Raw genomic sequence first — 576,716 nt, 5'->3', positions numbered from 1 at the left:
GGAGGGTCTGGAGCCCCAGGCAAGAAGTGCTCCATTAACTAACAAAACCATGGACAAAAGAGACCAGACAGAGAGCCTAGAAATGAATAAAACCTCTACATAAAACTACTTACCGTATGACTAGAAAGAGCATTTATGTCTAACAATCAGGTGTGCGCTAGATAAATGTTCTAAGGCTTTTAAGCTTTCCATCTTTTTGGTTAAACTTTCCATATACCAGAAAAGAAATAAAATGTTTTGGATTTTTAAAGAAAAGTCACTTTGTTTTCCTAGCTCTTAATACAAAGATATTTTATCAATTCAGGAACGAATATTAAGTTAAAAATTAGATTTCCTACAGACAAGTCAAACTTGAATGGCCTGTCTGCTAAGCACATTTTGTTTCTGTCCTCTAACTTTCACCTTCAATCTGAAGCAGCTATGCTTCCACAGTTTTCTGGTTTTTTCCCTTAATTAAAAGAATTGTTGCCAGGAAATAATGAAAACTGCTCTGATCTATTTTCTTGGCCCGATGCTTAATTTTTTTTTTCCTACCTCACACTTCAATACCATATTACCTTATTCCTAAGTTCACTTTCTCCTCCAACACTTTAGATAAGAATTCAACATTGTAATATTTTTTCTCTTAATATTCTAGTATATTCCTTTAAGAACTGTAGGTTGTAAAGAGGTCATCTGTACATTCATACATCTTCTTCACAGATTTATACTTTAAAACTACAAACAAAAATGGGAGCAATGACGACTTTACAACAACTGGTCATGAAGCCTAACAGTTTTTCAGTTACTTTTAAGATGGAAATAAAGATGAAATACACATATTCATTTCTAAGATATCAGCAATGCTTAAATGTTTTCATTGCTTGAAAAGCAGACTTTAATAACTGATATGTATGATATACTCAACTGCAAGGAATATTTGACCTGAAAAATTATCCTAAGTATTATGTTTATTCAATATAAGGACTGTGTCACTGCATATTTTTAAAACATTTCCCCAGAAAAGTAAGTGAAAGTTTAGAATATAATTTCTATTTTTCTGTTTTCTATATAATTTCTATTTTTCTGATGCCTTCATAAAATATTCGCTCCAAGGAAGGAAAAAACTAATAGGCTCCAGAATATCTTTTTTAAATCACACTTGAGCTAACTCTTTACAAAGAAAATATCAACATTAGTAGAGTAATAATAAGCAAAATAATAACAGATCTTAATGAATAACAGGTATTAAAAACATTCATTCAATTCAGTTCAGTTGCTCAGTCATGTCCAACTGTTTGCGACACTATGGACGGCAGCACACCAGGCATCCCTGTTCATCACCTGAGTTTGCTCAGACTCATGTCCATTGAGTTGGTGATACAATCCAACCGTCTCATCCCCTGTTGTCCCCTTCTCCTCCCATCTTCAATCTTTCCTAGCATCAGGGTCTTTTCCAATGAGTCAGTTCTTCGCATCAGGTGGCCAAAGTATTGGAGTTTCAGCTTCAGCACCAGTCCTTCCAATGAATATTCAGGACTGATTTCTTTTGGAAATCTCATCTGGTTGGATCTCCTTGCAGTCCAAGGGACCCTCAAGGGTCTTCTCCAACATCACAGTTCAAAAGCATCAATTCTTTGCCACTGTTTTCTTTGTAGTCCAACTCTCACATGCATACATCACTACTGGAAAAACCATAGTTTTGACTAGATGGACCTTTGTTGGCAAATGTCTCTGCTTTTTAATAGGCTGTCTTGGTTGGTCATAAATTTTCTTCCAAGAAGCAAGCATCTTTTAATTTCATGGCTGTAGTCAGTGATCTTGGAGCCCAAGAAAATAGTCTGTCACTGTTTCCATTGTTTCCCCATCTCTTTGCAATGAAGTGATGGGACCAGATGCCATGATCTTAGTTTTCTGAATGTTGAGTTTTAAGCCAACTTTGTCACTCCACTCTTTCACTTTCATCAAGAGGCAATTTAGTTCTTCTTTGCTTTCTGCCATTAAGGGTGGTGTCATCTGCATATCTGAGGTTATTGATATTTCTCCCAGCAATCTTGTTTCCAGCTTGTGCTTCATCCAGCCCAGGATTTCTCATGATGTACTATGCGTATAAGTTAAATAAGCAGGGTGACAATATACAGCCTTGATGTACTCCTTTTGTCCCCAATTTGGAACCAGTCTTTTGTTCCATGTCCAGTTCTAACTGTTGCTTCCTGACCTGTATACAGGTTTCTCCGGAGGCAGGTCAAGTGGTCTGGTATTCCCATCTCTTGAAGAAGTTTCCAGTTTGTTGTGATCCACACAGTCAAAGGCTTTGGCATAGTCAATAAAGCAGAAGTAGATGTTTTTCTGGAACTCTCTTGCTTTTTCGATGATCCAACAGATGTTGGCAATTTGATCTCTGGTTCCTCTGCCTTTTCTAAATCCAGCTCAAACATCTGGAAGTTCGTGATTCATGTACTGTCAAAGCCTGGCTTGGAGAATTTTGAGCATTACTTTACTAGCATGTGAGGTGAGTAATTCCAGGTATTTCTTGACTTCTACTTTAAAAAAAACTTTCGTTATTTTACCATAAATGTCACAAACCAAAGTCAGTGCAGCATCCAAAAATATACAAATATGATTCCTTATCTGCATTGTGTTTTCAGCAAATTGCCTGTTTTAACCAGCTCCAAATATCCTTAAAGCTTCTTAATTTCCTTCATAGTTTTCCTATCCAAATTTTAACTATTATATCCAATATTTTGCCACCTTACTTAGCTTTTTCCATTAGCTTTACTATCCCAGGTCCTGACTACACCACTTGCTTTCACAATACCCATATACCTAAGAAAAACCATCTACCAAACTGTGGGATAAATAATAGGAATAGTAAGATAAATACTGAGTAGGCCTTTCATTTTGGAGTCATAAGGTAATGAATAAAAAGGATGGATCGCAGTAGGTCCTACCTAAAGATATATAACTATTGGGAAATTTAAACATAGTCTTTAAAAAGGCACAGCTTTTGAATGACAAGTTAACCTCCCCTTCACACACATGCACAAATACAAGACTAACCGGTACAGAAAAAAATATGTTCAACCTCACTCAGAATTTTAAAAATGCAAATTTTAAAAATTAGACATAATTTCTTTAACCTTCAGCCTAGCACAGATAAAAAAGTTTTAAAGTGTAAAAGGTTAGAAAAAGTGAAGGGAAATAGGCACTCTCATACTCTTCTGTTCAGAATGTAAATTTGGCAGCTTCATAGTTTTAGATACTAATATTCCTTTTTCCAGAAGTGTCTCTATTAGGAATCTGTCTTACAGATAAACTTACAAAACTATGTCATGGTATATTTATAGGCACATTCATCTTGTTATCTGTATAATACCTAAAATAAATAAAACCCAGACAAACTACAGATACATATTATATTATATAGTATATATACTCTGTACATAATACATAATATTATAGTGGGAATATAATCTATAGTGTATATACACTAACTGTATGCTATATGAATAGATATACTGTCTACATAAATAGTAGATACATAGATATGACCATATTTACATATGGTTACTATATATAGCTGCAATATATATTAGGGTCATATTTTTAGATAACGGCTAAAAATGCATCTGGAAGGTGACTTTAGGGAAAGACAATAAGCCTAATTTTTTTATATTTATGTTCCATTTAAACATCCAGCATGTGTGTTTAATTTTTATTTAAAAATGAAAACTCAGAAATAATTCTGGAAGTAGTAACGGAACACTAGGAAGATGTAGGACTCAATCATTCACTCTCCATAATTATTAAGGGCTGTGAAATCCATCTCTTTTGGAACAGTCTTCCCCAGTGTTTCCTAGGACATGGAGTTTTTGTCTGGCAATTAACTAATGTCCAATAATGATTTGTAAATTAGTAGATTCATCACATGTGCAGCTTCTGCCACCAAACTAATGGTTTGTTTAGCAAATGGCTGATGTCTCCATTAGAGGCTCTTTTGTTTCTAAATAGCATTTGTTGAGTTTGGCAAGTGCCCCGGCATGGGAGTTTGCTGACTGGCACTGCTTGATCCCTACAACTGCGTATGCATGCTCTGTGGTGGAGAGCAGTATCAGAAGACGGGTGAGAGAAGGCCCCAGATTCTCAAAGTTTAGAGGGGTCCAACTGCGGACCAAACCTATATAACTTTCTTCCCCTTGTTGGTCTGCCATTGCAACCCGTTCAGCCATCCATCAGGTGTTCGGTGAGCCTACACTGTGTGCAGATAATGTTCTGGGTACTAGAAAAGACTAAAATCAATGCAAAGCCTGCCTCCAAGAGCCTGACATCCTACCAAAACAATAGATAAAATAAGAAATTTTAAAATAGTTCATTTAGACCATGTTTGATGGGGATAAATATGTGAAGAAAATAGAACAAGGGAAGGGGTTCAGTTTTATGGTCAAGAAAGTCCTCCCTGAGTAGGTGATCTCCAAGAGAAGATCTGAAGGAGGTGATGGAGAAAGTCTGAAGATAAATGAGAGGAAGGAGGTTTCAGGTGATGCAAACAAGACGATAAGCCCTTCCATGAGAGTGTGTCTGGAAACCTGGGGAACAGCAAGGAAGCAAGTAAGCAGCCAGATGAGGTGAGAAAAGATCCTTGGCTTAATAAACTAAGCCCACACTAGGTAAGGCCTTTTAAGTCATCATAGGGCCTTGGGCTTTTTCGCTAGGTTAGATGAGAAGACATTGAAAGTCTGAGCCATGAAGCAACTTGACATGACCTACATTTTTTAAGAATCACTCCTGCTCAGCGGTTCCCAAATGAGGGCAATTCCCACCCCCACCACCACTTTGGCAACATCTGGGGGCATTACTGATGGCATGACTTGGAGCAGGGAGGTGTGTGCTACTGACAACTAGCAAATAAAGATGTTGCCAAGCATCCTACGACTCCCTGCAACAAAGACTGATATGACCCCAAATGTTAATCAGTGCCCAGGTTGAGAAAAACAGTGCAGGGCTATGAGCAGAACAGAGGGCAGGCAGGGGAGAGACCAAGAGGCAAAAAAAAGATCAGAAGATGTAAACGAGATCACAAAGTACAGCCTGAACAAGCTGATGGAGGCTATGAGAAGCGGTTAGTTCCTAAATGATTTGAGCATAGATTCTATATGACTTGTAAACGGATGTAAGGTACAACAGAAAGGGAGGAGTCAGTGGTGAGGGTGAGGTTTTCAGTCTTATTCTGCCTTTTGAAACTTGTCCTCTCTAATCCTTGTTTTCTTCATTCACCACATGTCATGAACCCCCCATCCTCCCCATCAAGGCTACCATGCCCTGTCCCACCCCATCTATGTCTACACCATGGCTTTTAACTTTTGTCCTCAGTGTCACACTTCATTCACACCCTTCCCATTCCTCAAACACTGTGCTAGACCTCGCTTGCTTAGTGCATACCCAGATGGCAACATCAGTTTTCATTATATCACACTGTTGATCCAAGGACTTAGTTCTCCCTATCAACTTAGTTCCCTACATCAATTCCCCACATCAATGGTGCAATAAAAACTCAGTTAATTTCTAAACTTTCTCTTTCATTCACCTTCCATTCCAAGGACACTGGTTTTACCATGTCCTGCAGGAAACCTCATATCATTCTCTCCTTCTGGAATTTCCCCTTCCTTAAATTACCTCTAAAATCATTTTGAAAGCCCAACTGTTAAAAAATGTCTGGCTCAGTCCATGCCCATCATTCTACAATGGCTTCCATGTTTAAGCCTAGATAATTCTGTTCACATTTCTGCTGGGAAGTAAGCTAGATGACTGTTTAGTGGGCTGCTTTGAAAATTATTGTTACACTGACTTATCTGTGTGTGCTAGGACATTCTGTAAGTTTCATAAAGAAAAAACAATTATATATCCTGTTCCCTTTATACCTTTTCCTGAGATTCTACATATTAATAGAGCTGCTGCCCACACAGGAGAAATTAATTAAATGCTTTGACTTACTAATGAAAGAAATGTTGATATATTTATCATGTAAGAACATTTGATATAATGCAAAAACTGTAAAAGGCACATGGTTGGATAAATGACATAAAATATGCCTACTCAAGGCTCACTTTCTCTTTTAAAACAATCAATTTTCCACCAAAAGAAATAAGAACACGATGTCAAAAGAAGCAGAAATGTAGTTACTGAGTGGAATGCTCAAGACCGCCGATGGAGAATATTGATGGAAGAGGACAGCTCATAATAAATGCATCGGCATTGTATAAATATTTTCACTGTAGGTATTACCTGGCTAAATGGCTAACCAGAAGGACTGCAGGCACAAGGCGATAAAGAAGGTGAAATGCCCATCAGATTGCTCCAGTCTTTTTCTCCAATGCCCTTGATGGTTTCTGTGGGCACAATGGCAGCAGGAGGATAACCTCAGGTCTCACACCGCTGGTCATCTCAATAGGTAACACTTAGCCTCAGACACGGAGATAATCCTGCTGATAACCTGGCTTCCTCTCCTCCGGTTATCTGGTCATTGGCCTGCCTCTGCCACTCACTCCAAAGTCCACTCCTTGCCATTGTCATCACCAACCAGTGCCCCCCAACAGTCCCATGGAAGCCTCTTCGTTGGTCTCTCTGCCTCCCGCTTTGCTCCTTTATAGTCTACTGTGAACACAGCAGCTAAGGAACAAAATGGAAGTTAGATCTCTTCATTCCTGCTCAGAACCTCTCAATGGCTCCGTCTCACTTGCAAGGACACAAGACAAAGTCCTTACAAGCACCTCCTACAGGATCCCGACCCCTGTTATTTCTCTAATCTCATCTCTGACCATGCCCCCTCACTCACTCTGCTCCAACCCCCTCGACCCTCTGGGTGTTCTGCCAGCACATCCAGTATGCCCAGACTCAAGGCATCTATCATTGCTGTTCCTTCTGCTTAAAAGGCTCTTCTCCCAAATTACTCACTTCAACCTGGGTGACTCTGACCTTCTCTGCTCGTTCTATTTAATCAAGTTGTACCTCCCCCAGTATTCCTCATCGCCTGTCCCTATTTTCCCATATAGCACCTACTGACATCTGGATTACAACATAACATTCATTATTTTTATTATTTACTGCCTTCCTCCACTAAAATACAAGCTTCAGAGGGCAGGGATTTTGGGTGTGTTTTCTTCACTCCTGCACCTTCAACATCAGGAACAGAGTCTGATGGGTACTCAAAAAGTAGTTGAATAGATGTTATCTGTGGTGTCAGGACCTATGACTATGGTTGTGTATTTGCACACACATTCATGTGCATATACCCACATACACACACCCATAGTCAAGCACACAAATAGCTTGGGATTACAGAAGCACTGATGGAAGGATAAGAGCCTTCAAAAAACCTCCGTATTTTCCTCCTGCTCTTGGTTTTGCACTGTTTGCTCCTGACTTCAAAGGCTACGGAAATTGTACCTGCACAGAGGACAAAATTACCGAACTCTCCCTCTGTTGACTCATTGAAAGCAAACTCCATTCCTCAAATGCCCAAGTTTTCCACCCACTCACATCTCTAACTTTGCAAAACCTGAAGTTTCAAGCCTTTGCAACCAGAGATCCAAATAGCAGGCCCATCTACTTGATAAAAAGAAATAACTGGCTTTATCTCTGATAGGGTTCGGAATTGACTTTTATGCATTAGTCATTCAACCTTGAATTGAATTTTGACAGGCTCTGCAGTGTATTAAATTGCTCCCGCAAGGATGAGAAGTATACATTCCTTATTAAATGTGTAACAGAACTCAATAATGCCTGTCATTTTCCACTGCAGAGATGAACTTGAATTAAAGGAAGAATTAATTCGACTAACTTAAGCAGAAGTCTAATACCAAGTTTATTTCAGTTAAAGTAGAGGACAAATAAATCAAATTCCTATGCAAAGCTCTGCAGTAATTCAAACAATAATCTGATTGAAAATGATAGCTGGAAGTATGTCAGCATCAAGAATTTTATGAATCCTTTACAGCCCACAGAAATGTTTAGATGAATGGCATATGTTAAAAAAAAGTGAACTATATTTTCAGAAAGGATATATAGTTGCAGAAATGAACTTGCCCTTAAGACAGCTCTGCTGTATACTCCTGGGCAAGGTGGACAGCTGGGGCACGTGTGGAGCAGGCCTGTAACATTTACCAAACACCTGCTGTGAACACCTCATTACTTCCCTTTATCATATGAATTCTGTTACAATTCTCTCTTACTTCTCCTTTCCTGTCTAACTATGCCTTTGCTTTCTGTAAGACTCTGCAGATGTATGACTCACAACCCCGCCACCCAAACAGCCCTCATTTCCCCTTAGGTCATCTCACCATTCATTATGCCTTGCCATCTGTAGATTTCAGTCTAATTTCATCATTTATGCATTTTCCATCTACCATAACACCACACATGCATGCACACCAACAGAGGGTCATGATTCATCTTTCCTTGCTTAATCAACCTTATTTGACCTGATGGATTACTATTACACAGAACTGGTCTTGGGCAATGTTTTGAGACAGCTGTTTTTGGCTTTTCTCAAAACCCTTCTTTCCCTTGAGTTCTTCCCGATCCCCCAAAGTGTCAAAAACCCTCACAGTCCCCCAGCCGTCCAGCACTGCCATGGCTCTTAACCCAGGCCTGCAACCTGAAGGCATCAATCTGAGGCCCCCATCCTTGACTTCATCCTACTCTACGAAAGAGCATATCTGTTCTGTGTCCTAGGCTCTCTCTGCTTGAGCTCTAATCCACTTAAACCTGTCAACATCAAAGCAAAATATCCAAGCAAAGTATCTTTAGGTTTATAGGCAACCAACTAAGCAGTAAATAACCCCTTAGAGAGGGAAAAAAGAAAAGAAAAACAGGTCTGATAATACCAATCAAGACAGCAGAGGTCAATCAGAAGCCATTTGGGAACCAAGGCACTAGTAGCAAAGAAATCACCTGCCAATGCAGGAGAGGTAAGAAACATGGGTTTGATCCCTGGGTGGGGAAGACCCCCTGGAGGAAGGCCTGGCAACCCACTCCAGTATTCTTGCCTGGAGAATCCAATGGACAGAAGAGCCTGGTGGGCTACAGTTCATAGGGTCTAAAAGAGTCAAATACAACTGAAGTGACTTAGCATGCATGAGCCTTCAATCAGTTATTAAACCACATCTCCAGATAACTGCCAATCCATCTCCTTACTGGACCAGCCTTGGCAAACTCACATCAGTGCTCCCTGTCAGCATTATTTGAAGGCATTCCATTATCCAGAGCCCACTCCTAGGTCCTTAGTTCCTTCCAGGTCCCTGTTATCTAACTCAACAAGTCAGACTTTCAGAGGCATGTGTGGAAAATATCTGATGCCTGTCGAACGTCACTGCCACATTCACTCTAACTCTAAACAGGACTGCTACTAAGTCCTGATGAGGAGAAACCATGAGCTTGGGATTCCAACCCAGGCCTAACTGTCCTGCTGAACTTCTGAGAATGACTAACCCTTGGAGTCTCAATTCCTGGACTTTTCTGAGCCCCTAATGCAACTGTTTGCCTGCTCTGCACTACCCTTTGGGTACTAAGTTGTGTTTAGACCTTCTAACACTTAAAGGGTAGTTTATTTTTTAACCCTGATCATTCCAGAACTTGCCCTTCACTTAATAGGTGAAATCTGCTTGTGGTTTTTGATCCCTCCAAATCTGTCAGTCTCACTGTAGTTAAGGAAGCACTACACCCCGCCAGCTCCAGACAGAACAGTCTTTTCTTCTTTACCGGGTTTCACTACCATCTAATCAAAGCTCATGATGAAGATTCTATATAATATCTTCTTCTCCACTCTGTCCATCTCATTTTCCTATGATCTTCCAGGTGCTCTACTATGGATACTATACTGAAAATAGAAATCAGTCCTTTTCTTCTGAAGTGAGTCTGAAGACTGTAATAATGGCCTGGGCACTTGGTCATAATAGTGTTAATCCTTATGGACAATTCATATCCAATTCAGTCAGCCTTGGTCAATGATAGAGTGCTAAGTACTGGTAAACAAGAAGTATGTAAAGATAATATTTGTTCATTTTTTAAAAGTGATCTTAGGGGCTTCCCTGGCAATCCAATGGTTAAGAATTGCATTGCAATGCAAGGGACACCAGTTTTATCCCTGGCCCAAGAAGATGCCACACACCACAGGGTAACTAAGCCCATATGCCACAACTACTGAGCCCAAGCTCTGGAGCCCGTGTGCCACAACTACCGAAGCCCGCCAGCCCTAGAGTCTGTGCTCCGCCACAAGAGAAGCCATCACAATGAGAGGCCCACACACTGCAACTAGAGAGTAGCCCCTACTAGCCGTTAAGTAGAGAAATCCTGTGCGTGGCAACAATGACCCGGAGCAGCCAAAATAAATAAATATGTATTTTTTAAAAGTGATCTTAAGATTTATCCAAAAAGTTGTTCAAAAGTATAAGTCTAGGTGAGCATCATTAAATGCCATGCCCATCCAAAAGCAAAACCAGATGAATCATGTATTACCTTATATTCTATGTATCCTTATTCTCTTCAAGGTACTTTCCAATAACAACCTAGTAAAATTTCCACCCTTACTCACTGATCCAGAATATATCCACAATCTGATCTTGAGAGAAGTGTCCATGGATGAGGACACTTCCTGACATATCCATCTCATAGTGTCCCATAAGGGTGTTTTCTCCTCTGGGTCGGCTACCTCAGAAGCAGTGCAGGTGATCACAAGCTATTTGTCTTTATTTCCAAAGCACTCTGGGAGATCAGAAGAGATGAGAATTGATGAATGCGCTCTATGAAAAGTTCAATAACTGTTTAATCACAGCTTGGAAATAAAGCAATGCTTCTGATCTTTTACAAATTAATTTAACGTTGCATTAAAAATAAAATAGGCTGTAAATTGTGCTGTGCTGGAATAATCAATGGCTCATTATCTTTGCTTCTAGCAAAATGCACTGATTCTTTTAAACTCATTAATGAGCAGTATTGGGCAGTACACAGCTGCAAATGTGCTCAAGTATTATTGATCCTACATCTATAAAACTAATCTCATCTGGGCAGAATTTATGAGCAATAATAATGCAAACTCTTCTCAGTTTATACGAAAGAAAGAAAGAAGAAAATTCAAGTGCATAAGGCAAGATTCTAAGATCACTGGGGGGAAACAATTTCTGAGCCCTTATTCCATTCTGCTGCCAGCACATCACAGCACTTAATCACTGTTAAACCTAAATCTAATAAGATATCACCAGTGGTGACCAACGAAATGTTAACAGAGTTTTTCCATACAACCAAACCATTATAATAATTCCGTAATTTGAATTGATATTACCACTTTCTCTAGATGTTCCTAGGACATTATGTACAAATTAGCAATAAGTTACTTCCATATTATATTTTACGACATAATGCTTACAAATATTTTTCTACTAAAATAGAATCGGAGGTAGATTGCTTTCATTGTCCAACTTTACAAAATATGCGTTGTCCACATGCCCAGCTGCCTGTCAGACATCTCCGTCTTGAAGTTCCTTTAAGCTCCTCAAACCTACTGGGTCCAAACACTGTGAGCCAGCTCCTGGGAAGGGAGGGTAGTGATGGAGTCTTAGCACCTAGCTTATCCTGGATGCTAGGAAGTGGAGAGAAGGCAGAACTGACTCTTGCAGCTTCTTTAGAGAGAGAATGGTGGGAGACTAGAGAATCCCGCACAAAGAGAAAAGGAGGGTGGAAAATGGCAATTTAACCACTCCACCATGTACCAGATCTTTACTTTCTATTTTATTTTCATTGCTGCAAACTAGAAGTAAAACTCAACTATTTTCAGGTGACACCAGGGACTCCTTTACAGTGAAACTGTAAGTAATCACCAAAGTGTGTATCATAAAAGGGGGACATTCTGCTAAAAGTTGCCAGACTGGCTCCCTCCCATGCTTTTGCAAAGCTTCACCAACTTGGCTGAGCCAAGATTGCAAAGATTTCACATCCTCCTTTTACTAACTACCCTCATCTATTGCCAGAAGCAGGAACAAGAAATAACACAAGTGTGTAGAAATTGCCAATGTTTGCTAAGTCTCTCTAAAACTGTATCCTGAAATTTCAAACAACCAATCATGCTGCACCTTCAGGGGGCTAAGACTGCTGCTGCTAACACTGGCAGCCTCCTGACCAGAAGCTCGGGGAGAAAAGTACAACGTGATCTCTCTTCTTGGCATTTCAAAACTCCAATATGCAGAAAACTCCAGTATGCATTTCAAAACTCCAGTATGCAGATAAGCACTGCCGCGTCCAGCAGTGGTTAAGAAGCAATGTGACAGATCTCAGCCCCTTTCCTTATGGGGTGATTAACTCTATAGGCATGTTCTTGCCCACTTCTAATTTTATTATAGAACCACAGACAAAACCTCACTCCCAACACGTCCTCAGAGATTGCCGAGCTTTCCATCAACTGTCTGACAGATTCAGGGCCAGCTGAGGTCAACACTCAATCATACTTGGCAACTGTGAATCTGAAAACGGCCACATTTCTCAGGAATGGATCCAAAGGAAGAAGGCAAATTCAGACGGTGAGTGAGGCCATAAAGCAGGAGCTGAGCTGAGCTGAGCTAAGACAGTAAATCCAAACCAGAGGCTGCTCACCTTCTCTCATAGGTGGAGCCGTCTCTCGGCTAATCCAGAAGGGGGCAGCAGAGCGACAGCCCAAATCTAGTGATTCTGAGGGGCACATCCAGGAGATGAACCGTTTCTCTTTTTCACCTGCTAGCTCCCGAGACAAAGCCATCTTTGCCACTTTCAGTGGTTGAATGTGTCAGGTTCACAGGCAAGGAAATCATTAGCCAGTGGGAGTTTCTGAGGTCATATGTACTTCTAAAGACTGTTGACCTAATCATAAGCTATTTTCTTATATTTTGGCAGAGCCTAGAGTTTAATGCGGGCTTCCCGGGTGGCTCAGACGGTAAAGTGTCTGCCTGTAATGAGGGTTGGGAAGATGCCCTGGAGAATAAAATAGCAACCCACTCAAATACTCTTGCCTGGAAAATTCCATGAACTGAGAAACCTGGTAGGCTACAGTCCATGGGGTCACACAGAGTCGAACACGGCTGAGCGACTTCACTTTCACTTTCAGAGTTTCATGTGGATAACAGGTTCCGGAACAAGGGTTTAAAAGCTAAGTAACAGTTTTGAATTATAACACATCTACAGCCCTTCTCAAACTTCAGTACAAATGAACATTACTTACAAATATTGTGTTTAAGGCTTAAGGGTGCAAGAAAAAGTGTTCAGCATCAACAAGCATTAGGCAAATGCAAATCAAAGCCTCAGTGAGATACTTCATACTCACCAGGATGGCTAAAATCAAAACAATGGACAAGTGTTGACAAGCATGTAGACAAACTGGATTGTAAAATGATGCAGCCACATTGGAAAGTGGTATGGCAGTTTCTCAAAATGTTAAATACAGACGTACCATATGACCAAGCAGTTCCATTCTTAGCTACATGTCTGTATTTGTGGGCCATAACAGAAAGCTTGATGCCACTGGGTGACATCAAGAAGAGAAACTTAACTTACAGTTCTGGAAGTTTAAGACCGAGGTGCCAGCAGGGCTGGACTGTCCTGAGGCCTCTGTCACCAGTCTGCAGGTGACTGCCCTCTCGCGGCCCCTTCACATGGCTGTCCCTCTGTGCACACACACCCCTCCTGTATGTTCTAGCTCCTTTTCTTATAAGGACACTGCTCAGATTGCATTAGGGCCCAACCTAAAGGCCTCATTTAAACTTAATCACCTTTTTAAAGGCCTGATCTACAAATACAGTCACATTCTGAAGTATTGTCCTGAGGGTTAGGACCTCAACATGTGAATATGGTGGACACAAATCAGGATAGAACATATGTCTACACAAAACCTATACATGAAGATTCATAGCAGCATTATCCATAGCAGCCACTAAAGGACACAAATCAAATGTCCCCCAACTGATGAATGGGTAGAGCACAGTGTATCCATGCAATGGATTATTAAAGGGCAATAAAAATAAATAAAGTACTGATTTATGCTACAACATGGGTAAACCTTGAAAGTGAAAGAAGCCAGTCACAATAGGCCACATGTTATTCCATTTATTTGAATTATCCAGAATAGACAAAGCCATAGAAATAGGAAGTCGATCAGTGGTTTCCAGGATCTGGATAGAGGCAGGTATGAAGAATGACTACTAATGGGTTCAGAGTTTCTTTGGGGAGTGATATAAAGGTTCTGAAATTACTTAAATGGTGGTGGTTGCCCACCATTGTGAACATACTGAAAACCACTGAACTGTGTGCTTTAAAAGGGTGAATTTTATGTTATGAGAATTATTGTTTAATAAATATGCCACTTAAATTAAACAATTTTAGAACAATTTGGGCCCCAATTCCAGTTTCTGATTCAGGTCCAGAAATAGGCATTTCAAACAAGTGTTTCCACCCCAAAGATTCTCTTGTTGGACTTTGAGAAATAATAATAAGCTAAAAAGTTGGTCATGTGGCTTCAGGAGGCTACTTTGAATGAGAGACCAGGGAACTTTTTATAAAGCTGAAAACAGAAATCCTTGATTAAGTTCTTTAGTCTTAGAAAGCTAATAGTCACCTTCAGGGTCACCCTGAGAAGGAAAGAACTGAAATATACAAACCTGCACTTGAACAGGTGGGAAGGGATAAGCTACAGCATCTGCCAAAATGAAACAGATGGCCCTTTGGGCCCTGGGTGTCCAGGGAAAACAGAGCTCTAATTCAGAGATTGTACATTCAAGTGTTTGTTCACTGAGAATTTACATAAAACCAAATGCACACAGTCTAAATAGTAGAAATATTTGCACAGGAGAGGAATATGGACTCTTCCCTTCTCAGCTTTGGAAATAAGACAAAAATTATGACATTCAGAGAATAATACAAAAGATACTTTAGAAAGATGGCTCTGGATTTTATCAACTATTATTAGATTCTTTTAGTTATTACTGAGACCATTTGAAGACATACAACGCCAAGGTTTAAGACTGGCAGTCAGGTTAAATTTAAGATACAGGATTCAAAATTCTGTTCCTCCTTCTATAAAGAGAATAAGTATACAGCTCTGAGTAGCTATACAAAAGTAATGATCACATTTCTTCCCAGCACATGTGTCTGATAGAAAGCTAAAGAAAGAATGGCCAAATTATACAACCTTTAAATATTATCATTAAAAAAGTGGGTAAACACCATCAACAAACCAATTCATGGAAGACTTTTTCCAATTCTCAGTCAAAAACACAAACCCTAAAGTTGTGGAAAGTATGATAGCCAGCCTCCAAGATGGCTCCCAGAGAGCCTCCTGATATTCACCCGGTTGTATAGCCCCTTCCTACATCAACCAACAGAAAATAGCAGAAGTGATGGTACATCATGCCTAACATTAGATTGTAAAAGTTATCACAGTTTCCCGCTTGGTCCCTCTCTTTCTTGTATCACACACACAGTCTGGAGGAAGTCAGTTGCCATCTCATCAGAAACCCTAGAGTGAAGCTTTTAAGAAAAGAAAGTGGGGGGACTTCCCTGGTGGTCCAGTGGCTAAGATTCTGTGTTCCAAATGCAGGGGGCTCAGGTTCGATCCTTGGTCAGGGAACTAATTTCCACATGCCATAACTAAAGATCAAAGATCCTGCATGCAGCAACTAAGACCTGGCACAGCTAAAGAAATAAATATTTACAACAACCAAGATATGGCGGCAACCTAAGTGTCCATCAACAGATGAATGAATTACAAAAAAAAAAAAGGAACTGGGGATGGCTAGCAGCCATCGGCAACCTAAGTGTCCATCAACAGATGAATGAATTACAAAAAAAAAAAAGGAACTGGGGATGGCTAGCAGCCATCATGGAGACATCATCCCACCCCAGACAAGCCCTCAGATGACTGCAGCCCCAATCAACAGCTTGACCGCCAGCTTCCTGAGACATCCTGAACCAGAATTACACAGCTAAGTCACTTTCAGATTCCCAACTCTCAGAAGCTCTGTGAGATAAATATTTATTGTCTTCATCTCCTACATTTTGGGGTAATTAAGTCTGGGGATCATTTTTACTAATCAATAGATAACTAGTACAGCAAGTTAATAATGTTTATACTAAATTGTTTTAATCAATTGCACTTAATATTTACTGTCTGCTACAAAGACAGCAAAATCTGTCAAACAAGTAACTAATGGTATGAATGCAAACGTCAGGAATCACCATCCATACAGAGGGGGAATAATGTGGTGGGAAGAGGTTTGAGTCAGGCAGACCTGGAGTCAATTCAGGCTTTACTACTTTCTTGGTGAGCAACCTTGAGCAAATTTCTTAAACTCCTTAACATTCAACTGGGAATAACGCCTTCCTCGTGAGGCTTTTAGAAAGTTTAAATAAATGACCGTATGTGTGAAGCACTCAGTACAAAAAGGTGTTCAACAAATGTTGATTTCCCCTCCATCCTTTTTGATAGCTTACTATAATTTCAGTCACAAGTAATGACATAAAAGTCATATATTCATCTAGCAGAGGGCTTCTAATTAGACATCACAAAACACTCTTTCCTAACATTTTATGGAAAGAAACTTAACTTCAAGCTACTTCAATTGAGAATAACTGTTGAGAATAACTGGATCTTATGACTAATTTGGAGCTTATTTTCATTTATTAATCACACACATGTAGCAGGAATAAAAAACATTAAAGCTAATTCCTTAGAAGGCTAACTTTCTTCCTTAGTCCCATCTTCAGAGAGGGCCATTTTTAAAACTAATTTTTACTGGAGTATAGTTGCTTTCCAATCCTTGTGAGTTTCTACAATACAGAAAAATGAATCAGCCATACATATACATATATCCCCTCCATTTTGGACTTCCTTCCAAATTCAGGTCACCGTGGTGCATTAGGTAGAGTTCACTGTGTTATACATTATGTTCTCATTAGTTATCTATTTTATACATAATATCAGTAGAGTAAATGTATCAATCCCAATCTCCCAACTCCTCCCACCCCACCCCTACTTTTCCCCTTGGTATCTACACATTTGTTTTCTATGTCTGTGTCTCTTATTTTCTGCTTTGCAAATAGGATCATCTATACTATTTTTCTAGATTCCACATACATGCATCAGTATAACTGTTTCTCTCTTTCTGACTTACTTCAGCCTGTATGACACTCTCTAGGTCCGTCCATGTCTCTAAAAATGACCCAATTTCATTCCTTTTTATGGCTGAGGAATATACCATTGTATATATGTACCACATCTTTATCCATTACTCCGTTGATGGACATTCAGGTTGCTTCCATGTCCTGGCTATTATAAACAGTGCTTCTTTGAACACTGGAGTGCATGTATCTTTTGAATTACAGTTTTGTCTGGGTATATGCCCAGTAGTGGGATTGCTGGGTTATGTGGTAGTACTATTTTTTTTTAACTCTTTTAAGGAACATCCATAGTGACTATCAATTGACACTCCCACCAACAGTGCATAACAGTTCCCTTTTCTGAACACCCTCTCCAGCATTTGTTGTTTGTAGACTTTTTGATGATGGCCAATTCTGACTGGTGTGAGATGGTACTTCATTGCAGTTTTGATTTGCATTTCTCTAATAATTAGTGATGTTGACCATCTTTCCATGTGCTTGTTGGCCAAGAGATGGCCAAATGTAACTTGGCAATATATTCCACATGCTGAAGGACAGAGCACCTTTGGGTAGCAGTCAACAAAACTGTACCACAATCCCACAATCAAGAAGGCCTGCTTTTTCTGGACAGAGGAGAAGAGCAGAATGCAGTAAAAATTTTTAAAGTCACAGTCACCTGAACCAGTCAAAAAGCACAAAAAATTTCTTCTTTAAGGAAATGGGAAGTATTTACTTCTCAAAGCATGTTTCTTAGGTTGTACAACTCTGGGGATTCTCTTTAGACAGAGGGAAGAGATACAGGTGTTCAGCCTTCAAGTTTTCTGCCATGAGAGAAGATTACCAGTGGAAATTCTCTAGATATTTGGTTTCCTCTCAGCTACCAGCAGTGACTTTCTGCTCTTCCATATGTATGCATAAGATGCTATCTAATACAAGTATTATGAGAGACAAGTGCCTTTGACCTCGTCCAGTCCGTGACTCACCTGTGATACATCTAACACTGCCTAGATGATAAGCATTCAAGTGGCAAAACAGATCTCAAGCTTATTAATGACTGCTCAGCCAGACATTCACCTCAACTGGATGTGAGAACAGGATGGGGCGGGCCAGGCAGAGCAGACCCATGCGCCATTAAGCAGGTGACTTTAGAATACTGACAGTGATGTTAAGACCGGATATTTATTTAAAATGATACATGCTCATCTTGAAATGAATTTAGAGTTTAGAATCTAATACAAATGATATGTTTAATCTTTTTCCCTTAAATTATATTTAAAATTAAATTTTCCCTTAAACCATACACTCTTGTGATAGCCACCATCACTTACACCTTCCTTCAAAGTTTTTGCTCAAATATGATCTTTTCTGGATAAAGAAGATGTGGAATATATACACCGTGGACTATTACTCAGCCATAAAAAATGAAATAATGCCATTTGCAGCAACATGGATGGACCTAGAGATTATCATACTTTAGTTACATCAGAAAGACAAATATCATGTGATACTTCTTACATGTGAAATCTAAAATGTGATACAAATGAACTTATTTACCAAACAGAAATAGACTCATCGAAAACTTATGATTACCAAAGGCAGGGGAAGGGATAAATTAGGAATTTAGTATTAACATATACACACTACTACATACAAAATAGGTAAATAAGGTACTACTGCATACCACAGGGAACTATATTTAATATCTTATAATAACCTATAATGAAAAAGAAACTAAAAAGGAATATGTATATGTGTGTATGACTGAATCACTGTGCCATACACCTGAAACTAATATAACATGGTAAATCAACTATATTTCAATAATTTTTTTAAAAATATATGATCTCAGAGTAGTTTTCCCAGACCCATTTTAAATTGGAGGCCTCCACCCTCGAGCATCCTCTACTACTCCCCTCCTTTATTTGACTTCAGAATATTTCTAATACACCATCTGGTTTATGATGTGTTTTGTTTAATGCTTAGTTCCAGTAGAATAAAAAATTGTATTGGAAATGAAAAATGAGGATTTATTGTCAATATTGAAAATAGCAACTGATAAATAATAGGTGCTTACTAAGTATTTGTTAAATGACCACTATTTTCCCCCTACTCTTTATGTACTAACACAGTGTCTTAAGGTGCTTCCCTGCTGGCTCAGCAGTAAACAATCTGCCTGCAATGCAGGAGGTTCAACCCATGGGTTGGGAAGATCCCCTGGAGAAGGAAATGGCTACTCACTGTGGTACTCTTGACTGGAAAATCCCAAGGACAGAGGAGCCTGGCAGGCTACAGTCCATGGGGCTGCAAAAGTGTCAGATAAAACTTAGTGACTAAATAACATGAATAACTGTCTTAAAGTTTGTCTCCATCTGCTAAGTAACTCTACTGCCCTCTCAGTACTCAAAATAGACAAATCCTAGGGACAAACACAGGGAAAACTGCAACATATATTAATAATGTTGACCAATTAATCACTGATCCCATGAGAGAGATACGAGAGAAGAGGAATAAAAAATAAATAAAATCACCTGGATTAAAATGTAGTATTTGATATTCATCTGTTCACTGGAGGGACATTTATTAAGAGCCTCTCATACTATCTTTGCTTTCACAAATGACTTTGCCACAGTGAGACTGAACAGTGAAAATATATACACTCAATGTAGTCACTTCAGTATGTTGTTGGAAATTGTGATTTTGTTTTTAATCATAAGCAATAAAATATAACCTTTAACATACAATGAGCTGTCTAAGGGTCTGGAACACTTATACAGCTTATCCTCATAAATCAGCTACTTATCAAAAGGCAAATAACCCTTCTGATTTATAGAAGGAATTTGGGGGACTCTAACTGAAATACAAAAATAGTTTCAGCTCAGTTCAGTCACTCGGTCATGTCCAACTCTTTGGGACCCCATGGACTGCACCACGCCAGGCCTCCCTGTCAACTGCCAACTCCCAGAGTTTACTCAAATTCACGTCCATTGAGTCAGTGATGATATCTAACCATCTGATCCTCTGTCATCCCCTTCTCCGAATCTACTCTTTCCCAGAATCAGGGTTTTTTCAGATGAGTCAGTTCTTTGCATCAGGTGGCCAAAGAATTGGAGTTTCAGCTTCAGCACCAGTCCTTCCATGAATATTCAGGATTGATTTCCTTTAGGATGGACTGGCTAGATCTCTGCAATCCAAGGGACCCTCAAGAGTCTTCTCCAACACCACAATTCAAAAGCATCAATTCTTCGGCACTCAACTTTCTTTATAGTCCAACTCTCACATCCATACATGACTACTGGAAAAACCATAGTTTTGACTAGATGGACCTTTGTTGGCAAACAAAGGCTTTTTAATATGCTGTCTAGGTTGGTCATAACTTTTCTTCCAAGGAGTAAATGTCTTTTAATTGCATGGCTGCCATCACTATCTGCAGTGATTTTGGAGCCCAAAAAAATAGTCTCTCACTGTTCCCACTCTTTCCCCATATATTTGCCATGAAGTGATGAGACCAGATGCCTTGATCTTAGTTTTCTGAATGTTGAGTTTTAAGCCAACTTTTTCACTCTCCTCTTTCACTTTCATCAAGAGGCTCTTCAGTTCTTCTTCTCTCTCTGCCATAAGGGTGGTGTCACCTGCATATCCGAGGTTATTGATATTTCTCCTGGAAATCTTAATTCCAGTTTGTGCTTAATCCAGCCCAGCATTTCTCATGATGTACTCTGTATATAAGTTAAATAAGCAGGGTGACCAGATATAGCCTTGAAGTACTCCTTTCCCTATTTGGAACCAGTCTGTTGTTCCATGTCCACATCTAACTGTTGCTTCCTGACGTGCATACAGATTTCTCAAGAGATCCTTTAGATGGATTCCTGTTCATATGCATTCGCTAAGCATATCGATCTGTATAGTCCAAGGGGTCAATCATCTATTCGAATGTACTTATTTAGGCTATAAGAGTGTCATAGAATGGAATTCCAAATATGGCAGAATCTAACTGTATTAGAAATGCATGGAAAAACCTCACAGTAGGGGATGGGGCAAAAGATGCTGACCTAAGTGAACTTTAGCAATGAACAGACTCTCTAAACTAAAGGCAAAATGGACCATACAGAAGCAGGAGGCTTTGTTTGATGGAGTCCTCTCCAGAATGTGAAAGTGAAAGTCACTCAGTCGTGTCTGACTCTTTGTGGCCCCTTTGACTGTATAGTCCATGGAGCTCTCTAGGCCAGAACACTGGAGTGGGTAGCCTTTCCCTCCTCCAGGGCCTCTTCCCAACCCAGGGATTGAACTCATGTCTCCCGCATTGCAGGTGCATACTTTACCAGCTGAGCCACAAGGGAAGTGTAGTAGCTGACATTTCTGAAACCACTGCCTATGTAATCTGAAAAGGTCCAATGCACAGATAAATGGCAGATGGTGGAAGCCTGGTTCCTGACTGTGGGAGTGGCAGTTATAGAGAAGCAAGGGGACAAAAGAGATATAGAGAAACCCTCCACATCCTGGATCTAGACTTCCTGGGAGGATGGTGTGGGGGGTCAACAACCTGGGGAAATGCACAGATCTTCACACCTGGAGTGCCATGCAGATGGAGTAACCTCACACCCCATCCTTCCACCCACACTAGCTGGAAATGAGGCAGAAGAGAGATAGGCCCCAGGCTGAGAACCTGGAGGCTCTCCCATGTGGACAGATATAATAAGATGAAGACAATAGCAGGAGGGAATAGGGCCCGATCCCTGTCCAGAGAACTGATGAAAGACCATAGAGTCCTCATTCTCAGGGTCGAGGAGACCTGTTCGACTACACAGGTGCAGAAAAGCTCCCAAGGGTCAAAGGACGAGAGGGCGCCACCCTACAGTCAGTCAGTGACATCAACTCCCCTTAGGCTTCCTTGCTAGAACCTGCCTTGGCTAAGTGATGCACACACATGGGAAGGAACCTAAGAGAAACCAAATACAGACTCAGAACCAGACAGAGCAAGATGGTGGGCCAGAGGAAACCTGAAAGAAACACTGCATGGAAGTGATTTAAGCCACCGCAATGGGGACATCTCTTTCTGAGCGCACAGTTTTGTCTATTCACACAGACGGTTTTTCCACTTAATAAACACTTTACTTGTTTCAATCCTTTCTGCTTCTTTGTGGAAATTCATTTCTACAAAGCCACTCAGCCAGGGCCTTGTCACTGACCACTGGTCTACTGGTTAGGATTCGACTCTTTCACTGCCATTGCCTGACTTCATAATACTGGAGTCAGTAGCCTTTCCCTACTCCAGGGCATCTTCCCAACCCAGGGATTGCACCCAGGTCTCCCGCATTGCAGGTGGATTCTTTACCAGCTCAGCCACAAGGGAAATGTAGTAGCTAACACAAGGGAAGCGAGAGCTTACTACTTCTGCATGGCATTCCAGGTATGAAGGTCTGTGCATTTCCCCAGGTAGTCAACTCCCCACACCATCCTCCTAGGAAGCCTAAATCTAGGATGTGGAGGGCTTATCTGTATATCTTATCTCCCCTTCCTTATCCATAACTTCCACTCCCACAGTGAGAACCAGGCTCCCACCATCTGCCATTTGTTTGTGCATTGGATCCTTCCAGATTACATACACAATGGTTTCAGAAGGGTCAGCTATTACACTTCCCTTTTGGCTCAGCTCAGTAAAGAATCCGCCTGCAGTGTGCGAGACCTGGGTTCGATCCCTGGGGTGGGAAGATCCCCTGGAGAAGGGAAAGGCTACCCACTCCAGTATTCTTGCCTGGAGAACTCCTTGGACTATCCAAAGGGTCACAAAGAGTCAGACACAACTGAGTGACTTTCCCTTTCACACTCTGGACAGAACTCCATAAAACAAAGCCTACTGCTTAGGTATGGTCCATTTTGCCTTTAGTCTAGAGAGTCTCTTCATTTCTAAAGTTCATTTAGGTCAGCACCTTTACCTCATCCTCTATGGTGAAGTTTTTCCATGCATTTTTAATACAGTTCGATTCTGTTGTATTTGGCATTCCATTCTGTGCACTCCTATAGCCTAAAAAAGGAAATTTGAATAGATCATGATTGACCCCTTGGACTATATGAATTGATATGTTTAGCAAACACATATTAACAGGAATCCATCTGAAAGATCACTTCAAATTCCCCACCCCAGGATCTCTTTTAACATCTGTGTAGATTTGCCTTTCCAAGAATGTCATCAATGGGGTCATACTGTACTCAGCCTCTTCAGACTGCATTCTTTCACTTAGCCATATGCATCTAACATTTATCCCTGTCTTTCAAGGGCCAACTGCTCACTCCTGTCCACTGTTGAGTATTATTCCTTTGCATGTGTATAGGAGGAAAAACAATTTCCCTCTGCCCTTTTGGTTTGTCGTTGAGCCTTCCTTCACCATAATTAAAGCCAAAATATCAGGAGAGAAACAGAAGTTTAATAACATGTATATCTTGCATATGGGGAAGATGCCAAGGAAACTGAGTCACTTCCTGCAGTGACCAAAGCCATCACCGTAAATACCGTCTTCAGCTAAAAACATAGCAAAGACCTTGTGGGAAGCGGGGAGGTCAGTTATGGGAGGTTATCATGGAAAGCACAGTAAACAAGCATATGATTCTCTGCAGACTTATGCCAGGACCTCTTCACTGAGAAGAGTTCCTTCAGATGTAACTATCCTATTTCAGGTGCAAAGAGGGACATAACCTTACAAACAGAGACTTCCCTACTAAACATAAATGGAACTCACAAAAGGGCAACCTCGGGCTCCCCTGGTGTTCTACTGGTTAAGAAGCTGCCCGCTAATGCATGGGATACAGGTTTGATTCTTTGTCCAGGCGTATCTCACATGCCTCAGAGGAGCTAAACTCAACCACCACATGCACTGAGCCAGCGCTCTACAGCCTGGGAGTCACAACTCCTAAACACGTGCACCACAGCAACTGAAGCCTGGACACCTGGACCCATGCTCTGCAACAAGAGGAGCCCCACTCACCAAAACTAGAGGAAGCCCTCTCAAAGCAATGAAGACCTAGCATGGCCAAAAATCAATTAATAAATCTTAAAATCAAAAAGGGCAACTTCTACTCAGGTTTTCTGTTTTTTATTTTATTGAATTAAACACAGCAAACTAACCCTATGTCAGAGACACATTTTAGGGTGACATGTTCTGCCCCCATTGACTTGGATGTAATCCAATTTACCTACACATTCATCTACTGAAGGATATCACGACTTCTTAAAATGTATAGCCATTTTGAACAGAACTGCTGTACATAGTTGCATCTTCAGAGCAGTTGCCTGAATGCAGGGAGCCATTATATGCTCAGCCACCCACAGAAGCCGAGCTGGGAGACTTGAACCAGAATCTCGATGGAAAAAGAGGACCAGAAAGTTGGCTACTCTTTCATATAAGAGAAGGCGACCTTCCAGTCTTCCTTTCAGTCCTCAAATTGGGGGGTGGGGTCTTGAAAAGGCAGGAAGGGGAGTGTCTTTTCCTAGGTCCCAGAGCCCATCCAGGCCTGTTTCTGCCCCATTCTGTGCTAGGTCAGCCCTTATTGAATCCTTTCTTTGGGAAGTCTCAGTGCACAAACTCCATGTGATACCAGCCCCAGGTGGAAAGGCATGGGGGTCTCGAAGGCCAACAGATCTGGGCAGGAGATGGGAGAATGACCCCCGCTCGGCAGATGGAAAGACTGGGGAAACCCTGAGAGGCACATGCTTGTCCAGGGCCACGTCACTTATGAGAAGGAGGAGCCTGGTCTGAAAGCAGCTCTGTCCTCAGAGCTCAGGCCCTGGCGGCACCCAGGCCTCCCCCAAGGCTGAGGGCTGGGCAGTATGGGTGTCACTGTGCCCGCACGTGGCCTAAGGGTGTGGTTGAACAGTCAGAAACACCGAGGTTCCCTTGGGGAGCTTTGTGTAAGGAACCTCAGCAACAAACCCAAGAAATGATGTCACTTCCTGGCAACAGAACCCAACAGAACCCAGAACCCAGGGATCCAGGCACCACTGCGAGAGGAGACCCCAGCCAGATCACTTGCTGCCAAGATGTTCTGCTGTTTGCCCCTGCCCAGAGGCCGGGGCCTCAGAAGGGCTCACAGGCAGACTGTGTGGGATCGCTGTCGACGCTGGCTCAGGGCCCCCCGAGGAGGCCTCGGCCCTTTGCCCGAAGGAACAGGAAGGTCACACGGGAGCCCCAGGCCGGGCCCAGCCACCTCTCCCATCCCACCCGGGCAACCCTGAGTCCTTTCCGTGTGAATGGGAACAGGGGGTTCTCGGGGTGTGTCTGCCTCAAGCAAGCCCAGACGGATGTGCGGTCAGAAGCCTGTGGACCGGTGGCGTCCCCACCCCAGGGGAGAGCAGGCTGGGCGGGATGGGGAGAGTCCAGGCAGCACTGGCTGCCCAGGTTGACCTCACACCCTAAGAGGTGTCTCCTTCCTCCCAGGTGGGCATCTGAGCAGACACACGTCTCTGCTGGGAGCAGAAATTCAAGTGGGCAGAAGCAGCAGCCATACTGGCCAGGCCCAGCTCGGAAAACACCAAGCAGGCCTGGCTGACAGTTACTGTCATTGCAGAGCTTCCCACCGGATGTGGCCGATGAGGGGGACCTGCCGTCCACCTCCTCGAGGGAGGGGTCGGAGCCCCACCCCCCCGCCCGTGAGGCCCAGTGCAGGGTCCAGGTGAGCGTGCCCATGGAGGGGTCAGCCCAAGGGGGAGTGAAGAGCAAGAGGGGAAGGCCTCCCCAGAAACCACCCAGGACACATCCCAGGGCCCAGTCTCGGGCTGCTACGCGGCTCAGCACACCTGGCTCTGACCCAGAGCCCCAAGGACCCCTCCCTCTGAGGCAGCACGAGGACCTGGAGCCCAGCGCGGCAGAGCACAGAGGTGAGGAGCCCAGGGCTGGGAATCTGAGTGTGTGGGGAGGAGCGCTGAGCTTCACAGGGAGGAGTCCTCCAGAGCTGGGGCTGGGCCTGGAGCAAAGGCTGGCCTCACACCATCTTGCAGACTGCAGTCAGAGAAGGCATCCTATGCTGGGTATTCTACTGGAAGTTCTGGGAAGCTTTAGAGCCCAGTTAGGCCCATGACAAGGGAGACCTGTGGGTAATCTCTTCTTCTCTCCCAACTCTAGTTCTGACCTTCCAATTCAACCAGGCTCCATTTCCAAGACCTGTCCCTACAGAGGTGGTTGCTCCACGTGCAGGACCCAGGGATCCACTGAGGGGACATCGAGACCTGATCCATCCTGTCTCAGAGACACTGGGCCAGCTGGTTACTGGCCACCACACTGGGCAGATCGGACCTCTGTGCCTGCATGACCCCCAGCCCCAGGCACCGATGTCCCACCCCCTCAGCCCGAACATCCACCTCCACCTGCACCTGCATCTGCTCGGGCTTTGGCAGGAGAACCCGAGTCAGGGCATGAGTTACCACCTCTGCAGGGAGAGCCTGCCCTGGCTCCTGCTCAAGACCCAGACGCCCACGATGACTGACCAACCGCTGCAGGGAGAACGGGCCCCTGTTCTGGACAGAGACCCAGAGCCCGTTCTGGAAACACCAGGTACAGGAGAGCCATGGACTCTGCAGCCGCTATCCCTGTCTGTCCCCCATGGATGCCATCAACTCGCTCCCCACCCAGGGGAGACTGAGTTCCCTTCCCTTGGGGGTCTTTTCATTTGGATTTTCTGTAACTTTTTTGTGCTCTTTTATTTGTTCTACGGTGTTCTGTACTTTTTTTTGGTTAACTTTTAACGAATAAAATTATTCATTTATTTAATAATAACAATTTAAAAATAACAATTATTGTTGTTTAATAATTGTTATTGTTGTTAACAATTATTGTTGCTTAATAATAACAATTATTAAAAATTGTTGGAATTTGGGAACACTGAGGACCTACAAAGGGCTGTGTAACCATTGCCACCTTGTAGTTTCAGACCCTTTTAGTATTTCCGCCTCACCTCCCAGCAAACCCTGTATTCACGGCAAGCACTCCCTGTTCTTCCGTCTCCCTGCCCATGAACAAACCTGAAACCTTTTCTTTCTTCATTTCTTCCTATATTCTGGGTGTCCCCATCAATGACTATCAGTGAAACAATGAGGTACTTCTGTTGTGACTCCCCACATTTTGCAAGGCTATGTTTGAGAATTCTTGTTTTTATTTCATTTGAAGTACCTTTGAGTATCTGAAAGGATGGTGTAGGTACTTTCAAGATATCATGGGCCAGATGAAGCCCTTTAGGCAAATGCCATCATATTCCCCAGGCAGACACTGCTGTTGTTAAGAATGACATCTCAGCCAGAAGGCGAATGCTGAGCTCTTCCTGTGGCACAAACTCACAAAGCAAGCCAAGAAAAAGAGCTGGAAAAACAAACAACCCCAACAACTAGGAAGCCATTCCTCATGAGACAAGGCTAGAGAATGCCCTAACATCCTGGCGACCCAAAAACCCTCTAGAAAATTCATGTTCTGGAAAGAAGAGAACACATGGGAAGAACTAAGGAGAGGCAATGCACATGGCCAGTCTAGTTTAGAGATGGCCTGACCACTCAGATGGAGACGCACCACTGGAAACCCTTTGCAGACAGCAGTGATGGTCATCACCATGGTAAGTGTTTCGTCTGGTGACAACCTGCCCTGGGCACCACACGAGGGAGCAGACCTGGTTCTCGTCCTCTGGCCCCACACCACCCCCTCATGAAGGCAGCTCAGGTGCCGTCGTGCCCTGCCTGCCTGACTCATCCATGAGCTCTCACCACCTCCAGGGCAGGCCTCCACTTTCTCCTCTCTGTGCACCGTGAACCTGCACACAGTGGGCCTTCAGAACCTCAGGAGGCTCGAGCCATTCCCACTATAGCCAGGACCCTCCCCAGGCATTAAAACGCCTGTGGAGTCACTTTGGCCCAAGCACGGATTCCAGAACCCTGGAGGCTACGACACCCTCTCCACTGTGAAGAGTCAGGTCCCTTTTGACAGAGCTTCTGAGCTGTCAGATCTGAGCTGTTGTTTCATTGTCAGCTCTGTCTGTCCGGTGGCAGCCAGGTGGGCCACGCTGCAGACAAAGGAGCTCACAAGCTGTGTTTCAAGGGAGGTATGGCAAGGACAGCAAGGGATACAAACTGAGTGAGGGTCCCCACAACACGTGGAAAAGGCCTGTGGTGTGCAAGTGGGGAGTAGGGCCCCCAAGGTCCACAGAAAGAGAGGTACTCGGGAGCAAAGGCCGTTGGCTTCTCCTCTAGCAGCTCCACATGGCAGCCCGTGAACAGTAGTCAGCAAAGGTGGTCACGAGAGGGTGACTCTGTAACTTTCTCAGAAATCGAGAGAAAGGTGTCAGTGTAAGTGGGAATCTGGAGGGTGTGGTGGGGTGGATGAAGCGAGGTGCCCTTCCTCTCTTCAGCGCAAACTGCTTTTGGAAATCTCAAAGCTACCAGATGGCAGTTACCAAGTCAGGCCCCAACAGTATCCAGTATGGGCTGATGCCTTAGCCCCTGACACGGACAACCCACACCAGTGGCTTCCCTGCGTTCAAACGGCAGGATCCGGGGATTCTGTCTGGGTGCACACCTCCTTGCTGTAGCCACATGACCCCCTTCTCTGAGCACCAGTTTCATGCTCTAAAATGAGGACATCGACTGCTCCCTTAGCAGGTTTCTATCTCAATCCTGTGAAGACTAATTCGGGTTATCCTAGAATTAATATCTGACCCGAAGAGATATCACCTGAATCCAGATTAAACTGGAGTCTCCCAGTGGCATCTGGCATTTCTTCCTGAAGCCAGCCAAAACCCACACAGTTACATTTCCATGTCTCCACTTAGCCAGCTGGATAGAAAACCCAATGAGGTTCAAACAAGCTGACAGACAAGCAGCAGAGGACTCACGAGCAGACGGTTTCCCTCAGGTCTCAGGAGGAGCTCTGGGTCCACATCAGGAACGGGCGCTCTCAAACCCTGGGCTCAGCAGCGCCCTCATCCTCAGGCTGGTGGCTCTGCCCTGACGGGAGCTGGAAGGCTAGCAACAGCCCCAGGCCGACCTCACGCCCCTCGCACTGCTGGAGCCTGACGTCAGCCAGCCACACCCCTTCCGGCAGAACCAGAGCCCCTCTTCCCCTTGATTCCAGGGTCAAGCCTGGCCCTGGGTCCTGACTGGTCACTGCCCTAGTCCTGAGCCAATCACGGTGGCCAGGGAGGACGGAACACACCCACTGGCCAGGTCCAGGTCATGTCACCATACTCTAGGGCACATGGGAGCTGCTCGGCGTGTGTCAGGGGTGGAGACAGTACGATGCCCCAAGAGGAGGGCTAGGAGTCCAGTCACTGTGTCTGTGTGCTCAGAGTCCTGGAACGTGCTTCCACGCATCCTCTCGACGCACCACTTTGTCCTCTGCAAACACAATGTTCATGACACCCCTCTGCCCTTCCCAAGCCCTGTTTCACATTCAAGGAAGCAAGGACTCCTGTTTCAAGATAGTTTTGGAGATCCTCTGCTAGCCTATTAGAATAATTGATTCAGTCAAAAACCACCCACGAGCACCATCACATGCTGCTCCGTGTTTGCAGGACTCTTCCTTGTTTTGAGTCGAGGGCATGGCCCAGGGCGAGTGAATTTTGTGCAAGGAAGCACCTGAGATACTGAATCACAGAATCACTTTGCAGTACACCTGAAACTGAAATTCATTAAAAATCAACAATATTTAAATTTAAAAAAGATATTCACTCATCAAAAATGGTTCTAAAATTTGTCAAGTTTTTCTTTGAAGTGTTGGTTCTTGGTATGTGTCTAATCTTTGGTGGTGTTTTGTGAGGTAGGGATCTAACGTCCTTTCCCAATGGATATCAACTAGTCCCAGTGTGCCTCCTTTCTCCCTTTACATATTTAGAAACAATTCTCAAAATCCAAAGTATCAAAGGCTTCAGGTCTTTGGTAATTTGGGAAGCACCCAAGAGGCAGGTGTCCTTTTCCGAGTCTTCTCCTCGCATTTGGCCACTGCCAGTTTCTGGTATACACAAGAGCCCCAGAAAGTTCTTTGTAGTGAACCATGCATGTTTCTGTGAGGACAGAGGATGTGAGCACGGAGGAGGGGCTGAGTCCATAGTGACCACTGACCATGCTGAGCAACTCCACCATTAAGTCTGGCTGAGACTTCCAAAGGCAAGTTCTGTGTTTCTTCCTTTGGTGTTTGGCTGCACACAATAAGGCTGGTGGATTGGGATTTCGGTCTCTGGTCTCTGGGATCAGCAGTGTAGTTGAATCTAACCAGCAGATTAGACTCACAGCCTGATTTTCCATTCTGTTTCCACCATGTGGGCTCTCCTGAGCTGGAGTGGAGATATTTCTGATACATTTCTGCTAAAGGCCTGAAAAACAGTCAATCCTTCTGCTTCCCACCCCCTGCCTTGTCTGTACTTCTGTCATTTTTTCAAAATATAGTTCATTATCAATGTTGTTAGTCCTTGTGTCATTCTGACAGTTAGGCACCTGCGGCTTAATAGACCTAAAGCTCCCGAGAGCTCTTTGCCTGGTGCACACATGGAGAACTCAGGGAGCAGCACCACATCACATTGGAGCCTGGACCAGAGAGAAGGTCCTTGCCAGGAAGAGACCGGCCCTGCGGTGGGGGTTCCGAGTTATCACTTCTGATCTTGCATCCCCCGGTCCCTGGTTGAGGCCCCACTCTGAGATCTGGAAAGGAGGTGGCCTCCCTCCCTGACCCACGACGAGTATCATTTTCGTCCTGGTCCTCATCCAGCCCCATCTGGCTCCCTAGCTCCACACTTGACCCTTGCCCACAGGATGAGGAAAGCACAGTTCCAGAGAAGTTTGACACAAGGAGAGGCTGCTGGAGACCCTCCAATCCCCTGGTCTAAATAAGCATTTCCCGCTTTAGTTTCACAACCCTGGCAAGGAGGTACTGGTCTTGTGTCCATCTTGCAGTTGAAGTGGTTGAGCCTCAGATCATTGTGTGATTTGCCCAGGGTCACTCAGCAGGTTAGCAAGTAAGCGGGGATATCAACCCAGAATTCCCACCTCAGAATCCATGACTCGGTGCAAGTCTTTCAACTCCTGGTTTAAATTTATTTCAAGGTATTTCATTCCTTTTGATGCATTTACAAGTTCAGTCGCTCAGTCGTGTCCAACTCTGTGACCCCATGAATCACAGCACGCCAGGCCTCCCTGTCCATCACCAACTCCCGGAGTCCACCCAAACCCATGTCCATCGAGTCAATGATGCCATCCAACCATCTCATGCTCTGTCGTCCCCCTCTCCTCTTGCCTTCGATCTTTCCCAGCATCAGGGCCTTTTCCAATGAGTCAGCTCTTCGAATCAGGTGGACAGAGTATTGGAGTTTCAGCTTCAACATCGGTCCTTCCAATGAACACCCAGGACTGATCTCCTTTAGGATGGACTGGTTGGGTCTCCTTGCAGTCCAAGGGACTCTCCAGAGTCTTCTCCCCAGGCTCAAAAGCATCAATTCTTCGGCGCTCAACTTTCCTTATAGTCCAACTTTTTCATCCATACATGACCACTGGAAAAACCATCGCCTTGACAAGATGGACCTTTGTTGACAAAGTAATGTCTCTGCTTTTTAATATGCTCTCTAGGTTGGTCAGGAGTAAGCGTCTTTTAATTTCATGGCTCCAATCACCATCTGCAGTGATTCTGGAGCCCAGAAAAATAAAGTCAGCCACTCTTTCCCCTGTTTCCTTCCCCATTATCTGCCATGAAGTGATGGGACCAGATGCCATGATCTTAGTTTTCTGAATGTTGAGCATTGAGCCAGCTTTTCCACTCTCCTCTTTCACTTTCATCAAGAGGCTCTTTAGTTCTTCTTCACTTTCTGCCATAAGGGTGGTGTCATCTGCATACCTGAGGTTATTGATATTTCTCCCAGCAATCTAGATTCCAGCTTGTGCTTCCTCCAGCCCAGTGTTTCTCATGATGTACTCTGCATATAAGTTAAATAAGCAGGATGACAATATATAGCCTTGACGTACTCCTATCCCAATTTGGAACCAGTCTGTTGTTCCATGTCTGGTTCTAACTGTTGCTTCCTGACCTGCATACAGATTTCTCAAAAGGCAGGTCAGGTGGTCTGGTATTCCCATCTCCTGAAGAATTTTCCACAGTTTCTTGTGATCCACACAGTCAAAGGCTTTGGCATAGTCAATAAAGCAGAAATAAATGTTTTTCCGGAACTCTCTTGCTTTTTTGATAATCCAACAGATGTTGGCAATTAGATCTCAGGTTCCTCTGCCTTTTCTAAATCCAGCTTGAACATCTGGAAGTTCATGGTTCATGTACTGTTGAAGCCTTGCTTAGAGAATTTTGAGCATTACTTTGCTAGCATGTGAGATGAGAGCAACTGTGTGGTAGTCTGAACATTCTTTGGCATTGCCTTTCTTTGGGGTTGGAATGAAAACTGACCTTCTCCAGTCCTGTGGCCATTGCTGAGTTTTCCAAATTTGCTGTCATATTGAGTGCAGCACTTTCACAGCATCATCTTTCAGGATTTGAAATAGCTCAACTGGAATTCCACCACCTCACTAGCTTTGTTCATAGTGATGCTTCCTAAGGCACACTTGACTTCACATTCCAGGATATGTGGCTTTAGGTGAGTGATCACGCCATGGTGATTATCTGGGACATGAAGATCTTTTTTGTATAGTTTTCTGTGTATTCTTGCCACCTCTTAATATCTTCTGCTTCTGTTAGGTCCATACCATTTCTGTCCTTTATTGTGCCCATTTTTGCTTGAAATGTTCCCTTGGTATCTCTCATTTTCCTGAAGAGGTCTCTAGTCTTTCCCATTCTACTGTTTTCCTCTATTTGTTTGCATTGATCACTGAGAAAGGCTTTCTTATCTCTCCTTGCTATTCTTTGGAACTCTGCATTCAAATGGGTATATCTCTCCTTTTCTCCTTTGCCTTTCACTTCTCTTCTTTTCCCATCTATTTGTAAGGCCTCCTCAGACAGCCATTTTGCCTTTTGGCGTTTCTTTTTCTTGGGGATGGTCTTGATCTCTGCCTCCTGTACAATGTCACAAACCTCTGTCCATAGTTCTTTAGGCATTCTATCACATCTAATCCCTTGAATCTATTTCTCACTTCCACTGTATAATCATAAGGGATTTAATTTAGGTCATATATGAATGGTCTAGTGGTTTTCCCTACTTGTTTCAATTTAAGTCAGAATTTGGCAATAAGGAATTCATGATCTGAGCCACATTCAGCTCCCGGTATTGTTTTTGCTGACTGTATAGAACTTCTCCAACTTTGGCTGCAAAGAATATAATAAAATAGTTTAAAAACTTGATATCATGAAATGGTTGTTGTTGTTCAATCACCAAGTCATGACTGATTCTTTGTGACCCCATGGACTGCAGCATGCCAGTGTTCCCTGTCCTTCACTATCTCTCGGAGTTTACTCAAACTCAAGCCCATTGAGTCAGTGATGCCATCCAACCACCTCATCCTCTGTCATTCTCCTCTCCTCCTGCCCTTAATCTTTCCCAGCATCAGGGTCTTTTTCAGTAAGTCAGTTCTTCACACCAGGTAGCCAAAGTTCTGGAGCTTCAGCATCAGTCTATCCAATGAATATTCAAGGTTGATATCCTTTAGGATTGACTAGTTTGATCCCCTTTCTGTTCAAGGGACTGTCAACAATCTTCTCCAGCAGTGTAGTTTGAAAGCATCAATCTTTTGGCACTCAGCCTTCTTAATGGTCCACCTCTCACACCTGTACATGACTATTAGAAAAAGCCATAGCTTTGACTATATGGAATGGAAAGGCTGGTTGCTTACCTGAGGAAAAGAGAGATCAGGGTAAATGGAGCTTCATTTAGAACAAGACAGGTTGGGGATGAGATAACAAGGAGAGAAGGGTCACTGAGACGCAACATCAATGGGGCTTAGGCTCTACGAAACACCACACAAGTATTGTCATTCAGAGGTCTCTTGAGATGTCATTTTCTTTGTTAGTGTATAACTGATTTATTATTAACTTACAAGAACTAGCCCAGATTTCAGAGTGTGTCTCACTCACCCAGTGAGCAGTGCTTTAAGCACCAGAGAGTCTGGCTCATGGTTTGAAGATGGAAGACTTTTAAAGAGCTCTCCTGACCAAGGGTATGTGACACACATGCTCTTTGGAATTAAAGATTTCCAAAGCTAAAGGAGTTATTTCATTCATTAACTTAATAAACATTAGTCAAACACCCACTCCACTAATCCTCAAGCATACAATGGTGATAAATCAGACAATGAAGGTTCCTGACTTCAAAGAGCTGACATTTGAGGTGGAGAGGCTAGTCAGGAATAACAACAAAAAAGCAAAACAAAACAACTTTAAAATGAAGATCATCTAATGACTGTGGTAAGTGCTCTGAAAGAATATATAGAGAGTGATGACAAGGAGCAGAGAGGCCACTCTGAGGAGCTGGAGTTGGAGCCGTGACTGGAAGGATAAACCAGCCATACAAAGAACAGCAGAAAAGGAAAATTCCAAGCAGAGGAACAGCCTGGAGTCCTCTGGAGAGCAAGGGAGGCAAGGTTCAAAGGTATACCAGAGCCAGTTCATACAGAAGGATGCAGACCAGTTTTAGAGAGTCTGAATTTTATTTTATGTATGACTGTGGAATAACCTTTTCCCATGACTTCCAATTAAGGCCATGTGTAAAATAGGATAAATGAAAAATTTCCAGCTACAGACACTTAGAAACACTGGATAAAATGGCAATTTTGTTTCCAAAAACTAAGTGCAAAACTGAACTCAGGAAAAATAAAGGGAGAGTCCCAGGTGCCTGCGAGCAAAAGAGTAAATACTGACTTAGAAGTGGCACGTAGGAACATTCTGGATACAGGAAAGGTTTTCAATTTTGATCTGGATGATTGTTAAATGAGTGTAGATTTATATAAAGAGCAACTAAGCTGTGTATTTATGACTTGTGCAGTTAACTACGGATTTTATACATTGATAAGAAATTTAAATAAGTCAAACAGGAAAAACAGGGAAACCAATTAGAATAGCAATCGCTTTTTTTCAACTGCAATCTAGAAGCTAGCATCCAAATGAGTAACATTTCAATGTGCTAAAAGAAAATATCTTGGTCTAGAACTCCATAATCTATTAAATCATCATTCAGAAACATAGACAAAATAAAGACATGTTTAGACATAGAAGGTTATCAACCACTTATCTTCACTGTGACTAGATTTAAATAAAAACGAAAATAGCATCTAGTAGAAAAGAATAAGAAGCAACAATAACCAGTGGAAAATGTATTACAGACACCACTTATCTGCACTCCCATATTTGAGGACCATCAAATCAGATGATGATTGAGGTTTGTTGTGTCGAGCTTTCAAAGACAAATTCCCTGTGTCTTTGTTCTTGCATCTATAATACAGAGATGATAATTGTTATCTTCTGCACGTAATAGTTGTAAAGATTAAGTGTGTGCATGTGCATCCCTGGAACTGTGTCTGGCAGCAGTGAGCTATTATTACATATTACATGTCTGAACCCTTGACAGAAAGCCTTGCTCTCCTGTCCTCTGCCCAAAGAAAGTTTTTTTCATAGCTTCCATGACTCTTTTTCCTTACATATCACAAATAGCTTATTTTCTACTTAAATTCTTCAAGATGTTCATTAAACTATTTTTTAGAAAGAATACTGGGGATCCATTGAAGGGTTCCAAACCAAAGAGTAGAAGGCTCTGGTTTGCATTTAATTTATATATTATTTTATAATTTTGAAAAAACTCTCCTGAACATACTTCTACTTGATTTTTTGCAGGTTCTAGATAGTCTTTGTATTGTTACTCCTGTTTTATAGATGAGAAAGCTAAGCCTCTGAGAGGTCTTGCAGGTGGTGAATGACAATCTGGTTTACATTTTTAAGTGATCTATGAAGCTACTGCATGGAAAATAGGCAAGAGGGCAAGAATGAAAGCGAGGAAGTCACTTACAAAGTATTTCAAAAGGAGAAGTGGGAGCTGATAGTGCTCAGCTGAGCATAAATTAAGGGGAAATGTAGAAAAATAACAGAAGCAAAAGATACGTGTTAGGATGTAAAACTGGTTACTAAAGAACTACTGAAAAAGCTGTGTGCATGTGTATGTGTTCAGCCATGTGCTACTCTTTGCCACCCCGCAGATTGCAGCTTGCCAGGCTCCTCTGTCCTCTGTCCATGAAATTTTCCAGGCAAGAGTACTGGAGTGGGCTGCCATTGTAAAAAGTTAATACCCAGATTTTCAAAAATCAGAAAATACAACTCTGAAAACTGTCTCATGGCAATCTAGTATCTTTTGTTTATGCAATACTTTTAAAAATCCTAGATTTTTATCCTAACTTATCTTCAACTATACAATTGCAGACTGTACAATTCTTACTCCCTTGACTTTGATCATCTGATTGAATCTGGCCTATATGTTTCCCTCTCCTTCCTCTATTCCATGCACCAAGAAGTCTTATGCATACTTCAAAGACTGACTCAGATTTCATCTTCTCCACCCCCAGAGTTTCTACAGGGGGCATTGATAGTTCCTCCACTTATTTTCCAAATGGGCTATGTCCACAGTATTGATTGAAGTCTACCTTATCTTACAGTTACCTGCATTATCACTCTCCCTGGATTACAAAACCCTAAAAATTAAGGGAAATGTGACATTCAGTCTGCATCCTTTATATCTCCAGCTTTAAAACTATTAAAGGAATTGAAGTGAAGAGGGAGTCACCGTGACTGAATGACTTGAACGATGAGTCCTCTGGGAAAAAAGAAAGAACCAACTACCTCAGCGCCCAGTATTAAGTGCCTCTGGCTACATTATCTCCAAAAGTTTGCCTCTTTTGAGTGTCAGACCCGATTTGACCAGAAACATATAGCCACTGCCAAGTACCAAAGAGGAGAGAAAAAAGCTGAAAGCAAAAAATACTCCTGCCTTAGGCACCTTAATATTGTTGCAGTGAAAAGGAAAAAAGAGGAATGAGTGTTTCTCTTTCCCTTTCCTGAGAACAAAGAAGATAAAGAGAACACCGAGCAGGCCTGAACATTCCTAGCTTTTTGGGTGGGTTTTTTTTTTTTTTTTTTTTTTGCTTTAACTGTTCCTTCCTAACTCTGCATGTCTGTGACTAAGTTTGCTTTTCTGCCCCCTAACTCTGCAGGAGCTACAATTCACATTTTCTCCTTTGATTCTATGCTAAATACATCCCCTATCTGGTGTTTACCCTTGCAAGACGCTTCCCCTTACAGTTACACATCAGAAAGAATGCAGCAGAGCCACCAAACTTGCAGACTCAATTACTGAGTTACTGACGCCAGTCTAGTCTTTGAAACAATGCAAGAGGAAGAAATCAAGATCCTATCACCTTTGTTGCTCATCACAAACTCCTGACTAGAAACCCTTGCTTTATATAAGCCCCTAGACTCCTCGTGGAGGAGAGGGGCACAGTTTCTGAGGCATGAGCCTTCTGTGTTCATGCCTGAGAACAAAAGCCACCTTTCTCTATTTCCTCCCAACTCTGTCTCCATATTTTTCATTCAGCTTCGATGGGCAGAGAAGGCCAAAATTTTGGCCGGCAACAATATGAAAATGTTATCCTTAGTTAAAAACAGGAAAATATCCTTATTCATTAGCATTTGGCTATTTTGTATTCTATTCCTACAGTTTTGTGATTGCCAAAGTTTTGCCCCATGAGGTGCTTCGTGGATACCAACATTAGGAATCAGAAAGCATCCATGGAGGAGTGAAGAGGGGCCAGCTTAAGAGACAAAATAATACAGAATGGAAATAGAAATTGACCTCCTTACACAGAGAAGCAGCTGGATGTGCTCTCAGAGTTATGGGGATAATGTAGTTAACTCCAAAGTTCACTTGAGGACAGCGATTATAGCATCTCAGAGAGAATGTGGCAAAGGCGCCTACGGTATTCATGTCCGCTCAGGGTGGCTGTTTGAGATGTCGCCACAAAACTAAACACGGGCCATCTCCTGAAGAACCTCAGGCTTAATTAAAAATACATTCAGTTCAGTTACTCAGTCGTATCCAACTTTGCGACCCCATGGACTGCAGCACGCCAGGCATCTGTGTCCATCACCAACTCCTGGAGCTTACTCAAACTCACATCCATTGAGTTGGTGATGCCTTCCAACCATCTCATTCTCTGTCATCCCCTTCTCCCGCCTTCAATCTTTCCCAGCATCAGGGTCTTTTCCAATGAGTCAGTTCTTTGCATCAGATGGCCAAAGCATTGGAGTTTCAGCTTCAGCATCAATCCTTCCAATGAATATTCAGGACTGATTTCCTTTAGGATGGACTGGTTGGATCTCCTTGCAGTCAAAGCGACTCTCAAGAGGGGGAAAACTAGGTCTTGTTCTGATAGATGGAGCCATGCTCAGTAAATCTTTAACCCAGTTTTCTGTTGATGGGTGGGGCTGTGTTTCCCCCGCCCCTGTTATTTACCTGGGCCAAACTACCGTGGAGGTAATGAAGATAATGGCAACCTCCTTCCAAAGGTCCCAGGCATGCAATGCTACACTCAGTGCCCCCAATCCTGCAGCAGGCCACCTCCTACCCATGCCTCCACCAGAGACTTCTGCACACTCACGGGCAAGTCTGGGTCAGTCTTTTGAGGAGTCACTGCTCCTTTCTCCTGGGTCCTGGTGCACACAAGGTTCTGTTTGTGCCCTCCAAGAGTCTGTTTCCCAGTCCTGTGTAAGTTCTGGCGGTTCTATGGTGGGGTTAATGGTGACCTCCTCCAAGAGGGCTTATGCCATACCCATGTCTGCTGCACCCAGATCCCCCCCTGCCTGAGGCAGTCCACTGCTGGCTCCTACCTCCACAGGAGACACTCAAACACAGTTCTGTCTCAGTCTCTGTGAGGTCTCTGGGTCCTCATGTGCACAAGGTTTTTTGAGCCCTCTGAGCATCTCTGGTGGGTATGGGGTTTGATTCTAAATGTGATTTCACCCTTCATACCATCTTGCTGGGGCTTCTGCTTTGCCCTTGGATGTGGGGTGTCTCCTCAAAGTCGCTCCAGTCTGCACAGCCACCACTCCAGTGCCTACCGTCTTGCTGGTAAAAATATGTCAGCTACTGACATATCAGGGATGAGATAGGTTATAGATAAGATAGGCTCGTCCCAAATGGCATAAGCACAATTTGCCAAGTTCCCCAAATGGCAGTTTTGGGAAGCTACTGTGTACTCAACTAAAGTGGACTACCAGTCTGTACAAACACACCTAGAACCCTTGCCCCTATTCGGCTGCCTGTAGTCTATACAAACACATCTAGAACCCTCACCCCTATTTGGCTGCCTGTATTTCAGGCAGACCTTTAGTCTCTTGACATGGGAAAAATTGTCCAAGGATACACATGTGCTGGCAAAGCAAGAGATTTTATTGGGAAAGGGCACCCAGGCAGAGAGCAGCAGGTAAGGGAACCCAGGAGAACAGCTCTGTCACATGGCTGGCAGTCTCTGGTTTTATAGTGATGAGATTAGTTTCCGGGTGGTCTTTAGCCAATCATTCTGACTCAGAGTCCTTCCTGGTGGTGCACGCCTTGTTCAGCCAAGATGGATGACAGAGAGAAGGATTCTGGGAGGTGGTTGGACAGGTGGTGTCTCCTTTTGACCTCTCCCGAGCTCTTCTGATTGGTGGAGGCTTATTAGTTCCATGTTTCTTACCAGGACCTCCTGTTGTAAAACAACTCATGCAAATGGTTACTATGGTGTCTGGCCTGGGTGGGCGGTTTCAGTCAGTGTGCTTCCCCTGGCATACACAGGGAAGAGAGTCTAAAATAAGCAACTCAAAAGGACAGACTGAGCCAATTTTCTTTTTGAGACTAAAAAACAGCAAATGGCCCTCTGCTAAGCCAGTGTTTGGTGGTGTTCTGTGGCGGACACCGCGTGGCACGCTGGCAGGAGCGTGCCTTGGCAAGCCGCAGCCACCTCTACTCCACACAGAGTTAACCATTCTGATCCTCGCTTTCCTCACCCATAAAACGGGAATACTACTACTTAACTCACAGTGTGGTTGTTAAGGCAATAATGTTCAATGAGGTGATCACATGACCAGCTGCATGGAAATGAGGTACACCAAGTGTCTCCACCCCTTTCAAAGCCCCTCAGTCCCATGCCCCCCACCCCTGCAGTAGCTACACCTTCTCTCTTCATTAAAAGTAAAGGCGAAATAGGATCAGACTACACAGCAGACCATCTGCTCAGCTGCACCAAACAAAGAACTCTGAAGGCTGAAATATGTCTGGGAAAACTTGGGACTTAATTCCATACTCAGTTGGCAAAGTCTAAATGGCTCTAACTCACATGTGCATTCAAATATGCATGCATTTTTAATTTTAATAGTTCAATAGTATTTGTTATCTGGAGGAGGGAGTGACAACTCACTCCAGTATTCTTGCCTGGAGAATCCCAAGGACAGAGGAGCCTAGCAGGCTACAGTCCATGGGGTCATAAAGAGTTGGACATGACTAAGTGACTAAGCACAGGACACTATTTGTTATATGCAATCTCCTGGAACCTTCACAGGGGGATGGGATTGGGTAGCAGGAAGCCCCTTTTTTTTCCCCAGAGAACAATTAAAATCTTCATCTTTCTTTTAATGGCTATCAAGGCATTACACTTGAAGACAGTATTAAGTTGTGCATGGTGGCATAAAAGCTGGCAGATAGACGCTAGGGGAAAAAAATGGTCTGAATAAAAAGACAGAATGGACAGGGGAGGATTTAGAAAAAGTACATCAGAATTACTAACTTCCAAAGGTGAGGAGAAAGAGAAAGAAGAATATATAAAGCTGTAGGATAGAGAAGAGAATAAATGATAAGAAATAAGATACCCCATGGGAATTTCTGGAAATGTTATGTACATCAAGATGTAGATATTCTCCCTCATCTTTCTCATGGAATTTTTATTAAATTCTACACTGCTCATTAATGCACTTAAACAAGTACATTTTAAGGGAATTTGAAAAGAAAAATAAAGAGGCTAAATAATTAATTATAAATATATAAAGGCATACTACACTTGTATTAATAGAAAAGCAGTTTCACACCACCCTCCATGAAATAGATGTTGAACAAATACTTAAACATAGGACTGATGCTGAAGCTGAAGCTCCAGTACTTTGGCCACCTGATGGGAAGGCCAACTCATTGGAAAAGACCTTGATATTGGGAAAGATCAAGTGCAGGAGGAGATGGGGACAACAGAGGATGAGATGGTTGGATGGCATCACTGACTCAATGGACATGAGTTTGAGTAAACTCCAGGAGTTGGTGATGGACAGGGAAGCCTGGCATGCTGTAGTCCATGGGGTTACAAAGAGTCAGATATGACTAAGCGAGTGAACAATGAACAAAAATACAGTCCTTGGGATGCCAACTTATTTTCTCAATTCAGCTGGAATTTGAGTAAAAGGAGAAACCAGATTAAGACAACACACAGAGATGCTTAGAGGTCAGACAAGTGTCGAGAGAGGAGAGAGCTGAGGAAGCTGAGAACCTGCTAACCTGCTTCTTCAGGATGGTACAACAAAGCAACTCTCACAAACACAGAGAGAGAGAAGAACAGCAATATGTGGAAAGAGAATGGAAATTCAGAAAGAGAAAATGACTATCAACATCCCATGTTTAAGCAAGGTCCAGTGAGATCAGGAGACACAACTCTGGTTGGTGGCAAAAAGCCATCTCAATGAAGAAAATAAGACCATGTAATATCACAGAATAACCAAAAGACAAATTTCAAAACGGAAGTTTACGAGAGTCAGAGAAGGGCTCCATCTAAGGCTCACTTCTCCTACCCAGGCTCTCTGTAGGCGAGCCCATCCATTTCAGTGACCTCCTAAATGATGATCTCCCCAGTCTATCACCCATGCACAGACAGTCCCTCTATCTGCTATTTCCACCTGCTTGTCCTGTGGGAATCTCTATTTCACTGCATCCAAAATGGAATTGATCACCTTCCTCCCTGAGTGTTCCCCCTTCTACGTTCTCTATGAACAGTGCTTACACTAAACACCTGAGGATGCCCTGGATTCCTCCCTCTTTCTCACTTGCCATAGAGACCACTAACCAAAAGTGAATGGGACTTGTAACCCCTGGATATCGCTTCATCCTTCATCTCCCTTTCTTCCCCCACTCAATCAGCTTTTCAGGTCTTTGACTATTCCCATCTGTGTTTTTTGTACCAGTTTCCCAACTGCTGTCCTGGTCCAGCCTGGCACCACTCTGCATCACTGCCGGAATAACTCTTCTGAAACACACATCTAACCAGATTTAGATTAGATTCGAATTCCATCCTTAGCATCAGTAATCAGCATGGGTACAAAATAGGATAAAAATCATTTCTGTACTTTAACTCTTTCTGTAAAAAGGAATCATACTCAATTTCTTAACCTACAGCTGAAGAATTTCTGTGATGATTAATTCAACACTGCTTTCTAAAAACTAAGTTTTAATGATTGTAAATGTCAGGGAAACAAGCCCATGATATAAAGCTAAGCTTTAAAGTTTTAACAAGCAGACTCCTAAATTATGTTTTATAGTGTGATACCATCAATGTAAAATGCATAGTAAAAAATCCTAAAAGAAAAGGGTCTAAAAATTTAATTGCAAGTGTCTTCTAATGATGTAATTACAGACAACTATTATTTTTTTTGCAACACTATTCCTACCTCTCCCACAATGAGCATATAGTTTTTCTATAATAGGGGCAAAAGAGTCAACTTTTTAAAACTTGAGCTGTCTGAAAGCAGAACTTGTACACAAGAGAATTCCCAGTATTTAAAACTGCTGTCATAATTCTGAGGAGTGCTGCTGGATGTGACCACTTACTGAGCTGTTACAAGGAATTGGTCCTCTCTCTGCACTTCTCTCGGCTTTAATGTCTAGAGGACATGACCAAGGACAGTTTTGAAAAACCCCACACTACCCAGCAAAAGAGGCTGAGAGAATACAGAAGCTGACAGTTAATTAAAGGAGGCTACCATGTGGCAGGCAGCCCCCAACTGCGGTGGGTAACAATTGTAGCTCTTCTGGGGCCTTGAAATAAAATTCTGAATACTAAAGTAGGCACAAAATAAAGTGTAATTTATATTGGGACTTTAACACAACTGCTAAATGAAAATTCAGCCAATAATATTCTGTACCAATTTTATGCATATGATTCAGAGAAACTTAAAAATAACCCCAGAAGGCATCATTTATAGATTCTTTATCTTAGAGTCTGGATTTTCATTAAAGGATTATTTTTCTACCTGTCTGTATTTTCAGTTTCTTGGCTTATCTCTTTCAAAAAGAAATGTCCTTGTAACTGTTTCCACCAAGCAGGAGAGAAGACCCATGCTAACCATAGGGGCACAAGGAGACTTCTCTAGCTTAGTTCTTCTCATTTCATACAGGACAACCTGCATAACAATTGTATACATAAAACAAACTTGTAAAAGTGGTCATTAGAAAAACTCAGTTGCTTCAAATCAGTCATTCTCAATCAGGAAAAATTCTGCCCCCAAAGAGATGTTTTCATGATCATAACTGAGGTGGTCTCACTGGCTTCTAGTGGGTGGAGGCCAAGGATTCTCCCCCCAAATGCTGAGGACAGCCTCCCACAACAAAGCATGATCCAGCCCCAATGTCAAAACATTAAGATTGAGAAACCCTGAAATATCACAAAGTGTAAAATAGCTTATGGTAGCCAGCTTTCAAGAGAGAGAGACAAATGCATATTTTTCTTTGTTAGACTCAAAGTCACCCACTGTCCCCCCAAGGGCCTGCCCAGAAGAATTCAGGACTCTCTTCAGAAACTTGGAGAATCCATTATTGAGTCTTTTCTGACCTTTCTCCAATACCCAAAGCAGCCAGCCTCTCCTTATCAAAATCAGAAATACCCTTCTAAATTTCATGCATAGCTGTCATCACATTAACAATTGTTTTTCATCATATTATCATTTTATACTTGACAGACTATGTAACAACCTGACAGCAGAGGATAAGAATTAGGTTAAAATTAGGCTCTGGATTTGTACACAGTCCCAGGGTGGAAGAAAAGGGATCAAGGAGAAGATGATCAAGACAAAACCCAACTGTCCTCAAATTCCACCTGAATTTATTGTGGCAAACAGAGTCTATGGACTTGGAGTAAGGAAGGCTTGGTGTGAATCCCAACTCTACCATTTAATTAGCTAAGCAGCACATAGGAAGTCATTCCCTTCTTTAAGTCTCAACTTCCTCTTCACTTGAATGGAAATAATTACATTTACTTCCCAGTAATCTTTTTGATCCCCCCAAAAACAAGTGATCAATAAGCATTAGCTTCCTGCTGTTTCTATATTCGACACTGTAACAGAGATTAGCTCACATTCATTTCCTAAACACTTAACTCTATGGAAAATTATTTAGTATCTCAGAGCCTTGATTTCCTCATCTTTGAGGATATACATAAAGTAAACACCAAATAATACATTAGCGTCTATGTGCCTGGCACCCAGAAAGTGCTCCACGATGGCTGCTATTGTGACTCTGTAGTAAAGTCTCACAACTGTTCATATTCCTAAAGATTCCTTGATCCCCTGTATGCTCTGGTTAACTTATGTGCACTCTTGCACCAATTAATTCACTTCCCTGAGTATCACTCCCTTAAAACATCTGAGTATTCCACTCACTTCCAGGGAGTCACTTGGCTCCTAGGGAAAAGAAAGTCCAGCAGCTCAAGTAGACTCTGACTTTCCCTTGTCCTGGGACTTTTCAGAATGAGAATTTTAAGTATTAAATATCAAGGTTTATATTATGATGCCTAGACCTTGGTGGTAAGTGAAAGCTAGTTGCTCAGTCATGTCTGACTCTTTGTGACCCCATGGACTGTAGCCTGCCAGGCTCCTCATTCCATCAGGTTCTCCAGGCAAGAATACTGGAGTGGGTAGCCATTCCCTTCTCCAGGGGATCTTCCTGACCTAGGGGTCAAACCCAGATCTCCTGCATTACAGACAGATTCTTTACTGTCTGAGCCACCAGCACTGTCTTCCCACCAGGGAAGCCCAGACCTTGGTAGACACCTAACTAAATCACTACCAACCCAGGAACAGGTACCTTGTATCTGGGGCTTTAGACTAGCCAACAGGACTGTCCTTAGACCTTTTGTATCCTTGGTGACTTTACATGAAATCATCTTATGGGTTTACCTCCTTCACTACTTGGGAATTTATTCTTTTTCTCTGTTTTGATCTTTGTAACATATTTGTGAGATGATATAGAACTATAATTTTTACAGGTTTTGACCCAGAGCAATCCAAGTCAGCCTCTCAAAGCCAATGTGTTTGCTATCCTGTGTGGTCAGCTCTGCAAAGAGTTTCATCCTCCTCCAGGTCTGTCCTCCTTCCACCCTTCACTGAAGCACTGAGTTGATTTAGCAAAGACTCACAAATACAGGCAAACTTTTGTCCCAGAAAAAATTCCCATGATCTGTCACATCGTTCTACTGCAGTGGATTCTTGCTGCAGCAGACAAGACAATAGAGTCTAAAAGGAACCCACAGTTATTTTCTTGTCTTCTTTCATGAACTAATTCCCAAATAACCCTGCAACATTCCTGCCTTATCCTCTGCCCCAAGAAACAAATAACATCTCAGCCCTCTTTATGTACAGCTTGATGAACGTTTTACACTCCTGCGTTGTACCTGTTCACCTATCTGCCACATAGACACCAGTCAGATGCTCAGCAGGGCTGGCTCACTTGTTTCTATAAACTGATAGATGGGCCACACTCTATGCTCTAAGGTAAGCAATGTGTCTGATTAAAGAATGCCCCTAAAACATTTGTCTATTTGTATGTACAATGTAATATAATGAAACCCCACAGGCAGAAAATATGAACAGAGATAGTTTATAAATTGGTGTAACGGTACTACTCATGCATCAAATGGATTGCCATCCAATCTGACGACAGACCAAGAAAGGGAATCCTGGCCTTTGAGTAATGGAAGGTGGTGATGCCACCCAGCAAACCGACCACAGTAAGGATCCTGTAGGGCCTATGAGAACTGGCAATGGAGTGCCTTGCCTGTTTTCAGGTAGGCCAATTCAGATTAACCCCTGCTATTACCTGGGGGCAGGATCCTCTGGCTTTATTCCCATGCAACCATGCACCCTGGATCATCCCTCAAAGGAACAGCTTCTTCTCTGAGGAGCCTAGCAGTGACACAGTTCAGACCCACTTCAAGAGTAGCTCTTGGGACAAGTCCAGACCACCAGATGCATGTGCGTTAACTAAGCAAAAAAGGAGACTCCTTTGAAGTTGCCGCAAATGAGCCAAACTTCAGTAAGAGCGAGAAAGGGGAGCAAGAGATGTTTTCTGGCTTCACTATAGTACAGCCCTGCATAGAGTGTTGTAGTGAATGTTGAGAAAGAACGTATCTGACAACAGCAGCTCTCAGGTTGTTCTCAAGAATAAGGATGTTCTGCATAATCAACAATTCCATGAGCCAAGAGACGATGGCCTGTCAAGTCAGTCTTAAGGCACTTCAAGTATCTATTATCTATGATGACTCAAACTTGAAAACACTCAGTTTTCTGTAGGAAGAGAAACTGTGAGAACTGAAAACAATATTAAGAGTTGATCTGGTTCAAACCTCTCATTTTACAGATGAAGTATCAAAGCCTAGCAGATTAATTCATCCAAAGTCACTAGTGGCTTTATCTTAACATTGTATTTATTTATTCACACTCCAACTTATTTCAGAAAATATTTAAGGCAGCTGAGTTAAAAAAAAAAAAAAAAAAAGGAGAAGAATACAGTTCAACAAGAGAAAATAAATATTAAAAAAGCTTAAAGAGGAATGAGGAGGTAAGAGGGACTTTGCCAGGGGCTCAGCGGTAAAGAATTCACCTGTGATGCAGGAGATGTGGGAGACATGGGTTTGATTCCTGGGTCGGGAAGATCCCCTGGAGAAGGAAATGGCAACCCACTCCAGTATTCTTGCCTGGAGGATCCCATGGACAGGATCCTATGGAGTCTAAGCTGCACGTGCCTGAGTACTCACGCACGAGGAGGTAAAAGTGAGGTCAGTACACCAAAAAGCCTTACGTTTTGTTAGAAGAGGGCAACAAAATGGGTTCCAAGCTTTCTAAGAGTCAATAATACAAAGAAAGAGTCTCTATCTGTTTCATAGTTTGGTGTCTATAAATTAAGACCCAGTTGCTTGGAAAATTATTAAGCCTGTACCAAGATCAGAGGACAGTTTCTCCCATACGTTCTCATAGGGAAAACCCTGAGCATCCCAGAAAGGCTACAGGGTCACATGGTTCTGATATATCTCCCCATGTAAAATGAGGCACAACTCCAAAGAGGAGTTCAACAAAAGGCATTCCCTGGAAGACCAAGATGTTTCAGACACATAGTTCAATACAGGGATAGAATCTGGAGAACAAAGAGGAACAGATGGACTATATATCCCTACGACAAGGACCAATAAATAACATTTTTCTCAAACATAATCATGATGAATGTTGAGTGTTGATCTGTCAATTCTGAACCTGCACCCTCTTCACTCCATTCTCTCTCAGCATGGGCCTTCTGCTCATCCATTCCATGTTCAAACAAGATCCAAAAGCATTCCTTGATGGCTCCCACCATATCAGTGAACAAGTTTTAGTCATTTGCCTCCTAAATATCTGAGAATCAACCAATTCCCTCCATCTGGTGAATTTCTACATCCACTGGTGAATTTCTACACCAATGTGTCAATATTTCATCTACTGCTGAATTTTCTGCATCTAATCTTATGCCCTTCTAGTCATGGTCCCTACAGAGACCCTGTGACCTTTCCAATGACAACTCCAATGGCATCACTCTCCTGCTTAAAACCTGTCAGGATTCCCCTGGTGCCCTCAGCATAAAATTCCAATCCCTGCTTAACTCAGCAGACCAGGTCTTGCATTGTCTGGACCCTGACTCTCCCCCAGCCTTTTCCACAGCTGTTCTTCTCCTCACTCTCTTTACTGCAGGTACACAGGTTTTCAGAAGTTTCAGGGCTTTATACTTTCCTCCATCAGAACTTTGAAGTCTCCAATTATTCCCTTTCATAGTACTTTACTTGCACTTGTCACATTATAATTAGTTATTTGGGTAATTAAGTTGTTGAAAATCTCTCTACCCCATTGGCTGTAAGCTCCATAAGGTAAAGAACTGCCCCTCTCTACTCATTGCTATATTTCTTATCTAGCATAGCACCAGGCACAGTGCCTGGGACATCATAAGCATCAAAATACTTGAATAAAAAAATGGGATAACTATATGAATAGAATGAATATTCGAGTCTAGCTATCTGAGATAAGTAGATGATTAGATAGATAATTTTATATGACATGCAGAGTGATGTATTGGCAGACATACTCTATTGGTCTCTTGTGTTTCAGCCTGTCTTCCAAGAAAAAGGCATTGACAGCTTTGTTATGGACAGTCTTTTTAAGGATGTCTACATAGCAAACAACTTTGGAAGACAGAGTTTTTTCTCCCTCTAAGGCAAAGGGCAAATTTGTTTCCCGGCCAGGATAATAAACATAATGACTTCCCCCAGAGCGCAGGTTTGACAATTTGTGAGCAGCTCTTTCATACAATTGAGGGCTTCCGAAGTTCAGAGTGTCTCTAACAAGTCTACTGTGTGCACAGCATCTGCCTTCATTGTCTTTCGCTGTCTCTAAGGAACTTAATGGGCCAAGGAACCCATACAAACATGAAGCTCATGGTGCTTGCTATGCTGAGAGTCATCAAGTTCTTTGTCTCTAACAGAAAAGTCTCGTGTCTTCTGCCAACACCTATGAAACTATGGCAGGCTAACAAAACAGCATAAAATCTCAGATACTTCATAATTTTTGACACCAAATGCTTGAACAACTGGCAGAGCTATGAGGAGAGGTGGAGGCTAAGAGCTTCTTGCAACAATTGGGAAGGCTATGAAATACTATGCTTCCATTGGTTGTGAATTAAAGATCCTCCTCAAAAGGTAATTTTGGCGTGACTCAAAAAAGGAAAATCTTGGCCCCAGATTTATAAATATCATGTAATATGTTGCAAAAGTGTTAAAGTGTAATTCTCAGAACAATTGCAACAATGGTCTTTAAAATAATGACCCCTGTACCCTATACCAAGTCTTTTAAAACAGAACTATTTACTCATACAATAATTTGTTTGACAAAATTTTCACTGATCCACTAATATTTCCACTAACATTTTTTCCAATACCTCCTAAAAACCAACTATGTATCTCCCATGGGACAAAAAATAGAGTATAATTGGCCTTGTATTAGAGTTGGGCCTAAATAAAAAGCATATAGCATCTATCCAACACCAGAATCAAAACCAAACCTCTAAACTCTTAAAAAGAGTTATAGTTATGTCCCCACCTTACTCTCATTCTATCCTCTGTTTGTAATAACACCCCCCTCCCCACAGTTTTTTCAATTCTGTGTATCACCATTGTAAATACATTTTATAGATATATTAATAAAGAGACAGTATATCTAAAAACAAGATAAGCACAATACACTACAAAAAAATAAATCCAATATACTAAAACCTCCCCATGTGGAACATGGCATGTGTGTAAGGCAAATTTAAAAAATTATAAAGTTTAGGTTTTTTTCCCTCCTTTTGATTGGGTTGTTTTTCTGGTATTGAGTTGCATGAGTTTCCTGTGTATTTTGGAAATTAATCTTTTGTCAGTTGTTTCATTTGCTATTATTTTCTCCCATTCTGAGGGTGGTCTTTTCACCTTGTTTATAGTTTCCTTTGCTGTGCAAAAGCTTTTCAGTTTAATTAGGCCCCAATTATTTATTTTTCTTTGCATTACTTTAGGAGGAGAATCCCATGGAGAGAGAAGCCTGGTGTCCATGGGGTCTCTGGGAGTCGGACACGATTGGGCGACTTCACTTTCACTTTTCACTTTCATGGCATTGGAGAAGGAAATGGCAACCTACTCCAGTGTTTTTGCCTGGAGAATCCCAGGGATGGGAGAGCCTGATGGGCTGCCATCTGGGGTCACAAAGTCAGACACGACTGAAGTGACTTAGCAGCAGCAGCAGGAAGTGGGTCATAGAGGATCTTGCTGTGATTTAAGTCACAGAGTGCCCTGCCTATTTTTCCCTCTAAAATTTTTATATTTTCCGATCTTACATTTATGTTTTAAATCCATTTTGAATTTATCTTTGTGTATAGTGTTAGCGAGTGTTTACACATAGCTGTCCAGTTTTCCCAACACCACTTATTAAAGAGACCATCTTTGCTTCATTGTATATTCTTGCCTCCTTTGTCAGAGATAAGCTGCCCAAAGGCGTGTGGGTTTATCTCTGGGATTCGTATCTCGTCCCTTTGGTTTATATTTGTTTTTGTGCCAGTACCATACTGTCCTGATGACTATAGTTTTGTAGTACGGTCTGAAGTCAGGAAGATTGATTCCTCCAGCTCCCTTCTTTCTCAAGCTTGCTTTGGCTATTTGGGGTCTTTTGTGTTCCCATACAAATTGTGAAATTTTTTGTTCTAGTTCTATGAAAAATGGCAATGGTAATTTTATAGGGATTGCACTGAATCTGCAGATTGCATTTTGGTAGTATAGTCAGTTTCACAATACTGATTCTTCCAAAGCAGGAACATGGTGTATCTCTCCATGTGTTAATGATGTCTTCAACTTCTTTCATCAGAGTCTTTTAGTTTTCTGTATATAGCTCTTCTGTCTCCTTAGGTAGGTTTATTACTAGGTATTTTATTCATTTTGTTGCTATGGTAAATGGAATTGATTCCCTAATTTCTCTTTCAAATATCATATTAACACATATATATGAAATCTAGAAAGATGGAACTGGTAAACTTGTTTGTAGGGTAGAAATGGAGACATAGACATGCTGAAGAAGGCAATGGCACCCCATTCCAGTACTCTTGCCTGGAAAATCCCATGGATGGAGGAGCCTGGTGGGCTGCAGTCTGTGGGGTCACTAAGAGCCGGACACAACTGAAGTGACTTAGCAGCAGCAGCATAGACATACAGAATAGACTTACGGACATGGTGCGGTGGGGAGAAGGTGGACAAATGGAGAGAGTAGCATGGAAACATATACACTACCATATGTAAAATAGATAGCGAGTGGGAATTTGCTATATGATTCAAGGAGCTCAAACTGGTGCTGTGTGACAACTTGGATGGAAGGGATAGGATGGGGGGTAGGGGAGGCTGAAGAGCGAGGGGACACGTGTATACCTATGGCTGATTCATGCTGATGTATGGCAGAAACCAACACAATATTATAAAGCAATTATCTTTCAATTAAACACTATAAAGTTTAACAGAAAATGAATTGATAGTCTTCTCTTTAAACATAAAGGTGCAAAATGAAATGACATTTCCAACAAATTCAAAAAAGCTCAAAATTCAACTGCTTTACAGCCACAGTAAGGTTTGCAGTTTCTGTTTCCCTTTATTTCACAAATAAGCTCCAAAGGTGGCAGTGTTCTATACGAAAGGTAGTGCTTGCACAGAAGCCAAAATTAAAAGATCGAATTACTGATGGAAACTCACCTGTGAGCACAACCCAGCAAGAGCCGCTAGCTGGGTTCATTTAGAGTCCCTTAATGGGTTTGAGTCAAAGACCTCCCTGAAGACTGAGCTGATTATATCAGGATTTCTGACTGCAGTGGTCAAAGTAACATCCACAGGATATGACAGGAATTATGATGGATATCGAAAGCAGTGCAAGTTGAAGAGTAAAATCACTTTTCTACCTGAGAGTTCTGTTCCGAACAAAACTCAGTATAGATCAACAGTGAAAAGTTAATCTCTTCCCAGCAGAAGTAATGAAGACGTACAACACACAATTCTGCCAGACAAAAAAATCTTCTCTGCGTGAAGATTTTCTCCACAATCTAATTGAGACCTTGTATATGATACTAAGTAATCTATCAAATTGTTGAATATCCAGATTAACATGGGAAAAAATGATCACTTTTCATGATACACAGAAATTGATTGGAAGAGTTTAACAATAAATGTCTTTCAGATAAGAAAATGTACCTTTGAATGTGACCTAAGGTTTGGTGCTATGATTAAAAATTTAACTTAAATATGGTTGGGGGAATTATTATTTTCTATAAAGAAAAATAATTTTGAACCTATATTTATAGAGCCAAACCTAAATTTTTTTAACAAGTATATATACATTTAAAATGAAAACTAAAGTTAAGTAATTTATGAAGCATAGCTCCCCACTTCTAAAATGTGGGCTGTGCATTGTGACTTCCTTCCAAAGAGGATAGTGTAGAAAGAAGGAAAAATTTGAGTGGGGAACCTGACAAACACTACCTCAGCCACGTGATCAAGATTTACACCACCAGTGATAAGTCATAGTCTCTTAATATGATATGAGAATGGCATGTGGGCCTCCTCCTTCCAAACCCACTACCCCAGTCTAATGAATAAAACATCAGACAAACCCCAACTTAAAGACGTCTACAAGACACTTGGCCCAAACTCCCCAAAACTATCAGATTTCTTGGAAACAAGGAAAATCTGGAGATTGATAAAAGGGTAAACTTTCAGCTACAAGATGAATAAGGTCTGAGGATCTAGTGGCTAGCATGCTGACTATAGCTGATAATGCTGAATTGTATAACTGAAATTTACTAGGAGTGTTATCATACACACACAAAAAATATATAAAAAAATCTTTCTTACCCTATATATGAAAAATGAAAGTAAGAGAAGATATGTAGTCTAATGGATAGAAATTCATACCATTTAGTGTTCACAAAATAATCATTTGAGGTGCTCTGATTTGCATGTGAATAAGGAAATTCTAGAGTCCTGAAGACAAAAAAAATAAAACAAAAACCAGGGCAAGTCTGAGAAACTGTCATAGCCAAAAGAAGCCCAATGAGACGTGATGACTAAATGTAATTCATTATCCTGGATGAGATCCTTGAATAGAAAAGTAACATAAAGTGAAATATTACTATTAGGTGAGCTTTAGTTAACAGTAAGGTATCAATGTCATTTCATTAGTTTTGACAAAAATACCATAAGATGTTAATAACAGGCAAAACTGGAAGAAGGTATATGGGAACTCTGTACTATCTTTGCAATCTTCCTCAAATCTAAATCTATTCTAAAATACCAACTTCTTAAATTATTTTAATGAGTCAACTTTTCTGAAAAAAAAAAAACAAGGCTACAAATATCTGAAGCCAGACTCGATGCAAAGTAAATAGTGATTATCCAACTATATCTATTATAAAGTACTCATATTTCCACAGAGCTAGATAGAATCTAAACACAAAAGATTACAGATTAACAAACCAATAAGTATGAATGCACCTACTTATACAAAACCTTCCATGCCACATCTGACTAGCATCTTCTACATTTTTATTTTTCTAGCAAATAAATGTCTTCAAAATGGAAGCCACTGTTATACTGTTTCTGGTGAATACAAAGCACTGACCTTGGCTGACAGCAAAAATAAAACATGCCAGGCTAATATGGGATGAATTTTGAATAAAAAACTACCCTCCTCTCCAAAAAATCCTATCGGGGTGCCTAAAAATCCTTTTCTTAGGGTATAAAGGCCCTCATAACTACACAGATTTAATTGCAAATCCTCTCTGATTCATAATAATCCAAATTTCTACCCAAGCTTAAATGACTGGCAGGGTTGTTTTGATTCCACAGCTTGGCAATTGCCTTTTATGAAGACATGAACAGAGAGGAGCAAAAGAAAATAGAGGAGGAAAGGACAGTAATATTCATATTGTAACTCAGCAGCTCAGCTATGTTTATATTTATATCTATTTCATATACACTGAAGTGAAGTTATAATTGGTATTTAGATTGCCAATAAATCTCATGAGCCAAACGAAGTCTCATGAGATATATTGGGAACCTAAATACCAATTAAAACATCACTTCAGTATAAAAATACGTACTGATTTTCCAACACTGGATTATTCCAACTGGCTTTTGGAATCCAGGCCACGTGTAAAACATTGCCTACTAATATACATTTACAGCAAGAATTTTACACGTGGCATCCACTTACTTATAATATTTGAGTAAAGCTGCACCTAGCCTCATCTTCACATAAGACCTATTAAAGTACAAATAATCTGTCCTAAGGAAAAAATTAAGATAAACACTAGTTGTAGAGTTGTTCCATAATAGTATTTATAACAGGGAAGAGCTCATTTCTAACAGAAAGACTCCTTAAGTGGCCATGTACATCTGTGTATTGGTATATTATACAGACATTAAAATCACTAAAGAAAATGTTTAATGTCAGGGGAAAATATTTATGACATTGGAGGGCAGAGGGTCAATTGCCTGTCTCTTAGACCATTCTCATCATTCTCTGCTCTGCTCCATCTCTCAGGAAACTGTACTTCCTTGTCACATGGCATCCAGGGGTTCCAGGCAATGAAAGGCACCAGGAGAAACTGAACATGGATATAGCTGACGATGTCACTACTGCCCTCAGGTCACCTGGGATTCCTTTTTCATGGTTTCTGTGTGCACCTTGGCCTACTCCACTAGCCTCTATGTGATGTCATTTCAAGGGAGTCCCTGCAGTTATTTTCCAGAAAACTGTTTAAGCTCCTGGTACCCACTTTGCCTCTATAGAGAGCGAAGAGTTGTAAAGCCTGGGACTTGACTTTAAGGGGCAGGGAGAAAGGGGTCACATTTAACCAGTGACCAAGACAGCTGGGGGTAAGAAAACCCAGCTCCTCTGCTGCAGGAGAACTGAGACACAGCTCACATTCCAGGTGCTTCCGGCAGGATCCAGCTCTAGTGTCACCCCCAGGAATTCTGCTTGGTTTTCACCCCTCTCTCTTTATCCTGCCTCTCCCACTGCACCACCCGCCATGAGCATTCCTGTAATAACCTTTCATACATAAATGCTTGCCCCAGGAGAACTCAAGCTAAGACTGCAAATCTTAGAGTAGTTCTTCCCCTCTGCCTGGCTCCAGGGTGCTCACCAGCAGGGGCTGCTGTCCTCCATGGATCCAGCTCCTGTTGATTGACCGCCCCCCCACTGTGGTTTTCAGCACTCAAGCCCCCAGTGCTAAGGTTAGAGCATTGTTCAAAAGAGCAGGACTGTGAGATCTGGGATACTTGGGTGTCTCAGACAAAACTGAAAATTCCTGAACCTCTATAAATCTCTTGGGCTTCCATCGCTATTTCAGATTAAAAGGGGATGGAGGTTTCAGAAATGAGCTTGCACCCAAGTTACTCCCTCATCTTATGGAGTCTGTGACTGAGAAGCAGTTGGCCTAAAGAATAGAACGGTTTACCAAGACTCGCTGAGGTTGGTGTGCTGTTCTCAAGATGTAATATGTTTTAAAACCAGAGACCGATACAAGTGGCTATTTCTCCCGTTGCCAATTATACACAGACCAAAAAGTCAAAGATGATGATAGAAGTGGCCCTTTTCCACTATTACACTTCAGATTCCATCATTGCAAACTTGCATCCTGGTAGTTCACAGGTCTTAGCTCCCAAGCGGAAAAGATTTCAACTAAAAGGTTCACAAACCATCCCATTAAATTAAAAGTTAAAACTGCCATCTGGCCATTTCAGGCTCCTCATGCCATGGATTTAACGGGGAGAGGAGGAGTTACTGTCCTGGCTGTGATGATTTATTCAATCTGTCAAAAGGAAACTGCATTGCTGCTACACAGTAGGGGCAGAGCATACTGTATGAGAAGCCAGAAGATGCAACAGGACACCACGCATACTTATGTGCAGAGGTAAAAGTCAGTTGCAAGGTCATAATGACCCAATCAAGGCAGGACCACTAAAGACTCCATGATTCAGGAAGAAAGGTTCTGATCAGTCCATCAAGAAAAGAACCCAGATAGGGCATGCTTGTGTATAGCACAACATGGGATGAATAGTGGAAGAAGAAAATGATCAGTGTCAACTGTGGCCTCATGATCAGTTACAGAAATGAGAGCGATAGCAGCTATGCTCATTTGCGTTATACCCATGCATATGTGTATATACATATACACACACACACATACATGGGCCTCCCTGATAAACCAGTTGGTAAATCATCTGCCTGCAATGCAGGAGACCCGGGTTCAATTCCTGGGTCAGGAAGATCCCCTGGAGAAGGAAAGGGTAACCCATTCTAGTATTCTTGCCTGGAGAATCTTATGGACAGAGGAGCCTGGCGGTCCATGGGGTCACGAGAGTCGGACACGACTTAGTGACTAAACCCACACCACCATATACTTATACATATACATATGTATGTTTACCTTTCTCCTTCCTCTATTTTGTTTGAGGAGCACTGACAAGCCATGATTTTGTAACTTAATTCTCAAATAACCCGATCACAAATAGGAGTATCCACAATTCACAGTGGGAGCCCCTCACTGGTTCTGCCATTCAACATCCTGCCTCTTGGTCCAGGTTGCCCTCAAGGCAAGGGAGGAAAGAAGGAATTGTATAAGGACTGAAGGAAACCCCTCTGAGGCAGTCAGGGCTTTATGACTGGAGGCAGCTATCTACAGCTAGGGGAGCGGCAGCAAGCTCAGAGAGCCCAGAAGATGCAGGTGCCTGAGGCCTTGAGAAGACGGGGGCTGGCAGGAGGATGGAGGACACAGCTCCCAAACACTCCAGCTCAGGAGCAGGAGCTGCAGCCATCAAAGGAGGGATGGGAGACCGCCCGTGAGGCAGACTCAGGGGAAACTCGGCAGGTCTGAGGACTCATTCTTTTTTTTTTTAATTAGTTGGAGGCTAATTACTTTACAATATTGTAGTGGTTTTTGTCATACATTGACTTGAATTAGTCATGGATTTACACGTATTCCCCATCCCGATCCCCCCTCCCACCTCCCTCTCTACCCGATCCCTCTGGGTCTTCCCGGTGCACCAGGCCCGAGCACTTGTCTCATGCATCCAACCTGGGCTGGTGATCTGTTTCACCCTAGATAATATACATGTTTCGATGCTGTTCTCTTGAAACATCCCACCCTCACCTTCTCCCACAGAGTCCAAAAGTCTGTTCTGTACATTTGTGTCTCTTTTTCTGTTTTGTGTATAGGGTTATCGTTACCATCTTTCTAAATTCCATATATATGTGTTAGTATGCTGTAATGTTCTTTATCTTTCTGGCTTACTTCACTCTGTATAATGGGCTCCAGTTTCATCCATCTCATTAGAACTGATTCAGATGAATTCTTTTTAATGGCTGAGTAATATTCCATTACTTCCTACTACCACAGCTTCCTTATCCATTCGTCTGCTGATAGGCATCTAGGTTGCTTCCATGTCCTGGCTATTATAAACAGTGCTGCGATGAACATTGGGGTGCACGTGTCTCTTTCAGATCTGGTTTTGAGGACTCATTCTTAAAGTCCCCATTCTCTTTGAGGAGCAGAATATCACCCCAGAGATGGGCCAGAAACATACTCCTTTATTAGTCCCTGTTTTCTACTTGAGATCAGGAATCTTCTCCAGCGATAGTATCATTGTCAGTGGTTTCTGAGGAGGGGGTGTAGCAGGTACTGCCGGATACCCACCCATGTCCACTCCCATCCTCTTTGATGTTCCTGATGGAATTCCCATTTTATGCAAGAGACCTGCCCTCCTCTGGGCATCCATATGCTTTACTGAAGGCTACAACCAACAGAAGCCCCAGGGACCAACCCTGATAGAGTTAGCTGCTTAGTCCTGTCCGACTCTTTGCAAACCCATGGACTATAGTCCCCCATGCTCCTCTGTCCATGGGTTTTCCCAGGCAAGAATACAGGAGTGGGTTGCCATTTCCTCCTCCAGGGATCTTCCCAACCGAGGGATAAAGCCCAGGTCTCCTGCATTGGAGGCAGATTCTTTACTGTCTGAACCACCTGAGCAAACACTGATAGACCTAAACCAATCTCCTGGTGGTCTTGCCAGTGATTGGCTTAGTCATGGGCACATGCTTCATTTGTGTCCTATGAAACATGGGATGTCTTCTCCCAGCTTCCTGGAAGATTCCTTCACACTTAGGGAGCCACACTAAGAAAAGATAATCTCTTGGAGATGTGGTCATATCTGGCTAGGACCCTTGGAACTATAGCAGTCCTCTTGCAATTATAAGGGGAGAAAAGTCCAAGGACAAATCCAAAAAGCCTGAGGATGGCAGAGCAGAAAGACAGAACATGGAGTCCTAATAATATAATGTATCCATTAAATTAGCCAATGCTGGTCCAGCCCTGTCCTTGGTTTGTGAGACACTAAATATCCTTGCTTCAATGAATTACATTTGGAGTTTCCTGTTTGTAACCAAACATGCTCTAGTTAATATAGGAAGTATCTCACACTTTCTCCTGATGGGTGGCATTTTTGCTGGAGTTTTAACACTAGGTATTCTAACAAACGACCCTCAAGTCTTAGTGGTTTAAACACAAAAGTACATTGCTGGTTCAAGATCAGGTATTTGCTGGATGACTTTTTCTGTGTGGTTCAGGGATTCTTGCTCCTTTTGTTTTACTGTCATGATATCCATCAGTGTTTCCCTGAGATTATTTGTTGGATCCTCTGAATTTAACTCACTGACAAGTGAACTGAGAAAATATGGAAGATGCCAGAAGATATCCCGGAGCCAGATCCATCTAGGTTAGATCAGCCACACGTTTTTTAGGCATGTCCAATATATTTGTCAGGTGTGAGTTTTCTACATGTAACAGGAACCCAGGTACACTAACATTAGCAAATTGAGTTCATTTTTCCAAACACTAAAAAAAAATTTTGAAAATGGCAGCTTAGCACTAATACAACTATACCAAGATACCAAAGTCCTAAGATCCTTCAGCCTTCTCACCCTACCATTCTTAGCACAGGTCTTTCTCCTGCATGCTTCCAAAATGGTGTTACACTTCAAGGGATTATAGTGTTACACTAAGGTCCAGACAGGAAGGAGGTGAAAGGAGAAAGAGCTAAAGGCAGGTGCCACTTTTCTGCCTCTTATTACTTGAGGGAAAAATTCTTCCTGGATGCCTCCCAGTGGGCTTCCACTTACTTCTGGGTTTTTTTTTTTTTCTTTGCCACAGCATGTAGGACCTTAGTTTCCTGACCAGGGATGGAACCCCACACCCCCTGCATTGGGAGTGCAGAGTCTTAACCACTGGACCACCAGGGAAGTCCCTTCCACTTTCTTTCCTTGGCCAGAACTGCATTTTCTAGCAAGGGAGTTTGGTGTACCAAGTATTTACCTAGTACACTGCCATACTGAATGAGAGTGGGCTTCTGTAACTAAGGAGGAAGGGAGGGTGAGCATAGGGTGGGCATCTGTGAGCTTGCACCTCACCTTGACATGCCAGTCATCCGCAAACTTTAGCCAAGATCTGATTTTTTTTCTACACCACATTTCAAGGCCTGTTAACTCTAGAAAACAGACACCCTCATTTCTTTAATGTCCATGTGTTGAAGAAACTGGGGATTTCAGATTTGCTACCTCACACAAGATATAACACTGATTTCTTGTTTGAGTCAGACAGGAGTTTGATCTGAGATAGACTAACACAGGGTCAGTCAGTCAGTTCAGTCACTCAGCTGTGTCCGATTCTTTGCGACCCCGTGAATCTCAGCACGCCAGGCCTCCCTGTCTATCACCAACTCCCAGAGTTTGCTCAAACTCATGTCCATCGAGGCGGTGATGCCATCCAACCATCTCATCCTCTGTCGTCCCCTTCTCCTCCTGCCCTCAATCCCTCCCAGCATCAGGGTCTTTCCCCATGAGTCAACTCTTCTCATGAGGTGGCCAAAGTATTAGAGTTTCAGCTTCAGCATCAGTCCTCCCAATGAACACCCAGGACTGATCTCCTTTAGGATGGACTGGTTGGATCTCCTTGCAGTTCAAGGGACTCTCAAGAGTCTTCTCCAACACCACAGTTCAAAAGCATCGATTCTTTGGCACTCAGCTTTCTTCACAGTCCAACTCTCACATCCACACATGACTACTGGAAAAACCATAGCCTTGACTAGACAGACCTTTGTTGGCAAAGTAATGTCTCTGCTTTTTAATATGCTATCTAGATTGGTCATAACTTTCCTTCCAAGGAGTAAGGGTCTTTTAATTTCATGGCTGCAATCACCATCTGTAGTGATTTTGGAGCCCCCAAAAATAAAGTCTGACACTGTTTCCCCATCTATTTCCCATGAAGTGATGGGACCAGATGCCATGATCTTAGTGTTCTGAACGTTGAGCTTTAAGCCAACTTTTTCACTCTCCTCCTTCACTTTCATCTTTTTAGTTCCTCTTCACTTTCTGCCATAAGGGTGGTGTCATCTGCATATCTGAGGTTATTGATATTTCTCCCGGCATCTTGATTCCAGCTTCCCCAAATCGTTTTTTTTCATCCCAGGCACTTCTGCTATCCTCTACCTTTATTCATGGTTTCTGGATATAGGAATGAGATTCCACCGACAGTGTCTATAACTTAGGTTAGCAGGAACAAGAACTGACAGTTCTGATTTCCCTGAGAATTCACAGGAAAGGGAGCAGAGGCCTCTGGGGTTTGAGTTTAAAGGCTCCACTTAAGATGCAACTTTGAAGTGGGGGAGAGGCCAAGAGTACCACTTTGCATTCGCTCATGTGTTTGTTTCACTCATCGAACACATTTTCAGAAATATTTTCTATTATGTATAAGATCTATATTAGATCATCTGAAAGATACAAATACATTACACATACAAACTCATCTTCCAAGATTTCATAAGATAGAGAGCATGTATGTACCAAAATAAACACAATACAAATTAAATTACGATAAGTGTGATTTGTATACCAAGTACAAAGGACTGAAAAAAATTCACTTCCTCTGTGTCTGTTTAGAAAGGTGACTGTAGCATGCATCTGAGTCTTAAGCATGGATGGAATTTTGGTAGACAGCTATAGGGAAAAGGAGGTTCAAATGGAGGAAAAATGTTCTAAGCATGCAGGCAAAGCCTCTCCCCAAGAGTAGAGAAGTCTCTATTTAGAAAATCTAGAAGATATCTAGAAACAAAGTTATCAACATGGGTTGAGACCAATTTATGATTCCATGGAAGCCTACATCTTAGAAGATTTGAATATATTAAAATCAACCTGTCCTGCATTGTAAAACTGGCAAGAAGTGGTTTTTTTTTTTTTAAGTTATACTTCAAAGAGACAGAGAAAGAATTTACAATTCTAAGTTTTCTAAAGTGACCAGGAGTCAGGATGAAGCCTGACTCAAGTTTAGCCAAGCTGAAGGGGACATTAAGGCTCTCTGGGTCACATCTGAAGAAATAAATGGGGGTCCATGGGTCACATGGAACCATACACTGAGCTAAAACATCAATAGTTACCAAATTCTATATCTTTTTAATATTCATATTTAGGGAGTTGAATGTTTTAAATTATATACCAGGTTTTTGTAACAACAGCTTTCTATTTAAACTTGAAATACACCTCTGTCCTCACAATTTATTAAATCAATGCATATTCCTAACTACATGCCAATGAGCCTGCAATACAAAGATAGCACCAAAAGCAGAATCTCTTTTCATTCCACCCGATCCCCCCAAATCCATGAATTGTGTATTCACTTGGCATTGATTCCAGCGTAGCTGTATCTTGCTGTCACTCATCTCTAAGAAATTAATGGCATTAGTAAAACCAGGGCTGCCCTCCTACCAATGTAATCCTCAGTTACTAATGTCACTAATGCGAAGGTGGGAAATGGAAGATTACTTACATAATTGCCACTTACTCTGATGGAAACACAGAGGGAACTGCTTTTTTCAAGTGTCAATGAAAATATCATCTCAAACATATAATTTGAATGATTCATAAAGCAAACTGAAAGTTTGCCCTTGCTCAAAGGCAAAGGAAAAAGTGTTCATAAAGGAAAAGTTAAATAGGTAGAAGTGGGGATAAAAATAGGTTCTCAAACAAAATACTGGGTGGCAGTAGGTGTGTTAAGAGATACTTCTTCCTAAATAACAACTTTTCCTTAGGATCACTTGATTTTCTCAGAGTACATCTAAAATTTTCCATTTATTTTCTGCTTCTTCCAACAGCGTGGATGACAGGAGCAATAAGTTATAGTGTAGACAGCATTTCTAAGATATATCTATGTAAAGGTCACTTGAAGAAAAATCCTGTATTCCCAGGGCAAGAAAATTAACTCCCAACCTCATTGATTATTTAAGCTACAGTTACCTTTCAAGATTAGGTATTGAAAGAACATATTAGGTGTAATTCCACAAAAGTATTTTTAATGACTTTTAAATCATTCTCTGGCTTCCCTGGTGGCTCAGACGGTAAAGAATCTGCCTGCAACGTGGGAGAGCCAGATTCAATCTCTGGGTTGGAAAGATCCTCTGGAAGTGGGCATGGCAATCCACTCCAGTGTTCCTGCCTGGAGAGTTCCCATGGACAGAGGAGCCTGACAGGCTACAGCCCATGGGATTGCAAAGAGTCGGACATGACTGAGTGACTAAGCACAGCCAGCAAATCATTCCTTATTCTTCCTGTGGTGGTTTAGTCGCTAAGTTGTGTCCAACTCTTGTGACCCCAAGAAATGTGTAGCCTGCCAGGCTGCTCTGTCCATAGGATTCTCCAGGCAAGAATACTGGAGTGGGTTGCCATTTCCTTCTCCAGGGGGATCTTCCTGACCCAGGGATCGAACCCAGGTCTCCTGCACTTCAGGCAGGTTCTTTACTGACTGAGCTATTCCTCCTATACCTATTAACAATTTTCTTAGATAATTTTATGAATGAATCTGATGATTCTCAGGGACTATTTAGAAGGAATTTTCAAAGTCATGCATCAGGAAGACAAAAGAAGTACTGCACTGACTTTTGGAGTGATTTTCAAAGTGCATGGAAAAAAGTCAAAAGCTTGAATTTCAGCATTTTATGAGAAAAAAAACCTATGAAGGCAAAATTATCTAGGAATTAGAAATTAAGTTCAAAGTAACTACAGGTTTGGCTTCATTTAGTGTCATATATACGGGGCCAGTTTTGAGATAGAAGACACGTATTTATTAATAAAAATAAGGAATAGTGACACAAAAAGGAACAAGCAGAAGGCTAAAAAAGTGAGAAAGTGAAGAGATAAGTGAGGGCCTAAGTCAGCTTTGCAAAAGGGTTTCTGCTGAACCTAAAGACCTTATTCTCCTGCTTTGGAGTCTGTGTAAGTTTTAGGAAATAAGGCCAAGCAAACACAGGGTGAGGAATCTCATAAAAGATTCTGCTCCATAAAACTGAAATTCTAATGGGTTTTACCCCCGATGTAAGGGTAAAAAAGAGATACCTTAGGCTAAAAATAGTTTCAAACTGGGCACCGAAAACAGGGAGAAAGTTTCCCTGAGAACTTATAACCACAATCCAGATTTCATAGAAGGTAGCAAGCAAACCAAACCATGCAACAAAACTCAACTGAAATTTCACAGTGATTCTGCATTGGCTATTACCTAATGGAATTAGCAGGACCTTCCCTGGTAGCTCAGTGATAAAGAATCTGCCTACAATGCAGAAGATGAAGGTTCAAACCCTGGGTCAGGAAGATTCACTGCATAAGAAAATGGAAACCCCCTCCAGTATTCTTGCCTGGGAAATCCCATGGACAGAGGAACTGGGCAGGCTACATTCCATGGGGTCACAAGAATCAGACACTAGTTAGTGACTAATCCACCATCAGCAATGGAACTAGCAGTTGCAAACACAAACTGTCTTTGGAGACCTTAAAAATATTCCCTTAGATAAAATTAATATTAACAGCTCTAGCCAAAAATCACAAAACATACAGGGAAACTACACTGTAGGCAAAATTTTAAATACAACAAATGCTAGGTTTAGACCTGAAGGAATTTGAAAGTGAAGTGAAAGTGAAAGTCACTCAGTCATATCCGACGCTTTGCAACCCCATGGACTATATTCCAATTCCCCGTGGAATTCTCCAGGCCAGAATACTGGAGTGAGTAGGTTTCCCCTTCTCTAGGTGATATTCCCAGCCCAGGGATCGATCCCAGGTCTCCCACATTGCAGGTGGATTCTTTACCAGCTGAGCCACAAGGGAAGCCCAAGAATACTAGAGAGGGTAGCCTATCCCTTCTCCAGTGGATCTTCCTGACCCAGGAGTTGAACCAGGGTCTCCTGCATTGCAGGTGGATTCTTTACCAATTGAGCTATCAGGGAAGCCCTGAAGGAATTTAAAATTTATTTATTTATTTATTTTTTTTTTTTAATTTTTTTATTTTAAAATTTTCTTTTTAAAATTATCAGAATACTACTACTCTACACAGAATATTTAGTAACTGTTACAATAAAATAAATCTAGAAAACTCAGCAGTGGTCACAGCACTGGAAAGGGTCAGTTTTCGTTCCAATCCCAAAGAAAGGTAATGCTGAAGAATGTTCAAACTACCTCACAATTGCACTCATTTCACATGTTAGTAAAGTAATGATCAAAATTCTCCAAGCTAGACTTCAACAATACATGAACCAAGAACTTCCAGATGTTTAAACTGGATATAGAAAAGGAAGAGGAACCAGAGATCAAATTGCCAACATCTGTTGGATCATAGAAAAAGCATGAGGATTCCAGAAACATTCACTTCTGCTTCACTGACTATGCTAAAGCCTTTGACTGTGTGGATCACAACAAACTGCAGAAAATTCTTCGAGATGGGAATACCAGACCACCTCACCTGCCTCCTGAGAAATCTGTGTGCAGGTCAAGAAGCCACAGTTAGAACCAGACATGGAACAGTAGACTGGTTCAAAATTAGGAAAAGAGTACATCAAGGCTGTTTATTGTCACCCTGCTTATTTAACTTATATGCAGAGAACATCATGCAAAATGCCAGGCTGGATGAAGCACAAACTGGAATTAAGATTGCCAGGAAAAATATCAATAACCTCAGATATGCAGATGACACCACCTTTATGACAGGAAGTGAAGAGGAACTGAAGAGCCTCTTGATGAAAGTGAAAAAGGAGAGTGAGAAAGCTGGCTTGAAACTCAACATTCAAAAAACGAAGACCATGGTATCCGGTCCCATCACTTCATGGCAAATAGATGGGAAAACAATGGAAACAGTGAAAGACTTTATTTTGGTGGGCTCCAAAATCACTGCAGCTGGTGACTGCAGCCATGAAATTAAAAGATGCCTGTTCCTTGAAAGAAAAGTTATTGCCAACCTAGACAACATATTAAAAAGCAGAGACATTACTTTGCCAACAAAGGTCCATCTAGTCAAAGTTATGGTTTTTCCAATAGTCATGTATGGATGTGAGAGTTGGACTATAAAGAAAGCTGAGCACCAAAGAACTGATGCTTTAGAACTGTAGTGTTAGAGAAGACTTTTGAGAGTCCCTTGGACTACAAGGAGATCCAACCAGTCCATCCTAAAGGACATCAGTCCTGAATATTCATTGGAAGGACTGATGCTGAAGCTGAAACTCCAATACTTTGGCCACCTAATGTGAAGAACTGACTCATTAGAAAAGACCCTGATGCTGGGAAAGATTGAAGGCAGGAGGAGAAGAGGACAACAGAGGATGAGATGGTATCACCGACTCAATGGACATGAGTTCGAGCAAGCTCCAGGAGTTGGTGATGGACAGGGAAGCCTGGCATGCTGCAGTCCATGGGGTCGCAAAGAGTTGGACATGACTGAGCAACTTCACTGACTGATTACAATACGTGGGTACTAAGTTGCTTCAGTCATGTCCAACTCTGTGAAGACATAAGAACTGTAGCCCACCTGCTGTCCATGGGATTCTCCAGGCAAGAATACTAGAGTTGGTAGCCATTTCCTCCTCCAGAGGATCTTCCCCACCCAGGGATCCAACCCACGTCTTTTAATGTTTCTTGCATTGGCAGGCAGGTTCTTTACCACTAGCGCCACCTGGGAAGCCTACAGAAATAAATGGGAAGTTGAAAAGGAGCCAGGAAGTTATAATGAATGGGAAAATATATACATGAAAATAACAGAATTTCTAGAGATGAAACTATAATTTTTGACACTTAGTGGATAGTGTCAGCCTTCTAGATACTGCCAGAGAGAAATAATGAACTAAAAGATGATTCCAAACAAATTATTCATAACACAGCATGAAAGACAAAGATGTGAACATTATTCATAAAAAGAGATTAAGGAAATGGAAAAAAGATTGAAAAATATAACATGCAACTAATTGAAGTTCCAGAAAAATAAAATAGGAAGAATTAAAAGAGTTTTTAAAGAGACAATGTATGAGAATTTTCTAGAATTTTTTTAAGCCTCCAAACATTAGATCCAGAAAGTCCAACAAATATGAAACACACTAAAGGAAAAAGTACATAAATATTTTAATATATTAATTTTATTACTTACAAATCTACACAATTTGATACATCATTGTGAAAAATTTTAGGACACCAGTGATCAGGAGATCTTAAATCAGCTAACAAAATAAAATAGATCACCTTGTTTCAAAGCAACAACAAAAAGCTAGAAACCAAATATATTCAACGTGCTAGGGAAAAAAAGGCAAAAAAACTACATATCTGGAATTCTTTAACCAGTGATGAAACCCTTAAATATTGAAAGCAAACTTACATTTCAAGATGAATAAAAACAATTTGCTTCTGCAAACCTGCACTAAATTCTAAAGGATTTCTACTTCGGACACGTGGAAAATTATCCCAAATAAAAATTTGTAAGATTCAAGAAGTAACAAAGAGCAAAGACAGTGCTAAATATGGAGGCAAATCTAGATGAACATTGTATAAAGCACTAATTATTATCACAAAGCCTTTTAGGATTCTTTTAAAATAGAATTTAAATATATAACAAAGTAGCATATAAATGATAGGGGGATAAACTGAGTTACAGTGTTTTATAGATTTTTGTACTGTCCTAGAGCAGAAAAAAGGTGCTAATTAATGGAATTTTATAAATTAGGAATTCATGTTGAAATTTGCATGGAAAGCAGTAAAATAAAAGGAAACAGGTCCTACTAATTCTAAACTAGTAAAGAAAGAAAGCTTATAAAAGACATAATCAATCCCCCCAAAAAAGGAAATAAAGAGAACATATCCCAGGAAACATATTTAGGGGGGATGTATAAATATATAGTTATATATAAAAGGTAAATATGTATATTTATTTTACATATTAAATATAAATATTATATTTACATATTTAATACTTTACATTTTACATATTTTAATATTTGCATATTAAATGTTATATTTAATAAAATATATTAAAATACAGGAAAACAGAATTGTACAACAGTACAGAATGACTTAATCCAAGTATGTCAGTCATTAAATGTCAATAGGCTAAATTCTACAGTTAAGACAAAAGTTATAAAAATGAATATTAAAAATATAGCATGTATATCTGTAGATATATATCTAAAATATGAGCATACAAAAAAATCCAAAGTTAAAAAGTAGCAAAAGATAAGTAGTAACAAAGTTTGTGAGGCAATATCAGGCAAAATGAACACAGAAAAAAAATTTAAATTATGAAAGATAAAGGTAGTGACTAAAGAAGCAAAACTAAAGAATACGTGTGTTGAGTGTGAGTGTGTGCATGCACACACACATGTGCTGCAATCCACTACCAGTCTTGCACTGGACTCACTAATTGTGTCAATTAACATAACCAGGACAATCAGAGCATCTGATTGTGATGGTCAAGATAGGGCTAACAGAACTAAGGATATTTTTCCATCCTCCACAATTCCTTCAAGTAATATGCACAGTGTTGAAATCTGAATTTGAAATTCAAAGAAGGAATTAAACTCTAAAATGGTTCAGAAGCTATGGCCTGAGAAACTAAAGCTGTAAGGTGTTAGAAATCCCCAGGGACTCATCACATTCTCTCCCCCAAATCCTCTAATTATTTCTCATAATTAAATACCAACTCCTTAGCAGGCAGAACTCAATCCACCTTAACTAAATAAAACAGGTCACTTTTACTCTTAAACACCACTTTCTCCACCCCTTGTTTTTCTGACTATTGTTGTTTAGTTGCTAAGTCATGTCCAACTCCTTTGAAACCCCACGGGACTATAGCCCACCAGGCTGCTCTGTCCATGGGATTTTCCAGGCAAGAATACCAGAGTGGGTTGCCATTTCCTTCTCCAGGGGATTGACCTTCCTGACTCAGGGATCGAACGCATGCCTCCTGCTTGGCAGGTGGGTTTTCCCACAACTTAGCCAGCTATTGCTGCCCCTCTAAAATTCTTTTTGCTGCATGTCAGTGTCAAAATCCCACTGATGATTCAAGGTGATCACACAAGTTAAATGTCACTCTATAAAACTTTCCTTCATCCTCCTGGTGAAAAGTAACCTCTAAACTCGCAAGACAGCAAGAACCATCATAGTGATATCCAACACATAGCATTCTGTCCTCTATTATAGCTTAATGAAATTGTATGGTAGACAGCCTGGTCTCCCAGGGAGACAGAGGTCCTGTCATTCTACTTCCAGGCACACCTGCTACAACTCCTGGCCAACGTGGCAAACAGAACTTTAGCAATTACAAAGGCGGGGATTGATGTTCGTGAACAAAGAGTAACAGAGATTCCCACCTTCACCCCTTGGAAAGTGCTTGGGTGGGAAGAGTATATACTCTGCAAGTGAAGTACAGCTTGCAAAACTTTAAGACCCAGTGACCTGGCTATCCCAAGCCTGTCATTTAATTGAAAGCTGATAATGCCAGCCTATCAGTTTATGACTTTAAAGAAAGATGCAGAAATGCTAATGGTCTTCTCAACATCAGAGAGGAGCAGAGCATGATGTCGGTAATGGAAAATTACAACAAACTCTTCACAAAGGCAGTAACCACTGAAATATGGATTGAGGTCACCAAGGGGCAGTGTGACGGTGCTTTTCTCAGCAAAGACAAGTAGCTTCAACACCCGGTTCTATTAACAGTTCTCAGATGTTCAGGCAAATGAGGCTAATACATACATGCAGGGGAGTGGGCTTCCTTTGAAACTCTGAATATACTAATTAGATATGACGCTGAGAAGGATAAAAGCTGAAATGAAACGGTCATCATCTAACATTTCCTTACCTCCTGTAGGAAGAACCAATAGTCTTATTAATTATGAACACTACACACGCTCAACTGTCAAGAATGAAATGGTGCTGCCAGATATTAACCCAGGGATTTCTGTATGTTTTGAATCCCCAATTTCATTTCATTAGAGACTGTTCACAGAGAGTGAGCGTGACATACCATGCTGTTAATTTGAAACCATTAATCTGATCCCATTCTTTCTGCCATGACAAAAAAGTTGCCTAAAAGCTCTAAAGTCTAGCTCTCTCAAGTTCAGCCTGCTTGGTGAATGGGAAGACAAATTGCTACAAAATTTAAGTGAAAATCATGCTTATTCTTTCTTACAACTGTAAGATTGCTTCTGTCTATATACATCTATATACTAAGAGGAAAAATTGAAAAGAGGTATTTCTTTTAACAGCTACGTGACTGTTGGCTTATAACCTTAAGACTGAATATTATCAGAAACTGTATTTGGTAGAGGACCTTAAACTTTTTTTGGTTTGTTTAAACAAGATCTATCACAGGAAGCTGGTTTTTCTCAACAACCTTCAGATAACTAACCTACAGGCTATGATTTAACTAATCTAGCTTTAACTTACTTTGGAGAAGGGAATGGCAACCCACTCCAGTATTCATGCCTGAAGAATCCCATGGACAGAGGAGCCTGGCGGGGTATAGTCCATGGGGTCAACTGAAGAGATTTAGCATGCTCTAACTTACTTAGTCAATATGGAAATTAGAAAGATGCTCTTAGAATTAACAGTTTATGTAAATAGATCAACTTCCAGAATGGCAGTGTGAGCACCATGAACCATCTCACCAGTGATAAAATCCATTCTCAGCTGTTAAAAATTTAATCTCTGGTAATTGTTCTAAGGGCGCATAGTAATTAGAAAAAGCCTACTTAAGAAAATCTACTAAACCTCGGTAAGAACCTGAAGAGACTGAAGCATCTGAGCCGTGACTTGCTCTTCCACCCCCAATTCATTTACTGTCATTGTGGCTTCACAATGGATGTCCTACCTTCCTACCTACATTTATAAGCTCCTTGAGAGCATATTAAAAAAAAAAAAAAAAAAAAACACTGTCTCACATACTCTTTAGATCAGTGTAATAGAAAAGGTTCCAAACAAATATTCTCTGAACAAGATTGCTTCCAGAGGCAACTATTCAAGGGAAAGACAGGAATTTATGGTAGGAGAAATCTTTTATTGTTCTGGCTCTTGTGGTAACACAGAACCATAAAGTATAAAGTTGCTATTCTCCCCAAAGTGGGGAATCTTCTCTAAATATACCCAGGCTGTTTGAAGTAGACTCGCTCCTCTGAGAAAGAGAGGTCAAATGGTGAGAACTCCATGTGGCAGAAACATAAGTTAATGTGGATTCAATTCTCTGATTCGAAGGAAAGCTGAGCCTCTAATAACTAAGTATGAAGCCGTGCACTTGTCTATCTAGCCTTGTTCTTTAGCAGAGACTTGTGTTGTCCATGGAGCTCTGGTTCCTATGAAATCAGTTTATGAGGCACTCAGAGGTATTGGTGAAGCACTGGAGAATTACTGGGCTCTTTGTTCAGTGCCTATTGGGGTAACGCATAGCATCTCTGAGGCCAGGGTTGTAACAGCAGAGTTTTCCAGTGGCTGGTGGAGTCATCTATGAGCACTTTCAAACAGCTGCTGGAGAAAAATCAGAATTACCACATGTGTCTTCCTATGGGCAAAACTAATTTGAAAGTAATTCAAGGGAATTTTGTGAAGTTTATTCACATGTCAAATTAGTCCCTCCATAGGGAAAAAGGATGTTCAAAAACAGATAAGGATTACATGAGCTTATGTTAGGAAGGAAAACGAATCAGTGATTCCAAACAGAGGAGCAGAGTGGCCTAAGGCAACAACGGCTTCTCAGAGAATCCTAGCGTGCCCTGACATGGCTCCACAGCTGCCTAGGAGGTCACAGACCCCTGCAGGGGACCAACATGATCTGCGATGCTTCTCCAGGGCACTACTCACTCCCTTCTGGGTACCCTCTCAGCAAAGGCTGGCTGCAAGAATGAACTGCTACTTCATGCAACAAGAGCTTGAGTGAACAGGAGGCTGACAGACAAACTTGTCTCTGATGAGCGAATTTTAGTGTGAATAGGAGATCTGAGTCCGTTCCTCTAGCAAACACCATGTGTTGGCCAACACACTCTTCACCAAGTTCATTTTTTTTGGCCTGCCTCCCTACAGAGGTTAAAGGAGCTAAACACTGCACCTGCAATGTTCTGGCCAGTGAAGTATAAGACAATACTCTGGTCTGTTGATAGAAAGGATTTTCTCTCTTAATAAAACATTCAGCTATGACTGATGCCACCGCTTTTATACCCCCTGCATTGAAAGGAGGTGTTACCACAGGGGACAAAGCCTAGAGAATTGTCCAGACGATAACTGACATTACTGAGCCACTGAACCAACCCCAGCCAGGACCTACTTTCAGACTTGTCATTATGAAACAAAAATAAAGGTCTTTTTATTAGACCTCTGTTGGTCAGGATTTCTATTTCTTACAGCTGAAGGCATTCACAACTAATTCTATTGCTTTACCAGGATAGAAAGAAGACTGCTTATCATTTTGACAGGAGATTGAGGCTTTATACAGAAGAATGTGGAAAGTCACTGTGGAACTCATGTCATAATTTTTTATTTCCTGCACACACCATGCTATTAGGCATCACATGAGAAGTCACTTGCATTAAGCAACCCACAATCTCACATTACCCTGCATGGTCCTGCCACAGAGCAGGGCAGTGAGCCCTTCTAATGAGCACTCTATATAGACAGATGACAATGGCTAACCCTCGCCGTTTGTCTTGGAGACTCTCGGCTTGTAGTTTAAAGCCTTTTTCCTAAAGTTCTTTCCCAATGTCCTCAACAAACTGGAAAAAGTTAAGAGTCCACACTAGAAACAGTAACAGTCTCATTCCCCAAGAGTAAATTTAAACCCTGATAGCAGTGGATATTTGTCCCCAGATCAGCTCTGCCAATACCATATGGAAATCTGTTAGAAATGTTACGGCTCCTACTGACAATTACATGTTACGAATTTGAGAAGCATTTTCCCTATAGCATAAGGGTATATGGAGTGAAATACTCTCCTCTTACTTTCATGTTTTCATTTTCTTCCCACCTTCTTCTAATGCACTTTCCCCCCTTCTCTTCTGTTAATGTTAAATATCTTCAGATGTTATCAAAATCCATCATTTAGTCTTATTACCAAGAGGAGCGCTGACCTCACACTAAGATTCATGAGACATTTTCCAGGTATAGATCAGAAGCAACTCAAAAGTCTAGCCCTCCAAGTATTTATCTAATGAGTGTCAAACCCAGAGTGAGAAGTCCTAGTACATATCTGTCTGCACCCCCACTGAAGACACTTCGTTTAATCCATCCTAAATCCTGAGTCTTTATTTTCATTTCTCATTCCTTCCTGTCTTAGTCTCTTCAGGTTTCCTTAGCCAAAATATCATACACTGACTGGCTTTAAACAGAAATGTATTTCTCACACTTCTGGAGTCTGGGAAGTCCAAGATCAAGATATTAGCAGATTCAGTGTCTTGTTCACTGTGTCAGAAGGGGTTAGAGTTCTTCCTAGAGTCTTTTATAAAGGGCACTAATCCCATTCATGAGGGCTCCACCTTCATGACCTAATCACCTCCCAAAGACCCCACTTCCCTCCATCACCTTGAGCATTAGTATTTCAATATGTGAGTTGGGGGGCACAAACATTCAGTCCACAACACTTCTTTTTCTCTTCACTTAGAAATCAATCAGCTTTCACTTCACTTTCAAAGTGGCTCTTACCATTTCAATCTCAAATTATTACCTTTGCTTCTGCATATACTTCACACTATTTTCATTTCTTTCCATTAGGACAGTGAAAGCTGAGCTTCAGTGAGCTGTGGTTATATATCCTAGAGATTCAGTCTAATTATCTTGTGCTAAAGACAGGTATTAGTTTCATCCATTTTTAACTGACTGTCACAAGATGTCACAGAATGTCCTCTTCGAAGAAGTGAGCTCAGGGTGAACCCCTCCCCCACCCCGAGTTCCCTTTTACTAGCCTCTAATTTATGTAAATGTTCACAAAAGTTGTGTTTACCTGTTCCCCAGCTGTGCATCCCCCTAAGCAGATTTTTCAGATACTCCACATGTATTTTACTTATCTCTTAAAGACTTCTGAAAGTGTGATTTGGGTTGTACTTTCATTAGAATGTCATCTAACACTATTGCCTTCACCTAGAAACATAAAAGACCGCGGAGAAAAAACCAAAGCCAGAGACACCCGCTCCCCTGCCCCAGTCGGAGGGCACAGCAGAGTCCTCCCTGATACCAGTCAAGTGCCCTCATTTAGGCATCGAAAAAACAATTTTTAAAAGTGCTATAGGACACACATCTCCTCAGGTGGCAGCTGTTTAAAGGCACATCAAAGGGCTTAATGTGAGTGATGCCTAGGATATCTGTACGTCCTCTTCTATGAGCAGACCTACACTCTAGCCTTTATATTCTCCCTTTCTCTTTGGTCCTGATATTTTTCTATTTCTGTTTTATTATGCTCTTTGAAGGCACCCTAAGTCCTTTTGGGAAAAGACACATGATGTCAGTGATTTATTCTTAAAAACAGTTGCATTCCTATATTACTTTCAGCAATAAATGGTAATAATAGCATCAATTATAAAGTAATTTTTTACTTTTCTAAGCATTACCTTAATTTTTTTGAAGAATACTTCCAGTAAATTCAGGAGCAGAAATTTTCTTTTAACGAAAATATAGAACATGACTCCGCCAAGGTTGCACATTCAGTTATTACTAACAAACAGCAAACAAACCAGTAGCAACAACTTAATCACATTTGCCAACCAAGCCTTAAACTCAGGTCTCCAGACTCCAACTATCACACCACTGTCTAAGTAATATACCTCTCTTGTACCGCTAAGACAAAGTAACTAAATTATTGGATTACCAGGAAGGGGAAATAATTAAAGCCCAAGCCCGTAAAACACATCATTAGTCATTAGCACACGACAGAATATTTACTTAGTTGTTCAACTCTGTTGAGGATGTGTGGACAAGAGAGGTGGGACAAATAATGGAAAATAGGAGGTCTCGGATCCACTCCGTGGCAGAACCAAGACTAACTACCTTACCTCATCAGGTTGGTTTTGCTCCCACGTGCAGCAAGAAAAACACGCCGAGGTGCCTAGGTTTGCAGTGGAAGAGGGATTATTCAAAAGGCCGCCAGGCAAGGAAACTGAAAAACAAGCCTCAGATCCGCCTCCCATCAGCAATCTTCTTCAGGTATTCACTGGATGAGGAATAAGCAGAGGAGCCTGGCCAGGCTACAGGCCATGGGGTCTCAGAGTGGGACACGACTGAGCGACTGCACGCAAGGCCTGGGGCAGGGGGCAAACGCGTGTATGAAAAGGGGCATGTTCCTCTTCTGCGCAGGCGTAACTAAGCTGCAGGCCTCCGCACGTGCAAACTGGTGGATGCTTCACAAGACCTGAGGGTGGAGTTCTCTGCCCTCAGGTGTCAAGAAGTTATGGAGGAAGCTCAGGCGTGCCCAGTAATTGGGGGGTCAGGTAGGCGGGCCTCTCAGGTCTGAACCAGCTCAGCTGGAACTGGACACAGCTGATTCCAAGTTGCCAGACAACAACTCGGGCAAACATCTAGTTTAGGCTCCGGGCCACGTAGAGGACGTGCAAGTCTCTTGATTAGTGAAGCCTGGTGAAATGGATTTGACTACTGATTACCCTTGGTTTCAATTACTACTCTTATCGTGCCCCGGGAATCCCCAGTTACTCTCATTTGAATCTATTTGTCTTCCACTCTAACATATGAACTTGGACTGGGTCATTGAGCTCTGTCAACCTTGATGGTATTGCCTATAAGATAATGTTCCTGGACTCGATGATCTCTAAGGTCCCTGTATCCTAATAGTTTCTGCTTCTAAGAAAGGTAGGCAAGGGCTTCCCTAGTAGATCAGATGGTACAGAAAGGTAGACAGGTCCTCCGGAACAGGAACAAAGGAGAAAGCAATGCTCAATGCTCACCTGTTTGAGTCTGACCAACCGTAGCTCAGCGATGCCTTTTTGTGTGCCGCAGAGTCTCCTGTAGGCACAGTTCTTAGTCGTCATGGCAAGATGGGCTTCCCTGATGACTCAGCAGTAAAGAATGCACCTGCAGTGCAGGAGATGTCGTAGACATGGCTTTAATCTCTGGGTCAGGAAGATCCCCTGGAGAGAAGAAATGGCAACCCATTTCAGCATTCTTGCCTAGAAATCCCATAGACAGAAGAGCCTGGTGGACTATAGCCCATGGGGTCATAAAGAGTCAGACATGACTGAGCGACTGATCATGCACATGGATCAGACACAGCAAGATATTCTGATCCATGGACAACACTTTGAGAAACATTTATCTTCTCCTTTAAACACTAATCTTGAATTTGGTGATTTATTAATGCTTCCAGTGGATGTAGTTGGAGCCCTTAGTCATCTTATTTCTAGATGAAAATATTAATAGCTTTGTTAAGGCTTTTTAATATATTTATTTGCCAATGAAGTAAACAAATTTTCTATTTCTAACAATGACCTTAGTAAAATATACATATTAGTAAATCACCTGAAGAGAATAAATTAGCTACTAAAAGAGTAGAAAGAAATTACAATATTATATACTGTAAATTCATTTTCTAAGATCTTCACAAATCAAAAGGCATTTTATTACAATAAAGATCCTTAATTAAAATTCAATATCAATTCATTATAAAAACAATAAAGTTAACTAATTTTGAATAATCATCATCATTGAAATAAAGTGTTTTTTTTTGGGGTTTTTTTTTTTTTTTAGCTCATAGCATGTGGGATCTTAGTTCCCCAACCAGGGATCAAACTTGCACCCCTTATGGTAGGAATGTGGAGTCTTAACCACTAGACCACCAGGGAAGTCTTGAGATAAGGGTTTGATTGGCCTATATATGAAATGACAACATCTCTGGCAAAGTAAAACTTTATGAGTGAAATTAATCATTATAAAGATGTAAACAAAAGGAGAAAATGGGGAACAAAATATTGAACGCTAAAGGTTTGGGGATGGGGAACTTCCATAAACAGAGTAAATCTTGTGTTACTGAAGGGATAGTGCAGACTTCAGTAAAAGATGGAAATAAGAAAAAATTAAAAACCAATTGATACGCATCCAGTATCACTCACTGGACATCAGTAAAGCATAATGTATTGGTAGAGAGACGGCTACAGAGCTCTATAAGGTTCGTGAGTGCTAAGTCTCTTCAGTCGTATCCGACTCTTTGCAATCCTATGGACTGTAGCCCTTCAGGCTCCTCTGTCCATGGGATTCTCCAGGCAAGAATACTGGAGTGGGTTGCCATGCACCTCCTCCAGGGGATCTTCCTGACCCAAGAATCAAACACCATGACTCTTATGTCTCCTGCATTGGCAGGCAGTTTCTTTACCACAAGCGCAGAGCTAGAGGGTATCTTAACCCTTCTTCAACTCAATCTTCTGAGGAACTTTTTATCAACATAAACAATTTTCCACATATACAATGGAAATCAGTGAAAAAACAATACCTCAGTCCTGGACCTCATCACACTAACTCACATGTTTCCCATGAGGCTTCTAATTTAATATTATTGAAGCAACATAATTGCCTTTCAAAGAGTCTTAATTTTTTAAAGAAATATTTCCTATTCTTTCAGTTATGACCAAACTGAAGTCAATGGATTTTTATTTTCAAGAGAAAAAAATATTTCCAAAAAAGGTTTTAGATTTTGTGGCCTAGTAGAACAGTGCTTGGACCATAGCAGATGCTCAATTGCCTTTTGTTGAATAAATAAATGAATACAGTACCCACCCAGGAAACTATATTTCTGGTTCATCATAACTTTTCTTTGTCAAATAATTCAATTTATTAATTAATATTCGCTACTGCATGGGAGGAAAGAGGCTATCATGAGAGAGAAAAATAGGTAAAAGATAAGTAGTTATCTTTAAAAAGAGGAAAAATAAGAAATTAAGACAGATATATAAATAATTAAAAAACAAGATACAGTAGGGTAGGTGCCCAAAAAAACCTACAAACATAATACAGGTTATAAATAAGAAAATATTTTATTCAAGTAGGATAAGCATTTTATGGAGGCTATCTTACTGAATATACATCCTGAGGGACTGGAGGAATTTGAACAGGTGGAGAAAAGATGAGATGAAACAGGACACATATGAGTTATAAAACTCCTAGAGGAGAACATAGGCAAAACACTCTACGACATAAATCACAGCAGGATCCTCTATGACCCACCTCCCAGAATATTGGAAACAAAAGCAAAAATAAACAAATGGGACCTAATTAAACTTAAAAGCTTTTGCACAACAAAGGAAACTATAAGCAAGGTGAAAAGACAGCCCTCAGATTGGGAGAAAATAATAGCAAATGAAGAAACAGACAAAGGATTAATCTCAAAAATATACAAGCAACTCCTGCAGCTCAATTCCAGAAAAATAAATGACCCAATCAAAAACTGGGCTAAACAGACATTTCGCCAAAGAAGACATACAGATGGCTAACAAACACATGAAAAGATGCTCAACATCACTCATTATCAGAGAAATGCAAATCAAAACCACGATGAGGTACCATTACACGCCAGTCAGGATGGCTGCTATCCAAAAGTCTACAAGCAATAAATGCTGGGGAGGGTGTGGAGAAAAGGGAACCCTCTTACACTGTTGGTGGGAAAGCAAACTAGTACAGCCACTATGGAGAACAGTGTGGAGATGTCTTAAAAAACTGGAAATAGAACTGCCATATGACCGAGCAATCCCACTTCTGGGCATACACACCAAGGAAACCAGATCTGAAAGAGACCCCAGTGTTCATCGCAGCACTGTTTATAATAGCCAGGACATGGAAGCAACCTAGATACCCATCAGCAGACGAATGGATAAGAAAGTTGTGGCACATATACACAATGGAATATTACTCAGCCATTAAAAAGAATTCATTTGAATCAGTTCTAATGAGATGGATGAAACTGGAGCCCATTATACAGAGTGAAGTCAACCAGAAAGACAAAGACCAATACAGTATACTAACGAATATATATGGAATTTAGAAAGATGGTAACGATAACCCTATATGCAAAACAGAAAAAGAGGCACAGATGTACAGAACAGACTTTTGGACTCTGTGGGAGAAGGCGAGGGTGGGATGTTTCGAAAGAACAGCATGTATATTATCTATAGTGAAACAGATCACCAGCCCAGGTGGGATGCATGAGACAAGTGCTCGGGGCTTGTGTACTGGGAAGACCCAGAGGGATGGGGTGGGGAGGGAGGTGGGAGGGGGGATCGGGATGGGGAACACATGTAAATCCATGGCTGATTCATGTCAATGTATGGCAAAAACCACTACAGTATTGTAAAGTAATTATCCTCCAACTAATAAAAATAAATGGAAAAAATATATAAAAAAAAAGAAAAGAAAATAGCCATTTCCAGGGAGAAGCCACTACGCTCAAACATAAGCTAATAGTCCAAGAACACACAGCTTTGTAACAACCTAGGACAGCATGACAAATTTATGTGATTAGTAATAATAATTGTAATAAATAAATAATAATAAGTATAGTAAAACAAACAAACAAAAAAGATATATCCAAACAAATACCAGTTAGAGAATAAGTGGAGGAGACAACACAATTTATGTAGCAAAATACTGTACAATAAAATGAAATATTTAGGCATAAACTAAGCAAAATGTATTCAAAACCTATATGAGAAGAATATATAAAGACTCCTAAAGGACACACAAGTAAACTTGAAGAAATAGACATTCATTCCATGTTCTTGGATGTGTCATCATGAATATATCATCTTTATAAATTATATTAAATACATTAAATAAATGTTCATTAAATACATTTATAAATTTAATGTGTTTGTTAGTCACTCAAACACAGTCTTGTCTGACTCTTTGTAACCCTATGGACTGTATCCCACTAGGCTCTGTCCATGGGATTCTCCAGGCAAGAATACTGGAGTAGATTGCCATTCCCTTCTCCACGGGATCCTCCCAATCCAGGGATTGACCCCAGGGTTTCTACATTCCAGGCAGATTTTTTACCATCTGAGCCATCAGGGAAGCCCAAATTTACTGTAATCTCAAAAAAAAAAGAAAAACAGTCCATTTTTCCCAGCCTAGGATAGGAGTGGGTTACAACTTGCAGGTTCAGAGCCTCTGCATAGCTAGGTCTCAGAGGAGAACATCTCAGAGGAGAGGGTCTCTGGGGATGACTGAATGGAATTTCCTAGCTCCAGCCTAGGAAACCCAGCAACAAGAACTCTGTTTGAGAGAGTGGAATCATCCACAGACCAGATCCACCCCAAATAGGAATGGACCTGCTTACCACAAACTTCACTGCAGCAGGCTGAGCCATGTGGAGAGATGAGAGTCAGAATCCAACAGCACAAGAGTGATAGCCAGCAACGGCAGCTTCAGGTGTCTTCCATCCTTGAAAGTGGAACTCTTGTTTCCACTCAAAAAGGCCTTATGGGTTCTCAGTCCAGAAGAAAGGGGGAAAGGGGCAAGAGGGTGGTGATGCCCATCTTGTCATCTGCTAGGAGGGCTTCAGTTCAGTTCAGTTCAGTCATTCAGTCGTGTCCGAGTCTTTGCAACCTCATGGACTGCAGCACGCCAGGCCTCCCTGTCCATCACCAACTCCCAAAGTTTACTCAAACTCATGTCCATCAAGTTGGTGATGCCATCCAACCATCTCATCCTCTGTCGTTCCCTTCTCCTCCTGCCTTCAATCTTTCTCAGCATCAGGGCTTAAGCCAGATTTAATTTGTTTGAATTATGATTATTTGAACCAGTCTGATATATTGGTGGTGGAAGATGGGGAGAAGATAAGATATGATCATTGCCTTAGGAGATAAAAACTCTAAGTGAGGTTGTAATATTGAAGTCTCCTAGGAATGCTTGTGTGATGTGAGGGCAGGAGAACAGGGCAGAGGGGGTACCAACTGAGCTGGGGTACCAATCTCACAGAGACTCTGGAGCTATGCTAACTCTGCAGAGTTCTTCTGATTGAACCAAGGAGGTCATGACTTTGTTTCCTCTAGTTGGCCGGTTTTTTTATTTGGTTGTATACCTCAGAAGAACCCACCTGCCAGTGCAGGAGACAAGAGATGTGGGTTTGATCCATGGGTTGGGCAAATCCCCTGGAGAAGGGCATGACAACCCAGTCCAGTGTTCTTGCCTGGAGAATCCCATGGACAGAGGAGCCTGGTAGGCTACAGCCCCTGGGGTCACAAAGAGTCAGACACAACTGAAGCGACTTAATACACACACCAAAACCACCACTCCCCCTCAGGCAAGGCAGCTCCCTCTGCAGGCAAAGGCTAAGGCTCAGAGAAGGACTCAGGTGGGAACCATCAGCAACCAACACATCAGGTATCTGGGAGAATGAATAACCTTTTTTTCTGAAGGGGAGCTGGGTGATGCTCACAGCATCCTTTCCATTAATACCCACTCTGCCAATGGTCACACCACTTGGATGTTGCTGCTCAAGTTCATCATCAAAATTATGAAATCACCCAGACAAAACTATAGTTCAAAAAGATACATGCACCCCTATATTCATAGCAGCATTGTTTACAATAACCAAGACATGAAAACAACCTAAAGGTCCATCAACAGATGAATGAGGTGCGTGTATACAGTGGAGTATTAGTCAGCCATGAAAAAGAATGAAATAATGCCTTTTGCAACAACATGGATGGACCCAAAAAATTATCATACTAAGTGAAATAAGTCAGAAAGAGAAAGACAAACACCATATGTTATCGCTTATATGTGGAATCTAAAATACAATATAAATCAACATATCTATGAAACAAAAACAAACTCACAGACATAGAGAACAGACTTGTGGTTGGTAATGGGGAGGGAAGGAAGGAGAGGAAGGGATTGGGAGTTTGGGGTTAGCAGAGACAAACTATTATATGTGGGATGGATAGACAGCAAGTTCTTTTTTTTCTTTTTTTGTTAGACAGCAAGTTCTTACTGTATAGCAGGGAACTATGTTCAATATCCTGTGACAAACCATAATGGAAAAGAATATGAAAAGAATATATATTCATATGTATAACTGAGTCACTTGACTGTACAGCAGAAATTAACACAACATTGTAAATAAACTACACTTCAACAATTTTTTAAAAAGATTGTGAAACCAGTGTGTCCACACATCTCCATATCCTCCAAATTTTAACCCAGTGATCTACATATAACAGGTACTCAATAGTTATGTACTGATGTAGAAGCTCAGAGACTGGAGACCAATGGAATAATCATTCACCGTGATGTGGGAGGCAGGTGGGAAAGCTAGTTTGAGAAGAAAAGAAATGAAGGTGGCCCATTTTGGAGAACTTCAATTTAAACAATTGCAGCTAGACAAATATGTTCAAAGGGGGTTAAACATGCAGGATAATAGCTTGGGGAACACATCAATGTTACACAACAAAATTTATGACATCTTTTCCTCAGTTCTTAAGTGAAAAAAACATCTGTGGGTAGAAGGTAGACAAATATTTCCACTCAATAATTTTTATAGAAGATGCAATATAGTTAAAATAAGCATCAAGGGTATCCTTGCAGATAAAAACAATATAAAGGTTGTGAACAGAGGGGTGAAGGGATAATTCTACTCCATCCGTCTTGGGAGTCAGGTTGTATAAGCAAAAGTAGAGTTATAAGTACAAGAATAACCCCAATCTCATTGCTCTAAGCCCTTGACACATAAGACAGGTGTCAACTTTTTTACATAGTAAGTGCTCTCCCTAAACATTTCAAAATACTCAGAAGTGCCCACATGTGGCATTTAAATGGTCCCTGAGCCTCACCAGGATTAGGCTCTTGATGAAAATACTTTCTCAAAGTCTCCAGGGATGTGGAGGGGAGAGGTTGGGATGTGCTGTGAAGGAAGGGTTAATCAAACACCTAAGAGCCACTGCCTATGACTAGTCATCCCCTGGTGTTTTCCATTGATGCTGGCCTTGGACCTCTGTATCCTACAGGCGCAGATGGGACCAGTGACCCCCCCCAGATGTCTGTGGCTTATCATCCCCTTCAGTTAGTAGAAAAATTCTTTCCCTTTTCTGGTTCACTTCTTCACAGATGATCTCAGTGTGGGACAGCCTTGAACCTAAGGCAATAGTTATTTTTCCTTCTCTGAGCTCATGAGCACTTGCACAGTTAGATTTATTTCTCTTGAGCACTCGGAGGACCTGGTGGTTAGGGAGATGAGTCTTATTGCACAGGTGGCCTCTCAGCGTCCCAGCTTGGCTACTCCTTTCCAAACCTGTAATGAGCTGTTGTTCTACTTATCATTACCTTTTCTCAGTTCCCATTTTCCTTTCTTTCTTTTTTCTTTTTTTTGGATGTGGACCATTTTTAAAGTCTGTATTGAATTTGTTACAACACTGTCTCTGGTTTATGTTTTGGTTTCTTGGCCCTAGGGCATAGGTGATCTTAGTCCCCCAACAGGGATCGAACCTGCACTCTTTGCATCGGAAGGTGAAGTCTTAACCACTGAACCACTGGAGAAGTCCCTTAGTTCCCATCTTCTTTCTCTACCTCTTCCCATGGCTTCCTTCCTTTTGGGCTACCCAGAGTGTGAATCTCACAGTCAGGTCTCTAGCTTGGTGCATCATGACTGACTCTGGCTGATTTTGTTGCATCAGGCAAGTTCCACTTAAAAACAAAAAGCATAATCAATTTTCAATAGGAAGAGATAATGGAGTCTGAAAGCCTGGGGATAACAGTTAAACTCATTGAAAATCAATAAAAAGCCCTTGAAAGGCCACCATTCTCTCCCACGACATTTTTCTTAATGCTAGATGTCCCATCGCACCAGTCAGTCAGGTAATGGGATTGATTTTTATATGGTTCTGGCCTAAGAACATGCAGCCATTATAGGGAAAGTGGCAGGACTAAGGAGAGAAGAGAAAAATGGATATTCTTTGCCTTCTCTCTGGCACAGCTCCACAACTCTTTTGAAGGAAGTAACCTCTGCACATATGGGATTAGGAAGCACGTTTTTCAGCCACTGCATTTAAGTGCTGGGAACCCACCCCAGAGCCCCTAGGAAGTGACCGTGTTCCCACCTCTGCCACTAACATGTGCTCTTGGGTGCCCTCACTTAACCTGCGTGGGTATAAAACAACAAGAAAGATACCAGCCCATTCTAAGTCAGCACCCAGCTCCAAGCATATCTACCAGTAATTTCATGGAATAAAGTAGATAATTTTCTCTGTTCCAAAAACTATTTTCTCAATTCCAAATAATTTTCTCTATTCCAGAACTCCTTTGAAATAACCCTTATTTTTAAATTTCCTCTATTCCAAAAAATTAAAAATAAGAGTTATTTCAAAGGAGCTTTAGGAAATCATTAAACATTTTTGAAAAACAATTTCCAGTCCTACCGAGGGATCAGCACGATAAAGCCTTTTCTCTAGTCAAGCAGAAAGCAGAGGGACAGACAAACCACTCACCTTCCATCTGAAACACCGACTCTGGATCAGTTCTGTCAAATGCGGATCCAGGTACTGCTCTTTCACAGCTGGCCACAGATTTTTACAACCAACTTTCTTTGCTGCCTCTACGCCGTTTTCACCTTTGACTTGGGACTCTTCTGGCCTTCAGCTCTATCCCCCAGATCACATCTTTATCATGCCGGCTCTGCCATCTGCCCTGCAGAGCTTGCTCTCATGAATATAAGCAGCCAAAGTCCATCATTTCCTACCCATGGGTTAAGATGAAACATTCATTTGAACGAACACAGAAGAGTCAGAAACATTTTTAGGAAGGCAGGAGTCTGTAGGAGCTGGTGAATGATGACAGCATATCAACTTAGAAATGTCCTTCTAAGAATAAAACCCAGTCAAAAACCCAGAACAAAAAACTCAGCTATTCCTCCAAGAAGTAGCTATGGAGAATATCTGAATATAAGAGATAGTTAAAGAATAAATTTGGGGGCAATTACCCACTCCCACTACTCCACACAGTGCCTGGATATTCAACTTTACTTTCCAGTCAGATGGATGCTTCTTGAACTTGGATTTGAATTTTGCACCCTCTTTTTTTTAGGAGAACCATACAGACGATCCTCACCTTGCAGAAAAATCACTGCTTCTTCCCCTGGCTACCCTTTTCTTCCCTTTCCTCCCTTCTAGGGCCCAGCTCACCCAGCAGATTTTCTGATCTGCCACAATCTGCCCTCCCCTGATGCTGGAACAGAGCTGCAAAGGGTGTTGGTGCACTTAGGAAGAGAAGTGAGGAAAGGGATTTAAGAAGTTTTGACCACTAGGTGCATCAATTGGAAATATCCATTTTCAATCAAATCAAAAACCTTAGAAACAAGAGATTTGTGGTTTTCTTAGTAAGAAATGTAAAGATAAGTGGCCTTGAGGTTGGTCCAAGCACACAGTGATTTCATCAAGGATCCAGGTCTTCTCTTTAGATTCTGCTGGTACTTTGAGATGCTTCTCTCCAAAGAGTTCCTCATCACAGTATCCAACCAGTGTCCTGGGTCAAGTCTGGGTATAGTGACTCTCTGAATGGGGTGGCCTCTTATGTAGGCAGGACACTGCGTGGCAAAGGGTGGTTATGGATCTCTGGTTCTTTTAAGGCCCTTGACACACATGTGTGAAAAGCAGTGAACATCCAATCACTTGTAGTTTTCTGAGAAGGTGAGTTAACACCTACGTAGTGATGAAGAGAGGAATAGAGGACACATAAAGGACTAGATGACATTAGTACACAGATGACTCTAGTACAGGTCATAAGAGAAGAGGTGCCAACAGGACTTCAGAGGGGAGTGAGAGCAGACCTGTTTGGGGAAAGCAGGAGGGCTTCTGCAGGAGGTGGCCTCTGGGCTGGATTTCAAGGTATGAAGAGGATGGAAACATGAGCTGAAGCAGGAGGGGTGTTATGCAGACCCTTGGCTATTAGATGGTAAAAGCTATATTTATAAAGGCACAAAACAAGGCATTAAAAGTTGCTGATGATAAGAGACATAATCAAAGTTCTGCCAAAAAGCAATTAATTTGGAATGGACACAGACAGTGGGTGGAGGACACCAAGTTCAAGAGCCCCACTCAGGAGACTCAACAATCCAGAGAGAGAGAAGAGCTGATCTTCTAACAGTGAGACCAGACAATGAGACAGACTCTTCAGGCCCTGACGGGATGGGCAGGAAAGACAAAGCAGGCATCAGTGACTGTGGCCTTGGGGACGCGGCCAAGCCAGCAGGACCATCAGCAGGACGGCAAGGTCAGGAGGGTCATCCTTGTGTGGAGGTGGAGCGAAGCATGCAGAGAATTTTCATCTTCAAAGTGCTGACTTCTAAAGGCATTTCCTGGCACATAGGTAAATAAATCAGTAAGGTGTTTGGAAACAGGAGTCTGCAATTTGAGAGACAAGTAATCAGAAGCTAGAGGTTCATCTGTATGCACAGTACAGTTGAAGCCTAGGGAATGGATGAAGTAACCAGGGAGAGAATGCAGAAGAAAGAAGGAAAGAGAAAAGATGGGGAATGGAAGGGGATGGGAGTGGGGGAACCAGGCACAGAGGCCTAGAGAAAGCCCATATTTAGAAGGAAGGCTATATTCTCTCCACACAGGTCACACTGTAGGGAGGTTACTTGAGGGCAGACAGCGTCCTGTTCACTACCACAATCTCCCGCGTCCCCCACAGCGCACACACTTATATATCACTAAATGACTACATAAAGCTAAAGGGGGCAAAGATTAAAGTGGGAAGGAGAGACCCAAAAGAAAATGAGCAACGCCTAGCAACACACCTTTTCTGTAAGAAAAGAAGGAATTTGAAGGATAAAGTTTTCCCTGGCATCATTTCCTACATCAAAATGAAAAAAAAAAAAGGATGAGAACTGAGAGAAAGCTTCTGGATCTGGGAATTCATTCTGATGAGCAGAACGGAAGAACAAGCTCAGCAGAACCGTCAGGGTAGAGCCCATGTTGCAGTCAGTTAACTAGGAACCAGCAGTTCAAAAGGGAAGAAAAACAATGTATATAAGTGGTACACTCTTGCCTTTAAAGAATTTCAGCTTTAGAAAGGAGAAAAGATAGAGTTGGCTGAGTCAGAGTCAAGGGAAAATTTTGCTTAGTGTAGAATTTCCTGAGAAGTGTTCATAGTTGTTAATAAAGGTTACAGAAGAAAACAAAGGGGAGGTGGTGGAGATTACAGTAAAATAAATTGGGGATATAATGAGTGAGCCAAAGTAAACAGATTTCTTTTCAGCATTGCATATAACAAACTACAGGAAATTCTAAATATTCAAGAACAAAATAACAGTAGAAAGACTCTCAAAACTATTTGACAAAGTGGTTCTTTTGTCCACAGTGGACCTCCCAAATCTAGTTATTAGGTAGCTAGACTTTAGCAAACATGTTTTAAATGAGAGGATTTTATAAGCCTCTCCCCTTTCAAGAAGAAATAGACAGTGAAAAGGGAGAGGTTAGGAAGCACTAGGCAAAGGGGAACCTGATAGGAAAGTTCAAGAAAGTATAAGTGGGACAGAGTATACAGGTGGAGGGGGGAAGGATGCTCTTTCTTCCACTGAGAAACAGGAAGAGAGAGGGAGAGAAGATGTCAGCAAAATTTACAGGGAGAAAAAGCTGATGCAGTTCATAGCAGAAGGCTTTATTCTTTAGGAAAAAAAAAAAAAAACTGTGGAAAGGGTAAAAGGCAGGGTTGGCTAAGAGAAAAAACATGAAGCCACTGACCTGGGAGGGGAACTAGGGACAAGGGAACTGTGAAGAAGGGAGTGAAACAATATTAGTTTCAAAAATGTGTTTTTATTAACTGTCATAATTAAACATAAGCTTCAGCCTGAAGTTTCACTTTAAAGGAATTTACCCCCAGAGATATATGTGTATGAGTCTGCGGTTATATGTACAAGGATGTTCATTACATCATTATTTATGGTAGCAAAAAAAATTTTAATACCTATATGTAAATTAAGAGGAGCTAATAAATTAGGTCACATCCTCACATCAAAATACTAAATAGCACACAATAAGAATGTACAGATTTGAAAAAAAATTTAAATAACAGAACTATGGTATGATCCAGGAATTTTACTTCTACACATATATTCTAAGAAAATAAAATTATTAATTCAAAAAGATGCATACATTGCAATATTCATAGAACCAATATTTATAATAGCCAAGACATCAACACAACCTAAGTGTCCATCATCAGTTTAACGGATAAAGAAGACATGGTACATGTACACAATGGAATATTACTCGGCCATGAAAAATGATAAAACAATGTCATTTGCAGCAAAATGAATAGACCTGGAGGGTATTAATGCTTAGTGAAGTAGCTCAGACAGCAAAAGACAAATACTGTACACTTTCATTTATATGTTGAATCTAAATAAAACAAGTAACTGAATATAACAAAACAAAGACAGGCTCCTTGTTACAGAGAACAAAGTAGGGTTTACCAGGGGGAGAGGAGGGAAAGAAGGGACAACATAGGGGAAGGGGATGAAGAGGTACAATTATTAGGTATCAAATAAGATACAAGGATGTAACGAGGGAATATAGCAATATTTTATAACTTTAATAGAGTGTGTGCTGCATATGCTTGGTCGCTCAGTTGTGTCCAACTCTTTGCAACCCCGTAAACTGTAGCCCACCAGACTCCTTTATTCATGGGATTCTCTAGGCAAGAATACTGGAGTGAGTAGCCGTTCCTTTCTCCAGGGGATCTTCCCAACCCAGGGATCAAACCCTGCTCTCCTGCATTACAGGCGGATTCTTTACCATCTGAGCCACCAGGGAAGCCCTTAAATGGAGTATAATCTACAAAAATATCGAATCACTATGTTGTATACGTGAAACTAATATAATATTGTAAATCAGCTAAATTTGTTTAAAAATTACTGATTTAGATGTCTAATATATTTTACTAGGTGCCTAAATCAATTTATAGAATAACATGTACGGTATGAACCCACGTGAAAAAAGTGTGTGTGTGTGTGTGTGTGTGTGTGTGTGTGTGTGTGTGTGTGTGAGTTGTTCTTGTTTAGTCGGGCAGTCATGTCCAGCTGTTTGTGACCCCATGGACTGTAGCCCACCAGGCGCCTTGGTCCATGGAATTTCCCAGGCAAGAATACTGGAGTGGGTTGCCATTTCCTTCTCCAGTGTGCATGTGTGTGTAAGTACAAAAAGATATCTGGTAGTTCCACATTAGATACTTGTAGCCTGTAGGTTTGGAAGAGCCCAGGCTGGTAAGGAAGGGGCAGTTTTCACTTTTTACTTAACATCTCTCTGTGTGGATTTTTTACGGTGAACACATACTATAATACATATATAACTTTTATAACTTGTTTCTTCCTGGGCTGAAACTCCTGAAACCCTCCTTCTCCCCTGCAATATCTCACTGCCCCCTTACCTCCTCATCCTCCAGGGCCCAAGAACTCTCTCTGGGATCAGAGATTTCTGCCTAGATCTGCTGACAGTTCACTTTGTGGCTCTGGAAAAGTCACTAACCCTTCCTGGGTCTCCCATCTTCATTAGATTATCACAAGAACTTTAGCCACCTTCAAGTTTGATTCTAATTCTATAGCAGACTAGAAAGGGCCATGCTGGGATGAAAACAGTAACTACGAAGAGAAAACAAGTTTTGGTTTCCAATAAATAAAGTAAAATTGATTTAAGTATTTAAACTTAACATGGAACATGGAAATTATGTTTATGAAAGACGTGCTCAATACTTTCAGTCGTGTCCGACTCTTTGCCACCCTTTGGACTGTAGCCTGCCAGGTTCCTCTGTCCATGGGATTTGCTGGGCAAGAATACTGGAGCGGCTTGCCATTTCCTCCTCCAGGGGATCTGCTCAACCCAGGGATAAAACCTGCATCTCTTATGTCTCCTGCATTGACAGGTGGGTTCTTTACCACTAGCGTCACCTGGGAAGCCCCTTTGAAACATAAGCATATTTATAAAAGAAGCCTGATCATATATGACTAAAGAATAGTAAAAATACAGACTCAGAAATTATTTCTATAGAAACACAGTATTTCCTGAATTTTCCTTTTAACATTGCTTATTCTCTGAACTCATATTTTATCTCATTTTTAATTTATTTAGTTTCAAGGAGAAATTCATTGTCTCTTATTCACTTTTCATGAAATCCAGTCCAACTTTGCTCCTACAATTAGAGTGCAGTTGTTTCTTATAGCCACTAGGGGTCAGACCGCTACATTAGTACAAACAATCCCAACTTGAAAAGTAGCAGTAATTGGTTGAGGGCTGTGCCAACTTCTTTTTGTGCATTAGAACGGAAGACTGGTTATTTAAATTAAACGTTACATTAAAAAGATAATGAGGAAGAATGCATTTGACAAAAGAGGCTCAGAAAGTTGAAACTATCATATATAATAAATAGTATATAATAAAAAAGTTTCATCCTGAATAAAAATTTCAATTATTCACTTGCTCTTTCTGGATGGCAAGATCTTATCCCAATCTAAGTGGGTTCAGATTGGAGAATTAATCATTGAACTGGGCAAATGCTAAGAGAGCAGAAACAACTAAAATGATAAAACATGTCAGCAAAAAAGAAGAAATCCTCATTTTTTAAAGGATGGACCACATGACTAGCAGAGGATTGAGATGGATGGCAGAAACATTTTTCCAATGGCTTTCAGCCATGGTAATAATAAATCTGAATCATCTCACAGCAATGAAAGTGTTCAGGGATATGAGCAGAGGGCAACCCAAGACGGCCTCTGAGTCTGTCCCAGGTCTGCTGCAAACTGACCCTCTGATCTTGAATGAGCAACTTGTCTTCTTTTGATCATGAAGAAGTAAGATTATATGATTTACAAAGAAACTTCAAGCCTAAAATTAAACAGATTTATTTGGAATAGTATTTATTTATATATAAGATAAGAAAGTAAGGGGAAATGTGCCAAAGTTTTAAAAAGAAAGGTTTTGGCTGTCAATATACATCATTATAAATTTTCATCATTTAAAAAAAGTGTAAAAAACTAAGATCATAGATCATGTCCATCGTCAGAGTTAAAGTAATGAATAATAACTCAAACCTGAATTTATTTACGTCTTTATTGACCGAGTATTCTGAAGTAAATATGCTAAGCACATATGTGAAAAGATATGCAGATCATCCTCTGGAAAAATAAACGAGAAATTCAAAAGTGATTATCTGTTGGGGTGGGGCAGAATTGGATGGATATGGATTTGGGTAGGATGGGTGTAAGGATATAAGGTATAATTCTTCATACGTTGTTTTGATACTTTTATTCATGTGAATCTATGCCCTATTTTTAAAATTTTTAATTAACTAAAGAACTTTATAGATGGTGACAGAAATGTGTGTCAATACAAAAGCAAACACAATTGAAAACCCGCCAAGATAGAATGGGGATTAGAAATAGACATAGGAATATCTTTTCTACTAGAAGTTGCTCATACAAGAACGATATTGTATTTTAAAGTGGCTGCATCAAATTACCTCAACCAGATGGATGATGTCAAGATGACCATATCCAAAGGTTCTATCTGGCAGCTTTATCACCTGGGCCTCAGACTCTCACTGGGATGCTTGTCCCTGACCCTGTACCTCCAGAGAGGCACTGAATCAAAACAGCACTATTTTATCCCCCTTTCTCTTCACACACATGCACATGCACCCACAAACACGTTTCTTAGCAAAATCTTCACGAATGTTCACCTATGCAAATAAGCAATGGAGAGAGTTACAAGCAACCCAGCTGTACAAAGAGCTTAACCTTGAATCCCAGACTTCCTAACATTCAGGTTTAATGTAATTCCTATCGAAAGTCCAGCAAGATAATATCTAACTATAGACAAGATTATCTTAACATTTAAATGGAATGACAAAGAATAGCTAAAACAATAATAGCTTAAATATAAAGCTTAATGTTTAATAGCTTAAATATAAAGAAGAAAGTGGGAGAAATTAGTATACTTGATTTCCACTTATTATATAACTACAGTAATCAAGACTTTATGGTATTGATGGAGAAATATACACACAGCTCAGTGGGACAGAATAGAAAACTCAGAAATAGACTCACATAGATAAGTCCAATTTATTTTTGACAAAAGTGCAAAGCTAATTCAGTGGAGGAAAGATAATCTTTTCAAAAACCAGAGTAATTGGATGCCCATAGGCCAAAAAGATGAACTTTGACCTAAACTTCACACATTAAACAAAAATTAGCTCAAAATGTACTAAAGACTTAGATGAAATGTAAAACTAGATATTTTTAGAAAAGATAAAAAAATAGGAGAAACTCTTCCAAATCTAGGACAGGCAAAAAGTTCTTAAAGTTGACACCAAAAGGACAATTCATAAGGGAAAAAAATGATATATTAGAATCCACCAGAATTAAAATGTTTGCTCTGTAAAAGATCTTATTAAGAGGACAAAGAGAAAAACTACAGATTGGCAGGAAATATTTTCAAACCATATATCTGACAAAGAACAGGTATTTAGAATAAATGAAAAAAAAAAAAAACAAGTATCCTGACTTTCCTTGTAGTTCAGTGGTTAAGATTCCATGCTTCCAATGCAAGGGGTGAGGGTTAGATCCCTGATCAGGGAACTAAGATCCTGCTTGCCTCGTGGAAAGTCGAAAAAAAAAAAAAGTACATAAAAGTATTTTTTTAAATTCTCAAAACTCAGCAATAAAAAAAATTCAGTTATAAGATGGGCAAAGACATGAACAGACATATTATTGAAGAGGATACACAGATGGCAAATAAGCACATGAAAAGAAGCATAACATCATTAACCATTGGGGAAATGCAAATTAAAACCTCACTAAAATATCATTACATATCAGAAATGCTAAAATAAAAAATTATGACTACACCAAATTCTATCAAGGAAGGAGAGAAACTGGGGCTCATACATTGCTTTTCTCTGAAATCAGAAAAAAGAGAACATGTTTTCACACAAAAACCTTTACAAGAATGTTTTTATCTACTTTGTTTGTAATAGCCTAAAACTAAGCATAGCCCAGATGTCCTTGAACGGGTGAATGGTTACACAAACTCTGGCATATCCATATTATGTCATACTACTCAGTAATAAAAAGGAATGTTGCAGCAATAAATGCAACAACTTGGGTGCATCTCCAGAGAATTATGCTGAGTCAACAAAGCCAATCCCAAAAGGTTATATACTGTATGATGCCATTCCTCTAATGTCCTTGAAATGAAAAACTATAGAAGGGAGAACAGATTAGTGAGTGCTAGGGACTAAGAATAGGGTTGGGGAAGCTGGGGTGTGGGAGAAGAAAGGAAGGAAGGAAGGAAGGAGGGCTATAAAAGGGCAGCCCAAGGATCCTCTGCTGATGAGAACTTCTGTATCCTAACTGCATCCATGTCAATACCCAGTTGCAATATTGTACTACAGTTCTGCAACTTTTGTGATAGAAGTTACCCATATCTCTTATGTTTCCTGCATTGGCAGTTGGGTTCTTTACCACTAGCGCCACCTGGGAAGCCCTGGTATTGTTACCTTTGGGGGACAATGAGTAATGGGTACATAGTATTGATCTGCATTATTTTTTGCAACTGCATATGAATCTATAATTATGTCAGAATGATTGATTTAATGAATATATGTATATATATACAGATAAGCTATGGCCTCAAGTTTAGTTATAGAAACAAGGTCAGTAGCAGCCATGTATACTTCTTCATTAGTTATATATGTATCAATATAAATAAATATGTGTGGGCACAGGTATTGGGCTTCCCTCATGGCTCAGAAGGTAAAGAATCTGCCTGCAGTGCAGGAGACCCTGGTTCGATTCCCAGGTCAGGAAGATTCCCTGGAGAAGGGATAGGCTACCCACGCCAGTATTCTTGGGCTTTCCTTGTGGCTCAGATGATAAAGAATCTGCCTGCAATGCGGGAGGCCTGGGTTCAATCCCTGGGTTGGGAAGATCCCGTGGAGAAGGGAAGCTACCCACTCCAGTATTCTTGCCTGGAGAATTCCATGGATAGAGGGGCCTGGTGGGCTACAGTCCATGGGGTCACAAAGAGTCCAACACAACTGAGCAACTTTCACTCACTTCATGGGCACAAGTAGTAAGCTGTTGCCGGTAAGTTCTAAATCTGCTCTTGTCTCTGCATTGTTTTTCCAGGATGGGGACTCTACAAATCACATTTCCATTTTCTTAGCTTCTCCCCTCTTCAGCCACCAACAGAGGGTGACATATGGAGCCTAAGCCCGGAAGAGAATGAAGAGACTTCCTCCTCGTTGGCTTCCCCTGGGCTTACCCTATGTTTCATGTTCCCCTGCACTTCACACGATGACCTGTCTACTTCCTCTAAAGAGTAGCAAGGCCTTCCAGTAGCAGCAGTAGAATCTAATTTGCATTTTCTCAACACTTGCAAAACCAGTCACATAGAACAGATGTCAGCAAACTTTGGCAGCTGAGGACCAGAGAGTAAATATTTGAGACTCTGCTGGCCAAACCATCTCTGTAGCACCTACTCAACTCTGCCATCACTGTGTGACAGCGGCCAGAGACAATAAATGAATGAGCATGGCAAGTGTAACTTGATTTATAGACATCGAAGTCTGAATGTTATATAATTTTCATGTCTCACAAAACATTATTATTGTTATGGGTTAAATTGTATGCCCCTCAAAGAAATGTTGAAATCCTAATCCCCTTCTCCTGTGAACGTGATCTTATTTGGAAACAAGGTCTCAGCAGATAGGATCAAGATCGGATGAGTTCATTAGGGTGAGTCCTAACCCAGTATGACTGATATTCTAAGAGGAGGAAAACATCATATAAAGATACAAACGCACTGAGAGGAGAGTGCTGTGTGGAGCTGGAGGCAAAGTCTGGAGTTTAGCCACTGCAGGGCCACCAGCAGATGCTAGAAGGAGGTGAGAAAGCGGCCTACCCAGAGTCTCAGAGGGAGGACAGTCCTGTTGACAACTTGATTTTGCATTTCTAGCCTCCAAACTGTGAGAGAGTAAATTTCTGTTATTTTAAGCCACCCGGTTCCAGAAACTTTGTTACAGTAGCCTTAGGAAATTAATACAATTATTCTTATGATTTTTCTTCTATTGTTTACAAATGTAACAGCATTCTTTTTAAAATAAGATTTTTTTTTTAATGCAGACTATTTTTAAAGTCTTTATTGAATTTGTTACAATATTGTTTCTGGGTTTTGTTTATGTCTTAGTTTTTTGGCCATAAGGCATGTGAGATCTTAGCTCCCTGACCAGGGATTGAATCCACACCATTGCAAGGTGAAGTCTTAACCACTGAACTGTCAGGGAAGTTCTCAAAATGTAAAAACATTCTTAATCCATAGTCCACACCAAAACAAAACAAACAAACAAAAAGCTGGCTTTGACCTATGAGCCATGGTTTGCAGACCCCTGCCATAGAGCCTCTTGACCCAAAGACACCAACCTCAGCCAAACTGTGTTCCCTAAGGTCCCAGTTTTAGCTCCAACTACTAAATTTTAGTAAGTCCAACCTTTTTTCCTTTTCCTCCCATCTTGGGGGAAGATAGTCACTTTCTGTAATTGCTGCTTTTATTTTACCTTACTGTTCTCTTTTTCTCCTACAGTTAGCTATTTACTAGCTTTACATCTACTTTACAATTGTTTGTATTAAGTTCTCTTTAACTGTGTGATTTCTGTCTCCCAGTTGGACCCTGACTGGTATAATTTTCTTTTTAAAAAAAAATCTTAAAGATTTTGCATGAAGTACACTGACCTTCAAGGATTTATGCATACCTTGGTAATTATTTACTTTTAGGTAATTAAGACGACTCTTTGCAGAGTTGGAATTTCTGACATAAAAATCTCATACTTTATTTGTCACAAACTTTAATTAATAACCATTCTCCCTTAATAGACTTGTTCCTCTGAGGATCCCCAAGTGCTTTAGAAGAACTGAGGAATTAATATCATGTTACACTGAAGTAGGAATGCAGCTGCCAACGTCTTACAATGTTTAATGTGCACCTGCCCTTCAACCCAGCAATTCCATGCCAGGTATTTACCCAGAGAAAATAAAAACGTATGTTCACAAGAAAGACTTACACAAAATGTTCACAGAAACCTTATTCATAACAGTCAAAATCTGGCAACAACCCTAATATCCACTAACAGGAAAATGGATAAACAAAAGTTTATCCATATAATGAAGTACCACTCATTAATGTAAAGAAATGAAGTGCTGTTACACAGAACAACATGGTTAAATCTCAAATACATTATGTTGTTTTTGTTTGGTCAATCCTTCCCACCATGTGTAGATCAAGATTTTTCTTTTTTTAAGTTCACTAACCAGTGAAAGCAGAATGGATTGGAGGAGCAGGAGTGAAAATGCACGGATAAAGGAGAATAAAATGAGTCCCCTGGGCTCGGCATCTAAGTGTTAAAAGAGCAAGAATAGCTCTCCGTGAACAGCAGCTGTTGCAGAAGGACTTGGCAAAGGAAGAGGATGAGTGAAGACAAAGGGAAGAGTCTTTTATGATGCTGGAATGCACACAATATTTTAATATAATTTCAGGGTCTTTGCAGAACACCCCAGGTGGAAAACCAAAGCTTTAAGACATGGCACCATTGCCATTAACAGCAGGGAGAGCTTTGGGATTTATTTAACAATTAACCATGGCCTCTTGACTCTTGTTCTCACTGCCTTCCTCGCCTTTCGTCCCACCCCTCAGAAGGCACAGGAACCTCAGGAGCATGGGGAAGTTAGCCTTAAAATACGCAAACCCATTTGCATTCTCTGTGCACCTATGTACTCATAAAAAAAAAGGGCGAGTATCCAGAGGAGTGTGCTGGGAGCAGAGAGAAACAAACATAGAGATGCTGCCTTACCATGAATCATTCAGAATGAACTCTTACACACTGGAAAGTGATAAATACCTGCCCAGATCTCTCTGGTTGACTTTTCCTATCTGGCCCTTTACTGTGGCCCCTTTGTCATACTAAAAATAGTTTAGTAAACATGCCAGCAATAACTGAATCTGCTTTCCCCAATCTCCAAGGCACAGGAGTCTGATATGAAACTGAAAATATTTATTCTGAATTGAGAGATGAGGTTTTGAGTACAGATTATTCACTAGTCTTTTAAACCAAAGACAAAACTGTAATTTTTCTGACCCTGACAACAATTGTACCAATGTATTTAGAGCATTCTATAAATATTAGAGAATATGGCATGTCCTTTGCCTTAAGGAATAAGGGAAATACCAATACAATCCAGTGACTTGAAGAACTGGGTCTGTATAACTTTCTACTACACAAATTAAAGGAAAGCGTCCTGGACTTCCCTGGTGGCCCAGTGGATGAGAATCTGCCTTCCAATGCCAGGAACACAGGTTCAATCCCTGGTCCAGGAAGATCTCACACACCTCAGAACAACTAAAGCCCCTGAGCCACAACTATTGAGCCCACGAGCCAAGCAACTGAAGCTTGAGTGCCTAGAGCCTGTGCAACAAGAGCCTCTGCAGGAGAAACCACTGCAATACGAAGCCCATGCACCACGATTAGAGAGTAGACCCTGCTCACTGCAACTAGAGAAATCCCACGCACAGCAATGAAAACCCAGCCCAAAAATAAATAATAAAAAATTAATAAGAAAATAAACGTGCAGTTTGAAAAAGAATAAAACAGTCCTACAGTAAATCTTAAGGTCTTTTCTTCACTGAAATTTCCATGGAGCCCCTCTGGTTGCCCCAAGCCAGAGGTCTTCCCTCCTGTAAATTCATTTAAATTCGCCTGGCATTCACACATACTCCTAACAGTGTCTTGTACCTTGTTATGCGATTTCCCTGCTGTTACAAGACCTCAGAGGCAGTCCTGTATCTTACTGTCATCTGTGTTCTCCATAAAACTGGTGCAGCACCTGATACATCATAAAAGTTCCTAAAAGTTGGGGCTAGTAAAGGAAATATGGTTTTTAAAAAAACACATCCAGAAAAACAAGACCTGAGAACAGTTTCCTTGATTTTTAGATCATCCTCTTACATTTCTATCCTGAGGCTGAATCCTAAATGAAGTTGAACTGTTCGTGTTTTTCAGGAATCTGCTTTCCAAATTCTGGCTCTGGGTTGTCTGGATGATAGAAGATGGAGACCCAGCCTTGAGGTGGGTACAGCCCCAGGGAAGTGACTTGAACACGTTGTCCCACTACGCTCTGGCTTGGGGGTCAGCCCAAATGTGTTTTGAAGGGATGTAAGAAAGTGGCCTGGCCCTCCTTTAGAAGCTGACACAGAAGAGACCAAAGATCTTCCTGGCTCACTGCAATTTCACTACCCTGAGCTCACTTTCCCGTCAGATCACCGCAACCCCAAGAGCCACCTCCCCCTCACAGGAGCAGGCTCAGCTCAGGCAGCCGTGTTCATGGTGACATAAGGACCATAATTGGAAAAATGAGACCCCCACACACGAGCTCAGCCCTACACTGACTGTGCTGGGAGGGACCCTCTAGGAGTCCCAGTTTTAAAAGAAAGGACAATAGTACAAGACCCAGAAACCGCAGTTTTGAGGAACCTCTAAGGAACTGAAAGTGTTCAGCCGAGAAGACAGAGGGCGTGGTAGCCGTCTTCTAGAATGTGAAGGAAGAAGGTATACGAACATGTCAACCATTCCACAGATAAGCAGATGGCAGAATTCGAAGCAGTGAGTGGAGCTCAGAGAAGGCAGATGTCTTAGTCTGGTTTCCTTAGAAAACAAACTTTAAGGCAAAGCTTAGGTCTGACTGTTTTATTTGGGGGTGCCATCTCAGAGGAAAAAAAGCAAAGGAAAAGAGACGTGAAGGACTGTGAGTTTGGGATTAGCAGACGCAAACTATTATATAAAGGCTAGATAAACAACAAGGTCCTTCTGTATAGCACGGGGACCTCTAAGGTTTATCCTGTGATGAACCACAATAGAAACAAATATGAAAAAGAATATGTATATATGTATAACTGAGTCACTTTGATATACAGCAGAAATTAGCACATTATACATCAACTAAACTTCAATATTTTTTTTAAATGAGAGATGTGACGCAGGGAAGGAGGGAGAACAAATGCAAGAGAGTGTGCTCCAAAGCTGCCCACGACTTTCAAAACACATAGCTGGTCCCACAGGATGGTTCTACAGAGGTGGTTCCAATGCCAGAGGCTGCTGCTGCTGCTGAGTCGCTTCAGTCGTGTCCGACTCTGTGCGACCCCATAGACAGCAGCCCACCAGGCTCCCCCGTCCCTGGGATTCTCCAGGCAAGAACACTGGAGTGGGTTGCCATTTCCTCCTCCAATGCGTGAAAGTGAAAAGTGAAAGTGAAGTCACTCAGTCGTATCCAACTCTTTGCGACCCCATGGACTGCAGCCTACCAGGCTCCTCCGTCCATGGGATTTTCCAGGCAAGAGGACTGGAGTGGGGTGCCATTGCCTTCTCCAGTGCCAGAGGACGAGGTAGCAATTTAACCTCTGGGTACTTCCTATCTCTTATCTCTCCCCATATGGCATAAATACCCTTACACTTCTGAGTGGCTTTCCTCTGCCCCTTCAGGGACACCAAGAGCCAGAACCCCTGTGGGTCCAGTGGGATCAGACCTGGGAATGGGAGCTGCTCCAGCTCCCACCATAGTGGGGTGACAAAGGCTGTGTCGGAGCCCAGCTTTCACCCCAAGGAAGGCCAGAGACAACTCTAGAGTGAGAAGACAGCAGTGTCGAAGACTTTACAACTGCAGGAGCAACAGGAAAGGGGGCTGGAAGCCAAGGGCCGGGGCCAGACAAGGCTGAGCAGATATGGACTGGTCCACAGAGGCACCAGGACCGCACGTCTTAGTAAGCCATTATTTTCTAATACTCAAAAGCATTCAATAATGGAGAAGTCCAGTACTTCTCAAACATCAAGTCAACACAAGCTCCTGAAGGTCTTGTCAAATTACAATTCTAAACCAGCAAGCCTGGGGTGAGGCCTGAGATTCAGTATTTCTAACTAACTTGAAGCATTGCCTTGCTGCTGCTCCCAAAAGACCACTTTGGATATTCAGTGGGTGGTCTGCCCCATAAAGTAGTGAGTTTTATGTTCCTGGATGTTTTAGCACAACAGCATCCAGTGACTTCTGTCACAAAACATCAAGGATTTCACAGAAAATTCTGAGTGGGGTTAAAGACCATTGTAGAACCTTCCAAATCAAAGGTTTTGATTTATTTCCAAAACCTGATAAATACTAAGCCAATGATGAATGATGAAAATAGTTAACAAAGAAGACATGCCTAGCTTTCATCATCTTCGTTGCTCATTCTTCAATGACTCCTTATCAGACCAGAGCATTATTAGGCCAGACTGTAACTGAAATTTGCAGTTTTGTCTAATGACGATTGATTGAGGACAGATGTATTATAATTTGGTCAGTAATTGAAGGGATGGATGCTTTTCTCATTATCCCCTTTCCAGAATACCTCCACATCCACAAGAAACCCAAGGAGTAAATACAAAGATGTTAACAGGTATAGACAAGATGTCTAAGATCGTCAGAGATTTTCTCCTTTGGAGATTTATGGAATCTGAGTTAAATTCAAATAAAAAATGCTATCATTTTACTTCATTCCCTGACAGATAAAACCTGAAACAAAATATCCTCAATCCAGAACCTTAGGGAATGGGAGTTTCTGGATAGCTGAGTTTTCTAGAGAGATGAAAGTCAACACATTAGAACTGCACATATTTTTCTTCTTTCTCCATTATTCATAACCACTTAGACCTGCTCTACAAAACTGAGTTACAGATAGTTGTTTCTTTTTACTTTTCAATTAATTTCTCAAAGTCTTATATCATCTAACATTATCTAATATCAGCGTTTTTAAGCATCCTCCCCACATACACACTGGCCCCAAGTGCTGGGCGGCCATGCTCCATAGACAGTGACTCTCAGCTTTCATTTCTCCAGTCCAGACTGGCTTATAGCTGCCACTGCTTCTCTCTGCCACTTGATGGCACTGTTGAGAACTGATTCTGTACACCAGCACACCCCACTGCTGCAAGGAACCTTTGTGTGTGGGGTGGGGTGTGTGTGGTGTGTGTGTGTGTGTGTGTGTGTGTGTGTACAGTCACTCCAGTTGTGTCCGACTCTTTTTTGACTCCATGAACTGTAGTTTGCCAGGATCCTCTGTCCATAGGATTTCCCAGGTAAGAATACTGGAGTGGGTTGCCATTTCCTACTCCAAGGGATTCTTCCTGACCCAAGGATGGAACCTGCATCTCTTGTGTCTCTTGCATCAGCAGGCAGATTCTTTACCACTGCACAACGTGGGAAGCTAGACACCTGTAAAGATGTCTGTGGCTCCCTGAGAAAGGGCAATCCCATCTCCCAGTGCTGAGCTCAGCCATGCAGTTGCAGCTCTTTGTTCCCAGCTTAGTTTGAAATGTCTTTTTAGTCATCATGGCTTCACATTATCATGAATACTTCAGGGCATAATACATAATGACTGAAACCTACTACCTCATCTTGACTGGATGTGAATCTATTGTAATTTTCTGTGTGTGCTCAGTCATGTTGGACTCTTTGCTACCCCATGGACTGTAGCCTGCCAGGATACCCTGACCATGGAATTTTCCAGACAAGAATTCTGGAGTGGGTTGCCATGCCCTCCTCCAGGGGATCTTCCCCACCCAGGGATCAAACCCATGTCTCTTAGTCTCCTGCATTGGCAGGTGGTTTCTTTACCACTAGCGCCACCTGGGAAGCCCCTTATATCAAAGCATATATCTTGAAATATAGACAGGAGTCCAGTCTTAAATATGTAGTCCTAGAGCCTGTTTATCTCTTGCTTCAGGAAATGTAAACAGAGGCTTATGATGAACGGCTGGCCTAGAGCTCATCTTCATCTCACCCCAGGAAGCATGAACAGGAGGCCAGTTGTCAATGCCTAACCTGGGGCCCATCTGTCTCTACCTCAGGTGGCTGAAACAATAGACATTTACTTTCACCCAGTTCTCAAAACTAGAAGTCCGAGATTGGTTAAGGTGACAGCAGAGTGGGCTCCTTCTCAGGGCTGTGAAGGAAGGATTTATTCCAGGCCTCTCTCCTCGGCTGGTAGAGGTCAGCTTCTCCCTGGGTCTTCTCACGGTCTTCCCTCTATGTATGTCTCTGTGTCCAGTTTTTCTCTCATGAGGACGGCGGTCATTTTGAATTAGGACCCACCCTAATGGGCTCACTGTAGTTTCATTACCTCTGTAAAGATCCTATCTCCAAATAAGGGCACATTCTGAGTTCAACATATGAATGAGGGGGGAACAGGGGGAGGTACAGTTCAGCCCATGTGTGTGTGCTAAGTCAGCTTCAGTCATGTCCGACTCTGTGAGAGCCTAAGGACTGTAGCCCACCAGGATCCTCTGTCCATGGGATTCTCCAGGCAAGGATACTGGAGTGGGCTGCCATGTGCTCCTCCAGGGGATCTTCCCAACCCTGGAATAGAACCCAGGTCTCCTGCATTGCAGGCAGATTCTTTACCATCTGAGCTACCAGGGAAGCCAATTCAGCCCACAGTAAAATCCATATTTCAAACACTTCTGTTCATAGTGTTAAAGTTTTGGGTCAACTTTGTGTCATTTGTCATCAGCTCTGCCACTGAGCTTGCACTGTTACCTAATATTAACTTCATGATATGATTCATAGGAGAAGTCTTTTTAAATTTTTTATGTTTACTTTCATAGTTTTTGAAGGTTACTTTCCAATTACATGTATTATAAAATCTTGGTTGTATTCCCCATGATGTACAATACATCCTTGAGTCTATCTTACACCCAGTTGTCTATACCCCTCACTCCCCCATGTGGTAACCACTAGCTTCCCCAGTGGTAACCACTAACTTGTTCTCTGCAAGCAGAAGTCTTTTACGATCCTTGCTCGCTTAACCAAGCTCACAAAAATTGCAAAAGAACACCAAGATGCTGGAAGAAAACTAGTCAGTGGTACCAGCGCTGTGCAAGCCCCACCATTCCTTCAGGGTGCCCTGACCATCTACATCCAGACCAGTTGAGGGCAGTATTAATTTCTCTTCTGCCTAGGGTGAAGTGTTAGTTGCCCAGTCGTGTCTGACTCTTTGTGATCCCATGGACTGCAGCCCACCAGGTTCCTCTGTCCATGGAATTCTCCAGGCAAGAATACTGAAGTGGGTTGTCATGCCCTTCTCCAGGAGATCTTCCCGACCCAGGGATCAAACCCACATCTCCTGCATTGGCAGGCAGGTTATTTTACCACTAACACCACCTGGGAATCCTGAGTAAAGCTCCTGTTTATTCTTTTTCAGAAATTAAATAAATATGAGTTCTAACATCTTTTCTAGTATGCCAATGGATTGTGATCTTGCATTTTGGGAGACTTCTGATCTAGACCATGGGAGGAACTATCCAGACATTTTCAAATTCCAACTGGGGAAGTTATTTGTAAGAAGGGCCTTTGGCTATGAAGTAGGCTGTGAAATCATGTTGTAGTCAAATCAAATCAAAAGGGCTCACAGAGCTTATGATTCTCACATTCTCTTTTCATCATCTCCAATACACAGGTACTTAATTGTTGCCCGGGGTTTAAGGCAGTGGACTGAGAATACAACAGGCTCCAGCAGCACTTCATTAGCTGTGGATAATGCCATCCCATCCACATATAGTTGGGAGCATTTGTTGAAAATGTCATTCAGAGGATATCAACGCTGCCTGAGCCATCATTTGATTGAATTTGTAGAATAATGCAATAGGAACTGCGTTCTTCACAAAAGTCACAAGGCAATAATGACGATGGGGTTGGGAATGAAAGATGCCAAATATTCTGTCCAGTTCAATCAGACAAACAGACAGATTAATGCATTCAGTGCTCCAGACATAAGACTTCAGCAGAGGGAATGGCAATGTTACTTTTTTCCTAAAGACCTGTAGGGGTAAAAATCTACTGTTTATAGTGAATTTGGCCAGCGGTAGTCAAGCTCCAGGGGCCTAAGCAAGTCATCAAAAGAGCAACAATACAGTGGCCAGTGATCTATTTCTAGGAAACCCAGGGTCTGCTGAAGGGAAAGGAGGCCTCTCCAGGAGAGCAAGAAGAAATGCTATGCCAAGGTGCCCCTATGGTCTCAGAGCTGGCCCTGCCTGCCGCCCAAATGTAAAAACATCAGGAAAAGCCAAGTTACGTAGAGACCTTGTTTGATGTTTATCATCCTCAAAGTACATTCCAAATAACACAAAGTAATTACTTTCTCCAGTTCTGGGTAGAAAGGAAATGTATGGGTGGGCATTACAACTGTATCTAACCATGACACAACAAAAGTTGAGCAGGACTTGGTTCTCTCTGCCTAGGTGATCCTTGCCTCATGGGCTGCCCCATCTTATTGACCTCCTTTCCCAGTACACCAGGCTACTGTGTGTTCATGATGTTTATTGCTAGATAAGCTTACGTCTCTATTCTACTCAATGGCCTCACTCCCAACACTTTGATCAGGGCCTCCTTTCACCGCACACACAGTTCTGCAATGATACATATAATTTTATTACACCCTGACTTTTTTTTTGAAACTAGACAATAAGTTCATTAAGATCAGGGACTGTATCTAATCTTGGTATTTCCAGTGAAAACATAGATCTTGGCACTCTTTAGGTACTCAATAAGTATTTGGGGACATAATGAATAATAACCAGGTCTGTTGTTGAAAAATCAACAAAGTGTCCAAAGGGCTTTGTTCAGTGTTTGCTTCAAAGTCCCTAATGTTGGTATATACATGGTCTCACGGACTTCTCACAATAAACCTGTGGATTCTCACCAAATATTCTCATTCTAGAGCTTCCCAGGTGGAGCTCAGTGGAAAAGAATCTGCCTGCCAATGCAGGAGATACATGGGACTCAGGTTTGATCCCTGGGTCAGGAAGATCCCTTGGAGTAGGAAATGGCAACCCACTCCAGTATTCTTGCCTGGAAAATGCCATGAACAGAGGAGCCTGGTGGGCGATTGTCCGTGGAGTCTCAAAGGGTCAGACACGGCTAAGTGGCTGAGCATGCATACACTTCTCATTCTAAAGATGAGAAACATGAGCTCAGAGGATAGAAGTGGTTTGCCCAACCACTCAGAGCTTTTAGCAACAGAAGTACGGCTTCCACCCAGATTATCTGATGCCAAAATTCAGCTCAGTTCCACTCAGTAGCTCAGTTGTGTCCAGCTCTTTGTGACCCCATGGATTGCAGCATGCCAGGCTGCCCTGTCCATCACCAATTCCCGGAGTTTACTCAAACTCATGTCCATCGAGTCTGTGATGCCATCCAACCATCTCATCCTCTGTTGTCCTCTTCTCCTCCTGCCTTCAATCTTTCCCAGCATCAGGGTCTTTTCCAATGAGTCAGTTCTTCGCATCAGGTGGCCAAAGTATTGGAGCTTCAGCTTCAACATCAGTCCTTCCAATGAATATTCAGGACTGATTTCCTTTAGGATGGATTGGCTAGATCTCCTTGCAATCCAAGGGGCTCTCAAGAGTCTTCTCCAACTCCACAGTTCAAAAGCATCAATTCTTCAGCACTCAGCTTTCTTTATAGTCCAACTCTCACATATCAATACATGACCACTGGAAAACCCATAGCTTTGACTAGATGGACCTTTTTCAGCAAAGTAATGTCTCTGCTTTTTAATATGCTGTCTAGGTTGGTCATAGCTTTTCTTCCAAGGAGTAAGCATCTTTTAATTTCATGGCTGCAGTCACCATCTTCAGTGATTTTGGAGCCCAAAATTAGTCAATGCTTTTTTTCCACTTTATAGAAACCCATGCCCTCGATGTAAAGAAGGAGGCACTCATGCCCAATGGTTTGAGAGATAGGAGTAAAGTTCTGGTTCTATAAATGAGAAGATCAGGGTTGTGAGTTCCTTTTTCATACTGATAGAATTCCTAAAATGGTAGCTGAGTATTCTGTGCAATGATTGAATGAACAAATGAATGAATGGGCAAACTGCCAGGCCTTACAACATTAACAATTCTCATCCAATAATACGTCTTAGCACTGGCTTCAGGTGCAGTCTAAAATCTTCAGATCAGGCCTGAATGGCTTTGGAGCTGATTCTGAGAGAAATTAGGTGTGGGGTAAATGAGTTCTCATTAAAACTGAGACTTTTGCCCTGCAAAATGGCACTGTACTAGTTTATCTCCTGGTGGCCACCTTTGCCTTGAGTTTCCTCAAGAAATTGTAAAAAGGATAAATATGAGACCCTGTCTGCTCAATAATCACTCCCATATAGTACCCTGAGGATTCTGGACAGATTTTCTGGGGTTGGGATATTGAAAGCTGTCAAGCAGAGAGGCTTTGGACACAGATGAACCTGGGAAGGAATCCTGGTTTTCCTCTCACTGCCTACATGACACTGGGAAAATTCCTTAACTTCACCATACCTCATCTGTGAAACTGTGTTAATGCCAATGTCTACCTCATAGGTTTTTTTTTTTTTTAATAAGAATGAAATGAAGTAAAACTTAGGTAGTAACTCAATCAGTGTTTGTTGACTTAGAGTCCAAGGGCCTCTGAAGCCCCTAATACTTTCTTAAAATCCACAAAACCTATGATAAGTCTGTGTTTTCATTAGTCAATGCAAACATAGCTCATGTCAGGACTTCCCTGGTGGTCCAGGGGTTAAGAATCTGCCTCCTAATGCAAGGGACCTGGGTTCAATCTGTGGTCAGAGAACTAAGACCCACATGCCATGGGGCAACTAAACCTGGCTCTACAACTAGAGAAGCCCCTGGGCTGCAACCAGAGAAAGCCTATGTGTGCAACAAAGACCCAGTGCAGCCAAAAATTTAAAAGCAATAACAAACAAACAAAAACTTAGCTCATGTCATCTAGAGGAATATGAGGTTCCAAGGGGTATGTGTTTGTGTTTACAATCAGGTATGCACCAAGCCAAGAACTAAAGATGTTACCATATATTATGCAAGAGTTTTGTAGCAATTTGAACACAGACAAGTCATGAGAGAACTGAGTCATTTTATGGCACATGACTGCTGATAAGTTAAACATCCGAGCACTGAGCGATGTTTCAGCTCAGTGCCACATTTATGTGGTCAATAAATAAGCAGTAGGCACTCATCTGTTAAAAGATACTTTCTAGTTTTGTGTGGGGAGTGGGCACTCTGACTTAACCAACCCGTTAGTACTTTAACAAGTTATTTGACTGTTAAAATAGCAAAAGAATGATAATGAACATGACTGCAACTTAAATAATGCTTGTAAATCATTAAAATAAAGGAAAAACCGTCATGAGTAAAACATAATTATGCCAATGGAGAAGGATGAAGATGGTGGAGTAGGAAGACATGGAGCTTACCTTCCTCCACAAACACATCAAAAAATACTTTTAGGGACTTCTTAGATGCTGGACCTAGTGGTCCAGTAGCTAAGACTTCATGCTCCCAAAGCAGCAGGCCCAGTTTTGATCGCTAGTCAGGGAACTAGACCTCATATGTCTAACTAAAGATTCCACATGCCTCAACTGATAAAAGATCCTGTGTGCCACAACTAAGACCCAGCTCAGTCAAATAACTATAATAAATAAATAAATATAGTTATGGGTCAACATACTTGAACTCCATGCTGACCACAGATGAAAAATATACGATAGAGTCACAAAAACCAAGAAGAAAGGAAATAAAGCATAATACAAAAGAAAACCATCAAAACACAAAAAGGAGAATTGAACAAAGAAAAACTACAAAAACAACTGAAAAATGGGGATTAAAATGGCAATGTTCTATCTATCCTGTGCTTAGTCACTCAGTCATGTCCGACTCTCTGTAAACCCATGGACAGTAGCCCGCCAGGCTCCTCTGTCCATGGGAATTGTCCAGGCAAGAATACTGGAGTAGGTTGCCATGTCCTTCTCCATGGAATCTTCCCAACCCAGGGATCAAGCCCAGGTCTCCTGCATTGCAGGCAGATTCTTTACAGCTGAACTACCAGGGAAGCCCAAAATGGCAATAAGTATACGCCTATCAATAGTCACTTTAAATGTCAATGGACTAAAAGCTCTGATCAAAAGTTTTATTTCTCAATAGGCACAGAAAAAGCATTTGACAAAATTCAACAGCCATTCATGATGGAAAAAAAAACTCTCACTAAAGGGAGTACAGAGGGAACATTCTCAACATGGCTAAAGCTCTTTATGACAAACCCACAGCTAACATAATACTCAATGGTGAAAAGCTGAGAGCCTTCCTACTAAATTTAGCAAAAAGACAGATTCCCACTCTCACCACTTCTATTTGACTTAGTATTGAAAGTCCTAGCCACAGCAGCCAGATAATAAAAAGAAATAAAAATTATCCAAATTGGAGGAGAAAGAGGTTGAAGCTGTCCCTGTTTGCATATAACATGATATTCTATTTGCTGCTGCTGCTGCTGCTGCTGCTAAGTCGCTTTCAGTCGTGTCCGACTCTGTGCGACCCCATAGACAGCAGCCCACCAGGCTCCCCTATCCCTGGGATTCTCCAGGCAAGAACACTGGAGTGGGTTGCCATTTCCTTCTCCAATGCATGAAAGTGAAAAGTGAAAGGGAAGTCACTCAGTCGTGTACGACTCTTAGCGACCCCATGGACTGCAGCCTACCAGGCTCCTCTGTCCATGGGATTTACCAGGCAAGAGAACTGGAGTGGGGTGCCATTGCCTTCTCCAGATATTCTATTTAGAGAACCCTAAATCTGCCCCCCCCCCCACAAAAACCATTAGAACTACTTCAGCAAGTCAGCAGGAATAATATACAGAAATTTGTTGATTTCTATATATTGAGAATGAAATATCAGAAAGAGAAAGTAAAGAAAAAAAACAATCTCACTTAAAATCATGTTAAAAAATACACATGAATAAACTTAACCAAGGAGTTGAAAGGACTACATGCTGAAAATTATAAAACATTAACAAAGGAAACTCAAGATGATTTAGAGAAATGGAAAAATAGCTCATGCTCTTGGAGTGGAAGAATTAATATTGTTAAAATGGCCATATCACCCAAAGCAACTTACAAATTTAATGGAATCCCTACCAAAGGACCCATGACATTTTTCACAGAACTAGAACTAACAATTCTAAAATTTATATGGAATGACAAAGGGCCCAGAATAGCCAAAGAATTCCTGAGCAAAAAGAACAAAACTGGAATTATAACCCTTCCAGACTATACCACAAAGATATAGCAATAAAAATAGTATGGTATTGGCACAAAAACAGACATAAATTAATGGAACAGAACAGAGCCCAGAAATAAATCCACACACCTGTGGTCAATTAATTTTCGACAAGGGAGGTATGAACATACAATGGAGAAAAAGACAGTCTCTTCAACACCTGGAGTTGAGAAAGCTGGACAGCTACGTGAAAATCAGTGAAGTTGGAACACTCCATTACACTACAAAAGTAAGCGCAACATGATTTAGAGACTTAAACATGAAACAGGATAAAATAAAACTCCTAGAAGAGAACACAAACATACTCTAACATAAATCATAGAAATATTTTCTAAGATCAGTCTCCCAAGGCAAAGAAATAAAAGCAAAAACTTAAAAACAAGATTTAATTAAACCAAAAAGCTTTTGCACAGCAAAGGAAACCATAAACAAAATGGAAAGGCAACCTATGAAATGAGAGAAAATATTTGCAAATGATGCAGCTGACAAAGGGTTTAGTATCCAAAATGAACAAATAGCTGATAAACTCAATACTGCAAAAATAAACAACTCATTCAAAAATTGAGAAAACCTAAATAGACATTTTTCCAGAGAATTCATGCAAATGGCTAACAGGCACATGAAAAAATGCTCAATGTCACTAATTATTAAAGAAATACAAATTAAAACCATGATGAGGTATCAACTCACCTCAGTCAGAATAGCTATCATTAAAATGTCTACAAAAATAAATGCTGGAGAGGGTTTGGGTTTGGAGAAAATGGAATCCTCCTACACTACTGGTGAGAATGTAAATAGGTGCAATCACTATAAAGATAGTATGGAGGTTTCTTAAACAACTAAAAGTAGAACTACCATATGATCCAGCAATCCCACTCCTATGTATATATATATATATATATCCTGAAAAAATGAAAACTCTAATTCATAAAGATATATGCACCCCAGTGTTCATAGATACTCCATCTACAATAGCCAAGACACAGAAACAAAGTGCCCATCAACATATACATACAGATTGGCTTACGAAGATGTGGTGTGTATATATATATATATATATATATATATATATATATATATATATTGGAATATTACACAGCCATAAAAAGAGTGAAATACTGCCATTTGCAACAACATGGGTACACCTAGAGAATATTATTCTTAGCGAAGTGAGTCAAACAGAGAAATTCAAATACTATATGATATCACTTATATGGGGAATCTAAAAAGAATTCACATGAATCTATATATTAAACAGAAACAGATGCTGACATAGAAAACACTTATACTTACCAAAGGAGAGAGGGACAAATTAGGAGTATGAGGTTAACACCCACAAGCTACTATACATAAAATAGATAAGCAACAAGGATTTACTGTACAGCACAGAGAATCATATTTGATATATTGTAATAATATAGTCTGAAAAACTATAGTTTTCTCACTATGTAATAACATAGTCTAAAAAACCCACATAATTATGCCAATACATCTCTTGATGAATATATCCAGCACTGGTAATGTAAATTCAACCAATACCTCCTTTTTAATGTCACTAATTTGACACATTTGTTTGTAGTTTTGTTAATATTTAACTTATAGTCTTTTTGTTTTCATGATTTATATACACATATAGCTTTATATTTTATATATTTAATGCATTTTATTATAAAGAATGATATGATGTAACGCTTTAGATCAGCAAGAATTTATTTCATTTCAAAGGGATCTATGTAAACCCAAGATTACTTGAGTTAGATATTGAACCAGACAGCTTTTCCAGGTCTTAAATTTTCTGATAAGAAACTAATGACTTCAGGGTGCAGGGGAGAGGGAGCAGAGCCATGGGGTGATCTCAGATCATTATAAGACTTTTCATTATAATTATTATACAATTTTCTCTGTGCTTTTCCATAAGGATTAAGAAAAGACAGCAGATGATCAAGAATGGAATGCTATTATGCAAATTTACAACTATAAAGGGAAACATCTCACACTTTGGCATGGCTATATCTCATCACTCAGGAAGCAGTAAACAGGGAAAGAGGTAGAAGTTACCACGTAGTCAAATAAAGACCACTTACCTGCAGAGAATTCATCACAAAACTGCTCGTTTGTGAACTATGAAGTCCACACATCTGAATATATTAACCCAACAACTTTGTTGCAGGAAACCAGCTAAAAGTCTCTAGGTGACCAATATCAGCTCCTATTTTCTCCAAGCCAAAACAACGTCAAAGGCATTTCTTTTCAAAGTCCCAGGGAAGGTGGGAAGGAGATTATTTTCTTTTAATATGTGTATTAACTCTTAGGTTAGCATCCCCTTTGCTTCCATCCATGGGCATCACATCCTACTTTCATTTAAATTCCCTGTTTTGGTGACCCTGTGATTCCAAACAGAGGGGCAAAAGTGACAGTAATAGTGTGGCAGGGTCTCCACTTCTGTAATCTGTTTGCTAAGTTAAAATCTTGTTGGTTCAAGTAAAAATAGGTTTCCAAATTGTGGAGTCAGACACGGAATGTCATAGGTGGATGGTTAGACTGGTTGGGCCAGGCTAAGAAAATACACCACCAGGAAGGGCAGGCTGCCCTGGACTAGCCCTAGAGTGACCTGACGGAGAAGGCAATGGCACCCCACTCCAGTACTCTTGCCTGGAAAATCCCATGGACAGAGGAGCCTGGTAGGCTGCAGTCCATGGGGTCACACAGAGCCGGACAAGACTGAAGCGACTTAGCAGCAACAGCCGAGTGACCTGATAGGATAGAAAGTCTCACATGCTTTCTTCTTTTTAGTTATAGCATGAATGGATCTTCTTAAGTAAGTGAAGGATTATGGGCTAGAGGAGAGCATCTAACTGCAAACAGCAAATACACTGCATGTCCACAGATGCTTTGAGGGCAAGTTTGGCCCCGTAACCACAATAGAGACTCACAACAGCAATCTGTGTCTCTTTCTCAAACATTTGAACTCAAGGTTGATGCTGAGAGTCAGTTGCAAAAGATTTAACTGGAAATATAAAGACACAGACAATAAAGACACAGACAGTTTTATTGATATTTTTTGAGCAATCACTGGGTCCCAGGAAATCCTTTACTTGTTGTTGATCAGTTGTGTCCGACTCTTTGCGACCCCATGGGCCAGTGCTCACCAGGCTTCCCTGTCCTTCACCATCTCCCAGAGTTTGCTCAAACTCATGTCCATGAAGTTGGTGATGCCATCCAACCATCTCATCCTCTGTCATCTCTTTCTCCTCCTGCCCTCAATCTTTCCCAGCATCAGGGTCTTTTCCAATGAGTTGGCTCTTCACATCAGGTGGTCAAAGTATTGGAGCTTCAGCTTTAGCATCAGTCCTTCCGATGAATATTCAGGGTTGATTTCCTTTAGGATGGACTGGTTTGATCTCCTTGCTGTCCAAGGCACTCTGAAGAGTCTTCTCTAGCACCACAGCTCAAAAGCATCAGTTCTTCCGCACTCAGCCTTCTTCATGGTCCAACTCTCATATCTGTACATGAGTACTGGAAAAAAGATAGCCTTGTTACACCCATTATTTAATTTTATCCTGTAATAAGATAGATACAATTAATTTTCTCATATTTCAGACAAGAAAGCTGAGGCCCAGAGAGGTTATTGTAAAATGCTCAACATCATAAGCCAGAATTCTAATTCAAGCAGTATTATGCCAGAACTTCAGCAAAGTCACACTGCTGCAGAGACAGAACTGTTGAATTATGACAGGAGTAAGGTTTGACTTACGAGAGGAGTAAGGCACTAGAGGAAGAAACCACAAACCCCTAGAGCTGGACAAGCCATGAGTCAGCCTGGTTGGCCATTCCTGATTCTGAATCACCCTCTGTGCTCCTAGATCACATCCCAGTTCCTGGAAGCATTGCTGTGCCACTGAGGTTGGTCACATGTATCCTGTTGTGCAACTCTTCCTGAGTTCCCATGAAACCTGGTTTCTTATTCCCACAAATATTCTTGTAATAAGCCTCCTCTGCTGCTGCTGCTGCTGCTGCTAAGTCGCTTCAGTCGTATCCAACTCTATGACACCCCATAGACAGCAGCCTTCCAGGGTCCCCCATCCCTTGGATTCTCCAGGCAAGAGTACTGGAGTGGGGTGCCATTGCCTTCTCCAAAGCCTCCTCTATTGCCTTGGATAAGCTGGGGGAAGCTCTCTTTCTTGTTCTCAAAAGCCGAACACTGAAACAAACAGGAACTATTGTCCAACAGTGGTTCTGCAAACTGCAGAATCACCTGCAGGGCGTGTTAAGCCAGATTTCTGGGCTCCACCCCCTGAGCTACAGATTCACTAGGCCTGGGTTGGGGCCCAAGAATTTGCATTTCTAACAAGTCCCCTGGGGATGCGGACGCAGATACTGCAGATCTGAAGACCACACTTTGAGAACCGCTGATCTAGCGCCTTACTCCCCCAAGTGTGGAGAACAGCAATATCAGCCTCACCTGGAACTTGTTAGAAATGAGACTCTCGGCACCCACACAGGCCTCCTGGGTTAGAATCTGCGTTTAAACAAGGTCCCCAGGTGCTTTCTGTACACATTAGAAGCTGGGGGGCACTGCTGGAGCAGAGGTTCCTAATTGACCACACACCGAAATACCAGGAAGCCTTTTCCACACAGAGACGCTGATTTTGGTGCCTGGCCACCTTCTCTGGGGATACTGATTTAGCAAGTTGGATGTGTGGCTGTGATGCAGGGATGTTTGAAGTCTCCCCCTGTGATTCTTACATGCTGCCAAGGTTGTGAACCAGTGGTGCAGACGTGCTGACTTCGGTTGATCTGCTGATGTTTTTTTCTTGCCCCACACTCCTCTACAAAGTATGTCCTTCTAGAAGGAAAAAGAGCAGATGCTATGGTATTTTTTAAACTGACAGAAGAGAAGAAAAAGTGAAAATAACTTCATGCCTGAAATCTCTATTTTGGCCAAGATCAGCTTCAAGTTGTAAAGAACTGAAGAGTAAAGGGAGACCAAGATAATAAAATCATGTTTAAATCCAGCCACTATTACTGCAGCACTGGTCTGCTGACCCAGCAGAGGAGTCAGAGAGAAAAACACGCGCTTCCCAAATGAGGGTTTCTTCTCGGAATGAAGTGCTTCCTTGCAGTCCCATTTCATTCTGAAGCTCTTTTCCTCCCCTACCTTTTTATGTGTTTGTCCAGTTTTTTTAATAAGATGTGTGACTTTATACATGTTATCTCATTCTCTGTACCTCAAGTTTCTCAACTGGAAATGGAGACAGACCCCTAGCTCCACAGAGTGTGGAGACTAGGATTCTCTGCAATGTGCCTGGCACATGCCTGGCCAGACAGAGAAAGCACAATGAATGGTCTACCTGGGAGAATTCCTCAATTAAGAACTTTAGTGATTAGGTAGCTAATGATCTGTAATACCCTCCTAAGCACCTGCTAATCTCGAACAAGGAGAGTGTGGCTGACCTTCTACAGGAAGTTACAAACACTTCAGCCAGCAAGTTTGGAGGAAAGGCCAGATCTGGACCAAGGAGGCTGGTCAGGAGGTGCTCAAAAGTCAAGTACTGAAATCATGAATCAGAAAGGTCTCCTGCAGCTCCAATGGCCTCTACGATGGGCAGCAGCAGGAAGCTCTCTAAATCTCACTAAAGTCACAAAATTCGGGACATGAGCCCACTCAGCAAGGGTGGGGTTCAGTATTTCAACCTATATATTCAAGCAGGTTGTGAAAAGGCAAATACTTCTATGGACTTTCGAGAGATCATTTTGACATGGGAAATATAAAGACGAAGGGGTTGACAGGAACAGTGAAACATGCCTCCTGCAAGCCTGCTTCTTTCCAACCTCCCCCTTATCCACCTTCTTTTGAGCCCTGAGATTCATGGTATTTAAGAAGGCATCTCTCCTCAGAGATGTTTTGTAAGGCCTCAGAAGCACGTCCAACTTTGAGTCAATATACTTTATATACTGATGAGATACTGCAGTAAACTAATTAGCTGTCTGCAACTAGTTAATTAAGAGATACTGCACTACCTTGGCCTCAGGCATTAAGCAATTCTAGCCGACAAGGCTGAAATTGATAGATAAGAGGATTGACAGGACACAAGGGGCTTCTGTGTCACTCCCTTAAGAGTTTGTTTTTCCGAGGGGTGGGTGAGCAGGACCTAGAGGAGGACATATGGGTGGGATCTTCACAAGGCTCCATTACTATCAGGAAAGCAAGGGTTTCCAGCTCTTGGAAAATGCAACAGTAAAGAGAGTCCTTCCTACATTTTATTCTGTCTTCCCTCTTTCTATCACCCCAAGACCTATTTTTACTAAAGTCAAAGAGACCATTAAGACTCAGAGACCCTTGGGTGTGCCATCTGAAGGGTCATAATTAGCAGGATCTTTTAAAGGTGCCCATTTCTCTGGCTAGCCTCTTACCAAACCAAACTTAGGTCTACTTGCCCCCCATGCAACAAGCCAATCTACTGACACTAGATTGTAAGGAAGGAAAATACAGTATCTATTGCAGGGTCCAGCAGGGAGAACAGGCAGCTAAGGCTCAAAAGATAAAGACACTCCAATGGCTTTCAGAGAAAGGTTTTTACAGGTAACCTTGGGAGTGAAGGCTACAGGGCATATGACTTTCTTCTGATTGGCTGGTGGTGATGTTACAGGGTGATGTTTCAGGAATCTTAATCATTAACCTCTGGTTCCAGCCAGTCTGGAGTCTAAATGCTTGTGGTCAGCATGTAGTCATCATCCTCCATCTTGATGGGGGTCTTCGTTTCTGCAGAATAACTCAAAGGTCCTGCTCAGTTTCAAGCCTTTGCCCTTGCTCTAACATCTGGTTTGGTGAGTGGGATCTGGACTGGACTCCAGCTGCACCCACCCTTTGGAAATGCACCTGCATTGCATTACTGGAGGCAGGGACCTCACCTTCCACCCCAACCCAGATCAAACGAAGACTAGACTTTGGAGGGGAAGCCCTCGTGGAGAAGGGACAGAGTGTCTCTCCCCACCATCGAAAGAAAGGAACCTTCCCAAAGCCAAGGTCTTGTCTGCTACTCATTCACAGTGCAAGTCCTCTAGTGTCTGGAGTGTTAACAAAAGGCTCCTCACACCCAGAAATTCCCTAAAAGACACTGGCTACTCTCCAAGCTAAGAATCACCTAATGGTGAGTGGATTGGCAAGTAAGAAACATTATCAGCATCTTGGAGGGGATTACATATGCCCACCTGAAGATTATGATGTGTGACCAGCTCCCTCACTGGTGCATGTCCTCTCCCACCACCCTCACCAGAGTCTTCAAATTCCTATCTGGTGAAGTAATGGTGAAAAAATGTATAAATGTAGAGAATCGAGGGGGTTCTCTCATAGCTCAGGTGGTGAGTGGTCTGCCTGGGTCTGCCTGCAGTGCAGGAGACCCAAGTTCAATCCCTGGGTCAGGGAGACCACCTGGAGAATGGAATGGCTACCCACTCCAGTATTCTTGCCTGGAGGATCCCATGGACAGAGGAGCTTGGCAGGCTACAGTCCCTGGGGTTACAAAGAGTCGGTTGGACACGACTGAGCAACTAACACTTTCAAAGAGGATCAAAACAGGAAAAAAATGTTTGGAAATTACAGATAGCCCTTTAAGTCAAAACTCTGGAACATATGAATGGTGTCTGTCTCTGTCCCAAGCAGTTTCTTCTGTTCAACACCACACTTTTTTATTGTGTGCTCCCCTGACTACTTGCATAAGAGTCACTTGGGGCATGTGTCAAAAATACATCCCAGGCCTACTCAGTCAAAATTACTGGGAGCAGAGCTGGAAATTTATATTTTGCAACAAGGTCCCCAGGTGACTTTTATGTCTTTTAAAGTTTGTGTATGACTAATGGACTAGGACATTAGTCATAAAGCTTCGCTGGTGGCTCAGAAGGTAAAGCGTCTGCCTGCAACACATGAGACCTGGGTTCGATCCCTGGGTCAGGAAGATCCCCTGGAGAAGGAAATGGCAACCCACTCCAGTACTCTTGCCTGGAAAATTCCATGGATGGAGGAGCCTGGTAGGTTGCAGTTCACAGGGTCTCAAAGAGTCGGACACAACTGAGCGACTTCACTTTCACTTTCATGGACTAGGATAGGTAGCTTATCTCATGAATATTTATTCACCTAATTCATCTGCTGATGACTTATTTTACATTTAGAGAATGGAGTCTGAGTCCCTAGTGTCATTTTCACAGATATCTATTAGACTAAACCTAGCATAATATAGTTCTACTTTGCTATAAGCACAGAATGGCAATCTAACTTCTAATGGCTGTAAATAATCAATCATAAGCTCTGATTGAGCAGGTCCCATTGAAATTATATGGCCTCAAGCATCCAGCTCTGACACTGCCCTAAAAAAACCAATCCTAACTCAAGTAGTAGCTTTATTATCTTATGTGTAGCCCCAGTCATTCTGTTTTTAACTCTTGAGATGGTGCTGAGTAGGAGTTCTTTGTTGGAAATAAGAGGGAAAACGCAGATGGAATTGAAGGAGAAGCAGATACGTAGATGAAACTGTCACGTTGAACAGGGCAGTCCACTTCCTGGTCACATTCAGAACCTCATTATTAGTGCCCAGAGGAAACTGTGTGAAGTTAGAGGGTCCTGAGGGCTTTGGGTCAGACCAAGAAGACAATTTACCCTCAAGTAGCCAGGGTATAATAGGTTCTTTCCCAGTTCTGCTGTAGCAAGTTACCACAAACTTGATTGTTTTCCATATCTTCCTTTTAACCCTTACTTTTTTTTAAAGAAGATAAATGAAATCAATTATGTATACATCTGAAAGAAAATTAACCTCTTTGCCATTATTTTCTGAATTTAATCTCATTCATATATTACATGCCCAAGACATCTCCTCAGGTGCACTGATTTTTATTCATCTATGAAAACTTTCATGAAAGTTTCACATGTATTTCAGCACCTATTGTAAAGAATCGTATAGTGTCATGAACCCACTAAGCATTAAAATGTAAATTGAGAGGAAGAAAAGGTGAAAACAAATTGCTTCAGGGAAAAAACAAGAGGTCATTCTGAAGTATAGAGTCAAGGGAATTGTTGAAGAATAGACAATAATGGTACTAGAAACACTGGCTGGAACATACTGGTGCATAGAAGAAATCAGATTCTTATTCTACCAGCTGCAGTTCTGCCTGGAGCAGATTTTAGCGGCTCTCTTAAGTGGAGCAGATTTCAGTATGTCTGTATTTCTGTGTAGACACTGGTCTGGGATCATACATGAGCTCAGCTCACCATTCTCTGCCTCTGACCCAGAAAGATAATGGTCCGTCACTGGCTATTCTTCATTTATCCTCCCCAAATTCAAGCCATAAGGAAATGTGTGAGGGATGAAGTTTACCACATCCACCCCTTCCCCATTCTACCTCCTGCTCCAGAATAACCACTAAATGGCATGCATCCTCCCTAACCTTGTCTCAGAGAAAAGGTATACCTTTTGTATACCTTTTGTGTTGTTCTTATTAACTCAATATATCCTGGGTACCCTCCCAAGTAAGTATATACAGTTCTTATATAGGCAGCTCCCCATCTATTGATAAGCTTCCTCTTCCCTCTCTGTGAACTAACAAGAAACTTACAGGGGATCGACCAATATTTCTCACCCTGCAAGTCATCAAGGTTGGGAAATATCTTTGATTTTTTCCAGCACTCAACTTCTGGAAGGGCAATTGGGCAGCAATCCCTGAAGAATCCCCAAAATGGCATAAAAGAAAGAATATGGGTTTAGATTCAGTCAAGCCTAAATCCTCTACTTAATAAATTCATAATCTTGATCAAATCACTAAACCTTTCTGTGAAGAGTGCTCCCAGGGCTGCTGTAAGAATCCAATTATAAGGAACATTCGATATGAACGTTAGATGCTCAATAAATGTGAGAATTTCTTACCTTTTCTTATGTCCTCCACCTAGGCCCTTAGAATGCCTGGAGTCTGTCTCTCTACCCGCAGGGCAATGATGGCATCTGGCACAGTCTTGCTCCCTGCTTGAGTCGGGGATTGGGGCTTGCTTTTCATCTCTGTCCAGCCAGCTGATTTCTCCAAAGGTTGCGCTTTTGTCCTTGCTCTTTCTCTACCTCATATTTGAAAAGATACTCTTGGAGGACACTATTTTTCCTCATTGCCCCATCCTCTCCCTATAGTTTAAGAACCTCATTCCCTTCCTCTAGATCGCAACGCCTACCTGACACTAACCCAGTATTTTCTCTGCCAAGCTGGGATTTGGACTTGACCTTCTATTAGGTACCTTCAGCCCCTCATAATTCAGTCTCCAATATAAACGGATATAAACCCTATGTCCTCACCCCCCAATCTCACCTCCTGTTCCCTCTCTACCACAGTCTTTCCTTCGTTAGAATAAGACATTGTAGAGCAGTCTCTAACAGCCTCCCAGGAGCAAATGCTGAAGGCTTATCTAGGTTCTAGCAAGTGATGCTGATGAACAGAAAGAAGTGAAAGAGAAAGATATGCCTCTCACTCTTCTGTTACTCTTCATTACCTATTGGCTTTCATACAACCACTGGCGGTATAAGAAGCTTCCCCTTCTCCCCAAATTGGAACAATTTATCAACCTATAGCAATAAAGATAAGATAAAGGCAACTGGATAAGTTAGCACACACTATCCCACACTGATGCAAGGGACAGGGGGTAGAAAACAAAAATCACCACTAACACTCTAAAGCTTTGAGACCAAGTTTTAGCTTACAGACCTAATCATAGCTTTCACCTTTTTGCAACTTCATCTGTTACTTATCTGAAACATGTATATCTGATTGCCAGAATAGCAGACACATGATGTTAAACATTCTGCTTTTATTAATGAAACTTCTATAGGTACTTCCTACTCAGTGTTATTACTAAGACCACTAGCCTTTTAAAATACGAAATAATTATAAGAAATGAAAATGTTAATGTATTTTACACAGTTGGCTGTCTGTGCTAGTTAGGATATTAGTTCAGCTGCTTAAACAGAAACCAAATCACAATGGCCCTAGTCCCTTGCATGCAGCGTGGGATAGTGTGTGCTAGTTTATCCAGTTGGCTCTGTCTGATCTTTATCCCTATAGATTAATAAATTGTTCCAATCTGGGGAGAAGGGGAAGCTTCTTATACTGCAAGTGGTTGTATAAAAGCCAATAGGTAATAAAGAGTAACAGAAGAGTGAGAGGCATGTCTTTATCCTTGGCAACTTTACTTCCTCTCTTCATCAGTATCACTTGCTAGAACCTAGATTAAAAAAAAAAGAGAGAGAGAGAGAGAATTTTATTTCTTTTGGTAAAGATCCCTCTGATTGGTTTCAGGGAGAAGCTGTACTCCATAAGATCATTCAGGGACCAAGGCTCCTATCTTACTGTTTTGTCATTCCTTAGAGTGTTATTCGTGTCCTTCCAGTCAAAATCGGCTCACCCACTGCTGCATCATATATCAACCTACAGAAAGGGAGACAGAAGACTTGGAGGACAAGCTGCTTTCTTTTGGGAAGATGTTCTGGAAGTGGAGTCCATCACTTCTGCTTACATGCATTGGCCACAACTTGGCTTGTGGGGCCACACCTTGCCAAGGGAGGCTGGAAATGTCATTTCTAGTGAGGTCTTGGACCTCAGGTGGTTCTGTTATCAAAATTCCATCATAGAGAGGAGCCAAGATGGCGGAGGAGTAGGACGGGGAGACCACTTTTTCTCCTACAAATTCATCAAAAGAATAACTGAACGCAGAGCAAACTTCGCAAAACAACTTCTGATCGCTAGCTGAGGTCAGGCGCCCAGAAAAGCAGCCCATTGTCTTCGAAAGGAGGTAGGACAAAATATAAAAGATAAAAAGTGAGACAAAAGAGCTAAGGACGGAGATCCGTCCCGGGAGCTCTTAGGCGGCATTGCTTGGGGTAGGGTCCGGGCCTGAGTGCCCTGAGGACAATCGGAGGGAGCTTCTGTGAGTTGCCAACATGAACTGTGGGAGACCAAAAGAGAGAGAGTAAATTAACCGGCCTGAACACACTGCCGGCCGTTCGCAGAACAAAGAGACCGAGAGGGCCCAGAGAGGAGCTCGCAGGCTGCGGACCGGCCCAGCCCCGCCGGAGGCAGGAGGCAGGGGGGAGGGGAAGGTCGCGGCGAGACACAGGGCGCAGGCACCCGACCGGCGCGGGCGGGGACTGGGGCTGGGGACGCGGAGGGCAGAAGGCGCGCACCCGACTGGCGCCATCAGAAACTGAGACTGGGTCCGCGGAAGGGAGGGGGTGCGCCACACCTGGGGAGAGTGCGCCCACCGAGCCCCTGGCTGCCTGGACCGCTCTGACGGGGAAGGCACAGAGAGCGGGCGCAGCTTTTCCTTCCGCGCTTTTGTGGAACACCCGAGGGCTGGAACCTCGCGCAGCGCGGGGCGCGCTCCATATAGAACAGCCGGGAGCCTGAGCGGCGCAGAAGGAGAGAGCAGCGTCAGCCCCTCCTGGCAGCCCCAGCCCGTCCCTGCGGCGCAAGCCCCGCCCCGCAGAGCGACGGAACTAGCTACCTGAATAAGAGTCCACCTCCGCCCGCCTGTGTCAGGGCGGAAATGAGGCTCTGAAGAGACCGGCAAACAGAAGCCAAATAAACAAAGGGAACCGCTTCAGAAGGGACTGGTGCAACAGATTAAAATCCCTCTAGGAAACATTGTCTACACCAGAGGAGCCTGTAGATATCGAGAAGCGTAAGCTGGAACGAGGAGCTATCTGAAACTGAGCCGAACCCACACTGACCGCAACGGCTCCAGAGAAACTCCTAGATATAATTTTACTTTTTTCTCTTTTTTTTATTTTTTTATTTTTTTCTTTTTTTTTATTTTTTCTCTTTTATTTTCCTTTAAAATCCCCTATTACTCCCCCATTACTCCTTAACTTTCATTTCCATAGACTTTTACGATTTTTTAATTAGGGGGAAAAAGAAAATTTTTTTTTCTTCTTTTTTTTTTTTCTTTTTCTTTCTTTTTTTTCTTTCCTTTTTCTCTTCTATTTTCTATTTTTCTTTTTCTCTTATTTCTTTTAAAGTCCTCTAGTACTCCTCTACTACTCCTTAATTTTCATTTTCAATACACTATAACCTTACAAAAAAAAAAAAAAGAAGAGAAGCCCTATTTTTAAACCGAAGATTATTCTCTCCCAATCTTGACTCTCTGTTTTCTACCTCAGAACACCTCTATTTCCTCCTTTCCCCTTCTCTTCCCAATCCAATTCTGTGAATCTTTGTAGGTGACTGGGCTACGGAGAACACTCTGGGAACAGACAGCTGCGTAGATCTGTCTCTCTCCTCTTGAGTCCCCCTTTTTCTCCTCCTGTTCATCTCTATCTCCCTCCTCCCTCTCCTCTTCTTCATGTGACTCTGTGAACCTCTCTGGGTGTCCCTAACGGGGGAGAATCTTTTAGCCATTAACCTAGAAGTTTTCTTATCAGGGCTGCATAGTTGGAGAAGTCCTGAGACTACAGGAAGAATAAAACTGAAATCCAGAGGCAGGAGACTTAAGCCCAAAACCTGAGAACACCAGAAAACTCCTGACTACAAGGAACTTTAAGTAATAAGTGACTGTCCAAAAGCCTCCATACCTACCCTGAAACCAACCACCACACAAGAGCCAATAAGTTTTAGAGCAAGACATACCACGCAAATTCTCCAGCGACGCAGGAACATAGCCCTGAACATCAACATACAGGCTGCCCAAGGTCACACCTAACACATAGACCCATCTCAAAACTCATTACTGGGCACTCCATTGCTCTCCAAAGAGTAGAAATCAAGTTCCACGCACCAGAACACTGACGCAAGCTTCCCTAACCAGGAAACCTTGACAAGCCAATCGTCTAACCCCACCCACTGGGTTAATCCTCCACAACAAAAAGGAACCACAGACCTCCAGAATACAGAAAGCCCACTCCAGATACAGCAATCTAAACAAGATGAAAAGGCAAAGAAATACCCAACAGGTAAAGGAACATGAAAAATGCCCACCAAGTCAAACAAAAGAGGAGGAGATAGGGAATCTACCTGAAAAAGAATTTAGAATAATGATAATAAAAATGATCCAAAATCTTGAAAACAAAATGGAGTTACAGATAAATAGCCTGGAAACAAAGATTGAAAAGATTCAAGAACTGTTTAATAAAGACCTAGAAGAAATAAAAAAGAGTCAATTACAAATGAATAATGCAATAAATGAGATCAAAAACACTTTGGAGGGAACCAAGAGTAGAATAACGGAGGCAGAAGATAGGATAAGTGAGGTAGAAGATAAAATGGTGGAAATAGATGAAGCAGAGAGGAAAAAAGAAAAAAGGATCAAAAGAAATGAGGACAACCTCAGGGACCTCTGGGACACTGTGAAACGCCCCAACATTCGAATCATAGGAGTTCCAGAAGAAGAAGACAAAAAGAAAGGCCATGAGAAAATACTCTAGGAGATAATTGCTGAAAACTTCCCTAAAATGGGGAAGGAAATAGCCACCCAAATCCAAGAAACCCAGAGAGTCCCAAACAGGATAAACCCAAGGTGAAACACCCCAAGACACATATTAATCAAATTAACAAAGATCAAACACAAAGAACAAATATTAAAAGCAGCAAGGGAAAAACAACAAATAACACACAAAGGGATTCCCATAAGGATAACAGCTGATCTATCAATAGAAACCCTCCAGGCCAGAAGGGAATGGCAGGACGTACTGAAAGTAATGAAAGAGAATAACCTACAACCTAGATTACTGTATCCAGCAAGGATCTCATTCAGATATGAAGGAGAATTTAAAAGCTTTACAGATAAGCAAAAGCTGAGAGAATTCAGCACCACCAAACCAGCTCTTCAACAAATGCTAAAGGATCTTCTCTAGACAGGAAATGCAGAAAGGTTGTATAAATGTGAACCCAAAACAACAAAGTAAATGGCAACAGGACCACACCTATCAATAATTACCCTAAATGTAAATGGGTTGAATGCCCCAACCAAAAGACAAAGATTGGCTGAATGGATACAAAAACAAGACCCCTATATATGCTGTCTACAAGAGACCCACCTCAAAACAAGAGACACATACAGACTAAAAGTGAAGGGCTGGAAAAAAATATTTCATGCAAACGGAGACCAAAAGAAAGCAGGAGTCGCAATACTCATATCAGATAAAATAGACTTTCAAATAAAGGAAGTGAAAAGAGACAAAGAAGGACACTACATAATGATCAAAGGATCAATCAAAAAAGAAGATATAACAATTATAAATATATATGCACCCAACATAGGAGCACCGCAATATGTACGGCAAACGCTAACAAGTATGAAAGAGGAAATTAATAGTAACACAATAATAGTGGGAGACTTTAATACCCCACTCACAACTATGGATAGATCAACTAAACAGAAAATTAACAAGGAAACACAAACCTTAAATGACACAATGGACCAGCTAGACCTAATTGATATCTATAGGACATTTCACCCCAAAACAATCAACTTCACCTTTTTCTCAAGTGCACACGGAACATTCTCCAGAATAGATCACATCCTGGGCCATAAATCTGGTCTTGGAAAATTCAAAAAAATTGAAATCATTCCAGTCATCTTTTCTGACCACAGTGCAGTAAGATTAGATCTCAATTACAGGGAAAAAATTGTTAAAACTTCAAACATATGGAGGCTAAATAACACGCTTCTGAATAACCAACAAATCATAGAAGAAATCAAAAAAGAAATCAAAATATGTATAGAAATGAATGAAAATGAAAACACAACAACCCAAAACCTATGGGACACTGTAAAAGCAGTGCTAAGGGGAAGGTTCATAGCATTACAGGCTTACATCAAGAAACAGGAAAAAAACCAATTAAATAACCTAACTCTACACCTAAAGCAATTAGAGAAGGAAGAAATGAAGAACCCCAGGGTTAGCAGAAGGAAAGAAATCTTAAAAATCAGGGCAGAAATAAATGCAAAAGAAACTAAAGAGACCATAGCAAAAATCAACAAAGCTAAAAGCTGGTTTTTTGAAAAAATAAACAAAATTGACAAACCATTAGCAAGACTCATTAAGAAACAAAGAGAGAAAAACCAAATTAACAAAATTAGAAATGAAAATGGAGAGATCACAACAGACAACACTGAAATACAAAGGATCATAAGAGACTACTACCAGCAGCTCTATGCCAATAAAATGGACAACTTGGATGAAATGGACAAATTCTTAGAAAAGTATAACTTTCCAAAACTGAACCAGGAAGAAATAGAAGATCTTAACAGACCCATCACAAGCAAGGAAATCGAAACTGTCATCAAAAATCTTCCAGCAAACAAAAGCCCAGGACCAGATGGCTTCACAGCTGAATTCTACCAAAAATTTAGAGAAGAGCTAACACCTATCTTACTCAAACTCTTCCAGAAAATTGCAGAAGAAGGTAAGCTTCCAAACTCATTCTATGAGGCCACCATCACCCTAATTCCAAAACCAGACAAAGATGCCACAAAAAAAGAAAACTACAGGCCAATATCACTGATGAACATAGATGCAAAAATCCTTAACAAAATTCTAGCAAACAGAATCCAACAACATATTAAAAAAATCATACACCATGACCAAGTGGGCTTTATCCCAGGAATGCAAGGATTCTTTAATATCCGCAAATCAATCAATGTAATACACCACATTAACAAATTGAAAGATAAAAACCATATGATTATCTCAATAGATGCAGAGAAAGCCTTTGACAAAATTCAACACTCATTTATGATTAAAACTCTCCAAAAAGCAGGAATAGAAGGAACATACCTCAACATAATAAAAGCTATATATGACAAACCCACAGCAAGCATCACCCTCAATGGTGAAAAATTGAAGGCATTTCCCCTGAAATCAGGAACAAGACAAGGGTGCCCACTCTCACCACTACTATTCAACATAGTGTTGGAAGTGCTGGCCACAGCAATCAGAGCAGAAAAAGAAGTAAAAGGAATCCAGATAGGAAAAGAAGAAGTAAAACTCTCACTGTTTGCAGATGACATGATCCTCTACATAGAAAACCCTAAAGACTCTACCAGAAAATTACTAGAGCTAATCAATGAATATAGTAAAGTTGCAGGATATAAAATTAACACACAGAAATCCCTTGCATTCCTATATACTAACAATGAAAAAACAGACAGAGAAATTAAGGAAACAATACCATTCACCATTGCAACAAAAAGAATAAAATACTTAGGAGTATATCTACCTAAAGAAACAAAGGACCTATACATAGAAAACTATAAAACACTGATGAAAGAAATCAAAGAGGACACAAACAGATGGAGAAACATACCGTGTTCATGGATTGGAAGAATTAATATTGTCAAAATGGCTATTCTACCCAAAGCAGTCTATAGATTCAATGCAATCCCTATCAAGCTACCAACGGTATTTTTCACAGAACTAGACCAAAGAATTTCACAATTTGTATGGAAATACAAAAAACCTCGAATAGCCAAAGTAATCTTGAGAAAGAAGAACGGAACTGGAGGAATCAACCTGCCTGACTTCAGACTCTACTACAAAGCCACAGTCATCAAGACAGTATGGTACTGGCACAAAGACAGAAATATAGATCAATGGAACAGAATAGAAAGCCCAGAGATAAATCCACGAACCTATGGACACCTTATCTTTGACAAAGGAGGCAAGGATATACAATGGAAAAAAGACAACCTCTTTAACAAGTGGTGCTGGGAAAACTGGTCAACCACTTGTAAAAGAATGAAACTAGAACACTTTCTAACACCATACACAAAAATAAACTCAAAATGGATTAAAGATCTAAATGTAAGACCAGAAACTATAAAACTCCTAGAGGAGAACATAGGCAAAACACTCTCCGACATAAATCAAAGCAAGATCCTCTATGACCCACCTCCCAGAATATTGGAAATAAAAGCAAAACTAAACAAATGGGACCTAATGAAACTTAAAACATTTTGCACTACAAAGGAAACTATAAGTAAGGTGAAAAGACAGCCCTCAGATTGGGAGAAAATAATAGCAAATGAAGAAACAGACAAAGGATTAATCTCAAAAATATACAAGCAACCCCTGCAGCTCAATTCCAGAAAAATAAATGACCCAATCAAAAAATGGGCCAAAGAACTAAACAGACATTTCTCCAAAGAAGACATACAGATGGCTAACAAACACATGAAAAGATGCTCAACATCACTCATTATTAGAGAAATGCAAATCAAAACCACAATGAGGTACCATTACACGCCAGTCAGGATGGCTGCTATCCAAAAGTCTACAAGCAATAAATGCTGGAGAGGGTGTGGAGAAAAGGGAACCCTCTTACACTGTTGGTGGGAATGCAAACTAGTACAGCCGCTATGGAAAACAGTGTGGAGATTTCTTAAAAAACTGGAAATAGAACTGCCATATGACCCAGCAATCCCACTTCTGGGCATACACACTGAGGAAACCAGATCTGAAAGAGACACGTGCACCCCAATGTTCATCGCAGCACTGTTTATAATAGCCAGGACATGGAAGCAACCTAGATGCCCATCAGCAGATGAATGGATAAGGAAGCTGTGGTACATATACACCATGGAATATTACTCAGCCATTAAAAAGAATTCATTTGAACCAGTCCTAATGAGATGGATGAAGCTGGAGCCCATTATACAGAGTGAAGTAAGCCAGAAAGATAAAGAACATTACAGCATACTGACACATGTATATGGAATTTAGAAAGGTGATAACGATAACCCTATATGCAGAACAGGAAAAGAGACACAGAAATACAGAACAGACTTTTGAACTTTGTGGGAGAATGTGAGGGTGGGATATTTCAAAAGAACAGCATGTATACTATCTATGGTGAAACAGATCACCAGCCCAGGTGGGATGCACGAGACAAGTGCTCGGGCCTGGTGCACTGGGAAGACCCAGAGGAATCGGGTGGAGAGGGAGGTGGGAGGGGGGATCGGGATTGGGAATACATGTAAATCCATGGCTGATTCATATCAATGTATGACAAAACCCACTGGGGAAAAAAAAAAAAATTCCATCATACCTTGTATACAACTTTTAGCCTACCTTTTCATTTAATACTTTAACAACATTGCCCCATGTCATTAGTAAATGTTTGTGAATATCATTTTTAATGATTATATAGTGGTTCTATACATGAAGTGGTTTCCCTGGTGGCTCAGGCAGTCAAGAATCCACCTGCAATGCGGGAGACCTGGGTTTGATCCCTGGGTTGGGAAGATCCCCTGGAGAAGCACATGGCAACCCACTCCAGTTTTCTTGCCTGCAGAATCCCCATGGACAGAGGAGCCTGGTGGGCTACAGTCCATAGAGTAGCAAAGAGTTGGACATGACTGAGCAAATAAGCACAGCACATACATGAAGTATTTCCCCTACTGTCAGACATGTAGGTTGTTTCTAATTTGGGGATTTTATAAATAATACGGCAATTAACATCTAGTATATTAATTTTACTTGCTTTTCTGGCAATTTCCTTGATATTTATTTCTACAAGTAGGATAGTTTTACTTAAAAGTTGCGCTAATTAACCTTCTTTTCAGCAACAAATGAGAGGGTCAAATTTATGCCACTATCACTAGCAATAATCTGGTCTTTCTTTTTTTTTAATCTTCACAAATTTGATTGATTGAAAATGGTATCTAATTGTAATTTTCAATTTCATTCTGTTAATTATCAGTGTGTTTATTTTATTACTTATGAATGTTAACAAGTTCCAAATTTTTATTAACTGCTTGTATATATACTCTTCAAAGAATTTTTCTTTGCCATGCATTGTCTCAGATTATTTTTCTCGTGTGTAAAACAAGACAGTAGTTGTACCTGCTTAATACAGTGTGGTGAGAATCAAACTTTGTTTCTTCTACCCTATTTGTTCTGATTTCTTCTGGATAAGGACTGCAGCCTTGGGCTCAGATTATGTTTGGGCCACCGTGTATAGGTCTGAGGACCTCTGTTCATTCTGCCACATGACCCTATCTTATTTTGTTCAAGCACTGATGATTATCAGAAATTATACTTTTTCAATGGACTACTTATTTTTGTCTGTCTCCCTGCCCCACCTCGACCCTACCACCCCACATCACCTACTGCCTAGAAGAACCAGGCCCTAGATTCTCCTTTTCCCTGGTGTTTCTCTACCACCCAGACAGCCAGTCTCTGGCACATAGTAGGTACTCAGAAATACTTGCTAGATAAATAAATGGACCTCCTTCTCTCACCGCCAGAATCTCTTGACTATGTAAAATACTTAGGCGCAGTCTGCAATTACCCCTTTTGAAAGACAAGTCTTGAAGCTCCCGCACACCTCCTCCTGCATACAAACACCCTTGCTCACTCAACACTTCCAGGCTCTGGTCTCTGCCTCCCTCTGTCACACTTACAATCCCAATTCCACGTACCCCCACCAATTACGCTCGAACATTCCCCACACTGCATCACACATCTGGCGCAGTTTCTACTAAGACCTGTAGTCTCTAACCAAGACGGAAAATAGAAGAAAGAAAGGAGGAGGCAATCTGGCTCATCGGACTGCCTAAAAAATATTGTCTTCATGCAGAAAGCCTGGCTCTCTGGTTTGCAGCCCTGAGCTAGGAACAGACTGTGACAGTCACGGAGAGCTCTTTCCTGCCAGATGACGTGTACTTTTCCGAGACAGAGGGTGGAGTAAACAGAGTCCACGACTGTGTTTCTCAATCCAACACCACTGATGTGGCAATTTGTGCAAATCCTCCCAGAGCCCAGCATATGATTGTCTGGTATCCTGATTATCAGAACGGCTGTAATGAACAACAGCAACGAAAGTACTTGTACATTTTCAAAGGAATTTTCCTGGAATGTTAGGAGAGGACCAATAAGGTACCTCACTTCTGGGCTTCCCTTGTGGCTCAACTGTTAAAGAATCCACCTGCAATGTGGGAGACCTGGGTTCGATCCCTGGGTTAGGAAGATCCCCTGGAGAAGGGAAAGGCTACCCACTCCAGTATTCTGGCCCGGAGAATTCCATGGACAGTGTAGTCCGTGGGATCACAAAGAGTTGGACACAACTAAGTGACTTTGGCTTTCAGCATGCCTTCTATTAAATTGGAAGACTAATGCCTACTTTTAAATTCACTTTTTTTAGCATTAAGTAAGAAACAGGTACTATACATATTTTTGGACATTTTGTCTTATTTCACTTCTGTTGTCTCAGAATTATTATGAGAGATTTCAAATACATGTTATTATTTTAAAATAAGTTCCACTTTAATTAATATACTGTTACGGTCTATAGTTAGAAGAGTAACTAACCGCTTTTGAGGCCCAATAATTAAGGAATTAACTTGCAGAATTTCTTTGACAAATTAAAAAGCAGGTTGAACATGTAAATTGTTTTTAGAACTTAGCCTAAATAGTCTCCAGCGAAAATATGAACTATCTTTCTGAAGTGCCCAGGGAAACCATACCCCTGTTCTTCCCAATTGTGAAGCATCTCCCAACCTCTGTTACTCTTCCAGCACCTACTCAGCTTCCTTTGTGAATTAAATGGAAGTCCACTATAGTAAGCCTACTTCAAAACTGTATCCTGACCACCCTCAACCCCAGATTGTTCCATCCCGAAACATAAGAAAACAATCTCTTTTCTCACTGCTCCATTTAAAGGGGTCTACAAATTCATGAAAATACTACATGTTTCATTAGAGTCGTGCCAGAGACATTTTTACTGGTTTGGAGAAACACTGGGAAGAGAAGGAGATATGGGCCAAATAACCAAATCCCCTTGTATGTTCCAACATGCTGTGCTGTTTTCAGCCGCTTAGTCGCGTCCAACTCTTTGCAGCCCCACAGACTATAGCCTGCTAGGTTCCCCTGTTTGCGGGATTTCCCAGGCAAGAGTCCAGGAGCAGGTGGCCATTTCCTCCTCCAGGAGTCTTCCCGAGCCAGGGATTGAACCTGGTCTCTTGCATCTCCTGCATTTGTAGGTGGATTCTTTACCACTGTGCCACTTGGAAAGCTCTGCCATGTCCTAAACCTGTGTTCAGTGGGGCTGTCTATTGTGGCTAACATCCAGCCTGGCCAGAATTGAAGCCAACTTAGTCGTTTCTTCCCTCTCTTCCAAACCTGGTCGGGCTGGACAGCTGGGCAGCAGGATAAGGCAGCATGAGCGTAAATAGGTGGGGACAATATTTACTGTGATAAACAAGATATGATGTGGCAAGCTACCCATAATATCCCTGGTCAGAGATATGGTGACATGATATGGTATCTCTCTCCAAGGCCTCTTGTCCCCCTATGGCTTGAGTGATCACATCTAATTCCATCTCGGCACTTCATGTACTTTGCAAACTGATGACCTCATACTTATGCCAGGATATTCTTGCTTATACTGGGAATCTAAGACATTCTTATTATCATTATGCATTCAGAAATGTTGATTTCTATGATACAGAAAATGTTAGGAACTGGCATGTCTGTGAAACCAGAACCTACAAAACCTGTCTTGTTCTTAGGTAGCATAAAATAGTCAAGGAATAAATTGGTCTCTAATAAAACTACTCTTTATTTTCACAGGAGCTCTCTGAAGTACACAGATACAGATGCTCTAAAGGAATAAAATCACTAGTGTTGATACACTGTACCCCCTGGCATATGTAAAGTGCAGCAAAATGACATACAAATATATAAAATTTTAAAGTGATTTCACAAAAAGATGTTAAAAAATTTCCAAGGTTCTCAGTTTATAAAACCAATTTTCAAAAAGTTTTAGTACATCAACAAAAAGTTTAGTGCATCAGTAAGACCTAGCCCAGTAACTAATGAATCTGGAGGATTCAATCTAGGCAAAACTATCTTTTTTTCACGGTATTTTAAAGGACATTAAATCTCTGATGGTCCCAGATTATGCTTTAGAAGAGTTCAAAGAAATGGCTTTGATAGAGAAGGCTTTGAATGTGGACAGGTGATCATTTCTAAGAGGAAACTTGAAACTAGGTTGAGGCAGTGACAGCAAAGAGCAAACGTAGGTCCAGAAGCCTGTAAGCAAGGTGAGCCTTTAAACATGGCAAGAGGCCTGCCTCACAGGTGCCTCAGAACGAGAACAAGTTAAAATGCTACTGGCAGAAGCAGGAAAGCGTCCAAGCTATCCTGCAGGACTTCTAATTCCCAGGTGAGACTGATAAGATGAGTTTATCCAGAAGAGATATGAAGGGGACATTAAACAATTTTTCTGTTGAAGAAGTAGTTTTAGAAACTCCTAGGAAACAAAGTGTGCTGACCTGAATTGAATTCATGAACCTGACCTAACTGGGAGTGAGCCCTAGGCTCCCTGACTAGTGATAGGCCTTAGAAACCATGTAGTCAAAGTTCCTACACCAGTGTTCCCTGGAGGGCTGCCTGTGCCACAGCTGGAACAACATCCTCCTCTTCTGACCCAGGCCACTCCTTGGGGGCTACTGATTCAGTTGGTCTAGAATGAAGCCCAAGCATCTCTACTTTCAGCAAAGCTTTGCTGTTGGAGATGCAGCTTGGAAAGAGAGGGACAAATCAGGCTGATAGAGCTCAGGGTCTAGGAACCTGGCCCACCTGCCATGTGGATACAGATACTTGGATGAATTTCCAGGCAGGAAGTCACATCAAAGGACTAGCAGACGGGGTGTCCCAGCAAGAGGCTAGGGCAAGGCAACATGTAGTGATCCAAGTAGACAGGCAGGCCGGCAGAGGCCAGCAGCTCCACCCAAAAGTCAAGAAGGAGGCGCAGTCACAGCCAAGGCCAGGTCCAGAGGCAGACACTCAGTCTTGAAGGTCACCAGGCTCTGAGAGGGGATCCACACGGAGACACAGGCAGGGAAGGACCAAAGAAGTCCATGGGGGTGGGCAAAGCTGGAGCTCAGTCATGAGAGTGAGGCAGAAACCCGGTATTTAACACTAAGACGGAACCAAGGGGACTTAACATTTGCTGAATACCTCCCTGTAAAGTACTTCCTACAGGCTGTCTCCTATCCCCGTCCCTGCGTTACCTAACGCATGCTGATTTAATGCCAACCTAAGAGGTGAGGTGAATTTACAAGGAGACCATGGGCCAGTTTTTAATCTCTCTGGGCCACAACATCATCATCTTCAAAATGAGTGGAAACATTCTTATTCTACATAGCCTGGAATGGATAAAAGGAATTTCATGTTTTCTAAAAGGAAATCCTTAATTTGTATGGTACTATTTTTGCAAGACAATATGTTCAAAAAACCTCAGGACTTTCTATATCCAGTTAACCTCCATGACTACCTTCTAAAGTCCTCTGTTAACCACTCATATCCTCTGCATAAACCGCATTTCTCACCACTTCTCTGGGCCCCATACTCTGTGCAAACCAACCTAGAGGGTCACCAGGCTCCTTCTTCATCCCCACCATGGTCTAGATGGTTGTTCTCACCCATACATCCTTCCCTTCTACCTTCCTTATATAAACAGCAAAACTGAATGAAGCATATATATGGTCCCAGGCACTGTACCTTTTTTCCATTTATTTTTATTAGTTGGAGGCTAATTACAATATTGTAGTGGTTTTTGCCATACATTGACAAGAATCAGCCATGGATTTACATGTTTTCCCCATCCTGATCCCCCTCCCACCTCCCTCTCTACCCGATCCCTCTGGGTCTTCCCAGTGCACCAGGCCCGAGCACTTGTCTCATGTATCACCTTTATTTTAACCCTTTTTACCAACAAGTAAACTGAGACTTTAAAGAAGAGAAGCAGCACGTGTAAGATCAGTCACATCTGACTCTTTGTGACCCTTTGAAGTGTAACCCACCAGGCTCCTCTGCCCATGGGGATTCTCCAGGCAAGAATACTGGAGTGAGTTGCCATGCTCTCCTCCAGGGGATCTTCCTGACCCACATTTATTAATAGTAAATGGCAGAGCCATGAGGTCAACTCAGGTTTATCTATAACCCACGCCCTTGGTTCCAGCCCACGCCATGTTCTCTAATGTTGACCAAGCTGTCTATAACTCAAGATCGCACTTAAACCCCAAGAAGTGCAGGGCAGCTCTACACTTCACTGGATCAAAGGAACACCAAAAAATCGATTAAAATAGAGAATCAGTGGGAGGGCTTCATTATCCCTTGCAAAAGGTGTCTTCAGGGCAAAGAGGAAAATGGTGAAGCTCAATGAATATGTAACTGGAATCTTCTCATAGAGAGACAGGAGCTGAGCCTCATTTTTTTTTTTTAATTAAAAGCATGAAATTAAATAGTAATAAATTCTTGAGGAAAATCGCCCTAAACTTTGTGGTTTTAACTGTTTCAGTGAAGATGGTGTTTTAGGACAAGCATGTCACAGTCTGTCCAGTTCTCTTCTCAGAGTTTTTCCTCTCTGCCTAAAGGCTTCCTCATCCACATCTGCAGCCCTGACCTTGCCCGGAGGAATTTAAGAGTCCGAGGCTCACACTCTCTGACTCAGGATTGTTGCCACTTACACTTCTCTGGCCCTGACCTTATACTCAGTTTCAAAAACTGAGAGACAGTAGATAAGTATATAGATAAGAGAATTATACACAAATGCAAGATTTATGGATCTCTGTAGATCAATTTGGTCTTCCCCTGGGGCTCAGTGGTAAAGAATCTGCCTGCAATGCAGGAGCCACAGGTTCAAGCTGGGTCGGGACATCCCCTGGAGGAGGACATGGCAACCCACTCCAGTACTCTTGCTTGGAGAATCCCCATAGACAGAGGAGCCTGGTGGGCTATAGTCCATAGGGTCACAAAGAGTCAGACACGACTCAAGAGACTTAGCATGCATGCACGCATAGATCTATTTAGCTATCTTACCAATTTAAATATATCTGAATGTCAGTCACCTGGTAGGTGATGAAGCAGTTTAACACATTTATATTAAAAGGTCTATTGTGCACCAGCCTCAGTATAGGGCACTAGGGGAAAAAAAATCAGAATAAGAACTGGTTCCTATTCCCGAATAGTTTCTAGTCAGTATTATGCACCTAGATGTTACCTCATTTAGTCATCAAAACCTGTGACATCATTACTTTAAACAGAATGAAAAGAGAGACCAGGGACACCCAAAGAAGTTAAGCAATTTGTTCAAGGTTATACAGAGAGTAAGTGGTAGAGGCCTCTAACCCCCAAATATAACACAATCTGGCCTCCATGTGCTGCTTCTGAGTCTTTCTAGGATGTAGTCTTGGACTTTGATCCTGTTTCTTGCACTTCAATCAACCTATGGATCCCTTTCCAGATTCCTCTCCCAATAACTCTTAAGTTTATGCAAGCTAGACATCCACTGGCAGACAAATGGATGAGAAAGTTGTGGTACATATACACAATGAAATATTCCAGTCAGTTCAGTTCAGTCATTCAGTCATGTCTGACGCTTTGTGACCGCATGGGATGCAGCATGCCAGGCCTCCCTGTCCATCACCAACTCCTGGAGCTTACTCAAATTCACGTCCATTGAGTCAGTGATGCCATCCAACCATCTCATCCTCTGTCATCCCCTTCTCCTCCCGCCTTCAATCTTTCCCAGCATCAGGGACTCTTCAAATGAGTCAGTTCTTCGCATCAGATGGCCAAAGTATTGGAGTTTCAGCTTCAGCATCAGCCCTTCCAATGAATATTCAGGACTGATTTCCTTTAGGATGGACTGGTTGGCTCTCCTTGCAGTCCAAGGGACTCTCAGAGGAATATGTACTCAGCTATTAAAAAGCACATTTGAATCAGTTCTAATGAGGTGGATGAAACTGGAGCCTATTATACAGAGTGAAGTAAGTCAGAAATAAAAACACCAATACGGTATAGTAACGCATATATATGGAATTTTGAAAGATGGCTATTATGACCCTAAGTAAGACAGCAGAAGAGACACAGATGTAAAGGACAGACTTTTGGACTCTGTGGGGAAAGGCGAGGGTGGGATGATTTGAGAGAATATCATGGAAACATGTATATTATCATATGTGAAACAGATGACCAGCCTAAGTTCGAGGCATGAAACAGGGCACTCAAAGCCGGAGCACTGGGACAACCCAGAGAGATGGGATGGGGAGGGAGATAGGAGGGGCGTTCGGGTTGGGGGACACATGTACACACATGGCCGATTCATGTCAATATATGGCAAAAACCACCACAATATTGTAAAGTTACTAGCCTCCAATTAAAAAAAAATAATTTTTTAAAGAAATTTATGACGCAGATTCTGGCAACTTCCCTAGGGATTGAAATTCTTCCGCCAAACTCCAGGTGGCGCTCTGTCACCAGAGGCGGTGCTTGCCGGCCGCGGGCTGCTGGGCCCTCGGCATCTGCGAGCTCAGTCGTGTCCAGTTCGTTGCCACCCTATGGACTGGAGCTCAGGCTCCTCTGTCCATGGCATTCTCCGGGCAAGAATACTGGAGTGGGTTGGCCATTTCCTTCTCCAGGGCATCTTCCTGACCCAGGGGTTGAACTGACATCTCCTTCATTGGCAGGCAGATTCTTTACCACCGAGCCACCTGGGAACCCCCTTGTTTAAGGAAAAGAAAGTCACAGTGCCGGTTCCATTGCTCCTTGAACACCGATATTCCAGCGGTGACCTCCCTGATGCTCTCAGCTTCACCAGATGACATCATTGCCTGTCTCCTTGCCCTCTCAACACCACGCTCTGCCTAGCAGCCTGCACGCCCTCCAGGGCCTCCTAGGCCTGCCTGGGTGGGTTCTGGGTCTTTACCTCTCTGATGTGCCCCATCCCAAGGTGCCTGATCAACTCATGCCTGACTACACCCCAAGATAGGATAGGAAGTACCATGCTACTGCTAAGTCACTTCAGTCGTGTCTGACTCTGTGCGACCCCATCCCTGGGATTCTCCAGGCAAGAACACTGGAGTGGGTTGCCATTTCCTTCTCCAATGCATAAAAGTGAAAAGTAAAATTGAAGTTGCTCAGTCATGTCCAACTCTTAGCCACCCCATGGACTGCAGCCGACCAGGCTCCTCCGTCCATGGGATTCTCCAGGCGAGTACTGGAGTGGGGTGCCATTGCTTTCTCCGAGGAAGTACCATAAATGCATTCAATTCTCCTGCAGTTCAGTCAGTCAGTCACAGCATATAAAATGTCTGGAAGGAAAGAGTTCTGCGCCAGAGGAGAGAGGACTGGCAGGCTGGAGGGAATGGTCTGAATTAATCTCTCCCTTACACACACACACATGCGCACGGTCTCTCTCTTTCACACATCCAAATACAGTTTCTATCTCCCTCTCTCTCCTCATCCTCTCTCTTTCAGTAATGGTTCTTGTTTCTTTAAAGATTTTTTTTTTTTTTTAATGTGGGCCTTTTTTAAAGTCTTTATTGAATTTGTCAATTTGTTATGATATTGTTTCTGTTTTACATTTTGGGGTTTTGTTTTGGTTTTGGTTTTTTTGGTCACAAAGTAGGCAGGATCTTAGTTCCCCTATCAGGGATCAAACCCACACCCCCCTGCATTGGAAGGCACAGGCTTAACCCCCAGGACCGCCAGGGAAGTCCCTCAGTTATGGTTCTATAGAACTGAAGTTCAGGCCAAGGAATTCTCACCCAGAGCCACAATGAAGGGGTCAGAGTGACTTATGAGACCCGCGAGGCTTCAGCTTCCAGGCTCTTCACTCTCACTGGCCTCTCTGAGCACCAGGAATCTGCTGAGTGTCCCCAGTGGTAAAAGGAAGCCAGGTTACAACAGGAAGCATTTCATGAAAGCTTTTCTGATAAATTGCCTAAAAAGATCTCTGAAGAAAGAAATTTAAATCTCCAAGGAGCCATGCAGAGGAGCCTAGTGGGCTACAGTCCACGGGGTCAAAAAGAGTCAGACACTACTGAGCAAGGCAACAACTGCAAACCATCTCAGAACAGTGTTGGGATGATTCAGTCAACAGTGAGGGTAGGTAGAATGTGTAGCTTGGTGCCTTATTAATCCTGTACAATCACTCAAACTTTCTGGAATGTGATTCTACCTGGAATATGGTCAGAAGAAAAGGAGTTAAAAGCCTCCAGGCGTGAGAGTTGCAAATTGATTTAAGGAAATAACACAGTAAGGAAACAACAGCTAATTTTACTTTAAAAGAGAAATTAACAGACTTACCTAGTGGTGCAGTGGTAAAGAGTTTGCCTGCCAATGTGGGGGGACACAGGTTTGGTCCCTGATCTGGAAGGATTTCACAAGCCGCAGGAAGTCTCACCGGTGGGCCACAACTACTGAGCTTGTGCTCTGGTGCCTCTGAGCAGCAACTACTGAATCTCAGGTATCTAGAGTCCATGCTCCACAAGGGAAGCCACTGCAGTGAGAAGCCTACACAATGCAGCTAGAGAGTAGCCCCCACTCTCTGCAACTGGAGAAAGCCCCAGTGCAGCAGTGAAGTCCCGGGCATGCATGCTAAGTCACTTCAGTCAGGTCCGACTCTTTGTGACCCCATGGACTACAGCCTACCAGACTCCTCTGTCCATGGCATTCTCCAGGCAAGAATACTGGAGTGGGTTGCTGTGCCCTCCTCCAGGGGATCTTCCCGACCCAGGGACTGAACCCATTTTCCCTTAGTCTCCTGCATTGGCAAGAGCGTTCTTTACCACGAGCTCCACCTGGAAATCACAGTGAAGATGCAGTGCAATCTAATTAATTAATTAATTATTTTTAGAAAAGAAAGGTGGAACCTGATGACCTCTTAGCATCAGCCACCTACATACACTGGGATGTTTAAAAAAAAAAAAGAAATACAAGAAAAAAAAAAACAATTACCAATATACTGCAAAAGTGCAGATTATGTGCTTCCTTACTGATTTAATGAATTTCTTGGCAAATTTCTGTCTGCTTAGTTGGTTAGTCCTCCTTAATAGTAACAGTCAGTTTCAGTTTTCCATACAGTCAGGACTATCATTACTGCATTTTATTTTCTAAATTGATATTATACTCTGAGAAGTAAAGTATCTCAGTTGTGTGTGACTCTTTGTGATTCCATGGACTTTAGCCTTCCAGGATCCTCCGTCCCTGGAATTTTCCAGGCAAGAGTACTGGAGTGGGTTGCCATTTCCTTCTCCAGGGGATCTTCCCAACCCGGGGATCGAACCCAACTCTCCCGCATTGCAGGCAGACGCCTTACCCTATGAGCCACCAGGGAAGCCTTTGTACCCTGATGCCACTTTGTTTCTTCGTATTGTGGAAAAAACTAGAAATTTCTTTCAGTTTACAAGGTGTTTGTGACCCTCCCCCAACTGCCCTTTATCTTGGAATATGGAGCATCCTGAGTTGACTCGCCCATCACTGTTCCTAGACAAAGTCTGGTCTATCTGCTCTTGAGATCCTACCCTCTGGAGGACATGATGATCCCCAGCACTGAGACCTGTCACCAAGGCATTCGGAAGTGACCTTATCCCCATCTGAAAAGCTAGATTCTAATTCTATCTCATCACAAAATGTCGGGTCTCAACCTTCCAACAGAGCTGTTTAGACCAAAGCAAGAGATACACGGCTAAGCTGCCAAAGGATACCTGAAGGTTAGAGGCTGGGGTTTTTATTCAGTTTTAGGACCCTTTTGCTTTCCTCTGAAGGGAAAAAAATACGTATTATTGAGGAAAATCTTCCACTAACTGCAGTCATGTTCAAAGCACTCACAGAAAGTACTTTGAATGCACAAGGTTTCTCTCAGGGAAGAATATTTATTATTTCAGAGAGGGGAAACGATTCAGTCATAAATTTTCTCCCACCTACCCTAGTGCCCACAGTTAGGGGAATTAATTTGCTTTAGCCTAATCTCCATGACAAAGCAATCCTGTCTGACCTCTCCAAATCCCGTCAATCTGGAGATTGTATAACCGGAAGGAACGGCAGTAAATTCTCAAGAGAGGACAAAGGTGAAAATGGGCTGAAGTCTGGAATCACCAATTGCTTCCTAAATTTGTGGACTCAGGGAGTCTTCCTAAATTGCAAACCACAGCAAGATACTTAAATCTCCCCATCCTTTTTTTTTTAATTGATAAGTTGTAATTCTTTTTGAAAGACAGGAAACACCTACCCCAGCTCTTATTTATTTATTTAAATCACTTACATGAAGAAGAAAATGCAAGTGAAAACACAGCTACAATCATTATATATTATTTTCTAAAATGATTTATAACATAGCACAGCATAAATAACAGTCAAAATTATAGTCATCTGCTCAATAAAGGCAAAGCCAAATCGTCATTCTTTCAGCAAATGTTTGCTAGAACCTCAAAAATGTACATGACACGAAAAACTTTAGAAATAAAAGAACTGTACAGAATGCAGCTTAGTGGTCTGTATTTAGTATGTGCCAAATAAATTCTTACCACCTTTCCATTTACAACTATAATGACCAATACACGTTTATATGGTCTTAGGAGGAGTCTGTGCAGCTTCAACATCATCCAGTTAATTAAGTGTTATAAATGCCATGGCTAATCTGCCGAAATTATATTGCCAATTCCTCCTTACTTATCTAGTTGATTTATCAACCCCATATTGTGTTGTATGTCTGACCTCAGAATGACACACAAACATAATGAAAGTGAAAATTAAGGACACCTGCAGATGAGGTTCGACATCTAAATCCATGCCAGTGTGGGCTTGGAGAATGATAGAGTTCCTGCCATGTGCTGTCCAGGGATCAAGGTGGCAACAGGCTGACCTGCAGCCAGGCCCTCACATTTCAAGGAGGAAAATGTCCAGTGGTGATTCCTCTGGGCAACCCTTGTGCTCTGCTGTAGAGAAAATCCAACCAGGGCATTACCTGATTTGGTACATTGATTTTTGCCCTAATAGCTATGGATTATCTGCCAGGCCATGGCCTCCTCCCAGGTGCACTGCAGAGAGAAACCAACAGACATTCTTCTCACACCAGGCTGGTAGCTTAATCTATACCTTACACAATAACTAGGGCGGTCTCTGGTTAGTATTAGTTCAGCCACTTTGGGAATCTGGTTTGAAAGGAAGGAAAATAGTTGCCATGCTTCACGAATAATACTGACTCTGACATAGCAGGAAGGGGGTGCTTTAGGAAAAAAATAGGAACAGATAAATTGTCAATGGAGGTAAATATTTCTAAGTGTTCATAGGCCAGGCAGACCTTCCTTCCTGCCCACTTAAGATCTTTCAGCAGTTGGCTTTGAGTTTAATTTTTATCCTGGGTTCTTAGACGTCCGTCAGTAAGACGGGATGATTTTACAAGGAGAACTGGTCCTGCTAGCTTCGAGTGGTTTCTGCGTCATTTTGGGCATTGAGGAACACATTCCACAAGGCAGTGTGGGAGGGCGAGCGCCTGACTGTGAGTCACAAAACCTGGGTCTGGTGGTGCCTCCAACGACAACAATCACAGAATCTCTGTCCGGGTCAGCGTGGGATTGATAGGCTACTTGCTGCACATCCAAAGGAAATACTGTGGGAAAAGATTATAAGAGAGTTCCAATCATTTGTAATTCTTTGGAAGAGAAACAGAGACAGTTAAGTCAAGGGGTATAGACGGTTTCCACATGGAGGCAGAGAATGGGGCAGTTAGTCAGTTGGTACAAAAACCACCCCCAGCTGCCACAGAGAAGGGAAAACAATATGCACACATCTACCAACACTTACCTCACGGATTTGAGCATTTCAGATGAAAGGACATTCTTGCCCTGATTCATTACTTAAAGTACCCAGCTCTTTCCCTTAAAAATCTCAATTTTTTGGGTAGGGCTAACCTCCGGAGAAGGAAATGGCAACCCACTCCAGTGTTCTTGCCTGGAGAATCCCAGGGATGGAGGCGCCTGGTGGGCTGCCGTCTATGGGGTCGCACAGAGTCGGACACGACTGAAGTGACTTAGCAGCAGCAGCAGCAGCAGCAGAGATAACCTCGCTAAGGACAATATTCTCTTCTTTAAAGAATACGGTACTAGACCTAAAAACCACTTCTTTCCCTTTGGACTTCGTTTCCGAGGAATACAAATGATTGTGCTGTGTTCTCAAGAGTGGAAACTTAAGACTTCTGAGCTCTGTGGATGGAAGGTAAGTGGTTAAGATTCAAAGTCTTCAGGAAAGCATCTCTTCAAGGCATCTCTCTAGGGTGTCAGACTGAACCCTGGGGGTTTCTGGGTAACTCCAGTAAAGCATTAAACCTTAGTCCCGTAGTTGTGCTGCCATGAGATATACATCAAGATTGCAATAAATGCAATTCCTCGGTTTTAGACAAGCTTTGGGTGATTTTACTGTGTTCGTTAGTCTAATTTCTGGAAAGAGTTTGCGAAAAGTTCTTCTCAAACCAATACATAAGATGAGAGAACAATACACCAACTTTGCACATTCAATTGAAGTATTATTTAGAAGGGAAAAGGGAAATAATTCACTTGTTGTATCTTACTCCTTGATTCCCAGAAAGGAATCCAACACTCCTAATTTTTCAAATGTATTTGAGACATACAACTGTATGTACAGATACTTCTCAATTTATGACTACCCTTAATTGTTTTTATAACTCAACAATGACATTTAGCATGACAAATTCCTTATCTTCACAAGGTAGGTTACTTTAATAATGCATAATAGCTGTTGAGAATTTTAATTCAAAGCCTTTATTTATGTTACATCTTTATAGTAGCCTTGAGTGGAAGACAGAAGGTGCTCTATATTTATGACTACAAGATGTTAAATGTAACTTCCTGAGTATAACCTAGTTGCCTAGAAAAATAAAATGCTGCTTCTAGAAGCTCCTTCTGTTAAAGTATCTTATGTTGAGGAGAAATTGACTGAACAAATGTGACAATGCAAAAAAAAGAAAATGTGACAATGCAAACTCCATATTTCCTGATACTACTACTTCATGAAACTTGGGCTCTGAGTGTCAGCCTTCCTATAAGTTGTCAAATTAACCACCACATCTCATAAGCTTGGGAATCCAAACTTCCTTATAATTTACTGGATGAATCTTAACCTGCACAGAGGTCAGTCTTCCTCTTTGGCTTTATGCTCTACCCTTTCATCCAAGCAGTGGTTTTCCCCATCACCTAAGAGGCTCTCCGTTCAGCTACTGTCTCAGGCCAATCAATCCGACACTCACCCTCAGGAGAGCCACATTCATGTGGGTTCATCCTAGATCCTGATTCAGGGCAGGAGCAACCCAATATTAAGCAGGAAACCACAGCAACAAGAGAAAGAAAATTCTCATGCCCTAGTGTGCCCTAGTCCTGTTCAGTAAGGTTTCCCTAAGGCTACAATTTGAAGCACAATAACAACCCAGCCTAACTAAGAATACACAGAAGAACTATACAAAAACGATCTTCAAAACCCAGATAATCATGATGATGTGATCAATCACCTAGAGCCAGACATCCTGGAATGTGAAGTCAAGTGGGCCTTAGGAAGCATCACTACGAACAAAGCTAGTGGAGGTGATGGAATTCCAGCTGAGCTATTCCAAATCCTGAAAGATGATCCTGTGAAAGTGCTGCACTCAATATGTCAGCAAATTTGGAAAACTCAGCAGTGGCCACAGGACTGGAAAAGGTCAGTTTTCATTCCAATCCCAAAGAAAGGCAGTCTCAAAGAATGCTCAAACTACCGCACAATTGCACTCATCTCACACGCTAGTAAAGTAATGCTCAAAATTCTCCAAGCCAGGCTTCAGCAATACATGAACTATGAACTTCCAGATGTTCCAGCTGGTTTTAGAAAATGCAGAGGAACCAGAGATCAAATTGCCAACATCTGCTGGATCATCGGAAAAAGCACCAGAGTTCCAGAAAAATATCTATTTCTGCTTTCTTGACTCTGCCAAAGCCTTTGACTGTGTGGATCACAATAAATTGTGGAAAATTCTTCAAGAGATGGGAATACCAGACCACCTGACCTGCCTCTTGAGAAACTTGTTTGCAGGTCAGGAAGCAACAGTTAGAACTGGAAAGGGAACAACAGACTGGTTCCAAATAGGAAAAGGAGTACATCAAGGCTGTATATTGTCACCCTGCTTATTTAACTTATATGCAGAGTACATCATGAGAAACACTGGGCTGGAAGAAGCACAAGCTGGAATCAAGATTGCCAGGAGAAATATCAATAACCTCAGATGTGCAGATGACACCACCCTTATGGCAGAAAGTGAGGAAGAACTAAAGAACCTCTTGATGAAAGTGAAAAAGGAGAGTGAAAAAAATTGGCTTAAAGCTCAACATTCAGAAAACCAAGATCATGGCATCTGGTCCTATCACTTCATAGCAAATAGATGGGGAAACAGTGGGAACAGTGGCTGACTTTATTTTGGGGGGCTCCAAATCACTGCAGATGGTGATTGCAGCCATGAAATTAAAAGACACTTGCTCCTTGGAAGGAAAGTTATGAGCAACCTAGATAGCATATTAAAAAGCAGAGACATTACTTTGCCAACAAAGGTCTGTCTAGTCAAGGCTATGGTTTTTCCAGTGGTCATGTATGGATGTGAGAGTTGGACTGTGAAGAAAGCTGAGCACCGAAGAATCAATGCTTTTGAACTGTGGTGTTGGAGAAGACTCTTGAGAGTCCCTTGGACTGCAAGGAGATCCAGCCAGTCCATCCTAAAGGAGATCAGTCCTGGGTGTTCATTGGAAGGACTGATGTTGAAGCTGAGACGCCAATACTTTGGCCACCTGATGCGAAGAGTTGACTCATTTGAAAAGACCCTGATGTTGGGAAAGACTGAAGGCAGGAGGAGAAGGGGACGATGGAGGATGAGATGGTTGGGTAGCATCACTGACTCAGTGGACATGAGTTTGGGTAACCTCCGGGAGTTGGTGATGGACAGGGAGGCCTGGTGTGCTGTGGTTCATGGGGTCACAAAGAGTCGGACATGACTGAGCGACTGAACTGAACAACCCAACATTATATGTACACCCAGAATTTCAGAACAAACACTGATTCATTTTACAGATTCAAGGAATAATAGGATGTGGGAGGGTATGTCAAAATCAAGGATCTTGGCCAAAAAATATAATATACTGACAACAGAAAGTAAGTCAAAGTAATATGACTATACATCACCATAGCATGCATGCTAAGTCGCTTCAGTTGGGTCAGACTCTGTGTGACCCTATGGACTATAGCCCACCAGGCTTCTCTGTCCATGGGATTCTCCAGGCAATAATACTGGATGGGGTTGTCATGTCCTCCTCCATACATCAGGTTACATAATTTGTAATACTTAAAGAATGATACCTTCTTAGATCTATGTGTGTGTGTGTGCACTCAGTCGCTTCAGTCGTGTCTGACTCTTTATGACCCTATGGACTGTGTCCTGTCAGGCTCCTCTGTCCATGGGATGTTCCAGGCAAGAATACTGAAGTGGGTTGCCATGCCCTCCTCCAGGGGATCGACCCAGGGATCAAACCCGCATCTCTTGTGTCTCCTGCACTGCAGACAGGTTCTTTACCACTAGCACCACCTGGGAAGCCCTCTTAGAACTATAAAAACCTCCAAATTAAATATATATGTATATATGCAAATCTCGATGTATATGTGTTTGGCTTCCCTGGTGGCTCAGAGGTTAAAGCGTCTGCCTGCAATGCGGGAGACTTGGGTTCCATCCCTGGGTCGGGAAGATCCGCTGGAGAAGGAAATGGCAACCCACTCCAGTATTCTTGCCTGGAGAATCCCATGGATAAAGGAGCCTGGTGGGCTACAGTCCACGGAGTCCTTAACTCCTTATATTTAACATCAGGTTTAAAGGGAGCTTAGCACATGGAAAATCAAAGGCTGACCGGCAGACTCATCGAATCAGTGTTGATATTTTCAAGATCTAAGCAAAAATTTAGTGTGTGTATATCTTTGTAAAGTTTTAGGGTGTGTATGTATCATTGTAAAGTTACTCTTTTCCTTACCCCCAGAAGACCTATTCTTTTTTATGTCTTTCCTATTTTTTTGTAAACTTATGTATTGTTTTATTAAATGATGCTCATAGTAGAAAATCCATTTGCTTTTTTGATGTTGCTTCGTTTGTTTTTCATTTGGCAAAATACAGTGGTGAAAACCTGATGTAAGTCTCCAAGTTTTGGAAGTGGCATAGGTATTTTACTTGATCTTTGATATCCTTACTTCTGGGACATAAGACACAGACAACATACAGCAAACTTGATCTGATGTTTGAGGTATTTTTAAATAATCTTCACTCATCAGTCCTGGTTCTGGCTCCTGTAGTCATGTAGTTGTCCTTCTTCCACATGAAAGCCCCTTTTATAGTTGAAGACAGTTTCTCTGCTGCCCCTAAGATCTTTTTTCTTCAGAATAATAATAAAAAAAAAACCCTTTTATTGTCTTCAACTATCCTTCTGAGTCAGACCTCTAAAGACAGCTTGTCAAGAGGAAGAAAAAACTTGAAAGAATATGTATATGCTGTTATTATTATTATCATTTAAAGAAAAAAGTCACATCCCTTCTATGTTTTATAAATGAGGAAACTGAATCCAAATGTTTAAGAGACTTAACCATGATCAAACAGCTTGTGAATGACATTCAGAATATGGCAAAACAAAATGCCTTGCCCTTGATAAATGTATGCATGAAGCCCAAGGACAAAGACAGTAGCAGATGTATACAAATTGATTCAACAAACATTTCCATTGTGTAAACTATGCTGTGCTTCACTTACAGTAGGAAGGTTACAAAGAACATGGAAGAATCCTGTATCTGAGGTGTCTACAGTCGTGACACAGTATGTAAATAAAATAGTGAAAGTATTTTTAAAAGTTGCATGAGAAAATAGGAACAAAAACAACTAACTTTACTTGGGAGAGCTGGAAAGTCACAAGAGACGACGTGATTTTTAGGCTAAGGCTGTGAAGGATGAGTAGAAGTTTGCTAAGGTGTTGTGTGCATGCTAAGGGGCCTGACCCATGATCTATGATATTTTCTGCAGAAGAAAGAGCATGTTTGGAGGGGAGATATAGAGTTCACGTCCAGAGGTGAACCTCAGATAACTTGGAGACATCCAAACAGAATAGCCAGGAGGCAATTACACTGTGTGTGTGTGTGTGTGTGTGTGTGTGTGTGTGTAAGAGAGTTACTCAGTTATGTTCGACTCTATGCGACCCAATGGACTGCAGCCCACCAGGCACCCCTGCCCGTGGAATTCTCCAGGCAAAAATACCAAAGAGGATTGCCATTCCCTTCTCCAATTACACCATGGAAAGGAGAATTAAAAGAATAGACTTAGGAGGTACAAGTATATAGACTCTAGAACTGCAAAAAAACTTTTTCACTCTTCTGCTAAATTGCAAAGTGCTTTGTACAGAAGCTTAGAATGAATTACTTGTAACTTTGTGACCCAAGAGGGTTTTCTGTTCTGAAACATGCTGCAGGAACTCATTTTCACTGATAATGATGAAATGAGAAAGAGAATAGGGTTGAGTTTCAACACTAACATCAAACTTTCTATCTTCAGCTCATAGATACGTACCTTTAATCCACAGTCAGCGGGTTCTCAGGGCTTAAAGAATATTCACTGTAATTTGTCATTCTAGCAAAACAAAAGTGAAGGGGTATCCTTAGCTTTGAGATTTCTTGATACTGCCTGCTTAAGATTATTTTCAGGTAAATATGAAAGTGACTTCTGGAGACTGATAAGCACTCTGTGGTGTTTTATTTTTCCATCCTAGCAGAGATAGGTAACTTGGTTTAGGTCTCTGTAGATTTGAAGCGTGTCTGCGAGATACTGACACACAGATTCGCCATCATTAACTCTATCTGTAAAGGCAGACGGGTGGTGGACAGAGAAGGCTGCCAAGGAGCCACTGAGTGCCAAGCGGTATCACTCTGATCATTCTGTTAAAGGGAATGAGCTTGCCTCTATCAGGGTTACTCTGCAGTGAGAGAGGCTGCACACAGCAGGCTGTCCTTGTGTGAGATGATTTTGGCAGAATCTGCTCAGCCTGGTGTCTGCTGAGCCTGCCTCCTGCATGCTCCCTCCAGCACCCACCAACTCCACTGCTAGTGTCTCCCAGCATGGAAGCTTGGACCTCATCATCTCAGCTCTTAGCGGCACTTACACACAGTGCTGAGCGCATCATAGTAGGTCCATGTTTGATGATAAATGCACTTGACAACAACAGTCACAAAATTTAAAAAAAAAAAAAATTTGACTCAACCCTACCTAGCAACGCTGCCTGCCCCCACGCTTACCATCCATGTGTGGAGGTCTTCAGAAGACAGTGATCCAGGAAGCTTCCTGCCAACACTGTTTGCTCCTTTCTTACCCACCCCTTGAAAGTTTCAACTTGAAATTTTGAATCCTAACCTGGATCATCAGTTGGGCTTATTTTAACCTCTAATACTACATTTCAACTTACTGAACAAAATAAGCTCTCTCTGTCCTGAGGCTTCTATTTTGAGTTTTCTCTTGGCACCATTTAAGCATGCACTTAAAACTGGGATTTTTTTTTTTTTTTTTTTTTAAGCTTGGATGAGATGCAGAATAATTTTCTGTTATGCACGACTGAGAGGCAGGAAAAATATCTCAGAGAAAGAAAGCTCTCTCTAAGTGGTTGTAAGAATAATTGGGGATAGAGCTGATAGAGAATTTCATTTTAGCAGCATTAAAATGTGGAACCAAATACTGAAATGTCACTTCCCTACTTTGCGGCATGTTGCCAATCATATGTAACAACTGTGATTAATACATATTTTAGTTACATCTAAAGAATTCTCATCAATACGCCTGCATTATTCTGTCAGTATAAAATGGATAAGAGCATTTCAGTGTGTTGTTGTTTATTATCTATCCCTCAGCCATACACAGAGCCCAGAAAGGGAGAGTCCTTAGTAAATATGCTCTAATAATGATCCCAGGACATTTTGTCTATGCACAAAAGGTGCTGAAAAAATATATTCCAATAATGATCCCAGAACATTTAATTTATGAACAAAAGCTGCTGTAATTATTTCTATTGGTAGCTTGTTTTACACATTGATGGCAAGAAAACTAAGGGCCTCCATTAAAAATACAGAGCTTCAAAATAAAAAACCAAGACTTAGATACAATCCATTCAAGAATATTGTCCTCTTGGCCTGTTGTTGGTCAGTCTCTCTCCAATTTAATCTGTCTCTCAGCAAAAATGCCAAGATAGTTTCAGGGAATATTACACTCAAAAATATTGCTTCTATATATATTGGCAGGAAGCACGTATGGGAAGGAAAATCTTCTTGTCCTAGAAACCTGTAGAAATTGTCTGGTGAAAAACAATGAAGTGAATCCAACATGGCAAATCAAAACAATGAAAGTAAAAAAAGCATTTTATAAAGGCTTTAGGAGAAAATTTGGGGTATTTTTGTTGTTGAAAATTTTTAAGTCCTGCATAGACTCTACTCCTGAGCACTTTCTCTATCTTGTTATGGGGGAAAAAATAGTCTTTCTCTATATCTTGTTATGAATGCTTTAGAGGACACTTTGAGCAATAATTTGTGGTCTTGTTGGATAATTCATTTCAAAATTAATTGTGAAAGGGAGGCAGCAATTTAAAGAAAATTAATGGCTAGCTTTCCAGGTACTTGATCGTGAAACTGAAGCATTTCTTGTTCTATTTCTCCCTGACTTCTTTGTCTCACTAAACAGTTGAAAATCTTTGCCCCAAGTCTCCAATCACTAGCACTTGCCTTATTCTTTTCCTTTCTCTCACTCATCTCTGTTACCTACTGTCCCACTCTGATCATTAATTCACATCAAGGTCTCCACCTATGTAAAGTTATAGGAATCCATCTCTTGAATTTCATGATTTTTCCCACATCAAGTTTAATGCCTAAAGCCATATACACCATCTTCTACCCAAACTTGGTGTCCCTGTGACTTCTGTTGTTCTGACAAAGAACACATACCCTTCCAAAGACTCCATCAGCTAATTATCTCACATTTCTGCCCCATTATCCAGTTAAAAACTGACTTTTTAAGATTTTTCCACTGTGCATGCGTACACGCATGCTGAGTTGCTTAAGTCGTGTGTAACTCTTGGTGACCCTATGGACCGTATCCCACCAGTCTTCTTTGTCCATGGGATTCTCTAGGCAAGAATATTGGAGTGGGTTGCCATGCCTTCCTCCAGGGGAGCTTCCTGACCCAGGGATCGGACCCTTGTCTCCGGCATCTACCTGCACTGACAGGTGAGTTATTTACCACAAGTGGCACCTGGGAAGCCCTTTTTCCACTGTAATATCACCTAATGTTTATTTCTGGGTGATGGTATCTTATAAAAATGGATTAATTTTTTAAACACATAGACACTGCCTCTCTGATATGTACATAGACAATTCATTTCCCTACATACTTATATCTTCTGTCTGTCTCTTCTTATCTCAATAACAAGCTTTGTGTTCCTCCTTTACTTCATTCCTGAGCTCATCTCACCTGTCCTCAGACCCTGACTTCTGACTTTGCTGAAAATATGGAAGGCTTCTAATGTGTGTTTTCCCTATTTCCTTTCTTATAAACCTCAGAATTTCCAAGAATACTCAGATATTTCTTCCTCAAGTTTTCTAATTGGCCTTGGTTCTTTGCCTTTATATCTCTTCTTGAATCTTGGCCCACGATTGAATATTGCCTGTCTCTCTCTGGCATCTTCTATCTCTTCCTGAAAAAAAAAAAAAATTAACTTCTTCTGTACCCACAACATTCCCGTAAGTCATCTGAGAAAAAAGGCCTTATTTGCCTCTGCTAATCTCTCAGTCTATCAGACCAATCCCCCTTTTCTTATAACATTCTTCTTTATGTGTGGTTTTTTATTTTTTTGCTTTTTAAATGTTTGTTTATTTATTTGACTGCTCCAGGTCTTAGTTTTGGAATATGGGATCTAGTTCCCTGACTAGGAATCAAACCCAGAGCCCCTGCATTAGGAACATGGAATCCTAGCCACTGGACCACCAGGAAGGTCCATCATTCTTCTTGAGAGAGGTTTGCCTTCCCTCCCTAACTTCCCAAAGGTTCCTCCACTGCTGTACTATTTTCAGGTTTTAGCCAGCTACTGAAATAGCTGTCTTGAAGAACATCATTTCATTCCCCCCAAACAAACCCAATAACCTCAATGCATTTCTTAGCCTTCTTGGCTAATATGTTTGCCACTACCAACAACCCCCTGAGATCCAAAATTCTCTCCTCCCTTGGCCCTGTGGCTCTCTAATCCTCTGAGCTCCTTTTTATTTTCTTGACACATATCAGGTTTCCCTTTTTGGCCTGTCCTCCTCATTCTTTTCCTTAAATATAGATTCCTCACAAGGTCCCATCCTTAACCCCATCCCTTTTCTCTATATATTCTTTTTCAAGTTCATTCATTGGCTCACATGTGATTGGTTGGCACATTTGTACGTCTTGGACTTCCATGGTGGTCCAGAGGTTATGAATCCATTTGCCAATGCAGAGGACAAGGGTTTGATCTCTGGTCTGGGAAGATTCCACATGACTCAGGAGCAACTAAGCCTATGTGCTGCAATTACTGAAGCTGAATTTGCCCTAGAAACCCTGCTCTGCAATAAGAGAAACCACTGCAATGAGAAGCCCATGCACTGCAATTAGAGACTAGCCCCTGCTCACCCCCAAGAAGAGAAAGCCCTTGAGTAGCAAAAGAGACCCAGAGCAGCCAAAAATAAATAAACAAATAAAATTATTGGGATTTTAAAAAATGAATTTATCTTTTTTTTTAATTGTAACTCTTACTTCCCTCTTGAAATGAAACTTCAATTTCTAGCCACTTTTTAGATGGTTGGTTTTTTGCAGGCACTTCAAACTCAACATGTCCAAAATGAAGCATAACGTCTTCCCTATAAATTTCCTCTCCTGCCTGACGTTCCCATTTTATCCATTTTCTTCTGTATTAAAAAAAAAAAAAACAGAAAAAAAAAACTAGTTGCATTATTCTATTTGCTCAACTGTTTCTTCATCGATATTCTAAGTGATCCTTATTACTGGAATAACTCTTCTATCTAGTGATCCAGATGCTGTATATCATTTCAGAGCAAAGTGTGGAGTCCCCACTGTACTGCAACCTGCACTGCTTTCTTCTGATACCTACATCACTTAGAGTTCATTCCTATAATTGAACATTTAACAATTTATTACTTCTGACCCATTTATATTTTTAAGATTTTTTTCATGTGGACCATTTTTAAAGTCTTTATTGAATTTGTTACAATATTTATTCTGTTTTATGTTTTGGTGTTCTGGCCCCGTGGCATATGGGATCTTAGTTTCCCAAATAGGAATCGAACCTCCACCACCTGTATTGGAAAGCGTAGTCTTAACCACTGGACCACCAGGGAAGTCCCATGACTCATTAATTTTTGTTTATATTTTCATTTAACTTTTTATGTGTCTATATTTCATTTACTCCAGGTTTATTGAGATACAATTGAGATATAACATTGTGTAAATTTAACATGTACAATATAATGATTTAATTTAAAGAGTTGTGTTCCACTCTTTGTGACCCTTTGGACTGTAGCCCGCCAGGCTCCTCTGTCCATGGGATTTCCCAGGCAAGAATACTCCAGGGGATCTTCCTGACCTAGGGGTCGAACCTCTGTCTCTTGTACTGCAGGTTAGTCTTTACCCTCTGAGTCATCAGGGAAATCCCAAGATATTGTGATATTACTTCTATTTGAATTATTTATTTAATATTTATTTATTTATTTGTCTTAAAATATTGAATTTTTAAAAGCCAATTGAATAGTTCTTGATCTCAGCTGCTCTCTCTCTCTTTTAATTTCTCTAGCCTTTTTATTTCTCCTTGGTAAATTTTTAACTTTTATCATGCCTGGAAAAAGCTCTGGAATGAAAACACTCAGTGATGGCTGTTCCGGAACGCTACTTTCCGTGGTTGTCTGCCTGTTTATCTGACCATTCTTTTTAACTTTCTCCCCAGGTACTCTTGTTTCCCACTCCCCAAATATTCATGCTCTGTAAGCATCTCTCTTTGGCTCTTACCTCGTCTCAGCTCATGGCTCTCCTTGAATAACTAATCTACTCTCACTGCTTCAAGTGGGATTGAATAGGGGTCCTTCGAGAAGTAAAAGCCAAGATGCAAAGGAAAGTCAGAAGGGATCTCGTAGAGGCCGAAAAACCACCAGAGTGCGATGCTGGCCTGATCCTAAGTGAGGCACAGGGAGGGGAGGAAGGTCCGGTGGACGCATCCTGAGCGTTATGCAATTCTGTGAGTGTTTGGCAAGTTCACTGGAGAGTCTGCAAAGCAGTTTCTTATCAGAGGAACACCCATTTCCTTTCTGCACTCACTCACTGCCTGGGAGCAGCCCGTGGGAAGGTTGGCCTTGGTGCAAATACAGGAAGGATTTCAAAGTGTAGCAGCTGGAGCCCTTGGTCAATTACACTTCCTACGGTCAGTGATGTAAAAAGAGCATTGCACGGCTGTCACAAACCCCCGCCTCACCATTTCCAAACTCTAACCTCCAGCACTGGTTTCTAAGTATCAGAGTCATAATTTTGATTGCTAACAATCATCTTCAATAGATGGCCCATATGAACCTATTAATGTGCACAATTAACTGCTATTGAGTCCCTATTATACACCAGATGTTGTACTCTCCTGAAGAAGCTGGACAAGGGGATGAAAGAAAAGAAAGTGCTAGTCACTCAGTTGTGTCTGACTCTTTGGGACCCCATGGACTATAGCCCACGAGGCTCCTCTGTCCATGGGATTCTCCAGGCAAGGATACTGGAGAATTACTGGATTACCATTCCCTTCTCCAGGAGATCTTTCTGGCCCAGAGATTGAATCTGGGTCTCCTGCATTGCATGTGCATTCTTTACCAGCTGAACCACCAGGGAAGCTCAAGAATACAGAGTGGGGAGCCTATCCCTTCTCCAGGGGATCTTCCCAACCCAGGAGTTGACCCAAGGTCTCCTGTATTGCAGGGAGATTCTTTACCAGCTGAGCCAACAGGGAAGGCTGGACAAGGGGATAGACATAATAAATAAATTAGAAGTCCCTTGTTCTCTCAAGAGATCGTGTACCTATTGCATACCAGGCACTGGGACAAAGTCTGGAGATAACAACAATGAGTAAAACATGATAATGTGTCCTAAGGAGCTCACAGTCCAGTTGGCAAGTTGAATAAAAAATCACATAGCTATCATACAATGTAGTATGTGTAATAGGAAAGGCATAATCTATGTCTTGAAGTGTAACTAGGAGGTGTTCACATAGATAAGGGGAAGAGCAGGGTTACCTAGGTTTTTAACAGCATAAACAAAGGCGCATTGACAAGTAAAAGCATGGGGTGTGAGGAACTACATGGTCTTGTTGTTATAATTGGCAATTTCAATAATTTAAGTGAAAAATAAATGCCTGAGTTGAATGTTTGCCAAGTAACTGAAAGACTATGAAAGGAGAAAGGAGGTATGGGGAAGATATTTAAGAGATACAGTTGTGAGGATTTGGTGACAGACTGCATTTAGGATGGCAGGAGAGAAAAATCTTCTCAATTTCAGCATGCCCAACACCTGTCTCATTTCCTGTATTTCATCTCTCCCTGCCACCACTACTCACGGAGGTGCTCTAGTTAGAAACTTCAGTGAGATCTCAACCTCCCAGAGCTTGGCAGGCCCACGATAGATGCATAATGAGCAAACTACTTCATATCTCTGACTCCAAAACATGAATTGGCATCATTGCCTATATCACCAGAGTTCTTAGCAAACACAGAATCCATTCTGGCAAGCCTAATCAGAAAAAGGATTTATTAAAGAGTATTATAGCTCATAGGAGAAGGAAATGGAAACCCACTCCAGTATTCTTGCCTGGATAATTCCATGGACAGAGGAGCCTGACAGGCTATAGTTCATAGGGTAGCAAAGAGTAGGACGTGACTAAAGTGACTGAGCATGCAGGTAAATCATAGAAAAAAAAAGAGAGCTGGAGAATGACTGGAGGTTACATTTTCAAGGGATAATGTTCAAGATCAAACCACAGAACTGCTCTGAGGAGGAAATGGCTGCCCCCACCTCCAACACTAAATATTAAACCTTGGAACTTGACTGAAATGGCTGCTGCAACTGACACCAGGCCCACCTCTTTGTCAGGTATTCGGCCAGCCCAACCCTGCCTATGGTGGAGATCGCTGTCAAAACTGGGCACTGCCAACAGCAGCAGCAACCAAAGTCACACATGGAACCTGTTTCCTTGGGTTCTGGCATCAGTGGGTATATCTTGCTGGATGTATCTGACTTGTGGAGCCTGGGTCTCTTGTTGAGTTTCAACTGCGAGGGAAACTGAGACACTTGTTTTATCTTCAAAGTCAGAAAGTCTGTGTTGGAAAAGTGGAGTTCTTAATGTGTAAAATCACCAAATATAGAAAGTATTCAAACTATGATGAGCAGCCCTACACATGACATGCATAGCTTCACTCATTTTTTGATTTTATATATCGATAAGACAGCATATTAAAAAGCAGAGACATTACTTTGCCAACAAAGGTTCATCTAGTCAAGGCTATGGTTTTTCCAGTGGTCATGTATGAATGTGAAAGTTGGACTATAAAGAAAGCTGAGCACCGAAGAATTGATGCTTTTGAACTGTGGTGTTAGGGAAGACTCTTGAGAGTCCCTTGGACTGCAAGGAGATCCAACCAGTCCATCCTAAAGGAAATCAGTCCTGAGTGTTCATTGGAAGGACTGGTGTTGAAGCTGAAACTCCAATTCTTTGGCCACCTCATGCGAAGAGCTGACTCATTTGAAAAGACCCTGATGCTAGGAAAGATTAATGGCAGGAGGAGAAGGGGATGACAGAGGATGAGATGGTTGGATGGCATCACCAACTCAATGGACATGGGTTTGGGTGGACTCCGGGAGTTTGTGATGGACAGGGAGGCCTGGCGTGCTGTGGTTCATGGGGTTGCAAAGAGTCAGACACGACTGAGTGACTGAACTGAACTGAACTGAACTGAAGAACTAATTTTGATACCTATTTAGAAAAGCCACCAAGTGAACAGTCCAGAGTTAAAAAGCAATAGTCCCTGCCTTGAAGCATGCATTTCAGAAGCTTAGACTTCTTTAAAGAGTGTGAGACTCTTTCCTCCTGCAAACCTAAGTATTAGGTTGATGCAAAGGTAATTGCAGTTTTGGAGTGTGGATTTTAAATTATTATAACTAATCTCAAATACATCTTTATTAATCAAAGTGGGAACCATTACAATCAACACATGTTTGCCAAAGAGAAATATTTGTTTCTGTAGCATGAAAGTCCATATTTCAGGATTCGACGAACTCTTGGAAAGCATTTTCTGCCTCCTTCTGGTTGCAAAAGTGTTTTTACAGCAAAAAGTTGTTGAGATGCTTAAGAAGTGGTAGTCGGTTGGCAAGAGGTCAGGTGAAAGTGGTGGATGAGGCAAAACTTTGTAGCCCAATTCATTCAATTTTTGAAGTGTTGGTTTGCGATGTGTAGTAAGGCATTGTCATGGAGAAGAATTGGGCACTTTCTATTGAACAGTGCCAGCTGCAGGTGTTGTAGTTTTCAGTGTATCTCATCGATTTGCTGAGCATACTTCTTAGATGTAATGGTTTTGCTGGAATTCAGAAAACCAAACATCTGTAGTGGGTCAGACCACCAGCAGACCACCAATCAATGACCATGACCTGCTTTTGGTGCAAGTTTGGCTTTGGGAAGTGCTTTGGAGCGTCTTCTCAGCCCAACCATTGAGCTGGTAGTTGCCAGATGTTGTAGAAAATCCACTTTTCATCACACATCACAATCCGATCAAGAAATGGTTCATTGTTGATCTGTAAAATGAGAGAAGACAGCACTTCTAAATCAAGATTTTTTTATATTTGTAGTCAGTTCATGAGGCACGTAGGATTCCCAAGTGGCACTAGTGGTAAAGAACCTGCCTGCCAATGCAGGAGACATAAGAGATGCAGGTTTGATCCCTGGGTCAGGAAGATCCCCTGGAGAAGGCTACATCACCCCACTCCAATATCCTTGCCTGGAGAATCCCATGGACAGAGGAGCCTGGGGAGTTACTGTCCACAGCGTCGCAAAGGGTTGGATATGACTGAAGCAACTTGGCAAGCACGCACACATGAGGCACCCACTTACCATGCTTTTTCACCTTCCCTTTGGCTTCAAATGCCAAAGGACCATATAATGGTGGACAAGCAACTTCTTGAGTTGTTGCAAGAGGATCAGCTTCAATGATGATCTCAGTTGGTCATTGTCAACTTCTGATGGCCGGCCACTGCACTCCTCATCTTCAAAGCTCTCATCTCCTTTGGAAAACTTCCTGAACCACCACTACACTGTCCATTTGTAGGCAGCTTCTGGGACAAATGTGTTGTTGATGTTGCAAGTTGTCTCCGCTGCTTTAGGACCCATTTTGAACTCCAATAAGAAAATTGCTCGTTTGTTTTTTGTCTAACATTATTTCTATAGTTTAAAAGAAATAAAAAGTAAACAGCAAGTAATGTCATTAGCAAAAAAAAAAAGTGAGAAGTGCACATTAAAATGATGTATAACATAACCACATTTATTACAAATGTATTCCAGTATCAAATGGCAAATTACAACAATGCAAAAACTGCAATTACTTTTGTACCAATCTAATAGTCCCACAAGTTTTCATTGCAACTAATATGTGACATTGCTTTAGGTAAATGGTTAGGCCAGTGTTCTACAAAATACATCCCACTTTTCCAGGCCTTTAAGTTAGCTGACAATTTCTTCCATTTAGTGGGTTCCATTATTTATCTTGGATTGAATAATACTCTGTATTCTTCTGCCTTCTTCAAACTGAAGTGTTTGGGAGTGCCGTGTATCATCCTGCCAGCTACCACTGCTAGTTCTTGAATAAAATTTGCTCAAATAGTTTACGATCTGAACAGGTGCTTGCAATAGAACTTTCTGTGATGACAGAAACGTTCTAAATCTATATTATCTGACCAGAAGGTAAAGGAAACTATGAAGCCTTTGAAATATGACTAGTGACTCTAAGGGACTGGATTTTTCATTTATTTAACTTTAATTAATTTACACTGAAATTTACATAGCTACATATGGATAGCAGCTAGTGAGTTAACAATGTAGATATAAACCTTCAATATTAAAAAAAAAAGATCCTAGGTTCTTCAATCCCCAATATTCTTTCCATTACCTCTATTTATGCAAAATATTACTATTCCTGCTATCTGGAGTTGGGTCATTTTCCTTTCTTTAAATTTTATTGGCAGTCTTGATATACACTTGAATGTCTTCTTTATTAGAATCAGTCATAACTGGGCCCAGTACAAGTAAGTAAAATCAGGATGATCTGGATAACTTGGTAAAAGCTTCCTTGATCCATCTGTTTCCACCAGAAAGATAATTCATGTGTGTGTGTGTGTGTGTGTGTGTGTGTGTGTGTGTGTTTTAACAATAGAGGAATAGATTATTCACAATGATTACAGGTATGTCTTTGAAATCTAGTGCCAGGGGAAAATGGCCATACACTAGACAACTGTGAGATTAATCAAGTGACCTTAAATGAAAATAAATGCATAATGATGAAACTAAACTAATCACAATTTATGCTAAAGAAAAAAAAAAGAGCATGAACATGAATGCTGAGTCTTCACTTCATCAGCGTTGAATTAACTATCCTACTCCTGGGCATTCTCAGTAGGAGCCTACTACAAATTCAGCAAGACCTGACAGCCAGACTTCATAGCAGAACATAGATACACTTTTTGTTTATAATTTAAAAACTTTAGAATGCACTTGAGAGGACAGTCAAATTGAATGCAAATTTACCACCCACATAAATTGTGTTATCCACCTGGAAAAACTGAAGGAAGGTTGTGCTTTGTTTTAGATCGGTTCATAGGCCAAAGGACTCTCACACTTCGAGAATCCCTGCTCTAGAGAGAACATCATGGAACTTAGACTCTTTGTTCTTTGACACTGGGTTCCTCCATTTGAGTCACAGTCTGCAGAATTTAAATGGATAAACAAGCAGATAAGATAAGAAAGGATCAAATGCCTGATGTTTAACTGGACTGGGTATTAAAAGGCACTTGTAAAAAAAAATAAAAATAAAAAAATAAAAGGCACTTGTATCTACATTGAAATTTTCCTCACCCTTCTAAAATATAATCTTTTCCATAATGAAATCCTTCTTGACCCCTACACATGAAATTAGGGGGAAACAAAGTAGAAGAAACTGGAAAGTTGACAGGGGTCAGCAAGAAGGTTCTTTGAAGTGTCAACTACAAATTGGCACTTACCAAGAGCATTGCCCTTGAGGGGCAAAAGACCCTGATGCTGGGAGGGATTGGGGGCAGGAGGAGAAGGGGACGACAGAGGATGAGATGGCTGGATGGCATCACTGACTCGATAGACATGAGTTTGAGTAAACTCCGGGAGTTGGTGATGGACAGGGAGGCCTGGTGTGCTGCGATTCATGGGGTCACAGAGTCAGACACAACTGAGCGACTGAACTGAACTGAAAAGCATTGCCAGCGGCTGAACAACAAAGGCATTTGCCATCTGCCTCTGTGGAGATTGAACCCCATGCTGCCATGGCTATTGACCTTCAACAAGCCCTGAGGGAGTTCAGGATGGAATGAGGCATTCTGTGCTTCAGGGAATCTGGTGGGACAGGTCTTTAGACAGTTGGATGTTTTTAGGAACAGATTTTATTATCTCAATCCTTCCATCTCCTCATATCTAGAGAAGCACTAAATCCCTTCAAGGTGACATCAGATCCTCATGACTAACAAAAAAACTTTTGTAAAATGAGTGCTTCATGGTATTGAACTCCCCCTTCACCAAAACTTAGTATATTGACATTTCCCCACTGCCGCCTTGGAGTCTCTCAGAGCTATCTGAGATGCTGCCTCCCGGGCTGCAGTCCTCATTTTGCCCCAGATAAAACTTAACTCGCAACTCTAAAGTTGTGTATCTTTTTTTAGTCAACAGTTATGGTGACTGATGAAGCGACCCAGAGTGGACTTCCTTCCTTCGACTGAACTCCACGAGGAACTGGAGCTTTGGTACCAGCAGTGGCCCCTTGCGCCCATCCGCCTCCTCGGGGAGTGCAGACGAATTTGAGTAAGTCTCTCCTGGTTGTTGAATCTCCCATATTGGTTGAGATTCCGAGTTTTATTTGGTGGTGGAGAAGGTCGCCTGCCCCCTCCCAGTAGGAAAGATACTGGGGGGTCCGGGTGAAACATCCGGGGCACACCTACTCATGGTCTAGGCACTGAGTGGGGCTCAGCTGAACGATACTGAGAAATTTCCACCCAGGCAAAAGATACTGGGTGGGGGGCTGGCTGAAAGATGCCAGAATTGCCCACTCAGTGGAAAGGTACTTGGTAGGGGGGCTCTATTGGGAAAAAATAGAGGAATACCCGGGGCTCAGCTGAAAGATGCCAAGGTCTCTCCGTTGTAGGGGACTGAACAGTCTTGGCTGATTGGTTAAGAGGCTGATCTGATGCTTTTCCTCAATTTGACTGCCATTATAGAATTTATCAGGATGAAAGTGAGGAAAATACCTGAGAGCTTCGTTCTGAAGAAAAGGAACAAGACTCCTCCTGGCCAGTTTCGGTTTTCTCACGTGACTGAGAAATTTACGGGAGTGGTGGAGGCCTCATCCTCATCCCGTGCAGTAGTCCCATAGGGAAACCCACTCATTAATTAAAATACTTGCTTGTCTGGGGGTTGCACATAAGAACTGGACGTTCAGCAGCCATGGTGGTCTTAGATTGCTAGAGGCAGAATCCGAGACCCTAAGACAAGCTGAAATAACTCTAAGGTGATTCCTGGAGGAGTTAAGCTCACAAGAAGCACATGGGCCCACTACATAAGTTCACTAGTGATTTTTATTCCTAACAAATTCAGCTTAAAATGGGAAACTGAATCTCTCAAAAACAGAAATAAAGGGGTGTCATCAGAAAGCCAGCCTCTGACTAACACTCTAGCCAGATTCATGTACAATACGTACGGAGCTCATACTTGCAAGTACCTAGTTAACTGGAGAAATTACACTAAAAGAGATCTCAACCTAAAATAACCAAATTGGGGTTCTCTTGATATTCCAAAATTGATATTTTTGCACACACAATTAGAAAAGGCCGGCCATGCTTACTTTGACTGGCATCTAGAAGCTTCTAAAACAGGAGCTAGAGTAACTTCTTCCCAGGAAACCAACAAGAAATTTCTTGAAATTATCAAAACTAGCACTGACTTTGCCAGGTTGCAGGTCTAGTGGAACCGGGTAGTCACGTTTGGCATTTATGCCATTTGGCTTTTGATTTCTGGGCATCTCTTTGCCTTTTATTTCATTTTGAGTGTGATTTTGGTTTGGTTTGAGAGCACAGGCATCTGGTACAAACTGCTCAAGTCAGTATAGGAACTACTCACTGTAAGGTTCCACACTCCACCTGGGAACCCCTTGGGGAGAAAAAATAATTTTTTTTTTTTGACTGGTCAACCTATAGCTATGATCCAATGACAAGAAAAATAGCCTAAAAATATTAAATTTTTATCGACATAGGATAGGAAAATGGACTGAAGTTCCCTTATATTGAGGACTTCCTCCTGTATCTCTTTTAGAGTTTTTGCTCTGAGGAAATAACTCCTCGTATACTTTTACTGGGCTTCCTGGTGATATTGGGCTTCCTGGTGGCTCAGATGGTAAAACATCTGTCCGCAATGCGGGAGGCCCGAGTTCAATCCCTGAGTCAGGAAGATCCTCTGGAGAAGGAAATGGTAACCCACTCCAGTACTCTTGCCTGGAAAATCCCATGGACAGAGGAGCCTGGTAGGCTACAGTCCATGGGGTTGCAAAGAGTCGGACATGACTGAGCGACTTTACTTTTTATAACTTTAGACCAGAGCTCTCTGGATTACTTTATTTAGACCATGTCTAGTTCCTGGAACCAAAAGGAAAAAAGGGTGGGGTGTGGGGTGGGGTGGGGAACAAAGCCTTTTAAAATCTTATTCTCCTTTTAAAATCTTTTTTCAACCTTTTTTTTTTTTTTTACAACTAGTATTAATAACGAAATTTGGAAAACAAAGCTATAAGATCTCTCGTGTCTATTTGGATATATATATGTCTCAGTGTGTGTCTTTGTTTTTTTCTTGGATAATATTGCTGATTGCTGAGATCAGTTTGTAAATGAACTCTAATCTAATCGTCCTTAAAAAAAAAAAAATAAGCGCTTACAAATCAAATAATTCTAAATACAAGAGAAATTAACCTAACTGAATTTCATTTACATGAACTGGGAAATATTCAGTTTTAAATACCTGATATTAATGTTTGTTTGTTGATCTAACTAATGTAGACATGTCTAAGAGTAATTAACATTAAGTAGAATATTTTCATTGTACCTAGGTTTAATATAAGTTAAATATTATTATATCTGTCAGTTTGTCAGCAACGAAATTACCTAAAGTGAAGAAACTTCTTAAAAAACATAAATGAGATATGAGCCTTTAGATAAACTCTATTAAGAATAATTATGCTTTAGAAATATCTGTCTAAAATAGTCTCTCCAGATTGGGGTAACTTGAACTTCTAAGGGTTGTGCTAAACTAAGTGTTGGACGTCTATTGAATAGCTAAGTCATTTCCAAATAAAATAAGATTTTGAAACATTTACTACTGAACACTAATTTCCTCTTACAGAGAAATTAAAAACCTTTTGTAAAATGAGTGCTTCATGGTATTGAACTCCCCCTTCACCAAAACCTTATATATTGACTTTCCCTCACTGCTGCTTTGGAGCAGTCTCTCAGAGCTATCTGAGATGCTGCCTCCCAGGCTGCAGCCCTCATTTTGACCCAAATAAAACTTAACTTGCAGCTCTCAAGTTGTACATCTTTTATCAGTCGACAGAAGCATGGAGAAAGATGTTAAAGCAGATGTAACCTCCCAAGGATATCTGAGTCCAGGTCTGTCCTCTGGCATTGTTAAAGGAAATCCGACCTCCCAGATAGAAAACCATCCATTCATTCAACAGTATTTACTGGGGCCCTGCTTAGCTATTTTATTCTAGATATACGAAAACAGAAAGACCTAAACACTACCTACCAGGGATTACAATCTATTCGGTAGACTAATTCATCAGACTCATCCTGAACCTAAAGTGACAAAATAATAGTTCATCTTAGCATTAGGTGATACTCTTATTTTTTAGGGATGTCACATTTAAATATTCCAAAGTTTCTATTCACTTAAACTGTTTTTATATTATTAGAGTACTGAATAAAAACAGACTAAGAAATCATTTATCCATAGCAATAACATTAACAGCATCATGATACTATGGTGATAATTTTATGAAAAATAAATATGTAAGTCATCCCTAAACATCCAGAAAATCCAAGTCATATGGAAGCCAAACTTCAGATATTCTTATTTTGAAAAGCAATATAAAAGCCAGTGTATCAAGAAGAATAGTTCCACAACCAGAGATGGAGATAGTCTCTAGAAAAATAGAACATTGAACCTATTCTTAAGCTTTCTTTGCGTATATGTACCACAGCTTCCTTATCCATTCATCTGCTGATGGGCATCTAGGTTGCTTCCATGTCCTGGCTATTATAAACAGTGCTGCGATGAACATTGGGGTACATGTGTCTCTTTCAGATCTGGTTTCCTCGGTGTGTATGCCCAGAAGTGGGATTGCTGGGTCATATGGCAGTTCTATTTCCAGTTTTTTAAGGAATCTCCACACTGTTCTCCATAGTGGCTGTACAGTTTGCATTCCCACCAGCAGTGTAAGAGGGTTCCCTTTTCTCCACACCCTCTCCAGCATTTATTGCTTGTAGACTTTTGGATAGCAGCCATCCTGACTGGCGTGTAATGGTACCTCATTGTGGTTTTGATTTGCATTTCTCTGATAATGAGTGATGTTGAGCATCTTTTCATGTGTTTGTTAGCCATCTGTATGTCTTCTTTGGAGAAATGTCTGTTTAGTTCTTTGGCCCATTTTTTGATTGGGTCATTTATTTTTCTGGAATTGAGCTGCAGGAGTTGCTTGTATATTTTTGAGATTAATCCTTTGTCTATTGCTTCATTTGCTATTATTTTCTCCCATTCTGAAGGCTGTCTTTTCACCTTACTTATAGTTTCCTTTGTTGTGCAAAATGTTTTAAGTTTAATTAGGTCCCATTTGTTTAGTTTTGCTTTTATTTCCAATATTCTGGAAGGTGGGTCATGGAGGATCTTGCTGTAGTTTATGTTGGAGAGTGTTTTGCCTATGTTCTCCTCTAGGAGTAAGCCAGAAAGATAAACACCAATACAGTATACTAACGCATATATTTGGAATTTAGAAAGATGGTAACGATAACCCTATATGCAAGACAGAAAAAGAGACACAGATGTATAGAACAGACTTTTGGACTCTATGGGAGAAGGCAAGGGTGGGATGATCTGAGAGAACAGCATCGAAACATGTATATTATCAAGTGTGAAACAGATCGCCAGTCCAGGTTGGCTGCATGAGACAAGTGCTCAGGGCTGGTGCACTGGGATGACCCAGAGGGATGGGATGGGGAGGGAGGTGGGAGGGGGGTTCAGGATGGGGAACACATGTAAACCCATGGCTGATTCATGTCAATGTATGGCAAAAACCACTACAGTATTGTAAAGTAATTAGCCTCCAACTAATAAAAATAAATGGGAAAAAGATTTCTTTGAACTGAAAATAAAAAGCTAGGTTCCAATCTGAGACGCAAGTCTAAGTAAGTAAGTGTTAGTCGCTCAGTCGTGCCCGACTCTTTGCGACCCTGTGGACTGCAGCCCACCAGGCTCCTGTGTCCATGAGATTTTTAGGCAAGAATACTGGAGTGGGTTGCCATTTCCTTCTCCAGGGGATCCTCGCAACCCAGGGATTGAACCCGGGTTTCCTGTGCTGCAGGCAGATTCTTTACCGACTGAGCTACAAGGGAAGCATAAGTGAAAGATTTGTTTAATGCTCCTGAATCCAACGTCCTCCAGTCAACCCAATTGTATGAACTACTTGTAAGCCTTTTCACCCAACAGTTCCTTTCAATGCCTGGAAGTAGAGAAGAGAAAAATCAATAAATTAATTTTAATGCTTCACATTATCTTTGGGAAAATTCTTGGAAAATTTTCTGTGACACATTCTTGACAGATTCCAAAATACACCCTTAATATGGTGCAAACTTATTTCTACAAGTAGATTATAACCTTACCTGATTTCTGTATATAAAAATATGGATATCTATAAGTCCAGAGAGACCACTCCTCGTATATTTACACATGACATAAATTCCAGCTTTGAAAGTAGTCACAAGCAGATCTTTTCAGCCCATCTTCTATATATATCTAGATTCTATAGTGGTTATCTTCAAAGAGAGGTGCTCATACCCCTGAGGACTAGAGGAGAAGAAAATATTAGAACATCTACTTACGTGTGTAGAAAAAATAAGAAATAGATTAAGGTTACTGATATCATCATACTAGGTCCTTCGCTTGGCTCACTCCTTATAAGGATGGTCACAGCACACATACGCACAGCACCAGAGGTTGGCAGAGGAAAGTGAAGGAATTTCATGATACAGAAGGACTGGTATTGACAGCCTCACCCACTTTCTGTTTCTAGCAAACTTCAATAAATTGTAGGGTACAAGTGCTAAGTGTAATTAAAGGTATTTAACCTTCCCTGGGTCAGGAAGATCCCCTGGAGAAGGAAATGGCAACCCACTCCAGTACTCTTGCCTGGAAAATCCCATGGACAGAGGAGCCTGGTGGGCTACAGTCTGTGGGGTCGCAAAGAGTCAGACATGACTGAGCGACTTTACTTTACTTAATCTTCATTAGTAGAACCCTAGGCACTCGAATCTAACCGTTAAAAGGAGAGTCTCTAAAGCCAAAATGGCCAAGTATAGATCCTGCCTGACTTTGAACAAGTTTCTTGTTAACTTGTGTCTGCCTTGGTTAATCTCATCTGTAAAATGGGGATGAAATGGAACTGGTAATTATGAGATTAACTGAGTTAGTATTTGTAAAGGGCTTAGAAGAGTGCCTGGAAAATATTAATAGTAAGCTTCATGTAAGTCTCTGTTAAATAAATATGTATTCATAAGATGAGGAATGTCTGTGAAAATATTTTGTGCTGCAGAGAGGTTCACAGGTTACTCCGTGGCAAAACATTTCAAAGGTGAATTATATAGCTTTCTTTCATAGAGAAGAAATGTGTTCCAAATTTGCTGATCTTTCTGTGATGCTCTGGGGGAGACAAAGAGAGAAACCCCAATTGCCCATCCAGACAGGGCAGTCAAAGACAAGAGGCAGACAATAAGCAGGATGGATGTGCCCAAATCAGTGTTGTGCTCAATCAATATCCTAGTAGATTTTTTTAAAAAAAGAAAATTTGCTGATCTTTTCTCTGATGACAAGTGCCTGTCAGTAATAAGCCTTGTACAGATTCTAAAACAAAATAAAACAAAATGAATCTATTCCATCAAGGTAAAGGTGAAGTTTTAGGTGTGAGTAAGATAGTAACTGCTTCTTTTTTAGTACTATGGAAGCAGTCTTCTGAAAATGGGTGTTTAGAAATGTTTATATCATCATGTGATTTTGTTTGAAAATGTGTGTCATTCATTAACATTTCTATTTCTACACACATACCAAAAAAAAAAAAAAAAAAACCCTTGGAAATGGAATTTTATAATCCATTGCAAAAATCTGGAGTTGCATTGACATCTGGAAATGTTTGAAAAATTTAAAAAGCAACCATCTCATTTATCCCTTATGTTTTTATTTATTTTAAAGCAATGTTTATTTTAACTTTGTCATTCTTTTAAAGTTGTTCTTTTTATGTATGTTTTACATCCATGCTATGTTAGTCAAGAAGGAACATGTATATAATTTTTAAGTAAATAATTAAGGGCTATATGAATAAAATATTTTTACTGATATGGGTGCATGTTTTTTTTTAAAGGCCACTATGTTACTGCCCAGAAAGTGTCATTGTTGAGTGCCTGCTGGTGACAAACTTATCATATTGACCTTACTTAATCTTCACAATACCTCTAAGAGATGAGCACTTGCATATTTCTTATCTTATGGAATAGAAAACTAGGGTTAAAAGAAGTTAAATGAAAGCCAGGAAACCATAGAGCATGCAAGTGATTGAACAGAAACTGAAACACAGTTCTTCATCGCTGCTCCAAGGACATAATGATAACCATGTTGCTTCCCCCAGTTTCCTAAACACAGAATTGTGGAGACACTGTGCAGCAAAATAAATTGAGCAGAATTATAGTAGAAAATTCAGAATGGTTATGTTAAAAGCTATTTAGCTATATTTTAGTCACATATATATAAGCAGTCTTCAACTTTCAAATGGTTTGTGCTCTAAACTTGGAAATCACATGTTAGGAATGTAAAATGCATTTCCTTCTAGGAATAGAACTGATGATAGTGGCCACATTTCTGGACTGGACACAATCCTACTTTTCTCATCACGTATCTGAATTATTAGACATTAGCAATGAAAAAGAGTAGAAAATTGAACTTCTGCAATGTCAGCAATTGAATACACACAAAATCAGAATATTGCTGCTTAAGGAAAAACATGCTCCCAAGGATCGTGATAATGTATAGGGAGATTTTTTGCCTGTTTTGCCAAAGCAATAGTCCTCCTTTTCGTGGACTTCAGAAGTTAATGGCACCAGCTCTTTGCTGAGCTGTGCTGTGTGGTGTCTGACTCTGTGACCCCACGGACTGTAGCCAGCCAGGCTCCTCTGTTCCATGGGGATTTTCCAGGCAAGAATACTGGAGTGGGTTGCCATGCCCTCCTCCTGGGTATCTTCCCAACCCAGGGATTGAACCCAGGCCTCCCACATTGCAGGAGGATTCTTAACCCTCTGAGGCACCAGGGAAGCCCAAGAATACTGGAGGGGGTAGCAAATCCCTTCTCCAGGGAATCTTCCTGACCCAGGATTTGAACTGGGCTCCTGCATTGCAGGTGGATTCTTTACCAGCTGAGCTACCGGGGAAACCCCCATGCTCTTTACAATGCATAATGTAACCTCAAAGTATATAAATTTAATGTTCTTGATGTTGTTGTTTAATCACTCAGTAATGTCCGACTCTTTTCAACCCCATGGACTCTAGCCTGCCAGGCTCCTCTGTTCATGGAATTTCCCAGGAAAGAATACTGGAGTGGGGTGCCATTTCCTTCTCCAGGGGATCTTCCCAACCCCAGGATCAAACCGGTGTCTCCTGCATTGACAAGAGGATCTTTACCCCTGAGTCACCAGGGAAGCCCCATGTTCTTGATAGAGGTGTATAATTACTGTTCTCTCACTTTTATAAGAATTGATTACATCTGATTTTTTAGCTAAATGGAAAAATAGGGAAATGGACAAGAGAAAGAGGTGTTGAGAGTTCGATTTCCCTGAGATAATCAAGAAAAGTCTAAAGAAAATAAGAAGAGAATAATAAGATTAGCAATGATGTGTATTTGTAAAAAAAATGTAAAAACAAAAAAACATTGTCTTCAGTAAAACTGGCATGGAGTGGATAAAATACACAGCATGCAAGTGCTTATTTGAACCATTCACTGTGGTTCTGGTAGGTGCCCATTTTGCTGTTATATTATCATCTTGTCTTTGGATAAGGTAGGCCCTTCGTCCCTGCTCCCCCCAAGATTTCCAGGAGCCAGTTGGTATGGGGAAATTGGGTTGATATGTGATGGTGACCAGGATGGACAGGCATCAGGTGTCCTGACGGATGGACATCAGGCATGCGGGTCGCAAGAATATCCTCAAGGTAGCTTTGAGAGCAGAGAAGGACCAATGCCCAAATTGTGAGTCCAGAGTTTCTAATTCAGGAAGCACAAAAGGTACCACATTATTCTTACTGGCAATGAATTAAAATGAGCAACCCCCACTGAGAGAAATATTTAACTAATCACTCTGAAACCTCCTAGGATTCCCTACTCCAAAGAAGACGAACATTAGCACTGGAATACTTTTCAGAAAAGTAGTCATTTTCATCTTTAGGAGAAAAATGTTTGATGTATTTTCTGTCAGCTCCCCTAGGTTTTTTCACTTAGAAATACATTGTATACGCTGGCTACTCTTCTTCCTTACAATATCATTCTTTTTTTTTTTTTTTTTTTTTTGGCTTAAAAAGAAATTTATTGTCTCGCAGTTCTGGAACTTAGACGTCCAAGATAGGTGTTAGCAGATTTCGTTGACAAACCTGAGCCCTCTCTCCTTGGTCTCTCTCCTGAGGCCTCTCTCCTGAAGCTTCTCTCCTGAGGCCTCTCTCCTGAGGCCTCTGTCCTTGGCCTCTCTCCTGAAGCTTCTCTCCTTGGCCTCTGTCCTGAGGCCTCCCTCCTTGGCCTCACTCCTGAGGCCTCCCTCCTTGGCCTCACTCCTGAGGCCTCCCTCCTTGGCCTCTCTCCTGAGGCCTCCCTCCTTGGCCTCACTCCTGAGGCCTCCCTCCTTGGCCTCTCTCCTGAGGCCTCTCTCCTGAAGCCTCTCTCCTGAGGTCTCTCTCCTTGGCTTGCAGGTGGCTGTCTTCTCATTGTGTCCTCCCATGATCTTTTCTCTGTGCGCATGAATCCCCTGTGCCTCTCTTCTTATGGATAGGGCCCCATCCTGATGTCCTTATTTAAACCTAATCACCTCTTAAAGACCTTTTTTTCCTTCCCAGTTTTATTGAGATGTAACTGACATATAGTAAATACCATATAAATTTATGATGTACAGCATAATTATTTGACTTACATACAGCATAAGACAGGCTTCCAAGGTGGTGCTAGTGGTAAAGAACCCACCTATCAATGCAGGAGACATAAGAGATATGGATTTGATTTGTCAGTTGGGAAGATCCCCTGGAAGAGGGCATGGCAACCCTCTCCAGTATTCTTGCCCAGAGAATTCCTTGAACAGAAGAGCCTGGCAGGCTACAGTCCACAGGGTCGCAAAGGGTTGGACATGACTGAAGCAACTTCACACACACACACACACACACACACCCAGCATAAAATGATTATCAATAAGTTTTGTGAACATCCATCATCTCATACAAATAGAAAATAAAAGAAAAATTTAAACATATTTTTCCTAGTGATGAGAACTCTTAAGGATTTACTGTCTTAACTTTTGTATACAACATACAGAAGTGCTAATTATTTTTCATCACGTACATTACACCCCAGACTTATTTATCTTATAACTGGATAAATAAGTTTGTCCTTTTTGACTGCCTTCATCTAATCCCACCCTCCCGCCCCCCGCAACTCCTGGCCTCTAGAAACCACAAATCTGAACTTTCTTCATGAGTTTGTTTGTTTCCTTATTTTTGAAGTATAAATTGACCTATAATACTGTCTTAGTTTCTGTTATACAACAGAACGATTTGATATTTCTATACATTTCAAAATGATCATCACAGAAAGTTAGTCACCATCTGTCACCATACAAAGATGTTACATAATCATTGACTATATTCCCCATGTTGTGCATTTCATACCTGTGACTCATTTATCTTGCAATTGGAAGTTTGTAAGTTCTCAATCTCCTTCACCTATTTCTTTCTTTCCTTCATGCCCCTCCCCTCTGACAACCACCTATTTGTCCTCTGTATTTATAATTGTTTCTGCTTTGTTATGTTTGTTCATTTGTTTTATTTTTTTGATTCCACATATAAGTGAAATCCTCATATAAGTGAATTCTGACTTATTTCACTTACCATAATACTCTTTAGATCCATCCGTGTTGTCCCAAATGACAAGACTGCATTCATTTTTGAATGGCTCAGTAATATTCAATTGTGTACATATACACCACATATTCTTTGTCCATTCATCTATTGATGGACACTTAGGTTGCTTCTGAATCTTGGTTATTATAGTTAGATGAACTCCTGTTTTGAATATAGGGGTGGTGGTGGTTTAGTTGCTAAGTCGCATCCGACTCTTGCGATCCCATGGACTGTAGCCTGCCCGGCTCCTCTGTCCATAGGATTTTCCAGGCAAGAATACTGGAATGGGTTGCCATTTCCTTCTCCAGGGGATCTTCCCAACCCAGGGATCAAACCTGGGTCTCCTGCACTGCAGGCAGATTCTTTACTGACTGAGCTACCAGGAAAGTCCTAAACTTAGGGTTGCATATATCTTTTTGAATTAGTGTTTCAGTATTCTTCAGATAAATACCCAGGGGAGTGGAATTGCTGAATTGTATGGTTGTTCTATTTTTAACTTTTTGAGGAATCTCCATATTCTTCTTCATAGTGGCTGCACCAATTTACACTCCCATCAATATTGTACTAGGGTTTCCTTTTTTCTACATCCTTGCCAACATGTGTTCTTTGCTGTCTTTTTGGTAATAACCATTCGGACAGGTGTGAGGTGATATTTCATTGTGGCTTTGGTTTGTATTTCCCTGATTAGTGATGTTGAGTATCTTTCCACATGCCTGTTGGCCATCTATATGTCTTTTTTGGAAAAATCTGTCTTCAGATGCTCTGTTCATTTTTAAATCAGGTTGATTTTTGTTTGTTTTTATTTGTTTATTTTTTAATTTATTTTTATTGGATGTTTGCTTTGATGTTGAGTTGTATGAATTCTTTAATATTTTGGTTGTTAACCCCTTATTGGATAGATCATTTATAAACGTCTTCAGTAGATAGCCTTTTCATTTTGTTGATAGTTTCCTTCACTGTTCAAAAGCTTTTTAATTTTTTAATTAAAAAATTATTTATTTTTATTGGTTGCATGGGGTCTTCGTTTCTGTGTGCTGGCTTTCCCTAGTTGTAGTGAGTGGGAGCTACTCTGCAGTGTGCTGGCTCCTGATCGCAGTGGCTTCTCGTTGCAGAGCACAGGCTCCAGGCATGAAGGCTTCAGTAGTTACAGCACATGGGCTCTGTAGTTGTGGCCCACAGGCTTAGTTGCCCCTGGCATGTGGGATCTTCCAGGACCAGGGATTGAACCCATGACTCCTGCATTAGCAGGCAGATTCTCAACCACTGGGCCACCAGGGAAGTCCTCAAAAGCTTTTTAGTTTGATGTAGTCCCATTTGTTTACTTTTGTTTTCCTTTCCTGAGGAGAAAAATCTCCCCCAAATACTACTAAGACCAATTACTAAGACCAAGATTATACTGCCTATGTTTTCCTATAGAAGTTTTATGGAGAAGATTTTCAACACAGTGAATACAGAGGGAAGCTACTTCAACATATAAGCACCATAGATGATAAGTCTATAGGTAACATCATATTAAAGGTGAAAAGCTGAAAATATTTCTTCCAAATCCAGGAATAAGATGAGAATGCCCACTCTTGCCACTTTTATTCAACATGATATTGGAAGTCTTAACCACAGAAAGAAAAAGAAATAAGAGGAATCCAAATTGGAAAGGAAGAAGTAAAATTGCTGCTGTTTGTTGATGACATGATACTATGCACAGAAAATCCTAAAGACACCACCAAAGAGCTACTTAGAACTCATCAATGAGTTTGGTAAAGTTGTAGGATACAAAATTAATATACAGAGATCTGTTGCCTTTCTACACACTAACAGTGAATTCTCAGAAAGAGAAATTAAGGGGAAAATCACAATGATAATTGCATCAAAAAGGAATAAAATACCTAAGAATAAATCTAGCTAAGGAGATAAAAGACCTGTACTCAGAAAACTGTAAGACACAAATGAAAGAAATTGAAGAGGACACTAGCAGGTGAAAAGATACACTGTGTCCATGGATTAGAAGTGTTAATATTCTTAAAATGACCACGCTACCCAAGGCAATCTACAGATTCAATGCAATCTTTATCAAAATACTAGTGGCATTTTTCACAGAACTATAAAAAAATAATTCTAAAATTTGTATGAAAGTGCAAAAGACCTTGGATAGCCAATAAAATTTTGAGAGAAGAACAAACCTGGAGATATTATGCTCCCTCATTTCAACCTATACCAGAAAGCGACAGTAATCAAAACAGTTTGATACTGGCACAAAAACAGACACATAGATCAATGGAACAAAATAGAGAGCCCAGAAATTGAGCCACATTTATATGAACATTTAATTTACAACAAAGGAGGTAAGAATATACTGTGGAGCAAAGATAGGCTTTTCAATAACTGGTGTTGGGGGAAACTGAAAAACTGCATGCAAAAGAATCAAGTTTACTTTCTCACCATATTCAAAATTAAATTCAATGTGGATTAAAAACTTAAATGTAAGAGCTGAAACCATAAAACTTCTAGAAGAATACAGTACATGTTTAAATTCCTTGGAGTTTAGCTTCTTGGTCCTCATCATCCCTAACCTTGAGATAGGGCATAAATAACTGTTACTCACCTTCTTCCTCCTTGAAACTCTAGTCTCCCACTGAACTCCTGTCACTCTCCTCCTACTTTTTAAAATGTCTCATTTCTGTCTGTCTATGATTTTATACTTTCAGCATTTCTGAATTTAAATATCTTTTAGCATTCTTCTTTCAGCTCTATTTTTTCCCTTAAATACTTCCATAGGGTGTCATTCACACACAACTTGAACATTTACCACCATTGAATGATCCCCATGTACAACTGATCCTTGAACAACATGGTTTAAACTGCCAGGTCCACTTACATGTGGAATTTTTTCAATGAACATTTACAACAGTTTCTGAAGTTAATTGAATCCATGGATGCAAGACCATAGACATAGAGGGCCAACTATAAAATTATTTATGGATTTTTGATGGCATGCAGGGTCAGTGTCCATAACACCCAAATTATTCAAGGGTCAATTGTTTATCTTTGTCTCCCTTATATTTATATATCTTGACTCCTAAAGTCTCAGGAATTTACATTGATGCTCGGTAGTAATTCACCTTGTTAAATTCAATAGGTTCTATTTCCTCAGTGGTTTCCCCTTCTTCTCTCTCTATGCAGTCTTATTGTCAGATTAGCAATTGGGAACAATCATTTCCACCCTGAGCTGTCGATCGCAACCCAAATACTCTCCCTATTTGTAGTTTTCATGTGTGAATTTTTGTTGTTGTTGTTGTTCAAGTTGCCCTTTGCAAGCATATTATACATATAACATCATTGTTCAGAACAATAGCCCTGAGAAGAACCCAGCCAGTCTGTGTGGGAATCTTGACCTACAGAAATAATAAATAAGTGCCATTAAATTTTAAGCTGGTAAGCTTGTGGCAGTTTGTTGCACAGAAATAGAAAACTAACCCAGTCTTCATGACATGGCAGCTAACATGCCTTAGACTGAGCAATCTGAGAGACAGCAAGGAGGTAACCACGATAGTATTTTGTGGAAAAGCAATGTACAATCTATTGGTTAAATGTCACCAAATCACTAATCCCCACCCAAACTCAAGGGGGAAAAATTAAGCTTCATCTCTTGGAGCGAGGAATATAAAAAAATGTGTGCTTGTGTGCTTAGCTGCTTAGTCAAGTCCAACTCTTTGCAACCCCATGGACTGTAGCCAGCCAGGCTCCTCTGTCCATGTGATTTTTCAGGCAAGAATACTGGAGTGGCTTTCCATTTCCTCCTCCAGGGAATGGCAGACAGATTCTTTACCACTAAGCCACTTGGGAAGCACCCAAAGAATTTGTGGATATATTTAAAAGACACCCTAAGGATAACAGTAATAACTCAAGTTTTCTTATTTTTACTACTGCTAAATAATAGTTTATTTAACATAAAAAAGTAGGTAGCATTTTTGCACACATTCTATAGACAAGGAAAATGAAGCACAGAGAAATTAAGTAATGTTCCCAAGGTCATGGCTAGTAGCTGGCTGTGTTGTATGCCCATCCCAATATCTTAACTCTGAAGCCTGAGTTCCTAGCCACTATGTTAATTTTAGCAATGCAGTTAAAAATAAGCTTCACAATAAAATCTGTAAACAGAGTACTAAAATATTTGCCAGTGAAAATATAACTGACCAAATCCATAATTAGTTCAAAGACCATTTCTTTCTAATTAGGAATGACCAATTAATGACTGAAGTCTACCTGGACGGCAAATGGAGTGGTTTGTTTAAAACTATATCTTCTATAATTTTCTCCAACATATTTTATTAATGTCTTGAATATCAACATCAAAAGTAAGCTTACTGGACTTTCCTAGTTGTCCAGTAGTAAAGAATCCCCCTTGCAAGCTGTGGACACGGGTTCGATCCAGGGTCCAGGAAGATACCACATGCCATGGGGCAACTAAGCCCATGTACCATAACTACCGAGCCCATGGTCTAGAGCCTGTGCACCAAACTACTGAAGCCCATGCACCCTAGAGCCCATGCTCTAGAATGGCAACAAGAGAAGCCACTGCAATGAGAAGCCCGCGCACCACAACTAGAGAAAACCCACACACAGCAGCAAAGACCCGATGCAGCCAAAAATAAATAAATAAAAATTTTAAAACAAACGTATGCTTACCAAATTGAAGAATGGCAAGAATACAGTAACCAATATATCAGACAGCAGGATCAGGATCCTAGAAAGTTTCATAGTATACCTAACAGAATGAAGTTTTTAAATGATAAAAAAAAATATAGAAGTTCGACAATTGAATACTGAATTGAGAAAACTGTCAATATTTGCACTCCAAAAATCAATTTTAGGCAGGTGCTAAGCTGACTCTAAACTTAATGTACGTCAACACTGGTGACATATATTAAGTGATGTGCCTGCCAGAACCTTTGAATAGAATCTTCGGCAATTTTAGAAGCAGAAGTGATGGTACTCAGGCCAGACTTAGAGAAACAAATCTAGAACTGACTGCTACACTGAATTAGGAATTCAAGAATTTATGAAGAAGAGGTTAACAAGAATTTCAGGAGTCTTAATAAAGTGAAACAATGTTATAAGAGATTCAATTAAACACCTGGGAATATTTAATTTAGAAAAGAGAAGAAAAAAAGAGTGTATATTTCCTGATTTAAATACTAGAAGAGCTGATATGAAAAAAAAAATCATTTTCATTTGTGTGGTTTCAGAAGGCAGGACTAAAATAAATGGGTAGACATTGTGGGGAGGCAGATTTTCAATCACTAGAAGAACTTTAACAATTTTAGTCATCTTACAAGCAGTCCAGACTGTCTTAGAAGGTGGTGACTTCTCAGTCCCTAGAGGAATTCCAAAAGTAGCTGAATGGCCACTTGTCAGATGCTGTAGGAAAGACCCAGTTGGTAGGCAGAAAGTCGGGGAAAAAATTATTTCTAAATTACCTTCAAACTCTAAATGTCTTCAGTTTTATCCTATGAGTCCTCGATATCTCCTCATCCTTAATTTCCACTGTTAATTTCCACTTACTAAACCTTGGTCCCCAGCCAAGTGTGGCTACTCCCTGTTCCCCATACCCACCTTTCATTTCTTGGCTCTGTACTTTTTCTTATCTTCTTCCCTTCACTTAGATTGACAGTTACCATCTTACATGATTGCCATAGTCACACCCATCCTTGAAGATCAAGTGCAAAGCTTCTGCATCTCTGGTCTTTTCTCCAATAACCAATTATCTTCTTCATTTCCTTAGCACTATATTTATCTCTCTTGCATAGTTTTTTGGACACTGTCTTGTAGAAAACATTTTTAATCTTTATTCCCTATGAAATTGAAAGCTACTTGAAGGCAAGGACCATCTATTGCTCATTTCAGCATTTCTGTTCAGTGTTAAGTGCGACTGCCAGTGATAGCCTTAATAAGACATGCTTAATAAATTGGATGTGACAGAGTTACTGCGTGAAATCAATAGCAATATTGGAAGGGTAATTTAAATATATTTTCCTGACTAAACCTACTTCTGAAGTGAAACATTTGTGCCTCTTTCATTGACCCTGATTCATTTTTTTTTTCTGCCTGATTTTTCAGATTGTGGTATAGTACATGGCACTTATCGTTTTAACCATGTTGAAGTGTATAAGGGCATTTAGTACATTCACAGGATTGTACTATCATCACCACTAAGGAGTTCCAGAACTTTTTCATCACCCAAACAGGAAACCCCAAATCCATTAAGCAGTCACTCCCCGTCTGCCTCCCTCCCAGCCCCTGGCAATTGCTAACCTGCTTTTTGTCTCTATCCTCTTAGCTCTTTCAAAACTCTAACACAAAATATTGTGCCAAGTAGTTATTCAGTAAATATTTGTCAAACTAAATCTGAATAAGAAGGAACTCCTCCAAAATATGTATGATGGAAGAGAAAGAAATAGTAGAAGAGACCTATATTTTAAAGTGCAAATTATTTTAAAAGGATGTTGTTTCTGAGCATTATATAGAAGAATACTAGTGATTTTGTCAAGTAAACACTTTGAAATATAAAGTGCTATGCAAATGCTTAAAAAATTGATGAACTATAAAAGCAAATCAGAAATTAACTGTGCAAAAGTATTTTGGAAGAAAGTGTTTTAAAGCCTAATTGTCTAATTTTGCAATTAGAGGTTTCTAATTTTCCTCCAAATACACATGAATGATTAAGATGGCAAAAACCAACTTAGGAGTTGGTTTTAAAGAGATTTTAGGTTTTTCACATAATCTTCACTGCTTATTTAGTAGTATTCTTATATAAAACAGCTTATTTAGTGATATTCAAATACTATTTTTTTTTTCAATTTTGCCTTCTTAAAAGCATCTAAGGGACATCGCTGGCAGTCCAGTGGTGAATGCTCTGCACCTCCATTGCAGAGGGCATGGGTTAGATCCCTGGTAGGGGAACCAAGATCGCACATGTTTCAGCCAAAAGAAAGTTCAAGGAAGGAAGATTTCTTTGTTGTGTGCTTGTGTGATTTCTGGGCATTGGAAGATGCACAGAGGATTCCCCATGCCAGTTGTCACTTCCATGCAAAACCTTATTTAAAATTCTGGCACTAGTTTGTGATCTCATCTATCAGTGGTTGCAAAAACTGAGTTTGACACATGAAAATGTTCCTTTAATTTTTCTCTTCCTCCATAGCTTTATAATTTTACACTTTTTATTCCTGCTGCTGGAGAATTCACTGTTTCATGCCTCAGTTTCTCCATCAGATAAACTGGTTACATAGATCTTGTAACTGAGAGAAACTGCATTTTTTGTTCAGTATTAAGAGCACTCTCACTGCAGAGGGTTTTCCAAAGTATAATGATGCAATGGTGCACAAGTGACAAATAAGTTAATTAAATTCAATGACATTAAACTAACCATAAAACTCCCAGTGTGCACAAAATGACTCACTTCCAACAAGCCCTGTTTAATATCGTGAAATTGTAAAGGGTTATGATTTAGTTAGCTACTATTCCAGGGAATCTAGAGGCCAAAATTAAGAGCATCTTTTCAGCTGAAGAAGAGGACTACTTTGCTGCCATGATTATTTTTACTTATTTTAACCCATTCAGGACCTTTCTTAAGTTACATTATATTTCTTTGTATATCACAGGGGGGAAAATGGAATGAGGGAATTTCTTAAATCGTTATAAATGGAAGTAGAGAATTTAGTAAATATATAAAGAGAACAAATGAGGGGGGGAATCTTACAAAAAGTGGCAGGACTGTTGATTGGAAGATATGGTAAAAGTCTTATTGGGACTTCCCTGGTGTTCTAGTGGTTAAGACTCGATGATTCCACTGCATGGGTTCCATTCCTGGTCGGGGAACTAAGATTCTGGGTGTTAGGGGCAGGGGTGGGGAGTCTTATTGCTAGAGGTAATGTGAATGCATGCTGCCTTTCTGGGACTTACCTTGACAATGGTCTTAAGAATGTACATATTCTTTGCATAAGCAATATCACTTCTAGGAACTGATTCTAGGGAAAGAATTTGATAAGTGAGAAACACATATGAACAAGAATGTTCAAGTGTTATTTATAATGGGGAAAATAATTTAAAAAATCCCAAACATCCAAAAATAAGTGGTTAGTTAACAAATTATAGAGCATGTAGTTGATTAAATACTAGACAATTATTAAAAATGATTATGTAGTTCTATATTATTGTCATGGAGATAAGTTACAATAAAATACTTAAATGATAAAAAGTTTATGCAAAGGATGAGTCCATTGCAATGAAATGTATATAAAAATACACACATGCAGGAACCCACAGAAAAGAAGTTCTGCAAAGATAAACAATGAAACTTTAACAAAAATTATCTCTAGGTGGTACACTTATGTAGGGGGTTTTTCCTTTTCTGCTTGTTTCCTAATTTTGCTAATTATCACAGATTTCTTATGAAATTTAAGTAGCTTTTTAATATTTAATTTAAGTAACAAATTATGGTGTTAATATTTAAATTTAAATAGCTTTTTCTAATCCTAAATTCTATTGAATTAAATAAAATCTACTGCATTGTTCCCAGATGACTATATAAACTGCAAAAATAATAAATGTGGATAGGTGGATGGATGGATGGAGAACTGATCGTGAGTAATCACATTATTGAAGCTCTGCTATTCACACGAAACCACTTGTTTAAAGAATGTATTAGGAAGCTCTTCTGCTAAGAATATTTGAAAATGAAATGACTTTAGTAAGTTTGAATGACTTTATTTTCAATTCAGTGTATATTTATATAAGTCCCATTTTATAAAAAGATGTACAGTGAGCCCAATTTATCTCAAACTAAATGATATAACTAAGTGATTCTGATGCTGTCCCTTTTATAGCTTAGACTAAAAAACTATTAAGATAGACAAATAGTTCTTTTGTGCTATTGTTTATGCCATAATTCTTTCAAGTGAAGTTACTCAGTTGTGTCTGACTCTTTGCGACCCCATGGGCTGTAGCCTACCACACTCCTCCATCCATGGGATTTTCCAGGCAAGAGTACTGGAGTGGGTTCCCATTTCCTTCTCCAGAGGATCTTCCTGACCCAGGGATCGAACCCAGGTCTCCCACACTGTAGGCATAGATGCTTTACTGTCTGAGCCATTTCAAGGGTATGTATTAAACAGCTAGCAGCACAATAATGTTCCATAACAAACTGCCCTATATCTTCGTTGCTGCAAGAATGCACATTAAATGCTCATGGATCTGTTGGTGGCTATGGCCTGACTGATCTAGACTGGTTTTGCTGTGAAGATATGCTTCAGAAAGCAGAATGGCTGGACTTGGGGCCAGGCTTTGAACTGGGTTCAGGTCTTCTTCATTCGTGATTGTTCTGGGATAAATAGCAGCAGCTAGCTAGCTAAGGCATGTTCTTCTCATGGCAGATCATCAGAGCACAAAAACCAGGCAGAACTACTGTAGCCTCTTCACACTTCCGTTATCCAGAGCAAGTCACAGGGCCCAAGTCTGAGGGTTCAGTTCAGTTCAGTCGCTCAGTCGTATCTGACTCTTTGCGACCCGAAGAACCACAGCACGCCAGGCCTCCCTGTCCATCACCAACTCCTGGAGTATACCCAAACCCATGTCTATTGAATCGGTGATGCCATCCAAACATCTCATCCTCTGTCTTCCCCTTCTCCTCCTGCCCCCAATCCCTCCCAGCATCAGAGTCTTTTCAAATGAGTCAGCTCTTCGCATCAGGTGGCCAAATTATTGGAGTTTCAGCTTCAGCATCAGTCCTTCCAATGAACACCCAGGACTGATCTCCTTTAGGACGGACTGGTTGGATCTCCTTGCAGCCCAAAGGACTCTCAAGAGTCTTCTCCAACACCACAGTTCAAAAGCGTCAATTCTTTGGTGCTCAGCTTTCTTTATAGTCCAACTCAAACATCCATACATGACCACTGGAAAAACCATAGCTTTCACTCGATGGACCTTTGTTGACAAAATAATGTCTCTGCTTTTTAATATCTAGGTTGTCTAGGTTGTCTAGGTTGGTCCTAACTTTCCTTCCAAGGAGTAAGTGTCTTTTAATTTCATGGCTGCAATCACCATCTGCAGTGATTTTGGAGTCCCCAAAAATAAAGTCAGCCACTGTTCCCACTATTTCCCCATCTGTTTGCCATGAAGTGATGGGACCAGATGCCATGATCTTAGGTTCCTGAATGTTGAGCTTTAAGCCAACTTTTTCACTCTCCTCTTTCACTTTCATCAAGAGGCTCTTTAGTTCTTCACTTTCTGCCATAAGGGTGGTGTCATCTGCATATCTGAGGTTATTGATATTTCTCCCAGCAATCTTGATTCCAGCTTGTACTTTTTCCAGCCCAGCGTTTCTCATGAGGTACTCTGCATATAAGTTAAATAAGCAGGGTGACAATATACAGCCTTGATGTACTCCTTTTCCTATTTGGAACCAGTTTGTTGTTCCCTGTCCAGTTCTAACTGTTGCTTCCTGACCTGCATACAGGTTTCTCAAGAGGCAGGTCAGGAGGTATAGTATTCCCATCTCTTGAAGAATTTTCCACAGTTTATTGTGATCCACACAGTCAAAGGCTTTGGCATAGTCAAGAAAGCAGAAATAGATGTTTTTCTGGAACTCTCTTGCTTTTTCGATGATCCTGCGGATGTTGGCAATTTGATCTCTGGTTCCTCTGCCTTTTCTAAAACCAGCTTGAACATCTGGAAGTTCACGGTTCATGTATTGCTGAAGCCTGGCTTGGAGGATTTTGAGCATTACTTTGCTAGGGTGTGAGATGAGTGCAATTGTGCAGTAGTTTGAGCATTCTTTGGCATTGCCTTTCTTTGGGATTGGAATGAAAACTGACCTTTTCCAGTCCTGTGGCCACTGCTGAGTTTTCCAAATTTGCTGACATATTGAGTGTAGCACCTTTACAGCATCATCTTTTAGGATTTGAAATAGCTCAACTGGAATTCCATGAGTGATTGAATACTGGTTAAACAATACTCCTAGTTATTTCAGTGACCCAGAAGTACCTACAAGATACTGTACAGAAAAAAAAATCTGTCACAGGAGTTTAATTTGGGGGGGTTATAGAAATTAAGTCAGTTCTTGAATGGGCATTTTCACTACATTCTATTTTTGCTTTAATGTCTGGTCTTCCTTTTCCCTCTTTCCTATCCCACTAAATCTATCTGTCAGTGAACCACCTTCCCATATGTGAGGCCAGAACTACACTGTGCGAGCAGGCATTCTGTATACCTGTACAGTTTTTCATAGGCTGAGGAGTATCTGCTTACTTGACTGGACACCTTCACAGCAAATCTCCCCTAAGAACAACCAAAGTAAGTTGAATAATTCTCCCAAAAGAGAAGCTGTTTTACAATAAATCTGAAGATAGTCATAGAAAGGTGTTTTTCCTCTATGACTCTATCCTCTAGGGATAAAAGGAGAAATGGAAGTTAAACATGGCTGTATTTCATTCTCTCTAGGTGAAAATCAAGAGTCAAGAATGTCACTGGAAAATACAATCATACTTCCCCAAGAGCTCTCCTCTCTGTCACCACAGTATCTACTGAGTAAAAACATTCAAATGTGCTTAATCTCCATCCAACTGCCAGAGTTCTCCAAGTCTCCCACTTACTGCTTTTATCACCAGCATGGTGTAGTTTACGTTGTATCATCTATAACATAGAGAGGAAGAGTAACATATTCTCTTGATATCTATTTGAATTATGCCCAAAGATACAGGTAAGAGGAAGAAAGAAGGAGAAACAACCTAGCACAATGGAGATCTATGCTGTCTCATGAGACCTTCAGCATGGAAGTGACTGGTCCTGGGAAGCATAACAGAGTTGTAGATGGTCACAGAAGACAATCTGCATAAATCTGAACTCTTGCCAAGAAAAATCTGCGCTTGAGGTGAGAATACCACCTACCAATATAATTAAAGCCTACAGTGGAAAGTTAGAGGAGGGGAGTGGAGTCCTGTCCGTTTTGCTGAAATCAGTACTTTTGGAGGCTCCTTCCTCTTTCTTGTTTTCTATTCTTGAGGACCACAGGGTGGTGAGACTCTGAGTCATTATGAAAAAAGCGAATAGCCAAGGTATTTAAGTGGAGGGTGGGGGTGGACAGCAGAGGGCTTACCCCATCCCACTCCTTTCACTACGCCCTGCAAACTGGGAAGACACTAGTTCCTGTTCAAACCAGCTCATTTCCTTTCTTTGGTTCCAAATATAATATCAGAAAGTGGGAAAAAAACAAAACAAAACTATACTTTCAGTCTTTGCCTAATGCATTTTCTGTCAAATTAAGACCAGAATTTACTTGAATAAGGTGCTTTATTTTTTTCAAGAAAAGAGACACTTTGGGCAAAATTCTATAAATTTAAATAAAGAAATAGATAATTTGTTATAGATTATTTAAAACATTTAATAAACTATACAACCTGTATGGTATCCATAAAGCAGGGACTTTGTGCATTTAGCAGTAATGCTGTGTGCTGGATGGCTGCTTAGGTTTAAAACTTTTGAAGATTTAATCCTAAACTGGAAGTAAGAGAATTAATTGTTTAATATATACAATGACAATAAATAGATGCAAAATACTGATTAACAAAGAGTTCAGGGATTAAGGTGAAATAAATGTATTACAGGTATTCTGCTAAAATTATGCTATTAAAATGGTTAGATGTTAATTAAGTTTTCATGATTAAAGCTTAAACATTCTAAAAATAATATACTTCTAAAACTGCCACCATAGTAAAACAAATATTCTTATCCGAGGGAGTGCACTGTCTTGTTTGACCTGTCAATAATATTCAATACCAGTGACTACACCTTCCTTCTTGACATGTTATTTTCTTTGCTCCAGAATTACTCAACATCTCTCCAGCCCAGTTGCACCTTTGATAGCTCCTCCTCTTCAACAAGACCTCTTAACAGTGTACTTCCTCAGGGCTGAAAAGGAGCTGCTTCTTCCCCAGTCATTCTATATTCACTCTATACAGTGGCATCAAATGCCATCTAGATGCTTAAGGCTCCCAAATATGTAATTCCCAACCAGATCTATTTTCTGACTTCCAAACCTGTAGACACAACTATCTGTCTGACTCTTCCACTTAGTTCTCTGACCAGATCTCAACTTCAAGGCCAGAATGGATTTTTCAGGTTTCCTCCCTAAGTTTCTAACTATACCAATTATGTCAGTGACGTCACTATTTACCTAGTGATTTAAGGAAGTAGCAGAGAAGCATAGAAGTTGTAGTTACTGTTTCCATTCTCACTCCCAGTTCGTCAGTAAATGTTATTTTTCTTACCTCCAGGTTATAACTCTATCTGTCCTCTTTTCTTCATCGCCCCAGTTTTAAATCTCATCTAACTCGTTCCATCTCTCTCATGTGGACTACTGCAACAGTCTCCAAAGTGGTTTCCCTTCTTCCACTCATTTATTTTAACCTATTTCCCACATACCACAAAAAGGTATTAAAATGTAAATAGGTTCCTGCTACTTCTCCACTCAAGAGGCTTCAGTGGCTCCCCATGAGACGAAAAGATAAATTCTGAAGGCGTCTCACGAACTGGGTCCCCAGTGTCCACCATTCTCCCCTATTGTGCTCTAATCCCTCTAGTCCTTCTTCCTTTTCTGTAATGGCATCAAGCTCTTTCCCACCTCTGAGTTTCTGCCCCTCTGTTCTTTGTTTCCATCTGAAACGTTCTCCCCAAGTCCTCCCTTATCTAACTCTGATTCTTCCTTCATTATCTCAGAGAGCTTTTCTTGATGAACACCCTCTTTCCCAAACCAGCTTAAGTTCTCCTATTATATATCCACCCTTACTTGATAGCATGAGTCATAGTTTGTAAATGTATATCTATTTGTTTAATAACTTTCTTCCACATTGGACTGTGAGGTCCTTATGTCAGGAATCCCTACTGTATCCCAGTTCTAGAACAATGCCTGAATAAATTTTTAATGTTGGGTGTGTGATTAGTTGAAATAATATATTTATACAACTTTATGTGCTGAACTTTTAATGAAATTAAGCTGGTTTCATAAATAGCCTCTAGTTAGTTACCACAATGTGTTGTTTCTAAAATGTACATAATACTCTATTAAATATATGACAAAATACGCTTAACCATTTCCTGTTTTGTGAGAAGTGTTACCTATTTTTGCTATTATAACTAACAATGCTACAATAGAGCTATTTCCTTGTTAGAAACTCACAGAGGTGGGACCACAGGACTACAATATTTTATTACTCCCTCTACCCACAGGATCACCAGTATTTCTTTGAAAGATTATAACATATAACAGTACCCCTAAAATGACTAATCTGGACTAATTAGGCCAAGCTTTTTAAAAGCTTATCAAGAAAGGGTAGGTAGAAAACAAGCCTACCCTTCATAAACTCCATTCCTACAGGAAAGTCTCCCCATGTGGGTCATCTACTCATTGTATGAGTCACAACAGTAATTGACACTAGTGAAGTCTAATTTCTTAAAAGTCCTTAAGTCCCAGGAACATTTTCCATTATATTTTATGTGTGGTAAAATTATAATGACACCAGGATGTCTGTTGGGAAGATATGTTTATTGTGAATATGATATCATAAATCTGACCTAGAGTTAAGGTTTTTCATTGACTCAGCTATCAAGAGCAATAAAATGACTTGTTCTTTTAACTTATTACTTATAGCCAGAAACTGATTACCTTTACTCAGGGATGCATTACAGAAACTTGAATTAGGAATACTAAATATTTTTTCAATAAGATTTCTTTCTAAAGAAAGGTGCTAGAATCTGAAAGGGACTTCCCTGGCAACCCAGTGATTCTGATGCCTCTTTCCAATGCAAGAGGTTAGGGTTCGATCCCGGGTCAGGGAGCTGAGTCTCACGTGCCTTGAAGTCAACAAACCAGAACATAAAACAGGAGAAATATTGTTACAAATTTAGTAAATACTTTAAAAATTGTTAAAAAAAAAACACATCAAAAAAATTTTAAGAGATATTAGATTCTGAAAAATATTTTTTATATCTTTTTTTTCTTTTGAAAGAAAAACGAGTGTATTGACTTTCAGATGGAAACAGACATAGAACAGGAAGCAGGTGAAGAGGTAATCCTTTCAGAGCCTGTAGCATACTTTCTTAAAGCTGGGGGGTGAAGGCCCTAGCAGATAAAATTGTAATTCTATTCCAGAAAGAGGCCTGCTTTGAGCCAGTTCTGGATGGTGAGTGTGGTGATGGGTTGGCTCACACTAGTTACTCGTGTCTGACTCTGTGACGCCATGGACTGTAGCCTGCCAGGCTCCTCTGTCCATGCGATTCTCCAGGCAAGAATACTGGAGTGGGTTGTCATTTCCTTCTCCAGTGATGGGGTGGATTTGAACCTAATCTTGTCCAGTTAACTCTTGGAAACTGTGACAGTTCCATGCCCAGTGTACTGGGGCTCTTTTGGACTGGACACGATGTGATTCCTGGGTTTCTATTTCAAACAGGCTCAAGTCCACCCCTGGGGCTGAACTAAATTTTTCAGAAATACCTATTTCACTAATGGAGTTCTTTCCTCTTTCTTCCCTCCTTCCATCCCTCCCTTCTTTGCTTCCTTCCTTCCTTTCAACTAATAAATAGCTCCCCCCACTGCACCACCAACCCAGGGCCCACTGTGCTAGACACTCTAGAAGATAAACAGAAGGTTCTGGCAAATCTCAAGCCTTAAGCAGGATAGATTAGACTCATGCAAACATACTTGCACAGTGTATACAGACCCCAATAGGAGCTAAAGAGAAAATCCAGATAAGTGAGGGGAGATGCCTCTAGCTGACACGATCAGTAAAGATTTCCACAGAGCAGGCACTTCAGACAGCTCAAGGAAAAACAGGGTAGGATTTAGATACGCAGAGATGAGGCCTGCGGATTGGAGTAAGAAAGGGCATCCAGGGCAAAGGAAATAGATTTCACCATTAAAATGTCTTTTCTTTTCTCCTTGTCTTTCTTGACTGGGTGTTCTGAGGCAGTGCTCCTTAAATTTAATGTACAGATGAATTACCTGGCAATCTTGTTAAAACACAGATTCTGATTCACCTGATCTGGGTAGACAGAAATCTGCATCTCTAACAAGCTTCCAAGTAATACTGGAGCTGCTAGTCTGAAATGTGCACTTTCATTGGCAAAATCCTAAGCTGCATGTTGGCAAGGTGAGGCTGTATCAGTGGGGAATTATAGGGTCACCCATGGCTGGGCAGGTCCACATGGCCTGAGAGCCTCTGGGACACAGCATTACGGCGCTTCTTTCACTGTTAGTCTTTGGCAGGGCTCAGGGGCCATAACAAACAGAAGGGAAAGAGCTGCCGGATGCAACAGAGATGACCTGTCCTCAGTTTGTGAACGGATTGCATCATTCTATCCTGTAACCGAGCAGCACAGAGGCCAGGGAGAGATGGCAGCTCTGTGTGTGTAAGCAGAAGAAGGAATTCTTTGTTCGCTCAAAGCCTAGCTGCTTCTCTGGATCTTGGCGGAGAAAGTCATTTTAAAACAAAAATAGGTCCTTCAAAAGCATTGATTAGGATGCTTCAGTCTATCAAACTCTGAATTTAATGCAACAAACCAGGTCTGAGTTAAGGTGGAGGGGTAGCTGAAGGTGATCGTTAATTGTCTTAGTAGATTTTTATTTTTCAGCTGGATACTATTGTTCAGGAAGGATTTTTAATTCAAGTAAGTTAAGAGAGAAGAGGAGTTACACCTGAATATTTGTGATTGAAATTCAGAACTAGTCACTGTCTAAACTTATGTATGTCTTAGTAAATCCTGAGTCCTAACTTAATAAGTACAAATGTTGAAATCTTTAAACTATTAATTCCCCTTCCCACCCCAGCCTTAGGTCTTTTCTTTGGAAATAGTAATAGGTGAAAACACTAGGACACTTGGGCAGGAGAAGGGGGAAATTTTATAAAAAGCACCTTCTATATAAGTAAAATTGTTTTTGTGAAAATAGGAATGCTATAGTGCATCTGTAGAGATAAAATATGATTGCTATAGCACAGAGGCTTCTTAGAAACAGCTTGGCTTGGAAATCCAAAACATATTATAGGTTTCCCTCTCCCATTTTTCTGGAAGTTACCAAGATAGTGGTCATGGGTGGAAAGTAATATTTATTCAGCACTTCCTGTGGGCAGGTACTATGCTAAATATTATGTGTGTGTTCTTTTTAATCCTCCAATTAAAACCCTGTGCATTTTTTGGAGATAAGAAATCTAGTATTTAGACTTTGCCCAAGGCTATAAACAAGAAGAGTTGAAGCACAGGTTCAAACATAATCTGTCTAAAATAAAATTCATGTCCTTTCTCCCATAGTATGCAATTATTTAAAAACAGAGCAATGAAGTCCAGGACATAACCCAGTCTTTTTGCAAGACTAAAACTTCTTTAGTTTTATTTTTTTCAAGGAATTGCTTCTTGTTTTATTCTATGTCTTATATATGTTGGTATATGAAAGTTGAAGCAGCTTAGAGGATAAAGTAAAATCATTAAAGAAGCAAAAAGGAGCTTTGAGGAAAATGGAAGGCAAATAAAGATAAAAGGAAGACAGAATGGCTGTTTGTCATGCCTCTAAGTAATGTTCTCCTACAATGAATGGCAGTTGACTCAGTTCCACCACGTTTCATGTCAATAGTTAATATTTACCCTGTTCTCACAAGCACAGGAGACAAAGAAACTAGAGGGTTTGTAAATTAGGAACAAAATGTTATCTTATAGCAATCAGTCAAAAAAGAAGATGAACTCCAGTTATAAACTGGGTAGAAATCTTAAAAAGTAAAACCACAGAACAAGACTAATTGTGAAGGAAATAGAATAGGATCCCAGACATAAGCTCCATTGATACGTGTATAAGTGTTAGTTGCTCAGTTGTGTCCAACTCTATGCAACCCCATAGCCTGTAGCCCACCAGGCTCCTCTGCTCATGGGATTCTCCAGGCAAGAATACTAGAGTAGGTAGCCATTCCCTTCACCAGAGGATCTTCACAACCCAGGAATAGAATCCGGGTCTTCTGCATTGCAGGTGGATTCTTTACCATCTGAACCACCAGGGAAGCCCTGCAGGCCTTCTGTACCCCACCATATCCATGCCACTAGAAATGAGACATTTCATTTCCGATCTACAAATGATAACTACAAGCAAGAGCCACATCTATTCTAGCCTGGGGATGCTCACTACTATTGCCAGGGGAATCACTATGGAAAGTGAAATGAGACCCCAAATTTCAAAAGAATCTATAGTTTTGAAGACAGTGGATGGGAATAAATGATAAACTACAGAATGATAGGGAAAGGAACTAAAAGTTCTTCAATATATTATTTCTACCCCTCACAGCTAGGATAGTTTCTCTTATCACTCCTCATACTGTGCAATTTTATTATGCAAATGTTCCTCTGAGACCACAAAATATTCCTAAAATTGCATATATCTTTGGAAAGGTTGATAGTCTTCCATAGATGAATTGTGATTTAGTTTACTCAAGTTATTTTATTTAGTTCTAATTTGTGGTATACTAAAAGAATGCTGATTTTTAAGACTAGAAAGCAACAGCCACTCTGGGTGAGATAGGTGACTAGAGGCACTTAGGAAAGGTTTTAGGAGAATACTGGGGGAAAGGCACAAAAGGAGCAGAAAGGAGCTAAAGATTCTTTTTACCTATTTTAAGACCAAGACTGGTGCTATACTCACTGAGACAGGAAAAGAAATGTCCTCCTTTTTGACCCTTCTCTACAGAGTGCACCCAACCCTGGTACCATTACAAACAGCAAATATTATTAATAAATAGGCTTCTCTGAGCTGGTTTAGTGACACAGCTCTTCTAGGAAAATGAATGGTGTGCCACACAACTTAAAGAAAGACTCTTTCAGGTCTAAAAACAATGTATAATTTTTGGTTGATTGAACCATATGAAATTGCCAATATTCAAGTGACTGTGACCAACAAAAATAGTGGTTTCACATGGATCAGCCTAAAGGTTGATAAATTGAGGCTTCCTGGATTTCTCACCTGAAGTCACATCCTTGGAATGAAGAATTTGGAAAGCTATTAACCATGCCATATAAGATATTTTTTTAAATACTGATTTTACCAGACTTGAAGATATACTGTGATTAATGATGCTATACCATAAGTTATGGTGTTAAAAATAGCAAGGTTATAATGCACAGTTCCCTAGGTCAAGCTCTTTGTTTCATGGCAATTCAACCCATTTGTTATTTAGACAGTATCTCCTATAGCAATGGCAATCTAGGACACCTAAACGTGTTGATGTTTTAGGCTGTGGTTGACCATGGGCAAAGTTCAGGAGAACCCTACCTGAACTGTTTTTCTTATACCACTCAATGCTCAGGTTCACCATGTGATCTGGTATCCTCATGGCCATGAGTTGACTTGTGTCATAAGAGAAAACCACTTTCATGGTTTCCTTTTCTATTCCAGAACATAAGTCATTTAAAAGTCTGCAGTTTGGCATCTTCAGTGCTACAGTTTTAGGGTCAGACTTTAAGGGAAAAAGCCAAGTATGCTTGTTTTCATGCTCGTTGGGTATTTCTGTAATTATATGTAAGAAACTGGTAACAATAGCAGTTTTTGGGGAGGGAAACTTACTTTTTCTCTCTAGTGAGTTTTTTTTTTTGCCTTGAGCTTCTTTTTTATTATCATGTATTAATTACACAAATAATAAAATAATTAAAAAACAAATACAATTAATTTAAAATTTAAGTAGACAAAGCATTTTACTTTGTAAAAGCACAAAGCCACTCCCTTTATAAGTGTTTACATCCTGTTTTTCTTGCTGTCCTGTACAACCTTATCATTGTTGTGATTTTTAAAAATAATTCTTAGGAACTGTGGGAAGCAAAACAGGGATACCAGAGATTTTGATGATGGAAATGGCTATTTATTCTGCAAATATTTGCAATTACCTGTTATGCGCTAGGTCCTGGGCCAGGTACTTCCTTCTTTCCATAACTTCTTATATAAACACCTAAGTTTTTTTTTTTCTTTGCAAGGTCTGCATGCTTAAAATGCTTCCCATAAAGAAGCAGTGGTCTGTTCTTCAGGAATGCAGCAACCAGTGAATTCACCTTCAGGAGGAATCTCCCAGGGCAATGAGGGAAGTCCTAGGTGTCTGGTTGAAGCAGAGACTACAACTGATGATGTCTGCTCCCATGTATGTGGTGTGGGGGTGAGGGCGGGGGTGGGAAAGCCATTTTGAGTTAGATCTGTAATATTGAGAAAACAAAAGATAAAAAGGGAGATTTTAAAAAAAGGAAGGTGGTAGAGGGGAAGTGGCAATAGAAACTAGTACAGGGACTTTTGTTTTTCCCTTCCAGTTTTCAGTTCAGTTCAGTCACTCAGTCATGTCCAACTCTTCGTGACCCCCAGGGACTATAGCATGCCAGGCTTCCCTATCCATCACTAACTCCCAGAGCTCACTCAAACTCATGTCCATTGAGTCAGTGATGCCATCCAACCATCTCATCCTCTATTGTCCCCTTCGCCTCCCACCTTCAATCTTTCCCGGCATCAGGGTCTTCTCCAATGAGTTAGTTCTTCCCATCAGGTGGGAGTATTGGCCAAAGTATTGGAGTTTCAGCTTCAACATCAGTCCTTCCAATGAATATTCAGAACTGATTTCCTTTAGGATGGACTGGTTGGATCTCCGTGCAGTCCAAGGGACTCTCAAGAGTCTTCTGCAACACTACAGTTCAAAAACATTAATTCTTAGGCACTCAGTTTTCTTTATAGTCCAACTCTCACATCCATACATGACTACTGGAAAAACCATAGCTTTGACTAGATGGATCTTTGTCAGCAAAGTAATGTCTCTGCTTTTTAATATGCTGTCTAGGTTGGTCATAGATTTCCTTCTAAGGAGCAAACGTCCTTTAATTTCAGGGCTGCAGTCACTATCTGCAGTGATTTTGGAGCCCCCCAAAATAAAGTCTCTCACTGTTTCCATTCTTTCCCCATCTACTTGCCATGAAGTGATGGGACCAGACACCATGATCTTAGTTTTCTGAATGTTGACTTTTAAGCCAACTTTTTCACTCACCTCTTTCACTTTCATCAAGAGGCTCTTTAGTTCTTCTTCACTTTCTGCTATAAGGGTGGTGTCATCTGCATATCTGAGGTTATTTCTCCCAGCAATCTTGATTCCAGCTTGTGCTTCAACCAGTCCAGCATTTTGCATGATGTACTCCACATATAAGTTAAATAAGCAGGGTGACAATATACAGCCTTGACGTACTTCTTTCCTGATTTGGAAGCAGTCTGTTGTTCCATGTCCAGTTCTAACTGTTGCTTCCTGACCTGCATACAGATTTTTCAGGAGGCAGGTCAGGTAATCTGGTATTCCCATCTCTTGAAGAATTTTCCACAATTTACTGTGATCTACATGGTCAAAGGCTTTGGCATAGTCAATGAGGCAGAAGTAGATGTTTTTTATTTTAAATTCTCTTGCTTTTTTGATGATCCAACGGATGTTGGCAATTTGATCTCTGGTTCCTCTGCCTTTTCTAAAGCTAGCTTGAACGTCTGGAAGTTCATGGTTCACGTACTGTTGAAGCCTGGCTTGGAGGATTTTGAGCATTACTTTGCTAGGGTGTGAGATGAGTGCAATTGTGTGGTAGTCTGAACATTCTTTGGCATTGCCTTTCTTTGGGATTGGAATGAAAACTGACCTTTTCCAGTCCTGTGGCCACTGCTGAGTTTTCCAAATTTGCTGGCATATTGAGTGTAGCACCTTTACAGCATCATCTTTCAGGATTTGAAATAGCTCAACTGGAATTTCATCACCTCCTCTAGCTTTGTTCATAGTGATGCTTCCTAAGGCCCACTTGACTTGACATTCCAGGATGTCTGGCTCTAGGTGAGTGATCACACCATCGTGGTTATCTGGGTCATGAAGATCTTTTTTGTATAGTTTTCCTGTGTATTCTTGCCACCTCTTCTTAATATCTTCTGCTTATGTTAGGTCCATACCATTTCTGTCATCTATTGGGCCCATCTTTGCATGAAATGGCCTGTGGTATCTCTAATTTTCTTGAAGAGATCTCTAGTCTTTCCCATTCTATTGTTTTCCTCTATTTGTTTGCACTGATCACTAAGGAAGGCTTTCTTATCTCTCCTTGCTATCCCCTGAAACTCTGCATTCAAATGGGTATATCTTTCCTTTTCCCCTTTGCCTTTAGCTTCTCCTATTTTCTCAGCTATTTGTAAGGCCTCCTCAGACAACCATTTTGCCTTTTGGCATTTCTTTTTCTTGGGGATGGTCTTGATCACTGCCTCCTGTACAATGTCACGAACCTTCATCCATAGTTCTTCAGGCACTCTGTCTATTAGATTTAATCCCTTGAATCTATTTCTCACTTTCACTGTATAGTCATAAGGGATTTGATTTAGGTCATACCTGAATGGTACAGTGGTTTTCCCCTACTTTCTTCAATTTAAGCCTGAATTTGGCCACAAGGCGGTCACAATCATGTTCCAGTTTTACTGAGATAGAACTGACATACAGCACTGTATGCATTTAAGGTATACAGCACAATTATTTGACTTAAATACATCATGAAAGTATTATCACAGTAAGTTTAGTGAACATCCTTCATCTTGTGTACATAAATTCCTTGTGATAAGATCTCTTAGGATTTGCTCACTTACCTTTCATATATAACATGTAGCAGTGTCAATTATATTTATCATGGTTTACATTATATACTCAGTACAGATTTATCTCATAACTGGAAGTTTCTACTTTTGACTATCTTCATCCATTCCCCTTCCCCCCACCTCTAGCCTCTGGTGATGACAGATCTGATCTCTTTTTCTTTGAGTTTGTTTTTAAAGTATGATTGATCTATAATGCTGTGTTGGTTCCTGTTACATGACATAGTCATTCGATATTTCTATACATTTCAAAATGATCACCATGGTAAGCCTGGTTACCATCTGTCATCATAGTAAGATATCACATCGTTAATGACTATATTCCATACTGTACATTTTATACCTGTAACTCACTTATTTTGCAGCTAGAGGTCTGTACCTCTTAATCTCCCTCACGTATTCCTTTCTGCACAGGGACATTTTAATTCACAAAATCACTGAATTACCCAAAAGCAGATTCTGAAGACCTGTAAACAGAATTCTGAATACACAGAGAGCTTGCTAAATCAAAGATGCTTACTACCTAAGACTATTTTTGTAAAGCTATAGAACTTCCTTGTTTAAATTTAGATTTCATATAGATGATGTGTAGATAAGAACAATGCCTTATATTTGCTTAAATTTTCAGAGCTTTCAAAGCCCTTAGATGTACACTGCTCTAAATCCTCACATAAATGCTATGAGAACTGTTTTTCATTTCACAGACCAGGAATTTGCAGCTTAGAAGTGAAGCCATTTGCCCATGGAAACCTGGTAGAAAATGGCTGAGGCTTAGACCCAGGAGCCCTACTTGGCACTAAGCTAGCCTACCAAGAGCCTCTCCAGAAATAAGCAGAAACATATGAATTTATTAGGGAAATCCCTTTAATTAAAAAAAAAAAAGAAAAGCCACAACACTGAATATGCTCCGCACTGTGCTGTGCTTAGTCACTCAGATGTATCCACTCTTTGCCACCCCATAGACTGTAGCCCACCAGGCTACTCTGTTCATGGGGATTCCCCAGACAAGAATACTGGAGTGGTTTGCCATGCCCTCCTCCAGGGGATCGTCCCCACTCAGGGACTGAACCCAGGTCTTCTGCATTGTAGGCACATTCTTTACCAACTGAGCCACCAGGGAAGCCCGAATATGCCCTAGGTATCCCCATTTCTCCCATTCTCCTCTTCCAAACCACCTTCCTGGGTCTGCAGCCCAGCCCATCCTCCTAAAGTTCAGTTTGGATTATGTCACTTTCTTCCCCCAGCATCTGTTGGCGCCACACAGCCTACAAAATGAATTCAGCTTCCACAGATTGGCAGCCAAATCCTCTGCCTCAGCTCCTATCCACTTCTCCGACCCTCTTTCCCATTCAGTATGGTGTTTCTTGTTCCTTATATTCTAATCAAGCAGACCAGGATACTACCACTGACACCCCAGCAGAGCCTGACCTAGGGTGAGGCAGGCTGCAAAATTTCACCAGACATCAAAGAACTGAATCATCAAGATAAACGTTTCAGTGCAGTATTTTTAAAAATGAATGCAAAAATTGAAAAATATAAAAATTTAAAATAAAACCTGGTCATGTTACTGGTTTTTCCTCTTTTTTCCCCTAGACTCCAAAATGCTTCAGCAGAGTACCGTTTCAGACCCAAAGTGACTTTCCACTTGGGTACTTTAAGGTGCTTCCCAAGAGTTAGTACTCACACTCCTTTCCACATCAGTATCTTCCTTCTCTTCTTGAATGCCTCAGCATTTATCTACAGCGCTCTTCTGCCTGGAAAACCTATTTCCTTTAGTAACTGGTGGTACTTTGACGGGAATCTGAATCATCTGGGTTCCTCAGTGCCTTCCCAAACCACAGTGGGCACTCAACTGCTCTTTGCTTAAAGAACACAGAAATCACAGTCCTCAAATTGGCCGGCTGTGGGGCTGAGCAGAGAAGGAACTCAGATATGTTTTGTCTGGTCTAGAGTGTTTTTAAAAAACTGAATTAGTTATCAAGATCGAAAAGTCAGGATATTTTACATTAAAAACAAAACAAAACAAAAAACCTCTGTCATTTCTTGAAAATACACAGAAAATCTAGTCTTGCAGGACACCCGAGGGAATTTGGAGCCCAGTGACTCTGTCTTGAGACTTCTCTCCAATTCACTCGCGGCCCGTTTCATTCTCCGACACTGCCCGCCAGGCCCTAGCTTGAGTTTGAGACCCCAGACCTGAAGGAACGCGTACCCTGGATAAAACCCATCTGCCGGGTCCACCTGTTCTTTCCGGGAGAATAAATTTCCTCACCGTCCTTTCTAGGCTTGCAGAGGAGCTCACGGAAGCAGCTCACCTTTCTAACCCACAAACTTCCCAAAACCCGAGAAACTTGCAAGGCCCTCGGAACACCACGTCTGCCCCGCCCTTTGCTCCCGGGTCCCCTCCCTGCCCCACCCCCTCCCCCCGCGCTCGGGAGCTCGGGGCGGGTCCCCGGCCCCCAGCCCAGCCTTCTGCCCCAGGGCCGGGGCGCGGGAGCTCGCCCACGGCCGCACTGGGCATGCTCAGAGGCGGCCGCGGGGGCAGCCTCGCTTCGCAGGCGCTCGCTCTCGGCGGCGGGCGGGCTCGCGGCTGCAGCTGGAGCTCCAGCGCCGGGAGTTGGAGTTGCCGGGAGTTTCCCCCCCAGCCCCTCCCTCCTCGCGCGCGGCAGCAGGAGCCGGCGCGGGAGGCGCGAGCGGCGGCCAGCCAGCACCCGAGCAGGCAGAGCTCGTCCGGAGCCCGGAGCCCCGTACGGGGCAGTTCCCGGGGAGGAGCCTCGCGGGCTGGGACGCGTGCGGCGCACTGGCACTGTCTGGGCACAGACCGCGCTGCAAGGTAGGGCCGGGGCGTGGGGAGCCGGGCAGAGGCCAGTCCGGGGCTGGGGGGATGCGGCTGCAGCAGCCGTGGCTTTTGGAGCGCCCGGCGCGCTGTCTGATGCGTGTGGCCAGGTCAGGGACCCCGCTGCGGGGCGGCGGGAGTAGGCAGGCGCCCAGGGAGATGCTTTCAAGTTGGCGGGCGGCGGGAGAGGGGGCTGCGTGCTGGGGTGCAGCTGTTTTGTGCGCGCAGAGCGGGGCTCGGGTCCCTGGTTCCGTAACCCCCACCACCCCCACCAAACCAGGGACCCGGTGTGCGGGCAGGGCTGGGCAAGCCGCAGAGCGGAGCAGTTTGCTTCGAGAAAGTTGAGGGGAGAGCCCTTCTTTCCTCACTGTCCCCGCAGTAGCATGGTCCCGGGGGTGCCGTCCCGAGGCCCCCAGTGTGGAGGAGCTGAGAGGGGTCGCTGCGCTCCTGGGCTAAGTTCCTCCACCCCGACTGAAACCCACGAATCACCCAGATCTTCGCTTTCCTGGCTAGCTTCTTTTAGTAAAATCATTCCTGCCAAAGCTGAGGTAGGCTGTTCGGGAGGGCATGGCTCTCTGCCTCCAAGACCCTTAGCGTGGCGATGCCCCCTCCTCAACCTTAGACGTGGCCAAGGGCGCCGGGTTCCCAGTGAGCGCTGATGGTGCGCGCTGAATGGAGCCTCACACACATGGCGCGGAACGTGGCTCAGGGGGATGGCCCGATTTTTCCTCTAGCCTTTTCTTAGCTTTTGAACACTCCACCAACCCCGCCTGGTTCATCTTTGCTGAGGACCGGACCTGGAGGGGAGGGCCAGGTGGAGAGCGTGGGCTGACATGCTGTCCTTAGGAGAGGATGCCTCGGTTGTATTTGGCTTGGGCTCCAGCCCCAAGGACTTGACAAGGAACCCGCTCCCCTTTCAGTGATTCTTCTTCAGGGACCTGGTGGGAAGGAATAAGGGTGGTGGGTCCCCAAGAATATCCGTTTCATCCTATCATCTCCTAAGATTGCGTTCCAGGCGACCCCAGGACCCTGGAACTGGCCGTGCTATAGATTAGAACAATGTGGAGGATGCTGACGGGTTTCTCCTAGCTCTTACTTTTTTCACTTCTTGTTTTGAGTTTTGGGGTTTTGCCTGCACACGAGTCAGAGCTGCTCTGTCATAACCTGGGGGGTGGAGGAGCTTCAGCCTGGCAGTGAGCCGCTGTTCGCCTCCAAGGCTGCTAGTGGGAATTGGTCCAGAAATGATTATGCAGGCTAGAAATATGCCTCTTTTTTCCCTCTCTCTCTTGGCTGAACACCTTGGCTGTTGGTTTGTGTGTTAAGTTCTTAAAGGAGAACCCACACACTGTTCAAGTCCCATGTTTTAGGGGTTCACCATTTCTGCCACAGGCTCTTCTCTTTGCCTTTTTTCCTGATGTAGGGGGTGGAGGAATCTGCTTTGGGGCAGATTGCCAAATGTGGAAATCTCCTGGTATTGGTACACAGGTTCTAGAGATAGATCTGAGGTCAAATTTTAGGTTTCCAGCACGATTACTGTGCAGACTGGCAAACTGTTATTCACTGTGAACTTCAGTTTTCTCTTCTGTCAAATGGGGATAATAGTGGCCTTCACCTCCTTTCCTTGCAGGTTGTTGTGAGACTTTGGAATAATGGGCATAAAAAGTGCTAAGAAAACTTGAAAGCACCATTTATGTCTTCCTGTGCCTGGCCTCTTTACCCAGTGTTTTTGAATTAACTAATCCTTTTAATTAGGACAAGCCACCTAAGCCTTCTCCCCTTACCCACTCCTCACCAAAAGGTTTGGTGTCTCAGGTCTTTGGAATCACTCTTTATCTTCTTTTTCCCCCCTCTCTTGCCTTAAATCCATCTCCCTTTTGATTTAAAGAGTCGACGCTCCAGTTCTCATATTTATCGGAAGGAAGCAGCCTGGTGTAGATTAGGAGATGGCGCTGGTGGGGGTGCCTTACAGTGTTCAGAGTCCTGGGCCCCAGAGCTGGCATGTAAACCAGGCCCCAGTTTGAGAACCGAGGTTGATTCTGAAGGAGTCAGCAGACCCTGGGCTAGAGCTCTGACTTGGTCTCTTAACAGTGACCTTGAACTAAGGACTCAACCCCTGATCAGTGGACTCAGTCTATGAGATTGAGGGCTAGTGCTGATCAGAGGCAAAAACAGGTGAGATTGCCTGTCACTCAGTTAATAAGGGTTTAATCAGGTTCCTGACCCCCTCCTCACAGGTATGTTGCATCTTCCGTCTTCCTAGGGCAGCGGTTCTCAAACAGGAGCACCGAGTTCCCTGGAGGGCTTGTTAAGCCACTGCTCCTGGCTGCACTGCCGGAGCCTCTCTGGATCCAGGGTTAGGGGAAGGGGGCATCTCAAGAGTTTGCATCTCTAACTAGTTGCAGATGATGCCAGTGCTGCTGTTCCAGGGACCATGCAAGAGAGGTGGGGTTTGTTCTGAAATGCCATTATTTTAATATGTCATCTGTAGAGGCAGGGTTTCTTTGGGGCGTTTTGGGAACTTGCCTCAAGCATTTTCTATTTCAGATACCTGTGCCACTTCCCATTGTCCAGTTTTAGGTAAATCTGATCACTCTTCAAATGAATGATATTTACATAAAAAGACCCCTTCTTTTCATACTGTAAAATACTTAGCCTCTGGTTTCCAGATCACTCTTGGATAGACTCATGTTGGTGACTTTGATATTGATAAATCCAGCAAATACCCGATTTCCTTTCTTTGGGGATCTCAGACCTTTGTGGTGAGGAGGCTGCAAGAAGTTCTGGCAGCTTGAACCTGAAGATTAGAGAACAGGTGAATCACTTATGAGCAAGATTAAAAAGAATTTTCTATGTGTGGTGTCTTCTGTGAAGGGACAGCTTACCCAGGCCTTGGGGGCAGGTGACAGATGTCCTGTGGTGGTCAGATCTGGTGAAGGCCTCCCATTTCTTCTGGAAGATGGTGGTGCTGGTAGTAACTGAGGGAGACTACCTTTCACTCTCTGAGACTGGGGATGCCAGCTTTAAGGAGCAGCGGTGCAGTATCAGTATTGCTCTGTGTGATTGAGCTGGTAATCCAACCACTACTTGGGCACACCCCAATGTTAAATTCATCTCCTTGTTCCCCATGCTATGGTCCTGGGCTGACATTTCGCCATGACTTATGGCCTAGGTTGTGGCCTTGAATTTTAGCTGCTTTGTGTCAGAGAGGCTTCGGGAATCTGCTGGAATCGGGGAGATTCCTGAGATGACATTCAAGGGCAGGAATAAGGTTTGTGTAACACCCAAATGAACTGTGTGTCTGAGGGAGGTCAGCACTTGAACCAGTTCTTATGTTGAGGTGCCAAATGGAGTCCCAGCTGACTGTCCGGCTTTATCTCAGCTTTCCATTTGTACTTTGTTTTAGTTTTAACAAGATTAGCACTAGAGACACCTATCAGTAAATCAGAAACCTATTCAAAAACTCAAGTGTACCACTTAGTGTTTTAATAGATAAAACTGCAAGGCCCATGCCTGTCTTCCTGACCATAATCAGCACTCAGTAAGGACACAATCTTTAGCCTGTAATTCTTTAGATCTGCTAATTGCTAATATAAATGGTTTCTTCTGCTTCACACGAGTAGGGAACATTTCTATTTTCAAATTCTCTTCCATAACGTGATGTTTATATTTTGGGTGTTACCCCTGCTTTTTGCTGGGAGGATTTCTTTTCAGTGTGGCGGAAGCTTCTTATCACTGTTGCTCACTTCTCTCAGCACATGACCACTTGATATCTTTGCACCCTAGTCCGAGTCTGCTGTGAGACCATCATTTTGATACTTGATTTCTTTTTGATCTCCAGGGCTGTTGTCACTGGGTCCTAGAGAGCCTGTGGTCTGTTCCTGGAAGGCTCTTCTCAACCATCCTGAAGGATGCTTTTAAACTGACACTCAAGATTTTTCTACACTAGCTCATTTCTAAGATCCAATTTTTTTTTTCCTTTTTCCTTTTCAATATTTTCCAATTTCAAAATTCCAGATGGGTCTGAAAAATTATAAACACAATCAATGTATGGTTTCTTTTTTCTCTTCCAGTAAGCTGGCATGTTAATAATGACTTCCAGTGAATGGCATCTTAAGACAAGTTTGGTTCTTGACCTAGGTAGAAAATGTGATTTCTGCTGTCCAGCTGATAAAATTGAGCAGCCATTGAATTAGCTCAGCAATTACCAGAGTATTGGGAAGAAAAGACTGTTGGGTGGATGTTAATAGGTGGGTTTTTGTAAAGGGCAAATCAATTTGGGTGGCTTTCCCCTTCTGCAGAGGTTCTCAACATATGCATCATTGTATCAAAAACTCTGAAAAGTACTACACTTAACCATGTCAACATCAGAGAACTTGGTTCTATTTATCCAATGAGACTTTTCCCAGAGCATTTTTGAGGTTACGTGTGTATCTTCCAGGACTCCTTTACTGCATCAGCACATCCCAGCAGTTCTAAAGTATTGCTTAACACCATCTATGGGTGGGTGGTTTCACCTGGTCTATCCCTAAAATATCAGGGCATCAATAAATTATGGGTATTAATTGGTGCATGAACTCTACAGATGATTCCTGTTTATTTCAGAGTAGAGAGAAGCTATTTTAGCTGTGGTGGCTGAAGAAGCTTCTGTGGAGGGGCTCGACTGTGAAACTGCTGGAACTGAAGGGTAGTACTGTTATGAAGAGGAGAAGGAGCATTTTAGGTTGGTGGTGTCAGGGCATAGGGGGGTGAAATTGTACTTGTGCCGGCAGGTAAATAGTTTTCAGAGCGCATAAGAATTCTTAAGGGCTGTGCCTAGCCCAGAGTGAGACCGCCCGAACCTGTGGCGGAGGTCAAAGAAATCTGTCAAGTTCTTTCTTGATGCTGTAAGTTCGCTGAGCTAGCAGATGAGTTCTTGTGACCACAGACGAGCTTGTTGTGGTTAAAGCAGAGGGGCCCAGCACTCATGCTGAAAGCAAGTGGGGGTCCATAGGACTAGAGAGAAAGTGTTCCTAGGCTTTCTGGGAATAGTGGTTCAAGATGCAGAGGGATTAATTCAAATATAAATCCAACTGAAGAGGGAATCTTGACTGGAGCTTCAGAAATAAGCAAGAAGAAAGAGCTCTTACAACTCAATAAAAAGGCAAATGTTGTTTACTCAAGATGTCTGATTCTTTTGCGACTCCATGGACTATAGCCCACTAGGTTCCTTTGTCCATGGGATTTCCCAGGCAAGAATACTGGAGTGAGTTGCCATTTCCTCCTCCAGGGGATCTTCCTGACCCAGGGATTGAATGTGTGTCTCCTGCATTGGCAGGCAGATTCTTTACCACTGAGCCACCAGCGAAGCCGGAAAGGCAAATAACCCAATTGAGAAAGGGGCAAAGGATTTAAATATTCTTTTTTTTACCCCCCTCAGGTACGATATGCAAATGGTCAATAAGGAGAGGAAAAGATGCTCAATGTTATTATTGGGGGAATACAAATTGAAACCTCAGTGAGGTACCACTTCACATCCATCAGGATGGCTATGATCAAAAAGATGTATAATAACAAGTATTGGTAAGGATGTGGAGAAATCAGAACGCTCCCACATTACATTGTTGATGGGAATGGAAAATAGTGCAACTGCTTTGGAAAACAGGCAGTTCCTCAAAATGTTAAATGTCAGGGTATCTCATGACCAATTCTCCTCCTTGGTATATCCCCAAGAGAATAGAAAACATGTTCATGCAGACATTTGTACACAAATGTTCATGGTAGCAATATTCATAATAGCCCCAAAGTGGAAACAAGCCAGATGTCCACAAACTGATAAATGAATAAACAAAATCCAAATGTTGAAATACTATTCATCTATAAACAGAATGAAATTTGATTTATGCTTCAACACAGATGGACCTTGAAAGCATGCTATATGAAAAAAGCCACATATTGTTTGATTTCATTATTAAATGTCCAGAAGAGGCAAATCCAAAGTGATAAAAAGTTACATTAGTGGCTGCCAGGGGCTGGGAGTGGCTGTTGATGGTCATAGAATTTATTTTGTGAGTGATGAAAATATTCTGGGATGGCTGGACAACTTTGAATACCTTAAAACTACTGAATTGTATACTTTAAAAGGGTAAATTTTGCAGTGTGTAAAAATCTCAAGAGGAAAAAAAAGCAAGAGTGCCACTGTGGGTAAAGTGAAAGGAGAATAATAAGAAAAAGGTGGTGAGAGATGCAGGAATAGGCTGTCCATTTCAGGCCAGGTTTTCTGCTCTTGGAAAAAATAAAAGGTACCTAGATAATTTCTTTCTGTTTGTTTGTCTTTGAATCTTCTGGGATTTTTCTGTTACTCTTTCAGCCTAGAGTCCTTCCTCTGAATTAAAAGGTTGCATTCCAAGTTGTTCCTGAGTCAGTGGGATGGTTTTCATGGCTAATTCCCTGTGATCTTTAGATAGGAGCGTGTTTGTGGCGACAAAGAAAACTAAGTCCATGTTTAGGCTTTTTTGTTGTGATCCACTCAAGAACAATGGGCAGGTCCAACTGGGCAGCTTATATTTAGCTTCTCCTTTAAGATTGGGCTGTGGTAAACGTCTTAGCATCATCTTCTAAGTGGTTGTGGAACTGTGTCAAGACTACCCTTAAAAAAAAAATCTATGTATTAAACAAGGTTCATGTGGCACTTAACACTGTAACTGAAAATGGGGTCCAGTTGCTTGCTGCTCAAAAGCCAGTAAAAAGGCAAGGTTGGTAGAAAGGAAAGTTTGCCTTATGTTGGATGCTGGCAACGTGGAGTGGGGTGAGGCAGTAGCAGGGAGGGAGGCCATCTGCCTAAACCAGTGGGTTAGAGCTTTTATAGGCTGAGGGAGGGGGCTACATGTAGGAACCGCACAGTCAGCTCTGACAGTCATCTTGAAATTGTCATCGGTTGTCTGACCAACATCATCTTGATTGTTTAAAGTACAGTTAATCTTGAGTTACAGGGTCTGTTTCCATTTCTTGAGGCCAGTTCTCGGAATTGTGGCAGTTCATGTATGGATGTGAGAGTTGGACTATAAAGAAAGCTGAGCGCTGAAGAATTGATGGTTTTGAACTGTGGTGTTGGAGAAGACTCTTGAGAGTCCCTTGGACTGCAAGGAGATCCAACCAGTATATCCTAAAGGAGATCAGTCCTGAGTGTTCATTGGAAGGTTTGATGTTGAAGCTGAAACTCCAATACTTTGGCCACCTGATGCGAAGAGCTGACTCATTTGAAAAGACCCTGATGCTGGGAAAGATTGAAGGTGGGAGGAGAAGGGGACGACAGAGGATGAGATAGTTAGATGGCATCACCGACTCAATAGATATGAGTTTGGGTAAGCTCCAGGAGTTGGTAATGGACAGGGAGGCCTGGCATGCTATGGTCCATGGGGTTGCAAAGAGTCGGACACAACTGAGTGACTGAACTGAACTGATGTCATGGCTACAGTCTGATCATCGTGTACTTAACTTCTTCCACCTGGTGGGGGTTTCAGTATCTATATGACAGCTCACAGGATATGGCTCAGAATATTATCTATAGCCCTTGAGAAGGAACTAAAGGTCCTTGACTATGCTTAATGACTATTATTATTTGGTCTCCTTTGACTGTTTTCTTTTGTTTCTGCATGTTCTCACTGCTCTGATGAAGCTTATTCTTTGGCTAAAGTTTTTCCACAGACAGAAGGCAGGCAGAGGACAAGGGGGACGAGAACCACAGGGTCCTGCCCCATTTCAGCACTACACAAGTGCCAGATGTATTTGGGTCCAGGAGTTGTGATGTGCGGTGGAGCATTTCCCCTCGGATAGAGACTGTTTCTCACCTCTTTAACCTAGTGTGGTGTAGCTTACCTGCACTTCTCCAGCTCATAGACAAGGAGCACCCGGGGATCTTGTTAAGATGCTGATTCTGATTTGGTAGGGGTTGGGGTCAGGGATTCTGCTCTTAAAACAAACTCCCACTGATGCGGGTGCTGCCAGTCCATGGACCACTGTGAGTCGAAGCTGATATAGCATGAAGATATAGCATCGGAGTGGGACAGAGCTGAATGTGAAATGTGGCTCCCCCATTAATTTGCTGTGGGAACTTGGGCAAGGTAATTAACATCTGAGCCACAGCTCTCTTATCTGTAAGATTAGAGCAAGACCTAGCTCCTAGAAAAGTAACTGACATGCAGCTAGAATGTTAAATGTTCGTTGCCTTCTTCCCACAAGGGCTAAGGAACCCATGATTGGGACTAAGGAAAAATTATATGCAAGAAAGCCAAGGGCTTCCAAGACCAGCACACCAAGGAACCTTAGGAGCAACTGAGCAGCCCAGTGTGCCTGAAGAAGTTTTGGATTTGTGTGGGTGAGGGCGGGGTGGTGGAGAGAGGCTGTAGGGGAATGGGGTATGATGATCGTTCATGTTAGATGGGAGGAAATGAAGGGACCTTAAATGTACACCCCTGTTGAGGTTCATTCAGAGTAGGAGTGAACATTTCTGGGGATCAGGTTGAAAATATTTGCTTTGTTATTGGCTTTAGAAATTCTGGGCATTTCATTAGTTTATCTTTTGTGAATCTGTTAAACTCTGGGAAGGTTCAGTTGAATTAGGTGAATGGGGAACAACAGAAGAAGAAAAATTAAGAGCTAAGTCCTGGCCCCAGCTGTAATTCTCCCATCCAGAGCTTATGTCACTGCTCTCACCGAGCCTCAGTTTCCCCTGATGCTCTTTGGAACCAATTCTTCCCGACCAGCCTGCCTCGTGGGCTTGGTTTGAGGCTCAGATGAGCAGCACCTGGGGAAGGGCATTTGCCCTCTGAGATGATGGGCCTCTGTAAAATGTTGACCGTCATTCAGCAGTGCTGGCTTGGGTAACGGCGTCCTCTCGGGGTTACATAAGGTGAGCCGTGGCCTGTTAACTTTTGTTCTGTTTCTGTCTCCTTTGTCATCGTCCCGAGGGGAGGAAATAAGAGCATGTGTTTACCTTTGAGTTAAGTTGATGGCTCCTTGTCACTTTCCTCTGGGGAAGAAATTACACGCAAATAGTTTGTAAGATTTGAACAAAACCACAAGTGCAGTGACTCAAACTCGTTTCCAGTCTTCACAGCCTGAAATTCACCGCTTTCCTAAGGATGGTAATTTTGCCCTATTTCACCTTGTTTGGCTGTTTTGTGGATTGGCAGGTGTGGGTCTTTAATGTCTGATGGCGCTGAGGGAAAGGGCCACTTTGTTAAAGAGCCAGGGCTGAGTGTTTAAACTGGTCCTGCACCAACATCACGCAATCAAAGATAAGGTATTCAGGTTGAAGCTGAATACATTAGGCTTCATAGGCACGACTGTGTCCTTCCCAAACGCAGAAGTGGAAATGATCTGATTTCTGAGGCCGGTGAATACGTGTTACACTCTAGTTACCTTTCATAACTACTGTTGGTCAGAGAGGGTAGATATGAGCAAGCTGGTCTTTGTTTTTAGACTTCTTAGGAATATGTTGCCTGATAGTCTAAGGTGACAGCTAGGAGTATTTAGTGGTTGAGAAGTTAATATTAAATTCTTGAAGAATTTAATCTATCCTATCATTAAGTAGCAGTGAGGAGCTAGGTATAGAAAGCTGGGTGTTCCTGAAGTAAGTCCTCTTAAAATTAAATTCTTATGCAACCATAATAGTAGTTTAAAAAGTAAGTTGAGGGTAGAAATTTGGTGCTTATATATAGAGCTCAATGCTAAGAAAGTGGACATTTCTCCCAGTGTCATCCACTGGAAAATGAGACTTTTCCCCTTTTAATTAGATCCTTTTCTGACCTTTCCAACCAAACATCCCCTGGTCTATCTGGTTGATTTTTAAAAAAATGAAACAAGGAATGTTGAACTCAGACACCTTGTTTATGAACAGCCTTGCTTTCAAACCCCCTTAGACTGTGAACTCCTCCAGAGGCCAGGATCTTCATCGCTTTATCTCTGAGGCTTCATGTGTCTGGCATGCAGGAGGGAATCAATAAAAATAGGTTGAGTTGGTCAGCTGTTTTCTTCTGGGATTCCCCCTTCCAGTCTAGTGTATTAATTTTCCTGACCATATTGTATTTGATTAGCATTTCCCTAGAGGTCCTTGTGTACTACCATAGTACATGGTTGTAAGCCCTTAAGATACTGATTCCTTTCGTCCTCCCAGCAGCTCTCAGAGGTAGGTACTATTAGTTATCCTTATTTGACAGTTGAAAAAGCTGAGGCCAAGAAAGGTCATGTTGATATCAGCCAGGGTTCTTGGTCTTCCTTAATCAGTAGAAATTGATCAGAGGCCAGACAGGAAATTGAGGCAAGGCTTTATTGTGGCCCCTGCTGAAACAGGAGGGATTGAAAAGAAGTAACAAGTTCCCTTGCCTGCTCCCTGAGCGGGGTGAGCTAGCTGGTTCTTTATATGGTGTGAGGGTAGGGGTGTGTCCAAGGGTCAGGTTGGTGACTTAGGTGGTTTGCCCATCCCTTTGGTGGTGCTGAGTGCAAGGGGCACACGCAGTACCCTGCCCTACACTCTAGTTTTGCTTCTCACACCTTGTTTTTGCTCCCAGCTCTTCAGAAGTAGCAGTTGGATTTTTGGTCTTTTTGTATCTTATCCATAAATTTTCCCCTACTGCGCATGCAAGCAGTAATATTTTTAGTCCCTTCAAGTTTCTCTGTATTTTGTCGTTTGAGATGTTTGTCCAGGTGCATGGACTACAGCAGAGCGTCCCGGGTCCCAGCCCATCTCAATGTGATTTGTGTAAGACCCGAAGCTGCCGTGTAGAGAGGTGGAAGTGAACCAGATGCTTGGGACTCAGAGATTCTGCCCTCTGTGGACAAGACAAGCGGCCAAGCTTTAGGAGACGCCCCTCTCCTCGCTACTCAGGGCTCCAAGTTACCTTTCTCTCCCTTCCAATGGCTTTCCTGAGCACTGCAGAGAAATGAGGGCAGACACACCTTCTTTCCATCTCCCCTTCTCCCCCACCTCCTTTGTCCTCTGCCCTTTCCTGCCCACTTTTGAGTTCCAGGAAAATGCGACCCTGAGTTTGGAAAATAGAATAAGGTGCAGCACCATGGCCCACGGGTGTGGGCCCGGCCCTGGGGGGAGGCCATTCACACAGGGGTGTCAGACTGAACCCCCTTTACCTGGGCGAGGCTGTGGACTCCAGTCCTGGGCCTCTCAACTTGTCAGGTGGAAGGCATGGTGACCGAGGTCAGTGCCTCTCACTCCTTTAAGTACACGTGAATCACCTGTTAAGGCACAGATTCTGAGTCACTCGGACTGAGGTGGGGCCTGGAATTTTCTCACAGGCTTCTAGGAGTGTTGAGGCTGCTGGTCCTTGGCCCAAGGCCCTAAAGGAGCCCCGAGGCTGTGAGAGGCCGCACCTGCTCTTCCAAGCACTGTCCTGCCTGCTTAGCCCTGTCCGACCCTTTGTGACCCCATGGACTGTAGCTTGCTAAGCTTCTCTGACCATGGGATTCTCCAGACAAGAACACTGGAGTGGGCTGCCATTTCCTTCTCCAGTCTTGCCTGAAACAGGCCTAATTCCTAACCTGGGACTCAGGAGACCCAAGACATATATAGAGAGACCCAGCAAAACTGTAAGTTTCATGAAGATGGAAGCCTAAGACAGAATGAGAGTGTGACTGGGAGTGAAGGAGATTTGATGCTTCCAGAGGGAAGCGTGTGTATCATTTCCAAACATGACCTGAAAAGTGTCTCTTATAATAGAAAGCTTATTACAGAGCGGCTCTAGTGATCCAGCAGTGAGAAGAGTCCAGTAACTCCTGTTTGAATTGATACAAAAATTCACAAAGAACCTATGCTACTGGCCCCTAAAACTCTTGAAAGTAACCCCCACCCCTGACAGATCCTCAAAGTCTCCCTGAGTCTCTCCAGGTTCTCCCTGTTTTCTAACTGCATCTGCTATGGTATGCGCCACAGTCCTGGGAACCAATGTTGGGATACCACTCATATGAATACAAATTGCTCTCATTATGTCTCTTTGGAGTCTCATAATTTCCCAGCTGTTTTTATCAATGAGTCGTGAGACCCCGGGAGTCAAACTCCCCCAGAACCCCAGACTCACAAGTTACAGAGCTGGGAGCAGGAACGGTGAGGGAGCATGGCCTGGTGTCTCTTGTTGTTCTTATCCGACCTGACTGTTTAGATAAATTTATACCACAAGATAACTAAATCAGTTTGCCCTGTTTGGTTTTGCATAGGAGGAGGCATCCAGGTGGGTTTGCTTTTTCAAAAAAATGGTTTAAGTTTAACTTACAGAAAGAAGCCCAGATTCCATGGGTGCGGTGTAGTGGATTTCTATTCCACAAACACACCCATCTATTCTTAACAAAGATCTAGAAAGGAAGAGCCACTAGCGCCCTGGAAACTCTCCTTAGGCCTGCCTCCTCATGTAACTTCCTTCTTCATGGTGGTGCTGTCCTAGAGCCTTTTCAGGCTCTAGATCACCTCTGCCTATTTTGGGGTTTTACGTAAATACATTCATCTTTTTGTATTCTTTTATGCCTAACTTCTTTCCCTCAACATTCTAAGATTCGTCCATGTTGTGCAGGCAGCAGTAGCTGAATTATTTTCCACTGTTTATTGACATAAGCATACCGCAACTACTGATTATGGACATTTGAGTTGTTTTCTGTTCTTGGCTATTATGAATAATTATGAATAATGCTACTGTGAATATTCATATGTGTATATTTTTTTTAAGATTTTTTTTATGTGGACCATTTTTAAAGTCTTTATTGAATTTGTCACAATATTGTTTCTGTTTTATCTTTTGGTTTTTTGGCCACGAGGCATGTGGGGGTCTTAGCTCCCCAACTAGGGATTGAACCCACAGCCCTTGCATTGAAAGGCAAAGGCAAAGTCTTAACCACTGAACCACCAGGGAAATCCCCATGTATATATGTTTTTGGTGATGCACCTATGTATGCATTTCTAGTATTTGGGTGTATATGTAATTCCTGGGTTATTTGATGAAAATATGTTTGCCTTTAGTTCATATCTCTTGCCTGTTTTTCAGTTGTGTTGTTCATCTATGAACAATCCTTGAAATCTATGCTGATGGGAGTTACCTGTCATTGAGATCAGATTATTAGGTTCTCAGACATAAGTTCTGGAGATCCCCTCCAGATTTGAACAGGCGCTGCACAGAAGAGGATATCCAAATGCCAAATACATAGGCAAAGACACTAAGCTTCCTACAGTGATGAGAGAACTGCAGATTAAAACCATGAGGGACCTCTATTATACAACATCAGAAGAGCTAAGAATAATATGACTTATCAAACTAAGCATTGGCAAGAATGTGGAGCAATGGAACTCTCACACCAGATGGAACTATAAATTGGAAAGGCCATACTGGAAAACTGGCTGTATCTACTAAAGGCACAAAATTGTTGCAGCCAGCATATTGCGCTGGTGGCGAAGCTCTGGTTTCCACCTGATCAGGTTGTAGACTCTAGGATCTGGGTGGGTCCTCTGCCTGGTGGGGTTTGGGAAGGGAAGGGAGAACTCAAAAGAGTCAGGCTTCAGGGCAACTGTGTTTCCAAACATGATTCCTGGGGCCCTCCTGTTCAGAGGAGCAGCTGAGGGCCTTCTGGTGTCCTACCCAGATGGATAGTCTGACCTGTAGGCTTTATTCTGTTCTTCCTCCGTCGTGGCTGGCCAAGTAGCCACCCAGGAAATCTTCTAAGACATGTTCAGGAATGATGTCACTGTGGGAAACTTTATTCTATGTAGGAAATCTTTCTCCAAATGGGCACTTAGAGAAGATCTGACCAGAAGAGGCAGAATATTGCTGAATGCTTTAATATTCATTCATTCTCAATCTTAAAAATCACCCATTAGTTTTATCTGAACTAGAGTGGGTTAATGGCTTTGGTGTGTAATATAGACCTTCAGAAATGGTTCCTGAAAAGAGTGCCCCAGGGAGGATTGCTTTCTGATAGACCCTGGGGCACCCAGCCAGCCCTGAGATGTGAAGGGTCTGGAAGAGACATGATAATATGCTTAGCCATCCCAGAAGCTTGTTCTTGCCCTTCTTGGCTTATGGACCCCAACAAGCCATCCCCTGTTCCTCTGAGCTTGTGAATGCTGTCTAAAAGTTGAGTATATTGAACACAGGAGCTGCAGCCTGTTTTCTTGTCTTGAAGCAGGAGCAAAGACGTCTCTGGACTTCTCTTGAGACCACACAGTAGAATGGTTTTCTCTGATGGTTTCTTTATTCTTAGCACCTTAGATCCTGCCCAGGCTTGGTTTTCAGGGCAAAGCCCTGGGCTGTGGGGTAATCCGATAACCAAAACCATTTCCTAAACAAATTAGAATTTGCTTTCATTCATAGTCACCCAGATTTCCCTGGATAAAATGAGGTGTCTGAGGAAAAAATGTGAGGACGTTTTAATGGAAACCTCCCCTGGTAAGCTACTCATTTTCCTATCACATTTAATTCCCGTAGAGTATTCTAGAGCAGGTGTGAAGAGCCAGATGTTGCTGCTGTCCCTCGGTGACTGAATACCTGATGCAACCTCTTTACCTCTTTCCCCAGCAGATATGTGACCGCGTGCAGGTTGAACACCTCAGATTTTGGACTTGGCTGAGGGACGTCTGAACTTATTATTTACCTCCTGCCAAGAGAAAGGAACCTACAAGTAGTGCTTTGTGTTTTGAATTTTACAGTGCGCTGAGTAAACACAAGTTATACATTGTGAAGGGGGGAGTAAAAAGGTTCGCCACGTCTTTTATTTTCTGAGTGGGTGGAACTAAATGACTAGTTCCTGGTTGTGTTTCTGGGATGCAGGTCACGGTCTCCGGCAGAGCGACAGTAAACATTTCTCACCTGTGTTATCTTATAGTTGCAAGTGTCTAATGTTCTTTTTATCCTAAAATGTTTTCCTCGAAGTTTTTCTGTTTTGATTTGTTTTAATAAGCCTCTTGATTTGGTAATAAGGAGCTCACTTTGGTAAACACCCGTAGCTTTTTAAATTTCCTTATTATTAGAGATGAGGGCATTGAGGCCATACAGTTCTACCATGAATCAGTAGTAAACCAAGGACTCTTAATTTCTGTCTTTTGTTCCTCAGCTCATTGTGATTTTCTAGAACTGTAAACTATTTCTAAGAGGCTTTGTTTTAAAATCTAGCAGTCAGTTTAAGGTCGTTCTCACCTAGTATTTGTGTTTCCTGGGCTTTATGGTAACCAAAGCTTTAAAATGGTCCAGTACAAAGAGAAAACCAAGCCATGATTTTGTCTTCTTCTAAAATTAATATAATGATTTATAACTCTATAAATAATATTTATTGAATTTTACAGTATTATTTATATGTATGAGTAAATAATTTTGAAGTGTACCAGTATATTATGTCTGTCCACTTGGAGGAGATTGTATCTGTGTTGAAATGCACAGTCCTTTCTCTGTCACGTTGGTCTTTGTGAAGGATGGACCCTTGGACTCACGATTTTTCACTTTGAGTTCGTGTAGGAAATTAGGAAGTGTCTAATTACCATACAGGGTGTCAGGAAATTCTCATTAACAGTTGATTTAAATCCACTTCAATTAAAAATAAAAAGCACATCATATAACAACAGTTTTGTTTTTTTTCTTTTAAAGTCCCTGAATCAGATAAGCAATTTCAGAGAGCATGGGGATTACTGCTTTAAAGGCTCAGGATGAGTGGATAAGAACCGACCAGGTCTGTCAGTCTTCATGTGCCCTGGTATATTGATACTGTCTGTAACTGGTGATCTGTCATCTCGCTGTTTCCCTTTAAAAGCTATCTATTTAACAGCAGTTCTCTGTTTTCCTGCCCAGTTCAGTGAGCCTTTCTTCTTTCCTGTGCTGTCTTTAGAGCTGACCCTCTCTTGAAGAACCTTTGATGCAACAGCATTTTATTCTCAACTCAAGGTCTTGAAGAGTCATGATTAACTGGCAGATATTGGCTTCAAAAAAGAGCAAGACACTAGCACTTAGAATCCATAGGGCTTGTGGAGTAAGAGGAAGTGTGCTAAGAGGAGAGCTGGAAAGCATGTTGAACCAGGCTCCCCTAGTGAGCTGACGAGTACTTTGGCTTCCTTGCCCGTTTGGCTGCTCCGTGTCCTCCTTTCCCCCATCTGTGGGGTGGGGTGCTGCCTCGGGTGCCGAGCTCAGACAGGCACAGAAGACTGATCTTTGTGCCGAGGCATGTTGACCTTTGCGTCTCTATTGGCCACCTTCATCCTTTCCCAGCGTTCTCTCTTGGTTGTCACTTGATACTGTTTTGAATGGCATGAAGTACCATGGTAGCTTCATTCATTTCCATTCTTCTGTCTCTAAAACATCCTTCTCTTGCAGTCATTCTTCAGATACAGTCACCTCTTTGACATCTTCTGTGACCATTAAACTTGTACTCTGAGGCAGAGTTGGTCTTCTACTCCTCTGCCATATATAACTTAGTGTGTTCAAGTGTGATTATTTGCTTGCATGTATAGACTGAACATTTGAGGGATAGGACTGTGGCTTGTACATCTTGTATCTTTAGCATGTTGCCTGGTATATGATAGGTACCCAAAACAGGATGGATGGATGGGTGGATGGAGCACATTTGAAGAGAACTTTTGAAAAGGGAGAGAGAATACATTTTTAGGTGGGATACACGGGAAAAACTTCAGGTGCGGACAAGAGGGTTGTTTATGCTACATAGCTACTGAAAAGATGTATCTATAGCAGAGGATAGAAATATGTGCTATGGAGAATGAGCTGTGCCATTTATTTTTCAGAGTAGAAACCAAGTAATTTGCAAGAGCTGACATTGCAGTCATTTGACTTTCCTTCTTGAAAGCTCTGGGATCTTTATTGAAAGATCCGGTTTCTTATATGTAAAATGATATCCTACAAGGTAGGTTCTATTATTAGTGTGAGGATCAATTGAGACTTTCAAAAAGGGCTTTCAAAGGGCTCAACACCCTGCCTTGTCTGTAGTGAGGGCTCGGTAGGGTAGATGGTAGCTCCTGCTGTTACCACTGGCCTTTGGTGTGTGATAGAATTGAGGTGCCTGTTAGATATGTTCTCCCACTCCCTGAATAAGAAATTTAGATTCTTATTAGTAACCACAAAATGTGTGTTCAGGTCTTAGGATTCATTGGAAATGGGATTATGTAATTTCTTTTCTCTTCCTACTTATTTAGTACTTCTTTTTAGAAAGGAAAGCACCTATCAGTTTATTAGGAAAGCACTTGCTTCCAAAACAAAATTTTCTGGGAGTCTTTCTAGTTGTTTAAAAAATAATACATGTATATATCTATATTATGTGCAAAAAATTCAATCTGTTCTTTCCTGCAGTTCTGGAGAGTAGGGGGCATGCATTGCTGTTTCTATTTTGGTATGGAAGCAAGGTGTGTTGGTCTCGGCAGCTTGATTTTGGCTGATGAATGTCACTGTATATGTATATTTCTGCCACCACAATTGGAGAGACATTTAGAAATCAGTGGTAGGAGTTTCTAATAATGCTTACACAATCATTCATACATTCATTTCCTACTCCGCTTATTGCTGCTTTTCTCACCTGTCTTTCAGTGCTGGATCCAACAATTATTAGTATTTTTTCCTCTTAATATTCTTAGAAGCTACTGCAGTTGCCAGTGATGAAGACTCTCCATGTGCCTCTGAACCACTTCTTCTAGAATATTTTAGAGCCTATCTGTTGCTGTTTGGGTATGTGGCCACTTTTACTTGTTGCCTAATATAGGTCAATCCTGCTGTAGTGAGTTTCTGAGCAAATGAGAAATGGATATGAAGGCGCCATGTACACACATCAGGTAACATGGATCCCCATCCTTTCTCTGTAATTCCAAAACCAAAATGCTCTTAAAGCTGTCATAACCCATTGGGTGGCAAGACCTCCCTTGAGCAAGATTCTATTTATATTCTTCACTTATCTCCTTTAGTGTGGTTATTTGTAAGTTTTAGTGTGGAAGTATTATTGTTCTTGAGTATGAGGTACTGACCTCCACACTTCAGAGAGCATAAAGTACATATTACATTTCTAAAATGCCAGAATTTTTGCATTCCACAATACTTTTGGCCCTATGGATTTGGGTAAGAGATGAGGACCTATAATATTTCTATCAGGGCTTCCCTGGTGGCTCAGACAGTAGAGAATCTGCCTGCAATGCAGGAGACCGGGGTTTGATCCCTGGGTCAGGAAGATTCCCTGGAGAAGGGAATGGCAACCCACTCCAGTATTCGTGCCTGGAGAATTTCATGGACAGAGGAGCTTGGCAGGTTATAGTCCATGGGCTCGCAAAGAGTTGAACACAACTGAGTGACTAACAGTTTCACTTTCTTTCATAATATTTTATCAGCTTTTTTTTTTTTTTTTTCAGTTGACAACCTTCCCTTGATATTCTCCCACTGGCACTATCTTTATGTGATATGCAAATGAGGATCTTCCTTGCCTGTCATTCAAGCAACATTTACTGATCTGCTGTGGGTTGGACTCTGTGCTAAGAACGGGGAAGAATAAAGTATTGGCTCTCTTTGCCCTGGAGAAGCTCAGTTGTTGTTGTTGTTCAGTTGCTAAGTCATGTCTGACTCTTTGTGACCCCTTGGACTGCAGCATGCCAGGCTCCTCTGTCCACAATCTCCCAGAGTTTGCTCAGATTCATGTCCGTTGAGTTGGTGATGCTATCTAACCATCTCATCCTCTGTCTGTCCCTTCTTCTCCTGCTCTTAATCTTTCCCAGCATCAGGGTCTTTTCCAGTGAGTTGGCTCTTTGCATCAGATGGCCAAAGTATTGGAGCTTTAGCTTTAGCATCAGTCCTTCCAATGAATATTCAGGGCTGCTTCTTCAAATATTCATTGGAAAGAGAAGCTCAGAGACTCATGATAACGTAGAAAGTGCTATACTAGTGTCTCTGGGTTCCTGGCTATGGTAGGATAATCACAGCCAGTAACTTCACCAAAACTGCAAAGATAGATAAATATGGAATAGAATGCAATCAGGGAGCAGTTATGTATTTGCTGTGGTCTTTGGGCTTCCCTGATAGCTCATTTGGTAAAGAATCCGCTTGTAATGCAAGAGACCCCATTTCAATTCCTGGGTCAGGAAGATTTGGTGGAGAAGGGATAGGCTACCCACTCCAGTATTCTTGGACTTCCCTTGTGGCTCAGACAGTAAAGACTCTGCTGCAATGCTGGAGACCTGGGTTCGATCTCTGGGTTGGGAAGATCCCCTGGAGAAGGGAAAGGCTACCCACTCCAGTATCTGGCCTGGAGAACTCCATGGTCTGTATAGTCCATGGGGTCACAAAGAGTTGGACACAACTGAGCAACTTTCACTCACTTGGAAAGTAAAACCAGAGATAGGGCTGCAGAGGAGTCAGTTCTTGAAAAGCCTTATCTACCAAGCTAAACAGTTAAGAATTTATCTTTTGGCTGTAAAGATTGTTTAAACCTAAGAATGAATGATTGGATTTGCATTTTAGTTAGAGCCCTCTGACATTATCTTAAGGGACCCCCAAAGGAAGTTGTTGAAATATTCTGGGCAATAGTCCTATAATACTTATATTGTGCAGTGGCGTGCTTTAGGATTTGCAGAAGACTTTCTCCAGCCTTAATTTCTTTTGTAGTAGCCTTGGGGGATGCGTAGGTAATAACTAAGGAAACATTTCAAGAAGTGACTTTTGCCCAAGGTCATATCCAGCAACTGACTATACCAGCTCTCCTAATTCTATATTTGTTCCTGCTTAAACATGATATTAAAATATTTTAATATACTGTCCAGTTACTGAGCATACCTAAAGATAATTTGCCACCCGCATATCTTTTATGTTTGTACTTGATGAGACTGTCAGCTCCTTGAGGAGTTCCAGAATTAAATTTGATGTGCCTTTGACACAAAGCTTACAATAGGCAACACCAAAAATTTGCTAAACCCTTTCTCCTCCAGAGCGAACACAGTCCTGGCAAGAAGGAACATTTGTGAAAAGAGAGGGACTGTCATTTTACTTGTTGTGTGTCCTGTCATATGTACTTATTAGGCAGTTTCTATGTTTACGACATAGCACTGGGTGCTATGGGGAAGATGAATGCAGAACTGTTAGATTTAAACTACAAAACTGTCATGAATTAAGCCTATTCTGTCTTATTTAGATCTCACACCAAATTTCTTGGCTTTTTGTGGCACTTTTCCCTTTTAAAGGTTGCTAGGTCTTGAAATCAAAAGGCTTCTTGCACAGACTGATTGGAACCATTAGGCTTACGCATTTGCTTTGCAGTAAATAGGTATAACATGGCACATTTCCAAATGGTTATTTTTGAAACAAGGAAACAAACAAAATCATTCCATAGGCATATTTTATTATAAAGGAATGAAAGTTTTACCTTGACTAGATGCCCAGTAACATCACCTCACAAGTGAAAACCATCTTATGATTCATACTTAAAACTGTCAACTGTGAGTTTACCCTGCTGAGTTAGCAGTGAGATTAATGATGTAATCTTTTTCTTAACATACCTTGTACATATCACTATTTATGCTAGCAGTATTTCCTAGACTGTCTAGGAGTTACAGAAATGGTCAAGGTCTAAATTAGTCTTAGTGAAAGTGAAAGTCGCTCAGTCGTGTCTGACTCTTTGTGACCCCATGGCCTATACAGTCCATGGAATTCTGTAGGCCAGAATACTGGAGTGGGTAGCCTTTCTCAACCTGAGGATGGAACCCAGGTCTCCTGCATTGCAGATGGATTCTTGACCAGCTGAGCCACAAGGGAAGCCCAAATTAGTCTTAGAGTCCATATCAATTTTAAAGTATTTATTGAGTTGATTCAGTTCTGATTTCTTTTACCACCTTTGCATCAGAAAAGCTTTGGGGGCCCCAGAAGAAATTCTCAAAGTTATTCAGATCCAGGGACTAGACTTGGGGAAAGAAAAATCAGGAAACTGATCCCTGTGGGTTCAAGTCCAGTCTTCATCTTATTGATTATAACTTTGGTCAAGTGTTTGAACCCCTTATCTGAAAAGTGAGGCTTATGATAATGTTTTTTAAAGATTCTAAGACATACATTTTTATCTGGAAACAAAATGTGTTTTAGAGTGCATTATAGATTATGGTTTAATTTATGTTGTTTTTGTTTAATATCGGGCTTCCCTGGTGGCTCAGTTGGTAAAGGATCCGCCTGCGATGTGGGAGACCTGGGTTTGATCCCTGAGTTGGAAAGATTCCCTGGAAAAGGGAACAGATCCAGTATCCTGGCCTGGAGAATTCCATGGACTGTATAGTCCATGGGGTTGCAAAGAGTTGGACATGACTGATAGTGATGTGTGAAATGATGGTGCATCTCATAGTCACTAATTTCTTAAATTTGATGAAATATGGTAATAATTTGCCTGAGCAACCTCTTCAGTTGTTGTCAGGTTGAATCAGATATGTTTGCTAGAAAACTACAGCGATGCCAACAAATAGGCAAACAAAAGCACTGTCCAAGTTCCCTGGACAGTCTTTCCCCCTTTTTTTCTTCAAGATTTAATATTTACTTGTGGATGTGCTGGGTCTTCATTGCTGCACAGGTTTTCTCTAGCTGCGTTGAGTGGGTCTTCTCTTCCTGCAGTGCACGGGCTCGGCGCAATGGCTTCTCTTGTTGCAGCTCCCAGGCTCTAGGTGCGCAGACTTTAGTGGTTGTGGCGCATGGACTTAGTTGCTCCTCAGTATGTGGGATCTTCTCGGACTAGGGATTGAACCTGTGTCCCTTGCATTGGTGGGTGGATTCTTAACCACTGGACCACTAATGAAGTCCCTGCTTTTGGTATTTCTGATGATACTTTATTTCTATCTGTTTTAAAAATAAATTGGAAAGAGATGGAAGATGAAAATTTAGATGAATTAAAGATATCAAATATCTTTCTTAAATATTTGAAATAACAGAAGAATTTCAGTTGACTTACAGTTCAGCTCCCTGAAAGACGGTGTTTTTTCTTTCAGACAGTATTTCAGTCATAGTGGTCTTGCCTCCCTTTCCTTTCTCCTCCGACCCCCACCCCAAATAAGAACTCTGAGTAAGGTCAATTTTGGATGGGAGGGGAGTGGGGGGTGAGAAGAGCATTAATTTCATTTTGGGCAAATTGAATTTGAGATGAGTTTGAGGCATCCAAGTGAAGATGTTGAGTAGGCAGTTGAATTTGTGAGTCAGAGATAAAAATGTAGTATTTGGGGTATAGAGATGGTAGATGAAGGCCTGAGCTTGGATAAGATCACCTAGGAAACGGGAAAGAAGGATTGGAACTGGAGGTTGACAAGCCACCTTCAGCCAGCAAACCTGTTTTATTTGGCCTATGTAGTGTTTTTAAAATATTTGAACAAGTTGCTGTAGCATGTTTATGGTTTTTTGGCTCCCCCGAATATACTTTCTCTTTTGATGGCAACACCCTAATTTCCTTTTTAGAAATTCCTTGTCCTCCAACCTCAGACCTTAGTCTTATATAAGGCCCTTCCCCGACTCCAAATAAACTATGTGACTCAGGGCTGGCCGGTCATTCCTAAATCGTCTAGCCGTGTGATTGGTTCAAGAATGGTTTTTTAAACCAGGCTGGCCCAATCAGAGGAGATTTTGAGACTGAGGGATGGTTGGGGGGGGGCGGCGGTGGGGAGTGCGGGGGTAGGGGAAGCTCCAGAAGAGAATCTTGTTTTCTGCTTAAACCTGGCAAGATGTGATCTGGAGATCTAGCAGTGGTCTTGCTGCCATAGGGTAGATCTCATCTGAGAATTAGGGACATGAAAAATTCAGATAGAGAAACTGGTTCTGATCATGTTGATGAAACTCAGTGGCCAGCTGTACCTCTGGGCTTTGCAGTTTAATGAGCCAGTGCATTCTGCCTTAGGTGTAACTCAGGATTTCTTTTATTTGCACCAGAAAGAAATCTTAATTGCCAAGATTTAAAAATTGTGAATTTTCATTCGTAGATCAGGATTTGGGCTTGAACAAAGTAATTGTTGTAGAAGGAGTATCTTCCCTCCACTTTATTCTAGTCTGTACCTCTCTCTGTTGTGATCTCACCCTGATGCCTTGGATCTGTTGCCAGTTATCCTGCCAGTTCTGCTGTTTTTATTTTTAATTATTTATGTATTCATTTTTTATATTTGGTTGTGCTGGGCTTCTGTTGCTGTGCATGGGCTTTCTCTAGTTGTGTGAGTGGGGGCTACTCTTGGCGGTGCACGGGATTCTCACTGCCTTGGCATCTCTTGTCGCGGAGCGTTTGCTCTAGGTGTGCGGGCTACAGCAGCTCAGTCATTGTACTCGGGCTCAGTTGCTCCGTGGTGTGTGGGATCTTCCAGACTAGGGATTGAACCTGTGCCCCCTGCATTGGCAGGTGGATTCTTATCCACTGTACCCCTAGAGAAGTCTTGCTGTGTTTTAAATTGTTGACCTGAGAGGAAAGTGAAAGTTGACTTTGTTTCACTTAATTATATGACTTGCTTGTCCCTGTGGGTAGTTGGCTTTTAGCTGCTGTTATAGAATGAAAGCAGAAGATATTAAGAAGAGGTGGCAAGAATACACAGAAGAACTGTACAAAAAAGATCTTCATGACCCAGATAATCACAATGGTGTGATCACTCACCTAGAGCCAGACATCCTGGAATGTGAAGTCAAGTGGGCCTTAGGAAGCATCACTACAAATAAAGCTAGTGGAATTCCAGTTGAGCTATTTCAAATCCTGAAAGATGATGCTGTGAAAGTGCTGCACTCAATATGCCAACAAATTTGGAAAACTCAGCAGTGGCCACAGGACTGGAAAAGGTCAGTTTTCATTCCAATCCCAAAGAAAGGCAGTCTCAAAGAATGCTCAAACTACCGCACAATTGCACTCATCTCAATGCTAGTAAATTAATGCTCAAAATTCTCCAAAACAGGCTTCAGCAATACATGAACTGTGAACTTCCAGATGTTCAAGCTGGTTTTAGAAAAGGCAGAGGAACCAGAGACCAAATTGCCAACATCCACTGGATCATCGAAAAAGCAAGAGAGTTCCAGAAAAACATCTATTTCTGCTTTCTTGACTATGCCAAAGCCTTTGACTGTGTGGATCACAATAAACTGTGGAGAATTCTGAAAGAGATGGGAATACCAGACCACCTGACCTGCCTCTTGAGAAACCTGTCTGCAGGTCAGGAAGCAACAGTTAGAACCGGACATGGAACAACAGACTATTTCCAAATAGGAAAAGGAGTATGTCAAGGCTGTATACTGTCACCCTACTTATTTAACTTATATGCAGAGTACATCATGAGAAACACTGGGCTGGAAGAAGCACAAGCTGGAATCAAGATTGCCAGGAGAAATATCAATAACCTCAGATGTGCAGATGACACCACCCTTATGGCAGAAAGTGAAGAGGAACTAAAGAGCCTCTTGATGAAAGTGAAAGAGGAGAGTGAAAAAGTTGGCTTCAAGCTCAACATTCAGAAGACTAAGATCATGTCATCTGGTCCCATCACTGCATGGCAAATAGATGGGGAAACAGTGGAAACAGTGGCTGACTTTATTTTTGGGGACTCCAAAATCACTGCAGATGGTGATTGCAGCCATGAAATTAAAAGATTCTTACTCCTTGGAAGGAAAGTTATGACCAACCTAGAAAGCATATTAAAAAGCAGAGATACTTTGCCAACGAAGGTCCGTCTAGTCAAGGCTATGGTTTTTCCAGTGGTCATGTATGGATGTGAGAGTTGGACTGTGAAGAAAGCTGAGTGCCGAAGAATTGATGGTTTTGAACTGTGGTGTTGGAGAAGACTCTTGAGAGTCCTTTGGACTACAGGGAGATCCAACCAGTCTATCCTAAAGGAGATCAGTCCTGGGTGTTCATTGGAAGGACTGATGCTGAAGCTGAAACTCCACTACTTTGGCCATCTCATGTGAAGAGTTGACTCATTGGAAAAGACCCTGATGCTGGGAGGGATTGAGGGCAGGAGGAGAAGGGGACGACAGAGGATGAGATGGTTGGATGGCATCACTGACTCGATGGACATGAGTTTGGGTAGACTCTGGGAGTTTGTGATGGACAGGGAGGCCTGGCGTGCTGCGATTCATGGGGTCACAAAGAGTCAGACACGACTGAGTGACTGAACTAACTACAGAATGAAAAGGGAAGGAGGACCTAGGTTTAAGCTCTGAAGAGTCTGAACCCTATAAGAATAGGTAGACGAGGATAAGCTTGCAAAGAGAAGGAAACCATGGCGGCAGGGAAAAGAGCATTGGCTGAGTCGTCCATAGTAAGGAGTATTTCAGGGAAAGATTGATCAACATAGCCAGATACTGTCAGGATGTCAAATGAGATAAAGAATGGAAAAAAAAATTCTCACTTGAATTTGGCAATGAAGAGATCATTATTGATCTGGTCTGGAGCTGTTTCAGGGAGTGGGGGAGCCACGCCAGGTTGGAATGGGTTGAAAAATGAATGGGACATATCCAAGAAGAACAATCTTTATTTTTCCTGTGAAGGAAACAAAGAAATAAGGCACTAGCTAGAGACATTTGAGGTTGAGAGTGGAAGGCTTTAAAAACAGGACTCGAGTATGTTGAAGTGTTCATGGGAAGGATCTCGTCGAAAGGGAGAAGTTGACTGAATAGATAGAGAGAAGAGACAAGGGGTAACTGATTATGCGAGTCTGAGAAGGTGAGATGGAGGGGATCTAAAGCCTGTAGAGAGGTTGACGTTGGATGAGAGGAGGGAACAGGATATAGCAGAAGGGTAGAAGCTGAAGACTGGAAGTAAGTTAGTCTGATAACAGGAGGTTACTGGTCCATGGGTTTCATTTCTGTTAGGTGGTGATGATGGTGTCAATGTCAGAAGGGGTGAAAGTCAAGTAAAAGTTGGAGAATGCATGGGTGGGTTCACCCAGCATTGTAGAGGACTTGTTTGTGGTTGGTGCTCGTGAATGTCAGGTGACTTTCTCCAGTGCCCAGGTGCTCAGTTCTGGGCACAGACAGAGCTACTGTAGGCATCTGCTAAGGCCAGGGTTTGGCAGAAGAGAAAGGACAAAAGGTTGAGCACGGTAAGTTGAGGGCACTTGATGAGAGTGTCATGGAGGTGCTCTTTGGAGATGTTGGCCTTTAGAAAGGAAGTTGAGTGAGGAGGGATGTGAAATGAAACCTCAGTTGAGGCCCAAATGGATGATCACAATGAAGGGGGTTTTACTAAGGAAGCCTAAGTGAGGATGTTGTAGTCAGAGGCGGGATGCTGGGTGATGGGGTCAAGCGAGTGCAGGAGAGGTTTTGATGGAGGTGAGGCAGGCAAGGGAACAGATCAGAGTGTCAGACTCTTTGTGACCCCACGGCCTGTAGCCTACCAGGATCCTCCATCCATGGAATTTTCCAGGCAAGAGTACTGGAGGGAGTTGCCATTTCCTTCTCCAGGGGATCTTCCTGACCCAAGGATCAAACCCAGATCTCCTGCATTGCAGGCAGACGCTTTACCATCTGAGCCACCAGGGAAGCCAGATGGATTTTGGATATTCAGGTCTCCCCTGCTCATTGCAGAACTAAGAGAGGAAAGGAAGATTTGGGCCAGGGTTCAGCATCATTTGTAATTGGGTTGCTGTTTTTAATATGAGTAGGTTATCCATTTCCTCTTCATCTCCTTCCCTTTGATTTCAATGGAGATTCCACTGAAAGAGTATATTGAAGCAGTTTGGAGCCTACGTCTGTTTTTGCAATATGACCAAAGAGTGATATTAGGAAAACTGTCAGTCATTTTGTTTTAGTACAGAAAATGTAACTCATTTAAACCTCTTGAATTCATCAAATTGCCGGAATGATTTGGTGCTCACTTGCCTTCCATAGTCGTGTTGCTTCTGAAGGTGACTGAGGGTGTACTCAAAACTTTTAAGAGGTCAAGTTTAACTTGATCCCTGTGGCTCTCTCTGCTTTGAAGGGAGGGTATGTGTAAGTAGGAAGCTATATCAGAAACATCTGTCATCATTTGTAATGTGTGTCGTGGTTTGGCAGTTAAGTGAAGTCGTGCAAGCTCACCAGTCGGTAGTTTAAAGCAGTAGTCTGAGAGATCAAGAAGATACATCTCTGAATGGTAAGTCATAGGAGCCAGCGTTGCTGATACTTAAGAGGGAAAAGGGTTTGGAAGGCTCACCAAGCAGGGGAAAAACAAAGTGCTTGGGTTTGGGGTTAATAAGATGCTAAATCCGACAATCTTGAAACAGTCAAAGGTTGTGATGAAAATCCTCCAAGTAATCAGGATGCAAGAAGTCTAGAGTCTTAAGAAAAAAACAAAACTGAAGCATGTAGGCTTTCGGATGCAGCATCTCTTCATCACTGACTCTGAAAAGATTAGGTAAATGACAGAGCATGGGGCAGGAGGGTCCATGTTTGCAGGCTGAGGACAGTGAGGAGTAATAGCAGAAGTCTCCTACCCCTCAGAGCTCTGTTACGGAGTGGAGGGTTTTACAGCCCAGAGCAACTCTGCTGCCAACCAGCCACCACTCTGCTCTCTGAAGGTCTGTTTCCTTTTCTTTCCCAAGGAGCCTGTTTATTCATCCCCACTCTTTCCCATACTTTGTCCCATCCCGATGCTTCTCTTTGCTTTCCTTCATCTTTCATCCATTATTTCCCTGCCAGTGAGGCCAAAGTCAAGTATAATGTGATGCTAGCTCTTTCTTTTTTGTGATTCCTTTGTGTCTCTTGTTTTTGTATCTTAATAAGTTAGCTTTCCCACTGATTTATAGACTGTTAAGTTTGTGAGAGACCTTAGATTTTTTTCTTTCCCCTCAAACAATTTGCAAAACAAGAATCACTTTATCCAACTCAAGTCTTAACAGTCTGCAAGTTCCTTTAGATCCTGGTGTATTCAAGAGTCTGGAGACTTGGGTTCTACTGTCTGGGACTTCAGGCCTTTAAGGATTGCTTCATTTTCCTCCAAAAAAGAGAACAAAGCATTGCTGATGAGCTCTGCATGTCCTTGACATCTGCTGTTTTGTACTGTTTTACCCAAGCAATAGTTTCGGCCCTGCCTTGATCATTTTTTCCTGCTCTCAAAATAGCTAAACCACCTGCTTTGTTCTTTTGAATTTTTTTTTTTTTTTGAAAAGCTTAGTTCATTCTCAAGAGAAGTCTTCTTGTGGCTTATTAATTTCTCCTGTACTTCTGTGTACGTCTTTACTAGCTGGTAGTGGTAGTGTTCAGTTGCTGAGTTGTGTCTGACTCTTTGTGACCCCATGAACCACAGCATACTAGGCTTCTCTGTTCTTTGCTATCTCCCAGAGTTTGCTCAAACTCATATCCATTGAGTCGGTGATGCCATCCAACCATCTCATCCTCTGTCGTCCCCTTCTCTTTCCTAGCATCAGGGTCTTTTCTAGTGAGTCAGTTCTTCGCATTGTATTGGAGCTTCAGCATCAGTCCTTCCAATGAATATTCAGAATTGATTTCCTTTAGGATTGACTGGTTTGATCTCCTTGCTGTCCAAGAGACTCTCAAGAGTCTTCTTCACAGTTTGAAGTACCCACAGTTCAAAAACATCAATTCTTTGGCTCTCAGCCTTCTTTATGGTCCAACTCTCACATCCATACATGACTACTGGAAAAACCATATTGTAAAGCTTATGGAGTGGGAGATGAGGTGTAAGTTTACCAAGCATTACATTTTGGGCTCAACAGAGCAGAAGGGAGTTAAATTGTAGCCACGGAGCCCTTTCTTCCTTAAGATCCTTTAGGAGAGTCTCGGTTGAGCTTGTAAAGTGCCAAGAACACTGCCTGGCACAGGGTAGGCTATTAATGGTAGCTATTCATATTAGGTCTAGGTGGCTGGGTCAGAAAGATCCCACATTAAAGAAGCTTATAAAGTAAGAACTTATCTCCTACATGAATTGAACCTCAGGATTTTCATGTCATGGCAATTCTGTCTACTGAGTGCAAAGCATAAACAGAGACTTTAGAATCATAGGGCGTTAGAGCTGGCAGGAAGTACCTGTCAGCCTCCAAAATATTATATAGAGGGAAACTGAGGCCTAGAAAAGGTTGGTGACTGCCCCTGGGGCCATCATTTGTATTGGCTTAGTGGGACCGGGATGAAGCCCTCTGGACACTGAAACTAGGATTTTCCTGCCCGACCAAGGTATGTGACTCTGAAAAATCACTCTTGAGGGAAGAATGTAGAAAAACAGAAGGAAGGGATGGTGTCTGCAGGTGCCCTAACCTTGGGTGACGATGTCAGAGTAGCATAAAATTAGCGGTTTGACCCCTGATATTTCACCACATTGCTCCTGTTGAATGGTCAGCCACTGTGTTTGCTCCTTTAAATTAAATTCTGGGTCAGTACTTGGAAAACCAATAGGGAGTGGGAATCTAGGGATAATGAGAGCTTCTCCAGTGGCTCAGATGAATCTGCCTGGAATGTGGAGACACAGATTCAATCCCTGGGTTGGGAAGATCCCCTAAAGAAGGAAATGGCAACCCACTCCAGTATTCTTGCATGGAGAATCCCATGGACGTGGAGCCTGGCGGGCAACAGTTCATGGGGTTGCTCAGGAGTCAGACACGAGTGAGCCGTTCATACTTCCACTTCCCATAATAGACGTCACAACTTGGCAATGCATTTGGAAAAGAGAGAAGACTCTGGGCTCAGGGAGGCCTCTAGATCCTGTGGGAACTCAGGTTCTAGGTCATCGCTGCCGAGGCCTGGGATTGGGCACTCAGCATTAGTTGTGTAAGGACTGAGGTGAGGCAAGTGAGGAGCTCCTAGTAGGGGCGGCGATCTGAGATATATCAGAACTTCTGGGAGTCCTGCTTGTATAGACTGCAGGAAGGATGTGAGAATAAAACAGAAATATAAAAAAAAATGCAGCACAGTGATGACAAAGCATGATGGCCTAGGGCCACCCATAATTTTTAGGTCCCCATGGAATCTCAACCTTTTAATGCACTTGCATCCTTTCCTTATACCATCAACCTGTTATCTTGGTGACTGAGTACCAACTGGTTTTCTCTGCCCTTTGGAGATGTTTAGTTAAACTTGGCTCAACCCAGAGCCTTTGTGATTGCACCCATTCCTGTGTCTTCTTGCTCATACCTTCCTTCTGCTGCTGAGCATTTGTGTCTTGACGTTCTGTCACTCAGACTCATGTGTGTTTTGAGTACAATACTTCCTCCCACACCAGTTTCCCCAGGAAACTGCATCCTATCCAGTAGCCTCTTGTGAAGACTCGAAAGGTTGCAGTTTAATGTGTGTGATCTTCCCCAGCTTTACTGATTCTACCCCTCCTTCATAATCTTTCTCTCTTGAACATCAAAGTTCTGCCCACATAGGGGCAATGATGGGACAAAGAAGAGTCCTAACTTTTGTACCTTAACAATGAGCACAAATACGTATTTCCTATTTTCTGAGAATTCTAGTGAATAAAAGATTTGTCTCATTACATGCACTTCAGCGTGGGTGCAAATATATACAATCAGAGATACCTAGGCCATTGACTGTGCCTTTGCAACTCCATGGACTGTAGCCTGCCAGACTCCTCTGTCCATGAAATTCTCCAGGCAACAATACTATGGGAGTGGATAGCCATTCCCTTCTCCAGGGGATCTTCCCAACCCAGGGATCGAACCTGGGTCTCTTGCATTGCAGGCAGATTCTTTACCATCTGAACCACCAGGAAAGTACAGTTACTGGACTATTTCATATCATTTGCTAATCAGCCTTTTATTGCTTACTCAGCACTATACACTGTACATCTAGGCAGCACTTACCTCAGATTTCTTTATCTCCTTTATCTGCCAATTTCTTTTCAATGTAAGACTTACTAACTTTGCTTTTAGCTCTCATGCCAGTTCCCATGGTTTTAGAGACTAGAGCGTGTGTGAATCTCATTCCATCTCCCCTTTCCCACTCTTGTAGCCTGGAATATAATGATCTTGGGGCTTTTTTTTCTTTTCCTTTTTCATGTCCTATGTCACAATCCAGGAGTCTCCCTTTCAGTACAGCACACTAGAATTTTCTTTTCAGTAAATTCTGTGTATAGTGAAAGTCACTTAGTCATGTCTGACTCTTGGTGACCCAATGGACTATACAGTCCATGGCATTATCCAGGCCAGAATACTGTGGTTTCTGTGCGCGCTGAGCCACCGGGAAAGCCCAGGGCTGTGTGTGACATGTGAATATTGTTAAGATTCGTCTTCCTTTCTCTAGAATCATGTAAATTTCCCCCCATCATTCTTATTGTTATGGATTGCCTGAGTGACTTCTTTTCTCAGAAGAGCCATGAGAAAATTGGTGGAATTGGAAATTAGATCCCCAATTCAGAGAAATTTGTGGGGATTAGGGAGTTACTCTCTTAAATTCTGGGTATTGCTAAGGTTCAGGGAGTTAGGAATCTGCTACCACTCATGACTGGGACAAATTAAAGGGAAATATAATTCCATCCTTATTTTTGCTTTTTTGTTTTTTTCCTAGAGAAAATGTTAATTTCTGCTCTGGGGGAAATAGAAGAGTCCAGGTTTAAAATAGATTACAGTATTCACTGATGAGGCTAAAGAATTGGAAAAAGGGATAAGAGGGGATGAGAGAATTAAAAAAAAAAGTGTATTAGGTCATAATAGCAATAGCAGGTGACGTTTATAGAGCATGTATATGTTAGGCACTGTCCTAAGCATTTTTCCATTTCTCATCTCAGGACATCTCAGTACAGCTCTATGACATTCCCACTGTGTATTTTATACAAGAGGAACCCATGCTGCACAGATAGGTTAAACAGCTTACTCAAAGTCACGCAGCTTATAAATGACAGATTGATGATTTTCACCTTGGCAATCTAGTCAAAGGCTCATGCTCTTAATTTCAAGGTTACAGAGCTATATGTTGAGTCATTTTAACTTTTTCCCTCGCTCTGAGTACAGCCTCCCACAGTATATATAAAGCACAAGAGAGGTGGCAGTTTCAGCCTTTTTTGTTGTTGTTGTTTGTTTATTTAATAGCAGGGTTAAAAAAAAGGCAGTGTGCATTCTAAATCAAGTTTAATTAGACCCGTATGGAAAACATAACAATTACCCATGCCAAATTTCCACTGTTTTTCATGTTCAATTATTAATAGATACGGGTGCACATATTTCTTTCATTTATTTTCAAAGTGAAATGATTGAAGCAGGCCTAGGATTCAAAGGTCTTGCCTACTTTTTAAAGAATCGTTATCTGAAAGGCACATTTCGTCTAGAAAAGAAAAATCTGTTTTTGTTTGTGAGACACAGCTTCCCTTAGAGAATATGGTGTTACCAGGTGTGGAATCTTGGCATTACACTGCCTTTTCCTTTTGCCTCCTTGAACTGATGGAAAGGAGTGGGGTGGGTGGGGGAGGGGAGGGTGGTGGTGATGTACAGATACATAGATAATTACAGATGTATATCTCCAGATCAGTCCAGTATTTGGACAGAAGGCCTTTCGTTAGGTCCCAGACAGCCCTCTTTGCCCCCAGCTTCCTATGCTGAAACTGAGGTTTTAGAAGAATCTCAAGAAGTTTCTTGGGATAGGTTGTCCAGATATGATTTTTTAAAAAAACAGTATCTCTCCTTTATTTTATAGAGGAAAAGGTAATGAAGGGTATCTCCCCTTTCCCAAATATAAAAAAGGGCATTTTTCTGTTGCTTCATAACTTAGCTTAAAAAAAAAAATCCCTCAGTGATAGTTTAAAATATTTTCTTCATTATTATAATATTCTTCCTTTATCTGAGCCATGGATAGGATCACAGGGATATGACAAATAAAGTATTCTTACTAGTGAAAAACAGCTATCTATAGAGTTTTGCTACTGTAGATGATTGAAAAATAGTTTATTAGGTTTCCTTCCACATTCAAACTAATATTGTAATTGCAGAACATTTGGAAAATTCAGAGAAACAGAAGCAAGGAAAAGCATATTCCCACAGTTCCTATACCCAGGAGAAGGGAAAAAAACTTACCGTTTTCATGTGTATTCTTTACCTTTTTCTGTGTTGAGTTTTTGTTTGTTTCTCGGTTAGGATCACACTGTAAATGCAGTGTTATTTCCTGCTCTGTTGGAAAGATGCCTCGGATTCAGAGACAGCGGGCCCAGGGCTCCTTTGCTGAACCTGCCCTGCCACAGGTCAGCTGGCGACTGGGGTGGCGGGGTGGCCCCAACACAGGCTGCAGGCTGCTGACTGCTGGGCGGCAGAGAAGTCCTGCCTTCCCAGCTCACAGACTTGATGGAGAAGACAAGCAGCGTTTTCATGACTGCTTCTAGTTTTTGGTGTGGAAAATTTCAAAGATACACAGAAATAGAACATTACAATGGACCCTATGTGCCTTTCTCCCAGCTTCAACAATGGTCAGTTTATAGCCATCTCGCTTCATTTAGATCTCAACCTCTTTTCCCTCACCCTGGACTATGTAGAAGCAAATCCCTAACACCCTATTATTTCACTAGTAAGTATTTCTACATACATCTCTGAAAGATTCTTTTTTTCCTTTTAATACTGTCATATTATTATCATACTTTAAGAACTTCTACAATATAATCGAATATGGAATATCCAGTCGGTGCTCAGATTTATCCATTTTCTTCATTATTTTTCTTTTCAGTTTTTTTTGTATCAGGATCCAGATAAAGTCCTTACATTGCAATTGATTGACATGCTGCTTCAGGCCCTTTAGTCTGTAGGTTCACCCTTCACTATTTTTGAAAATTCCTTGCAATTTATTTTTTGCCAAACCAGAACATTTTTTATGGTCCATAGGTTGGCTTTTGCCAGTAACACCCCATGGAGTTAAATGTTTCTGTATTTAACATATTCCTCTAGCCACTGTATTTCTTGGGAGTTGATAGTCATATGTAGAGTCTAGCTCAAATTCTGTTTTCCTTTTTTTTTTTTTTTGCTCAGGAATACTGTGGGTGTATTGTGTACTCTGATCAGAAGGCATTTAACACTAGTTCCCCGTGTGGGTGGTTGTGTGAGTGAGAAAGAGATGTGGACAGTTAATGGGGATCCTTACTGCCTAATCAATTCATTAGCGGTTTCAAAATCTTCATTTCCATCATTTCTTCATTTATTAGCTGGCCTACTTTGATAAAGAGTAACCTCTGCTTATCAGCTACTTGGTTCTCCTTGGGTACAATTTATATGGGAAAGGCAGGAAAATATTCCCAATTCTTTTCCCTTTATTTACCAGTTTTTAAAGTAGTTAATTCACTCCTGAAGAGCCTGGGAGTTAGGGGGTGCCGACCCTTCATGTAGCTGAAAATTGACCTATAATTTATAGTCCAGCTCTTCCTATCAGTGGGTTCAACCAACAACAGCTTGTGTAGCACTGTAGTATTTACTATTGAAAGAAATCCACATACATATGAACCTGCACAGTTCAAACCTGTGTTGTTCAAGGGTCAACTGTTCTTGGCTCCATTAGCCAACTAATTAGTAATGTTCATAAAAAGTAGCCATTGAGAGAAGGTAAGAGAAACAGATATGTAATTCATGAAGAATTCATAAATTCAAAATACTGGTGTTTTAACCTATTGTGTTTATTCCTGACACTAAAATTGTCCCATCTTTGGCCAGTAGGAGTCCCTTTGTGCTGGCTCCTGGATCCTTTTGATATGATTCTAGTGATCTCTGACAGCTTCCCTGTTTTCAATATGTTAAGATATTCAAGGCCATTGGTTCTCAAAGTGTAATCTGAGGATGCCTGAGGTCTCCTAAGACCCTATGAAGGGATCTGTGAAGTCAAAACAGTTTTCATTACAGTCCTAAGACATTCTTTACCTCTTTTACTTTTATTTTCTTATGTATTTATTGGAGTTTTCTAGAGGCTACCTTTTGGCTCCTGGAATAGGTGTGTATGTCCTTATATTCCCTGAAATTTTCTAAGGTAAGGTCTTGAGAATCTTCAATAATCTCTAAGAATGTAAAGGGGTCCTAAAACCAAATAACTTGACCATTGTTGCTCTAGACTCATTTTTCTTGCCACATATATGGAATCACTGTTGTCTTTGTAAATCAGCTCCCTTTTTAAGTCAACTTTTGAAACTTTTTTTTATTATGTGTGAGTGATCTGCTCCAAATCTCAAAGCTAATAAATAGCAAAACCAGAATTTGAACCTAGATGTTTATGTCATAGTTTTTCCATAAACAATGGATTGTTTCCATAAAACAATCACTGATGTCCAAAATTTATGATTGATTGAAGCTTAGAAGCTATAAACACTGCCCGAAATGCCAGACAGGTACATTTTAGGAGCCACCAAGCAAAATTAGCAGTTCTCTTTCTCTAGTGGAATGGCTCTCAAAAAGGGAAAAATGGATATAGAGGCAGGATGAGTGGTTGCTGTGGCTCCATGATATAATAACAAATTATGCACAAAATCTGCTGTTTTTCTGGTCACAGTAGGGAAATTCAAAATGCAGTTGTAACTCATTAACATGTTAACTTTGAAAGATTTCACTTATCTGGAGAGAAGCTTGCTTGGCCTGTGGAATTCAATAGTGGCTTAAATGTTCCCCACTAATTTCTGAACCCAGAGTCAGATTGATTGCTTGACCATGCAGCTTAGAAATAACTTTCATCTTGTAGTTAGTTGAATCAAATCCTACAAGAAAGCACCCTGCAATTTTCAAAGCTGAATAATGGTGCCTGAAGCCTGGGACTACAGTTTTTCCATCATTAGTTTGGGATTAGCAGATGCAAACTATTACACGGAGAATGGATAAACAGCAAAGTCCTACTGTATGTTACAGGGGACTGTATTTAATATCCTGCATAAGCCATAATGGAAAAGAATAGGAAAAAGAATATATATTTGTTTAACTGAATCACTTTGCTGTATAGCAGAAATGAACACAACATTGTAAGACAATTATACATCAATAAAATTTAAAAAACAAAAAATGATAATTTTTCCATCACTGAATAGTACATGAATCTCTGAAAGATGGCGAGTTAAAACCACTGGATTTTGCAGCTCTGGGTCCTCGGGAAAATCTTTCCTTTGTCTCACTCTGTTGAGCTGAACTCAGTCACTCTTGCTTTGTTCAGCATTCTCGGTCACTGCGGCTTGTCTTGGATAATGAACTACACTGACTTATTTCCCAGGCACAAAGGAGAGTTTCCATCATAAGAAAAGGAAGTAAGCCTTCAAAAGGGCTTTCTGAAGCTAGCGTGTGTACGGGAGAGGAGAAACCTTATGTAACGTGCTTGAGTGTTTGCCAAAAGTAAGAAGGTCCCTGACAGCGTCAGGTATCATCATGGAGGAAGCTTGGTTCAAAGCTCACATCACCAGTCAGGCGCTTCATCATCATTCTGGGGTTCAGGTGAGGAGTGAGGCCAGGAATTCATCCACAGTCTCAGGGCTCTTAGTGAAATACAGGTTTCTTTCCTGGAAAGTAGATTTTGAGTTCTACGTAAGTTTTTGTCTTTATGGGAAAACTCATTTTCCATGGAGGCTTGTTTGTGTTTTTTCTCATCATTAAATCTGTCACAGTGAAGTGATTTAAACATCTGCTCTTGGTGACCTGTTGTGTTTAGATTTATGGATTTGCAAAGTCAGGTGGTCTAGCCGAGTCATCTCATTGACATTGCTGAAGATAGTTTTAGAATACAGGCAAGTTGGGAGTATGAAGTGGAAAGGTAGGTTTCATAGTGTCATGGCAAAATTTTATTTTCTTTCATATTTGTCATTTTGAATAAATTGAAAAAAATTGAAAAAAAAATTATGTTCAATTCACTGAACGGACCCATCTCCATATGGAGAGCATGTGGTATATGACAAAGCAAGCTTTGAACTTACTGCTAGGGAATGTTAGGAATTTTGTATTCTGGTGTCACTGAGGAAAATGGCCCCGCCTCACTACACTTTGGTTTCCTGTTTAGAAAGTTCTGTTCCTTCATAAGGACCTTGAAGTACTAGGAAGAAAGGTGCTGTGTGTGTGGAGTTTTCCATGAAGTGCAGTCCTAACGAAAAGGCTGAGTTAAAGGTAGGTGAATGCTCTATAAAAACATGAGATATTTATTAGTTTATGCCATACATATTTATTTACTTATGTATGAAGTAGCCTCAGGCAATTTGAAGTCAGATTTAAAATTCAGGTTTTGTTTACTTACTGTCCTTTTTTCTCTTAAGAACAAAGAATAGCAAGGCCTAGGAAGTGGAAATTGAAATTGATTTTAATTGCCTGAACAAGTTTACTGGAGAATCATTTCATTGAAGTGAAAATGAAGGCCAGATTATTTTTGTTTTTTATCTGTGTCTAATTCCGGGCCATTTTGGAGTTGTCCATAAATCTCTCTTCAGGTCTAAGGGAGAATATCCATCAAAGTGAGCCAAAATGTATGAACTCTTTGTGACCACTGCTTTGGCTAAAAATCTCTGTGGTGAGAATTCAGAATTTCAGGAGTGCATTTGGAGGTGGGATGGATTATACTGATGGGTTCTGTGAGGACATGGAGACTATTTTAGACTCTCTCAGTGTGCTTTTGAAACTCTGAAGACCTATTCTCTGTTCCCCAAAGCTCAGTGAGCCACAGTTGGGAGCAGTTGGGTTTTGTACCCTTTGGGTCTTTTCGAGTTAAAACACATCTAAAGTTAGACTGCTGTGGAGGGTGGGGATAGCCTATTAGAACAGCATTTGTCTCTGAAGAGTGCCACTCTTTCAGAAAAGATAAATGATGGCCTCAAGTGATTTGTAACTCATATAGTGGCAGTCACAGTTGCTTAAATTTAATGCTATATTATGTACAAATGTGTAGTATTTTGATTTGGTTCTAGAAGCAAGTTTTTTGTGTGTGTGATGTAGTTTTGCATGAAAAGGCTGCATGCTGGTGCTTTACAGAAACCGATGGGACTGGAAAAGCTGCTCTGTGTAGTTGAGGATCAATGCCAAGTTGGAGTGAGTTCTCAAACAGTATGTGACACTGTGGTCATGCCACGTTCCTTAGTGAGTGGGATTGGGCTTGTTGGCTAAAGAAGGAGAAGCTTTTCTATGCATGTGATTAGGCTCCGTGATATGTGAACATAACATTTGGGGGCTTAGGTTTGGGGGAAAAGTGTGGTTTAATTGTTTATTGCATAGTTTGGTATAATTTGTGCAACTTTTCTCTCTCTTGCCTTGAGAATAAAATGGAAAATGGAAAAGCATAAAACTCAGGTGATCTGCAAATGAAATTAAGAGGAAAAACGTCTCTAGGAAATAAGATAGGAAGACATGTTTAAGTTTTACAACATCAAATATTAAAAACCAGTGATCAAGAATCTTCTGCTTACCAAACTATTTTAAAATTTCACTTAAATTTTTTAAAAAATGGATGTGTAGCTTATTTACAATGTCATGTTCATTTCTGGTGTACAGCAAAGTGATTCTGTTAAATATATATTCTTTTTCATATTCTTTTCCATTATGGTTTATCACACTGTTGAATATAGTTCCCTTTGCTATTAGTAGGACCTTGTTGTTTATTTGATATAGAATCATTTGTATCTGCTAATCTCAAACTCCTAATTTAGAGATTTCAATTTTTCATTGCTGCTTTCCTTAACTCAGTGTCTCATAAAGTTTTATAATCATTTGAAGTTGTTCTGAAGTCAAAACAAAACAAATTTGCTGGAAACGATCTTAGCTGTCACTCAGTCTGTCCTTTGTATTTTGCTGATGAGTCTATCCAGTAACTCTCAGTGAAGGTATATCTGACTTTCAGTATTCCCCATGCCTAGTGTTGGGTTTAATACAGCCAGTGCTGGCTGGTGGGCTGACTATAGAGTAGTACTTATTTAAAAAAAAACAAAAAAAAGTTGACACAAACCTTTTTACCAGAGTGTATTTGAATAGAGTCTTTGTGGAAATTTTTATGGTTGAGGGTATAAGAACAACTCTTCTTTTGGAGATTTGCAAATTTTGCCATTCTTTCATGAATTGTTAGATCCCAGTATCTTTAGTGTGTGAATTCTAAAAACTTAGATGTAAAATGTACAAAAGTGTTTTAGTGTGTAAAATATCATTGTTACACATTTTCCTCAAGCTGATAATTTCTCTTACTGTTACATTGTGAGTGTTAATTACTGTTTGAGAGTCCACAGAAGAATGAATGAGCAAGGCTCATCACTGTCAATAGACATTATTTTCCCCATGCCAAAATTGAAATAAAATGCAAATTTTTAAAGTTCCATCAAGAAATAGTTTGGCAAATGAATAATAACATTCAATGATTTTTTTAAAACAACCTGAAGGAATTTATCTTATCAGGTCATGGCCATGTTTGGAAAGCTGAGAATTTGAACTTGAACTGTGTTTTTTTTTTTTTTTTAATTTTTTAAAAAATGAATTGTGGCTACTTCCCATGGGTAGAGCTGGGTCCAGGATTTGATCACCTTGCTCACATGAGACTCAGGAAATTTTGTTTCTGAAGCTATTAGAAGGAATTTCCCATCTTCCTCTCTGGTTTCATGCCCCAGTTCCTGGTGTTAGCCACACGGACAGGTCTCTGGAAGGGGAAGGGAGTGAGGCACACGTGGTCCTTGTTGGTGAAAGGCTGCCTAAACCTCCGCCCCGGAGATTCTGCCCATTCTCAGTTTATGTGGGGACTTTTAAGATGGCATGGTAAAAGCTTGGGTTTCTAGAAGCCCTGCTTTATGACCTAACAAATGGGTTGTCTGTGAGATCTTTTTCTGAGATGTTCTGACTAGGACAAAAGAATCCAGCTATGCTGGAACATTGCAGCCATCATTTCTTTGGTGATTAAAACCCTCAGATTTTGGAGGAAAGAATCCAAATATCTTCTTTATTTCATCCACTCCTGCCACAAAAGTTTATTCAGTACTTCTGGTGTTCTAGGCACTGTTTTGGGTGCTAGACACCATGGACATAATTCCCTGTCCTTACAGAGCTTCTTATGGGGAGAAAGGCATACAAGTAAGTTAAATATGTTCATGATATGAGCCCTGGAGAAAATTAAAACAGGGATGGAGGTAGGAATAGAGCTGAGGGAACCATATGGTGTCTTGCATTACTTCCGGTGACTGATTAGCCCCACAGGCATGAAACAGACCAGTCCTTTATGTGTTGTGACCGATTGCGCTATCATGTCACCACCAGCATTGACACTGTCACAGTTGGAAGGCATTTGTCTCACACCTATTAGCAAGATTGTGTACAGAGTGAGTCATACAGATGAGTCCTCCAGACTGGCAGCCCTCACGTGGACACATGGAGAGGACTTAGGGATGACAAATTTTAAAAATGATGGTGTTCTCTCAGCAACTGTTTACTGAATGATGGCATCTAGACAAGGCATTGTGGAGAATAACACGATAAATCACATGTACACCTTGCTAGCAGAGTGTAGAGTCTAGTATATTTGTATAGAGTAGATTATTTGCATATCAGTGATGGCACATTTGAGATAGCCTAGGAAAGCCCTGACATATGCTGGTTTCTCCTTTTGCTGAGACATGGTTTTCAGTTAGCTGCTTTTGGAGGGGGTGTGGGATAACTAACCTCGGAGTGGTGGGTTAGCAGTTGCCTGGTGTCCAAATTCCAGGGCAACATGATTTCTATCCCTTGTTGAATGTGTAAAATGCCTTTGAAGTGAAATACGCTTTCTTTGTGAAAGATTGCTCTGAGAAAAAGGTCAGCTTCTAGTGCTGATTCTAAGGCATGATGGTTCTTAGCCAGAAAACGGAATCATTGAGGGTCTCAAGGAAATACTTAGCATTTTACTCCTTTTGAGGGGAATCATATACTGTACTAGTATTCTGCCAGCTCAGAGATGAGCCCCTCATGAGGATATTATTTGGGTGGATTTTGAGAAGGTCCCTAAGGGAAGTGTGGGCATGGGAGGATTTATCTCCCTTGTCTGAGGGTGACTCTTGGAGGAAGCTAAGCAAAGCTTCTTTATGTGCTGCATCACCTGGGTCCTAATATCAGGTTATTCCCGTTCCTTCTAAATAAATGGTCACCCATCTTTGTATGAGGCTCCCTGCCATTTATTATATAGATGGAATCAAAAGTTTACTGCATAGAGTTTCATTTATAGACGTGTGTAGTCATGCATCCATACATATCCTCAGAGGGCAAGGGAAAGCTTGAAAGGGAGGGCACAGTCATTAAATACAAGGGCAGAGGCTGTTGGCTACTCACCAAAATCTACATTTCCCTCTTCTTTTTTAAAAAATGTATTTCTGACCGTGCTGGGTCTTCATTGCTGTCCACAGGCTTTCTCTAGTTGTGGTGAGCAGGGACTATTCCCTAGCTGTGGTGTGTAGGCCTCTCACTGTGGCAGCTTCTGTTGTTGCAAAGCACAGGCTCTAGGTGTGCAAGCTTTAGTAGTTGTGGCCCTTAGGCTCAGTAGTTATGGCACATGGGCTCTGTTGCCCTGTGGCATGTGGTATCTTCCCCAACCAGGGATCAAATCTGTGTCGCCTGCTTTGGCAGGTGGATTCTTAACCACTGGACTGCCAGGGAAGCCCCACATTTCCCTTTTCCCAGCCTGCAGCAAGAATGCAGTTTCCAAGCTCCTTTGCATTTAAGCACAGTATGTAACTGAGCTCTAGTCAGTGGAATGACCCTGATAAAAATGGCAGAGCCTGGCAATTTGAGTCCCTGTTTCAGTGTGAAGAACAGGAAGACTTCATTCATCCCCTTCTGCAGACAAAACGTTCTAAGGAGTTTGAGCCATAATATATTTTGAGGTCTATTTCAGCAGTGACTAGCCTTTCCTCATTAGTACTGATTCTTTGGTAAACCAGAGAGTCAGGGACCACAGTTTCAGGACCTTACTCTTACTTTGTCGGAACACTGGATCCAGTTGTTTCCACCTGAAAATAGCAGAATCAGTGCTGTTGAATGAAGGTGGTTATTGTGCTCATAGGTTCAGGCTATGTGTTCATTATTGCACTCACCATTCATTGCTTAGAGATGGCTGTAGAGGGTGGAGTCCAGGGAATGCTTGCTGACGCTGATATTTCTTCTTTTTCTCCTCTTGTCCACAAATACATTAGTTGACGAGACCCCCTCAAATGGGACTCTTGAGTTGAAGGTAACAGAAAACTCAAAGAGAAACAAACAGGTGGTTGATGGGGTTGGGGGGGAAGCGTGGGAAGAGGAAAGAAATAGGTGAGGGAGATTGAGGTACGAACTTTTAGTTGCAAAACAAATGAGTCACAGGCATGAGATGTACAGTGTAGGGAATATAGTCAATATCTATGAAATGTATTTGTAAGGTGACATATCGTAACTAGATATCACGGTAATCATTTTGAAATGTATAGAAATATTGAATCACTATGTTGTGTAACAGGAACTAACATGGTATTGTAGGTCCATTAGACTTCAAAAACAAATGAACTCATAGAAAAAGAGATCAGATTTGTGGTTACCAGACCTGGGGAATGGGGGAAGAGGAATTGGATGAAGGCAGTCAAAAGGTACAAGCTTCCAGTTATAAGATAAATAAATACTAGGGATGTAATGTACAACATGATAAATACAGTTAACACTGCTGTATGTTATGCATGGAAGTTAACAGTAAATCCTGAGTTCTTATCACAAGAAAAAAGTGTTTATTTAATTTTGTATCTATATGAGATGATGATGTTTAGCTGCTAAGTCTTGACCAGCTCTTTTGCAACCCCATGAACTGTAGCCCGCCAGGCAACTCTGTCTATGGAATTTTCCAGGCAAGAATACTGGAATGGGTTGCCATTTCCTTCTCCAGATGAGATGATGAGTGTTCACTAAACTTACTGTGATAATCATTTTATGATGTATATAAGTCAAATCATCATGCTGCACACATTAAACTTTTACCATGCTATATGTCAATCATATCTCATCAAAACTGGAAGAAAAAAAATCCATGGATTTCCTATAGGAAAAAAAAAGTGTTTCAGCATTTAGCAATTTTAATAAGAGCTAAGCAATGCATTTGACTTCAAGTGCTGTTTCTCTGTGATTCTTAATCCAATCAGACCCTCATCCACAGATTGCCACACCTCAGCTATCTTTGTATTCTTCCCCTAGTTCTTTACCCTAGATCCTAACACAGTGCTTTATATATTATATGCACCTAAATAAATGTTTGATGGATTAATTACTTAAATCTCTTATGTTGGAAGAGCTTCGTGAGCTAGTTTCGTGCTTGGTGAATAGTTCCTTCCATGATGAATCTGCATTCCTGCTGCAGTTATGTTGGTGTCAATTCACATGATGTTTCATTTTGTTGTTTAACTTCATGATGCGGCTTTTAGCTAATGACAAGAGTCACCCAGCTTGAGGTTTGAGAAGGGAAAGTGGTGATGTGCTAAATGGTTGCTATATGAGTGTAGGAGAATGTGTCTTGACCTGGTTCCAAAAGTACTTGTAGGGCTCATGTCTGTTAAATGATACTGAACCACGTTCCTATGCTTTTCTTGGCAAAAGAGTCCTCTCATGTACTCTACCACTCAATTTAATAAAAGAACAAAAAGTTAGTTTTTATCTGCCTGGTGTCTAGGTTTGTATCTTAGGTGTTGCTTGACTCAGTGAAGGTTCTAGAGAATTCTCTGAAAAGAGATGTCTACATATTCATAATGAGGCTTGCTCCCTCTAATGCAATTATAGCTGAAATCCTTCCCTCAGGGATTTATATTCCTTCTTAAGAGCACATTTTAATAGTGATACTACAACAGGAGGATGACTGAACAGGATTGAGGACACTAATGGCCAGGAAGGAAATTAGGGGTTTCATCAGCATGTATATGTGCCTTTGAGCAACAGTGAGTTTACGTTCCATGTCTTTCTTCTCTGGCCTTTTCTTCGTCTCCAGCTGAGAGGTGACTTCGAAAGAAGCTGGCCAGAGCCTTTCTCTGATCTTGCCCTTCTCACTTCTTTTGTCAGTTTATGATCCTTTTGCCAAAAGTCAGTGAAGCAAAAGGTCGTCTTTACATGTTTGACCTTTACATGTAAGAATCTGTGATGTGAACATTTCAGAGCTGGCTGACTTGTTGCTTAACTTCGACTGGCTTAGTGAAGACAGGGGAACCATTGTTTCTTTATCAGGACTTACAAAGTCATAAGAACTCAATTGTATAGGCTTCCCTGTCGTAAATTACTTAAAAATTATAAGCACGTATGTTGTAAATATGGAGCTGATTATCTTTTCTCAAAATAGTCTGTGATAATTAATAGTGAAGAAGTTAAAATTTTCCTGCATTTCAATGTACTGTCCTAAATGACATTATAGTGGCCTGAAAATATTGGGCCAGATTCATCTACTTAAAGGAATTAGTTTTGGAGAATTTTTTTACCAAGCATCTGTATGTCGAGTTACAGGAAAAGCAACTAGTTTGTAATGTGGATAAATTAGTGTAACCTGAGAAACTAACTCAGTGACTCTACATTTTAGACCAGAGACCTAACAGAGACCAAACAGAGATGTTTGAACAGAGATTAATGATTAATAAGTTCAAGAATATTTATTGCTTTATTGTAGAAGATAATGCTACCCTCTGCCTTCAATATAGTTACTGTGATAAAAAAATAAAAAATCATCACCCTAAGGGCCCACTTAACTCCTGTCAACTGATATGACCTGTCCCATATTTGACAAAAAATTACAAGACATGCCAACGGGTAAGAAAAAGTACTGTAGAGGCAATGCAATAAGCAAAAACTAGATTCTCGAACAACATGGACGTTAGAACTATCAGACAAGGAAATTAAATGAATTATAGTATGTCAAAGCTCTAATTCAAAAATTAGACAACATGCAAGAACAGATGGGTAATGTAAGCAGGCAGATTTAATTTCAGAAATAATAAAGAGGAAATGCTAGAAATCAGAAACATAGTAACAAAAATGCAAAGTAATTTTGACAGACCGGTAAGTAGACTTGATATTGACAAAGAAAGAATCAGTGAACTTGAAGATAGATCAACAGAAACTTTCCAAACTGAAACGCAAAGAGAAAAAGTCATTTTTAAAAAAGAACAGAACATAGAAAGTCTGTGGAATGATATGAAAAATTATAGCATATGTACCATTGAAATGCCAGAAGAAGAAAAAGGAGCAGAAGAAATATCTGAAGTGATAAGGGCTGAAAACTTTCCCAAACTAATAACAGACATGAAGCCACACATCCAGGAGGGTTGAGATAAATATCTGAGGGTTCTCCCCACCGCCTGTGCCAAATATACACTTTTCCTTTTTTCACACAAATTCTCCAGTTCTCTGACACCAACTAGGTGTCCAGCAATTCAATTCTGCTGCCAGTTCTTGAAGTTAGTGTAGAACCGATAAGGGAAGGGCTCAATGCCACAAGTCTGTCCCCATTCAGATGCCAACCAAATGGAGAGCTCAGGCTACCCATATTTCTGCCCAGTTAACAATAAATTCTTGGGCGCCACAACCCCAAGTCCCTGAGGTTGGATAATTTGCTAAAACAACTCCCAGAACTCAGGAAAAGTGCTTTTCTTACAATTATCAGCTTATATTTGTATATTATAAAGGATACAGCTCAGGAATAGACATAACCAAATGGGGGGAGGGGATAGAGCTTCTGTGTCCTCTGTGGGGGTGCTCCCCTCCTAGCACCTTTGTATGTCCACCAACCTGAAAGTTTTCTGAACTTCATTGTCTAGAGGTCTTTATGGAGATTTTACTATGTAGGCATGATGGGCTCAATCATTGGCCATTGTTGATTCAGTCTCGACCCTTCTGTCCTCCCTGGAGGTCAACAAAGAGGGTGCTACTGAAAATTCCAACCCTCTAATCATGCTCAGGTCTTTGTGGCAAGCAGACCCTATCCTGAAGCTCTATCCCTGAGTCCACAAGAGTCACTTTATTAGCATTAACTCAGGGATGGTTGGAAAGAACTTTTTATGAATAACAAGGCACTCCTGTTACTCTGGCAATTTCAAGAGTTTTAGGGGTTCTGTGGCAGGAACCAGGAATGAAGACCAAATATGTACTTCCCATTATATCATAATACCGCTCCCCCCTAAACTATAGTAAGGCATGTCTTATTCCAACTTCAGAAAACCAGAGCTGGAGAAAATTCTGAAGGAAGCCAGAGGGGGAGAAAGAACACCTTGCTGTGGAGGAAGAAGGATAGGAATTACAGTGGCTTCTTGCTCATCAGAAACTGTAAGCAAGAAGAGGGACATCTTCAGACTGTTGAAAGAAAAGAACTTTTTCATTCACACCAGCCACCTTCATTGAGTTCCTGTGCTGCCATCTGGAATATTAACAGGAAATAGTAAACCATGAATGGTGCCCTCAAACAGCTCACAGGGGCCTGAAGAAGAAATGTAGATGCTGTGTGAGTTTACATAAATTTACATTCCCTCTCTGGGTCTCAGTCTCTTAACCTGCTCAGTGACAGTATTGGACTAGGTTAGTGGCCTTCTATGCTTCTCTTTCTTTAGAAATAGAACTTTTAGTCAAAGGAACTTATAGTTTCAGTTGGGAGCAGATAACAGTGGAGGTGTTGTATTTGAGCTAGAATAGTGATGGGTGGGAAGTGATGCTGAGGTTTCCCACTCCCCATCGCAAGGAGGCTCCTGTGGGGACTCTGTAGGACCCCTGGGGCTTTGGAGGAGCACTGGTGGAAAACTCCTGACCTAGCAAGAGAGCCCTTTCAGGTGTGAAGCCTCTATAGCTAAGCCACTAGGCTATTTTGATGACAGTGCTTCCTTCACCTTTAGATGTCTCTGTTTGGGCCTAGTTTCTTCCCTACCTAATGTTCTGTGCACATCCACATTTAGTGTCTTTTCTCATTGTACCTAAAGGGCTTCTCTACTTTATGCCCTTCTGCTTACCATTTTTCTTCTCTCATATCTCTTGTTTCTTATCCATTTTTCCCACTTTAATTTGTATGAGTAGACTGGCTTTTTAGGATACAAGGAAATTGATAAGAGGTAGCACCTACTCAGTGAACACAGTGGGCACTGTTCTAAACAGTTCATATAAATGACCTCATTTCGAACTTATGACACTTCATGAGGCAAGTGTTAATATCCTGACCCTTCAACAGATGAGGAGACCAGAGCAGGCACAGAGGGGCATATTATGTGATGAGGTGAAAGAGTAAGAGTTGTCGGAACTGTGACTGGAACATAGATCTGCAGGCTCTAGAGTCCTTCCACCTAACCGGGGCCTAAATGTTTTTCTTGATACTTTCCCTTTTTGTTAATTCTCTGGAAGGCTGTGCTCCCACTCATTCATGTGTTGGTAATTCTAGAGCTATGTCTCTGCTTCCTTTCCTTCCCTTCCCTTTTTTGAAAAGAGAGAAGCTAAGAAACCGCGTGATGCCAAGAGTGAAATAAGCTTTAACTGAAACTCACAAGAGAAGTGATTTGGAGATTGTTGTTCTTAGTGAATTCCTTGGAATGGGACGTAGGGAAGTGAAGCTGGGAGACTCAGGTGGAGCAAGACCATTTAGGCTGACAGTTGCAAGTTGCCCAAGGAATTTGCTTTGAGGGAGGAAGAGGTCAGGGCCGGCCCTAGCCCATTGTCAAAGTCGAGAGAGAGTAGAGTAGCGATGGAGTGGGGACAGCTTTCTGTTTTAAAAAAGCTAACCAGCTTTTAGGGAATGATTTCTCCTTTTGTGCTGCTGTGCAATTTTAACACTATTAAGTGTTCATTTAAGACTATTCTTAATATATTATTATTGTGCTGTACTTAGTCGCTCAGTCCTGTCCGACTCTTTGCAATCCCATGGACTGTAGCCCGCCAGGTTCCTCTGTCCATGGGGATTCTCCAGGCAAGAATACTGGAGTGGGTTGCCATGCCCTCCTCCAGGGGATCTTCCCAACCCAGGGATCGAACCCAGGTCTCTTGCTCTCTGAGCCACCAGGGAAGTCCATAAAATTATTACCTGAAAATAAATAAAGAATGTGTGCCATCTTTAATCTGTGCTGAGTATATTGTTGCTGCCAAGAGATCAAGGAAAAAAGGAAATGATTAACCAAATTCCTAAGGACTAAAACCTTTGAACTGCAAAATATTATGATGTTTACTTAGCAGAAATAAGCCCATTAAATGGCCAAGAGGCATTAAAAAAAGTTAACCTAGAAGCTTTTGGCCAGTGTTCAGTTTATTTCATCATAAATGTAAAGTGTGAAAGATAAGTCTCTAGAAGTAAAATTCACATAGACCTGGTACTTTTACCAATAAAGTTACAGAACTTTAGGAAAAGTTAGCTATTCCTCTATTTGAACTATCTGAGGTGGCGAGAATGAGTTTCAGTCAGGAACCACTGCTCCAGTATATATAATAAATCTATATAGAGAAATCAATAGAAAGATCTTTGCTTCACTGAAGCATTTTTCTTTCCATTTACTGAGTTCTGAAAGTAACATTCAGATTTATGACATACTTGGTTTAAAGAAGTTTCAATCTGGTTTGTGTGAGGTTTTTGAAAGGAAAGCAATAAAGTAAGTTTATGGGGATTTCATACACATTTTACTTCGGTACAGATGTTGGAAACTGGGTAGGTCTTCTAAAAGCAGAAAGTGTGGGTTGATGAACATCCAGGAGAGTCCTCAGGTCATTTTATCCCGGTGGTTTGCCTATGGATAAATCCCAAAGATATGTTTTATTCCCAAGAAGCTTATTTTTCAAGAGCTGCTTGATAATTTGGCTACCCCCAAAAGAAAAGTAAATCTTTTTACTTATTTTGGGAGTCTGTGCAAACCAAGGATAATATCTTCTGTAAACTTTCTACAGTGTTGGCAATTGGGTCTAGCAGTCCAGGGCAAATTCCTACCTTCTTTAAGAAGCATTCCCAAATCTCCCTCGTAGGAATTAATCTACATCTTCTTATTTATAGATTTGTCCATTCATTCAAAAAACTATTGAAAACCTGCTGTGTGGGATTAAAACTGTGAGCAAGATAAGTACACTACCTGTCTTATCAGAATTCAAGTTTTTTGTGGGACTGCAGAGTAAATACAGAGTCACTGCCTTAATGGGTGAAGTTAGGCTGCATGCAAATCTGGGAAGGCTTCCTGGAGAAGGTGTCATCTAAGCTAAGTAGGAGCTAACTGAATGAAGAGAGAGGATCAGGGGCACCACATACAACCCTGGGGGCAGCTTTGTGAAGAGAGTGAAGGAGGTGAGTGTTTCTGAAATGGAAAGGAGTTCAGGGTGGCTAGAGCGTGGACCATGAGGAGGAGGAAGGAGTGGCAAGGCGTGCATCTGGAGAGAGCAACAGTGGCTCTAGAACACTGAGAGTTGTGGGTTTTGCTCTCCTGATGGCAGTGGTGAGCCATCAAGGTGATGGCAGATGCTCTGTAAAAATCACAGTGGCTGCTGTCGAGGGAATTCATTGGGAGGCATGATTATTACTCTTCAAGGTCCAAGACGTAAGCAACTCCGTCCCAGGATCCCATGTTTTGGGTTTATTTCCTGGGAATTAGTCCCTGTGCCACGTACTGCGTCAGCCCACATCCAGTCAAAAAACAGATGCTAGGCTGGTACTTCAAATAGAGGCGATCAGATGTGGGGAACTGGAGACACAAGGTATTAGAGGGCTGAAAGACTAGTGGAAGCAGACGTAACATAGGGATTGTAACTCCAGGAAGCAGCTGCCATCCTGGGAGTAGGGGGAGCAAAGGGGAGTGGGTGTGGTTCAGTTCAGTTCAGCCGCTCAGTCGTGTCCAGCTCTTTGCGACATCATGGACTGCAGCACACCAGGCTTCCCTGTCCTTCACCAACTCCCAGAGCTTGCTCAAACTCACGTCCATCGAGTTGGTGATGCCATCCAACCATCTCATCCTCTGTTGTCCCCTTCTCCTCCTGCCTTTAATCTTTCCCAGCATCAGGGTCTTTTCCAATGTGTCAGTTCTTTGCATCAGATGGCCAAAGTATTGGAGTTTCAGCTACAGCATCAGTCCTTCCAATGAATATTCAGAGCTGATTTCCTTTAGGATGGACTGGTTGGATCTCCTTGCAGTCCAACGGACTCTCAAGAGTCTTCTCCAATACCACAGTTCAAAAGCATCCATTCTTCAGTGCTTGGCTTTATAGTCCAACCCTCACATCCATACATGACTACTGGAAAAGCTATAGCTTTGACTAGACGGACCTTTGTCAGCAAAGTAATGTCTCTGCTTTTTAATATGCTGTCTAAGTTGGTCATAGCTTTTCTTCCAAGGAGCAAGTGTCTTTTGACTTCATGGCTGCAGTCACCATCTGCAGTGATTTTGGAACCCCCCAAAATAAAGTCTCTTACTGTTTTCATTGTTTCCCCATCTGTTTGCCATGAAGTGATGGGACCAGATGCCATGATCTTAGTTTTCTGAATGTTGACTTTTAAGCCAACTTTTTCACTCTCTTCTTTCACTTAGATCAAGAGGCTCTTAAGTTCTTCTTTGCTTTCTGCCATAAGGGTGGTGTCATCTTCATATCTGAGGTTATTGATATTTCTCCCAGAAATCTTGATTCCAGCTTGTGCTTCATCCAGCCTTGCATTTTGAATGATGCATATAAGTTAAATAAGCAGGGTGTGGTTAACAACCTAGAAACTCAGAGAGGTGACTGTAGAGCTGACCTGCCCACTGCTGAGGAGCTGCGTAGGTCTCCTGGGAGGGGTTACCTTATAGCCAGCCGGTGCTCCCCCATCCCCCTGGTCCCTGGCTAGTATACAGAGTGGCAAAAGCACAGGGAACTGGAGCAGCTGCTACTGTGAAGTCTGACAGGAGTTGGAAAACAGGAAATTTCCTTCTCCCATCTCTGCCTTCTGATTGGCAGAACTGAACAAGAAAGCAGTTGCAAGGCAGTCTGGAAAATGGGATTTGCAGATTTCGAGCTCTAGCACCATAAAACAGAATACAAAAGGGCGGGCCTGGGCTGAAAGACAGCTGGTAAATAATCTGCCCCAGGCATTGGAGAAAAGTAACTGTAGCTCTGGGGCTTCCCGGTAGCTCAGGCAGTAAAGAATCTGCCTGCAATGTGGGAGACCTGGGTTCGATCCCTGGGTCAGAAGATCCCCTGGAGAAGGGACTCGCTACCCACTTCAGGGTGTTGGACGGGGGCAAACCTGGATACCCATTGATCGGTTCAGTGGTTATTATCAAGACAGGAGATGATGGCAGCCTGATTGAGGGCTAGGAAATGGGTAGATGCAGGTTTAGAAAGTCAAATTGAGCAGGATTTGGCAACTGATGTATTGTGAGGGATGATGGCCTGGATCAGTGGGAGTGAAGGAGGAGGAGGAGGAGCAGGCTTGTGTTTCTAGTTTCTGACTTGGGGGGCTGGTGGTGCTGTTTACTGAAGATAGGAACACAGGACTAGAAACTGTTTATGGGAAGATGATTTATTCAGTTTTGGACTATTGGGTCTGATGTGTTCATGGTTTATCCAGGTGGAAATTCATTGTGTCTGTCTGGGAAGAAGATGTAGATGTGATTGGTTTTCAGCCTACAGGTGATACTTGAAGTTTTAAGAATGAATGAAATTACCAAGGGAAACTATAGAGGGTGGAGAGAAGACAGCAGAGGGCAGAACCCAGAGGAGTGATATAGCATTTTGGGAGAGAGCACGGTAGTGGATAAAAGTTGACTGAAGGCAACTGAAGGTCAGAGAGGTCGCAACAGAAGGTCATGGTCAATAGTTCAGGTGCTCAAGAAGTTGACTGTTGAGTGTTGCTGGTAACTTCTTCTTCTTTTTTTTTTAAGTTTAAGCAAGGTCTGATGCTTTTTTTTTTTTCCATTTATTTTTATTAGTTGGAGGCTAATTACTTTACAATATTGTAGTGGTTTTTGCCATACATTGACATGAATCAGCCATGGATTTACATGTGTTCCCCATCCCAATCCCCCCTCCCACCTCCCACCTCCCTCTCCATCCCATCCCTCTGGGTCTTCCCAGTGCACCAGCCCTGAGCACCTGTCTCCTGCATCTAACCTGGGCTGGCGATCTGTTTCACCCTTGATAGTATACTTGTTTCAATGCTGTTCTCTCTGAACATCCCACCCTCGCCTTCTCCCACAGAGTCCAAAAGTCTGTTCTGTACATCTGTGTCTCTTTTTCTGTTTTGCATATAGGGTTATCGTTACCATCTTTTTGAATTCCATATATATGCGTTAGTATACTGTATTGGTCTTTATCTTTCTGGCTTACTTCACTCTGTATAATGGGCTCCAGTTTCATCCATCTCATTAGAACTGAATCAATTCTTTTTAATGGCTGAGTAATATTCCATGGTGTATATGTACCACAGCTTCCTTATCCATTCGTCTGCTGATGGGCTGCTTCCATGTCCTGGCTATTATAAACAGTGCTGCAATGAACATTGGGGTGCACGTGTCTCTTTCAGATCTGGTTTCCTCGGTGTGTATGCCCAGGAGTGGGATTGCTGGGTCATATAGCAGTTCTATTTCCAGTTTTTTTAAGGAATCTCCACACTGTTCTCCATAATGGCTGTACTAGTTTTGCTGGTAACTTCTTTATCATACTCATCTGGTCTACCTATTTTTCATTGTTCTTTATGGATAATTGTCTTCGAGAATAATGTGGGCCTGGGACACTGCGGCACACTCCTCAGCATCTGACCTTGATGTTTTGTATATGTGTCTATCCATGATACGTGTTTGTTGCATTGGGTTAATTAGGTATCTGCAAACTCTGGATTGGCCACTTGTTTTTGTAGATAATGTTCTCCTGGAACACAGGCTGCCTGTTCATTTATCTGTTGCCTGTGCTTGCTTTCATGCTGTAACAGCAGAGTTGAGGACTTATGACTGAGACCCTATGGCTACTAAACCTAAATTGTTTACTGTGTGGCTCTATATGGTTGCTGACCTCTGGATTATGGTCTTGAAGCTGTTTTATGTAAGCTGGTAAGACCGTATCTTTGACTTTCTTTTTCTTTTTTTTAAGTCTGTTTAATATGTTTAGGGGAGATGTAAAGCATAGAACGCGCCTTCTTAGGATTGGTCACAGTTTTGTCTTTGGTGTGAAGGCAGCAGAGCCAAGGGAAAGAAAAGTTAGCAGAAGGTCACAGCAGTCTCTTTAGCCTGGCTGCGGGGCTGAGTAATACCCTTATAAGGAAATCTGCCAGCCCAGAGAAGATGGGACAAGAGGGAGCGTGGGCCTTAAAGGCATGCATTTAAGATGGGCCTTTTCAGCCCTGTGATATACCAGCCACTGTGCTAGGTGCCTGGGTTAATTTAGGAGCTGAGAATCTGTTTGGAGACACAGACCCACAAGCAGAAACTTACAGTTGCCTAATATGTGTCAGGCATAGTGATAAAGCCACACACGTGGTACAAAACAGAGGCAGCTAACCCAGCCTGGGGAGAGGCAGCAGGAGGAAGAATGGGCATACTGGGACACGGCCACCAGGCCCTTGGGTGCTACATCGCCACGTGGGAGCTGGGCAGGGATGTGGAGGGGAGGAGGGGGGCCGGGGGCTCTACTAGCTCTGGAGTCGGTAGTCCTGTGTGAGTGAGAAAGAGCCCTGAGGTTGTGCAGTCATGAGACAAGGCAATACTCAGAGGCTTACTTGTCTGTCACCAAAGTCTGTCTTCCAGGCATTCTCTTTTATTTTTTTAGCTGACATATTTAATGTGGTTTGAGTTTGTGGGGATCATAACCTTGAATTGGTTGATTTCCCCCCTTACATAAAGTACAGAAGTCATCTTGCATTAATATGTCTTTTGACTGGATTTGTCTTGCCTGTAGGGACAATAAAAGCTCAGTGAGCTGAGCATGTAACGTAGGCGAGGGAAGTTTTTCTGTTTCTTTAGAACTCTGGACTTGCTGTCGTTTTACTGTCCACGACCCTCAATAATGAGAAATTACATATTCAGGTTAACCTGACCATACTCCCCCAAAGGGCTGTGTCAACTCATTTGGCAGGTGTTAGGCCAACGTATGCATAGGGAAAGTGAGGTACACGCTTAGCTTTTAAGTTGCTTGCCAATGTTCGTTGCTTCCAGTAAGTTCTTTTGTGTGCATGTAAGAGTGACTCATACCAGTGACTTTAGGAAAATAGTTTTTCATAACTCTGCTTATGAACTGGAAAACCAGGTGCACCCAGGAAGCTCTGGGTGTTTCCTTTCCTTTTCTCTGTCTCTCTCTCCCTCTTCTTCTCTCTGCATATCTGCACCATCCTTTCCTCAGTCTACAGGTTGGTTTCCTCTATAACCTTGCCTTGTGTGTAATCTGTCTTCTTTCAGCCTCTCTGCATCATGAGACAAAGCTTCAACTCCCACTACTATTGGGTCATTTGCTATTTCTTTTAGAATCTGATTAGCCCAGCTTCTCTTTTTAAGGAAGAACATATTGTAGCTAAATCGACTCTTCCTATGTCAGGGGCCTTTTCCTGTTCCACTCAGCTTGGACTGGGGACTGGGAAGATGTACCCTTGCATCTTATAAAAGTAGGCAGTTGGGTAGCTCCCCTGAGAACCATATAGTGAGAAGCAAGGCCTTCTGAGTTGTGACCTGTCCAATATAGCCTTCTGGGCTTGGCTCATAACTCACTTCCTACATGTAGTTCCAAAGAGACCTTCTAACATAGCCCAGTCTTCACAGGTAAAAGTACACATTCACTTAGCCTTTCCTAACAGGATGCACTCAAAAGTCATCGTCAGCTGCTGTTACATTGAGAAGCAGTCATGGGACCCCATCTGGTGACCTGAATCCCCAACTCTCAGTGATGTCCATTTCAGCTCTGGTTCTCTCTCAATGCAGTCTGGCCATTCTGGAATCCATGGACTAAATGTTACATGTAATTAACTCAACACACCCTGTTGTGTGCTTATTTTTTAAAAAGGGAAAAGAAATTTCTACCCCTTAATCTAGCTGCAACATACATACATTGGTCACCAGCTCAGCCTATACTCTGCCTAGTGGAATAGAGCACACATCCAGTAACAGGCAGCCTCCTGCCGGCATTGGGAGGCCAGAAGCTTGGACACAGTAAGATGTATTGGAGGAGCCCTGACTGGTAAGCCCTTGGCTTGCTGCCTTTCCTCTTCACCTGTGAAATGAGTTCCCTGATCTGTAAACAGCTACTCTAGACTTGTTGTCTTTTAGGCTGTTGATTGACCTGTCTCTTGGGAAACACCGATGCCGTGGATTCTTCTATTTTCTCCCTATGCCTTTCCTTCTGTTTTTCTTTTGTGTCTTTCCTTGTTGAATTCTGGTTGTGGAGGGTGTTTTTTTTTTTTTTTTTTTTTTTTTTTTTTTTTTTTTTTTAATGAGTTCTTAGATAGTTATTGGTGTGACATAGCATAAAACTATCAGCTCAGTGGCTGCATCTCAAACCAGAATCTTTTTGGATTTTTTTTTTCCTTTCAGCTCCTGCTAAGAGTTCAGAGCACTCTAATCTTGTAATAGAGCAGGTACCTATGGGGTTAGGATTCTGTAATCAAGCTTGTTTTATTTCTGAGCATTCTTTCTTGGCTAATTTCCATGTGGTTTCTGAGTTAATTGCATAGGGAGAAGAAGAAAAAAGAAAAATTCCGTTTTCCACACTGTATTGACGTGACTTTTGCATTTACATTTAATCATCTGCACTTCTTCTTTCTCAGTTAGTTCAGTGAGCTGTCTTTATATTTACATATCATTGAGAACTGTATGATAAATGAGAGGTAGAATTAGAATAGAGGAAATCAGTACAAATAACTAAGTACGTATCAAGGAACGGTGCAGCCATCAACCACCACCAGATAACTTCAAACTGATTAAGATATTGGAGTGTTTTTTATTTTTTTTTCCCAGCCTGTGTTATTTAGTCTTAATTTAGCTTGTAAAAGTTTCTGTTCCCAGCCCTGTCCTCTTTTCTCTTCAGAGCTTCCCAGCTTTTGCTGGGTTGGAGCGGAGGGCTTACCAATGACAAGTGGATACAACTATCCAGATCCACAGCGGGATTTCTGTGTTTATAGGAGCATGCACACACACACATACACACACACACAGATACAGAATTAACAAATCAAATTTGTCACAATGTGCAATGTTAGGTATTTCCTACAAGGTGTAAAAAAGATGGTGATTATCCTGAGAATGATGGTTTCACCTCATGTCATTTATTGCTGTCTAGGTATTTTTGAGGTGAACACAAACATCTAAAAAGTCTGCTGCATAGGCTATGAGCGAAAGGCCAGATATAATTGTATTTTCAAAATGCAAGTAGTATATATTTAAGCTCTCTGCGTGAAGCTGGGGATCCTTAGGACAGCAGCAGTTACTGAGAGCTGTTGACCAGTGTGTGTGTGTCGGGGGTGGGTGGTGCAGTGGGGTGGATTAGGAGAAGAGAAAGCTGCAGGGCTAGTGTTGCTGACTCTTCCCAATCTTCAGGAGAAACTAGAAGTCTTTTTCTTCTTTTTGGCCACCCCGTGTAGGATCCTAGTTCCCCAGCCAGGAACTGAACTTGTACTCAGCAGTGAAAGCACAGAGTTCTCACCACTGGACCACAGGGAATTCCCTAGAGATCTGTCTCACATAAAATATGCGTTTTAATTTTTTTTAAATTCACTTTTAATTGAAGGATAATTGTTTTACAGTATTGTGTTGGTTTCTACCAAACATCATCATGTATCAGCCGCCAGTCTACCCATCCTCCCCGCCACTTGAACATCCTCCCCACCATCCCACCCCTCCAGGCCATCACCGAGTGCCAGCTTGAGTTCCCTGAGTCATTCAGGGAATTCCCACTGGCTATCTATCTTACATACGGTAATGTATATTTCCATGTTACTCTCTACGTACATCCCACCCTTTCCTTTCTATCCTCCCCAGCCGTGTCCACAAGTCAGTTCTCAACGTCTTGTGTCTCCATTGCTGCTCTGCAGATAGGTTCATCAGTACCATCTTTCTAGATTCCATTAAAACATGCAACTTTAAAATGTACATGGGCCGAGAAAATGAATGCTTACAAAACTATCCATTGATGACCTCAGTCTGTCCACTCCCACCACAGTGAACTGGTGGTGATGAATGAACGTATTAAAAGTTCACCTTTTATCTCCCCTCTTCCCACATCATAACTCAAGACCAAATGGACATCTGAGGAGTTTATATTCCTCTCAGCCACCTTTTTCCTGTAGCAGCTTATCTGACCATTCCCCTATCACCACACGACGTACCTGGAGTTTCCCCTTGCTTTTCTGAAAGTGTGTAGGGTCTGTGCAGAAAGGAATGTGTACCTGCAGGCAGTCTGCTGCACTCACCCTAGGTCACTCTGTGTCCATCTCTCCTGAAGTGTCCAGGGCACACCCCTAGCACAGATCCCAGGTGTCAGTCCAGGCATATGTCAGGTCATTCAAAGTCAACAGCTTCCATAACTTTCCAGCAAGGTGGATCTCCCTGTGTAATCCCAGCAGGCCAATATAATTAAATTCTTTAATTACATTTCAAAGATAGGCTTAACAGAGTAAGTAGCTCCTGATCACCAGCTTCTGAAGGATTAAAGTACTCTCCTCTTCTGCTGCTGTGGAGCAGCAGCATCAGACTGCTCATTTAGTCACGGGTGGCCGTTGTCCTTGTCCTTCTCCTTGGCCAGACTCTTTCTGTTGGATAGATCTACCTGGTCTATAATCTCCATCCCTTACGCAGAGCCCAAGTCTTGGTAACTATTCAGTAAATGTGTGAAGAAGGAAAGGTCCTGACCCCAGGTGGAATTTCTGTGTTACCTCTGATAATACAGAACAGTGTGTGTGGAGCAGAAATAGTCATCAAAGTCAGATGGATGGCCTCTTCAAAGGTGCGGAGAGCTTCAGCTCCATGTGATGTGGCTTTCCTTTCTGACTGTGAGTGGTGAATGATAGTGTTATTCTTGCTAATTACTGAGTCCATGAGACCAGTCTAAATTGATTTCTGTTCAACTGCTGCACTGAATTGCTTGCCTGTTGGTTGTTCTTCTCCCTAGGTTGTAAGGACTGCTGTGACCTTAGTGTCCTTCATGGCTAGGACAGTGTTGCTTATTGGATGAGTGAGGCTGTGTCTTATCCCAGATCTGCTCTGTCCTTTGTGTGTGCCTTTTCTTTTCTCTGTCCATGGGATTTCCCAGGCAAGAATACTGAAGTGGGTTGCCATTTCCTTCTCCAGGGGATCTTCCCGACCCAGGAATTGAACTCGGGTCTCCTGCATTGCAGGCAGATTTTTTACCAACTGAGCTACAAGGGAATCCCATATCCACACTGGGCAGACTTAAATTGGATCCATCAGTTTTCCTGCTTAAGCTGGTAGTTCCATATGGTGCGGCAGAGAGGTGCAGTGGAAACAGGATAGGATTGTAGGAAGCTAACTCGTCTCTTTTCTGGCTGAGTGTAGCAGAGTCATCATAGGCAGGTCCCTTCTCTGAGCTACATTCTGTTTACTTGTCCAGGAGAGACAGTGATACCTTCTTCATAAATTGGGAAGATAAAATAGGATGTCACTGGTAGAAAACCTTATAAAATACACTGTGATATGTATATGCTTTTGCAGATAAGCTGACATGCTTACATGCTTGTCTGCCTTTCAAGGTAGGAGCAGGCTGACCCATGACGCTCATTTCCCTCCTCCTTCATAACAGTCTTGTGAAGTCGGTGGCACTACCCCATCTTAAAGATGAAGATACACGGCTGAGAGAGACAGGATTCTACTCAAATTTATTCATCAAGTAAAGGCAAACAGAGTTCAGACCTGATCATCTGATGACAAATCTAGTCTTCTTTTCACCACCCAGCATCTGTAAGATTGAGTGTAGGGGGGAAGTGACCACTGTGTCCTGGTCCTGGATTCTGAATGGTGAGCTGGATTACTTGTGCTTGAATGTCTGTGTAATTTGTTAATGTGTGACACTGGTGTTAGTCTGAGTTAGTCTTAGAGTAGTGTTCAATTGATAGGTTTTTTTCCTTCCCTATCAAACATTGCACAGCTGGTTAGGTCAGAAGTTAGCTGTTTTCTAGAACATGCTGATCAAGAAAGGGGTTGACATTGAATGACAGAAGAGCTGATTGAATGGGGCAGAATCCGCATTTGCCTATGGACCTTGAGTCTGACCTGGATTCGTAGCTGTTCGGTGGCAACCCCGATGCATAAAGGAGGGATGCCTGCCTTCCCACCCATCCCTCTCACATGGAGATTTCACTGTTGATTGGACGTTGGATCCTAACCAAGGCATTCTAGTTTGTTGCTTCTGGGGAGTCTCAAGTGAACCTGTAGAGACTCTTCAGTTACCCAACAGGACCTTCTGCAGCTGTGTGTGGAAATCAGGATAATTCCGGCATTTCTGAGAGCATTTTAATAGAGCACTGATTACAGATTGCAGGCACCTGGTGGTGTTTTTGTACTGAGGCTAAGGGTGCAGTTCTGAAGACAAGAACTGGGCCTGACATATTCCTATTTTCCTCTCCTGTTGTTTCCCAGGGCCTGGAATAGGCACTGAGACACCCTTATAGCGGCTCATCCAGGTTCTGGGCATGATTAACATGTGCTTTCAGGAGACCACCTCCCCCTGCCCTCCAATCCAGAACATTAATTCTCAGGCTGGTAATGGACTCATGCCTTTGCCCAGGGCATGTTCTCCTTCCGGTGGCTCAGGGCACTGAGATGGTAGGAGGGGCTCCTGTTAGTTGGGGTCAGCACAGGGCCCTGTGGTTTGAGACTTGGCCAAAACAATTCTGTGCTTTATCTCAAGCTGTTCCACTTGGGCAGCCATCATTGCTTTTGGACTTAACACCCAAACGAGAAACACAAACTGTGAAAATTCAAGGGAGTAGAAGGTGAGAGCCAAAAATTGAGGTTGACAAATCTATAGGCTAGGGATATTCTAGTCCAACACTTAATTTCATGCCAATTCATAAGAAAAAGAGGATGAATCAGAGAAGAGTCCCCACAGCAATAAATGATGTTTCTCTCTTTCCTTCTCTCTTCTGACATACCACATATTCTCACCTTCCACAAACTCAGGATTACTGTCATCACTTGTACTTTAAAGAGCATCCCAGCAAAGTGGAGAACAATGGTTAGCCCTCATCTTGACATTTGGTACTCTGTATGATTTGGATATTACCCTCTGGACTTCAGTTTTCTTACGATTCAAGGAAGAGAGTTGAATGAGCTAGACAATCGCTAAATCACTTCCAGCTGTTAAATGTGTAAGCTTAAGAATGCGCACATACCTACTTGCTCATGTCTTTCAACTGAAGTATAGGCAGCTGATAGGTAGGGCTCCTAATGTTGTCAAACAGTGGTTGTTGGTTGGCTCATTTAGAAGGTCTTGCTGAGATCTTCCTCAGTAAAGTCAAGTGGATAGAATTCCTCTTGCCAAGCCTTTCAAATGGGTGAAGCCAGGGGCTTTGCTGTTGGGGAAGCAGCTAAGGTTGCCTGAAGCACTGGCAGCAGAAGATTGAAGATACAGAACGTGTGTGTGGCAGGAGGTACCAAGGAGGGTCCAAGTTGTGTTTTTGAAATACCAGAGGGGGTAATACAGCTCAGGAAGTGGCAAGAGGAGTTTCCCCTGAGAACAAGCAGAAATCTTTGAAATATGTGCCTTTCATTTTTAAGCCTTTTCCGGTTTGGAAACTAGCCTACAAGGTTCATAAAACGGCCCGGTGGCAGCCATCCAAGATCCTCCTGGGAGCTGGCTCCTGTTGTAAACGGCTGGTCTCCAAAGGAGGCTGACGAACAGCTGTGGTGAGGCTTCGGTGGGCACTGTCCTATTTTTGGAGATAGAGATTTATCATAGACTCTCTCCACTGACATACTCTAAACTCCCCAACTTTTTGTTTGTGGAATCAAAACAAGCTCTATTCTGTCTAGATTATGTGATCTTATTTGCCAGTTTCACAGCGTGACCTGCACACCCAAGATGAACAGATATCCAGAAAGGATTTCAAACTCCGGCCTGATTCGTTATCTTTGTAGTAGCTGGGCAGGGATGATAACTCGTTCAACCAAAAGCAAGGCTGATCAGAGGCCAAACTGTGAAGCAGATGAATTTGTCTTGATCTACTAGGAATGTGTTTTCTCTCATCTCTCTCTGCCGTTTTTGTTTCTTTAATAGGAGATGGTGAGGTAGGCCAAGACTGCGAGGATCTTGCTTCCTAGGTTCAGATCCTAGCTCTGTCCTTGAAAAGCTGCACGGTCTAGAGCAACTTACTTAGCTGTTCTGAGCCTTAGTTTCCTCATCTGTGAAATGGATTCTCACTCTCCCCTCTCCCACATATAAATGTATTAATGAGGACTTGCAAATACCAAAGTCTTTTGTTTAATTGTATGTGTCTTCTGTTGGAATTTGAGGTAATGGGAAAAGCTGGGAGAGAATCTTCTAGCACTGTTCAGATTATATTATGTGCTAAGTCACTTCAGTCATGTCTGGCTCTTTGTGACCCTGTGAACCATACCCCCAGGCTTCTCTGTCCATGGGATTCTCCAGGCAAGAATACTGGAATGGGTTGCCGTGCCAGTCTCCAAGGGATCTTCCTGACACAGGATCAAACCTGTGTCTCTTGTCTCCTACATTGGCAGACAGGTTTTTACCACTAGTGCTACCTGGGAAGCCCATTCAGATTACATTACACAGCACAAAATCATGAACTTGACCCTTGGGAAGACTGATTAAAGTTGAAATGACAATCCTTGGCTCAATCCATATGAGAAGTTTAATGACCTTATTGAAAATCTCATTTGTAAAACCGAACCACTGAAGGACAGAGTGCCTTGTCTTTGAGGTTGACAAGGTAAATATGTCTAACAGCACTTCTGGATGTGTCCATTTTGCACCCCTCATTGCTCTAAAGGATATAATGTGAGAGTATAACACTGATAAAACATCAATTACAGAAAACTAACTGAAGTATCTCAAGAAATTTTAAAGTGACTATATTCTCCAAATAAGAGATTCAAGGAGGAAATGCTCTCAGAATTGATATCTGGAGACTATTTTGAGAAGGTTTGCTCTTATTTTTAGATTTTTAGAAAATCTGTAAACTTGTTTTAACTACATTTTCATTTTTTGTACATTTTATACCCTTAAAAAATTGACCATTGACCATCAGCATTAGGGCTTCCCGGGTGGTGCAGTGATAAAGAATCTGTTTGCCAATGCAAGAGATGCAAAGGACATGGGTTTGATCCCTGGATTGGAAAGATAGTCTGGAGTAGGAAATGGCAACACAGTCCAGTATTCTTGCCTAGGGAATCCCATGGACAGAGGAGCCTGGTGGGCTCCAGTCCACGGGGTCTTAAAAGTGTCAGACACGACTTTAGCATACACGCAATGGCTAATGGCTAGTATTTATTATATTCCAGGTCTGTTCTAAAATAGAAATAGCTAAATCAAGAGAGTTTATAATTTACCTAAGATTTGAGTTAACAAATATAAAAAAGGCTATTTTATGCTTTTATCTTCAGTGTCAAGGAAGAAAAGAAGCATTCTAATTCAGCAAACAGTACCAAGCGTGGCACACAATTAAGATGTTTATTTTTGTGTTGTCAGTCCTCATGTGGCTTTGTCCATATTTGGTGGGAATAGATTTGTCTATTATGAGTGCTGTCTATAAACAATGCTCTCAGGCCAACATATTGTTTTGTTGGTTTGCCAGCTAGCTGTCGGGTACCACAATGACATGAGTACTTGAAAATTGCAAAATGCCAACAACTGGAGCTTCTTTTGGTTTGTTTTCCCTAAACCCTCTGTTCTTTCTTTGATATGCCTAAATTCATTTTTAAGGCCTGCCTCACGCTTTGGATCAATAATCCTGTCATCATGCAATGAGCACACCCCAAATTGCCCTTTCCTTTGGTACTTTATTTCTCCCCATCACTGCAGAATTGGTATATGGGTACTATAGAACCAGCTTAGCTGGTCCTGGAAATTTAAGCTTGTGAATGTGGAGGTTCTATTACAGAATAAATCCTTCAGCAAATCCTCTGAATAGCATATTCCCAGCACCCTTTTTTTGTTGTTGGTAATGTTATTTTTTTGGCTTTATCATATCATCTGTTAAAGTTAGGGAAGTGATCTCTAAGGCAGCTAAAAAAGTCCACCCACCATGTAAATAAACTCCTGTAAATATAGGTCCTGTGATCTGGGTGCAGAGTAGGGTTTGTTCTTTGGATATTAAGCCGACAAGAAGCATGTGCTTACTGAACATATAAACAAGGAAAGAGGAGAAGACAATAGTCTAGATTTATAATTGAAGCAGACATGAGTCACTGGCTTGGAGGATCCTGTGAACGTAATGTCTCCTACAAGAGGAGGGTTAGTATACACATGGAAGAGAAAGCCAGCCAGGTCTTAATGGTATTTGGTAGCCTGATGGTAGAACAGACTTTCCTCTTGTCCTTCCTTAAAGAGCTAAGGGTCACGACCAGGGTTGCTGTGTGTGGTTGTACTGTTTTTGCATTGGTCCTGATGCTGGGAAAGATTGAAGGCGGGAGGAGAAGGGGACAACAGAGGATGAGATGGTTGGATGGCATCACTGACTCAATGGACATGAGTTTGAGTAAACTCCGGGAGTTGGTGATGGACAGGGAGGCCTGGCGTGCTGCAGTCCATGGGGTTGCAAAGAGTTGGACACGACTGAGTGACTGAGCTGAACATGGGAGCAGGTGCAGGCTGACATCCGACTGAACTTCCGCTCACAAGGCTGTGGGCCCTAGCATGTAGCTGCATTTGCTCAGAGGAAAGGTGGCATTTTCTTCTCACCAGAATCACTTCCAGGCCTGGATGGAATCATTCACAGCATCTGCTCTTCTTTCTCACAACTCACTGAAGGTGTAAATTTATCCACATTCACCTTTGGGATTCCCAACACCATGTCTGGATGGCAGACTGATCATTGGATCTCAATAAAATACATTTTGCTGTGCCTTCCAGTTTGGGGAGAAAGAATGTACCTCAAAAACAATTTTTTTTCTTAAGAAACACACTAGTCAAGTTATAGTGGGATAAGAATACTGTTTTTCTTTGTTTCAAAATACAGAGATAATCGGATTAACATTTTGGCAGACTGTTTCCTAGAAACCTCTTTATGCATATCAATATCATACAAATTTGTATTCATGAGCTCGTTTTCTGTTCAGTAACTTCTGTATTATGTCAGTCATTTTTTCAAATCACTATCTTGAAGTTATTTTATAATCCATTGGTTGGAAGGGCTGTACTTTACTTTACCAATGACTTGAAGTTATTTGATAATCCATTGATTGGAAGGGCTATACTTCATTTTACCAATGAAGATTGGATATTGATGGGTATTTAGGTTGTCTATAATGTTTCACTCTTAAAAATGGATTTGAAGTAAGCATGCATCATCTCTGATAGATACAGCATTTCCTTTTTCTCCAGTAGAGGAGTTGTTGGTTTAAAAAATTTCAGTTCAAATACTAATCTTTGTAAGAAAGTAATTATATCTCTTCATAATCCTTAGATCAATAAGGGTGGGTTAAAAATGGCATAGTTTTCCATTCATAAACACGTATACCTAGAGATTCTAATTTACAAAAGAGCCAACTTTGCAAGATACATTTAGCTGCTGTCTTGATTGTGTACTTGGGATTGCCTGGAGGTGTTTTATAAATCATGAAGTGTTGTACAAACCTCAGTGACTCATTACTAGAGCTTTACAGAACATCTGCCATGTACTCTCGAAACATGTTTATGGAGTCTTTATTGTATAAAAAATTCATTAAATACAGATTTTTTTTTTAAAATAATGGTTCTTTACCTGGTTATTCAGTAGAATACATCAAAGATATCATCAAGAAAACAAGTCCCAGATCCTCCCCCGCCCAGATCGCCCGAGTCTGTCAGGACCTGGCATCCCGATTGATGTCCACGTACACGGTCTTTGTTTGGAATTCCCCCCTGAAGATATTTTTTGGTCTATCTCCAGTATTTTTTCTAACAGAATAGGGAATATTTTTAGCTTACATACTTAAAATTTTTATTTTTCCTGTTTGGAAGTTTCTGGCTACTTCTAGGATATTTCTAGCAGATTTTCTGTGTGACTTATTGATTTAATCTCAATCTTTGTAAATCCTGTTAAGTCTCAAATTTGGACTCTTGGCTTGATCCACCGTCCCCATTCTAGTTTTGTACCATTGGCAAACCCATTCCTTAGCCCTTGTTGTTTCTACCCAAAAAGAATGATGAACTTGTAGTAATTGCGATGTTCAACTTTGAATGTTATAACCAGATTAAAGTTATCTGTCTATTCTAGTGGCTTATCTAACTCCCTTTTTAGATTCTAATTATAAGAACTTTCAGTTGAGAGTAGTTAGTAGTTGAACTGCATGAAAAAAATTGATAGGTTGAAACATTAGCCTAATTTATTTAATTTATTCTCATGCTTACATGTATGGAGAGACTAAAGTTTTTATCCTGAGAACTGTCTTATCTAAGAGTAAAGTTGTTTAAGTAGAAGTAGAATTGCATATTTATTAGGTTGGTACAAACATAATTGTGGTTTCAGACTGTGAATTTTAAATCCTTAAAACTAGGCTCACATATATCTTTATTAATCAAAATAGGAACCATTACAGTCAACACATTCTTGCCAATAATAAATAAGTTTACTTATACCTGTAGTGTAAAAATCCCTTCTTTTGGATTTGATGAACTCCTAGAAAGCATTTTTTTTCCTCCAACTGGTTTGTGAAAGCATTTTCCCTGCAAAAAGTTGTTGAAATGCTTAAAAAAGTGGTAGTCAGTTGGTGAGAATTCAGGTGAATATGGCAGATAAGGCAAAACTTTGTAGCCCAATTTGTTCAACTTTTGAAGCATTGGTTAAATGAACTAGGAATAAAACTATCATATGACCCAACAATCCCACTACTGGGCATATACCCTGAGAAAACCATATTTGAAAATGACATATGTACCCCAGTGTTCATTGCAGCACTATTTCCAGTAGCTAGGACATGGAAGCAACCTAAATGTCCATTGACAAGATGAATGGATAAAGAAGTTGTGGTGCATATATATATGATGGAATATTACTCAGCCATAAAAAGGAACACATTTGAATCAGTGCCAATGAGGTGAGTGAACCTAGAGCCTATTATACGGAGTGAAGTAAGTCAGAAAGAGAAAAACAAATATGGTATATTAATGCATATATATGGAATCTAGAAAGATGGTACTGATGAACCTGTTTGCAGGGCAGCAAAGGCGACGCAGAGTTATGGACTCGGGGGGCCATGGGGTAAGAAGGAGAGGGTAGGACAAATGGAGAGAGTAGCATGGAAACATAAACACTAACATATGTAAAATAGTCGGTGGGAATTTGCTATATGACTGAGGGAGCTCAAACCGAGGCTCTGTGACAACTTAGAGGGGTGGGATATGATGGGAGGAGGGAGGAGGCTCCAGAGGGAGGGACATATGTGTAGTTATGGCTGATCCATGTTGGTGTGTGGCAGAAGCCAGCACAATATTGTAATTGTCCTTCTGTTAAAAATAAATTAAGAAAAAAAATGCATTCCAGTATCAACCGACAAACTTCAACAATGCAAAAACCATGGTTACTTTTGTACCATCCTAGTATAATAATCAGTAACCCTTACTTGAGTATACTTTTTATAAAGTTTATAAATTTACTTGAGTAAATTTTTATAAAGTAGCTAAATTTGACCTTACACTATCTCATTGGTCTTATGACACCAGAAAAAATAGGATTAATTTTTACTGCCTAACAAGTTGCATATTTTCTTATTACTAAGTGATATTTTTTGATTTTGTAGTACCATTACCATTTTTTAGATTATCTCTAAGTTAAATGATTGTGTAATAACATCTGACTTGTAACACTGAGTACTTAAATACTGTGAAGTTTAAGGGAAGCAATTTAACATTTCTCTAATTTGGCTTCAGTATGTATAGCATTCCCCAGCTCCTTGTCAAGGAAATCATGTTTCTCTCTCAGGACCTGAAGCCTGGAGGAAAAAAAGTTGAATACAGTGAAGCTTGAATCGTATTTATCCTTTAGAATATTACATTGGACAGTGTAGGGGGACAATGGCAGCAAGATGGGAGTGGTCCTAGAGCTCTTCTAGGAGGCATCCAAGTCACTCAAACCAGGGATGATGGAGATGCAAATGAAGGTAGAGGTTGCAAGGATGGAGAAGATATGGTGGAGCCTAGAAATACTGAACTGGATTTACAGAACTTGGTGATTGGTTAGTTGTTATGGAGACTTGGAGGTTTTGAGAGACAGGGTGGAATCTAAATTAACTCTTAGGGGAATTGCTCAGTTGCCAGCTAGACACATGGATTTAAAACCAGAAAGTCAGTGGGAGCTGGGTGAATGATCAATGTCATCTAGTTAAAGCTGAAAGTCAAGGTGCATTTGTGGAATTTCAAAAAAACAGTGCCAGCGTACAGAAGTCCTTTCTTAGAGAATAACCTTATTTCTCTTATTTATAGGTTGTTTGAGGTCACCTCATTCAATTTCCCATGTACTAGGGGTGACCAGCTAATTCCACGCCCCCCCCAAGCCCCCCACAAAGTTTTCCCAGATGTATCCTGTTTGCTGTTAACTTGGAGACTTCTTAAAACTTAGTATCAGCTGGTTTTGAGTGTATCTACCTCAGGGTTAAGTCACAGTAACTAGTTTGAGAGGGTGAAGTCTAAAACCAGGCATTCTGGTTACTTGTTGGCAATGGGCATATGATTGTTGCATAGACCAGATTACTTGTGTTGTCATAGCCAGTGCCATAGATGATCAGAAGATTGCATGTGAAGTATGGCAAGTGAATGAGGTTAGATGAATCAGTTACCTAATCATCTTAAGCTAAATAGGAGGTATCTCTGTTTTACCAGAGGAGGCCTTTACTTCTCATGTGAGAAATATTTAAGCGCCATCAGCTGTACCACCTTAGATCGACCTGGAGGATAGTGAATGCACTGCCATAGGGCATCTGCAGTTTTAATGAGTTCCTACCACCTCTCCTGGTCTCCTGCACACACAAGGCAAGTGCCAGTTCAAGTACCGGAAACCAAAAATGTTCATGTTGGAGAACGAGAACATCTTACCCTTCTACCCTTTAACTTATCGTCTGCCTCCTTTGTGAGGTCCTTGGAGTTTATGACTCCTCCTGGAAAGGAGGATTTCCTGGCTCTTGGTAGTGGGTGGATCATCTCAGTACAGTAATCGTGTACTGACAAAGTGGTTATGGGTTAGATGACTTAAAGGGAGAAGAAGATACATGAAAAGGCTTGAGGGAGAAGAAAGCCAACTGCGATTAGTTTCTACAACTACCACTTAAGGCAGCCAGCCACTTTGACTTGCAAATCATATTGTAGGCTGGTTTCTTGGATGGAAAAGCTTTGTAATTATAGCCTATAGAAGCTGTGGACCAGGAAGAGAGAGAACTTTCATGGGTTGTAGGGGAGGAAAAATAATTTTACTCTTCTGCATTCTTAGCTGCTAGCTAAGCAGAAGTTGTTCAGTCGTGTCCTACTCTTTGCAACCCATGGACTGGAGCCTGAAGAACCCATGGGCTCTTTTGTCTGTGGAATTCTCCAGACCAGAATACTGGAGTGGGTAGCCGTTCCCTTCTCCAGGGGAACTTCCCGACCCAGGGATCAAACCTAGGTCTCCCGCATTGCAGGCAGATTTTTTATTCTTAGCTGAGACCCCTGTAATAAAAGATTAACAAGAGAAAACCCATCAGAAGTTTATGAACATGTACACCTGGTGTGTACCTGGGAGATACCCTGGAGAAATGAGTAATTCCCGAGACAGCTTAGAATGTAGGATCACAAACCATCTTGGTAGGGAAGAGGGAGGGGGTGTAGACCTCTTAGGGGGGAGAAAATGATTTTTAGGAAAAGTGAAAGGCCCTTACAGGACTCGATGGGAGGTATGACAGTTGGTGACAAAGTATGTCTAAGTGTGTGTGGACTACTAGTTGCCTTTCCTGTGACAAGAGTCAGTCTTTCTGCGTGGATGAAACTCCTGGAGAGGGAACTTATGACAACTGAGTTCCTTTGGAGGATTTGTCTTTAGACAGATAAAGGGAATTCAGAGGAAGCCTTTCCCCACATTTGTTGTTTATTCTGATGCTTTTGGCTCAAAACAATCAATACACTAAAGCGGCATATTTCCGGGTGGCATATCCTATCCCCCTTCAGGGTCATGCAGATTGGAGTGACGCTGGTCAGAGGTATACCACTGCTGTGTGTTCATCTTGATTTTCTTACAAAGGGGTCCAGCTGTGGGCAGGGCATTGATTTACCAGCAGGGAGATCTAAGACCTGAGAAATCTGCTTGGCTGAATGGAGAAAAGAAGTCCTCTGCATCCTCTTCCTGTCCTCATGAGAATTCACTTTTCCAGCCCCACCGTTCCTGCTTAGACTCTCAGTTTTTCAGTGTCAGGATGGCTGCCGGAGAACCAGTTAGAGAGTTGATTAAAACTACAGATGCCAATTGTGATTTGGTGGGGGCAAAGGAGGGGCCCAAGGGTCTGCATTTTTGGAAAGCTCTCCTTGCCAAGTTCAGATGTGCAGTCAGGTTTGGGAGACACTCCTAGATTATTTCTATGAAGCTACATTAGTGTCCCTTTTACTTTCTGATTCATTCTCTTCTAATCCACTGTCAATTTCCCTTTTCAGAGTAGCATCAAAAACATACACATGTGCTCACAGGTGTGTTCATGTCCTTGTCCTGAACAAAAATTTTAGACAGTTTCCAAATGGAAGGCTACATTTACTCAGTTTCTGCAAGATTGTCTTCTGTTTTTCTTATCTTAGAGCGTTAATTTAAAAATTCCATTTTAAGTATTCATTGCGATTCAGGCACCAGAATAAGTGATTTGCACGCATTGTTTCATCTAATTCTTTTAGCCCTTCCATGAATTAGGTGAAGATCTTCCCACGTGAGTAAACTGAGAATCTGGAATTTTAAGAGGTTTACCCACATATAGGTCTTCAGTTTGGAAATAAAATAGAACCCAAGTTTGTTTGATTCCAAAACTTGTGCTCATTGAAGTTACTGGTTCTATTTTTCCTCTTTTTTTTTTTTCCCCTCCCTTTTGTTCTTGGCCACTGAATATCCATATGAAAAAGCAACACAAGGTCATTTCCATTTCTTACCTATTTTTCAAAAGATGAGCAGGATTTCCTATGAGTTTGTTAACAGGTGAATATTGTTTTTCTTTCTTTTCTTTTTTCTCTTGACAGATTTTGCATAATAAAATGATAGGTTTCTATTTCTTTTAACCACAATTTTAGAAAAGTATGAATCTGAGTTGGAAAAGCAGAAGCCTTGTCACTGCTGGTAAGGCGCTGGTCAGAAAATGCCTGATGAGTTTGGGAAGATGACTTTCTTCAAACTTCTTAGAAGTTTGAGGCCACTGTGTTACCATTGGCTTTCTTATGCCTGCATCCCCAAGTGCTGAGAGGTGAGAGACCTTGGAGTTAGAAAAAAGCTAGTTTCTCTCTGTTTAAAAAAAAAAGTCCCTGTAAATTGTAATATCCTGCCTAGCAAAGTCATAGGGTAAATCACAGTGGGAGAAATTCTGCTTGCTAACTTCTTGGAAATCATGGGATATCACCTGGAAGTTGGCATGTCAAGAAATTGTGTCGTCATTTTGTACTCAGCTAGGATGAAGAACCTTCTGGCAATGATATCATGATCTGAGCACATCGACCTGGCCACAGATCTGTATTGAAGGATGGAGGATTTTTTGTTGTTGTTTAGTAATAAACACCAACACTTTTTATTCTTTATTCTTGGTGCCACTGAGAAAACCTACTTAAAGAATTGAAAGCAGGAGAAATTTCTTTAACCAGGGGAATGTTCTTTTCTTTCTTTTTTTTTTTTTTTTTTTAATATATCTCTTTCCTTCTACAAAGTTACAGGTGTGGACCAGTTATAGGTGGACAGCTGTGTCGGTAACATTTGTGAATCTTGCATTGGGAGGGATGTTCCATGTCTTCCATCATAAATCATCTGGATTTAAGGGAAATCTTTAATATAATCAGTAGTCAACTCCTAGAGAACCAGGAGCCTATCTTAGTTATTTTTTATATCTCTAATACTGAGCATTGGGGTGGCATGTGATAGGTGTTTATTTATCAGTTGCCTCATTTGTAAAATTCATCTAGAGTCATCTGTTTTCAACATCTTGCCACACATTCTTCTTCTCCCTCTCTCTTACTCCACATTTATGTGTGTGTGTATCAATAGATACAGTTTTATAACTTGAATATTTTGCTAAATCACTTAATATGAAGTTGAAGACATCATGACACTTCACCCCTAAAATAATTTATAACATATCTCCTAAGAACAAGGACATCACCAACATAACCAAATGCTATCATTTCATTCACAAAATTTAGCATTGATACAATAATATTGCTTAGCACATTCAGCTGTTCCTCGGCGGCTCCGCAGTAAAGAATCCTCCTGCAATGCAGGAGGTACAGGCTTCATCCCTGGGTTGGGAAGATCCCCTGGAGAAGGAAATGACAACCCACTGAGCAGCTCTTTGAGCTGCTGTTGCCATATATAGCTGTGTGATTGATCCCTCTGCAGGATCTCTGCACACTCTATACACCCTGCGTGACCTCTGCATGTACACTGTACAGCCCATTGGCCTTCTCTGCACCTTTAGTTTTGATTTGTCATTTGTTGAACAAATGTTGATTACTGATTAAGATATTGATGACAACGTCTAGGATGACTGGGATGATGGCATAGAAAAGAATGACTCGTTTATTCAAGTTACAGTTGATTTTTTGGATGATATATAGTTAAAATTCAGATTGACCTTGAATGTAATAGACATAAATAAGCATAATTATGACCTTTAGGGAATACAGCTTGGAAAACTAAATATAACATGGGGACTGTGTATGTGTAACTTTGAGGGATTGGGGAGAGAGGGGACCCACTGTGAGTCAGCAACATGCTGCTTTATTTTCTTAATTATTGGGCACACAGTGCCAGTTAACCACAGGAGCATAGCATGTGGAAACTGCTGGGTAACATTTTCAAAACACTTGGCACTGGTCAGATATTTTTTCAGAAGTCTGTGTCCGCTTTGGCTGAAGGAAACTGGAGAATTTGTCGAGGGTCCAGAGCATGGTGATGAGAGGCAGAGGAGTCCTGGAAAATAGGACCCATTAAAAGAGGCTAATAAATAAGGATTAATTACTTAACTTGATCCAAAGCAGCTGAAGGGTGATTAAATTAATGGTCTTCTGTTGCATATGTAGTTATTATGTGGAAGATGATATAATTATTTCCTGTATGAATAGAATTAGGGAAATAGATTTATATTAGAGTTCAAGGAGATTTCGAAGTGAACCTCTTGACTCTAAAGATTTCTTGACAGTTCAAAGACTTCTCAACTGAAAATGGTGGAATCATGGTCCTTGTAGAATGGGAATGGGGTGGGTTCCACCTGCTAGTTAGAGTCAGGTGCAGTTGGGGTGGAGACCGACACACTTTCTAGATCCCATTTTGTGCTGTTCATCTCTTTGTGTTGAATTTCTCATTTTCAGCAACTAAATCTGTATTCCTTTTTTGTTTGAATTTTTTTCAGTTACTATAAATGTGAAGGCCTTGCTTTTAATGATTGAAATATATAATGCATTTCAAGCAAGTGAGAGATTAAACCACAAATTGAAAATTACCTCAACTGCAAATAAACTTGCTGCTCATTTTTTTTCATTGCAGTTGATTTACAGTGTTTTAGGTATACAATGAAATGACCTAGTTACACACACACACACACACATATATTCTTTTTAAGATTCTTTTCCATTATAGGTTATTATAATATATTGAATATAGTTCCATGTGCTATATATTAGGTCCTTGTTGTTAATCTATTTTATATATAGTAGTATGTTTCTGCACCTCCCAAATTTTTGATTTATACCTCACTACCCCTTCCTCTTTGGCAACCATATGTTTGTTTTCCATATCTGTGAGTCTGTATGTTTTATAAATAAGTTCCCTTGTACCATTTTTTATTTGGATTCCACATATAAGGGATATCATATGGTACTTGTCTTTCTCATTCTGACTTACTTCACAGAGTATGATAATCTCTAGCTTCATCTATGATGCTGCAAATGGCATTATTTAATTTTTTATAGCTAACTAGTATCCCACTGCATTTCTATACCACATCATCTTTATCCATTCATCTGTTGATGGCCATTTATATTGTTAATAGAGTTTTTGTCTTTACTGGATAGGAGTGGGGTTGTTGGATCATAATCTACTGCTCATTCTTGTATGTCTCTTTACAATATTGCCAATTCCAACCTGCCTTTTCTTTTTCTTCTCTAGAAAACCCACTGTGTGCCCTGGTTACTTGGTTGACAATGAGTGCCAAATCTGCGATCAGCAAGGAAATTTTTGCACCTCTTGATGAAAGGATGTTGGGAGCTGTCCAGGTCAAGAGGAGGACAAAGAAAAAGATTCCTTTCTTGGCAACTGGAGGTCAAGGCGAATATTTAACTTACATCTGCCTGTCAGGTAATAAAAACTGGATATGAATATTATTAAAAACGACTTCTGTTTTAAAGCAGTTAATTCTAGTGTCCAGGAGGGTTACAGTTCAAGGCTTGAACATGGCTGCCCTTCCACTTTCTTCCTGTTTGTCTTTGTCTTCTTTGATCCTTAGAGACTCCTGACATCTTGACTTTGGAGGTTGCCTTATATGGAGAGGTAATGAAGTGCATTTTTAATGTGTTTTCCATTTCATTAAGAGCATCTGTTTGTCCATACTTTCCCTTCACTAGGGCCTGGACATAAAGTGGGCTATCCTCTTGAGATTTTTGTTTTAGAACACCTTCTTGTATTTGGATAATTACTACTACCAGCAGCCTGAGTTTCACAGACTTTTTTTTTTCTCAACAGTTGCCAATAATCAGTAATAGTTGGTCTCAAGATAAATATCGACACCGTATGGAATGTGAGAAAGTAGGCTCAGTTCATAAATCACAGCTTTGCCCGACAGCTGTTCCTTGTCAGGAAGAGGCATCTGTTCCATTAAGCTTAGAATTTTGCGTGATTATTTTTTTTTTCTCTTTCTGTTTGTGATTGTAGGAGATCTGTGGAACTTACTGTGGATTCATCCCAAGTTTTTTGAGATAAAATTTGGATAAGTTTTCTATGGAGCTATGGGTGATGCTAATCTGAGGACCTGGAACATTTGTAATGTTTCTGATATTTCTTGTAACTGGGCAGTGGAAAAATTAGGCTTGCCTTTATTCATCTTTTTTTTTTTTTTTCCCCTAAGTTTCTCCAGTTGTGACTTGGCAATAAAACTTTATTTTTGGACCCATTTTTAGCTTCTTCTTCTTCTTTTTTTTTTTTTTAAGAATTATGCCTTTGATCATTTCTTTATTAGAACTTATTTCAGGGTAGAGATAGCTTTTTTCCAGAAAGAAGATGTAAAGATAACAGAAGGACTGTGCCTTAGTTCAAAATGAAATGGAAACAGAGAGCTGTTTGGTAAGAATGCCTTCTCAGTGGTTAGAATGAGGATTGACCCTGAAATATTGGTCTTTCTTTAACCCCAGTAGTGATTAGGTTAATAAAATTGGCGATGGGTTGGAAGACATTTGCATTCCTTTAGTGTGCTGGGCAGTGCTTGCTATGCAATAGGGACTCAAGATTTCAGTAGCCTCTCCTAATACCTTCCTAGTATGTTGTTAATGAGGTTCAGGTCTTGAAAGCATTTTCACATCTTTAAATTTCAGTTCTGGAGTTTTTGCTTGTACTGATAGTGAATAGAAGGCATTAAATTAAATTTTGTTTTGTTTTATATTTGGGCTGAGCTGAACATGGGATGAGCATGGACGCATAGTGATTCTAATTTTCTTAAGCTCAATTCTCTCAACGTTCCCTTGAGATTTCTTGAAGACAAGTAGTTGCAGAAAAGGTGGATGAGAAAAGGGCATTTTTGTTTTTGGCCTCACCCGGGTGGCATGTGGGATCCTAGTTCCCTGACCACAGATTGTACCTGTGCCCCCTGCACTGGAAGTATGGAGTCTTAACCACTGGACCACGAGGGAAGTCCGAAGAGGATGGTTTTGTTTACCTTTAAAGCACATGCTATTGTCAGCCTATTGCTGATCGTGAAGTCGGTAATGTTACCTGGGTCCTCTAACAGCCTCCTCTTAGTGAAAGACTGTGACCATTTCCCCTGCCATAGCGAATAATAACTGGGGACTTACTGGGTAACTGCATTTCCTTTATAAATTACCAGGACCTTCAGGTTGAAAGTCTGAAACTATGAGACTTGCTTTTCTGTGGCATTCTAATGTTAGGAGAGTCTTGAGTTCTGAAAGTCTTCATCCTTTTCATGGATTTGAATTTTGAGAGGATTGGTTGACAAAGCAGATCTGACATTGAAGCAGCGGGTTTAATGGAAACTGGGGCAGGAGAAGGCCAGGTAACTTTGACAACCACGGTTTTTTTGCAGTTTGAATTTTCTTATAATTGAGAAAGAAGCAGCCACCTTTAGTTTCTATCTTAGGCAAAGCGTAGAGGCCTATCAATACATCTCTGATAAAGCATTGTTTTAATTAACAAGTAATTAATTATGAAAATTTTATTAAGGAATTTTTATATACTGAGCGGGGGTTCAGTTAGAAAAGCTCATGACGCTTACCTTGTTCAGTGGGGAAGGAGCAGTAGTCATTAATATTTTACTCACCAAAATAAACATTAACTGTGAAAAGGTTAAAGAGGAAAAAATATAATGATTTGAAAGCATGTGTTAGGAGGATTTGGCTTGTTTGAGAGAACCCAGAGCTGCAGGAAAAAAGTAGAGCTCCTTGGTTCTGAAAATAGGTGGTGTGGGTGTGGGGAGCATTCCAGGCAGAGGGAAGGGCGGCTTCTTTGAAAGGTGAGCTGGATTCTGAGTTCCTCCTTCTCTCCTGTTCAGTCCTTTTAGTCTTTGTATCTCAGCTTACCTAGGAGACTTTGCAGTGGAAGCAGGGCCCTGGATGAACCTCCTATGCTTTCTGGGAGTCCAAGCCCTTCAACTCCTGTGGTTTGGTTGATAAAAACCAGTTCTCCATGTTGAACAGGCAAAATTTGTCCAAATTAAGGCAATGTCTGCAAATAATTTTTAACCACATTTCATACTGCATAAAGAGTTATATTCTTTTTTTAAAGAGAAGACCATCAAAGCTTTCAAAGCTTGCCAACGTACGCATGTAAGCATGGGTGTTTTGTATATTGAATGTCTTTTACTAATGCTTCTCTGTGTGAGTTTTTTCTGTGTTTGGCAGTCTGAGCAGGAGAGGCCTGTGATCAGGAGACTTATTATTTTTCAGAGTGGGTTGTATCCTCTAGGGGAATCCAAAATGGTGCTGGATCAGGGGAAATAAACTCTTTCTTGAGTTATGTTATAATTATGTTAAGTCGGACATGACTGAAGCGACTTAGCTTGCATGCACCCAAGGAGAGAACCTCTCCAGTTCATTCATGGAGCTGTGGGGTAGAATTTGAGTGTTTCTCATTGGATTTGCTGGCTGACTTCTTAGGTTGTATACAGATACTTACTACTGAGATGCCTCTGTGGTTAACATTCTAAAATATTGGTTTCCACTTTTTCTTTTCAGTAATGGCTGAAATTTAAAAAACTGACAATACCAAGTGTTAGCAAACATGTAGAGTAATTTGAGCTCTCATTTTTGCTAGTGGAAATGTAAAAATGATAGAACTGCTTTGGTAAACAAGCAGTTGTTTATAAAGTTGAACTTGCATACATATGACTCAACAAGTCTATTCCTAGGCATTTACCCAAGAGAAATAAAAACAGGTCCATATAAAGACATGTAGATAGAAGTTCATAACAGTTTTAGTTATTATTTATAATAACCAAAAATCAGAACTCAGATGTCCACCTATAGGTGAGTGAATAAGCAAATTCTTTTATAACTATGCAGTAGAATACTAACTGGCAATAAAATGAGACAAGTGCTCGGACCTGGGGCACTGGGAAGACCCAGAGGGATCGGGTAGAGAGGGAGGTGGGAGGGGGAGTGGGATGGGGAATACATGTAAATCCATGGCTAATTCATGTCAATATATGACAAAAACCACTACAATATTGTAAAGTAATTAGCCTCCAACTAATAAAAATAAATGAAAAAAAAAAATGAACCATCAATACATGTAGCAACATAGATGAATCTCAAAAACCTTGTATTGGGTGAAGGAAAAAAAAAACCAGAAATGACCACATGCTATATGATTCTATTTGTATGAAATCCTAGAATGGACACAACTTAAGCTATAGTGACAGGAAGCCCATTGGTGGTTGCCAGGTGGTGGAGCTGGTGACTGACTGCAAAGGAACATGAGGGAATTTCTTGCAATGTTGTAAGTGCTCTATATGTTGATTGTGGTGGTAGTTACTTGGGTGCATACATTTTTCATAACTCATCAAAATACATAAAATGGTTACATTTTATTATATGTAAATATATCTTGAAAAAATTGATCCTCAAAGATGTCTTACAGAGTCACTAGTGGGATGATCATAAGAATTAATTAACTGTCTTATCTCAGTTTGTGCCAGAACTACCCTCTCCTTTATAGGTATGAGAAGTTGTCCTAGATGGTCTTCTGAGCCCTCAGCCCTCAGCAGAAGCAGCTGTGTATCATTGCAAACCTGTACTTCCATCTGATCTGATCTGTGTGTCAGTGTGTTCCCAGTTCCTTGTAGCACTGGGAACATTGCCAAATATAGACTCAATAGATGCTTAAATTGAAGCATTGATGGTTCATTTTATCAACTGGTTAGTATTCCACTGCATAGTTATAAAACAATTTTTTATTCACTTGCATATAGGTGGATATCTGAATTCTAACATTTTGTTATTATAAATAAGAAATAAAATTGTTACAAACCTCTATGTACCTGTCTTTATGTGAACATATGTTTTTATCTCACTGTCTTGAGGAATTATTCTCTGGGTTGTCTTACTGGTGTACTTGACATAACAGTATGCTTTTGGTACTCGGTTCTATCTAAAGAATACATCTTAGTCTCTTTCTTCTTGGTTGGCCATGGTCAGAGCTCTGAATTTTGCTGACATTCAATTCAGTTGACAAGTTCAAAACTTTAAATGCATAGCTTACTAAATACCTGATGACAATGTGGACTTTATAACTTGGAACTGTTGGCCCATTCAAATTGTGAAGCAAGCTTTGCCTACAACTGTTTCTGTAGTCAGTTGCCCCCTCCATGATATTTAGGCCTATAAGGCTAAACTAGAAACTTGTTAAGAAGTTAATATCAATATACTATTAGAGGCCAGTTACCTACTGAACATTCCATAATTTCATGTTTAAAATTGATTTTCCTGATCCTGTTTTAATTCAGTATGCATAATGTATAATGCTACCCTTCATATCTTTAAATGGGTAAACATGTTTCCTTGGCTGCTGCTCATTATCTCCATAGAAGAAGCATGAAGAAACTTTAAATTTTGTGATTAATACATTCTCCTACATATTGTGTTAAAACTGAGAATCTTAATCTTTTCAAAATGATTTTAGATTTGTAGAGAGCAAAATTTTCTTATTAAAAAGAGTCCTGAATGATCTTTGATGAAATAATTTATGTAAAATAGATCCCATGGAAGGTAATGATGTGGGTTAGCATCGGTCTTGGCAATAATATTCTTTATCTCCATGGCTACCAGTCCTAGGTGTTTCTTAGAGCAACCTCTAGAACTTTACAGATGCCCTCGTTCCACTTAGGCCCTACTAAATACAGCACGAGAGGTAGTGGGGAAACTTACCTGAAAGGGGTATGCATGCGATACTGAAGCTAAGGTTGAGAAATTTCACTGTCTTGGGGAATTCTCTGGGTTGTCTTATTGGTATACCTGACATAATAGTATGTTTTTGGTATTCAGTTCTATCTAAAGAATACATATTGGTCTCTTTCTTCTTGGTTGGCCATGGTCAAAGTTTTGAATTTTGTTGGGATTCAATTCATTTGACAAGTTTAAAGCTTCCTTTGGGCTCTGAGGGTCTAGGATTCTGAACCCTCTTGAAAATTTTAATAGCAAATTTCATTCTTGTTTCATATATATCACATAGGGATAAATTCAAGTTGTTAATAATCCAAATGGATACTCAAAACAATTATGAGAGTTTGAGAACATTCTTTATAGTTGCTATTGGAATTACTTTAACCAAAAGTAATTGTCAGAGATCTGACATAATAAAGAAATTCTTTTTATCTACTTTCTAAACTCAGACTAGATCTCATCTCAAGATCTATAGATATTAGAGGAGAGAGAAGGAAAAATACAAGACAGATGAAATTTGACCTTGATAGAAATGATTTATTCAGGAGTGCTGAGCTCACTTTCCAAGAGGTTTTATCCAGGAAAAATGAAGAAATCTACACTGAACTCAGAGATGAACAAAGCTATTAGCAGTGAAAGAAGCAATACAAGACAACTATAATAGTGAAATATATTTGTTATTCATTACTATAGAAGTAGTAAATATTGAAAATATCTTTCAGATATTATATAGATGAAAATAAAAGTCATCCTGTCTCTTTTGTTGTTTTGTTTTAATTCCAGTTAATCCTGACAATATCCCTACCTTGCTTAGGTGGTGTATATTTCTTTTCCCAGATGAAGGCAACAGTGTTCTTCAGAGGTGTCCAAGTTACCACTTTTGAAGTGACTGAAATCCACTCGGTCCTTGTCACGCCAGTGGCTGCGCCTAAACTATCAAAGCACTTCACCTTTTTTTCCTAAGAGGCAGGTGTGGTGTAGGGTGACCCATGTTTTAAAGAGCAAATTTCTCCCCCACTCTTCAGAATTCATAAAGACATTACACCGCTTTGATCTCTACTGTATCTACAGTTTTGACCTGTACTGTGTCCTCTATCTCATTTCTGAGGTTTTTGAGTAATAGACTTTCCTCCATTTGGGATGTACATCAGGGTGAAGCTTTTATCTCTTAATTATAGAGATTGGGCATGTAAATCCAGGCCTAAAACAGTAAGTAGCTCTAGAAGACAGTGCAATAAAAAGCAAAGTTATTTCCAGTGTCTTGATTATATGAATCTTTCCACATCCTTTTTTATTTAGAAAAATATAATGTCTTCTGTTATACTTCACATTGAGAATTTGGCCCTTTTGTGATATGTGTGGAGACAGATTGGATTAAAACATCTGCAAGGATGATATCCTTGGTGGTGGTGGTTGTTCAGTTGCCCAGTCACATCTGACTCTTTGCGACGCCATGGACTGCAGCACGCCAGGCCTCCCTGTCCCTCACCATCTCCCGGAGTTTGCCCATGTTCATTGCATCTGTAATGCTGTCCAGCCTTCTCTTCTCCTCCTGCCCTCGATCTTCTCCAGCATCAGGGACTTTTTCCAGTGAGTCATCTGTTTGCATCAGATGACCAAACTACTGGAGCTGCAGCATAAGTCTTTCCAGGGAATATTCAGGGTTGATCTCCCTGAAGATTGACTGGTTTGATCTCCTTGCTGTCCAAGAGACTTTCAGGAATCTTCTCCAGCACCACGGTTCAAAGGCATCAATTCTTGGGCATTCTGCCTTCTTTATGGTCCAGCTCTCACAACCGTATGTGACCACTGGTTGGTTACATGAACTTAAAAGAGAGGGTTTTCTTCTGAAACATCTTCTGGCTGAGTAGATGTTGCCAGCAGGTGTTATTTGTAAATAACCTTCAGTGTAGCACCTACCGTGAATCCATCGCATGCTTCAGTGCTCAGTACAGTTAGGGGAGCACCGGCTCCTCTTTGATTTAGGAGTAGGAACTCAATAAATTGACCAATATATTGGGCATGGTTCTATGCTCCTTACATATATTAACTTATTTATTCTTTCTAACAATGTTATGAGGTAGATAACAGTACCATCTTCATTTTCTACATGAGGAAACAGCATCCACAAGTCAATTGGCTGGCCCAAGGTCATGGGTTTGTGAGTTACAGATCAGAGATTTAAACCCAGGTGGTTTGATTCTAGGTCAATATTACCTTAGACACTGTGCTCCCCTGTCTGTCTGTCTCTTAGGCGTAAGAGTTGTATGAGAGAGGTCTTCCCAAACCAAGCATCTTCTCTCACCCTCTCTCACCCGGCTCTAGAGATAATCATGTTTTGGGATTACTCTACTTTCCTACCAGTTTAGGCTTTGGTTGATTTTGGCTGGAGGGTGACAGTCCTCTACTCTGGTAGCTGGGCTGTTAAGGAAACCCCACACTGGAGTGAGAGGGTCAGAGGATGTATTTGAGTCTTAGAGAAGATTGATTCCCCAGGGAAGTTCTGAGAGGCTCCTGACAAGAGCACCACCATGTATGAACTTTTCTTCAGTTATGCAGTAAAACAAGTAGATGTCTTTAAATGTTTTTAGAGTTTCCTCGATGGTTCTAGATCTTTTCCTGTGAAAAGCAGTAGTAATAATCATTTGTCTTTTCTAAAGCCTTATGAATAAGGAGAGTCCAAAAATGGAGAACAAAGCACTTAACAGGTGTTATCTCACTTAACACTCACAATAGCCCGTGATGTGGCTTTTATTGCAGTTTCTTCTTTACAGGAACTAGCCAGGGTGTAGAGTGGTTGAGACACTGCCCAGGGGCTGGCAGCTAGACGGTGATAAGGCTGAGACTCAAATCTGGGTCCCTCTCCCTCCCATCTGTGCACATTAAAAAAAAGAAAAACAACTTTAGGACAGGCCTGAAACCAAGAAACCGAACTCTCCCTTTCCTTAAAAACAATGTGACAACATTCCTTGCACAAAGCGCTTTAGTCTCCAAGGATTGAGAGGATGTGCTGTCGACCACTTCAGCTTTTCTAGTGGTTTAGCACACCAACAGAATTTTCTTTTTCCATTCTCTCATGTACGTGTTCCAATACTAAAACCAGATGGAAACAAGGGAAAACTGTTTAACAGAGGCTAGTGCCAAAACATTTCCTTTAAAAAGGAAACTCCATCTGTGCTCTCTCCCACCAGACAGCCCATGGTGAAGAAGAGGGATTTCACAGCTGATTCACTTGTGTTCGTTTTGATTAGCTTTGACTAATTGCAAGGTAGAGCAAGTGATGGTTCTGGCGATTGCAAACTAAGGCAGCGCTCCTTCTGGAACGTGGCTGGCAAGGCGCTGGGAACCTAGCCGACGTCCTAAACAGCAGCCTTGCAGCAGGCAGAGTTTTAATTCCTGCAGGTGCGTCTTCGGGGGCCATGATTTTTCCCCCTTTCAGATGTTAATGTTCTTTGCCGTTGTGTTGCGCATTAAAGGTCATCAGGGTTTCTTTCGTAAGCTGTAGTCAGAGGCAGTTGCATCCACCTCATGTCCCCATTGCTCCCTGCCTTCTCCCAGCCTAGCTGTGCAGAACACAGGTGTAGGCGTAAGACTGACTCAGGGTAAAATACTGGCTCTACTAGGTCTTTCAAGTCTTTGAGTCTCAGTTTTCTCATCTATAAAATGGAAATAATATTCATATCCCCAGTTAACCGAACTTTGTGTGTGTGTATATAAGGCCCGATTGCTAGAAGGTCCTCAGCTCCATGAGCAATATTATTACCTTGTCGTTCAGTGGGGCATTCACCTGTTCTTGCCATACAGACATAATCCATCTGCAGTTTTTAGAAAACATGTTAGCATATGTCTGATAGGCTTCTGTGACCCATGTCATGTGAGACACAAATCACATGAAAACCCAGATTTGTTGTGGGATTTTCCCGCCTCTCCTTCCACACTTTTCCCCTTTCCCTCTATGTCCCACCCTGCCAGGGATCTCAAGGTCTTTCTGACTCCCAATTTCTAAACTTCGCTTCTCTTAACTCTTTGTTCCAAATTATCCCCACTCCAAACTGGGATACTAGGGGACATCTCTCTGCCCTTCCATTTCTGAGACTTTGAAGTCATTCACTCTGATCTCATGAGTATTTGTGCATTGTTGGGTCTATTGGATGCTAAAGTCCTTGTGTTGAGGCCCCTTTATCCCATTTTGTAGGCAGATAGAACTGGCTTAGTTGTGGCATTCCTGTTCCTGAAATGGGAGATGTTATTTTCCTACACCTATCTTTACTGGATCAAAAGAAAAATTGAAGCAAAATAAAAGAAAGCATTCTTCGGGGTCAGTCAAGTGCACTGTTAAGCAAACAGCAGTTGTGGGAGAGGCTGGTACAAACGCCTGTGGACCCAGCTTTGCAGCCCAGATCAGGTTCTTGTTTGCCCAGCTCTTTCCTGTTACCCTTCCTTTAGAGAGAGAAAGAATATGAATAGGGTGATATTTCCATGCCAGTTACAGTCATGCTCAAGCACAAGAAGAATTTTGCAGAAGAAGCTATAAGTGACCACGAGGACAATGAGGGTTACCTGAGATTAGATGACCAGTTAGTTACTGTGCTCTGGGCTTAGCTCACATTTCTCTCTGGTCTCTCGTATCATCTCCATGATAGTGCTAACATCGCTAAGTTGTGTTTGTCAGTTTGCTTTTTCTTTACCTCTTCAGACTGCTAGCCCCTAGAGGGCAGGATCTGTGTGTACACACCGCCTCCCTTTGTGGAACAGAGGAAGGATGGGGGGAATCAGGCAAAATCCCTCTGCTGCTGAGATTGCTGGTTTGGGCTCACTTTCTGGGTTGGAGCTCTGGCCTGTGAGCTGGACTGTTTCCTTTCTTTCTTTCTTTTTTTTTTTTTTTTTTAACTTGCTGTTATTCACACTAAGATGCTGCTGGGTGGTCTTTGAATTCCCTTGGAATTCATCATGTTACTGAGCAGTTTTTATTCTCCTAATGGCCCAGTTGCCCAGAAGAAAATGTAGATTTCTCTGATTCTTTTGCCCTTGAAGAATCATCAAAAACGAGCAATTTCTAAATGCTTCCATTGTAACCTACAGTGGGATGCTGTTATCTCACATTTTCGGAAGAGTTCTGAATGTTTCTCCTGAAGAAAGAGTTCATATTACAGGAGAATAAATGATTATTTAATGAGCACTGAATAAATCAAAACTTTCCCTGAATGCTCTTTTCTCTCTGTAATCATTTTTAGTTCTACATTTCCTCAAAGTTAGCTTTCAAGGGGAAAATGGAGACTCCATTTTTATTAAAAATCTCACCGAGAATATTCATACTATGTTCCCCTCCCCCTCACACATCATTTTAACACAGATTATATTTTACCCACCACATGTGGCTCATATGTAGTTTAGGGTGTAGACCTTATGCCCAACTACATTTTGATGTCTGTATCAGTTTAACAGATTATGCTGCACTGAGAAGCAAGTGGATTCAAGATGACAAGAGTGTACCCAAGCTTGATTCCTGGAGATCCAAGTTTCTATTCTTGTAAGAGGAAGCAATAGAATTGAGTTGTCCTCTTAGATTTTCTCGCTAATGTGAGTCATCAGCAGTTACACAAGTTTTCTCTTTGGTTAGAATCCTTTCCACCTTGTGAATCAAAAAGCGTTTTTGATTCATGAATTTTTAACTGTATTTCTCCCTATAAATGTATAAGTGTGTTCTTTATCAAAAACAAAGTGCCACCAGAAAAAAGGTAAAAATGGGAAAAATCGTGTAAAAATTGTGACTTTGACTGTTTCAGTTTCACATTTTTTAATACCCTCCACCTTTTACAATATTCTAGGTACAAGTTTGCCTTCTTTTTTTCATTTATAACAATTTTTAATAATTTACAGACTTTATAAGCTTCATTTTAATGGAGTTTTGGGTGCCGTAGAGTATTTAACCATCTGTTGCTGGATAGTTTGTTTTTAAATTTTCACAGTGAGAAATAAGGAACTTGGTTTGGCCTTAAAAAAAAAAAAAATACCCATCTTCGAGATGAGGAAGTTGAGGCACACACAGATAACTTATGAGAGGAAATCTCCACACTGCTTCTAAATGGTGGGAGGCCACTGGAATCTCAGTGCTCTGTGGGCCAAAATGAGCTTATCCCAAAACCCATGTTTGCCAGAACTCTCTAAAAGTAAAACACCCTATGACTTTGTGTGCCTAACAGCTGGTCTATCATCTCCATGATATGTAACATAGTTCTAGATCAAGTTCTCTTTGAGGTCCATAAGATGCCTGCTCCCTTTAGAGTTAAGGCATTATGTGATTTTTCATGTGCATTTGCAGGTGTGTGTGTGCTCACTGGTCTCTCTAACATACACATGCACACATACATGCACACACACACACACATAAACACACATACATCTATTTTTGGATCAAAAGAGAAAGTATGTGTCTTACCTAGAGTCAGCCCTCATGTTCCTTCAAAGAGAGAGCTTTTTGCCTCATCTTTTTGGTCTGGTTCATGTACTAATTGATTTGGCATCTTCTATATTGTTGTTAGATGAGGGATGGGGAAGTGATAAATGTCAGCCAAACATGCTTTCTATCCTAAGTCAGTGCATTTCCTTAATGATTCACGTCTGGCATTTTATTAGATTCAGCATTTGACTCTACGGAGCAAATAGGATGAGGGAAACTAGCATCTTAGAAATTTTCTTTTAGGACTCTAGAATTTTATAGCTAGGAGAATCCTTAGTCATTCTCAATACAGCACCAACATTTATATGGAAAAATGAGGCCCGGTGTGTTGGATGGCTTGGCTGACGTCACTGAATCACTACAGTCCAGCAAAAGAAGGAAGAAAGCATGCCCAGATCTTCTTACCAGATTTGTTTTTGACCTTGACTTTGGGAGTGACTCTGGGGTTAGATGAGACAGAGATGGAATTCGTAGCTAAACTGCACTGGAAAATATATCTCTGTGCCGTTCCTTTTCACATCAGTATGCAAGGACAATTTGTACCACTCACTCTTGGAAAGAGCTTGTTGGGTGCCAATCAAGGAAGTGGCTTTGTCCCTTCTAGGGCCTGGGTATTTAAAAAAACTGGGCATGGGTTACCTGTAACGGCCAAGTGTATAGGCATATCTCACTTCTCTCTCACTTTCTCCTGGGCTTAGGGACCCATAAAGTGGAGAGTGCTCAATGAGAGTATCTTTGAGGTGAAAAGCCAAGATGTCGTTGTCTCCAAATGTGATGCACTGCCTGATCCATTGGGTTAAGAGAAGAAAATGTTAGGATTTCTATTTAAAATGTAATTGTTTTCTAATTTATATCTTTCCTGTATGCTTTATAATTGCTATAATTTAGGGCTGTAGTTCAAGCCTGTAATTTACAAGTATGGCTGTATTGGCAGTTAATACTTAGAATTTTTTATTGAGGGGACGCATAGTCAAAAATGATTGGAGAGGCCCAGCCAGAGCTGTGGTGGTTGGAAGCTTTTGCTACAATAACAACTACTTCTGACTGGTGAACCATAATCTACTGTTGTAAAATTTCTGGCTTCAGAGGTAGTTGTCCAAAGCAGTGAGCATGGAGTTGCCCTTTGAAATCAGTCTAAGTCCCACTCACCCACCCGCAGTGATTCCATGGCTTTTCAGAAGGTAAGAGCCAGCTGCTATGCCAGCTAAGTGTCCTAACAGATGAGGGTCTTGGCACGGTGTGTGGCTCTTGGTAGTTGCAGACGATGGCTCTCCTTTTGGAACCCGAAATCTGTCTGAGAAGTTACATGTTTCGGTTCTAACATTAGGTGTGATTTGCATGGCTCTAAACAGCCATACAGTATCATCAGGTCGGACCTGGTTGATTTAGTTTGGAAGCTTCTTTTCCTTTTGTCCTATTTGAAAAAGGGAAACCTGTGTTTCCTTTCTGGACCTGACGTTTATGGATTCATCCAGGGGAGCCTCATTCTTTGCCAATAGGGCAGTGTCCTTGGTTCCCGTATGAGCAGTTCTGTTGGTTATGCGTTTCCTCTTCATACATAATTATTTTTCTTTATTTATCACTTGTTACACTTCATTGGCTGGAGTTGTAGAGACCATTCATTTACTTAGAAAATGGTTATGTCACAGTTCTTTGGGAAAGACATTTTTTGAACTTAAATTCAAATACTAGGTTTCCAAAAGGCGTTCAGATGTATCATACCTTACCTAAAGGCAAACAGAAGTCAGAATTTTCCCTTTTGTATAGGATTTAGAACTTTTAAAAGTATCACTTTTGTTTCCAGAAATAGTATAAGTCTGAGTTAGAGTTTGATTTTCTGTGTGTTTTTCAAGATGGTCTTTACCACCACCATCCCCCATCCCCCCTTTCTCTAGCCCGTCTCACTTCAGGCGTCCTGTTCACCTCTTCTTAGGTACTAATATTCTTTGCCTCCCAGACCCTCCTTTTGCAGCACATCACTATGGACTGCTGTTTCCTCACTCTGAAATCACTCTCCCCCCTCACCCATACTGTGCAAAAGACAATTCCTCAGAGGCACTGATCTGAGATGTTAGGAGAGAAATAATATAAATGACGAAAACCTTTACAGACTGATACGTGGTCTGAATACCTTCCCTGAGGGCATTTGTATTTGCAAAACATGGTAACCCCTCTAGGACTACTGGTGACAATGATGGTAGAGCATTTATTGAACAACTACTATTGTGCATTTTATACTTTCTCAGATAATTATATCTGGGGTTGATATACACACTGAATAAACATGTGTGTTTATTATCAAAACTTTAATAATAGATTTTTTTTTCATTTATTTTTATTAGTTGGAGGCTAATTACTTTACAATATTGTAGTGGTTTTTGTCATACATTGACATGAATCAAATAATAATAATCATCTAATAATAAATAAGCATTATTCCATAATGCTTATTTCCTTATGTTTGTATTAGAATCATTCATTCATTTGCTCAACATTAATACTTAAGGACTCCTGCTTGGAGCCTTTTGCATGATGACAGTTTTTACCTTGAATTTTAGAGGACAGCCTGTTAAATGGACTTTGATTTCATTTAATTTGGCTGCTCTTGGTTTTTTGCATTTTTAACCAAGTATTACAGGGAAAAAAACATGCAACTTGATACTAAGGAGACTTACATCACTCATATTCATAAATTGACTTCCTAACCAAGGGCACTTAAAATTATAAATGGCTCCTTCAGTTTCAAAAAGTGTGTTTGTGGTGTTTTTTATTTTAAATCACTGTTAGCCAGTCTTCCAGATAAAATTCTCTGGCTTTGAGACTGTGATATGATAGAGGTTTTGTTGCCAAGATTTTTCTACATAATATTTCAAACTCTCTTCCTTCCAAAATCTGACTTTATTTTGAGCTACAGTACAGCTCTGTGAATGTTGAGGTCAGAAGAAGAAAGAAATCTTCTTCCCCATAAAATGAGCTTTTTGAATCTGGACCAGAGATACCTTACAGGTCACAAGCAAGTGGGGGAGAATTTTGCAGGAATACGTTTACATTTCCCTGTGACCAGTTTAATTTTGACCAAGAAGCAAGAATAGGATGGTGGTACTCAAAGTCTTTTAAGGATACAGTACTTGGCATTATACAGTGTAGTTAGTATCATAAATACGTTGGTCTGTGCAGTATTGAAAACAAGATTTGGATTGGAATGATTTACTTAGACTTAGGAGTTGGCTGACTCTAATTTTAGCCTAACCACATTGAGTCCAATTAGAACTTTCAAGTTTTACTTTGATGAGAGGTGCCCTGGAGAACATCATTTTCCTAAGTGTCTAATAGGTCTTGTAAAGATAAGAGCTGTCTGTGTATGTTGGCAAGTCAGATACACTGTGATAAGTTGCAGAAGCCCTCCTGATTTGAGGCTTTTTGTCACACCTAGTGTAACAAGTGGGGAAAGCCTGGGGCCCAGAAATGGCTAATCAAGTGATAGTTCTGTGTGCATAATCTGTTTCATCCATTTCTAGGATCCAAGTGACCAGAAGTAGCCCTGCGTAAGCACAAAAACTCTGGAGACAGAAAAAAATATGGATTTGAATCTTGGCTCTATTACACACTAGTTGTTTAACCTGTGTAACCTAGAGAGAATTAGCTTGGCCTCGTTGAGCCTTGTTCCCACTTACGTAAAATAGTGGTTGAAAATAGCTATCTTGGTGGACTATTATGAGAATTGAAAAAATTGTTTGAGATGAGATATATAAACCACCTTGCTTGGCCTCAGACTATAATAAATGCTTAATAAATGTTAATTTCTTCATCATCCTCATCTGACATTTTAAAGTGTTCTTCTATTGGTGACAAGAAATAAGAGTCACTGGTCATCTGGCAGAGACTGAACTAGAAAAGGCAAGAAAGCGGCAGCTGATGACTTCGCACATGCCTCCAGCAGGAATGGAAATTTTGTGGAGAGGCCAAAGAGGGTTTCTTGTCCAAGGAATTTGACACACCTTTGGAGCTTGATCACAAGTTTTTGTCACTGCCATACCGACGTGTATAAAAGTATCCATTCTGAAGATGGAAATTATGTCTTTTCTGAAGAGTAAATAAGTGACAAGTTTCAGTTTAAAGTGAAGAGGTAGGGTGATACTTACCATCATTAAATATGCTGAAAGGTTTGGTGTCGTGAAAGCATAGGAGGGCCCAGGCACTGCTCTGTGTGAAGTTCAGCCGCATCCCATTCAAACTGTGGCCACAGGATGCTCCAGGCCTGTGTGAACCACCTACCTCAACTCGGCAGTGGGAACACGTCATACCTTGTGGGCATGCTGTGGAAATTAAGTTCCCCTGCCAAGAGGCTGGCACAGCAGAGACCTCAGTAAATGCTGGTCAACAGCAGACCAAGCTGTCTGTCTAGTGTCTGTCTATGTGTCTGTATGCACGCACAGAATCGTGAAAAACACAGCTCATCCTCAGAGAGCTTAAGAGCCCTGAGAATACCCTGGATGGTTAAACGGCAGTACATTCAAGGGAGGAACACAGTGGGACCCACCCTGACTGCCTTATGGCTATGCTACCTGTTGACCCCAAGTGCCATGGCCCTGGCATTAGCAGGAGTGCTGGCCCTGTTAAGAGCGGAGTTTCAGGATCTTGTTTAGAAGGTGTAGTCAATCTGTGTGTCACAAGAACGAAGCACACAGACACTTGCTTGGTCGTTTAGCATGATTTTTTTTTTTTTTTTAAGCTAATACACTGTCAATTTTAATTTTCTTCTTCTTAAAATGTTATTGTTTAGGTGGTGAGCCTTAAACCCCCACAGGCAGCAGGCAGTCCTCACGAGTCTGTAGGCAGTCCTCACAAGTCTGTACGCAGCCGCGGCTTTAAGCTGGGCAGCCGGTCCCCAAAGAGCTTGGGTTCCCTGCAGTTTGATAACCAGCTTTAAGGATTGAAAAGAAACCTCTGAAAGCCAATTTCTGGTTTATCATTCTATTTTCTCCTTGTTCATTTTTATGCAAACTAATGCCATTCATTTGGATTTTCTTCTGTCATTAAAAGCTTTAAAAGCCAAAGCCTGCCTCTGAGGACTTTGTGGCGTTGTGTCCCTGATGAGAGATCATTTCCTCCATCCTGATAGGCAGTGGTAAGCCCTCTTCTGTGGATGGGCGGGCCTCTGGAACTTGGTCCTCCTTACTGAGGGCTTAATTTTTCTGTGCAACTTCAGTCTATTCAAAGGTGACTCCCCTCCCGGTCCTTAATTCCACTGACCCATACGATCAAATACCTAGTTGGCAATGGTATTTGGCAAATACCTAGTTGGCAATTCATGTTCAATTACTCAGTTGTTTGCTGTTGGAAATTAAATGCCCTCTTATGCTTCTGGATTCACATGGGGATCGACAGCCAGTAGCTGCGTGATGTAGTGGAGAAAAGAACTGGGGCTTTGCAGTCAAGCAGGCTTGGGTGTGAGTCTTAACTGGTGCCTGCCGTGTGATCTTGTACAAGTACCTTCCCCCTCTGTGCCTCGTTTCCCTCAGCCATAAAGCTGAGTGTTCGTGTGGTTGTAAAGATTAGAGATGGCACGTGTGAAGCGCCTGGCATTTTTCCTGGCACACAGTAGGTGTGTTGCATGGCAGCTGCCGCTACTGTGGTCATCGTCTTCTACTTGTCCTCCTGGTTGGTTGGGGGCCCTGGCCCTGGTCTCTCTGGAAAACTTGCTGAGGGAAGCAGGCTGGATCCTGGAACCCCTGCAGACTGAGAACTGCTGTGTCTTGAGGAGCAGCCTCACTGCCTCCCCAGAGCCACTGACTGCGCCCCACCATAGGCCTGGTGCCCAGGTCATTGCTATTGAGGGCTATGACTCCGTCTCACTTTGCCGTTCGGACTGAATGTCTGATTTGGTGCTGCTGGTGAGAGTTCCGTGCTTTCAGTTCACCCTGCAGATGTGTCGCAAGTCGCCGGGGTGCCTACCTTCCAACCTCTTTGTCCCGATCAACAGAGGAGGCAGCCAGGTCCCCAGAGGCCAGATCCAAAAGGGTGATAAGCCTTAAGCCTTTCCCTTCCACCTGTGAGGTGAAGATGGAGAAGGTGCAGCCGGAGCAGAGGAATTTGGATGTGTGGCTTGTGGAAGCTTGGGCATCAGACAAGGTGCTCCCGTGTCTAGTGGGACAGCAGCCCTGGGAGGTTGACCACCTTAACATACATCTGCCAGAATCCACTAGTCCTTTGACCATTTGGAAGGGGATGACAAATGAGGCATCCTACTAAGGATGTTACTCTCCCTTCCTGCCATGTTCAACTTAATTTCTCTAAACCAGTCTGTTGTTGTTATTTAGTCGCTCTATCATGGCTGACTCTTTTGCGACCCTCTGGACCCTGTGGCCCCACCAGGTTCCTCTGTCCATGGGATTTCCCAGGCAAGAATACTGGAGTGGGTTGCCATTTCCTTCTGCAGGGGATCTTCCGGATTCAAGAATCAAACCTGTGTCTCCTGCTTGGCAGATGGATTCTTTAGCACTGTGACACCTGGGAAGCCCTTTATAGACCAACAACTGAGCATAAAAGAACTTCCAGATAGAAACAGCAATCAATACAAATAGCTAACATTAACTGAGCACTTACAGTATGCCAGTTACTGGCCTAAACAGCTTACATGGATGATCTCATTTAATTCATATATGTATATATATGGATTGTGTGTGTGTGTGTGTGTGTGTGTTTACGGATTATAATATATGTGTGTTTATATATAATCCTCTGAGAGAGGCACAGGTGCTTGTTAGCCCCTTGCTTAGATGAGGGGAATAAGCAGCAGGAGGTACTTAAGTAAGTACTGCTTAAGTAATAAGCAGTAAGTACTGCCTTACAGCAACCTCACTTTACAGGAAAGATGCCCCACCTTCTCCCCAGTGGTAGACTGCCGTGGGACCCAGACAGCCCTTGACGTCTCCTTACCTGCTTCTGCTCATACCTATTCCGTGTCTGTGGTCATAACTGGGTTGGAGTCACTCACATTCATGCCTCAGTGCTCCATGAGGCCTTCACTTAGGGCACTGACTTAAAAAAGGGCATTAGTGAGCAGTGTAGATGCCATGAAGTTTCCTTTTTAGAGTTGGGAAAGGGTGTTCATATCATGTATTGACAGTGAGTAAGGCAGCCCCTATTTCCGAGCCCAGGCTACATGGCCTCATGGGACTTCCGAGAGCCGCCTTGTTATAAAGAGTGTAGAGTCTGCTTAGAGGACCTGCTTCTCCCCTGGCCATTATGCAGAGCAATCCAGGGCTTCTTCAAGCTGCTACCCACTCCCCTTGCTTAACCAAGCCCATTTGAAGACTTGCCCAAACCCATCTTAACCCCAAATGGAGATAAAACAACCAGAGTCATGATCAGGACTTATCCGCCTTAGACAGCAGTTAGGATTTGAAGTAACTTTATTTTCCTTGTTGTTCCTGAGTTAAGGAGCTTTGGTAGCCCCCTCCATGCAGGCCAGATATGTAGGTGGGCCTGTTTTCTTTGGAAAAGAACTGGCTACTTTCATGTCAAAGAGCCCATGACCAGCTTGCTGTTCCCTTTCTTCTTGTGAGTTGTCAGCCCTTGCAAGGATGCTCAGCCCATCCTGGGGCCCACTCTTCTTCCAGCCCTCTCTGAGGGCCCACTATCCCACCCAAGAAGAGCGGATAGTACTTGTTACATGCTCCCTGGCTTCATGCCCTTAGCCTTTCTTTGTTTGTTCTGAAGATGATGTTAACCTCTGCTGTGAGTATCAGCGACTCTTAAGCCTTATGGCTACCCTTTAGCACCAGTTAGCTTTTCATTCATTTAACATTTATTATATATTGTTAACATTTTATTATGTATTATCAGCAGACATTCTATATCATCAGCAGTCAGAATTTTAGACATTTAGATGAAGCTTATTCCTTTAGACACAAAGGCATGCTATCAGAGATGCAAAAGACATTATTCTTATCTTCATGCTGTCTGTCAGAAATTTAGTAGAAATTTAAGCAGGAGCAGATCTGATTTCTTGAAGCATTTTGCATGTGCTCCCAAGTGTGTGAAAAACTAGTGTGTTTGGGGATTTTTCTTCATTCTTAGAAGCTTCATGGCTTGGCTGCTGCTTCTGAGGTCGAGTGTCCTTTGCTCATATCTTTTCTTATTTTGCTTGTTTGATGAAATTTGTTGATAGCATTAAACAAACCAAGAGGGAAATATACCTTTTCTACCTATGCCTAGTCAGATGAGATACTTATCTGGTTCCTGGCATATTTTTCTTGAATGACAATAATTAAAAATCTTTCAACTCATAATTTTGTTCTAATGATAAAGAGAGCCTTAATTGTGGAGTCAGGGTTAAATTTTTATGATTTGGAACGTTAAGTGCTGCTTGTAGAGCATGATTAGAGCACAGTTCTGTCACTTCAGAAATTCAGTTTTGTTTAGAATAACTCAAAAAGAGAAATATAAAATAATGCTTGGGAGTAGTCAAGTAAAACCTTCAGATTTGCTTTTTAGTTGTGAAGAAAATTAGGAATGAACCTTATGGAAGCTTGGAAAACATTTGAGAGAAGAAAAGTCTATGCTGTTAATAGGTGAGTATAATATGAATATAATACATGAGACTGTGCTAACGTATTCATTATTTATGTGTATTTACTAAAATAGGCCACTTGGTCTACAGGCTTGAAATAAGCTTATTATTCTTCTGAATGAATTTTCTACTTTTTAAATTTTTTATGGAAAATTATAAATACACAACAGTAGAGAGAAGACTATGAACCCCATATGCCCATCATCAACATTTAACAGTTAACTCTCCTGGCCAGTCTTATTGTATTTATTTCCCATCCATTTCCCCTTGCTGAACCATTTTTATTTGAATCATCTTATTTCATTCTTAAATATTCCCATATATACATATATATATGTGTGTGTACATATATATCTAAAAGACAGTAGCCTTTAAGAGCCACAAAGTATCAGTATCACAACTGCAAATTCCTTAATATCATCAAAGATCAAGCTGGTGTTCAACTTTCCCCGTTGCCCCATGTAGATTTATCTCTCATGTATATAAATTCCAATCAAGTGTGAAAATTTGAATAAACTGTAAAAAATAGAATTTTTTTTTTACCTATATAATACTTCATGTTTACATGCAACTGTAGTTGAGATTCAGATAAGGCCTAAAGAGTACAGTTGTTAATTTCTTAAATTTATATTGACATATAAAAGTGTATATAGATTGTAAGTGTACAGTCGAATGAACTTCCCCAAAGGGAACACTTCTGTATAACCAGCACCCCAATGGGGAGCCCAAATATTACCAGCTCCTCAGAAACTTCCTCTGTCCCTCCTATCAACCCCTCCCTCCCTCCCAAATAACAGAATTTTGATTTCCAGCAACACAGTTTAGATTTGCTTGTCTAAGAACTTAGGAAATTCTAGAGTATTTACTAGTTAGTGCTTGGTTTCTCCCTCTCAATAGTGTTTGTGCAATCAGTTCACCCACCCTGTTGCATATAGCGATATTTGGGCATTCTCATTACTAAGTACTATTCTACTGTAAAACCTATACCCTGGTTTTTCATTCTGTTTTGTGTTTTGTTTGGAATTGAAGTATAGTTGATTTACAGTGTTGGGTTAGTTTCAGGTGTACAGCAAAATGATTCAGTTACATAGTATTTTTCTCAGATTCTTTTCCCTTAGAGGTTTTTGCAAAATATTTAGTGTAGTTCCCTGTGCTATACAGTAGGTCCTTATTGGTTATCTATTTTATATATGAGTATGTATATGTGAATCCCCAACTCCTGGTTTATCCCTCCTCCCCTCCAAACCAGTGATCATGAGAGGAGAGCACAGATGCAGTGTGTTTGAAGTGCATTTCATTATGTTTTTGATCCATGCCTGGACTTTTTCCAGGTTTTTGGCTATTGCAAATAGTGCTGCTTTGAATATGTTCTTGTCTTTTGGCGACTGTGCACCTTCATATTCATGTGAGGTATGTACCAGGAATATGATGACTATGTAGAAGAGTATGTACCTCTTCAGCTTCAGTATATCTGCCAAACACGTTTCTAAGAGGTGTTCTACTACCAATTTACACTCTGAACAGCAGTGTATAAAGTGTAGTCCCTCTACATATGGGGTCATTATTAATTATAAATTACTTACTAGTCATGTAGGGTTACTAACTGAGTTTTTGCAATTGAAAATTTACAGGTGTAAGAAAGACATTTCTTCTAGTTCCTAGATACAGAACTTATCAACACATTACTGTTTTTAGCAATCTGGAATTTTAAGGAAATGGATTTTGACCACACTAATGGCCAAAATCATGCATTCTCCATCTGAGGAATGTTTTCCATTTATAAAGCATCCAAGTCTTTGTTTATAACCATCTCCTTTGGGTGTATCATTCTCACTGTGATGAAAATAGAAAGTTGTTTGCCTTTATTCCTTTGGGAAGAACTTCTAGAAGTCTGGTGACTCTCTGTCTTTTATTTTCAAGCTCAGCTAGTGCCTAACCCAGGTAGCGCCTTTTCATCTTTCCAGTTGTCTATGTCACTCTTCTGTGGAATCCTTTTTAGTTTCTGCATTTCTCTGAAACTAGGAAGATTAAAGAAAACTTTTAAACTTAAGAGGAGAGAACCACTACTCAGTTTAGAGAAAAGCTTACTTTCTGGTCCATGCATTTTATATTTGTATTAATGCTTTTAAATAAAAGATACTAGATGTCAAAATAACGGCATCGTATGGTGAGGAATCCAGCAGTATGTAACCAGCTTTTGCCTGTAACTAAAATATGTTTCCTCCAGTGCTTCCTCTGTGCCCTTCTCCTTTGAATTTAGTCCTCACTTATATGGATTCATGCCTTTCCCCCTAGAATTACTTTTAGCTCTTTCTTCATCTTTCCATTTGCTCTGTGTGCATTCCCCTTCTCCATTGATCATCAGCTTGGACCCTGGGCATCAAGTCTTGCACCAAGGTAGAGAGAAGAAGGTAGGATCAGCTTTAGCATGCCCACTAGATCTTGCACTCCACTTTATGCTATGGAGCCAATTTCTGTAACATGGCAAAGATCCATCTCCTTTAGCACTTAGGAGTCTGTGCAATATCATTGAGTAATTTATAACCAGTCACATTCATGACTGTTACGTGTGACAGAATCAATAACACCGTGCTCTTTTTGTTTGTTTTAATTGCACTCAGAGACAGGGATTTCTCTTTTCCTCTGTCACCTTCTATTAGTTTTTGAAAGTCTTGTTAGGGAAAAACTGTACACCTTATTGGTCCTCTGGTTAATCAGGGAGAACCCCTGCCAGGGTGGCAGCAGAAGAGGAAAAAGGGTTGTTAGGAATCATTGAAGATGCTGTCTAGGTGCACGTGGGCAGAAGGCAGTTCCTCTTTGTTTTTTTCTATTTCAAGAGAGTTCTTTAAGCTCAGAAAATCCACCACAGAGATCCTGGTACTGACTGTGAGACACTTCAGTGGCACAGGGCTTCAGAGTGCCTGCCCCATAGCCTGGGCTCCTGTCACTTCCTGGAGATCCTTTGTGGAAAGCATCTGATCCCCAGACTGCGAGAGGTAGGCTCAAAGTTTCATTAAAAGGTGTAACATCCAGGCTTTTCATCATCATTAGAGTTTCCCCTCTGAGAGCCTTTGGGGCCAAGTGCAGGGCTGAACCATTGCCTAGAAGTCTCAACGAAGCCTTGCCCTTTTATCAGGTTCCACTGTGAGTTCAAAAATGGATCTTCACATATTTCAGGACTTTTTCAAAGTATGAGTCCTCTTCATGCATTTTTGTTATCTGCCAAAGAAGTGGAATCTGGCATCTTTTCTCACTCCCACTTTCAGGGATGTAGAGCTTTGGGCCTTCTGTTTAAGACTGGGGCAAAGGAGACTGCATATGGGAACTTATTTTTTATATTAAGGTTTGTTTTCAGACTGGAAACTGATCTGACCCAAGAAGCTGTTAGTCATTAGTGAAAATCTGAGTGATCTTCTCGAAGGCAAAAATCAATCTGTGTAGAAATAGAAGCTTATCTAATGAGATGAGACTTCTGAGGAAAGATCCTTATAAATCAGAGTACATCTTGGGAAGTGTCATGCTGGGAGAAAGTGTTCCCTTTCATGAAGCCTGTTTGGCAGATGGTGATATCATCCTATAACTGGGCAGTGTGTGGATCTGGACTTCATTTTGATCATTAAACTTTAGCTGTAATTTTCTAATCCTTATCACTGCCTATTTACTGTTGTGTCAAACAGCCCACTCCTCAGTCTTCATATTGAGTCAGTTTCCTCCTTGCGTAAAGAATGCTCAAGGTCTAAGAATGGAAGTTTTGTGTATGGAAACATCTCTGTTTTGTGTAGCTGATGTGTGAATAATATTCTTCCAGTTCTGGATTCTTCCCGCCGTAGTTGGCAGTGACTTTTCTTGTTGGTAATCGGTCTTTTTGTGTCATTCTTGGGCACGTGTACACCATGCCTCTGGCATTCTGTCACAGTTGTTCTGGATTTTTTCATTTCTTCTCCATTGCCACCTCGGTCGGCACGTCATTCTTGGTCCCTATTTTGTTCAGAGATCCATCTGTGTTCCCTTCTGTGAGCTGTTCCCATCGTGGCTCTCACTCTTGTCTGAGCACAGCCACAGCTTCTTGCTCAAACCAGCTTGGTCCCAGAGAGTCAGAAAACTGAGATTCTTTCACTTTCCCTTCACATATGGAGCTCTATGTAATTAATAATGCTTTCCCCCTTTACTTTCTACTTCAGAAGACCTGTTTCACCTTGTTAATCAAGACTATATTATTTGGGGAGACTTTTGCTGATAGATGGGGCCACTTTCAGTTTAGTATTTAATAAGCACTTGACTTTGATAGTGATCCACTATGACTTCTATACTTTCTTAGGTTGTTACTTATGAGCAGTGTCTCAGTTGCTCACATTCTATAACTTAAGTTACAAGGCTCTAGTCTCTTTATCCAACTACTAAAATATCCTGGCCCAATTTATCTTTGTCTCCTTGTTTCCTTTCAAAGGCTAGTCCTTCTCTATGTGTCATCTGTATCCCATACCATCTTACTTTTTCAAGGACTATGCTCTTCTGGTGGGATTCCTTGTGGCTCAGTTGGTAAAGAATCTGCCTGCTATGTGGGAGACCTGGGTTCTGTCCCTGGCTTGGGAAGATCCCCTGGAGAAGGGAATGGCTACCCACTCCAGTATCCTGGCCTAGAGAATTCCATGGTCTGTATAGTCCATGGAGTGGCAAAGAGTCAGACATGACTGAGCGACTTTCACTTCCATGTTCTTCTGGTTTCTTTTCTTCATCCAACTCTAGGAAACTGTTCCCATCGGTACACCTACATACTTTCAGGCCTTCCATTTAAAAAATAATCCTTTCATGACCCCAGACCTCCTGCCAGCATTTCCTCTTTGTCTCATTTACCTGGATAGATATCTGCAATTGTTTTGAGTACTTATTAATTCACCCTTCATTCACCCTTTAGCCCACTTCAGTTTGACCAAGACCCTCCCCACTTGATTTCTGCTCCTGACAGGAGCCCCTGTGCTACCCAACCCATTGGCTAGCTTTCCCTTCCTCTTCACTTCATCTCTTGGTAGTTTTCAACACAGTTGACATCTCTTTGCGTTAAAATCATTTCTCTATTGACATCAGACATATCATACTCTCTTGCTTATTCTTCTACCACATCACTAGCTTTCATCTTTGTCTCTACTACAGATGTCCTTCCTGTATCTTACTTCTTAAATTTGGAGACTCTCTCTGGCTCTGTCCTGGGGTACTCTTTTCTTATACTTCCTCTCTTTCTCTACATTCTTAGAGCTCTGATCAGTAAATGTTAGGGATGATTATTTCTAACACTACTACATTTACTTTCAGTTCAGTTCAGTCACTCAGTTGTGTCCGACTCTTTGTGACCCCATGGACTGTAGCACGCCAGGGCTCCCTGTCCATTACCAACTCCCGGAGTCCACCCAAACCCATGTCCATTGTGTCAGTGATGCCATCCAACCATCTCATCCTCTGTCATCTCCTTCTCCCGCCCTCAATTTTTCCCAGCATCAGGGTCTTTTCAAATGAGTCAGCTCTTCGCATGAGGTGGCCAAAGTATTGGAGTTTCAGCTTCAACATCAGTCCTTCCATTGAATATCCAGGACCGATCTCCTTTAGGATGGACTGGTTGGATCGCCTTGCAGTCCAAGGGACTCTCAAGAGTCTTTTCCCGCACCACAGTTCAAAAGCATCAATTCTTTTGTGCTCAGCTTTATAGGCCAACTCTTACATCCATACATGACTATTGGAAAAACCATAGCCTTGACTGGACGGACTTTGTTGACAAAGTAATGTCTCTGCTTTTTAATATGCTGTTTAGGTTGGTCATAACTTTCCTTCCAAGGAGTAAGGATCTTTTAATTTCATGGCTGCAATCACCATCTGCAGTGATTTTGGAGCCCCCAAAATAAAGTCTCTTACTGTTTCCCTATCTATTTGCTATGAAGTGATGGGACTGAATGCCATGATCTTAGTTTTCTGAATGTTGAGCTTGAAGCCAACTTTTTCACTCGCCTCTTTCACTTTCATCAAGAGGCTCTTTAGTTCTTCACTTTCTGCCATAAGGGTGGTGTCATCTGCATATTTGAGATTGATATTTCTCCTGGCAATCTTGATTCCAGCTTCTGCTTCCTCCAGCCCAGCGTTTCTCATGATGTACTCTGCATATAAGTTAAATAAGCAGGGTGACAATATACTGCTTTGACGTACTTTTCCTATTTGGAACCAGTCTGTTCCATGTCCAAATCTAACTGTTGCTTCCTGACCTGCATACAGATTTCTCAAGAGGCAGGTCAGGTGGTCTGGTATTCCCATCTCTTGAAGAATTTTCCACAGTTTATTGTGATCCACACAGTCAAAGGCTTTGGCATAGTCAATAAAGCAGAAATAGATGTTTTTCTGGAACTCTCTTGCTTTTTCGATGATCCAGTGGATGTTGGCAATTTGATCTCTGGCTCCTCTGTCTTTTCCAAAACCAGCTTGAACATCTGGAAGTTCACTGTTTACATATTGCTGAAGCCTGGCTTGGAGAATTTTGAGCATGACTTTGCTAGCGTGTGGAATGAATGCAATTGTGTGGTAGTTTGAGCATTCTTTGGCATTTCCTTTCTTTGGGATTGGAATGAAAACAGACCTTTTCCAGTCCTGTGACCACCACTGAGTTTTGCAAATTTGCTGACATATTGAGTGCAGCACTTTCACAGGATCCTCTTTCAGGATTTGAAATAGCTCAAATGGAATTCCATCACCTCCACTAGCTTTGTTTGTAGTGATGCTTCTTAAGGCCACTTGAGTTCACATTCCAGGATGTCTGGTTCTAGGTGAGTGTGAGTGATCACACCATCATGATTATCTATGATTACTTTACATGATATCTATGGTAATAAGAATTTATATAAACTGCCTAGAATACAGAAAATATTCCATAAATGGTGCTGTTACATGCTTTTTCATCCTTGTTTCTTTCATAAATTTGTATATCGACTATTTGTTAAAGGAGTGAGTAGTTGAATTTATCTTTATTTGGTTTCAGATCTATAGTGTTTTGGTTTCCTATTAGGGGCCAGTGGTCACACACTCTCTCTGAGGAGATGTATATCCAGTCCACCAGATACTGGGGCAAACATTTTAAGATTATTTTTTTGACCCATCGACCTTTATTGGTCTACTCTCTTGACTTTGCCCATTTTGATTGTTCCTAGATCCAGTGTGAATCCCTCTGTGTCTTGGATGCATTTTAAAATAACTTTAATTGGAACGTTTTCATTGGGGGTTTTAAAGAAGGAAGAATAACAGCTGTGTTTATCTACCTCTGCTGAGAGCCAGCCTGCCCACCCACATTTGAGGTGGTTGTATTCTGGGCAGCTCTCGGTAGTGGTCAGCACACCCAAGATTGACAGTGCCCAGACCTTCTGTGCAATGACAGAACTCCATAGCATCCCTCCTACTGTTACTATTACACATACACAAATATTTAAAAAAGTGAATTGTCAGGCTGCTTTTACTCCTTAGTTCCTTGAATTGAGAGCTTTTTGTTGCATACTCTGACCTTTTCTTAGAGAGGAAGCTACATTTTTGACTGGCTAAAGAAAGATGAAGAAAGTCAGAAGCAGCAAAAAAAAAAAAAAAAAAAAAAATGCCCTAATTTCTGTTCAGAATATGTTTGGGAGGGAAAACAAAGCATGTAACAAATTCATGTGACTTCGTACAAAAAGTGACAAATGAATTTCAGTGAACTCTATATACATAAGGAACAAGTTTGAATCCCTAAATTACAAATCTTTTAAAGTAACAAAACAGGTATTCATTCCAGATCTTTGGTACTTCCGAGTCAAACCTGGAGTGCCTACTATTCAAAAATTTTAATGGTTTTTATGTGAAGGTCAAGATAGAGACATTATACTAACTAGCGAAACCAATTTTTATTCCTTTCTAAATCTTAAAATCCAATTATATAGCCGTGCATTGTCCTAAATATATTCAGCTCAGTCCCGAAGAAAAACTGGTCTTTATTATCCATAGCAATTAAGTTTTCAAATGCCCTTCTTTACTTCAGAGTAAAACCTGGCAGTTTTCATTCAGTGTACCTTTTATACCAAAGAGTTTAATTACAGAAATGCATAAAGAACATAAAACTGAGAGATGTAAAAAGTGTAAGGTTTTGATTCTGATGGAACTTTGAGAATCATTTATCTGTTAAGATTCTTTTTTTCTACTGTACATAATGAAAAGCTTGAATAAACAGTGGCTTCGATAAATTGGGTATGCGTTTTTTCACCTAGGGGCCCAGGGCTGGTATCACCACTCCTCTGCCTTTCAGCTTTGTCTGTATTCTCTGGCTTGAGTTGCCTTGTGCTTGCAAGGGGAGTAGACCGCCTGCAGGGTCACACCTACCTTTCTGGAAGGCAGAAAGGGCAACCCAGGAGGCAAGAGGAGTGTGTCAGCTTTCAAAGAACTCTCCCAGAAACCCAGTTGACCAGCAAGTGCCTTTCATTGGTCAAGACTCAAGTCTCATGGCCAACGCTCAGCCCTGAGTGAGGCTGAAAGCCCAGTGCCACCTTCCCATCCCCCAAAATCAGGGATCTGTTGAGAAGAAAATGGTAGACTGCTAACCCTGTCATCCCCCGGAGAATGAACATACACATTTTCTGAAAGGGTCTTCACCTTGAAGAACTGATTCTAATTAACTTCAGATTTTTCTCTGACCCCGTTTTCTTCTGGGGCCATATCATTTCCTTCTTCACTAGTAAGTGTACCCTTCTTGATTTCTCTGCTTCATAGCAATCAATTCAGAAACAATTACATATGCACTTAGCTATTGGTCTGTGGAGCTGGGAAAAGGCCAAAAGGGTGCAAATCACCCCATTAGCCCTTGTGGAGATTTGTGCCATTTGTGGGTAATTGACTTGCTCTTTTTGTGGTCTTCACAGGACTCCCTGCCCTCAGATCAAAGGTGACTGTGTTCAATACTGAATAAAAAATAAAAACTGTCAGTGACAAAAGCGTGAGGATAAAATGACTAACCATTGGATTCTGGCCATTTCATTATTCTTGGGAAGAATGATATCTCTATCATATGTCCATGCATCGTGATGACAGTTTTCTGGGGAACACACTGTCTCCCACCCACCGTGGTCCCTGAGGGTCCTTAGCCTCATCCACTCAGTGATGAGACTGTATGTGGCGGGTACACTGGCACCACTGGGGAGCTCTCTCACGCACCTCCTCCTCCCCACCTTCACCTACTGAGAGTGAACAATTTCCGGATAATCTCCTGGTCTCACCCCTCCACCTCCTCGGGATGGACTTGTTGGCAGTGTGCATTTGGTTATCCAGTCTGCTGTGAAGTATGGTTCTAATTTTCCCCTATAAATGGGGTTCAGATGGCACCACTTGCATGCCTTTATCTCATTTTCACTGTGAAGGTCTCCACCCATGGGATCAAAAGTCATTCAAGACCTAAACTTGAAAAGAGTTGATTTGCAGTTTTCTTTTGCTTCCTCTGTTTCCCTTCATTTTCTTTTAGGAATCCTGTCTAGCTCCATCATGCTCCATCCTGCAGTTTCATTGAATCATTGCTCTTTACAAGTTGACAAGGTGTTCCCACCGCCAGATTTCCATTCTCTCTTCTCTTCAGCAGGGAGTGTCTTCACAATCTCCTTTCTCAAACACAGGATGAGTTGAAGTAAGCCCCTCTCCCAGACAAATGTGCCAAGGAGGAACTTGTGCAGATGTGCGGCATGGCAGCCTGTTGGCATTCCGCCAGCAGCATCTGGTCCTGTACTGATGGCCTCTCAGAGGCTGGGGGATGCGTTACCTCATTCTTTAATTTGCACTAGTCCCCGGGATGCTTTCACACAGGTGGTTCCTGAGTCAGGTACATAAGATGGTACTCGCTAAGGCAGAGAAAGGAGCCCACAGGGAAAAGGAAGGACCAGCACAGGCAAGGGCAGACACCCAGGAATAGGAGAGGGGGTGCACCGGGTGGAGGGCTCGTGGCCTGACCCTGGTGGGCAGAACCCATTACTGGGCTCTGTACTCATGGCAGTGAACCTGATGTAGCTCCCGGAAGCAGGATCTACCCCATGACGGCCCCTGGACAAAAGTTGGAACTCCACTTAGAATGAGAAGCTGGTGATGAGCTGGTGTTTGCTCATTTCTTTATTACTCACAACCCTCTGACATTCATATATTATTAATACCTCCACTGTTGTGCCTAACCCCACATACAACCTTCATGTCCCTGTCAGTTGTATTGATGAATCTGATGAACATTCATGTTCTTCCATCTTCCTTTAATTGCATTTCCTGTTTCTTTACTCAGCTGAGTTTGGTGAGTCCTTCCAGCTTCCCCCCACATGTCGTCTCTCTCAGATGCTTGCTTGAGTACCCCCAGCCTGAGTGGATGCCCCTCATCCGTGCTCCCGTGGTATCCATGTACATCCTTGTCTCCTTGTCCTGCAGTTCAGGTTTCCTTGTCATTTCTCCTCCTGCATGGCAGGGCTTTGAGGTTAACAACCACGTGTTATTCAGCATCCTAAATTTGGTGTCTAACCTGGTGTCTGATAGAAAATATTTGCTCAGTAATATTAATTAATGGATAAAATGTAAAGAAATTGCCTCTGTTGTCAGATGTCATAGCTGTGTTTTTCATCTCTTCAGCTGACATAATAGACTCTACTAGGCTGGTCCCCATATGATTCTTTAGTTTCAGTGTCTGTCTGGGTTTGGAGTGAAGCAGAGTTGAGTGGGGGAAGCTACTGTAGCAAGAGAAAGGAAGGGGATTGATTGTGGAGAAAGGTTTGCTTGCAGGTCAACAGGTTTCTGATACATACCAGCATAAAAATCGTCCTGCAGTTCTTATCAGTCTACAGTCAGCCTATTTCCTGAAAGGTCAGAAATGAGGCATCGAGCTTGAAGCCAGCAGAGCGATAATGAAAACCAGCCAATGACAGATTCAGGATAAAGGGAAGATGAACATCATCTTAACCAGAGACTATACAAACACTTCATGCATTTCTTACCCAGGGATCTACCATCTGGCTGAATGCTTTCAATATGAATGTTGATTTTCCATAATCACAATTCTGAGCTGCTTTATTTGCCTTGTCCCTTTCAGCAGTCATATTTCTCACTAAGATTACCTGTGCCTACGTGAAGTAAAAGTCTTAGAAATGGAACCATCCTCCATTCCTTCTAAATACTAGTTTTTTTCATTTTATCTTATATTGGAAATCATCCCAGTAAAGGTCATCTTTTTTCACCCCATTTTGGTGTTCTTCTTTAGGTACCAGTTGGATGGACAGGCCGGTCATTCTCCAAAGTTAATCTCTAGGGTTTTCATCACTTTTCAACTTTATTTTAAAAAAATGACTATTTAAAAAAGAGAGCAGTATTTGGGGATTGGAGTGTGGGAGGTCAGTAATGACAAACTTTTTAAAGATAGCTGTGCAAAGAGGCAACACGGTCCCTCTCTTTCTAAAGGGTGTGGAAGAGGCCTCAATTTGCTATATTCTATTTATATCTAGGGATGTGCTGTCCAGTATGTCCAGCTATACATGACTTTGAACACTTATAATTAAAACTAGTCCCAAGTAAGCTGTGCTGTAAGTAACATATATTCCAGATTTTGAAGATTTAGTACAAAAGAAAAGAATGTGAAATAACTCATCAACCTTTTAATATGTATTACCTGTTAGATTAATTGAAATAAATTATTAACATCATCTGCTTCTTTTTACTTTTTAATATAGCTGTTAAAAATGAATGTTGTTCATGTTTTATTCTGTTGGACAGGGTAGCTCTAGTGTTGTAACATCGTCATATATTACACATGCAGTATACATAGTAAGAATTCAATAAACATATCTTCATAGCTTTGACTTAAAGATAATGGCCATTTCCATCTTCGAAACAACAGAAAATACCTCATCTTCACTTCTCAGATTAAGCCCAACAAAGCTATAACTCCAAGCATACATAACACTTGTGTTGTGTAACTGCCTCTAATGAAACCTTTTTGTTAACATCTTGCATTTATCTCTCTTGTTTCCCGAGGAAACCATTGCTATTCAGTTGTCTAACTGAGCATCCAGGGTTGGAAACAAGACTTATCAAACTAGAATAGAAGTCATGAAGACACTCAGATGCCACAAGCCAGAATTACGTTCGTCCATATGGTCTGCTGATGCATTATCTCTGTTGCCTTGGCCACCAGATCACCATGAAAGATGTAAATGTTATTAGGCAAATGCAGCAAAACATCTTGGTATTTAGCTTGATCCAAATCAATCATACCTGTTTAGAGAAAGGCAAATAAGTGCACTGTGGTTATTTTCTTTTCATATAATGTTGGGATGTAATTAATTTTCTGCTTTTCAATCCCTTGTATCCACCTAATTTTTTCAGTTCTGGGTTTATGGTGCTTTCTGGGTGCCTGGAGTTGACTACATAAGTGCTCTTTCTCCCCTTGCATATCAACACCCTACTTTGTTATTAATAGTTCACCAGCGAGGCTTATTTGAGCATGTTGAACAAGTGTTTATGCAGAAACTGAGCTAGCCCATGTCTTAAATAAGCATGGTGACTTTTCAAATAGGAATGTCTGGCTAATGGGGAGAGGACTTGATGTTTAGGGGCTTTGTGAAAGCTTTTGGGTGTGGTTCACCACTGAGATGCTTTTTGCTGCTCTGTTTCCAGGAAGGCCAGGCCTTGCCCCTATTAGGAGCAGATAGTGTTTAAAAATCCAAATGTCATTCTCATAATGCAGTTTAGTTCTGGCATAATGAGCTAGCGTTGTTTTGTCTTTTTTGTTGTTTTCCTTATTAAAATGTGAGAGAATGGCTTCCTCTGGACCTTAGAATCGGGAAGGGGATTTGGTATAGATACTGATTTTTGTATGTCTTAGAAATGGAGGAACAGTGTCTAACATAAAATAGATAGGGCTTTTGTGATGAGTGTTATTTATTTATTTATTTTTTTAGCAGAGATAAAGTATGTACTAAAATATTGCAATCATAAAATCATCAAAGATAGAAGTGGAATCTTTTGAAAGACTAAATCTTTGCATGATTGTATTATTAATAGCTGTTACAGAGATATTAGGAGATAAGCGATCCTCAGTGTTGGTAAGCAGGGCACAGCGTCCTATTAAGCAGCTCTCCTACAGTTATCTGTTTACACACTGTGGTTAATATTATTCTTGTATTTTTTTTTTTAATGTTGAGATTTCCACACTCCCTGCATATTTTGTGTTTTCTGTCCAATAGCCAAATACAAGGATCTAGCCTTGATGCTCTCCTATATGAAGTTTTAGGTGATTTCCATTCCCTGGTACAATGTGTACTTTGTAGATAAACAAGATGAATTATTTTCTTGCCCACATAAAGCTAAGCAGAATTTTTGTGTATAATTTTGCACCTAATTAACATTGCACTGCATTTGTAAAGTGGTAGAGTATTAAGTGATTTTTGATTGGCAGTTCTAAAATGCCTTCTATACATAAAGCCCAGAATACTGGAAGCAAAATGATTACCCAAATCTCTGAAAACCTGAATGTACACAGGCAATATCCTTTTATCTCAGTTGAATGGCTGTATGTGCATGCACACACACACACACACACACACACACACACACACACAGGGACAATAAAGCTGAACGTCAAATGGGAATATTAAAAAAAAAAAAAAAAAAAAAACTTACAGCCAGGAAAAGAATTGTTTAATTATCATGTTTCTGTATGTTCACATGTTTAAAACATATCAGCTATAGCCAGAAATGATAATATAAATTACTATGTTTCTTATATTTCTAAAAATTTTTTTTTTACATTTTATTACTTCTGCAGGAGGGGTGTGTCTTAGAATCTGTGACATCTTTAAATTGTTATCAGCCAAGTGGCAGTCATGACATAAATGTGATTGCGGTGCAGACTGGGCATAACTGCCCATATTGTCATCACATCAGTTAAGGTAGACGGCTTTAATTGCCCTGTAAGCTGCCTTCAAAAAGATTATGCCATTCAGTGTATATATAAAGGCATAGAAACAGAGAAATGTGATCTATGATAAATCTAAAGCAAAAAGAGCTCTTCTAGAAAGAAATTGAGAACTTCCCTGGCAGTCCTGTGTTTAAGACGCTGAACTCCCAAGATAGGGGTCATGGGTTCAATCCCTGGTTGGGGAACTAAGATCCCACATGCTGCATGGCATGGCTATGAAATAGAAGTGTGTGGTCAAAAAGCATTCTGTCATGGTTTAACTGATGATATCTTTACTTATTTAGTGTTACATTGATCACAGTACATCTTGATAATCAATAGTGACCTGGATATGATGAAAACCAAAATATAAGGTCAGGGCTTTGCAAAGTGAATGTGAATTTTTTTTTTTTCCTTTACATTCTTCCTATGGATATATTTCCATTTCTCCACCTTACTACAAACTAGAACTCTCTTCCATCTGAGGCAGGATTACCAACTCAGCATCCAGAGGGCATGCCGCTCCTGGGGGATTCCATGGACAGAGGAGCCTGGTGGGCTACAGTCCATGGGGTCTCAAAGAGTTGGACATGACTGAACAATTAATTCTCTCTCTCTGCATCTCCTAAGTGAGATAAGAAGCAATCCACCCATATTCTTTTGCCCACGGTCCGTGTGTGCATGTGTGTGTATATATACACAATAGTGTTGAAAAGGCAAAGGGCCAGTGTTCAAGTCAAGTTGGAACTCATGAAACAGACAGTAAGAAGCCACTAGCCTCACAAATGGCCCTCCGGCTTGACTGTGACCTAACACAGGTCTCTCTAGCCAACAAAGCTAATCAGTTACAGACACAAAACTAAGCTAAGTTCAAAGACATCTGGTCCTGGCCAACCTAAAGCTACACTTTTAAACCAAAGCAAGATTTGCATGTACTCTGTGACTCTACATTGTTGTTCAGTCGCTAGGCTGTGTCCAATTCTTTGTGACCCCATGGACTACAGCAAGCCAGGCTTCCCTGTCCTTGACTATCTCCTGGAGTTTGCTCAGCAAACATTCTCCCATCTCTCTCATTTGTTTTAGACTCCTGGGCTAGATCTCTCCTGTGAAAATAGATATGAATGAGAGTTACCACATTATTTCTCTCTGGTCTATGCATGGATACTGAGTTGTTTTGTGGTACATGTTTATCAGAAAGTGTTTATTTCCAAGGCCAATGCAACATTTGAGAAGAAAGTCTTTCTAGGTGGAGATCCATTGGCTGATCTTGGATTTGAAGAAAAAACATCAAAGAAGAGACAATCTAGTACAATTCTATTCTAGTTAATTCTAATTCTATAATTCCAAGTTTATTATAATTCTATAATTGTGTATTCTAAAAATGTGTGCTCAGATGTTCAGTCATGTCCGACTCTTTGAGACCTCATGGACTGTAGCCCAGCAGGCTCCTCTGTCCATGGGATTTCCCAGGCAAGAATACTGGTGTGGCTTGCCATTTCTTTCTTCAGGGCATCTTCCCAACCCAGGGATCAAACCCAAGTCTCTTGCATCTCCTGCATAGGCAGGAGTATTCTTTACCACTGTGCCACCTGGGAAGGACTCTAAAAATAGAAGTTTTATATTTTTTATGGACATGTTTGCTCCTGTGCTTTTAGAAGTGTTTTTTTTGTTTGTTTGTTTGTTTTTTCAATGCACAACCCATCTGACCTCTCAGCTTGGATTATCTTAAATTTTACTTCCTCTCACAATTCGTTTACTGTGTTTTCTTTTTCCTGCTAAAATTCAGATCATTGTTACTTGTTTTGCTTTAATTTGACTTTCTTTGTTGGTGAGCTCTTTTTTACATAAATCAGGCATATGTTGTTCTTTTTTTTTTCCCTTGGATTTTCTTTTTTATCTGTTCTCTCTCTCTTTTGGCATTTTACCTTCAGTTCATTTTCAACTTTATTTTCTACCCTTTCTGTATCTTCTGCCTTTTTCTCCATTACCCAAAATTCATTAATTTTTTTAATGTGAAGATTCCTTTATTATCAGTGGTGTTCACTGATGTCAATCTCCAGTGGAGAGGTGTTCTTCAGGATTCATCATGGTGAAGTGTTTGATTGCTTTAAGAAATTGAGTGTGCCTAAAAATTCTGCATTTGTTGTTTCCACTTCTTCATCCTTACTAAATGAGTTTCATTCAATGCTGTGTGAATATCACTTTTTCTAAAATGCCTCTCTCGATTGTGCAGGATCTCTCTCTGGGAAGATGAGTCTTCTAGAGAGGTTCCTTTCTTTCCCCCTTTTCACCCATCCCACTGTCCTGCTTCCCATACTCCAGGACCTGAAACATGGCAGGTACTCTGTGAATATGGTTGAATGAATGAGTCTGTCTTTAAAATGTATTTTGTCTTTTCCCCCCCAAAGAAAAAAACCTGTCTACAGGAGAAGTTTTGTGAACACTCAAGGGAATGAGGGAGAAAGTGGGCAATAATTCTTAATATTTGCCTTTTTCCTCTTGGAGGTGGAGTTAAACAACAGCTTTCTGAGGATGCAGAATATGCTTAAACAAGAAGGTATTAATTTTTATACTTCCAGGTAATTTCTTTTAATTGCATTTATTCAAATAGCAGTGTAATAACCATTTAAAATTTTTATTAGGAAAGAGCCAAAGCCTTAATCCTGTTACTCATTCCTGTTACACTTTTCAGCCCTTCCCCACATTCTTTCATAGAGTTGTAATTTTAGTAAACCAGCCCTTCTCTGTATCTAAGTACAATATCTCAAGAAATATTCTTTTTCATGTTACTGGTTCATCATGGTGGAAACTCTTCTGGGTGTGATCACCAGAATAATGACATGATTTACTTAGTTTATAGAGAATAAGGCACAGAGCATCCCCCCCCCCCGCCACCCTCCAGCAGTCATCATGAAAGAATTTATTTTCAAGAGTACTATGTACAGATAAAAGTTGTATTCATGAAATCTGGGTCATTACTAGCACAATGCTCGTCTCAAAAGTGTGCGGTCACGATTGCATCAGATGGGATATGCTTTATTTTTTGAGGGAAATGTGGCTTTTCTTCAGAAATCCCAAGTTCAAGGGACAAATGAAAATACCTTCCGCGATTTTAGGCAAGTGAAGGTGCAGGAGCGCGGGCCGTGTTATCCCCGAGTGATTTGTCCCGGGCCTGCTCTAACCAAGCCGTGTGATTAGCCATCAGAGGGATGTGTCACAGCCTCAGGTGGATTTGGTTTTAAACGTGGATTCATTCGGTGCTAACAGAGCAGGTCTTGAAGAAGCCAAACTGAATTTCTGTACCTGTGGCCTGGGGAATTTTATAAGTTAAAGTGCCTCTAAAAGTTCAGCCTGGTACCTTGAAGACACAGCCCTGTTCTTTTCTGCGTAGTAATGAAGTGCTGCCTTGTGAGTAGGAGGTTATGTATTTTTCTAGGTTCTCTGGAAACCATTCTGGTGTGACACTGCTAGCCTCTCTCCCAGACTGCGCTTTGCTAGGGGCTGCAATCCGAGGGGTGGAAGGGAAAGTTCAGTGGAACATGTTTTCCTTGAAGCTTATTGAATGATGCCAGGGTGAAGCAGAGGTCACTCGCCCCTCCTCTGTAGGAACATTTTTTCTCCCCTTCAGCCTTTTCAAGCTGATACAATCCATAGTGTTTTGTTGCCCGTATAAATATCTATTCTGAAGAAATTCCATTTGTGCTGTATGTTCTCCTGGCACTGACAATCTAAATGCGAAACCGGACAGATGTTTATCAGCTTCCTGGGAAGTTCAACAGTGAAATTTCCTGAAACTGCCAACACGGGCACAAATAGCTTTTAGAACTGCCAACTACTACTTGAAATCTCGGCGGCCTCTAGTGAGAGACAAAATAATTTGCCATCCCAGAAAGGAAATGCTTTGGACTAGATGTGGGCATAAGCGAACAGGGATATTCAGAAATCCAGCCGTGTGTCTCACACCTTAAATTGATGTAAGGGGAAACAGTGAGCTCAGTGCAGGCATGTGGAGAGATGGAATGAAGATGTTTGCCCTTGCAACGTCTACAGGGCCAAGGAATGAAAAGGGTGAGAGGCTTCCGAGAACTCTTTGATTTCGGAATGACTGTTGTTGTTTTTTTTTTTTTTAATGCCTGTGACTTGCCAAAGAGAATAATTTTCCCCAAATTTAGACATTTTATTCAAAATAACCAGTCTGTTCTTGGGATTAGTGAAGAGTAGATTTGTAAAGAGTAGGTTTTTTTTTTTGGAGGCCTGTGTTCGCTCTCTGTATTGGAGCATATTCCTCTTTTCTGCTGGGTTCCAGGGTGAGGTTTGGAACCCTGCAGGGCATGTTTTCCTTTGTTGGTCTGCTAAACCTGTACCTGATAGCTTCTGTTATCCATTGGCCCTGTAGAATGTCACACCATTTTGTTTTTAATCTAGTGCCTGAGTTGGGTTTTAATTTCCAACCCACGGGAACCACATAGATTGATGTTCAGAGAGCTGACTTTCATTTTTTGGTAAATTTAAAGAACAGTGTAAATCTCTATTCTTTTCTAAATATTCATGTACCAGAATACTAGAATTGTTTAAAAATCTGGGAGTGCCTGTCTCAGGTAATAAACAATCATCAAATATGAGGACTGCCAGGCCGACTTGGAATCTCTGAGCTGGTGATTACGTGTCTTTGCTTTAATCACCAAGATACTAAATTATTTCTGCTATGTGTGTCTTGTTTCTATATATAGGTTTATCAGTAAATGAAGTGATTGCTAAAAAGCTGGAAAGTGCTGTCAAAAGCTGGGTAGGTTATCCAGTTCTAATTTGTGTTCACAGTGTGAGGTTGCTAATAAACTAATAAGCTAGTAGGAACAGAAATAATGAGTTTATGAGCTAGAGACACTATTAAAATTATAAATGAGCAGCTTAGCATATGGCAGTGACGAGAATAAAAACAAAAGTTGAAAGGGGGCGGGGGACCATAAAACAACCCCTGACAACAACTGGTTTGTTTAGAAACATTGAGAGGGAGCAAGGTTAATGAAGGTGAACGGAAGTCTCTACATTCCAGAACATTCTCTCCCCCCTTTCTAGTCATTTTTGTGGCTGAACTCTGTTCCCCTATGTAACTGTACATAGTTCTTAATTTTCCAGTTGTTAATGGTGTGTATTTGTATCAGTTAGGCCTAGTTTTCTGAGGAAAGTGAGAAGTCTCAGGGTGCTGATAGATCAGTCTGATGAGGGCTTGATTATTCTAAATTCGGAGGGACAATTTTGCAATAGGCAGGACATCTCAGGGCACCTCTGTGTTTTATTTTTCTACTTTTTCTTCAGCCCTCCCTCCACTCACTTGTGCACAGAAGTGTAACCACATTGGATAGTAATTCAAAAGGCTGTCTGTGCAGTAAACGAAGATTAATGAGAATTAAGTCTCTGATTAATTATAGTTCTCCAGAACTAGAGAAAAAGGACTTTTTGTTAAGTTGCAAATAGAAAGATTTGGGACTATTTCATTGTAAATGCTAATACAGCACACTGAAGGGAGGGAGACTATAATAATGAAAAATAAGCTCCAAACATATCTGGTTGACATTTCTGCTAATGACACCAGAAGGAAAGCTACTGCAATCCATCCCTTGGACTGAGAGGGACTATGGGTCTAACACAGCACAGAAGCAGAGAAAAAGGACAATATCAGAAGTGAATTAGAAAATAAATAAACTGTTCTTTGAAGATGTCTTTAGAGAAAAGATTATTGCAGAGTATGATAGTTAGAAAAACTTTCTCTGCAAATCAAGATTTGAGTGATAATACTCACAGGGCTTTTAAAGGATTTTGAACGTAATACACTCCTGCCTTTGGCAATTATAGATAACATGGAAAATATTCTCACGTTTTCTTGATTCTATTTCAGAAGGATGTCAGCACAGCCCAGAGGCCAAGGAAGAATCACCCTCAGCCACTGAGAGCTAGAGACTAACATTTGAGGGAAGACAGACTGTGGGGCTGGAAGGACCCTCCAGGAGTGGGTGGGGGCCAGGGCTAGGGGTGGAAACCCACGAGGTGGTCTCCATCACTCATGCACATCACATGTTCATAAACATTCTTCTTCAGTAATGGCTCACAAACGCCTAATTCTTCATGCAGTTCCTGAATATCATTCTCATAGCAAGAGAAGACCACTAGCAATTCATCCATTATAGTTTCTCTATGCCTCTAATGTAATGTTGAGCTATAGTCTTCTACACACAAGGTTTTACTTCTTCTTATCCACCAAAAACCTTGAATTTCACTTAGGGAACCAGCATTGGCTAGTAGCAATCAGAAACTTTATTTTCAAAAAAGGAAATAGACGAGCTAGCCTTCCAGAGCTCACACTTGCTCAGTTCCAAGTAATATTCCAAGTGTTGCATGTGTATTAGCTCATTTGATCTACGCCTCATGGCGTGGTTCAGATTATTACCTCCCTTTTAAAGATGAGGAGCCAGGTGTGGAAAGTTGAAGTAGTTTGGCCACATTGATGCAGCCAGTTAGCCTAGAGCTGGAGTAGGAACTGAGCGGCCATGTTTTACCATCTGTTTCTGAACCATTGCCAGCTCTCCTATTGGCAAATCAGTAGATGTACATTGGGCTTCCCTGGTAGTTCAGCTGGTAAGGAATCTACCTGCAATGCAGGAGACCCCGGTTTGATTCCTGGGTTGGGACGATCCCCTGGAGAAGTGATAGGCTACCCACTCTAGCATTCTTGGGCTTTCCTGGTGGCTCAGACAGCAGAGAATCCACCTGCAATGCATGAGACCTGGGTTCGATCCCTGGAGGAGGGCATGGCAAGCCACTCCAGTGTTCTTATCTGGAAAATCCCCGTGGACAGAGGAGTCTGGTGGGCTACAGTCCAGGGGGTCGGAAAGTGGACATGATTGAGTGCCTAAGCACAACATACATCTTTTGATCCCAAACTTCTAATTGATCACCCCCCTCCCAAGTTTGGAAATATTTTTTAAATGTTAATTTATCATTTATTTATTCACAACTCTACTCTCCAACTGTAGATACCAGCACTAAAAAAAAAAACCATAGCAGAGTACTAATAGAATCCTTAGCCTATATGTTTTTCTCAATAATCACAGGGAGTAAAATGTATGAAATTACACCTCTTTAACGTGCCTAAGATAAATTGTTACTCGCCTAAATGAAAGACTGGGCAATAGACTAGCCCCATGGTTCCTACTTGGGGGAAGCGGTATCCATACCTGACCAGGCAGAACAATGCTGCAAACCTAAGGACATCTAGAGAAGCAATTTCAGAAAGTGAATTCTCTCTCCCCTATTAGGCCCTCACTTCTTGTCCTAATTTTCACCACCTACTTGAAATTCCCATTGTGTTCTGCTCCCTTTTAGATTTAGAAGGAATTTATTTTCCCCTTCCTTTCCCTTTTTCATTAGGACTTTGCTGGACTGATGGGAAATCAAATGAATGCTTGCTTGTTTGTTTATCCAAAAAAGAAATGTGGAAAGAAACAAGTGTAAAAGCTTCTTGCCAAAAATTGAATAAAATTAGGCAGGCAGCAGAGCAGAAATATTTGAGAAGGTGGCAGAGCCCTCCCTGTGGAAATATTTCCATTGTAACAGTACTGTTGCATCTCTGCTCTAGGTCTAAGCCACTCGGAGACAGTTGCCCCTTACTAGGTTTCTAGGTGACATAGTTGAGGCAAGGACGAGGTGAAATGCTGCTTTCTTTGTTGTGAGATAATGTCCAAACAAATCAGAGAGTTGTTTTTCAGTTGGATTATTCTCCCTTTCCTTCTTTAACCTAGGGAAAGGATGGAGATGATAAAATTTATTTCTGAGAGATGATACAATTTATTTGCAAGTTATGAAATAGCTAAAAAACCTGTTGTGCACGAGCTTGTTCAGTGTTTGTAAAGTAAATTGGTTAAGCAGTTACTGCTGTTTTGCTTGCTCCATGTAGATGCTTTTGTTAAACTTTAAAAGTGGCATTGCTGGTTTCTAAGACATGACTCAAAACTCCCCTGGAGCTGAGAAGTGTCTGAGTGTGGAGAAAGCATCTGAGATCCCTGTTTTTGGTATCTCCTCTGGGAGAGGGTGGCTCCCAGAACTGACCCCGAAGCTTCCCTTCTCCCCCAGCTCTTAGAGTTTAACATCTATGGAGCCAAATACCCAAGCAGCAGTGGCATCTTCTTAATACTGTTTTCTAGCCAGTGTTTACTTTAGTTGTTTTGCTTCTGTGATTGCTTGTGCCAGAATGGAATTAGTTGTATAAGTTCTCTAGTAATGAGAGGAAATACTCTTATCTTAAGGTCCCTGGGTCTTTTGTGTTTGTCTGAGTGCACTGTGCTTTGTGTGATGTGGACACCTGGGTACAGCTCGCTTCCTTATCTAGTTGTGTTTTGCAGTGAGCAGAGAATTGTTGTCTAAACTACAGTTTGTGAATAATTAAATGAAAATACTTTGGGGGAAATTTACCATTTAATGATATTCTACTGCGAATACACCTTTAAGGTCATCTTTGTTGTTTGGTCGCTCAGTTGCAACCCCATGGACTGCAGCACGCCAGGCTTCCCTGTCCTTCATCATCTCCCAGAGCTTGCTCAAACTCATGTCCATTGAGTCGGTGATGCCATCCAACCGTCTGGTCCTCTGTCGTCCTCTTCTCCTCTTGCCTTCAATCTTTCCTGGCATCAGGGTATTTTCCAATGAGTTGGCTCAGATAACATAGGGGTCTTTTCCAGTGAGTCAGCTCAGATATCCAAAGGTTAAGTCTTACCCCTGTGTAATTCCATATCTCTACATGTCAATGCGCTACAAAGATGGGGGTGCCTTTATGACTGCAAGTAGTTTCTCAAATTGAGCAGAATACCCCGAATGCAGAACTCTACTGCAACCTGCTAAAGGAATGGGCAGAAGAGTATCATGGTACAATGGTATCCACTCTTTATTGTAATTGATTCTTAGTTGTAACTTTTATGGAGAAATTTGTTGAAAACAAAGGAAGTTAGTAGGTATTGCTTCCTTGTGACAATTCCCTGAACTTCCCCTTTTGCAGAATTAACTGTTCCCTCCTGTATGTGTATCTCTCTAGCTAGTTGCTTGTAATAATCTGACACATGCTCAGCCATGACTTTGTCTGTGTCCCCAACTGAGAGTGTGTGCCCCCAGGACCCAGGGATGGGGCTTAGTTATCTGGATCTCCCTTAATACCAGCACAATGGTGAATATATAGGAGGTAAACACGTGCTTGTCTTATTGAATTCTTTGAAGAAATCGGCAGGTAGCAAGATGGCTAGTGAGATTGTAGAAATACCAGCTAGGGCACAGAGTTAATGAATAAGAAATAAAACTAGATCATGACCATTGCCACACTTATTTTTTCTCTAATAAATGTGATAAGCTGAGTACTAGTACCTAGCACCTAAATTCCCTTGGAATTTGAGATTTTAGTGTTTTTTTTCAGAGGAATGATTGCATTGTTGGGTTGGAAATGAGTTCCTTAGCTCACTGTGGGTGTGCCTGTTAACCATTCAGCATCTCATTCATTATAGTTTGAGTCTCTGTTTATCCCAGAATAAGAAAAACTTTTCTGGGCTGTTTCTACAAAACTACAAGACTGCTAATGCAGTAGAGTGAAGACATAAGATAAATTGATGGTCAACACGCAGATGGAAACTTGATATTTAACAACTAGCACTGCAGGTCAGTGGGGCAAGGATGGGCTGACTGTTCAATAATTGGAACCATGGCATTCGATTGTGTATAATGAAAAGACAGTGGACCTCTAACTCATAGCAAAACCAAAAATCAATTCAAGGTAAACTGATGATCTAAATGTAAAAAGCAAAACCTTAAAGCTTTTAGTGGAGAATATGTAGAAGTCTGTACTTATTTTCTCAGGATAAAGAAGAATTTCTTAAACAACTAGAGAAAGGGCAAATCATAAGGGAAAAGATTAATTTGATTACATTAACGTGAAAATCTTTCGTACATGGAAAGGTACCATCAACAAAGTGAAGAGATCACTGCATTCAAGAATAAGATAATTGCCCCTTTGTGTAACTGACAAAGGCTCAGCATAGAAGTAGAATCTCCACAAATCAATAACAACCCGGTAGAAATTGGACAAAGGCTTGGGGCAGATAGCTCAGAGGAGGAAATGCAAATAAGCAATACACGTGAAAGCTGCTCAGTCACACTAGTAATCAGGAAAATGTAATTGAAATGCCATTTCACACTCCTCAGGTTGGAAGAAGCTTTTCGCTTTAGTTGTATCTGACTCTGCGACCCCATGGACTGTAGCTCACCCGGCTTCTCTGTCCATGGGATTCTCCAGGCAAGAATACGGGAGTGGATTGCCATTTCCTCCTTCCGGGGGATCTTCCTGATCCAGGAATCAAACCTGTGTCTCTTATGTCTCCTGCATTGACAGGCAGGTTCTTTACCACTAGCACCACCTAGGAAGCCACTCCTGAATGGAAATGTCAATCAATTCAACCACCTTGGAGAACCATTTGGCAGTAGATCCTCAAAGTGTAAGATGTATTTATAGGGCTCAGCAACTAGCTGCATCTTAGGGAAACCAACATGTTCATAAAGAAACAGGAAAAAGAATTTTCAGCGCAGCATTATTCATAATATTGAAACATTGAACATAGGAAAATGAGTGAATATACTGTGCTATTTTAGTGAAATGGAATACTATACACCAATGACAATAATTAAAGCTACAGAATCAACATGAATACATTTTACAAGCATAATGTTACACAAAAATAGCTTGCTGTGGAAGGAAATATTTTCTGTGCTACTATTTATATATAGTTTACAAAAATAGAAAATGTTCAGGTAGGGTTGGCTAGGGTTAGTAACATAAGTAAAATGACACAGGTGTTGTTCATGTCAAATTCAGGGTTTGTTTCCCGGCAACATGGGAAATGTGATCAGGAATGGATACATGAAGTGTTTGCTATGGGTTATTTCATATGTTAAATTTCAGAATTTCATATTAAAATGTAAGCGAAAAGAAGGTGTTATTTTTAAGCTAAGAGAGAAATTAGATTAAAGATTAGGATACTGAATTCAAAATAGCTTGAATCTTGTCATAAATAAGTCCATCATTAAACTGTACAGGTCATTATTTCATTTAAATTCATTAATGGTCAGAATTATCTTCTCCATCTAAAGTACATGTTCATTAGTCAAAAGTACTCTTGACACTGCGGCTGCTTCTCATCTGTCAGAACTATCAATGACGTTATTTTTCCTCTCTTTAAAATCAAGGACCTATTTCACTCTTGCCACAGTGAGGCTGTCATCTCTATAGACATAATCTCTTGCCTTTCTTATCTCTGACCTTCTCCTTACTAAATCTTGATGAGTGGAATTCTGCCTGTTTTTAACCTTCTTCCTAGAATGCATCTTTTGTTCTGCAGCCTTCTATTTCCTTTAAGTCCACAGGATTGCTGCCCTTTCCAGCAGCAGCCTGGACACTAGATAAATGTATCCTTCCACTTGACACATTCTTTATTTTACATCTCTGCCCAGAGAACCCATTTGACCAGGAATCAAAATGTGGTCAGAGCTGCTCCTGGCTCCCCCACATACAGATCACACAGCTTTGCTATGTGATTAGTCCCTTTGAGCATCGTTGTTCTTATCTCTAAGATAAGTTGGGGCATTGGTTTTGATGAACTCTAAGGTGACTTTCAGGTCTGAATTGTGTGCTAATTTTCCATCAGGAGAGAGGGAAGAGTGAGGAAGAGGAATTGAGGGGTGAAGTCAAAGAGATGAAAAAAGGACAGAGGGCCAGATAGAAGGATTGGAGGATGACTCATTCCGGTAAGATGACTGCTGAGCGAATAAAGGAAGAAACCTAAGAAATCCATCCTGGGTAACCTAGATGAAAGACAGGAGTCTTAGCCACTAGACCATCATGGGCTTGAGGCTAGAAGCAAAGTGGCTGGCTGTTTCCCCCATTTGAAAGCAAGAAGGTTTCAAGGAGGCAAAAACCATGAAAACAGGTACAAAGTTTATTAGACACAGAGCACAATGTATGGGAGTGCACACAGCTGCTGCTGCTGCTAAGTCGCTTCAATCCTGTCCGACTCTGTGTGACCCCATAGACGGCAGCCCACCAGGCTCCCCCATCCCTGGGATTCTCCAGGCAAGAGCACTGGAGTGGGTTGCCATGGCCTTCTCCAATGCGTGAAAGTGAAAAGTGAAAGTGAAGTTGCTCAGTCGTCTCCGACTCTTAGTGACCCCATGGACTGCAGCCTACCAGGCTCCTCCGTCCGTGGGATTCTCCAGCAACAGTACTGGAGTGGGGTGCCATTGCCTTCTCCAGAAGAACAGTTTATTTAACACAGAAGTAAGGCAGAGATAGAAATGCAGTTGTTTGTAAAAAAAAGGATGACCCAGCTAAACTGAGAGGTGAAAGGAGTCTTGACAAGGCCGGGAATATGATACGTGTTGACCTGAAGAAACAAGATGAAGGTTAGAGGAACGTGGGAGTCCACTGGGGGGTCTTACCAAGTGAGGGTGATGGAGCGGGCAGGAGAGAGGAGGACAGGGACCCAATGATAGAGAGAGTGTGTGTGTGGGGGGCGGGGGGAGCTGATCTCAAAGGGAGAGCAGTGAGCGTTCCTGAAGAGAGATCTTAGTTCCCTGCCCACAGATTAGACCTGGGGAACCTAGATGAAAACCAGGAGTCCTAGCCACTAAACCACCAGGGAAGACAGGCTAGAAGCAAAGTGGCCCTGACTCTTCCCCCCATTTGAAAACAAGAATGTTTCAAGGAGGCAAAAACTGTGAAAACAGGTACAAAGTTTATTATCAGAGACACAGCACAGTGTATGGGAGAACACACGGAACAGTTTATTTAACACAGAAGTAAGGCAGAGAGAAATACCTGCCTAGAGAGAAAGGGTGTGGGCATCCTGAGTGAGGAGCCCCGTAAGTCAGAAACTAGGCAGAAATACTGGAGAGCAGTGTGGATACGCTGAGTGAGGAAGAGCACAGAGAAGAGGTGATGTCAGTCACACAGAACACTCCTTCTGGGTCTTTGTTTATTCAGTTCAGTTCATTTCAGTTGCTCAGTGATGTCTGACTCTTTGTGACCCCATGGGCTGCAGCACGCCGGGCTTCCCTGTCCATCACCAACTCCTGGAGTTTACTCAAACTCATGTCCATTGAGTCAGTGATGCCATCCAACCATCTTATCCTCTGTCATCCCCTTCTTCTGCCTTCAATCTTTCCCAGCATCAGGGTCTTTTCAGAGGAGTCAGTTCTCATCAGGTGGCCAAAGTATTAGAGTTTCAGCTACAGCATCAGTCCTTCCAATGAACACCCAGGACTGATCTCCTTTGGGATTGAACTGGTTGGATTTCCTTGCGGTCCAAGGGACTCTCAAGAGTCTTCTCCAACACCGCAATTCAAAAGCGTCAATTCTTTCGGCGCTCAACTTTCTATATAGCCCAACTCTCACATCCATACCTGACCACTGGAAAAACCATAGCCTTGGCTAGACGGACCTTTGTTGGCAAAGTAATGTCTCTGCTTTTTAATATGCTGTCTAGGTGGGTCATAACTTTTCTTCCAAGGAGCAAGTGTCTTTTAATTCCATGGCTGTAGTCACCATCTGCAGTGATTTTGGAGCCCCCCAAAATAAAATTTGTCACTGTTTCCACTGTTTCCCCATCTATTTGCCATGAAGTGATGGTACTAGATGCCATGATCTTAGTTTTCTGAATGTTGAGTTTTAAGCCAACTTTTTCACACTCCTCTTTCACTTTCATCAAGAGGCTCTTTAGTTCTTCACTTTCTGCCGTAAGTGTGGTGTCATCTGCATATCTGAAGTTATTGATATTTCTCCTGGCAATCTTGATTCCAACCTGTGCTTCATCCAGTCCAGCATTTCTCATGATGTACTTGGCATATAAGTTAAATAAGCAGGGTGACAATATATAGCCTTGACTTACTCCTTTCCCCATTTGGAACCAGTCTGTTGTTCCATGTCTAGTTCTAACTGTTGTTTCTTGACCTGCATACAGATTTCTCAAGAGGCAGGTCGGATCGTCTGGTATTCCGATCTCTTTAAGAATTTTCCATAGTTTGTTGTGATCCACATAGTCAAAGGCTTTGGCATAGTCAATAAAGCAGAAGTAGATGTTTTTCAGGAATTTTCTTGCTTTTTCTATGATCCAGCAGATGTTGGCAATTTGATCTCTGGTTCCTCTGCCTTTTCTAAATCCAGCTTGAACATCTGGAAGTTTGGACAATTATGTTGTTTCTTTCTTCACACCTGACCGGTCCACAGACCCTTCCTAAGATGTCTGCGCAATTTTTTTCTAAGATGGATCCCATCACAGAGGCCTGCAGGCACATGTCCACACTTATTATGGGGTGGGGCCTCCTCCCTTTTTGGCCCCCAAGAAGCCTGACCGCACATGTGCAGACAGGGGAGTCTTTCCTTGACCTCAGAGCGGGCACCTTATCTCTTCGCTGTAGCAGAGCTCAGCTTTTGCCACTAGCTTTGTCCTTGCAGTGTCTGAGTGAGAACAAAGCTTGACGTTTATTCCACTTGATGAAACACTAGGTGTCTAGCGCAGGGGCCCAATTGTCTCCTACCTCAGACCAACTCTGAAACACGAAATAGCTGAGATGCAAAAGGAGGTGTTGGAGCTTTTGAGTCATGCTCTTATTTTAAAATATAGTAGGAAGGGCCGTAGTCAATAAAATAGGTTAAAATAGGCAGATGGGGGCGATTTCCTTCTTATGAGAAAATGACTGTAATTTGCTGGCTGACATTCCCAAGCTGTTGGGGACTGTGTGTGTGTTCCCCTGACACTGTGGATCTTTGTTCTGGAGTAACAGGAACAGGCCTTCCACTGGTAGCAAAAAGTGATAGCGAGTCCTGTTACTTTAATGCTAGTTGGATTTTAAACCCTGAATTGGTCTAGCTGCCTACCTTCTTACAATGAAATTACATTTAAACAAGAAAGAACTTAGGACACCACTTGATTGCCAGAAAGAAAGGATATTACATGGGTTGAATTAAGCCAGTGCTTTTATGCATGTGTTTGCAAATGCTGGAACATATGAAATTACAAGTGAAATTACATTTCTTAGGCCATAATTATAAATTCCTCCATGGAGATTACACTTTGCTCTAAGCACCTTATTAAACTGTTGAAGGGCCATCAAATAGATATAGTGCACGCCAGCTTTGTTCAGTGGGGTGGGGAACAGTAGTCATTCTCACCTTGCTGAGAGCTGGCATGTACAGCATGTGTAATTAAGTACATTAGAAGTATTTAATTTGTATTTAATGTAATTAAGTACATTGCAAATATTCCTTTGAATTCTTACCACATCCCTGTGAGGTACATGTTGCTGTTTCCATTTTATAGATGGGAAAAATGAGGCTTGAAAAGATGGCCCAACTTGTCTGCTGAGTGGCAGTGATGAAAAAGGCAGAGCCTGTTTAAAACCAGGTCTCTCTGCCTCCAGAGCCAGATTTATTAAGTACTAAGCCTCGCCTCTGGTGCCTTGTTTCTGTTTTGCCATCAGCAGTGCATCCCACGTGCCAGATTTCTGGATCCCGTGTTTGGGTCATCTCTGGTGGTCATGTCATGCACCGCTCTGCTAAGCTCCATTTTCCTATTTCCTGGAAACAAGTGAAACAGACCATGTTGGCAGGAAAAGACAATTCCCAAACAGGAATTGCAGGCCCTTCATCATACAAAAAGTTAGCTGTCTTAGGACATTTGATACTGAAGGTGAGAAAATGTGAGATGCCCCGGGCTTGAGGGATCCGACATTAAGGGAGGCATTGGGGATTGATTGGCAGGTGAAGAAGATGGAGACTGGGCTTGCTGAGGTCCTTCGGGAGCAGCAGGACGCCACTGGAGTAGGCTGGTTAACAGAATTTTTCCAGTTCAGATAAGGTATGGTGTAGTAATCAGAGTTCTCTGGAGAAATGGTACTAGTAGGATGTATATAGTTAAATGCATGCTCAGTGTACTTGTGTCTGAGTCATGTCCGATTCTTTGTGACCCCCGCAGACTGTAGCCCACGGGATTTCCCAGGTGAGAATACTGGAGTGGCTTGCTATTTCCTCCTCCAGGGTATCTTCCCAAGCCAGGGATCAAACCCACATCTTCTGTGTCTCCTGCATCGCCAGGCAGATTCTTTACCACTGAGACCCCATGGGAAACCCTCATATAGTTAAGCAGAGGGAGATGTATTATGAGGGATTGGCTTGTTTATGGAGCCAGTTATGGAGGCTAAATTCCACGATCTGTTATCTGCAAGCTGGAGGCCCAGGGAAGCAGGTGGCGAAGTTCTAGTTCAGACCTGAGAAAAGGTCTGAGAACCTGGAGCATTGATGTCAGAGGGCAGGGAAAGATGGCTGCCTCACCTCTGGCAGAGAGAGGATTCACCCATCCAGGCCCTTCAGGTATTGAATGATGCCTACCCACATTGGTGAGGGTGATCTGCTACCCCTTCCAGGGCTTATTTCTTTCTGTCTCTCTCTCACACACACGCATTCAGAAATAATGTCTTACCAACTACTTGGGCATCTCTTAGCCCCATCAGATTGACACATAAAATCAGCCATCACCTCTGGCAAGCATTTCATTAAACATGAGAAAAAAAAAGACTGTCTAGAAATGTGTACTTCCTCAGGAACCTTGAATTTCATTCTCATTAAACTAGGAAAAAGATAAACTATTACCAGCAAGGAAGTATATAGCACAACCCCTGAGAAATGACCTCCTCTCTTCGGAAGCAGTAAAGAGAAAATGTTAAGTAGTGTTGATCAAACATTAAAGATTGTCGAGGGTTTTAATGAGCAAATGTTTTCAAACTGCTAGAAAAAAAAAAGCATTACAGAGGAATTGTAAATGATAGTCTTGTTATTTTTCTAAAAATGGCCGTATTTAACATACCTCCTTTAAAGCCTAATTTAGTGTACAAACACTAGCCATTTACATATCTTCCTCCAGCATGTTTTGGGTATTGAGGTTCTAATTCTTTGCTTTCTGAATACTGGGAGCATGTACACTTGTGAGCTTCATGGTTGATTTGTGATGCTTTTTGACACCTGGCTTCTGTTTAATGTTCTGTTCCCTTACAGTAGGAAGACTGAGAGCTATACCTAAGAATTTTTAAAGTTTCTAGATATCACAATCTCTGGAAAGCTAAACTCTATTGAGGGTTTCTCTCCTATACTTTACTTTATATTCCTCACCTGGACACAAATGAAGCTTCTTTCGTGTTCAGTTTGACCTAACTTATCTCTGATCAGAAGCATATTTTCAAAATTTCAGCCCTTGGGCACTGTAAGTAAGTCAGGATTTCTAAGAGATGAACCTCACTATCACCCACCCAGCCCATCCTTAATGATGTACGCATGCTTGCATAGACACATACAGGCAAACCATGCCCCTTCTCATACTCCTGTTTCTCCTAACAAGTATACATTTGTTTAATTAACCAAATCACTGTTTTACACAAAGAAAATGAAGGTTATTAGAGTCACAGGTGTAAAGTGTACTCACAGGTTTGTTAAAAATCACTGTAGATGAGATAAATTCACTCCCTCTACATTCCAAGTAGGAGCAATATGTAAATTTAACCTGACTTGAGGGCAGTTTGGTTTTAAAAAATCCTGTTGAATCTTTCTGAAGAGAAATAATTCTTTTTTAAAGGAGTCTGATGAACCCTAAAAGTAACTTAAAATCTCTTTGCAGGGGAGGGTCAGTTTCCATTTATTCATCAGTTGTTAAAACATCCAAAATGTTTCTGTAAAGAATGAAGAAATGAAACACTGTACATTGCTGCCAAAGTATTTGTCATGGGGTAATTTTTTTTGTTCCAAGAAGTCTTTCTTCCTTCTTTTCAATGTGATCTAGTAGTTACTATATCATGTGGCCGTGTCAGAATGAGATTTGATAATGAAGTTATTTCAAGCATGTGAGGCAGAAATTGCTATGAAAGTACTTGATTTCTGAGTGCACTTGTGCATAAGTAAGCCAGGCAACAGAGGCAGCCCTGACATATGACATTTCCAGCAGCGGGCCAGGGGAAGGAGGAAGTGAGGCCAGGTACATGATACCACTTCTGCCTTGGCAACAACAAGCCTGTCATCAGGAGCACACACTTAGATTCAGAGCACCTGCTCTTCTGCAAGTGGGAGCTTGAGCCAGTGGCCTTGGAGTTGGGAAGCATTGCTTTACTTTATAGTGCAGTTGGGGAAAAGTTCCTTTCTTTTAAGCTCTTAGTTTGGAATAAAATCAAAGCTTAACATGTAGACCAAGTATTTGGCAATTAACATTCACATGTGAGATGTTACGATTTTTGTTGTTCCTTCACTCAGCCATGTCCTACTCTCTGCGACCCCATGACTGCAGCACGCCAGGCTTCCCTGTCCTTCACCATCTCCTGGAGTTTGCTCAAACTCATGTCCATCGAGTCGGTGATGCCATCCAACCATCTTGTCCTCTGTCGTCACCTTCTCCTCCTGCCTTCAATCTTTCCCTGCATCAGAGTCTTTTCTAATGAGTTGGCCCTTTGCATCGTTATGATTTTGCTTTCCCATATTTCATCTGTCAGCAGTCAGTGATGGTCCAGGGTGCTATCAGAAGGGAGCAGACAGTATTAGAATGATGCATAATTCAAGCTCTGTGTTCTAATAAGGCATTTGTATTGAATGGATAAATCCTTATTCTTGAGCACCTTAAGAGACTACCAATTCTAGAGTATTTCAGTTAAACTTTTTTCCTTTCTTTTGTTTCACCAACTGAACAAGATTTTCTATGCCTGCAATTAATTTTTTTGTTTGGCTTTTTTTAAAAAGAAAAATCACACCATTTTTAAAAATTAGATGTTTTCATGATTCTTTGGATTATCAGTGGCTTCCTCACATCATGAACACCCTGTGATTCCAACTCCTTTGACAGTGACTGTAAGTTAGTATTGACAATTTAAATAAAGTCAGCAGAGGCCATTCTTTTGTCCCCTTATTGGCACATACCTTTTTTTTTTTTTTTGATAAAAAATAGCTTTAGTGATATGTAAGTCATAGACCATGGAGTTTACCTATTTTAGAGTGTATAATTCCATTTTTAATATATTCACAGACTTCTGAAAATATCACTGTCTCTTCATAACTCTTTTTATCACACCCCTACCCCAAAAACCATACCCTTTGATAGACACTCCTCACTCCCTGGCAATCACTAATTTACTTTCTGTCTCTGTCAACTTGCCTTTACTGGACATTTCAATATAAATAGAATGATATAGTCTTTTTGACCACTGCTTTCATTTAGCATAATGTTTTAAAAGTTTATCCTTAATGTAGTATGTATCAGTATTCCATTTCTTTTCATTGCTGAGTGATAGTCCATTGTAGGATTATACCTCCACTTTTATGTTACTTCATCAGCTGATGGACACTTGAGTCAGTGAGGGCAGAATAATGGTACCTAAAGATGCCAAGTCCTGTGGCATGGCAGAAGGGACTTTGCCAGTGTAGTTAAGGTTAAGGACCTTTGGAGATGAGATCATCCAGGTGGTGCAGTGGTAAAGAGTCCGCCTGCCAATGCAGGAGATGCAAGAGATACCAGTTCAGTCCCTGCATCAGGAAGATCCCCTAGAGAAGGAAATGGCAACCTGCTCCAGTATTCTTGCCTGGAAAATTCCATGGACAGAGGAGCCTGCCAGGCTACAGTCCATGCGTTTGCAGAGTTGGACTCAACTGTGTGTGCTCACACACATACACACACACACACCCTTAGTTAACTGGTGGACCTAATCTAATCTCATGATTCCCTCAAAGAGGAGAGTTTTTCGTGTCTTTGGTCAAAGGAGGTGTGACTGTGGGAGAAGAATCAAGGAGAGGCAGTATCGCTGCCTGTGAAGATGGAAGGAAGAAGATTCCATGAGCCAAGGAAGTGAGTGGATCCTAGAAGCTGGAAAACGGAAAGAAATGAATTTTCCCTAAGTCCTTCCAGAAAGGAGTGAGACCTGTAGCCTCTCATATAATAAACCTATGCTTTAAGCCATTACGATTGTGGTAATTTGTTATAGCAGCAACAGAAAACTAATATAGGGTTGTGTCTACTTTGGGGCTTTCATGACCAATGGCGCTATGAACATTGGTATACAAGTATTTGTGAGGACATGTGTCTTTTTTCCTGGTAGCTACCTGGGGGTGGAATTGCTAGATCTTATGATAACTGTATAAACTGATATAACATTTCAAGGAACTGCCAGATAGTTTTCCAGAAGGGCTGCCCCATTTTACTTTCCTGTCAGCAAATATTTCCATTTCTCTCCATCCTCACTAACACTTCATATTTTAGTCTTTTTTATTTTGGTCATCCTAGTGGATATCAAGTGATATCTCATAATGGTTTTGATTTCTATTTTCCTAATTATGAATAACATTGAGCATCTTTTCCTGTGCTCATTAGCCATTTGTATATCTTTGTAGAAGTATCTATTCAGATCTTTTGTTCACTTTTAAAACTGCTTTGTCTTTTTATTGTTTAGTTGTTCTTTATATTCTGGTTACAAGTCCCTTATTAGATGCACAGTTAGCAGGTGTTTTCTCCCAGTCTGTGGATTGTCTCTTCACTTTATTGAAGGTGGTTTTTTTTTTTTTAGCACCTTTTAATTTCAGTGAAGTCCAATTTATCCTTCCTTTTATCTCATATGCTGTTAGTGCCTTACTTAAGAAACTGTTGCCTATGCAAACATCACAAAGATTTATAACAGGATTTTTTTAAGTATTACATCTTACATTGGAGTCTGTGATCCATTTTGAGTGAGTTTTTGTGTATAGTATGGAGTAGGTATCCAGCTTCATTCTTTTGCATGTGGATATCTAGTTTTTCCAGGGCTTAGATACAGTTAATTTTTAATTGGAAATGTTAACCCCTGTGGGTTATCTTTGGGTGTTTACGATATTGCTGGTGCTTGGGGAGGGCTGCTGCTGCTGTGTTCCGATGGAACTTACCCTGCTGGTGACAGCCTTTCCTCACAGGCTTCAGTGAAGAACATATAGAGTCCCCTGTCCCCAGATGGGTTGCATTACCTTGTCAAAATGTGTGTGAGATACAGGAAATCAAACACGCTTTTGGCTACTTTATCCTTTCCCCTTTTCCTCTAGATTTGGTTGCATTCCTGACCGTATTAGATTTTTTTCTACAGTATCATTGCATGAGTTGCCATGATGTGGAAGCCTGTTGGAGTTGTTCAGTGTGACCTTTTCCTTACTAGTTTAGAGTTGCTCAACTCCTTAACTCCTTGGAAATTACCAAGTACACCAGGGGTCCAAATGCATTTGCTTCCTTACACTCTGCTTCCTGTGCAGAGACAGATTTTTCTCAACCTTTCTTAGGACTGCTCTGTGCTATCCCTAGTTTATCTGTGATAGGATGTCCCTGGAAAGTAAGTATGATCTAGGAATGGTCATGTGGATGTTCAGGAATTAACTACCTCTGATTCCTAAGTTGGAGAAATCCTTAATCTATAAAGGACCGGTACCCTAAAGTAGTGCTTCTCAAACCTATATGTGCATGCAAGTCTTCTGAGATCTTATTAAAATTCTAATTCAGTATGCAGAATCTCTCAAAGGTGCAGATGCTATTGGCCCACAGACCACATTTTGAGAAGTCAGGTTCCCTAGCATCTGAGATTCTAGGGGGAATTCATAGGAGCTGGTGATTTGGAGGCATTTTAATCTAGACCCTGAGTTTTCCCTTAAATTTTCTGGAAACCAAACAAAAATGTTTTTAGTAAAACAAAATCCTTCTGCCATGTGCTTCAAAACAAGTCTATTCCAGATATACCCCAGCAGCTGCAGTCAGGTAGGAATTCAGTTTCTTGAAGAAATGAAAATTTGTCTTTAATCAGAAATTTTGCTGTGACTAGTTAGATAGTTGCAAAGCCTGGATGGATATGCTCCAGTTGTTGTCAGGGTGATGTTTCTGGTCTTTTGGTGTATTATCCACGTCATGCTTCTAAAAGGTGTATGTGATTTATGCTTTGAGAAGAACGCCCATCTGGCTGTCTTAGTCAGCTGATTTATGAATCAGAGGTAAGAGTTAGATCCCTCTAATTGGTCAATTTTACTTTTCTCTAGGTTCAGTTAAGCTTTCATAGCAATTTAAGCAGACATCATCTGATTCTTTTATCATGAAACATACATCTAACCAAACACTGCAGTGGAAGTCCTTGTGTGTTACATTTCTTGGGAGTGATTTTGCCTTAGTCCTTTCAGTGAAAGGCTGATCTCTCTCTGACCAGGGTGTATATCTATTAGATTCTTCCAGTTTTTGCTGGTAGTTACTTCAAAATCAAAGTTATAGCTGCAATTTAACCATCATAGTTAAAACAGTGATTTTTTTAAAAAGACATGCACCTGTCTGCTGAATGCTATTATGAAACCAGTTTTGAAATGTCAGTGAATTTCTGGAAGTTTAAAGCATATTTTTTGGTTCTTTTATGATCACTGCAGTTTTCTTTTAGGTTCATATTTTATCTGTTTTTTGTTATGTAATACTTAGGCCAGGGAGGGAAAGGGGAAAGATTGATTGACTCAGTGACTCACTTGTAATTCCACCTTTGCCTGATAATGATTATTTATCTTGGAGCTGGATTGGAACTACAGTCATCCCTTGGTATCCCAGAACAGTTGTTTCCAGGAGCCTCCACAGATACCGAAATCCGCGGATGCTCAAATGTCTTATGTAGAATGGCCGAGCACAGTGATAACAGTCAGCCCTCTGCATCCATGAATTTCAATGGATACGGACCGTCAACTACAATTTTATATGGTTGTACGTGTGAGGATTGATTGAAAAGGGGAGGAAAAAGGAGAGGAAGACTGTTTATATGTATAAATGCATCAAGACTTTATGCTAATTTCTATAACTTAAAGAAAAAGCCTTTGTCACCTAGCTTCTTCTCTAGAAGGATAAAGCAAAGTTAAAAATTTGTATGTCCCTCTTACTGGACTATATTTTAAAAAGTCCAAATGATTTATCTAATGTGGTTTTTGTTTGTTTGTTTGATAAGTAAAAACCAGTTCCTTCTGGTGACTGGCTTAGGTTGAAATATTACAACTGTAACTAATAACAGTCATCATTATTGGGTGTGGCAGTAGTGGTAGTTCCGTTGTTTTAGCTGTGAAAGAACCTAAGCCCCACCCTGTATGTAACACCTTGGTAACTTGGTGGACTGTCTGCTTGGCTCTTGAACACCTCACTTCTCCTAGTAGCAGAAGGAATTCTATCAACGTGTGGTTTCGAACCGTAGCTGAAAGAACTTGCCAAGCGCTATCCTTGTGCCCTTATCTCCATACAGTCACTTTGTTCCATCTCAATGCTGCAGCATTTACAGGAATGCTGGGAACTCCATGCCTGACCTCTGCAGACAGTAATGATGTGAAACACAGTTGTATGTTTTCGTTAAGCTCTGAGAAACATGACAAATTGCCATCATCCACGAGTCCCCTCCCTGCTTCTCAGAAAAGACAGTGTTGACCCAAGCATTGTGATAAATAACTTCTGGTAATAATGGTGAAAGCTGAGGGAGAGTAATGTTTTGCTTTGCAGCCATCCGGCTGCCTGGTACTTAGGTTTGTAACAGTCAAGGAAATTTTTTTCTGAAAATGAGCAAAAGTTGTGAAGCTAAGAGCCACATCCTTTGGAAATCGTTGAGTGAAATACTGAAATGCAAAAACAAATACTGAAATGTGCCAAAGCAAGCTCATAAATTTTGATCCATCATTACAAATCTCCATCAGAGAATTATGCATGGGCCACCCTTTGAATGTACATTTTAAATGCAAAAGATAAGCAAAATAAAGAGTCTTTGTGACAACTCATACAAGAAAGATCATAGAAGAGACAGACCTCTGGAGAGAACCACACCAGGGCTGTGAGGGGCCAAGGCCCTAGGTTTATAAACCTAGGTTTATATATATATAAACACAGGTTTATCTCGTGATCTTAAGTGAGGGATGAATAGCTTCTTTAGGAAGGAGGATGATATAGTCAGTCTGTGTTTGAAGATGTATAATTGTCATCAGTTCATAGATTTTCCTTCCATTCACTTACAAAGAACAGTAAAAGAAATCATTGCATCACCTGGGATTTTGAAATTCAGTTTAAAAAAACGACTGAGAGTATGTTAAAGGGTGCTGTCCATATTAATAATGAAGTGGTACTAATCTGTTGTACTGAAAAATAAATGAAGGATCAAGAAATACTCTCAAATATATCTTGTGACCCAAACTTGGAAGATAGTCCTGGAATGACAAATGATTAATTAGAAGAATATTAACCTCAGCCACCGGAAATTAAGGTATCAGTAAGATAAAAATCCATTTATCTTAATTAATTAATTTTAAAATTATTTTAAATTAATTAATTTAATTTTAAAAGAAATTAATTTTTTAAAACTTCATTTTTTTCCATCACAGTGGCATATTTTCTGATACCAGCTGTACTGTCTGTTACCAAATAACAGTGAAAAAATGATGCATAATTTAAGACTCAGTAAATCCCAGTAACCCTGAGCAGCTAAAAAGGAATGACATGTTGGCATCCAAAACAAGGGGCACAGAGGAGGAAGGGGGGGCCATGCTGCCCATCCACCGCAGTGTTTCTTGAATCCTTACCTGCATCCTCAAACCTGTGTCCTGGCAACCTCTTTATCCCATTTCTACTTCCTTGGTGGTGCTTTTTTGAAATTGGTAGCTGGTGAAGAATTTTTCTGCAATGCAAGAGACCCTGGTTCAATTCCTGGGTCTGGAAGATCCCCTGGAGAAGGGATAGGCTACCCATTCCAGTATTCTCGGTCTTCCTTGCTGGCTCAGATGGTAAAGAATCCACCTGCAATGTGAGAGACTGGGGTAGATCCTTGGGTTGGGAAGATTCCCTGGAGAGGGGCATGGCATCCCACTGAGGTATTCTTGCCTGGAGAATCCCCACAGACAGAGAAGCCTTGCGGTCCATGCATGGGGTCACAAAGAGTTGGACATCACTGCGCAACTGTGCACACAAGATGTGAAGCAAGACAGTGGAGTTCTTTCAAAGACCGAAAAGATTTCATCACTCATTATTTTTGACTGATGCCTTTATTTTTTTTTTTTTTTCTTTTTTAATTTTTATTATTATTATTTTTTTTTCCCAGTGGGTTTTGTCATACATTGATATGAATCAGCCATGGATTTACATGTATTCCCAATCCCGATCCCCCCTCCCACCTCCCTCTCCACCCGATTCCTCTGGGTCTTCCCAGTGCACCAGGCCCAAGCACTTGTCTCGTGCATCCCACCTGGGCTGGTGATCTGTTTCACCATAGATAGTATACATGCTGTTCTTTTCAAATATCCCACCCTCCCATTCTCCCACAGAGTTCAAAAGTCTGTTCTGTGTTTCTGTGTCTCTTTTTCTGTTCTGCATATAGGGTTATCGTTATCACCTTTCTAAATTCCATATACATGTGTCAGTATGCTGTAATGTTCTTTATCTTTCTGGCTTACTTCACTCTGTATAATGGGCTCCAGCTTCATCCATCTCATTAGGACTGGTTCAAATGAATTCTTTTTAATGGCTGAGTAATATTCCATGGTGTATATGTACCACAGCTTCCTTATCCATTCATCTGCTGATGGGCATCTAGGTTGCTTCCATGTCCTGGCTATTATAAACAGTGCTGCGATGAACATTGGGGTGCACGTGTCTCTTTCAGATCTGGTTTCCTCAGTGTGTATGCCCAGAAGTGGGATTGCTGGGTCATATGGCAGTTCTATTTCCAGTTTTTTAAGAAATCTCCACACTGTTTTCCATAGCGGCTGTACTAGTTTGCATTCCCACCAACAGTGTAAGAGGGTTCCCTTTTCTCCACACCCTCTCCAGCATTTATTGCTTGTAGACTTTTGGATAGCAGCCATCCTGACTGGCGTGTAATGGTACCTCATTGTGGTTTTGATTTGCATTTCTCTAATAATGAGTGATGTTGAGCATCTTTTCATGTGTTTGTTAGCCATCTGTATGTCTTCTTTGGAGAAATGTCTGTTTAGTTCTTTGGCCCATTTTTTGATTGGGTCATTTATTTTTCTGGAATTGAGCTGCAGGAGTTGCTTGTATATTTTTGAGATTAATCCTTTGTCTGTTTCTTCATTTGCTGTTATTTTCTCCCAATCTGAGGGCTGTCTTTTCACCTTACTTATAGTTTCCTTTGTAGTGCAAAAGCTTTTAAGTTTCATTAGGTCCCATTTGTTTAGTTTTGCTTTTATTTCCAATATTCTGGGAGGTGGGTCATAGAGGATCTTGCTTTGATTTATGTCGGAGAGTGTTTTGCCTATGTTCTCCTCTAGGAGTTTTATAGTTTCTGGTCTTACATTTAGATCTTTAATCCATTTTGAGTTTATTTTTGTGTATGGTGTTAGAAAGTGTTCTAGTTTCATTCTTTTACAAGTGGTTGACCAGTTTTCCCAGCACCACTTGTTAAAGAGGTTGTCTTTTTTCCATTGTATATCCTTGCCTCCTTTGTCAAAAATAAGGTGTCCATAGGTTCGTGGATTTATCTCTGGGCTTTCTATTCTGTTCCATTGATCTATATTTCTGTCTTTGTGCCAGTACCATACTGTCTTGATGACTGTGGCTTTGTAGTAGAGTCTGAAGTCAGGCAGGTTGATTCCTCCAGCTCCATTCTTCTTTCTCAAGATTACTTTGGCTATTCAAGGTTTTTTGTATTTCCATACAAATTGTGAAATTCTTTGGTCTAGTTCTGTGAAAAATACCGTTGGTAGCTTGATAGGGATTGCATTGAATCTATAGACTGCTTTGGGTAGAATAGCCATTTTGACAATATTAATTCTTCCAATCCATGAACACGGTATGTTTCTCCATCTGTTTGTGTCCTCTTTGATTTCTTTCATCAGTGTTTTATAGTTTTCTATGTATAGGTCCTTTGTTTCTTTAGGTAGATATACTCCTAAGTATTTTATTCTTTTTGTTGCAATGGTGAATGGTATTGTTTCCTTAATTTCTCTGTCTGTTTTTTCATTGTTAGTATATAGGAATGCAAGGGATTTCTGTGTGTTAATTTTATATCCTGCAACTTTACTATATTCATTGATTAGCTCTAGTAATTTTCTGGTAGAATCTTTAGGGTTTTCTATGTAGAGGATCATGTCATCTGCAAACAGTGAGACTTTCACTTCTTCTTTTCCTATCTGGATTCCTTTTACTTCTTTTTCTGCTCTGATTGCTGTGGCCAGAACTTCCAACACTATGTTGAATAGTAGTGGTGAGAGTGGGCACCCTTGTCTTGTTCCTGATTTCAGGGGAAATGCCTTCAATTTTTCACCATTGAGGGTGATGCTTGCTGTGGGTTTGTCATATATAGCTTTTATTATGTTGAGGTATGTTCCTTCTATTCCTGCTTTTTGGAGAGTTTTAATCATAAATGAGTGTTGAATTTTGTCAAAGGCTTTCTCTGCATCTATTGAGATAATCATATGGTTTTTATCTTTCAGTTTGTTAATGTGGTGTATTACATTGATTGATTTGCGGATATTAAAGAATCCTTGCATTCCTGGGATAAAGCCCACTTTGTCATGGTGTATGATTTTTTTAATATGTTGTTGGATTCTGTTTGCTAGAATTTTGTTAAGGATTTTTGCATCTATGTTCATCAGTGATATTGGCCTGTAGTTTTCTTTTTTTGTGGCATCTTTGTCTGGTTTTGGAATTAGGGTGATGGTGGGCTCATAGAATGAGTTTGGAAGCTTACCTTCTTCTACAATTTTCTGGAAGAGTTTGAGTAAAATAGGTGTTAGCTCTTCTCTAAATTTTTGGTAGAATTCAGCTGGGAAGCCATCTGGTCCTGGGCTTTTGTTTGCTGGAAGATTTTTGATGACAGTTTCGATTTCCTTGCTTGTGATGGGTCTGTTAAGATCTTCTATTTCTTCCTGGTTCAGTTTTGGAAAGTTATACTTTTCTAAGAATTTGTCCATTTCATCCAAGTTGTCCATTTTATTGGCATAGAGCTGCTGGTAGTAGTCTCTTATGATCCTTTGTATTTCAGTGTTGTCTGTTGTGATCTCTCCATTTTCATTTCTAATTTTGTTAATTTGGTTTTTCTCTCTTTGTTTCTTAATGAGTCTTGCTAATGGTTTGTCAATTTTGTTTATTTTTTCAAAAAACCAGCTTTTAGCTTTGTTGATTTTTGCTATGGTCTCTTTAGTTTCTTTTGCATTTATTTCTGCCCTGATTTTTAAGATTTCTTTCCTTCTGCTAACTCTGGGGTTCTTCATTTCTTCCTTCTCTAATTGCTTTAGGTGTAGAGTTAGGTTATTTAATTGGTTTTTTTCCTGTTTCTTGATGTAAGCCTGTAATGCTATGAACCTTCCCCTTAGCACTGCTTTTACAGTGTCCCATAGGTTTTGGGTTGTTGTGTTTTCATTTTCATTCATTTCTATGCATATTTTGATTTCTTTTTTGATTTCTTCTATGATTTGTTGGTTATTCAGAAGCGTGTTATTTAGCCTCCATATGTTTGAAGTTTTAACAATTTTTTCCCTGTAATTGAGATCTAATCTTACTGCACTGTGGTCAGAAAAGATGACTGGAATGATTTCAATTTTTTTGAATTTTCCAAGACCAGATTTATGGCCCAGGATGTGATCTATTCTGGAGAATGTTCCGTGTGCACTTGAGAAAAAGGTGAAGTTGATTGTTTTGGGGTGAAATGTCCTATAGATATCAATTAGGTCTAGCTGGTCCATTGTGTCATTTAAGGTTTGTGTTTCCTTGTTAATTTTCTGTTTAGTTGATCTATCCATAGTTGTGAGTGGGGTATTAAAGTCTCCCACTATTATTGTGTTACTATTAATTTCCTCTTTCATACTCGTTAGCGTTTGCCGTACATATTGCGGTGCTCCTATGTTGGGTGCATATATATTTATAATTGTTATATCTTCTTTTTTGATTGATCCTTTGATCATTATGTAGTGTCCTTCTTTGTCTCTTTTCACTTCCTTTATTTGAAAGTCTATTTTATCTGATATGAGTATTGCGACTCCTGCTTTCTTTTGGTCTCCGTTTGCATGAAATACTTTTTTCCAGCCCTTCACTTTTAGTCTGTATGTGTCTCTTGTTTTGAGGTGGGTCTCTTGTAGACAGCATATATAGGGGTCTTGTTTTTGTATCCATTCAGCCAATCTTTGTCTTTTGGTTGGGGCATTCAACCCATTTACATTTAGGGTAATTATTGATAGGTGTGGTCCCGTTGCCATTTACTTTGTTGTTTTGGGTTCACATTTATACAACCTTTCTGCATTTCCTGTCTAGAGAAGATCCTTTAGCATTTGTTGAAGAGCTGGTTTGGTGGTGCTGAATTCTCTCAGCTTTTGCTTATCTGTAAAGCTTTTAAATTCTCCTTCATATCTGAATGAGATCCTTGCTGGATACAGTAATCTAGGTTGTAGGTTATTCTCTTTCATTACTTTCAGTACGTCCTGCCATTCCCTTCTGGCCTGGAGGGTTTCTATTGATAGATCAGCTGTTATCCTTATGGGAATCCCTTTGTGTGTTATTTGTTGTTTTTCCCTTGCTGCTTTTAATATTTGTTCTTTGTGTTTGATCTTTGTTAATTTGATTAATATGTGTCTTGGGGTGTTTCGCCTTGGGTTTATCCTGTTTGGGACTCTCTGGGTTTCTTGGACTTGGGTGGCTATTTCCTTCCCCATTTTAGGGAAGTTTTCAGCTATTATCTCCTCGAGTATTTTCTCATGGCCTTTCTTTTTGTCTTCTTCTTCTGGAACTCCTATGATTCGAATGTTGGGGCGTTTCACAGTGTCCCAGAGGTCCCTGAGGTTGTCCTCATTTCTTTTGATCCTTTTTTCTTTTTTCCTCTCTGCTTCATTTATTTCCACCATTTTATCTTCTACCTCACTTATCCTATCTTCTGCCTCCGTTATTCTACTCTTGGTTCCCTCCAAAGTGTTTTTGATCTCATTCATTGCATTATTCATTTGTAATTGACTCTTTTTTATTTCTTCTAGGTCTTTATTAAACAGTTCTTGAATCTTTTCAATCTTTGTTTCCAGGCTATTTATCTGTAACTCCATTTTGTTTTCAAGATTTTGGATCATTTTTATTATCATTATTCTAAATTCTTTTTCAGGTAGATTCCCTATCTCCTCCTCTTTTGTTTGACTTGGTGGGCATTTTTCATGTTCCTTTACCTGTTGGGTATTTCTTTGCCTTTTCATCTTGTTTAGATTGCTGTATCTGGAGTGGGCTTTCTGTATTCTGGAGGTCTGTGGTTCCTTTGTGTTGTGGAGGATTAACCCAGTGGATAGGGTTAGACGATTGGCTTGTCAAGGTTTCCTGGTTAGGGAAGCTTGCGTCAGTGTTCTGGTGCGTGGAACTTGATTTCTACTCTTTGGAGAGCAATGGAGTGCCCAGTAATGAGTTTTGAGATGGGTCTATGTGTTAGGTGTGACCTTGGGCAGCCTGTATGTTGATGTTCAGGGCTATGTTCCTGCATTGCTGGAGAATTTGCGTGGTATGTCTTGCTCTAAAACTTATTGGCTCTTGTGTGGTGGTTGGTTTCAGTGTAGGTATGGAGGCTTTTGGACAGTCACTTATTACTTAAAGTTCCTTGTAGTCAGGAGTTTTCTGGTGTTCTCAGGTTTTGGGCTTAAGTCTCCTGCCTCTGGATTTCAGTTTTATTCTTCCTGTAGTCTCAGGACTTCTCCAACTATGCAGCCCTGATAAGAAAACTTCTAGGTTAATGGCTAAAAGATTCTCCCCCGTTAGGGACACCCAGAGAGGTTCACAGAGTCACATGAAGAAGAGGAGAGGGAGGAGGGAGATAGAGATGAGCAGGAGGAGAAAAAGGGGGACTCAAGAGGAGAGAGACAGATCTACGCAGCTGTCTGTTCCCAGAGTGTTCTCCGTAGCCCAGCCACCTACAAAGATTCACAGAATTGGATTGGGAAGAGAAGGGGAAAGGAGGAAATAGAGGTGTTCTGAGGTAGAAAACAGAGAGTCAAGATTGGGAGAGAATAATCTTCGGTTTAAAAATAGGGCTTCTCTTCTTTTTTTTTTTTTTTTGTAAGGTTATAGTGTATTGGAAATGAAAATTAAGGAGTAGTAGAGGAGTACTAGAGGACTTTAAAAGAAATAAGAGAAAAAGAAAAATAGAAAATAGAAGAGAAAAAGGAAAGAAAAAAAAGAAAGAAAAAGAAAAAAAAGAAAAAAAAGAAAAGAAAAAAAAAATTTTTTTTTCCCCCTAATTAAAAAATCGTAAAAGTCTATGGAAATGAAAGTTAAGGAGTAATGGGGGAGTAATAGGGGATTTTAAAGGAAAATAAAAGAGAAAAAATAAAAAAGAAAAAAGAAAAAAAGAAAAAAAAGGAAAAAAAAATTAAAAAAATAAAAAAAAGAGAAAAAAGTAAAATTATATCTAGGAGTTTCTCTGGAGCTGTTGCGGTCAGTGTGGGTTCGGCTCAGTTTCAGATAGCTCCTCGTTCCAGCTTACGCTTCTCGATATCTACAGGCTCCTCCGGTGTAGACAATGTTTCCTAGAGGGATTTTAATCTGTTGCACCAGTCCCTTCTGAAGCGGTTCCCTTTGTTTATTTGGCTTCTGTTTGCCGGTGACTGATGCCTTTAAAACACAAGATTAAACATGGAAATTGTAGACTACTTCAAAGCAATTCACTTTTTAATTTGACTGTTTAAAATTTTTCTAATGAAGACTAATTGCCTTATAGACCTTCCCCCCCTTCCTGTCAGTGTACCTGTGAGCTAGGGTTCTAAATGAGAATATGGTCTTTTGCTTCTGAAAGTAGCCCAGGATGAACAGAGATGACCCATTCTTTATTAAGTGGTCCTCATTTCCTGCGTCCAGGACTGTGGCCCCCCCAGCCAGGAGGAAGTAATTTCCCTTTGACCAGTGAAGGAGTGGGCTACTGTAACAGTTGAAAGTGAAAGTCGCTCAGTTGTGTCCAGCCGTTTGTGACCCCATGAACTATATATACAGTTCATGGAATTCTCCAGGCCAGAAGACTAGAGTGGGTAGCCTTTCCCTTCTGCAGGGGATCTTCCCGACCCAGGAATCAAACTGGAGTCTCCTGCATTGTAGGCGGATCCTTTACCAACTGAGCTATCAGGAAGCTACTTCTTTTTGTGGAATCCTTCAGTGGAAGTTCTCTTGTTCTGCATCTTTTAAGATAATTTGAATTTCATATGCATTAATGATTCTGTGCATTACTCCCTCATTATACCCATCTCCTGGCCATGTAGGTGTTTGCAGCTTTCAAACTGGGCACATAACTCAGGACTGCAAAGAAAAAAATTGTCTTCCAGAAGGAAAAAAAGCTCAAATTCCAATTAATCTAGTGCTGGCTTCTCAAAATAGCTGTGTGCTGAAGGATCCATTTTTGAATTCCCAGTCTGCTTGGACCATTGCTTTAGTAGAGTAAAAATGAATTGGTAGAAAAATGAAATGAAAAAAGACACATCCAAATTTTTTTTTCAAAAAGTGTTATTAGATTCAACAGTCATAAAATTACTCCATCCAAGTTCTGCAAAAGTTTCTGCAGATTCATTGTCAGTTTCTTCTCTTATTACAGAATAGGACCAGAGAGCATACTAGTCTCTGTATTAGTCCGTGGCCCACACTTTGAGTAGCTCTAATCTAGCACACTAATATTCAATCACTTACAACCATTGCCATTCCAAGTCATCTTGTTCTTTTTTTTTTTTTTAATTTTATTATTTTATTTTATTTTATTTTGTCATACATTGATATGAATCAGCCATAGATTTACACGTATTCCCCATCCCGATCCCCCCTCCCACCTCCCTCTCCACCCAGTTCCTCTGGGTCTTCCCAGTGCACCAGGTCCGAGCACTTGTCTCATCTTGTTCTTTTACTAAATTGTTGTTTAAACCTTTAGATAAAGTATTGCACTTAAGACAAGGCTGTATGACTTTTAAATAGGTGGAAATACATCTAAATTGCAAAGTGAAATACACTGTTAGCCATAGAAGATTTTAACAATTATTTGGCAAATGCTATTTTTCCTGTGTTTCACATTTCTTTGACTTCATTTCTTGTCACCCATTATAAATCTCACCCAGCCGGTTCTGCCTATTACAGTACCAAAAGGTGCTATCAAGTGTTTTCAATAACATCCACCTAGATACCTTACATATCTTAACATAGTTTTTACTTACATTATTTAATTGAAAAAAACTAATCTTTGTGTTGTTAAAATTACTTATAAAGCTATAGCAAAACAGTCACATTAAATTCAAATTTCACTCATATCTCAAGCAGTTAAAAAATGTTTAAGTTCCATGAATTTCTTGTTCAGATTGGGTACATAGAGAAATAACATTACTTATGCAGAATATCAAGGAGGGCACGGCAACCCACTCCAGTATTCTTGCCTGGAGAATCCCATGGACAGAAGATCCTGGAAGGCTACAGTCCATGGGGGTCACAAAGAGTCAGACACGACTGAAGTGACTGGGCATGCCCACATGCGTGCAGAATACCAATATGATGGTCCTTGCGTACCAGATACGGCCTGCTGTTGGTGGTTAGGTGAGCTTCTCTCTTCCCAATGCACAGGGTAGTAAAGTTTAACATGGAAAGAAATCAAGGGGATGCACTTGCTGTCTTGCAGTGTTTGGAGAGCTGCCACGTGGGTAGGAAGTTTGAGGAGCGCTTTGTGACTGGAGCGCACACGGACCCATGGGTAGAAGTCAACAGAGAGGCTGATTTCAATTAAATGAAGGGTTCCCCCCAAAAGCACTCACATGTGTAGAGGGAGACAAGGAAGAACTGAAGAACTTTTCTGGACTTTGCGCTCTGTGAGGTCCTGTGTTGCACATGAGCCTGCTGGAATGAGCATGAGAATAGAATACAAGCTTGGGGTGCTCACTGCAGGAAATGGAAGAAGGTCTTGACAGTGGAAGAGAGACGTGAGGCAGGCACCCAGATTGATCTGGGTGACTTAAGGTGTTGTCCGTCTTTGAGACACTGAGATGGCGCATCCTGGTCTCTGTGATGGAGACATCCTACTACGTCTTTCCCTCCTCTCAATTCTTTCTTCCTTTCCTCCCCCCTCTAGTTATGACACAGCTTAAAGTGATAAAAGCTACCAGATTTAATATTTTGCCATGTTTTCTCCATTTTCTCTCTCAATGTTATGGATACAGCTAAAGCTGTATTGGGCTTCCCTGGTTGCTCTGTTGTAAAGAATCCACCTGCCAACGCAGGAGACCTGGGTTTAATCCCTGGGTTGGGAAGATCCCCTGGAGAAGGAAATGGCAACCCTCTCAAGTATTCTTGCCTGGAGAATTCCATGGACTGTCTGGCAGGCTATAGTCCATGGGGTTACAACAGAGTTCAACACAACTTAGTGACTAAACAACAAAGCCGTTATCACCACCGTTTATTCTTTTTCTTTCTTTCCTTCTCAGAGGTGGCCACTGAATTGTTCAGAAACTCTTCGACTGCCTGTCTGTTGTGAGGTTCCTCTCCTGTGAGGCATTTTATGTTTACTTTCTGACTTTTGCACAGCCAAGGCAATTCTGAGTGGTGATGGTTTTTTAACATCTCTGGTGTAAGCAATAGAGGTAGAAGGTTTGAGGGCTTTGCTAAGATTTAAGGTTTGAGGGCTTTGCTAAGGTTGTTAAAATCAGCCTCTAATAACTAATTATCATATATATGTGTGTGTTTTCTATCTTGTGATCTGCTAACATATACAAAATTGTGAGCTGCAAAGGTTACTCTGATTAAAGACACGGATTTTGATACCAAGAATGCTATAGTCGCCTGTCTTACAGTAATCAGACCCAGAAGGGACTAGAAGGTGATAAACATAATACATTCATTCATGCAATTAGTTTAGTCACTTCTTTCCTCTATTAGTTCACTGTTTAAAGGCATGCCCTGTGCTAGCTACTGCACTAGGCTTCAGGGATCCCAGGCAGTAGACCGAAATCCCTGCTTTTGTAAAATTGACAGTCTAGTTCTGGGAAAACAGAAAAACCAACCCACATGTCAGATGGAGAAGTATGTTCCATGGAAGACTGTGAAACAGGGTAGGGGAATAGGCAGTGTGGATTGCAGACAGACTACCGGCTTATTCAGGGTGGTTGGAGAAGGTCTCTCTATTATGAGGACATGTAAGCCTTCCTCCCTTCCTCAAGGAAGTGACGAATAGGCTCTGGGTGTGGAGGGAAGTGCCTTTTAGGGATCAGTAAGTGAAGGGGGATTTAAGGCAGGAATGTGTTTTGTGTGGGGAGAACTGCGAGACAGTGTGTATGGGTGGTGTGAGCCAGAGGAGCTGTGATCAGAGGTCACAGTCCCTCCTCAAAACAATCCTGGACTGGAGCTACAGCTATTATTATACCCATTTTTACGCAAGAGGAAACAAAGGCCTAGTTAGGGGACTTGCTCCAGGTCACACTTGCTGGTGGAGGACAGGACCAGGACTAGCCCGTCTCCTGAATTCAAAACACCACCCTTTCCTAGACCACAACTTTATGTATAAAGACATGTCTGATCTTACCTTTGTAGCTCATTGTTCCGTGGATTTACATAAAATCCCAGGACATCAGTTTCCGATGGATAAAGCCATGGAAGGAAGATTCAGGGTTGTTGTGAGAGTCACACAGGATGACGTGGCTGGGGCCCTGCGGACTGCAGTGCTGTCTGCTCCCGAGCTGCCGGGACTGGTTGGCGCCTGTGGCTGGGTTCCTGGTCGGCAGGCCTCGAGTTTGTAAATAGACCTTATTGAAGGCTAAACCCATGTAACTGGCACGGAGCGTCTTTGATCCTTATAGATGCCCCGTGTTCTGATTTTCCGGGAATCGTTGAGTCAGGTTCAATGTAGATTCTAACAAATTGAGACATACTTCAGTGACTCTGCATCTCTTTTCTGCTTCTCCCTAAAGAGCACACAGAAATGCAACTATGGTTTGATGCATTTAGCTGGCACAGACTCTACTACTGTGTATTTTACCTGTCTCTATTTCAAGTGCATTTTCCTTTGTAATTTCTGGTTTCCTTTTATGTTCTGCCAAATCCCATTAACATTGTCCTTGAGCTGTGTAATCTTGAGTTAGCTACTAGGGGTGATGGGGTTTGCCCAAAGTGGAACCTGACAGCTGGGAGTGACGAGCTGCTTTGTGCCAGCACTATGGCCCAGCCTAGCCATACTCCTCCAGGGCTATTGGGGTCTCCTCAAGAGAGCTGCTGGCCTGGTGGTCCTGGCACAACCTAAGTTTTATGAGGAAATTTTAGGTCTGTTTGGTTGGAGTAGTAGGCGAAGGACCATTTCTAAGTAGACAGTCTTAGAAAAGTGCTTTCCAGGCAGAAGGTACAAAAAGAGATGCAATTCAAGGACCAAAAAAGGTCAGTGTGTCTGGAGCACAATGGGAGTGGAGAAGAAATGAGATTGAGTTGGTCGGTGGGTCCAGAGCCCATAAGGCCTTGTCGAGCATGATCTGGAGCTTAGATTTATCATGTGGATGACGGGGCATGGAGGAAGTTTTAAGCAAAGATATAACATGACATGTTTTATATTCCTGCTACCATGAGGACAAAAGGGGTCACAGTGTATACCATTTAGGCAACTGGAGCAGGGTTCAGTTGAGATATGATTGGCTGTGGCCAAGTGGAAGCCACAGGAGTGATGGAAAGTGGTGGATTCGGGATATATGTTGAGGTGCCACTAACAAGTTGATTATGGATTGATTTGGGTGAGACGGGTAGGAAAAGAATGGAATCAAGATAATTCCTACTGTTGTGCTGTGAGTTAAATTAGTTATACCATTTACTGTAAAGGTGAAAGACTCCAGGAGGTGTGGATTAGGAAAGACTGGAAAAGGGAGGAGATAGCAAATCACTGATGCTATTTGTCAGTGTTACACCAGAGAGACCTGTGATGGACACCTTGGTTGGACTGTTGGGTCGTCAGTTGCAGCCCAGAACTCAGGAAAATGTGGGCTGGAGGGACAGACTTGGGATGATTTAGTGTTGACGTGATGCTTAAAGCATCACGTTGCTTTAAGTTGGATAGTTAAGATCACATAGGAAGAAAGTATAGCCAAGAGACAGACCTGGGATGCTCAACATTCAGAGAGTTAACAGGAGGAAGAGTCAGAAGAGGAAATAGAAGGAAGCACCTGCCAAAAGTGGGGAAAAAAGGATTTTGTGAACTTTTCAAAAAGAGAGATTAATCAGTATCTTTTTCATGGAAAGAGTGTTGCTGGTATAATTCCTTCAAATACAATGACATTTCACACTGACTAACTTTAGTTTTTTTAGTTTAAAAATTGCATTAATTAACTTAAAATTAATTACATTAAAATTTAAAAGCAATGCCTTTTCATTATTAAAAAATTTGTAAATAAAAATTATAGAGAAGAAGAGAAATCAGTTAAAATTTGAAGACTCTTAGAAATTCCAATTTCAAATACTGACATTTTAGTGTGTTTTTCCAATCATTCCTCATGCTTCCAAAGCATTTTTATATAACTGAGGTGATACTGCATAGATACAGACAACTGTGTATGATGCTGTTTATATGCTACATTATAATTAAAGCAATTCCTTGTGTTAGAAATTTCAAAATAAACATTTAATTTATGCATATATATTTTTAAATTTATTTTTTAAATGCTTCCAAATCTGTATCTTTGCTATTCTTGAATAGTTTCTGATTTCTTTGTTTTTCCTCTCGGGAGAAAAAGTGAAGTAGACAGTTCATCTCCTTGACCTAATAATCCCTACTGTATCAGTTGCCTGGGCTTCCCAGGTAGCACAGTGGTAAAGAATCTGCCTGCTGATACAGGCGATGCGAGACGCAAGTTTGATCCCTGGGTTGGGAAGATCCCCTGAAGGAGGAATTGGCAACCCACTCCAGCATCCTTGCCTGGGAAGTCCCATGGACAGAGGAGCCTGGTGGGCTACCGCCCATGGGGTCACAAAAGAGTAGGACACAGCTGAGCAGCTGAGCACACATACGCATCAGTTGTCTGCAAAGAAAAAGAAAAAACGTCCGTCAAACCTGCCTGCTTAGAAATTGGCTTAGCAAGGTTCGCTCTAGTGAGGACTATGAAAACCTTGTGATTTAGCTCTATACTTCATTTTTCCTGTAGCTCTTACCTTAAAATTTGTCACAAATATTCCATCTTCAGATTAGATTTCCTAACAAAGCAATCCTTCAAAATATCAAAATCCAGTGACTTAAAAAATAAGATGTCAGATAAAAAAGAGAAATATTGCTGAAAAATACAGTATTCTGTATTTGAAATTCTGTAAGGTAGAAATCTAAATATACTTTTTGCACACAGAAGATCATAATCAATGATAGCTGAGACAGTCACTCTTTCTGACCTGTTGATTGGATTGCTATACATAAAAATCATTAAAATAGCATCATAAAAAAAGACTAAATTAAAATGTACAAATATATCATACCTGGTTTTTAAATTTTTATATATTGTGGTATATCATTAATATGTCTTTAACCCAGTATATTTTTAGTCTAATGGGGCAATTTATATGCAAATTTTAAATATAATATTCATGTTACAGTATTAATGTTTGAATTGAGAAGAGTAGAGACCATTCTCAGATCTCTAAATAAAAGGGTGATAGAATTACCATTCATGGACTTTTTAAAGAAAATCTGATTATTTGGAGCAGTGGAAATACATCTTTAATCAGGATGCATTCACCTTTTAGAGAAACTATATAATAAAGAAATGATCATTAGAAATGGTCAATGAATGTACTGTGAATGTGTCCATTTTTTCTATTCCAAGTTTTTACTCTCGAGTTTCCATCACCATCACTTGCTACAGTGGATAGGAGGGTTTCCATGGCCCACAGTTTATCTCCCATTGCACTTAGGCACCATCTTCTACAAAGGGCATGTGTGCATGTGTTCAAGTGTAGGAGCCAGCATCTATTTGAGCTTCAACCACAAGCAGACCCTCTGTTGTCCACCCAAGGTTTTGTTGAGGAACTGGCACACAAAATGTCTTAAGTATTTATTTGTTGGAGTAGGTGAAAACCAACATTCTAGAAACAACAGTGATTCCAGCTGGGAGAGGATTGTACAACATGTAGAACTAGCCTGGGACAACTAGCCTCATGGGCTTTCTTCCTCCTTTGGCACTTCTGCTCCATGGATCACAGAGCCAGAGTTCTATGTTGTTTGTAGATCAGAACAGCAGACTTCCTGTAGGTTCTCTAGATTTGCTTCTTAGATGGACTGGGACAGGAGAACAAAAGACCAGATGCAGACAGGGGGAAGTGCAGAGCAAAACTCAGATTCAACAGAACTGTACTGAACGTCAGCTGCTCTCCAGGCATTTCATGATCACTTTCCCATGTTCCTCATGTAAGATGACACTCCTCTACATAGACTACATTGACCCAATTTATTGATGTGCAAATTAAAGCTTAGAAAATTAAATAATCTGACTCAGGCTCCCTTGTGTACAAAGTGCAACTGTTAGTGTCTCAGTCGTGTCTGACTCTTTGAGACCCCATGGACTGTAGCCTGCCAGGATCCTCTGTCCATGGAATTCTCCAGGCAAGAATGCTGGAGTGGATTTGCCATTTCCTTCTCCAGGGGATTTTCCCAACGCAGGGACTGAACCTCAGTCTTCTGCATTGCAGGCAGATTCTTTACCATCTGAGCCACCACAGGCAAGACTGAAATTTAAACTCAAGCCTTCAGATGATTGAAGAGACTTTCAAACAAATAGCCCCAAAGACTGGATGGGTAAATGTTTTAAGTCTGAATCCTGTTTACGATGGTTTTTCATCTATCCCTTTTCTTCTTTTTAAAAATGTATTGGAGTATAATTGATTTACAGTACTATAGTAGTTTCAGGTATACAATATAGTGATTTTTATACTTTTATAGATTAAAAGTGAAAAGAAGGGAAGCAAAAAGCAAAAGAGAAAAGGAAAGATATACCCATTTGAGTGCAGAGTTCCAAAGAATAGCAAGGAGAGATAAGAAAGCCTTCCTCAGGGGCCAATGCAAAGAAATAGAGGGAAACAATAGAATGGGAAAGATAGAGATCTCTTCAAGAAAATTAGAGATACCAAAGGAACATTTCATGCAAAGATGAGCTCAATAAAGGACAAAAATGGTAGGGACCTAACAGAAGCAGAAGATATTAAGGAGAGGTGGCAAGAATACACAGAAGAACTGTACAAAAAAGATCTTCACGACCCAGATAATCATGATGGTGTGATCACTCACCTAGAGCCAGACATCCTGGAATGTCAAGTCAAGTGGGCCTTTGGAAGCATCACTACAAACAAAGCTAGTGGAGGTGATGAAATTCCAGTTGAGCTATTTCAAATCCTGAAAGACGATGCTGTGAAAGTGCTGCACTCAATATACCAGCAAATTTGGAAAACTCAGCAGTGGCCACAGGACTGGAAAAGGTCGGTTTTCATTCCATTCCCAAAGGCAATGCCAAAGAATGCTCAAACTACTGCACAATTTCACTCATCTCACACGCTAGTAAAGTAATGTTTAAAATTCTCCCAGCCAAAAAAAAAAAATTCTCCAAGCCAGACTTTAGCAATACATGAACCATGAACTTCCAGATGTTCAAGCTGGTTTTAGAAAAGGCAGAGGAACAAGAGATCAAATTGCCAACATCTGCTGGATCATCGAAAAAGCAAGAGAGTTCCAGAAAAACATCTATTTCTGCTTTTTTGACTATGCAAAAGCCTTTGACTGTGTGGATCACAATAAACTGTGGAAAATTCTTCAAGAGATGGGAATACCAGACCACCTGACCTGCCTCTTGAGAAACCTGTGTGCAGATCAGGAAGCAACAGTTAGAACTGGACATGGACCAACAGACTGGTTCCAAATAGGAAAAGGAGTACGTCAAGGCTGCATATGGTCACCCTGCTTATTTAAGTTATATGCAGAGTACATCATGAAAAATGCTGGGCTGGAGGAAGCGCAAGCTGGAATCAGGATTGCTGGGAGAAATATCAATAACCTCAGATATGCAGATGATACCACCCTTATGGCAAAAAGTGAAGAACTAAAGAGCCTCTTAATGAAAGGAAAAGAAGACAGTGAAAAAGTTGGCTTCAAGCTCAACATTCAGAAAACTAAGATCATGGCATCCGGTCCCATCACTTCATGGAAAATAGATGGGGAAACAGTGGAAACAGTGTCAGACTTTATTTTTCTGGGCTCCAAAATCACTGCAGATGGTGATTGCAGCCATGAAATTAAAAGATGCTTACTTCTTGGAAGGAAAGTTATGGCCAACCTAGACAGCATATTGTAAAGCAGAGACATTATTTTGCCAACAACGGTCCATCTAGTCAAGGCTATGGTTTTTCCAGTGGTCATGTATGGATGTGAGAGTTGGCTTATAAAGAAAGCTGAGTGCCGAAGAATTGATGCTTTTGAACTGTGGTGATGGAGAAGACTCTTGAGAGTCCCTTGGACTGCAAGGAGATCCAACCAGTCCATCCTAAAGGAGCTCAGTCCTGGTATTCATTGGAAGGACTGATGCTGTAGCTGAAACTCCAATACTTTGGCCACCTGCTGCGAAGAGCTGACTCGTTGGAAAAGACCCTGATGCTGGGAAAGATTGAGGGCAGGAGGAGAAGGGGACGATAGAGGATGAGATGGTTGGATGGCATCACTGACTCGATGGACATGGGTTTGGGTGGACTCCGGGAGTTGGTGTTGGACGGGGAGGCCTGGCATGCTGCAGTTCATGGGGTCACAAAGAGTCAGACACGACTGAGCGACTGAACTGAACTGATAGATTATGTACCATACAGAGTTATTAAAAAATATTGACTAATTCCCTGTGTTGTAGATTACATTCCTGTGATTTATTTTATAACTGCTAGTTTGTACCTTTTCCCTAATTATATTTTTATTGAAGTATAATTAATATCCAATATTAAGTGTTGTAGATATGCAGCATAGTCACAATTTTTACAGGTTATACTTCATATGTAGTTATTATGAAATATTGGATATATTCCATGTGTTGAACAATATATCCTCATAGCTTATTTATTTTATACATAATAGTTTGCACCTCTTAATCTCATTTCTCTATACCTCCCCTCCGCCTTCCCTAGACCCAGTGGTCATCACAGTTTGTTTTCTATATCTTTGAGTCTGCTTCTTTTTTGTTACATTCACTAGTTTTATTTTTTAGATTGTACTCATTTGTCCCTTTTCTGATCGTCAATTAAAAAAGAACCCATAAAACCATGGCCAACTCCAATAAATCACAGAATTCTGTGTTTGGAAAGAATGGCCTTATATTTGGGGAACAGAGACACAGAGAGAACCAGTGACTTACCCGCATCCACACTGCCACTCATGACAAAGCCAATTCTCAAAACCCTCAGGTTGAGTCTTTCAATATCCTCTTAATAGCCAGTGTTCAAATGACGGGTAACTTTCTAGCCACTGGTTATAGTCAAATAGATCTGCTTTAGATGAATCAGTGGAGTGTTAGAGCACTGACTCCTTATCACTTCGATGGGGTGCTTGAGCTAACTATGTAGATGTGAAGTTGTAGTGGGATGTAGTCACCTGCATTATTCCATAAAACCAGTTCAATAACTGGTGGGGGGCGGTCAGTGTTTGGACTGGACATGTAGGATTTGGGGAACATATTTATTTCAGTTCCTTAACTCTGTTGGTTCTGTATGAGTGAGTGACAAGGTCACTCACAAGCCTGCTATTCTGGTGCTAAGCGTCTGGCAGCCTTTGACTGTACCCTGAGGCCAGCGCTTGAGTTGTGTGACTGAATGTCATTGTTGTTGCTCCAAGGGACTGTATCAAAACCTGGCTGGGATAGGAGAGAGAAACACAGTAGGAAAGATAAAACTAGTATATACATGTACAGGCTTTATATATATATATAAATTCTCATTTAAGGCCAGAAAATGTTCTATGAAGTGAGCACTATCCCCATTTTTATAGATGGAACTCTGAAACTCGATGATACATAGTTTGTCCACATTTATAAGTGGAGTGAATGGTGAAGCTTTGCTTTAAACTTCGGTTTTTAACTTTGAAGTTCATGTTCTTTTTTTACCCTTCTGTGTTACATCCCTAAGGTGCAGATAACAAAATAAAGCATTCTTATTGTGTAGGTTTTCTTTTTCACAGTAGAGAGATTTCACATTGGTTGTTCTGGTCATCTCTGACTAAACTTTTAAGCATATTAAAGTTTGAAGTTTCATTTATGTACTGATTGCAACACATCACTCCAATATTTATAGAGAACTTAAGAGGGTAGGTGGGGGGAGAAATAAGTGAGGGAGACTGAGGTACAAGCTTTGAATTACAAAATAAATGAGTCACAGGTATGAAATGTACAGTATAGGGAATATAGTCCATAATTATGTGATCTTTGTATGATGACAGATGGTAACTAGATTTATCATGGTGATCATTTTGAAATGTATAGAAATATTGAATCACTATGGTATACCAGGAACTAGCATAGTGTAGGTCAATTATACTTCAAAAGCAAACTCATAGAAAAAGAAATCAGATTTGTGATTATCAGAGGCAGGGAGTGGGGAAAGGAGAAATTGGAGGAAGGTGATTAAAAGGTATAAAGTTCAGTTATAAATAAGCACTAAGGATGTGATGTATAATATGCTAAATGTAAGTAACATTTCCATATGCTGTATTTGAAAGTTGTTAAGAGTAAATCCTAAGAGTTCTCATCACAAGGAAAAAATTGTTTCTATTTCTTTTTATTTTTTTGTGTCTATTTCTTTAATTTTGTATCTATATGAGATGATGGATGGTCCCTAAACATTGTGATAATCATTTCACAATATATGAAGTCACAGTATCATGCTCTACCCCTTATGCAGTGCTATATATTAATTGCATTCTGATAAAACTGGAGGAAAAATGTACTTACAGAGAACTTTCTCTAATAGACTGTACAGAAAATCAAGATGAAAATTCTGTTCTCAAGTTAAAATAGTATAGGAGATAAAATGTAAAGTCAAAGAAGCATAACATAAAGTCATGTGTCAAGGATCCCTGGAGAGACACTGCCCAGGCACTTTCACAGTTAAGAGGAGAGTTTTTAGACAGGAGCCCAAGTACCAAAGTGTGCCTGTGTTACCATGAGTCTCTGAGCAGGTTGTCCAATCCATGCTCAGCAGTGTTTCAACAAAACACCAAAAGCCAAGAAGAACCAAATATCAAATGCAGATGCCAAAAATGAGAGCTCTGACAGATCTGGAAATCTTATAGGGAGACCAGTGTACTTGTGATAATTCAGAGGAGTTTAATTTTTAAAAACCTTGGTTAATAAAGCATTTTTTTTTGAACCTCTGATAAAATGTTTACAGGTTTGCTTGCTGGAAGCTACTTTTCAATGTTGTTGTTAGATATCTCTCATAGATACACTGGAGTTCAAATTAAATCCAAAAGCTATTCAGATTTAAATAAATTATTAATTCCTTTGCTTAGCTCGGTGTGATCTTTGGTGAAAATTCTAGGGTGGATCTCCTGGTTGAATTTAGACCTGCCACAATCCTGGGTATTTATACAAAGGGCCCATGGAATTATTTACAAACAGAAAAAGATCTAAATGAAGCAATAATCTCCACAAACTCTGCTATACGTTTCTCATCAAGCTCCCTCACCTTGGGAGATATTATCACATCTTATCTCTTGATTAACTTCCTCATATTTTTCTCCCTTGATTGGAAAAGTGGCCTGATTGAACTCAACCAAGAGTCCCCCAAGACTAACTGGGAGATAGACAAGTAGTGTAGGTAATCAGTGCTTTACCAAAAGATTTTAATGAATATTTGATAAGCAGTTGTCACCATCTAGAGCACTGTAAAGTTACCCAAAGGATAGCGAAGTGGTCCTCACTCTTGGGATGCTTAGAGAAGCATTTGTGGTAGGCAGAATAATGGCCCTGCTGAAGATGTCTGAACCCTCATCAGAACCCTGTCAGAACCTATGACTGTGTAACTTTATATGGCCAGAGGGACTTGGCAGATATTACTAAAGACCTTGAGATGAGGAGGTTATTCAATTATATAGGTAGGTTCAACCTAGTCATATTCCCTAAAAGTGAAGAACCATTTCTGGCTTTGAAAATGGAGAAGAGGAACCATAAGCCAAAAAATATGGGTTGCTTCTTGAAGCTGGAAAGGGCAGAGAAACATCCTCTAGAAAGAAAGTCAACACCTTGATTTTGGCCCGATGACAGATTTTTAACCAACAGTAAGGTAATAAGATTGTGTTGTTTTCAGACGCTTTAAGTGAATGGGTTATTTATTACATTATCAGCAATAGATAACTAATGGAGAGTTTTTAATTTAATTAGCCAAGCAAATGGCTATTTCACTATAGCATAGAGATCTTTCTGGGAAAGAGAGTTCTCACCAGGTTGGTGTTACTTGGAAAGTTATACCAGGAGGGGTGGATATTTAGCTGAGCCTTCAAGGATGAGCAATCATATAGTAAAGGGTGGGTACTTGAGCCTTGGGGTCCAGAGGGAATCAGGGATACAAAGCGTCCTTGGTATCAGTAACTAGGCCAGTCTTGCCAAAAAAAGGTTTATATAAGATCGTATTCATAGGTGAAGGAGGAAAGAAGCCTTCAAGTTAGATTTAAGGTGTGGAACATTTAACACTTGAAGTTTGAATTTGTCTCATAGAATGCTGATTTTCACACTGTGTCATTTGGGACTTGAAGATATGTCGGGGCGTAGCAAAGCATGATTCCTGAGACCAGCATCCTTCCCTCCTCCTACCAGAGCAAGTCTGTTCTTACCTGTTTGGAGGGGGGAAGTGGGTAGAAGGGTTTTATGAGTGTGTGTGTGCCCACCATCCACCCCTGCTCTTACCTGTATTATGTATAGGGGATCTTGTTCAGATTTTGCTCAAAAAAACATCCTACTACTTTAAATCTGCAAGTGAGGAAAATTAAGTGGTTGGTGAAGCAGCCACAGTGGACTCCTTCTGTAGCCAGTGCCTTGCTGCTTTCTTACTTTCCTCAAGACTATTTCTCTTTAGCTTTTTATACTTTTAAAAAATAAATACAGTCTCTAATTTTATTATTACTTTACATTCTTGCAGACTATGTCTTGGTATTCTGACTTGAAAAATGATGTCACCTAAAGATAAAGCCTCTTATATTCAACATTACTTTTTCAGCAAACATACCTATACAAAAGGGACCATGTTATTGTTGTTGTCAGTCACCCAGTGGTGGCTGACTCTTTGCAATCCCATGGACTGCAGCACGCCAGGCCTCCCTGTCCCTCACCATCTCCCGAAGTTTGCCCAAAGTCATGTCCATTTCATCAGTGATGCCATCCAGCCATCTCATCCTCTGACACCCTCTTCTCCTTTTGCCCTCAATCTTTCCCAGTATCAGGGACTTTCCAATAAGTCACATCAGATGTTCACATCAGATGACTGAAATACTGGAGTTTCAGCTTCAGCATCAGTCCTTCCAAAGAGTATTCAGAATTGATTTCCCTTAAGATTAACTGGTTTGATCTGCTTGCTGTCCAAGGGACTCTCAGGAGTCTTCTCCAGCACCGCAGTTCGAAATGACGTCAGTTCTTCAATGCTCCGCCTTCTTCACGGTCCAGCTCTTACAACCCTACGTGACCACTGGGGAAGCCCATAGCCTTGACTATACAGACCTTTGTCGGTAATGTCATGTATCCGCTCTTCAACACACTGTCTAGATTTGTCATAGCTTTCTTGCCAAGAAACAAACATCTTCTAATTTCATGGCTGCAGTCACCATCTGCAGTGATTTTAGAGCCCCAAAAGAGGAAATCTGTCACTGCTTCTACCTTTTCCCCCTCTATTTGCCATGAAGTAATGGGGCCAGATGTCACGATCTTAGTATTTTTGTATTTAGTGTTAAGCTGGTTCTTTCACTCTTCTCCTTCACCTTCATCAAGAGGCTCTTTAGTTCCTCTTTGCTTTCTGCCATTAGAGTGGTATCATCTGCATATCTGAGGCTGTTGATGTTTCTCCCGCCTATCTTGATTCCAGGTTGTAACTCATGCAGATAGAACCCTGCACAGAACAGTTGATTGGTTCAAGATTGAGAAAGGAGTATGACAGGGCTGTGTGCTGTCATCCTGTTTGTTTAATCTATATGCTGAGCACATCATGAGAAGTGCTGGGCTGGATGAGTTACAAAGGGACCATAAATGTTGTTACACCTGGCTTTTGTTTTTGCTAGATTTTATCTTTCCTTGTCTATGGCATATATTATGGTAACATTTTTGTTTACATCAGGTATAGTATTCTAACACATTAAGGTACCCATAACCAAAACTCTGTCATTGGACACTCAGATTTGTTTTCCTAATTTTTACTTGTAAGAAGCAATTTTACAGTGGACATTCTTGCAGCTAAAGCATTACTCTTTTATTAGCCAAAAAAAAAAAAAAAAAAGGTATTTCTTACCTGTAATCATATTTTAAGCTTTTGGATGCACAAATATCAAATTATTTAATGTTAAAAAAATTTTTTTGAATCTGTCCATCAAAACAAAGGAAATTAAAACAAAAATAAACAAATAAAACCTAAATAAACTTAAAAGCTTTTTCAAAGCTTAGGAAACCATCAGCAAAACAAAAAGACAACCAATTGAATGGGAACAGATGCTTGTGAATGATATGACCAATATGGGGTTAATATCCAATATATGTAAACAGTTCATAAAACTCAGCATCAAAAAAACTTGATTAAAAAATGGGCAAAAGAGGACATGCAGATGGCACATGAAAAGATGCTCAACATTGCTAATCATCAGGGAAAAGCAAATCAGAATCACAATGAGATATCACCTCACACCTGTCAGAACGCCTATCATCAAAATGAACACAAATAACAGCTGTTGACCAGGATTTGGAGAAAAGGGAATTCTCATACACTGTTGGTGGGGTTGTAAATTAGTGCAGCCACTATGGAAAACAGTATGGAGGCTTCTCAAAACACTAAAAATAGAAATACTATGTTAGCCAACAATTCCATTCCTGGGTATATATACAAAAAAACAAAGGCACTAATTCTAAAAGATACATGTACCCCAATGTTCATAGCAGTATCATTTACTGCCAAGTTATGGAAGCAGCCTAAGTGTGCATCATCAGATGAATGGATACAGAAGATGTACATATACAGTGGAATACTACTCACCCATAAAAAAGACTGACATTTTGCCATTTACAGCAACATGGGTGGACTTGGAGGGTATTATGCCAAGTGAAGTAAGTCATGCAGAGAAAAACAAATACTATGTATCACTTATAGGTGGAATAGAAAAAATACAACAAGCTAGGGAATAAAACAAAAACAAGTAGACTCACAAATATGAAGGACAAACTAATGATTATCAGTGGTGAGGGTGAGGTGGGGACAAGTATCAGGGTAAAAGATGAAAAAAAAATCACATATGTGAAACTTTTGAAAATTGGAAAGTACTATAGAATTTATAGAATCTTTCATTAATAAAGAGAAAAGAAAACCAATGTCTTCAGTGTTGTTTGTTATTTTACTGAAAGATTACACATGTGCAGTGAAATGTGTACATCTCAAGTGTACTGCTTAATGATATTTTACACATGTGAACATCCATTTGAATACCCACCAGACTGAGATATAGAACACACTTTTGGCATCTCAGAAATCTCCTTTGTTCCCTTTCCCAAAAGCCTCAGTCTTCAGATGTAACCACCATTCTGGCTCTTCTCACTATAGATTAATTTTGCCTGTTGATGAACTTCATATAAGTGGAATCATACAGTGTGGGTTCACTCTGTTAGGTCTGGTTCCTTTCGTTTAGTATGCTTTTGAGAATAATCTACATTGTTGCTTGTGTTGGTATATAGTACCTTTCTACTGCTGAGAAGTAGAGACTCGCGTATAGATACGCACTACTGTGTTTATCCCTTCTCTCACTCATGAAGCGTTTGGGTTGCTTTCAGTTTTTGATCATTTTGAATAAAGTTGCTTTGTACATTCCATTCTCAGTCTTTGATGTGAGCTCATTTCTCTTGGGTACACAGCTTGGAGTGGAATTGCTGGGTCATAGGAATGTTATGTTTAATTTTATCAGAAACTGCCAACAGTTTTCCAAGTACTTGTAACGCTTTGCATTCCACTTGGAGAGGTGTAAATATTTTCGTTGATCCAAATCATAGCCTTCATGTGGTACTGCCAGTTTTATTTATTTATCAGTTCATTCATTAATGCATGCATGACATCATGGTGGGCATGTTGTGGGATTTTTTTTTTTTTTAATCTAAAAGAAGTATATGTCTAAATGATCTTAAATAGTTGTTTGCATCAGACTGGATTTGAGAAACTTAATTGTAGAAAACATAATGAAAGAAAATGTTAATATACTCTATACTTAATCTTACTTTTTAATAGGAAAAAAGCCAAAAACAGAAACAAAAAACCTATACAGGCCAATTAAATAAATTATTTTTCCTCTATTTAAAATAAGACTAGTAATTTGATTCTCAGTTTTGAGATTTGACTTTTAAATATAAATGTTTTGCTTTAAGTTATAAATTTCAAGACTCAGTCTGTCCTGGGATAATACAGTTTATGCTGCCGCAAGCAGAATTGCTCCTTCTTCTCCCAATTAAGCAGACATCCCGATCTTTATTGCCTTCATCTCTGCTTTAGATGTTGCTGGTCATCATTTATTTCTGATAATTAGTGAAAGGAAGGCAGTGGGGAGTCCAGTTCCTTTAGAGAAGACATACAGTATACTTGCCTCATAGGCCAGGCTGATGCTTCAGGTTGGATGGAGAGAGAATTCATTTTCATTATTTTTATGGTAACATCGTTGAATCCTATCATTTTCAGAGTCTGGTATGGACTTCATTTTTTTCCTCTTTCAATCCCATGAGGACAGGTCCAGAAATCTCTAAATAGCACACTGAAAAAATTAGGCATGACTAAGCCACAGTAGCTCAAGGGAACAATTTTACAAAAGTTTCTCTTGTCATTTGGCCCAGTTATTCAGTGCAGAGCTCTCCCAACAGGGGTCTGACTCTCTTAATCTGTATCAGATGTGAGGAGGAAAACCTGGAGTTGATTTTGGACTTCATGATAGACTAGAAAATCAGCAAACTCAGAGTTTCTTTCTTGCTGTTGGCAAATTTTCTTTTGACTCTTCTGCAACTCTCCTATAGCTCAAATTTCTGTTGGAGTCTCTTCTATAGACCCTGGGGTGGTACCACACCCATTAGGTGCTTTGATAAAGACATTTCTGTGACAGCATTATCCCACCGGGGTTGAAATGTAGCTCTCCAATAGAACTGAGAGGAAAGAACTTGAGATGTGCTAAACTTAGGACTTCAGGGAAATATGTCTTAATATAGATCCTAAAAAGATGGAAAAAGAAAATTTTTACATTAGAAACAAAATTGAGCAGATGCACTAAGATTGTATGCATATATTTTAACCTTTCTTGCCGTTTGTAATTTACAATCTGTAAAACATAGTGCTCTGATTTGTTGTTCAGCTGCTCATCATGTGACCCCATGAACTGCGGCATGCCAGGCTTCCCTGTCCTTCAGTAACTCCCTGAGTTTACTCAGATTTATGTCCAATGAGTCAGTGATGCCATCTGACCATCTCATCCTCTGTTGCCCCCTTCTCCTGCCTTCAATCTTTCCCAGCATCAGTGTCTTTTTCACTGAATTGGCTCTCTGTGTCAGGTGGCCAAAGTAAAATGCTCTGTTTGCCTATTGGGTAATTGCTATATGGCAAGTTATTTAAATTCTCCGTACTTCTTTCTTTATAAGACTTGGTTCTAATGATATCCAAGGACCTCTCAGGTCAGAGGTCAATAGGCGGCTGCATAGTATGTGTTTAAGAGCATCCCTCAAAATTCTTAGTTAGATGTGTGACATCTGAGTAAGTTACCCATTTTCTCAGTGTCTTTTGTAAGACAGTGATAATTATAACACCCCCTCTCACCAGTTTGTTACCATGATTCAGTGAGGCAGGAAAGCAATTCCGATTCCTCCTGGCACACAGCCATTTCTCTTAAGGGTTAAGTAAGATATCTCTGTATTAGCTATGCTAATTTGAGCTTTCAAAAATCATTTCCTAAAAATATTTTTTTCTAAAATCATTTCCTAAGAAGTATCTTTTTTTGACATTCTTACTGGGATATGAAGGAAAACAAATCACTATTGACCTTTTATTTAATAATACAGTGCTTTAATTTAGTTGAAATAAATTTCCAAGTCAAACTATACAAAATATCCAAAGATATTTTGGAAAATACAAGTTAATAATAAGAAGAAAATAATTAAATGACTTACATGCTCACCACCCAGATATAATAATTTTTTAAAATTTCCAATCAAGCTTTGATTTTTTTCTATTCATAGGTTAGCATCATTTATTTTCCAAGTTATAATCATTCTTTATAAACCATTTTGATTCCTAATCTTTTCATTAATCACAATCATAAGCATTTTCCTGTTATTACATAGGATTAATTAAACAGCATCTTACTGGTTGCATATTCATTTTGAATAGATATGTCATGATTTATTTATATTTTGCTAGATTGTTGTGTATCATGGTTGTTTATGATTTTTCAGCCCCATAAATAATGGTGCAGTAAATATCATGTTCAAGCTTACGTTTACAGATTTTGTTATTTCTTTAGGCTAGGTTTCCAAAGGATATGAATATTTTGAAGAACTAGAGTTTGCCAAGTAACTTTCCAGAATTGTTGCTAATAGTAATATATGATGTCTATTTCATCATATTCCACCAGCATTTGGTTAGTAGCATTTTTCTGAATCAGTGCCAATTTGTAGGCAATTTTTGTAGTACTACTGTTTTTATTTATGTTTCACTGTTCAGTGCCTAAACATTTGGTCATGGGTATGCTTAGTAAAGGTATTTGCTTTTTTAGGAAATATCTGTTTTGTCCTTTATTAAGAGTGTTGGTATTTTTCCCACTAATTTGTGTGGGTTCTTTTAAAGAAAAGAATGCAGCCTATATATGAAATATTTGCTAAGAATATTTCCTCTTGTATTTTTGCCTTGTGTTTTGGTTATTATCTTTCAAAACCATACAAAAATAGATGACAATGTAGACAGCTATCTTTTCTATTGTCATTTCTTATGTAATTTCTAAGCTTAGAAACTCTTCATTTTGGGGAGTTTAGGCAATTATTCTAGTTCTATGTCCTTCTGGTTTCTAAGAGTTAATATGTGCATCTGTCTGTCTTTATCTAGCACTTAATGCTTTATAGAAACTTAATGCTTTTAAAGAAAAAAACCACTTTTGATTATTTCCTTAGTTTTCTTTTTCAGATGAGCCATTGTTATAGCCTAAACTTAAACCTAAATCCCTTGACATTTTGGTCCTTGGTTAGAAAAGCCTGTAGTTTCATTAATATTCCCTGGTGGTGCAATTATACTAACAAGGATCACTGTCAAGGAGTATTTGTTAAATACTCCCTTGTTCAAGGCAGTGTCTAGTCACAGTAGACGGACTCCTTGCTCTAGAAGAGACTGTGGTCAGAGATGGAAACTTGCAATACTCAGTAAACTCTGAGAAAATCTCTGATGTGAGTGATGTAGCAGATGACTTACCTGCTTTGGCATCATTTTCCTCATGTGGGAAATGAGCGAGTTGAACTAAATGATTTCTAAGGAGCTCTGCAGCCTTGAGATTGCTGAGTTTGAGGTAAAGAGACGCACATGCACACAGACAGCTGTGTAAAGGTGGAGCGACCTCTGTCTATGTTGATTCACCATCTGTTTTTCATTCTGCAGCATCCTAGGCTTTGCTTGTGTATACGTGGAGAAATAGGGAGGTAAGGACTGATAAGAATGAATAATGAGGAGGAATTTTAAGTGTCAAACTATCCAAAGGCATACCTGTGTGCTCAGTCCTATCATCCAACTCTTTGCAACCAACTCTGTAGCCCGCCAGCCTCCTCTGTCCATGGGATTCCCCAGGCAAGAATCCTGGGGTGGGTTGCCATTTCCTCCTCCAGGGGAGTCTTCCCAACCCAGAGATGGAACCTGTGTCTCCTGCACTGACAGGTGGGTTCTTTACCACTGAGCCGCCTGGGAAGCTCTTTTCCAAAGGCACATTTCCTTTTACACAAACCTCCACATCAGTTAAGTGGTCCTGGAAAATTGGTTGCCAGGAAAGATGGCACTGATGATTCACACTTCTCTATCACCTCTTAAAAGGTTTCCTTGGTTTCTTAGCATCACATGCCGCACCCCGCCCCCCCCCCCCACCATTGTTTGTAAAGGTCCATGCTGTGATGTGCTTAGTCACTCAGTCATGTCCGACTCTTTGTGACCCCATGGATTGTAGCCCGCCAGGCTCCTGTGTCCATGGGGATTCTCCAGGCAAGAATACTGGAGTGGGTTGCCATGCCCTCCTCTAGGGGATCTTCCCAACCCAGGGATTAAACCCAGATCTTCCATGTTGCAGGTGATTCTTTACTGTCTGAGCCACTGAGGAAGCCCAAGAGTACTGCAATGGGTAGCCTGTCCCTTCACCAGGGAATCTTCCCAACCCAGGAATCGAATTGGGGTCTCCTGCATTGCAGGCAGATTCTTTACCAGTTGAGCTACAAGGGAAGCCCATAAAGGTCTGTGGTTCTTTATCAAAACTTTACTCCCAGATGTATTTTGAAACTGTACATAGTATATTAACTAAATATTATGATATCCCCAAATGAGGCTTGGGGGCAGCACCCCTAATGAAACATTAATATTTTTGCAACAGGATTCATAAAGATTCACAGTCAATTGGATAAATAATGGCTATAGGTAACCCCACTTCATTTTGTGGCAGGTTTTCCATCAATTGAAGTACAAAACCATCTTTTTGTTTCCAAAGTTTTTTGGGTTTTGGCAAATGAATAAGGGATTATGGATCTGAGTTACCCTTTGATTCACCAGACCAGGCTTAGTTTCTCAGTGCTCAAATCCGCTCACGACCCCTCTGCAAAAGCTGTCCACAGCAGTTCCTGGCAGAGACCCTGGAACCCAGGCTCTATCCAGCATTATTGAAAGGCGTCCCATCCTGTCTCTCATCCAGTAACCCCCTCCCCACAAGCCACTCACTTGGGCCCAAGCCCCAGTGTACTTATCTGCTCCAACAAATTCCAGACTTACTCCTGGGGGCTCTGTTTAGCCGGTTCCCTCTTCCGGTGACATACTTGTGTTCCACTGCTCCTTGTTCCCAGCCCAGTTCTTTTTCTGCTGTTCATCCTCACTGCTACACAAGCTTCCCTCCAGGAAGTCCTCCTGGATTTCCCTGTTTGGGATGACACTCTCTTTTGTTCAGACTCTGTACTCCTTGTCTTTATTATGGCATCTAGCAAAGACTGCCTGGCATTAGACTAGCTTGTATGTGTGTGTTCTCTACTCAATTATGAAGCCCTAGAATAGTGGTTCTTGAACTTTCTGTGCATGAAATCCTGCTTGTTATAATACAAATATTATATTTGTATTATATAATATTTGGGTTCCCCCTTCTCCTAGGGGATTCTTTCTCAGCAGGTTTGAGTGGGATCAAGGTAACTGAACATTAATAAGCCCCTTGGGGCTTTCCAGTAGCTCAGACAGTAAATAATCTACCTGTCCACAATGTGGGAGACCCAGGTTCGATCCCTGGGTCGGGAAGATCCCCTGGAGAAGGGAATGGCTACTCACTCTAGGATTCTTGCCTGGAGAATTCCGTGAACAGAGGAGACTGGTGAGCTACAGTTCATGGGGTCACAAAGAGTCAGACACGACTGAGTGACTAACGCACACACAAGCCTCTAAACCACCAGTGAAGCCCCTCTAATACTTTAAATGGCTCTGTTTCATCTCCTTGACTGTGAGGAGCTCGACAGCAGATTCTGTTCTTGAAATAAGAAGCTGCCCCAAGGGCTTCCATGGTGGCTCAGTGGTAAAGAATCTTGTCAATGCAAGAGACAGGGCTTTGATCCCTGATCCAGGAAGATCCCACATGCCATGGAGCAGCTAAATCCAGGAACCATAACTACTGAGTCCATGTGCCCTAGAGCCCATGCTCTGCAGTGAGAAGCCAAGCAACTAGAGAATAGCCCCCTATCACCAAAACCAGAGAAGAGCCTGTGCAGCAACGAAGACCCAGCATAGCCAAAAATAAATAAGGAAGAAAAAGAAGCAGCTGCCCCAGGACTCCAGAATCAGAACCTAAAACCACACTGTGCCCTTAACATCAGTCCACATACAAGTGCTGCTTTGTTTTTCTTATCTCTTCTCCTTTGTATAACTCCACTAGAAATTAAATTTACAACAGATGACAGCAATTAGGGGATCGTGTCTAGTAACAAGTATATAGGCAGTTCCTTGGTAGAGCAAAACTGGAGTCAGTCGTGACTTTGGGATCATCAAAGTGTGGGAAACAACCATGGCCCATGCAAAACCAGCTAAAAAGTGCCAGCAGATTGTCAGGAAGTGAATCTGAGGATTCTGGATTTTGAACTTGAAGGGCTGAAGAATTCATCTATGACATCCTCTGCTCAAGACAGTCATTTCAGAAGTTCTCCTGCCCATCCTGCATTTGGATTTCTGATGTTGGAGACAGCCTACCAAAGATACCCAGACTCTTCTCTTTTGGTTTCTGATAAGAATGATGTTCATAAACATTAATTAATGTAACTGATGTTCAGTGAGTTCTGCAGTTCTGTGTGCTGGAACCTTGTTAATTACTTTACATAAATGATCTCATTTACTCCTCGAGACAGCCCTGAAAGGAAATATATTCATTGCCTCATTTACTGGTGAGGACCCACATGCCCAGAGAGGTTAGACAAGTGTGTCCATGGTAACACGGCGAATGAGAAGTGGGGCAGGAATGTCAGCCCACGTGAGCTGACTCCAGAGCCCACGTTCTATCACTGCTCCAGCTGCCACTTTTAAAGTTCTCAGTGTCTTAACTCACTATTGTAATTGGAACAGTGCCTTATCTCTTGTACATTTGATAGAATTTTTATTTTTTCAATTCTATCTTTGAGTGTGTAGTGTGTGAATGAGTATAACTTCAATTCTGTGTGTATCTGGACTGCTCTGAGACATCATCTGGCACATGGGCAGCTTGCCCAATACAAGGACACACCACTGGGAGTGCCTGGATGCTACTGCAGCTCTTTAGAAAAGAGAAGGAAGGCTTCGAGAGCACTTTCCCTGAGCACAGAAGCAGTGTGCCCGGGCTGTGATTTAAGTCAGAGAGAAAGAGCAGCAGTCTATAGGAGATATAAGCCCACTACATTGAAATCACTTCTAGTGACTCTCAATGGGACAGATAGAAAGGGACAAGGAGCTTAACATGAGGGAATTTCCTGTTACTTCTTAAATTAGTTACATGGCTGTAGTCAATCAAACGGCTGTTTCAGAAGGAAAGAATCTGGACACTTTTATGTTCTGTATCTTGCTGCTTTGCTGTTGATATTGGAAAATGCCACTATGTTGACCAACTATAAATTAGACTGATTTCAGCGAGGAAAGCATTTCTTGGAGGCATTGAGGTGCTTGACATACTGACAGTGGTTGGGATTGAGATGAAAATAGATATTGACTTGGCATTATTTACTTTGAATCTTATTTTAGAGGTCAGAACTAATACCCAAGAGGCAGAGAAAAATTGCCAGATAGGCTCAAGGCAAATATCATAAAGCTACTGGCGTGTGAGACAGAAGGCGCTGGAGAAAATTTCCTGAGCATCAGTTTAAAAAAAAAAAAAAGCAACAACAAACAAGAAATAAAGAGGAGCATTAGAAAGGGAAGGTTTTAAAGTTTCAAGGAAGTTATGCAAGCAGGAAGCTATATTCTCCTTCTGCTTGGTGGCTGCCACTTTGTAGCACAATGCAAGAGTTCCTGAGGCTGGAGGAGGGGGGCCCCTGCCCCACTGGCCTATAGGGAAGTTATTCAAATGTGAGCAGAGTTGTCAGATGTGAGAAAACAAATACCCCATAAAGCATACACATGTGGGCAAAGCCAATTCTCAGACTATGGATATAGTCCAAAGAAAATGCCACATGCTCTGGGAATTTGGTGATGTGGGATCTATTTAGAGCTCTTCTAACCAACATTAACTTCCTGTTCCTAGGAGACAGGCCTGTCCTGGTTCTTCTCCTGCAGTTAACTAGACTGTCTCTGGTCCTCTGCCCACTCCGCCCTGCCAGACTGCCTATTAAATGTTTCCACCTGACCTGAATCCAGGCACCACACAGCACCTCCTGGCTTCCCTTCCATTAATGACTGACTATATCACCCTCTATCTCTTTCCCTAAGCTAGGAACCTTAGAATTGAACTTGGTCATCTAGTTTTCTTTTTCACCTTTTACATATAAACCAAAGCCTCATCATTTTTGCTTTCGTTCAGACATACATCTTCTCTCTTGTAAAACCCCAAGATGCTTGCCAAATTGATCTTTGTCTTTCTGTCCCTTTCTATTCAGGAAGTCCTCACCTCTGCCAGGAAGGTTTTACTTCTCAAAGACAAACCTAATTATAATAGTCCTGCTTAATTTCTGAAACAAAGACCAAATTCTCCAACATGACTTAATCAGGCCCATGCTGCTTTTACCATAGAGATATAGATCATTTTCTTTTTCTCTGGTTTGATGCTGCATGCGTATTTTTATTATCCTTGATTGTGATTTTTATTCTTATTTATATTTTACTGTTATATGGTCTTTTTGTGTAAGATGTCATTTGTCCAAAAGACAAATGGTATAGTCTTTTTGTTAGGATTTTATATTTTATGGTCTTTTTGTAAGATGTCATTTGCCACAAAAGAAAAATGAATGGATTGAAGTGCAAGCCCAGATTTTACTGTAAAGCTAGCTGTTCCTTAACTGAGATTTATGTTTTTATATTGAATGTCATTAGGGAGGTCTACTCTTTCACTTTGGAATTTCTGGAAAATATTAGTGGGGGAGGGCATGTACTTCATTCCCATCTGAACCCGGGGCAATGCAGTTTGGGACTAGGGAGTATCCCCGCCTGCTCCAATTTGCTGTTTGTTAGGATTCTTTGTTGGTGATTACTCACAAGAGTTTAGTTCTAACTGGAGATCACACATCCATCGTAAATACACCTCATTTTGCATACATAGTGTTTTGTTGTTGCTATATATACTATTCTTTCTGACACTCTAAGTGTTTGAGGATCCCTCTAAGTGTCAGAGGATCTCTGACACCTGGCAAGTAAGAACACAGACTCTGAAGCTAAATGGCTTTGTTCTCATCATAGGTCTGCCACATCCTAGCTGTGTGATCTTGGACACATTCCTTAATTTCTGTGTACCTTTATTATTCCATCTGTAAAGTGAATTTAGGCTTCCCTGGTGGTTCAGCAGTAAAGAATCCACCTGCAGTACAGGAGATGTGGGTTCAATCTCTGGGTCAGGAAGATCCCCTGGAGGAGGGAATGGCAACCCACTCCAGTATTCTTGCCTGGAGAATCCCATGGACGGAGGAGCCATGGACAGAGGGCTACAGTCCATGGGGTCACAAAGAGTCAGACATGACTGAGCACACACATGCCCCCATGCCATGCCAAAGTGGATTTAGGAATGGTTAAGTTCTTCAAACTTAGGGTTACCAAAGGGGAAAGGAGAGGTGGAAAAATTAGGAGCATGGGATTAACATACACACATTACTATATATAAGTTAACCAGTAAGGACCTAGTGTATAACACAGGAAACTATACTCAATGTCTTGTAATAACTTATAATGGAAAAGCTCCAATACTTTGGCCACCTGATGGGAAGAGCCAACACAATGGAAAAGATTCTGATGCAGGAAAGATTGAGAGCAGGAGGAGAAGGGGACGACAGAGGATGAGATGGTTGGGTGGCATCACCGATTCAATGGACATGAGTGTGAGCAAGCTCTGGGAGATGGTGAAGGACAGGGAAGCCTGGCATGCTGCAGTCCATGGGGTTGTAAAGAGTCAGACACAGCTGAACAACAACAGCAGCAGTGACAAATAATAGAAAAGAATCTGAAAAAATACATATATGTATACACACATATACATACATATATATATATAATATATATGTAGTTAGAGCTGTATTTTATCATGTGCAAGGTCAGGTTCTTTCTCTTCTCCATAAATATTTCTACCATTGGATTATAATTAACTGTCTGGGGAAAACCAACATCTCTGTCAACACCTGAGCCAGTAGGCTGCCCTACACCATCACCTGGAGGCTGAGATCCTAGCGCACCTTGCTGCTGAGAGTGCCGTTTCTGGGCCCTGCTCCTTACTGCACATTTCCCCAAAGAGCTCTTCAGAGCAGTGGGATGTGAAAAATGAGGCCTGTCTTGCTCCCTTTCCAGGACTGTGGGAGTTCTATTTGCAGTAATTGATAGTTGAGAATGTGCAGGGTCCACTCGGCTCCCTCCTGGCTCCCTCCAAGCCCCTGCTCGGTGACATCTTGGCAGCGAGCCTCACGTTTATTATCCTCCCTGGTGGCGTCTGAGGCGCAGCAGCTTCTGGGGCTGCGGGCCAGATGGAGGCACGTGGGAGCCGCAGAGCCACTCAGGGCTGTCGGGACGACACCTGAGTCCAAGTGCAGGGACAGACACCTGCTCTGACAGTCCGCTCCAAATGCTCACAGAGGGTGATGTGGCCCTGGAGTGGGCCCTGCCCTTTGCATGGCTCTTCTGGAGAGAGGGACTGTCTCTGGTGTGTTGTGGCTGGCCCAGAATCAGGATCGCCTTCTGAGGATGCAGCCCCATATTTTCTTCCTTTCTCTGATTTTCCCATTAGAGGACAGGAGCATCTGGCCCATTTCCCAAGTCCTCTGGCAACCTCTGAAATTTCTAAAGCAAAGTAAACAGACAGATACACAAATACTTAATACAAAGTTGATTTAATTTAAAAATAAATCCTAAACTCAGGATTTGTACATAGAACTTTTCTTTCTTTTGCCTTCCTCCTATCCTCCCTTCTTCCCTCCCTCCTTCTCTTCTTGTTTTCCTTCCCTTTCTCTCTGTCTACTTACCTCTTTTTTTTCTTTACTCATTTATGCATGAAGTGTTCATTGCCTGCCTGCATTGCTTTAGACACTGTGAACCCTTAGGTGAGCAAAAGACACTGCTATAGTTGTAAAGAAAGACCTAATGTGCAAAGGGTATGTGTGTGTGGGGCGGGGGGGGGAACACAGTCAAATAATCTCAGAAATATGTAACTATACACTGAGAGTAGGTACCAGGAAAAGTACTGAGAACCATGGGCATTTATAAAGGGGGCCTGGTCTGATTTGGGAGTTGTGCAAAGGCTATCCAGAGAATATGACTTTTGAGCTGTCTCAGGAGGATGACTCAGAGTTAACAGAAAAGGAAGGGGCAGGAAGGCCATTCCAGGAAGAGGAAAATTCATGCTTAAAGGTCATGAGATGAAAGAAACAGTGTATGTTCAAGACATTAGAATTTTATGATCCAGATATCAAAAGAAAAGAAATAGTTTTTCACTAAATTTATCTTCTAATTTGGCATGGGGATTTGAGTCCTTCTGTTAGAAGGACTCCACGATTGGTGAAGGCCATCTTTTATCCTGACTTGTTTTTAGGCCTTATTTGGAGCCCCAGTTAACACATTGCACAAAGATATCTGTGCATAAAAGTTATTATAAGCCTTTCCTTTCCTTAGGAAATTCCTTAAGAACAAGGATATAAATGAGAGAGGGAAGTGAGGTACAAGGAACAGATTCAACACAGGAGAGGGTTAAAGGGAAGTCCCAGAATGGTGGTCAATATGGAGCCCGGTCATTGCAGCACACCAAGCCCAGCTTGTCCACCTGCAAAGGTTGTGAATCTGCCCTGATTTTTGCTTGCTAACTTGGCTAGGTATAAAATGCCAAAGTGGAATGAGTTTCCTTTGAAATTTTTGAAGATGTAGCTCCATTGCATCATAGCATCCAGTATGGCTATTGAGAAGTCCAAAAGTTTCCAAATTATTGGTCTTTTCTATATGATGTCTATATTCTTTTTTTTTTTCCTGAAAGCTTATACAATCTTCTTTTGATCCCCAGTGTTATGAAATTTCACAATGCTGTGTCTCAGTGTGGTTTCTTTTCATCTATTATACTTGGACTCAGTGGCCTCCTTTAATATTGAAATTCATTTCTTTCAAATTTTCTTTAATCACTTTGAACGTGATTCCCTTTCCCCCCTCCTTCTCCCCCTCTCCCTCATCTCTTTTTCTTTCTAAAACGTTGTTATTCATATGTAGAGAACATTGTGATAGATGTAATGAATTACCTTACATCCATTCTAACTTCCTTCTAGTTTAACCTCTGGGTACTTCAGAGGCTGGAAAATTAATATATATTTTCAGACTCTCTTGCAGCTAGTGTTCTGGATATGATTTAGATTCAACTGTATGTCTTCCTATTCTATTAGCAAACGTGGTCATGAAGGCTTTTTACCGTGGGACAGCATTAGCAGACATCACAGTGTTTGATTATTAGCTCTGTGGGGGTAAAGAAGCAGGCTGCTTGCCATTCATTTTGCTTATATGGGTTGCGACAAAGCACAGCCTGACTTTGGAGCCAAAAGCAATTAGCTGTGCCTCTCTGATTTTGGCAACAGTAACATGCTTCTCGATTTAGCAACTCTACATGCCCTTTGCCACTTAGGAAGGGAGTCTCCTGATGTTACAAATGGTGGCAGCTTCCTTTGTGACTTGGTTCTTTAAGTGCAGTTTGGGAGTTGCCCAGAAAACTCAACCCCAAATCTGTTTCTTTAGCCCTTCCAGTGATTATGTCATTTAATGTGTTATGAGAAATAGTTTTGCTAAAAACTAACAAGAATGGATTTTATTGTCTACAAAGGACCCGTTGTAGTATGACACTCCTGGATTTGTTTCTCTAATTTCTTTTTACTTTTTTTTTTCGCTGGCTTCCAGCTCTGTTCTAGGGGGAGATTTCCTTCACCTTAGCTTCTAACCCTACAATTGAGTAACTGAGTTTTTAATTTATGTATACATATGCATATAATATCTAAGTATGTTTTTCTTCTCTGAATGCTCCTATCTTATAGTGTCCTCTTGTTTTTATCAGTAGATTATTGAGGGTATTTATGATAGATTTTTTTTTTCTTTTAAGTTTTCTTCTTACAGCATAGTCCTTGTTTTTTTCAAGCTGCTACTGAGTATCTGTTTGGGTCTATAACTTTGGTACTAAAGACTTGGCTCAGTGATTCCTGACTATCTGTGCCTTTTAGAAGCCATGAACATGTTGTTGGATGCTGTTACCTCTGGATTTCCTTGTAAAGTGGTCCAGCTGTGCTCTTCCATCGGGAGATCCCCTGATGTTGGCATCTTTATAGTTTGCTTCTTATCTAGGTTAGAGTCCCAAGAGAAATATTTCTAATAGTCTTCTGGTTGGGCTGGCTACCAGGATCCTGGACACTGAATATGAAAACTGTAATGGAAGCCTAAGCATTACTGTGTAAATATTCTCTATGAAGAAAAAAGCAACAGTAGCTATGTTTAGTACATTGTCTCACCCTAAACTGTGTCCAGTACAGAGAGGCTTGGGAAAGTCAGGCACATATCTATAAGAGCAGAGATGGGGATGGGCCATCTGAATGCTTCTAGAATAGTCTTTCAGTCATTCCTTCTAATATTTTAGCTCCATCTTTACTCTTACTTTCAAATGTACCTGATGCCTTAAAATTCTCATCTTTGGGAGGGGAGGTTGTCTATCACAAATTGGCCTTTGTTTAAATTTAGTTGCTAGCTTTTCCCCACTGCCAGTTTAAGTTTCAGCTTTCTTGGTATCACTAACCATTTGTAACTTGCAAAGTTTTCATGTATGTTCTCTCCCATTTTCTGTTTCCTTGTGGGTTTAAGTGTTTCAAACAAAGCTCCACCACTATCATTTTAGGCAGATTAAAGAAAGACTGTTAATACAGGTGTATGTCCATGATCTGGACCTGCGAGGTAGTTAACTATTTCGTGACTCACGAGGAGTAGAGGATATTGATTTGTTGTTAATTACTAATCACTCAGTTATTAAACATAATTGTGTACTGTGTATTTTTAAACTGTGTGTTATTAGATTTAAGTGTGTGTCTGTGTGTCTAAGCTTAAAATAGAATGGAGAATAGCTGAGAGAGAGAAGTGCTGTGTGCCCTAAAATATACACCAATTTCTTTCCCTCACTGTTGGTAGGACTTGCTTCAAGCTGTACTAGTACCAAAGATTCATTATTCACAAGGACTTGAATGTAATCAATGGAAAGCATCTGCAGTCCACATCTCTGCCATAAACCCTTAGGGTAGGAAAAGGAATGGGGCTTTGGTTTCCTTTTATTATGTTTTATGTGATGGGAATTTATATTTGCCATCCAGACAGCATGCATATTTGGCATTTACTGCTGGGAAGTTGTGGCAAATCAGAAATGATTTGCTTGAGTTCAGCGAAACCTTTCACATCAGCAGATTCTCAGTGTTATTCCTTCTTGGTGCCTACAGTAAAGATTTAATAAGCCCTATTTGCAAAACAAAAAGAGAAAAAGGGGAATGACTCGATGGAAAGCCCATGAATGTTTTAGACCGGTTACTGTTGAATCCAAATATAGATTTTAGGAAGGAGGGCTGAAAGCAGGTGAGGAGAGTGAATTTCCTCTAAAACATAAACCTATTTATTTCTTACTAAGAGGAAAGAGATTGAAATTGAACTGTGGAAGGGAGAAATTGACAGCAGCAAGTGTTCTAATTATCGTGGTGTTTGTTTGAAATTTCTTGGTTCCTAGTGATAATAGATTAATGGGTTCAGTGTTTCGCTGATTTTGAGGGGAAAAAAATTAGAATAGACACATGACTTCCCTTTTAACAAAAGGTACACTTAAAAAAATCTGTCAGGAAACAAAGCACCAAAGGGAAGATAAGTGGTATATTGAGCACAATAGTTTAGTGGAGTTTTCACTGAGGTCTACTGTCAAGCACTCCTAAGTTTGTGGAAGTAGAATCTCATTTTAGCCAAAGTGTGTTCTTGCATACTTTGAGCCCTGGCATCACTTAGGGCATGGAAGATATTAGATGAACCAGAGTCTATCCTTCATATTAATTGTGTAGAAACTTGGTGTAAGGGGTTTTCCTATTTTCACTGAATGTGTTTGGCTGTCTCTTCGGGGAAGATTTAGGGAGTAAAGGATAGCTTAATGGCTATTTGGATATAAGAAATAGCAATTATTTTTTACTAAGAGTTGGAAAACCTGTATTTTAATCCAGATTTATCTATGAACTAGTTGCTTGACCTGAAGCAAGTCTTTCTCAAACTTTTTCTTGATAGTTTGGTTTTTTTTCAATTCTGAGTTAGCATGTGGTACATGAATAAAATGAGACAGAATCATGGTGGTGTTACTTGGGGTGTCAAATAAAAGTTCATGAGGTGCTGGATGAAGCATAATTATTTAAAGGTTAAAGCTAAATAACAAATCATAATAATGAACTGAATTGTTGGCATTCCATAGGGCAAGTAATACCACCAACGTTCCAGAATAAAATAATGAAAATAAGAAAAAATAAAATAATGTCTGATATGAACTGTGGATGCATTCTAGATATCGGAGATTTCCCAGAAATGCTTGTTATAATAACAAAGGTTTATTGAGTGTTTAATACATATCAGGCCCTGTATTTCAGGTCATGAAATGCATTAGCTTATTTATGAGCCTCATAACGGACATGACTGAAGTGACTTAGCAGCAGCAGCATTATCATTCCTCTTTTGTATGTTAAGTATCTCAACCAAAATCATACAGATAAGATGGGGCAGGTTGGGGACTTGGAACTAGGCTCCCAAGCAAAATGTTCTTAACCACTGTGCCATGTCAAAATCTGGCAGCAATTGAAGATTGTGCAAGGAGTAAAATATCAAAAGCAGCTAATGCTTCTTTTCTCTCTTTTATGAACTCTAAGCTATTGGAGCTAGTAGAGTGCGCGCTTAGTGTCTGACTCTTTGGGACCCCATGGACTATAGCCCGCCAGGCTCCTCTGTCCATGGGATTCTCCAGGCAAGAATACTGGAGTGGGTTGCCATTTCCTTCTCCACTGGAGCTAGTAGAATATTCAGCAAATGATATACAAAAAGCATTTGTCAGACTGTCCTACCCTGCAGGAAATTCTAGTCTGGTTAAGGAGATCAGGTGTTAGGGCAATATGAGTAAGTAGTGTGTGATCACAGATGAAGAGGCTAGGCACACTTACCCTAAAAAAGAGCAAATTCTTGAAGATTAATTTCGCATAGCTAAGGATAGTAAATGAAAGTCAAGCGAGATTTATTTCCTGGGACTCCAGAGCCATGTTTTGTCTATTTCTGTACAAGAGGTAGTGAACGTCCTTTTACTCGATGAGTTCAAGCGACACAGATATCCTGGAGGGAGTTTACACAGCCAGGGCTCTTCAGGGTCCTCTTCAACCTGAAAGTACTTAGAAGTCAAAGATATTTTGAAAACATCAGTCTGGACTGAATGGACTGAAGAGGGCGGATTTCAGGGAGAAGGCAAACCTTGAGCTATGAGCTGAGAGAATGAAGTGTCCGTCATGTGTGGGTTAATAGGTCAAGCTGCTTTTACAAGTCTAGAAACCAGAAGTTTCTCGAGAAGAAACAAGTTGAGAGCTGTACTAGGGTTCACCATCTTGGGAAGATCATCTGTTCTCTGACCCCTTCTTGCATCCCCACTGTGAAGGTAGAAAACTTGGGGTGCTAGTCTTAAGGCCTGTCCATTCCAGGCATTCACAGGTTTCCCAGGCGCCTCTCCTGTAGCAAGCCAGCGCAGCCTAGCAGTCTGCCTTGCGCCCTTTAGATATGCCAGATTTTGGGTATAGAAAACAAGCTCTTTGCTCTGGATACTTATTTTGGAGGCATAGAGACTCACCAGAGAAAGACCAGCCTTTTTTCAGCAGCACCCAGAAGAGATGGCAAACAGCTCAGAAAACCTCTCCATTCAAAGACATCAGTTGTGGTTTTTTTAAAAGCAGTACTTTGCATCAAAGTGAAGAACAGAAATAGCACAGAAACTTGTGGTCCTCCAGATTTCCAGGGATACTACACAGAGTTTTATTTTACCTTGAAGAAGCAGGTTAAAGCCTTGAGACTTTTTCCTTCCAAATGGGTACACTGTTACTGCTTTTGATTTACCATGGCAGGGCACTGATGAGAAAGCAATGAGTCAGTCTTAGAAAACCTGGGAAGGGAGGTTTGTAACTTGCATTACCAACAAAACGGTGTAAGACATACTTCCTTATGTTTTTTTCCCTGCAAAATTTTGAAGATATTTGTTTCTCATGTAATTTTTGACACAAAGGCAAAAGCCCACATCAAGGTATACAGTATGGCGACTTAAAATTCAGTATCTCATTTTCAAATGGACTTTTCATGGGGTAAAACTATGAACATGGAGAGTTTCAAGATAGTATTAAAAATAAATATTATAGATCTGCATGCTTATTGAATATATACATCTTTTTGGAAAGTTATCATTGACAATTGATTTCCCAGGAGAACCCCCTCTGGTGCCAATGCATTCTGTGTGGATGTTTGGGGAAAAGACATAGAGATTCAGTGTTTGAAATGCCGTGTCAGCAAGTATTCCTCATCTCTCATCCACTCCTGGATCAAGTGGGCGAAGCATTGTTTTTGTTGTTGTTGTTGTTGTTTTTGCCTTTGGCAAGGGGAGCTATCTGAGAATCATCGTCCTCTGGGAAATGAGTCAAAATTGGATTCATTCAGAATGTCACTGAAATTTAAAATGAAAATTTGTTGATTCAGAAATGGAGATACAGGTGCCTTCTGTTCCTGCATTTCCATTATGAGTGGAAGATGGAAACTAGAAGCTGCAACCATTCCTTCAGATCATTTTAACCAAAATTTAAAAAAATTTTATTTGAAGATATAAATATGTTTTGACAGGAGGAAATGGCTCTGGGTTTTTTCTAGTATACCTTTAAATGGGATATATGAATCTCTAGCCTGTCTCACTCCGCAGAACGTAGGCACTGAGATCCATTGAATCTCAGTGGCTTACTGAAGCCTTCTCTTTTTCTTCTGTATAAAAAATGCCCTTTTTGCAAAGAGAGCACAACATTACATGCTAAAAAGTGATTTTGACTCTGTCTTAAAGAGGAAGACAGCCTTTAATAAAACAAGGTTTGTGTTTTTTAGTTTTCCCTCCTTTTAAGCATAGCTTAGCTTATTATTTTGTTCTATCCTTTGACAATTATTTAAGAGCTTGTGTTGTGGGAAGTTCCAATTCAAAATATTTTGAAAGTTCCAATTCAAAATATTCTTCCTAAGGCGGATGGTCTGACATTTCTATTCACTTTTGCAGGAGAGTCCCAGGGCTGTGTAGATACTATGTTGTTCTTGTTCAGTCGCTAAGTCATGTCTGACTCTTTGCCACTCCATGGACTGCAGCATGCCAGGCTTCCCTGTCCTCCACTCTATCCTGGAGTTTGCTCAAGTTCATGTCCATTGAGTAGATGATGCCATCAACCATCTCATCCTCTGTCGCCCCCTCCTTCTCCTGCCCCTCAGTCTTTTCCAGCATCATGGTTTTTTCCAGTGAGTCAACTCTTTGCATCAGGTGACCAAAGTATTTGAGCTTCAGCTTCAGTATCAGTCCTTCCAGTGAATATTCAGGGTTGATTTCCTTTAGGATTGACTGGTTTGGTCTCCCATAGTAGACACTATGGGAGAACAAATATGGTCAAGGAGTCAGCTCCCCAAACCAGACAGCACAATGGAGACTCATGAACCTATTCCAGGCCAGCAATGGCAGTGGGTCATTTTTCTGTAATAAGCAGAAATTGTTCTGGAAGACTTTTTAAATGTCTAATGTGAAGTCGTTCAGTCATGTCCAACTCTTTGCGACCCCATGGACGGTAGCCTACCAGGTTCCAGGTCCATGGGATTTTCCAGGCAAGAATACTGGAGTGGGCTGCCATTTCCTTCTCCGGGGGATCTTCCCAACCCAGGGATCGAACCCGGGCCTCCTGCATTGGAGGCAGACGCTTTACCGTCTGAGCCACGAGGTAAGCCCCTCACCTTGGAGACTTCCAGGGGAGGAGGGGTAGGGTGTAAGGAGTTCCTGTGTCTCATTAATTTGCTTAAAGCAGACACCTTAGCAGTTACAGGTATTTGAGGTTTCATCACTTATGATCACTATCTTTATGGTACCTGACATTACTTTTGGGATATTGTTGATAGATCCTGAAAGAGAAAAAGACATTAGGTTAAAACTAGGGAAATCTGAATGAAGGGTAGACTTAACCCAATAATAGATCAATAAAGACTCATTAGTTTTGACAAATGGACCCCCTAATATAAGATGTTAGCAACAGGGGAAACTGGGTGTGGGGTACAAAAGAACTGTTTGTATTATCATCACAACTTTTCTGTAAATTTAAACCTATTCTAAATTTAAAAGTTTATTAAAAAGTAATAAATGCTTGTAGAAAATTTGAAATGTACAGGAAAATTTAAAAACATTGACTTTCAGTTCTAAGACTCAGAGGAATACTGTATTTTTGTATACTTTCATATAGAGTTAAATATGTATGCTTTTATAAGCTACATATGCATATAATTCCATAATTTCCTTTTCTAATGGACAGCTTTCCAAGTCATTAAATATGTTGTAGCATTATAATTATTGCATAATATTCCATTATAAGAAATCAGGCCAGAATGTACTTAACCAATCCCTAATTGTTGGAAATGAAAGTTATTACCCACCTTTCATTATTATAAAAAATATCATGATGTAGCCATGTAACTGTAACTTTGTACACATTCACTATTATTTCCTCAGGAGCTGTTTCTGGAAATGGTATTACAGGCTCAAAGAATAGACACATCTCAAAAACTATAATAGCTTTTTGGAATATAAATTTGAATTATGTAAAAAGTAGAGCTGATTACACATGAACAAATGAACAATTGTATTGATGGTGGAGGGGTGGTCTGGAACCATTTAGGAAGTAGAGAAAGAGCTGATGCAAAGGTTCTATTTATTTATCTATTTGGGGTGTATTTCTTTTCTTTTCTTTTTTTTTTTTTTGAGGCTTTGTTGAGAACAACTGTGGATAGGGTAGGAAACTGGAAGAGAAAGACTAAATAAACAAAGCCGCATTGAGGCATGTGAAAGGGTTGAGTAGGTGCTGGTCACTGCAGGCTGGGCAAGAAGTAGGGCTCAAGAGATAGATGGGGACAGGCTGCAGCTAGGGTGCTCATCTCAGCCTCTGGGTCCTAGGAGGACGCACAGGCATGAGAGCCAGGCATCTCAAGGTCAGTTAGGTTAGGACTAGGTCCACTTTCCATGGGAAGGCCCTTGTCATGCTGCATCATCCGGAAGAGGGATGATGGGTATGAACTGATGGGCAGTGGCTGCTTTAGGTAGGAACTGTCTTGAGATAGGTTAAGATGTACCAGCCAGAGGAGAACCCTGCCAATGTATGGAGGAGAAAGCTAGCATCCTTGTTTGCACCTTTCCGTCTGTGGGCCACTAGCAGCCAATTCTGAGCCAACTGGAATGAACCTTTCCTGTTAATGGAGATATTCAATTGTCTATACTGTGTGCACTGTTGCTCCAGCTGACTTCTAACCCCTGCAGGCCCAGTTCCTCTCTTTTTCCTACCCATTTGGTAGCTACAGTCCAGAGCGGTGACTGGACTTTCCTGGCTCCTGCCCAAATGTACTAGCCCAGATTATCAGCTTTCAGAAATGTATCCTTATCAATGCTGGGAACAGCCCCCCAGTAATTCTCTGGTCTGTCCCCCACCTCCAGGGAATTCTGGGCAAGTCCTCGAGAGCCCACATAGACGCCTCATGTCAGGAGTGACTCTAAAGGGACAGCAGTGTGAGTTGTGTCTCTGTAATCAGAGATGCTCCATGGGGAAGTCATCTCAGCTGTTTTACCTTGACTTGGCATTCTTCATGTTTTGTCCTATTGCAATCATTTCCCTGCTGTAAATTCTCATTGCCTTTTCATGATGCTTTGAAAGGAGGCTCAAACTCTGCCTGGCATTCTCTTCTTGGTCGGTTCCCTCACGGGGCCTCATGTTCCTGCCATAACCTTGTGGAGTCTTCCAGTGTAAACTGTCTGCTGCTGGGAGCACTGGCCACCCACCACGGCCTGCTGAAAATGAGCAAGTTCAGGAAGTCAGAGAGTTCAGAGGACAGTGTAGAGAATGCTGCTTCTGGAATAATGACTCAGAGTCACCAAAGACAGCCTGAGCTTTTCCCCCAGGAATGTCTACTCTTTTCTTCTGTTCAGATTTGCAGAAAAATCTAGAAGATCAGATCTCTGGACAACTGTCTGATGGTAAACTCACCTGCTAAGTTCAGTGTTTGGGGAAGAAAACAGGTGGAAGGAAAAGACTGTGAGAACAATGGTAGCAAAGCAATTGAGTAGTATCCAAACAGTGTCTTTGGTTTGGAGATTCACAAAGTGATGAGAAAACATCCTGTTAGTGGATGAATATAGAAGAGCATGTGAAACGTGACTCATCTAACCTTTCAAAAACTGAAAGTGCCCACACTTGGCTCTGCTCCTCTCCTCTGCCCTCTGGCCATCCCAGCTCCCCACTCTGTTCTTCGCAGGGCTGGGGTATGCAGAAGTAGGCTTATCATAATTGTTAGTTCATGATATGTCCTCATCATTGATCCATTCATGACCGACTGTCATGTATTTGGTCATTTTTAATAACTGTTTCTTTTATTCATTGGACTTCCCTGGTGGCTCAGATGGTAAAGAATCCACCTGCCAATGCAGGAAACCCAGGGTTTGATCCCTGAGTCAGGAAGATCCTCTGAAGAAGGAAATGGCAACCCACTGCAGTATTCTTGCCTGGAGACTTCCATGGACAGAGGAGGCTGACAGGCTACAGTCCATGGAGTCACAAAGAGTCAGACACGACTGAGCAACTAACACACTTAGTAGGGACTGGGCTATTTCCAGATTTTTGCTCTTGTGTTTAACTTTACCTGTCATTTTCACACCCAGGGCTGAACTTCCCAGCACCAGATGGCAGGCAGCAGTGAATCACACAGCTGGACTGCAGGTCCCAGCCCTCCGAGGTCCTGTCTTTTTCTGTCGTATGTTTCCCAGCTCTGACATTCAGAGGTTCTGCCATTCTTCTGAGAGTCTCCTCTGTGCACCTTGAACACAAAAGCTGTCCTTTGGTAGGACAGACCTCAACCTCACCTGTGGCAGAGGAGAAGCGTGGACATGAACTAAGCATTATTGTACCCGAAGGGGTTAGAAATAGGTTTTATGTTCTCTGGGAAATGTTCAAAATCTTTGATCTTGTTCCTAGCCACCACATTGTTCTCTTCAATATTAGAGGAGAGTTCCTGGTGGGACCTAGGTCAGGAATTTGCCGCCAGTTTCCCTAAGGAATATTCTGAACAATATAGTGAATTAGTAAGTCTGTTGTTGTTTTTTTAAGTGTTTTCCCAGTACCCTTTAGCACAGAACTACTTGGAACACGATGAGGAGATAAATGTCAGTGCCACCTTGTCTTTCCTTAGTCTTTTGCTCACCCTTCTCAGAGCACAGGGCTGTGAAGCCTAGTGGCGGACGCAGTCACCACTGAATAAATGAAGACAGCACATACTGAGAGAATGAAAGGGAAGAAGAACCAGATCGTGAAAGCATTGCCCCCATGTCAGGAGTAGGCTGGAGCCGGGGCAGCCAGACACCCCCAGCGGCGAGTGTGCCCCCCTCCAGAGCCCCTCAGGAGCACCCAGCGATTGTATGGGCATCAGTGGGGCTTTGTATTGTTCACAGGGGCAGTTCTGCCAAGCAGGATCCTGCTTCTGTTTTGTAAAGCCGGTGCTGGGAACTCAGAGAAAGAAAGGCAGGAACATTAAAGGGAGAGGAAGAAAATGGATTCTGTCAAGTTGTGTGTACAGTGTTGTCTCCTTTCTTCCTCATCTCCCCTTAAAATAATTGGTTTAGGACTATAATAGAATTGCCTTCAAACAGACCCAGAGAGTAGGTTATCTTGGATGGAGGCAAGTAAGTACAAGTGTACCAAATGAGATCGCAGAGTGTGAATGAAAAGAAATATTGATCTAGAGTCAAGAGCCAGCATGGAACAGGAAAGAGGACAGGAGATGTGTGTGTGTGTTTTTTAGATCAATACTATCTGATACTAAGCGTTTGCCCCAATAGCAAAATGGATTATAGGAAAAAGCATTAGGGCACAGAACTCCTTCACTCTGGCTCTATGCTTTTTTTCTTTCCTTTTTTTTTTTTTTTAAAGAAGGAAGACTTCTATTCACATTATATAAAAGCTATAGAGAAGATATCAATGGCCATAATGAACTGAATCTTAACATATTATTTTCTTATAATATTTAATGACTATTTCTTTCATAAGGGTGATAAATTGAATGGATAGAAATTTCCTTTCTTTAAAAGGAAGCTGTCTTCTGACCTACTGCAGTGGCATGGCTCCTGTGGTGTAAATTTACTTGGCCATTGGTTTTTCTTTCTTGTCTTTTTAGAGAGTCCCACGCTTTGATTCTGTCATAGACTCAGTAGTCTTTTCTCATGCTTGTCAGTTTCAGCATTGAGGCCTGTGGTGGTCCTGATCAAGCACATTGTAAGGAGAACTTTAGGTACTGTGCACTTTTTTTAATAGTCATTCTATTTTGTTCACCATTTCATTTCAGTAAGAATGGGGATAGGCATAATAGCTCCCTTACTAGTTTGTGTTGCTCACATAAATCTATTCAAGCAGATATCAAACCACCTCCTAAGGAGAAAGCAATTATTGAATTTGACTCAGGCAGGAGGGCAGGGGAGGAGGGAAGGAATGGAGTAGATGGACACAGAAGTGGAAATAAGATGTCTCAATATATTACTCTTATTTTGTTTGTTTAATCCCCAGTTGAGGGGTTTTTTAAATACAGTTTTTAAAGGTTTCACTCCATTTACAGTTTTTGTAAAATATTGGGTGTATTCCCCATATTGCACAATATATCACTGAACCTACTTTATACTCAGTAACTTGTACCCTCACTCCCCACCCCTGTGTTGTGCCCCTGCCGCACTGGTAACCACTATTTTGTTCTCCCTACCTGTGAGTCTGCTTTTTTTTTTTGGTTTTATTTACTAGTTTGTTGTATTTTGTAGATTCCACTTGTAAGTGATACCATACAGTATTTGTCTTTCTCTGTCTGACTTAGTTCACTTTAGCATAATGCTTTCCAAGTCCACCCATGCTGTTGCAAATCCAAAATATCATTCTTTTTTATGGCTGAGTAGTATTCCATTGTGTATATATGACATTTTCTTTGTCCATTCATCTGTTGATAGACACTTAGATTGCTTCCTTTTATGGCTGTTATAAATGTTGGGGTGCATGTGTCTTTTGGAATCAATGTTTTTGGGTTTTTTCTACTTGGGATATATTTTGAATTATGTGACTGTTTTTACCCACTTAAAATACAAATAAGTAAAATAAAATTTTGAAAAGAATAAGGAATCAATAGGCACTGCCAGCATTATAAATGGCTTTGATGTCTTTGGTCAAGATCATCAGGAAAAGACCATTCATTTGATTGACAACCATCTAGTTGACTATCTTCTGGGTGCCTGGTGAGGCGACAGGTTCTAAAGTGCTTTTGGTAGTTGAATCATGTCATATTCATAGCATTCAGACTCATTGGTTTCCCCTGTGCATGCCAACTCACTTCCATCATGTCAGACTCTTTGTGACCCTATGGACCATAGCCCACCAGGCTCCTCTGTCCATGGGATTCTCCAGGCAGGAATACTGGAGTGGGTTGTCATTTCCTTCTGCAGGAGATCTTCCCGGCCCAGGAATCAAACCGTGTCTCTGAAGTCTCCTGCGTTGGCAGGTGTGTTTTTTACCACTAGTGCCATCTGGGGAGCAATGGTATCTCCTGTAGGTATAAGCAATCCCAAGTGCATATTAGGCCAGACGTATTCCTGCTGAATTGAACTAAACACTTTTAAGGTGGAGTTTTGTAAGGAAAGGAAGGCAAGTTTAAAAAGTAAAATATTTTGATAACCCCTGGCATGTAAGAAAATTAAAGAAAACCAACCAAGCTCAACATCTTCTGCTCAAAACACTAGTTAGCTGTGTGTTAAATTATAGTGCCAAAATTCATTCACTTTTCATTTGCATCTGATTCATCATTGCTCTCGTTTTTAATGTTCTTAAACATTACCTGTTGAAGCTGTTAGAATCTAGTAAGTGCCTTTGCAATCTCAATTAAATAACCATTTGGGCTCTTAACATTTTAAAATGAGATGAACCCAGCCCTGCAGCTGAATGAGTAATGGATGGCAGATCTCAAGGGAAGTAGGATTATAAGTATTCTCGCTCAGAAACATGGTTCCCACCTTTTACACAGGAGCATAGCACACCTTTTTTGCTTCTCCATCAAACTCTGTGTCTTTGTCCTGGGCTAGTGTGAGTGATAACTGGGGGTACCCTTTCAAGAAGAGGAAGAAAATTGAGGGCAAGGAGGAGTCAGTCATTGGAACCTGGGCAGGGGCACTGGAATCATTTCCTTTTCAAGAAAGTAATCGTTCCTTTGTGTTGAAGCCAGGAAACAAGACCAGGAAGCTTGGAGCTGTGCTTTTGAATATAAATGTGTATTTAACAAAATTACTTCCTAAACATTGAGTTTGAGGTGGATCCAGAATTTTGCGGCCAGGAAATGGGTTGCTTTAAGATTCATCCCAGGTCAGGGTAATCTAAAAGAAATCAGCTGCTCTCTGGGTGGTCTTACTTCTGGTTCCCAGACAAGAGGGCCCATGTTTTTAGTTACGGAAGCACAAGGATGGTTTGAGGGCTGAATCAGATCTGCTTTGCTTCCCTTGCCTTGATGCTCACAAGCCTTATCCATCCTTCTGGCTACAGCTCAAATAACACTTCTTTCATAAAAAGCCATCTTGCATCTACTGAAACCCACCTCTCACCCCGCTGCCCTTCTCCATTCAATGTGTGTTCTTTCCCTCCTCCAGACACCTAATTACACGCCTGCTGGTGATAAGAAATCCACATCACGGTATTTATCATACTCTGCCTTGTACTTGAGCACTTAGGGACTTGTCATTTCTCTTCTGAAAGGCAAGCTTCCTGAGGAGTAGGGCTGTCCTTGAATCACCTTGTCCTTCTTTCCCCCTCCAACTCATCTCCTCCCCTCCTCCCTCACTGCTTATCCATCACTTTGCCTTCAGTATGCACGCAGTAAATATTTGTTGAATGAAGGTTATTTGTGCCTTCAGATTTTCTCAGAAGAATAGAATAGTCACACTCCTTTCTGATCCAAGTGTTGGCAGTTTAAATTCTTTTTAAGCCAAACAGCAAATTTACATAAACATCTCCTACTCAGCTGTGATTCCCTCTAGGGGAATTTAGGAAAGTTAGGAGCAGTAACATTTTGCCACTCCCCAAAGAAGAGTTTTCTCATACCATGACGCTCCCTCCCTACCAAGAGACCACCCCTCGCCACGCCTCATCCCTAGGGTTCCTCAGCCCTGCAAAGGAAAACAGCAAAACAGCGGGACTGACAATCTCTTAGATGAAGAATCTCAGAATCTAGAACACCAAATAGATATCCTTTTGTGTTTCCAACATTTTAAAATGAATGGATAGTTTATACTTTCCTCTCTCATTAATTAATTGATTTAATTCGTGGCATTCACAGAAAGATCAGTCTTACTATTTTTATCTGTGCAATGTTTTTGTTGCTTGTTCTATCAGTGAGATACCTACACTTGAGAGAACGGGCATCATAAAGTACATTCGTGTCTCAGAGCCATAGAATGTTAAAGCCGAGCGGGACACACAGCATTCTCCTAGTGTAGCTTCATCCTAGAAATGATGAAATTGAGACCCACACAGCCTAAAATGCCCATAGACAGGTAGGCAGAATGGGCTCGAGACCAGAGCTCCCTGACTCCCCTGGTCAAGTGCTGTCTCTCGCTGAAGCTCCCCCTCCCTCAGAAGCATTGCTGGGACCCACTGAGCTCCAGGCCAGTGCATTACTGTAAAGTTCATTCCCACAGAGAACAGCTTCTTCTTTCACAGAGGGATCGCTTGGTTTCTAAGCCAAATCCTGAGCCTGGAATGCTGTTCTGGTCCACGATGGAGCAGGTGAGGGATTGCAGGGTGGTTCCACTGAAGAACCATTTTAAGGTGATTCACAAGGTGTCAGGAAGGAGCATCACCTCTCTCTCAGCGGACAACAGGTTGAGCTATGACTCTTTTAAAGGAACTTTAAAACTTGTTCTGTATTCTCACATAAATTCTCTTTCACTTCTTTGCCTCAGCAAACAACCCTTTTCTCATATCTGAAGAACTAGCCATTTTGATTAGTTTTACTCTTTCAATTAAAATGACCTTTCTCCCGTGACAGTGCTGAACCATACTGGCTTTTTGCTTGGCTTATATTTGGTGAACAAAGCTTGTTGACATTAGGAGCTCATGTGAGCTGTGTCTCTCAGAAATCTGTCAAGCATGGTGGCCAACATGACATGCATGAGATGGAACCTGTGGCGTATACCTGTGAGTGGAAGTGGGGCTAGGGGCTTTCAACAATCCTCTTTTCAACATGCCTGAACAACAGGAAAGGAGGCTAGTCTCCTAATACACTCCATTATAATGCAAATCTGACATCAGGGTAAAGCATTGGACATCAGAATCTGAATGACCCTTCTCCTCTCCTCAGACTTAGATATACAACCTGGAGCCTGCCCCTCTCAGTTCAGACCACTAGCCAGTGAATCTTCCTTCCTCAAAAGGAAGAGAGGAGTGAGTATTTTTACCAAGGACAAAACAGGTCCCTCCCCCATCTCTCTCACTCAAAAATTGCCATTACTCCTGAGTGCTCAGAATATGCTCCTTTTAGTTTGGGATCCTATGAATGCTTCCCTGTCTCATTTATAGGGCAGCAGAATTGACAGAGATCTTCAGCACTTGCCCATCAGCAAGAATAGGCACCTCAGCTGTTCACAGGGGGGTGCGTTGGGCTACAGATCTCTAGACAGATTGTCTTAGGAAGAGTGCACACAGGAGTCCGGGCGGATGTGGCTGTGTCTGCTGTGTTCGGACACTGTCCCTATGAGTTCTCCCCTCACATCCTCATTGTTCCTGGTAGTCGGCGAAGAATGAAATGGACTTTCAACTGCAGAATGAGCCTCCTTCCCAAGGAGCCCTCAGGAGAGGGGAGAAAGTTAATGATCACAGTCCAGCACAAAGGAAGTAAAACAAACACGGCACGCAGAAGGCAGTGACCTTTCCTGTGCTTTCCTTTTCTGTGGCAATGCCATGATGGCTCCCATCCAGACACGGAAGTCACTGTTCTCATCTGTGCTTTTCACCAGAATCCCAAATCAGTCAGACTGTGGTCATTTCCACCTTGACTCTCTTGTCTCTGGAAATGTGGCCTTGGGACATCCATTCTTGCCCTTGAAAGAGTGACTCTCCTGAGTGTGTCCTCCTACTCCTCACGGAGGGATTCCATTGCTTCTCATATTTAGGGTCTCCTTTAGAAGGTGCCTCTCTTGAACACTGGCTTGGTTCTTCTGGCCTGTTGAACCATCCATGGTCACTGAAATCTACCTACCATTTCTTGCTTGGGGTTTTTTTTTTTTTTTTTCCCATCTAAATGCACCCTGAAAACCCTTGAGACGCAAGAACTGTATCCTGTTTTTGCCTGGAGTGCCAAAAACTAATTATCAACAACAAAATCCCACTGCAGTATTATCAAGGAATACATTTTCATTTGAGGGAGCCTCCTGAATCTAGAATGTTTGCTGATTCATCACAAGTGTGGCTGGAGCTTCTCCTTCCATTACCTGGTGGGGGGGGGGGGGGAGGGGGATGCTTCCTGAGCAAATGAATAGAATGGTAAGATGTGTACAAAAAAATGGTTGAATCTATTAATTAAGAAAAGAAAACTGGCAGTTTAGGGCTAATTGTTTGCTTGCAAACAGCATACTTCCTTTGTGCTCCTGGGTTAGATTTAATACATCAAAACCCTAAGTGAATGTTACAGAGAAATGCCATGGACATTTTGGGAAGAAACATCTTGTGCCAAGGAAAAGTCACATGGCTGAGGGAGCATCTGATGTTGGCCTGTGAAAGATGGGAGCAATTTAGATGTGCAGGAGGAGGCCTAGAAGTCTCCCAGGCTGAGAAGTCAGAGTGAGCAGAGGTGCACAGACAGGTGGGCTAGGATGTGTGCAAGGCCCTGGGAGGAACCTGGCACTTTGTGGGGCCAAGTTCCTGGTGGAGTCAGTCTTGAACGTGTGGAGTAGAGCATGAGAGCAGAGAGATGGGGACCAGCCAGGCAGTCAGTCAGTACTCAGGGACGCTCTGGGTCCATTGCATTGTATTCCTTAAAGAATTGAACATTTATTTTTCTGAAAATAAGTTCCACAATCCACACTTGAGTTATTAGGGTTTCAGAAGGACAGGTAAGTGACAGCAATGTGACATGTGACAGCATGTGACATTCTGCATGTGACACCAGTGGGAGCAGCTCCCACATAGTGCCGTTTGCATAGACTTCTTGCTGTGCTCAGTTGCATTTCTTTGGAACCCCATGGACTGTAGCCCTCCAGGTTCCTCTGTCCATGGAATTTTTCCTGTCAAAAATACTGGAGTGAGTTGCCATTTCCTCCTTCAGGGGATCTTCCGGAGTCAGAGGTTGACCCTGTGTCTCTTGCGTCTCCAGCATTGGCAGGCAGATTCTTTACCACCGTGCCACCTAGGAAGCCCCCATACTACACTTGATCTTAGCCAAAAGGCCAAGAAGCAAGATTTCCTGCTAACTGTGAGGATCTAGAGATGGTGGCTGGAAGTCAAGAGGGCAACCTGTGCAGTACATCTGGGGTGGACACTGGCTTCTCTTTGTAGAACCATCAGGGACATCATGGACCTCCTTAGCAGAGGAAGCAGATAAAAGAGAAACATTAATTCTATTCCTGTAACAATATCAGATGCTAAAGTACCCTTGATGGCGTGTGTTAGTCACTTCCTCAAAGTCTTCGTGGAATTGGCACAGTTTTGCTAGTGTTTATAACTCTGTGCTGACTTGTGACCTCATCTATCTATCTGTATAGGGTTACAAGTGACTTAGAACTCCAAAATGTGCATGCCCAGCATCATCTGTTATCAATGACCACATATATGAAATTATAGCAACTGAGAGGGACCAGGAATCTGTGAATGTGCTAATAGACCAAAAGTTGAGTTTGAAGACATGAATCTTTGTGGGAATCTTGGCATAGTTTTGTTTCTCTATTTGTTTGATATTGCGAGCTTCTGGAGAGTTTTCCATCTTCACAGAAGTGTCAGAACTCGTGGGTGGTAAGATTTGCTGAAGGCTCAGTACGGGCTCATTAGGGAATGGCTCTGCTGACCATGGGGATCTTGGCCTGTGGAGTCAGATGGGGGAAAAAAATCAGTCCAAATTTGTACCTAGTCTAGGAAGTCGTCTTCCATTAGGATGTTTGGGGAGATAATCGGGCAGTTGATCCCTATAGCCACTAGGGGAACAGGAAGAGGCACCAGATCTTAGGTGAAGCCCTTCATGCAGATGCAGTACCTGCTTTACCTCATGTGTCCCATAGAAGCAGGTGCTTAAAGAGTTACTGCCTCTGATGAGCAGGGTGAGTATTTTTGAGTCCATGGTCCTAGGCAATGACATTTGAGTGGACTGCATCTTAGGTTATGGGAAGATGTCAGAGTTTTTGAGTGAGCGATCTTGACATTTAAAAACTGTGACCTGGTCTTATCCCAGTCCCTCTGGTTACCATCCAGTAGTGAACCTTGACTGGAGAGCAGCAGCGCAGTGCAGTGATCCATGCGCTGGAGGTGAGATCTTTTATCATCTGCTTCTGCAGGTAGTAAATATCTAGCTGCTCATTGCACTGTAAGAGTTCAGGTGACCTTTGGACCACTCACATCATCATCTGGCACATTCCTAATGTACAATTTGACAGAGCAAGACCTGCAGTACATACCCATCCTTTCAGTGGCCTTTGTGGAAACCATGGCAAACTACCCATCACACCTGCACAGATAGTCTAAGTGAGCTTTAGTTCTATCAAACTAATGTCCTAAACTGAATAGAGCTTTAGCTTGTACACTAAAAGAATGCAAAATATTGCTTTTGAAGGGGTCAGTAGAAGTTATAATTTTTTGTATTTTGATGATGTAAGTAATTCACACATTTGGCCCCTGGTGAAAGGGGCTGAATTTAGTTTTACAACAAATTTAAGTTAACTTGCAATGCACAATCAGTGATCTTGGCTCCAAATTTCAGTCCAAGTAAAGTGAGGTTTTGGTGCCAAATTAATTTCATGCAAAGAGTTTGAGAATTCTAAGTTAGTCAAGTCTACTGACTGGCCTGCATGATCCTTCAATAAGTTTTTTTGTCACCTGACACTAGCTATGCTTGCTCTTACTGTTCATTTTTTGGATTAATTTATTTGTTTTAATTGGAGGATAATTACTTTACAATATTGTGATGGTTTTTGCCATGTGCTGTGGGTGCTGAGTCGCTCAGTCGTGTCCAACTCTTTGCGACCCCATGAACTGTAGCCCACGAAGCTCCTCTGTCCATGGAGATTCTCCAGGAGAGAATACTGGAGTGGGTTGTCAAGCCCTCCTCCCAACCCAGGAATCGACCCCAGGCCATACATCAACATGAGTCAGCCACAGGTATACATGTGTCCCCCCATTCTTTATCATGGCTTTATTTTCCTAGTGATGATGCACAGTAACATCCAGTAACAGTAAAGAACTGCACGCCACAGTGAATAAACTGAAGGGTAGGGGGAAAACTCAACTATATCCCTAAGCCCCTGGGCACAGGTTTAGTGACCATGCTCAACATTTAGTGAGAGTAGCAACATCTTTTTCTGTCACAGAGTAACCCACCCAGCATGGCCGCTGCTCTCCAATGCAGATTGGCGTAGTCAGAATCGCCCTTGGTCTAGGCTGTAGGTCCGAGGGAGAGGAGTGGTACCATGGAACGAGCAAGTGGAGACCTGCAGACTTTGGGACCAGCTGAGTTCTGAGAAGAGCTCACATACCCACCATTGTGCCTCATCTCCCTAAGGCTGTTTGTCCGCCAGTTGTGATTTATGTGGAGATGGTCAGTGGGAAGTTGTATGGAGGAAGATGAGTATATTGCTACTTACGCGGCACCAAAGGATCAGACATTTTACTCTTTTTGTTCTGAATCTTCATCAAGGCTGTGCTATTGAAAGATCCCCTGGGATTTTCCTTAGGAAGGACTCATTTAACACAAGTGGCATCATTTATTTCGGAAATGATTCCTAGGCTGTTCCATAAATACTAATGAAGTGCTTAACAATGTGTTCCACCTTGGAATTTGCAGCAGAAGTCACGGAGGTGATGGCTCTCTGTGCAAGAGAAGCAGCTCTTTACCACATGTCAGAATTTGTAATCAGGTGTGTCTGGTTATTCTTTTTTTTTTGTTCCCTTCTCTGACATTGCCTCAAATGACTCCAGACAAAAAAAGAAAAACAGAGACACAGCTAAAAAAAGAGATTAGGGTAGTGAGATGTTGATAACCACAGCCATCAGGACCTACAGTAAATACTTGATTATCACTGATCAGAATGGAGATATTTCATGTGATGCATGATGGAATTAGGACTCTGTTGGTCGCCCTCCTGAAGTAGGCAAAGACATCATCTTTTATTTGCAGGATGTTTATAACGTGTAGGTAGATAACACATACAGATATATAAAAGTACAAATCAGAGTGATCTTTATTCTGAAAAGTACAAAGTATGATGTTTAATAGACAGTACACAAGATATAAGAGTAGGACAGTGTCTGGGACTTGGTGAGTGACCTTGAGGATTTCCTCTGGGGGATCAACAGCTATGGAGAGTGGACAGACTGTCCCCTTTTCTGTATATCTGTCCTATTGTCATCTGGTCTAAGTCACTGTCACCTGTCTCTTGGACCACTGCCCTGGAGGCTCCTAAGTGATTTTCCTGCTTTCCTGCACCCTCCTACCATGACCATGACCCACAACAGTTAGCCAGGATTTTTTAAAATGCGAATCAGATTATATTCCTGCTTCGTGCTTACAAAGCCTTGTCCACCAAGGCCTTCATGATCTGGCACTTGCTTGTGTCTGTGACTTCACTCCTTCTTTCCTCTTCTTAGTATTTTCCTTCCCTGGTCTTTCTCATCCTTGAACATGTCCAGCGCTTGAGCATCTTTGAGCTTTGTCATTAGTTGTTGTACCCAAAAGGCTTGTATTGTCCAAAGAGTGCCGGAAGGATTGTTTTGGGTGTGTCTAGATTATAGGGAGTGCTGCAGTGAAACAAGGGAAATAATGACAGAAGAAAAGCCACTGGGTAATATTGTTTGGAGACTCTTTTAATTTTCCAGGGGCAAATTCTGGAGAGTGATGAGCAGGTAGGGAAGCGATGGGATAAGCAGTGAATGTGTAGGAAGCAGTAGAGGACTCAGCACACACAACTTTTTTCTCTCACTACCACATTTCTCAAAACAGTGGATGGAGTTTTAGGGCTGGCCTTACCAATAGGAGATTCTCATAGGAAAAGAAAATATTAAGCATGCTCACAGGCAGAGTAGGAGAAGTCTGAAAAGAGGGAGTGATGGAAGCTTCAACTAAAAGTAGGGGTAATTAGAGAAAGTTTCCAAAAGAGATGAGCAGAAAAGGAGATCATGAGCCCTCCTGGAGACCTTTGCAAGTAGATTTTTATAAAAGGAAGTATCAGAATTGCAGTGAGTGACCCAGTTCATATGTTGAAATATTCCCCCCAACATGATGGTATTAGGAGGTGGGATCTTGCATTTGCACCCTTACAGGGTGCAAACCTGCACCCCCTGCATTGGACGCACAGAGTCTTAACCACTGGACCACCAGGGAAGTCCCTGGTTTACTTTTTATGAAGGTATAACTTACTATTGTAAGGTATATGAATCTTAAGTGTATATTTCAATGAATTTTTTACATGTGTATAAAACCAGACTTCCCTGATGGCTCAGCAGGTAAAGAATCTGCTGGCAATGCAGAAGACACACAAGACATGGATTTAATCCCTGAGTCAGGAAAATTCCTCTGGAGAAGGAAATGGCAACCCACTCCATTATTCCAAACTGGAAAATCCATGGACAGAGGAGCCTGGTGGGCTACAGTCCATGGGGTCACAAAGAGTCAGACACAACTGAGCAACTAGCACTTTCATATAAAACCATGTAAGCATCAACTATATCAAAATATAGAACCTTTCCAGCACCCCAGAAAGGTAATCACCTCCATCTATTTTGACCACAGTTGCCATAGATTAGTTTTGTGACTGTATAGCTTTATTGAGGTATAATTGATATGCAAATAACCTCACATATCTGAATGGTACAGTTCAGTAACTTTTTCATGTGTGCACCTGCAGAATCATCACAATCAAAGTAATGAGCCTATCCATTACCCCCAAAAGTTTCATTGTACCCCTTGGTAATCCCTCCTTGGCCCCAGGCATTCCCATACTACCACCCCAATATGTGTAGGCAGTCACTAATATGCTACTAATATGAGTTGCTTCCATATCTTGGCAATTGTAAATAATACTGCTGTGCATGCTAAGTCATTTCAGTCTTGTCTGACTCTGCAACCCCATGGACTGTAGCCTGCCAGGCTCCTCTGTCCATGGGATTTTCCAGGCAAGAATACTGGAATGGGTTCCCATTTCCTTCTCCAGGGGGTTTTCCCAACCCAGGGATTGAACCTGTGTCTCTTATGTCTTTTGCATTGTCATTGGCAGGCAGGTTCTTTACTACTAGCGTCACCTGGGAAGCCCCAATACTGCTGTGGGTTGCACGTATCTTTTCAAATTAGCATTTTCTTTTTTTTTTTCAGATATATACCCAGAAGCTGAGTTGCTGGATCATATGGTAGCTCTATTTTTAGTTTTCTGAGGAACCTCCATACTCTTTTCCATAGTGGCTATACCAGCTTACATTCCCATGAACAGTATACAAGAGTTCCCTCTTCTCCACATCCTCCCCAACATTTGATATTTGTAGACTTCTTGCTGATAGCCATTCTGACAGTGTGAAGTAAATTCTCATTGTGGTGGTGCAGTAAGAACTGGAAAAGCGATGCCAGGTGCTTGCTGTAATTTAGCAAGGGGTGAGATATATATTAATATATTTAGGTCTTTAATCCATTTGGAATTTAATCCATTTTTGCATGTAGTATGAGAAAATGTTCTAATCCCATTCTTCACATGTAACTGCCCAGTTTTCCTAGCACCGCTTACTGAAGAGACCGTCTTTTCTCCCTTGTCTATTCTTGCCTCCCAACATCTTAATAATATTGAGTCTTTTAACCCATGACCACAGTATGTCTGTCCACTTGAATTTGTAGATCAATTTGGGGATTATTGCCGTACTTAACAATATGAAGTTTTCTAATCCTTGAACACAAGATGTTTTTATCTAAGTCTTCTTTAATTTCCTTCAATAACGTATTTTGGTTTTTGACTATACAAGCCTTGTACTCTTTTGGCTAAATACGCTCATATTTTATTCTTGCAGCTGTTGCTATGAGTGAAATTGTTTTCTTTGTTGGCTTATTAGCTATTGTGTTGGTGAGGATTCTCCAAAGAAAAAGAACTGATAGGATGTGTGTATATATTAATATTATATAAATATTTATAGTATATATGTTTACATTTATACAGGGAATTCACTCATGCAATTATGGAGGCTGTCAAGTCCAAAATGAGCAGGGTGGGCTGGCAGGCTGGAGACCCAGGAAAGAACTAATGTTGCAATTCAACTCTGAAAGCTATAATTCCTTCTTGCCCTGGGCAAGTCAATCTGCTGTTCTGTTCTGGCCTTCAGCTAATTAGATGAGGCCAACCATGTCATGGAGGGCCATCGGAGTCCACCAATTTAAATATTAATCCAAAGACACCCTCCCAGAGACATCAAAAAGAATCTTTGACCAAATAGTAATGCTTGGGTGCCATGGCCTATCCAGTAGCCAAACTGACACATAAAACTAACATCATAACCATGACTCTCTGATTTATTTTAGTGATTGCCTTTGAGTTTATGGAATATATCTTTTAACTTAACATGCTTCACCTTCAAGTGATAATACCGTAATTCATGAGTAAGAACCTCCCAATAGTTCACTTCCCTTACTCCCATCCTGACTTCTATGCTGCTGTTGTCACACATTTTACTCTTCCATATGTTATAAACTTCATGCACCATTGTCATCTGTAAGTGAAACTAGAGCACTGTTCAGCCTAAGGCTAATTATTCCTAACTCATGGAGTTTTTTCCCTCTATTCATTTTGAGTGGTTCGTTCTTTGGCCTCAGTTAATTTCCTCACACACCTGTGGTGAGAAGCGCTCAGCTAAATACTTGAGGCTGAATCTCTGCAGGTCTCTGGAGTTCTGTGTGTGTGAAGTTCTCACTCTCCATTGCTCTGTCCTGAGAATTTTAAGGACATTGGTCTCCCTGGGCGCTCAGCTCTTGTTTTAGTGCAGAGAGTCTGGCAGTCCCTGCCTGGGTTCCTCCTCCTCACACTACAGCCTGGAAAACACTCTCAAACCAGGAAAGGAGGGCAGTCGTGGGGCTGAAAGTGAACATTGCTCAGCCCTGTCTGACTCTTTGTGACCCCATGAACTGTAGCCTGCCAGGCTCCTCTGTCCATGGAATTCTCCAGGCCAGAATACTGGCGTGGGTAGCCGTTCCCTTCTCCAGGGAATCTTCCCAACCCAGGGACTGACCCAAGTCTCCCACATTGCAGGCAGATTCTTCACCATCTGAGCCATCAGGGAAGCTTTCCAGTCTCTTAGGGACCACCCTCATTCCCTGCTTCATTCACTTTGTCCATTTTGGGTTGCTTCAGGCAGAAGGGTAGATGTAGCCTTCATTTCTGTTTTGTCGACATAGGGTTAGAATTGCAGGGTCTTATAGTATATGGGCAGAGAAGGCAATGGCACCCCACTCCAGTACTCTTGCCTGGAAAATCCCATGGACGGAGGAGCCTGGTGGGCTGCCGTCTATGGGGTCACACAGGGTCGGACACGACTGAAGTGACTTAGCAGCAGCAGCATAGTATATGGGTATTTAGCTTTAGTAGATGTCACTTAGAGTTTACCAAAATAAATCCAGCTAATTTGAATCGCAGATAATTTTCACTAGTGTAATTGACATTCACTTTACCTAAAACTAGCTCAGTTGGTAAAGAATCCACCCGCAGGACAGGAAACCCTGATTCAATTCCTGGGTCGGGAAAATCCGCTGGAGAAGGGGTAGGCTACCCACTCCAGTATTCTTAGGCTTCCCTTGTGGCTCAGCTGGTAAAGAATTCGCCTGCAATGTGAGAGACCTGGGTTCAGTCCCTGGTTTGGGAAGATTCCCTGGAGAAGGGAAAGGCTACCCACGCCAGTATTCTGGCCTGGAGCAATCTATGGACTGTATTCCATGTCCATGGGGTCGCAAAGAGTCAGACACAACTGATCAACTTTCACTTTACCTAAAACATGTTGCTAGATCTTATTCCCTCCACAGTGAAGAGTGAAAGTGACAAGTTCTTTGTGACATCATTCACTTTCTCTAGAACTTCAGTGATAGAAGCCCTCACATCAAATATACTATTAAAAGTATTGAGTAAATGGTGGTAGTGAAAAGGGTGGAAAGCAGAGAGAGCAGATAAATCTGTCTTTACTTGACTGATAGTTGTCATTATATTTGACAACATACATTTGCTGAGTCAAACAGCAGCTCCAATTTCTCCAGAAACCTAGTGATATTACATGTTGTTATTGTATGTTCCTGGTCTATTATCTCATTCTCTGTCGCTCTCTGAAGTCTCCTTGTGGGTGGGTGTTACTCTTCTCACATAGAAGGTGACCCATATCTACATAACATCGTTCCATGGTTCCTTTAGACTAAATATTAATATGATGTGCTCCACGGTGGAGTTGTGTCCGGGAGCAGAGCACTGGGCCCTCCCCTCACATGGGTGCGGGGAGCTGGGGTTGCAGTGGGGTGGTGGTACATAAGGGCTTCTGCTTCACAGCTGCTGAAAGACTAAATGATTCCATCTCTTCTCACTGTAAGGGGCATTTGAGAACTAAGAATGCTTTTTAACAACTCTCACTGGTAAAATATGTATTGAATTTCTACCAAATATGACATTTCCCTAAAGAGAGTTGCCCCTTGGCCAGTACCTTTTCCGTATATGACAGATAATGTGAAAGGAAAGTATCATGTTAAAAGCATCTCTTTTTTGAGTTTCATTCCCAGTCTTTGAGGTGCTTGTAGAGTAATTTAATTCATTCTTGAATCAGGTAGCCTCTGCTTTGATGCCTTTGTCTTTAGATCCTCTGTTTGTAAATCTCCTAAGAATAGATCAAAAATGATGTTTGTATCTGTTTCCAGAATTTAGGAAGTAAGAACAGAATGAGGCTTTATGGCTGCAGTTAACCCTTTCTGTTTTCTTCATTGGTTCCCACAGTATTTCATATTGGATTTAATCTCTTTCAAAAGCCGTCAGCGTTCTCACAGGTCAAGGCATTTATTTCCCTGGCTTGGATGAGTGTGTTTGTTCGTTTCAAGGGTACACTATGTAAATTAGACATGTTATACCCTTTCCATATAAAATACAAACTTGCAATAATAGCATTAACCAAGTTTTATAATTCACTGTATGTTTACCCTTTACCCAAAATGCATGCAAATTGATTTTTTTCCCCACAGGTGTATGGGGAAAAGTCTGAGGAATCTAAAAATTTAACCACAATGGAAACCTTGGGTGGCTGAATCTCAGGCCTAAAGTCGTGTTTTCAAGAAGGCTGAGACAAACAGAATTGCAAGAGAGATGCTGCTAGAATAAGGATGCAGGGCAAAAAAGATTGTTTTTGAAGGCTTGAACCCACAACATTTTTTCCTTCTAGTCCCCTAATATTTCTGTAAATTCTTGAGTATTACCATTTTCTCTGCTCTCCTTCATTGCCAAGATGCCCCTCTTTTCTAGTGAAAAAACAGTTCACATTCCTTACAACCATGGCTTGATCCTGAAACAAAACAGTTGAGCCTGATGTAAGTTGTTGGCTTCTTCATGGTCTCGGACATTCTTCCTCTGCTTCCTTTGGTTGAGAGAGCCCTTTGTTGATTGGCTTGTTCATTTATGCGTGTTATATGGCTGGCACCAGGTATTGGTTTATAATAGAATGGGCATCATTGCTGCTTGTCTCGAGAGGGCAGCACCCATCTTGAGACAGGGAGCTCACACCTTCTGGGGATTACGCTTCCTGATTGCAAGCTACAGATTGAACTCCCCAAGACTACCTATGGTGTACCTGAGCCTGTCATTGACTTGAGATGTAGAATACTCTTTCACAATAAAAACCTACATATGTTAAAGTAACATTGTCAACAGGGTAAGAAGGTTATAATTGGGAGGGACTAGATGTTGTTTGTTTTTAAATGTTGATCACAAAGTTTGGTTTGTGTGCTGCTTTTTTGGCTGTGCCACAAGGCTCACAGAATCTTAGTTCCTCCACCAAGGATTGAACCCAGGACTCGGGAATGAAGGCATCAGGTCCTAACCACTGGACTGCCAGGAAATTTCCAGGAAGGTTTTTTAACATGGAGCTCATGTTGGCATGAGGCTTTGAAGTTGTACATTGCAAAAGTAATTCTGTCTCCTTGTGGGTAATTGCAAATATTAAAACCAGCTAGTATAGCTAGTACTTCCTGCTGAATTAGTTTAGGGGTTTGCTTGCTCTGCAAATGTGTAATTGTCAGTTACTTTGGTTTGATGCTGTACTTTCATTTTAAAAGCATCCTTCCTGAAGCATGCATGATGAAAGATGATGTTCTTCTCTTTCTACTGAAGGACTTATCCAAACTTATTTACAAAAAAAGAAGTTTCCCATACAGTTACTTTTGATATCCCTTTGGAAAAATTTCCTAGACTTTGAGTCTGCTCCTCCTCCTCCAATCTGGAGATGAGAACATGATGTAGGTACAGCCCTAAGAACTAGTGATACCAAATAAGGAAACATTTGCGTGGAAAGCTCCTTTCTTGGTGATTGTCCCTACTATAGACCATAGTAGTTTGCCTTTAAGAATCAAGCCTTGAAGCCCTATTCATTGACTCTCCCCTTCCCTCCCCTTCAGGGTTAGTGGAGTAGGAACTCTAATAGGACATCCTGTATTTGTCTTTACTGGCTTGATGGTTGTGGCTGAAATGCCACCATTTTTGTTATTGTAGATGTTGTTTGCTTGGATTAAAATTTTCTTCCTAAAAACAATAAGATTTAAGACTACCCTTTCAGGCCCATTTGGGTTCTTTCAGGAATCTGGCCAGTGATCTCCCAGGACCTAAGATGGAAGGAGAGGAGTAGGGCCTCAGAAACACACTTGGCCATTTCATGAATTGGTGGAATTTGGGAGCCTGTGGAGGCTAAATGACTGTGTCCATAAATTATGACATACTTTGAGAAGTAGTGTGAGAAGCAAATGATCAACCCTGTGGGGAGAGCACTGGGCTTCGTTCCCCACTCACTGTAGCAGTGATGATGGGTCCCTGATCTGAAAGTATGTGGGATAACAATCTGGATATTTTTGCTTCTAAGCATTATAAATATTCATCCATCTCACTGGATAAAATTGCTGATGCAGCTACCATCCTAAATAAATAAATTATGGAGAAATTTATTTCTCCATAGATACTGTGGCCATATATTATCACCCTGCTTATTTAACTTATGTGCAGAGTACATCATGTGAAATGCCAGACTGGATGAAGCACAAGCTGGAATCAAGATTGCCAGGAGAAATATCAACAACCTCAAATATGCATATGATACCATTAGGCAGAAAGCAAAAATGCACTAAAGAGCTTCTTGATGAAAGTGAAAGAAGAGAGTGAAAAAGCTGGCTTAAAACTCAGCATTTGAAAAACTAAGATCATGGCATCTGGTCCCATCACTTCATGGCAAATATATGGGGAAACAGTGGAAACAGGGACAGACTATTTTCTTGGGCTCCAAAATCACTGTGGATGGTGACTGCAGCCATGAAATTAAAAGATGCTTGCTCCTTGAAAGAAAAGTTATGACCAACCTAGACAGCATATTCAAAAGCAGAGACATCACTTTGCCAACAAAGGTCCATGTAGTCAAAGCTATGGTTTTTCCAGTAGACATATATGGATGTGAGAGTTGGACCATAAAGAAGGCTGAGTGCCAAAGAATTGATGCTTTTGAACTGTGGTGTTGGAGAAGACTCATGAGAGTCCCTTGGACTGCATGGAGATCAAACCAGTCAATCCTAAAGCAAGTCAACCCTGAATATTCATTGGAAGGACTGAGGCTGAAGCTCCAATACTTTGGCCACCTGATGGGAAGAGCCGACTCATTTGTAAAGACCCCGATGCTGGGAAAGATTGAGGGCCGGAGGAGAAGGGGGTGACAGAGGATGAGATAGTTAGATGGCATCGTTGCCTCAATGGATATAAGTGTGAGCAAACCCTGGGAGATAGTGAAGGACAGGGAAGCCGGGCGTGCTGCTGTTCATGGGATCGCAAAGACTCAGACACGACTGACTGAGCGACTGACTGAACAACTGTGAAATTCACCTGGAATTATCATACATTAGGGTTTGGGAAAAGTATTAAGAAAAACAGTTCCAAGTAATCATTTCTCATCATGTCCTCTCAGCCCATCTCTTCACCACATCTGCCCACAGAAGGCATGCTCATTCTTGCTTTTACTTCCTGAATCACATCTCAGCGAATTTCTTTTTCTTTTTTTTCCTTCATGTCTATCACCTCTGACACAGTCAGAGAGCAGCCGTGATGAGGTTCTATGGAGACATCACTTTTTTTCCTTGTTCCAAATTGTGTATTTCACATCAGCACTCTTCTTGAAATCAAAACATCTGACCATCAGACTCCAGCAGAGCAGAGGGCTAAGGCACACCACGAAATGCTGACCTTCCCTCAACTACAAGACTGAGAGAGGGCTAAGCATGATGACATTTTTAAGTATTTTAGGTACATACGAATGGTAAATTCTGCATTTTAGCTGCCTTAGCCTCAACATCAGACTGTATTGAGGATATCAATGCAATTTGTTCTCTAGCACCTTTCTTTTTTTTTTTGAAATGACTACATAAAGTTATAAGAAGATTCAATTTGAGTTTAACGTTAAAAAGGAATGTTCAGGTAGAGAATATAGAAGTGGTGAGTCGTTATTTTATTTAAATGCTGATTATTGTTTTCTTTAAGATAATATATTAGGATTGAGACTAGATCTTTTGTATTTGGGTAAAATTGATTTTCCTGTTTGGGGCAATTGAGAAATGATACTATGAATAATGAGATTATAGGGGAAAGAGTGACTTTAAAAAAAAAAAGGCAGTTACAAAACTATTGGACCTTGAAATGGAGAATCAGCTTCTTAATCCCCAGCAGAGTATGTGTTCTTCTGCCGTTTTGCACCACATGCAAGTAACTTGTGTTCCTGGTTTTTGTTTCTGATGACAGCCTTTGTCCCGCTCTTGACTTAATATAAGACCAGTCCTGATCAGACTACATGGTGCTTTACTGTTGGCTATCTTATCTGGTTTTGATTACATAGAATTTTCTGGTTGGGCAAAAGCAAAGCTGGTGGTCTCCACTCTGACTATAGCTAAGTGTCTTATTTCTGAATGATGTGTCACGACCAGACCGTTTAACTCTTTAGGCCTTTAGTTCATGAGAAAGAGATTGTTATACCACTTGAGTAATGATAGTAATGATATTATAGACCTAAGAGTTTCTATCACTGCTTCTTAACTACAACTGAGATGTAGATCAAGTCCCCAGAAAGGCTAAAGAGGAGCATGGAGGCAATGAAAACCAAATTCTTTTTGTCAGAACTGGTAGTAGAAAGACATGCACTTGGTTTGCCCTATGCTTCTGTCTTCCTCTGATACCACCACAGAAAGCAGTGATGACCAGGAGTGAGTGAGAAGAAGCATTAGGCTTGGATAACCCCAAAACGTGACTTATTGAGTGAGTCCCAATGCACATGACTCAGTGGTCTTATAGATGTTCTGGAAATGGCTTCTCTGTTGTAATAGTCTTTAACACCCAATGAAATGTGACATTTGACATTGTAGCAAAAAGCTGTAGTGGAAAGAGCAATAGACATAGACTCTTGGTTCATTGTTTAGGTCACAGTTTTGTGTTTTTTTTTTTTTTTATTACCAATATTGCTTGGGAAAGTCAACTCTTTCTGTGCCCCAATTTCATTGTCCATAAGTATAATACGTGATCATAGCAGTAACTCTGCCTCTGTCACAGAGATATTGTCAAGTTCAAGAGAAAAAAAAAACAAAAACAGAAGCTATGTTTAAAAAGTTTTAAAAAATTTAAAGTGCTTATGTCAAGCTATTGGATCCTATATTGCTACTTCCGATCTTTGTGGGGATTTAGCCATATCTTCTGTGTTTTAGAACTAGATGGACCTGATAACAATCTGATTTTCATTCTTCACAAATATGTCAGAGAAGCAAACATTGAATATTTTACTCAGGCTTGAAATAAACCTGTTGTGAAATGAACAGAGTTCAGTTAAAAAAGTAACATGATGGGGAACCTACTTGGATACGATAATCACAGAAGGTTTTTCAATGGAGGTGACATTTAAGCTGAAATCAGAACAGTGAGCAAGAGACAACAATGAAACATACTCTCAAACACACACATAGGAAAAGGGAGTTTCTATGAAGGGAATAGCATATGCAAAGGGTACACAGCAGTTGCTGTTTCCCAGGAGGAAAAGATGCCTGGAGCCTGGGGAACAAAAGGGAGAACAGAATGAGATGAGAATGAACAGGTACTTAAGGGCCAGATCATCTAGGATTTTGCAGGTCATGGTAAGGGACTTGGGTTTTATTCTAAATTCCTTGGGATGCCATCAAATTTTTATTTCACTGAGGTATAGTTGACATGTAATATAATGATTCAACATTTATATACATTACAAATTGATCACCAGGATAAGTCTAATAACCATGTGTTTAACTCTTTACGATGGGGAAACAATGGAAACAGTGACAGACTTTATTTTGGGGGGCTCCAAAATCACTGCAGATGGTGACTACAGCCATGAAATTAAAAGATGCTTGCTCCTTGGAAGAAAAGTTATGACCAACCTAGACAGCATATTCAAAAGCAGAAACATTACTTTGTCAACAAAGGTCCATGTAGTCAAAGCTATGATTTTTCCAGTAGTCATGTATGGATGTGAGAGTTGGACTATAAAGAAAGCTGAGCAATGAAGAATTGATGCTTTTGAACTGTGGTGTTGAAGAAAACTCTTGAGAGTTCCTTGGACTGCAAGGAGATCCAACCAATCCATCCTAAAGGAAATCAGTCCTGAATGTTCATTGTAAGGACTGATGCTGAAGCTGAAACTCCAAAACTTTGGCCACCTGATGCAAAGAACTGACTCACTGGAAAAGACCCTGATGCTGAGAAAGATTGAAGGTGGGAGGAGAAGGGAACAGCAGAGGGTGAGATGGGTGGGTGGCATCACCGACTCAATGGACATGAGTTTGAGTAAACTCCGGGAGTTGGTGATGGACAGGGAAGACTGGCGTGCTGCGGTTCCTGGGGTCGGACATGACTGAGCAACTGAATTGACTGATCATACAAAGTTACTGCAATAATATTGACTGTATCCCCTATACTGTACATTACATCCCCATGACTTATTTTGTAACTGGAAGTTTGTGCCCCTTAATCCCTTCACCTGTTTCATCCAGTCCCTCCCTTTGCCTCCCCTTTGGCAGCCACCAGTTTGTTCTCTGTATCCATAAATCTGTTTCTGTTTTGTTTTGATTGTTAGCTTTGTTTCTAGATTCCACGTATAAGTGAATCATACAATATTTGTCTTTCTCTGTCTTATTTGACTTAACATAATACCCTCTAGGTCCATCCATTTGTTGCAAATGGCAAAAGTTTGCTGTTTTATGGCTATGTAATATTCCTCTGTATATGTATGCAACATCTGATTTGTCTGTTCATCTATTAATGAACACTTAGCCTGCTTCATTATATTGGCTATAGTAAGTAATACTGGAATGAACAGAGAGGTGCATATGTCTTTTCAAATTAGCATTTTTGTTTTCTTTGGATAAATACCCAGAAGTGGCATTGCTGGATCATATGGTAGTTCTGTTTTTTAATTTTCTGAGGAACCTCCATGCTGTTTTCCACAGTGGTGGCACCAGTTAACATTCCAACCAGCAGTCCTATTTTTTGCACATCTTCACCCACATTTGTTATCTGTTGTCTTTTTGATAACATCCATTCTGACAGTGTGAAGTGATATCTCATTGTAGTTTTTATTTGCATTTCTCTAATGATTGGTGATGCTAAACATGTTTTTATGTGTATGTTGGCCATCTTTATGTCTTCCTTGGGAAACTATCTATTCAGGTCCTCTGCCCATTTTTTAAATGGATTGTTTGTTTTTTCTGATACCAAGTTATGTAAGTTCTTTAAATATTTTGAATACTAACCCCTTATCAGAGATATCATTTGCAAATATCTTTTCCCATTCAGTAAGTTTCCTTTACATTTTGTTGATGTTTTCCTTCACTGTGCAAAAGCTTTTTAGTTTTGTAGTCCCATTTGTTTATTTTTGCTTTTGTTGCCCTTGCCTAAGAAAATAGATCCAAAAAATCATTCCTAAGACCAGTGTCGGAGAGTATACTGCCTATGTTTTTGTCCAGGAGTTTTATGGTTTCAGGTATTAGATTTAAGATGTTAATTCATTTTGAGTTTATTTTTGTAAATGATGTTTTATTCTTTTGCATGTGGATGCAAGGTGGAAGTTTTCCCAACACTATTTATTGAAGAGACTGTCTTTTCCCCACTGTATATTTTTAGATCCCTTGTTGAAATTAATTGACCATATATACATGAGTTTATTTCTAGATTCTATCCTATTCTAGTGATCTTTGTGTCTGTATTTTTTTTTTCTTTCTTTCCTTTTTTGTGCCAGTACCATACAGTTTTGATTATTATAACTTTGTAGTATAGTTTTAAATCAGGGCATATAATACCTCCAGCTTTGTCCTTCTTTCTCAAGATTGCTTTGGCAAGGAGTTCTTAAAAGATGGTTCAGCCTTATGTACTCCAGTTTGAATGGTCAAGCTGGTTAAAAGGCCAATTTGGGGAAAATCACAGTTATATTGCCCAGAATGTGGCTGCCTCATGAAACCTCCCTGACTTTCCCCAGCTCTACTTTGGTCCTTAAATCCCCCCCCCACATACATCTCAGATGACTCCTGTGTCATATATTCTATTATGCCTTATTCTCTGTAGCATCATTCTTACCTCCTCCTCACCACAGTTATTGATTGAGAACCACTTCTTTCTTAATATTTGAAAAATCCTCAAAATCCTCAAAACTTCCTTCTGTATCTTCCATCTAACAAATGCTCCATAAATATTTGTTAAATAAGTAAGCACATAGTTCAGTGGCTCTTAGCACTCAAAGTGCCTCCGAGTCAACTGGAAAGATTTAAAATATGGATGCCAGGGCTACATCCCCAAAGATTCTGACTGACAGTGTTGGGTATTTTTGTTGTAAAACTCCCAGGTGATTTTGATGTGTGGGTTGGAACGGAAAATTAGGGGATGGGGCTGATTCTGGGTGGTCTGCAGTATTACCTGGGAATATCATCATACCCTCTCTAAATGCTTGTATATTTACCTTTTCCTCATGAATGATGAAGCTATGACAAAATGCCCTGATTATCTCACCTTTAAAGTTTTTCAAAATAATGAATATGAAATCTACCCTACAGCGGTACTGATCCAGATCATTTGGTTGCATTTTCCAGAGTGTGCTGTAAATTAGCTTTCCTTGGGAAGGAGAAGGTGAATTGCTGTTTTTGCTAGACATCTGGAATTTGACTGACTGACTTATTTTTAACAGCTGTGGATCTGGAAAACATGAAAATAGAAAGGGGTTAAAACATGCTTCTTTAAACACAGAACTCAGAAAGTCTGGCAATGGCATGATTGTGCAAGTGTTTTGATTTCAGAAGGGGGACTTCATTTAATTCTATATAATGTGTATATAATAATATAATTTTAAGGCACCTGCTTCAAAATAGAAAGTGGGATGTTGAAGATAATAACACTAAACAAAAATTAAACTAAACTGGGCTCAGTGCCCAGGAAAATTATCAGATTCCAAGAACTGGGCAAGGAGTAAACTAATAGAGGGTAAAAAAAGCAGGATTGGATGAAGTCATATCTGCCTCTGTTAAAAATGACAATGAAGCAATGTGATCGCTCTTGAACAATCCCGTGGGGCATTTGTTGAGTGGGTGGAGTTCCTGCCCTTCTCATCTTCAGTGACAAACTTCCAATGGAACTTGCTTTCCTAAAATGTCAGTCCCAAACATGCCAATAATTACAACCATCATGAATTATGTTTGAACTTTTATAATGCTGTAAACTATTTGGAAATAAGTGGACCAGTAATAAAAATAAGAGTTAACTGAAGTCAGAAGGAAAACCTTTATGTTTCCCAGGATGCCTAAATGTCGTGTTATTTACATAAACAAAGGAGGAAATCCTCTTTGTGTGTTTAGGGGTGTGGGTCTAATACAGGAACCCACGTTTTCCTGTTATTGCAAAGTATTCTTTAATCTTTTAAGCACATTTTAGGACCCACATATATTCCAGGTGTTGTTTCCTTTGCTATTAAAACAGCAGAGCAGGGTATGACTATCAGAGAAATTTAGGAGAGCCCCCTTTGTGTCACATAGACACACAAAATAAGTGAATTAAGTGCATAGACAGCCCTGGGTAGACTGGTAATACTGCATGAATTTAGTGAGGGGAATGGTTGTTCCTCATGGACTTGACCAGGCTTATGTGTGGAACTGTAGGCCAGACAGGCCATTTGTGGATGGAAGACGATAACATTTCCTTGGGTGTTTAAGGGGTGATGATTTTTTAACCATGAAAGTAAATGCAGTTGGTGTGAAATGTTCATAAGCATTTAGCCAACATATAACTGAATAATGGGCATTAAACCTAAGCATTATTTGAAATTAAAAAAAAAAAAAATGTTTGCTAAATTCTGGTTAGGAACAAAAAGAGAAGGTTGAACTGAGATCCTAAAAACAAAACAGCCCAGTCCTAGACCATAGGGTTCTCACCTAAAGGCGGGGTGCCCATATATCTTTGGTCACTTTCCCCTCTAGGTTACTGTTTTCCTGCCTAAATGACCCCAGACACTGAAGCTGTGATAAACTCTGCTGTATGTGAAGGAGAGCCTTCTTACCACCAACCATAACTGTCATAGGTACTTTCTGTCCTTCATCCTGCAAGGATTTGTTTTGCCATCTGTTGAGCATTGCATGGTTATTTCAAAATGTGAGATCTGTGGGCTGCTTTGAAAGTAAGAAAGAATGTAGCGTTGAGGTACAGGCTTACTAGGACTGCATTCATTACGAGGAGTGCTTTCCACTTTTCCTGCTTCCTTTAATAGCATCAGTTCTATTTAAACTTACAATTCCTACAGCCAGAGCTCAGGAGGAGCTTTGAGGAAAATCCTTTAAAAATACTTAATTACCTCCCCTCCCTTGAGGCCCTAAGTCAAGAAGTAAGCAGACAGGCAAGTCTTCAGAGTGACTCTGTCCTGCTGGCTGGTGCTTGACCTCTGTCTGAGAGGTAAGAAGGGCTATCTTCAGCGTGGAAGGGAGAACTGACCTAGGCGGGAGGAGGAACTGCTGCAGGCCTGCAGTTGTAGCAGCTTAAGGAATTCATATGTGGAGGGGCGGGGGCTATAATCAGATGCAGATTAGATACAAACTCACTATACTTTATGTTGAAGCTGAAACTCCCATGTTGAAGCTGAAACTCCAATACTTTGGCCACCTGATGCGAAGAACTGACTCATTTGAAAAGACCCTGATGCTGGGAAAGATTGAAGGAGGGAGGAGAAGGGAACAACAGAGGATGAGATGGTTGGATGGCATCACTGACTCAGTGGACATGAGTTTGAGTAGATTCTGGGAGTTGGTGACGGACAGGGAGGCCTGGCGTGCTGTAGTCCATGGGGTCGCAAAGAGTCGGACATGACTGAGCAACTGAACTGAACTATAAAGCCAAATGGTTTTTTTGTTTGTTTGTTTTGGGGTTTTTGTGTTTGTTTGTTTGTTTTTTTTTTTTGAATGAGGTATTTCTTGTTTTATCACTGAAGCCTGGACTACTTACGCTGGACCATAGCATTAGAAATATGCGTTGTAGTTGCCTCGGGGAACCAGTACACTACCCCTTTAAAGGGTAGCCGTTCCCAGCCACCCCAGCCTGCCGCTCTCAGCCCTTTGTGCTGCTTTCCCTACTAGCCATCGTGCATTTGGAGCCTCCATTAGAGGGGCTTGCTATTAATTGTCCCTGTCGTGTTCAATGTGAGTGGATGAAGACATCAGTGAAGCTGCCCTTACAGTTACAATTATCTTGTAACTGCTCGAGGGTGCAGATTATAACTTCTGTTCCTTTTGAGTTCGCCTCTCACTAAAGGCACACATATTCATTCATTTTCTCTTTTTTCTCTCCTGTCTCTGCATTTACCTCTCCCTCTCTCTTCCTCCCCTCTATATTCACATAGATACACATGTATATATACACATACAAGTATATTTATCTGTCTCTACACATGCACACACATACAAATGTGTCGTTTTTTCTCTCTTTTATTGCACATATGCATGTAGGTATAAGCTAGAAACAGCTGTGGATGGGAATCCAATGCACCCTGCACACTCACTGATCAGAATGGTCTTTTCTTGGCAGTGACCAACAAGAAACCCACACAGGCATCCATTACGAAGGTCAAGCAGTTCGAAGGCTCCACGTCATTTGTGCGGCGGTCACAGTGGATGCTCGAGCAGCTTCGCCAGGTTAATGGCATCGATCCTAATCGGGTGAGTGAGCTGTCCAGTGCTGAGCTGAGGTGTCCTTTCCCCACAGTGACTCTCTCACTGACCTTGGCAGAGTGGAGGGTGTCTGAGTCGTTTTTGACAAGGCTATTTCTCTGTTTCAGTTATGTGGCTGAGACTTTCTGAGTCCTGTGCCTGTCTTATGGGAAATTACAAATCTTTTCATCATGTTGGACAGAGGCACCTAAGGAGATGCATATTGAAGAAATGCTAGCTGCCTCCAATGCAAAGAGCAAAGTACCAAGTGCAGAGCTCAGATAATCCCATCTGTGATTATCAATATGAAAAACCATGTTCATCAAAGTTCCATCTATCTCTTAATGCAATCAGGGATGAGGTTTATTTACCAAAAATCAAATGAATGAACTGCACCTTAAAAATGATGTATTAGAATTCCATTGGATTTAATAAATGAAACATTTCATGGTAGAGTTATGTATTCTAGTAAATTCCCTTTGCTACACACTAACCATAAGATATATCAATGATGAGGAAAAATGAAATGTAAAATGTAACTATACACTACAATAATAAGGGATAATCTTTCCCTACCAAAGGTTAGGGACAAGATTAATATTGTTCAGTGCCAGGAACCTGAAGTAATCCTTTTTTGAGTAATGGGAAAGACCATGTGTAGTCTGAAATATGATACAAGTTGATATGCGGTTAAGCCAAAGGGACCTCTGTGCTCTTTGCTTCTTGGGGACATCTCAAAACACTGTGAGACTTGAGGTCTGCTTGATAAAAAGAGAAAGGTGGACTCTCTGTGCCCCTTGGTGCTAATCAAGATGAAACTTGTGGTTAGGAACAAAGTCTCGGAAAGGTGTTTTAGCCTCTATGAGTCCTAATATGGTAAACCGGAAGCAGCAGTTTTTATAGATGGAGGTCATTCGTTCTTTCAATGTCTTTTCCAGGATTCTGCAGAGTTTGACTTGTTGTTTGAAAATGCCTTTGACCAGTGGGTAGCCAGCACAGCCTCAGAAAAATGTACCTTCTTCCAGATCCTCCACCACACCTGCCAGCGCTACCTCACAGACAGGAAGCCGGAGTTTATTAACTGCCAGTCCAAGATCATGGGAGGTGAGTGGGCGTTTGAATGACTAGCCGTCCGTTTCCTTCCACTCGCTTTTACATAAAGAGGTGCTCAGCAGCATAATTAAAGACCAGAAAAAAAGAATCGGATGCTCAGAGCTGGACCGCCTGAGGACCATTCTGGGAGTTCTTTGTATGCTAAAGACACAGTGGCTGTGTTTTCACTCTTCTCCAAAAACTGATCTTTTTAAAGGAATTAACCCTTTAGCTAAGATTATTTGTACCAGGAGAGGAAGCCTGTCCCTTCATTAGAGAAACCTGTGCATTTGGTTTCCTCTCTACTGTTTCTATCATTTCATCACAGGACACTTTTAGAGTCACTTTTTTCCTAGTATTTCTCTTGATGTTTTACAACTATTGATATCAACGTTCCTACAGATCTAGTTCCTTTCTCTCAAATAGCAACCAGTCTCTCGTTTATTCCTTAAATGGCACGCAGAGCTGACTTAGGATGAGAGCTGTAAGCCAGTCTTATAGGGGCAAGTACCAGTATGGGCAAGTTAATGAGAAATGTTTAGAGGGTGCTTAGCACGTTTCTTCTAGGTGGCATTTCTTTTTAGAGAATTGAAACTGCTAAAAGTATAAAGCCTTGCCAGTCACTCTGAGTTGAGGAAGAGTGTGTATATCATTGGTCTTCTCACTGGTATGTTCTCCTGGTTTTGAAAGCATCTTCTAAAAAAAAAAAGTACCAACTTTGCCTTAATCAAATGTCAAGTGAAGGTCACATTAGAGACATTACATTTTCCCCTTGGGCTATATATATCTTTCATACGAACAGGAGGCAGAATCCATCATCCTGTCCCAATGGCTGCTATGCGCACTGTCTCTTTGCCATTAGTCCACTAGATGTGGTGGGAGAAAACGCTGTCAACTTCATTATTATCCACTAAAGTGTCAGTGTGCCTCTGACATAGGAAGTTGCTCACATCATACGAACCTTGAAAAGTCTCTCAAATGCTGATGCAGACCTTTGTGTTATAGCTTCTTTATTTAGTCCTAGAAAAACGGAAGAGGTGATGAGTGCATATTTTCTTCAATGTGGCTGCATCCTATGGAACAAAAGTGAAAAAACTATTAGACACAGATGTTGAAAGAAAAGGAAATGTCAAATCTCTTACTATTTGGAAGATATAATGAGGTAGAACCCTCTCTCATGTCTGTGCCACCAGTGCTGTTCAAATGAATTGTGCTTTGAAAGTCCAGCCTTAACAGACTTGGCCAAAGGTCAGAGGACCCAGGCTGAGGACCACAGATGGCCACGTTTTCAGGAAATGGAAAATTGGCAAGGAAATTCCAGCTTTCCCTCATTCTTCATTAGGATTTTCTGTACTATCCTAGAATCAAATTTGCTTCTTGATCTTATGCTATGAAACATTTTCCCCATCGGTAGCAGTGTAGTATGGTCAGCTGCTTGCCTAGCTAGCACTTGAGCAGAGTCTCCTCTAAAAAAAACAGTGTGACATATGGATTTGAAATTTCTGTTGCCCTTGGAGACAGACTTCCCTGAAGCATTCCACTCCTCCAGGTGCGATCCGGGAGGCAGAGAGCATCAGAAGCAGAAGTGGTTCCATGGGGATGACTGCATTTCCTCAGAATGGAAATGGGAGGTGGAAGCAGGGTGTGTGGGTTGGGGGAGGGGACAGACTCATTCCAGTGTCCTGCGAAGGTTAAGGACAGCTCTGGGAATTTCCCTCCCTCCTCCCCTAAGGGGCAGCACTAGGTAGCCCTCTTCCCTGTTGTCCCTGAAGCTCTCATTGCTTCTCTCAGAACCAGCCCTTTCATTCCTTCATTCACTCTTGGCTCATCTGCCAGTCACACAGTATGTAGGTACTGAGTATCCACTCCGAGCTAGTCGCTCTCTACATCCTGGATGTGCAATTATTCTATAGTTGGCCCCTTAACAGACCCTAATCGCCACCACTCAAACCCCAGACTGGCAGGTCCCTAACAGCCTTTCCATATGCATTGTTGCGTGCGTGCACGCTGGGTCGCGTCCCACGCTCTGCAGCCTGTCAGCTGCTTCTGTCATTGACCCAGTCTTTTGATATCTTCCACCACCCTGTGAACCCCAAATTATGCCGAGTTGAGACAAGAATCTGCATATTCAGTGTTAAATTGTTGGTCTGTGTAGTGCATAAAACTGAAGACTGATTTCCTGTTGTAAGAAAAAGCTCATGAGACCAAGTCCAGAATTGACTCCACCTCAGTGACCATGTGTCTCTCTTCTTCCTGAGACCCCCGTTTTCCCTGATGTAACATGTGGAGGTTAGTCTAAATGAGTTCTAAAATCTGGCAGGCCTGTCATTTGAGAATCTATAATTCGTGAGGTATGGCTTTATTGTATATGGTAATCACTGTTTAATTTAACAATCCGATAGAAGATTTAGTGCAGTTAGATATTGCCTGGTTCTAGATTCCCAAGGAAGGCCAAAACGCTGGACCTAAGCACGTTGTACTTTGTTGGCAGCACGTAGTCCTTGATGAGGACAGCCTGTCTTATTTAAACAGTTGTCTTTCCTTGATAACAGTTGTACCAGCACACCCTGGCTAATTAGCATGCTGATTAGGCTTCCTTTCTGCTAGTTATCACAATTCAGAGACAGAAAAACTGTGTGGTTTTTGGGTCACTGCATTCTGACACCTTTAACTTTTAGGGTACCAACCCCAGCTTTAACAGGTGAGATCTATTCCAAATTTCAAAAATCTTCTGGTCTGTCCTTACGGTATGGGCCACAAGTGCTAGACGTGGTTGTTTTTCCCACTGTGAAATGTGATAGATTTTGTTAATTTTAGAGAACTAATAAGTGTTGGTGTGCTGTCCTCCACCTCCGTTCTGTACATATGTTATCTCATTTAGTTTTTACACCAGCCTTTGGAAATGCAATTTATTATCTCTGTTTTACTGAGAAGGAAATAGGATCAGAGAATTAGTAAATAACTTGCCAAGGGTCATATAGCCTTTGTCCTCAAGTGGTAGAGCTAAAATTCAAACACAGGCCCTCTCTAAGAACATCTTTTTTGGGGCCACTAAGTGGTACATTCCAGGGAAACATCATTGATACTCTCTTTGGTATAAATGGTGCTCCCTAAAGTTGTTTAAGAATTTCGGGACATATTTTAGCCAGCACATTCCTAGGTATTAAAAAAGGGAGCTAAGTGGAGAGGGTCAGAGATATGAGAAGTTTTAACTTTTTTCCTTCTTTTATTGCAGTATACAATTAATATAATAACTTAAGCACTTTTGTTTCTGCCCTAAGAATGAAGGAATCATCAGGGCCTTTAAAATCATCTTGCTTGTTGTTTCTTCTTTGCTTTGGTTCATAATAATTTCAACATATTAAAGAGATGAAAGTGAGGCTATTTTAGTCAGTGGGGAAGATGCTGGAGTCCTGGCCACTCACCAGGCCTCTTAGGTTCTTTGCTTCTAGTCTCACCTGTCCTTGGGAAAACTGAAGCCATTTGAATGATATTTTGAAGAACAGATCTGCCTAACTGAACCACACTTTCTTTAATACCAGTTGTGATAGGATTGTCATTTACGTATCTACAATTCCATGAAATTCTGCTCTTATATTTATTGATTGTGTATATTCCAAATGGCCGCTGTTTCTTCTTCCCTTGGGGAAAGTCGGTTACATGGAAATAAATTCTTTGGCTTGTTTGAAATTCTCTCCTCCAAAGATGTTATTTCCTTATCTCCAGAGGATAGACTGGGAGCTCTGATCTTCTGGTGTTGGTTATAGGGTCCAAGAGACATGTCCAAAGTCTGCAGCTGTGAAGACCCCCATAAATTGAAAGAGGGAGGGATGCTCTGAGCAGGTGTGAAGCAGCAAGCATTGGTTTCTTCAGTCAGCATCTTTTCAGCCATCTTCTCTTCTTTGGATGGTTAGGAGACTTTGTCCTCAAGCCTTGGTCATTTCTACTTTCCACTCTACCTCTCTACTAGTTTATTCAAGGTCAGTTACCTTAAAAAATATAAAGTCATTCATTCAGTTGCTGGGTCCCTAAGCTACCAAGCCACCTACAAAGATGGAAGGCAGAGGTGTAGAGCCAGTCTGGCTGCTGGAATGTCATGTAGCGTTAGGAACAACAGGACCCTGAAGGTGAAGCCTTAGCTTCATATAGGTCATATTTACTTTTTCTAAGATAGTAGCTTTTTTCTGCCTCTTACAAGCAGAGTTGATAGTATAGATGATATACTGTCATATCTGGATAAGGAAATGGCTGCCCACTCCAGTATTCTTGACTGGAAAATCCCATGGACAGAGGAGCCTGGTGGGTTACAGTCTGTGAATTCACAAGAGTCAGACATGACTTAGCAACTAAACCAGCACCACCACTATTATGATGATACATTTATGCTACAAAGATGCCTTGAAGGAATTAATCACATATGTTGAACTTTAGAAGAGAAACTTACTTTCATTTAATTTATTTCAAAAAAAAAAAAAAGCATGGTCTGCCCCAAATAGTAGCATCAGTTTACTTATAATGGGCCTGTTGTATTAAGTCAGGGTCCCAAGGGGAGCTTTGGGATGCTCTCTGCATCCTTCTTACTAAAATGTGATCAAATCCCACATAGTTCCCCATTGTTATTTTATTTACACTGACCTGTAATGATTACTGTTGCCCTATTATTTTTATGCCCAAATCTGTGAACTAAGGAAATCTTTAATGGTTTTGGCAACTTCTGTGTTAGAACCACCAAATAGATACTTTGTAAACCTATTTTCTTTTTTAGAAAGTATGGTAAATTATTTGCAGAAAGAAAGTAATTTATTCCTTGAGGCAAGGTTCCATTTAAACTGAAGCATGTCCTACATTTTTCTTGAGTTCTGAGCCCAAGCACCTCTGGCTAACTCATTCAATTACCTCTCCCTCTTTCATCTGTTCTGTGTGGGTCATCTAGACGGTTTGAGGCCCAGTTGTTCACATAAGCATTTACTCAGCACCATCTGCCTCTCAGGTCCTGAGCTACCTGTGGACATCCAACAACCAGGTGGGCACCTTTGCCAACTTTACCTACCTTCCTGGGGCGAGGGTGTCATCAGGTGTAAACAGATATCAAACCATATGATATACCAAGGAGATGGCTGAGCTGCATTTAAAAGGATAGTTAATAGTTGACAGGCACATAAGGGCAGGATGAAGTAAGTTCTCTCTCGCAATACGTAATCCAGACAGTGTCATTTCAGTGTTGTCATGTTCAGCTATATTCAGAATTTGGAATGTGGCAGATTGTTTTTCCACAAAGCAGACTATTTGTAAGTGTCATGTATTTTTATCATCACCACAGGGTATTTCTTTAGCATTGTCCGTCAACGTGCAGACCTTCAGATGAGGGTATAAAGTGCAGTCTTCTGAGCTCTATTAGAAATCCAGGGACACATATGTCTCTGATGTCTCCTTCATAGCAGGCTAGCCCTCATTCACCCCTGTCGATTGGTATGCTAAAGTGAAAGTCACTCAGTCATGTCCAACTCTTTGCGACCCCATGGACTATACAGTCCATGGAATTCTCTAGGCCAGAATACTGGAATGGGTAGCCTTTCCCTTCTCCAGGAGATCTTCCCAACACACGGATGGAATCCAAGTCTGCTGCATTGCAGGTGAATTCTTTACCAGCTGAGCCACCAGGGAAGCCCTGGTATGCTAAAGGAGAACCGAATGGCTTTCCTCTGGAGTCCCCTGGGGTGGAACAGAATCTCAGGATGCAGACTGTGACTTTGTATTGTACTTTTCTCCCAATCAATGTAGGGGCATACCCCTGAGCAACGTGTGCGAATATTTTACCTTGTGAGTGCCCTGGGTGTGGGCATGTGTAAGGTGAGGTGACAAATGATGACACAGAGCAAATGTATGCATCCTAAGAGTGTTCTTTTTTTTTTTAAGGTATTTTTTTTATTGAAGGATAATTACTTTACAGAATTTTGTTGTTTTCTGTCAAACCTCAACATGAATCAGCCATAGGTATACGTATATCCTCTCCCTTTTGAAACTCCCTCCTATCTCCTGCCCCATCCCACCCCTCTAGATTGATACAGAGCCCCTGTTTGAGTTTCCTAAGCCATACAGCAAATTCCCATTGGCTCTCTATTTTACATATGGTAATGTAAGCTTCCATGTTACCCTTTCCATACATCTCACCCTCTCCTCCCCTCTCCCCATGTCCACAAGTCTGTTCTCTATGTCTGTTTCTCCATTGCTGCCCTGTAAGTAAATTCTTCAGTACCATTTTTCTAGATTCTGTGTATATACTTTAGAATACGATATTTATCTTTCCTAAGAGGGTTCTTATGGAAAAACAAAAGTGATGTATACGGTCGTTCTTAATCCAAATATATCAATAGAGTGCTCTAATAGAATCTGTCATATTTGCCATGATTTTTATATTTCTTCCTCGTGTGTTGATGTTTTCTGTCAATGAATAATAGTTTTGTGGGATGTGAACCTCGCACTCCTACACATACTCTGACCATAGGCACAGTATAAAGAGTTTCTTATTTCTCAAGGATACATTCGTGTGTAATTTTGCCCCCACCACTAAAACTTTAACATACTCAGGGATTCAGCAGATGTGCACTAGTGATTACAATTCACATACCAAGTTGAACTGTATTAAAAAACCATACTGTTGTTGATGGCATGTAGATAGAGAGCAGGGGAGAAGGCCGGGCTGCTTAGATCATTTACTGTTGTGAGAGAGTCAGGAAGTTTTCCAATAGTTCTTAAGATCTAGAGGAATCCCTATCGTAGTTCCTCCAGTGAGTTTTTGTTACCCTTTAGGAAATGACAAAGGAACAAACTTCAGTTATCCTCTACCGTGTACAAACAAGGAAAGTGATTTATGAGGAATTGCCTGAGATCCCACAGCTAATGAGGGATGGAGCTCTACCATGCTGAGGGCTTCTCATTTATTCCGCGTCCATTCATTGGAGACCTGGACTTTCAAGTTCCCTCAATAAACCCAGGCTTCTTTTCCTTGTGTTGACTCAAACAGAAGAGGAGATAGCCCCCATTTAACAAGATATGTATGAGACTCAAATTTAAAATTCCATTTGGCAGTTCTCTGTAGATGTCTGTTAGTGATATTAACCATAAACGTGTACAGACTTAGCCACCACTCTCTCATCACTCCATCCTTTTTGTTGCAGCTAATACCATCTTTTCCTAGAGAGCTTGATATTTTATATAAGACTTGCTTTTTTAGAAACTTTTTGGAGAGAGTAAGAAATTAAAAATAGAAACCAAAGATTATACATCAATAAGAATAACAGTACAAATATTTAAAATATACAATTGGAAAAGCCCAGTTTGGGGACTTTTTTGTTTTGGGTATTGGGATCCCACCAGTGTAACTACTGCATCAAACACAATTGAGATACATGGTGCTGCACAAACTGCTAACAACCCTCTGACATTGGCTGAGTGCTCTTAGGAGCAGGACTTTGTAGCAGAAGCTATGACATGTTTATCTGATTCTTTGATGTATGTATTGTTTAAATTTAGGACGACATTACCAGCGGTTATGTTGGACATTTTGTATGCTTTCTCATGTTTTCTGGTAGTCATTCAACTTTATCTTATTCCCCAAAGGTGAATTAAACGCAGATGCTTTTATTTTCAGTGAGAGAATTGAAGTAACCAGGGACTAGCTCCTTAGGTTCCATCCAATTCTGTACATGATAAAAATGAGTAGTAACTAAAGAAAAATTGGGTCACAGATGTGATTTTTTTACTTTCTCTTTTTCATTGCTCACTGACTGTAAACTACACTGAAATACATGCTGTGAAACAGCTGGTGGGTTATGGGGAGTCCTCCTGAGCCTGGGGTGACTTCGTGCGTTAAGTGCTTTTTGAATCATCTCTCTCCATCAAAATCTTGAACCAAACCAAAGCTCCACGAGAGGACTTCCGAGATATCATTTATTGGCATGACAAGGATCATGAACATATTTTGTCTATCCCATGGTTAAATAACCTGAAACAGATGAGATCCGTTTCTACTTTCATAATCAACCAGAACACATAATTGCACATCTTTATATAGTGGAAAGAACACAGACTAGATTCACTTACCCCTGTTTTTGATGGTTATCACTCTGTAACCTTCTCTAAGATGCTTACCTCATACTCAGCCTCTCTGTGCTTTTTTGTATCATGGATAGCAACATATACCCTAAAGGAATGGTGTGGGGATTAAAATGAATTTTAAAATATTCAATCAGATGGGATTTCTGCAAAGTGCTAGTACATGTCTGAATATTTTGTTTAAAAAAACATGGAAATTATGATATACCTATTCATAATATCATGATGTCTTCCAGGATATTTATCAAAGCCCTTTCTTATGAAAGAAGTAAGAAAATACTCTTAAACTTGCCTGATCCATGTTTGGCCTTAAGAATTGCAAAAACAAACCACAGTAACTTTTTTTTGTTCCAGCTGGGAAGGAGCTAAGCTATATTATAACTATTTCAAATGTCTGGAATGCTGAGTTGTTTGCCATGGTTTATAGAATGCTGAATGTGTTGCATTTTATGTTTGACATTTATAGAATGCATATGTTACTGCTGACTTTACCAGAACAACGATGTTTAAAATATTGAGTGATACTGTGCCAGAGATCAGGGCACAATATTCAGATCTTCTGGTAGGAAAGAAAAACCTTAAAAGACTTTTTCTGAACTTTATAAGAGCATAGAAATGTCCTTTTTCCACCAACATATCTTCAACCTAGAGCATTTCTTTGAGTCCAGTTCTCTTAGCACAGCCCCAAAAGGACACACATATATTAGAGGTCAAACTGTTTAATATTGTTAGTCATGAAGTGGTATTTTCCAAAATAGATATAAAAGGCATGCTGCATGATGCCTACCCATACTTCTAGATTTACAGAGAAGTACAATTTATAAAAGAATTTTGGAGACTTAAGTTTACCAATCACTTTGCTACATGTTCTAAAATCTTCATAATTTCATGAAACAAATTTCTTTAATACCAAAAGATAAAACAGGACATATCTCTGAGAATAAAGGGCTATTCCTTAAATTGGAAACATTTACCTTTATGAAAAAATTACTACATCTGGTTCTGGTTCTTATTTTTCCTACTTCACATAGACTGATAAAAACTCCACTATCACCTGGCCTTTAACAGTTGCTGCTCTGCTGTAACATAGAAGTATCAAGAACTAAAAATTACTTGGAATTTTAGTGGCAAGAAGCTGTGAATTCTCAAGAACAGTAACTGGGTCTAAAAATGGTCATGTATGATTTGTGAAATTCATTCCCACTCTGGGGAAACCCACTCAGCACACATCCTTTGGATAGTACAGACAGAACAGATAATAGGAATAGGATTATTCCTATTAAGGATAATAATTCCTATTAAGGATTAATCCTATTAAGGAATAATCCTATTCCTTACCTGGAACAGAGGTAAGGAACTTGTGTGTAGTACCTGAGCAACTACCCAGAAGTATGAGATTTCTAAAACCTTTAGTGAAAAGGTAAATAAAATGATGTTTTTTTCCCTCACATTATATCCTACCCTTTCAAAAATTTCATCTTTGTATTTGATCATTAAAATAAGACTAAGTCTCTAAATTTATCATAAGTAGTTACTTGAAATTTAGACATTGATGTAAATCTGAAGTTGAAGGCTTTTCAGATTTATAAGACCAAAACATTTCTTACCCTTCTATTTACAATATGTCTACCCAGGGTTGGGTTTATAGGTGCCATGCAAGCGGCAAGGGCACTAATATTGCCACGTTTAGGAAGCAAAAGTAGAAGATGCACAATAAAATTTGAGTATAAGATAAACAATGGGTAACTTTTTAGTATAAGTATACCCCATGCAGTATTTGGGGCAAACAAAAAATTATCCATTGTTTGTCTGAAATTGAGATTATACTGAGCATCCTATATTTTATCTGGCAACCTTCATGGGCATCCCAGTTTCTAGCTATCATAACCAATATGAAAAACACAATAAGTTAACTGTTATGTAGATAAGTAAACTTTATGATGGCCAGTTATTAGGACTTAAAGAAATGTTGAAATGGACAACTCCCAGGTATAATGTTAGGTTAGCTGTTCAAAGATACAAACAGAAAAAAATATGAGACAGGCTGCTAAAGAAACAGTTAAAAGACCTGCAAGGATTCATGTCTTATTGTGGTTATTCTACTTATAAAAATGCTGTTAAGTGCAAATGAAAGTAGTAATCAGTATAGAGATTCCACTAAAGCTCTTTAGTAATCAAACATGAGATCCCTGGTTAAATGTGCACAGGGTAAAAAGCTCAGTCTTGGGTCTGAATGTCTTTGGCTTGGTTTTGAGCACTTAGTTTCCTGCAAAAACAGTAACAGGAATCTGCCATTGACTTTTGGGGACACCAGCAGACCAAAGGCTCCCATTTATGGAAAAAACATAAGAAGCTCTGGGTCTCAAGAACTAGAAAAGGTGCTGCTTTAAAAATTTAGCCTCACCTCCTTTGTCGAAGATAAGGTGTCCGTAGGTTTGTGGATTTATCTCTGGGCTTTCTATTCTGTTCCATTGATCTATATTTCTGTCTTTGTGCCAGTACCATACTGTCTTGATGACTGTGGCTTTGTAGTAGAGCCTGAAGTCAGGCAGGTTGAGTCCTCCAATTCCATTCTTCTTCCTCAAGATTGCTTTGGCTATTCGAGGTTTTTTGTATTTCCATACAAATTGTGAAATTATTTGTTCTAGTTCTGCGAAAAATATCGTTGGTAGCTGGATAGGGATTGCATTGAATCTATAGATTGTTTTGGGTAGTATAGCCATTTTCACAATATTGATTCTTCCAATCCATAAACACGGTATATTTCTCCATCTATTTGTGTCCTCTTTGATTTCTTTCATCAGTGTTTTATAGTTTTCTACATATAGGTCTTTCGTTTCTTTAGGTAGATATACTCCTAAGTATTTTATTCTTTTTGTTGCAATGGTGAATGGTATTGTTTCCTTAATTTCTCTTTCTGTTTTCTCATTGTTATTGTATAGGAATGCAAGGGATTTCTGTGTGTTAATTTTATATCCTGTGACATTACTGTATTCATTGATTAGTTCTAGTAATTTTCAGGTGGAGTCTTTAGGGTTTTCTATATAGAGGATTCATTTGAATCAGTTCTAATGAGATGGATGAAACTGGAGGCCATTATACAGAGTGAAGTAAGCCAGAAAGACAAAGACCAATACAGTATACTAACACATATATATGGAATTTAAAAAGATGGTAATGATAACCCTATATGCAAAACAGAAAAAGAGACACAGATGTACAGAACAGACTTTGGGACTCTGTGGGAGAAGGAGAGGGTGGGATGTTCTGAGAGGATAGCATTGAAACAAGTATACTATCAAGGGTGAAACAGATCACCAGCCCAGGTTGGATGCATGAGACAAGTGCTCAGGGCTGGTGCACTGGGAAGACCCAGAGGGATGGGATGGGGAGGGAGGTGGGAGGGGGGATTGGGATGGGGAACACATGTAAATCCATGGCTGATTCATGTCAATGTATGGCAAAAACCACTACAATATTGTAAAGTAATTAGCCTTCAACTAATAAAAATAAATGAAATAAATAAATAAAAATGTAGCCTCCTCTCTGACCTGTCTGATGGTTTTCTTAGTAATAGCAGTGACTGCTCTACAAAGAATCCCTTGTCAAACCCTTGCCTACAAGCTCTGACTCACCTTTATCCATCACATCCTCCTCTCACTGTCAGGTAAATGAGCATGGAAGGTAACCCTTAGCTTTTGATTGGTTGGTTTGCTTGGGTTTTGTTCTAGCTTCATATGAGTATAACATCCAAAGGTGATGCTGCTATAGGTTCCATGAAACATTCAGTGGGTCCTACTTGTGAAAAGGGAAGAGTATCTTCAGTAGTTCCTAACTATGAGAGCATATTGAGCACAAACACTTCAACTACAACACTTGAGTGTCAGGAAGGCAATCAAGTAAGTGTATCACTATATTGAGGTAAAACATGTTTTAGGAAAAGAATGAGGACAAGTCTTCATTGGCTAAGGGATTTGTTTACTCTGTCTAACTTATGAGTGGTTACAAGGTGACAAATGCATGCCTTTTAAACTTAGTGGGTGCTGCTGGTGGGAAAGCAACTATTTATGTTTCTTTTATTTAAATTCATGAAAAGTGAAGGTGTTAGTCACTCAGTCATGTCTGCTTCTTTGCAGTCCCATGGACTGTAGCCCACCAGGCTCCACTGTTCATGGAATTCTCCAGGCAAGAATACTGGAGAGGGCAGCCATTATCTTCTCTAGGGGATCTTCCCAACCCAGGTCTCCTGCACTGCAGGTAGATTCTTTACCATCTGAGCCACTAGGGAAACCCATATTTAAATTCATAGTCATACCAAAAAGACAGTAGTAAGAAAGACTCAGAGTATTTCTGAGTTTAGACACCTAAGCAGAAGCTGATTGTTCATACTTTGAGAAAATCTAAGTTGTCATAATTATTCATAATACCATGCCCTGTAGAAAAGACCTTTCAAGTGGAATGAATACACCCCTCATTGAACGTGGTTGCGAACATTCTGGTTAGGATCAGCTTCATGTCTCTTATCTCCCAGAGAATTAAACAGGATAGAGTGTGGTGGGTAAAAATCAGGGGCATTACATGCTTCACATACAGGTATTGCACCAGACCTAATCTCCTTGTGACTATTTATGCTATTATATATTATTTCTTTTATCAGTGTCTTGCTCCATCCTATGGACCTTATTTTCACAGTTGGTTGATTTTATTGATCTTCTTTCCAGTTCCCATTATAAGAGGTTGAGACTTAAAGAGGGGAATAAAAGATGTTTTTCACAAGGTCAGAGTAGATTCACACATCTGGTGATAAAAGGCAAAAGCTGGTCCCGATGGTTGGATTCTAGGAATGTTAGGGTCTTTGGGACACCAAGTAAAGAAGAGGAAAAACACTTATAATTTTGAGAAGGTCTTTGTGGTGTCAGTATATCATCCTTGTCTATTTTTTCTAAGCTTTTGACTTTCAAACTTGAATAAGACACAATAGAGTGTAATTGTTTAAAGGCTTACATCATTAAAAAGCAAATGTTACTGATTATACTCCAATACAAAATAAAAAGTTCAATTAAAAGAAGCAAATGTTTATCTTAAGAGTTACTGAGTAAAATGTATTTTTTTCTGTCTGCAATGAGTTTACCATCTTGGTCATCACCGAATGATGCGCTATCAAATTATCACAAACTTAGTGGCTTTAAAACAACACACATTTATTATCTTGTAGTTCTGGAGGTCAGAAGTCTGGAATGAGTCATCAGGCTGTGTTCCTTCTGGAGGTGCTAGGAAAGAGTTTGTTTCCTTGTCTTTTCCACCTTCTGGAGGCTGCGTGTATTCCAAGGTGCGGGGCCTTTTCCTCCATCTTCAGAATCTCCAGTGTAGCATCTTCAAATCTCTCTCTGCTTTTTATGCTCCTGCCTCTCTCTTATCACGACCCCTGTGGTTATATTGGTTGACCCAAGTAATTTGGATAATCTTTCCATCTGAAGATCCTTACTTATAGATGTGAAGTCCCATTTACCATGTAAGGTAACATATACATAGGTTCCATGAATTAGGACGTGGGAATCTTTGTGAAGCTGATGTTCTGCCTACTGTACTATTTTTCTAAGGGCTATAATATACACTATTGTATAATAATGCCCTACATTTAATCTTTTTCCTTTCATAATATATACTTTTAAATACTTTCTATACGTGTACTAATCTGTTATAATTTAAGATATTTAAACTTCAAAGCATGTAAGCTTTTTAGGAAGACCCAGTACTTAAGTGGCTGAAAGGGCTTATCTTGTAGCTCCTTACTTTATCAACTGGGATATTTGTACCTTGGCTCTTTCTCTTCTTTAAGGAATCGATTTTCCTTAATAATTACACAGGTTTTTTTTTTACAAATTTCTAGGATATCTTAGTACTTAAAGCTTTCAGTGATGAAAATGTTGTAGGACATTTGGTTTTGTTAAAAATCATCCTTTTCTTTGATATTTATCTTACTTCCATTAAGATCAGAAAGTGATCTTAATGTCCTCCATGTAAATACCTTGGTGACATTCCTCTTGAGACTGACAGTTCCTCTTCAGCTTTCATATAAAATGTCAAGGTCAAGTGCATTTAACACATACTCATCAGATAAGTTCACATTAACTGGTTGGATTTATCTCTTTAATTCAATGTTCATTTAGAAGTGATCTAACATGAGCCCCCGAAGTGCAATTAGCATATTAATTCAACAGTTTTCTGTATTGGTTAGGGTGTCTTCTTCCTTCAGTGTAGTGTTGTTTCTTAAACTTTGTCTTCCCAGCATAGTATGTTACACACTGGAAAGGAAAAGACTTTGCAGAGATCTGAGTTTGAATTTGTGATCTGTCATTTACCGACTGTGGATGAGTTACTTAAACTGTAAGCTTGACTTCCTGTTCTTAAATAGGATAATTATGCTTATTCCATATGGTTGTAAGATTTTTAAATAAGGCCCATTTATAAGCATTTAGCATGGTAAATAGGGAGTACTGTGAAATGTAGTAGTAGTTGTTATAACTATATTAATATAATAAATTCTTCTTTAAATTCTGCCTTCCTGCTGTTGTCCTGCCTTCCTTTCTATTGTATTAATATCGAATCTGAATTCCAGTCAGACACAGAGGAGGGAGTGGAGGTATGCATAGCTTTCAGTATCCCTTACATCAGATATAGTAGACATGAAGTCATATGTATTCATATTTGCATTTTTCTTCTAGGAAAAAAAGTTAGTTAATGATGATAACACTGATAGTCACCATATTGCGTTCCTACTATATGCCAAACAATTTTTTTTTCATTTATTTTTATTAGTTGGAGGCTAATTACTTTACAATATTGTAGTGGTTTTTGCCATACATTGACATGAATCAGCCATGGATTTACATGTGTTCCCCATCCCGATTCCCCCTCCCGCCTCCCTCCCTATCCCATCCCTCTGGGTCTTCCCAGTGTACCAGCCCTGAGCATTTGTCTCATGCATCCAACCTGAGCTGGTGGTCTGTGCCAGACAATATTTTTTAGTTCACGTTTATCATTTACAGATAAGGAAGCAGAGTCTCGTAACATTACTTAACATGTCTTAAGTTATGTAGATAATAAAGGGAGCTGTTACTATTGTTCAGTCACTAAGTCATATCCAACTCTTTGCAACCCCATGGACTGCAGCACGCCAAGCTTCCCAGTCCTCCACCATCTCCTGGAGTTGACTCAAACTCATGTCCATTGAGTCAGTGATACCACCCAACCATCTCATCCTCTGTCATGCCTTTCTTCTCTTGCTTTCAATCTTTCCCAGTATCAGCGTCTTTTCCAATATTAGTCGGCTCGTCCCATCAGGTGGCCAAAATGTTAGAGCTTCAGCATCAGCATCAGTCCTTCCAATGAATATTCAGTGTTGATTTCCTTTAGGATTGACTGATTTGATCTCCTTGCTATCCAAGGGACTCCAGCACCACAGTTTGAAAGCATCACTTCTTTGGCACCCAACTTTGTCTATGGACTAATTCTCACACCCGTACATGACTACTGGAAAAACCATAGCTTCAACTATGTGGACCTTTGTTGGCAAAGTGATATCTCTGCTTTTTAATATGCTGTCTAGGTTTGTCATAGCTTTTCTTCCAAGGAGCAAGCATTTAATTTCATGGCTACAGTCACCATCTGCAGTGATCTGGGAGCCCAAGAAAATAAAGTCTGTCACTGTTTCCATTGTTTCACCATCTAGTTACCAGGAAATGATGGTACCAGATGCCATGATCTTATTTTTTTGAATGCTGAGTTTTAAGCCAGCTTTGTCTCTCTCCTCTTTCACATTTGTCAAGAAGCTCTTTAGTTCCTCTTCGCTTTCTGCTTTTTGGGTGGTATCATCTGCATATCTGAGGTTATTGATATTTCTCCCAGCAATCTTGATTCTAGCTTGTAATTCATCCAGCCCAGCATTTTGCATGATATACTCTGCATACAAATTAAATAAGCAGGGTGACAATATACAGCCTTGACACACTCCTTTCCCATTTTTGAACCAGTCTTTTGTTCTATATCCAGTTCTAACTGTTGCTTCTTGACCTGCATATAGGTTTCTCAGGAGGCAGGTAAGTTAGTCTGGCATTCCCATATCTTGAAGAATTTTCCAGTTTGTTATGATCCACACAATCAAAGGCTTTAGCATAGTCAATGAAGCAGAAGTAGATATTTTTCTGGAATTCTCTTGCTTTTTGTATGATCCAGTAGATGTTGGCAATTTCGTCTCTGGTCCCCTGCCTTTTCTAAATCCAGCTTGAACATCTGGAAGTTCACAGTTCATGTACTGTTGAAGCCTGGCTTGGAGAATTCTGAGCATTACTTTCCTAGCATGTGAGATGAGAACAACTGTGTGGTAGCTTGAACATTCTTTGGCATTGCCTTTCTTTGAGATTGGAATGAAAACTGACCTTTGTCAGTCCTATGGCCACTGCTGAGCTTTCCAAGTTTTCTGGCATATTGAGTGCAGCACTTTCACAGCATCATCTTCTAGCATTTGAAATAGCTTAGCTGGAATTCCATCACCTCCTCTAACTTTGTTCATAGTGATGCTCCCTAAGGCCCACTTGACTTCACACTCCAGGATTTCTGGCTCTGGGTTAGTGAGCACCGGGTCATTAAGACCTTCTTTGTATAGTTCTGTGTATTCTTGCCACCTCTTCTTAATTTCTTCTGCTTCTATTAGGTCCTTACCATTTCTGTCCTTTTGTTGTACCCATCTTGGCATGAAATGTTCCCTTGGTATCTCAGATTTTCTCTAAGGAAAGTTAAGATTTGTCTATTCCTAAAATCTATCTTTCCTTCTTTCCCATTATAGAAAAGTAGAGAATCTTTTCAATGCATGTTTTTTGTCTAAAGGTTTTAAGTGATCCTCCAACAAAATGAGATTTTATCGTCATTTCATCAGCTTAGTATAGTTCTTGACATTGGTCAGTGTTGTGTTTTCAGTATAGCATTTGAATTATGGGATTCATTTCTTTATCACTGTTGATTTATTTTCTAGTTAAATGTTCTATTAAGTTCACTCTTCTAATGCTGTCCTTTCTTTTGGTCTATTTTCATATCTATTTTCTTTTCCTCTAGGAATACTCTTTGAGATCATATTATACTTTAAAAGGAAAATGCAACTTTTTGAATTATAAGATATGCATAAAATTTCAGGAATATGTATGTTATATAAAGCATGGTGCATTTATATCCAACTCTTCTGTGTAATAAACATTTATAGGCCAGCAACATGTATAGGTAACTAAGATGGAGTCCTAGGTAAGGCAGCCTTTGAAATTAGATGGTGCATGTGTCTTCTTTGGGGAAATAACAGACTTGGGAAAATGTGGTAAAGCTTTCTTCACTGTTGATTAAGAAAATTCCAAAATTAAGACTTCCTCTTTTGGACTATTATACTTCTCAGCTTCATCTCTTAAAAGCTGAATAAACACAAGCACAAATAGCTGGATTTATTTCTGATTAAGATTAGGTTAAAAACTACAGAAATTTAAAGTTCTAATACAGATAAAAATAAACAGAAACACTGATTTGCTATGCTTCTCAACTCTCAACTGTTTTTTCCTGTTAAGAAATGTAAATTGAAGTTCATTTGGGGCTATCAACTTTACCAACAAAGGTCCGTCCAATCAAATCTATGGTTTTTCCAGTAGTCATGTATGGATGTGAGAGTTGAACTATAAAGAAAGCTGAGCGCAGAAGAATTGATGCTTTTGAACTGTGGTGTTGGAGAAGACTCTTGAGAGTCCCTTCGCCAGCAAGGAGATCCAACCAGTCAATCTTAAAGGAAATAAGTCCTGAATATTCATTAGCAGATCTGATGCTGAAGCTGAAACTCCAGTACTTTGGCCACCTGATGTGAAGAACCGACTCATTGGAAAAGGCCGTGATGCTAGGAAATATTGAAGGCAGGAGGAGGAGGGGACGACAGAATATGAGATGGTTGGATGGCATCACTGATGCAACGGACATGAATTTGAGTAGGCTCTAAGAGTTGGTGGTGGACAGGGAAGCCTGGCGTGCTGCAGTCCTTGGGGTCGCAAAGAGTCAGACATGACTGAGCAACTGAACTGAACTTTGAACCAACCAGGCCTAGGCAAATAAGAGAATCTGTCAATAAGATATAATCAGCTTTTTCGTTGTTTGCTGGTGAGAACAAATGGAAAAATAAGTATTATCACTGCTGAACATTATAGAATTTTTGGATCTTTATACTGGTAAAAATGAATATTTTAAAAATTGAATATTGGCACAGTTTAATGTGAATTCACATTTTGAGACTCCTTCAGCACCACTACCTGCAAAATAGAGGAAATTAAAAAGAAATAATCACTTTCAGAAAAAAAGCTAAGTATGCATAAACCAGAAACATAACAGAGTCACAAAACAGTAGGAATGAAGCTGCTTCCCTGCTGGGCTACAGGTCTGGAAAGAGGTAGTTTGAATTCCATGCTGTAACAGTGACTGAGTACCCCCAAGGAAAGCAAAAGACCACAGCCACATTTGCTGTTTGGAATCAAAGCCTCTCTGCCCAAGCAAGGGATCTACAAACAAGCCATGATCCACTGCCCTATGAGGAAGTTGCTTGTAAGAATCTGCATTCCTGGGGAGGCAACAGAAAGCAAACAGCATCTCCCACCCATGACCTGGAGCCAGCTGCCCACTGGCTTAGCACTGGCTTAGCACTGGCTCTGCAATATCCATGACAGCATCCAGGACAGGAGCCTCACATCATCACTTTAAGTCCTGGTTGTCTTAGGGGCCAATATTATAAACCATAAAGCTACACGTAGGAGAGAAAGGACCATGGTAGTGAGGAGAAGGGAGAAGAAATTAAAATTTCCCACTCGAGAAGAATGCACTAACTAAAATTCTAAAATACATGCAAAATAAAAAAAAAAAAATTGGGCGTTGAACTTTCTCCAAATGAAACTAATTTGAAAATGACTTTAAAAAAAGTATGCTTGTGATACTCAAAAAATAAAGGAATTAGAAAAAAAGAACAAGACGTTACAAAGCAAAAACAAAGCTCAATGAAAAGATGAGGTAGTGGAGAGGAAAGAATTCTGGAAATGAAAAAATACACCCATTTGTTAGAATAAACTCTAGATTATCTATAGTTAAAGACTTAATGACTTGGAAAATAATGAGAAACTCACCCATAATGCAGTTCAGAGAGATGAAGACTATAGAGGGGCAGGTGTGCATGGGAGATAGAAGAAGCTCTAACCATTCATCTCATAGGATTTTCTACGAGGGTATGAGAAGAAGAGGGTATCAGAATGGTGGGAAAGCAGTATGCCGAAAGATAAGAGCTAAAACTTTTCCAGCACTGAAGACTCATATTGAGAATAATACCAAGTGCCACACTTGAAAATTAAATGAAGCGGTATCTGGACAAAAACATCATGGAGTAAAACACTGAAGACAAACAGGAAATCTTCCAAGATACTAAAAACAGAAGTTTCCTATAGTGGAAGGACAACTGATGGCTGTTACTGGCACCAAGAGGTGCCCCAAGTTAATAAATCAATTTCCAGAAATTAATTCTACAATTCCATACCCAGCTAGACTATAATTTAGAAGTGAGCGGGAAAAGAGATATTTTCAGACGAGAAAAGATTATTTGCTCCCTCCCCCAAGCTTGCTGAAAGAGCTACTAAATGATGTACTTCAGCATAAAGCCAAGGGAACCCAATGGGAAGGAATGGGATGTGAAAAACAGTAGTGATCATGAATACAGTAAAAATACATTGCCAAACTTAATCGTCTAATGATTATTTTTAAATTATTTTGGATGTTTGGGCTTCCCTGATAGCTCAGTTGGTAAAGAATCCACCTGCAACGCAGGAGACCCTGGTTCGATTCCTGGGTCAGGAAGATCTGCTGGAGAAGGAATAGGCTATCCACTCCAGTATTCTTGGGCTTCCCTTGTGACCCAGCTGGTAAAGAATCCACCTGCAGTGTGGGAGACCTGGGTTCGATCCCTGGGTTGGGAATATTCCCTGGAGAAGGGAAAGGCTACCCACTCCAGTATTCTGGCCTGGAGAATTCCATGGACTATATGGTCCATGGGGTCGCAAAGAGTCAGACACGATTGTGTGACTTTCACACTTTCCTTTAAAAAACTGGAGCCAAAAGTCTAGACGTAATTAATAAGGTGTATATGCTGTATGTTCAGTAGCTAATTAATCCATGCTGAATTCTGTGCTGAGAATGATAGAATTGCTGAATTAATTTGACTTTGATAGGGGAAAAAGTCATAGTTGCATCTGTTAAACTTCTGGTTTTAAAATGACAGAATAAGAAAAGAGATTTTTCTGTCTTCATTTGAATATTATCTAAAATCAGCTAGGAGAATGTAGGATGCAAACTGTCTCAGATGAGATGAGTAGCAGCCTCTAATTATAAACCCCTATATTTGGGGAAGGGCTGACACACACAGGAAAGGTCAAGGCAGAGCCCCAGAGAGAGCTGTCATAGCTGTGGTTTCAGACAAGGCATAAAGCCAGGAGAATGAAATGGTCCAATGTGTATGCTAACAATCCCTTTTTGAACAATGAGCAGATGCCAAGAAAGCTCTGGGAGTTTGATGGACTCAGCTTGGCACAGTGCCTGGACAAGCAAGAAAGAAGGGCTGAACAGAATCACAGTCACAGCCGTATTTTCAGGAATCAAACAGTTCTATGCAACCCTGTGGTACAGATCTCATTTGGGAAAGTAAAGACTCAAGAGGCCTCTATCACGTATACAACCCTGTATGTGTATGAACACCTGCCATCTGCTAGTCTGGAATACGGTCCTCTTCAGTAACATGAAGCTCCTGCAAATAGTTGTTTAGGAAGTGATCATCTTATTTGAAAATCGTCATCCAACAGAGTTAGCATAAGCAGCTTCATCACTAACTAGGTTAGTTCTTAGACAGTTCATAACCTCCCTACGGCACAGTTTTGGTTAAAATGGGGTAATAGCTCCTCATATATAGTACTGTTAGTAGGATTAAATAATATATGTAAAACACTAGGCATGCCATCCAACATATGGTTAAAAGTCAGTAAATATTTGCTGATCCACAGAGAGGTCCAAGCATCTCTCTATGAGGCAGAATTCCCAGGGCTAACCATTGACTTGCCTTCCTTTCCCTCTTGCTCTCTGAAGAGTAGTGATTAAGATCACAGATTCAGGGGAAGGGCTGAATGCATGAGTTTGACTCTTACCTGTTTTATCTACTAGTCTTATGATCTTGGCCACGTGATTTCTCTGGCCTTCAGTTTTCTGTAAAATGGGAATAATAATAGTGTTGTTGTTGTTGTTATTGTTGTTGTGAGGATTAAATGAGTTACTTCTTATAGGGCGTTTTGTATAGTGTCTGGGACACAGAGGTTTGTTACACACTAACTATTAGTATTTTTCAAGAATTATCAATTATACCATAGGTATGGTTACAATACTTCTTAGGTTTTTAGAACAGTCACTTTCTTAGGAAATTGGATTCTTTCAACATTAGAATTCACTGAATTTTGGGGGTGGGGGCAGGGTATAATTCCCTATTGCTAGATCATGTATTCCAAATTTTGGTTTATTTAGATCATAAGCAAAATTCTCTTTTGCCTATGGTTAGTTTTTTTTTTTGTTGTTGTTAAGGTAGATCAAACACCTCGTGTTGAGTAAGTTGGTTGTATGCTGGTACCACCCAGTTCACTAACTTACTAATTATGACCCTAGAGCAGAGATCTGCAAACTACAGGCCTCAGGCTGGATCCAGGGCTGTTTTTGTGAATAAAGTTTTATTGAAATACACCCACACACCTTAATTTACATATTTGCTTTTGACTTTCACACTGCAACAGAGTTTGAGTACTTAAAGCCAAAACAGTATGGCCTTCAAAGCCTAAAATATTTAATATCTGGCTCTTTACAGAAAGAGTTTGCAGACTTCTGCCCTAGAGTAGTAGTTTTCAGTAAACTTTTAGCTAGTCAAAAACAAAATTTTGGGATGCATTTGATCATGGGCTTTAGTGTACTTTGAAAATATAAAGAGTAATGTAATTAGAAAGAAGTTGGTAGTAATATGGCCCCAGTCCCCCATAATGGTTTTGGTGATTATATAAAAGCTGTCAACCCTCTTATCGAGGGAAACATCAGATTTGGGACCTGAGAGCTTGCTACTGATCTTTTTGTTAAGGGATGCTGTCAAGGCCAGTATGTCTAAAATTAGAGGACAGAACAGGAGGAGGGCAGACAGGAACAGACAATGCAACTTTCACTCATAATCACAGAACTCAAGTCCCTGTGGGGTTGCTTTCCTGGGTTCCCAGTTGAGAAGGGAGTTCACTGATGGATTTAGATGATCTGGGCTGTCTTTTTTTTTTCTATCCTTTGTATTTTTTTGTTTCATTTTCTTCAGACTGAATTTTTAATCTCTGCTTATTGAAAACATCACTATTTAAATCTGTTGGGAGTGTTTAAAGGGGTAGGAAGTCAGAATTAAATAAGGGAGAGCATTGTGTGTATGTGTGTGTTAGTAACTTTATTTTCTAAAAATCTATGGTACGAGTGTTTCTTCCCTGCATATTCACTTTTTTAAAAATGAACAGAAATAAAGATAAAAGCTTATTATGAATAGAGGTTTAGTCAGCCAAATTCAGCTTTTAATGAGTTAAGGTCAACCAGGAGTTTTGCACTTGGCAACTTAAAAGCACTGTACTTCCAGCAGCATTCAACACTCTTCTCAAGTCTTCCCAGGGATGGTGTGTGACATCAGCTGCCGAGAGAGAGAGGCATGGAGGTTATAGACAGTTCTAGCATAAAGCACATACTGACACTCCCCTGAGTAAGGAAGATCCTGGTGACCATTTGTCAGAGAGTGATGGCAAAAGAGGGAGATGTCAGCTTTGGACATTATGATTCTCCTTCCAGGCCCGCTGGGGCTCCTTGGGCGTATGTGCCTCCTGGGTGGTAAGGAGGAGTCTGGACACAACCAGTCACCAATCTTGCAGACATCCTGTCCATTTCCATGGCTACACACCACAACAAATATGTCTGTTGCTCATTTAAAAGCCAGCAAATCTCTCAGTTGGAAAACTGATTCCAGATCCTCGATCAGAATTGAACAAGAAGGAAAAGATTCTTTTGGTTGCCAGCTTCCGAGAATTCCTTAGCTGTGGTTCTTCCTTTCTAGTTCCTATTTCCAGCCACCCTCAGCTCACCAGCCACTCGCTGACACTTAGGCTTCCTGGAGATGACCTTGTCTTTCTGGCATACCTCACTCAGGTGGGAAAGTCCAAGATAAAGAGGCCTGTCAGGTCAGTGGACTAGCCTAGATCTCTTGAGCAATAACTAGTATTGTGTTATATTTCCTTCTCACCTGTTGCCTTTCTATGTAATTTTGCCAACACGTTCTGCTCTAGCCCTCCCGGAAGTGAGCCCAAACCCCTGTGTGGCAGAGCTCTGGGTGACTGTGCTGGCAGGTAATCTACTTGGATTCAGCAAAGACTGGGGACTGACAGTTCCAACCTGCTCACCCCGTTCCTCCTGCCCACCACCCCCAAAGCTGCAGAACGTTTTGCCGCCTCTTTTTCTTGCTTTTGACTAAAATGAGTATGTTAAAGAACTTCACATGTGATTGTGCCCATTTGAGGGTACAGTTGTTGTTCAGTCACTCAGTTGTGTCCAACTCTTTGCAACCCTGTGGACTGCAGCACACCAGGCGTCCTTGTCCTTCACTATCTCCTGGAATTTGCTCAGATTCATGTCCATTGAGTGGGTGATGCTATCTAACCATCTCATCCTTTGCTGCCCCCTTTTCCTCCTGCCCTCAATCTTTCCCAGCATCAGTGTCTTTTCCAATGAGTTGGCTATCCCCATCAGGGGGCCAAAGTATTGGAGCTTCAGTTTCAGCATCACTCCTTCTAATGAATATTCAGGGTTGATTTCCTTTAGGATTGACTGGATTAATCTCCTTGCAGTCCACGGAACTCTCAAGGCTCCTCTCCAGCATCACAATTCAAAAGCATAAATTCTTTGGTGCTCAGCTTTCTTGATGGTCCAGTTCTCGCATGACTAGAGGGTATAGTTAGGTGGCAATAAATTATCAAATAACTAATGATGGATCTGCTTCAATTCCTGAACTTAAGCTAAGAAAGATAGTAGTCTAGCTTCTTAATAAATGTATGCATTTAAATATTTCCATGGAAATAACTGCCTGCATAGTTCTCAGACTCCTTTTCATCTTTAAGGATGCAAAATTTTCCTGTGTTCTACAGAGCCTAGGAATTTGTCCTGTTTTCTTCCATCTTCCCTGCTGTTTCAACTCCTTGTTTTAGATCATTTGTGTCAAGTTACATTTATTCAAAATGAGCAAAGCATTCAATTACCTTTAAAAAAAAAAAAGAATAGAAAAAAAAATTGCAATGCCAAAGATTCCCTGTAACTTCTAATAATTATGTCTGTATCAACTAACATGAATTAAAATATTCATGTTCTTGATGTCTTCTAGTTCACAAAAGGCAGTGATTACTGCATTTTGTCAAACTAATGCCAATATGATGATATGTTAAAACATTCTGCTTGCAGCTGCAAGTTAGTAAGCCATATAAGGGAAAACTTTAATTATAGCTTCATCCTGCAGTAAAAGTTCTTAATTAGACTCATGTAAGATTTTACTTGAAGCTAAATTTTTTTCTGAAGATTTAAAGAATCAAGAAAAAGATATCTTTTCCTATTCATCTTTCTTTTTCACTTGTTGACCTTGATCCATACACACTTCCACCCAGTTTCTCCCTATAAACAGAACTAACATAAGGAAATTATGGTCTTTTGATTGATAGATACCCTCTTGACTGGTTTTGATTTTCACTTCAGAGTTATGAGTTTTCAAATGCTATTGTCTTTAGTATTTTGACCAGGTCTTGAGTGCAAAATAAATATTTTACACTCACAAAGTCCCTTTTTGTACTGAATCAAGTGGTACCATTTTGTATGTTGCCAATAATCATATTGAAGATTATTCCTAATTTGCGTATGATTTCAAACATACATTCAAGGTGTCATCACTAAAAGGTGAGCAAGGGTAATTGTTCCTGGCTAGCTTGAGTGGCAGTGAAGAGTGGAATGACAGCTAGCACCCCACTTCTCTCTGCTTATGTTTCCAGGCCTAATGGTCATGGTGGCTGCAATATATGGTCTCACTTGTACAGTACAATATTTCTTACCTTGCTGTCATTTTTTCTTTAAGGCTACCCATGGGTACATTTTTTATAGGAAAGCAAGTAGAAAATGGTATTTGAATCTACACTGCATAAGAGAAAAGTAAATTTTAAATGATGTTACTAAGAATAGCTACAGCTACAGATTCAAGGCGGAAATGAGATTTTAATAATAGTTTTTATTAGTATTAATCTATAAAGTCCATTTCTATATTTCAAACCATAAAATTATGTTGCTCAGTTGCTTCGGTCATGTCTAACTCTTTCCAGCCCCATGGACTGTAGCCTGCCAGGCTCCTCTGTCCATGGGATTCACTACCAAGAATACTGGAGTGGGTTGCCATTTCCTCCTCCAGGGGATCCTCCCAACCCAGGGATTGAACCTGCATCTCTTACATCTCCTGCATTGACAGGAGGGTTCTTTACCACTAGCACTACCTGGGAAGCTCTACTTCCTGTTCTTACAGTATAGAAGTAAGTAAAAAAGAACTTTCTAAAATAAAATTCAGTGTTTTTTAATTAGATAATATTATGGGCTGCATGTTTGTTCAGATGTTAAAACTCCAGCCTGCAGTGGGATGGTATTAAGAGATGGGGCCATTGGGAGATAATTAGGTCATGAGAGTGAAGCCGTCATGATGAGATCAGTGCCCTCCTTAGAAGGGAGTGTGCCTGCTCTCTGCACTGTGTGAGGGCAGCAAGAAGACAGCCATCTACAGTCCAAGGAGAGAACCCTTAATTTAGTTAAATAAAACATTTTAAAGGAGGTTCTTCTAAACCTGGATACTCTCCTCAAAATGTGTTAAGAATGTAAATAGCATTCCTCTTATTGGTCTGAACAACACTCGGTTATGATGCGATAACAAACATACGGTAGAATCGCAGTGGCTTCATAAATAAGACATTATTTCGCACTCTTACAAGTTCTATGAATTTAACTCCACTTGAGGGCAGCTTCTAAGTGATTACTTAAAGATCCAGTGTGCTTGCATCTTGTTGATCCATTGTCTTAAGAAGTGCCTTTCAGAATCAAATTCCATGAGGGAAAAGAGAGCCCCAAGGCCACCCTGGACCTCTCTTAACCTCAGCCCAGAAGAGGCACTCATTGCTTCTATTTACTACCTACTGGCCCTGTTGCCAGTCTAACTGTAAGAAAGGCCAGAAAATAAATGCTTTCTATGTATCCAGGAAGAAGGAAAATGAAACACAGTTTTGTCAACACCTACCATTATTTCTACCAAACCCTTTGTGTATATCATAAAGAAGCTCTTTGTGCGATTCACAATGTTCAGTCAGGTAGCTTGAACTGGTGTTATATATTAAGTTACCAACCCAAAGGCTCTGCTTTCTCCCTTTAGAAACCCATGATACCTTGTCTGTAAACAAGTCCTCTTTAGCAAGCCATTCTCCATTACCGTGGGTGCTCCTTCTATGTCTCTTGAAACTCAGCTTTTTCATTTCCATCTTTACCATAATAGCTCAGGTCCTTGTCATCTTTTCCTGAAATATTTGCAATAGCCTCATCACTGGTCATCTTACTTCCTTTGATTATTACCACCCCAACCAGATCATCGTTATTTTTCAGCACTGTGTGGTCTCTCTGCCTTGGAAATGTCAAGGAGCATTAGCCTCTGCATTATTCATATGATAGGTAACAGTCACATACCTTACAAGTATAAAGATTATTTATTCCTCAAGATATAAAGACCCTTCACCCAACAAAGATTGCACGTGGGTTATAATGATACTTGGAAAACCCAGTGAGTGAAATAAAAAATATTTTTAAATTGATAGAAATTTTGTTATCTTTTAGATGTCATTCTGTTAACAGTTTAACCTGTTTGTTGGCAAGGGATGAAATATACAAAAAGTTTGTTCTTCTAAATTGAGTTTTCAATGCCTAATCCTTTTTAAAAGTGCGGTACTTAAACAGGAGGTGTGAAAAACATGCCTTCCTTCATATTCTAAGTAGAGTAAACACAGGAAGAAGCAAAATCTGTTTTGGTTTTCACTCACTGTGTGTGTCATCTTTTCCCCACCAGAACCATAACACAATTTTGGAAATAGTGCTGTTTCTTTTGAAAGTAACATTTCCCATATCAATCAAATATCCTGAGCTTGTATTTTGTACATTATTGTATCTTTGACAGAATGAAAAGAAATCCCAAACAATTCAGAAAAATGCCGTAAAACTAGAATTTTATTTCAGTATGTCCAGGAGTTGACCCTTTCGGTGTGCTGCTTAGAATAGCACAATCCATACCAACGAAAATAAGGATTTGGGCATAAATAATAACCTCATCGCAGCTTTGTAAAACCGAAAACATTTTCAGTTCACTGTCCATTCAACAAGCATCTCTTGGACACCTAATAAATGATGGACACCATACCCGGAAATGCTAAAAAAAAAAAATAAAGGGGCTTCCCTTGTGATCAATAATAGGTACAAATAAGTAGACCAACAGTTTGGGTGATCATAATAAATAGTTCATCATAGAAATGCTAAAGGTGCTGTGGGAAGCATAGACAGAATGGGATCAGGACTGGATTCTAGGAGGAAAAATTGTGGCTTAGGTTACCAAGATGATAAAAAAAGGAAAACAGTACGTGGATGTCATGTTCATATCCTAAGTCTAAGTGTACATCATGGGGTTGGGGCAAATGAAATCTGCTCTTGGTACTTTTAAGATTTGGTACATATATACAATAGACTATTACTAATGGAATATGAGAAAGAATGAAATAATGCCATTTGCAGCAACATGGACGGATCCAGATTGCCACACTGAGTAAAGTCATACAGAGAAGCACAAATATCATAGGATATCGCTTATATATGGAATAAAAAAAATGATACGAAATGAACATATTTACAGAACAAATGGAGTCACAGAGGCAGAAAACAATCTTATGGTTACCAGGGAGAGACGAGGGGGAGGGATAAATTGGGAAATTCAGATTGATATATATACACTACTGTATATAAAGTAGATAACTAATAAGGACCTACTGTGTAGCACAGGGAACTCTTCTCAATACTCTGTAATGACTGGTATGGGAAAAGAATCTAAAGAAAGTGGATGGATATATATATATATATATACATATATATGTATGACTGATTCACTTTGCTATACAGCAGAAAATTAACATTGTAAATCAGCTGTACGCCAATAAAATTTTTTAAGTAAATAAAACTAGGATTAAGGAGTAAATTAAAAAAGGAAGAAAGGATTTCACCTCACAAGGTGTACCCATAAGAAACTTTGGAAACTCCTCTGATAGCAAAAAACAGTAATATTAAGAGTCATCCAGACTTGAATTTGAATCAAGATTCTGGCAGTATAATCTTAGGTGAATTTCTGTGTTTCAACAGTTTTAAGAGGGGGATAAGAATATCTGTCTTAAAGGGTAGCCACTAAGGTTTATAGAATAATGGATGTAAAACATTTAGCACAAATCTGGCACATAGCAGGCACTTAGGAAGTCTTGGTCCCTAATAATAAGAGTACAAATGGAAATGGGTTGCGTTGGTAACTTTCATATTGGATATCCAGGTCTGCAGTTGGTTGAGCATTCTTTCAGTTTGTATCTTGTTAATATGGATTGAAAATATTTGTGTTTAAGATGATACAGTATATATTAACTCCTCTATGAGACTGGGAGTAATTTGATTCAGCCGATGATAACTGTAGTAGATTTTAATGACCAGTTGGCAGCAATTTTCAAAGCATTCTTCGTAGGAAGTAAAATGTATCACAGGAATTCAGTAGCAATCAAACAAAATACATTAAAATTGTAGAATGACACAATAGTCATGAAACCCATTGGAATTTTTATAAGTTTCAAAATTAAGTATGATGCCAGAGAGATGGTACTACTATCAGCCTGGACAAAAATTGTACTTGACATATGTCAGCATATGTCTTATGCCCACTCACTGCTATAGTTCCAGTTTGTCTGTGTAGTGGGATTCTGCTTTTGCATTCACTATATTAAAACAAGAAATTAAATGACTCTCAAGTTCATAAGGGTACCAGTACAGGGCAGAGTCAGAAAGAGAAACTGAAGTTCAGTGAACTGTCTGCTGAATTCTCTTGCCCTCTATGACCATGTCTGAAGCAAACTTTGAAATTTTCAGATGCCACTAACATAAAAGGAAATAGGTCAAGGCTGCAGGCTGACTTGATTCTCTTATCTCCTAAAGAATAGGATTTAACTATAGCAATAATGACCTAATTCAGTACTAAAGTAACCCCTGGGACGGTAATAGAAGATTTTTGTTATGTTCAGCATATTTCACCTGAAATTTAGCAGCAAGGTTATCTTTGTCTGTGGAAGTTCATCTGTCTTATTTCTCCTGCTCAAGATAAGAGGTTTCCCATGGTGCATTGTTTGATTCTCGTCACACTGCCAGCATAAGGACTGACTGTCAGATGGAAGAGCTTTCAGTAATTGGAAGTTTTCTTCACAGTTCTTCAGTCCTTTGGAGCGCATAAGTCGGCCATATAAGATACCCCTGGTGGTATCTTAGCCTTGGTACGTTCTTTCTCCCTGGTGAGGTGTCTCTCTATTTTCCATCCTTTGTATCCTTATTTCATATTTGCAAAATGTGTTTATTTGCATATAGTAGTACCAGCCATACAATGCATGGGATGTAAGGGTCTGCTGCTCTCCTTGTCACCAAATATACAAAGAGGAGAAAGTCAAGAAATGTAAGACATTTGCAGTCTAACTGGCTAAACAGACACTTGAACTGATAATTATAATGTGTTAAATATAGTAATGGATACATGAGTAAAGTGCTAGAAAAGCTGGGAAGAGGGAGCACGATCATCTTATTAATTTGATGAAATCCAGTTTATTCTTCTTCTGTGCCTTATGCTTTTGGTGCCATGTCTAAGAAACCAGTGCCTAATCTAAGGTGAGGAAGATTTGTGCCTGGGCTTTCTCTTGAGTTTCATAGTTCAGCCTTTATGTTGAGGTCTTTGATCCATTTGGAGTTAAATTTGTATATGGTGTGAGGTAAGGTCCAACATCATTCTTTTGCATGTGGCTATCCAGTTGCCCCAGTACATCTAATTGAAGACTGTTCTTTCCCACACTGAATTATCTCAGTACTAGTGTAGTGCCTTTTTGATGTGCTGTCCTGGCTTAGATTCCACCCTGCCAAACTCACCTGTTTTTCTCCTGGCTCTCAGGCTATTTCTTCTCCATGTGCTTTACAGGAACTTTTACCTTCACCTTACTCTAAATGTTAAAATTGTTAAAGGTGTGACTTGGTGACCCCTTCCCTTCTCTCTCTAGTGTCGCTTTCTAGGTAAGTTGACCCATTCCCATTCTCCTTCTATGCTCATGACTAAGAAAGTTTATCTCCATCCCCGACTTCTCTGCAGAGCTTCACGTAGGAATATCTTTTTGCTTACTGACTTCCCTTGAATATTTCAAAGACAACTTAAGCATAACAGTATCTGAAATAAAATGCCTGATTCTCATATCTGCTCACCCTCCAAGGGAATTTGCCTTTCTAATAGCTTTTTCTATCTTGTAACTTGTACAACTATATACCCACTTGCTGAAGTCAGAAACCTGGGGTTCACTCCCTGTTATTCCTTTTCCCTCACTTCCCATGTGCAGTCCCTCAGTATATGTCTTAAATTTGTCCATGGCTCTCATCTCCACTGACATCATTCTAGGTTAGGCCACCATTATCTCTTACTTTAGTCACTGCAGTAGCTTCCTATTCATTCTGTTTTTTCTCTTGCTTCTGTTCCCAGGCTATAGCTAGAGCAAGAATTTTTGAAACGTTCTTAGTCCAGGTTACCCCCACTTTAAATCCTTCAGTGGCTACTAGTTGCACTTAATAACCATCTCGTTACAGGATCAATAAGCCCCTACATAATCCATTCCTGCTTCTCTCCCTAGGTTCATCCCAAACCATGTTCCCCCTTTTATAGCCACACCAATCTTTTGGTTCATGGCTCACATACATTTCCTTCCCCCATTCAGCCTCTGCATATGGACTTGTCCCGGATTATCACATCACAGCTTAAACATTAGCCCTTCGAACAGGTCTTCCTCACCGACTCTAAGTCAGTAACCCTGCTCTTGAATTCACTATCATAGCACGTTGTTTATTAACTGCCTGGAAGTTTTTAAATTGTGTATGTGTGTGTACATAATATATACACTCCTACACATACAACTGTTTTAAGCTGTAAATAATTTGCCTCTTGTTTCTAGATGAGCTCCTGACCTGACATGGGTGTGTGTTGGGAGAGCTTGTCTATTTTATCTAGCACTGTGTTCCCAGCCTGCTACTGTGCCTGTGGCAAATAAAAGATGATTTTTAAAAATTTCAATAAATAAAGTGGCAGGGAAATTTAGAAAAGATGGGGTGACATCTGATGAGTGTACATTACCAGGTGGTCAAAGAAAGAAAGGGCATCACAGTTTGAGTAATCAGCAGAGTGTACAAAGGCTCAGAGGCAAGAGAGAGATGGTATATTTAACATATTTATTATATTCTTTAAAGACGGGGGAATTTTGTGCATGGAGAGAAAATACTTTTATTTTCACTTTGTTTCATGCTTTAATTTAGTAAATATTCCTACCAAACAAAGCTTGGAAAATCAGATTTTCTAAAGCTTTTACACATTGTTTATCAGAATTTAATGGGTCTGATTTTTTTGAATACTTTAGATACTTCAAACAGATAAGACCTATGCACAAATAACAATACTTAAAAGAATATTTTATGTAAGCCTGTAATGAACCAGCAATACCACGAGTTTAATGTGCCTTCATTAGATCTCTCAAATGTAACGGAAGTGCTTATTTTCCTGTTTCCTGAGTCTAGAAGAGTTGGGTTACCAAACAGTTGGTTTTTGGAGGGGGCACATCCTGATTTCTTTTCTCAAAGTGATTCACACTTAATCCCTGGAGATCTCACCGGGCCCCCATTTTATAACTGAACTTGACGTTTCACATCAGAAACACAGTAAAGTCCATGGTTTTTAAGTGAGGCCATCTAGTCAGTAATGGGTTTTCTCCCAGATCCATGTGTCCTTTGCTTGGCCAGCATTACATAATCCTCCACCATGTCATTATTATACATTTATGTGGTATATGAGCATTAATAAAAACATACAGATGCCTCATTACTATCTTACTGTAATTTTGTCAAGTTACCCAGCGCTTTCTGCTCCTAGCCTGTGTGATCTATTCTTAACAGATAGCCAGATTTCTAAAGAGGAGAATGCATTGACCGTTGACACCCATCAGTCCTCTTTTGAACAGTTTCTAATTTTTTTGGCTGACTCATAGTTTCCTATATTTACCTACTGCTACTGGCACAGATAAAGACAGATTATACTTTTATATATAAATATATAGGAGAGATAAAATATACAAGGATATAATAATACTTAATAAAATCAATAAAATAATATACAATTATATTCATTTTTCATATTTCAACTTCACTTTTGTACATTTAATATTAACTCAGCATTAACCAGTTATGGCTTCCACAAGGTTATATAAAAGTATTGTAATTATTGTCCTCTTATACCTTTTATTGCTGTTGATATTCTAACATCACAATTGATATCACAACTTGTCCTGTAGGACCTAGTTTAAACTGGCTTCTCTTTTCTTTTTGCACTATCCCTACCATCACTGAAGGTATCCTTATTGTCTGACAATAAGATATTTCAGATCTGTCTGTGTTTTCCTTGCCCCAAGGCATGGAATCCACTACTTTCCAAAGGACTTTGCTTTCTTCTAGCAGAAAAGAGCTCTAGCCACCAAAATCTAAATGCTCAGCTTGCATTAACTATCATTGTTCAGAGAAAAAAAGTGCTACTGCTAATGTTTTGACACCCTTAGGGACAGAGCTGGATATAGTGTTCCTTTGTTATTCACATTGATTTTTTCCAAAATTTTTTATCACATACTCTACCTATAGTAAGAGACTGATGAAATTTTAATGATTTTTCTAAAATTTGTGAAGAAAAATTAGGCAGTCGATAGAGATTGGAGTCTGTTGGGGATGGCAGATAAGTCGTGTGGCAGTAGATAAGGAAGAAACACTTTAGTTGATTGTGTTGTATTATGAGTGTGCCAACAAAGGACTGAGATATGAAAGGAGCATAATCAGGTTAGCAGTATGGAAAGAAGAGCATGCTGTGTTAGAGAGCTGAGAGACCAGTGGCAGGAAAACCACCCAGGCCCCTGGGATGGTCTAGTATGACCTGATGAGGACTAGAAATAGAGTAGAGATCTGGGTGAAGAGCCCTTCCTGAGATAAGTGCTCTGGATGGCATAGAAACTTCAATGCAGGGTATTATGGAGAGTTAGAGTTAAAGGTGAACTGAGTGTAGGATGCTAGATGGACAGAAGGGCTATTAACAGTGAATTCAGGAGGAGGAGAATGTCAGATGGAGAGTGAAGAGGGGAAGAATGGACTAATTAGCCTCTAATGCTAAGCTAAGTTTTGAAAAGCAGACAAGTACAGATTATGTCTGGCCCATGTTTATTCTACAATAAGTCTGCTGAATGAATCAGATATTTCTAATACTGCAATGTATATTAAGTTCATACTGCACTACCAGCACCATAAGTATATATTTTATTTAATTCTCAAAGCAAGCTCTATGAAAAAGAGGTATACTGTTTTTATAGCTGTTGTGCTTATGAGAAAAACACAGGCTCACAGAGATTAAATAACTGACCTGAGGTCACAGTGCTAGTACGTGGTAGAGACAGACTCAAACTCAGACCTCTCTGACTTTATAGCCCTAACCAAAAAGGGAATGAAACTAATAGGGAGAATCAAAGTGATGGTGGAGGGAAGGGTAGAGATCAAGAAACAGTGTTATAGAAGCCCAGGGAAAGAGCAGTTTTTCAGTCAGCCCACTTGTGGTCCTGTGGCCAAGTGGAGGAAACAAAATAGGCAATAGAGTTGATAAGTCACTGGTGAATTTAAGAGATGGTGTTAGGAGAGTAGGAGTGAGGGGAAGGCCACTTTACTAAAAATGCAAAGTATCTGGGAGAAGGAGAGGTCACAGTGGGAGTAGATTCTTCCTCCAGCGATGTTCATGGTGAGTGAGGGTAGAGAAGGGAAGATGAGCTGAAATAGAAAGCTCAATGGAAAGACTCTTTACTGCCAGATGACCGCAGTCTCCTTCTCTAGTAATGGCTAAAGTCGAGTGTCAGCTCTGCGCCCAAAACTGTTCTAAGTGCCCCCCCTGTACAACCTCATTTATTCTTCGCAACCATCTTTTGAGGTCGGTGCTAGACCAGTCCCCCCATGGCAGGTGGGGAAAGAGAAGGTGAGGGTTTATTCAAGGCCACACAGCTAGCAAGCACCAGACTGCCCATGTTGAACAGAATTTGTTTTGGCCAGCAACACTGTAGAAGGTTCAGTTCAGTTCAGTTCATTCAGTTCAGTTCAGTTCATTCGCTCAGTCGTGTCCAATTCTTTGCGACCCCATGAATCACAGCACACCAGGCCTCCCTGTCCATCACCAATTCCCAGACTTTACTCAAACCCATGTTCATCGAGTCGGTGATGCCATCCAACCATCTCATCCTCTGTGATCCCCTTCTCCTCCTGTCCTCAATCTTTCTCAGCATCAGGGTCTTTTCAAATGAGTCAGCTCTTCACATGAGGTGGCCAAAGTATTGGAGTTTTAGCTTCAGCATCAGCCCTTCCAATGAACACCCAGGACTGATCTCTTTTAGGATGGACTGGTTGGATCTCCTTGCAGTCCAACGGACTCTCAAGAGTCTTCTCCAACACCACAGTTCAAAAGCATCAATTCTTCGGCACTCTGCTTTCTTTATAGTCCAACTCTCACATCCATACACGACCACTGGAAAAACCATAGCCTTGACCAGACGGACCTTTGTTGACAAAGTAATGTCTCTGCTTTTTAATATGCTGTCTAGGTTGGTCATAACTTTCCTTCCAGGGAGTAAGCGTCTTTTAATTTCATGGCTGCAATCACCATCTGCAGTGATTTTGGAGCCCAGAAAAAGTCAGCCACTGTTTCCACTCTCCCCATCTATCTGCCATGAAGTGATGGGACCGGATGCCATGATCTTAGTTTTCTGAATGTTGAGCTTGAAGCCAACTTTTTTACTCTCCTCTTTCACTTTCATCAAGAGGCTCTTTAGTTCTTCACTTTCTGCCATAAGGGTGGTGTCATCTGCATATCTGAGGTTATTGATATTTCTCCCAGCAATCTTGATTCCGGCTTGTGCTTCCTCCAGCCCAGCATTTCTCATGTGTACTCTGCATATAAGTTAAATAAGCAGGGTGACAATATACAGCCTTGACGTACTCCTTTTCCTATTTGGAACCAGTCTGTTGTTCATGTCCAGTTCTAACTGTTGCTTTCTAACCTGCATACAGGTTTCTCAAGAGGCAGGTCAGGTGGTCTGGTATTCCCATCTCTTTCAGAATTTTCCACAGTTTATTGTGATCCACACAGTCAAAGCTTTGGCATAGTCAATAAGGCAGAAATAGATGTTTTTCTGGAACTCTCTTGCTTTTTCAATGATCCAGCAGATATTGGCAATTTGATCTCTGGTTCCTCTGCCTTTTCTAAAACCAGCTTGAACATCTGGAAGTTCACAGTTCAAGTATTGCTGAAGCCTGGCTTGAAGAATTTTAAGCACTTTACATTACTTTAAGCATTAAGCATTACTAGCGTGTGAGATGAGTGCAATTGTGCAGTAGTTTGAGCATTCTTTGGCATTGCCTTTCTTTGGGATTGGAATGAAAACTGACCTTTTCCAGTCCTGTATCAGGACATGAAATTATGGTTTTTTAAAGTAAAAGGTACTCACTTCCAACTGTAATAAATGATGAGAGCTGCGGATAATACTTGGTTTATTGCCATACATTCCAAAGACAGAGAACAAAATCAGTTTTACCAAATTTAGAGCCATTTCAGGTGGTTAACTTCAGAATAAGAGTGCCTTCTTTGAAGCTGCATTTCACCCACCCTTCTGAGAAGAAAAGAGTGCCAAAAGAAATGTCCTTGAAATCATTCTCATTATGCCCTATAACTCTTGGAAGGACATGTTCTTAAGGACCAAGTTTAAACAAATGCTGAAGAACTGGTGAATTTCTTTACATATCTTGAGTTTTAAGTGTTTAAAGGACATGAATAACATCCTTAATGTTTAACTCTTGCTGTTGAAAATATTGGGACAGTGAATTGAAAGGAGGGTATGAACTCATACCTTTTATAGGACAGGGAGGGGCCGTTGGGTTTTCTCCTGAGTCGTTAGTGCATGCCTGTGACCTGGGAACAAGCTGAGGTTCCTCTAAACTACTTTCACATTGCCAGCAGAAGAGAATTGCCTGACAGAATGGTCCATTCTTCTCCCTTTGGTAGTGCCAGCAGTAGATAACTCCAAGGTCTCCTTCAAGTAGACTTTTGAGTTTATGGGTTTACAAAGTATTCCTGAGTGCTGAGTCCATTTTTCTTTGTCATCCAGCTGCAGGAAACAAACAAGTTTCATGGTCCCTGAAATTAGCCACCAACTTAAGACAAAAGATAATTCTGGAACTGCCACTCAGCATGCTATATCTGTTCTGCTGCCTCTATAAACCAAGCCTCTTCAATGTAATTATATGACTTGTCCAACTATTGCTAAATTGATGAAGACAGCCTGGATTTATTTATTTTTTCCTCCTTTAACTTAGGAATCAGTATGCTTTGTTGCAGCGTTTCCCAAAACAGATTCTGTAGAAATCCACCCTACTAAGACAATCTGTGCAAAAGGAACCTGTAAATATGCTGGGGAATTCTGCTAGCAGATCTTTCCTGCTGCCACCATTACCTCCTTTTGATTAACAATTTACATTAGCATATTAAAAGTTTTCCAAAGTTCTGCAATAAAGGAACCAGACCAGCATTTCATAAAGTCATTCACTGCACACTGTGTTGTCAGAGCTTTGAGGTCAACCCTCAGCTTCTACGTATTCAACTTTTTTGGAGCCCATATATGAGTGAGATCATGCAGGTTTTTTCCTTTCTGTGTCTTGCTTCCACAGGCAGGGAGGTGGGGGAAAGGGAAGGTGTTGGTCCAAAGGTACAAAGTTGAAGTTATGTAGGATGAATAAGTATGAGGACTTAGATGAATACTGGAAGTTTGCTGGAAGAGTGATTTCAGGTGTTCTCACCACAAAAAAAATAAAAAAGGAAAAAATGGTACCTATGTGAGGAGATGGCTGTGTTAATTAACTTCACTGCAGTTATCATTTCACTGTGTGTATATATGTCAAATCATCATGTTGTACACCTTAAATATGTACAGTTTTTATTTTTAAAAAATGATTTTTACAAATGAACTTTGAGGTCAAGATCTGGGTGATCTTGAGCAAGCTATCTCCCCTTCCTGAGCACTTCATTGTAAAGTAGGGTAAAAATATAGTTCTTGTACATGCACACAGTACATAACCATTCAGTGAGTTTCAGCAGTTTCTGCCACTGGCTGATGTTCACACTGCCTCAGTGTCCAGCATGTTCCTTTTGGAAAGTTGCTATGACGGATCATAACCTGGATTTGTAATAAGATTTATCTGATGAGTCACTAATGCCACACAAGTATGAATGAAATTTAACAGTTTGGAAGAATCTCCCATCTCAGAGGGGGATCCTAGAGGCTGTTCGATATTGAGATGCAGCTATGCGATTAATATTGATTAGTCAGTGTACTGTAGAAAGAACTTGGGAACTTGGTAATTTACCCAAGCTCTCAGGTAATTAATGGAGTCTGTGAATCAAGAACCAACTTGTTTTACTACGTAGAACTTTGCATTTAATCACTTTGCAGATGTTAATTATTATTTAAATTGCTGTTCATTTATAAAATGTTTAATACAAGTCACAGTCAGCCAAACCTCCTTGGAAATACCACTGAATTACGGAAATTGAGGTTCCTACTCATCTCAGGAAGCAGAATGGTATGTACATGGTTCAGAGCAACTTTAGCACTGAGAAGGAACCCTGTCATCTGGGAACCAAGCTTCCATATGACTTTTCTTGTCTTTTGTTTCTATGGTAAAAGATAGAGTTCTCGTGGTAGAGATGCTGAGCAATGAAGATTGTAAGTAGAAAAGGGAAAGAAAAAGCATCCGATGAATCCTATAGATTAGTATCTAAAAAAATTAATTTGAATGTCACTAATACTGGACCAGACTTAAGTGAACCTTAAAAATATTTTGGTTAAAAAAATTAATACTATAGACAAGAATAGAATAAGGACTGTTTATTCAAGGAATAAATTATTATTGAATACTTTGATGATGCAATATGAAGGTTACTAATGTTCCTGGCCTATTAACAGTTTCATATACTTGATCTCCCTGCCAGTATTTTGAGTTTATCTTATTAAAACCCAAATCCATTTTTTTTTTCACAATTAGTTCTCATTTCAGTTAGCTTGTATAAACAGGGCTTTATTGTACAGTTATTTTTCAGTGGTTAGATTGATTATAGAATACAAGTAGTCCATGCAAAACTATTATCAGATTTTAGTCTTAAAAGAGTGTCCTGGGATGACCATGTTTCCTCAACTCTGAGTACAGATGGTTTATCAATCATTTATTTTTGAGACGATTTTCCTGCTTTCTCCAAATAGGATGAGCATTTTATATTTCAAATATCTACATATGTATTTGATGTAGGAAGTAGCTGATGAAAATTCTACTTAAATTGCCTCTTTAATTAAGAGTTTTGATTACCAAGATACAACCTGAAGTCTAGGATGATATAAAGAAATTATAGTTGTTGGTGTGGTCTCTGTGCTTTAAAAAAAAAAAAAACTTTCCTCCTCTCCTTTCTCTTCTGTTGTTGCTTTTCAATATACCAAATTCTTTTCCCCTCATTTTCCTATGCATATGTTTCTTTTAATTGTGTTCAAACAGTAACTGAATACAATATTAGCACTTTATCTCAAGTTGCTTTCTGAGTAATGTCTTCTCAGTCACTTAAAAGATGCCAACATAATATTTTTTAAAGCACGTATTGAGTGGAACTGATGTGAATACAATATCAGTGAAGACTGGTCTATGCTGTATTCTCAGAGAGTACAATTCAAACAGTAGTTGACATTATTTGCAGAGGTTGACAGCCTTCTCTCAGACTGCTAGCATAAATTTGAGTATTAATATGCTTCCTGCCTATTTAAAGAGAATTACTGTTCTGTCTGCCTCAGGAGACTGTTTTATTTCCAGATGTAACTCAGCACAATAGCCTGGGCCCCAACTTTTGAGTTAAGCATCCTTCTTTTCAATGCACACCTTGATTTAATGAGCATGTGTTCAGCTTGCTCTGATTAGCACACTTAGCTGCACACTGCAAGTATACAAAGATCCAAGTGTCTCTGAGGAGACTCAAGACACTTAGCCCCCAAGATAACAGAGAAGGAGACATGCGAACAAATGGTGGGATTGTGCAATTTTTCCAAAGTTCTAGGGAGCAGATGTGGTCTTAAGGAGGTGAAGGGACAAACATCCATTGAGCACCTGCAGGTACTTTGTACACATCTTCATCTTCATCTCCACAACTGCCACATGAGGTAGATGTTAAAGATGAGGAAACTTAAGATCAGAGAATGTAAATCACTCCCTGAAAGGCACTCTGTCAATTTGTCAACATAACAGTGCATGCACATAACATGCACTCAATATAGCATGCCCTCAAATGAATAGTTTTCAACCCTGAATGAGTCTTTTAGGGAAGCAATTTTCAGCATGCAACAATATCCTCAAAAAATATGTATGTCCTTTAAACCAGCAGTTTAATCTCTAGGAATTATCAGATATGGACAAATGTTGTGTGTGTGTATGTAAATGCAAGAAAGTAACTGTAGCCTTATCTTAAAAAACAAAACTTTCCAAATAATTAGTGATACTGAACATCTTTTCATGTGCCTGCTGGCCATCTGTATGTCTTCTTTTAAATCAGAATGTTTTTTATCATTATCATTTGTATGAGTTCTTGACATATTTTCTGTATTAACCCCTTATCAGATATATGATTTTCAAACATCTTTTCCGTTCAGCAAATTATCTTTGTGGGTTTTTTTGTTGTTGTTGTTGTTGTTGATTTCCTTTGCTGTGCAGAAGCTTGTTGGTTTGATGTAGTCCCATTTAATTTTGCTTTTGTTTGTTACCTTTGCCTGAGGAGACATATCCAAAAAGATATTGCTTAGACCGATGCTAAAGAGCATACTATGTTTTCCTCTACGTGTTTTATGCTTCAGGTCTTACATTCAAGTCTTTAATCCATTTTGAGTTGATTTTTGTTTATAGTATAATATAGTGATCTAGTTTCAGTTTTTTGCATGTGGCTGTCTAGTTTTCCCAGCACCAGTTATATGAAGAGACTGTCATTTCTCTGTTGCATGTTCTTTGTTGTTTTAGTTGTTCACATGTGTATGGATTTGTTTCTGGGCTTTCAGTTTCCTTCCAATGATCTGTATGTCTGTTTTCCTACCAGTACCATACTGTTTCAATTACCATAGCTTTGCAGTAAAATTTTAAATCAGGGACTGGGATAACCCCAGCTTTGTTCTCTGTTTTTAGAATTTCTTTGGCCATCTGGGTGGGGTCTTTTGTGGTTCCACAAAGTTTAGAATTTTTTTTTGTTCTGTTTGTGCGAAAAATGCCATTGGGATTGCATTTAACCTATAAACTCCTCTAGGTAATGGCTTTTTTAACAGTGTAATTCTTCCAATCCCTTGAGCATGGAGTGTCTTTCCTTGTCTTTGTTCCTTCAGTTTCTTTCGAAAGGGTCTCAAGTTTTCAATGTATAGATATTTTACTGCCTTTGTTAAACTTATTCTCAGGTATTTTATTCTTTCTGTTGCAGTGGTAAGTGGTAAATGAGTTTGTTTTTTCTTAATTCTACTAGTTATTTAGGAAATTTTAAATTAAAATCACAGTGAGATATCTCGTGACCATTAGACTGGTTATTTTCAAAGAGGTGAGAAATAAGTGTTCGAGGTATGGAGAAAAGGAAACCTTTATGCATTGTGGTTGTAGGTAAATTGGTGTAGTCACTGTGGAAAACAATATGGAGAATTCTCAAAAAGTTAAGAATAAAACACCATGTGATCCAGCTATTCCATTTCTGGCTACTTATCTGAAGAATATGAAAACACTAATTCAAAAAGATCTATGCGCTCCTATGTTCATTGCAGAATTATTTATAAAAGCCAGGATATGGTGAATAAATGGATAAAAAAGATATGGGGGGTGTAGACAATGGAACTCAGCTATAAAAAAATGAAATAATGCCATTTGTGACAACACAGACGGACCTTGAAGGTATTACACTAAGTGAAATAAGTCAGAGAAATACAGATACAATATAATTTCACTCCTATGTGGAATATTTAAGTTAAAATTTTTTTAAAAAATAGATGAATAAACCAAACACAATGAAAACAAACACAAAGAACGGAGTAGTGGTTACCAGTGAGGAAAGTGAAATGGATAAAGGGGGTCATCTGTATGGTGACAGAGGGTGTAAACTTTTGATGATGAGCACACTGCCCTGTATGCTGAAGTTGAAATATAATAGTGCGCATGTGAAACATGAATAAATACATAAGGAAGGAAGGAAAGAGCGAGCAAACACTTTTGGACATGTACTCACTATCAAAAGAGGAAACAGTTGAATAAATTACAACAGTGTTAGGTAGCCATTACAAATAGTATTTTCAAAGAATTTTTTTATGACATGAGAAAGTATCCACAACAGGATATAGTACTAAACATTCAGTGTGGTCTCAACCCTGGTTTAGAAAAATATCTACAGAAAAATTACCAGAACAAAATGTACCATAAATGTAAATGTGGTTATCTCTAAGGAACTGAATATTACATGATTTTATTGCCTTTTTATAGTAATATGTATTCTAAATTTTCTATAGTAAGTGGTTTTTTTTTAGCTTGTAATAATAAGATGTTTTCTTTTGTATTGTGGATTTAAGAAATGCTTTAGGAACTGCTCCACTGAAGTCTCCATTCCATACAGTTAATGCAGACTGTATTCCTAACCTCAGATGCAGGAACATTCCCATGGAGAGCCAGTATAACAGTAAGTCAGAGAACTGGCTCTGGAGCTGGGCTTCCTGGGTGCAAAACCTAGCTCTACTCTTCACTTACTGCGTGACCCTTGGCGCATTGCTCACCCTCTGTGTCCATTGGTGCTCCCATCTATAAAAATGGGATGAATGATGTGCCATCATGTAAGGTTGTTGTGAGAAACAGATTTTATAGTAAGAGTGTAGAGCATAGTAAGTGTTCAGTTCACTGTTATTTTTGCGTTGGATTTAAAAGCTATTGCTATTTTAATACCTTATAGTTGTTTATTTTAAAGCTGGTAACAACAGATTTTTTTATATAAATGCTATCTCTACTATAGCAGAAGCATTCCCCCTTTTTGCATTTTGTTGTTGACTTAATTCACTGAACTCTCGACACCACCTCTAGATGAGATAGTTGGCTGCATCAGACACAGACTAAATCCTTAGTCATTTGGCAAGTTTAGGATTTTAGGACCTAGTTAGATCATGTAACAGCATCAATCATGTGTCCAAGTTTCTGCTAAGCCACGGAGAAATCATTAGAAGGGTGACAGATTTTTCCTGCTTTAAGTCAGCCAATATTTTTGAGTGGTTCCTATATTCTGTGAATACAGAAGTGAGAAAGGCCCCTGCCTCAAGGAGCTCACAGTAGATACCCAGCAATTACATGCATTATAATAAATGAACCATTTGAAATAGACACAGTCTTATAATGTATATTTTGGAGGCAGCAATGATTTAGGATGGGCTAAACATGACAAGCTTTCCTAGGAAAGAGCCCTGAAGTGTATTGAAGCACATAGAAGTAAGTGGGAAAGCTAAGATGAGAAGCAGCGGTAGCAGTAAGCACGAAAGCCTACAGGTAAAAGACGCATGATACATCTGTGAAAATTTAGGTAACTTGGCAAGGCATGGGATTGGGGATTGCTAGATAGGAAAAAAAATGAATGAGATTCTAAGAGGTGAGCTCAAAGAGATCGGCAGGGCAGAGGTCTCATTTTTATCTTGGAATCAGTGAGAAGATGGTAACAAATTTGCCTTTTTAAAAGTTTTCAGTAGAAATGTGTGGAAGATGGATCAGAAAAGGTGTGGGGACACCTAAGGAGAGAAGGCTGTTGCTGTAATTCCGAAGGCAAGAGGGACTGGATCAATATACAGAGATAATGAAGATAGCAAAGAGGGCAGAGAATAGCAAGCTGGACAGCAAACTGACCTTTAGCTGTGTGTGGTAAAAGCAAGGGAGAAATCCGGACTCGACTCTGATTTGAGGAGCACGCTGGGCAGAATAGTGGGGTTACTGACTGAGTAGGGGACCCCAAAGGGAAAACAGGTGTGATAATGGGGTCAAGTGTAACATACTAAATTCAAGATGACTTTGGGTGACTCACCTGGAGTTGTCTGGTAAGAAAACATTGATCTGGAATCTCAGCAGCACAATCTAGGGGGGAAAAAAAAACCAACACAGAAATTTGGTCATTGAAGCTGTGAGCTGCGTAAAACTCTCCCAGGGGGAGTCTGCAGAAAGAGAAAGAGAAGAGGGACAAGGACAGAACCCTGGGGTTAGAGCATTCGCAGGTCCTTAGAGGGAAGAGATTAAGAAAGCAGGAGGAGGAAGGTTGAAGATTCAGGAAACCTAGAGGAGGAAGATTCAAGATTTAGGGTATGATTAGCAGGGTAAAAGGGTCCCCTAAGGGAACTGATAATCCAGCCGGGAAGTCACTGCATCTACAGGTGAAGAAATGAGGTGGAAGAATTGCCCATGACTGTACTTGACCAGTCACCTAAGGAGGTTAGAGACATTTCTTAGGAAGTTGAGAGTGGAATTGACCTGAAGCTAGAGAAAGGCAATGGGACTTCACCAGGCCTGAAATACGGGTAGAATTGAAGCCAGTAGAGGACATTTCAGCTGGGGCGATAAGATATTTCAAATCCATTTTCATGGCTGAAAATAACTGAAGGTGGATTTTTTTACTGATAGTGGTTGGCAGTGTCATCACTGAATAATGAAGACAGCATTTGGTTCTCTTTTAGTTATAGCACCTGCTGGTTAAACAGTTTCATATAAAACCGGATGCAGTGTTGACCTGATATCTTGTACAAAATTAAGGAAGTTGTGACAGGAAAGTGCTATGGCTTCTGCAGAACAGATTGATTCAAGGAGTGTCTAACTTTGAGGGCATCATGAGGGTCAGTTTGATGGGAAAAAAACTATCCAATATGGTTATATGCCCTCTTAAATTTTTGGTGCCTAGTGTTATTCGCTCAGTCGTGCCCAACTCTTTGCGACCCCATGGACTGTAGCCCGTCAGGCTCCTCTGTCCATGTCCAGGCAAGGGTACTGGAGTGGGTTGCCATTCCCTTCTCCAGGGGATTTTCCCGATCCAGGGATTGAACCTGGGTCTCCTGAATTACAAGCAGATTCTTTACCATCTGAGCCACCAGGGAAGCCCCCTACCAAAATCTTGGTAGCTTATTCTAAAAGTCCCTTTGATTTAATGCATCTGTTCCTGGCTATGAAGTTTCAGATGCCCCACCCCATCTTTTCTCTAGCTTCTGGTTGCTAAGCTGTGGGCATGCAGAAGGAAGGGAAGGAGATTTTCTTGTGCCCCCTTCCCCACCCTTCTGCACCTTCAGTTCTTTCTCCATCTTCCCATTACATCTCTTTGGCTTGTTCTTGCTAGGGAGCACCTGGCTTGCAATGCAGTTTAGGTGATAACTCTTCATTTACCAAAAGGAACATCTTTATGACAGAAACAGTCAGGTGTTAACCTTGGGAAATAACTTGTCACAACCTATCTATGCTGGTCTGCTCACAACTCTGTCATAGTGATGGCTTTCTGTGACTGATGCCATTCCTGCAAAGAGGAAGGTACAGAATAAGGAAAAGTCATTGGGAAACCAGGTTCTAGTGCTCGTTATGTCCCTTCCCTAGTGATATGGTCTCACAGAAGTCACTGAATCTCACCTAACCTCAGCCTTCTCAGTAAAATTTTTGTGACAATCAAGTGAGACAATATTCATAAAGATGCGTTATGATTGCAAAGTGCTATTTAGATATTAAGTGGTGGTGAAAGTGAAAGTGTTAGTCACTCAGTTCTGTCTGACTCTTTATGACCTCATGGACTATAGCCCGCCAGGCTTCTCTGTCCGTGGAGTTCTCCAGGCAAGAATACTGGAGTGGGTTGCCATTCCCTTCTGCAGGGGCTCTTCCTGACCCAGGAATCAAATCCAGGTCTCATGCAGTTGCAGGCAGATTCTTTACCATCTGAGCCACCAGGAAAGCCCAGGGCTGTAATCATAACCCTGATATGAACGCAAAGGGAAACCAGATTTCTACTCTTAAATCTGTTCTGAAGACCTCAGCCTTTCATTCCAACCCAGCATTAGATAATCAGTTTCTCCAGAGCCACATCTCTTCTGGTCCCTACTGATCTGTGCTGACGGATCTTGGCTCCTGCAGTGGGTGATGCATTTGAGTAGCAGTAAGTTAACTCCATTCTTCTCCCCTTAGTGCATGGTGGAAGCCCTTGAAATCCACCCCTAGAGAAGAAAAATGGAAAACAATTTACAAAGTGCTTCCTCTGGGCCAGGCTCTTTCTTTGCCTGAGTTCCTTTTCCACAAACCACAGGCTGTTCCCACAGAGGAGAAATGAGGAAGCCTTTGCAGTTGAGACCTGTGGAAATTACATTCCTATTAAAAGCTGTCTGTGGCTCAATGTATCCATCCCAGATACAAAGTTAAATGATGTAATATACTTATTCAAAGACATAAAGCTATTACATAAAATGCCATTTAAATATCTTCCACTCAGTGTTAACAAAATACAGCTATAAATCTCCTTTGGTTGCAATTTTGCAAGTTGCTAGGTCTCAGTGGGTTATGCATCTGCCAGTTCTTCACTGTTGAATTCTCTTTTCTAGTCCCGGTACGTGGGATGTCAGGGATGCATAACCACCTGAAATGTAATGATGTTTTCAACTTTCTTGGTGTCATCGCTCATGAGTCTGGGAGTGCTCAGTCCCTCTAGGACAGGTTGCCCTCAGTTTTCTACCTGCTGGCTCTGTGCAGTGCTGAGGTCCCATATTTCATATACTTGACATTAGAGGCACAGACGACCAACCAACTAGGCCATGGCTCAGGATTCAAGGTTGGGAACTGACATACCTCCTGTGAACTCTGATCCACAGCTTCTTGCATGGGGCCATACATTTAGGGAGAAGGGGATAAAATGGAAGGGAAGAGTTGAAAGGAATACAGAGCATCGTGTCTAGAGACATTCTGGACCCCCAGTTTTCCTGTGGTGATTCACTTAAACCCAGCTCAAGAGGAAATGCTCATACAATCCAGATATGTCTCACTGAAGTTGCCTCATTTTCTGAACTTGTTAGGATTTCCATCAGTTCCTAAATCCAGATGGACCCCATCCTTCTGAGCCCCACCAGACACAACAGAATGGAAATGAGTGCTGTCAGCATCAGCGTACAGAGAAGCCTTCAGCACTTGCCCAGGTCCTGCAGGCAGTGGGTAGTCTTCCTCAAGTGTGACAGTCAGACCGAATCAGAAGGAAAGCCAAGTCATTTCACAGACCCTCAGAGCTTTTCCAGAGTCTGACCAACTTTGCGTGCCTCCCAGGTGGCGCTAGTGGTAAAGAACCCACCTGCCAGTGCAGGAGACAGACGAGACTTGGGTTCAATCCCTGGGTCGGGAAGATGCCTAGGAGGAGAGCATGGCAACTCACTCCAGCGTTCTTGCCTGGAGAATCCCATGGACCGGAGAGCCTGGCGGGCCACATGATTGAAGCGGCCTAGCAGCACCCGTGGAGGGGATACTGTCATTGCAGGTCAGCCGAGTTCGTTTCTGATGCTTTTGCTGTCCTCTTTCAGGAAACAGCATCCTCCATTCAGCCGCTGACAGCGTGACCAGCGCAGTACAGAAAGCGAGCCAGGCCTTGAACGAGCGCGGGGAGCGGTTAGGCCGTGCGGAGGAGAAGACGGAGGACATGAAGAACAGCGCCCAGCAGTTTGCGGAAACCGCACACAAGGTGGGTCTCTCCGCGCAGCGGAGCGCTCAGCTCTGGGTGGTCAGGGCGCTTCGGGGCCCAGAACTTTTCCATCAGTATGTTTGCCACGCTGCTGCTACTGCTGCTAAGTCACTTCAGTCGTGTCCGACTCTCTGCAACCCCAGAGACAGCAGCCCATCAGGCTCCTCTGTCCATGGGATTCTCTAGGCAAGAGTACTGGAGTGGGTTGCCGTTTCCTTCTCCAATGTTTGCCATGATGAGGTACAAAATCAAGCCTTTTTTTCTTTTTTTCCCCTTGTACAGTTTCCTTCTGCTACTTCATAAGTTGTGTGTGCAGTGGAAGCGTTCTTCTTTTATGTGTTTGGTTATCTCCTTTCCACTGGCATCATCCCTGACTCTGATCCCATATCTTTGGGAATTGTGGACCATCTTTAGCTCCTACCTGGAAGTTTAAGGCTCTAGTTTCAGGGAACAGGATGGGGGTGGGGGTGGGAGGTGGCAGGTCTCAGAATATCCCTCCTCTTTTGGCCAGGGCTTGAAAGTGTACTGTGGGCTCTTGTGCTTACTTTTCCATGCTGTTCCTTTCTGGTTATGAGCCCAGCATCCTGTGTTCTTATCTCTTTACCATATAAAAAGCAAACTGTAGTCCCAGGGTACCTCAGGGACAGTGTTCCCTGCAGAGGGGCCTTGGACCTCTAAGGCTGACTGATATAGAGCTGCTTGCACAATTTCCACCTGCCTATGGGTGCAGAGAATGGCCTTTCCCACATACCCCAGGTATGCACATTCACACACACCCTGAAAACGATGCACCTTTCAGAAAGGGAAGTTGTTATTGGCAGCCAGCTATCTAAGGCAGTCACAAACGACAGGAAAGAGAGGCCCTGTTGGTCAGGTGATAAAGAGGATTTATTACTGTTCTTGTGCTTTGGATCAAAGGGCAGCTGTTTTCTGGCTGGTGATTTGAATTTAGGTTTCCAGAAAAGTTTGCTGATAATGGTTGGCGTGTCAGAGACATGATCTGGCCTCTCAAGATAGGCTTTTCAGGTGACCTTTAGGGGAAGAAAAAAATGAATTTGCTTCAAAGGAAAAGCCCACTTTTGCTGAGAAAACAGAAAAGGACAACTTGAAAAGTAACAGGAACCATCTCCCCAGCTGAGCTGGGCTGGCCCCTTCCCAAAGCTTAAGCCCAGGCCCCACCGTGGATCCAGATCCGTGTGGCTGCATCTTGCCTTCCCTTGCACCCTCTTTGCACAGACCTGTCTGTGGTGTCACGACAGCGTATTATTGTAATGCAGCCCTGCTAGGGGCCAGAGCCTGGTTTGCCACGGCTGTCACAGAGGGAACGAGCTCAGAATTATGGTTCCCTTCACCTCTTCTGCAGCCTTCATAATAGAGAAATAATGATGGAGTGGCGAAGCTAGAATTTCCCACCCACCTGCATTTATAGCAACATTGACTGTAGTGATTTAAGGGAGGGAAGGGCAGTGAAAGTCTGGGGAAACACGTAAACCGTGTTGATTTGGGGAAGAAAAGGCTAAAGGGAATTATTTTTTAATTGTCTTCAACTGTGGGAAGGGGGTGACATTGTAGCACTTCTCTCTTGTGTCTCGTCCGACAGAAAAGAGCACTCAATAGTGCACTGATAAACAGACATTTCTCCAAAGAAGACATACAGATGGCTAACAAACACATGAAAAGATGCTCAACATCACTTATTATTAGAGAAATGCAAATCAAAACCACAATGAGGTACCATTACACGCCAGTCAGGATGGCTGCTATCCAAAAGTCTACAAGCAATAAATGCTGGAGAGGGTGTGGAGAAAAGGGAACCCTCTTACACTGTTGGTGGGAATGCAAACTAGTACAGCCACTATGGAAAACAGTGTGGAGATTTCTTAAAAAACTGGAAATAGAACTGCTATATGACCCAGCAGTCCCACTTCTGGGCATATACACTGAGGAAACCAGATCTGAAAGAGACACGTGCACCCCAATGTTCATCGCAGCACTGTTTATAATAGCCAGGACATGGCAGCAACCTAGATGCCCATCAGCAGACGAATGGATAAGGAAGCTGTGGTACATATACACCATGGAATATTACTCAGCCGTTAAAAAGAATTCATTTGAACCAGTCCTAATGAGATGGATGAAACTGGAGCCCCTTATACAGAGTGAAGGAAGCCAGAAAGATAAAGAACATTACAGCATACTAACACATATATATGGAATTTAGAAAGATGGTAACGATAACCCTATATGCAAAACAGAAAATGAGACACAGAAATACAGAACAGACTTTTGGACTCTGTGGGAGAATGTGAGGGTGGGATATTTCAAAAGAACAGCATGTATACTATCTATGGTGAAACAGATCACCAGCCCAGGTGGGATGCATGAGACAAGTGCTCGGGCCTGGTGCACTGGGAAGACCCAGAGGAATTGGGTGGAGAGGGAGGTGGGAGGGGGGATTGGGATGGGGAATACGTGTAAATCTATGGCTGATTCATATCAATGTATGACAAAACCCACTGAAATGTTGTGAAGTAATTAGCCTCCAACTAATTAAAAAAAAAAAAATAGTGCACTGATAGCATTCTGCTAAAATAAGAGTTAAGGTTAATGATTAGACCATGAACCAGATTACCAAGGAAGTCTGTGAAATCACTCTTCCTAATGCAGAGTAGACAATACCTGGAGGTCATCCGTGTCAGTACCCACCTCAGAGAAGGTTGTGCAGACCTGGGGTTGGATAACCTAAGCAGATGGCCAGAATTCTTGGCCCTGCTCACCCAGTTTTCCTGAGACTGTGGCCAAGTGTGCTAGGTGGTTGGGAAGGCAGTATGGTTTGTAGTTAACATCTGCTGTTTGATTTACCACCTCAGTGACCTTGGGCAGGGGCTTAGTTTCTCTAAGCCCCTATTTCCTCATCAGTAAGGACTGCTAACTAATAATAGTGCCTTTCTCCTAAAGTGTTGAGAGAATTGAATGCATTCAAACCTATAAATCGGTTAGCACAGCACCCGGTGCATATAAATCTTAATTGATATCAATTATAATTGTTTCCATAAAAATGGTTTCTGCTGAGCCTGCTCTAATCCATTGTTGCATGATGAGCACTGTCTCGGGGCGGCGGGGAGTGTGGTTGGGAAAATGTGACTGGGGACCCCAGCACAGGGATGGGGAAGGACTGGTGGTGAAGATCTGTGCCCTCCAGTGTGGGGTGGGAGGGCCTCCTGCTGAATGCCAACACTTTCTAAACACAGAGCAGCCCTTAAGAAGGGGACCTGTCAGAACAGAAACTGATTAGACCACCAAAGACACAGGGGTCTCTGGCTTTGACCGCTGGAAGGATTGGCGCCAGCTAGTTACCTACTTCCGTGGAGAAGACGCAGTAGGGGGACAGTCTCCACTTACTTTGGTTTCCCCTTCTGTGAGTGGTGTAAGGGGCGTGGGGGCACCGTTAATGTGCTTGAGGGAGTGTGAGAGACACTATTATAACCAGACTTTCAGTTTTCTAAAACTGAGGATGTGCGCTGATGAATTACCGGCATTGGCAGTCTTCCTGACGAGGAGGTTGACCTCTTTAGATAAAGTGTGGCTATTTTCCCAGGGACTGGGACTCCTGATTTGTCCCATGGCATACGCTGACCATGAAGATGTCATTTTGCTGGCCGAGCCTTCGCCAGGCCTGCTGGTGAGGAGCATTCAGAGGTGGAACCCAGGTGTTCCGCCACCCCAAACGTGGCTTCAGAAAGTATAGGCTGTATTTAAAAGTCAAGCCACAGTGCTCATGTCAGAGCCCTGACAAGAAAGGCAGTTCTGGGTGAGCATTCGTCTGGGCTCCCTGGTTGAACAAGGCCGTGCCACCTCGGCTGGAGAGGAGGGCACGCTTTCTGGATGGATTGCGATAGAAGAGCTTCTCTGGCTTTTTCAGTTTACCCTGGTACATTAGAGAGTGGATCACCTTTGCAGGACCCTGCCATCAAGATACATGGGTGCTTGTCTCCTGTAGAGATGATGGAAATGCTTCTGCACCCCTCTCTTCTCCCAGCTCTGTTCAGCCTGGCTTGGGGAAGCGCAGTTCCTTCCTGAGCTGTGAGCTTGGCAAAGCCTCGAACCTTAGGAAAGTCCAGCTCAGCCACAAAGCAGGGCTGCTAACTCTCCACCACTTAAAAAGCACAACGGTGCAGTGTGTGCAATGCTTTGATGCCCGCCTCGGCTGGTGAGTCAGCAGGCGAGAGCGATACCCACACCTAGGCATCCTCAGATGACATTTCCTGCAGAAAAGAACAGGGATCTGCCCTGTTCTGCACAAGCCCACATTTGTGGGGAAGTGAGTGGTTAAGTGGCATTTCCCTCCCTGGCAGGGAATGACTGCCTCTGTCCCTATTCCAGCATCTGCTCCCTGCGTGTCTGAGCCAGAAGGGACCTCAAGAGTCCAGGCCCCTTAAAGAATCCCCCTGTATGGGCTTCCCTGGTGGCTCATATGGTAAAGAATCTGCCTGCAATGCAAGACATCTGGGTTCAATCCCCAGGAGAAGGGAATGGCTACCCATTCCAGTATTCTTCCCTGGAGAATCCCATGGACAGAGGAGCCTGGCGGGCTACAGTTCATGGGATTGCAAAGAGTCAGACACAACTGAGGGACTAACACTTTCACTTTTCCTGTATGAGTAACAGTATTTTCTATTATGATTACTGTTGTCATTGTTATTTAGATGGAGTCATTTACACAGCTTTGAAAGAGAAAGCTTTCCATGAGATAAGAAAACAGAATATAGTGAAAGGAAATTTTTAACTTACCCTCTACATTAATTCATAAGCATTTGAGTTGGAGATATTTATAGACACGGGCTTCCCTTGTGGCTCAGCTGGTAAAGAATTCTGCAATGCGGGAGACCTGGGTACAATTCCCAGGTTGGGAAGATCCCCTGGAGAAGGGAAAGGCTACCCACTCCAGTATTCTGGCCTGGAGAACTCCATGGACTCTATAGTCCGTGGGGTCACAGAGTCGCACATGACTGAGCGACTTCACTTTTCACTTTCATAGACACAAGACTGTGACTTTAGAGCTAAAGGTCATAAGCACATTTGTGCTTATGGAAAGCACCTGCCTTCCATATTCTAAAGTTTCTGACTCCCAGGAAATTAAAGAAAGAAAACAAAATGAGGTAGGATGGAAGTGATGCCACTTTCTGCACAAATATCTCAAATGGCAAAACGTCCAAACCAGCTGTATTTCTGTAAAACTGAGCTGGCACGGCCCTGCCTGGTTGGGGCTCCCCTTAGCGCCAACCCCAGCTGCCCGGGAGAGGTAACCGGGCTGGTGTGAGGAGCAGCACGCTCACTGCTGAGGATGAATGACTGTGAGTAAATTGGCACAAGCCCATTAGCTGAAGGTTAATAGCTCAGTGAACAACAAGACAGCAGCTCTGATCAAATATTTATGGTTGGTATTCATTATGCACCACACTTAACAGGTCTGTGTTGATTTTGAATGATTCGCATTGCTGAATAATGTATTAAAACTAGAGACAGAGCAAGAAGTGGAAACCTTTCAGTGGAGGGGCCCAGAAGGTGGCTGGGGAGCAGGACGGATCAGGGGAAGAGTCCTGGACCTGCCATTTCTACCCACCGTGTTTCCTGAACTATCAGCTCGTGGAGGCCAGGAGTTAGGAGCCACTGCCATCTTCTTGGCAAAAGCCCACAGCACTTAGCACTGCAGTCTGGGCACGCTCCGGGCTTCACAAACACTGTCTGATGGTTGACGTGCTGTTGGCATCAGCACTGCAAAAGGTCCATGGGGGCTTCACTTAGGCTGGCTTCACCAGACACGGGTACCTGAAGCTCTCTGAGCTGAGGTTTCCCAAGTAGAGACTGTGTGTTAGTCGCTCAGTCATGTCCGACTCTTTGCGATCCCATGACTGTAGCTTGCCAGGCTCCTCTGTCCATGGGATACTCCAGGCAAGAATACTGCAGTGGGTTGCCATTCCCTTCTCCAGGGGATCGTCCCGATCCAGGGATCGAACGTGGGTCTCCTGCATTGCAGACAGATACTTTACCGTCTGAAGCACCAGGGACGCCCCCAAGTAGAGATTAATTTAACAATGTAACTACCTCTAGTCCAGCTCCAACCTCAGGGATTAATCCCTAATATCAAACTCTATAGACACCCAAGGAATCAGCTTCCACCCTGCCTTCTGCTTCACATCAGTGTACCGGCTCCTTGGAAAGGATCTGGCTAAGGAAGGCAATATCAGATTTAATTTTATGTTTTGTACCTGCATACATTTCCTTAAATACATCATCATGGGCTCCAACTGGGCTTGGGAAACTATTGACTGATACAGTGGTATTTGGTGTTTCCATTTATAAAGATCTAGCATTTCAGTGAACCACATTTTTCAAATACCAAAGGGAGCAGCAAGTCAAGATTTGAATTTGATCTATTGTTCAGTCCTGGTTGGTTACGTAGTCTTAATTGTCAAGTGCCTCAAACCTGGTTGAACATCCAGGATATTACGTGGATTATTGCAGATTGTTTCTCTACAGTTGGTGATTTTTAATACTTTGAGATGTCAGTAAACACTTAAAACTGAAGAGTGGTCTTCCTGGATAGCTAGTAACCTGGAAGCCCAGACGCCTTTGTTGCTATGCTAGGGTGGGTCGCTCATTCTGCCTATACTTTGCCTCTTCCGTTTGTTCCTTCAGTGGCAGGAAGGAATACCATAGAGCCCCACCCTCCCCGGACACCTGCACCAGCGAGAATGCTGTGAGTGACAACTGCAGTGGTCGGTGGACTGTAGGGAACGTTACACATTTCCTTGGTGTCACTGTGAACAGTAGTGGTGGTCTGCAGCAGCAAAAAAAATATTGGTGCTGCTGCTCAGCGTGGATTTGGGAAAGAAGCAACCAGTGAACTCTCCCCACTGCTGATAACATCTCACATTTGTCCCTTTCTCTCCTTAGCTTGCCATGAAGCACAAATGTTGAGAAACTGCCTCTCCCAGAGACCTCTTAAGAGAAACTGAAGTTTGTTCAGCAGTTCTTACCAGAAACTCCGGACCTCCGCTTGCTTCTCCAGTCCCCCACCCCCACCAAAATATGGACATTTAGATGGTTTTTCCTTTTCAGATGTTAATATGAGAGAAAAGATGGTGTGTTTATATTAATACATTTCCCTAATAATCTTGCTAAGAAATGCTGCATAGTATCAGCTTCATTTTTTTCTGACTGTGTGTATGCGTGTGTTCGTATGTGTGTTTTTTTAAGGGGTTTTTTTTTTTTTTTTGGTAGTTTGAATATGAAATTTGGACCAAATGATATATTGAGCTAGGTCTAAACCATATTTTTTTTTCCCTGATATTAAGCAGGAAGACATTTTAATGTGACATCAGATGCTATTGTTCCTGGTTTGATAAAAGTCAAGCAGGTTGGTTTCACTCAGACTCTTAGCTACTCTTAATTTGAAGGTTAAGATTCTATATCCTGAGACATAAATCTGTATTATGGAAAACAATTGGATTTATCAGGAGAAACAGCAGTCTTTGATTTTGCTTTCTGTGTAGTAATTTTCTGCATGAGCCATCACCAGCATTCAGAAAAACAAATAAGAATCACAGATAGAAATCTACTTTCTGAGCTACAGTTTAAATTCTTCCACTACTTGTTTCCAGGCTGATCATTTAGAATTACCGTATGAAGGATAAAAATTTGAGATTAAAGACCTATGGAAAAGCCTATTTAAAAACTAATGTGAATTCATGAACATTTCTTTGTCATCGTCCCAAATTGTAGTAGCTGATTTTGAAAAGAGCTTGGATTTTTATCAAGAATTGATTTGTCCAGATAGATAGAGGTCTGTGTAAATGATAATGTGAAAATATAATACATTTAAAGTCTTTTTTCTTTTCTTTTCACAAAGACATACCTGTTTAGAGACGCCCTCATGATGTCCTTAGGAAATGGCCTTCAGTTCTCAATATCTGATTTTTGGAGGCTTTGATTTTGTTACTGCTATTTATTTAATGTAATTTGAAAGTGAGGGCTTCTTGACAAATTGCATTTCATGGCAATTGTAACTTGCCTCATCTGACATAGAACAGTATAGTCTTGAAGCCTTTACATTATAGTCAGAATGAATGAAGTTGGTTCATTACAGCTCCTGATTTTGTATCACTCAACATGGACCCAGATTTTCAGTCTGAGAGTTTGGTTTCTTCGAGGGTTAAAATGCTAAATATAAAAGCTGTGCTTTGTCTTCCTGAAACTAGGAAGCAAGCTGCACATCCCAGATACATTCTCAGCCTCCCGCTGTGATGCATTGATTTTTAAGCTGCCTGGATCATCAGGACCCTTTCTATTCCTTCCTACCTATTGAGCCGACTGAGGCCATGTGTATTGTAGCTTCTACATAGCAGCATAAAATGACTTTGGGATTATTTATGCTGATTTAAATAGCTTAAGTTCTCCTGCTAAAGCTTTGCCAGGGAGATAGAAAATCGGGCTACTGGGGGGGTGGGGGGGTGGGATGGGAAATGATCTCAGGCAGTATGTGTCAAAAGGGAGGTGAGATTTGCCAGAGAAGAATTTCTGAATCCTCTTAGGGAGATGATCCAGTTCAAGGAAACTCTCTGTAGAATTTATAGGGTAAACTCTATGTTTACTATAATATTTTGTACTTTTCTTTTGGTGTCTTAAAACTTTAAAGAAGCAAGGAACTTATTATCTGGTGAGTACTATTAGAAGCATTTATGATTTCTAAGAAAAGCTGAAAATACCACACCAGATAGGTTTTCTTTGCAGACCTCTGTTTAGTAAAAGCATGCGCGGGCACACATATGCATCTTCCCAAATTGAATTCTAGCTTCAGAGATAGATAGTTGATATAAATAATTAGAAGAGTAAATCTCAAACCCCTGACAATCAGCCAAACACAAAATTAAAATTTGTTGCCAAGTATTTAACAACACAGTGTTTGTGAAGCTGCTTCTAAAGTAGCAGAGGGTGAGGTCATAAGCATACTGTGAAATGTGAGATTTTTTTTTTTTCCTCTCTGGTAAACTTGTGATAGTTATCCTTCATAAATATAAGTATTCCACATCTTCCCCTCTTTCCTCACTCTCTGTTTATCCTTTTAAACTTCAGTCTTTTGGAAGACATCCTGATTTGAAGAAAGTCTGTCTGCACCATTACTCGCTTCCTCCATTGATTTGCCTCCAGGCTGTGGTCATGCCCTTGACCTCCCTGTGTCCACGGCCTGCCTAGGCCTCTACCCGCAGAGAGGGCCAACAGCAACCCCAGTCCCTTCTGGACCTCCTGACTGCAGAAAAGCAAGCTTTGTGATGACACATGTGAGGTTCTTTGGTATCCTTTTGTAGAAGGTGCTTCAGTACAAAGTATTAGTACAACCTAACCTAGAGGAAATTGCTAAAATGATTCACATTATGTGGTACCAATTCATTTGGGACCAATTCAGTGGCTTGCTAAAAGACATTTAATTTCTTTGTTTCGTTTCTGCACCTCACTATTGAGTTTTGGAAATACGTTTCTGTGAAGGATTTCTTAGATTGAACTGACAACTCGAAAAGAGTCTTCCCAGTGCTCTCACTTCTTCCTGGATGTAGCTGCAGTATTCTTCCCCAGCACTATTAGGTACCTATATACAGGAAGTAGTGATTCAGGTTAATGTTTCATATTAAAGAATGTATTTGTAAAATGTAACAAGAGCAGTAGTTAACTTTTTCTAAGCTCTGAAAAAAAAAAAAGATTATGTGTTAGACTTAAAATTTCGGTGAAATCTGTCTTAATACTACTTTTGTGGCTAACAAAGGTTGTGCATTTATGTAAAAATACTTATCCAGAATGCCCTCAATAAACAATATTAAAGATAGGTTTCGCTTTCAATTTTTAGAATTGTAACACTGCTGATGTCTGTTGTACAGTTACTAATTCTTCAGAAGTTCTCTAAGATGTCAAACATAATTTCTGTTCCTTTCAGAGATGAGTAACACCGGCTCTGTGATTCATTATTACAGCAAACTCTAATTTTGTCATTAAATATTTTACCTCTGTGATGAAAGTTCGTTTCTCTTAGTTATTTGGGAAATCTCGAAAACTCTACCAGATAGGTAGGCATCATCGCATTTTTGATGCTCATGGGAAGAACTTGTGTGCCTCCAGGAGACTCACAACTGGGGTTAGCATGCGGATAACATTCCCTCTGGTCATTCCAGTGGGAGAACTTGAAATGTAAAAAAAGACTAACGCGCTAACTAGCCCTAGTTACGCAATAAGCTTCTATCCAATAAGAGTTTAGGTCTTTTATTTCTTCTCATGGGCAAGCAGTTAAGTAGATTAAATGCTTTCTGCTGATATTAGTGATGTGCTCAAGTCCATATTACTGCATGTGGCCTCATTGAGCAGACTATTTTCATGTCCTTTTAAATTGGAAAGAAGACCTGATCAAATTATGTCAGTTTATTTTTATGCAAAAGCAAATGCAGCTTATGACATTGCCCCATTTGTTCTCAAGGGATGTGACTTTGGTGATGGCTGGTTTGGCACAGACAGTGCAGCAGGCGGCCTGAAATATTTCCTAGGAGAACCACAGGTGGAGGAGAAAGGCTCCCACCTCCACTCTCGAGAGAAAAGGAGGATAGAGAGATGGTTTAGCTAGATGATGCCCTGACTGTAAGTTGTTGTTATAATTAGGTATTTAAAGGCACTGTTCTTGTGAACTAATTATAAACCCACTTATTGCCAAGATGATCTTTACTCTAATTTTTGTTAGCAATTATACCACAACCGACTCAAATTTTATGGGAGAATTAATACAAGTATCTTTTTAAAATCAATAATGCCTTTCCTCCTTGCTGTCAATGAGAACACGCTTAGGAAAAACTACAGTTGTTCCTTGAATAATGGGTTTGAGTTGCCTGGGTTCATATATATGTGGGTTTTTTTTTTTTTTTAATAGTTGCATAGTACAGTACTACAAGGGGCTTCCCAAGTGGCTCAGTGGTAAAGATTCCACCTGCCAATGCAGGAGATGCAGGTTCGATCCCTGGAGCAGGATGATCCTCTGGACTAGGAAATGGCAACATACTCTAGTATTCTCGCCTGGGAAATCCCATGGACAGAGGAGCCTGGTGGGCTACGGGCTTGCAATAGAGTTGGACACTACTTAGCAGCTAACCAACAACAGTACTACAAGACCCACAACTGACTGAATCCAGATTTAACCAACCACATGTGTGTCAAGTGATGGGCACACTGTAAAGTTATAGGCAGATTTTTGATTATTTGGGAAGTGGCTCTGACCTTTGCATTGTTCAACTGTGTTGATTTATCAATCATCATCTGCCTAAGCAAGCGGATTGAGGGCAGGGTGAGGTAGAGAGAAGAGGGAGGAGAAACATACCAGAAACAAATGTCTTAACAAATGCAAATGTTTCCATATGATTTCCTGATGGTATTCATTCTGTGTGCCTCTTCCCCTGGAGTGGACAGACCTGGGTCGTAGTGGAACATAAATATGCACATCCACATATGTATGCACACAACTGGCATTAGAAATGATCATGCAGCCCAGTTTTCAATGGGGCATTATTCACAATAGCCAAGACATGGGAGCAACCTAGATGTCCATTACCAGAGGAATGGATAAAGAAGACGTGGTACATACATACAGTGGAATATTGAGTGAGTGAGTGAAGTCGCTCAGTCGTGTCCAACTCTTTGTGACCCCGTGGACTGTAGCCCACCAGATTCCTCCGTCCATGGGATTTTCCAGGCAGGAATACTCGAGTGGGTTGCCATTTCCTTCTCCAGGAGATCTTCCCAACCCAGGGATTGAACCCGGGTCTCCCACATTGTCAGTCAGTTCAGTCGCTCAGTCATGTCCGACTCTTTGCGACCCCATGAACCGCAGCACGCCAGGCCTCCCTGTCCATCACCAACTGCAGGAGTCCACCCAAACCCATGTCCATTGAGACGGAGATGCCATCCAACCATCTCATCCTCTGTCATCCCCTTCGTGGATACTTTACCGTCTGAGCCACCAGGGAAGTCTGACAATGGAATATTACTCAGCCATAAAAGAGAACAAAGTAAGGCCATTTACAGAAACGTTGATGGACCTAGAGATTATCATACTAAGTGAAGTAAATCCAACAGAGAAAGACAAATATTATATGATATCACTCATATTTGGAATCTAATCTTTAAAGATAATACAAATGAGCTTATTTGCAAAACTGAACCAAACGTACAGATACCAAAGACAAACTTATGGTTACCAAAGGGGAAAGGTGGGAGAGGGGAGGGGTAAATCCAGAGGTTTGGGTTAACATACACATACTGCTATCAATATATATGGTAGATAACCAATGAGGACCTCATGTATTGCACAGGGAACTCAACTCAATATTCTTTGATAACCCATATGAGAAAAGAATCTGAGAAAGAATGAATGTATGTATGACTAAATCACTTTGCTATACCCCTAAAATGAAGACAGCATTGTGAATCAGCTATACTCCAATAGAACTTTTTTAAAAAGAGCTGAGCAGCCCTGTTACAGTCCCCTGAAGCCCCTTAATGAGCCCCTCTTGCCCATCTGGACATAGATTGGCAGGAGTCAGTATTTCCAGGGATCCATGAAACTTGAAAGTACCTCAGGTGGGCCATGAGCACAGCATGAGAAATACAAAGACAGACGTCAAAAAAAAACACATCCCACCCACAAGGTAAGTCTTACTTTATTTCTCCAAATGTGAATGTGCTAACAGTTGTCTTTTAACAAGAGGGTACAGAAGATGGATTTCCTTTTGGTTTGCTTTATGAAAATCCAGAAAGTGTACGTACACATAAAATAACTTTGTACAGCCAGAACCAGTCTGATGCAAAACTGATCTCTGCTTAGACATCACCCTCTCTCACCATCCCAGGCCCTTTGTCTTGCTTACCAAACCTTCTCAAATTCTGCTTTAAGCTAACCCCTCCTAAGGTGCGACCTTACTACAGTGCTGGTTTATAGGAGTGTAGGGGAGTTCCTCCCCCCAGGCTTCATGTCAGTTACGTGGGGAAATTATGAAAAATGTATACATTTTATTCCCAAATTTGCCTTCTTGGTGCTCCTAGGCATCTTGTCTTTTGCAAAGAAATTAAAATGGCTCCAGCAGGCTGGGAGAGTGGGGTGCCTTGCTTCCCCAGACACTTGCTACATTTAAACCAGCAAATTAAAGCTGTCAAGGAAATTAAACATAACGTGCATTTAAGCTCGATTACTGCCACAGTGTAACCTTCTGCCTTGACCCCCATTATATTTTCTCCCTTGAGCCTCATCTGGAGCTTCAAGATTTCCTGAGTCCTATTTTCACTTCCCAAACCACCACCCCCGCCCGCCCCGACCCCTGAAGTTTTCTGCCACATTTTCTTCTTTCTGCTGATGAGTCATCGCAGGTCTTCAGGGGGCTGTTTTGATGACCTATCCCACTGGGCACTGCTGGAGGTAAGCTGGTGAGGCAAAGCCGCTTCCCACAGGAAGCGAGGACAGAGCTGAGAGATTCTAACGTGACGACTGAGGTGTATTGTCGCTGCCCTGACATGTTGTCTATCAGGCATTTTAAATGCTATGGATTCTCTCAGACGGAGTGGAGGTGTTTCTATGAAACATTCTTTTTCTGTCTTTAAGTGCTCAAAGATGCCTGTTTCAATGGCTATCAACATTCATACCTAGACGTGTCAGAGGCTGGACAGGAATCGCTTTTCCTGCAAGTCCCGGGTGTCACTTGTCACACTGAACAGAATCTTTTGTCCTGTGACGTCATATCCCAATTGCTTTGCTACTCTTGTCTGTCAGGTGACACAGAAAGAAGGGAAATGAGCCCATCAGTCTTCAGCTTTACCCTGAGAGCTAAAACATGGCTTGGATGATTCAGTTTCTGAAGAAAGTTTCTATTATATGCTCTGATCTTGGGCACCAAATTCTGTTTAATTATAAGACCACATCCTCGGTAATTGAAACCTGAAGCTTTCTGTTAGTTTTTCTTTAAACCAATCCTTTCTTTTACTGCCCCAGCAAGGAGAATCTGGTTCCTACTTATCAAACATGCTTTGTTTATTCACGGTACAGCAGTTTCCTTCAAGGAGTTTTGCTTTTTTCAGACCTGGAGTTAGTGACCGATACTAGTGGACCCGTGTACATTGGTCTGAAACTCTCCAGTATGGAAACAGCCTCAGCATTTGGACAGAACGAAACTGGGGGAAAGAACAATGTCTGAGCTGTGTTCCACCCGACACCCCAGGGGAGGAAAAATAACACACCTTTAACAGGAGAAGACGTGGACAGGGCGCCCCCTTGTGGTGGAGTGGCATTGCACTGCGGTCTTGCCCTGTTTTGAGTTCCGGTCTTACCAGTGGGCAAGTTACTGACTCTCTTTGTGTCTGTTTTCTTAGCTTTAAAATGGGAGTGGCTATCTACTTTATAGGCTATCATAAGGAGTCAATGAAATAATGAGTGTAAAGCCTTTAGCTCCTGCTTGGCACATAAGGCTCCGTGTATGTCAGCTCGTCTATATGCTAGTCTCTGTGATGGATCCAAAATAAAACAGTAAACCTTGAAGGCTGGTGACATCTGTCAGACCATGCTGCTGGCTAGAAGAATGGATGTGTTTTTCTTAAATCCATGTTGGCACAGGGGCAGACATTCTGTGCATCTTTGGTCATTTTTATGATCTACTGACATAGATCCCTTGACATTTCATGTACCCCAGCCTGGGGATAAAGGAGAGGCCTCTAGCCTAAAGGCACCCAGGGGTGACCATTTTCTGGAGGAAATTTCCAAAAGGACTAAATTCACTGAGAGACATTGGCTTTAGTGTCTGTGTCATCAACTACAGGAATGGAAATGTGTGATTTTATGGTCTGGGTGATTATTTGATGTGTCCTTTAAGCAGAAATTCATACCACTCTTTAAAAAGAAATTCAAGGTTGGCCTACATATGTACAGCATTTCTTTTCTAGAAACATCTTTTGACATTCAGCTAAAAGAAGGAAAGAAGGCCCCAGAAAAACTATGTCCGCATACTGTTTCCCCACTGTTGTCATGGTGCTATTATTTATGATGTCCAAGCCAACCCAACATTTGTAAAGGACTGTCCCAGACAAGAAGAATCAGGCTAGTTAAAACAGTGGATCTGCCCCACCCCAAATCCCAAATTTTACTTTTCTAAAAATTGCACTATGCATTTTTTTTAAACAAATTATAGGCTATGCATATTTCTTCTTAAAATTCCTCCTAGCAGAGAGCTTCCTGACTTTGTCATTAGCTTTTTGTCCTTAGGCAAATTGCATAATTTTTCTGTGTCTGGTTTTTCATGTTTCAAAGGAAAATAATCTACACCCTGGCTGCCTCGGAGTCTCGGTAAGTAAAATGAGATGTATGGACCTCAAAAAAGCACCAGGAAGTGCCCAGTGCTAAAGAAGTGTGGGTTACTTACTGAAACCTTGATTTTCAGTTGTTCCCACCCAGGGTCAAAGGGATTCCTTTAACATCTCATTCCTCTTTCTTCTACAGGTCCATCCTTATAGTACTAGATGGTGCCATCACTTCCCCTACCCTCTCTTCCCAAGGAAAAAAATCCCCCACAGACAGCTGGAAGCCGCTTGCCATCTGGGAGATGAAACAAAGGCAGGAGGGAGAGATGGTCCCAAACTGCTCAGGGAAGGGGGGAAGGGGACAGCCAGGCTTAGAGGCAACCAGGAGAAAAAGGACTCAGAGAGCATTTCAGGGACTCAAAGAGAGTACGCCTGCTCAAGCCTCCTGGATGCAGTTCACCCGAGGACCACAGGTACCTCTAACTGTGTAGAAACTTAATAGTAACTCTCAATATAGAAACTGCTCTCCACCCACCTGGGAAGACTCAGGAAAATAATGAAACACATTCTGTTCAGGGCCAAGGATGAGCTGGAGGCATGTCCCCGTCCTAACCGTGTCTGGGTGTCCTAGCGTAAGACTGACAGAGGACCACAGAGATGGTCCAGGTCTTACGATTTCACGAGTCAATGTGAAAGCAATGACAGTTATTCTAGAGAGACAGGATGCTGATTAAAGGATGTAATCTGAGGATGCTCCTTCAGACACAGCGATGACTGGACGCTTCAGCTCCACTCACTGCGGTTGTTCAGCGGCTCAGTCGTGTCTGACTCTGCGACCCCATGGATTGCAGCATGCCAGATTTCCCTGTCCCTGTTCCACTCACGAGAAACAGCATTATTATCCCGACAAGGGGAGACTGGGGCAGTCACCTCTATACTCCCCTTTGGGGTGTTTCACTGGCCTTACGTTCCCTTTAGAAAAAGCAAGATAAAGGGCTGGAAGTGGGCCTGTCTTCATCCAGGCTTAATGCTGAGTTGGTCTAAGCCACCTACTCAGGCTCCTTTTTCTTTGGGCTCCACCAGATTCTCTACCACAGGTGAGTGCTCACCCCCTCAACACACACACACACACGCACACACTCATACAACTGCCCTCACGTACCTGCCTCTCACCAGCTGTGTCAGATGAGAGAAGTTTGAGGACTTCACAAGAAGGAAGCGGTACCAACCACAGCCTACACCCCCAGCCCTGGGCGTCCTTCAGGTCCCTGTTGGGTGTTCCGCCTCCCCCAGGTAGAATGAGGGCGGATGAGAGGCACAAGGAGGCTGATGTTGCCACCGGAAAGAGAGCAGTTAACTCCACCAAATGCCAACCTTACAGAGTGTGCGTGACAGGAGGGGGCAGTTAGGGGAAAGGACGGATTCTTTGGAAGCCATTCAAACCCGTCTCTCTGTGACAAATGATCCAACAGTACCTTGACCCTGGGCGGATGTCGCCTTCCAAGCCTTAATTCCACAAGCAAACCTGCACCAGACATAGGCCTAAACTTTCACTGTGGGGTTTTTGTCTAAGAAAAGCAATCTTTGGCTATAGTGCTCAGGTCTGCTTAAGCCTGTTCAGAGATCTCTCCCCCTGAATTCACTCAGGACAGGGAATTACATCCCGCCTCATTACCCACTGTGCTTTCACTGGCCTGCCCATCTTTCTCTTCTCCAACCATGCCAGCTTCTTTTGTAGCTGAACACCTTCACGTGGTATTGCTGATGCCAAGAACACTTTCTTCCCCAAATCTCCGCATGGCTCAGCTTTTCTCGTCTATCAAGTCTCCACTTAAATGTCTCGTCAGACACTCATGGATTTAGAATGGTTGCCGGGGGAAGGGATAGTTAGGACGTTTGGGAAGGTCATGTATACACAACTATATTTAAAGTGGATAACGAACCAAGACCTATTGTAGAGCACATGGAACTCTTCTCAATGTTACGTGGCAGCCTGGATAGGAGGGGAGTGTGGAGAACGGATGCATGTATATGTAGGGCTGAGTCCCTTCGCTGTTCACCTGAAACCACCACAACATTTTTAATCATCTGTACCCCAATACAAAATAAAAAGCTTAAAGTTACAAAAAATTACATAAATTTTTTAAAGTTTCATCAAAAGACTTCCCTGGTTCCCATATCTAAAGGAGATCCCCTGCCTTTCCTTCTCCCAGCATCTCTTCTTTCCTTTCTGAGAACTGATGGAGATCTGTATTTATACATTTGTTTTCTTTACTGTCTTGCCCACACCCAGCCCTGAGAGGTCAGGAACCGTGCCTATTTAGTTCACCAGGTTGCATCGAGACCTAGGATTTTACCAGGCTTTTAGGACACTCTTATGATGTATATGAACCTGTCCTCCACTTAAAGCTCCCACGTGGGACCAGTAGAAATTCACAGGGAAAAAAATCCAAATAACTAGACACATGAAAATATGTCAGCCTCACTCATAGTTAGAGAAACGCAAAATTTTTTCAAAGGGGCATTCAGAGACTTGATGGCACTTGATAATCAAATACTATGGAATAGGAGTATAAACTGAGACTATATTTTTGAAAGCAAGCTCTAAACATTTATCAAGATTTGAATCACTTGAACCTACCCCCAACTCAGCCCCAGGCTCATGCTGTTGGTCTTCAACCACCAGCCTCTCGTGACCACCCCACACTGTACCCACAGGCAGATCGATGTTTCTTAGCTCACTCATTAGAATAGCTGAATTACTAGTCAGTTTTTCCAACTCTGGAAGGCAGAAAAGCAGTTACCAGGGGTCAGTTAATTCCCCAAAATGAACTCTGCTTTGTACATTCCCATTTTATGTTTAATATAGTCAGACACTCCACTGTTCCCATCCACTTTTTTCTATGGCAATGCATTTTCCTTGGCTCTAGTCCTTTCTATTCTCTGGGATTCTGAATCTGGAAAGGAAAGAAGGAATAATCCTTTTCTAAGCACTAACTGCTGTGTTTGGCAACCATTTCATTCTTCTATGCCAGTTATCAGTTAATCGTCTCTTGGGCCCAAATCCATGCTTTTTTGCCCTGCTTGTGATGCTGGAGCTGGACTCTGTGAACATTGCACCTGCTGCTTTTGGCGCCCTTAGCAGTTAACTACTTTCAACTAATTATCAATTATTTATGTTAAATTCTACCTATTCCAATAACCGGCATGGTTTCTTTTTCCTGCCTGGACCCTGCCTAATATAACATCTCAGGAGAGTCTCAGGCAACTTGGCACAGCGTCTGTTCCAGCCTGTAACCATTCTCCCCCAGCCTCTCTCAGCAAATCCCTTGGTGACTCAGATGGTAAAATATCTGCCTGCAATGCAGGAGAGGCCCAGTTTCTATCCCTGGCTTGGGAAGATCCCCTAGGGAAGGGAATGGTAACCCACTCCCATATTCCTGCCTGGAAAATTCCATGGACAGGGGAGCTTGGTGGACTATACTCCTTGGGGCCTCAAAGAATCTCACATGACTTCGAGACTAACACTTTGCCTAACATTTTCCTTTTGGCAACTGATCTAATTTCTTACTTTGCTAAGATCAGGACTTTCCTGTTTACAAATCGTTTCCCCTTCCCCACCTCCTCATCTAAGTTCTGATGCATCTCCTGCACTCCCAACCTTAATGCCCCTACACGTGTTTAATGAGGACCCCTCTTCTGGAGCCTTTCATCCCTTCCTTCTTAGTCCATCAACAATAGCCTCATTTCTTAGGTCTCTAGTCTCTCCTGCTTCACTTCTCCTCACAGAGGACAAAGACTTGCCACCTCTATTATGAAATTTGTTGAAAATGTTTTCTTGCCTTCACTACCATTAAAATGCCACCTTCTTGCCACCCCTGCAATTCCCAGGTGTCGCAGTGGTGAAGACTCTGCATGTTAACGCAGTAGACACAAGAGACACAGATTTGATCCCTGGGTCGGAAAGATCCCACTCACTCCAGTATTCTTGCCTGCAGAATTCCATGGACAGAGGAGCCTGACAGGCTGCAGTCCATGGAGTCGCAAAGAGTTGGATGTGACTGAGTGACCAAGCATGCCACCTCTGCACAACAGACATCAAGAGTGAATGGGCTTGACTCACTTGGCCTTACAAGTCTGGTTTCTTTCCCATCACACTGCTGGGAATACTCTCAACCCACCCAGTGACCAGTACTCACACACCAATGGTCACACTGGAGTCTTTCATGTTCTAGGTTTCCAACTTGCCTTCTTCCCACCCCCAATGGCATAGTTTTCTAAAAATTCTGTCCTTCGCCTCTCTTCTTTCTGATTTAATCACAAGCTAATTTCTCTGTGTGTGTGTATGTTTGTAGGCAGGCACGCGCGCTCGGTAGCTCAGTCGTGTCCAACTCTTTGCAACCAGATGGCCTGTAGCCTACCAGTTTCCTCTGTTCATGTATACAATAATATCACTGTAGACTTGACCTTTCTCCTGAACTCCAGAACTGAGTTTCTGACTTCCTCCTGGAAATTTCCACATAGCTCAAAAGGTCCAAATCTGAATTCATCTTCTGTCCTCACAAACTTGTTTTCCTTCTCTTAACATCCTACTCAGGCTGAAAACCCAGCTCTCCTTGATTTTCCTTCCCACTCCCCTCCCTCTTCTCAGTCATAAACTAGGAATAATAGTACATATCCCATAGGATTGTGTGGGGATAAAATTTTATTGTTAAACCATTAGGAGAGTTAATATTTTTATTACTATGATTCCTTCAATTAGTGGAAATCTGGCAATCATATTTCTTACATGCAGTCATTCCTGCATGAATTTTTCCATCACTGTCTCTGTCCTAGCTCTGACCCTCACCAATGTGAACCTGAACCACTCTAATTGGCCAGCATCTATCAACCATCTACTGTATGCAATATATTTTGCTTAATAGGGTAATTCATATTCAGTCTCAAATAGTTCTACTTTCTATTCAGGTGGGAAAGGCAAACACACAAATTGAACACAACCCAAAATTAACTCAGAGCTGTGTACCAGAGATTAGGAATTGCAATAGCATTTTCCAGCCTCCCCTATCCAAATCTGCCTGAGAGTATTGTCAGATTCATCTTCAGAAACCATATCTGATCATTTAAGTCAGAGCTCACATATTCTTAGGCCAACAGAGGCCAAAGAGAGAATAAAATGGAATGAAATAGATTTTTAGAAGGCAATCAGGAGTGATGTGGACAGTGGCTAACCAAATGTGAAGCGTGTACACCCTAAAAGGGCATGCCAATACTTAGTTTCACCTATATGGGAAGCAGGTAAGTCCTACTAGATCCTCCAGCTTTTTCAAAGAGAAACCATATGTACCTGAACCATGTCATCTGAGCCAAACAAAAAATATCAGTAGGTAACATCTTGTTCTTTGGCTACCATTTTGAAAGCCCTCATTTATGTCACTTTTCTGCTCAAAAACCTTTAGAATACCCTCATTATCTGCAAAATCAAATCTGAATTCCTCAGTCTGGCATGCAAGATTCTATGTGACCTAACCCCAACCACCTTCTCAACCCACTCCTCACTTTCACATATGATTGTGCAATCATAATTCTACCACAGGAGGCCATTGCTTTTCTTGCCACCTGGCCTTTGGTTACAATGTATCCTGGACCCAGGATGCTATCAGCATTCAAATATAGTCTATTTTTCAGGGTTTCACTCAACATCTCTGCTTTCCCAAAATTCGCCCTGATTTTTTCTTTTTGCTAAGCTGAAGTTGCCTTTTCATACTATTCATGGGGAAAGAAGGCTGACTGCCGAAGAATCAATGCTTTTGAACTGTGATGTTGGAGAAGACTCATGAGGGTCCCTTGGACTGCAAGGAATTCAAACCAGTCAATCCTAAAGGAAATCAGTCCAGAATATTCATTGAAAGAACTGATGCTGAAGCTGAAGTTCCAATACTTTGGCCACCTGATGCGAAGAGCCAACTCACTGGAAAAGACCCTGATGCTGGGAAGGATAGAAGGAGAAGGGGACAACAGAGGATGAGATGGTTGGATGGCATCACTGACTCAGTGGACATGAGTCTGAGCAAGCTCTGGGAGATAGTGAAGGATAGGGAAGCCTAGTGTGCTGCAGTCCATGAGGTCGCAAAGAGTCAGACACAACTAAGCGACTGAACAATAGCAACAAAGCTGAAGTTGACCTCCTCTTTTACACACTTCCATTGCTTTTCCTTATACTCTGGCACATTCCACCATAAATTACAAATGTGACTTGCCTTTGTTGTTAAACAGCCATCTCCTAGAGCACTGCATATCTAAGAGCACACATTAGTAAATAACATATGTGTGTTTACCTATTAGATGAACACACTGTCTCAGTTAACTCAGGCTACTATAACAAAACTGGGTGGTTTAAACAATGTTATATCACAACTCTGGAGGCTGGAAAGTTCAAAAACAAGGCTCCAGGCAGACTTGACTCTTGGTGAAGACACTTCCCACCTTGCAGAAGGCTGCCTCTTCCACCGTTTCTTCACATGGCAGAGAGCAAGCTCTCTTGTTTCTTCCTTTGTTTATAAGGGCACTCATTCTACGATGAGGGCCCCACCCTTATGAATTAATCTAACTCCAACTATGTCCCCTGAGCCTTACCTCCAAATACCACCACACTGAGGATTTAGGCTTCAACATTTGAAACATTCATTTCATAGCATACATGAATGACAAATGTTACTGAAATGCTTTCCCACACCTTCTCTCCTCAAAAGAAAGACCAGCCTAAAGGACCCTTTCTCTTTCCTGCTGTATTTTAAATGGATAACCAACAAAGTCTTATTGTATAGCACAGGGAACTCTGCTCAATGTTACATGGCAGCCTGGATGGGAGGGGAGTTTGGGAGAATGGATGCATGTATACATATAGCTGGGTTGATTTGTTGTGCACCTGAAACTATCACAACACTGTCAATCAGCTATACTCCAATACAAAATTAAAAGTTTAAGGTTTGAAAAAATAAATAAAAGAAAAATCATGCTGTCTAGGAAAAGAGGCCACTGAAATTTTAGTAGAAGAAACTTTAGGTTGATTGACTGTGAGTAAAACAGGCATTTCAACAATACTTGCCATACAGTATTCAGATTCTCTTCCTGGCAAAGCTGAAACAAGGAAACAATTTACACTATCTGCACTGTCTAATTAGATACAGTGAGTTTAATGTATGACACCTCCTGCAGCTGAAGCAGCCAAGGAGAAGGATTTTTGTTTTGTTTTGTTTTGAAGCATTACAATGAGCAGGATGGTGGTAGTAGGTGGAGAGTTGGGGAAAGAAAGAAGAGAAAGAGTTAGAGAGTGAAATTGTAAGACTGGAAGAAATACCAAAAGGAAAAGACAGTGCATTCTAGGTTTCTTGCCGTATTTACCCGGCTTAAAAAGCAATCATTTGAAAAAAAAAAAAAAAAGCAATCATTTGATTCTACCCTTGAACTTGATTGTCAAGATGATATCCTTTTAAAGACATTTCCTGCTCCAGAGAGGATAGATAGTGAGGCCCTATCTAATCCTGAGTCTGTGCCAGGGGGCTGCTTTGGAGTGTGAAGATGAGAGCTATGTGTGGGGCTTTGAATCCACGTCACATCAAACCAGGCATAGGTCAAATCATGTCACTCAAAGTGGTCCATAAAGGGATGAAAATTAAAACACTGATAAATGAGTGCATTTGTCAATGGGAAACTATTAAGTGTGCTCGAATCCACTCCTACCTTTAGGTGATTTTGATAAGACTCCGTGTCTTCTATTGTTTAGTCACGAAGTCATGTCTGACTCTCTGCGACCCCGTGGACTGTAGCCCACCAGGTTCCTCTGTCCATGGAATTTCCCAGGCAAGAATACTGGGGTGGGTTGCCATTTCCTTCTCCAGGGGATCTTCCTGACCCAGATATTGAACCCATGTCTCCTGCATTGGCATGAGGGTTCTTTACCACTGAGCTACCAGGGAAGTGCCAGCCAACCTATTAGCCACAGTCAAAGTAATGTTTAATGCTGCATGTCTTTGGGGGCATCTCTTTTCTGTGTTCTTGAATTTCTCTTTGTATCTCTCCCTCCCTGGGATTCCACCAAGGATTCCGGACTGACCTCCGGCTGAGTTTGCAGAGGTTCCTGTCTAGTATCCTTTGCACACTCTATCTCAACACCCACTTCTCTTCACTCCAGGCCTCCTGGAGGCAACAGTAACTTTTCTCCCAAGATATTTGTATAGTTTTGTGAAAGGAAAAGAAGAAAAGAGAGAGGAAGCGAAAAGAGTGAGGAGAAGACGTGTGAGGGTAGTGGGGAAGAAGGGCATACAGGAAGAGAGTAGGGGCCAGAGGAGAGGGGCAAAGACCAGGGGAAGACCCCGGTCAGTCACAGGCCCAGCATCCCTTCTGTGTTTTAATGTCTCAGACAACCTGAAAACGGGCCTGTGGGAAGTTGTAACACCTACCAAACCCTTGACAGCCGCTATTCTTCACCGAGGCTATGAACAATTGCCTGACTGCCAGTGTCTGACTGAAATAATAGCTGTACCTACAGGATCATTTGGAAGACAGATGGTGGAGGCAATCCCCATTCATCTGCCAGTGGCCATTTCATAATTCTCGCTGTCCTGTCAGGCCCAGGAGGGGCAGGCACAATGCAACCTTGCTAATTAGTCAAGCTCATTAGATAAATGTTTTAAAGACAGAACTTCTGTCCCATGCCTCTCCTGCTCCTCCACCCAGCCCCACCATGCCAAGGTGCTTTGGAGTATACCTTTGGTGCCCTCAGAAAAAGCAAGTATCCAAAGTCTAAAAGCCATGATTTTTTGCTAGGTGGGTTCCCCCCCCCCCGCCCCCCCCACTTTTTCACTTTGCTGTCCTTCCCAGGTAGGTCTTGTAGCTCCAAAAAAAAGTCCTTGGTCTTCCCTACTATTTGCTGTTTCCATGCTCTGGCCCATCAGTATTCCATATTTCAAAGGCTGGATGAGTTTGCCATCCTCTATTTGAAATATCAGACACATCTGTTTATCATTTTTATAGCATGCATTAAGCCAAGACTTCACTCAAGGCAATGTTCATGAATTTAGAGAACTTTTGAGAGCTCCATATCATTCCAGCACATATGAGAGTTTTAGTTGTCATTCAGAAGCAATTTATGAGAACCTACTAAGTGGATATGAATTCCAGCACATATGAGAGTTTTAGTTGTCATTCAGAAGCAATTTATGAGAACCTACTAAGTGGATATGAATAGGAATGAGGGTGGAGAGAAGCAGGGAAGCCCTATAAGTGAGGGCAGGTTACTAAGCTCTGATCTTCACAGTGACTTCAATTCTCTACAAACACCATCTTGAAATCTTTAATCATGCTGAACAAAAGGACGGCATTTTCATTTCCTCCTTGGCTCTACAGGACTGAGTGACTTTCACTTTCTCTTTTCACTGGCCCTACCACTGGGCAGTTTGTCCCGCTACAGTTGTTGGGAAAGGGGACCATTCACAAGGGCTCAGGAAGCAGTACCTCCTGAACCAAAGCGGAGAGGCTAGATGCTCCAGACAGAGCAGAGATTAACCGGTGGAGGAGAGGCAATGATCAGTACATGCAGCAAGGGAGACATAGTGGTAAATATTTTTAATGTCTGTTTGAGCTCTACCCCAGGCATGGCCTGTTTTCAAGGTGCTGACAAAATCAAATGTGCAAGCCTCCAGACTGGAGGTGGACCCTGATCGCTATAAATTCAGCAAGTGAACAGCACACCCCATGAGTCTTCTTGGGAAACAGAGTGGCATCAACCACCATGTTACCAATTTCACCATGTACCAGACCTCAGGAGATGATACCTTAGATGGACCTGTGAGGAATAGGCTGAAATGTAACCTGAAGATTGTAAAGGGAAGGCTTTGAATCCCAGACTGAGGGATATGGGAAAACTTGAAAAATTTGGTCAGGAGAGTGACTCCCGGAGCTCTGGTTGCCCCAGGAAAAAGAAATGCTCTTTCTAGACCCATTAGGCCATCTGCTCATCAGGCTAATGTAACAAATAACTCTCCACTGCCTTCCCTTCATGGCACATCTCCCTCCCACTACCTCTTTCCTTATACTGCCTCTGCCACCACGAACACAGCAGAAAAAATGCAGCTGTTGTCTCCAGTTTTGACCCCATGGCTGTCTTGACTTCTCTCAGACACAAGTCAATAACCGTGCTTAAAAAAAAAAAAAATAACCATGCTTAAGTCCTTTGCACTGCACACATCTGATCTCTCCCAAATTGCTTAGGTAAGCAGTCTCACCCATGACCCTGTTTATGGTAGGCAGAATTCTAAGAATGACCCCAGTGACCCTTGGCCTGGTATAATCTCTCCACTGAGAATGTAAGTAGAGCCCATAAATATGACAAAATACCACTCCCATGATTATGCTATATCATATGCAGGTGTGATTAAGATTACTAATCAGAAAGAGTGGGCCTAACCTAGCCACATGAACCCTTTAAAAGCAGAGTTTTCTCCAGCTGGTAGCAGAAGGGCAGGTCAAAGATGGAAGCATGAGAAGGACCTGATGCCCCAATGAGCTCTGAAGATGGAGGGATTTTGTGAGAAGGATGTGGGTAGCCTCTTGGAGCAGAGTGACCCCCCCAGCCAATAGCCATCAAGGACATGGAGATCTCAGATCTAAAGCTGCAAAGGCACTGAATTCAACCTCAATAGCTTAGAAGCTTCTAGCCCAGAGCCTCCCAGTAAGAGCCTAGTCTGGCCAACATCTTGATCTTGACCTTGGAAACCCTGAGCATAGAACCCAACAAGTTTGCTTGTCAAGACCTACAGAACTGTATGTAGTTTCACATACAAAAATGTATGTAGTTTTAAGCTACTAAATGTATGGTAACTGGTTGTGTACCAATAGCAAATAATCTACTATTTTAGCCCCTTCCCAGCACTGTCCTGTTGGTGACTCAAGTCCTGCCACTTTAACACTTAGAGCCAGAGTAAGTGAGTTTTAGGAGCTGCATCTGAAGGGACAATATATTGAAAATAAGAGATAAGACTTGCATTAGGAGATTATTGCAAATGCCCAGCATGAAGAAATAAGGTCCTAAATTCATTGACATTAGTTACAGATAAAGGCAATAGGTTTGAGAATCCTTATGAAAGAAAAACTGTCCAGATGTAGCAATTGACTGGATAAGAGAGAGACAAAGATGGCTACTCTGTTGGCTTTCGGAAGGAGCTGAAGAGAACATTAGTCCTCTGTGATAGCATGTCCATTAAACTAATTGGAAATAAAAGATGTGTTCAACTCCTAAAGATGACTCTTTTCCTAAGATAAGAAGGTACCAGATTAGTAAAAATTGCTGATGGCAAGCAACAGCACTAATTCAATTCAAACCAGTTTAAGGCAGTGGGGAGGGGCGGGGGTGGTGGAAGGAGGATGCTTCATATTGAGAAGCAGTTGTTTCATAGACCTTAGAGACAGGAAAGCAGCAGAGCCTCTGAGAGGATTGCATTGGGATACGAAAGTCCCTCCATCTCACATTTCTTCTTCCCCAACAACCATCCTTGTGTGCCAGTTAGCCTACTTGGTAGATGGAAGATGGCCACAGCACAGCTTTAGGGTTGAAGGGGGGCCAAGTCTACACTGGAATTGCTAAACCCAATTTCCAATCTTCGGGGAAAATGGTCAGGTCGGTTAACATGGTTAACATGGCTGCCCCACCACCACACTGCTGCTCTTAGGAAAGTGGGAGATGAGTTGGTTCCTAGTTCTTGAGCGTGGCAGACACTCCCAGACTTGTTGGCCCAAAAAGCAGAAATGATTTTTCAAATATTAATTTCCATAGACACAAGAACCTACTCTCCTTTCTATAGGGGAAACGTAGCATCATGCCTCAAACAGCTGGACTGTAATCCTGATGTTCCCTCTACACAACGGTGTAAGTGATACTGAGGTCTCAGGTACCCCTAGCTATAAAACAAGGAACTTGGTCCAGGTGTCACTGACGGCTCCAGTTTTCATGCCTGTGAGTCTAAGTCCTTGTGAGCAGAAATGATGCTATATTGATTCAGTCCTATTATTTAACTTTCCTTTGCCTCCCCAAAGATCAGCAATAAAGCCTCTCAGCAATAATCCTCTCATCAGCTTACAAGAGGAACAAATTCAGCCAAGGAAAATATATAGTTTGTATTCTAAGAGAGCTGGACCACCTGAAAATCTGCTTAGTACTCAAAGGACACTTACCCTGAGCCCAGTGTTAATTGGCTTAACATCTGTGCCTGGACACGAACGGTGGTTCTGTGAGATAAAAGTGTGTCTCTGAGTTCCACTGGGCAGCTACAGGTTGCCTGCTTCCAGACTCTTTCTTGCAGTTTTCTTTAAAACCATAGAAGGTCAGAACTAATTCCTTTATATTCTATATGACAAAGCAGAGACTGAAAGACGAGAAGGGGCTTGCTCAGGGCCATATGCATAATAGGAGGCAGAATGGGGAGTAAAGTCAAATGGCCTGACTCCTGTTTTCCCCCTGTCCCTTCTTCTGTGAACGAGTAAGCTATATGATCAAACCTGGAGCCTCAAGGATGAGTCAGCATCCTTCACTGAGGCTACCTGTTCATTATGGGTTCAACTGTGACTCTCCCCACCAAAAATTCATATTTTGAAGTCCTAACTCCCAATATCTCAGAATGTGACCTTATTTGGAGATAGGGTCTTTACCAAGGCAATAAAGTTAAAATGAAGCCATTAGAGTGCACCTTAATATGACCGTGTCCTCATAAAAAGTGGGTATGTAGACACAGATGTGAAGAGAAATACAGGGAGAAGATGGCCACCTATGAGCCAAGGAGAGAGACCCAGTACAGCTCCTTTCCTCACCGCCCTCGGAAGGAACCAAGCCAGCAGACACCTGGACTTCTTGCCTCCAGAATTGTGAAACAATAAATTCCTATTGGGCTTTCCTGGTGGTTTTACTGCAGGCAGATGGTAAAGAATCCGCCTGCAAAGCAGGACACCCGGGTTCGATCCCTGGGTTAGGAAAATCCCCTGGAGAAGGGAACGGCTACCCACTGCAGTATCCCTGCCTGGAGAATCCCATGGACAGAGGAACGGGGAGGGCTACGGTCCAAAGGGTCGCACAGAGTCAGACATGACTGAGCAGCTAACACACACACACAATGTTTAAGCCACTGAGTCTGGGGTGCTTTAGTTACAGTGGCTCACACCAAAACTGTCTGCTAAACTCTTCATTTCAGAGCAACTTCTTTCACTAAGAACATTTGAAATGAGTGTAGGCAACCGTGGATGTGAGAAACTGCCCTCCCTCATTGTCTTTCTTAACCTCTTTCCTGATCTCTTACCCTTTCATCCACTACCCCTCAAAAGTCAAAAGAGCCTAGCTTGCTTCCACTGCTCCAGTAGCCTGTAATAATCCCACCATCACCTGAGTAACTGCCCATGCTATCATTTCTTCTTTTAAGCTATATCTTGAATGATGATCACAGATCATCTTGAAAAAGTAAAATATAGTTTTAAAGTGTATTTTTGCAAAAGTACACTGTGACTATCTCCTATCATATATATGATTATTTCAACTGTTCCCTGTGATGGTTGGTTGTGTTCTCTCCATGAGCAAAGCCATCTATTTGGAGGCAGCATAATGCCTCACCCATCGTGGTCACTGGGTTGCAGCACCCAACCTCTGAACAAGGAAAACACGTGGGAGAACTTAACAACATTTTAAGGTAATGAGAAGCTAGTTCTTGCAATGTAATCTTCCGAATATTTTGAATCTTTCAAAACTGTGTTCTGTGTACATCCTACATCTACTGCTGCTTCTTCTCCATGTAAAATCATGGGAATGGACTCATCAGCCATAGATCCTTTGTCACTAAACTGGAATTTATATGGAACTTCTGGTGGCATAAACAGTTCCCCCAATACCAGACTACCCTAGCATAACAAAGAATTCCAGAGTTTTAAAATCAAGTGTATCCACCATAGCAATATATTTTTGGATCCATCTCATAGAGTAATGGAAATAAAACCAAAACTAAACAAATGGGGTCTAATTAAACTTACAAGCTTTTGCACAGCAGAAGAAACCATAACCAAAACAAAAAGTCAGCCTATAGGATGGGGGAAAATACTTGCAAATGATGCAACTGACAGGGAATTAAACTCAAAAATATACAAACAGCTCAAAATCAATGAAACAAACAACCCAATTGAAAAACATGCAGAAGATCTAAACATAGATTTCTCCAAAGAAGACATGAAGTGAAAAAGTGATGTCCCTCAGTCGTGTCCGACTCTTTGCGACTCCATGGACTGTAGCCTACCAGGCTCCTCCGTCCATGGGATTTTCCTACTAGGCTCCTCCGTGCATGGGATTTTCCAGGCAAGAGTACTGGAGTGGGCTGCCATTTCCTTCTCCAGGGGATCTTCCCAACCCAGGGATTGAACCTGGGTCTCCTGCATTGCAGACAGATGCTTTACCATCTGAGCCACCAGAGAAGACATACAGACAGCCAAAAAGCACATGAAAAGATACTCAACATCACTAATCATTAGAGAAATGCAAATCAAAACTACAATGAGGTATCACCATCACCTCATACAAGTCTGAATGGCCATTATCAAAAAGTCTACAAATAATAAATGCTGGAGAGGTTGCAGAGAAAAAGGAACCCCTCTACACTGTTGGTAGAAATGCAAGTTGGTACAGCCACTATGGAGAACAGTATTGAGGTTCCTTAAAACACTAAAAATAAAGCTACCATATGACCCAAAAATCCCACTCCTGGGCATTTATCTAGAGAAAATCATAATTTGAAAAGACTTATGTACCCCAATGTTCATTGTAGCACCATTTACAATAGCCATGACATGGAACAACCTGAATGCCCATAGACAGATGAGTGGATAAAGAAAATGTGGTACATATATATACACATACATATACAATGGGATACTACCCAGCCATAAAAAAGAATGAGTAATGCCATTTATAGCAACATGGATGAGCCTAGAGATTATCACGCTGAGTAAAGTAAGTCAGACCGAGAAAGACAAATATCATATGATATCACTTATATGTGGAATCTAAAAAAAAGATACAAATGAATTTATTTACAAAGCAGAAGCAAACTCACAGACATAGAAAACCAATTTATGGTTACCAAAGGGAAAAGGTTGGGGTGGGAGATCAATTAGGCATTTGGGAGTAACATAATCACATTACTATATACAAAATAGATAACCAACAAGGACCTACGGCATAGCACAGGGAACTATACTCAATATTTTGCAATAATTATATGGGAAATAAATCTGAAAAAGAATATATATATATATATATAAACATATATATGTGTATAAATCACTTTGCTTTACACCTGAAACTAACACAACATTGTAAACCAACTACACTTCAATTAAACAAAAACAGTTGTGTCCATAGTAACAGCTTCTGACATACATTTTCAAATAACCCCAAAACTAGGTAGGTCAATGTTCAGAAGATTATGGATAATTATAAATTTTACTCCACCAATTTTTCTGCTCTGACCCTTTGCTCTATTGGATATTGCCTCCGTGCCCAGCCATGGAGACCCCTCCCTCTGCTCCTCCTCTAGTTGAGACCTGGAATGCCTTTCTCTGTCTCTCCAAACTCTGGTTAGAGTCTCATCTCTGCCCTAAAAATTTTAAAGTCTCTGATTACATTCACTCCTTATAGCTCTCATCTATTTCCTCTGCAAAATGGCCAAAGCCTCTTAAGAAACCATGAGTAAAGGACCTGGTTTTTTTAAAAAAAAAAAAGCAGTCTGTTTCTAATACTGGAGTAGGGGACTTGAGATCTGAGAAAGAGATGTCATAAGACAAATATAGTCTCCTAGGTCCTCACTTTCAAAGGGAGATTTAAATAGAGACCAGTGTGAGTCTGGCACCATAAGATGCAAAACTGTCTATTTGAGTGCTGGTGGAGTTTTTTAAGCTCTAAGATAAACTCAGGATATTATCAGAAAGAGGAATAATGATAGATTTTAAATTTTGTAGAGTATTTTTTTAAATTGTTGATGTGCATTATTTAGAAATTGTCCCAGTCTAAAATGTTTGTCCATCTCTATATCCTTTGTCTATACAACTTGTTGATATAGAGACTTTTATAGCTAGCTAATATAGCAGCAGGTGAAGAAGGGACACAGTCTCAATGTCAGCAAAGACTTCAAGACTGTAGGTGCTCAGTTCAGTCATTCAGCTGTGTCCGACTCTTTGCGACCCATGGACCGCAGCACACCAGGCTTCCCTGTCCATCACTAACTCCTGGAGCCTACTCAAACTCATTCCATCAAGTCAGTGATGCCATCCAACCATCTCATCCTCTGTTGTCCCCTTCTCCTCCCACTTTCAATCTTTCCCAGCATCACGGTCTTTTCAAATGAGTCAGTTCTTCCCATCAGGTGGCCAAAGTATTGGACTTCCAGCTTCAGCATCAGTCCTTCCAATGAATATTCAGGACTGATTTCCTTTAGGATGGACTGGTTGAATCTCCTTGCAGTCCAAGGGGCTCTGAAGAGTCTTCTCCAACACCACAGTTCAGAAGCATCAACTCTTCATCACTCAGCTTTTTTTATAGTCCAACACTCACATCCATACATGACCACTGGAAAAACCATAGCTTTGACTAGATAGACCTTTGTTGGTAAAGGTGCTACTAGACCACTTAAGCAAAACTGGAAATAGGAATATGTGAAAGCCGGTTTCTGTGACTCTTAGCCCATTACATGTCTCCAACCTATAAAGATGTTGAAGAGATCAAAAGGGAAGGTGGGATTTGGAGAGAGGCTTTTATCTGGAGGTTAGTGAGCTATGGACATCTTTACCTCCTCCATGAGGGAGGCTGATGTCTTAACCCTCAAACTTAGTGACAAAGGTGTTACAAAGGTCCTACAGAGGGCTTCAAGTGAGCCCCTTGGGGAGCAGTTCTTGGTGTTTGCTGGACAGCTAGAAATCTGTAGGCACTAGAGGCTAGCAGAAGCACCATGAGGCCCTGTTTGGGAATAAGTTTCATTCCCTCCACTGAAGGACTTAAGATGAAGATATTTTCTGTGCACCAGAGGTAAAAGGAGAGACAGAGAGAATGAGAAAGAGATGGAGACCAGAACCATCTCAAAGGAACTCTGCCCATGAGCCCTGTGGGGAAGGGGCTGTGGGGAAAGAATTGGAGAGATTCTGTGTGGCAGTCACAGAGAACTGGGGTTGTAACAGACTGAATTGTGTCCCCTAAAATCCATATGTTGTAGCTCAATATGAATACATATGTCATAGGGCCTTGAGGGGGTAATTAAGGTTAAATGAGGTCATAAGGGTGGGGCCCCAATCCTATTAGACTGGAGTCCTTACAGGAAGAAATCAGAACTCTTTCTCTTCCCTCCTGTGCACAGAGGAAAGCCCACGTCAGAATACAATGAGAGGGTGGTCATGCATAAGCAAGGAAGAGAGCCTTCACCAGAAACCAGCCCTGCTGGCACCTTGATCTTGGACTTTCAGCCTCTGAAACTGTGACAAAATAAGTGTCTGTTATTTAAGCCACCCAGTCTGTGATACTTTGTTATGACAATACAAGGAGACTAATACAGGGGTCTTAAGCAGCTGACTGGAAAGTGCATCACCTGAAGCAGAGGTTCACAGGTGAATGGCGAGTAGTCCCCAGTGATGAGGGAATTTCCAAAGAACCCACAGAGCAATCCAAAATAAATAGATTCATCCCTCAAAGAAATCTCCAAGTTAATGTTTTCACTAGTGAAGTCTACTGAACATCTAAGGATGAAATAACAACAGTCTTACATAAACTCTTCCAGAGAATATAAAGAGAGTATGTACTTCTCAAATCATTTTATAAAGACATTATAGCCACAATAACAAAACCTGATAGAGACATTGCAAGATAGAAAAATGTCAGTTTTCTTCAAAAGTATAGATGGAAAATCTTAAACACAGTAGTAGCAAACGGAATCCAATGATTTAGGAAAGGATAATAACATCCTGGTTACCCTGGTGAGCTATGCTCGTGGCTCAGTTGGTAAAGAATCCGCCTGCAATGCAGGAGGCCCAGGTTCAATCCCTGGGTGGGGAAGATCTTCTGGAGAAGGAAATGACAACCCATTCCAGTATTATTGCATGGAAAATCCCATGGACAGAGGAGCCTGGTAGTCCTTGGGGTCACAAAGAGTCAAACATGACTTAGCAAACTAAACCACCATGAATAACATTCTAACTGAGTGGATGCACAATTGCACAAGGGTGCAATTGTTAACATTTTAAAAATCAATCCATGTAATTCACATAGTAACTGATTAGGAAAAAGATCATTTGATCATCACAATGAATACAGAACAATTTTATCAAATTCAACAGTCATTTATAGCAAAAATAAAAGCTTTCAGCAAACTATGATAAATATGACAGCATTTCCCAAAACAAAACAAAACAAAACAAACAAATCAACCCTGAGATCAGAAATGAGCAACATTGAACCTACTGGAGGTTCTCACTAAAGCAAGAGAGCGCTGAACATCTGCCAAACCGGGGGATAGCAGTACCAGCTCATGACTTCACCCATCAGGTGAGACCTTCCTAACTTCTTGTCCCTCCTCACCACACCAGAGCTGGAGGGGAACAGAAGTCCCAACTAGCAAGTTGTGAGTGGAGTAGGGTGATGGCAGAATTAAGAAAGAAAAATCCAGCCACTCAGTCGCTCCCATCTCATGTTCCTTTCCATTGAAAGTGGTCTATCATCAGCAATGCCAAACTGGGGGACAGAAGAGTTTTAAGTATTATTCTTTAAGGGATAATATGAAACAGGAGTTTTGACTCTTACACAAGAAATTTTAGTTTCCAAGATAGTTAGTGTTATTTTGTAATATATAGTGGCCACAGAACTTTTCCTTACCTGAGAATGAACTGAAAAATCAGAGAATCTGCTGTAGATTTTATCTAAGTGGTAAGGAGAAACCCTATCAGAGAACAGATATTCATGGGGGAAATGGGAAATGAAGTTGTTTTTCATTCCACCCTATGACCAAAGTTTGTTCAAAATCCTGGTTATTTTGAAAGAACTGTTCTTAGTGTTGCTAATGTGTTCACTGCTAGTCTTTAAAGGGCAAATACTTCCTCTGGACCCCACTTTCCTAGATTTGTTAGAAAGAGAGTCTTCCTCTTCTGTTTTTCAATACCTGCCTTTGGACTTGGGCTGTTCCTAACAGGTGGTGCACACATTCTGTACTGACCAAGAAGGAGGTGGCTTCCACAGGGGTCACAGATGGTAGTTTCTGTGTTGGGTGTGAGCAGAACATTGCTTTGTGCTAATAATGCCAGCTCCAGCCTTATCATCCCAACTCCCTTACTTTGAAGTAGAGTTGTTGTTTAGTCGCTAAGTCATTTCCAGCTCTTCTGTGGCCCCATAGACTATAGCCAGTCAGGTTCCTCGGTCCGTGGGATTTCCCAGGCAAGAATACTGGAGTGTGTTGCCATCTCCTTCTCCAGGGGATCTCCCTGACCCAGGAATAGAACCTGCATGTCCTGCATTGGCTGGCAGATCATTTGTCATTAAGCCACCAGTGAAGCCCTTGAAGCAGAGTCAGCAGGAGCAAAGCTCAAGAATTGTGGGAAAGTTGTCATTGTGTGAAGACAGAGGGATGACCCTGAAGAGTGTTGCTCGGCAAGTCTGAGACTACCATCAGGCAACCCATTCTAAGAACCTATTTATTGTGAAAAAATAATACTTAACATATAGTTTTAAAGACTTAATAGGCATGGTCTCTATCCTCCAAAAAAAAAAAAAAAAAAGTGAACAATTTAAAGTCAAGGATGGAACTAAAACACTATAAAATACATGTAAAATGAATATGCAAATCTATTAAATGTTGTCTTTTAGGCTTATCTCAGCCAGTGGAGAGTCCAGTGCCATTAAAAACAACATTATTTATTAAAAGTCATTTTCTCTTTATCTGACTCCAGTCTATTCCAGATTTTTAGCAGGACATTCGGTCCATTCTCTTGTTACCCCTTTTGAAGTTACTTTCTAATCTTCTGCCTGTCTTGGAAACGTAACGCATCACTGAGGTGGTTCTGAGTTTATGTTGTGTTCACTTTTAATGTGTGCTAAATGACTGGAAATGGGAAGCAGATGGACACTTGGCCCAGAGATTAAACTCCATCTCCTTAATTAGATGGTGTTGATTAAGGCCTCCATGGGGTCCTTCTCCTCACTGCCAAGAAAAAGAGCTCTCCAGTGGGGCTCCTCAAAGCATGTGGGAACTAACGGTTTACTCAGTTCTGCCTTTGCATTTATTCACAGAAACTGAACAAACAGGACACAAATTATCTTGGTCTCTTTGGTTTTTCTCTAGCAGGTTCGCCACTGGACTTTCCTCTTTGGCAAGAGTTAAAACAGAATAAAGGGAATTCTGGATAGCCCCTGGCTGAACTTTCCTTCCTATTCTGAGTTAGCAGAATTTAGTTGGGAAGTGGTGGGGGTGGGGAGTATTCAGGAGAGAGCTTCAGAGCCTTAGGAAAGAGCTGGGTACTACATCAGCCTGTGGCTTCTTCTAACGCAGGGGAGCAGAGCCAGAGTTTGGAGACTGAGAGATGTGAGTTTGAATCTTGGCTCAACTGGTTATTAGCTGCAAACTGTGGTGTGACGGTAAATGTTTAACGACAGACTGTTAAATAAACAAGAACTTAATTTGTAACATGTGCCAATTTTTGTGGTGCAAATACTCCCACCAGGGCTGATTTTAAGCTACCATTGTGTTGTGACTAAATGCAAATTTGAAAAGAGCTTAGTTCTCTTGGTTCTCATAGCCTATATAAGTTGACATCCTGCTCACTAGTAATCAGTATAAGCACCAGTTTCACCGTCTGTATGAAAGGGATAAGATATTTTGCATTAGAAGGAGTAAAGTAATAGCTGCAAAGTGGCCAAAACAGAGCCTGACCCACACTTGTTGTTCAGTAGGTAAGCTGTGTCTGACTTTGTGACCCCACTGACTGCAGCACACCAGGCTTCCCTGTCCTTCATCTCCCGGAGTTTGCTCAAACTCATATCCATCAAGTTGGTGATGCCATCCAACTATCTCATCCTCTGTTGTCCTCTTCTCCTCCTGCCTTCAATCTTTCCCAGCATCAGGGTCTTTTCCAATGAGTCGTTTCTTCGCATCAAGAGCTCAATAAATTGTCACTACATGTTACCGTTTTAAGCTGAGCTCTAAGGAAGTGACTTCACATTGCTGAGCCTTCCAAGAAGTCAGAGCCTCTGCCTTGAACATTTAACAGCTAAATAGTACTACACAGGTGCCCAGGGAATGGACCCACACCAATCAAATGCATAAAGCATCATTACATAAATCAAACTGCCAATTCACTACTTTAACTTAGTGTGTATATAGAATTACAATTTTCCAAACCTAAATTGGATTTCATGGTGCAATAAAGGAGTTCTTTTTGTGGTTTAGGAATGTGCTTATATGCAACGTGTTACAAAAGCATAAGTGTTAATTATATTTAAATGTGCTTAATTAATGATCTGGATTGGGGCTCAGAAAATCCCTCGCTCATGCTGATATGAGCTTATCCCTGGCCTGGTGCTCTGTACCTGTCTCCTTGCAAACAGTTAGCTCTCATGTTGACCCTATGGAAGGCTGCATGGGTGAACATTAAGTGGAGAGTATATCTAACCACCCCTGAGAGAGTTCTGCCTGGAGTCCTTCAATCACAATGATAATGAGAGATTGAAAACTCACTGGGAAAGGGAGGAAGGAACCAGGTGACTGGTTCCTATTTTACTGTTATACAAATTGACACAGAGAGGTAAGGGCAAACAGAAAATTTACTAGGAGAGCTGAGAATACAATTCAGATCTCAAATACATAATTTAGTACTTGTTCTTTGGCTATGGGATAAGCAGTTGTGCAACATAAAAATCACACAGTTCAATGCAGAATACCACGTTGAATGGATAAATATTGAGAGAGACAGAAAGAGAGAACTTCTGTGATGGAGGTGATAGAATCATATGCAGGATGTCATGGAAACACTTATGAAGGAAAACTCGCCCAGTCTGGAAGGAATATTGTATGGGTATAGTCGGAGGAGGTTTTAGACACAGGGGCCTCTGGTCTGAGCTGTGAAAGGATGAGTAAGAATTATGTTGGAAAAGAGGGACATTACAGATTGGGTTCATCAGGAAGCAGACTTTATAGTAGGGATCAGCATGTAAATAATTATTTTTATTATAAAAATTTTTAATAAAATATAAATTCAGTTAAAAGTATTTATACTTAAATTCATTATTTTCTAATAAATGAGGCATTTATTAGAAAATGCTCTTGGGAGCAGAAGGGTACAGGACTGGGGAGAGGGAGAAGCTGAGCGATGATACAATCTAAACAAAGGCTTCAGCCAATCCGGTGAGAACTCCAGCACAGACATGGTTCCTTCAGAGGTTTTCCAATTAGGAGTGAAGAAGCCAGGTCATCATACCATCATCATGTGGATCAGGCTGCCCCCAGAAGGAGTTATGGCTTAGGATAAATCAGTGCTTCCCTGGTATCTCAGTCGGTAAAGAATCTGCTGGTAGTGCAGGAGACCCAGCTTCTATCGCTGGGTTAGGAATATCCCCTGGAGAAGGAAATGGCAACCCACTCTAGTATTCTTGCCTGGAAAATTCCACGGATGGGGGGCTTGGAGGGCTATCGTCCACGGGGTCGCACACGACTTAGCAACTAAACCACTACCATTTTCTTCAAAAGAGGGATGTTTCCCAGCAGTGATTCCAGATGATGAGGAAATTAGCCCTTCTTTCCTCAGGGGGATCTGGGCAACAGATCACCACATCTACCACAAGGGTGGAAGGGTTTCCCACCTGGAGAAAAGCAATGAAGGAAGAGACACTGATGCATGTAGGTGTCATGCAAGTGGTTCAATGTTTGTCATGGAAGGGGTCTCATGAGAAGCAGATTCTGAGACAGAGACAGATATCTGTGGACAGGAAGTTTACTGGGGAGTGGCCTCAGGAACATCTTTAAGGGAGTGAGGGAAGCAAGACTGAGTAAAGGGAGAAGTTGAATGGCTATAGAGTTGCCAGCTGGCCAGTGACAAATTCATCTTCAAGATCTCATTATAGAGTCCGTCTCCTTGGGTCACTCACGGCACCAGTTCTCGTAAGTAGGGTTTCCAGAAAACCAACTCTGAGATGGAGATTTACATGCAGGGGACTTACTGAGAAGAGAGCTCAGAAACAGCCCCTGTGAGTGAGTGCGGGTAGCAGGTTGGGGTGTAGTTTCACTGGAGCTCTGAAACTTAAGATGGTCTTTCAGAGACAGATTAGAGATATTGTTAGGAGGAAAAAAAAATTAAAGATATGAGGAGTAAGGGAGAGAAAAGAACCAAAGTTTGTCTACGAGACAAACTAGACATTTATTAGAGAACATTCTTGGGAGCAGAAGGATACAGGACTGGGGAGAGAGAGGAGCTGAGTGATGATACAATCTAAATAAATAAATAAACAAAGGCTTCAGTCAATCCTGTGAGAACTCTAGGACAGATGTGGTTCCTTCAGTTTTTCCAAGTAGAAGGGAAGAAGCCAGTTTATCATACCATCATGTGGATCAAATTCTAGTTTGAGTGCCTGACTGGATGGAGGTTTAAAAAAAAGAGAGAAAATTTTGGAAAAGAGGATGAAGGAGCATTTTTAGACATCTTGAGTTTGGGTTGAAAATATCCTCGGAGTAGTTGATTTTAGGATGATGAATCTGGGGGAGGAGCCTAACCTCGAGATTTGCTGACTCCATGAGAGGTGATGAGATCTCCTGGGACAGTGAGAAGTGGACAGTGAGAAGGTGAAAGGCCAAGGATGGTGCCAGAGAACAACAACATTTAAAGTTAACAAACAGGAGGATTCTCTTAAAGGAGACATGAGAAGTGACCTTAGGTAGCAAGAGAACTGGTTGGAAGAAGCCAAGAAAACAGGATTTAAGTGAGCAGAAAGGTTCAGAAATAAAAATGTGGTGGTTCTGCATTTGTTAAATTTCAGGGTCATCGTATCTTAAAAACATTCAGGGATGGAATTGGGAAAGATAAGTCAGATTGAAGTGAGAAATTTTGGGGAGTGAGATTTTACAGGAACTCAGCACAAGAATTACCTCAGCCATGGCATGAGTGTGTGTGTGGGTGGAGGTGGATGGGCTTCTCTTTAACTCTTAACATTAACTTTTAACTTTACAATCACAGTAATATCATAGAGGAAAGAAATTACTGAAGTCCCTTAGTCTCCCTCTCAATGGAATCAACGGGAAACAGCTCATTATTGCTTCTGAATGAGAAAGTATCCTTTTTCATAATGGAAACATTTAGATGTTCAGCAAATCAACTGCTTAGACTGGTTGAACATCTGTGGGTGCTTTATTTTGGTTAATGGGGATATTTTGAAGAGCCCAACTCAAGGGAATTTATGACTGGGCAAGTTTTATTCAGTACTGGGTTTCCTAACTCCTACTCCATCAGACCTCCTTCTCTCCTCCCCACCCCCTCTCCCTAAGTAACCCACTTCTTCTTCCTCCTACTGTGGAAAGAAAATACTTCAGTTTATCTTGATACAAAACTCTGTATTTCTATGTTCAGCTTTTTATGTTTATATATTTATAGTGTTTTATTTATGTAAATTGTATTTATTTTTAGCTATTACTTTTGTATGTAATCAACCTATGATTTCATTAGGATCTTGGCAAGGGGGAGGGCTGGCAGTATTTCTTAGCAGGGGAGGGGAAGTGCAGACACAACTAGTAGTGGTGAGTTGTGGCCCATATCAAGTGGAGTTACAGAAGTTGAGACTACAGTATCAGTCTTTTTGTTTCTGCAGTATTCAGCAGGACACTTCGGTGTGTGAACTTTTAATATATTTTGCCCGGTGGTGCAGTTGCAAAGACCACTGACGATGCTGATGACATTGCAGGAGCATGCGTTATATCCTTCTGCACACTTCTTCTGACTTCTTGCCAGCTTTAACTCCCTGTCTTTCTTCATGAGCATAGCTTTAGGGCCTGAGTTTATGCCCAGCTGTTCTTGGGTGTCAGCAACGTAGATGGATTTCATTACTAGCAAGCAGAAGATCTGTATTCTTTCAACTGAAAACCTAAGAAAGCTATTTACCCCAAAGAAGGGCTTCCCTGGTGGCTCAGTGGTAAAGAATCCACCTGCCATGCAGGTTTGATCCCTGGGTTGGGAAGATCCCCTGGAGAAGGTAACTGGCTTTACCCACTCCAGTATTCTTGCCTAGGAAATCGCAAGGACCAAGGTGGGGTCTCAAAAGAGTCACGAGGTCACAAAAGAGTCAGACATGACTTAGTAACTAAACAACAAAAACAAATCCTGGGAGGGGCAGTTAGTGAGACCCCAGAACCCAGAACATCAAAAATATAGAAAATAAGAAAATGTAGTTAGTATACCTATTTACCCCAAAGATCCTACTGTGGGGAGATGCTTCTTAAATTTCTCTGCAATAGACTTTCTTATAGCTCTCCTCCTTTCCCTCTTCACTCGCTCATTCACTCACTCATTCATATTGTTAACAAGTATTTGCTGGGCAGTGACTATTTTCCAGGCACTGGAGACTACCATCCTGGATATACAGCACTGGTAGATGCTGACCTAACCTCATGAAGACCATACTCCATCACATTGCTTAATCTCATGTTATCCCTACTCACAAGTACCCCTTCTTAGTAGAGAGAACCAGCATTCTATAAAGCTTCGATATGAAAGGACTGTGCTCAGAACATTTTATGCTACCATTGGTTGAATACTAATGGAAGCAAAGGTGATGGAGAAACAAGGAGAATGAATGGTGATGTTGAGATGCTGTGGGGCTTTGTGCCAGGGTCAGAGCATGAGGGAACTGAGAAGCCTATACTCACCCATCAATCAAGTGGACAGTAAAGGCATATAAAATGGTAAAATAAATAAAGAAGAGTTACACTTGTAGCTTAAAAGTACAAAACAGCATCCATAATCATTATTTGTATTTATTTCCTATCCTCCTGAAGATGCATTTGTACTGTCACAGAATGAATAGAATTGAGACTTTCATTGCACACATCATCTGATTTTAGAGGAGCTTCTGACTATTGCATCAGGTTTTCAACAGGACATTCTTCTGGGAGACCAAGGCAGTACACTTGCCCCCACTCCCATCCCAGACACCTATCTCAGCTCTTCAATGCTGCATACACACAAGAGGATATTCCCTGGGGTTCCTCAGTCCCCAGTGAGAACCACGTCTACGACAGCTAGCAAGCATGGGTCCGGAGCAGCCCATGATCTGCCAGTCTCTTCTGACCTCTGACCTGTTTTTATGAGGCCTTTCTTTCTCAAGCCTAACACAAAGAAGATGCACAATAAATATTTATTGATTTAATATATTTTGTTTTCCACTTGTGTACTCTTTCTCGGGTGAGAGATGCTTATTACTTTCAGGCAAGAGCATTTGAATAAATGAAAAAGAAGAGCAAGTCAAGGTCTCCATGTAAATATTCCCAGCTAGGAGTGGGGGTGGGGGGGTTGATTTTCCACTCCGGTTCCTTTATTCTAGGTACTGACTGGTTCCTAAGCTAAAAAGGCACATTGACTTGTGGGCCTGGGTTATCTTCAGTGCACCCAGAGAGAAGAGCAGATGGTTTGCTAGATCCAAGAATTCCCAGGAGATTATCTCCATTGTTCAACGGATCATTAATCTGGAGTGTCAAAGCCACAGCTGAGCACTAGGACAACTAAACCAAGGCCAGGTTGGTCCCTTGCCTTCAAAGAGATGAGTCATGATTAGATTTCTCACTATCAATAAATTCAATAAAAGAACGAAAGCTTGAGAACAAAAGGTGTCTTTCACAATTTCAAAGAATCCTGACCATATGATACATTTAGAATAAGGGGTTGGGGATGTTGCCACACACTTCCTCTTCTGTGCATCAACCAGAAGACATTTCCATTATTATCTTAGCAACTTCATCGCCCAGGGATCTGTAATTCTTAAGTCGCTGAACAACTCGCACAAAACACCTAGAAATATAGCACAAAATATATCAAGTATTTTGTAAAGGCTTGGTTGAATTCAGAAGGAAGTAGAGAAACCCCAAGAGGATCCTGTAAGCAGAGCTATAAACCAAAATAGGAGCCCATTTACTAGGAGCTAAGATTTAGATCTTAATGGTAGTGCTGGGGAAGGAGACAAAGCCTTGCTTCTGCTAAGTCGCTTCAGTCGTGTCCGACTCTGTGAGACCCCACAGATGGCAGCCCACCAGGCTCCCCCGTCCCTGGGATTCCCCAGGCAAGAACCCTGGAGTGGTTTGCCATTTCCTTCTCCAATGCATGAAAGTGAAAAGTGAAAGGTAAGTCGCTCAGTCGTGTCCAACTCTTAGCGACCCCATGGACTACAGCCTACCAGGCTCCTCCATCCATGGGATTTTCCAGGCAAGAGTACTGGAGTGGGGTGCCATTGCCTTCTCCGAGACAAAGCCTTAGGCCCATGCAAAGTAAGTCATGGGAGTGGTTCAACTGCTAAGTCATGTCCAGTTCTTTGCAACCCCACAGACTGCAGCACACCAGGCTTCCCTGTCCTTCACTATCTCCTGGAGTTTGCTCAACTCACGTCTGCTGAAGTTGTGGGAGGTCCCACATAAATTCAGGTCCCTCAAAGGCCTAAACGCTAGAGAAAAGGCATAATAGGGGGAAAAAAAAAGTCATCTCACCAAAGGAAGACAAAGAAGCTGGCCTATCTTGACATGGATTCTGGTTGGAAATTTTACAGGTTTCCTCTGAGAATTTGTAAACTTAAGCCTGCCCTCACATGGGTTTGGTATTCTAACTTACTACCTGCAGGATCCAGGACAACCCCTGTGAAAATATTTTCTTATCCATTCCAGGGAAAGTATCCATACCTGAATTAGTATTATAACCTAAGTTAGTAGTTAAATGCTTGATTTAGAAAGAAATGGTGGCTGGTGAACGCATTGTCATTTTATTAGTATACTGCTTATTTTATATATCTGTAAGTCTTTATCTGGGCTTCCCAGCTGGCTCAGTAGTAAAGAATCTGCCTGCCAAAGTAGGGGACAGGGTTTAATCCCTGGGTTGGGAAAACCCCCTGGAGGAGGAAATGGCAACCTGCTCCAGTATTCTTGCCTGGGAAATCCCAGGGACAGAGGAGCCTAGCTGGCTACGGTCCATGGGGTTGCAATGAGTTGGACACGACTTAGCAATTGAGCACTGAGAAAGTCTTTACCTACCTACCTACGCTTGTACAGAATTCATCCATTATGTGATTGAGCCCCTCTAAAGCACCTCCTTTTATTGTCACTCAAACTTGAGGTAGAAAAAATGTCTTTGTTATTGAGAGATACTTGAATCTGCATGGCTCCAGCCAACTCTGTATGTTGTCACCTGGCCTGGTACTTTGACAGGGAGAAGTCTTGATATATAGACCAGGTTACAAGCTGTTCTAATTGATGAGAACTCTTTCAACATCTAGGAACACATGCCCCTCCTTCAAGCCAACATAACTGGGTCCTTTAAATGAGCATTGCAACCACAATGAAATAAAGCTAGTTGTATCTTCCCAGAAATATACTTGTTCAGATCACTTAACTTTTCCATGACCTGCCCCTCTGACATCTTGATCTGGCTCTGGGTCTTCCTTTCCTTCTCCCTCCTTCCCTACTCTCTCTCCCACCCTGCATTGCAACCTGAAGTCTCAGCTCCAAACCAGATCATGCCAATGCTCATTGCTTACCCTGTGGGGTAGTTTGTCCTGCACCAACTCCTTTAAATTGTCTGCTAAAATCCCTTCCTTATATGGTTCTGGTTGAGAGTTGGTCAAGAGAGTAACTTCCATGGGATTTACTTGGTGAAGGTCATAAGGATAATATGCCAAAGAGCCAGTGGGGTCCAGCTTGTCCTCACTCTCCTCCCCTCTTCTTCCTGACTGCTGATCCTGTTGACCGAAGATAACTCCAGGTCCTCCCCACACGCTTACTAGCACAGCTTTCCACAGGCCTCCCATGACCTTCTCCTTTGCTAAGTCCCATTTTAAAGGTCAGACATGCCTGGCATTTCATACAGTCTGGATATTGACTCCTCTGATCCTCCAACTTCACTTCTGGATCTTCACCCTCCTCAGAACCTACCATAATTGAGTTAAGTCTAGTTTCTATGATAAACGCTTTGCTCTATGATGAATAGTGGTTCTGTTCCTCTGATTGAATGATGACTGATTCACCCTGTTATCTGGTGCCCAAGAGAGGCCTATAATATACAACTGGTTGATAAATATTTGATATATCAGGATTTAACCTGAGCATTTTTCCCCTGAACTATGGAGTAATGAAATCAGACAGAAAAGATGAGATGGCACTACTCCAAAAGGAGGAATATTGATTGCTTCAATCTGTAAAGTTCTTATTAGCTCATTTTCCTGGTTCAAAACATCATTTTCATGTTCTTCTGCTTCGGTCCCACCCCTCAAACCATTGAATGCTCAGATTCACAGGTTTTATGTCAAGGCAGAATTGCCAAACAGTTTTCTTCTCACTGTTTCCTTCCACTCTCCACCCCACTCACATTTGTGTGTTTTATAGGCCAGAGCCAGCAGAAATGACACCACTCTCTCACACTCTGGAAAGAACTGTTTTTGAGCCGTCATTTTGAAAGCCACCTCACTGGTATTGTGGAGAAGCAAGTACGTCAGCTAAAAAATGGGTATAACCACCTTCTTCGCACAAATTTTTTACGCAGTGAGTACACCCCAGCAATTCTCATTGAGACTTTTTAACAGAACAATTTTGTAGCATTTCCATTTATTACACATTTAATTGCCTTTTAATTGGTGCAGCTGTTTTCAGCATGTTTGAGGCATATTTTAACTATCTTCCTTAGATCCTATTCAGGCTAACTTCCTGCCCTGGATTACATTACTGTTGGCCAAAACTTTGTGCTTGGGTCTCCGAGTTTAATCACAGAGTTACTGTCTAGTATAAAGGAATCTGATATCCTTAATTCTTATGGGAAGTGGAGAAAGAACAATACAAAAGTTTGGAGGTAATCTCAGAAGCAAAAACCATCATTGTAATACACCAAGTTTATGTCAACTTGTCAAGAACTATCACTGAATCTTGGAGTCCAGGCCATCAAATTTAAGTTCTAAATCCATTATTTTCAAGCAATATGTCTTAGGCAAGAAGTTTAGCTTTCCTGGACTAAAGAGATTGGATTGTATAATCCTGTCTGCACTTAATATTCTCTCAGTCTGATTATAACTTGACAAAAGATATTTACAACTTATATATTTGAAACATATTTAACATTAGTAACATAGTTCTAATGGAGAAGGCAATGGCACCCCACTCCAGTACTCTTGCCTGGAAAATCCCATGGACGGAGGAGCCTGGTAGGCTGCAGACCATGGGGTCACAAAGAGTTGGACACGACTGAGTGACTTCCCTTTCACTTTTCACTTTTATGCATTGGAGAAGGAAATGGCAACCCACTCCAGTGTTCTTGCCTGGAGAATCCCAGGGATGGGGTCGCACAGAGTCGGACACGACTGAAGTGACTTAGCAGTAGCAGCAGCAGTAACATAGTTCTAAAATTTTGGGTTTGGATTTTTTTTTTAATCTTTGGAAGAAATAGGCTCTTCTTACTTGTTTATTTACTTATTCATTTATTTCACTAAGGAATATAGTGGTAGGGCAGATTCTAAAGAGGTCTTGGCTACTAAAATCTCCAAGTCTTGGTTTTCACACTTGTGTCCCTAGATTAATAAAATCCACATCATTTGAGGAATGAGAAAGAGAGATTAAAAAATGTATTTTAAGAAATGATGGCTGAAAACTTCCCAAACCTAAAGAAGTAAACAGTTATCCAGGTACAGAAAGTACAGAGGGTCCCAAACAAGATGAATCCAAACAGATCTACATAAAGATGTATTATAATTAAAATGGCAAAAGTTAAAAAGAGGCAGCAAGAGAAAAACAAAGAGTTAATTACAAGGGAACCCCTCTCTCCTCAATAAGGCTACAGAGCAGAAGGGAGTGGCAACATATATTCAAAGCTCTGAAAGGGAAAAACATGCAACCTAGGATACTCTACCCAGCAAGATTAGCATTTAGAATAGAAAAGATAAAGAATTTCTCAGACAAGCAAAACTAAAAGAATGCAGCAATACTAAACTTATCCTAAGAGAAATATTGAAAGGTCTTCTCTAGGTAGAAAAGAAACAAGAATCTATAGGAAAGAGAAAATCACTATTGGAAAGAGATACACTTAAATAAGCCAGTACATAGAGAGTTTTTTTTTTTTAAAGCTTGTGAAAATGATGATGACTACAATGAGTAGCTAAAGGATGAACATGAAAATGCAAAAGAGAGCATCATAATCATAAAATATGGGGGAGGGGATTAAGAAAATGTAAATTTTTTGACACTGTTTGAGTCTACAAAGCTTCCAGTTGAAATCAAAGAAATATAATACAGTACGTCCCCTACGTACAAATGAGTTCCATTCTAAGAGCATGTTTGTTAAATCCAATTTGCTAGTAAGTCCAACAAAGTTAGCCTAGGTACCCAGCTAACATGATCAGCTACATAGAACTGTAATACTGTGAAAGAACAAGGTACCATCTTCTCACCTCACTCCACCCTCTCAATTATTTTCACTTTTGTTTCCATTGTTATCACTTGGTGCTTCTTAGCAGTACCAGCTACATCACCACTGCTTTTACACTTGCTTCTGAACACTGTGGACTTAAAATAAAGATACTATATTACTGTATTCTATAAAGTACACAAAAGCAATGGACAGCATATTAAAAAGCAGAGACATTACTTTGCCAACAAAAGTCCATATAATCAAAGCTATGGTTTTCCCAGTAGCCATGTATGGGTGTGAGAATTGGACCATAAAGAAGGCTGAGCACCAAAGAATTGATGCTTTTCAACTGTGGTGCTGGAGAAGACTCTTGAGAGTCCCTTGGACAGCAAGGAGGTAAAACCAGTCAATCCTAAAGGAAATCAACCCTGAATATTCACTGGAAGGACTGATGCTGAAGCTGAAGCTCTGATACTTTGGCCATCTGATGTGAAGAACTGAATCACTGGGAAAGACCCTGATGTTGAGAAAGATTGAAGGCAAGAAGAGAAGGGGATGACAAAAGATGAGATGGTTGGATGGCATCATCGACTTAATGGACATGAGTTTGAGCAAACCCTGGGAGATGGTGAAGGACAGGAAAGCCAGGTGTGCTGCAGTCCATGGGGTCACAAAGAGTCGGATATGACTGAGTGACTGAACAACAGCAACACAAAAGCAGAACCACTTGAAGAGGATGCACACACGTGACCATATACACCAGACACACGAACTAACTTATGTGATTGGACATGCAGACACACAGTCATTCCTTTGAAAGTTCACAACTTGAAGGTTAGTACGTGGGGTCTTCCTATGTTAGAATACTTGAAAAAACAGAGCAACCACAAATCAAAAGCATACAACAGATTCACAAAAACCAAAAAGAAGAGAATTCAAGCATAATACAAAATAAAACCATCAAACCTCAAAAGGAAAAACAAAAATGAAAATGAACAAAGAAGAAATACAAAATCAATAGGAAAACAAAGATTAAAATGACAGTAAATACATATCCATCAATAATTACCTTAAATGGCAGTGGACTAAACGTGCCAATCAAAAGACACAGAGTGGCTGAATGGATAATAAAACAAGAGCCTACAGTATGCTGCCTACAAGAGACCTTAGGATGAAGGACACCCATAGATTAAAAGTGAGGGAATGGAGAAAATAATTCATGCAAACAGAAATGACAACAAAGTAGGGGTGGTAATACTCATATCATACAAAATAGACTTTAAAACAAAAGCCACAAAGATAGATAAAGGACACTGTATAATGATAAAAGAATCAGTACCTGAAGAAGATATTATACTCATTAACAAATACGCATTGAATATAGGAGCACCTAAATACATAAAACAAATACTAAATGACATAAAGGGAGAAATTAATAGGAATACAATAATAGTGGGAGACTTTGAATACTCCACTGATATAAATGGACAGATCTTCCAGACAGAAAATCAATAAGGCAACAGAGATCATCAATTATGCAATAGACCAGTTAGATGTAATTGATATTTTCAGGATATTATATATAAAAAAAAAAAAAAAACAGAATACACACTCTACAAGTGCACATAGAACATTCTCTAGGATAGAGCATATACCAGCACACAAAACAAGGCTCAACAAATAACAAATGCTGGAGAGGGTGAGAAGAAAAGGGAATCCTCCTACACTGTTGGTGGAAAAGTAACAGCCGCTACAGAAAACAGTATGGAGTCTCCTTAAAAACAGAAAAACTGAGTTACCATATGATCTAACAATGCCACTCCTGGGCATATATCTGGAGGAAACTTTAATTTGAAAAGATTCATGCACCCCAATGTTCATAACAGCACTAGTCACAATAGCCAAGACATGGAGCCAACATAAATGTCCATCAACAGATGAATAGATAAAGATATAACTGAATCACTTCTATATGCACCAGAAACTAACACAACATTTTAAATCAACTGTGTGTGTGTGTGTGTGTGTATATATATATATAAGGCACCGCATTGGGTTGTTGTGAAGGTAAAAGATAATAGTCATGGAAATTCTTCACAAACTCAAAGTTGATGTATAAATACAAGCCATCATTATTTTAATAAGAAATATACCCCTACATCATGGGAAGAGTTCTTTCTGATAAAAAAAGAAGTGTAGGTAGATTATGGTAAAATCTCAGTTAATGCTGGGACTTCTTGTTTCTAGACTCTTTCTCTGCTTTATGTGGAGTGAATATAAAAGAAGAGAAACCAGTTCAGTGGGTCACTTGAGAAAAACTCTGGTTAATGCTTTAGTGTGGATGTAAACAAAGCACTGGAACTACATATCCAAGAACCTCCTTCCCTCTGGTTGCTGGCTGAAGTTCTACCTCTTAGAGGCTCCCATCTGAGAATGTAGGTGGGAGAGAAGGTGAGACCTTGCTCTCTGTGGGAAGTGGCAACCTGGGATTCTCTGCATCTTCCCAGCAAGCTCTTGATATTTGTACTTTCATCATGACTTAGATTGAAATCATTGGTGGGGATGCCCCAGAAATTGTTGAGAATTGCCATGATTTCTGGTGAGCTCATGAGAAGCATACCCCCCACTCCCAGTAAATGCTTCAGACTGAGATTTAGGGGATGGTTTCATTGAACCTTGGCTCCCCTAGCATTTCCAGTGGTCATATGACCCTCTAAATCTCTATATTAAGACTTTTAATTCCCAGGCTGCATAGCATGACTTCTATTTTCCCTATTGGACCCTGTCCAATAAAAATATCTCCCTTTCTACCAATGCCATGAGTAAAAAAATTTTGTTAAGCACTTACTGTAAAATACCAGAAGCCAGTCACTTTTCTAAATGCTCTACATGTATTATCTTATTTAAACCTCATTATGATCATAAAAGATCAATTCTGTTACTTCCTCCACTTTACAGATAAAGAAACTATATCTTTATCTGTGGAGGTTAATCTGTATGGAGAGGTTAATTTGCTCAAAATCACACAATAAAACATGCAGAGCCTAGACTTTTGGAGCTATAATATGAGATTGGCCAGTGTGTAACACAATACTAGTTGGTAATTCATGATAATACATTTTGAAAGTTTGATGGGAGTTCTGCATGAGTGAGCATTTCTCAAATAGTGGCTATTCTAAATGAGCTAAGCCCTACAAAACCGCGGTTGGAATTGAAGTGATCAGAGATTTAAAGTTGTTGGTAAAATTATAAATACAGGAGGGAAGTGTTTGGTGCCAATAGACATGGTTTAAAAATAGGAACTGGTTTTTGAATCAGAGGTGCAACCAGGGGAATAATGACTGTGGTAGTGGTGGTGGTGGTGACCTCTTCAAGAAGCTCTCTAAGAGGGTCTTGGACTCTGATCACTATCGCTTTCCTACCGAATTGAGACCCAAAGTATCTTCTTACCTGACATTCAAGTTAGGGTGCAGAAAGATCTCTTCACTCTAAGGAAACACTGCTTGGAACCTTAGGATAGCAGCCAAGATGGAGCCCATGTGGACATTAATGTGATTAAAATATTCAGCTGTAGTCACAAGATATTTTAGTAATTAATGCCATTTCCTGAATCCAGTGAAAATAGTATGCGTTCCTTCCTAGAGATGACTTCAAATGTGACTATTATAGGGTTGGGTTGAAGGAAGAGGAAGAAATGTAGAATAAACAAGGAAGTTAAAGAATTGCTTTTGCAACAGACATCTGAATCCTACTTCACAAACTAGAACATTCAAAAACCAGGAAGTCAGCTTTAATGAAGCTGACTCTGAGGTCCCCATCTCTCTGAACGGGTAGGAAATCGAATTTTAGTAATTTCTAGGTTTCTCTCTCCTCCTGCCCTCCACCTAGAGATCTGTGAAAGTCCCGAAGTTTCTTTGCAGAGCAGGTTATTCAGAAAGGCCGCTCTCAGTATACAAATAGCTCATGCGGCTCAGTATCAAAAAAACAAACCACCCAATCAAAAAATGGGCAGAAGACCTAGATAGACATATCTCCAAAGAAGACACGCTGATAGCTAAACAGCACATGAAAAGATGTTCAACATCATTAATTATTAGAGAAATGCAAATCGAAACTACAATCAGGTAACATCTCACATACATCAGAATGGCTATCATAAAAATATCTACAAACAGTAAGTACTGGAGAGGGTATGAAGAATGGGGAACCCTCTTGCACTGTTGGTGGGAATGTAAATTGATACAGCCACTAAGGAGAACAGTACGGATATTCCTTAAAAAACTAAAAACAGAATACCATATGACCCAGCAATTCCACTACGGGGCACATACCCACAGAAAACCATAATTCATAAAGACAAGTGCACCACAATGTTTACTGAAGCACTATTTACAACAGCCAGGACATTGAAGCAACCTAAATGTCCATCAACAGAGGAATGAATAAAGAAGATGTGGTACATATATACCGTGGAATATCACTCAGCTATTAAAAGGAACCAAATTGGGTCATCTGTAGAGACATGGATGGATCTAGAGACTGTCATTCAGAGTGAAATCAGAAAGAGGAAAGCAAATATTATGTATTAATGCATATCTGTGGAATCTAGAAAAATAGTATAGATGATCTTATTTGAAAAACAGAAACAGATACACAGAACAAATTTATGGACACAAAGGGGAGAAATGGGGCGTGGGATGAATTGGGAGATTCGAATTGACATATATACACTATTGATGCTATATAAAAATAGATAACTAATTAAGAACCTTTTGTATAGCCCAGGGAACCCTACTCTGCCCTGTGGTGACTTAAATGGGAAGCAAATCCAAAAAAGAGGGGAGTGTACTCCGTTGTACACTAGAAACACAATATTGTAAAGCAACTATACTCCAGTAAAAGTTAATTTTAAATTCTTTTTAAGAAATGGCCCCTCTGCGAGGGTGGGATGTTTCGAGAGAACAGCATGTCTATTATCTATAGGGAAACAGATCACCAGCCCAGGTGGGATGCATGAGACAAGAGCTCAGGCCTGGTGCACTGGGAAGATCCAGAGGAATCGGGTGGAGAGGGAGGTGGGAGGGGGGATCAGGATGGGGAATACATGTAACTCCATGGCTGATTCATGTCAATGTATGACAAAACCCACTGCAATGTTGTGAAGTAATTAGCCTCCAACTAATAAAAATAAATGAAAAAAAAAAAAAAAAGGAAAGGCCCCTCTGGCAATTGCTTCCTGGGTCACTCTTGCTGACCGTCATCTTTTAAGATCACATTTCTCCTTGGAAATGAGAGGCCCTCCTGCGACTGTACCACACACAGGCTCAGGAACCTTTATACCTTTGGGTCCTATTTCTGGGGCTGTACTTCCCTGGAAACCGTGAGCCATTCCTTACCGAGAACCTGGCCCTCCCTGGAACGCCTTAAGGGAATGAGGCTCTGTCCCTGGTACTTTGCATCCAGTATCCTCATATCATTCAAGTCATTTTCTTCAAAATGTTTTCTTCTATCTAAATTAATATGGTTCTTTGGATCATTTATCTTCATTGTTTATTTCCCATCTTTCTCTAGCCCCTTCCCAATATTAATAATGACATCAAACATCTACTGAAAGCTTACTATAAACCAGGTATGAGTCCAAGGACTTTTAAACTAAGCTCTTTTAATTATCAAGATAATATTATGATATGGGTTCTATTTCATAAATCCTATTTTACAAGTGAGGCAACTGAGTCCCAGAGAAGCTAAATAACTCATCTAAAATCACACAGCTAGAATGGCCAAGGCAGGATTTAGACCCAGAGCATCTGGTTCTAGAGTTCTAACACTTAACCATGATGTCAGTTAGTCTTTTCTTATTACTCTCATCCAAAATTTTACTTCTGGACTGTTAAGAATATGCCCACTCCCTCCCTCTCTCCCTTTCATTCTCACTTTCATTCCTCAGTGCTCATTCAGACAAAACTTAAATTTACTGTTGTTGTTTTTTTCTCACTCTCACATCCACAGCCTTTAATTTATTTTCTTGCTGAAATAATTTTTAAACGATTTTCTCGAGCAGTTTCTTGTGTTAAATCTTCTGGAGCCTGGTATGTCTGAGATTATTTTACCCTTATTTTTATGATTAAAAATGTGTTAGTTGCTCAGTTGTGTCCGACTCTTTGTGACCCCATGGACTATAGCCCGCCAGGCTCCTCTGTCCATGGAATTCTTCAGGTAAGAATACTGATGTATGTAGCCATTTCCTTCTCCAGGGGATCTTTCCAACCCAGGGATCAAATCCACATCTCCTGCATTGGCAGGTGGAATTTTTACCAGTGAGCTACCTGGGAAACCCAGTATTCTGATAATAACATTTTTAAAGTTTTAAGATCCCCTGGAGAAGGGAATAGCTACCCACTCTAGTATTCTTGTCTAGGGGGTTGCCAAGAGTCAGACACAATAATTTCAGGGGGGAAAAAAAATGCCACAGGTCATGGAATAACGAGTTGAAATAACCTGGGGACCATCACTGCAAAATCTATCATACCCTTCTTTAAATTCTGAAAAAATTATTGCTTTTTCTTCTCCCCTATATTTATTTTTGCTCTCTTCTGAGATATCTAATATATCTTCTGAGATATCTAATATACAGATGTTAACTTCTATTTTTATCCTCCATGTCTCTTGGCTTTCACTTTTATAGTGTCAACTGTTTTAATCTTTCTTAAAATCTTCCAGCAGAGTTCTTAACCTTAGCTTTCAGTTCATTCTTATAGCTATATCCATTCTGTTATCCAAATAATCCAATGAGTTCCTTATTTCAACAACTATTTTTCACTCTTAGCATCTTCAGTCATTTTTTCTTTGTTCCTGGTTCATGTTTTCCAAAATCTTCCCTTATCCTATTGAGGGTGTTTCCTATGCTTATTTTTAAATCTGATTCTGTCTGATTTATTAATTCTACATCCTTTGCTGTATGTTTTCCTTTTGTAGCTTTTCTTTGAGAGTATGCATTTATTGCCATCTTTTCCCTATGACTCATATTACCCTGGATATTTCAACTGCCTTGACTGATAGTGGGTGTCCAGAATAAAGGGTGAAAATCCAGGTTCTTGCCTGTGCCTTTTCTGGTGAATTTAGGAAAATAGTTAATATGTGGAAAACATACTTCTGGACTCCACCATTCCCCATTCACTCCCCAAGTCCCCCCAAAAGTGACACTGACCCTCAAGGGAAGTTCCTTCAGTTTTCAAAATAATGGTTAATATTTCTTGAGCACTTGGTACATATCAGTCCAGGTGTAAGCACTTTTACATGTGTTTCATCTTTTAAACCACCCTAAGAGTTAGGTAGTATTATTATGGCCATTTTAGAGATGAGAAAACAAAGACAGGGAGAAAGCAAGTAACTTCCCCAAAGTCACAGAGAAGCAAATGGTAGAGCCAAGATTAAAGTCTGACTTGTTTGGCTTTAGAACTTAAGCTCTTAGCTTTTATACTATGGGGTTGGGGAGGCCTGGAAAAGGAACTTTCCAGGTCTTCTGCTGCCCTAATTATTATGTTTTCCATCCAGGTGGGCTCCAGTACTTCCCTGATATTCCCTGATGCTTCTAGCTGGTGTGGGGACAGCAAGGCTGTTTTTCAGTCTGGCAAGCAATTTTCTGCTCCAGCAATGCAAGAGAATGAGCATGATACAACTAGAAACCTTCTGTTTCCAATGTGGCACCAGATCCTTTCTCCCTCTACATACTCTCTCCCCCTACATTTCATCTCCCCCAGTCACTCCTCCCACTGCCCCACCATACACCCTGCAACCCCATCACATTCTGCCTCCCCAGGATCTTTTATTCATTCATCCCTTTATTTATTTCTGCTATGTTATTAGATGCATCAAACGTGTTTATGTGACATCTTTGGGGTTGGTTCAAGGGAGGCAGCCAACATCTCATATTAGGTCATATTAGGCAGGAAACATCTGTATATGTAATTTCCGAAGTAATTTATTCACTAACACAAGCCCCTAAAAGAACATCTAGCTTCATGAGTGCTAACCTCTACTCTTCACCAGATATTTCCTCTAAACTCATATTCAGTCTCTAGAATCAACACAGGAATTCTATTATTATACCAGTCTTTAAACTGTCTTGGTCTCCCACAGAAATGGATCCCAGAATATAGTTGCATATATATAAACACCCAAAAATCACTGCAGATGGTGACTGCAGCCATGAAATTAAAAGACGCTTACTCCTTGGAAGAAAAGCTATGACAAACCTAGACAGCATACTAAAAAGCAGAGACACTACTTTGCTGACAAAGGTCCTTCTAGTCAAAGCTATGGTTTTTTCCAGTCATCACGTATGGATGTGAGAGTTGGACCATAAAGAAAGCTGAGTGTTGAAGAATTGATGCTTTTGTACTGTGGTGCTAGAGAAGACTCTTGAGAGTCCCTTAGATTGCAAGGAGATCAAAAGGAAATCGCAAAGAAAATGAGTCCTGAATATTCATTGGGAGGACTAATGCTGAAGTTCCAATACTTTGACCACCTGATACGAAGAACCGGCTCACTGGAAAAGACCCTGATGCTGGGAAAGATTGAGGGCAGGAGAAGGGGAAGACGGAGGATGAGATGGTTGGATGGCATCACCGACTCAATGGACATGAGTTTGAACAAGCTCTGGGAGATGGAGGACAGGGAAGCCTGGCGTGCTGCAGTCCATGGGGTCACAAAGAGTCAGACACAACTGAACAACAACAAAACACCCAGACACAGGGCAAAACTTAACTTTATAAATGGCAACATTTTTGAGTCATTCCTACCACCGCCTCAGATAATTGATTTTTTCACTCTTGATATTGATGATTAATGCCTGATGCCTTTAAACACTTTTAACAGCTTTCTTGAATAAGACATTTAGCTCTCACTCTAGCCACATCTGAAAGAGTGCCAGGCTTCACGCTAACTGCAGTCCTTCTACAAACGTTGAGGACTCACCTTTCGACCCAGGCTAGACCTGCTAGTTCAACTATTGCTCCTCACCTGAATTGTAGCCAACCTTCAAAGTCTAATTCAAATGTTCCTACCTCCAGGAGCCTTCCCTCACTGCTCAGCTTAGACAGGTCTTTCAGTACCTACACAGTAAAGAGGTTGTAAAGCATTTACATTCAAGTCCTCCAAACCAGCTGCTGGGCTGTCCAGTCACTCCTGAGGTTCACGACAGAGGTCAGACATGAAGACATTTGAGTTCTGGCCTTCTGCCTGCTCTCACCTCCTCCTTCCTTCTCCAGTTTATTGCAGTGTGCACATACAGTCTAGATATGTATTGTGGTTATAATTATGAAAATGAGCTATAGTGCCAATCCTGGCTCTTTACCACTTATTCTCAAGACTGAACCAGTCACTTTACTTATCTGATCCTTATTTTTCTCAACTACAAAAACAGAAGGCTGGTCTATGTGATTTCTGAGGCCCAGTCTTTGATTCAAGTTGTAGATTTCTTTAGGTCAGAGATCTCATGCCCAGATTTTTGGGTGGAGGAGGATAGGAGGGCTTCTGCACCACTGCAAGCAAATGCCAATGCTCAATATTATTAAATGAATCAAAAAATCAGTGATAACCTTAGGTGCCTTTGTAGTCCTAAGTCTTTAGTAGTTGGGCCCTAATCTAGTGGATTGCTATCATGGGTGTATTTTCAGAAATGATCTCTGGAAAACAGAGATAGCATTAATCAGGTGGCCTTCTTTTTACAGGGGAGTCCAAGTTTCTTAAGACTTACTCATGCTCAGCAGCTTCCCTTAAAAAATGTCCTCTAGGTAGCAGAGATAAATTGAGATGTCCATGGGGTCACAAAAGAGTCAGACATGACTTAGCTACTAAACAACAGGTCACTTATTCCAATATCCAAATTACACAATTCCCATTTTTTCAGAAATTCGAATCAATATCCCAGGGAAAAACCAATTTCACCCAAGGTATTTTATGTTTTGTGGCAGAGGCCTTCCTGGCATCACCACATCCTTGGAATGTGGTCTGAGGGTGGTGGTGAAGAGAGAAATTGGATTCTTTCCTGAGGCTGAATCACTGGTTCCAGAAAACTGCCCCCTACTGAGACTGCCGAGAAGAGAAAAGAGCCGGCTTCAAATGTTGAAGCCCAAACTCACATGGGGATTTCTGAAACTACCAGGAGCAGGCAATCATCTAGAGGCAACCTAGAAAGAGAAAGCTAGAGCCCCCAGGGCCACCCCAACCAGCAACTATGTGACTCCTCCCCAACTCAGAGTTTCTAAGAGACTTTTAACAGGCCAGAATTTTCACAGCTAATTCCCCACATAGGCACACCATGGAAGGGCTGGCTCTTTGCTGTCACATCAGTTAAAACCTAGCCAAGCAGTGGGAATTCTCTGTATTTTGTTCTATTATTAGGATCCAATTACCATCTGGTGGTATGCTATAGGGAAGTGCTATTCTTCTGCATCAGCAAACACAAAATGCAGCAGTTTGGTGAGCAAGTTGGGAGCTTTCAGAGCTTAGAGTGAAAGGCAGAGAGATCATTTTATTGCTTCCCAAAGAATCTCATGCCCCTTGGAGGTGCCCCGGCTTCAGGATACAGCTAGTTGAGCTTAGCCTTAGAAAGACAAGACCTTATTCTACTGTCATGTTGACCTTTAAAATGTGAAACCCTTGGCCCATGCCCAAGCCCATGCACCCTGGTCTGTCTTATATACCACGCCTACCTGTTTCCATTCCTCCTGAGTGCAGCCCCGTTGATTCCTTTTCTCAGGAGGTAAGAAGCTGCTACTTCTTCGAGAACTGCTTTCTTGAGGCGAGACTGAACCACCACTGGCCCTCATACTCATCCCTCTTCCATTTTCTGGACTGAGATCCCCTGGTGAGGGATGCCACAGGCTGTCTCATGGTAAATGGTTTGATGGATGTGGAAACAGTTTGATGTGTTTTTGATGGATATAAACAGTCTGATGTATGTTCAGCTCAAAGGTTCTCTCTGAGGTCATTTATTCTACCAAGGATGGAAAAGAAGTTATGCCTAGCATCTCTCTTAGACAATCTGAAACATCCTTGAACATTTAAAGAATTAGAATAAAAGAAAGTGTTGCTAGAGTGATGGAAAAGGAGGGGCATGGAGAGAAAGTGGGGTAGTGTGTCTTCTAAGTGTAACTAAGGGACAGCACGTATTTATTTCAGAGCTTCTGGATGTCTCTGACTTACAAGATTGTCTTTCTGTCCCTTTCAACCATTGAAATTCCTAATCTGACTCTTTTTGATTCACTCCATTCTGTCTTTTCTTTCATGCAGGTACATCAGATGTTGCAAATGGAAAGGCATTGGAACAAGTCAGGAAACAGGCTCCTGAGTACATCAATTGTATAATCAGTGGCTATCTCCAAGTCCATGTTGCCCCTTTGTGGCCAGGGAATTTCTTTGTCTAGATTAGAGACAGACCTAGGGCCTGAATCAAAGCAGAACAGGGGGCTACCACATTCCTTTTCCCCTAGTTCCACACTCAAACCTCAGTCCCCTTTGTCCCACCTCCCCTGAGTGTGAATAAGCAGCTAATGCAGAAGGGAAGAAGTACAGAGACGGTGTATCTGTCCCAATGTCTGGAGGAGGGTCTAGGAAGCCAGCCACGCAGGTGTCCCAGACCAGGGCAGCAGTCTTAGGCTGTCTAATTTCACCTTGGACTTTGTGACTTATCTTTGAAATCTCTTGGTTTCTTCTTTTAATTTTTAAATTCTTTGTCTTTTTACAAACCCTTGTGTCAAGGGCTGCCTTTCAGTAGATGGCAGCCAGGGAAGCTGCTCTGCTTCGTATGAAAACCCCGACCCAGAAGCAGGTCATCTATGAATGGTTTAACACCAGGCTCCCCGCAAACTTGCAGTGTCTATCAGCGAGGGGCAGCCACCTTGCCGGCCATGCCCCATGTCCCAGGAGGAAGGGCTCTCTGTACCAGACTATATAAAAAGTCAGGAATCACAGGAAACCAAATCATGGTTTTAAAAAACTGGTAATTTCAGGCTGTCTTCTATCTCCTGGGTCAGGCACAGCTAGGTGAAGCTTTCCCTGGGAACCCTCGATACTCCCGTTTTTGCCCTTGTCCACTTTTCCAAATCACCAACTCTCTTTTCATGCACAGGATTTTCTGGCACATATACTTCTAATGTTAAATTCTGCTCCCCAAAAAACCAGATCAGCCCATAATGGTGTGTTTTATAATCAATAAAATAGTGTTAAGCACGGACCATATATTAGAACTATTACATATTTTCCCACTTGAGCCTCACAAAATTCTACAAGGTTGGTAATATTCCTATTTAAGAGATCTGGAAAGTGGGGACCATAAACAGTAATTGAATTGCTCAATTGTCTGGTAAGCCACAGAACTGGGATTTGAACCCAGGTCTTTCAATCCCAGATTCCATGCTGTTTGTTTCCAACACAGTATGCTGTGTCCCAAAATACGAGCATGCACTTGCCTCCATGCAGGTCTGATCGGAATGAACAATAGGACAATAGGATGGTAGGGTCTGCCCTGAATGAATGCAGAGACAGCACATGGGGGTGAGAAGCGCAGCCAAGAGCTCTGTGCACAAGCTCAAAGCCGATAGTAACAGCGAGAGGCAAACAGCCTGTTTGTCACCACGTGCAGGCTCCTAGCAAGCATAGCAAATCTCTCTTAACCGAAGAGCTGTACATTGACTACCTTAAGGATGGAATCTTCTGTGTCCTCTGCAACATAAATTTTTAAAGGACAAAATATCAATACATAATGATAGAGAAGGAGGACGTGGACACTGTACCAAGATCCTCTTGATAAAGAACTACTGCCAGCTCTCTGGCAGGAGGAATTGGTGGTCAAAGTTAGGCTCAAAATTGTTGAAATGCTGATTTAAGGAATCCAGCAAATCCACTGAAGAATATGCATTTTGATATTTCACTTAAAAGACACCTCTTGGTTATAACTTTATTTTAAGAAGCCCAATACATTAGTGTTCGTTTTGTGTATACGTGTTCCTGTGGAGTTTACCATTCAGGTGTTTCCTGTGCTGATGCTTAAATGAAGAGCATTATCCCTGCCTGCCTGCACTCCTTACACCTTGGAGAGAAGGCACTTAGGAGCTGGGACCAAGAAGGGAAACTTGGATAATTTTTGCCCTAAATGGAGTCTATGTTAAGATGATAACAGTGACTGGTTTTCCTGTTCTTGACAGGGATAGCTGTGAGGACAAAAGGAATAAGGCATAACCCTTTCTAGCTGTGGATTAATCTTCTTTGTAACAAAAGAGTTGGTCAAGATAATCCTATGATAGTCAACTCATGGGTAGTATTTATTTTAGAAAAAAATTGCATAAACATTATGTAGGTCACCCAAGCTAACTGAATTGGGTAATAAAGGGTTTGTTAAATACCTTCCTCTGCTGGGCACTGTACTAGTTGCTGTTTTTATTAAAGACTAATTGGGCATTTAGTTGGCAGGGGAATAGCAGTTGCTCTGAAATGTGGACTGTTTTGAATAAAAGCTATCAGTTTAATAAGGGTTTACTTTGCAGACTTTATAGGCACAGAGGGAAAGGGTTTCAGAAAAAAGACTTGAGCTTATAGGGCCCATGCAATTCATTAGACAATTTTCCCCACGAGTCCTTGGAAATGGATATTGCTTTCCTCCACGGAGTCATAGGGCCCAAGTTTGTTATTAACCAGGAAGAAATAAAATGTTTTGACAACCCAACAATTGGCTAATCTGATCTTTCCAGGATGGAGTTAGCTTAAGATGTGGCCTCTCAGACTTGTGGTGGAAGAGAAGCTTGTTCTCAAGGAAACACAGCTAAGTGAAAAAAGTGAAAGTTGTTCAATTGTGTCCGACTCTTTGCGACCCCATGGACTGTAGCCCTCCAGGCTCCTCTGTCCAGCCAAGAATACTGGAGTGGGTAGCCGTTCCCTTCTCCAGGGAATCTTCCTGACCCAGGGATCAAACCTGGGTCTCCTGCATTACAGGGAGATTCTTACCATCTGAGCCACCACCAAGTATAAATTTTCCAAGGAGAAGAAAAAATGTTTTTGTTTATCCTTCACTCTCATCTGTGTTTTTTGTAAATTGATAGTTACAGCTATAGGCTTGATCAGATTCAGATTTACTAGTTTGCCAAGATCTGCTCATCAGTGATTTTATCATTGCTATAGGAGGCAATAATGCCTGCTTTTCTCCCTATTTGTGATGTTAGCAGCCATTGATTATATGGGTCCCCATTAAGGCTTGCAGCAGATGATATTCTGATTCTGTCACTCTTTTTCTATTTATTACATGAAGTACTTCCATAAAGAAAATTTTCCCCTCAGCAACTACTTGGTTACCTGAGGCATCTTCGTAGGAGAAATGTAAGATTCAAACTCCCACACTCATAATGAAAATATTGATAACTTCAATTTTGCATACACACTGAACCACCCAAACACACAACTTCTACATGATCAAAAATACCACAATCAAGGTTAAAATACAGATGATAAACTGGATAAATAGTTGTAACACATATCACAAAGGGTTAATCTCTGTGATGTGAAAAGAACTCCTGGAGATGGATTCAAAAAGAATAATCAGCCGACAGAAAATTCAGGAAAGCATGCACAGAAAGAGTTCACAGGAAGAGGAATATAAATAAAATGCCACTTTAGGACATGAAATGATGCCCAAACTCAATCAGAATAAAAATCTAAATTAAAAATATACTGAGATACATCTTTCCTCACTTATCAGGTTAGCAAATACAGAGCAATTTTTGATAACACACTTTCTCAGCAGGGTGTGGGGAACCAGGCAGTCTTACATATTGCAGTGAGAGAGTAAACTTACTCTCTCCTAGAGACAGAAATTTACCAATTTCTGTCAAAATTACAGACACGCAGACCCTTTGTCCTAGCTTTCCATAACTGAGAATTTATCCTACAGATACTCCACATGTATGCAAAATTACATCATATGAGTTGTTCACTGCAGCATACTTTGTAAAAACCAAAGATTGTAAACAACCCTAAAAGACCACCAACTGTCCTCAATGGACTAGGTAAATAAATTGTTGCTCCTCCACACAATGGAATATTATGCAGCTGTAAAAACAGAGTTCTCTCTCCACTAGTATGGAAAGGTCTGTGGACTGTTGAGAAAACCGATGTACTCGGACCAGAGTAGGGGGGAGCACTGTGCCGCTGATACGGGCAGTCCAAGCTTTACTACCTGTAGAAATTTTAAATCAACTTTTTAACTGAAAGTGAGTCATTCAATCATGTCCGATTCTTTGCAACCCCATGGACTGTACAGTCCATGAAATTCTCTAGGCCAGAATACCGGAGTGGGTAGCCTTTCCCTTCTCCAAGGGATCTTCCCAACCCAGGGATCAAACCCAGGTCTCCCACCTTTCAGGTGGATTCTTTACCAGCTGAGCCACAAGGGAAACCCAAGAATACTGGAGTGGGGAGCCTATCCCTTCTTCAGCAGATCTTCCCAACCCAGGAATTGAACCGGGGTCTCCTGCATCGCAGGCAGATTCTTTACCAGCTGAGCTATCGGGGAAGCAATGGAGTAAAAATTGGTCTTTTTAAAAAAATAAGTAATCATGTAGCAATAAGTCTAAGCAATGCAGCTCAGCACTCCTTCTTTCAAAACTCTTATTGGTTTAAGTTCTAGACAAGTGCTGACATTTCTCTTAAGGCTACATGGGACACTTCCACCACTCTGCCTTTGGCATGCTACTGGTACACAACAGTGTCTCAGTATGTTACCATTGGGTAAAAAGTTGGGAAAATAAGAATATATATTGGTAACAGCTTGACTCTGAAGAAGGATGTGCCTGATGGCTAAATAAGCAGTTAATAATAGTGGTGCCATTTGTGGTACAAATCTGAGATGATGGGAAACAGTGGTTGGTAGAGACACTTTACTGTACACACATGCATGTCCACACACATAACACATATATACAATTATATATGTATGGTTTTTGAATCATGTGAATACACTACCTATTAAAACTAAATTAAAACAATAGTAAAAAATAAGCAAGATAGATATGGTTATATAATATGACTCAAGGGGAACCCTCTCCCAATAATATATTTTGGGGAATGCTTACCAATTTTCTTAGATTTTTTAAGTAAATTTGTAATTTTTCTTGTGTTTTACAAAAGGAAGAAATAAAAATACATGAACTTTAACAACTGTACACAAAGGGTTATCTAAAAGTACTTCCTTCATATGTGCTCAGGGTTGGGGAAAAAAATCACATATGCTTTAGCTGAACTTTATCAAATTCAAGATTCTGATGATTCTGAATAGAGCATCTATTTGTCTCATTTGTCTCAGACTACATGCTGCATAATGCATCAAAGTTATATTTATTTATAGCCTATTAGTCACACAAGCTCTTTCCAGAAATACTGGAAGAACTTTTTTGAAATTTGGGAAATAGATTTTATGGTCCAATTCTCATCTCCTCTGTATATACCTATAACAGTGGGATATTCCAAGGTCATTTTCAACAATTGTGTGTGTAATCAAGATTCCGATTGCCCTAGTTCTAAAAGCAAAGGCCAAATGGTTATATTTTACATAAAAATGTATATATAGAGAGGATTTGCGCAAACCCCAACCAGAGACCAGGAGTCCTCCCAAGGCTCCTATCTGTGAATCTATCATTTGTCTTCTAGAGAAGTGACTGAAGACCATGAAATAGCTGTTCAGTAACACTGGAAACTGGTATAAAGAAACAGTGTCAAGAAAAAGGGTCACATCAAAGCAAGTTATAGACCTATCACCTAAGCTGCCTCCCCTACCCTCCTCTGGCAAATACAGAGTGGAAAGCAGCCCCAAACATTGCAGAATGAGGAAGGATCACAAAACACTGTAGGTGGTGGGTCTGACAGCAGCCCAACCTCCCTCAGTCCTTGCCTCCTGGATCCCAGAAGAAGTCATGCCTGAGGCTGTTTCGGTTCAGAGGCTGTAGATGGAATTCAAGAGACAGAAGGTGGACTTGCAAAGGTCCTGGAGGAACAGAGGCCAGCAGAATACCTCTGTTAATTCTATGCAGTATTTTTTTCTACATATGAGACACTGTATTTTTCATTTCTACAAGTTTCACTTGGTTCTTTTATATATATATAAAAGCTATTTTATATATATATGTGTGTGAAGGGCATGGCAAATCATTCCAGTACTCTTGCCTGGAGAATTCCATGGACAGAGGAGCCTGACAGGCTTGCAACAAGTCAGACTCATTGCAGGTCACAAGAGTTGGACATGATTGAGCAACTGAACACAGTTTCTCCTCATTATATATGTAACGAGGTATTTACATACATATGTAAGTATATAAAGGTTTTCCTTAAAATTCTTGAGGATATATAATAGCTGAAGTCCTTGTCTGCTTACTGACCATCTCTATTATTTCTGGGTCGGTTTCTGTTGACTGAGTCCTTTCCTGATTATGTGTTGCATTTCTTTATTTCTTTGAAAATCTAATAACTTTTAATTAAGTAATGAACATTGGTAAGTTTATGTGATGAACATTGGTAACCTAGATTTGTTGCATTCCTCTAAAGAGTGTTTGCTTTTTTCTGGAAGACTGTTAAGTAAAATTGTCTTTATTCACAGATGACATGATCATATATAGAAAATATTGAGGAAGCTACAAAAAAAGCTACTAGAACTACTAAATGAATTTAGCAAGTTTATAGGATACAGATTCAATATAAAAAATAAATTGCTCCAGCTAATATTAGATGCAGCTTATTTTGTGTAATGGCTACAACCAAAACTTCGATAGAAATACTATCATTTAGATAGTCTTCATGTCATTTGACTGAAAGTACAGTACACAAAATATACGGTAAGTATGATGAGTAGAAATTAAGCTAGGAGGATGATGTCATTCAACATGAAAAAGTAAATATCAGTTGCATGTCAAACTTCAAGAAAAATTTATGTTTACAGGTGTTATTTTTTAAAAAGAAGATTAAAAACTAAACAATTATTTCCCAACATCTTACATTGTTGATAAGTATCTGAGTTCTTGAGGACAAAAACATTTATTTAAGTTCACTTTCTGCACTAAAAATACTATATCAAATCAATTGAGTATTTTTTCCCTTGGCTCCCTAAAATTTTAATGTAATAATTCATTCCACCAATATTTATTGAATGTGAGCTGTCTGCATATTATTATTGGGAGCTAAGGGGATAGATGAATAAATCAGATACTATTCTGGCCCTGAAGATGCTTGTAAATGAAAGAGGAAATGAACAAGGATAAAAGCAACTTTAAGATAAAAGATGTTATCGTTTCTGCCCGGCCCATGTCTCTTTAAATGCGATCTGTCCTCCCTCCTCCCTCGCGTTACCCTCAAATGTGTTAGGGAGAGAGCACAGAGCCAGTCTGGGGGACTGCTAGCTTTGCTCCTGGACTAACTTCTCATCACTCTGCGGTCTTTCTGGCTGACGTTCTAATTTTAGCTCTGGTCATCTACTTGGTTGTGATGAACTGTTTAGGCTTCACCCTAAACCCAGGTCGGTCCCTGGGTCAGGAAGACCCCCCCGGAGAAGGGAAGAGTTACCCACTCCAGTATTCTTGCCTGGAGAATTCCATGGACAGAGGAGCCTGGTGGGCTATAGTCCATGGGGTCGCAAAGAGTAGGAGATGACTGAGCAACTAACACCCACATTTTTTTCAGAAACTATTGAGTGCCCACTCTCTACCAGGTCCAGTTCTGATACTGGGGACTGGGAACACTGCAGTGAATGAGGCGACAGGACCATCTTTCAGGCGTTACCTCGTACCCTACTTGACTTCGATCCTGTGCACTGCCTTCATCTGGGTCAGCTACACTCCAAGAAACTGACATGTACCCTGCTAACTTCAGTACTGAACGAGGCTTCTACCCAAGGCAATAAAACTGGTATAAAGAAAAGAAGTGGAGAGAAGGATTCACTTTATTAAAGAATACAGTCTTGGGAATTCCCTGGTGGTCCAGTGGTTAGGACTCTCAACTTTCACTGCTGAGGGTCTGGGTTCAATCCCTGGTTGAGGAACTCGGATTTCACAAGCCACACAGCGTAGTCTGCCCACCCACAAAAAATGTAAGACACAGAAAAAAAGTTTTTAAAGGAAATTTTGCTACTTAGCTAAGAACACAATCCTAAAGGCCTAGAGAGCTATGTCTATGTATGCCTAATAAATACACATGTATCTTCATACACACCGATATGACTAAAAGCCATGTCTGCCTTTATTCCCCCTTTCTTTCCTTTTTCTATTTTCCCTTGGCACCAAGAGGGGAATCTAGAACATGTTTGTAACTGTTTTTTGTTTGGGGGGATCATTATTCAACCAAATCTCTAGCTCCTGTGTGTCCACCCTGACCTCCTGGCAGGGGTAGACCTCCACAGTCATGTATATCCATGACCCCTTCTACATGAATAACTGATCAGATCAGGGTGACCATCAGACCCAAGTAATATCAGGTAGCTTCTGCCTCCCAGGAATTTGGAATTGGTGCCCAAAGGCTATTACTACCCTCTGTTAGGAACTTTTAAAGTTAGGGCTGGAGGAGGATGTACTAAACCTGTGCTCAAATAGAGCAGAGAAAGGCAAGGAACACTTGCCCAGAGGAACACAGAAGTAAGAGACTGGCACCAAAGAAAGAGAGGCGGAAGCTGCTGCCTGGCCAGCTGGACCTGCTTTAGATCCTTTGAGAGCCCTGGCTTCACTTCCAGCCCATCGGCTCCGTAGCTATCACCTCATCTTTCCAACAACCCTCGTTTTAAAAAAAGTATTTATTTTGAATTGAAGGATAATTGCTTTAGAGTATTGTGTTGGTTTCTACCAAACATCAACATGAATCAGCCACAGGTTTACCATGTCCCCTTCCACTTGAACCTCCCTCCCCATCCCACCCCTCTAGGTTGTTACCAAGCCCCGGTTTGAATTCCTTGAGTCATACAGCGAACCATACAGCAAATTCTCATTGGCTATCTATTTTACATATGGTAATGTATGTTTCCATGTTACTCTCTCGATACATTCCACCCTCTCCTCCCTCCCCGCCTCAGTCATGTCCATAAGTCTGTTCTCAATAGGCTCTATGTTCATCCACCTCATTAGCACTGACTCAAATGCATTCCTTTTCATGGCTGAGTAATATTCCATTGTATATATGTACCACAGCTTCTTTATCCATTCATCTGTCGATGGAAATCATATCCACCAATCCTCTTTTTGTTTGTTTAAATAGGTTGATTGGGTTTCTTTTTTCTCCCTCATAATCAAACAATCTAAAATATGACTTTTCACCATTCTGACTCATGTGTTTTTTTTTTTTTTTAGTAATGTCTACTATCTCCCGAAGGCTAATCAATCTGAGAACTCAGGCTTACCAACAGAGTGAAAGCAAAAGAAAATGCTACTAAGGAGGATTAGCTGGTATCTGTGTAGATACAAACCTGTCCTGGGATGTGACAGGCTGTATGTGTCCCTCCTCATATGCTGAAACCCTAACTTTCAGTCAATGGTAGTAGGAGGTGGAGTCTTTGGGAGGTATTAGGCTTAGAGGAGGTCCTGAAGGTGGTGTCCTCATGATGCGACTTGTGTGCTTATAAGACACTAGACCTTGCTCTTTCCTCATGTGAAGATACAACTGCAAACTAAGAAGAGAGCCCTCATCAAGAATCCAACCAAGTGGGCACCCTGACCTTGGATTTCCAGCCTCTAGAACTGTGAGAGATGAATGTTTGTTGTTTAAGCCACCCAGTCTGTAGGAACTGTTATAGCGGCCTGAGCTAAGACATGGCATGTCGTGTCCACGTTACTCGAGAGGTCATTCCCCAGATACCTGAGCTCTCCCAGGGCTGGGTGCAGGCAGGGTGGTGGTTAGAGATTCATTCTGTAGAGCTGTCTGTGCACAGAGACACGGCCTCCAACAGAGCCCACCAGGAGAACACAGCCCAGCCCAGAAAGACCCGGAGAGACAGCGAGCCAACGTCTAGGCACAGTTGTGACACAACTGGCTAGGGTTAATTCTTCCCAAGAAGCTTTGGGACTCTGGGGAAAAGTCCTGAACTCCCGTGAGCCTCATGCTTTCAACTTTACAAATGAGGAGGATCAAAATCAAATAATAATAATGCCTATTTCTCCTGCTTAGATTTAGTAATCTACCCAGGACTTTTCTGCAAGAAAACACCAGTACAGAGCCTCTTTCTTAAAATTTTACGTGGAAAATTTAGCAGTGTACCTGGAATCAAAATGTCCATTCACTGTCCTGTGCTCAGTCACTCATTCTTTGACTGTTTGTGACCCCATGGACTGTAGCCCACCAGGCTCCGTCAGTGGAATTTCCCAGGTAAGAATACTGGGGTGGGTTGCTATTTCCTTTTCTAGGGGATCTTCCCAACCTAGGGATTGAACCCGTGTCTCTTGCATCGCCTGTATTGGCAGGTAGATTCTTTATCCTCTGTGACACCTGAGAGGCCCATGCACTATCCTAAAGCCAAACTAAAGCACCTATGAGTAACATGTTAGAACGGGAAGCTCTTAAAGCATCCTTCCCCCATCACCAAACGATTAACAGGGTTGCTGACAAGCGCTGGTTTTTGTGTAACTAGTGACTCATCCCCTCATTGCCAGCAAGACTGTGTTGACACTGCATGTGCTTTCCAAAACACAGAATTCTGGGGTTCTGCAAATTATATTTGGAACTTCTCCTCCATGCTGTTTTATTAAGCGTGATGTACTGATTTGGAGGGATTTAATATGAGTTTTTCAAATATAAACATCAATCAAAAATGGTTTAAGAACTATGTATGCTTTGTGGAATTCGGGTTATTAAACCAAGAGAGAAATTTCTTCTGCAAGATTAGTAATGGGGTATGCAGGGTAGGACTGTGTATGTGAAAGCACTATTAAATGGAAGAGCTTACCACTATGATCTTTGCCTTGTATCTAGAGAACATCACCCAAGGCATATAAAAGAAAGAGAGCGGGCAGAGCAAGCAGACGCTGAGAATATTAATGGAAGAACAAGAGCAACAGCCTCTGATGTCTGATTAGTGATTTGCAATTTACAAAGCACTTCCAGGCACATTATCTCCTGATCACCATAAAATTCCTGTGAGGCAGGAGGGAAGGTTTTCTCACCTCCGTTATTTATGAGACAGCTAAGGCTCAGCCAGACTAAGTCACGGTCCAAAGTCACATACTTTCATCCAAAGGAAAAAGCAGTCCTCGCCCCCAGGCTCTTGCCACTAGTTCTCCGAGTCACACTTTGGAATTTAGCCCCAGGCAGAGTCCCTTTCTTCACTAACCCCATAGCCGCCCAATCAGCTTGGCCAGGTGGGAGCCTGTACCTTCATCGTCTCTCATCAGTAGCCTTTGTCTGGCACAGGATGCCCTGCTCAGCATGGTCTACTGATCGCCAAGTTCATAAAGAGATTTATCTTAACTTTTCTGAAACAGCAAAGTTTCCTTAGAAGCCCACAGGCCTGAGCCAACAAGAAGCTGTGAGAACCTACCATCTGCCTGGGACTTCCTCTCCATAATGTTTCCCTGAGATGTTCACATGTCATCACCTTCCCCAGAACCCCCAAGAAAGGACCTCCTCCCCTTTTCCCAGAAAGATCCCCTTCAACCACGTTATACATATTTTTTTAATCAGGCTCATGGGCCTGGATGGGAACATGAGTAGGACCAGTCAAGAGAGTGAGTTATGCTCTGGGAACAAACCTCAGTGATTTAAAACAACAAAACTGATTTCTCACTCCTACTACACATCCAAGGCAGGCCAGCAGAGGGGCTCTGTTCTCTGGGGTGACTCAGGGCCTCAGGCTGACCAGAGGCATTCCTTTGGCATTGCTTCCATGGGGACTAAAGCAGTGAGAATCTGCTGGGAAGTGACACACATCACTTCTGCTCTCCTTTCTTTGGCAAAACCATGCAACACTGGTGTCTGGTAGGAGAGACAGCACATTCGTGACCAGCCTGACAATAACCACAAAGTTCAATCCCCATTGGATGCTTGTGTCTCCCCCGTAACAGCACAAAAGGGTCCGACCTTTACCTGAACTTCCCCTCCAACAGGAAGCTCCCCATCTAATAAACAGCTGATTTAATCTGAAGGGAGCTCTGTTTCTTTGAAAGTGAAAATGTTAGTTACTCAGTCGTGCCCGACTCTTTGTGATCCTATGGACTGTAGCCCACCAGGCTCCTCTGTCCATAGAATTCTCCAGGGAAAAATAATGGAGTTGGTTGCCATTCCCTTCTCCAAGGGATCTTCCAGACCCAGGGATCAAACCCAGGTCTTCTACCATCAGGGAAGCCCTGTTATCCTATGGTGTAAAATGGTGTTTTATACATATATATACATATATATATGTATATGTATATGATGTATGTATGTATATTTGATGTTTATCCCTGATTCCTGGCACAGAGCTCCTTGGAATTTCCTGAGGGTGAGAGTATCATTTGTCATTCCAATGAGCTTCTTTCCACTATACCTGAGTTTATATTAATGAGATGACTCACAGTGGAGGACCATAGAGAGTTTCCAAATGAAGATGAGTCACCAGAAAGACCAAACACAGTGATCCATCCCACCCCAATATTTGGGGAGGAGAGGGAGGCTGGAGATTGGATTATAACAACTCTTGAACAAAGAGATTCAGAGAGCTTCTGGGTTGGTGAACACACTGATATGACCTAAGAGCGACTGGAAGCTGGAAGCCCCTCCTTACCATACCTTGGCCTAGGTATCTGTTCTATTTGACTATTTCTGGAGCTGTGCCCCTTATAATAAACTGGTAAATATTAAGTAAATTATTTTCCTGAGTTCTATGAGTCATTCTAGCAAATTATCAATCTTGATGGTGGGTCATGGGAACAACGAAATTTATATTCAGTGAAACAAAAATGCAAGCGTTTGGCACCCCATAGGCAGTTGATGTGTGAAGCGAGGGCAGTCTTGTGGGACTGAGCCCTTAACTTGTGGGGTCTTTGCTAAATCTGGGTAGTGTCAAAACTGTATTGAATTTTTGAATAGAAACTTGTGTCAGAGAGTTGAAGAATTAATGTAGTAGTAAAACACATTTCATGTCATATGGTGGTATCAGTAAAACCACCATGCACACCCCTCTGTGTGATAGAGAAAAGCCACAAAATCTTTACTGAGCTAAAAAAAAAAAAAAAGAAAAGAAAAAGAAAACTCTAATCATAAAAAGAAAACCTTTCTCACCAGGTGTCCATCATTAAGAAATCATCAGCAACCATTGGTTGAGTCTTTAGAAGATGCATTGAGAGCTAAGAGAGGTGGTCAAACCCATAAGGATACAGTAATAGAAACAACTTAAGCACATAGAGACCTTTCCCCGCCCTAGGGTGACACAACAGAGCCTGTCAGGGACCTTCTGCATTCTGCTCAGAACCCACCTCTTAGCTGGTTTCTGCTTCTTGGTCCAGTTACATTAGATTCAAGTGCTGTGCTTGAATTATCAGCTTGGCCTTGGATCCCAGCTTTGCATAAGGTCGTTGACTTTTGGATTTCTCTTTGCTACAAATCACACAGCCCCACGATCAGCCCCATGACTCACCTCTCTACCAGACTAAGCTCCTCAAATCCTCAAAAATCTAACCATCTCCTTGTCTAGTACAAGGATATGGACAGAACTGAAGAGCTAGTGACAAACAGAAAACTTTTGATCATGATGACAAAGGGGAGAAAAGAAGCCCATGCCACCTGAGACGTTGTTAAAGATTAGACATGTTCAGTCTTCAGGAAAGAGAAAACTAGGGGCAAAATTGGATAGCGCTTCCCTGCTGGCTCAGACAGTAAAGAATCTGCCTGCAATGTGGGACACCTGGGTTCGATCCCTGGGTCAGGAAGATCCTCTGGCGGAGGGAATGGCTACCCTCTCCAGTATTCTTACCTGGAGGGTCCCATGGACAGAGGAGCCTGGCAGGCTACAGTCCATGGGGTTGCAGTCAGACAGTACTGAGTGACTAACTCTTTCATCATACTTCTCAAAGATTTGAAGTACAATTGAGAGGAAGAAGATCAGAAGTGGCATCTACTGTTAGACAATTCAAAGCAGATTTCTATTTAATATCAGATGACCCGAAATCTTGCTCTGTGAGTGAGAGCACCCTGCCCTGTCCCCATCTTGGGAAGTATTCAAACCTGAGGAAGATGACTGAGCTGTGAGGGATGACATAGAAGGGGTTGCCCACTCTAGTTCCCTTACATGGACTCAGAACACAGGGTTACATATCCAATCGTGTGGCACTTATTCAAAACAAAAGGAGAGGAGAAACCCACATTTTAAAAAGTTCAAATACATAAAATTAGTTTAGAAGTCAAGTATCCAGCTTGAGTAAACAAATTTGAGAACCCTACAAACGTTTAAAAAGTGGGAAAATGATGAGTATGAGAAATCTCGTAATTAAGTAGGTTAAGTGCCTTAATGAAACTCGCTATGAATCTGTAATCAGTGGAATGTGCAGTTATAAAAAGCAATGAGACAAGATGACCCACGCTCAGTTTCTCCAGAAGGAGATAATCAGTTTTGCAGAGGAAATGAAATGATGGGAGTCCAGACCTCCTGAGAGCTTTCCCTCCCACAGCGCCTCCTTCAGGATGGCAGGGCAAATTGCACCTGGTTTATACATTTGGGGCAGGAAGCGGTGGGAGATTTATACCCCCTGACCGTAAAGAACCTCCCTCTCCTACTTATTAATGCCTGGAATAATTTTGCTAGGGTCATCCCTGGAGGAAGAGTAGAGAGAGAAAGAAGAGGAGCCAAGCTCAGAAATGCCAAAACAGCTCCACTGTTTTAACATGTTCAGACCTGCTCCTCTAGATTACAGGGACACCTCAGGAGGTCAGACGTGGGCTTATCCATGGGGCTACACCCTAAATGGACGAGCAGGAGAGATGGTCTGTCTCTGAACAACTGCGAGGCATTATAGACCATAAGAAAAACAATGCCACCATGAAAAAACTGTTCCTTTCTTGTTGCGTGTTACGTCTCCCACTCCTTAAAAACTCTTACATGAAATGGACTTGCCATCCCAACGTGGCCACACTCCACCCTGCAGGTGCCTCTCCCTCTGTTTCAATCCCCCTCTTCTTAGTTACCTGGTGCTCCTGAAACAATGGCTCTAAGGAATCACTTAATTCCGGCGCCCTCTGCTGGCCCTATAGTGTAGGGCATGACATTTCAGCTCGATCATAGTTGCCAAACCAGAATGTCATTTTGTGATTTTATTAACTTCAGGAAACTCACATTTTGACCCTGATCTTTCAAGAAAACTTCATATATTAAGCAATTATTAACTCCTTTACCAGTATGCATTTATCATAGTCACCGAAAACTGCTAATATGTGATTAACATGCAATAACTAAGTTTACTATAAAAAGATTATTTCTAATCAAACCTAAAATTTTACCTTTTACCAAGCCTGTAAAGCTTATTGTGGGTGAGAATTCAATTTCTGTGAGGCGTTTTTTTTTTTAAAAAACATACTACAGATAATTTAAAGACCTGGTTCCTACCTAGAGGTCTAGGTTTGGAACAACAGGATTAGAATAATTCAGTATATAAACAATAAGCGTATTTCTGAGAAATTTTTACTTTATTAGTAAGCACTTCTGGATGATGCTGTCTTCTGCCACTTGATCATAATTCTTCAAATTTCCTTGGTGTGTTAACTGGTCATATAGTGGCCTGAAAGATTAATATACCATCCAGAATTGTAAATATCAGAGCTGAGTTTTCAAGGCATCAGCTTTTGGCAATAAGGAGCTGAACAGGCATTGTGGTGGTTGAGATCTGGGCATCTTGGAGAGGAGAGAGGTACATTCTAGAGATATCCAGAATCCAATTCTCAGTCGGTTTCTTGCCCCAGGGCCCTAGCAGTTTCAACTCCAGTGCAGTATGGCTCCATGAATAGAAAGTTGATGTATTCACAGCAAAAAAGAGAGAAGTAGGAGAAACACGGTAGGCTCAGCAAAATGTGGAATGAGGCCCGGGGAGAGCTTAACAGGAGAGTAGGGGAATCTAGAAATAGACTAGACAAGGAATTTTCTACAACGGATCTAGGTCTTATCTGTTGTTCTAACCCCTGACGCAACACCTGGTACTCAATAGGCTCTCAAATATTTGAATCTTTGTAGGTATTATGCTTACCAGTCCCAGAAATGCCTTTAGCTAGGTGCAAAGCCTTAACACTGACACTAATAATTAGGACTCTGAAGATAGTAGCTAAGGGTAAGTTCTTCAGTGGTGGAACTGAGCTTGCTGTTTGCCTAAGTTTTGTACAGAAACAGTTCTATTTTTGGAAACAGATGACTGTATCTCAAAGTGATTCTCAGTCTTTATTTTTAAAAAGTAAAATGTATATATACACTTGTTGTAATATAACATACAAATGGAAAAGTACACAGGTGAACACAACTGTACATCTAGCATTTAGATCCAGAAACATACTTTCTTGGTACCCCAGAAGCCCCAGTGGTGTCTCCTTCCTGTCATTCTCTGACCCCCATGCCTACTATTCTGACTTCTAACACCACAAACCAGTTTTGCCATTTTTGAGGTACACACACACTCTATACTCTTGTGTCCGACTTGTTTTGGTCCACATCATTGCTATGATGGTAATTCATGTTGTTAGCTGCAGTTTGTTCATTCTCATATATATATTTTATTTATAAATATATCACAATTTTTCATCAATAACATGATGGTAAACTTGTTGATGCCAGCTTCTTGCCATTCTGAACAGTGCTGTTATGAGCACTCATGTATATTTCTTTTGTGTGCACATATACCCATTTTGGGGGGCTTCTCTGGGGGCACTGAGGTTAAAAAAAAAATCTACCTGCATTGAAGGAGACGCACAGGAGACATGGGTTCCATCCTTGGGTTGTGAAGATTCCCTGGAGAAGGAAATGGCTACCCACTCCAGTATTCTTGCCTGGGAAATCCCATGGACAGAGGAGCCTGGCAGGCTACAGACCATGGGATCACAAGAGTTAGACACAACTAAGCAACTAAACCACCATCACTGCCATACCCATTTTTGTTGGGTACAAGCCAAGTGGTAGAACTGCCAGGTCAAGGAATGCACATATGATCAACTTTTGCAGATACTTCCAAACAGCTTTACAAAGTGATTGTGCCAGTTTTGTGAGCTAGTTTTTGTACAAAACTAGATGTCAGAGATGTTCAGAGAGGATAAAGGACAGTGGGGAAATTACCCCAGGCCTATGACTTAGGACCTTAGGGAACTTTATGAAAAGAAGACAAAATAATCCTCAAATGGACAGGTCCCATCAATTAGCAGTCATCACTGGAATGATTTGGAAGCCCGCTTCCTAAGGAGAAAGGAAGGCAGAATGATAATACAAAAGGCAGGAGAGGAGAAAAAGAATAATTGGTAACCCCAAATGCCAAGGCACTGCTAACAATTTTACCTTCGTAAAAATGGCTCAGTGGTGTCCCAGAGCCCCGACTTCAGTAGAGCAGACTAGAATCAGGATGCAGCAAAAGGCACTCTGTGTGTTTGTGTTTCTGAACTTGTTTGGCACTTTGTGAGTACTTAAGGTTATTAATCAGACCCACGGACAGTAGCCCCCCAGGCTCCTCTGTCTATGGGATTTTTCCAGGCAAGGATACTGGAGTGGACTGCCATTTCCTCCTCCAGAGGCTCTTCCCCACCCAGGCAAGGAATCCTCAACTCTTGTGTCTCCTGCATTGGCAGGAGGACTCTTTACCACTAGCACCACCTGTGAAGCCACATTAATCAGGACAGATTATCTGTGTTACTTTTGGGATAAAGCCTTTTACCTCTGCTGATATTCACAGGAAAGGAATAAAAGCTTATCACTGAGTTTCTCCAGGAGATTTTTGTAAAGTTTAATTTGCAAATAAGAAATGACAGATGCTATCAGACAGGAAGATCAGATTTCCCATCTAAATATGATTGTCCCTCTTTCAGCTGGATTCAAGGCTTTCCTCTGAAAGTCTTAGGAAACTCATTTGTAAGAGTGACTCAGAATTAACCCACTCTATAAGACTTGGTTATCAAAAGGCAATTTAAAGTATTGCATAGAGGAATGCCAGGTTCTATATACAAAAGGAATTTGATTGCTAATTATGAATCCCTAAAAAAATACATGCACTTCATACTTATCTCTTTGCACTTCAGGAGTGAACGCCTGGAGAAGGAAATGGCAACCCACTCCAGTATTCTTGCCTAGAGAATCCTGCAGACCGAGGAGCCTGGTGGGCTGCTGTCCACAGGGTTGCATGGAGTCGGACACGACTGAAGCGACTTAGCAGCAGCAGCAGTGAATGCTTAAGTGATTCTGACCTGTCAGCTGAGATCCTCTCTGACACTTGGCTATGACTGACAGTTTCCTATCACTGAGAACACCTGCCTAAGCACTGACTCCTAAGTGGCTGCCTTTTCTCAGATTGGTTTTCGGCTGCAGAACAACCTGCTCTGCAGCAGGCGTCATCACAGAACAGACAGGGACTGTCTTTCCTTGCAGAGAGCAGCCGGTTTCCATTTGCATTCATTTCCTTGGGACCAATTTTGTGAATTCAACTTGGCACAGCCCTGCCCATTTGCTTTTGATCTGACGTGCTGGACAAGAAGTTCAGTTCATTTGCTGCCTCTCTAGCAACCGTGTCCAAGCACATTATCCTGTAGGAAGTCTAAGGAAGCTGCCACTATCAGCGGCCAACAGGCACACTTGAAAATTCATGAGCAGTGTGTATGAAGGCAGGAATTCTTCCCCTTGATGCTTTAACTGCCCCGCCAATGAGATGCTGGCTGAGCCCATACAGAGAGAGGGGAATCGATACAGACCAAGAATTTGGTGGAGGCTCTAAGGCACCATAAAGATCCAGAAGCTTCTGATTCACCTCTGAATAATAACCAAGGGTACAAAGAACAGTCATGCCCAAAACTTGGCTGGTCTAGTTGATACGCAAATCAATTTGCTTGCTAGCTACGAACATCCTCCTAGTTATGAACATCCTCCATATGAGCTCCCATATGCACAAATGGGCCAGCCACCAGGAGACTACTTGAGTTGTCCCCCAAATCAGGAAGTGATGCAGTTCTAGACGGACACTATCCAGGGGCAATTTAATAAATCACCTATCGATCTCATTTAACTGCATGTTCTTTCCTTTCTTTTATAATAGACTCCAAGTGACTGCCCATGCCACCCTTCTCACTTTTCTTTAGACTTTCCTGCTTGCAGACCCAGTTAACTCTATCTAAGAAGCTCTATTTGTCACATCAACACACATACACTTTAACTCAATCCCTCCCTTCTGCCCTTTCTTTCAACTCTGGCATGGTTACCCTAGGGAAACATTTTCTCCCCTCTTAAGAGGCACTTTGTCTTCAAAAATGAAAAGCCGACTACTTCAAGTCCCCTAGAAACTTTAGGTTAAAGAAAACTACCCTGAAAGTATCAGTGTTATCAAATTCTAGAACACTTGAAAATGCACAGAAATCCTGTTCAGAATTTTATCAGAATTATTCTTCTATCCCTTTATCCTATAAAACATCCAAAATAAGCAACAGCTATTTTATATTCATTATTTCCTTTGGGAGGGGGATAAGTTACTACTGTTACAGTAATAACCCTGCTTTTATTGCAAATATATAATATTTCATTATAAATGTGCAAATTATGGATTAAGAGTGGACTAGACAGGGCTCTGATCTCTGTAGGTAAATTTCACCCTTTTTAAGTTCTAAACAACTGACAAAAATGAAGTTTTAGAGCACAATCAGCATAACATGTTTACAAGTCAAGGACAAATTGTCATAAATTTCTGATCTGATTTCCTCTCTAGGTGTCAACCCTTAATGGTCTTGCCATTGCTTTTGGCCTTCTTATTTAATCCATTCTGAAGGTGGGCCTCGGTGCTGAGTCTATTCACACAGAATCCTGATGGGCAATTATGCAAGATTATTTATATTTCTAGGTTCTGCATATTAATAACAATAATATCTGATTTTTTTTTTTTTTTTTTTTGCCACCCCACACAGCTTCTGAGATCTTATTTCCCCAACCAGAGATTGAGCGGAGGCCAGGGCAGTGAAAGCGCAGTCCTAACCCCTGGACCACCAGGGAATTCCCTGTAAAACCTGATTCTGACCAAATTTTACTTTAGCAAAAAAGTTAGGGGGCGAACCCCCTGAGAAAAGATTAACTGCACTTAACTACCTTGATATTTTATCTTCCTCCCTGAGGCTGTGTCCACCTCTGAATTTCAATAATTCACCTTAGGAAGTAGCACAGATTTGTCAAAATAATGAAAATATATAGAGTTTATTGACATGTAAATAACTTAATCTTAGATACCCAGAGGCTATAAAAAGAAAAGTAATTGCATAATCAATCACAAAATACTATCATAGGAGGAGAAATTTACATGTTTACCGTCATAAAACATGAAATAAGATTGAAGAAACTTTCCAGCTGCTTGCTCTCATCCAGTTTTGAAAATCTTTCCATTTTAGATCTAAGTTTGGCTGACCCTTGATTATCTGTCATCATGAATGGATAGTAATGTATTCAATACATATTCCACAGAGAATCTGAAAGGGAACATGAGCCCCTACTTCTGAATACACAGCTGTGTGTAACAGACAACATAACGAACTGAGTCTTTGTCACTTCTTGTTCTTGACTAATTTCTAATGGAGAGCCTCCAGCCTATAATGTGAATATTTTTCTTGACTCTGTTCCAACAAATGAATTCGTGGCAGTGGACTGTTTGGGAATGCTCTGCCACAACTTGGCTTTAGGTGCTCAGTTGTTTCCGACTCTTTGCGACCCATAGACTGTAGCCCACCAGGCTCCTCTGTCCATGGAATTCTCCAGGCAAGAATACTGGAGTGGGTTGCCATGCCCTCCTCCAGGGATCGAAGATCCAGAGATGGAAGCCAGGTTTTCCGTGTTGCAGGAGGACGCTTTACCATCTGAGGCACCAGGGAAGCTCTGACACAACATGGTAAGTCATTTCTGTTTGTGTCCCATTCCTTATCCACACACCTGGGCACCTTCACAGAGCAGGGCACTTAATAGGGATCAAAGCATCTCAATAGCCTAATTCAAGGATGACAAATGTGCCACAACCTCCCATAGGTTATAATTGAGAGAAAGAAGAAAAGTCGGTCAGTCGTGTCTGACTCTCTGTGATCCCATGGACTATACAGTCCATGGACTTCTCTAGGCCAGAATACTAGAGTGGGTAGCCTTTCCCTGCTCCAGGGGAATCTTCCCAACCCAGGGATCAAAGCCAGGTCTCCTCCAATGCAGGTGGATTCTTTACCAGCTGAGCTACAAGAGAAGCACAAGAATCCTGGATTGGGTAGCCTGTCCCTTCTCCAGCGGATCTTCCTGACCCAGGAATTGAACCAGGGTTTCCTGCATTGCAGGCAGATTCTTTACCAACTGAGCTGTCAGGGAAGCCCTATACTTGGAGGGGGCTAATAAATATCATCCCTCTCCCCTGCCCACATTCAGAACTGACTGAGAGATAAAGACACACAAGAGTCAGATGGAGGGAAATGATGTTAATGTTAACAGTTCTTGGGCACTTGGCTTGGCATGAAAGGCAAATGGACTTATTACTGTTGCCTAAATTAAACTTCCCAGGCTTCAAGCCTCCCTTAATGCAAGTAGTGCCTTCCCTTCAAGCCTCCCACAAAGTGGGGATAGGCCCACACAGCATGTTCTCCATAGGCAGGCATTTCCAAAGAAAGAGAAACAGAACAGTCTAAAGGAGAGGGTGCCAAAAGTGCCTCACATGCCCATTTTCTTCTCTCAAATATATTAATCTGCTAGGTCACCCCCACTTTCCCCCCACTCACTAGGAATAGGCAAGAAGGTGGCAAGAGACAAGCAGAGTTACTCCACGGCTGCGGCCCACAAGCAGAACATGTTATCAGAATCATCTGGAGGGCTTACTCTAAACATAGACTCCTGGGTCCACTTAAGAGTTTCTGATTCAGAGGGGCTGAGTGGGGCCTGAGACTCTGCATTTCCAACAATTCCCAGGTAATGAATCATTGCTCTAATGCAATGGTTCTCAACCTTGAACAAGCAGTGGAATCAAGAAAAGGAGTGTTTCCTCCTTTCTTTCCTCAGCCTTTTTCCCCCCTTCTTAACTCACTGGGTTTAACCCCTGATTCTATGGTCTAGCAGAGATGTGGCACTCCATCCAGGGAAGAAAATCATCAGTCTATTGGAATAGCGTAGCCCTCAGCTCATGAGGCTTCTTTCTCAATATTGACTGCTGTTCTTTCACGGCACTGTTAATGCACAGTGATGATTTACGTCCCTGGAAATCTATGGAGTGGGTCATAACATAAATTTTAAAACTCAAAAGCCATACTAGCTGCAAGCACTCCTTATTCTATTTTCCATTCCAAATTAAGTCCAGCCACGTTATCCAAAAGAGCTCACTAGAGCTTCTTCCGTGAAATGAAATGACAACATTAAGATAGTCCAATAAAATGCCTATAATAAAAATATTCCAAGTTTGAATATAAACCTTCTCTTATCACAAATTTCCCAGGGTAAAGTTACAGTGCCAACATTAAATTTTCTGAATATTAAAGTCTAAAATCAAACTACCTTTCCTTTGTGTTAAAAGTCAAAAAAAATTAAAGTCCCAAATTCTATCCTGTGTATTTCTTATTTTTCTGACTTCTCCTAGAAGAATATCCCTCTTTGGGTAGGACTGCAGTTGCAGCTGAATTCTCTTCCACTGAAATTGGTGCAGTTATCTTAAGAACTTAAAAGTTCAGTGGCACTCATATGTACCTCACTTTTGCAGAGACCAAAGAGAACACTAAAGATTACCAAAAGTACACATCTCACACCCACTTATTTTAGAAAACAGTTCAACCCATAGAATTAGCAGATATCCCAGACAAAATTCTATTCCCCGACCCTTTAATTATTATTGCCAAAGACCACAGCAGAGATTCGGTGATATCTGAGAGAGGGCAAGTAGAAATGAGACAGAACCTTGACTGTAGTTTTGCCATGATGCTGGTCATTCTGTGTCTTTGTTGGAGGAACATGCCAATTATGGCACCATTTTATCCAAGTTAAAGGGAGTGGGGATGGGAAGGTCATTTATGAATATTGGTCCAGCAATTAGAGTGTGGAGCTTGAGACCTGACTCCTTTCTAATAAAGTTGGCCATTTAGGCAGTAGGTCTTACCTTATGTACAATCTAATATACAGAAAACATCTTAATTTCCACTTGCCTTGGAGTCCTGCTGAAGTCAAAGAGGATTCCACCCAGTTACTTAGTATCCACTGTCTCTATCAGAGATGCATTTTCAGTCCAATGTCACAGCTTTTAAGCACAAGGGGATGAAACAATTTTTGTTGTCGCTTGGCTGCAGATCTACAATCCAAGACTTTGAAGAAGCTATATTTCTTGGGTCCTAAAAATACTTATGTGTAAGAGTCTCACTTTAAATTGATGTGCCTGATATAAATAGGTAGGGCTAGATCAAGCACACAGCTTCTGATCCTGTTGTATTTTGAAAACTCAACAGGACTGCAACCAGGAACAGAAAGGGACGTCATATAATGATAATGTGGTCACTTCACCAAAAGAACATACCCATTCTAAATGGGTGTGAGCCTAGTAACAGAGGTTCATAATTCACAAAGCAAAAATGTATAGAACTAAAAAAAGGGGGAAATCCATAATTACAGTTGAAGATTAAAACAAACCTGTTCCAGTGATTGACAGAAAATTAGTAAAGATGTAGAAGTCTTAAACATCATTCTCAGTCAGATTTACCTAATTTATATTAGTAGAATATTTTACTACAAAACAGCAAAATACATATTGTTTTTAAAACAGCGTAACAAATGCTTCCAATCATAATACATTCATCAAAACTCTGAGTCATAAAATAAGTCTCAATAAATTTAAAAGTCTCAGATTCATGTAAGAGGATTAAATTAGCACACACTTAGAATTAATTAGAAATCAGCAAGAGGAATGCACCTAGAAAATTCCAAATTAAGAACATATTTTTAAAATAACACGGGTCAAAGAAGACATCACCAAAAAAATTAATGGTTTTGAGCTGAATGAAGTTGAAAACACAACATATCAAAATTTGAGTCGTACCTAAAGCAGTGTTTAAAGAGAAATTCATAGCATTAAATGTTTTAATATAAAAAAATACATCAAAAAATCCAAATTTATACCTTATGAAGCAAGGAAAAGAGAGTAAGTTAATCTAAAGCAAAAAGAAGGAAGAAGATAATAGAGAAACATTGAAAATCAATAAAATAGGAAATGGACATACAGTTGAGAAGAGTGATGAAATCAAGAGCTGAGTGTAATAGGCCGAGTGATGGCCCTCTGAAGATGCCCATGTTTTAACCAATCTCTGGAACTAGGAATATGTTATTTTAGCTGGTAAAAGGAATTTTGCAGGTGTGATTACTTAAAGACTTTGAAGCAGAGAGATTATCCTGATCATCTGGATGGGCCCAGTGGAATCACAAGCGTTCTTATTAGAGAGGACAGGAGGTTCGGAGTCAGAGATGTGATAACAGAAACAAGAAGCTGAAAGATGCAGGAAGTGGTCATGGGCCAGTGAGAATGCAGGCAGCCTCCAGTAACTGAAAAAAGGCAACAAAATGGATGTTCCCCTCAGGACCTCCAGAAGGAATGGGCCCTGCCAACACCTTGACATCAGCTCAGCCAGGCCGATTTTTAATTTCTGACTTTCAGAGCTCTAAGGTAATAAAGTTGTGTTGTTTTAAACTACTATATTTGTGGTACTCTATTACAGTGGCAGTAGGAAACTGATACAATGATTCTTTGAAAGATCTATAAAATAAACAAACCTTTAGTTTAACAAAGGTTTACTAAACAAACCAAACCAAGAAAACAAGAGAAAACACGAATTAAAAAAATCAGGAACCACAAGGGGTATCACTCCAGATATTAAAAGGATAAGAAAGGAAAATAATGAACAACATTTGTCAAATTCTACAGCTTAAAGGAACAGGCACTTTCTTTAAGACCAAATGACCATGATTAGATAACCAAAGATGATAAAACAATCTGTACCTATGAAAGGAATTGAATTCTTACTTAAAAATCTTAGCATCACCAGCAAAGCTCATTAACAATTCCTGGGAAACAACAATAGCGTCTGAGTAGTAAAACAAAGTCTAACCTTTTGTTTTTCCTTTGGGTTCCGTCTAGTTTCACTTGCACACAGGGTGCTGCAGGCCGAGGCCTCAGACCAGAATTCTTCCTCCCAAAACGGCTGCATCCAACAGTTCAGCTCTGCAGACCTTGTGCAAAAGCCCTGTCCCTGGCTCTTCAAGATGGCGGCCGTGGGCCGCTGCACCTGGAATGGCCCTCTGGAGCCCTGAGCAGCCCACCTGTGCAAACTTGGGAGCACCTCACTCCCCTCCCCCCTCCCCTCCCCCCTCCCCTCCCCCCTCCCCTCCCCCCTCCCCTCCCCCCTCCCCTCCCCCCTCCCCTCCCCCCTCCCCTCCCCCTCCCCTCCCCCCTCCCCTCCCCCCTCCCCTCCCCCCTCCCCTCCCCCCTCCCCTCCCCCTCCCCTCCCTTCCCCCTCCCGCTGGTGAGATCCACCTAAAGCAGCCCGTCCCACAGCCTGTGGCGAGCGCGTGAACTCTGTTATTAGGTTCAGAATCATTTAGAATGGGTATGTCCTTTTGGTGACCACATTATCATTTTATAATGTCCCTGTCTATACTTGGTTACAGTCCTGTTGAGTTTTCAAAATACAATAGGAACGGGAGCTGTGTGGCCGATCTAGCCCTATTTATACCTGGCACATCATTTTTTAAAATGAGAACCTCACACATAAATGGTTTTTAGGACACATGAAAGGTAGCTTCTTTTGCTTTTGAAAGTCTTAGATTATAGATTTGCAGGCAAGCAACGACAACAAAAATTGTTTCATTCCCTCACCTTAAAAGCTGACATCTAAGAACATTTTCTTTTCTCTCTAATCAAAAACCTTGCCTCAGCCCCTTGTGTTTACTGAAGCCGGTGCAGCTCTGGCCTGTTTGTAAGGCTGGCACTTGCTGTCCTGCCTGTTTATAAACAGCTACTTGCCTGTGGATAAAGTTGCCATTAACTGCTAGGTCAAAATCCCACTGGACTATGGTTACTAAAATCTAAAGCCTTAAGCTGCCGGTCCAACCCCTCTGGTCAAAAGACAATCACGTAACTGTAAAAACCAGCCATGTGTCACAACGAAGTCCTATAAACCCCCAAAGCAAAAAACAAAACAAAACATGTGACTCATGTTTATTTTACCTAAGGCCTAAAACTACTTATTCAAAGTCTCATGTTTCTGGCTCCCCAAATTCAACTGCTTGTCTGCCTCTCAAGATACATCTGCACTCCAAATGTTAGGGGAAATGATGTTATATATTGGATTCCTTCAAACTCCATCATCCTCCCCGCCCAGCGCCAGTCATCATAATTGATCACAGAGAATGTGTAATAAGGTCAATTTTCCCCATGACACAGCCCCACACAGGTCTCAGCACTGTTTTTTTCCTACACCATTCACCCCTCTGTAGTCAAGGTCCTGAAACCCAGCAGGATCCTATGGGGCTCCCAGGCACAAAAGCCTCTTTGTGTACCCCCTTTTTTTTCTTGATATTAGGAAATGGGCTTCATTCAGCCTTCCAGACCTTCCCGGAGTTCCAACAGAGAGGTTCAAACAGTTGCTAATCATGGAAGGGAAACGATGCAGAGACAAGGGAGGAAGAAGAAAACAAATAAGAACAATAGTTCCGTCTTGGCCAGGGTCCTGGTTGCCCCCTCAAGGAATATACATAGTGCCTTTGAGTTGTTTTTGCAATACTGAAACCCACACCAGGTGGGAGAGGTTAAGTGAATGCCCACAAGCGCATAGATCCCAGACCAATTGGAATCAGAAGGTTGATGATGGTAACTACCCCTTACATCACCACCAACCAATCAGAAAAATGTCCACACCAGCATCTCTGCCATCTCAAGGACCCACCCACTGGCTCCATGGGCTGTGTGGGGACGGCAGCGAGTCCTGGTCAGTGGCCTCTCCTAGGCTGCTCAGGAAGGCTGCTCTCCTAGGCTTTCCCCGCACAAAGATGAGGCCCCCTACAGACCCAGCCAGCCCAGGCCAGGCCCCCCAGACCCCAGGCCTCTGGCTTCAGCCTTCCAGCCTCAGCTCCCTAGTAAGTGCCTTTTTTGTCCCCTTTTGCACCCCAAGTGCAAGGCCCCAAACCTGGGGTGGGAGACAGACCCTCCTGGTGAAAGTCTTGCACCTGCTCAGCTCTCGGGCGTGCCGGCCAGGAACGGCTGGGCTCCTGCAGGCCTCTGCCCATCGTGGGCCTGACATCCCCTCCTCTCCAACCCCCATCCCACCCCCCCGGCCCCAGCAGCTCCACCCCCACCTCCGCCCTTCGACTGAGCTTTGCATGTTCCACTAACCCAGGCAGGTGGCAGGTGGAAGTGCCTGGCTTTGGCTGCCTCTGAGGACAGAACACCCAATGAAAGCAATTCCAACCCCATCCCCCCAAAAAAGGAGATTGTCCACAAGTTGATCACGCCCTCCCTGAACCATTACTATAAAATTCCTCACTACCCACTCTAGGGCGGAGGTGGTTTTGAAGGTATTCATTCTCTGTGGTCCCCTTTGTCTGACAAAGCAATAAAGCTACTCTTTTCTACTTCACCCAAAACTCCATCTCCAAGCTTCAACTCAGTGTCAGGTAGAGAGGCCAGATTCGGCTTCCGTCCCTTGCTTTGTTTCCTGAAGGAGGAGCTTGCTAGGGTCCTGGAATGATGACAAGGGTGAGAGATGTCCCACCCAGGACAGTCTGGGGGGAGGTTCAGCCACATCTAGAGTCCCGTGGGCATCCATCTGCTGAAAAGTCACAGGCAGTGGGCAGAGCGGCAGACTGTGCTGTGATTGCTTTCTCTAGTGATTGCTTCCATTTGTGGGGCCCCCTCACCTCAGTCAGCTGCTTCTTAATACGACCTCTGTTCACCCGGGGCCGAACAGAAACATGGAGACAGAGTTTTGGGTGAAGTAGAAAAGAGTAGCTTTAATTGCTTTGCCAGGCAAAGGGGGCCACAACGGGCTAATGCTCTGAAGACCATGTGATCCACCCTGGAGCGGGTAGGGGAGTTTTATAGTGTTCAAGGAGCAGGGTGTGATCAGCTCGTGGACAGTTCTTGGATTGATTGGCATCAAGGTGAAGTTTCAAGCATCATCAACCTTCTGGTTTCAACCAGTCTGGGGTCTATGTTCTTGTGGTCAGCAGTTTTCATCTCCCGGTAAAAACAACTTAAGAATGTTCATCAGGCCTTTATCTGTATCTTTCAGACAAATTTGGTGATTCTGTTACATGGCGGAATTATAGTCTAAATTGTGACTAGTTCCTTAGCCCAACAGCAATTCTCTGTTTCTTCGTCTTCACATTTCCCAGTTATTAACTCTTGAGATAGCATTTTACTTCCAAAGACAAGGACACAGGGGCTTGTATGTGGTTTCACCTCCACAGCTGTGTCCAGAATCACCTTCTGATTCCTTCACCCTCCCCACCCCAAAAGACTCTCATACTCTCTCCTGAAGAGGAAGGCACGGCCATCAGCCTCACCCTCCAACTCTTATTAACCTTTGTGAGGGCCTACACTATGCCCTGCTCCTCTCAAGGTCTTTCCTTTTAATTCTTAAGAACTTGGTTTGGAAGTCAAACAAAAATGAATACTAATCATTTCGTCCTTTTCCTATTTGAATGTTCTAACTAAGAGAAGGGTCCAGACACACAGCAAAGTCCAGCGAGCACAGAGATGAATATTTCTGGATCCTATGTCAATACACAGGCTTGCCCACACTGTGTCAAAGGTCTCTCTCGTATCTTTTAAATGCCCATTCCATTAGAGTTGCTCCACACAAGGATAACCATTCACCATCCAGTCTAGTCAAATGATCATGCTGGCTGTTAAGCAAGTCTAGAGGTCTTATGAATGATCTCTAACTGGGAGAAGTTAAGCTGCATGTCTAAGACAAACTGCTAGTTAGAAGCTGGGCTAGGATTCAACTCCAGGCTGCTGAACCACCACCTGGGATGACTTGATAGGACTGGTTGGCAGCCAGCTCACAGTAAGATTTGGATGCAGGGCAGAGATCAAAGCAGAGAGGACACTTCTTTCTAAAATGAAAGAGCCACAGAGGAAGGTGGAAGATGAAGGCCAACAGGAATGTGAACCTGATTTTACATTAAGTGTGGTTCCCAGGTGGTGCTAGTGGTAAAGAACCCGCCTGCCAATACAGGTAGACATGAGACACAGGTTCGATTCCTGGGTCAGGAAGATCCCCTAGAGGAGGGCACAGCAACCCACTCCAGTATTCCTGCCTGAGGATCCCATGGACAGAGGAGCCTGGCAGGCTATATATAGTCCATAAGGTTGCATAGGGTCGGACGTGACTAAAGCAACTTAGCATGCGTGTAGCATGGTTGAAGAGCACATGCATACTAAGTCATATCCAGCTCTTTGCAACTCCATGGACTAGAGCCCACCAGGTTCCTCTGCCCATGGGATTTTTCCAGCAAGAATACTGGAGTGGGTTACCATTTCCTCTTCCAGGGTATCTTCCTGACCCAGGGATTGAACCTGCATCTCCTACATTGACAGGTGGATTCTTCACCACTGGGCCACAAGGGAAGCCCCATGGGAGAGCAGACCACCTTCTAAAGCATCAAGTCCCACAGGGACTCTCTGTAGATGTCTTTTGGTTGTTTCTTATCTAAAGCTGTGTTCTAAGACTAATAATTTTCTATGTACCTTTATAAATAGGATATAAATGTAATATGGAAAATGCAGGGGGGAAATGTACTTGCTAGTGAGGTGGAGCTATGTGCGGCAGAGCCTGAGGCTTCAGCAGGTACTAAACCCCACCCCTGATGTTGTTCCTCTCCTGGCTGTTAGCTATAATAGCATGATGTTTTAAAAACTGTTCAGATCAGCAAAGAGTGCTGATTTGATGGGACTCTGAGGGAAAACCCTCAGATGGGTTTTAGAGATATAATGGAAAAAATTACTGGTGCTGGGGAGATTTTGAAATATTGGCCTTGCACTTATATCCCAGAGAAAATGGATGCTTGATATGTTTGTTTTTTCAAAGTTGATGAAGGACAAGAATTTTTTTTTTTTTTTTTTTACCTCACACCACTTAGGGAACTGAGTCAGGGGAGAAACTAAGGAAGGCTGAGCTCCCCAGTGCCAGGTACTCAAAGAGTGATCCAGAAACTCGGCGCCCGTCTGCAACCATACAAGTTCAGAAACTGAGGGCCCGTCTTCAGATGCTTTCATAGGAATTTGACAGAATAATTTTATGTCTCATAATAAAAGGAGATTTTATTTGTTTAAAAAAAATTTAAAAGGCTGGTGTCACAGTCCAAAATGCAGTCGAGATTTAGTCGCTTCCTGGTTATATCACAGCTGCGTCTCCCACTGACCTCATCTCACACCCAGTCTTCTCCACTCGTGACGCACCAGCCCCACTGGCCTTCTTTCTGTTTCTCCAGTCCACAGAGGCCTCCACCATTTGGCTTTTGAGCTCACTCTTCTCTCTGCCTGGAATGTTCTTACTCTATGTCTGGCTGGCTTCTTCTCATTCAACCCACTCCTCAGAGAAGCTTCCCTCAATGGCCATACTAAAGAAGTTACTCAGAACCTCTCTTTTCAACTTCCATGTTTTATTTTCCTCGTATCAGTTATTACTACTATTTTATTGTTTATTCATTGTTTTACTGTCTCTTCCATTAGAATGTACGAACCTCGTCTTCCTTGCTCACTGCTCTCCCCCACACACCTGCCACAGTGCCTGGCACATCGCAGACACGCAGTATTTAACAGGTGAAGGAAAGGATGACAGTAAATTAAATGTCCGGGGCCGCTTGATGTGGGGGCCGCTGCTCTGCTCATCTGTGAGTGACCACAAGCTTGCAGCGTCCTGCAGGCCTTGGAAGAGTGCATCAGTGTATCGGCCTGTCTGGTCTCTTGCTTAGGGACACGGGTTTTGGGTTCACAGCTGAAGGAAAGAATTACAGGGCTTGTGCTGAAAAATCGCATCCGTCATGTACTAGCTAGTTTTCGAGATAGTGAGGAGAACCATAGAGCTTTCTCGTTTTAGGTACAGCTACGCTTTCCTAACCCATTTCTCTTGGTGGGGACCCGTTTTGAATGACTGCAGTTTCTCTCGTTTTTCTCTGAAGTATGATTCACAGCCTGTGGCCTGCCCTGGTTTGCAGGAGCTGGAAAACGGCTCTGGGGAAGGTTGAATAACCCTCTCACACAGCACAAGAAAGGTTTGGCCAGTGCTCCGGGTGTTTCACCAAATAACATGGTGGACTTTGTTAAGGCTCCAGGCAATGACCATTCATGGGCTTCGTTCACAAGAATCTCAGAACCTTCCCCAGGGGTTCTCTGGTCCAACTTTCCACCTACTGCAACACCTTCATGCCACGGCTAACAACTGTCCAGTCTTCAAATGAACAGATACAACAACACTACAAGGCAGGCAGCCCATATTCCACCCTGGGAAAACTTTTCTGAGGAGATTTTTCCAACAAAATGGATTCTTTCTTTTTCTTTTAAAAACCTTCCCTGTGGGCAGTTGGTAGATATTTTTAAGTTTGGGATTCAGGCCATATGGAGTGAAATATTTAGAAATGTTTAGAGCTATTTTGTCCCTTTATGAAAACGAGATTGAGAATAACCTAAGAGAAAATATCACACCATTGGTTTTTCCATTCATAAACACATTCTGCTGGGTACTTCTCTGACATTCTGTGAGGGAAAGGAGCCTGGAGTTTAAATTCCATTTGCATGTTATCCCACTGTGATAGGAAATTATGTCTCCTTGGCCTACTCTTATCATGCAGATTGTTCTAAAATCAGATTACAGCTGTTTGTTTTGATTGATTAGTTCCGCCTCTTTTTTTTTCTTTTTTTTAGAAATCACATATATTTTATCAGTGAAAATAAAGCTGAGAAAGCAAATACAACATTTCTTTGCAGGTTTCTGAGAGTTTTTACAAGAAGCTGGGCAAAAACAATTTCTACATAGGTGAGAGAAACAAAAAATTTAAAATCATGAGTAAATCTGTCAAATAATCCAAAGGGTGGTAACAGAATTTAAATGCAAGTTAGTTTCTGCAACACTGAGCACCCATTAAATGATAGGATATTCCAGGAGCTGCAGAGGATAAGAATGAAAAGAACTTGAAGTTTGTACCCAAGATGCCCAAAGAAGCAGCATACCCCTCTGCCCCCAACTAGGGAAATCATTTAGTGTGTGCACTTCATGTTCTAGCCAAGTGTCATGGGCAACTTACCAAGGATAAGAGAAGTAGGGACTCAGCTTTAGGAGGGTGCTATGAATATTCTGTGGGCTTCCCAGGTGGCTCAGTGGTAAAGAATCCATCTACCAATGCGGGAGATGCTGCAGACTTGTGTTGGATCCCTGGATTGGGAAGATCCCTGGAGGAGGAAATGGCAACCCACTCCAGTATTCTTGGCTGGACAGCCCCAAATGGATTGAAGAACTTGGAGGACTACACAGTTCATGGGGGCACAGTCAGACATGACTGAGTACACAAATGAGATGTATTTTCCAGGCTTTGGGGCCAGACATCCTGGTGTTAAGTCCCAGCTCAGCATTTACTAGTTTCCTGATATTGAACTTTTTTTTAACCTCTCTTTTTTTTTTTAAACCTCACCAGCCTTTTGGCAAAAGTATTTTTCTTGCAAGGCTGTTGGGAAGATTAGAGATAATATATGTAAAGCTCCTACAACAGTGTGTAGAACAGAAGTATGCGCCAGCTGTGGGACGTGGGTTTGGTTTTCCCTGTCCAGCTGCAGACATGCTGGCCGGGCACGCCACTTTCAGGGATTCCTGAGTTTATCTTGCTGGAAGGTGACCTTGGAGAATCTGCACCAAGACAAGCGGCAGAAACCTTTTCCAGCCCTTGGTTCCTTTTCTGGCCCTTGGTTTCTTAGCAAGGACTGTGGCTCTGCAGAGGCGCCGATTCAGGGCGGGGGCTGAGACCCACCAGGCGCAGACAGACGCCGCCGCGGAGCAGGCGGGTGAGAGGAGGCGAGGAAGAAAATCCGGGATAATGTGTTTAATTTGATCCGTTCCCTGGAGTCATTAAAATGCATCCTCCCCTGGACTCTGAAATTCTTGAGCTGAAATAATCAGTCCAACGGGGCTTTTTGCTGAAGATAGTGGATGCACACGCTATGATGCATGTGAAATCTCAGGCCTGTTGAAATACTGCCCTCTTGTGTTGCCGGATAGGAGCAGCCTTTCTGGGAACCGGCTCAGCCTCCTGGCCTCTTAGAAGAACCTCAGTGCTTCCAAAGGAAGCACTTCCAAAGTGGAAATGCTTCCAAAGGAAACCCCAAAGCAAGACTGATCCAAAAGATCCATGTAATGTGTGAGGCTGGAGGGGGGATGCCAGGAGTCCAAGCCCTTATTCATGTGCTAGAGAAACATGAAAGTCTTTCTGTTCACTTCCAAGGGGTCCCCACTTGAATTCTGAAAGAATTACTGACCCCTGCTGCATCCTCTTAACAAGGAAGAAGAAAAACTCCAAACTTCAAAACTCCTTGTTTCCCTCCCTCTCTTCCCCTCCTCTCTAAGAGAGTAGAATTTAAATGTTCACACATACACAACATAAATAAGTTAGAACAAGACCTGTTCTTGTAAATACTTATCAGTAGTTATTCCACTCTTTATAGAAGTCCAATGCCTTCCCCTCAATTCCTGCAGATTGAGAAGTTTGCTCCTTGATCGTCAGTTCTTAGGTCCAGCTTTTACCTCCACAAACGCTATCTCTGCTCTTTACCCCAACACACACACTTGTGTTTGTGTACGCACACACATGCACACAACCTCACTTACAAGAAACACTTGTGCCTATGTCAAGGTGAAGGCTGGTGAGGAGAAATATACACTGCATGGAGCAGCTTCAAGTAGAACATCAGCCAGGTCCTTCTCACAGTTCTCTGCCAGAGAATCCCCGCCAGCCACGTTTGGCCCTACTTTCCTCAGCCTGGGAGGACCTCACTTGCCATCCTTCCCTGAACCTGCCTCTTGCAGAGCAGTTTAGCTGCTTCCTACTATTGCTTAAGCTCCTATGAGCTCTCCCACCCCCAGATCTCCCTTCTAACCCAACGACTTATGTCAAGTTATTTTCTAAAGCAAGGATAGTTTGCCCCCTAAGAGGAATGTTACTGTCAGCAGTTAAAATAATGAAAATTCCACTCCTATTACATATTTAAATATTGTGGATATTGTATGGTTTTGGATTCTTTCTCTCTCTCTCTCTTTTTAAACTATTTTTAGCCTTTTAAAAAATTAAAGCATAGTTGATTTATGATATGTTAGTTTCAGGCATACAGCTTGTTTGGGGTTCTTTTAAAAATAAATGATATTGTGAACATTTTACCATGTCAGTAAAAATTACTCAAAAATTTATATATCAGAATATTTCATCATTATCAGGATGAGCTAGTGTTCTAAGAACATGAGAGGGAGCAAGCCTCCATGGGCATAGGAGGACCAAGATCAGTTGGGGAACGTGATGTTCCTATTGCCCCTCGGGAAAAGATGTAAACTTTTAAATGTAGATAAACAACTGTAAAGCACAAGGAACTGTATTCAATATCCTATGAGAAACCATAATGGAAAAGAATATTTAAATCTTTGGCCTGACACTTAAGAAAATCCCAATCCTGCTTCATTTACCATTGTCTCAGCAATCGTCTCCTTGGCCCTGCTCTCTCTTCTTCCACTTTGTCTAATTTTTGCTACAGACTCTCCTTTTGGAAACTGTTTTATCTCTCTCAGCCACCTTTATGAATCTGATGCTCTGGCCTGTCCCTGAATTCCTAAGCCTCTGCCCTGGTATTTACTTGGTCTACTTCCTCAAGTAGAGGGCCAGCCCTATTCATTTTTCTTACTACTTTGGTTCTCTGTCTCTACATGACAAGGCCCCTCAAAATTCACGGTACCACTATAACATTGATCTGTTCGTGATTCTGCAATTTGAGCCGGTCTCATAGGTGAGCTCACCTTCACTCCATGAGCTGGCACTGGGGCAGCTTGACTGCAGTGGGAGAATCTACTTCCAAGATGGCCCTACTCATAGAACTGGCAGGTTGGCATGGGCTGGCAGCTGAGGCTATCAGCCAGAGCCTTGGGTTCTCCTCCATGTGACCTGTCCAGATGGCAAGGTTGAGCTTCTCCTGGCATGGCCATCTAGGTAAGGATAGTTGGACTCTCTTCATAAAGGCTAGTCTCCTCCAAAGAGCAAAAATAGAAGCTGCCAGGTCCTCTTCCTGGGTTTAGAAGTCCCAAAACATCACTACCACTACATGTATCTGTCAAAGGAGTCACTCAGTTCAGTTCAGTTGCTCAGTCATATCCAACTCTTTGTGACCCTATGGACTGCAGCAGGCCAGGCTTCCCCGTCCATCACCAACTCTTGGAGATTTCTCAAACTCATATCCATCAAGTCAGTGATGCCATCCAACCATCTCATCCTCTATCGTCCCCTTCTCCTCCTGCCTTCAATCTTTCCCAGCATCAAGGTCTTTTCCAACAAGTCAGTTCATCGCATCAGGTGGCCAAAGTATCGGAACTTCAGCTTCAGCATCAGTCCTTCCAATGAATACTCAGGACTGATTTCCTTTAGGATTGACTGGTTTGATCTTGTTGTTCAAGGGACTCTCAAGAGTCTTCTCCAACACCACAGTTCAAAAGCATCAATTCTTTGGCACTCAGCTTTCTTTATGGTCCAACCCTCACATCGATACATGACTACTGGAAAAACCATAGCTTTGACTAGATGTACCTTTGTTGGCAAAGTAATGTCTCTGCTTTTTAATATGCTATCTAGGTTGGTCATAGATTTTCTTCCAAGGAGCATGTCTTTTAATTTCATGGCTGCAGTCACCATCTACAGTGATTTTGGAGCCCAAGAAAATGAAGTCTGTCACTGTTTCCCCATCTATTTGCCATGAAATGATGAGACCGGATGCCATGATCTTCATTTTTTGAATGTTGAGCTTGAAGTCAACTTTTTCACTCTCCTCTTTCACTTTCATCAAGAGGCTCTTTAGTTCCTTTTTGATTTCTGCCATAAGGGTGGTGTCATCTACATATTCGAGGTTATTGATATTTCTCCTGAAATCTTGATTTCAGCTTGTGCTTCATTCAGTCCGGCATTTCACATGATGCACTCTGCATTTAAGTTAAATAAACAGGGTGACAATATATAGCCTTGACTTATTCCATTCCCAATTTGGAACCAGTCAGTTGTTCCATGTCTGGTTCTAACTGTTGCTTCTTGAGCTGCTTATAGATTTCTCAGGAGTCAGGTAAGGCAGTCTGTTATTCCCATCTTTTTAAGAGTTTTCCACAGTTTGCTGTGATCCACGCAGTCAAAGGCTTTGGCATAGTCAATAAAGCAGAAGTATTTTTTTTTTGGAATTATCTTGCCTTTTCTATGATCCAACGAATGTTGGCAATTTGAGCTCTGGTTCCTCTGCCTTTTCTAAATCCAGCTTGAACATTTGGAAGTTCTCAGTTCGTGTACTGCTGAAACCTTGCTTGGAGAGTTTTGAGCATTACTTTGTTAGTGTTGAGATGAGTGAAATTGTGCAGTAGTTTGAACATTCTTTGGCATTGCCTTTCTTCGGGATTGGAATGAAAACTGACCTTTTCCAGTCCTGTGGCCACTGCTGACTTTTCCAAGTTTGTTGGCATATTGAGTGCAGCACTTTCACAGCATCATCTTTTTGGATTTAAAATAGCTCAGCTGGAATTCCATCACCTACACTAGCTCAGTTGGAGCCATAAATATATATATATATATATATATATATATATATATATATATATATATATATATATAAATGGGCTCAGGGTGGCTGTATTTCCTATGTGGAGGTTGACTATGTGAAGGTTGGCTGTTCCATCAGCAAGTATTCCAAGAGAGCTGGACAAGCTGCATGGTTTTTTTGCACTTATCCTTGCAAGTCACACACATCACTTCAGACACATTCTGTTCATCATTAGAAAGTCACTGGCAGACCAGAGTCAAGGCGGGGGACTTAGACACCATCTCTTGATGGGAGATAATAAGGTCACACTGTACAAGAGTTTATGGGACATGTGATATTGTTTCTGCTGTGTTTGGAACATGTCATGTGCCATAATCAATTCAGGCCATAGCAAGAATGAAGTTATATGAAGCTGCCCCTCCATTCCTGCAAATTTAACTGTGTATCTCCCCTCCTGCTTGTGGTCTTTACCTGTAAATTCTATACCCCTCCCCTGCAAGAGTCTACTTTGCTCTCCTGATACTTTCTGGCACTTTCTCCCTTACAGCACTTACTCTTTTGTGTCCTACTCCTCCTGACCCCATTAGATGACTGGAGGCAGCACTTGGCAGTGGAAAGAGCCTTGAACTGTAAAGTCACATCCTCATGCTTCCACCAGTGAGCTAGGTTATCCTAGGCAACTAAAAACTATTGCAGCTTTCTCATTTACTCAATACTGAAGTGGGTTTGGAGGATGAGAGAAAACCTTCTTTGACATCAATTCTAATCATTCCCAAATCTAATCTGACAATTATAATCCAATAAATTCAATAAATTAGAAGAAATAGACATATTTCTAGAAACATATAGTCCACCAAAACTTAATCAAGAGAAAATAGATCATTTGAAGATTTATCACAAGTGAAATAGAATCTGTAATAATAAATAAAAACCTCCCTACAAACAAGTCTAGGGACCAGATGGCTTCATAGGTAAATTCTACCAAACACACAAAAAAGAACTTATACTGATCTTTCTGAAACTCTTCCAAAAGATTGAAGAAGAGGGAACACTCCCAAAGACATTCTATGAAGTTACCATCACCCTGATACCAAAATCAGACAAAGGCACTACCAAAAAAAAAAAAATTATACATGAGTATTTCTGAAGAATATAGATGCAAAAATTATCAACAAAAATGTTAGCAAACCAAATCCAACAACATATAAAAAAGATCATACACCGTGACTAAGTTGAATTCATCACAGGGTCACAAGGATAGTTTAACATATGCAAATCAATCAATGTGATACACCACATCAACAAAACAAAAGATAAAAAGCACATGATCATCTCAGTAGATGCCAAAAAGCATTTGATAAAATTTAAAATCTATTCATGATAAAAATTCTTACCCAAGTGTGTATAGAGGGGACATATCTCAAAATAACAACAGCTATTTATGACAAACCCACCACCAATGTAATACTCAGTGGTGAAAAGGCAAATCTAATCTGAGTTGAGAAGTAAATGGATAACCACAAAAGATCACTATTTAATCCCAATAAAAATATTTACTCATCATCTACCTTAAACAATTCTGGATTACTACAGGAGAGAGAAGTTTGAATGTTCATTGGTAGGCACAAATGGATAAAGAGTTAGCAGAAATATGAAGCATGCTACTGAATGACTGACCATGAATGGCTCACTGAGAATAAATAATCTAGGGAATGTATTCTAAGTTCCTTCAGCAATGTGAGGGTTCACTGAACGTTAACATGGTTGTGAAGCTGAGACCCCTCAGATGCAGTGACCCAGGGATGTGTGTTCTTTCCAGTTAGTAGTTACATAGTAGTTATTCCATCTGGAACACGTGACCATGGGAGATGAATTAAGAGTGGAGGGAGTAGGGGATCACACTGATGGTTTTATGTTCAACTTGAAAGTGGAGCACATCACCCCTTCCCACATCTTATTGGACAGAATGTGTCACATTGTCTGAACTCACCAGTCAGAGTCTGGAAAATATAGGCTTCCTCTGGGCCTGAAAAAAGAAATTGATTGGTAAACATCTAACAACTGACAGGACCACTTACAAATGGTTTCCTTGTTCCTTGTTTCCATCTTAACATCATCTGCTGTTTGGGGCCATTTAAAGAGCTATTCATTGTAAAACCAGTTGGATTTCACATCCAGATTTCCCTCCTTGATGGCTAACATAGCCAGAACATGGTGTATGGAAGCACATACATACACACACCCTCTCTCTCCTTCTCTCTCTCATTGCAAGCAGCAAATGAGGAAACAGCATAGTTAAGTTGGGTCTATTAATAATGGATCCCCATAATAAGCATAGCTCTTATCAGACATGGGGCTGTGCATATGCATTATCTCAATTGCTCTTCACAAAATTATGTGAGGCAGTCATTAATTGTTATTTGCATTTACAGATGAGGAAATAAAACTCAAGTGAGATAATTTGGTCAAAGTCATACAATAACAAAGTGGCAGGGCTGGGACTCCTATCTGTCCACCTGGCCTTCCAACCAATGCTCTTAACCGGTGTACTGTACCAATCTTCCATTTGTAAAGACATTTCCAGAGTGGAGAGGAAGAAACTCTTGTGTGGAAGGAACTTCAAGCTTCTCTGATCTCACAGTCACGCTCTTTCTAAGTGTGAGTCTCTGACTCTCCCGGCGGTTTTGCATACATGACCCAGACTGAAGCCACACATGGCCCAGCGTTGTGTTGCACTGTGGGACGATGGCCTCACTGCTCTGCTCAGCCTCAGAACTTGCTCCATGTTCCACCCTGGCACGTGGAATGACCCCATTGTGGAGCACGGCTACAAAACTCAACCTGGGCCACACTTGCTTCTGCTTAATATATTGCCATATGCTATCTTCGAATGCTTTTGTGCCATTTTATCTCCCCCGCTAGAGGGTAGACTTAAGACCAAAGTCATGTATCTTTCCAGAACCTAGCTCAGTACAAGGCACAGCAGAGTCATCTGGGAAATATGCTGACACAGGGTGGGCAGCCCTGACGTCACTTCTGTACCTCAGTTTCCTCCTCTGTAATATTAAGGGCTTTGGTAGGAAATGATCTAAGGATTTACCCAGCTCTATGATTTTACATATCACTGGGGATTGCTCCTAAGGGCACCCTGTCCAAGCACTTCATAAATTTTTCCTGCAAAGTCAAAGTCACTGTATGGTCACAGAGCAAGTGAAGTCACATACTTGCTACCTAACCTTTCCAAGTTTATGTGACTATAACTGAGTTTCCATATAGGAAATTGCATTGTAAAGTGACAAGAAGCCATTATTTTGAAATGACTAATAATGCAGCCAAGAGCTGTAACGTGATTCGGGCCTAAGTCATTAATCAATTGATGCACTTTAACGAGGAGCTTCCTTATGCCTGTCACTAGCCATTTATTCAAATCAAGTAAATATTGTCCGTTGAAAAAGTACAGAGTGATTTATTATGGAGTCAAGCAGATCACATTTCTTGGAGAAATTTCACAATGAAGGATTCTTTCAACAAAGTGATTTCAAGGTGTTGGGTGGGCTCTATGGGCTGTGTGATGTGTTTGCTCATCTTAGGTTCTGTGCCATGGCCTAATGTGGTGAAGTTCAAGGCAACCTCTCTTGTCTCATGGGTCAGGTCCTCTCACACATGGAAGCAACACTGTTCAAGAAGACAGTCTTCAGAATGGGAGAAAATAATAGCAAATGAAGCAACGGACAAAGGATTAATCTCAAAAATATACAAGCAACTCCTGCAGCTCAATTCCAGAAAAATAAAAGACCCAATCAAAAAGCGGGCCAAAGAACTAAGCAGACATTTCTCCAAAGAAGACATACAGATGGCTAACAAACACATGAAAAGATGCTCAACATCACTCATTATCAGAGAAATGCAAATCAAAACCACAATGAGGTACCATTATACGCCAGTCAGGATGGCTGCTATCCAAAAGTCTACAAGCAATAAATGCTGGAGAGGGTGTGGAGAAAAGGGAACCCTCTTACACTGTTGGTGGGAATGCAAACTAGTACAGCCACTATGGAGAACAGTGTGGAGATTCCTTAAAAAACTGGAAATAGAACTGCCATATGACCCAGCAATACCACTGCTGGGCATACACACTGTGGAAACCAGAATTGAAAGAGACACATGTACCCCAATGTTCATCGTAGCACTGTTTATAATAGCCAGGACATGGAAGCAACCATCAGCAGATGAATGGATAAGAAAGATCTCCATCAGCAGATGAATGGATAAGAAAGCTGTGGTACATATACACAATGGAATATTACTCAGCCATTAAAAAGAATACATTTGAATCAGTTCTAATGACGTGGATGAAACTGGAGCCTATTATACAGAGTGAAGTAAGCCAGAAAGAAAAACACCAATATAGTATACTAATGCATATATATGGAATTTAGAAAGATGATAATGATAACCCTGTATGTGAGACAGCAAAAGAGACACAGATGTATTGAACAGTCTTTTGGACTCTGTAGGAGAGGGCGAGGGCAGGATGATATAGGAGAATGGCATTGAAACATGTATATTATCATATGTGAAATGAATCGCCAGTCCAGGTTTGATGCATGAGACAGGGTGCTCGGGACTGGTGCACTGGGATAACCCAGAGGGATAGGATGGGAAGGGAGGTGGGAGGGGGTTTCAGGATGGGGAACACATGTACACCCGTGGCGGATTCAAGTCAATGTATGGCAAAACCAATACAATGTTGTAAAGTAAAATAAATTAATTAATTTAAAAAAAAAAAAAGAAGAAGCAACAGCTTGGTGACAAAGACCCTGACACCCACTTGCACGTGTTTTTGAGGCAATGACTTGCCTCCCTTTCTAGTTTATCAAATAAGTAGTCACTTGGCAGAACCAAAACCTTCAAACTTAGGTGGCTTTCGTTGGAATGTGGCAGCTTCTCCCAGCAGGATGTGCTATTTTAGGCTTATTCTATAGCTATTATCACTACCCCAAGGAGAGGACAAATAAGAGTCAGGATAGTTCTAGGACCTGCAACCAATGAAATTTTACTGCTTGGAAGGAAATGCTCAAAGCAACCTCAAATGTGAGACTACTAGAATACTATATAAGATGATCCACTTTATCACTAGCCAGGATGTAGTAATAGATGGGTGCCAAGTTAGGACAAAATTAGAATAGGTTATATCCACTCAATGGCAAAATATTTAGTAAATTCAAGTAAATTTTTTAAAGCACATCCTTTAAGTTCAAGCAAGCAGTTGATTTCTTTCCTTTCATATGGGCTCTTACAACATCCTAGAAATACTGCCTGGAATTGTTCTCAGGAGTTCTGTGATCTGATTTTCACAAACTGGCTTCTAACACATACACACACATACACACTCAGAGACACACACGCCAACACACAGTTACAAAGCTTCTTCACTTTTTGCTGTATACTCCAAACACCAACAGGATGCCCTGATTCCTCCCCACCCCCAGAAGGAATATTTTCAGGGTCTCTACAAGTGTGGAAAATATATCTCCCTCCTTTTGAAGACATAATAGCACTAGAAGAGAGGTTCTACATGGGCCATATCTTAATCCATTCCACCTTTACTCTCATCAGAATTTAATATCACTCCCAAATGAAAAAAGAATTACTTTAGCATTGGATCACTTTGGTGAAGGAACGCCTTGTAAAAATATTTCCTTACAATCCATCCTTCCTGCTGACAATCACTGAGACTTTACCTTCTAAAGGCTCCCTGACCTGCCCATTTCTCTCCATCTCCAGCCTTTCACCATCAGGAACTGTAACAGTCTCCTGACCATTCTCTCTACCTCTGCATTTGGCCCATATCTCCTCACAGCAGCCACAGGAACTTGATAAGTCCAGTAGGTTGATGGCCTGTGCTCTGAGACCCAGCAGAATCCTTACTGTGGACTACAAAGTCATCTCTGGCTGTATCTCTTCAACCTCATCTCTTCCTGCTCCCCTATATTTATTACGCAGCAAAGAAGCCAGAATCTTTCAGGTCCCTCAAAGAACCAGCCTCCTTCCTCCGCTCAGCCTTTGCCTGGGCTTTTCTCATTGTCTGGCCATCTCTCCTCCCCTCACCTGTCTTGCTTTGCTGTCCTTTCCGGCTTCCCACTTAAGTGTTACTTTCCTAGGGAAGCTTTTCCTTACTCCCCAGACTAAGTTAGCACCCTTATTTTCTTTCCTCACAGTACATCGTCCTTTTCTTTCACAGCATTTCTCAAGTGCAATGAATAACTATTTGCTCATGAAATTCATAGTGTGAATTTGTCAGATGCAGAACAGCCCATGACCCAGGTCCTGGAGTCAGACCCCACAACCCAGATCTTAGTTCTGCCATTTACTAACTTCCTGGGTAAAGCACATCACTTTTCTGTGCTTCATCTGCCAGATAGGGTTAATAATAGGATCTATTTCATGGGGTCACTTTGGACATTAGATGAGGTAGCACATAGCACCTGCCTAGCATATGGTAAGCACTCCATAAATATTAGAAAGAAAACCTTAGTCAGTACCCAATACTTGTTTGCTGAAATAACACATGCTTTTCACACAAGGTAGGTATAACAGGTTTTGTCCTACCAAAACCACTCAAGATGGATTTATGATGAAATAAATGATTAAGTATGAAAAGGCTCTAACATGTATTAAGCCCTACAAATGTGGAGTCCTGCCATTGCTGCTTATACTTTCCAGTCTTAAGCCTTCTCTTACTTAACCAAAAAAAAAAAAAAAAAAGCTCAGTGATCTGATTTTTTTTTTTTCTTTAAAAAAAAAAATCTTTTCAGGGCCACACCGTGAGGCATGTGGGATCTTAGGATCTTAGTTCCCTGACCAGGGACAGAACCCATGCCCCCTGCAATAGAAGTGCAATAGATTTCCACTGGACTGCCAGGGAAATCCCTGCATCTTTTTTTCTTAACAAGGGCAAGGTTGAAACAGAGATGGCTGTCCCATTGTCTACTATGTGAAGTTTTCCCAGAAGAGCAAAGACCACATCACCCTCATTCCCATCAAACAGTGGAAGCATGGGAAGTGTAAAACTCCTACCCAGTGCAGAGAAAAATAGGGGCAAGGAAACTGCCTTAGGCTCTGCTTGTACTGTGTAAATGCAGTCTCTCCAAGCCCAGGGGCTGACAGTCTAGTACTTTATCCCCTGGGAAAAATATTAGCCCACAGCAAATGAATGAACCTTGAAGTTTGCCTTCAGGGGAACAGATACTATTTAAATCTCTGCAACAGCTGAATACTAATGTAGGACCACAGCAAGAGCAGTGAAGGGGTACTGCGATGCATGATACAGGCCCCTAATTAATCAAGCTACACCTAAGCCTGTCCCCTTTCCAATTCATTTCCTCTAATTTGGTTCAATGCCACATGGAAGTGTATTTTCCTGTTATGAATAGAGTTCTAGAGGTTTGTGGATTCTGAGGATTGGAAGGTATCTTAGGGCCACTGAACCCAAAAACCTGTTCCATGCCCATCCATGTTTCTCTCCTTGATACGTAGCCAAGCTGCGAGTCTCAGCCTTCCCGGGTGGAGTCCCCCAGCACAAGGATGGGCAGTCCAGGCTGAGCTTCTGATTGATCTGCCCAGTGGGGCCCTGGGGGGAGAGAAGAGAGCCCAATGCAACAGCGACAACACAGCTAAAGTAAGTGGTTAGACCTAAGAAAGGATGCTGGGAGCAAAGGAAAAGGGTGAAGACTTTAACAAGGAAAAACAGAGAGGAGCAAGATACAGAGACAAAGGGAGATGGTCTAGACAAACCTTCCCCCACATCGGGCAAGGACTCCTTTCCAACCCTCACCCAGAGGTCCTGGGGTGCAATCACAAGCCAGGTTGGAATCTTCAGGGAAAGAAACCACCCCCAAACAATGAGAGCTGAAGGGTACAGCGGAATATCATCCAAAGATGACAATTCAATCTGAATTATGCACTGGATGGGGAGTCAAGAGCCCTGGTTTCCAGGTCTGATCCTGCCACATGAGCATTTGAGGAAGGGCACTGTCAGAGTGGAGAGAGTTCACAGGATGGGGAATATTATTTGTATAAAAGCAACAGCACTGACCCTCATGCATTGCTGGTAGGAATATACAATGGTGCAATTGCTGTGGAAAGCTGTTTGGCAGTTCCTCAAAAAGCTAAATATAGAATAACCATATGATCCAGCGTTCCTGTCCTAAGCATATACTCAGAGGAACTGCAAGCAAGGATTGAAACAGACATTTGTACGCCAATGTTCACAGCATCATTATTCACAATAACCAAAAGGTAGAAACAACTGAAGTGTCCATCAACAGATGAATGGATAAATGAAATGTGGTATGTCCATATAATGGAATAGCATTCAATCATAAAAACAAATGAAGCTCTAGTACCTGTGATAAACTACACAAACCTTGAAAATATCATACTAAATGAAAGAATCCAGACACAAAAGGATAAATATTGTATTATTCCACTTACATGAAGTACCTAGAATAAGCAAATCCATAGAGACAGACAATAGATTAAAGGTTAACAGAGGGTAGGGGAGGGAAAAATAGAGTTATTTTTTAATAGTTTAGAGTTTTTGCTTGGAATGACTTTAGAAGTTTTGGAAATAGATAGTGGTGACAGTTGCATAAAATTTAGAGTGTAATCAATGTTGCTGAATTGTACCCTTAAATATTGTTGAGATGGAAAACTGTTTCACATACAGAGGGGACATAGGTATACTGATGGCTGATTCATGTTGATATTTTACATACAGAGCAGACATAGGTATATCGATGGCTGATTCATGTTGATGTTTGGCAGAAACCAACATAATTCTCTAAAGCAATCATCCTTCAATTAGAAAAATAATTTTAATGTGAAAAAAATAATTAATAGGCAAAAAATTTGAACTTTACACTGGCAAATTATATGGTATATGAATTATAGCTCAATAAGGCAGTTTTTTAAAAAATAGAAGCACTATGGCAATCCTGAGCCTATGCAACTTTGCTGAGGGACCCGAGGGTCAAACCCAAGCAAGAGGGCGGCTGTTTCCCTGTCCATTGACCATGTGAGGTAGCAGCAAGGGCTGGCGAGCAGGGCGGTCAACATTTCCTGAGCAGGTGGGAGCCCCGGGGCTGTGCCTATTGACCTGTGGAAGTGCCTGGACAGAGGCTTGGAATAAATGAAGCACAGAGGGTGCCCTGGGGGGGTGAAAGCAGTTCACCCATCACACTGGACAGTCGGCACTGTCTCCAAGATTGATTCTTAAGAGAACTGTGCCCCCTGGGAGCTCCTTAAGCCAGCAGCTATGGGTGGAGGCTGGAAAGGGGCTGGAGAGACAGATGTTTCTCTAACTTCCATTGGTGAGGGCTATCAACCAGCCAAGCCACAATATGCACGTCATTGTGACCACAATCACCCCCGACATCATTTATACTCCCATGTAGTCCATCCAGGGGTACCTGGTACACAAGCCACATCTGGAATTAATACAATTATTTACATAACTCTGAAAATAAGGAATGTTCCTAATTATCTGAATTTCCTACTTTTGTCCATTTCTAGTGTAAGTGGGTACACCCACGGAGTGCAAGGAAATGAGGATTTTTATCAACACAGAAAGATTATCTGGACGGTGTAAAAGAGAGACCGTAAACCTGACTGGGAGCCCATAACTTCCAGCATTTGCACAGAATGAATCTGGATGTCCCAGGTTCTAGAAGGACACATAATTACTGAGATAAGTGTGATGATGTTAAAGTAGGTGTCTGTGTTCTCAGTGATGGCCACATTTTCTCCCTCCCAATGTCTGTGCTTGAGAAAGAACAAATGGACAGACTGTTGATACAACTCTGAAACACCTACCTGTCTACTGCAATGTACTGAAATCGAGGTACCTAGATTTCTAGGGATATAGAAGATGCATACCCAGCACAGCTAACAAGCCTAAGCACCAAAGGAAAACTGATTATCTAGGATTGTTATTGCCAATGCAGTTTTTTGTTTTTAATTTTTGGAAAAGATGTGGAATTAAACATAGAGGTATAGAAGAAATTCTCCCCCTCTGCACCCTTCCTTAGAAAAACCATTGCTTCTGGTTCCTTCCAGACACTAGATAGGACTTTCAACAATGCTAAAAGTTTCTCTGCACTTGGGATGGATCAATAGTCATTCTTAGGGAGACACACCTCTTTTCAGATGGATATTTTGCCCACAAACACAAATATGTCTATTTGTAAACACATAAACAGGCCCAGGTTAATCAAAAGTCTCTTAACAGATTGGAAGAAAAACATAACAATGGACTTATCCCTATCCACATGTAGGAAAAAAAATCTCAAAATTCATGGATTTCAAAACACTTAACCAAATTATTAAAGATTGAAAGAATTTTTCTGACTGCTTTTCATTTTTTAAAAGTAAAGTTGTCCTGTGGAAGTAAATATACTTCTTTTGTGACTTGTATTTCACATTCCATGCATGTGTGTAGAGAGATCCGCACGAAATAGCTATACCTTTTAAACCATTTTTCTCCTGGTCCATTACTCCACAGGGGTAATTTGAATAGGCATTGATGATGATAAACACCACAGTTTAGAAGATGTTAAACCAAGCTTATCAGAGCTCACATAGGGAAACAAATTAGGCAAACTGAAGTAATTTGAGCTAATGAAGTTTGATTCCAAACATCCAGATCAATTAAGCTTCGAGTACCTGCTTGGGCTGCTGCTTTGTAAGGCAGGGAGGAGCTGCTGCCTAGAGGACAAGGCTGGGAGTGCTGATCGAGAAAGTCTGAAAATAAAGGTGACAGAGCTGTTCAGTGTTTCATGGATATATTGATATTTCCCAGGCCTTACTATTTGAGGATCACATCATATGGAAATGGAGGAAAGTGGGGTGATACATCCATGTGTACTCTGCTTATAGGAGTCTGAAGAGGAGGCTACAAAGAACAAGACCCAGGAAAGGCAGTGGTGAAAAGTTTGATGTCTACTGTTTCTAATGGAATTGTTGTACTGTTTGTTGTTTAATCATTAAATTGTGCCTGACTCTTTTGTGATCCCCTGGACTGTAGCCCACCAGGCTCCTCTGTCCATGGGATTTCCCAGGCGAAAATACAGGAATGGGTTGCCATTTCCTTCTCCAGGGAATCTTCCTGACCCAGGGATCAAACTCGCATCTCCTGCTTTGGAAGATGGATTCTTTACTGTTGACCACCTGGTGGCCCCAAATTGCTGTATATGGGCAAACAAATTGAAAGAGGAAACTCTAGTAACATGAGTAAGAGATGGGCTCAGAGAGAATCTCCCTGTTTCAATGGATGAAAAGCAAAGTAGAAAGCTCAGAAATTCTGGGTCCTTGAGGTTGGAAAGTGAAACCATGCCCACATCCCACCTGTAAAAGGTTAAACTGAGTAGGATATTCTTCGGAATAAGAAGATCTTTTAATGCTATATCACACGACAAAGACCAAACCAAGGGTGTTGCCAGCAGACTGACGATAAGATTTCTGATGTGATTAAAGTGGATCCCGGTAATTTTATCCCATTGGTAAATATGGTTCAGGGAAAGAGATCAGAGTATGTCCCCATGGAAGCATGATATGCTCAAAGTACCTAAAATCTAGTTGAGAGAGAGAAAGAGAGATGCCTTGAAGAAAATAGTGGCTGTGTCTGTTGGATCCAACCAGAATCAAATACAGTAAGTGCTCTACATAAAATGAGTTCTGAGAGCACATTCATAAGTCCAGTTTGTTTCTAAGTTCACCAGGGTTAGCCTAGGTACACAACTAACACAATATGCCGTGGCTGCTATGCTTGGTTCTGGATATCCTAGGTTGGAACTAAAGATACTGTACTAGTGGAGTCTAGACAGCACTGTACAGTAAAACACACAAAAGCACAAGCCCTGTAAGGGAGGCACGCGCTTGACAATGTACGACGTCAGACACACAAGCGCGAACTCACGTGGTTGGACATGTGGACGCACGTTTGGAAGTTCAACTAGAAGGTTCACAGGTAGGGGACTTGGTGATTAAACAAGCACAATAAAGTGCCTGAGAGAGTTATACTGTCAGAAGTGCTGCCAGCCTGTGACTATCTGAAAGGCAAAACCACCCTTAGACTAATTTCCCTGTGGGCAAGAATGTGATGTATTCAGGAGGGAAGTAAATGTATGCGATCAATGATGGTTCACAGTGGATGGGATTATCGTTCTCCGTTACTCGCTCCTGTCTTCTAAGAGGATGATTTATCCTCACTCTTTTTCTGTCATGTGAGTTATCTGTGCACCCTTGGCAGGGAAAATATATCTCCACCTTACATATTTGGATACAGATATGATTTGGTCACATGAGGGTATGGGCATGTCTGAGCCAAAGCTTTAAATGTGATCTCATGGTTTGTGTTGCTGTCTCCACCTCTGCCCTCCACCACAAGAACAAACAGTCCAGAAAAGGACTATTCAACCTGGAATGAGAAGTCACGCTGAGTCCAGCCTAGTCAAGCAGAGCCGTGATTGGCCCACAGCCTTCATGTAACATTAACAAGAAACACGTGTCTATTGTAAGGCATTGAGATGTTGGAGTTATTTGCTGTTGTAGAAAGAGTTGATAAGATGGGAGTCGTCAATGTACAAGTAATGTATTTAAGGCCATAGAACTCAATGACATCATTTAGGAATTGAGTATACATAAAGAAAAAGGCTAAGCCTGGGGAAGAGGAGAGGCCAGGAAAACAGACTGAAAAGCCACAGACAAAGGTATCAGAGGAAAGTCACAAAAGAGCTATCCCAGAGAGCTATCCCAAGTTAAAAAAATTTTAAATGCCTTATGAAAACAGGCAAAGGCCGTGACGTCAAATAAACCTGAGGGTATAGGAAAGAAAAAGACAGAAATGACATTAAATTCAGCAGGAGGGAGAACATCGATGACTTTGACAAAGGTGAGCTCAGTGAATTGTGGAAAAATTAATTGACAAGAACTGAATAGAATAGGAGGTGAGAACTGGGAGCCAGAAGTATAAATGACATTTTAAAAATAAATTTTCCATAAACAGAATCAGAGACATGGAGAGGTAACTGGAATGAGTTGAGAGGTTTAGGAAATTCTGTTTTATTTTGTTTTCCATATAAGAAATAATAGATAAGGTTTGTATGTTGGTGGGAAAGTCCAAGCCATCATTTCAAGGGACTATGATAAGAAACTTGATGCTCAGGTGAGTGATGAATATTGCTGGATTTTATATTCTAGTCTTTATATTGATATTGTTTATATTTCATATTGATATTATACAATATAATAAATAATTAAAATCCCTCAATGCCAATTATCCTCTCCCCCGTAGTTTCCTGAGGATCCTGTCATAGACAAAGAATGACAAATAATTTAAATTGTGTTCAAGTGCCCTCTGCTGCTGCTACTGCTGCTGCTAAGTCTCTTTGGTCGTGTCCGACCCTGTGCGACCCCATAGACGGCAGCCCACCAGGCTCCCCCGTCCCTGGGATTCTCCAGGCAAGAACACTGGAGTGGGTTGCCATTTCCTTCTCCATTGCATGAAAGTGAAAGGTGAAAGTGAAGTCGCTCAGTCATGTCCGACTCTTAGCGACCCCATGGACTGCAGCCTACCAGGCTCCTCCATCCATGGGATTTTCCAGGCAAGGGTACTGGAGTAGGGTGCCATTGCCTTCTCCCAAGTGCCCTCTATGCCATATAGCTCAGGCCTCTCCTTCAAGTCCTGAATCTAATGCTTGGGATCTTAATCTCTGTAGAAAACTTCAGGAAGAAAATCAGTCAAAGATACTAGGCAGAATCCTAGTCTTGGATCCACTTATACATCCCCATAGAGTGGAAGAGAGAGCAGGGGAGAAGGGGCTGGCTCATGCCAAGTTCAGCCTCTTACACACCCATCACATACAGGTTCTTCACAAAAGAAAACCTCCAGAAAGTTCCCTTATGATGTTGGCTCTCCCTCCCAGGATGTTTGAAATACTCTCTTTCAAAACAGCCCATAATTATCAGATCACTTGATTTTTATTGCAAAGAAAGAATAATTGCACCAGAATCCAGTGACCATGCTTTTTGGGTAGCTCAAAGGGAATTTCAGAATTCAGAATTAATTAGGCAATAAGAGAGAACAGGAGGCATATTTTAGTGTATTAATTCAGGCCAAATTCAAACTCATTCCATCCCTGTTGCCCACTGTGAATAATTATGCCATTAATCCAAAGCAGGAGGAGAGCTACTGTGACTGCAACACATTTCTAAGCAAATAAAGAAAAATGTCACTGTTCTCCTTCAACGAACGCTCTGAATAGAGCTGCGTTATAATAATACCTTTATTTATTTATAGAGCGTAAATTCCCTGGAGCTCAATAAACTACAGGATAAGCAAAATGTTAAAGAGGAAAAACAGAATTTTTCCAGCTAATTTTGAAACAAAATGTTAGATAGGGAAAATGACTGAAGAGAAACTGAAAATTTAAGGAGAGTTTGGAAAGGGGCAAACAGGAAAAGGCTGTGACGTGGTTTCTCATTTCCCTCTTCCCTTCTACGGCCCACTCTTCCCATGGTGACTCAGTCAGTAGCAGTCTGGAGGAGAAAAGTTTCACGCACATTTAATCTGCTTGGAAAATGACTTCTGACGCCAGTCATCCTTTGTTGTCAAGGTGATGCAGGTCAGCCTGCCCCCTTCCCATTTCCAGATGCCCTTCAGTACATATTTGTTTACTGAGCACAGAAGACCTGGGGGATCCAATACATAGTAATAAGAACTTTTGCAACTGTAAGTTTTTGAAAAAAGGTAATATAACTTAAACATTAAAATTTCTTAAAAATTCTTTTTAGGGAACTCAACTTTTCATCTTTACTTAATAGGAGACAATAAAGAGCTGCTAGATATTTATTTGGAAAAAAGAAAGAAAAGAACTGGGGGATCAGGGTGGTTTCCCATCCATACCCCCTAGGATGGATCAGAAATGCCCTGGGTGGCCCGTGTGGGCTGTCCAGCTTCCCAGCATTGAAGAGGATACTGGGGACGGACAGAGAGCCAAGAGTATGGGAGGGCAGTTCGCATGTCCTCTGCAGCCAGAAGGGAGAGGATCAAGGCCCACTGCGGGCAGGGCCCCTGGGTGCCAGGAGTCGCAGAGGCAGCGAGGAGCCGTCCACACTGTCCAGGCACTGGCCCTTCTACAGAGCCGTGATGTTGCTCAGCGTACACGTCGCCCTGACAATCAGAGCAGACAGAAGACCCTACAGCCACAAAGGCAGGGGAGATGAGATGGGAGCAGGTAGGGCAGGCCCTTCTTCTCAATGGCCCCCCAAACCTATCACGGTGTCCAGAACCCCGTAAGAGTTCTGTCCCTTCTGTGTTGAAAGAAATGAAAAGCTCCAAGTCTGCCTTTCATTCCTTTTTTTATTTGACGAAATAAAGGAAGACTGTTTCTCTACTCACAACACTTCTGACACCAAGTGTGTAAGTTTTTCTCAGGAAATAATTCCTCAGTTCTCTGTGGCATTCAGCCAGGTGTTCCACAATTGAATTCATTCTGACCCTAACAGTCCAGAGTTAGTGAGACCCGCAGGTTAAGGGCTCAGGCCGACAGGACTGTCTCCTACTTCAGAATCTAGTCACTAGTAGGTCCCAGGTTACCCCTATTTCTCTCTGATTTGGCTAAAGATCAGGGGTTCCCATGACGCCCTCCTCAGGTACAATGATGCTGCTGCTAAGTCGCTTCAGTTGTGTCCGACTCTGTGTGACCCCATACACTGCAGCTCACCAGGCTCCCCTGTCCCTGGGATTCTCCAGGCAGGAATACCGGAGTGGGTTGCCATTTCCTTCTCCACTCAGGTACAATAATTTGCTATAATATCTTGCAGAACCCTGGGAAACGCTTTACTTACTACTGCCATTTTATTCTAAAGGATATTATAAAGGATATAAATAAAAAACCAGATGAAGAGGTCCTAGGGTGAAGGGTCTGGAAAGGTCCCTGAGTGTAGAAATTTCTGTCCTCATGGAGTTTGGGTAGCACTAACCTCCTGGCACATGGATATGTTTGCCAATCTAGAAGCTCTCCAAACACTTTCACTTGGGGGTTTTTTAAGAAGATTCCATCACATAGGCATGATTGATTAAACCATGAGCCATTGGTAATTAATGTAAACCTTTCACCCCTCCCCAAAGGTCAGGGGGTGGGGCTGAAATGTCTAACCCTCTAATCACATGGTTGGTTCCCCTGGTAACCACTCTGTATCCTGAAGCTACCTAGGGGCTTCCAGTCACCAGTCATCTCATATATGCACCAGTATGGTGGAAAGGAGGCTTCCCAGGGAGCTCAGCTGGTAAAGAATCCATCTGCAATGCAGGAGACCCTGGTTTGATCCCTGCGTTGGGAAGTTCCCCTGGAGAAGGGATGGACTACCCACTCCAGTATTCTTGGACTTCCCTGATGGCTCAGACGGTAAAGAATCTGCCTACAGTGTGAGAGACCTGGGTTCGATCCCTGGACTGGGAATATCCCCTGGAGGAGGGCATGACAACCTACTCCAGTATTCTTGCCCGGAGAATCCCATGGACAGAGGAGCCTGGTGGGCTACAGTCCATAGGGTCACAAAGAGTCAGACACAACTGAGCGACTAAGCTCATGGCTGAAAGAGGTTTATTACTGAATAACACAAGACTCTCCTGTCACTTGGGAAGTTTCAAGGATTTTAGAAGTTCTGTGCCAGGAACAGGGGATGAACACCAAAAACATATATTACTTATTATCCCAATATCATACTTGGGGAAGTCACTTTACCTCATTGAGCTTCAGTTTCATCACCAATAAAATGGAAATAATGTATGCTGTGAAGATGAACTACCTGAATTCTTATTTATGTAAGCCAGAATTTTTAGAATGTCAACAGTTTCACATAATTCAAACCAATAATTAATCCATTCCTTTATTCATCATTGTGTATAAACTATGTGGGTTTTGTTTGCTTTTGTCTACATCATACAGCTTGGGGGAAATCTTGGTTCCTGACCAGGGATCAGACCTGGGCTTCAGCAGTGAAAGTATAACGTCCTAATTACTGCATCACCAGGAAATTTCCTGAACTCTGTATTTAGAACTAGGAATTTCGTTCAGAAAGGAACAAGACAAAGTCTATGGCCAAGAATCTTCCACTATAGTCAGGGTAGGGTAGAAGAAGAACACAGAGAGATGTCATCTACTATCAGGTAATAAGCACTAAAAAGAAAAATAAATCAAGGCAAAGAAATAGAGAGTATGGAGGTGGCTCCACTTGACCAGATGGCTGGGAGTCTGAGTTGAGGAGGTGACAATTAAATAGAGACCTTCTAGAGGCAAAAGAGGGAACAAAGCTCTGAACATGACCATTCCAGAGAGAGGAAAGGACAGGGGCAAGGATGCAAGGAACCACTAGGAGGCCAGTGTACCTGAAACGGACTGAGAACTGGGGAGGATGGAGGAGGATAAGGTCAGAGAATAGACCATGGGAAGACTTTTGAGTTTAATTCTAAATGAGACTGGAAGTCCCTGGAGAGTTCTGAACAGAGGCAAGAAGTGATCTGACTTGGAGTTTTACAGGATCACTCTGGTTGTTTGGGAAGAAGATGTTAGGGTAACGTTGGGCAGCAGGGGGAGAAGAAGGAGGCCGACCACCGAGGAAGCTGCGCCTTGGACTAAGAGAGTAGTCATGTCAGCAGTAAGACCTAGTTATATTTGGAATTTATTTTGAAGGTGGATATAACAGGAATTCCAGTGGATTAGAAGTACGATATGAGAAAGAGAGGGCTCAAGGATTCCCAGGCCCTGGGCCTGTGGAACTAAGAGGTTGGTGATGCCCAAGGGGGAGGAAGAGTGGAGGGAAGAATAGGTTTTGGGGGGCACAGGTGAGTCAAAAGTTCTGTTCTGCACACAGCACGCTTATTGGAGAAGGAAATGGCAACCCCCTCCAGTATCCTTGCCTGGAAAATTCCATGGACAGAGGAGCCTGGCAGACTATAGTCCATGGGGTTGCAAAGAGTCAAACATGACTGAGAGACTTCAATTGAAGGCTTCCCCAGTGGCTCAGCAGTAAAGAATCTGCCTGGAATGCTAGTCACAGGAGATGTGGGCTCCATCCCTGGGTCAGGAAGATCCCCTGGAGGAGGAAATGGCAACCCACTCCAGTATTTTTACCTGGAAAATCCCAGGGCCTGAGGAGCCTGGAGGGCTAGAGTCCAAAGGCTCGCAAAGAGTCGGCACGACTGAGCACAAGACCCCACCCAGGATGCTTATGACTATTGGTCACATATGGAGAGTTTGGGCAGGCCAACTGGACCACAGAGGAAAGGCCAAGGCTAGAGATAATATCTCCAGCTATTTTGGGCTGAAATGAGATGAAACACTTGCACACACGTGGGGATCTCCACACCAAAAGCTGTGAGCATGAGGAAGGAATGAATAGATGTTTCCTTTGTCGCTGTATCAAATGGGCTCATTAATAGTTTAGTAACTAAAACTCTCTTCCAATATTCTAATTGACCTTCTACTCAATAAATTGGATACGCTAAGTTTTAAGAATATACCTTTCTCTTGAAACTCAGAAAAACTATTATTAGTAAAATTTCTATGAATAGCTTTTTTCCCCTGGAATTGCTCCCTCTTGTGGGGAAAAAAAAATGCTTGGTACTCTACAGTGAAATAACTCAGTATGGACACAAGAGGGCGCCAGGCAAACAGTCAATACGCGGAGGAATTGAAAAGGTGACGATGGAGCGAGTTCCCAGGTCCCTTCGTGTCCCTTTCCCATAATTTGTAAACCAGGGCTCCTGGGACCTTGAATCCAGGAAAGCAGCCCCCAGGCCACCGTCGTGTGGCTCTTTTGGTCAGGGTGTAACAGGGCTGGACAGGATTTTTTCAAAGTGAAACCCCGGTCAGTCCTAATATTCATTAGAGGAGAAAAAGGAAAACAAGAAAAGGCATAAAGGGGAAAAAAATTTAAAAAGAGGGTAAAATAAGAAAGTAAGCGAAAAGGAAGTCAAGAGGTGCCTATTATGGGGAAATAGGAGAATCCCAGGAATTCAGGACCAGAAGGGGTCTCAGAGACCATCCTCTTGAACCTTCTATGTCCCAGGTAAAGGGGCTGGGTGGCTTCCTGGAGTTCAAGGCCTTCCCAGGTTGCTTTTTCTCACCCATTGTTCTACATCAGCCCCCCATGTTATTTATATGAAGTGTAAAAAGTTCATTAGGTGCCTGCCGGATGTCATTTTATCCCCAACAAGACTGAATGTGAGCACACACCTATTTTGTATATTTATTTTGCAGTGTTCCAAATGCACTGTGATGTACCAATATAAGTGCTACCAGGTCATCAATGGAAGGAGACATTTCAGGCTAAGGTGCTAGACCTGAATTTAAGTTGTAATTTCAATGACTGCTCTTGTGATTTAAATTTTAGGAGGACTCTGAGGATGACCTTAGATTTCCTAGGTTTCTTTAAAAAAATTAAAATTTTCCCAGCATGCAGAATAAAAAGTAAAGAAGAGTCGAAGTTTTGGTATTGCACAGACTTGGATTTAGTTGTGGCTTTTCCTGGGTTGCTAACGCATAGGGTCCTATTTCTAAATTCTCTTGCTTTCTCATCTATAAAATGAAAATTGTAATGCATCGGAGGGCTGTTGTGAGGATTAAGTAACATATTGTTGATAAAGTTCCTAGTTTATTGTATCCTCTCAGCAATTTGTAAAGTTTATGTCAGACAAAGAGTTAACATCCCTAAACAATAAGGAGAATGGACATGGGGTATCAACAGACAGTTCACCAAAAGAGATAAACATATGTAAGTAAAACAAAGCTCACAAATAATGAGAGGCCGCAAATTAAAGCCACAGTGGGAAACATTTCCCCCCTCTCTTTAGTTTCAGTTAAATGCAACCTCACCCATTAGTTATTTAACACCTAGACATTAAAGGTGACCCCTTTTTCAAATATGGGACAATTTGAGCATCAGAACAAATGACCGAAAAGGATTAGATAAAATCATAAGTTCGTGCTGATGTAAATAAATGAATATACAAACAAATAAATAGGCGAGAAGAACAGCTTTTTCTTATATAAGGAAGTCAACTAACAAATGCAGATAGAATGATAGAATAGGAAAATCACCATTTGGCAGCCTTCCCAGTAATAATTTTTGAGGTGAAGATTTGAGGAATGACATGGTTTCAGTGTCTCCCCACAAGAAACCTATATACTGCAAAGATGAAGTGGTTAACTTTACTGTTTTACTGGAGAAACTTGGCAGATACGACCTTAACTGAAGAATCAAATGTGACATTACCAGTAATGGGACTAACTGACCACATGTGCCTCCTGAAGTGATGTTCTGCAAAGAACTCAGTATCATGTGTGCAATATCCTGGCAGAAAGTCCATAACCTGGATCTAATCGCAAGGAGACATCAAACCCAAACCGAGAGATGTTCTACAGAATAACAATGGTACTCTGAACAACTGTCAAGGTCATGAGATAAAGACACTCAGAAAGTGCTCCAGAGCAAAGGAAACTAAAGAGAGAGGAGATGAAATGCAAGGCATGATCTTGGATTTTTTTTTTTTTTTTTGCTATAAAGGACATTATTGAAACAATGGGAGAAATATGAATAAGCCCTGTAGATTATATAATAATATTGTGGCAATATTAATTTTAATTTCTATTTTTAATTTTTTAATTTTCTATTCAAAAAAAATTCCTTGCTTTTGGGGAAACACCTTGAAGGATTTAGGTATAAAAAGGCAATATATTCACAAATTACTTTTAAGTGAGACAGGAAAAAAAAAAACAAACGTAGTAAAATTTTGACATCTGAGATCTTGGTGAAGAATATTCAGAAATTCTTGTACTATTCTTACAACGTTTTTGCAATCCTGAAATTATGTCAAAATAAAATATTTCTTTTTCGCCAGTTCTTTCCTTTTCCTTGGCCCACAAATGCAGTCAATCAACAAGTCCTTGTGACTCTATTTCCTAAATAATTCAACAATCTAGTCCCTTTTCTCTAACTTCGTGGCTGCTATCCTAATACAAACCACCCCTCTTGCATAGATGACAACTAACAAAAAAATAGAAAATTTCTGAATGGTATAATCTTAGAAGCTTTACCTCTCCAGAATTCCTTGTAATCAAAATTGTATTTGAGGTCCTAACTTAATAAGGCTGAAAAGGGGAGTAGCAAAGTAAATGTTATAAAGATTGAAAAAGTAAATGAAATAGTCGATTTTCACAAATGATACAACAGTCTACCTCTCTACAGACAACCCAAGAGACTCTACAAACTAAAAAAACTAATTGGTAAGATCAACATATAAAAATGAATTCATATACCAAAACTAATTTGAATGTGTATTTTTTAAGAACATAACACAATAGCAATAAAATTGTATGATTCCTAGGAACAAATCTAACAAAGATATGTAAAACATATGAAGGTTAAAATAATAAAAATTTATGAAGAACATTAAGGAAGACCATTGAAAAATATAATGTTGACAGATGGCATAACAAATCTACAAATTACCTGCTTGAGATCTATTCACCATCTTTTATTTTTCTACTAACAAATTCAAAAATTTAGAGAAAGAGGGATGGAAATGTGTTTTGTTAAATTTTCTTGCAGATAAGCATACTTTTTGACAAAGTTCTGGCCATTGAGAGGTAAATAGGTGTCTGGAATAGTTTTTTTGTTGTTGTTATTGTTTGTTTGTTTTCCTTTCTTGGAACAGGGATCAGCTGTCTTCTTCCTTTTTCTTTATAGAAATCAGATATGATGCCTAGACTGGCTGCAGCCATTTTGTGACATGGAAGCAATAAACATAGTGATGAAAAATCAAGATATAGAGATAGAAGTCAAACTTGTTCTCTGTTTGTGAGAAACACCGTGCAGTCACTGCAGCAGCCCTGGACTGCTCACCTCCAGACTGCTTATGCTATGGGAAACCTAAACCATTATTGTCTGCACTACTGAATTAGGTTTCTCTTACTTGACCCCAAAATATTACTAAATGTTGCAGTTTCAAACACTTAATATTTTAAAGATTGCAATTCTCCCCCAATTAATCTGTAAATTCAAGCAAACAGTTGTGGCTGATAAGCATTGCTACTCTTTGTGGAGCTGTGTTGAAATGTCAAACAGGAAGCTACCACATCTGGTTCTGGGCTTTCGAGGCTTTTTCTAGGACCAACTCAAACCCCTAGAGGTTGTTGCCTTACTTAATGCATTTGTCCCCCTCCTGACACCCCAATCTCTCCACAAGCCCCCTTTATATTTACTTATACTCAGAGACACCCCTCTTCAGCAGTGGATCAGGCCCCAGGCTCCCCTCCCTCTCCTCTCCTCCACCTTCACTGATGCTCTAATTTGAAGAGAAGGAGGGTGCTGAGTGGGCTTCTTTAGAGCTGATTCAAAACCAAGGGCAAGAATCCACCCTTAGAGTGGGGGGCAGTAGGAATGGGGGTGGAGGGGAAAATCAGCTTCCCTCACTCACTTCAAAATGAAAGCAGAGGCTGAGTTTACTCAGAACTAACCTCTGGATTCTGATCAGTCACGAGGGGCTTCTGACAAGTGACTCACCAGGCGCCTCTCCCCCACCTGCGGTTGTGTGCGCGCACACACCACACAGAGGCGGGCTGTCATTTCCAGGAACACCTGCACGCCACGTGCCCGCTGTCAGGCCCTTGCCCTGATGCTCGGGCCCCTGAGGCATCTGTGTTTGGTGGCTTGGAACACAGAACCCTCAGGTTCCAGGTACCTCACTCACATTCTCCCCCTTCCTGCCTCGTAATCCCTGGATGTCCCTGAAAGGAATTGTGTTGCAAGTGCTCCCAAACTAATGCTCTGCCAACCCACTCAGCTCCAACTCTCTTCCCCCCTGCCCGGCCTGGGCGCCTGCAAGGCTACCCAAGGCACCTCCACCCCCTCTGTGGTGTCAGCACGCAGCCCTCACCCTCTTTAATGTCTTACGAATGACACGGACCATTGAGACCGAAAGAAGGCTGTGTTTTCTTTGAAGTTCTGGAAGCACCCAAACCCCATGGCGTCACGTGGCTCGCTGGTGTCAGCATCTCTCCCCCACCCCGGTCCTTGGTAAAGGCCTTGGATATTCCAGCGGCAATTCTGCTGCAGCCTCAGTGTCTCCCTTCAAAGTTTTAGGGAAAAGAATATCTCTGGTTTTACTCATGACTTTTCTCTTTCGCAGGCTGAGCTGGGGCAGAGACTCTGTGCTCTCTCTCTGACCTCCTCTCTCTTCTGGCAATATTCCCTGCCCCTGTGACCAAAATCCAGTGCTCCACTTTGACACTTTGAATGAAAGGGATTGTGTTTGTGCCTCTTCTAGTCTTTAGAGGAGTAAGACGCCTTCCTGGCTGGGCCCAGGTACATCACCTCATTTGGCTTCCAGCTTCAGTTACATAGAATCTGAATCTAGCTCCCTCACACACTCAGTCACTTCCACTTTCATTTCTCTGAGAAACCCTAACTTCTCTCAAACCATCTTTTTTTGTTTTCAGGCTCTGATATCTTCTGGGGAGCCTTTCTTTAGCCTCTGCCCTTTCAGTCTTCCATTCAACAATCAAAAGAACATTTATTAAATATCATCACTGACACATGCCACACAGTTTGGATATAATCAAAAACATTAAGTCATGGATAAGGGCAAAATTATAGGTATAAGGGTGTTTCTAGCAGAAGTGTTAATAAAACAATGAAAGATGCAAGTAAGTAGTTGATTGAATAAATAATGGCATATTCACCTCTGTAAAAACTTATAAGCATGTAAGTCCAGTTAATGATGAGGGGGAAAGGTCATGATATATTTTTAGTTTAAAATTGTAGGTTATAGAAAATAATTTACAATAAAATTCCATTTAAAATAATGTAGCTAAAATAATAAATGTTGGAGAGGGTGTAGAAAAAAATGGAACCCTCTTACACTGTTGGTAGAACAGTAAATTGGTGCAGTATGGAGCTTCCTTAAAAACACTAAAAATAGAGTTACCGGATGATTCATCAATCCCACTCCTGGGCATATATCAAAGAGAGAGGAAAACTCCAATTCAAAAAAATACGTGTACCCCGATGTTACAGCACTATTTATAATAGCCAAAACATGGAAGCAACCGAAGTGTCCATCAGCAGATGAATGGATAAAGATGTGGTGTATATACCATGGGATATTACTCAGCCACAAAAAAAGAATGAAATAATGTCATTTGCAGCAACATGATGGACCTAGAGATTATTATACTGAGTAAAGCAAGTCAGACAGAGAAAGACAAATGTTATACCATATCATGTATTAATATATGTGAAATCTAAACAAAATACAAATTAATTTTTTCACAAAATGGAAACAGTCTTACAGATACAGAAGACAAACTTATGGTTACCAAAAGGGAAATGGGCTGGGGGATACATTATGAGCATTGAATTAAGAACTACATGCCACTACAGATAAAATAAGCAACAAGGATTTACTCAATAGCACAGGGAATTATATTCAATATCTTGTAATAAGCTATAATGAAAAATAACCTGAATATATATATAGATATAATTGAACCACTTTGCTCTACACTGAAACTAACAGAATATGGTAAATCAACTATACTTCAGTATTTTTAAAAAGAAGAGCTGAAAATTTTCAAATTTTAAAGAAAAATTTTAAAAATAGTTTAGCTAGATAGATGATAAATAAGACCAAAAGGATACATGCATGCATGCTAAGTTGCTTCAGTCATATCTGACTCTTTGTGACCCACATTCCAGAATATTAATAGTAGTTAATGATGAGTTTATAGATTTTTACTTTACTCTTTTTACCTATTTACTTATGGGGTCCAATTTCTAAATTTGCAAAATAAGCATGTATGTCATGAATACCTAGCAGAACAATAAAAGTTGCTTTGTTTTTATAGCACTGTATAGGGATTAAGCTATATAAGATTTTTTAACCTTTATTTTGGATTCTAAAAAGCAAATTTGAGGTAGCTTGCAAAATTTTGAATGAAAGAACAAAACATTAATGTGAAGAATTAGAAATAAAGGGAAAATAAGGGTTTTAATATAAAGTGAAGCCAGGATTAAGGTTATATTCCAAGAGTAAATCTCCATAAATTTTATTTTTATTTTTACTTTTTTTTTCATTTATTTTTATTAGTTGGAGGCTAATTACTTCACAACATTGAAGTGGGTTTTGTCATACATTGACATGAATCAGCCATGGAGTTACATGTATTCCCCATCCCGATCCCCCTCCCACCTCCCTCTCCACCCGATTCCTCTGGGTCTTCCCAGTGCACCAGGCCCGAGCACTTGTCTCATGCTTCCCACCTGGGCTGGTGATCTGTTTCACTATAGATAATATACATGCTGTTCTCTTGAGACATCCCACCCTCGCCTTCTCCCACAGAGTCCAAAAGTCTGTTCTGTACTTCTGTGTCTCTTTTTCTGTTTTGCATATAGGGTTATCATTACCATCTTTCTAAATTCCGTATATATGTGTTAGTATGCTGTAATGCTCTTTATCTTTCTGGCTTACTTCACTCTGTATAATGGGCTCCAGTTTCATCCATCTCATTAGAACTGATTCAAATGAATTCTTTTTAATGGCTGAGTAATATTCCATGGTGTATATGTACCACAGCTTCCTTATCCATTCATCTGCTGATGGGCATCTAGGTTGCTTCCATGTCCTGGCTATTATAAACAGTGCTGCGATGAACATTGGGGTGCACATGTCTCTTTCAGATCTGGTTTCCTCAGTGTGTATGCCCAGAGGTGGGATTGCTGGGTCATATGGCAGTTCTATGTCCAGTTTTTTAAGAAATCTCCACACTGTTCTCCATAGTGGCTGTACTAGTTTGCATTCCCACCAACAGTGTAAGAGGGTTCCCTTTTCTCCACACCCTCTCCAGCATTTATTGCTTGTAGACTTTTGGATAGCAGCCATCCTGACTGGCGTGTAATGGTACCTCATTGTGGTTTTGATTTGCATTTCTCTAATAATGAATGATGTTGAGCATCTTTTCATGTGTTTGTTAGCCATCTGTATGTCTTCTTTGGAGAAATGTCTGTTTAGTTCTTTGGCCCATTTTTTGATTGGGTCATTTATTTTTCTGGAATTGAGCTGTAGGAGTTGCTTGTATATTTTTGAGATTAATCCTTTGTCTGTTGCTTCATTTGCTATTATTTTCTCCCAATCTGAGGCTGTCTTTTCACCTTACTTATAGTTTCCTTTGTTGTGCAAAAGCTTTTAAGTTTCATTAGGTCCCATTTGTTTATTTTTGCTTTTATTTCCAATATTCTGGGAGGTGGGTCATAGAGGATCTTGCTGTGATTTATGTCGGAGAGTGTTTTGCCTATGTTCTCCTCTAGGAGTTTTATAGTTTCTGGTCTTACATTTAGATCTTTAATCCATTTTGAGTTTATTTTTGTGTATGGTGTTAGAAAGTGTTCTAGTTTCATTCTTTTACAAGTGGTTGACCAGTTTTCCCAGCACCACTTGTTAAAGAGGTTGTCTTTTTTCCATTGTATATCCTTGCCTCCTTTGTCAAAGATAAAGTGTCCATAGGTTCGTGGATTTATCTCTGGGCTTTCTATTCTGTTCCATTGATCTATATTTCTGTCTTTGTGCCAGTACCATACTGTCTTGATGACTGTGGCTTTGTAGTAGAGTCTGAAGTCAGGCAGGTTGATTCCTCCAGTTCCATTCTTCTTTCTCAAGATTACTTTGGCTATTCGAGGTTTTTTATATTTCCATACAAATTGTGAAATTATTTGGTCTAGTTCTGTGAAAAATACCGTTGGTAGCTTGATAGGGATTGTGTTGAATCTATAGATTGCTTTGGGTAGAATAGCCATTTTGACAATATTGATTCTTCCAATCCATGAACACGGTATGTTTCTCCATCTGTTTGTGTCCTCTTTGATTTCTTTCATCAGTGTTTTATAGTTTTCTATGTATAGGTTTTTTGTTTCTTTAGGTAGATATACTCCTAAGTATTTTATTCTTTTTGTTGCAATGGTGAATGGTATTGTTTCCTTAATTTCTCTTTCTGTTTTCTCATTGTTAGTGTATAGGAATGCAAGGGATTTCTGTGTGTTAATTTTATATCCTGCAACTTTACTATATTCACTGATTAGCTCTAGTAATTTTCTGGTAGAGTCTTTAGGGTTTTCTATGTAGAGGATCATGTCATCTGCAAACAGCGAGAGTTTCACTTCTTCTTTTCCTATCTGGATTCCTTCTACTTCTTTTTCTGCTCTGATTGCTGTGGCCAAAACTTCCAAAACTATGTTGAATAGTAGTGGTGAGAGTGGGCACCCTTGTCTTGTTCCTGATTTCAGGGGAAATGCTTTCAATTTTTCTCCATTGAGGGTAATGCTTGCTGTGGGTTTGTCATATATAGCTTTTATTATGTTGAGGTATGTTCCTTCTATTCCTGTTCTGGAGAGTTTTAATCATAAATGAATGTTGAATTTTGTCAAAGGCTTTCTCTGCATCTATTGAGATAATCATATGGTTTTTATCTTTCAATTTGTTAATGTGGTGTATTACATTGATTGATTTGCAGATATTAAAGAATCCTTGCATTTCTGGAATAAATCCCACTTGGTCATGGTGTATGATTTTTTTAATATGTTGTTGGATTCTGTTTGCTAGAATTTTGTTAAGGATTTTTGCATCTATGTTCATCAGTGATATTGGCCTGTAGTTTTCTTTTTTTGTGGCATCTTTGTCTGGTTTTGGAATTAGGGCGATGGTGGCCTCATAGAATGAGTTTGGAAGTTTACCTTCTGCAATTTTCTGGAAGAGTTTGAGTAAGATAGGTGTTAGCTCTTCTCTAAATTTTTGGTAGAATTCCAAAATTTGGTGAAGCCATCTGGTCCTGGGCTTTTGTTTGCTGCAAGATTTCTAAGTACAGTTTCGATTTCCTTGCTTGTGATGGGTCTGTTAAGATCTTCTGTTTCTTCCTGGTTCAGTTTTGGAAAGTTATACTTTTCTAAGAATTTGTCCATTTCTTCCAAGTTGTCCATTTTATTCGCATAGAGCTGCTGGTAGTAGTCTCTTATGATCCTTTGTATTTCAGTGTTGTCTGTCGTGATTTCTCCATTTTCATTTCTAATTTTGTTATCCATAAATTTTAGTATTGTTTCTAAAGTTATGAAATTGGGCTCCTCCTAATATTACATGGTAACTGAGTAGTGAAGGGCAGTGAGGGAGAGAGAGGACCCGAGGGTCACTGCAGACTTTTAACTTGGACAACTATGTGGATTTTAGTGACTTGATCAGGAAAAAAGATTCACTAGAGCCTTGAATAAAGTTCTTTACTACTCCCTTCTTGAAAAGAGAAGAAGAAAACAAGAATGGGAGAGATACAACTCCCTCTTGGCACCTTCAGGGCACTCAAATAAGTGAGAACCCCACACCCCTAGGCATGCAGCCTAACATTCAAATCCAGGTCTCTATAAAAAGTCAGGGTCTGTATCAAAACAGGGCAAAGGAGTTGGATACAGGGAAGACAGACAAACGGCAAGCAGGCACCTGAAAAGATGTTCAGTGTCATTAGTTATTAGGGGAAATGCAAATCAAAACCACCATGAGTACCACTTCACACCCACCAGGATGGCTAGAATTTTTAAAAAGGAAAATTAGTGTTGGCAAGGATGTGGAAAAATCGGAACCCTCTTACATTGCTGTGGAGGTGCAAAATGTGCAACGTAAATGTAAAATGATGCAACCAAGGAAGAAGACAGTGTGGCAGTCAATTGCTCAATGAGTTAAACATGGAATTTTCATATGACCCAGCAGTTCCACTCCTTGGAAAAATGATTGAAAACAAAGTATCCCAACAAGCACTTGTACACACGATAGCCATAGCAGGGAGGGAAACCCATTCATCAACTCATAGGTGGATAATATAGCAAATGTGGTATATCCATAGAGAAGAATATTACTCGGCCACAAAAAGGAATGAACTACTGATGCTACAACACAGTTGAGCTTTGAAAATGTTTTGCTGAGTTAAGGGGTTCAGATATAAAATATCACATATTACCTGATTCCATTTACCTTAAACATCTAGAATAGGCAAACTCATAGAGATAGAAAGTTGGCTAAGGTTTTCTGGGGGCTGAGGGAGGGGCAGATGGGGAGTGACTTGCTTAATGGTTATGAGATTTCCTTTTGGGGTGATGAAACCAGATAGAGGTGATAGCGACACCGCGCTGTGGATGGACTAAATGTCACTGAATTGCATACTTTACAGAGTATAATTTTATGTTATATAAATTTTGCCTCAGTAGGAAAAGTCAGGGACTTTCAGAGTCACTTAGGAACCATTTGTGAAAGTTAAATCTTAGGATACTGGGATTTTTAAGAAAACTCTGTCTGAAGAGGAAGTAGAAGTAATTAGTTCAGTTTTGAACCTTTGAGTCTGATGTGTCCTTAAGGCATCCACGTGAAGGTGCCAGAAATCAATTAGGATCACCAGTTTAGAGCTGGGAGAGACGTCTGCACTTCAGCTGTAGGCTTGAGGGTTGTCAGGCTGGAGGTGGAGGTTGAATCAATAAGCCCATGTTCTCTTCAGAGCCCTGGGCACAAATGGAGTGGAATACAAGCCCCTGCAGAAGAAATCCCGTTATTGGCCCTGGATCATTCTTACTTGCAAAGTTTTCTCATGGGTGCGGGGTTTGTCTTCATTCATTGTTTTTAATCAAAGTGGAGTATGGCATGTCGATTTTCACATTGCAGAAAAGCTTTTGCTTTGTTGTGGCCGGCCTTCTCCAACATGCCAGAGTAGTAAAAAATGTTACATGTGTTAATGCGTCACCGAAACGACTGACCACAAGCCCCTACTGCTGAGATTTTATCTTTCTGTACCCGATGAAGTGTGAAGAGGGGTCCTCTTTCGCCTTCCTTGGCATCTGATCCCAGGTGTTTGTGGTGGGTTTACTGGAGAACCTGCTGATACGTCACAAGAGATGTGATGCTGTGGCTGACAAAGCCGGGTCATACTTTTTTCCAAATTATTTCTGATGTTTGAAAACTGGAACAAATTTCAGGGCCTGAATAATACTGACAATGGCATTTTAAAAAGAAAACGTGGTAAACTTGATAAGTGTTTAATCTGGGTAGGCGTATAGGGGTATTTTTTTGTACCATGTTTTCCATGTTGAAAATATAAGAATTTTTAATTTTCTTATATAAATAAGACAATAATTTTAAATTTTATATTTTTATATAAATATTTAAGAATATTTATATAAATAAATATTTATATTTCTTATATAAATTTCTTTAATATTTATTATATTCTCAAATATAAGAATCTTTGACATTATAGT

The 576,716-nt window shown here is 41.2% G+C and overlaps 1 protein-coding gene across 2 annotated transcripts; it reads left to right on the top strand.

Moving 5' to 3' along the window:
• The first annotated feature begins 195,534 nt into the window (after positions 1–195,534).
• STXBP6 (syntaxin binding protein 6) lies at positions 195,535–461,140 on the top strand. Of its 2 annotated transcripts, none has more exons than XM_061159045.1 (6): positions 195,535–195,761; positions 268,961–269,149; positions 402,532–402,662; positions 403,592–403,757; positions 451,103–451,260; positions 458,218–461,140. In XM_061159045.1, exons 2-6 carry the CDS (start codon positions 268,996–268,998, stop codon positions 458,239–458,241), a joined length of 633 nt encoding a protein of 210 aa, XP_061015028.1. In that variant the 5' UTR covers positions 195,535–195,761; positions 268,961–268,995; the 3' UTR covers positions 458,242–461,140. The 2 variants fall into 2 exon arrangements, with proteins under 2 accessions (XP_061015028.1, XP_061015027.1); XM_061159044.1 differs by lacking the exon at positions 195,535–195,761 and adding an exon at positions 232,695–232,713.
• The last annotated feature ends 115,576 nt before the right edge of the window (positions 461,141–576,716 follow it).

Source organism: Dama dama, chromosome 13 (genome assembly GCF_033118175.1).
Source record: "Dama dama isolate Ldn47 chromosome 13, ASM3311817v1, whole genome shotgun sequence".
Taxonomy (NCBI): domain Eukaryota; kingdom Metazoa; phylum Chordata; class Mammalia; order Artiodactyla; family Cervidae; genus Dama; species Dama dama.
The sequence above is the reverse complement of the archived record's forward strand: the minus strand, read 5'-3'. Positions and strand labels throughout refer to the sequence as shown.

Bases quoted from the DNA above. Each gene is read 5' to 3' on its own strand.
- STXBP6 (XM_061159045.1), top strand. From the start codon at position 268,996: ATGAGTGCCAAATCTGCGATCAGCAAGGAAATTTTTGCACCTCTTGAT. The intron at 269,150-402,531 runs GTAATAAAAACT...TTTTCTTGGCAG, and splicing joins AACTTACATCTGCCTGTCAG to TGACCAACAAGAAACCCACA. The intron at 403,758-451,102 runs GTGAGTGGGCGT...GTCCTCTTTCAG, and splicing joins CCAGTCCAAGATCATGGGAG to GAAACAGCATCCTCCATTCA.